The sequence below is a fragment of the Cyanistes caeruleus genome, chromosome 7 (genome assembly GCF_971803275.1).
Source record: "Cyanistes caeruleus chromosome 7, bCyaCae1.hap1.1, whole genome shotgun sequence".
Classification (NCBI taxonomy): domain Eukaryota; kingdom Metazoa; phylum Chordata; class Aves; order Passeriformes; family Paridae; genus Cyanistes; species Cyanistes caeruleus.
In genome coordinates, this window is record NC_141707.1 from 28,197,840 (window position 1) to 28,774,555 (window position 576,716).

General features: G+C 38.7%; 1 protein-coding gene across 1 annotated transcript; it reads right to left on the reverse strand.

Moving 5' to 3' along the window:
* Positions 1-24,413: 24,413 nt before the first annotated feature.
* CNTNAP5 (contactin associated protein family member 5) lies at positions 24,414-294,166 on the reverse strand. The gene is made up of 24 exons (XM_023931219.2): positions 293,790-294,166; positions 225,100-225,210; positions 217,559-217,752; positions 171,995-172,142; positions 164,867-165,070; positions 162,745-162,929; positions 158,979-159,122; positions 148,719-148,983; positions 146,253-146,402; positions 145,413-145,584; positions 128,632-128,738; positions 115,581-115,700; positions 103,692-103,892; positions 76,794-76,950; positions 67,927-68,054; positions 67,578-67,748; positions 65,486-65,704; positions 59,417-59,656; positions 57,888-58,112; positions 43,274-43,404; positions 41,707-41,791; positions 31,970-32,188; positions 26,657-26,728; positions 24,414-25,657 (listed from the first exon to the last, which is right to left on the reverse strand). The coding sequence occupies exons 1-24, from the start codon at positions 293,863-293,865 to the stop codon at positions 25,461-25,463; spliced, it is 3,921 nt and encodes a 1,306-aa protein (XP_023786987.1). The 5' UTR covers positions 293,866-294,166; the 3' UTR covers positions 24,414-25,460.
* Between the last annotated feature and the right edge of the window lie 282,550 nt (positions 294,167-576,716).

Here is a 576,716-nt window from a genome sequence, read left to right on the forward strand (position 1 = left end):
GCTGAAAAGAATGCTTTCAAGACAAAAAGATATGTCACATATACACTGACATCACCAAATTAATGTTGAGTTTTGAAATACTAAGCTTTAATTAAAATTGTTTTTCAGTAAATGGAAGCTTGCAGTAGTTCAGATAGAAAAGAAAAAAAATAGAATGTTTTCTTCTAAACGGAAATTAAGCCTGTTTCATAGGCTCCTAACAAAGTTTTGAAATATATAATTTTGTTTCTTAAAACAAGGTTTTATGTTTTAACTGACATAATGGTCCTTGAATGTTCTGACCATACATGTAATAATGTTTATCTCCTACATAATTTTCATCAAACTTAATGCCCTAAAGTCCATTAGTAAGGAAAAAAGCAGAGAAACATTTCTGAAAGATATGTGTAATGAATGCTAAATGACAGCTCCTCAGGAAAACAAAGGATTTCTTGTTTTTTAATGAAATTCAAGATCATCAGATTGCTAGCTTTGCTAAAGAGGTTTGTCATTTAGTACTCAGCCAGAACAGAAAGGATATAAAGTTGAAAGTTTTGTGATTGAGGTGAAGTCATGGTCTGATTCACCACACCTCACTTTGGAGTTTTGGATTCTGAATAGCAGAGATTTTTCCCTGAATGAAGACAGTATCTTTGTGAAATGAAAAGCCACTTACCTACCTCTTTCCCTAATAGGAAGTATCCAGAACTGGTGATTTAACTGCTTCCCTGGGTATCCTGTTCCCACGCCTGAAAAACCCTCTCAGCGAAGAAATTTTTCCCAATATACATATATTTTTTTCCATGATCCAATCTAAATCTCTGGTGCAACTTGAGGCTGCTTCCTCTTGTCCTATTTATTTTTACTGGTGAGAAGTGATGACCCTCACCTGGCTACAACCTCATTTCATGTGATTGTACAGAGTGATAAGGTCTCCCCTGAGCCTCCTTTTCTCCAGGCTAAAGAGCCCCAGCTCCCTCAGCAGCTCCTCATAGGATCTGTGCTCCAGCCCTTCCCCAGCTTTGTCGTTCTTTGGACATATTCAGGAATGGAGATGAAGCCAAAGAGCAAAGAAAACCATCTTTTCTGCTGAAGCACCGCAAACTTGTTCTCAGGAAGCCTAAGGGAGGCAATGTATGTCAATCAGGAAAGAGAGCAGGGACCAAAATTCTTGGGAAAAGTTATCAAGTCCCATGGCACAAGTGGTGACTGCTCTGCTTTCTGCCAGGTAGCTCTTTCAGGAGGGTTCATAATCCTGGTTGGAGTCAATTATAAAAAAATATCCATTTAATTTTTCAATTGTTTTATTACACCTTCCCAGTCAAAGGCAGCAAAGGGCAGAGATTGTTCCGAAGCCTGGAAGTCAGCGCAAGAATTTCAACTTTCCATAAATTAGTTTTGATATTTCTTTTCCCTCTGACTTCTGGGCTTCATACCAGAGAAGCAATCAGCAGAAAACCAGCTAATTTGACCACAGGAAGAAATAACTCAATACTTTAATTTTTTTCTAACCTGTCCACCTTTAATTTCCAGCAACAAGGGAGTGTGACCCCCTTTGGGAGTCTGTTCCCTTTGCTTGAGTTAACACAGTACAGTCAATTTTCCCACTCACGTTTCACACAGAAGGCTATTTCCCAGCTGCTAGAAGCAGATACTTAGCTGCTTTTAAAACTTGAGGAGTTCTGTAATTGAAACACTAAGTTATTCTGTGCACAAAAAACCTCAATCAGTTGCTCCTCACACAACAGATGCCAAACTTTTGGGTTTGTGTTATTTTCTTTCTTTTTTTATTGAAAACTTTACAGAAAATGGATTTTTTCTTCAAGAAGAGGAAAAAAAACCACCTTTTTTCCTAGCTGGATAGGCCTAGAGGATATATTTTTTTCCATGTTCATGTTGAAATGACATGGTTTGGTCTGTTGCTTAAAATCAGCAGATTTTATGTTGAATGTATTCAACAGGATCAGAGTAATTTTGAACTGCAAGAATGTTGGATCTGGAGTTAATGCTAAACAATCTATTTATCAGAGTTAATGCTCACAGCTAGAGAAGTTTACAGACAAGTTTAGTCCTGCTGTATTGAGCAGGGTATGAACTTTTGAAAACTTCTCTTGAAACACAAAATAGCATTAACAGCTGTTTCCACAATATATACAATTGTATGTATATATCTTCCACTGTGTCTGTGTTCTCCCGATCTCTGAAGCTGGCTAAGAAATAATTAATGTTTTTAGAAAGTGTGTCTCGCTTTAAAAGTTTTAAAAATATTGAAATAAATGAGCCACTTATAAAACATAATGCATTCTAAAGCCACTGACTTTTGAATATATCATATCAAATAATTTATAATCTTTCTTGAGGGTATATGTTAATTTTCTTACAAGAACTGCAGCCCAACTTCTTAAAGGTATTTTACTTTCTAATTCCCAGGGAAATCAGTGTGGATTAGGGACTTAAATTGGCATTAGACTTTTAAATAATTTTGAGAATCTGGATATAGTCTCTTAACCACAATGGCATTTATAGCAATTAAGAAAAATAATACTCGAATTATAAGTATAAAGTAGTTTTCATAGTTGGCTGAAACATATCTGTCAATACACCAAAGGAAGTCCCCCAAATCTGGGAACACTCAGCTGTTTATTGAAATTGCTGTATGTGAGAAGCAACAGGACTGAGCCATGGCCAACACCTACATAGAGGTTACCTGATAAAAGATGAAGAAATCTTTAATTTGCTGTCTACTGGCTCTTGAGGGATCCAGTGAATGTCACCAATTCTGTCTAGCCACAGACCCTAGCACTGTGTCTTGTCCATGTTGACAACTAGATTAGGTCACCTGTCCTGATCCCAGTACAGGACATCTACTTGTCCCATCCTCCCATAACTTCATTCAAATGCTGCATTCCATTTTGGTTTTGTGTTGTTTCCTTGACCCTTGAAATATTTACTATATATTACCAAGTGACAGTTCTGTCCCAAAGGTGGCTGCATTTCTCTCTGTGGTGGCTGAAATCATCCTTGGGCAACATTCACATTCATAATATGCCCATGGGCACTCAGATGAAGGTGATGGATATGGTCTACAGGGAAGAGAGTATTTTCCTCCTGCCCTGCTGACACAGGTGGCTGAATTATGTCAGCTGGTGTAAGTATACATACACACACAGAGCTGTATTTATATAGCTTTATATAGCTTGTAAAAGCACTGCATTCTCACTAGGCCATTGTGAGTTTTTCCATTTCTGCTAACACAGCATTCCCATGCATTTGCTTTAACAGTCATTTTCTTTTTTATCCAGAAACTGTCCTTTCAATTAGCTGCTGCTAATTAAAAAAACCTAACAAATACCCAGACTGTTCTGAAAACTGGTGATAGTCTATGTATTAAATGAATAAGGACAAGTAGAAGTTAAGCTCATTAAGGCTTACAGGGGTTAACGAGCAGGAACATTAGTTGAGCATTGCTCAGAATTTTAAAGAGAGACTTCACTGGCACATGAGCTAACACAGAGCCTGGATCTGAAGAGGTGTGTGGGGACATGAACAAAATATCACAAGGGAGGGCAAGGAGTTACAGACTCAGCTACTCCAGAGCTGCTTTTATGGAATGGCCAGTATGTTGTGAAAGCACAGGCTAGGTTTCCCTCTGATGAAAGAAGGGTGAATGGCATTAGCTGTGTCCTGCAATGCCTGAGAGCCATGAGACTTGGTGGAGAAAAAACTTTTGCATGGAGGCCAAGCACAACAGGGCCGGTAGTGCCATTAATCATAACCATTTGTGTCTGTAAGGAAAATCATGAAGCCAAGGCTTTTGGGGAGGAGTGTGGCCAGCAGGATTAGGGAAATGATTCTTCCCCTGTACTCAGCGCTGGTGAGGCCACACCTTGAGTGCTGCGACCATTTCTGAGCCCCTCACTTCAGGAAGGACATGGAGGTGCTGGAGTGAGTCCGGACAAGGGCAGCAGAGCTGTGAAGGGTCTGGAGCACAAGTACTATGAGGAGCTGCTGAGGGAGCTGCAGGTGTTTATCCTGGAGCAAAGGAAGCCTGGGGAGACCTTACCACCCTGTACAACCACATGAAAGCAAATTTGAGCTAGTGGAGGTAGAGCTCTTCTCCCAGGCAGCCAGGGACAGGATGAGAGAACACAGCCTCAAGCTGCACCAGGGGAGGTTTAGGTTGGACATTAGGAAGAATTTCTTTACAGAAAGGGTGATCAGACATTGGAATGGCCTGCCCAAGGATGTGGTGGAATCACAATCCCTGGAGGTGTTTAAGGAAAGACTGGACGTGGCACTCAGTACCATGGTGTGGCTGACAAGGTGGTGTTTGGTTATAGGTTGGACATGATGGTCTCAGAGGCCTTTTCCAACCATATTTGATTCTGTCATTCTGCATGCAAAGAGGAAGTGCTGCAATATACTGAACTTTGTTACTGCAGAATATGTATTACATATACACATGCACACACACACACATGTATATATTTATATACATATATATATATAAAAAGCATATGGTGTTTTGTCTAACTGCTGAGCCTGTGCTCCATAGCACACTCTGGTACACTACAGCATTCCCAAACAGCTCTCTTAATGTCCAAACTGTCAATTGCAATAATCTCCAGGCCAGATTATTTAAAATAAGCAGACAAAAACCCTAAACCAAACCAAATTAAACAAACCTGTTTCCCTATTGTTTCAAGCAGACCCAACTATTTAATGGCTGTAAGTTAATAAATGTTTCATAAATTGGGTTCAGCCACACAGATGCTTTGACTGAAGTATCCAATAGAATTTTTATTCTGCAGTAAGGTGGCCACTATTTTTGTAAGGCAGCAGAAGATGTTTGCATTGGCAGGAGGAAGGTAATAAATGTCATTTCAATTCTTCCTAATGTGGATGATAAGTGGTTATATGAGGGTGACTGGGAATAGGAAAACCAAATCTAGGTAGTAGCATAGGTGGAAATGGCAATTAGGCAAAAGCAAAATTGAGCCAAACCAGGCCTAACAGCAGCAAAGTTGTTTGTTTTTTTTTTTTTAATAGAGGACTTAATTAGGAAAGACTGCATTCCTCATATACATACAGAGGACTCAGTCTTGAATCAAGCCTTTATGAAAGGTGTTTGCTATTGGTATCCTCTCTGAGAAGTGGCTAGTGGTTTTAAGGCTCTCTGGGAGGGGTGGCTTAGTCAGATTTTAGATAAAGGAATGGGCTTGCTTTGCATAAAAGTACTAAACTACCTGTATTAAAGACTTGAACTCTCAGATCTCAGGGGAACCAGTGACATTTACCTCAGGTGTTGACCATGCATTAAGCATATTTGACCGCTGCCTGGTACAAATTCTGCTAGGGGTAGAGTGCATTGATTATTATAGAGGAAGCTTTCTCTAGTAGTCAGCTGAGAAAGAAAACAAATCCCTGATGGCTTGCAAAGGTCTTGGCTTCTTCCTGATATTTTCTGGTAAGCTGAAGTATGAGGTCTCTGAGGCTCAACAGTTTCATCCTGGCTTCCCTGGGACCAGGAATCCTGGATTACAAAACACCTAAATAGGACTAGCTCCTTTAATCTTATCTGACCTTTGCTGCAGAAACGTGTTTTTGTAATTCTTCATTCATGATAACTTGTCTGCACTATGTTCTATGGTGGGGGAAAGCATTAATTATAGTTTAAAAAGTATCCACTGAGTTCTCAGCAGAATGGTTGTATTTGGAATTTTTCTTTCCTTTTCCTCATGTCCTGTGTTTTTGGATCAACAAAAAGAAAACAGAAGTAAATTAACCTTCATCTAGCTCTTTTGTATGCTTATTAACCTCCAATATGTAAGGAAATGTGTCTGAAAAAAAAATACAGATTATGAATATTAAAAGGTCATTTTCATTATAATTAATATATGGGAGAATAAATGGGGTGCTGAGGGATGCTGTGGCCACTATTTTTTGTTTGGGGCATAGAGAATGGAAAGCAGCCAGTTTGAGCAGCACAAAAATATGACAGGAAGTTCCTTTGAAAAGGTGACTTCTTATATTGAATTGCAGTACAAGATTAGGGCCTCTACAAGCATCACCGTCTTTGTGCAATATAAAACCAACCTTCTGCCCCAACAGATGGATCAAAATGGGACAGCCAGCAAGTGCTTTACAGAGGCCAAACCAAATGCCAGAAAATCTAATCTGTCTGCAGAAAGATGCCACACTTCTGATAAGCCTGGGCCATGACCCAGCCTGTCTTGTATCCTAAACTGGGCAGTTTCTCAGCCACAGGCCTACCCTCCTCACGGTGTAAGGGAGGATTAGCAATCATTTCAAGGGGCTAAAGGCTGAATTGCTAGAATTAGTTGGCTTTTTGTTTTCTTTTTTTAAGTAGTAGCTGGAATTTCTCATAAGTAAGAAAGCAGATGGGATCTTGGATTTGAGCAGGGTGCTGAGGAGGTCTGCTGCTTAACCTTGGGTGGTGACTTGCACTGAGGTCTGTTCCTTGATGGGGAGATTGGCTCCTGAGCCTGCTATTTGAGGCACTTTTTCCTGATTTGTGATTTATTCTTTTCCTTCATGGGAAATTACATCAATTTGTTACAGATGAGGACCATTACAAGTGCAAAAATCCTCTTTTGAGATTTGTACAGACGGTTTTGCAGATATTTGACTTCTTGAGTAAGGGAAGGTTTCTGCATAGAAATCTCACCAAAACTGGGGAGTTTGTGACAAAAAACGTAGTGACATGTTTATTTCAAGTCTTAATTTTTTTTAACATGATTTGAAAACCACCCCACCTTTTTGGTAAGGGTGTGGCTTGTTGGGTGAGAATATACAAATGAATGTTTAGACCAAATTTTGCAGACATTGCCTGTGATATTTTGAGTACTGGGCAGGGGGATATGCCTTTACATTTTAAACTACTTCCAATTCCATTCTAACTGAGGGGAGATGGAAATGTGTAATATTTTTGGTCGTCTGAAGAAACCAGACTCCCGATTCCTATGTAGGAGCAGTGGGTGTACAAAACATTCTGAATGCTGCCCACCAACTAAGGGCCATTATGAGTTGGTAGTGGTGGTCAACACCACAAACACGTTCCCTGTGGGTCAGTCCTGCCAGGTAAGAGCAGTTACTCTTCAGGAATCAGGAATGCATTACCATAATGACTTCTAAGGCATGTGCCAGTGAGGCTCTGAATACTTTAGTAGGTGCTCTGAGCTACTTCAGGGTATGAAAGCCTCCAGGTGAGAGAGCTGGGATGATATCTTCAAAGGACTTCTTCAGAACTGGGAATATTCAAAGTTGCCTTGAAGATATTTTTAAGTCCACACTTTTTTGTAGTAAGTAGTTATCCTTTGCTTAGGTATCAAATATTTTAGCAAATTTGCTTGAAATTCAAGAAAGTTTTGACAGAGAAGAATAAGAGATTATCTTCTAAAACGAAAAACTATGAAAAGGGAGGGAAAGATAATTAGGAAAGAAAAAATAAAAAGTAAGCAGCACTTAGAAAAAATGAATAAAATGTATTCTTTAATTATTTTTGCTAATGAAAATGATAGAGAGTTACAGAGTCAACTAACAAAGGTGTTTTGCTCTACTGTCTTGAGAAAATACAATATTTAGAGAAGTTTTATGGAAAATCATCTTGAAAGCTCTGGGGGTTTAGTCATATGGTCTAGGAGATCTGGGTTTACTGAATATGTTCTTTCAAGACTTTTCCTTACATGGGTGGAGGAACCAAAGCAGGAAGTTCCACCAGAAGAACAAATGGGGTCTAGTTCTGCACGGCTTTGGATGTTCTGATTGAATTATCTGCTCTCATCTAATGAAATCCAGGATTAAGCTTTTCCCGGAGCTGGTTCTAGCAGCTGTCTTTCCCCAGGCAGGAGCTCTCTTTTCCTGCCATGCAGGTGTCTGTTTCTTGCAGCGGCTGGGAGCGCCGAGGGCCGTGCCGGGCCGTGCCGTGCCGTGCCGTGCCGTGCCGGGCCGTGCCGTGCCGTGCCGTGCCGAGGGCCGTGCCGAGGGCCGTGCCGTGCCGTGCCGTGCCGTGCCGTGCCGTGCCGTGCCGAGGGCCGTGCCGTGCCGTGCCGTGCCGTGCCGAGGGCCGTGCCGAGGGCCGTGCCGAGGGCCGTGCCGTGCCGGGCCGTGCCGTGCCGTGCCGTGCCGTGCCGGGCCGTGCCGTGCCGTGCCGTGCCGTGCCGTGCCGAGGGCCGTGCCGTGCCGGGCCGTGCCGTGCCGTGCCGAGGGCCGTGCCGTGCCGTGCCGTGCCGGGCCGTGCCGGGCCGTGCCGTGCCCTGCCGTGCCGTGCCGTGCCGTGCCGTGCCGTGCCGTGCCGTGCCGTGCCGTGCCGAGGGCCGTGCCGGGCCGGGCCGGGCCGTGCCGTGCCGTGCCGAGGGCCGTGCCGGGCCGGGCCGTGCCGTGCCGTGCCGTGCCGGGCCGTGCCGGGCCGTGCCGTGCCGTGCCGTGCCGTGCCGAGGGCCGTGCCGGGCCGGGCCGTGCCGTGCCGAGGGCCGTGCCGTGCCGTACCGTGCCGGGCCGTGCCGAGCCGGCCGGCGGAGCGCAGGATCGCCGGGCGCTCGGGAGCGGCTCCCGGGCGGCCACCGGCAGATGGCGCCTGGGAATGTGCAATCCGCACGCTCCGGGGACAGCCGCCTCATCTCTGCTCCCCCTCAGGAAGGGTAACAGCTGAGATACGGCTTCAAGCAAAACGCCATCACCTGTCCTTTCTTACAACAGAGAGAAAGGCGCGACATCATTTTTCCCTTTCAATACATCCTGGGATTATTTGGCTCAGTGTATTTCCCTCACAATACAGAGCTCCCCTGATTGCTCTTGGAAGACTGGCAATGTTTGTCTTTTGGGGTTCAGAAACTTTAGAGGAAGATTTACCTGGATTCACCTCCCCTGAAACTCCCCTTCCTCACAGCAGTGTTCCCTCCCCTTCTGGTCCAGAGAGAGCTCTGCACAGGACAGGCAGCAGGAGCAGAGAAGATGGGCTTTAGAGAGTGGCAGCAGCAAAAGAGCACTCAGCCAGGACTATTGATGGCAGTGAGCATCAACACTGAAGCAGCTGTGCCTCCTCCCTGTGCTTTGAAGGGATCACAGCTACCCTGCAGCAAGACAGGTGGGAAGATGCTGTGGTGAGTGCCAGGGAAGTGCCTGCTCCAGAAAGTGTTTTCTCCTTCTCTGTGTTGCCTGCTGTAAGGGAAGGATAGTAAAAGTCTGCTGCCTTTGGTGACCTGGTCCCCACATTTTGTCCAGAGCTGTAGTGCTGGAAGGCTTCTAAGCTAGCTTGGATTTTTTTCAGTCTATTTGTGCAGAGGTCTAGTAAGTTAAATGTCCCATAGCCAGCTACTCCATTACACAACAAAGGCTAGGCATTTATTGTGCCTGAACAAATAGCAGAAGAGGAGAAAAAAATGTCAGGGGTAGGGGGTTGTGTGGAATTTATGCAATTTTTCATAGATACGGCTTACCATTTTCCTAGCAACTTTACCACAAGGGACCTCAGAGCTGTAGGTGGAGGCAAACAGCTTTGCTTTAATGTGTGAAAGAAATTCCGCTAGCACTTTGCCAGAGTAATGGGCAAAATTATGCAGCTTTGTCCCCTCAAAAGGCTGGCATTGCAACGGGCCTTTTTATCCCAAATGAGCAGCTGGATAATATTTTTGACAACTTATTGTGAAGTAAATGCAGTGTTTTTGAGAAGGGGTTTGTTTTCCGTTCACATAGTCGCAAACAATTTCACCTTTTCTCCATTGACGCATAATATACATCTGAGCACCCCTTTCTAGCCTTATTAATATGGCATATTTCATACTGTGTAAAAGATTTTGAATAACTTACTCATGGAAATGTTGACAAAATCTTCACATTTCTGCAAATTTTATGTATGCAAATAAATCACTGCTTTTCCATTAAAACTGCATCCACAATTCTTATTATTACAGTTGTTTTCCATGAGCCTTTCCCTTCCAAGTGGCTTCAGAAACACTAATCCATAAAACCTTGCAGCCAGTCTTGGTGACCCAAATCTGAATTTCCATTTTATAATGGCTTAGAGTATTTTGGTTCAAATACAATTATATCAGTAAGAATTTTTCCATGAATCAAAATCACACAGAGACACTTAGTGTACAAATGCACATGTTTGTTTTCTGTTCCTTGAAAGAGGAACTGTTCCTACTGTTTTCAGTTTGTATTGGAGCAGGTACTAAACATTTTGGCCAAGTTTCACAGTGAGTCAGTTTTAGTGGAACAGATTTCAAAGGGTTTTACTACGCTGTGAATTCCTCCTACATTCATATAATTTAAATCCTGAAGAGAGATCAAATCATTCATTAACCTCCCACAATTAGCCCTAAAATATTTTATGATATTTCGAGCCTGCTACTTGCAGTGAGGTGAAAAAGGTAAATAGAGAGAGAAGAGCGTGGGTGAGAAAGGGAGGGAATATCTCATTTAGCTCTATTTGACCCTTGAGCACAGATTAAATGGATGAAGAAGAAAAATGAATAACTGCAAAAATAAGAAAACAGAGAGAATTTGACATCTCTCTGGGGGATGAGGGTGAGAATGCATGCATGTTAGGATGCTTGACAATTCCCAGCATTCAGAGCAAAGCTGGCTGCCATTCAGCAAAACCAGAGGACTGTACAAAACTGCAAAAGTGATTATTTTTCAAAAAACAAATCTGTGGGTAAAACAAGAAATTATCTGGGGAAATTCCTACCGAGATATTGTGGTAATGGTTTAGAAGGTAATTCAGTAACTGTAATCCCATGGAAGGTGTATAATAATAACAAGGGAATTTAGTTCTGGGAGAAATGTCCTAGTTGGGTTAACAAACTGCGTCACTATCTATTACTTGGTAGAGAAAAATATAAGCAGCTAATTAATGCTTTGGGGACTTAGGAGGAAGAAAAAACAACAAAGAAAAAACCCAAACCAGAGTTCTCCTTCTTCCCCAGGGATAAGGAAATGCAGGAGGTAGAAAATGGTTTATTATTTTATGTTATTTTATTTCAGCCAGAAGTTTGTCAGAAGGCTACAAAGCGTAACTCAGCTTTAATCAGCGTAAATTTTGAGCTTGATTCATTTTTGAGTAGCGTTAAATTTCACTGGGCCTATAATGATATAAATGCAGAGCTCTCAAGGTGATCTAGTCCTTAATAGTTACTAGTGAATTTGGCCCAGACACTGCATTAGTTAACTGTACCATAAGGATGCTTATGAGGGGAAGGGTAAGGTTGGTGCTCTGCTAGCATAATTCCAGTGAACTCTGAAGGAATTTATTATGCTGTAACTTGTTTCTTCTGAATAGCATAGTCTCTAGTGCAAAATACTGAAAAGAACATTTGTTTGAGTGGAGAAAGACACATGTTTAGCAATAGAGGTTATTTATAAGTAAAGAAATAAAAATCATCAAGATACACAAACCTGAACATAAGCCAGGTAAAAAGAAAAATTCAAATATAGGGTCGCTCAAAAAGCAGTTTTAAAGTACTTTTAAGGGAGGCAAACTGTAAAATTGTAAGGATATTGAAAGAAAGGACATGGACTGTTTGACAGTTCCAGGTAATGATGGGAAAACTGCTGGAACAATAGAAATGGGAAAAGTAAGGTCCCTTCTGACTCACTCAGAAGATAGTTTTGACCGATTGATGTAACTCAAGAAATTCCTGCTGGTCTTTCAGGGAATGAAAGACTTTGATTCAGGTACTGATGAACTGTTTAAAGGCTCCTGAGCAGCGATGGGGTGGAGTGGGAAGGCAGGGGACAGTTTTGAGTTGAAATATCAGTGTCCTGACATCCCAGATGTAAGGTTTGTGCAAAGCAGTCAGCTTCACCATTTCACCTGAATGTCAAAAGCTGCAGCTTGTATATAGTGAACATTACCTGTGAAAAACAGCTGTTCAATATCTTTTTTAACTATGCAGATTATTTTTAGTTCAGTGCCACTTTAAAGCCAAACTGCTCTCTTATCACCATACCTCTGAGAAATCTGCCTTCTGGCAGAACCCCTTTGATATTTGGATTTTTTGCCTATAAGGGGCAGATGCTTAGCAGCAAGCCTATTTTCCTTCCTTTGCAACCATTTCTTCTGAAAATACAGAAGGAAACTTCATCCAGATTTCATGCTGTCCATGAAATCAGAGGGTTATCCGGCAGACTTGTGACTTCACTGGATTTTGTGCTTGTGTGTGAAAAAATACAGATTTGATTAAAACTGGAACTTGTGCTGCAAAGCTCTGCATACTGATCATGATCTGAGAGGGTGCTAAGGTGTGTTGTATTTCAGCTGGCAGTCTGCAGGCTCTGTGTGTGTCTGTGCACATCACACATGGACACACTTTCTGCAGCTTCACACTGTGTGGGGGACTCAGCTTGCAAAGCAGGATGTCAGCATTGCTGTATTGACAAGGAAGTTAAGGGCGAAATCTGGGTGCATTTGGTGGTATTATGGACATTTATGGTTACACTGCTTCATTATCTATTATTCTGGTATTTCACATGAAATCCTCCATCATGTCTGGACTGTATTTTAAGGAAGCAAATTGAACCCCTAAATTATGTTACTCACCATGAAGCCAAATCCTACCCTTGCCAATCAATCATGATAGATTTCAGCCTCACTTTCACATAACTTTTCAAGTAGAGGACAGTTTCTCGACTTAGAAATGCATCAGTTTCTGTTTAATCATTGGAAGGATTCTGTTCCTGTCTTTTTTATCTATGCTCAGCAAGCCTTAGCACTCTGTCTGTTACCTTCTCAATAGGCATAAGTCATTTCTAGACCTGGCCAGGCTGCCCATCTTATGGGTCTTTGTGTTTGGACCCTCAGTCAGGTGTTCTGAGTGAGAAAGTAGCAAAGTGCAGGAGTATAAGAACAAGACTCAAAATACATGTGATATGATTTTCTAGCTGTGAAAGCTTTCTTTTTTAATTTTTCAATTATGCATAGTGTTAACCCTGCAAAGTAACACTGATAATGACACTACTGTTTTTGCATATTCTGCCTCAGGCTCTTTTGTGGTGCTAAACATCCAAAAGCCCATGGAAGTGAATTATATGTTTGTGTGGTTCTTGCCTACTGATCCTGCCCAAATGGATTGAATTAGTGTAATTCTGCAACTTTAAATTTAAGCTCTATTATAGCTGGAAAGTTCCTTTGCTCCAAATGCGTGTGGCTGATGAATAATATTTTTAGTCTTGGTTCTGGACCTCTTTCCATAGCACATGCAAAGTAGTTTATGTTTGAAGGCAAGGGCAAGCTTGTTGTAATTTTATATTTTGGTGATGACAAGTTAGCTCTTCATAGTATTTCTATAGAGACTTTTTCTTGTACTAGACTAAGAAAGAAACAAAGCAACATTCAATAATGGAGGATCTATTCTGAAACTAGAAGATGTTGTTGGTTTTTTGCATAAGATGGCAAATATCAATGCATAGGAAAACATCATGGAAATTTGGACTCCACAAGCATAAAAACCCTAAAAATATCCACAAGTCTTTTACAAAGATTTTAGCATATTATGAGAGCACTGTCAAATCAAATGCAAATTTACATCTAATTAATTCCCTACAAGGGTAGCAAACCCCTCTGCTGTTTAGTTTATATGAATACATTGCTAGACTGGGCCTGAAACATAATCCTTAGCCAGAAAAAAACACTTAGAAATATTTGTGGCTTCAGATCCAGAAACCATTTCCTTGATGCATGCAGTGCTGCTGTGAATTATTCCAATGTCCATCATGTGAAGTAAGTTTCTGTAGGCACTCCCCAGACCCAGGGAGTGGAGACTCCCACTGCTGGGGTGGAACAGCAGAGCCCACAGCACTGGGGAGACCTAAAAATCACAAAAATGTTGAGCTCAGGAGCCCCCTGAGCCTCTGCAGCTCTCCTCCAGTTAGTCTCCCTTTCAAACACAGTTCCCCTATCCACAAAAATCTGTCTTGCTGCTGGCCCCAATGGCAGCAGGAACTTCATTTGCAGATCTTGTTGCATTTCAGAGAGCTGCTGCTGCTCCTCCTCTTTGGAGAGCATTTCCATTATCTTTTTCATGGAGCTCCCACTCAATGAAAAATCACCACAAAACTATAAAATACTTTTTCAGAGACAGTTTTGTAAAGAAGTTGCAATTTGATTCTTCTTTGCCTTGAGATGTCTGTTCTTTTCCTCTAAGATCATCAGGTTTGTGGGTTTTTTTTTGTTTTTAACATCAATCTCTCATAATGGAAAGAAATAATAATTACTGTATTTTATTATTTATTTTAATAGAATCAAAATGTAACCTCACCAATAGACAGCAGCCATGCTAGGGTCATGGGAGGCACAGGAAACATTTGGGCTGAAGCAAATATAAAGGGAACTTTTTTGAAAGCACCATGATTATTATATATTGGCCAATTTGTGGCTTATTATCTCCTGTAGCTTTTAGTGGATCATAATACATTCACTAATTGTCCTCAGTATCCCCATTAAAAAAACAAGTTTCAGTTTTGTCAGACACACACCCCACGTGTCACTGAGAGTCAGAGCAGAGCCAGCATTTCCCTTCACCTTGTCCATGCAGCCAGCAGCTCAGCACTTGAGCTGTGTCCCAAAGGCATGAGCCTTTTGGGTATTTTGTGCCAGTCAACAAGTGGGATTTAGGATGTTAAATACCACATGGGATAAAGGACAAGAAGCAGTGCAAACTTCTTTTGCCTTAGCAAACTCCTCCTGCTTTAAAGGAAGGAATTTATTCCATGAAAATAGTGATCAAGAGTTTTTTTTTCAATAGCTGAGAAGTGGAAATGTATGCCAGAGAGGGCTTACACATATAAATAAATATATAGATATACCCCATATATAGGTACATGTAGGTATAAGTATTTTATATGGGGTGTGTATATGTATTGGGTGGGTGGGTGAGCATTTGTATATATTTGTATGTGCACATATAAACCAATCTTGGTCTTGAGGAATGACTGATTATCTTATTTTTTCACAGCAGTGTCTCAAAGCTCTATGTTTGGTTCCATAACCCAGGACCATCACCTGCCCTAGCAGATACATAAGTCCCTTTGGACTCTCCTTTTAGTCTGCAGTTTCTTTAACTTGATGGTGTTGAGGAGCCTCTGGATCACATTGTAAGGATCCTTCACAACAGTCTGCTCTGGAAAAAAAAAAAAAAAAAAAAAAAAATCCTTTCCTCCTGCAGTAACTTCCTTAGTGCAATATTTACTGAACCCTTGGCAGTGTGGTGGGGGAAACAGAACCCCAACATCATCTCTTCCCTGTCACTTTTTAAATGGTCTCCTCCCAGCTGGAAGCAGATTTCTTTCTTCACAACAGCTTGCAGTCTTTTAGGAGGATAGGGTAAACTAATAAAGGAATATTTTTGCTCAACCATTTGGGGCTGAGGTGCTTTTCCATCCTGGACACCAGCAGTAATAGGAAACAGAGCTGATGTCTGTGCCAGGCAGCTCCTTCCTGATGCACAAGCATTTGCAGCAGGCTCTTAAATCCTACGATTGATGCCCCACCAGAGTTTTAGTTTGCAGGCTGGTTTTGCCCCCATCACTGCAGAGGTCTGAAAACATTTTGTTAGAGGAGAGTGCCTAAAAAGATAGTCTAACAGGAAAGGGGCTGCTGCATGGCAGGAAGGGATTGAGCTGCTCTTTCCATTGCTTTGGCAATAGGACAAACTGTAATAGGCTTAAACGGAGGCAAAGGCTATTTAATTTAGGCTTTCAGAAAGGAAGAGAAATGATCTCAAGCTAAGAAGAGACAGACATTGCCAGCATGGGGGTTTGGAAAAAACATATGCCCTTGTATGGCTGCTTTTTATGGTTACTTGGAGGCCAACAGGTATAGAAAAATAAGCACTGACTGCAGCTGCCTGGTACTTACACTGCGGGGAAAAAGCAAAGAAGTGCCACAGCTGACTCCAGCAGGGCTCCTGCCTTTCTTTCACAGCAGTGTTCACTTAGTGGTATTTGCCTGTATACATTTGCCCATGGGCCTTTGGTTGAAGGAACAAAGCTTTAACATAAGACACCTGCTACTCATGTGGAAGTTGCAAAAAAGGCCTTTTTTTCCTCCTTAATTCTGCCTGACGATAGAAAAGGAGAGCAGGTGCTGAGGAAGAAGATTTGATCACAAGCCACAATGATATCTTGTCCCCTCTTCCAGACATTGCTAACAAGCCATAAACTGCAGTAAATGAAGTTTAGTCAGTCTGCCAAATAGATATATGCATTTCCATTACATGAGTGCAATTATTTAATGTAACCTCTGAATAATATCTTTAACTCATTGTGTTTCTACTCAGCAAGAAAGAAGCATAATGCATTGAAAAAAATACCAAAAAACCCAAAATCATGGGAAAGACTAAAACACCTACTTAAGGTGTTAAAGAAAAATAAAATAGTTTTTCTCTCTCCACTCAGAAAAATGAAAGCCAATTAACATTGACATTTCCTGACTGTCAGCCATGCAAACTTAATTTCCAAGGTCAGGATTAAAACTAAAATTGTAGGAGATTATACTGTCCTTACAAACCTTTGTAAGGTTACTGCTCCTACTATATTAGCTATGAAGAAAGTCTGAAAGATTTATATAGTTCTGTCTTGTTTTTTGGGTTTTTTTAATGAGAAAAGCAATTTGGTGTGCATTTAATTGTTACTTGAGGTTTTATCTAACACAAGTGATACGTAACTCTGCCTTCTGGGTGACAGGCTGTCCAGAAATGAAACGGAAAAACAAAACTCACAGAGAAATTCCTAAGATAATGGGACCCACATCTCCCCTGATCATATGAAAATCTTTGGCTGACTGAAACACAGAATATTTAAGTACCAGAAGTTTATGGTGAAAACTACAGCAGATCCAAGCATGTGAAACTCTTGAAGAAGACTCCTATCTGTACTTCCTAGGATGTGCTGTTTTCCAAGTCAGTGTTTACAGGTTCTTGGTTGATAGTATCAAACACTGTGATTTTCAAAGGAGACAAAGAGATTTATGTGCTCAGCTTCCAAGGAAGGGGAAAAAAACAATCAGACCAAACACCTAAAGCCAAACCAAGCCCTGAAACAGACATTGATTATTCTAGGGACACGTGTGAGGGGTGTGAGTGCGATCCCCGTGAGAACCAGAAGTGCAGCTGTTGTGTGAGGGCACCCATGGGAGAGACAGAAACCCTGGATGTTTGTGCATGGCAGGCTGGGGAGGGAGAACATGTGTGCACACATCTGTGAGCGTGGGTACACCGCTACAGAGCTGTGACTAGGCAGGTTTTCCAACCAGAACCAAGGCGTAGCTGCAGACACAAATTTAGTCAGCCCACCAGCATTAATGAGTTATGTCAGGGATGTGGATGATGACCAGATTTCCTCTGACATTAACTTTTAACCATAGCTGAAATCAATAGATCAATAGCATCATCCAGTGACATGTGTTGGCTTAGAGTTAATATGGAAACACCTGAAAATTCGTTTTCCCACAATCAGCCCTTTTTAATGTTCATTCAGCTAGAAGATAAAATAAAAACACAAGAGGAGGCATTTGTCTTTGACACAAAATCATACAAAAAGTCTTTTTTTATTAAATATACATTACTTACAGTTTAAGTCTTTCTTCTGTACAACAGTAACCATAGAAAACAAAAGAAGCTAAGGCTAAATTTTTTCAATCCCTTAACAGGGTATTAAGACATGTTACATTGTCTACAAAACTGACTTAGACTGAGGCAACGTCCTGTGGAATTCTTTTTAGAAAACCAGATAGTGAAAGGGGAATAATCTAAATCTCCATTTTGCTTTTTACTGTAACTGAGAGACTCTTGATTTACCCTTGGACAAACCATAAAAAAGTTTCTTTTTTTTTTTTTTGCTTTGCTAATAAAATGAACAGAGCTCTGAGAAATTTATTTAATACAATCTAAGTAGAACAAAGTTAAATGAATGATGAAGAGTTCATCCGTAGACACAACCGATTTTTTATTATTACAAATACTTAATCTCAGCTGCCATTTTGCCCTTTTTTTCTTTTTAGGGGGCCTTTATCCATTAAAATCCCATAAAATCCTTCCAGTGTTAGTGGATGGGCTCCCAAGTTGGTTGACAAGACGCCCAACTACAGACCAACCTTCCCCAAACACAAATTTTTATAAACTCCTGAAAGTGACTTAAGATGTATCATGGACTTTGTGGAGCTGAAGTTCATTGCCTTATCCCAAATTTTATCCACAGTTCTTCTAGAAATCAACATGATTTCAGTGAATGCAACTCTCATTGACATCAGTAAGGGATGACAAACATAAGATCCTGACTTGGATTTATGTATTGTCAGCCTCAGTTTGCAGGAAATCACCAAAGCAAGAGCAATATGAGGCTAAATTCACCTGTGAGGCTTCCACATTGACCTAAACAGGATTACAACCAGGTCTGAAGCTGTCTCTGTTTCTTTCACAAAGGGAGTTTCAAAGCAGGTCAGGTACGACAATGTTAAAGTTCTCACTATAATTTAGATATAATGGTCCGTGTTACAGATTTCATTTGTAAAAATCACAGACTAGAGATTTTTATGACTGGGTGTCTGAATAAAAGAATGTACCTGTTTGCTCTCCTAAACTCCTGAAACTTCCAATTCCTCTGTGTTGTGAATGGAAAGTGAGGCTGTGACTGGCTGTATCTAAGCTTTACCCAAGAAACAATCCTTCTTTCTTGACAACATGGATGCTGCATTGGCAGCAATGACAAAACACATCAGAAATGGGTATGCCTAAAGGACACAAGAAGGAGATGTAAAGGGCATGCAAAAATGAGTAAATAATTTCCCATGCAGAAATTGTTCCAAATGGACTCTATTTAGGGCTGTGGGATTGAAATTTGTGAAGAGAGTTATGACTAGCATATCAAAAAGTAAGGGGTGTTGCAATGTGAACAGCAGTCAGTAGTTCAGAAAAAACTGCCACAAACATCCTAAAGGATGGAGTGGAAAGTCTCTAAGCAAACACCATTCTTTGTATCACCTGCTGTACCCTACATTTGATTAAATGTTATGATTATTTGAGGGAAACCATCCCCAAATCTCCTTTGGGTTACCCAGGAGAGTTCCAGTGATCTAACTGGGGAGATTTGGATCTGATATCAGCCAGAACTTTGAAATCCTCCCCCATGTCTGAAGCACATCTCCGATACTTCACAGATCATCAGGACAACTAATGTTGTTTTGGCAGACCAAGTAGCAATTCATTCCATGGCAAAAACCAATCACTGAAAAATACCTGAAAGCCTCATATCCACCTGATGGTTACCATGCATGGCTTCAAACTGTGTACGTTTTCCAACAGCTTTTGCCTCCTTCACTGCCCCATCACAATGGTAGTTTGGAGTGGTAATGTCCTCTTTTCCCATTAGAGATCATCACCTTTAGGTGACTACATTTCCAAAAGAGTGCAGTGTCCCTTCTGGTTGAACACCCAGCTGACATTTTGGTTTCTGTGACTGCCAGGAGAAAAATCATAATCTTAATTGGAATTGTGAAACAAGCTCCTCTGATGCCTATCAGCAATTTGATATCTCCATGTGTTAAAGGCAGGATGATGAAAACAGAGGTGAACTAGGTATGGAGTGACACTGTCAACACAAACTGTTGCCTTAATCCTTCCTTAGCTCGGCTTGTAGACTCAGCACGTTACAAACAACAAACAACGAGCTTACAAATTACAAGAGTTCACCAGAAAGTGTGCTTTTATCCCAATTTTTGTTTTTGTCAGAGTAACTTTTAGTGCAAAAGATCACAAAAATAAGTACCAATACACTGAAATATTCAAACTCTCTATATGCATGTCTTGAAATAAACAATCAAAGAAAAAAGCTACCTCAGACCCAAAAGAAGAATGTGTTTAGAAGCAAAAAGCAGCAGGGAGGAGGGGGCTGCCCACCCCGAAAGAGGACATGAAGAACTTTCCACTGGGAAAGAAAGTGCAGCAAACTGCAGAACCCAAGGGAACAAATCATGCTTTGAAGCTGTGATAGCGACCTGTGAAGAAAACCCCCAAAAACTTCAAGGGCATGGTGCAACTCCAGCTGTAGTCAAGCAAGAGGCCTCCCACCAACCTCTGAAGACTCAGGATAAGGCCCTTGGTTTGGTAGGGGTGTTAAACTTGGCTTGTTTGATAAGTTTAAAAAACTGCATGAAAGCTTTGAAATAGTGCTCACAGGATCTCAGACTTTGCTCAAGTCTTTTACCAAGTGTTGCTTTTTGAAAAATAAAATATAGAAAAAACCTCCTTTGTGTCTTTGAAAAATCAGCAGTGCAGAAGAATACTTGAAACTGGTATTGTTTAGGGTAAACTTTGCGTAGGTGAGAGCATCAGACAACAATGCCATGAGTTGGTTGACCACAAAGAGGTTGAGTTCTGCCTCCTCTACACTCTTGTTAATTTGAAGAGGAGGATGCATGTCAACAGACTGGCTTCCTTACAGAAGGAAGGTCGATTTTGTTCTGAAGATGGGATTTATTTTTTCAGGGATTCATCTCATTGAGAACATAGGGGTTCTGGATAGGAACTTATTACGATTTGAAAAGCCAGCAAGTATCAGACATAGCTACTTGGGGTTAACAGGTGCCAGGATATGGCAGACAGGAGACTTGCATCCTTCCTGGAGCCGCAGAGACACCCTGGTATCATCTCAAATGGCACCAGACATACAGAAAGGCATCTGAGGTGGCTGATTAACTTTAGTTCAGAAATGTGTGGATCTGGCTTCATGTATGCTATCTGCCAAAGCTCCCATGTGAGCCAAAACATGGATGTTGGATCTAGAACAGACTGTAGGGAGAATTATCCACTTCCTCAGGGATTACTGATCAGATTGCCACTGGCTCATAGAGGTACTTTGAAACTCAATTTTCATGTATTTGGCTACAAGGAGATGTATACACTTACTAGGCAGAGATGTTTAGTGTAATTTTAGCTGCAAGGTGTCCTTCCTTGACCCCAGCTGTCACCTCAATAAAAAGAAAAGTCACTTGTAATACCTGTGGAGATGTGTCTACTAGAGCTTCTAAACTATTGTAAAATTCGGATTTATAGGCAAATTCTGCTAGAAGTATCTATTGCCAGGAGACTACCCTGTATCTATAATTAATGGAGAGAAAGGGAGCCCCTCTGATTCATTTAATTTTACAGGATGTTTGGGACATTTGCCCTTCCTTACCAACCACAGGGCTGGACAGGACTGGATGATAACTGTAAAACAGGCAGTCAGTAAAACCAAATGCAAAATGAAACAAACCCAAAAGACTCAGATAAAAGCAATATTGAAGTGCTTCACAGATCTTGGATTCAATCTTATCTTCAGCAAAATCAATAACTGACTTCATTAGGAAAAGATTCATAACCCCTCACCATAGTGAAACAATATGATATATTGATTGCTCCTCACCCAATATGTGAAATATGTGATCAGCTAAATGCTAATATAGTCAAAGATCTCATTAAAATGAGGGTTTGGCTTACACTGTAAAAATTGAGCCATTGATAAATAGGATGAGTTAAGTCTAGCTAGATCAGGTTAAAATAAAGCCAAGAGTAAGCATCTTATTTTTGTAATCTGGTTATAGTTTTAACTTAAATATCAGTGGCATCTCATGACTGAACACACTCCGATAATAGCACAGCTCTATTTGTCTCATTTTTACAGTCATATTTACCCAGGTGGGAATTCTGGCTTGTCCCATATGACTAAAAAGTATGTCTTTTATTTGTCTTTTTCACTGCAGACATAACCTAAGTGCTGAGCCAAGGCAAGAATAAGAAAAAAAAAACCCACAAAACACTGTACATGTTAAAAATTGACCCAAAACACTCACACTTGTCTTGTCTTTAGTAAGTGAATAAGGCCAGATGAAATACTAACTGCCAGTTACATACGTAACTTACTTAGGACCAAAGTTTTATTTCCAAAAGAGAAATGGCTCCCAATTTTCAAAGGTATTTAAATGTCTTGTAGTATATTAGAACATTTCACAGCAAGGCAGACACAGAAACTCAACTGAACTTAATTTGAGTTAAATGCTTATTTTGTTTAGTCACTTAACCACTGATCCACGACCTCAAGAGACTAAATTCCTTGTAAAGTCTATCCTTCACGAGGTGGCAGCCAACTCAGTTGGATTTAACTTTCTGACATCCAGCCTTCCTTTGTTTTCTGTAGCCAGGCATCAGCATTCATAGAGAGTCTTCTGGGCTTCCAGCTCAGACTGCATGACAAAATATCTTTATAAGCATGGCTATTATTGGTTAAACCTTTTCTGGAAAACAGGAATTTGCAGTGGCTAAATCCATATCTAAGATACTTTGTAATTTCACAGTCCAAAAATCCCTGCCTAGCAATAATAATTTTCAGAGAATAAATATCATATGACCAAGAGAAAAAAAAATGAGACTCAGTGTCCTTCTACCAGTCCCTTACTTTTATTATGAAACTCATCTTGGGGAAGGAAGAAAACCCAAACAATGCCTCCAAACAACTCTTTGACAGTTGCAGGTTTTCCACTGAAATGAAACCTGAAATCTTATGTTTAAAAAGTATTACCCCCTGGCTTTACTGAAAAATAGTATCTAGAATGACAGCTAAAAGGAAAAGGGAAAACACCCAATTTAAAGAGAGACATTGACAAAAATAGCAAAAATGGTTTTAAATAGATGGAAAAAAAAGTTGTAATTTGATCTAAGGAAAATGAATTTTAGCACTAATAGATTTTTCCAAGACTGTGTTTCTTCTCTATTATAAAAAAAAAACTATTAATTGCCTTTAACAGGTACTGAAGGAAATCCGAGAATGCCCTCGCTAAAGAAAGCATCAGAACAAAACAACTTAAAAACCAAAAAGGAGTTCATATTTAGAGTACTTCATTTGGTATATTTTAGCTATCTTTTAATAATTCTGACATCCTGATTTAGAAGTCCATACAAATGTGTTCATTTGTTCAGCATAAAAATCTTCCCATCTCAGTACATGCACAGGTATAGATTCACATCTGTCTACTCATGCATGCATTCATGTGCAGTTCTTTCTGTTTACAGATGCACCCCAACCCAGCTAAATTTTCAGAGTTTTACTTTCCTATTCTATTCTTCACGTAGCCAGTTAAGCACATCAGAGATGTCTCATACAGAGACCATTTCAGAAAAGATGACTCAAACCCAGGCAGAGGTGCCCATGAGCTCTCCTATTCCTCCCTTCTGCCATGCCAATCAAAGCAGCTTGATCTGCAGGAAGGAAAGAAAAAAGATAATTGCTTTGCCAGGAGTTCACTACCAAAGACAAAGCAACATAAAGAGAAGCCAGCTACTCAATCCATCATTCCAATGCTCACCACACAGAAACACTGTCAAGTAATTGTGTCACCCAAACAGAAAACGTGGCAAAGCAGCTGCAATTGACCATGGCTGAAGAAGAATGGCACCAAATTAGTTTCAATATAGACAGTTCTATAAAACAGCTCAGTGAAGAGTTCTGGTTATAGGGCTGACCTTATATTCCTTTTTGTGTAAGAATGATGTCGCTCCAAGACTGCTTTCTCTTCCCTGAATGCTCCAAAAGAAGTGGTAAAGAATCACCATATCCAAACAGTCATTTCCTGATTTATTCTTCCTTGTCTGCTCTCTCCTCTCATAAAAAAAAAACAACAACAAAAAACTCAAACAAATAAACACCTACATTCCTTTCCTTTGCCTAGAAAATCAGCACTGTTAATACACAGTACTTACATGTGTAAGCTCATCTCCACTTGGCTGTGGGTTATTACCTCATACTGGGATTCTTTCATTTTTTTAATCTACGCAGAAAGGACCATCGTGTGGAAACCCCAGGATGACTGCACAGGGTGTAGGGCAAAGAAGGAGACTGAGCTACACAATCATCTCAAATTAATTCTTCTCAAGAGTACTGCAATGAATAAATTTTTTTTTCCCCTTAACTTTAGGCTTAATTCTACCACCAGCAAATTTTACATACTCTTTAGAAGCCCTGCAAAAGCAGATGTCACATGAACACAAAGGGTGTTCAAAACCTTGCTGGCTGGGGCTCCTTACTTTCTTACCCTTAGGATGTTTGTGGTTGAAAATGACTTTTTTCATCCTCACACTGTAACCATGCAGCACAAGCAAAATGGTCAGAATTTGATTCTTCAGTAGCGCTCCAAGTCAGGAAAGGACAGAAGACTTTAAAGAAAGGAGTGCAGATTAATTTAAAATAGAGTATTTGGGATCTCTTTGTTTCCCTAATGTTCTTCCTTGTAAAGAGAAATTATCAATTATTCATCTTTTTAGACATGACATCAGATCTCTCTCTATTTAGCTTTGGAGAAGTTATTCCAATTTCTACAAACAGGAAATACCAATCAATCTTTCATGCAGTTTTGGGAGGTTTTTTTTGAGTAGTAGGATTTATGTTTTCTTTTTTTAGAAGAGCTGGCAGAAGGTGTGAGTCATGTTTAAGATTAAACTATTTTGGTTTTTTTCTCATCTATGTTCTTTTTCTTTTCCACAGCAGCAACAGCGTTTAACCTCAGTGTGTGATAATCCTCCATGTGGCATGAACAGGCATATGCTGCATTTCTAAAATTTCAGACAAATATAGAGCACCTAAGTCCTAGCAGCTTCCTAAACCCCTTGGAGATTCAAGCTACTATTTTCCATGCTTCAGCTAGGGTTATACTAGTGTATGTTGGGTCTACGTAGCCAGCCTTATGAGATGGATGTGAAAGAGGTGCATGGGAATGATATTTATTGTTGATACATATATTGTTGGAAAAGTACTGAGAAGCCTAAAAGTTACAGTAAAAGGACAGGAGGTTGGGGGAAGGAGCTTAATGAGGACAGTTTTATTTTCCTTTATGCCATACCAGCTTTTCAACCGGTACAAATTAATTTAACACCATTTAAATCAATAGACAATATATCAATTAATAACATTTGAGAATTTGGCTGGTTCTTTATGATTGTTGTAAATGAGCCTGTGAAATAAATCAGGTGTTTTGATCTCATTCTTTCCCTCTATCCTGTCCCAGTATCTGCAGAGCTATGTGTTCAACTACTTTACCTGCACTTTACATAGTCCAGCTCTAGTGTAAAAGCAATGACTTAAATGGCTCCAGAGGTAAAAAAAAAACACAACAAATAAATGTAGGGACTTTGAAACATCCAAGAACTGACAGCAGAAACCAGGTGTGCATGTGGATCTTATTTTGTGTAGGATGGGATAACAGGTCTCTTGAGCTGCAGAAGAAAACTGTGATTGCCAGGTTCTTGTGCAGAGAATGAGGCACTGTGATTGTTCTCAGTGTTTCCTGTGCAGGGCGGTCTCTTCCAAATGAAAAAGAAGCTAGCAAAAAAATGAGTGTTAAAAAAAAAAAAATCAAAAAGAAAATAGGAAGGAGAAAGGAATAAAGAAAGGGAGGTTAAGGGAGGGAGAGTAAGAAGAAATTGCATTGTCCATCAGATAAAATATTCCCGTTTGCACTCGCTCACTGTGTTTTGCAAGTCAATGTCAGCTTTAAAGGAGCTCTCAAGATTTTCTGGGTATTCCTTCTCCTTTTTCTGGCTATTTCGATGTGCTTGTTTGTGTTGATAGAGGAATCTGCTCATGATGGCAATGATGCAGAAGATGATGAATATCACGACTGCTATTACACCTGTAAAGGGGCAAAAAAGGAAGGATAGAAAGAGTGAAAACCAAAACAAAAGGCTCAGTTACCTCAAAAATGTGTTACCAATGCACAGGAGCTAGTTGGTATAATAGATCAGTTCATCTCAGTCATACACAACCATATGCCTACATCAAACCCTCCCTGGTAGTTTTTATTTCTATTTTGTCACCTTAAGAACACTTAAAATAGAGCATGTATTGATATAATTGGCCAAATTTCTGTAAAACTATGCTTTCACTGGAAATTAAGTTAGTTCAGTGTGTTTGCTTTTAAAACACTAGATCTGTATGCTCATACAAATTCCTCCTCTGTCATATTTTCTTCTGTCTTATCTCTGGGAACCTTGCATGAGCTTTGCACACTTTGGTTTATAGCTTCTAGATATTATCAAAGGCAGCTCTCTACAGGGCATGCTATAAAATAAACAGAGATAAATTTTCTTCTAGGCTGTTACAGGAAAATTAAAACCATACATGACATTATGAGGACAATATACTGTTCCCCAGTATATAAATACTTCCATATGACCATATGAATTCCACTACACCACCAGATTACAAAGAGAGAGCTCAGGAAATACTAGATAAGTGAATACTCTACAAAGAATTCACCAGTGTGGTGTGTAAAAAACCTGCTGCTTAGCTGGTTCTTAGAGCAGAGACTCACATGGAATCAGAGAACACCTGGAACCTCTGGAGATCATCTTGTCCAGATCCCCTGCTCAAGCAGGCAGACAGGCAGAGTTTAGGTATATTTTAAAAGACTCAGGTTCCTGATGATCCATGTGTGACCACAACAATCCACAATGCACTTTCCTACCTAGGTAGCTTCACACAGATACATGCTAACAAACAGAGCAGATACTAGACCTGCATCAAATTACAAAAAAATCCTTGGACTTCATAGAGCTCAGATTTAAAATCTAGTAGGTTTTTTGCCTTGACAGAATTATTTTTTGACTGTAGTCTTTAGAAATGAAGTTACCTCCAATCACAGCTGAATCACTTCTGACTGCATTGGTGAGAGGTTCTCTTTCATCTGTCTTCCCAAAAGGATCTGCAGTTGGTTAAACAAAAGAGAACTTATTTTCTGTATCAGCTGCTCATCTTCTCTGTGGCTTAGACAGAAGTGTCCTCTTATGAATTCTAATCTGTTTTCAAAAGATGTGATTTGGGGGACTGGAAAACTGAACCAGAAAGGTCTGAAAAATAAAGTGAGTTTGCGGAACAATTTTCATCAGGAAATTTTCTTCAGGAGCAAATTCTAATAAGGGTATATTTAAAAGGACACAGAAAGTTTCACATGAACAGCTGAAAGTGTTGTTTCAGTTCAGCAGAAGACATTCAGAGAGACATTTCAACTAAACAGCCTGTTGGGAGCTTTTCTCACTCAGAGATGTATTACTATATTTTTTGTTGTTACCTAAGAAATGATAGCAGAAAGAAGCCAAAAGAAAGGGATGCTAGGCACATTCAGAGCTGACCTATGTTTGTAGATGAGACATACAACTTGAATTCAATCCCATGACGAGAAGCAGTCTCTGCTTGGGACAACTTCTTGAAAGAGATGATTTTATCTCTGTTATAGAAATGCAGTGGTCAAATTGGATCCAAAACAGAGGGATCAGAAATTAACTCATATTAAAGGCTCCTTGATGTTAGAGCTCTCTTGTACTCTGTCTCAAAATGACTACAGTAGAAACACTGAAAGAGAATGTCAGTTATTTGACTCAAATTCAGATCCAAATCTGAAAGGTCAAGGTCTTCCTGATGTCAGTGGAGTTTCAGCAGTGGACATACTTTTTAGTCCAGTATGTTTCAGAGGATACCATGTTTTCTACTGCTAGCTGAATCCAGCTTTTTTGCACCTTCACATTTTTCTTTTCTCTTCACCTTAGCCTTTCCTGTGAAGGGATTCATATTTGTGTGTGTCTCCTTTACAAGGCTCCAGGCTGTCATACAGAGAATATACATAGGGAGAGAGTCAGGGATCACTGTCTCTGCTGTGTATTATGTAATGCTCTGCCAAACTGCTCTTTCTGATGCAAGAGGTGGAAGCCTGCCTGAGAAATTTGGTGTTGCAAGGTTTATTGTAATTCAACATCCTTGCCTTAGTAACAGACTCAGCCCCATTTTGGCATGCCATTTCTGAAGAGGATTTTTTTTTTACTGAAACAAGCAACAATTTTGTTGCATCAAAACAGCCTGAATCAGACAACCACCAAAATAATCCAGACAACCCTGGTGGGTTGGGACTATTTAAGTTCTTAAAGGGGACACTTTTTCCTTATTATTTACATCACTGATAGCTGCCTCAAAGAGGTGCAAAGACATGAGCCTCAAAGAGGCCTTAGTATTTTTAAAAATGAAGATCTTCTTGCAAGTTTTAGGGGTGGAATGATTTCTGTTCAGTCACACTCATCCTGAAAAGATGCAGTCCCTTAACTGAGCTACAGATACAAAAGGGACTTGTGGGGCCCAATGAACACCTCCAGTACGTCCTTTAGCACATGAATGGCAATCACCAATCACAGACCTGAGCCATCAGCTTCAAACCTACTGATGAGAGCCCCCTTGCCTGGTAATTGTGTGCACAGAGTGACATTCCCAAGAAACAGCCATGGCAATGCTTCATCTCATCTCCTACATTTGTGGGACTGCGATGGGAATGAAAATATATTTTTACACACAAATATAGAATGCATCATAGAAAAGGTAAGGTGGGAAGGAAATCTGGGGTCATTTAGCCTAAACACAGGCCTCTGATCATAAGCTCAAAACAGGGCCAAATTCAAAATTAGATCACAGTTGGTAGTAACTTTGTACATCATCAGTAGATTCATCTCACTTTATTTTTCAGTGTATATGAATCAATTATATAAATCAAAACTAGTAATTTAGTTTATTTATTTATTTATATTTAGTCAAAGAGGAGAAGAGCCTACAATTATTTTGTACCCTAAGATGGCTGTCAAAGATTGATAGTGTGACTCACTGATTTCTTTCCACAGATCAGAAGAGGAGAGCAATCATTCTTTCAGACTGAAGATGAATTAACTTTCTGCATAATGGGGATTTGGTGAGGTATTTTTTATCCGATCCCTCAGTTGAAGCCAGTGAATTCAGTGACAATTAAAAATTTACATCTGTTCTACAACTGTTCTCCTGTACTAGAGAAAAAATTGCAATTGGTGCCAGAACATGGCACTAGTTGAAAAGAGTAATGAAAAAATTATTAACTATATATGAAAAGGTATGGAATTAAATTTCTATATTACAATTGTATAAGATGTTATTTGTGCCTAAAAGATTATTTAACACCGAATGCAATCAGCACTCCACTATTTTTTTGTTACCAGAACTTGAGCACTGAGAAGAAACCAGAACAAATGTTGAAGAGCAGTTTCAAAATGGAGGCTAACAGCCAACAAGCCCCAAGAATTATATTTTGTCTGAGAAATAAAATCAGGATACAAGAAGAGGGTGGTTTTTTACAGTGCAGCAAATGGCCTGTAATAGCAGAGCCATCTCCAGTGGGAAGACAATACACTCTGAAGCCAAGGAATAGCAATACTGGGTCTCATCTAAGACCTTAACAGGACATCCTCCTTCTTTTAGATAAAGCTGCTGGCATTAAAACTTAATTCACTGAGGCTGGAAGCCTCAGATCAGGTCAGAATGCTCCCTAGAATTCATCTAGTCCAAAGCCCTACTCAAATCCAAGTCTGTTAGAGATAGTTTTTCACAGCTGTATCCATTTGGGTTTTGAATATATCCAAGGATGAAGACTTTACGATCTCTCTGGGCCTCATGCCACTCTTCTTACCAAGTCTGTATCCTGTGGGATTCTTCCAAGCAGCTCCATGAGAAGGTCAAAGGTTGCAGTCATGCATTTCTGCCTTTTTTCCTTCCTCTGAGTATCCTCAACCTCACCATCTGATAATTGCTACAGGCTGTCCTGGCATACCCCCAGCCAGTCAGAGCTTGTTTGGAAATAGCAGGTCCAGCACAATTAGCACAGTGAGACAGAACTTCACTGTTTAAGGTGCCTTTCAGAAGCCAATCTTTTCTGTGTAGTTCCAGACTTCTGAAAATACTTGACATTTTTTACTTTAAATGCTTGAAGACCTGCTCTCAGCTGAAGAGGATACGCAGCTCAAGGCTCCACAATTCAGACAGCTGAATCTCCTCTGTAATTTTTACAGCATTTTAATATTAAGAAAAAATACCATAGGAAAAGTCTATTATCTCTATACCATTAATACAGAATTCAAAATAACAAAATCTTTACATGTGCCTCAGCGAGGAAGAAGATGATCTGCAGATCTTTGTTAAATATAAAAACCGCAGTAAGTCACCTCTCATTTTGTGTTTCCTGATCAGAAAAAGTGTGTTCAGATAACTGTGTGAATAGATTTTATTCCATATCTGTCTGTGAGGAAACTTTTTTTGAATACAAGTATTCCTTTCTGAAGGAAATAGCTTCAATTGTTTTCAACTTACAAATATAGAAAGCTTTTTTCACACACTTAAAGAGTTTTCCTAGTGGGCTTTTTTGTTGTATCTGCACATTAGAATATCGACATAGACATGTACAGCCTCCTTTGAAGTTCTATTTTTCTTCTCAGACACTCAATAACGAGAAATTGGGAAGTGATGAATTGAGATATGAGCACTAAATTTGAAAGTTAATCCTTGACTCTGTTTTCTTTTTATTTCTTAAAATGTGTCCTTTCCATGTAGAGATGTAATGCTTAAATACATCTATAGAAATTATAATTTGCTACAAATTGGAAAAATTTTTAAACAAGAATCAACCGTCCATTGCTTTTACTTTAGTATATAAAGACATGAAGTCTTCAGAGCACATCTGTTCTAAAGATCTTATTCAGGCTTTAATCAAATCCAGTGTGAACATTGAGACAGGAATGTCAGATAATTCATCACATTGAGAGGAAATCATATTTTAGAGCACAGAGTGGCAAGACAGGCATGAGTTTTTATAATAATTCTGCATTTCTGATGCAAGGTTGCTTAACCTTAACAATAGAGTGCAACTGATTGTATGCTTTAAATATTTAAGTTCAAATGCTACACTCTGCTCTGTGTTCTGTCCTGAAGTCCTGTTCTGAGCCTCAGGTTTTACTGCTCTCTAAACTCCTTAGAAAAATTAGATCATTGAGGTGACAGATCACAGGGCAAAGAGTTCATCTGTTCAGTATCATTGCCCATTCAGGACTCACAAGACACATTTGTCTGTGCATCAGAGCAGACACCTCAGACAACTGGAGGCAGTGAGAAGGAAGTGGGGGGCTGGGGAGGAGCACATGCACACTGGCAGCCGCTCTCCAGAGTAATCAGCAGCCTTTTTCCCTATGCAGAATGCTAATAGCATCATTTGTTTTCTGCTGAATATCTTAGGCAGAAGCTGCAGGAAATGGGGATTTGATGCAAGTACAAATGTGAAAGAATTGCGTTATGATCTGTACCAGAGTTTTATTAGTTATAAAAAAGAAGAAAGTAGCTTTATAGGTCAAGGGGCAAAAAACAGCCCTTAATTTGCACTCCTTTCTGGTCATTAAGAATTCTGCCACATCCACTGGTGACTAAAGCAGCAACTTGATTGTCCCTGTTCATGGTGACAACTCTTCCAGCTGCTCTCAGTTTCCTTCTCTGCATACAAATTCACATATGCAAAATGTTCAGATTCCCAGAGGACAGCTTCAGAATTGCAAAAGATATACAAACAATTGGGATCATCTTGCTGGTACTGCTTAAGTAGTGCTCCCTCTCTTTAGTCTATGAGAATGAGGTACAAGCACCTAGTGGAAGTCACACATGCTGAGGGGTTTGTACAAGAGTTTTTGCTCATTTCTGTTAGGGTGGGAACAAATTTGAATTGTTTTTAGTATGACTTCTATTGCTTTATCACCACTGGGATACAGAATCTGTGTAACACTTATGTTATCCTTGGAGATCTGCAGCACTGGAATTATCTGGAGTGGACATGAATGACAAATCAGGTGCATTAACCAAACTTTCAAAGCTTTTTCAGTACAGCTTTGGGACTTTTTCTGTTTGCCCTAGGCAGGCATGTCTTAGGTGAACCAGGAACTTAGTCTGAAAACATTGTTTCAGAACAATGACTTTTAAAGGGGACTTGACTAGTCCTGATGCCCTTCCTCAACACTCCTGATTCTGAGAGAAAAAGCAACTTCCACTACTCATATTACTGCAAAAAGGAAGGAAACCTCACTCTATCCTTTAAACTCCCCACTCCCCTCCCAGCAGGACGTACCTGATGAGGAATATATTGTGGTTGCTGTGTTCACATCAGCTTCCAGCATGGATGCACAGCTGGATTCCGTCAGGGAACCCCTGACAGTCACGGGAGCCACGCTGGGATGGCGTAAGGCAGCTTTCAGGGGAGCGATGTGGTTGTACTGAACAGAGGACAGGCAGCCAGTGAAACCATAGGCATTTGCCTTGGAGACTTCTGGATCCAGGGACAAACTGTCTGCAGTACAAAGGAAAAACACTCTGCCAATTGACTGTTTTAGGAAGGCATTAAGAAAATTAATCCTCTTTTGCCTTACCCATCCCTTTTACATCTATTATCCAATTTCAACTCTTCAGGTTCTCCTTCAGCAGCCTACAAATTCTCCCTAGCCTGACCCATGAGGTTCCCAAAATCCTTTCTCTATAATGCTACTCACCTTGAATTGTCTTGCACATAAAAACCTGCACTGCACTTTTTTCCTCATCCATTTTCTCTGCTAATGGACAATATCTAGCATGTCATATCTACAAACCATGACAATAACAACAACAGCAACAACAATTCTAGTAAGTATAATAGCAACACCAAATACCATTGAACTCTGGCTCTCTAACCTTTGTTTTTGCATCTGCTCACATCATCAATTGCACATATATGGACCTTCAAGGATTTCCATCTCCTCCACTCTTTGAATGAAAGACCCTGTTCTTTATTTTCTGTCATAAAATGCTTTATGTGCATTTCTGTCACTGATTGGCTTGCTACCTCAGCTCCCATCCTTCTTCAAGAGCTTATTATTAACTTTTCTGAAGCACCTTTTCATGTTACTACTTTTTTACTATCAGAATTCTTAAGAATCTTCTTAGTTATGAGTCAGGATTTCACTCTACCTACTAACCCCATTCATTAATAAAATAAAGAATAAAACTATACCTCTTCTTATCTAAATCAAAATTAAAACAAATATCTCTGTGTTATTTTCCAGCCCATAGGTAAAATAGCACAAATAACTTATCTGTTAGTATGTGTTCAGTTAAATTTCACAAAGAGCAAGAAAATCAAGGGCAAGTTTTTTTATAGAATCATAGAATGGTTTGGTTTGGAAGTGACCTTAAAGATCATCTCATTCCAACCCCTTGCTATGGGCAGGGACACCTCTTACTAGACCTCGTTGCTTGGGGTCCCATCCAAGCTGGCCTTGAACACTTCCAGGGATGAGAATCCATAACTTCTTTAGGTAGCCTGTTCCAATGTTCCACCTTTAGTAAAAAATTTAGTTCCCCAAGTTTGAATATCAAAGATTGTTTGGGTAAGTCAGGGAAGGACAGTGAAGACATTTTCTATTTTCTCCAAACTCATATTATTTACTTTCCAGAAATTGAAATCCATGCTGCTCAGAGGTCTCAAACATGATGTGCTTTATATCTAGGTCAATCAAACAAGAAAAAAAGCCTACAAATGCACACAGATACAGAATCAAAACTTATTCAAAGTCTTAAAAAATACCTGCTAGTGGAAAAAACCCCAACCTTCTAGCACTGAAAATTTTGGGAATACTTCCAATGAAATTGGGAAATAAGGGTTCCTAGCTTTTCAAGTTTATTTCCAAATCCTCAAAGAATAGGATTCTAAATTTTAAAATAAGGTCCAATTTTTCCATTATTATTCAAATACAATGGTTTTACAAGTGGTCAGGATTTAGGAAAAAAAAAAAAAAAAGCCTTCTCTCACAGCTGACATTGCCATTTTAATTATATAAACTTCTTTTTATGTATAAGAAAATACAGAGAAATCTCAAAGCCAGCCCAAATCATACATTATTTTTGTGTTCAAGATCATGTCATGCCATGCACCCAGAGGGAATTAGCCGAGAAAGATTTCTAATTATGTTTGAGCATCTTTGTGGAAGTGTAACACAGAAGAGTGTGGCTGTTCTCAGTAAAGCAAGGTACAGTATCAGCTACCTCTCCCAGGGGCCTTACAGGAGAAATGCTCAGTTTGCAGAGCTGTCAGGGGCACAGCCTCTGAGCTGCAAGATGGGAAGGGAAACAGTGAGGCTTTGCCACTGGAAAACTGCAATCTTGCAGAAGTTCTTGCATTTGCTCTTCTGAAAGTATGTAGGAATTGACAGCATTCAGATTTTTAATGAGATTTTGGCTGAGATGTTACAAAGCAGGCAAAGAATTGCTTCTAAGTTCCTGTAAGAAGGTTCATATGTACTAAAAGACTGATTTACAGTATTTGCCATCTTTGTTGAATTTATAAAATCCTTTGCAAACATTCCTACACTCAGCCTTTATTGTTTTCTTAGCTCTGACACAAAAGGTGAATTTGTTGCTTATCTTTTATAACCAGGCAATCTAAGAGGCTCTGTTCTACCCCAATGTACAAAAAGTAAAGCCTAAGAAATAATGCATTCCTCTTTCATTGTACAGTAGTTTGAAAAGTCTAAGGTTCAGTACTTTTGAGGGCATTTTTAAACATTACACTAAGGGCCAATTCCATGGGCCTTTTGTCAAAAATAAGCTTTGCATGTATGAGAACTCAGAGATATGTTGCTGAAAGCTTTTAAAATTTTGGGAAAAAAAATTAAAAAAATCAAAAGAACAAACCAAAAACAACCCCAGAGTTCTCTGGTAAAAATTCCATGAGCACAAATACTGTTTGCTTTATCATACAGCTTTAGGTGTGTGCCTGGTGTGTGTCAGAAAGGGGGGCTCCCACTGCTCTCAACAAGAAAGCTGCGTGATTTTGTTGTGAACAACTTGTGCTGCCCTCTGAATTCTTGAGAGGATAATGTAATTCTGTGATTATGACACATTAGCTCTATGAAAGGCTTATTAAAGGACACCGAGTTCTTTGGAGTTTTTGCATCACAATAAGATGTTTTCCCAAAAGGTGTTTTCACTACATGACACGATGCTCAGTGAGAGAAGCAACTCACTGAAGTTCTGTGGTCTGTGCTGCAGCCAAGGTCATAAGAAACTTCAGTGGCCTTCCTCTGACCTGGCAATGCTGGGAATCTTTCCATGCATTTCACTGGTCTGGAAAATCACACTGAATTGCTGCTGATGGCTTGGTTTGATCTTCTGACATTTTAGCATTTCATTTCCATTCCCAGCACTGGAGACTGAGTTATTTTGGCAAATTTCTACACAGAGAATAAGAAGGCAGTCTTTTTCAGCTTTAAGTAATTAAACTGCTCATTCTCCACAAATTAAGTTTACCCCCACATTTAGGAAGTAATTTTTAAGCTTTATCTGCTGAGTTGTGCATAAGACGGCCTGGCTTCTTGTTGGGTCCCTGTAGTTGATCCCTGGAAGCTGCCTGCAATGTCACAGCTCAGCAAGTTTTATGTTGGTTTTCCATGTATTTGCAATGGCTTTCCATGATAATGAGGATTAAGTTTAACATGTGGTTGTATTTTTTAAACTTTACAGATTGTATCAACATAACTTATGTGCTGATTTATTATTATTCAGAAAATCAGACATCCTGTTCCTCTTCTTTTTCATTACACACCTTTGCCACACACATAGCACTTGTTTTAAGATTTTAGATAAAGCAATTTTTAGTCTTCACATATCAGTAATGGGAAATTAATTTTCCTCATGAATAGAATTCCATGAGAATTCTCTAGGACCAAGCATCAATCTGCCCAGTAATGAAACAGCAAATTGACATAGTAAATGATAACAAGTAGGACAGGTAACTGGAATCAAAGAGAAATCAAAAGTGTTAATTTTTGCAGGGAGATAGATAAAATATATATATAAAAAAAGGTAAAATAGCCTCTTCCTAAAGGTAACACTGTGTAAAACAGGACCATAAACATTAATCAATAAATTTTTGTTATTTCTTTATAACCATTATTTTCATGTCACCCAGAAACCTAAACCTCATTTTGCCAAGGTGCTGAACAGGACTGGCAAGGTTACCCCTTGGACATTGTCACCAGATTTGAACCCACAACCTTGAGGCAGAAGACACTTGTAGTCTCCACACACTGCACCTGTCTCAGAAGAGCAAGGCAGTGTGCAGGTACCTTGAAAAATGTGCTGTTGTATCCATCAACAATCTCAGTGAACACTGCTGACATTAATCACTCAGTTCGAAAGGGCAGAAATCTTGGGTTAGTCTGGAACCCAAAAATGTGACTTTGGAATAATCTCTTTTCCTGGTGTGAGTGCGCCACAAAGACTGTGGAGTGAAAACTACAGAAGTTTTTCCTGGTTATAACAACTGAGGTAAACCAGCTTGACTCTTGCTTAATGAAAGGATGAATTTGAACAGGGGACAGGCTTCAGACAATCAGTGCCCCTCCCAAGCACTTCTGAAAAACCAAGAAACAGCAAGAGCAATGTAAAGGTCCTTCCTCTCATGAGGCTTCCCAGGAATGAACAGAATGCCCAAATGAGCATGAGTCTGGATTTGTTTTGTTGCAATTGAACATTTTGTGCCAAGTGTAACATTTAAGAATTTTTATTTCATTAGGCTTTGCAAAGATAATTTAAGGTATGCATTTATTATGTTTTCTCAAAGACAGTTAATAATTGAAAATGAGGCACTTGGAGTTGCATTGTGAAATTTGTTACATGTCATATTTGACATTTGAATCCTAATCTGCCAGAACACAACCAGCCCTATGTGACTCTGCATGGGCTGAAAACATAATCCATAAAAAGAAGAAAATATGCAAGAAGGTGGAGAGATGATGTACAAATGAGTACATGCTTGCATCAAAAGAAGACAGCTAAAATCAACTCAAGTAGCAAGAATTCAGTCTAAAAATAAAATTTCTGGGTAGAAGCAGATGACCTTGGACTGCTATTTAGGCAGCACTGTCATCAAGAAAACTGATATTTAAGCATGGTTTTATGAACAAAGGGTAAATTATTTTGCTGGGGAAAAAGTTGGAATAGATCTGGCCTCTTTTGATAGAGGCTTGATGTCATTATCAGCTTAGACCTTGGATTGCTTGGACTGCCTGGGGTAGCCAAACTTTGCTTATTTTAGGTGCTTGCTATCTTGGTCCCAAAAGCCTCTCCTTCATCTTATGTAGTAATTTCCATTATCCTCAGCGCTTTACTAGGCTTAAAAGCACCCTAAAATTCACCTAAGAGATCTTTGTTCATTATAAGGTCTTAGAAATAGTTATTTAGGGTGAGAAGAGTCTGAAGTAAAGAAAAGAGCTTTGCAGTGACCAGAAGAGTCCAGCCAATATCTCTTGCAGAGGTTTTATTTTTTAAACCATAAATTGTGACCTGGTGAGCTTAAAAACAGGAATGTCTTTCCAGAAAAAAAAAAAAAAAAAGAAAAGAAGAAAAAAAAAAAGAAAAAGAAAATAAAAAATGGAATTAAGCATTTTTCACAGAAACTCTCAAAAAAGAAGGCATTTCTTTAAGGCAGCTATTGTATTTCAGAGTTAATGACAACTTACCCCTTTTGATTTAGTTATCCCGTTATCATCTACCCCTATATAATATTCTTGGATGAACTACTCTATGATCACTATACACTTCAGTGTATAGATTCCATTTTCTCCTCATGAACTTTTAATAAGAAAAGCCATTGTAGAAATCATAAGAATTGTACTGCACCTACATAATGATTTTAATAAAATTACTTGCCAGATAAACTTTCTTTTATGTATACTTTATATCAAAGCTGAATGACTCAGTGGAAATTTGAGTGTGTTTTAGCTCAGGCTTTTAGAGATAAAAGATATCATGTTCCTGCGCTAGAATACACAATCATTGATGCTACCCGTGTGGGAAGGTCTGCTAATTGATCACTTTGAAGACACAAATAAATTAGCTCAACACTAATAGGTTCTAAAGAAATACTTGCAACCTTTTTCTTCAAAATCCTCTTGAATCCTTTCAGTGCTACCCTTTTACTCTGGTATCCCTACACAGCTACTATATTAAATTACTCAGACATGAATACACAAACAATGAAATTCACTTTTCTGCATCAGAGATTATTTTTCCCAGGGCCTATAAGAGTGAAAAATTTAGACATGTTGAGGCACAGTACAAAGTTTTTGAGGATTTATTAAAGTAAACCCACAAACAAATGAATTATATTTTCTACTGGGATAGCAGCTTTTTGCAGAAAACACCTAAACACACGCAAAAGTGTGTCTCTGAGATCAGAGAATTACAAAATAGTTTAAGCTGAAAGACACCTCTGAAGGTCATGCAGTTCAACCTCTCATTCAAAGCAGAGCCTGCCTCACAGTCAGGTCAGAATGTTCGTGTGGTTAAATACAGCAGTATGATCTCTGCAAGGAGCACTTAAAGTAAATGAACTGGGACTCTGGTTAAAATTTCACTGAGGCTTTGCCATAAACTGTATGACCCACTTGGGGCCTGAATCCAGTGCTCACTAAAGTCCATGGGAAAACTCCCATTGATACCGAGGAGCTTTGGATAGGTCCTTCGGTGTCCTGACTCTATATTTGTGAAATAAAAATGACAACAAACTACAGGATAATAGTATTTTTCTATTGCTATTGGGTACAGTGAGGATGAATTCAACAGACATCTGCTGGCTACTTGAATGATGCTTCCTTTTACTCCCTTGTCTTCAAAGCCACACTTATATTTAGATTGATCTTTCCAAGGCAGCTATATGGTCCCATTAGAGTGTATCTGAAGAGCTCACAGCCTTTAATGCTTTTACCCTCCCAGCACCCCTCTGACGCAGGGCTGTTCTATTATCTATGCTTTACTGATAGAGAAGGGAGATAGTAAAGCTCAGACTGGTTCCAGTGGGAATAAAATGCCTGCTTACCTTTATATCTGCACATAAATGGCTTACCCAAGGTCATTCAAGTAGTCTGTGGCAGAGTGAGTGTCCCTATGTTTTGAATTCTGGCTGAGACTCCTCTGCCTAAAACAGAGGGGCTTTTTTTTCCCAGAATTCACAGCTGGGTATAAGGCAGCCATTGGAAAAAACATAGTCAGTTTGAAAAGAAAAAAATATCAGAGTGTAAGTACCTGAAGAAAGTGTAATGGGGATGGGGTGGGGAGGGGTATGAAGAAGGAGAAACACTATTATTTAAAAAACTGGTCATTTTATAAAAGTGCACTTTTCAAAATTCCAGCTGTGCTAAAATGGCTATCATAAGAAAATGTGGTGAGGAAGAAGTTTCAAGCTTTTATGATGTCCTGCTGGAAGACCTCTTTGAGATCTCCCAGTCAGTGGAAAATTAATGGTGGAGTCAAGAAAAAAGGTGGTATAATCATCTGATTGGGCAGCCAGGATTAGACTGTTAGAGCAGACATATGAGCAGTGGTGTGACAGGAGAGAAGAGAGACAGATTTTCAGATGATTACATAGCATGGATATGTAGGACATGTAGAACAGAGAGTTTTCTGCATGGTTCTTTTTCAATCTACTTACATTTCCTAATGAATGCCTTTAGGTGTGTAACCCTTGTGGCAACCAAAATAAACACTACAGTAAATCTAGAGCATCACATGCCTCTCTGGGAGTTTATGCTTTGCTGAGGGCATGAGCAATGAGAAGGAAAAACTTGGCAGATACTGGTTTAAGTTCATCCGTATTCACCTGGTGAGCCGTCATTAAAAGAAGCTATAGTCAACATTTTACCCATACAACAGGATAAATAATGATTTAACATATTTATGTAAGTTCCACAGTCCCAAAATGACAATGCCCAACTCTCCTTTTTGTACATAAAAGCAATACTCTTAACATTGTAGCTGTAGGAATTTCTGGTTTGGTTTTGTTTCTTTCTGTCATGGAATAGTGTGTAACCTGAATAAGTTTGGAGAAGATACAAAATGGTGAAGAGCAGCTGGTAGACCAGAGGGTTGTGCCACCATTCAGAGGGATGATGACAAGCTGGAGGAATGAGAAAACAAGAACACTGCATTTCAACAAAGAAAATGTGAAGATATGCACCTGGGTTAGAGAAAACCCCATCCAGCAGCCCTGGCTGGGGCTGAGCAGCTGGAAAGAAGCTTTGCAGAGGAAGACAGCTTCCCAGTGGGAAAAAAACATGGACTCACAAGAGTGAGTTCAGTGAAAGGCTGCAAAGATGATTTAGGAACCACAGCATCTCTCCTATTGATAGGAGGATTGAGAGGATTGATAGAGCTGGGATTGCTTATTCTGATGGGAGAAGACTGAGGAAGAACTGTCATTTTGTGAGGGCACTCAGTGTAGCTACAGCTGTGGGATAAAACATGGAAAATTAAATCCTAATACAGAAGAAACAGTTTGTGGAAATTCACTTAACATATGAAAAAGAAACTGGAATTAGGATTAGGCTGGAATTAAAGTGACTTGCTGGGATGCATTGTGACATTTCCAGTACAGCAATAATATCTTTCACCACCTGGATAGCCAAGTTTATGGCTTTATTGTCATTACAGAAATGAACTACTGCTATACTAAAACAAACTTCCAATAAAGTTTGGGACAACAGAGAAATAAAAGAAGGAGAAAAGTCAGTGGTGTTCAGTAGAACTGAATGACTGACCTTTGGCGATACACCTGGGCTTTGGATTTGCAACAACTCACACTTGTGAAGTTAGTCATATTTTTGTGACTGAATCTAGTTTCTCTCCATAATGCTGATCTGTAGCATTTCAGCTTGCTGGCTACATTTTTAGGTGTTTGTGCTACCTTCCATCTTTCAGGTTAGTAAATCTTTGCTTTATTGATTTGGTGTCTATAGCTGGTAACTAGGTAGAGGTTAGGATGCATAACGTTCTTTTAGATTTTAATCACTAAAGCTGGCCATTGACAAAATGAGAATTTTAGCTTAGGTCTGAATTGGGCTGCAGGTTCCCAAACACTTCCACAAAAGAGGCTGCATTCTGAAAAAAAACCCATTATATATAACTAAGGGGATAATCAGGTCCTGCTCTTCATCTACTCAATAAAACGTGATGCAGAAAGCACTAGTGTGATTCTACAGAGTTACACTGCACAAGCAGGCACTACAGGATGTCTACAGCATCTGTCTAGCTGCCAGCCCCACAGGCCTCTGGTGCTAATAATGAAACATATAAAATTGCAGTGGTGGGACAGATGTCAGGCTTGATATGGAGGTCCAATCTGAACAAAGGACTGAAATGTCTGTAATGAAGTAAGCATTTAGAATCTTGCTGGGAAAGAACAAGACTCATATAAAAGAATATGACATACTTGACAATAAAAAAGAGCAGTTCTATTTTCCAAATTTCAGGCAGGGTTTTCCTGGTCTTGTAGTAACTTTGTAGTGTGGAGGAGTAAAGATCAAGAAGGTCCATGTACAGAACATGCAGAATTGTGGCCTAAGTGCTATATGCAATATTCCTTGCAGAATTCAAATGGAAAACGACTGGCAGTGAAAAAAAAGGCAGAGAGGATGAAGGCTCCATTGTGCTGTTCTTATCATTAGGAAACATAAGTGTCTGGAGAGGAGCAAGCTGCAGTCAGCAAAATGGTATCATTAGGCTAAGATGCTGCCCTGTGCAGCCACACAGGCTGTATGAATCACTTCACTGCAGGGAGCAGTCGGAGTACTTAATATTGCTATCAGTGCAAACAAGTAAAGCTGCCAAAGTTTTGCATTGATGAGATATATAAATAGGAGTACTGGAATGCTCAAGCCAACTCTTACAGCAAAACCATCCAAACCAACCCCCAATTCTATCAAAACCCCAACACACAGCACGGGCTAATTCCAGTACTGAAATATCTCACAAGTTAGGAATATTTTTAGTAGAACCTACCTGTGACCTTGCCCAAGGTGAGTGACTTAATGGCCTTAAAATCAATCTCAGAAAAGTTGTGTTTGAGTTTGAGAACTTGATCAACCTGGAAGAGGTCAATAAAATTACTTTAGTACAACAGCACATGGATACCCCTAGATCTCATTGTACTGAAAACTTCTGGGAACGTTCTCAGCTGCAAATCAGTTAATTCTGCCCCCAAGCGTGATTCAGTTTCTAAATATAGCAAAGTGAGTGTGCTTTGATTTTAGCATGAGAAGCTGAAAGGTATACCAGAATAGCCATATAAAGGACTTTGAAGAAACCTCCCCTGCAGAAAAACTTAAAATGTTTGACCCTGAAATCCCCCTGCTTCCCAAAATCCATGTCTAGTCACTTCAGAATACACTCAAAGGAGGCCACTCTAGAAATGTATTGTGAAGAATTAGTTCTGCACAGAGGAAAACCACAGAGCAGCAGACAATAGAAGACTGGTACTTGAGGAAAACCCTGGCTTTTAGCATAACCCTTCTTCTTAGATAATGAGGCCTACCCACTGTAGTTGTGTGATGTGTTATTTTACCACCCAGAGATGGAAACTGTAGAGGAAAAAAAAAAAAAGCAGTGCTGTGTTCTTTTGCCTTCTCATTCTATTCCTTAAGATACAACCTCTCTATAGACTCTGTCCCCCTTCCCTATTAAATGATTTTTTTGCCCAGATCTAGCCAGCCTGTTTTGCAATATGGACAGCTAGAATTAGCCTTAGAAGAAAAGAAGAAAAAGCAGTAAGATTGTCCTCCTCTGCCGGCCTTGGAAGAACAGGTGATGCAGGGGAACAAGGTAAAGGAGGGGTTTTGTATCTCATGATGCTGTCACACTCAGCATGGCTTGCTTCTAGTTTCTAGGATGGGGCACTGCCATGTACATGGTAACTGCACCCTGCATTCCCTCAGCTCTTCCTTTCCTGTGAAAGGATAAGGCAGCTGGGGTCACACTCTCCCTTGAGAAACATACCCTAACTGAAATTACGTTCCTCAGCTTTTTTCTCCCTTTAGCAGCTTTTCCATGATCCACACTGTGTGTTTCAGTGGAGATTACAGATCCCACAGACATCCCCAAGTCCCAGAACCACTCCAATGGTCCAGATGGATTTCTGGCCAAAGATGTTTCCTAATTCACAGTTTGTCATTAGCAAGGGAAGGACCCTTCAATGGAAAACACCACTCACTATTGGGCACTCTTTGAACGGGGTCTAGATGGAGCTTTGCTCAAAGCTACAGGGCTGTTCTGCTGCTAAATCAGTGTGAAACCTTTGTCTCCTGCTGGTGATCAGGCATTGAGATCAGGGAGTCAGATTCCCAGAATTCATAGAATCTTGGCTTGGGTTGGAAGGGACCCTAAAGATCATCTAGTTCAAACCCCCTTGCTGTGCACAGGTACACCTCCCAGTAGTCCAGGCTGTTCAGAGCCCCACCCAATGTGGCCTTGAACACTTCCAGAGATGGGAATCCACAACTTCTCTGGGAAAACTGTGCCAGTGTTTGTGGCCTGAAGTGTTATTTAACATTCAGCATAAGCCATGGCATACCTGTATGATGAGCTCTCTGCCTTCTCTGTTAATCTTCACGTGGTGCAGCTCTCGGTTGGCAAAATTTCCAGAGTCAATGGTGAAAATGAGGAGCCCATCCTTACTCAGCTTGTATCGAACCTGTAAACTGCCTTAAAAGCAGAGCAAAATTGTACATGTAAAACCTGTGTCAGTAATGTGACATCATTCAATAACTTTATGCAACAAATAACTCATTTTCTTTTCACTGCTATGGAGTAACAAGGTTAATAAGTCAAAAAGAAGGTTGAAAGAGTTCAAGCTGTAATGAAAAGTGTGAAGAAAATAAAGCACTGGAGGAGATTTCCTTCCTATTGGGTTAACAAATTGCTATGGAGACACATAACTTAATGAGTAACTAAGTATATCAAAGGCGAGTGTGTCTGTCTGCAGGTCAGACACCCAGCACTGCCAGAAGCTGATGTGCATCCTCCTGTAAGGGAATACTTCCAGCAGAGGGCATGCAGGGCTTGCACTGCTCTATTAAACTAATAATGCAGGGTTTTTATCATTTCTTTTCATCCAGATGTAACAGACAACACAGAAGAAAGTGACAACTGTAAGAATTATAACTTAATTTCAAACAGTTAAAGGCATGTGCTCACATTATCATTTATATGTAATAAAGAAAAAAATAAACCATTACTTCTAACATATTTGAAGGAATTAATGTAGTTCATACAAAAATGAATGCCAAACATCTCATTCAATCTTGCTATCAAAAAAGCCGTCATGACTTCTGATAAATAACAGTACCAAAGATGACAAATCAAAATGCACAAGGAAACAAGGAATCCAGTATGAATTTTAATCTTTCAACAAATGACAATAGAGAGTGTGTATAGATGATATAGATAGATATACATAGCTATAGACAGATATAGATGATATACATATATACACACATAGAGCTACATATGGAATAATCTAAAAGAAAAAGGATCTACTCTGGTAAAATCCCATCAAGCATACTTTTCTGGGAATTAAGTAGCAGAGAGAAAAAAAACCCCTGAAATTTCTGAACTCTTTTTATGCATCAGCAACCAAAATACATGGAACTGTTGTACAACAGAGTTAAAAAGCTTTCCTGGTGCTATTTTTAACTGTCTCCAAAGAGAAAATTATTGCTGACAGCACCCCAACCCTGAAAAATGGTCCTGCATTTATTCCCTGTTCTGAAAATTGTCAGGATTTTTTCCACCTCTACACACCTCACAGTGAAGTTGGTAGTCCTTCAAGATGGAATCCCTAGTCCAGTTAAGATCATTCCCCCTCCTTTTCCCTTGCCAGGATGTTTTCCTCCTAAGAGCTGTACTTTAAAAAAAAAGTTTTTTACAAAATTCAGTATATCCCAGATGAGTACTGACATTCTCAGGGATTTGTAGGATAGAAAAAAAGCTTCCAAAATCAAGAAGGAAAATGAGAATGAACTACTAGGCTGAAGGCTTTTTAGCTGATTGAGAGGTCTGCTGGATAAGGAGAAATTTTAGAGTGAAAATAGAAAAAAAAAAGGTGATAAAAGGCATTTAAATTCTCACACATAGCTATGGACATTAGAGGGGAATTTGTGAAGACATCCAGGTCAGTAAAAACTGCTAAATTATTCAGTGTGATATTATAGGTCCCCATTCAGCTGCCCCAAATCATACTGCACAGCTCCCAGCCCTCATTGCATAGTGAGGGCAAGGAGGTGCTGTCCATCATCATGACTGTCACACTCAAAGGTCCAAACCTAAATCACAATCACATTATCTGCTGCCGAATGAAAGATGCATCAACAGGGATTAACAGTGTAAACATCTTAGAAACACTTCAGAAATACATGAGAAAAGAAGCCCAAGAACAAGGAAGTTCTTCAGATTTGCTCTGGGCAGTGGGAAGGCTGACAGGGAAAAGTAGAAAGGTTGACTGACTCTGCACACCACAGCCAAGATCATCACACTGAATAAACTGGAACTAAAACATGATAGTCTAACAGACTGGGCCAAACTAAAAATCATGTCTCAGCAGAAGAACTTTATAGGCTGCCTCTTACCTGGAGCCTTTGATAGGGATGTAAAGCAAAAATGGAACAGGGCCTGGGTGTGGTCTGTGACCTTTGTAAATGTGAAAAAAAACTTCTCTGCTCTTTTTGAAGGCTATGAACACACACATATATATAAAATGATAATTGGTACTACAGTATGCAGGTGATCAACAACAACCAGCACATCTGTGTTCTAAGGGAGCCAGCATAACATGCAAACTATCCAAGCTCTCAGCTGCAGCAAACAGGGATTTACCCATTGACTTTGTCAGGGAAGCACTGATTTTAAACCAGAAACCATCTGTTCCATTTTTTTGGAGACAATGGAGGAGGCTCTTGGCATCCATTAAGAACAGATCTTACTTTCTAAAGTGGTGCTATTTCACCTTAAATCCTGTAAAGAGGCCAGTGAATGGCATTTTATTTTGTCAAATTGCTTTGAGTTCCAGCGGCAACTTTTTTTATGGACAGCTGCTCTTCAAAACTATTGAATTCAAGCTGGCATTTTGCCTGGGGCCAGATTTCCATTAATGTAAACCAGAAGTACATGGGCTCATCTTTTGAGGTATTTTTGAATTTTCACCATTGTAGATGAGAGCCTGCCTTGCATTCAATACTAAAACTTCTGTGTTCAGATTACAGAATTTTTTTTCCTGGCAGATTAAATTGCTATTTTATCACCTGACAAGCAAAATAAATGGACTGTTAATTAAGATTATAATTAAGAATTTTATTTTATCCCCTGAATTTTGATTATCTGGTCCCCTGACTTTCTCCATCACATCAGCCCAGTGTCAGTAACTGCAAATGGAAATCAGTACAGAAACCAGCTCTATTCTCCCTCTTCTCTATTTTGCATCATTTTTGCCTCACAAGAAATGTTCACACTAATCATAAGCACTGTAATTTCTGTCAGTCTTCTTCTAGTCATGCCTGTCATCCTCTTTTCAGCTCTCCATGTCTAAGCATGCACACCTGGAGTGTCATAATGCTCAAGCAATGTAGAACCAGTTGCGTTCCATCTCTAATGTATGTTGAATTGCTGGAACAATTGTTATTAAGTCAATAAGGGAGAGAGAGAAAGGAAAAGAAAGATAATCTTCTTTTGGGCTTGGGCTAGAAAATTTTAGTGGGCATATTACCCCAGCAGTATTAGGTAAGAGCAGATTCACACATGATTACTGTAGTTATCCTCCTTCAGCTTTGAATTCTACCTTTAGAGCAGGCTGAGAGGGGGGCAGGCTTAGCTTAGCCACAGAGTTACTGAGCACAGCACGGCCTCTTTTCAGCACTTCCTGAAATGCTGAAGGCCTGCCATGCTGCTGGGATGAGACCACTGCCAGTGTCAAAGCTGGCTCTCTGCACATCGCTGTGGGCTTCAGCCTGCAGCCTGCAGTACTGAAATCCATGAGTGTAGGGCTGAGTGACATCTCCCTGGTGATATCAAACAGCTAAGAGCCATTTTAACAGGATTCCTGGGGGTTCCTTGTGCAGAGGGAAGTCCTGGGAAACAGAGACCAAAGGGCAGTATTTATGCCATCCCATGCTGGTGACTAAGTCCGAGGCGGCTTTTCTGAAACAAAACACTCCCAGGACACTTTCAATGATGATGGGGGCCAGCAGTTGTACTTGCTAGAAGAGCACTAATGATCAGTGTCAGCATAACCAACCTCCAGGAAGCTACAGAGCAGCATGGTGCCTTCAAACTGCTTCTTTTTTCTGAGGATAAGCTGCTGTAGCAGCTCTTATGTCTAGTGGTAATAACGATACAAAACTGGTTAGAGATTTCAAAGTGTTCAGTCTAAAGAATAAAAAAAATATTCCCAGACTGCACAGTGTGAGGAAATAGCTTGGTCATAGTGTTACATATTCTATGTCCCAAACCTGTGTTGATTGAACATGTCAACAGGAGAGCTGCCTTTCTTTTGTCTGTGTCTACAGAAGTGCCTCAGTGGAATATCAGAAATAATTTGTTGGCTTAGTGGCCTGTGCCCACCAACTTTACATTCATTCTGGACTGCCAAAACCTGTGTTGAAAATCAATCATTTTTAAGTCATCATCTAGAAAAGGGAAAATGTGACAGAGTGTTCTAGCTCAGGGAAAGACTCCCTTGTTTGAAGGACCTCAGCCAGTGCTAGGTATTTGGCAAAAAGATTAAAGCAGCTTTGCAGAAAAGAGAAATGGATATCAGGAATTTGGTCTATAAATCCATCATTCTTAAGTCAAATTCTTGTCACACAAGTCACCAGGACCACAGGCCTTATGTCATTTCATCTTGAAGGACCTAACAGCAAGGAAGGGAATGATATCCTTTGGAGGCTGAGACTTCTCTGCAGGACCTTTATTTATGGAAAGTGGTTTTAAACAAGCCCAAATTGAACTCAACAACTCTCGCCAACTTCAACAGCACTTTTTAATGACTTCAACTGGCTGGAGCAGCTGGCGAGACATCTTGCTCTGCTCAGAGAAACTGAGGTTAATTCAGGGAGCACATGTGGGTGGCACATGTAAAACTCATGAATTTATCACCATCCTGTAACATCATTTACACATTTAAACCAGGGCGGCTGACAACTCTGATTTGGGGAAAGTGTTTAGGTACTAAATAGTGGAACAGTGCATTAGATAAAAGGGCATTGGACTAACCCTACATGTCTTGTTGCCCCAGAGTCACGCAGAAAAGTGTTTAGGAGTAAGAGAAGTTCTTACAGCTGTCTCAAATTGACAGTCACCCTTGCTGGACTGCTGGATTTTAACTACACCACCACGTGCACCCTCCAGACTCATCCAAGCTACAGCTGAAAGAGAAACTAATTAAGGAAAGCACAAATTAAACAAAGGGTGGAATATATTAGTAAGGTTACTGATACTGCTATTATGAAAAAAAAATTAAAAAAATAAAGAATTCAAGTATTTAGCTGGAAAGCCATTTGCAGCTCATGAGGTATAAATGTTTGTTCACTCCTGACTGCAGAACAACACATGACACTTTCCAGTCATCTCTACCACAAAATATATCTCTGGGAACTCGCACAGTTTCAGTGTGGCAGCGTCCCTCTTCATAGCCTAGCTATTTAAAAATGAACCACTGTTTTCTTGGTTAGGAGCAGCTGGCTTAGAAACATGTTCCTTAATTAGCAGCTTCTCCCCAGGGATATTTACTCAGTAAATTTACTCTCTGTTGGAAGTGCTGCTGGTGATTTTAAGAACAGAGCCCAACTCTTCAGTGTCCAGTGGCATTTAACTAAGAAAGTACTTGCATTTTTTTAGGGGATGACTTTTGCTATTTGTTTTGCATGGAAAAAAAAACAAAGAAAAAAACCTGTTGAACATGTTTGCTGATATCACTATTCAGCTATTACACTTGCTTAGACATTATTGTTTCACAGGGTTAAAAAGAAAAATCCACCACTCAGTTTTTTGCAGTCTCTTCTTGTAATAAAAAAATATAGAAATAGAAGGTTATTTGAATGCCTCTCACTCAATGCTTGAGACATTCAGGACTCAAGGATCATGTTCAGGCTATCCTATATTAAAAAAAAAGAAAAAGAAAAAGAAAAAGAAAAACAACACTTTCTCTTCACAGTGTATTTCTTCAACTTAGAAAAAAACACACACAGCAAAAGGAGCCTATCTGGAGATCCATGACCTCGGTTCACTTTACAATCCTGCTAGACAGCTGGACCCAGATTGAGATTGTCACTTAAACATCAATAAATGTAGATGGTTCCTTTACGTGACTGAGAAATGTGTTTAACCTTCACAGACATCTCATTCATACCACCTGCCAATTGGCAGAACACAGACTGACCAGCAATTAACAAGGAATGGGCAGATGCTTCTTGCTTCAAAGGTAGAAAATATAGCAAAATCTAAAAAATGACCCAGTGGATCACAGTCAGAGAGCTCATGATGCACATACTGAGTGGCCTAAACACAGAGCTTATCCCAGTGATATTAAGGGGACCACATATCTGAACAAAACAACTTGTGTATGTAGTGATGTGGCTGGGTCTAAAATGGGAATATGGCTAACCCATGGCTGTGGGAAAACAATGAACACTGTCTCTCCAGTTCAGCTCATGGGTAAACACACACAGTGGTGCTTATTGCCTCCAGGCAATGGACAGAGCACTGCCACAATTTGGGATCTACCAGCTTGATGGCTGCTGACAAATCATCTTCCTTCTTTATGCCACAGTTTATCCACTGGTAAAATAAGTGAATGTTCATCTATTGGAAAATGACATGACACCTCAGAGGGAGGAGCAATTTTAAAAACCCACTATCAGTCATTATCATTATCTCTACACTCCTAGGATTTCTTTTTGGTGAAGGAAGTGTTCACCATTTCTTTTACAAAGTGATGCAACATTATCTTTTTTTCCCTGAAGGCAATTGGATATAAAGATGAAGGAGAGAACAGAGGGTTTCAGCTGCACTTAGGTCTCCCTGAAAGCACCTGCTTTCTGATGGTAAGATTTATTCTAGAAAATTTTAAACTGTACTTTTTTTACAGATTCTTTGAAATGTTAAAAAACTTTCACGTTAAGATCCTTCATTAACAAAAAGGCTATCACAGAATCATAGAATACTTTGGTTTGGAAAGGACCCTGAAGATCATCTAGTTCAAATTTCCCTGCCATGGAGGGGGACATAGGAAGGGACACCTTTAATTAGACCAGGTTGCTCAAAGTCCTATACAACCTGGTCTTGTACACTTCCAGGGATGGGCACCCAAAACTTCTCTGGGCAATCCATTCCACAGCCTCAGCACCCTCATAGCGAATTTCTTCCTAACATCAAATCTAAACATGGCCTCTTTCAGTTGGAAGCCATCCCCCCTTGCCCCATCACTCCATACCCTTGTAACATGTGCCTCTCCATCTTTCTGTAGCCCCCTCTAAGTACTGGAGGGGCCCTAAGTCTCCTCAGAAACTCCTCTTCTCCAGGCTGAACCCCAGGCCTCTCAGCCTTCACAGGAAAGGTGCTTCAGACATCTGATCATTTCTGCAACCCTCCTCTGGACTCCAAGAAGACCATGTCCTTCTCATGCTGGGACCCCAGAGCTGTTTGAGTGCTCCAGGTGGGATCTCACTACAGTGGACTAGAGGGGGAGAATCCCCTCCCTCGACTTGCTGGGTCTGGTTGCCTTTCCAGCCTGTGAGATCATGCTGCCAGGTCATGTTGAGCTTCTCATTAGCCAACACTCCCAGTCTTTTTCCTCAGGGCTGGCTTCAACCCATTCTACATCCAGCCTACATGTGTGCTTGGGATTGCCCACAACCATGTTCAGGACCTTGCACTCATGATGATTCATGATACAGAGCCTCCGTGTCACGCTACTGGACCCTATACCCATATCTCTGCTCAAATCTCCCTTTCTGTCTTTGAACACACACTGGATGCCCGTGGTCTCACACTCAGACATGCAGTATCATGGTATGGTTTATTCACCTTTGTATGAATAAGAATCTTGCCATGCTTCCATCTCCCTCTATACATTTTACTTAAGATTTGCAGAGCAGCCAGGATGGCAGGAAGAGTTTTTATTCTTTGCCCAGTGGAATGGAATATAAAGTATCATCCTATGAATTTTATTCCAAAAGTTCAACCTTGCTTTGCAAATTATCCAACATCATTAGCGCTGTGTGAACAGCTCTTGGGAAAAAAAGACAGACCTGTTGTTTTGCTACTCTGAGAAAGTCATGCCAGCCTGCCCTCTCAGAGATTCTGGCTCATAGTTTCCATTTTTCCTAATATTCTTTAACCATTCTTCTTTCCATTTTGGCAGTACAGATGCCTGTTCAAGCAAGGACTTGTTTCATGCTGACCTAACAAATAGCCATTATGTTCAGCAAGGAGAACACAGAAAAAAAGATGGCATGAACACGAAAAAAAGAAGCAATTTGAACACTGCATGATGCCTGAGCAGGAGAGCGAGCAATAATCTTTTAGACAAAACTAGTGAAAAGTAATCACATGCTTCTTCTAAAACCTCATTTTCATACTTAACTCATAATAAAGGCAGCACAGAACTTTGTGGATTAATGGCTTTCTGAGGTTGATGATTGTTGTTTGTGTTGAGCTCTAGAAGAACTTTCTGGTCAGGAATCTCTGGGAAATTTTCTGCTGCTCTGACCAGCAAGTCCATGTAAGGATTGTCTGTTTCATGGGTTATGCCAGTCTCTGTGAATGGAGAAGCTGGATCCTTTAGTGAGAGACCTGATTATAGCAACTTTTGAAGGGAGATATTTGAGTTTAGAACTAGCTGCCACTAGTTTAGAACTAGTTTGGAACCACTGGGATAGAAAGAACTGACTCAAGCTCTTAAGTGATCTAATAGGAAAAATTAGAGGAAGAATGAATAATTTACTTAGTAAAAACCCTTTTGGCAGAACCATTTAATGGTAGCATTGTAATGACTTTTCTCTAGTAAAATAGATGCTTATACATATAAACTTCCAGTAATTTACCTTCAAATGCATACTTTTGTCATTTTTCACAGAACCACAGAATGGCTGAGGCTATAAGGGATCTCTGGAGGACATGCTGCTCATCCCTGCCCACTGAAGGACCCTTCAAGTCAGCTGCCCAGAGTCATGTCCAGATAGCTTTTGAATACCTCCAAGGATGGAGAATCCACAATTCTTAGGCATGATGTGCCAGTACTCAGTCACCCTCACATGAAAAGTCTCATATTCAGATGAAGTCTCGTGTTTTGGTTTGTGGCACTTTTGAGTGGCCATGCAATGATATCTTCCCGTTCTCTCAGCACTCATGGGTGCACCCCACCAGGGCCCATGGGTTTATGTGTGCCCAGTTTGCTTAATGCCCATTCCCTGGTCTGACCATCCTTCAACAAGTGTACATTTACCTTGCTTCAGACTTTTCCCCCTGCAGTTCCTGAAGGCCATGTAAAAACTAGGACATAAACACCCAATTTCACCAAGAAAGGCAAGAAGGAAGAAATCACCTTTTCACGATGCAGACAGGGTAACTGATATGCTATGGGAAAAAATAGCATGTTAATAATAAAAATGACTTATCAGCTAGAAAATGTGATATATATATATATATATATATATATATATGAGCAAATGGTTTGCTTCCCAGCTGATTATCTGCAGCCAGGGGTCTGGAGTTTTATGCCAGACAGCAGTAAGTTCAAAGTCAGTCTGTATATAGCCAGAGCACAGATCAATTATTCAGCCTGTTCAGCCTTTCCTGCTCTACGTAATCCAATTACAGTTCCCTTGTTTTCCCTTGTGAGACTCCAGAACATCTATTGGACCTCCAGTATAGCAAAATAATCTTCATGACTACAAACATGTCCATGAATTCAGCTAATGAGACAGATCTTTCAGTTCTCTCCTCTTGGAACACAGAGATAGAGATCTGCCAGAGTCCTTGGCTGAATGTTATGGCAGCTTCTTCTTTCAAGTTAGTTTTGCACACTTAGAAATTTAAAATGCCATATGCTAAAACAAACATATGACAAAATTGGGTTTGGGTGCCAAGTCCACCTCTTTCCTCAAAGACTTTTTAGTACTGGATATGAAGTGAATAATCTAATCAACATTCTTATTTTCTGTGAAGTTTGCTTACAGCAGGGATTCATCTAAGTGACCAGTGTGATTTCTAACAACAGAAGTTTCTCTCTTTAGATAAATAAGCTGACAGATCTCCTGCCACCCCAGCCCTGCCTACTCATGGTACCAAAGCCAGCTTCTCATTTAAGGCAACTGGGGAAAATTTCTTTTATATTCATCATCACTGATCAAACTGTCTCTGGTCCCTCACTCAGTAAAATAACTTAAGATTTCAGGGGCCAAATGCAACATTTGCTTGCAATTATATTTAGAAGACATATATGCTATCTGCCACATGATGGTTGTATACCAGAGCTAGACTGGGAACAATCCCCAGTCACTCACAGTTCTTGTCTCCTCCAAAAAGCTGTCTCACACACTTCCCAACGTGACTTTCCTTCCTGCTCCTGGTCTGTTTAAAATTGACTATACCTGAACCTTGTCACCATTTCCCACCTCAGTCACATAAACTGTGCAGGTTGTTCAATGCCTGCTGCAAGTCTGTAAAGCACAAGGTATCCTCAAAAGAGAGGACAACTGCACAAGCAATAGAGTAGTCGAGAGGGTCTTTCTGAAACAGTTAATTAATATTCTAAAACTAAGACAGGAAGGAAAAGAAAGAAAGTAAAGAAAAAGAACCAGAAGAATCACCCCCTGAAATCCAGCCAAGCCCTGTTTTCACTGTTTTAGTTTTGACCTATTAAACCTCAGAGTGTATAGTGCGAAGAGGATCAAAAGATTCCTTGCCTCAAAGACTGAACTGGGTTTTTTGCATCTCTTTTCCACTGAGTGAGAAAAGCTTTGCTTGTTGGAGATGCAGCTCAACATACTTGAAGGCAAAAACAATAAGGAGAATTTACATGCTTTCATTAGAAAGGCTGTTTCTGGTTTAGAGACAGGAGGAGATTACAGGAGATTATGTGTTTATAAGAAGAAATGAATCAGTAGCTTCACACTGACAATATTTGCTTTTTTTTTTTTTTTGAGTGTTAACTAAGCTTACCTCTGTTACACATTGTGATTTCTTTTCCTATTCATTTCAAATATCAGCTGATTTCAAGACTTTATAGGTCAGGGAAGTGGAGCTGATGTAAGTCCTACTACTGTATGCTGAGTATCAGAGATTTAAGAATTACTTAAGATGTTTTCATTTGTACTGCTGTTTTTAACTGTGCCTTTTTCCTTGTATTTAATTTTTCCTATGCAAAATCAGAGTCTGACTTTACAAAAAAGTGGAAAACACTGCTCACTGTGATGGCAATAGATGCTGGAAAGGTGGAAAAAGAAAATATAGGACTCAAACTGTTTAATTTCTTATGAGATTAGTTAATAAATACAGAGTGTTTTTTTCCCATCACTCTAGCATAGTTTGAGATTCTATCTCTCTTCTTTGATGCTAGCTATCTGCTTTTTTTCCAGATTAGGAATCATATTTCCATGGAGAGAGCAAACAAAACTAAGAATCAAAGACTTGTGAAAACATTTTCTAGTCAATATATTTCATCATATCCATATCGCATTTGATTATTTGCAGGAGGACAGGAAAAATGAAGAAAGGAGAAATAAAGTTTATTTCAACATTCTTTCTTTTAACATTTTTCTCTCCCATCATTTATTACCTATAGGGAGCAAGGCAAAGATAATATTTCAAAGGTACTGGTAACTTTGTGAAATCGTGTAATTGCAAAAATGTACAGTGAAACACTAGCTTGGGAAAGAAAAAAGATACTCTCTTCTTGGTAGTATCTCCCCATGATATGGATAATTTCTTTGGACTGACTCACTGAGAAGACTAATTAGAGATGTTTACCCATTTTCAGTAGCTTAGTAACAGGTACTATAATTTGAAATTTCTACAGAAAGAGATATTAAAAATGCCAGTCATTACAGTCCTGCTAATCTCTTGCATGTGGGACCAACAGGACTACATGAGCTTTACATGAGCACCCACCTATAGATGTGTGCATGTATATGTACAGATACACCCATCTGTATATGATACATACATATATATGTAGCTGTAATTTAAAAATACATGGAAGGTTGGAGAAGTAAGGAAGATGCTCTTATATGCATACAATTTTCAAATCACATGTATGATTTCATGGCATCAGTATTAACTAATGGAGGAAAAAATCCCTAAGTCATCTTTAAAATCATCAGCTTTTGAAACTTTACCTGTAAAGTTCCAGGACATGAGTCCCTTGATCAGAGGTAAGAACAAACTCTGTGGTATGGAATATGTTCTAGAGGTGGGAACTGCTTCTATAACTATTATATATATAAAAATCTACTAAAATCAGTAAGTTTTAGGAACTATTTCACACCTGACTGAATTAGACCACAGCTGCCTATACAAGTTGACTTTCTTATAAGCCCTTTTAGTATACTCTAACTATGAATAATCCTTGCAAACAGTTTCATTTCTTTAATGTCAAATATTTAACATGAGAAGTCAGAAGTAGGAAAAACATTCTTCTCATAGTCACTTTTATTAACTAATGATTTGCCTAGTTATTTTGTGGATAATAGAGAAGAGGAATAACAGAATACTTGAGTAGTAACTTCAAAAACAGTTACAGAAAGTGAAGTATAAAATTATACATAGACTGTTCCTACATATTTTTTAACAAGTGGAAAGGGACTTGGGATTATATGAAGGAGTATTACTGCTCACCTCCTAAGTGAGAATGCCCATTCCCATTTCTCCAGGAGCCTAATCTTTATTTAAGCAATCAGCTATCCAGCAGGGACCTGCTGATGTCCTACTATACACTGTCAGACTCAGCAAGATTCCTTGAAAGTGAGCCAGTAAGAGAGAAGGAATCACACTCACTTTTAATGCTACAAAGGACATTGATATTCATAGTCCAGTAACTTTATGGCAAGCATAAACCTCTTGGAGGAAGAAAGAGTAACATATCTGAACACTATTTTCATTGGAATAATTTCAATTCCAACAAGACTGAAAAGTAAAAGGACATGAAATTTAACGAATTATTCCATTTGGGACAAAAGGCAGAGAATATACATGACTGAAATGACTGTCTTGTAAAAATGTCACAGAAGCATGCAATGAGTAATCCTGAAGGAGACTTTCAGGAGTTAACAAAGGTCAGCTAGTTATCTTAATAATTCTTTGCATACAGTGCTACACTTCATAGTCCAGAATTTTGGAGCCTGACAGCTCACCCTCTAAACAACTTTCACCACCATATTACAAATGAATAAAAAGAGGTGCAGATCTGACTGTTTGTGCTGCCTGACTGTGCCGAGACCTGCTCCACCCAATTTCCACATGTACTGAGAATGCCTGTCTCCATCTAAGCCAAAGCCAAAATCTGCAGATGCTGCAGCTGACAAAATGAAAGGTCATTTTCATTTTCTCAAGCTCTCCTCCTGCTGAGCTGCTACAGGATATCCTCGTATCTCGATCCCAACCCCTTCCCCAAGCCCTATTAGAGACCCTCTTCTAGAGCTCCACAATTATGGGTAGCTTATAGTGTATTCCATCAATAAAAGTCAATTGATTCATGTTTCTAAGGTCATTTCAGACTACTCTGGCAGCAATAAAGGTGATTTAAATGGATATTACATTGTGATTAATGTTAGGGCTATTTCCTATTGCCTGAGTGGCATCAAGAGACCTGAGTGTAACTGAGAAGCAGATTCCAAGGTTTTACCTCAGCAGGGGCCAACCTCCATCACCCTGGAGCTACACACTAGAATATTCATACATCTGAAAATCATAAACACTTGCCTACAGGAGCAAATTAGAGATGGAAATCTGGGACTAGACAGGAGAGGGCAAGGGTCACCTCACTAGTGAGTGCCACCTCCCTGCTGAAGTTTCACTTGTTCAGGCAGTTGCTGTTCCAGTTGCCCCTCCCAGGGATCAGGGTACCAATCCACTATCCCATGCCAGCCTCAATGCTATCCCCATCATGTAACCAAGAGAGAAACTACTGCAAACTTTGTATCAAGAATAAAAAAACTGGTTTGTTAGGGTTTTTTTTTAATTTATTTTTTTTAAATTTAAAATCTTCTATGATTTCATTTGATGGTACTTGAAAGCTTAGTTATTTTGGAATTTTCAAGATTTCAGAATGGTCTGGGTCATTCAATCAAATCTACATATTCAACCACATTATAATAACTTTCTATTGTTCTACCACAGGCTACTGACTCACCAATAAGCTTACTCATCACTCCCAGTGCTCCAGTGCCTGATAACTTTTGAAAAATTCGTATTTTCCCATTCATCTAGGATGATGTATGTATAAAGTGAGTTTTCTGAAAGCACTGCAAGGACTCAGGAGCCAGAGTTTTACTGAGAAGACAAAGGTCTGTGCCCCTAAATTCTTTACACATTTTCAAAAAGTACCCAGGTCAAGTATCTTTAAACAGGAAATGGATTTACACCTCATGTTTCAGTCAATTAACCTAGAAAACTTTGACATATTCTTGCTTTGATATTCAGACAAAATGGCCTTATTCCATTGAAACAATCCAGTAAGGAGCAATACATGTGCCAAGACAGAATGCAAAGGATAAAATGATAGTATATTTCTGCACCAAGTGCTCTTGTACATACATGGTATTTCTCATTCCCTTATCTTGGTGGCCTAATAGATCTCACTATGGAATAAATAGCAAGGAATTACTATGGTACAATCTTGCCAAACAGAAGTCAAAGCACATTTTAAGACCCAACTACATGATTACTCAAAGACTGAATAGGCAAGTATAGCACTGAATGCCAAATAAAGGGACATAAACAAGAGTGATGTCCATTTCATGAGCTGAACACCAGGAAGTTGATAAAGTTGAATACATAGAAATGAACTTAAATCAGTGCAGAATTCTATACTATTTTTGGTGTCAAAAAAACCCCAAAACAAACCACAAACAAACAAATCCCCAAATACTTCACAGATTTACCCTGTCTCCCTTGGGTAGAAAATCAAGACTACTTACCATTCTTGGAAAGAATGACAGCCAAGTATTCATGGAAGTAGGTGTTGATGTACAGCAGGAGGCTTGGAGTGTGTGCTGTGAGAAAGCTGAATGCAATATTCTCCTTGGACATGACAGCATCCACATAAATGGCAGAGCTCGAGGTGCTTGCATTCTTTGTGACAGGATAAGGCTCTTGGAAAGTATAGGTAACAGAAGTGCCAGCTTCAAATAATGCAGAAACCTCTAAAAGCATATATAAACCAAAGGAATTATTTCAACTACTGCATTTTCAGATCTCCCAGGTAGGAATGGGTAAGAACTAACCACCTCAGAAGTAGAACACTGCAAAACACCCTTGATTCAGCTGACATCACCCTTCCTTCACTTATATAAGAGTGTGTCCTTCTTTACAGCTTGTTTGTCTGGCACAGAGAAAAACAGAGTATGGAGATGAAAATTTTGGTGCTGGAATCAGAATTCCATGAGATGGAGCAGCCCAAATGTCTGTCAGCCAATTACATGGTTTGTTCACCATCTTCTGACAGTGACATATAAGGCAATATTCTCTGTCTTTCCTCCACAATAGATTTGTTCTTTCCAGTCTCTTTTTTAAATAAATTATTAAAGCAACACCTTGACCAGAGACAGCCAGTAAGTGAAGCTGTTTTTAGGAGCATCAAATGAAGAGAAGCATCAATCTGTGCATCCTCAGATTCTTAGTACTCATGCTTCTGTTTTCATTGAACAACTAAACTGATTTACAACAGCAGATGATGCAGCCCACTTAGCAAACCTGTTGCATTTGTGAGGTAGGGGACAGCCATGGAAATAAAAAATTCACACTGCACCTTGCTGTTACTGAGCAGTGATTTTGTTAGTTCCAAAAAGCATGTTCTCTAAATTAGATGCACCATGTTTGCCCTGCTTTTTTTCTGGTGTTGACAGCATCTCCTATAAGCCACCAGAAAGGTTCAGTGAGGACACGTTCACCAAAGACTGAACCATGCAAATCAGTTTTCTCCTGAATGCTTCATGCTTATTTGAAAAATTTCTTAACATTTGGATGAGTTGTCACAGGAATGGAAAAAAAAATATAAAAAAACTACCTCTTTTTGTCACATCAATGCTCTAAAACTTTGTAAAGAAAAGTCTTAAGGATTTGTTAACATGCAGAAAAGATGATAAGGTTTACAAAACAAGCAACCTAAACATTCAGACATGGTCAAACACATGCTTTAAAAAAATTCAGCCCTATTTCCTAATGTCTGAGGATAGTTACATGCAGTGGAACACAGGAATCATAATGGCATAGCATGGTAAACTTTATTAGTGCAACTAACACCATTTTAATTTCTGAGGCCAACACAGAAGCCACCAAATGGAGGTGTTAGAGCCTGCTTAAGATAAACATTTAGGAACACTGAAGGGACAGCTGATAACAGAACATCTTGAGATGTGGGGGACAAGCTGACATGGGTGAAATGGTGCTGTAATTCAGAGTAACTGCACAAAGCACTGAAGTGCTGGGATCAAAGCTTGCTGCCTACCTTCCTTGCAGTAAGGCCCTTCATAGGCTGAGTTGGTACAGTCACAGAAGTAGCCAGTATACTTCTCCACACATTTTCCTCCATTATGGCACAGGTTCCCATAACTGCTGCAATGTCCTGGGCATCCAGGTTTAACACCAGGCGTCATTTTAGCTCTCTCCTCGAGGTCAAGTTTCTGTCCATTTAAATGCAAAGATCGAATACATCCCAGAAAGCCCTTCTGTCTGGAAGCTGTTCCCCCTGGGAAAGAGAAAAAAATGGAGATGCACTCATTGGTGAGTCTGCACAGTAATCAAAACCATGAAGTTCAATCCTGAGGTACAAACATGAATCCCAAAATTTTAAAAAATATTATATATCAAAGCATACAGTGGCAAAGGATGACAGATGGACAGCCCTGAAAACTAAAGGTGTCTCTCTATTTTTATGAAAGAACTAGAAAGCTGTATGTGACACTTTATTTTTGACATTTTTCTCTTTTTTTTTGGCTGCCCTGTCTGCCATTGAAACCACAAATTCATTTAGAAGCAAAATTAGCTTATCTTATGTCTTCATATCACCAAGTACATGAAAAAACTAAAATGAAAATGTTGGGGTTTTGTTGTTTTTTTCTATTTGTTGCCTTACTACAAACACCCTAATCCTACCAGCAGGAGAGTTACACATGCTGAGGAGTCCAGAAAGCAGGGATGAATCAGGTTCAGCACCAGGCCTGCTGGCTGAAGGGAAAAGTCTTGAGTCTGAATTTATGTGCAACTGCCCAGCCTTATGTGTTTTATGGCAGTGGTTGTTGTAGGCCTGAAACACGAGTTCAGCTCACAGATGTGTTATTTATTACAGTGGTTAAACATAATTGCATTTCTTCCTGAAGACCAGACCTGTATGCAGGGGGGAAGCTCAGTCTCTACAAGCTAACTAGCTTCATATCTGTCAAATTAAACTGCTAACAGTGTTACAATGAAGGCACTTTTCCATAAGAGGTAATCTCTGAGAATGATAATAATGATGATTGTTGAAGTTCTCTATGAAAAAATAACCATTTTTCTTATCATATGCTTTTTTTTGGCAGTTGCCAATGTTTTGCTTTTGAAGATACTGCAATTTTGATTGCTGCTAGGAAATCTAATTCTGGTTCAGGAGTTATCAGCATTTGCAGACTCTTAAAAGCTAGCTTTATTGGTGATTCTCCTGCAAAAGTAGTATGAAAGAAGTTATTATTCCTCTGTAGAAGTTGTCTCTCTTTCATAGTGTATGACTAAGAGATTACATCACTTGATAAACCCTAGCAGAAGAGCATTTGTTTTTTTCTATAAATTAATTAAAGCAAGACTTCTGCAAACTAAAGAGAATGCAGCAACAGTCTGAAAAGTCCTGGTGTTCTGCTACACCATTCTGTCATACTTTTCTTTCTGGGACACTAATAGCAGAAATCCTGGATCTGAATTAGAGTAACTGAACTACAGATAGCATGCATGAGACACATTTGTTTCATGCTCATTTTATGATGCCTTTCTCAGAGAAATAAATATTTTCAAGTTCCTCTTTAGCCAGCTATTTTTTTCAGATGAGCAAAATGTTAGCTCACTTATTTTAAACGCCCTCTGAGGACAAGAATCAGGCTTTCTGCATTTGCTGCGCTGCACACACAATCCTTTTGTTTGGAGATTTTGTCCCAAAACAAAACATACCATATAGATTTTTCAGTAAAGTCCATGTAAGTAGAAATGGGATTTCTCCCTTTAAGGCTACTGGTTACTCTGTTTTCTTTTGCATTGGAGGCCACCACAAATATTACAAGGCTGAATGACAGTTTCCTTGCCTCTTCTCTGCACACACACAAATCCCAGCTGTAACATATAAAAAATGAATAAAAACTATTGCTAACTGTTCTACGGATGTCATGTTTATTGCCCTACTCATATTCTTATTGCTCTCTAAAGCACTTTGGAAAACCACCTAAAGTTTCTCACTCTTCTTCTATTTCCTGGCAAGTATAGAGCTTAGCACAGACCAGCTATACGATCCTAGACCCACACAGCATTGATTAAGCAAATCTATTGCTTATTTTAGGCAATCTTCTTCAATTGGCTAGACCTAATCTTCATATACATTCCTGAAAAGCAGAGGAAAAACTGAAAATAAACACACAAAACTCTTCCCCAAATTAGGCTTTGCAGATTCTTCCAGCTCTAGTAGGAGCTTGATGGACTAGAGACTTTAATGGATGAGACCTAAATGTTTTATTCAGGAAAACAGATTTTAAATAAGCCTAAGGACCATGAGCACCAAGCTTAGGGGTGTATTTTGCTGAGTGGAGATGACAGTCAAGTGAGCCATGCTGTTTTCAGCAATGTGATTATGCAACTGAAATTCTGTGAGGGGTCTTTGGGAAAGGAAAAGAGAGTCTGAGAGGAGGGGAGAAAAAGCTCACAACTGAGCGCTCAAAGCACAGCTTGGTGTCAAAATTGGCTAAATAATTAACATTGTAGCAATGAGTTGAGGATTTGTTTTAAAAAAAAACCTGAAGAACTTTTTGTTAGTAGAAACTGGATTAGGGAGGCTGAAAGTAAGTATTAGGAACATTTGTGTAACTGATACAAAGAAAAGGAAAGGGCAGAGAAGTATATCAGGAGCAGAACTTGCTACGGTGTTCCTCAGAAGACCTCAAAGTCACACTTTTTAGTCTCAAGCTGAAAGATATTCAAAGCATGCAGGATACACAAAGAGTTAAGTAGTAATTCCTCCTCTTGGCCCCCAAAATATTCCAGGGTGCTGTAGCAAACAGCACCAGGTGTTTTTCCAGGGTGTCTACAAATGCTTTTAAAACTAACAGCAGTAAATAAACTCCTTCTTTTCCTATCATTCCTTCTGTCTGTCTCCAGAGCAAGTTTCTCAGATGTTGACTTTCTCTGGATTATGTTGCCTTTGGACTGTCTATAACAGATGGAGGAGATTCACCCAAGGATTCATTCCTTGCTCACTTCCTCCCACAACAAAACCAGGAGCCCAAACACTTAGCTTTACTAATTTCCTAAATGTACCAAACAAACAGCACAAAAACCTTCCAACCAAAGCTTTGTACATCAGATTAATTTCTCAAGATTTTTATTTTGCTTCTCTGATGTTACCAGTCTGACTTCAAATCCTGTCCTCCAAGTGGACTGGGAGGACAGTCTTTCCCATCTCCATGATGGAGTCTTGTGCTCATGCCTCCACCAGCAGGTAGGACAGGGTTCCATCTCACATTACACCACGAGAGGAGATGATGACACAACTGCTCCAGGACCACAGGGAGAGCTGCACTATACCAAACCATGTCACACACACTGAGTGCTGAAAACGACTGTCCACTGGAAGGAATGGGTTTTGCCTTCCCCTTCTGAGCACATGTTTAGCTGAACTGGCTCTGTACTGGACAGTTCGGTGCAGTTGATGTTAGCCTGCACATTTGTTTGGAGTTTGCTCCTTCTACTGTAATTTTTTCAAATTTACACAAGAAATCTGGCCAGGTGCAAGGATATCCATGCTCTCACTATAATTATTATGCAGCCAGAAGCAGTTAGATAGCCACTAAAAGAAAGCAAGAAATGGTTTTCTAACTCCTTTCTAACTGCATTAAAATCCAAGCTTGTTTGAGTGTAGTGGCAATGCAGTCATTTTTCTCTTCCACTTCACAGACACACAGAGCTATCTCAAAAGCCTGCCACACACAGTCATTAAGGCTGGAAACCCCTTAATCACTGTCAGTATGCAGAATGCTGCAGAGACAAATATGTTGTGGATTATAGAGGGAGTAGGGAGCAATATTATGTGCTGCTGCTTCTTTCCTTTTTACAGTGGCATTCATACATTTATTTTTCAGATGGGTTAAAACCCTCTCTGCATGGCTGAGGTATTAAATCAGTAGCTTTTTATTATAAGATTCAAATGAGACTTTCAGTAGAGACAAACTATATCACATCTGTGTATTGCTGGACTTCTGCCACCTTTCCCTGGAGCACCCAGGGACAAATAGTGCCAGAATCAGGAGGCTGCCCAGGCTTCCTACTCTTCTGACAGCTCTCAGGAAAACTTAGCAAGTCACAGATAATTTTGGCCTTCAATATGGCAGAGTTAAGGCCTGAAAAAGCACTCCCAAACTCATTTGTTTTTCTGTCCCTTTTGCTCATGGTTCAGTAGAAGTGTGGATGGACAACAGAATGCAACCTATTTATTGCACAGTGAGAACTTTTCACCTCTTGGCTGAAATAAATACCTATATCCTAGAGTTTTCTGTAAACACTCACTACAATCAGAGTACAATCAGTTGGAAGTCCCTGTTGGATCAGCTGTTCCAGCCTGTTCCTTAAAGCACAGCTACATTCAGTATGAGGTACAAATTCACTTCTCCACCAAAACAAACAGAACCTTTTTGGCAGAGCCGCTCCCCATCCACTCAATCCCCAGCTTGTGGGGATGCTGCTGCTGTTCTGCAGCAGGTGCAGGGCTTTGTGCTTGTCTTTGCTCGCAAGGGCTGCTGTTGGCACATTGCTCTGGTGAGGTCTTTAACTACCATGGATTTTCATGACACAATTCATCAATTATGTCACTTTAAAACCACCATGAAATTCACACAGGTAACCTGTTTATTTTGCTGAGGCTGAGCAGCAAGCTTACAGGCAGATACTGCTTTTCAGATGTGAGATGGTAAGCAGTTTATATATATGACATATCTAATAGATGACCTATGATAAACCCATCATATTTAGTCCTTTAAAAAGAAACAACCAAAAAACTGCAAAGTCTATTCAGCCACTACATCTCTAATTTTTCTAGCTGGAAATAGTATTGGCTGAATTCCTCTGATGTTTCTAAGGTCTCTGGCAGCCTAAGCCTGCTGCCTCCCGGCCTGGCCTCCCACAGAACATGTTCTTAGGATCAGAGTAGTATTTGAAAAACAAGTAATTAGCAGCGTGCTTTATACCAGAAAACAGAAACCTTGCATTGTGACAGTCTTAAGCCTCCCTTCTGTGAGTTCTTCAGAGACCTCCTCTCCAGCTGAGTCTAACAGAGATCATTTCAGGTATAAATCAACAGCTGTGTGGGAAGGACTCCTGACATTGATGCAGCCATATCTATTTATTAACAGATTAATTCTTTATGTTCAGAGCCCAGTAATTACTGCACATATACACAATAAAAAGCTCATATGAAAAGCCTGAAAGCTACTTAAGTATAAGGGTATGAATATAGCAGTAAACTGCATTAAAATGCATTGACAGACTGAAGTTTGCTACAGCATTTCAGCTAAGTAAAAAAATCCATTTTAAGGAAGGAATCAGAAGTTACCTGAATGGCCCTGCACAAGAACAGTTACATCCCACTCCATCACTGAGCAGATTACTCAGAAAGATAGCATTTGAATATATAAAAGAGAGAATTCCCTTCATAATCCATCATCCTATTATCAAATACAAACTAGTTCCAGTACAGGTTTCTTGTGTGAGGGCAATAAATAAACAAAATACATGCAGAGATTTTTCTTTCCTCTTTTAATTTTCTTTTTTTTCTTTTTTTTTTAAGAATCACTTTCAGATAGAACACCTGTATTTGCACTGACTGTGTTCATACTTCTCTCACTCATGGTCTCTCTAGCCAAAAAGGGGTTTTGGTAGACATGCTGAAAGGAACAGACTTTAAAGACCATAGTGTCTTCAGGCTTTGCCCCAGAAACTTGTACAACAAATTTTTGACTTTTACAATGTGCCTAAAGAGAAAGGTCACATTTTTTACAGCATTTTACACAGCCAGTGTTGCATAAGAAGAAAGGTTATCAACTCTTTGGCAATAAATACATTTCAAGAGTTTGACCCTAAAAATACCATCAAGCACAGCACGGTTACACTACGGATTGTGCTTTGAGTGCAAAGAGAGTTGTTGTTTGGGTGTACTTCATGTTGCCTATGCAGGAGCAGAGGAATAGAAAGCAGAATCAAGGAACCACATGCAATCATAATGGTGAGATAAGAGCATTCATCACCAAAGTGTATGAAATACTGTTATCTACAGGAATCCTTGGGTTGTCCCTACCTACAAATAACTGGCTGTTGAGCTGCAGGCGGAAGTGTCCCTCAGCAGGGGCCTGCAGGACCTTCTTGGGGAGGCTGTCCACCTGCAGAGAGGTTTGCTTCAGGTTCCTCTCCGCCCGGACGTAGTGCCACTGGTTGTCATTCAGGGGTGTGGGAGACTGCACCGTGGCTTCTGTGGGGCCATTCCCAACATCTATGGAGAAGGTGATCTCCTTGGGGGCTGGAAGAGATAAACAGAGATGAAGAGGAAGTGAAGGTCTGAATTAAATTGTGGTTTTGACATCAAGAAATCTTACATAAATATAGGGTCCATTAACTTTTATGTCAGCAAATAGTACAGGATCATTTACCTCCCATCTCCTACACAGCAGTTTATACATAAATTTAAGCCTGCAGCTTCACTGTTTGATCTCTGCTGTGATTAGGCTTGGCTGTGGGTACCCATCTTTTTTTCCTATGAAAAACATAGTCATGTTTTCTAGTAATCCAGAAATGGCACTACTCTTTTTGAAGTGCCAAATCCTGCACAAAAGTCACACAATGGTCCCAAAAGATTCTGGACAAAAAATGATAAAATTAGAGAAAGGATGAAGATCTTTCCAACTAGATCTTTCAAAATACAGGTAATTAACCATTACATAACTTGGCTGCACGTGGTACAAGAGAATCCTACAAGCATTTGTCTGCCTCAATCTCACCCAAGATGCATGAAAAAATAGATGAAACTACTTAATAAGTGATCCTAAACTCAACACACATCTAGAAATAATAAGGCTCCTAGAAATAGGACAATTGTTGAAAAACAGAAGCCACATAAAGGAGTCCACCTTGTTCTGCTGGAAGCCTGAAAGGGGCTAGATCTTTTTAACATTCTTGCTACTGATTATTTTCCTCTTCCTAAAATGGTAAATGGACCACAGAGACCAAGAACCAGGTCCAACCAGAAGGTTGTGAACTGAAAATTCCTAAACACCTTGCTATTTCAAGGCCAAAAAATTTGATAGGTCTGGTTTTGGAAGCTGCTTCTTAGATAGTTAAGATAGGAAATGGTCCATAGGGATAGACAAAGATCTATTCTGAGCCCCTGCATCTGCTAGAAAGTTATTTCCCCTTGAAGCACCTGCTCCATGGAGCTTCCTTGATACGAGGCCTTTAGGCTGCAAATTCTGTCTGGCAGCAGGAAGCACAACAACAAACTACTGATGAGAAGCCTAAGTCTAAAAGGTATTTTCCCAGACTTTCAAACAACTCATTTCTCTAGGTCTGCAGATGGAACACACATCCAGAAGCTATCACTGAACAATCCTCTTAGTTTACAGTATTTGTTATATTTGATGCCATTTTTACTTCTGCATCCCTGAGAATAAAATACTGAAGTACAACCAAATTGGACCTTGATGTGCAATTAACAGTAAATCACACCTCATTACCTTGTGATAATCCGCCATGACATTTACCACTGGTTTAATGAATCGAAGGGCTTTGTTTCATTAAATTAAATTTTATTTTGGGGTTATTATAAGCATATTATCAAATGCATATCACTCAGTTTGTTTTCCCTAAGCTTGACAGAATTTGGAATACACATGTCATATTTCATGTCAAAGACACCGTACTCTTTTGTCACTAATAAATATTTGAAGTCATCACAACAGGAGTGAGGCAAAATGTCACTAATTAAATTCCCTACTATTTTCCTTATACACTGAGTAGCAGTTGCACCGCACTCAACAGATTTTGAAGTATTCAAGATCCATTACAACTGTGAATAACTTATCTTTCATCAGTGTCCTGTCCTTCATAAACTCTCACCTCGTAGCTGCATAGTCTTGTAGAAAAGACAATATTCTTACTCTTGCTTGTTAAAGAAAGATAAATCTAGCCATAACAAGACTAAGTGTAGTGATCAAGTCTATACAGGAGAGCTCTGGCAGGAGAGGTAGGTAAGTCTCGATAAAAGTCTTTTATATCTCCATCTTATCATCTCCAGGCACCTCTAACCTTTTAAAGATGGCAGAAATTTTGGCATTCCCAGTTCTCTGCATGTGTCAAATTGGTCAAAAACACCGAGATTTCTGAGCAGTGAAACTTACAGCTTATCTCAATTCGTATGAAGTCTTTAATCCCTAGGTTTTCCAAGAACACCCCGGCTACGGCGGTAGTTTTGAAGAAGAAGGAGATGTCCGCACTGACCTCGGCGTGGAGCGTAGGGAAGTGCAGGTAGGAGGCCTCCGTGTTGAAGGAAGCAGCATTCCAGAACTGCCCTGCAAACACAACCCCCTTCTCTATAGTTAATTGGCACAGGACAGCAGCTGCCAGCTGCATGTGGAAAGCCACCTTTTATCAGAGAAACAGTTTTTTTATAAAAAAAAACAACAACAACAACAACAACAACAAAGGAACATTCTGTGCCTATGGAAATTGAGAAGAGCTAGTACTCACTGTCTCCATAGCAACGCAAAGGGCCGATTTTCCAAGCAGCCTCAGAATTTGATCTGTTTGTATCAGTGATCACAATCTGAGTTACAGGCAAATGGTCTTTGAAAGCAAGGAGGCCAGTATCATTTGTCCTGGATTTTAATACACAAACAGAAAGAGAAAGATTAACCACAGACAAACCCCCTAGCATTCCTCATGCAAGACAATATTTAAAAGATGCTTACTTAAAGACCTTTTGCAGAATTACCTGGAAGAATTATGAAAAGTACACACTGTTTAAGATAAATACGTTCCCATGTATGCTCTGTGTTCAGCAATACCACTGAAGACACCATTTACATGATACTGGCTGGGATGGGCTGTAAATCTGCTTCAGCTGTGCAGAAGAGCTGTGCAGCTGAGGAAGAGCACTGCCATGCTGACTAATGGGCATGAGTGTAAACTGGGCTCTACTGGGCTCCTCAGCAGGATGCATTTGCTGTGGATCAGGTCTAAGTCCAAGTCTGCATTTCTGTAAAGTTAGCTGGAAACAGATAAGGGTGTTTTATGCTGGCTTTATGCTTTACCCGAGCAGGAAGTGGACAGGAGGTGCCTGATCCAGCACTCTGTTAGCAAGGGGAAGCCAGACAATTACTGATCCAGCTTCAAGATGGCTGGGACACAACTGACCCTGCACACTGCAGAAACAGCTGAATTGGCAGAGTGAGTTCGGACTGCATCGATCCTCTGCAGTGCACGTCGGGACATTTTGGTTCAGCAACTGAAATACTCAAGGCGGATCTATTGCATTGTCAAACTTCTCATGTTTGTTTGTTTAGCTGGGCTTGTTCATCAGATGTGACTAACTTACACATGGCTGCTAGTAAGGAAAAGAAAGATTGATTTTTAAAGGATAATTTCCTTGTTTTTATTCTGAGTCAGATGGACAAAATGTCCTCAAAATGCAGCGTGATGTTTCGTTGCAGGTCCTTAGGCTGACTGAGTGGCTTTGGCCATAGCAGGATATGCAGACATGCATTCATCCCACTGCACTTCATGAACTCAGCTGAGTCCCTCAGGCACCAACCCTGACCTTACCAGGGCAGAACTGACCTTCTGTGGTCTCTCTCTATTGATTGATAATAGAGAGGTGAGTGCTCCTGAATCTCATCTCCACGGTGATGTGTTTTTATTTCTCCTTTTCTCAAGGTTAAAGTTTGCTGGCCCAAAAGTACGGCAGACCATTCTTTCATGGAATCAAATCTCAATAATTTTGGAGAAAGGATCTCTTCCTCTGAACAGCCCAGCAGGGTCTGGACTCAAATCACCTGTTAGCTCATAGGTGAAAGACTCCATCCTGCAGATGGGGATGGCAACATATCCAAAATGCCAGTAATCCCAAATTTATACCTGCTGCTCCTCCAGGCAGGTGTGACACAATGCCGCAGGAAACAGGTATCACTGTTTGACTGATAATACTGCCAAAGTCTGACATTCCAGGCAGGGTCCCAGACCCGCCCATATCCTGCTTGTAATGCCAGCTTCCACAAATGTACTCTCAGTGTAGCTCCAGATAATGGGAAGGGACATAGATTTTTAGCAAAGAAATAATAATCAGGACAAATGCTGCAACTGTGCTCTGACACACAACCTCAAATGTTTGCTTGGCTAAGTGCTCTACTCTGATTAATGTTAGACAAAAATAGGAGTATTTTGATCTTTTTCATAAAGGCTGCATACATTGCATTTATTTTTCACTGCTTATAATTGCATGCAGCATAGTTAATTGTCTCATAATGCCAAGGGGAACAGGAGAGCTACCCTCTCTGATGCTAGCATTTTCTTCTTGCTCCAGTGGGTGTCTGACATGCAAATAATTACAGACAAAGTGCAGCAAGATGAAATTCCCAGGCACGAGGCAGAGTGAGGCCTTCAGTACAGACTGAGGAAGAAAACTATCATGGATGAATCAAAGGTACATGGTCTCCAAATCTCTTCAGGGCAGACTCTCAGTATCACACTTACAGCTTATTGTATCAATATTCAAAAGTTAGTGTAAATACTCTTAACAGATTATGAAACTACTGTGACAAAAGCTAAATTATTTGAGTATTTCTTAGGAAGATAATTGAATAACGTATTCCAGTGTCTGGGAGGAAGAAGAGTAGGCAGAATGAATGAAAAAATGCAGAAAGATATATAGTAATGGGACATAAAATATTCAATATACAGGTGAGTAACTAAGGTGGTGTTTTCTTTTTTAAAATAAAATTTTTCAAAAATTGCAAAATACTTAGGGAGGTTTCCTGAAAATTTATTTAAATTTAAAAAATACGGCAGTCTTTTTACTAGCTATGATCAGCAGTAAAATAAAAATCAGTATCTTTCTACAGCCAGCCCTCAAAATATCCACAAAAAACCATGAAATGGTGACATTTTAAAGATATCTATTCTACATCTCTGAAAACTGCATTGCTTATTAGATATTCTGCTGTATTGCATGAAGTTCTTTTATATCAAATTTTATGACTGAATTTTTACTACTTATATGCCAGTGTCACAGTGAACTTTAGTAGCATAGCTCAAGTGTGAGAGAGAAATATATTCTAGAATTAATAAAAATCTTCACTTCTTTGTTAATGCCTTGAAAACTCAATCAAGCTTCTCTTCAAACTCAAATAGCACATTTTATTCTCTCACACATGGAAAAAAACCCTCATATAATGATATGAATTTTCACACAAGCAGACACTGAAATAAAACCTATCAGAAAAACATTCTATCCTTCAAAGAACATGTCAGTTGAGGAACAACATATCTGTTGTTGCAGTTAATTATTATTATTTCATAGTAGGAAATCAAATTTTTGCTGAAAGATCAACACCTAAGCAATTTCAGACAAGAAAAGCAAAGAAGAGAGTGGAAGACACTGTGAGTGTTTCAAATTCCTGGTATTCCTTAAATTGAACTTATTTCTTTGAACTCCATCTCTTACAAAGCACCACAATTCCTCTTCTCTATGTGCTACACCACGGCAGCCTCTCAAATACAACGTATTACTCCTGAGAGAGGAGCAAAAGAGCTCCATAGTAACTTCCTGGAGGCATTGCTGTGGCACTACAAAATACAAATATACCAGGGTTTGGATAAAACATTTGAAATTTTGCCTTAAGGGGGCTTGAGGATCACTTTTCATGTACTACACCTTCCAAATAAAATTGCTATTTTCTGATAAAAAACATCTGCACTCTGATGTGCAAAAAGATGATTTTGTCCTTTAAACAAAAGTAAAACCTTGTTAGATTAATTATGTTTTATTTCTTCCCAGACCTCCTTTTTATTTACATGTATTTTAATTTTTAACACTTGAAACCAGATTATACTTGCTTTTCCACAGCTGCTTCTCAGGTTACCCAAACCCTCTGTTTCTCCTTAGTGGGTTTCACATGGCACTCTGTGGCTGCCTCCACCAAGCACACCCTTTTTAAGCCCTGATTTCACAAAAATCAAGGCAGGCTTTATCACTTCCCTGAAAGGAGTCCTCTGCTAAAAGAAAATGGTATGAATAAATTAATAAACTTCAGAAGACCTCCTGCTTACCTGACTTGGCACTCAATTTGGCACAAAATCAGATGAAAGTCTGAATGTTTTGAGGGTGGAAACAACCCTCAACAAACAGATGTTTCTCTGAGCTCTTTGCATAAAGGATAGTGTCAATTTGTCCTTTCCACAAGCAAAACCCAAACTAAACAAATCCAATAATGCCCTTTAAATTAAATCAGCAAAAATTTTTGTTTATGGGTATTAAATACAGCTGGATGTCATTTGTTTATCCATGTCTGAAGACTAATGCTTACCCAAAGGACTTCCTCAGTAAGCTATGAGGCACGTCACACATCAAACAAACGCTCTATGTATGGACCAATTTAAAAAAGATGAAAATAATTTGTTACTAAAGGTGATAGTGCAGAGCTGGATACTTCAAGGTGCAATAAAGGCAGACTCACATGTAAAATGACAAACAACTATTTGTATTATAACATTATGAAACTATTTTTTTCCTTCCTGGCTACTGCTAAAAGTGTGCTCAACAAACCCTTGCTCAGTGGTGTTCTAACAGTGTGAGCCATCGTAAATTGCTAATCTCTAGGTAGCCATTTCCATATTTTTTGTAACAGATGGTAGAACAGTAGTGCCATTAAATATAATTTATTCTCATATGATCCCCTATTGGTATGTTTTTCTCTTGCACATTAATGGAACCTCTGGTGAGATCTGAGCCTCAGTAGCTCAGATATTCAGTACAGATTTTCAGGAATACCGTACATTTGGGGAAAAGAATACTATCATCAGCAGATGGCAAGGAAGCACAGAAGGAATGGGCCCATGACACAGGCTTCCAACAGGAAAAGTTTTGAGGCCTGTGCAGGACATACCATTAATAATCCAAAGGAATACATTTTAATTGCTCATAAGCCATACCCAAAAATTCTTTACTGGGTAAAATAGTGTACAGTCACGATAGCCTAAAAACACCAGCACAAGTGGACATACCTAACACTTGAAGGCAAGCTGCACTGCATTTTTTTGGCTGAATTAGAGATACAGAGTTTGGTAATTAGAGTAATGAACTGATTGTTGACACCTCAGGGACCTGCTACAGTCGGCTCTCTGCAGGCAGCTCTTCCCGGCTGTTGACAAATGTAATCATCACAGCAGATATCCACAACAACTCTGTACAGGCCAGGTCACCTCTGGCAGGAGTTATTTATGAGCTTGCAGGCTCTCTAGAGTCGCCTGCACTGTTCTCAGGGAACAGATTCAGTGTGGGGTACTGGTTGAGCAATCAAAGCCTGTCAAATCTGGGCTCCTCAGACCACTCCTCAGGGTTTCTCTGCCCTGCTCTCCTCGAGCCTTCCAATTTTATCATCCTGGCTCTGGCATAGTTTAGCACAAATATTTCTCATCCAAGCAGGGCTTCATTCACTTCCATTTGGCTTTGCTCCTCCTCAAACAAAGCTCAATATACTCATTATACCTCCTGGAGACTGAAGTGGGTCTGAAAATAGTAACATCCGCCCTCTATTTTGTTCCCCCTTCTTATATCCTGTGGTTTTCCTCATTCTTCTAGTGCCCCAAAGCCATGACACAGAAGTGAATGCATGTTACTTTGGAAATGTTAAGCCTCAAAGGTTTAGTTCCCCAATGAAGAAGACTATTCTGGAAGACAAGAGGAGGATACTCCTCCAGTTTGCATAATAACACTGCAGAATAGAAATAGAAGGCAGAAAATCAGCTAATTGTTTGAGTCAACACCATCCACCACACTTTGCTGAGGTACCCTTCTCTGACGATGAGCTTCTTGAACAAAATGAGTTCCAAAGATGACTCTCTTTCTGTACAAAATAAAAAGCTGCAAAGTTCTCTAAATTCACAAAGTTTCCAGGTGAATGCTGTCAACATGGTTTGGTTTGATGACTGGCTTCAGTCAAGGGTTTGTATTTGAAGTGGAAAATGGATTCCAGAGAGAGGGACCGAAGTAGCAAAAGGACTTCAGGACAGTCACGTGCCTCACCTCAGCATGGAAGAGTTTCCTCCCATTTAAATGCAAGGTTTGGTGAGCAGCAAGACCTGAATTGCCAAGGCATGAGAATTTTGCTTGAGGTGAAAGACAACCTGGAGAGGTATTCAAAGATCCAAAATATCTCATGGTAACACTATCCTGTCAGTATTTCAGCTTTATTCTTTAGGTCAGTTTAACACATTTCCCCAGTCAAGAATGCATTTTTGTTTGAAACAACTGAAAGACAATCACTCATCTGTCTCATCTATATATAGCTCGTCCCAACATTTTAACTATTGTCAGTGTGGAGAAAGAGAAAGACAGAAAGAAAAAGACAGACAGACAGACAGACAGAAAGAAAGAAAGATTACTAGGTTTAGCCTCAGCTTGAAGCCATTGGATTTTTATGAATGTTCCTACCCACTAGCAAGTGCTTTCAGAAGTCAGAAATCTTTCTCCTTTTTTGGCAGCATGCAGCCAAAGGCATGTCTTACACTTTTCCAGATCCCTTGCCTGGGTCAACAAAAGTGGGCAGTTGCAGGTGCCTCTGCTTCCTCATCAGAGATCTCCCATTCTCCAGAAAGTACCAAGAAGATGCTCCACTATTCTGAAGTGACAGATTTTGTTGTTATCATACCATGGAGTTTGGAACCATGATGAGCCATATGGAAAAAGATACTTATCAGTACAATGCTTTAATGAAAACAAAGGTGAAAAATATAAAAGCCTTCCCGATCTAGAATGCTTAATTATAAATCCCTACTCATCTGGCCAGGGGGACTAACTTGATGTCAAGTAAGAGCCCAAAAATAGCAGCTGGCTCAGGTGTCTGCTCAGATATCATTTAAAAGTCAGCATGCCTAGAAGTGCATATTGTGTGCTGCCAAACACCTGGCACAGGGCTTTGTCTGCTTTCCATTGTTTATCATTTCTTTTGCTGCTCTGAGAAATTAGTAGCTTCTTCTGCACCCAAGATTTAGTCTAGGGAAAAAGAAATCAAAGCAAAATCCTAGGACTGCCTCCTCCTTAGGAGATGTTTCAGCTATTCTGGAGAGTTCCCACTTTGGAGCAGCATGATTTATCTAAAAGGAGAAAAAATGATTTTCTGGTTTTCCACTCTGAAGCACCCATTTTATTTCATGCTGAGGCAAATAAATGCATCTACTGCTGTCTTGCTCCTTCCACTATAATGTATAGCAGGTTAAAGTCACAGTTCAGATCTCAGCAGGTTTCAGATTCGAATGCTCGTTATATATCAGGGGGTCAGTGTTCTAGCAGGGAAACACAAAAGCAATCTTCAAGAGGCATGAAATTTCTTATGTTTAGAAGCTCCTCATAAAGGTCAGGGTTTTTTAGCTTTTATAAAGCCAACCTTCAGTTTAGAATAATACATGAGAAAAGTAAAATTTTCTCATGGATTAAAAAAAACCTAAGCAACTGAATCCCCAAACCAACAAACAGTAGGCAGTTTAGTGGAGGTAACTTGTAAGCATATTTTGTTATTATCATGAAATTAGGAGAAACAAGTAGCTCTCTGAGCTGCCAAGCTAACGATGCATGATTTCCAACATCTTTCTCCCAGGAGGGTTTTCCAAAAACTAATAAAAGTGTACGCTTCCTTAACTTCTTTCTTGTGGGCTTTAATTGGCTTTTTCCCCTCAGCCTGGCATAAATTTTCATAGAACATGCAATTTTTAATACTTTTGAGACTTCTCCTTCTCTGTCCAAGATGTTTGAAACATGTCTGCTTGATCAAAATCATTGTGGGTGTGTTGGGGCAAATGGAGATAAACACTCCCAGCATAACTTGTTTAGTTCTCATTTCCTGAGGAGACTCAGCTGAAATATTAAAAAACTGCTTTTAGCTTTCACCTTGCATTGTTTTGTACGACCTAGTGGTGCAGTGCCCTGCAGTCTAAGACTGCAACCCCAGTGTCTGCCAGCATAACACCCTGCTCTGCTTGAGCAGTGAGAAATGGAATGTGGATTATGAAAAGAGCCAAGCACCAGTAAAAAACAGATGCTCACGATGCTCGTGTGCAAACCTAGTCAAAAGCGCAGCTGATAACCAAACATTAAAGAAAAGATAGATTAACATATACAGCCAGGCTATTCAATACAAATCACATTCATAAGCTAGTATTTACATAAACATCTTCCTGAAGAAATCCCCTTACAACTAAAATTTTTGAAAGTGAATAGTGACCCCAGGGATACAAAAGGTCCAAGCAGATAATCACACTGTCTAGAAATCAAGCAACCAAAAAAGCCCAGCACTCACAGTGACAAGTAATTTCTGTTTGGGTTTTTTTTTGATGCTTTAAGACCATTTCTACTCATTTTAAGTGAAGGTTTCACACAGCTAATTCAGACATAATGTTTCAAACACAGCAGCTTATGACAGCAAGACACTTCTTGTCTACTATTATTCATAATTTCTGAACTACTTGAGGTTAAAATTTTATTTATTTTTTTTTTTCAGATAAAGGACAGCAGATCCTATCAGTGGGTGGTCTTAGAAGGGAGACTGAGTGAGCAGAATTTTCACATATATGTTCAGTGTTTCAAACTGTATTTCCAACAACACTCATCTGGCATTTCAGTCCCCCCAAACACATGTGGAAAGTTCACCAACTAGCTCTTGGTGGCTGGAGTGTCTCTGAAAGTGCAGAGAATGACAGAAAACTGCAATGACTGAAAACTTTGGCTTTCCCAAATTCATGCAGAATCAGCGCACAACAAAGGTCAGAACCCAAAGAAAGCTTTGAATTTTCATGCTGTGACTCTAAAACTTCCTATGGAGACTGAACCAAAACCTACAGAAGCCAAAAAACTCTTCCTATTGACTATAAAAAACTTGAGATCCAATGTAAAAAAAGTTAAGGCACATTATACTGTTTCATAAGAAAAATACAAGAGCGCTTAGTAGCACATATTTCTAGTTTAGCTGTATCTGAATTTTTCTGTCTAGGCCTCAATTTTCTGCTCCAATGTACACCTATGAAACAAGCTCATAGAGCCTTTATTCATGCAATGCTCCAATTGAATTGAAACTTAAAATTACAGGATTTGGCATTCAACAAAAAATACTTTTTTGAAGACCACCCATTCCAGCAACCTGCTTCAGCCAGATGTCTTTGGTTCAAAGAAGAAATTTAAGGTGAAATCAGAAGTCCAAATTCTAGTTTCATTTTCATTCTTATCAGAGTATATTCAAGCCATTCAAGCTTCCTGAACTGTGAAGCAGGAAAGATTTAAGCCTTATTTCCCTATTTCCTATCCCCAGCCCTTCACACAGACACTGCAATACACATGTTAAAATTATTACCATTCTTCTCTATCTGCGTCACAGTTGCAAAAATATCTCATATCCAGACAACTTTCTTCCAATCCACATGCACACTGCTGAATGCCTGGAAGAGATCCTCCCCAGTAAAGATGCTTTTCATTGGCACGGCCAACCCACCAAGCAAATGGCATTCCATCTGGATGAAAGGGAAAAAAAGAAGGGGGGAAAAGAGAAAAAAGAGAGAAAAAGAGAACTTGATAAGCAAACTGGATTCTCCTGAGAATGCAAAAGAGAATGGAGATGTACATGTTAGACAGTAGTCAAAGAAAAGATGAAAACTGCAAAGTAACAAACCATAAATATTGCCCCAGGTTCCGTTTTATGGAATACATGTTGAGAAAGCAATGATTCTGTTGTAATTCCATTTGGTTTGAGACACAGCTCTTTCACCTTAGGGCTGACGTGCCAGTTACTCACGAGAACCTCAGCACCTTTCAGCTGCAAAGACTTTGGAATGGCAAACCCAACACCAGCTGTGTCCTGTGGTTTTTGTGTGACACTGGAGGGTAGATCTAATCACAGGAGACTGAAAGCAATTCTGCTGCCACAACTCACACCCCACAGGTTGTACCGTGCCACACAGTATTGGACAAGGACCTCTCAGCAAATGGTTTTGCAGGAGCCTCTTGCCCTTGAGCAGGATTTCTTACCTTATGATATAAAGATATACCTTCAGATATAAAGAACAAAAACCTACAGAAATAACACCCTAGCTGATCCATAACTATGAACTTCACACAGTTCCTCTCAAAACTAAGACTAACACTTCCACTGGTTTCTCAGGGAGCAAGTTTAGGAATTTTAATGTGTTCTCCATGGGTGGAATTTGCAAATGTAAAGCTCAGTAAGATATTAAAACAGGTAGGACATAAGTGGGAAAAATATTTTCCTACTTGGGAGTCAATTTATCTCTGTGAAGCTATCTTCTATCTACAGGAGCTTTAAGATCTATGTATTTATGTAAACTGAGACAGTTTTTTTGTTCACATTTCAGAATCCATTATTCATCAAGCATTAATAGTCAGAGTAAGCAGAATCTGATGTAATGAAATTCACAGATGAACATTTTTTAAGACTGACTTTGTCTTTCAGTTCAGCTAACTTTTTCATTGACTCCTTAATCCTTAAATCAAGAAGTGTAATCAGTTATACATACAGGTAGGTGGCAAAATTTAACAAAACTGACATATCAAGACTTTTTGATCAAAGGAGCTTGGAAAAATAAACTGTATGGCTAATGAAGAAAGATGCATCAATTTATTCTTCTACTTTACTAACATTATTAGTAGGGAGTATTTCTCATTATACAAGGCAAGAAAGTCTAAATTATGAAATGCAATCAAGGTTACCTTGTAGAATGTAGGGGACTCATTAAAATGAGTTTTAGAATCACTTGGCAAAATTAATTCATGTTTATTTTTCTTCTAAGCTTAGACTGCTGAACTGTAAATTCATGAAAAAAGGAAAATAAAAGTAGGAAGAGCAACTCCATTCTCATGATACCAACAATTAAGACATGACGAATTTGACCAATACCCAGAGGTACTCATTAGAAAAGCACAATCCTAGTACATTTAAAGATTCATCCTACAAAAATGTACACATTCATTTTAGGCCTCATATTACTGTCTGCACATTTACACTTTCTTTTCTGTTCAGCTGATTTTCTTGCAGAAGTTGATTGCTGCAGCCAGTGAAACAGTTCTATGCTATATTATTGGGAAATTACTCAGTAAAGCTTGGAATAGTGATGTTAATTGAATAAAAGGGCGATTTGTCTAAGAGTAGAAATAGATATTATACAGAAGTGCTGAATCTAATTTTAAAAGTGCCCATTCTGGAAAAAAAAATATTTTAGATAAAGATAAATTTTTCAGGCCAATAGCAAATAATGGTGTTCATTAATCAAAAACAATCTGTGTCAGTTTCCTTGGGTGGAAGTTGTTATATACTTAAACATAACAGTGAAATAAGCAATCCTTTGCGTCTATTAAGAATAAGTAATTTTCTGATGTCTTTTTCAGATCTGTTGCGTTGTTATTTGTTTTATTGAGCAATACCAAGCAAACATATGCACATTCAGATTTATGGCATAGACTGGGGAACTGGTAGAAGCACCACAGTTTGAGTCATTTACAACTAAATTAAATAGAGTGCTAAAAAATAGAACAGTCAACATTATAAGAAGCAATCACAGATCGTGAAGGGAGAAGGCTATAAAAAAAACCCCAGTGTCTTTTCCAAAATTGTATTTATTAGGCAGAATTGTGCCACCTTTACCCAAGACGAGTTGATTTTTTTCACTAACTAGTCCCCCAGAAATCCACTGTAGTATTAAGGAAAATTATGTCCTGATTCTTCAAAACTCTTTTCCACAAGCTTAGTTTTTAACACATGAGAAATCAGAGCTTTTCAGCAAAGCTCTTCCAAATCTACAGTACTTCATCAACATCTGCAGAGTTTAGGAATTCTGAAACTTATATTGTATGTCATATCTACCTGTAATGTTGAAGTAAAGCAATACTTCACAAACAATGCCAATCTATCTGAGTTCTTTCCAGAAAGTTTACACCATTAAACCTTGACAGTGCTGGAGGATGTCCTGCACTGAGATTGAGTTTGGCTAGCTTGGGTTGATTATAATTTCGTCTAAGTCTGTAGATTTGCTGCACAATCTTCACTTCTGTAATCATGGTACTACAATTTTTTCAAAGCATTATCAATTCTCCACCACCTCAAAATGAAATAATTTCCCTTCTGTGGTGAAGCCCCAGACCAAATCAATGACATTAAGCAAGGATTTAAAATGATCCCATCACTTTATGGTAACATAAGTCAGTAGGGTTCTACTTTAATATTTCTAAACTAAGAAGTCCATTAATAAGAAGTGCTACTAACTCTTCATTATGTTCTTACACTGTTCCTAGCAACACATTATTTAGTATAAAAGGTTGTCAAAAGCCTACTGCACAATTAAAATATTCTTTTCCATGCATTTTTTTCTATTTATAATGGGGAAAAAATCCACTGTAAGAAAAATGTTTTAATGTTGTCTTTGAACTCCTTGCTATGGTTTTTAAGAAGAGTATGTGTGAAAAAATATTCCAAACCAAGCAAAACAAACAAGTCCCAAGTGAATGAATTCATCAATGGTGGAACAGTGACCAGTTTCTTTCCAGTGATTTCTTTCTGCACTGCTTAAGCTGCCTTAGGAAGGCTTTAATTTTGATAACAAAATCTTCAAAAAAGGCAATTTTTTGATTGCATTTCCTGCAGAGGACAAGATGACAGTAATATCATTGTCTAGAAGCCTCTGGAAACAGCTGTGATACTTACACCACTGCTTTTAACATATTTTAATACAGTATTATATTAAAAATAACATCCATATTATAATAATATGAATAATAGAATGATAATAAGATATAATTGTAATGATTTCAAAAAATAATATAAAATAACTGAGCAGGCAGACCAAATTTTGTATCAAACCAAGTACTCCTTTATACTGTCAGGCACAGACTATAGAAGGTATGGCTGGTACTGTCTCCTGAAAGGAAAGAATAAGGGGCATCATCTTCTGTGGATTCTCTATTCAGCAGCTGGGTGTGTGCATCCAACAAGCCAAGTAAGACTCTGGAAACCCTGACATGTGCAACAATACTGCAAAACATGGACCAGAGCTCAGTCTGTGGACTTAGTTTGCCTCTATACAGGCAGAAAGTCTTAGTACTGACTTTTATGTTTATTCAGCGTGAGTTAAAACAAAGCCATGCGTTTTTAGAAGTATTATATTTAAAATATTTGTCAAGATTTGTCTGCATGATTTGTCAGTTTGTTCTCGCTAAGGCAACAAACAAAAATCTAATTATGGAAACACAGCAAGTTAAATTTGATCCTGTGTTAAACTCCTGTGCTATATAAACCTGAAGTCTGGCACAGCACTTACCCCTAAGACAGTCAAGGTTTTTGGGGGTACCCAAGTTGTTGAAACAGATCAGTTTAAGGTCTTTTTCACTACCACTTCATGTCAATTTATTTGCATTTGTCTTTTGAAACACTGTAAGCATGTTGTATACAAACAACATTGTCCTCATGCTCATTTTGTCCTCCAAATTCAAACCAAGTTAAGCAGAACTGAATTTGTAAAATCTTACATCTATAAGTTTTACTAGTGAAAATGTAAATTAATGTAAACTAATTTACATCTATGCTGTTTTCTCTTAAAAGGAAAGATTCACATACCAAGAGGTAGTGAAAATTAGGAAAATACTGATTGTAGAATTACACAGAACAATCAAAGCCAATTCTTTGAAACCTCACTAAAAACCATAAAATATGTTTGCACTAACCACCTCAACAGTATCAAATCCTGCAAATAGCTCACCTTGAACGATACATGAATACATTGAATAATGTATGGAAAAAGCAGTTAGCAGATTTTTTTTTTATACATGTCTGTATATATATCTGTATATATACACACACCTATGAGGCAATTTCAATGTGAGTAACTGAATTCAGAGCCAAGCCAGAGTACAAATTATCATCTCAGATACTCATTTTTTAAAAGGCTCTTGAATAAATGGAGAAAGCAGTGAGAAGGGAAAACTGACTCAATATTTTTGCAAGGGTTTACCATGATCTAGTTTGCTCTCACTTAATTTTTTTCCATCATAAGATTTTACAGCCTTTTCTACTGGAATTCTTAACATTCAATTGACATAAAACCAAATTCTTCCCATTTGACCTTTCAACAGGGAGAAAAAAATACAGTTTTGATAAATCAAATAAGTATTTAAAATACTTTTGGACAAAAAAGGACAAATTGGAGAAATATTCTGTACTTAGTTGAACACACATAATTAATACCTTTTTAGAGGCTGTTTGTTCACTGAAGAAGTCTGTGGTATTAATGACTCAGAATCTGTATTGGTTTAAGCAACAACTTCCACCACTGGGAGAATAAACTGATAAAGCTGGGTGAGCTCAGGCTGTGCTGCATTAGGCACAACATGCTGCCCCTTCTTTGAAGGGGATGCTGAGATTTAACAGGGAAAATGCTGCTCTTTGGTTTACAACCCTCAGAGAGGGTCTCGTGGCTCTGGCCCCCCATGTGGGAGCAACACCCACACCCTGAGATGTCAGGCTCTCTGCACCACACAAACAACCCTGCTTTTGAGTCAAGATCAGGTTACCCTGGGGAGAACATATGTAGTATCAACCAGAAAAAATGAAACTCCCCAATGACATGGTTCCTCTGAACATTATTTACTCAGTGAACCACCAAGTTACCCAGTTGGTTTTGTACCAAACTACTCTGCTTCCATGGGGACACAGACCAGTTTTATACCTGTCATCTTTTTCAGTACAGACATAATGACTATCTAATACTTCCTTTACTTAAAACCTTCCCCATGACAATCATATGAGATTTACAGTCCTTTGTCTCTCTTATAACCCACGTATCACTGCCCTAATTTTCAGAGATGACAAACATGGTTGTGCTGGAAATCACAGGTGGCCAAACACTGCTCCAAGACAGTCACTTTTTGTATTATGTACCAACTGTACCAGCCAACATTACTAAGAATCTGACTGAATTTGATTAAAATTTCTGGTCAGGTTCTGTCATTATTCAAATCAGCTATCCAAAACTGAAATAGTCCTGCTAATGCCAGTGGAGCTACCCAAAGGGCAAGATCCCAAAGTTTCCTCCTCATTCTAAAATTATTTTAAGTGTGGTTAGGAAAAAGGGGGGAAAGCCACTACTTTGCTAACATTTTATTTCTTATATAGCTTTGCTGCAAAGGTTCACAGCTTTCACGAAGTCCCAGGCTGAAGTAATTGCTTTTAAAAAAACAAAGAAAAAAACCACATAATAGCATTTGTCTGCCTCTCTTAAGCAGAGAAGCTGCTCTCCCCCTGAAGCAGCTGTTATCACAGTGTGCTCTGTTCTTCTGGAGTTGTTAAAATGTTCTCATAGATGAGAACAGGCAGAAAGAAAGTAAATAAACATGGACCTTTGCTTCTTCTACATTTAACAGGAGCCTAATGAGCTGAACTGCTGAGCTGCAATGACAGAGTTAATGCCACTGCACACTTAAGAGTGCCTCAGCAAAAGCACCATCATCATCAAACCTTTGAGAGACAGATTTGAGGATGAGCATAAGGATTTCAAACCCAACACTTCTAGATGCTGAGGAACATTAATTCTACATCCAAACTAAAATTTCATGCCTCGTGAATGTCCCAGCTGGAGGCCTAAGAAGGGTGAAAATATTATGAGTACTTGCATTCTCCTCTGTCAGCCCAGGCTGGGTTGTTCTCTCAATAAATTTTTGGCCAAGTGACAAGTTTCCTGAAAGGTCCAAGTGGGACACCAACCAACAACAGAAACTATGTGAACAGCTGAAGGCATGCAGGTTGGGAAGGACAAGCAACAACAAACAAACAACCCAAAGAAGACTTTAGCTTTTAGGGACAAATAACAAAACAGGAAATGACAGCTTTGAATCCTCAGCAGTTTTGCTGAAGAGGAACTGGGTATCATACCCTGCTGCAACAAAAAAATTGTCTCATTTCCTTTATTTTCTGCATTCCAGCTCACCTTCACTTTAAAATTGTCCCTCTTGCATTCAACTCCTTTTTCTCTTTCACATTCCCCTTTTTTTTCCCATTTTCTCCGTTTAGCCAAAATCCTCCAGGTAAATTCCGATAAACAAGCCTGACAATACCTTAACAGATGAGCCTATGACATTGATGCATGTCCTGCCACATCCTCACTCTGTACTGGGACCAGAAACCCATCAATGCTCTGAATTCAATTGCAAGTGAATAATGACCATGGATAAGCCACAGTGGGCTCCAACACAACCCTGTCTGGCCCAGAGGAACAGCTCCTGCCCAGCGGATGTCTGGATTGTTTTCCCCTATGTCATAGCATAGCCAGTAGGAATAAAGGCAATAAGATGAACCCATCATTTCTTGCCCTCACACTGCTCAAACAACTCTTCCATGTTCTTCTATCCTCATCACCAGTATCCTCTCACCTCATTCCATTTCCACTGGAATGCCACCTCATGGGGTGGCTCAACACAGTGCCCAGGAAATGGTCTTTCATTCTTAATCTGTTCTTCTGCAGGAGTATAAAAATAGTTATGAGTTATGAGAATAAACAGTAGTGAGTGCTGAATTAACAGATTAACAAAGAGAAAATAAACCAGATTATGTAATTCCAGTTCTTGTGAAAGTGCTATGGGACACTGAATGATCATGTGTGATTTTGGGGCTCTCTGCACCTGCAGCAGACCAACACTCCTCTAGGGCCTGATGAAGACAAGAGGAGTGACATTTGCAGCCACCCTGCAGTCAGACAGTAACACAGCCCACTCTCTCTGTGTCCTGCTGAAGTCTTATCCACATTATCTTATCAGATAACTGGTAGAGGACATGGAATGGAGGAAAGCATGGAAGAGATGAGTGAGTTTATAAGTTTAGACACACCATATGCTCTTCAGAGTTTCCTTTTTAAAGCATTTCATAATGGATGTAAAAGGGCCACAGGGAAAGGAGAGAGCACTGAACTAATGCACCTTATAAAATACTGCAAGGTGAGAGTAGTAGTTTATCACAGCAGTTTTTGTTCTTAAATGCTATTTAAGTTTTCATAGATGAAAGCACTTTCAGAGGCTAGAAATAAGATTGCAGAGGACAAAGGGGAATAGTTGAAGCATCAATGACTAGGAATGGTACATCAAACTATAAACCAATCATTTCACCACAAGAAAACTTGGTGTTCAAGTATTATTCATGGAAATATTGAAGTGAGAAAACTTTTAAAGAACAGTAAAACTACATTATAAGCAACTGTCCCAGGAAAGACTTCTAGGAAGAAACACTATGTAGCTCATTCATTTACTATTATTTTCCAGAAATAGTAATGGACAGATCCAGTAACCAGTATAGAAGTATCCAGCTCCAGTGAAATCAGGGTAGCTGTGCTGATTTGCACTCACTGAGCATCAGGCTGCTCCCAGAATGACAGAACAGCTGAGGCTGGAGAGGACCTCTGGAGACAGTTTAGTCCAGCCTCCTGCTTCTAACTGTTGTGAGACAGATTCAGGATGTAAGAATTCCTTAGAAAAACTCTGTGCCTGTTAGTGAGTCAGGCAAAAGCACCATTTGCAGGTATGCAGCAATATATATATGCATCTGCAGATATACAGGCCTGAAGGATATGTTTTTAAAGGGGGTAAAAGAAAAAAAAAAATAGTTATATGTATGATCCATTTACTCTTGAATTATCTATTCATTGTGACAGCTCAAACCCTTGGGATTGGGCATGGATGAAGAATAATGGCCTTAAATGCAGCACATTGCACCTTGTGCACGCCACGTAGTGCAACAATGGAGTCCCCAGCTCTCACAGCTGCCAGGCTCAGGTGCTCTCACCTGCCCACCAGCCTGAGCCTTTCACCAAGAAAGCCCAAAAGACCCCAGGGCTACAGCCTGGTTGGCCTAATAGTGGCCAAAGTCAGGGTATAACTCAGAGCACGTTGCTCATTTATGAACACAAGCCAGCCAGAGTAAAGTTGAATTGAATTAATCAAGGATTAACTCAATTCTTACTAGAAATCATGGACAAGTGGCTGCATTATGTCCACAATGAGATGCAACTGGATAATCTAGAAAAAGAAAATAGATAAAATGGGGACATTTGGGACATTTAATAGGAGACTGGATGAGTTACAGAAAAACACGCTGTGGAAAGCAATCTTTTCTTGGTCCTTTGGGAGAAACTACATACACTAATAAGAGCACTTCCCCACTCCTTTATTTTGAAAAGTGTCTGAATAAAAATGGAATTACCTTACTCAACAGAACTGTTTCCTGTATATGCAGTTTTAACTACCAGCACTAATAATGAGAAAAGGATCATTATTATCATTTTTTTTTTTAACCCTGCTCACATTGCACCAATACAGTCACTAGTGTTTCAAAAGGACTGTCTTCAGATTTGACAACCTGCCACAAAAGACAGATTAATTTTGTTCCCATTGCACTTGCAGTGGAAGCTTCTAGGAATAATAAAATCAAGATTCAGGTATAGAGAATCTTTATTAGCCCTATTGATTCATGAAGCAACTAGAACACACCTTGTCCTTCAGCTCCCAGGTTAATACAGCACAGCTGACAGCTAGAGAATAACATCTATTTACATGGGGTGAATCCAAGCAGAAAGTCATTAGGACAATGTCATTTCCACTGTGCCTTTCTGGAGTGCAACCACTGGCTGGTTCCTGTAAGTGGCTGATAATAACTACTGAATTTCATGGCTCAGATTGATCTTAAAGAAATCAGAAAATATCATCAGTAATATGCTGAATATCTGTACTGGAGTAAAATAGAAAAAGAGTCTTAACAAAACATAAATTAGAAGAGATAATAACATATTGCTAATCACTTAAAGCTGCAATCCCTAATTAAATAAATTAGAGGATTTTCTTAAAACTGATAGTAGCACTCTAAGATATTATATGATGATGGAGTTTCTGTTTTGAAAAGACACCTTTGGAAAATTAGATTACCTCTCAAGTGCTTTATCTCAAGTTTCCTGTAATATTACCTGGGTAAATGAGCATCTTGGGTAAGAGGGAAGCCCAGTATCTCCCCCCATGCAGTTGTAGATAAAAAGCCCTAAGTTTGGGGGCTTATTTCTTTTGCTTTCATTTTGGATTTTTGTTTGGTTTTTTGTTTGGTTTTGCTTTTAATGGCAAAGAAGCTGTAAAGTCCCTGGCAAGAGCATGCAATATATCCATTGTCTTCTACGAGACAGGCATTGTAAGCAACCCAAAAAAAATCACACCAACACCCAGAAGAGAGCTTAGAGAATAATGTAAGCACATTTCTGAACCTTACACCAATTATGAGCCAGCAAGGCAGCTTGGCCAGAGTATACACTGCACTCTGAGCCTCTCCTCCTACCCTTTTGTCACATCTCTACTGAATTGAAATCTCACAGGGCCAGTTGAACTGGATTACTTATTTCCTGTTCTCAAAGCATGTTAGTTGGCAAAAGACAACTCTGAGTTGTACTTCCTATGATCAAAAAGTCCAGCACAGCAGTGCAGAAAGTCTGGTTTTAACCTTTCTAAAAAAAACACCAACAAAAAACCAACCAAACAACCAAGCAAAAAAAGTGAACAAAAAACCTCCCAATAAGTTGTCCAACTGCATTCCAGTATCTCTGAGGGGCATTACTGCAACTCATTAAACTTCTTTATAGTCTGATGTGTTACAACACATTGCAGAGCAATGGTAAATAAATAACTGCTGATTTGACACTGCCTTCAACTGCAGAGCAATTCTGCTTTCCTCAATGTTACAATTAATGTCAGCAGTTAATGCCTTAAGTGGTGGAATCGGAAACTCAGCTACGATAAACACATGCAGTCAGATTCCAACTTAAGGATATACCCAAACTGCAGCATGGCGTTAGTTCAGCTGTCCCTGTCTCAGGCTGCAATTACAGTTCTGTTGGTCAGAGCAGCAGGGGCACCATTTGTCATCCTAAGGAAGGCTGGAGTGCTGTGAAATTGGGCACTTTGGAAAAATGCAGCTGTAGCAGAACATATGTATAGGCAAGACCATGAAATGAACTGGCTCCAAGCCAGCACGTAAAGAGAAAAACAAGAGAATGTAAATGAAAAAAAATTATAAAACACTGTACTCAGAAGATGCTTCTATTGATATATCCTGACCAGCCTCAAAGGTCAGGATGACAACAATCTGTCTTCTCTGTGGGACTGCTTAATCAATTTGCAGCTCTCTTTTCTTCACCCTGTTAGCAACAGGTTTACATCTTTCAAATAGATCTTCTATTTTTGGCTACTTAATTGGTCTCAGGTTCCTGTGTATTTCTCTATACAGCTATAACAAACATGGGTGTGTATTTACATTCCTGCACAGACTCTAGTGGATAGAATATGAACTGTTCAGCTCTGTTCTGTAGTTCTACTGTCACTAACAGAGATTATTATGCAGCTGAAGACAGTTTTCTGCTCCTGGAGCTGAAGGAGGAACTGAGCTGTACTTTAGCTCTGCAGTGAATACTGGAATGGGCAGAGGCTGCAGAAGAATGACAATCATGCAATCTCAAGAAGCCCTAATCCTTCCTTCCCCTCTTTCCCAGAGCTGAACAGGCCTATGTGTCTTCTGTATATAATGGTGAGAGAAAAATCCCACATTGGAGCCATTCCATCTATCTACCAGCGTCACTAAGTAAGAATCGAGAACTTTACATACAAAAAAACTCTCTTCCATAGGTTTTTCATCACAGCTGATGAGACAAACCCTTCTGTGGACTGCATCAATGCCACTAATCAGAAGTCAGTAAGATCATCACATCCATCACCATCTTTCCTTCCAGCAGTAAGGCTCCTTAATTGGGTGTACTTTCCTCTAGCCAAGTATAACTTACTAGAAATCCTGCAAACCATTGACTTGAAGAGATGCAGGCATCTCTATCAGGTTGTGGTGTTTGGGTGGAAACAACTCAATCGAAGCAGGTAAGTTTTCCTCTCATACTGGTGTAGGATTTTGACCAGGTACACATGAATACATTAGAGTTCTCCAAACACTGTGCAAGAAGTTACAGGGATCAATCATTTCCATTTAACTGTCTACATCATTTACCTGCTTTATTTTCAAATATGGAGCCATAGGGGGACAGGCATCAGGGGAAATGAAGTCATGAACAAGATCAGACCCAAGCCTCATATTTAAAATATAAATTTCTGAGGAGCAAACTTCTTATAAAAATATATGAGAGGCCCTCCCTCCAACCTCTTCTCTCTATATATATACTTCATGCACATGTACACCTCCATAATGGAAGTTTTTTCTATGCAGATTTATGTTAGGAAATTAATAAATACAAGTTATACATGTATGGCTGTAACACACTTCAAAGATTTTCTCCCATCTGAAGAGCAGAACAAATGCAAAGGCAAATATTACCCTGATGCACGCTTCATTACAAACAGACTGCAGCAACAATCAGCAATAAGCCATCTCCTGCAAAGAAAAGGGACAGCTTCCCTCCCCTAATCTCAGTGCTATTTTTCTTCCCTCTGTCAAACAGCATTTAGCAATGTTGATGTTGTGCCATGTATTTTCTTCCACCCACAGGCAACGGGCCAAGGTAAGGTGCATTTGCCCAGAGGTTTAGGTAAGAGGTATTTGTATGATGCTGTACATTCAGAGATACAGAAAACTGGTGAGTATAAAGGAAACCATTCCTAGCACAGAAAGAAATGCATTTGTCTGAATTTAGGTTTCTTTTCTCTTCCACACTGTGAGTAAAAATTTTAACCATAAAGCTTTGCTTTTAAATGGAATACATAAATGACTCCCAAACAGCTGTCCTACTTAACACTACTATGTAAACATCTGTTCACATTCCTGCATGCAAATAAGAACATCAGCTTGCAAGTCTCTTCGACTCAGATTAGTCTTTATCAAGTCCTCACAGAAAACACGGGGGTGGAGGCCAATGACTGTATGAATTGGGAGGAAAGGAAAATCTTGAGCTTTTTTTAGAGAGTTGATCCTTGGAGAAAAGATGGATGATGGAAAATACAAAAAAACTAAGTACATGCAAAAACCAAACATTTTTCAGTGTGTTTGCCTTAATGGAAGTTTCCATTCCTATCTCTTTGTGGTGGTTTCCTACTTCATCACATTTTTTAACAGCTTGTTTTAATTATAAAATTAATTGGACTCAGTGTCAAATTTTTATCCCTCTTTATTCAAACCACAATTTCAAAGTTCCAGGGTCCCAGACCTTCTCCTGCTGAGCTAAATGGGATTCTTGACATTGAGGTGAATGGAAACAGGACTGGGAAGGCTGTACGCCTCATTAGATACACGATTCCACAGCACCCTCTAAAATTCTGCTGAACTCTCCCTTTCAAGCAAATAAAGCTGGTAAACTCAGAGGCCATGAAATGTCACTATTACATTTCAACACTTAAACTGAGGTACCTGATGAATTAGCCATCTTCTTGCCAGCATCTTAGAAAACTGCAGCCCCTGAGGGATTTCCTCTGGCCATTACCACTTATTGCAAAGTCAAAGAGAGAAAGCTAAGGTTATTGTTTTGCCTGTGGAATCAAAATATGCTGAGAGAGCATGTTAGTCCCCAGACTTAGAGGTTTATTGCATTTCTAATTCACACCTAAGGTCACCATATGTCAAATGAGTATGCATTCTGCTACCATGGCTACTGCCATAATTTTAATTCTAATGCTAAATAGTTCTAGATTGGAACAATACTGACTTGGAAACAGTGTTATTTAGTGCTTATAGCAGAAGACTGGTCTTCTGAGTAACGATGGAAAATTAAATGTTCTGGTTCTACCCTTGCATTTGTCAGACTCTCCAAAATCACACAAGTAATTTAATCACTCTGAACTTTCGTTTCCATATCAGAAAGTCAAAGAAATAAAAGGCCTGAACAACAAGAGTATACCAAGATAGTACAGCAACAACTGCATCTTCTCCATTGAGAAAAGCTAATAAATTAATCAGCCTTTGATCAAATTTCATTCAGCATTTAAAAATGCAATATGAGGTTTGAAATCTGTTACTTGTGTCCTGACAGCATCGCACCATGGTGGAGATGCCTCCCTTTGCATAATACATTAATGTGAATTTGACCACACAATTGTCATTCCTTGTCATTTAAGCAGTCTTACAGTTAAGCAGCCATAATTGTCCTTTGGGTGTTATCTTAAATACATTAAAAAAGAAATTGAATGCTTTCACCACATTATAGCTGGGACACTTTTTCAAAGCTAATTTCTATGTCTGTGAATTATTCATAATACACTTCAAACAGGCTCTTCCGGATAAGGTAATTGACCTTGTCTGCATGAAGCACCTACTACCTTGCCTTGGGATAATTTAATCTACGATGTGGTCCATTATTCAAAGGTAATGTCTTTTCATTAGGTTAGGCAATATATTATCACTCAACTAGTCACCTAATTCTGCATTTAGCGTATTCAAGTTTTCACTTTTTTTTTTTTTTCATAGGTTACACTCATCATAGCAATATCTCACATTTAAGTAGCATGGTGTAACAGTAAGACAGCATTCTCTTGATAAATGGAAGCAAGACTATGAGGACTCTAATTTCAAGATTTACTTGTGCATTTTAAACCTCAGTTGGCTTTGTGTTTTCCATGGGTGAAAGCAGCAAAGGGTATCTATTCAGCAAGAATTAGTGTAAGGTCAAAACACAAGTAGAACTAATACACCAGGTGGCAGAAGCTATGTAAATTCATGCACTGTTCAATGGAAACACTTGTGTGGTGATGAAACATATGCTAAATCACATGTATGACACATATATAACACTTCCACAGTTTTCTTTTGCTGTGTAGAAAAACCCCTGGTTGGTCTGTCATGCAAGGATGCAATCAGCAATGCTGGCTGTAGCTCAGGCTGGCTCTGAACCATTGCAGCCTTCTCTGTAACAGACCATTATTAGGACCCAATTCCCTGCTACATATTCCCTCGAAAGACCTTGCTCAGTGAAGACCAAAGTAACTGATTATGTTTTGCATATGCATGGAGTGAAATCTCTGAGAGAGAAAGCTGAACAGTTGAGCACCCAGCTCTCTTTTGTGCTCCAACTACTTTAAACCACTTTAGCAGAATAAAGCAGTTCTGAATCTATTTTAGTCAGTCACTGATAAAGTCCTCCTGCATGAGTAAACTCTTGAGTGGCACAGAGATCTGGAGGAGCTCCTGCATCAATCCCACTCCTGGCTCCAGGAAATGGCCAGAGATGGTATTCTAATTTATATTGTACCACTCCAGTAACCAGGATTAAAGATGCCTCTCCACTCCTCTCTACTTCAATATTGCAGGATACATCTCTTTAAGAACAGAGTGTTGGCTTTTTCAGTCTATCAGTGCTGAAGTGTTTAGATGCTGATTGTAAATACTGCATTAACAAGCTATGGATTAACTTGTTAGCTCCTCTAAATATCTTAACTTTAAAACTGTTTCTGTTTTTTAGTTTGTTTTATATTAAAGTCAAATTGAATGAAAGATGTAAAAACTAAGGAGTTAATCCACCATTTTACTTGCTTAAATCAGTATAAATATACTGAATCCAATGGATCTGATCCTGCATATCTTTGAGCTTTGCAATTTTTTTAGTTGAATCATTCGTTACTGTAGTTTCTCTCAAGCTGTCTATTAATAGAATATTATGATTATGTTAGCTATTCAAAGCTTTTTAATCATGTTATATAAACACAGTTCAGTCTATGAATTGTTTATCCTGATTAGATATTGTTTGAGTGTTCACTTAAAATTATGAAGCATTGCTTCAGAGCAGAAAGAAAGGCAAGGGCGTCAAAGATTTCAAGGTGCTAGACTGAACATTTACTCTGAAGGTCATTGGCTGAATTCCTATTTGCATGAATATTCAGGAACAATTGTTCATGCCTTATAAAATTTCTGCAAAGACAAAAATCTCAGTGTCGTTGTCCAGAATGATATAAAAAAAGAAGAATTATGAAAATTATCAAAATAAAACTGAAATTCTGGTAGAACAGGAGTGAAATAGGTCATATTTACAATTTTCCATCAGCTAAAACAAACCAGCCAAGGGAAGTGTTGCTCCAAGCAAGATTACCTGCAACTGGCCTGACTGCTAGATCATATTTCACATCGGTCGAGTGCCTTCCGTTGTGTAACCACAGTTGTGCACATTGGTGGCTCCTGCCGCTATAATATGGTTATGTTTACCCATTAGTTTCTGCTTTTGTGCCACAACCCAGCAACTGTGATATTACAATTGTTCTAATGGTCTGTTTCACTTTGTTCATTTACCTATTAATTTTGGCAATGGCATATTTCATGGAACATAAATTTCATCCTCTGAAAACACGACAACCTGTAGTACAATATGGTCAGGCAGATTCTGGAGCTTTGTATGGAAGTAAAATGAACTGCCCGGGGTGGCATTTTGGAAAGAACATACCTCCCTCTGGAGGCATTGCTCGTGTCTAAGGTGATTACTTCAGCTCTAACAGGATGTAATTATTCACTCAGTAAAATTCTGACTCTATTAAGTAGATACTTCTAATGTTCTGCAGATTGGCTAGTGGTGCTAGAATGTCCCACACAGGTAGTAAACAAACTGCAACACGATCTCTTTGTCTGAATCCAGAACATAAGTGTGCACTGAGAAGGAAGTGACCTAGAAAGCTGCCAGTGCTTTGAACATGGAGGCTCTGGGAAACAGGACCCCAAAGCAGGACCTAAAAAATGCTCACTGCAGGAGAACCTTTCCCTGTTCGACGGCAGATATTAGAGCAGCAAATCAAATGGATCAAACTGACTGCACTGCCAGAGAAAAAGCCAAAGGAAGCTGATATAGAGCCTACTTTAGAAGACAACTTGTCCTAGAATCCCATCCTCTGCTGTTGCCTTAGCATTCAGTCATACAGATTTCTCTCTGAGAAACAGCACCTAAACTTCTGCCACACCCCAAGTTTCTGGATAAAATATGAGACTTTGAAATCATAGTGACAAATGGGAGGCAAACAAGTGCTAATGTACATAAAACCTTTAGCTCAAAGGAGAAAAGAGTAACTAACATTTCTTTGTCTTGTACCAAGCCTGACAATATCCATGTGGTCCAAAAAATGAATTACAGCCAAATTTCTCTCTTCTTTTTCCTCATCCTTAAAAGGAAGAAAGATTTACACATATCTACATAAATATAAAAACACATACTTTTTCAAAAAGAGAGAACTCTATCTGTATGAATACATAACAATTTATATCCTCTACTGACAATTTGAATCATCAGATGAAGGAAAAGTTAGTATTGAAAACCAGCACATCATGAAATTGATGTTACTCTTTTTTCAAAATCACTTTTCAGATCTCTGGTCATTTTTTAAAACAGCCCATCATAGGCTTGGAGTCATCAGTAAAACAAACCTGTCAGACCTGAACTAGGTTCAGTAACACGGAACTGAGAAAAAGAACAGCCAGGAACTGTTATCTTTTCCTTCCCACCAACAAATGTTACTATGAACATTTTGATCACATTGAACGAGACAGCCTGAACAAAGCTGATTGCAGCCTAAACTACTGGGAGCACTTTTCATGTGCTATTAGTGTTAATATACTGAAATCACTACATGTTTTAAATTAGACATGTCACTTTAAACTTTTTGGGGAAATGGAAGATTTAAGGAAAAGGGGGACATGCAACTAAGCATCATGGATGAACAAAAAGTCAGCACATGAAGACAGGACTGAATCTAGCACGACAGAAATGCTCCAAAGATCTATGAAAAAACAGTGGGTAGTGATGAAGTTCCTTTGAGTTTAGGATTAATATTTGGTTTGAGGTTTTGTTCCTGTCCTGGAAGGGCGAGAAAATATGTAGATCTGCATCTCAAGTTAGCCCAAATTAAGATTTCCTTCTAACACTAGGACCCATGGAGTAGGTCTCTATTGATTCTAGCAGGCTTTATGTATTAATCACAACCTGGATTTCTAGAGAAATTAGATATATTGAAACACTCTACAAGAATTTTTGTGCACACCCATGTCAATTGTTCAAGTAACTCAGGAACCCACTAGTCAATTTCAAGAACATCTGACAGAGAAATACATTCCTACAGGTTCCATGTACTGCCTAAGCAGAAAACAGGCACTACTATTACGAGAGATCCTCCTAGTACTCAGCCTAAGTGAAGGTTGCAATATATTTTCATTCCTCTGTGTGTATAAAAAAATCCATACAGAAACAACACTAAACCATAAAACCAAAGGGGAAATAGCAACATTTATTACTCCACTGGTTACAGTGCAAAAACACAGCTTTCTCCCCTTAGCTGGCAGGATACACCAAAAATCCCATTATAACCCAGCTGAATAGATCACCATTACCTGATTGGCATTTTGGTAGGTCCATAAAAATTCACGGGATCACATCTTCCTGCTAAATCACCATTAACTGTGGTGACACAAAAGCCAATGCACCTCTAAGGAACATGTTCATTCTTCCTCTGGTAGCATAAGGGCAAGGCACAAGAGGTACCTACAGAAAGCTCACACTTGGAGTGAAAGACATCAGAGGTGTTCAGCTGAGAGGAAACACTTGTATGGTTCTTTTTTTGTGGCTACAAGAACCTGGCCATTGGTTTTAGAGGGGTACATTCAAATTGATCTAATGGCCTATTCCAATTTCAGGCTTAACTGGTGTTAATTGCAGCCTGATGCCTCAGTTTTCTTCTCTGCTAAAGAAGAAAGCTACCTTCAGAAGAGAACTGCAGAGATTAATTGGTTAACCTTTTTAAATATTAATGTTTAAAAAAACACAACAATACAAGAACAAAAAGCCAAAAAACTTTTCTTCTGGGGCTTCTGCTCTTGGGAGTAAAAGAAGAAGGCTCTTGATGTTGTTTTGAGTCCTGGACAACCCAAGAGGGAATACATGCCTTGGCTAAACCAGTCTGAGTCTTTCTCTTGTCAAAAGGACTTGGAAAAGATTCAGGCTCAAAAGCTTTTTCATTTTTGTTCTCAAACTTTTGGGCCAAGCAGATAACAAAAAGCTTTTCTAAAGAAGGTTTTAGAAGGGTTATTTTCATTCAGGTCACCACATCTTTCTAGCTACTCATCAAGTCTCGGTCAGATCTGCTCCTCCTCAGATCATTCCAGGTTGGGGGAAACAATTCAAAATTGCTTTTTGGTGCTTCTTGTGAAGTGGAAGAAGTACACAACTTTTTCCCCCAGTGTCTGAAGACATTTTCTCAAAGTATGCTTGCTTATTCTCTAGATTTTGGGGTGTTCTTTTTACAGAAGGAAGTAAGAGACACTTAGAAGAGCTACTTTTATGCCCCACTTAACAATAGATAGCTCATGTAAGAGTAGTTTAGTGTTTTGCTTAGGGAAAATTTTTGTTCCCTTGTTGTCTGAACACCAAGTAATGTAAAAATGCTGCTTTCAGCTGATTCTCATGGATTCCCTTCTCCTGTCTCTGCGTTTACACTTTCAAACATAAAATAAATTTTCCACAGGCTACCTTTAAACTGCAATGGGGGTAAAACTCCTGGACTTCAGATTTACAAGCAATAAATCTGAGCTCTACCTATTAACCTAATTATTCAGAGCAAAAACCTGTCTTTTTTTACCATAGAGTTTAATTTTCTTTTCTCCTAATTACTTATATGATTAAGTTATGCTACTGATATAGCCTAACACCTCTGTTTTCCTGGACAGGTCAAACCAATCCAAACAAAATCTAAGCACAGGGATTCCATCCTATCTGATTTTCTGCAAGTGCCTTGCTATGCACCTACTTTCTTCCCCAGGTCTAAAACAGGAGTCAAATGAACCCAAACCAAACATGAAACTAAGAGATTACAGACACAAATGCTTTTTTAGCCTCAAAAAGAATGAAAATTACTATTGCCATTTACTATTGCCACTCATGTGGCACGTTGGTAGAAGAGGTTAGATGAGAACTTTTCCAGTGCTATGATTTATATCTTCTGCTCTACAAGATCAGAAAACATCACTCTCTGCACTGGCCTAAATTTGACAGACAAATTAGTTTAATGTCAGTAAGACAATCTGAGTCTAATGGAGCCCAAGATGTTTAAAGTAGGACAGCTGAAAGAAGCAGACAAATGGAAGTGTGATGAGAACACACTCCCTGCTGTGGCTCTAATGAGGGAGAAGGCACACTTTTCTGCTCAGGCAGCAGTCCTGCTTCCTTCCTTAAATGCAGGACAGGTTGCTGTCATAGCTAATGACCCACTAATATAACAAACCATAGTTTAGCTGTTTGTCTCTAATCACCATTATTTATTTATGGTTAACAATATGCTGAGTCCTGAAAATTAAAACAAAAAATAAAAAGAGACTATTACTGCTCATGATTAAGGGAATATTGGCTGGAATAGCTTGAAAGAATTTTGTCCTTCTTCCCTTTTTCAAACTGTGTGTGTGTGAATTGTTTATACAACTGGGTGTCTCAAGCCAGAGGTGTTTAAGATGTGTTTGGTTCTGTCACATGTGTGCCTCATAAAACTATCCATTTCCAAACTCTTATTTGGACTGCAGAATTCCCTGAACTCGACGTTTTGGCATTACTGAGTTATGAGCGCTTACACGATCCCACAGGTTTCACAGGTTGAACAAAAGATATCATTGACTTTACTCCAAGCCAGAATTTCTTTGGGATCAAAATTCCCAAACCAGCAAATTGTAGAGGTCAAGTAAACATCTTGAAGCATCAGTTCACAGCACTGACTTCCTCATAGAACCACCAATAATAGTGTATGCAATGAATTCCAGAATCGAGGCTCAAAATCTGTTGCCTAGATTTACATTTCATTTACCTGTCCTATGTACCTGTATACCTATTAATGTCCCTGGTCAAGCTTTCTGTACACTGGAAAAGATAATTTCCATGTCAGTAGAACACAGTAGATGTATTTAGCTTGGAGTGCAAATACATTCTCTGTGTAAACTGTAAAATGTGTCAAATGAAATGAAATTTGATGAAATAAAATGAGTATAATTCCAAAATTTCGCCTTAGACTCACAAAAATAAATTCATTCAAGGAAAGGAAAGAAACAAAACAAACACACAAAATGAACCAACAGAAATATTCAGTGACAGCAGAAGTATGAAGGATGTATTTGATAGAAGCAAACAGGAGTTAACCACAGCTCTCCCCTCACTACTTCATCAGTCCTCACTTCAGGAAGTGCTTTTTAAAATTCACCTGACACATTGTGTCTACAGCAAACACAGGTAATGATGCTCCAGTGCTCACTGGAGCCATCCCAGGAGAGTCCTGCCCTGCTGGTGCCACTGCAGAATGATGTCAGGTACCATTATCAGCCTGCTCTCTCCTGCAGTGGGTTTCAAGGAGTGAATATGCTTTCCTTCCACTGCGTTAGAAACCATACAGTGTATGCCTGAGCAAGGACTTATTTATTAATGGCAGCAAGTAGCTGCCATTCCTTGCCTGGCAGCTCCAGCACACTGTACCTCCCTGCCAGCCACAGAGGATGCTATAGAGCAAGAGAAAAAAAGGGTCAGAAACTGGAGTAATGGTATTTCCACTACTCACAGGTGTGTGCAGGCTCCATGCCAAGTTACCTCTGCCATGCCACAGCTTTTGTATTCTGCTTAGATTCCTTAGATTTTAATCAGCTGCACACATAAACCAACATAGCATTGTTAAAAATGGCCTCTAAATCTCTGCCCACAAATAAAGGGGGTTTATTGCATTACTGTGGTGAACTCTGTTCCAAAGTCTCCAAATACAACACAAGTTGTCTGAAGTTGTGCTTGTGAGAAGCTGTCACTGCCACTCTGGGGGGAGAGACAAGGTATGGTGATGGAAACACAGATGGCAAGTCAATCATTCTCAAAAAAGGGATCCTAATTACCCAAGAATAATCACAGCACACAATCCACACCTGCCACCTATCCACCGTTCCTTCAACATGAGCCACTTTTTGAGGGCAGACTGCCCTGTTCTATGTTATTTTGTGCAATGAAAAATAGTCTCCTGGTAAAGCAATAACAATTTAAAGTTATTTTGTACAAGAACAAATAGTGCCCTGGTAGTGCATTAACAATTGAAAGTACTAGAATGATAAACTGGAAATTATATTTTAAAGGAATAAAATACTAGTGAGGAAAACCTCATTTGTAAATGACTGCTTGTTATGGGTCATTTTATACCACCTCCTGATACATCTATGTAAAATACTCCATCAGCACCCAGGCTTCAGACTCCTTTCTTCAAAAATATTTACTCTAAAGTGGTGAAACCCTGGTCAAACCAAACCTCCAAAAACTATATGTATTCAGGTGAAAAAATACTAGAGCCAGTGAAAGTCCTAGATGAGTAACTAAAAGCACTATAAAAGCTCTGGATGAGCACAAAACTGTGTTCCACTGCATCCTGTAATACAAGAACTCACTGTACTGAGCAAAACAGTAGTTAAAAAAGCATTAAAAAAATGCAGTTCTGTAAAACAGCAAGTGGGAACTCCTGGAACTTGTTTTCCTAGGAGGCCTCAGGGCAGGCAGCCTAATAAAGTTCAAAAAGTGATTAGACAAGTTTATGAGCAACAGATCCATAGTGGATACTAAAAGGGATTGGCAATAGCATAAACCCTAATGCCCTTATTTGAGCAACTGTGGGTGATGGGGACATCCCATCACTGAGGGATGTGCTAAAGACATCAACTTGTGTACTCACCTTTAGCTGCATCTCTCCAGCAGCCACTACTGAAGGAAGAACCCTGAAGGAGATTTCTTAGCACCTTATGCCCTCACATCACTGGCCTCATCTGGAGCTAAGGAGGGAGCCTGCACAGACAAAGCTCTAGCAACATAGATACAGAAAAATAGAAAAAGTTGACCTGTCTCAGCAATGGAATGAAGTCTAAATGAAGAAATTATAATGTGCTCCCTGCTGTGAGGCAGCACTACATCTTTCCCTCCAACAGAGAGTTATAAAATGCAAATGCAGTGGTTCACCAGTGAGGGCAACCAGCTGCCTGGCAGAAGGGGTCACACTGTGGGACAGCACCGGGTGCAGCTTGGCACTGAGATTTGGGACTAGCAGGGAGCCAGAGGGGAGGAGAGGAGGTGGAAACCTGGGTGCAAGTCATATGATAGTGTGACTTGACAGAACATAAGTTCAGGGAAGAGGTGTGTAGTTTAGGATGGATGTAGTTTAGGAACAATGTTTGAAATCAAAGCTTAAGGTGACATGGTGTAGGAGTTCTCCTGGAAAGAGAAAAATAAGGAAGAAGTCAGGAAAACCCGACCACCTACAGACATTCCTATTTCTTTGATTTTGCTCTTGGACTGATCTTTTCCCAGTCCCTGCCTACACAAATGTGCTATGAACTTGACAGACTGTCAGCCAAGTATTGTAAAGCAAGCTATGCTGCCACTGATATAGCCGTCACTGTGCTAAGTCCCTGATAAGGTGGATGTGAGGAAGCTTCCCAAGTGAAAAGCATTTGAGTCCACCCACCGCTTCTAGAAAACTGAGAAAATTCAGTCAAGAGCTGGGGGTTCCTTCAGTTAATGTTTTCAAGCATCTTGTATATTAACAGCTTAATTAAACATGCATCTGCACATAGGGATCTATCCTTGTACACATGTTCTCCTTAGGTATTGCCTGAGGTGCTCCATGAAGAAAGGAAATCAAAGCCCTGGGAGGCTAAATTTCTTTTCATTTTCTCAGAATACAGAGAAATTTAGAAGTAGCTCAGCCTTCCTGCCCAACCCACTCCTCTCCTGCTAGCTTGACTTGGCCTCTACTTGTAAGGATAAGTCTGCAATCTTTTCCTAAGAGTGTGGATTACTTTCCTAATTAATGCCAACTGTCAGATTTGCTCTGGTTATGTGAGTTATTATTTGATTAAGTGATTATGTGGTTATATATTATCTGGTTATGTGGTTATTTCTCCAACAGGCCTGTGAAAATCACCCGAGACTTGTGATTTCTGGTCATACAAGTTTCCTTTGCCACCTTCTCAAGAAAGTCAGCTATGCCTTGATGAACAGACATAATTTGAGGTGTTCACAAACCTCCTGAAAATCTGACTGACGGCAGAGATGTACAAAACTACAGTTCAGGGCAATTTAACTTTTGCTTTCAAAGACATGCTTGCAGCTAAGCTGTAGTATGACAGGGAGAACCAATAAGGCTGTTCCAGACAGCAGGAGGTGGAGATGAGTAAACTCCTCTGCAAACTGCCAGATTGCATGTCTGACACATTGCAGATGTAAATCCAAGAAACTCAATGGGGATACTCTGCTCAGCCATACCCGCTGAGGATGCCTGTGTCTTCAGGGCAGGAGGGAGTAGCAAAAGAAGAAAGAGAAATTCCTTGATATAAACTGGAAAAATTTTATGCAAGCCAGAAGCCTCCCTGAGCTTTTCTCTGAGGCAGCCCAGAATGCTTTGCTTGTCCCATTTGCCCCATGTCAAAGCTGTGAAAGCCAAAATTGCTATGCAACAACATACATCTTTGCACTATGATGCAAAAGGAAAGAGAAATGGTTTTATTGCTTCTCTGTGAAACATGACAGTATTTAGATCCTGAAGACAAGGATTTGGTGTGTTGGTGCTATCAGCTGTAACATCCTAATAATATGTTCCATCTCCTTGGTGGGGGGGAGGAAGAAAAGAGCAAAGCCCAGAATAAAAGTAAGCTCAGAAATGGATCGGATTTCTTGCAGGAAGTGGAATTTTTATAACTTTGTCAGGATTAGCTGTACCTCTGGGAGATGCCCTTCCATCAGGCATTTGCCACTGGGCTCAGTCCAGAGGTAATAATGAGTGGAGACACTCAGCAAGCTGGATTAGGTCAGGTAACATTTCCTGCAGGCCTATGGATGCAGTATTGTTATTACTACATGTCATTGCATATTGAATTCTACAGTCAGAGCTGAAGTGTTGCTCATTAGCAGCAATTACACATTAAGATACCCTGGCAGCACGGAAGGAACACAGTGCTTCAGGCATGCAGAAGTCTAGGTCAAATGAAGAAACAAAACCCAAGAGTTTTGATCTTTGTTCTGATGCTCTGGCCCCAGATCTGGCAAAAACAACATAGGTGAGAACCTTCTGCATCAAGTCCAGCAAAACATCCTGAGACCACTCTCGCTTGTAGCTCATCTTCAAGTTTAGGAGTGGAAATTCTTTAAGTCCTGTAACTCTTCAAGACACCTATAGTATTCAGCACTACTTGGTCTCTAGGTTCCTCTGTAATACAACAGCATTTCACTACAAAATTAGTATCAATTAATGGAACTTGGAGAAAATAATGCTTTTCTACAAAAATACTTAATACTCAGTTTAGAAAAAATTGCCCTTATCTTGTCATTTCAAGAACTGCAATGTTATTTTTGAGCATGTTTCACATCTTGCCAGATCTAACGCCTGAGACTACTGAGAAACTCAGGATGAAAGAAGAACTCAGGAAAATTCAGAAGTGTAATTAAAAAGCATACAAAAGGAAGAAAAAAAAAAGAGGGAAAAAATGATGGTATCTGCCACATGCACAGCACTAGACTGCAACTTCATTTTTTTTATTTCTCAGCTGAAGCTGCAGTAAAGACTAAATGAGTTGTGCAATTCTTGTGTAGTGAACTGTCAGGACCACAGTGGCACTGCACCAGCTGCAAGAGCACAAGCCATACTGCTGGACGCCATCCCCACATCCTTTCCCTTGAGGAATCAGCCACAGCTTTGGTCCTGGACAAGCAGAGGATGAGCTGCCTGTCAGGAGCCCTCTTAGCCAGTCTGCCTGTTGTTTGATAGCTTTAGCCCTGAGGATGCACAGTTTACACAATGTCAATTTACACAAGATTATCTTTACCAAAAAAGTTCTGATTCTTAGGAAGTGTCCCCAGCTTTAGAGAGGCCCCACATACAAGAGGTATCTCAAAATACATTTGTAGTGTACATTCCTGCATACACATGACCAAGTGCCTCACAGAAATGTGCAAAAATAAACACATGCAAACCTGCTCTAATATTGTGGCATTCATCCTTAAAACAACATTTTGGAAATAGCCTCTGCGGGGTATTATCTTTATGCCACATCGAGTGTGGTGTGGGATACAGAAGCCAGCAACACTGAAAGTACTTGTAAGACATTAATTCCACTTCTTTATGAGCAGTTACGCCCACATTTTGTTTTCCTTTTGTGTTCTACCCTGGATGCTGATATTAACATTTCAGTCTTTAAAAAAAGATTAGCAATACAAGCAATTCTTGGCTGGTAAATCTGATGATAACAAAAGACATAATTCACAGCTTTTAAAATTAAACTGACTGTAAGGCATCTGATTACCGGATCCATAAACATCCAGTTTACAACAGCGTTACAGTAACTTTGCTGGAACTGGGAGGGTTTTGACACATCTCATTAGGCAAGGTGTTTTTAAATACAATAGTAACTCCTACTGCAAGCTCCCCTTCAGGCTAGCCATGGTCTTTTTTCTAAACTACAAACAAATTTAAGAGTTGCTAATCAAATAATCACCAGGACAATACAGACATTACAAGTAACAGGAGATTTTTGAAGACAGTCAGAAGTCTGCCCTTAATGTCATTCATCTCTCCAGATAAACAAACATAAAATCCTGACATTAAAACAGAGTTGACTGGAAGCCAAAATCCTGAGTAGCCACTGGAAATTTGGTACTGCAGGAAAAACTGATGAGACCCTCTGCTTTCTTTTTTTCTGTTATGTTAAGACAAGGGGGAAAAATTCAGTCCTTCTATTGCAAGGGGAAGGTTAGTTTTGCCCCAGAAACTGTACTACCAAGCACCTTAAACATCATATTCAGGGCTGTGGGACTCAGAAGAGGTTACACCCCTCCCCTACATAACATTTTGAGTCTGAAGCAATCTGGATGCTTTCTATCTTTAATATACAGGTAAAAACTGTAAATGAATAAGCACATCTATTTGCCATCAGCTAAATGCACTAGGTAGCACTTTCCATCATAGAAGTTTTCAGTCTGGGCATGCATGAACTTACAGAGTGAAAACTCCTCTGACAAGCTCAGACCCTCTCACACCAGAGCACAGGCACTGCACAGTAGAACCCCAAACAGTAAAAGGTTTTTCACTCTATTCCATATTGCCACTTATAATATGGGGTTTTTTATTTGTTTGTTGCTTGTTTTTTTTTCTCCTCAGCTGCAGCGTGGTTTGTACCTGCTGTACAATCAGTAGGAGTTAAGAAGGAAAGATTTGCGATGGTGACACTTACTCGGGGTGTTGAGGAGCCGTGACTTTTTGCAGTGGTAGGATGCCTCCTGCTCACAGTACTCAGCACTGTTTATCACAGCCTCCAGCTGCTCTGCACTGCTGTTGTAGTTGAAGGACATGGTGTAGGGCTTCTCTGGACCAGCTCCTTGCACTCTGGTCAGCCCTGTGCTGTTGTGCTGCACTGCAGTCCAGATCTTATCTTCTGTTAAATGAAGAACAATTGAACAGGAGGTTAACAGCAAAACACTTCCAACAAACAAGGAACCAAAAAAACAACAGAAATGTAACATTTTAGTGCGGAGGACAGAGCATCAGCAGGACCTCAGGCTCCAAAATGGGCACTTTGTGATGATCACCAATAGGTCTGTCTTCATTAAAGGTCAGTGTGGCCCACAAAGATGTTTCTCCCTGAACCAGCTCAAGCAAACACTACACTGCCTGCTGAGCAAGAGAGAAACTACAATCTTCCTGGGAAGCACAAGAGACCTTCACCTTCTTCTACTATCAGATATCTGTATAAAATTAGATATTTTTCAACTGGCTTTGTCTTTGAGAGAAAACACATAGTAATAATGGCTCATGGGGGTAACGTTCACCTTCTGCCTGAGAGCACAGCCCATGCTGTTGTAATAACAAATGGAAGCAGAGAACTGCAGCTGATGAGCTTGCACAAACTCGCCATGAGCAAAAAGCACAATCTCTTGCCAGAAAGTTAAACTGAGAGTATGTTCTTACCACCCAGCTGGAAGTCAGATCACTCATTTCACTCTGTTCTCAGATTTTTCTGCATATAAGTTGAGTGATGCCCTACTTGGATGATGGTACAGAACACCATATGACTTGGCATCTGTAGTTAACTCTAAATATTGATGCTTTTCCATGCTGGGGAGCCCATTCTCATTTCCTTCATTTCATTTACTGGCAGAGCCAGTGACTGTGTAGGTGACAGAAAGCAGAATGTAGGCTCAAGCACTACTTGCACCCTACAACCCAGCTCACAATCTGCATTGGCACTGGTATAATGAGAACACCACACTTGGGAGCACTTGGCTTCCAGGGAGGCTTTTTCCCAGCTGGTTCTGGTGTAACAATGGGCAAGGTAGAAAGGACGACCTGAACTGCCAATTTGCTGAGCCAACACAGAATTAAAGACAAGCTCTTCAATGAGGATTCACAGGACTGAGCCCTGTAAATGCCCAACATTATTAGTAAGAGTCACATGCAGCAAATTTTCTTTTTATCAAAGACCCTGCTTGCCTAGGGAGGATACAAGATACTGACAGGGTAAAAATTTGAGGCAGCAATTTTCAGTCATTTGATGAGAAGGAGATTTTGATCTCACTTGCAGAAACACACAGAGGAAGAAGATCTAGGCAATAGATTTCTATTTTGTTATTTATACTTCATCAGATAGATAACAATGAATCACATCTTTGCTAAGATGATCTTAAAAACTGTGTATTTAAGGATTTGGATGGTTTTGCCACATTACCTAGCCTGAGTTCTTGCAGAGCCTGACCTTTCCAGTAACTCCCCAATACACGGGTATGATGAGACAAATAGCTCTGTGGACACTACAATGCACTGCAGTGGAAGTATTTTTCACGGAGCTACAAATATATCCCCCTGATTACTTCAACAGAATGCTAATAGGTGTATAAAACTCCTAAATGGACTGTCTGTGCTAAGACACTCAAATGATTTAATGGATTGTTGTTATGGAGGCATTCAGATGACAGGCAAGCAACAACAGCCATCTGGAGACTATCTAAAGAGGTCTGTTCCAAGACCTGGCTGCAAGTCACAGAGAAATTAACTTGCATTAACTGTAAGGACAGTTTACACACAGCAAACCACACATTCATGCACAACCTTCCCATCATTTCTGTGATGGCAGACAGACAGTTTGCTCATAAGTCTGCAATTCTGTGGTTCTCACAGACTTCAGGGAGCTGCTTGTGGGCCCTTGGAGTTGGAGCTCAAAGAAACATTGCTGCAACATGTTATACACAAAATTCAGATTTAAATGATAAGAAATACTGCAAATTTATTGCTTATAATACTTGTCCCAGTTGTTGTAACCACAGTGAACAGTAGCACAATACCATGCACAGTCCTGCACATATACTGCTTCCAACACAATGTACTTCAGTGACTTCGTAACAGACTTCTTGTACATCTTAAAGTAGTGATCCTTATCAGCCAGTCCCTGTTTTCTTTTGCTCTCTGAAGGCAATATTGACAAGAACAGAGTGGATTTTTCAAAAGCAGTTGAGGGTAAGTTAACTTTCCTCTCACAGAAGCTGACAGAAGTTTAACATCTACCTTAACTGAAATATCTGCTAAAAAGACAAACACCGAATTGCTGATAGTGTGAGACATAACACCAGGACACGATGGAATAAAAATTCCAGGTGGGCTGTCAAAAGCACCTCCCCACTGAGAGTTCTGAACATAATTTTAAGAAAATGCAATAAAATCAATGCTCACAATAGTGTCTACAGAGCTGCTCAGGAAGTAGAGCAGCCTAATGCTCTAGTTGTACAGTGGTTAACACTGCTGTACTTTCCAGGCTGTGCATCAAGAAAGGTGCCATGTGGGTACCTGAAAAGTCTAAAGCATCAAGTGCTAGCAATTTAGAAGCAAAGAACAATCACTAAGAAAAGCTGATTAAAAATAGCATAGCACAAAGCTGTCTTCCCAAAAAAAGTGTTGGAAATATAATTAATTGACATGTTTAAAATAAGGTTTGATGAGGTATCAGCAAACATACTCTAAGCGGCCAGCGCTCATTAACAGGAGTGTTGGACAGGCAATGTGACAGGTCTTCATCTTATCTTCCTCTATCATTGTTCATTAATTTTCAGCAGTCTTATCATTACAGCTGCACACAGCTGTCCTGAGATGTGAACTTTGACATTCTAGACTTTTCTCCACAAGATCATTTAGAAATAAGATGACTTTTTTTCCATCCTCTTGCTTACAAAGGGAAAGGAAAAACAAATCAAATTTCTTTCTGTAGTCAAAGTAATTGTGACTTAGCAGGTATATCATAATGGAATTAAAAAAGTTATAGCAGAAGAGAAGAATTCTGAATTTATTAAATTTCAGATTTTCTAATCTGCACATGCCTAGTCTGTCAGGCTTAATTCCTCTACAGACCAGATCTATTCTTTAGTGGTCATTTCAAAGTTACCCTCTGTGCTTCACCTTTGAAGTAAAGATGACCATCAGTTCAGCCTCTCAAAAAAAAATCTGGTTTTCTCATTGATCTAGTGACAGGAAAGTCACAGCCACCAGCAAGCAAACCTCAGATCAGAAGGGCAGCACGGATACAAAAGAGCTGGTGGCAACAAGGTAAGAGGATGAAAAGGAAGAGAAATCTATTCCACCATCTCAGTCATGTTTCTTCCCACTTCCCAGGGAAGGAGTAAGGAGTACTTCCATTTCAGAAAGCAGCACATGAGGTCTGGAGGGGCAAGGGAATGCAAACAAAGTCAAACACAACCTGCTACAAGAACAGAGGATTACCTTCACATCACAGTAAAAGCAGCTCAGAAAACAAAGTTCCTTCTTTCAAAAGGAAACCTTTTTGTTTAAATGCAGCAAATGAGACTGAAAATGACTTAAATTTTCAATTGCTTTGGACAGAGTAGAAGAGCCAAAATTGCTCCCTCCTGCATCTCCACTGGTTGAGAGAGAAGTTACTAAGAGCTGGAGGGCAGTAAATCTTTGAACCATTCCAAGACCATTCCAAGATCATTGCATCTGCTTCCACAGATCAGAAGACCACTCAAAAATAATCCCAGCATTTCTTCTGAAGATCATCACCTTTCAGATCAGCCCTTGGGGTTTATTCAAACCCCAGTTTCCCCTCCTCAAGCTTGGCAACAAAGATCAGAAAAAGATCATTCTGTTTTCTCAAATTGACAAGTTTAGCTAGGGCTGCTCCCAAAATACCCCAGCCTGCCTCAGAATGAGGTCAGGGCATTCTGCCCTCACTACTCGACTGACAGGTCCTCTGAAGCCTCCTGACACTGATCTGTGATCTGGCACTTCAGGCAGGTTCAGGACCTGTGTAAGACACGTAGCTGCCATCTGAACGTGCCCACAGATCACTCCAGCAAACAATGCAACATCTGTCTGCACCTTAGCTCTGTGTTTGGCATTTGCTTTTAATGGCACACCTCTACACCAGTAATACCCACAGCTTTTGAAAATAGGCCTTCAAATACTTGATCCTGAGTCATAATGCAAGGATTTTTATTTACTCTTTGCTCTGTTTTGTTTACATGATGTTTTTAAGCAACGACACTGTAATCACAGATGCAAACCAAGCTGAGTGCCACTACCCCCTTCTAGTCATTTCCATACCTGGAAATTGTTAAACTACACAGATAAAGCTCTCTTATCATGTATTCCAACCAGAAGTTATCATTATATTTTTACATCTGTCCATACTACACATTTGTTTCCTGTTTACCCCACTTAATGAGCTCTCCTTGCACTTGTGAATCTGCAATGAGAATTAAAAAGCTCTTGTCCAGGCATAGGTTACTGTTTATTTTTATCTTCTATTACTCCATTCCACTCTTTTATTACTTTCTCAGCTTGGTTAAATTTCAAACCAAACACAAGCTGGAAGTCATTCAAAACCAAGCAGGAGACTGCAGCCACATCTTCTATTGTATAATGTGGAATAGTTAAATGCAGCCTTGAAAAGCAGATTTCCTAAATGCTTGTTAAATTATTTCCATAATTCAAAGGTGACAATGCTTTAATTTCAGGGTAATGCTACAGCTTTATGACTTCACAGTTTTATTTAATGGTCCAATTCACTAGGATATTCTGCTGTCTGCATTTGGCCCTAGGAGATGCTTTTACAGCATGGGAGTGCAATGCATTAAGCACATTTTAGATTCTCTTTAGCCTAGCCCATAGTTCTATCATCTTGCTGGAATCCTCCAAGTTGCTTTTGACGGCACACAAATTAAATTGTGGGAAATTAGAGCAGCTGGAAAACTGGCTTTCAATGAATTCTGTATTGTCTAATTCTCATTTTTATTCTTCAACTTGAAATATCCCTGTAGAGCACATTCCACCCATACAAACTGCATCATTCCTTTGTGATTTAGGAGGTTTGTCACAAAACAAGATTATTCAGACTGATTAAATTGCCAACAAGCCAAACATACGGTAAATGCTACATGAGAGGAAAAAAATAACTCTCGGAGCTCATACAATGCATTTATTTCATACTGCTCCACAATGAATGCCAAATTTTATCCTGAATGCTGTACCTATAACTAAAAGAACAACAAAAAAGACAAGACTTTCCTTCTTAAACACTGTACTGTTCTAAGCTGCAGTGGCAGGTTGACCCAGCTGCTCTAATATACACTCCCCTCAAAGGACATTAAAAGACCAATTTCTTATCACAAACAGCTTTAATTCACTGACTCCAAAGAAGTGTTTTCTGAGTCTTCTCTGAAAGCCATTATTATTTTTGTATCTACTTTTTTTTTTATTTCTGCTGGCTGACCCAGCAATACATGCTTCTGCAGCTTGTTTTCTGCTGATCAGCTTTCTCCTGAGTTCTGATTTAGCCATGTCCATCCAGTACAGAAGCACTGCAATGCATTCAAAGCAACACTCAGCAGAATGACCATACCAGATGTCTCTGATGTCTGACAACAAGACACCACTTTTGTGACACCTTTCACCCTCCTCCCCCATGTTGTGCAGAAGCCCAGAGCTGGCAAACCCTTGTGATGCCAGCCTGCTTCCCGATGCTCCTGCATTTCAGCTCTACCTTAATACAGGGAGGGTATCTCACAGTGAGCAGTAAGAAACATTCCTCCCCGAGAACTGAAGAGACGGTCACTGATCTACTTCCCAGTGCCAAGTGGACACTTCTCCACTCACTGCAACTCACTTCTGACAGCTCTGCAGCCCTCTCTGCCTCAGCCTCCTTCATCTAGGGCGAGTGCTGAGACTCTTAGCAGGTTTCTGCTTTCCACATGTCTTGTGATGGCTCAGAACTGCACGAGCCTGGCAGACAAGAAGAGGCCACAGCAAACCTGCTGTTCTTCAGCTGCCATAGCGGGAGGGTGGGCATGACACCTGCAGGGCTCCAGCATGGCAGGAAACACCCGTGGCTGGGGCACACTCATCCACCCCTTGCAGCCGAGACGCCTGGAGGGACTTGGACAGAGCCACAGCTTACTTCCAACTGCTGAGCACTGCAGATGTGGCAGGAGAGACGTGAAGTTGCAGTAAACTTTTTGTTAAAAGTTTTGTAAAAAGTAATGGCTAGTGAAAAAAAACCTAGTTACATTCTTCAGTACTAGAACTTCCTTAGGGGCCACCTGTAAATGTGACACTGAAGGCAGCCTTCAGGACTTCTGCCATGATAGTCATCTGAAAAACAACAATTTCATTGAAAGCAGCAAGGCAGCTGTTGACAGTACATTGCCTTTGACATAATATTCACATTAAAGATTTTTTAGTTCTATAAGGTTCTGAAAGAATATTTAATGAAAATTCAAAAGAGAAACATCAATTGTCAAAACTACAATGTGCCAAAAGACCTGTAGTGTTTGAGGGATAAACTGTAAATCTTTAAGGGCTGCCTTTAATCTAAACAGCAGTAAATGATTTGTAAGGAATTTCCGTTTGTTGTTTTCTCTTGTGATAAAGTCAATCACAACTACAGACAGTAAGATACAGGATAAAGGGAGTTTGACCATTTAAATTGTTGTTCCAAATTCCTGCAGCTGTAGGTATTAAAGGCAGAATTGAGGGCATGACCTCCTCCTATCTGTTCTTGCTTCAGCCTGTCCAGGGGCAGTCCTCCTTTTCACAGGACAATTTCCCGAGTTCACAAGAAATGCAAAAAGGGCTGAGTACCTGGTGACTCCTGCATCTGTGTAATCGCTATACAAAGTAAAAGTAAAATTTGTTTCTTATACAAAATAGATTAAGGAATTATATAAGCAGATGAGCTGAGATTCACATGTGGAAACAAAGGGAAAGATGGATGCCATGGACAATAATACAGCTGATTGTTTTAGGAATATCAATGGGGATATGTACTATATGGAAGAATAAAAATCTTAATCATTGTTAGCTGAAAGAAAAAAACAAAGACACAATTTGTAAAAAATTCCAAGTATAACTTTGACAATCTACTTCACATCTTATTGGAATCATTTTTTCTGAGATTTAGAGACAGTTTCTACACATTTTTTGAGACAGAAAGTAAAACTTTCTTTTTCCTGCACCAGAGAAATTAGCAGTATTTGCACTTTGAGATGAGACTACAAAACAAAAATGATCTGCAACAAGTAAAGATATATTTTTGTTAATTAACGTGTTTTTTTTTCATTATGGCAGTTTCAAAAACAGATCTTGGAACAACAGCAAGACCTGAGATAAGGTTGCATCCTTCCCCTGACTGCAACCCTGGAAGAAAAAAAAAGGGAAGAAAGGAAAGGCAAACTATTTGAGGACAGGAAAAATATCTGGCAAAGATAAACTGTACCATTGATCTAGCCATGGCAATTTCAAAGCATTATTGATTTGATAGCCCAGGGTCTGAATACTGTAAAACAGCATCAGTAGAGAATTCCAGTGACAGGATGACTCAGGTGTAGTGTAAGCAAATCTTTCAGATTTCAAGGGTAAAATTTACTCAGAAGGAGATGACAAAAGGTCATTCCACTTATCAAGAAGGACAGCAAAACAAGCACATGGAGGTAGTTTGCATGTCTATAGACTTTGTCCTGGAGAACATAGTAATTAGCACTTAAGTAGTACTCCAGACAGACCAATAGATTGCTAAGCAGCATGAAAAAAAAATGAGCCTTACAATGATAGAAAGACTGCCAGACCTGAGGTTCATAGGGTCTATCAGTCATCTTTTCTATTGACTGTTATGAATCTTCAATTAAGATTAATTCAAGTGGGCTGTCAAACAACCAGCCTACAAGGAAAACCTTTCCCAGCCCCAGTGGCTGTTCATTACCCCAAAGTATGACACAAAACATTCTTCTTCCACTTCATGTCAAAAAGGCGTGGCCATAGACCTCCATGGATGATTGGAGACCCAGGAAAAGCGTGCATAGCTACCTTACATTCCCATGTGGATGGCCCTGGAAACATGCCAGATGTGTTCCCACAGCACTCAGTTCACCCACCCCAATTTAATAATCCCTGTATGGACCCATTCACATCCTCGTGGAATCCTCCATGGCATCCAACTACATCCAGTCATGGCTTGGACACATGCATTTGGTTCACCTCCCCACACACAGGGGCATATTTGCTGTGGATTCCTCAGTGTTTCTTACAACTGATGAATTTCCCTGTGAAAGTGACTTTGCTTTGTGTACAACGGGTATATAAGCTGAAGAAAACATTATGTTAATAAGCTGCTGTCTTTTCCTTTTAGATCTAGTTTTGAGGTTTTTGTCTTTCATTGTCATTGAACTGTCTCTCTTCTCCTATTGTAAGAAAATGAAAATGAGCATTGCTTCTGTCGGTGAGGCCCAGTCACTTTGAGTCTTCCCATTCTAAATAGTCATGGATTATTTACTTTTAACCTCCCTTTGTACATCTTTCTATGCCTTTGATTAGGTACATTAGTGCTCCTGACAATGTCCTATTTCAACAACATATTTTACCTTCAGTAGAAATAAACAGCCTGCAAGGTAAGATCCTTTTAAAGTGCTTCATATGCTCTTCTCCCTTCTTGACCAATAAGCATGTTATTGAATAGCAGCACGTCATCTACAGTTTTTGTCACCTTGCTTTTTCAGCCACTTCAGACAGTGGATAAGTACATTTAGCCACTCTAGCATCAGCCATTCATCAGATATTCTGTGACACTACCGTTAAATTTCTTGCCATGCTGAAAATTTACTTTATTTTTTTTAATACATTTTTTCTTTTTTTTCTCCCTGTAACATTTTCTTTCCCTTATCTCTGTCTCCCTCTTTGTATAACTGTCCAATTCCCTCTCAACACGCACAATCACACTTTTCTGCTTTGTTCAGAATTTCTATTCAGCAGTGGGCTGCTAAAGTTGACAGGCTGCAGAAAAAACACTCAAATACAAACACTGTAAACTAACCTGTAATGTTGATATTTCCATATCCACATCAAACACTGGATACCTATGACCAGACACCAATATGCAAGAAATCTGGTGCTCATCTGTCTCAGTTAAAAACTGGCTTGTTAAAAACAAGTTCTCTATCTGAAACCCTTCAATTAAACAGGTAAAAATGCTTTAAAAAGAATTTTAAAAAAATTAGAAAATACTTAAAAAGATATTAAGTGAACATTTAGAAAAACACTTTTCTTTAAATGCAACGATGCTGCTCATTTCTGATGATTTCTTCTTTGAATTTCTCCTTCACATATTAAAGGCACTGTAATTCCCAGAAGGCATCAGCTCTCTGCACCTCCACTTTTAAAAACACTAAACGAATCATTGCTCTGAATTTTCCATTCCGCCTCCAAATTCTTCAGCTTGAACACGTCTTGGGCATAAAGAGGTTACTGCTTCTTGAACTGTATACAGAAAGAACTGCCAGCCTGAGTAAAATGAAAGATTTATTTAGCCCAGGAGCTCACCTCTGCCTCTGAGGGTGAAGAGATACCCCAGGAAGCCAAAAGGTTTTCCTGAAGCCCATTCCCACTTCCCAATGGTCATCGTCTCACAGCTGCCTGAGTGGAAAGCTGCAACTAAACCTCTGTGTTTACTTACACCTTCTGAGTCTATCAGACAGGACTGGGGCTTTTTCCAGGTGGGTTTTACTCCCTCTCGTGATCTATCAGCCACCTTGCTGTCCTGTGCTGGTTTCAAGTTGAATTCATTGCATCAGGAAAAAGCAAGTAAACAAAAATCTCCCAAACCCTGTTATGTAATCATTTAAGTGTCTCCTAGCTCACATAAGATGAAAAATAATCAATTCCTATGTGTTTTCTCTGATCTCCACACTCTCCTGTGACAGTTCCCCCCAACCATCTTTTTAATTTGTTTAGTCTCCCCACACATGGAAGTCATCCACTTTCACAATAATCCACATTTTTCCATTCACAGGAACTGTGATACAGATTTATGTCACTGAACAATATTATTTTTTCTGTTCCTTGTATGTACCTAGTGTAACAACACAGAATGTTGTATTTTGCCTTTCCCAGAATATGGGGAACTTTCAGAAAACTAAGCAGAAACATCATCTGAAAAAAACCACAAACTGAGGATCCATCCCTTTGTACACAACATAATTTTTTTTCCTACTTTGCACTTAATCGATTACTGTAAACAATTTTTATGAGAATAACAATGAAGGAAGTTCCCAGAGGGAAAATAAGCTCTTGTGATTAAGGCACCCAAACCATATTTAGTTGACACAGAAGCATAAGTTTTCCAGGCTAGGAAGTTCTGTCAGTTTTCCCCACCTCCACTTTTCTAATAACCAAAATAAGAATGTCAGCAAGTTCATTACAGATAGAGAGAAAATCAGGTATATGCCTTCTGGATTTCTGCCAGATAAAGTTTATTTGAGGAAAGCAAATGCAAGGTGTTTGTCAAAAATCCTACTACTTCAGCAGAGATAAAAAGCACTGACAATGTTTTGATCACACATATTTATATGATAAATAATAAAAATGAGCACATTTCCCATATTGAAGATCAAGGAAGGATATTCAGACAGAAAGGTGAAACTCTGTTTTAATTCTTAGGAGATTCAACAGTGAAGGAGACACATCTTATTAAATATTTGTTACACTTGAATAAAAAACATACTTAATAATTAACTGTTGTGCATTTAATTAACATAATCATTGCCCAATTAAATAAAAATGAAAATTTAATTTGTGGCACTTTAAGTACAAGGAGATTAAGGATAAAATATGAATATCCTGAGCCCTCGGTTTTCAGCACTGAGTGTGGAGGTGATATGTGGCAAAGTAGTTCAGCCAGAATTAGCAATTTAGAAAGGGTAATAAAACATTCCTTCATCAGCACCTGGCCACAGGAAGCAAAAAAATGCCAAACAGGAGACAGTGTGGGAAATTTCACCTCCATTTCAAACATAAAAAGCAGAAAGGGAGCCCTACCATCTATCTCCATCCACAACAGGGCTGTGTAACCTTCTCTCATACTCTTGGCTTGACAGTCCTGTATACAAAATAGGACCCACTTAAGGGGAGAATTTACAAGACAGGTATGTTCATTTGAAGCAATTCTTATTTTAAACCTACAGAACTGTAAAGTTAAAAAGCCTCAACCACCAGGTCACCTTGCCAAGCTCTTGCTCTGCTATCCATCTCTTTGGTGTCCCTTCTCCTCAGACCATCGTGCATTCTCCTCCATGCAAACACCAGGGACAATCAAAGCTTCCACTCTGTGCCAAAGGCAGCACACTTGTATGAGGTGCACTGCTGCCTATGTCAGACTAGAAGCTCAGCTAGTTTATAGCTAGCTCAGTCAGAGAAGTTTAATAATCATTCCCAGACTTTGTATTCGAATAAAGCAGAGAAACCATTCAATTACAAAAGAATGGTTTGGATTCTAAGTTTCTACCTCTTTAGTAAAAAAGAAACATCAAAAGTCATGATATTATGAAGTGTTCTTTTTAAGGTTCAGACACTGTTGTACATCACTTAGCAAGGCAAGTCCTTCAAACTTATTTTAAAAATCGCTTTCACATGAATTTTATTTAAGGAGACATCTCAAAGTGAAACCCCGGTTACAACTTCCCTGCTTCTTCCCCACTACTGAGCTGCATTATTGACGTGTCTGTCATTCTACTCAGACCATCTCCAATCAAATTAGACCTGACATCAGGCAGCCAAGTCAAGGTTAGAACATTACCTGTTATATTGCAAAAAACACGGAGTGGTCCCAGTGGTCCACTTCCATCAGAATCAATGTAGAAGAAACCTGATGTCTTCCCTTGGTGTCGGTAAGCCTCGCAGGATTGCTCATAGACAGCTTTAAAAGAAAGAGAGAGTGATTGCATCACAGACAGACACATCTTATAGGTGAGTACTGTGTTAATTAATATCATAACATACCCTGTTAGCACACAGCTGATTAGCATGCGAAATCTTACTGCATTTGGGCCTCAATCCATGCTCAAAATCAGCATTCCTTGAACTTAATACAGGATGGCTTTAAAGATACAGGTACTTGCTTCATATTAGATTAAAGTATGTAAATACTTAAATAAAGGGCTATGAACTTTCAAATGTGACACATTTAGTTATAGAGTGGTAAATATACTCATCCATGTATGGTAATTCAAAGACATACCTACATACACACAAGTGCACATGATTTACCACCTAGGCATACACTTAAGTCTTCCAACACTGATAACAGATATTTTTGCCATTCCTCACCCTCCCTGCAAGATTAACAGGAAGCATTAAAGCCCTGCCATAGTCTACTATGCAAATTAAATCCATTGTCCCCCAGCAGAAAAGCTCAGCTCAGACATGGTGATATTCTTATGCTTTAGACCTAATTTTATACAACTAACTCTTTCTCTCTGCTTATCAATATTCTTCTCTTGGAGTACCAGTGCCCATGAAAATCCAAGTGGTTAATAAAAGAAGCACAGCAGGCCACCAAGAGCAAGAAAAGAAGGAAGAAAAACCCACAGGTCAGTACAATTTTTGTATTTAAGGCATATTTTCAGGAAAGGTAAACTGCCACTTCATATGGGGCAAAGAGAAAGCTCCCACAGAGATACCAGTGGTACCAGCCCAGAGATACCAGAAAGTCACATGTATGATCCTGAACCTTGAACAACAACCTTAAATCTCATTTCAGGAGAGTTGATTTTTTTTCTCCCTACCTGCTGAAACACATACCTGATTATACTGACAAAATTATTCTCTGTAACAGTTTATGACTGCTGTGTTGAGGCTGCAAATTCAACTGCAAAGATCTCATTTCTTTTAATCTGAAAGGAACTCAGGGAGCTTTGGAGATTGATGGCAAGGCCAGCACTTCCTCACTGTCTAAACACAGTCCCTGCAGAAGACAGCAATTGCTCCACAGCAGCAGGAATAGTGCCACTCCTGTGCACACAGGGACTCACATCCCTCCTTTTCCCTCATTCCCTTAAAGAAACTTCTCTAATGAAACTCTCAGAAAGGCATTAATGGTGAGCCCTGAAGCAGCTTTGTCTGAAGAATGCCATAATGTAGTGTATCTTCATCACTTAGATACTGGACATTTCTTCACTTCTGCCAACAAAATAGAAGCACAGTTCTAGGGGCTCTAGTCCAAACTGGCTGTGGATTAAGAGTCTCACCATTCAATCATTTGTACACTCACCAAAATATGCTTTTCCCTTGCACATTTATTGCCAGACCAGGCATCTTCAGCCGACAGAACATCACTGAGTGCTAAACAAGCACAGCACTATCCTTCCCAAGGTTAAGAAGCTGCTTAAAGTACTCAGCACCTGATGAGACACTGCCTTAATTAGCATCCATCCTATAATAAATAGAATTAGGAAAGCTTTTTCCTCACAGCCTGATGTGTTCAAGCATGGTAGGAGGCCAGAATATCACTAAATTCCCACTGTGGTAGCTGGCCAAGAACATGTATTATATGCAAGTTAAATAAATTCCCCAAACCAGAACCTATTTTCCCAGTGTTCACAACCTGAGGGGCTGACAGAGAGTCCCTGAGTTGCAGAAGTGCTGACAGAAGCAGTGGGCATATGGAGGTCAGGAGAGAGATGGTAACAGGCAATTAAGTAAGCAACCAAGGAATCATGGTTTGATCAATTTGCAAAGTTCTTAAACTGCAGTTCACTTAGTGAATTTGCTGTCATCATCGTTACAGGACACTTTATCTTGTCTCATTAGGGAATATGCCTATTGCTTCCTCTGAATTGTTTGCTGAGAGTTTTTTTGAAAACAAAGGATGGTGCGAGGGGTAGAGACATAAAACAAATATGTTGTCAGTGAACTGGCACAGCAAATCTCATTCTTCATCACAACTTGTTCTTTCTAAGTGTTCTTCTTCTTGACTGTCATTTTGGCTAAAGCCCAGATCTACTTTTTTCAAATTAGTAAGGAAAGATGTGAAGATTCTGCCATTAATAATGTGGGCAGATTCGAACAGAGATGATCTACTCACCTTTAGATGGCCCCTTTGTCACTGCAACTTTAGGGAAAAAAAGGCTATATAGAGCTAGAAATCAGGCTAAGGGTGCTCAACTGGTATAAATCTGAAAGGATACACAAGCTTCCATAAAACTACAGTTATGTCTGCCAGAAGAAAATCCATCCTGGTATGTTTGCTTTCCAGTTATATGAGAAATCCAGCACTACATGCTGGGAAGTAGCAGAAGAAATGGGAAAAGGCTATAAACCTTGAGCTCTAGCACATAAAACATATTCCATCATGATTAGTGAAAAGCGGTTTTGGTGGGCAGATAATTTTGTACCTGCAAACAAAGTTTCACATGCCTGTTCTGTAGCATTTGGTACTGTGCACTTCTAGACTGGAAGTGGATGGGCCATTGATTTTAATTCTCTTTTTTTTTTTTTGCTATTTTTTTCTATATAATGCATCAAGAAGAAAATTATCTTTGTTTTTCAGTCACTGGCAAATGCTCTTACAGACATTTTGAGTGCACCAACTATTCCAAGCTCTGCTCAACTCCTTTGTTGAGATCACTGCTTGCAAAGTTATGCAGTTCCATGTGCTGAAAAAGGCCCTATAATGTCAGTAACAACAACTTGAAGCCGTCTTTATGGGTCCATGAAAGAAGACCTCTTTGTAGTCATTCTTCTCTTTTTGCAATCAGAAATATTATATGAAAGTAAAAACCAGTCAGCTGTGACTGTTAACACCCCAGAACCTCAACTTTGAAAACTGCCTTCATATTTATGCCCTGTTTTGTGTCAGGCTTCTCTGATGTAGATGGAGTTGTGTTCATTTTGGGAATGCTAGAGATACCATTATTGTAATTGTCATTAAAGAATCACCAACCATTTAGAGATATAATAAGGCTCCACTTTCAAAAAGCAAGCACCAAAAGTATGGATGGAACTGTTGACAGGTGCACATATTTTAATGGCAAAGAGCATTTTCAGTAATTTCACCTTTTTAAATAAAGGAGAGGTATTCATCAGTTCATTCAGAGTAGAACCCACCATGAATTTTCAAACATTATTTTTAACAATAATTTAAAAAAAAATTAAGTAAATTTTTTCTTTTTCATTGGAAGTATGGAATACACGAAGTATTTCAATAGTGTTTATACTTTCATTCCTTCAAATTTGTTTTCTTGTTGTAAAATGTTCACCCAAATAGGACCAAAACAACAAAAATAGCATGAACATGCTGCTCATGCAAAGCTTGTTTTCTCTTTAAAATACTTTTTTAAAAACATAATTCCAAAAATGAAATATTTAACTTGTGTTTTCTCTCATAGAAGAAAGATCAGGTTTCCTTCTCTAACCCTTCCAGGGGATTTTTTTGGGGTATTTTTTTTTTTGGCGAATTTTGCTTAACACCAGCTGCTGAAGATAAAATTTTGGTTTCCAGCACCATTTGTTTCAGTGAGCCAGAAACACTGAAAATCCCAGTTTAGGACTTTGAGCCCTTGCTGTTTCCGCTGGGAGCGAGCTGCGCTGCCGGGCAGCAGAGGCTGTGCAGCTCCCACAGGCAGCAGGGTGGGGCTGGTTCCCAGAGCTGCATTCTGACAGTGCTGGACAAAAAGCCATGTCAGCAGCCCCATGAACCCACACCACCCCCTGCAAGCTCGGCATGGATCTCACAGGCAGCTGTGGCTGGTAAAAGCACTAGGGTGAAGTACAGCACGAGGCAAAAAAACCAGTGTAAAAGGTGTCACAGGGCTGTTCCTGCTAACTGGCTACACCACAAAGACCAAACAAGAAACAGCTTGACTCCGAGGTCCCAGATTTAGGAAGGGAAAATACATCAGAAATACCTGTTTCACTTGGTCACAAAGAATATCTTTTATTGCCTTTTTTTTTTTGCCAGAACCACTTCTAAGTTATAACATTGAATAGACCCTATGCTGACATTTTACTCTATAAGGATTTTTTTTTTAAAGGCTACTGCTGTGTTTCACAAAGAAATTTAAAATCCTCCCAGAGCTGAAAGTGGTGCAGCCTGAGAGCCCTATTCTTTAGAGCAAGAGCTGCTTGTCTAGTAAGTGCTGTCTGTGCTCCTGCCTAGCTGCCAGGATGGGCTGTGCTGATGGTGTGCAGGATGCACTGCACTGACAGAGTTCAAGATATCTATCTCCCAGCCCCTTATCATCCTCTCTTATACACATATACCAAATTTCTCCCTCAGCTACCTCTTTCAGTCTCAAGTATCTCAAGCTGAACTAGCTTTTCAGATCAACAGCTCACCACATCAGAACATTCATTTCCAGCACAGTTTTACTCACTGATCATAATGCCTATCTTTTCCTTTAGTTCTCACTTTTCATCTTCCCAGGCGCTTAGAAAATAATTTGTCAAATTTTGATCATCATTCACAAAATAAACACTTTATCCCGAGTCAGAGCAACATCACCCAGTTCTACGTGTTTTCTCATATTTTCTGCAATATAAACATTCATAAGCTCAAAGATCAAAACTATGGCTCTGAAATGTACACATCCCATGTTTTTCAATGAACACACTACACCCCCAACAGAAATATCCCAGCAAAACTGTAAAGATTCACTTTGATTGGTCATGGTTCAAGCTATAGATCCATGATTCAGACTTCAGTGTCAGAAAAGCATTATCAGATTTTAATATCATTATAATAAAACCATTTTTTGACCTTTTGTGTATAAAAACATTACAGAGTTTCATTTCCTAATATCTCCATCAAGATCCTTATGGCTGGGCAGCCACAGCATATGCAAGAGCTCTCTGTTACTCCACGGTCAGGTCTGAAAGGGCCAGGGTCACTCTTGGTTTGGGTCTGCAGCTGAAAATTCAGCCTTTATTCAATATGCTTCACAAGCCAGAAAGGTTTTAAATATGAGGAATTCCATCACTGTTCAATTCTCTGAAGTATCTTGAACCTGTTCATCCATCTGTTTTAATTACAGTCCTTAAACCAAGGATCGTTTTATCCCTGCCATAGCTGAAATCTGTAGTATGGCTGAGCACAAACATTTCCAAGATCAAACCTCCATTTCTCCAATTTAAGATCTTTTTTTGTCCTATTTTTCACAGACTGCCCCTCACTCTATTGGTATCTGGCTTACAATCCTACTTTTGCCCTATGAAGTTCACCTGCAATCTCCATGGCAGCCTTTGCTAAGCACAGGGTTCCTGTTCTACTGTGGAGCTGCTCAGCAGATGAGCCTTTAGATGCTCTCAGCTCCTAAGTTCTCAGCTCTGTTTCCTTTCTCATGTTCCTAACTTATGAAATCTCTGCTCTCTTTCAAGCCCCCCCCCCTTTTTTTTTTCCCCTCCAGTTCTACTTTGACAGAAAGAGGAAAAGCCATTCGTTTTACAAAGCCTTGAACTTCTGCAGATAACCCTCAAGGAGCAACATATTAAAAACCTCCTCTCTTCACTGGGTGAATGAACCTGCTATTCACCCAGTAAGATGCACCTCTTACCCCATATTTAAAATCCTGCTTGCTGTTGGACTCAATGTAAAGGTTACAGTGACACTGTTCAGTTTTCCTGCTGGGAAAACCAGGCAAGGTAAATCTCTCTCTGCTGCACCCAGCAGTGTCTGCCTAATACAGACAGCACCAAGACTGTTAAGTTCAAAAAAAAAAACGCTATTTTTATTTTTTTTTTCTTCAGAGGACTCTGTTCTTTTCAGATTTAATGGACACCAAGATAACTTTCCTCAAAAATTCCCAGTATTTTGTCCCGACTGTATTCCAAATTACTTTGGAAATGGATTTCATTGTATAAAACGTGAGCTAGGGACTCAGAGCTATAGTAATTATGATTACCAAAATGAATCCTGTAGTATTCCTGTTTCAAGATTAGATTTTCATAATCTAATGAAAGTAGCTGATAATTTTCAGTTTCTCAGAGGGAGAGAACATTTTATGGTGATGTAATACATAAAACACATTAAAGAGACCTAAAGAACTTGAATTCTTCATTTCATTGGGAGGTGGTGGCATTGTCCAGTTCCCAGGTAAAATGTAGCAGCAGTGAGCTGTTTTTATCATCTGTAAAAATTGTAAACTCATTAAAAACTGTAGACAGAATACTTGTGGCAACGTAATTTCAGACTCATTTAATCGTTTTGTAATTCTTTGCACCTTAGACAAAAAGAATAGTATTAACCCCTATAGTGGTAATTATTGTATTCAGAAGAGATAACTTATGTACTGGTTAGACTAGAGAGGCCAGTAAGAGCTGGGGATTCTGCCAGGATATTCAACCAGCCATAGACTGACCTTGGGAAAACAGATATACATAAATGCTGAGCAGGCCAAATTAAGCATTCTCAACAAAATACTCAGAGCTCTTGGAGGCAGATCAGAGATGACTATTTCAGTCTCTGCTCATGTACCTCAGGCCTGACAGATCTGCTCTTATAGACTTGGAGTAATGAGCAATGAACAGAAGATTTTCCTAAATAAAAAATAAAGCAATATGCAATGGCAGGTTTCTTATTTCAACAACAGAGGGATTAGTACAGCAATGAACTCAGGGAATGATCATCATTCTCACCCTTAAAATACAATTTTCTTGTTAAATGCCATAAAAATGTACTCTCAAAACCTGGACTGTGACAGCTCTGCTCTTGACATAATAATGCAGTCTCTGCTGTGACGTGCCTGGATGACAGACAGCTTATTTTTTTCCCTTTTTAAAATATGTACTTACTGATCTGGTAAAGAATATGTTATTTCCATAGACAGAATTAAAATGCCTTTTACCTCAGGGTCACCTGAATGGATGTTCAGGGAGAGACTCCCATTTCCCCAGGTTTTTAGACAACCTCCTACTACCCAAGCCAAGGCTCCCCCTGGGCATGGTAGGAAAGGTCATGTCAAGCCTTGCTCCCCTGTCACCTGCCTGCTGTGGCTGGAAGGCGGCTGTGACAATGACAGCCCCCAGCCTGGCGCTGGTGCAGGGACAGCTGCAAGGCCTGTTGCTGCAGGAGAGCAGCCAGGGAGACCCAGAGCATTGCAAGAGTAGTGCTGCAGGGACAGGAGTCATCAAAGAGGCTGCCCAAAGCTCGGTATTTCCATCTTGCTGAAAAGTCTGGGCCTGAGTGAGTCCCCCATGGGCAGGAAAGTCCCAAAGAGGAATGCTCAATGTCTTATTTATAAGGAAATCTCAGGCAAAGGGAAGAACTTTTCTTAAATGAACACCGCTGAAGGGAAAGCATTAATAACACAGTAACTTATTGCAAAATAAACAATGAAAATTCATATTCCAAAAGCATGGTGTGAACAAAAAATATGCAGGAACACCAAGTACAGTGCTGAAGGTTTGATATGAATATTAAATGTGTTTTCTTTAGTCAAAGAAAACCAATGTGTTTAAACATACATGGAAAAAAACCTGTTCCAAGAACCTCAAACAGGAAAATTGGCTACTCAGGACATGCAAATTGCACTACCAAACTCACTAGCAGGCATCTGTCAGACTGAAACTCTCAAAACCTCATTTGCCCAGCCAGCAAACTATACACACCTCCCTACCTTGGAACACAGGAGAATTACCAAACCCCCAGCTGGCATTTTAAGATGCAGCTCCAGTACTGCTAACAATCTGGCTGAAGCTATATTAAGCTTTTCAGATAAAAAATGATATATGCAGTAAGCATATAAATATTAAAAAATACATTTTCAAAGCCTGAAGTTATGTTAAGTTTATGCCATATCACAATGACTATATGACATTTCCATTATTGGATGACTCTTTCCTCCAGCAATTACCTAGGCCAGTAAGACATATGGCTGTATGTGTGAGATAGATCACACACCAAAGCAAATACCCAGAATTAAATTACATTCTGTTAATTATCACCTTGCAAAGCTTTGAGACATGTTGACAACCCCAGAATATGAGGAATAAAATCATTATTTTATATTTCTCAACATCTTTTATATCAATGTTCAGCACTCTTTGGAATTAAAAAATTCATGCAAGACTAAAAACCACCTGAAAACTATCATAAATAAAAAATAATAGAAATACAGAAAGGTAAGATGAGGCTTTCTAAGGGACTAGCATAACTCACAGAAAGATAAGTTTACTAATCATTGTCTTGAAATAAAGTTATTCTGTATCTCAGGGCCACTTTACACTGCTCTACTGCTCTTACTATCACATGATAATTACAAGAATTATTAATATGAGAGGAATGACTATGCAGCTTTTAAACTATGCACTTTTAATTAATACATATTTTAATTTATATATATGCATATAGATATATATATATGTCAACATATATATAAATTAAGATCTATAATTCACTTATCTAAGCTTACCTCTATGTCTCTTCCCTCCTATAATTCTGACCTACCTTCAGTTGCCTACTCTGTGTCTGGGCTAGGACAGCCTCCCTCTGCAGATGACAGACTTCAGAGGTGGTCCATGAATTTACCATGGACACCCTATCTCACAGCGAGGTTAGTTAGTTCTGAAAGCAGCTGACACTCCTTTTTACATACAGAGAGAGACCAGAGCACTATCTTAACTTGGATGTCACAGTACCAGACAGCAAAAGATAGATTAGCTGAATCCCACCCAGGCCTTTTCCCCAAGCTGCATCTAACATCAGTGTTTGTATCTAAAGGAGGAGAAGAGAAAATGAACATTATATTATTATCTGTTTTGCTATGGTTCACACATGTCATTACATAATGGATCCTTTCCTATCTGGATTTTATCGAACTATTCCAATACCTGACAGATCAGCAGGCTACCCACCACACTGGAGAAATTGGGAAGTATCTATTGCCAAAAGCCTTCAGCTCAGCTCATCTCCCAACCTATCTAAATGCAAGCTATGTGAAGCACATTTAAAAGATAAAGCAAAAAGCAAAACCATACATTTTAGAGATTGAAATACAATTGTATCCTCAAAGCACTGTCTCAGCTACAGATAAGCTCAAGTAGCAATAAGTTTCTAAAGAAAGAGCCCACACAATTTCAGTACCTGATATAGATCACACCTTTTAATATATCTGCAAATTGGATCCTATTTCCAACAGGGGTAGAGAAACTAAGGCACAACAAAACTCTTATACAGTCAAATGTAAATCACCAACAGTTGGCTTCATCTCCTATAGGGTTATTCCATGACTCCTAGTTTCCCCAAACTATGGGCAGTGTAATGGGCATCTGGAGACAGTCAGCACCACTGCTACACTTACCATCAAATTATCAAATTGCACATCCACATGCATTTGTGAGAGCAAGGCAGAGAACGTGCTTTGGGGTTTCACAGCTACAGAGAATACAGAGATGGAAACACAAGTGCTTGTCAGTGCTGTGACTAGCCAGAGAGAAGTGAATTGCACTGGGAGATTTAATGATGAGAGGTAAATCCAAAAAGGGAGAAAACCCCAAAGCCAAAACAAACCACAGCAACAACAAAAGACTTGGAAGGCATCGATAACATTCTATGTTATCTTTGCTACAGCTAGCAAAGGCGGATTAGCTGTAACTAAACAAAGAAATGTGTTTATGCACCAGGCTATAAGCTTTGCAAGAAACTACCTGTTAGAAAATACTGAGACTAGTGAAACCTGGAAAACATATACAGGTGTTAGCAGGATTTTACTTGCATTTACAGTTAAGTTCAGAGAAGAGGAGAATGGAAGCAAGACCAGATGACATTTCAGTGTGAAACTTGTCTGCCACAAAATAACTCTTTAATGGGACAGGACCACACCCTTTTCAGTAGTGGACCCTCATCTGGACTAGGTAGATTGCTAAACATCCTGGGGCAGTTTAGGAGCTTTCAGGATCAGAAGAGGTTTGGCACGAACAGGAGGATACCTGAGGCTTGCAGGCAAGCAGCTGACTCTAGTGAGATTATATTAAGGCCATGTCTAGAGCCAGGTAGTTCTTTCCATGTTTCTTCAGATGCATGCTTTTGCTTCATCCACACATCCTGAATTTCAACTACTCATTTTCAGACATGCCAGACACAGTTTTGTCCCACATATCTGACACGGTCTTGCAAACACTGTCCCAGCTGTGTCTTCTATCAACTTACTGTTCTTTTCTGACACTGTCTAATTCCCTTATGTTGCATCAAATGCAAACTATTTATCTTTGCTTTTCATGGCACATTTCCAACCTCTTTACCTGTCATGACTCTGACATTTCCCTTGTCAAAAATGTCAAACTCCTCTGGCCATAGCCTTATATTTTTTGAACAAGCACATTATTGCTTTCTCCCATGTCACTCCATGTCTGCAAGCACTCAGTTTCTTCCTCTTTTTAATCTCTACTTTACAACTATTTTGCTATAAGAAAGCCTAGAATTAATTATGCACCTGGTAGACTAAAACTTCCACCTGTGATGCTGATTAAGCCTTTCTGGCATTACATGTTTTTATACCCTTGGAAACTTAACTGCAAGCTCTTTGGAGAAGAGATAGTATGTATTGTTAGCTGCTCCTCACAGCAAAATCCAGCGTGGCCTGTGAATATTTGGAACTAAAAATAAGACTTCTTATGTACCAAACATAAAATGTATTTCAACACTTCATATTTGATGACAGTAAGTTAGGGGCAATTTCTCTCAAGATCTCAGTTCTTAAAATGGTAAGATCTCCCAGTCTGAGGTGAAAAGACATAAACCAACTAAATCTGGCTGGCAGATGCATGCCATGCAGTTCTTCCTAAAAGCATGACAAAGACTGGGTCTTTTTATGGTTTTTGGCCAGTGGCACCCACCTCTTTCCACACCAAAATGAGGCAAAACCCATGGTGATGTAACTCAGTCAAAAAAAGAAATTCAGGTAACACTGAAACAATTCACACCGTTTTGCTTGCAGCTGATTTCCAGCTAAATCTTTTTCCTTGCTGCTGCATGGATTTGGGTCTGAAGGGAAGTTTAATAAAAGAAGTAGCCTCTCCAAGGTGCTAAAAGTTCAGTTCCAGGCTTGTCAGCATCACTGTTCTAGAAAAATAAAAATCTCTCGAGGTAATGTTTCAAACCATACAAAATTAGATGTTTTACTTTGATAGAACTACACTGAATTACATGATTGGAGAGTTTCCTATACATTGAGGATATTCTGGAGTTATGCTGTGATCAAAACTGTGCCTTTCATTCACCTGCTAAGAGGTACTCCTGCATATCAACCACTATCAGCTGAAAGTGATAACATCTCCTGTTCTGCAAGTTTCTTATCAACTGTCTGCGTTTACCCACCGGCTTTGAATTGGTTTCATTGCATATTTCAAGTAGATTAATGCATTTCTCCACACTAATGTTGCTGTTTATCAGCACTGTTTGGCTCACAGGGTAGCTTGCTCCACAATCTAGCTGGAATCAAATTAGCTGTTGATAAATCGGTTGTAAATAAGCTGAGCAGGTGAATAACTGTACATCACAGGTGTGCACAGCTTAACACAAGAGCTTCCTGAGAAACTTTTCAGAGTAGTTTTTCATCAGTGAACCTTAAATAACTGCAGCTATGTGTGTGCCTTTCAAGTGCAGACACGAGTTGACAGAAGCAGGAGGCTTCACTAGCTCTACAGAAGCGTCTGTGGGGAAAACTAGTCATGAACCAGTTCTCTGTGGTAATGAGATGGTCTCCTTTGGACAGAAGCCACACTGACCTGGCACAGACAGTGAGCCTCAGGCCCCAAGCTAATATGACAGCACAGATGTAGCCCAGAGTTGAGTGTCTCTAATCACCTTTGACAGTCAATAGTGACAGCTCTCTTCCTTCCCCAAGGAGCCTCTCCCTTCTCACCACCTGACTTGGCCACCTAGTTCTGTACTAGTCATCACTAAATACTCTGCTAGGGTCTTATGAGCTCTGAAGAGTTGTGATGCCTTTTGGAACAACAAAAGCAATGGACAGAAAGTAAGCCCTTTTTTAAAAATTATAAAGTCAGCCTTTTTCTTCCCTCTCTTCAGATGGCTTGGCATAATTTCCGCACAAAACCCTTGGCTTCCTTTGTGTTTACAACGCAGAGTTCAGGTGACAAATCTATGAACAGATCTCTCAACAGACTCTCTTGTCAGCTGCATACCCCACAAATGCTTTCACTGTTAACTAGCAAACCATTAAAATCTCCAAAATGACAGTATGGTTGCCAATATTCTCAGCTTCAAACCACTAAGTACCTTTTCTTCCCTTCTGCTTTTCAGTTTAACAGGGAAAAAAAAAGATCCATCTCACCAATGTCATCCTATCTGCAGTCCAAGTGCTCATCAAGCATCCAGAGTGGTTACAGTTGTATTCCTGGAATTGTTATTCTTACTCACTGTTTTTTTCTCTTTATTTCCTTTGTTAGAATTGAAACTTTACCTTCATTTTCTATTTTCCCTTTTAGTTAGCTGCATCAAGAGGCTTTATTCTGGCTTTTCCTTTCCCACTCTATTTTTTACTAGAATTCACAGCATTTTGTGCCTCTACTGTTTGATAGGGTTTTTTTAACCTTAATATTTCTTTTGCTCTGGATTTCAGTAGCTGAATGTTTCTGTATTTTTGTTAATAGCAGCAGCCGAAAAAACAGTTCAGCAAAATTTAAAAATCATAAACTGTTGGAAACTGGGTTCTTGCAACATGGACTTTCATATGACCTAAAAACAAAGCCCAAGGTGGTAAAATTGACTTAAAGCACTAAACATAGACTAGAATCAGCCAGCTCAGGCCAGCTAAATTCTACTAAATATCTAGTGACCACTGTGATTATGATGTGGATGTAATACAAATGAAAACTGCTCGTGGTTTACTTACAGTTGTGACAGGTGGCTCCTGTGTAGCCTGTGTTGTTACAGTCGCAGTAAAAGGTGGTCCAGGACTGGGAGCATCTTCCTCCATGTTCACAGTAGTTGGGTAAACATCTAAATTGAGACAGTTTTTAAAAATGCAATTAATTATAAATATTTCTGCAAAATTAATGTACTGGGGAAAAAAAATTCAAAAACAACAGAACTCTCAACTCCTCCTTCAAGCAAGAGTTTCCTAGGGCTGAACTGCTGTGTAATGAAATAATTATTTCTTTCTCTGTGATTCACATCCAAGCACTGAAGAAAACAACATTTAAGCTATCCAGAAGATAGGTAAAGATCACCCTAAAGAAAAACATTCCACTTGTTAGCAATTTAAGTGTCATGAACTTTCTGATCATAGAGGAAGACAAGTAGCAGGTGAAACTGCTATTGAAATCTTGTTCCAAAGGAGAATCCCCTGTTCTCTGATTAAAAAGGCACCACTGTTATCAAAATTAGGCTGAGTTACATTTGTGGTAACACTAACAGCATGCAGATCTCTGAAGTGAGAGGAAAAATATGCTTCAATTATGAGTTCTGTACTCTCTTCTTTTCCTCATTTTAGTTGGTGTGCCTCTGAAGTATTATTGTGAAACAAATTATTAAGAGAAGAAAGAGGCACAACAGCATGCAGCTCAGGAAAAGAACAGAAATAAAAGCTGTGGGAGATAAATTCAATCTCCAGGACAAGAAGTGAATGCTGATCTGAACTCCCCTGGTATAAATGCAGGCAGTGCAATGAAGTTACACCAGCTTAAATGGAAACGGATTGTTCTCTTATTTGCCTTTTTTTCATTTTATTTTTTCCCCTCTTACTGTATATTAATCTCTTTTACACAGTATGTCTGACTTTTGAAAAATAAGTAACTTGTTTATACTGCTGATTCAATTGTGATGGGTGGGTGGAGAGGAAACAGGGAATCAATTTATCCTTTACACTACACAACTCCATTAGGATTTGCTTTGCTGTAACTCGAGCTTCAAAACTCTTTCAATACCCAGATCTTTCCAGGGTGTTAGTGTGAAATCACTGATACTTCCTCGATTTTTTTCTAGCTGAAGACATGATTTTATTGCAGCTCATCTCATCCTTAGGAAATTTTTTTTTTGCATTTGAGTATGTATATTGCCCTTAGCTGTGGTTTTCAATCTGTTTCTTCTAGCTTACTTACCATTAAAACCTATTCCATGCATGCAAGCAGAAAACCTGTATGTCACTAACAGCCACCTTCACCAGCCCTCCCAGCCTCATCAGCCAAGTTTTCATCAATTTATCAAATCCAAGGCTGCCAGACCTTGTCAGCCCAAAGGAACCTGTTTATGTGCCAGGGGCCCATCAGAACAACTTCTTGTCCTTAATATGCTCCATGCTCATTCATACAAACTATTCATCTACCAGTGAGCCTGAGATTAATTCCAGGACTATTTATACAGTTATACATAAAAATTATAAAGGTCATATAAAAATATTAACATGAAAGATTGATTATTTTTGCTCAATTACTGCACTAATTATTTATTATCCAAATACTAGAGAAATAAGGAATTCAAGAAGAAAGTATGCTATTTATAACTATCCATAATATTTTTTAAACAGTTCTAAGACATATTGGTCTTTAAAAAATCATTGTCGTGGTTTCTGTTAATCATTGAGCTCAAATACAAAATGCAGACAGAGTATGAGACTTGCATTCCTAGTTTTCTAGCTCTCCAGGAAGCTATTTCCACTGCTGTGGGAGGCCAAAACCTCTGGGTTTGCCCTACCCTTATAGGGCAGGAATTCTGAGACGGGATGAGATTTTGGCTTTTAACGTTATGCTGGGCAATCATCTATCAGCCTGCTGGTCCAGTGAGAGCCCAGCCAGCCCCTCTGCCATCACACCTACTCGTGGCAATACTGAAAGGAGATTTAAAGCCCTGGGTCAATGCTGAGGAGGGCAGGAGCAGACAGGACTGTGTGGTGTGCCCTGCAGGACCTGCCAGCCACCTGAACCAGCTCCATCCCAGAGGGTACAACAGCTCTGTGCTGACACGTGTGAATTTCGCCTGTGGGAGCACATTTACTCATGTTTCTACTTTGGTGGTGCCTGCCCTTGCCCTCAGCACACTGCCTTTAATTCCACTTGCTATTTTGTGATAAACACTCCTTTATGTCCCCTGTACAGCAGCAGTTCTATTCACGTCACAGGGAGCCTGGTGAGAAGAAACATATGATGTTAATAGAGCTCTTTGGAGAGGTAAAAAAAATAGTGCTGTGTTATGATAATAACTTATATCATCAGTGTAATGGACAAATATGCTTTTTGCCTACTTTAAACTATCTTTTATTAATTAACCCAATGCAGTAAAGCTAATTACTAGCCATTTGTGGTTTGCCAAAGGCCTGAATTAGAGGCTTAGCCACATTTATTCCCTTAAAACGGTTTCCTTTTAAAGACTTTACAAAGTTGAAGGTCACTTCTTATTTCTACTTGTCTTAAGAATGCAAACACTTTTTCTTCTCCCAACAATGCACAAAATGCAAGTCAAACTAACTATGTCAGCTTTTAATGATATTCATAAATTCAGAATTAAATCTTTTTTTATTCCCTAGTCTATTTGCTTTAATTAGCACCAATTGCATTGATCTCGTTTTTGGTCAGATAACTAACCCTTCTAAGAGCTTATGAAACAAATTTCTTTGCAACTCTAATAATTACCATAATCCCATTCTAGCTGAGCAGTTGTGTCTTCATTAGAAGCAAAATTTTTCCTAATTGTGAGAGAACTCAAAATTAAGAAATAGCTATAATTAAAATTAATCAAGGCATGGATAAGTCACAGATTGTTCCATTTGTGAACTGTCCTAGATCCGCATGTTGAAGGATTTAAACACATGTAATTTCAAATATAAATTAATATTTTCATTCCAGTAGGAACAAACACTTTCAGCAAAAAAATGTAGCAGTATCACAGAATGTTTCATAGACAAAAATTTGCATCAGGCAGCCCCTGACCTATTTGCAATTGAAATGAACAAACAGCTCAACTCAATTTTTGCAAGTAACATAAATGAGACACTTGAAAATTTATGGATTTGCCTAAGAAAGTTTGTGACAGACAAGGGACTCTGATCTTCCCCATTTATTCATATTATATATATCATGGTGAAAAATTATTATTTAAAAAAAAAAAATAAAAATAAGTGAAGCAAAGGAATTTTTCCCTCATTCAGCCAAGCTGGAAAATGCACACCTTAGCCATCTAAGTTAGCAATGTGCAGAGCCTGCACAAAAGCCTTCACTGTCCTTGGATGAAACATTCACCTCCAAAACCTGCTTCCTTTGAAATCAAAGGACAAACTGCACAGACATTAGGGGGGAGAAATTTGGGCCTTTGATGGGAATGATGAAGAAATAACAATGGCAAAATTACTTGAGTGGGAAGGCTGAAGGAGCTCTACACATTTGATGTTAAACTTGACTGGAAATAAACCCAGTGCACCTCTGAGATTTTCTTATAGTCAGCACAATACATCCAGCACTACCCCCTGTTCCTCCTAAGGAAAGAGGAAGGGAACCATCACAGAGAGAAAGAAAAAAGGAGCACACCCCCAAAATATCAAGACTGTAAATATACAAAATTTCTAGATGAGAACTAAGTCTCTAAAACTCAATAATGCTGTAACAAAAAAATATATGAAATTTTGGAAGATTATTTATCAAGAAAGCATTACCTTAAATATGGTATCAAATTAATTTTATTTCAGCATGTTTTCCTAATTACAGCCAGCAGCTATTTAATTTATAATTAACAAAATTTAACATTAAGAGAGATGACTTCATATGGAGGGCATATATGTCTGATGAAACTCATGGTGTTGCTGTAACAGACTATACTTTGCTTTAGTAAAATGGTGTCTTTCCACTAAACTCAATAGACTGAGACCCATTGCAACAGCATGGATTTCAGTCCTGCTGTACTGAGCTGTAAATCTGGGAAATTCCTTGCAAAGGTTATTTTTGATACAAGAAATGGCTTCAAGGGGAGACCACACAATCATTTCAAAGAGAAATTTAGCAATGCTACCAGACAGACAACATATAACAACTTCAGAGGTTTACCAAGGGGAAAACTAATGAAGATCTGAGAGCATCAGAAAAAATACTGCAATAGCACATCCCACTCTTATTTTCCCCTGGATGTCCTTTTGTGGTAAAATAGTGGGCTAGGTGTCCTTAACTAAAGGAAGAAAAAATAGCTACCAGAACCAGAGGAAGAGAGAAAAAGTGTGTAAAAGCAATATTACAGCAGGCTGCAAAAGAATTAACATTCTTCAGACATTCTTTTGGTTTTCCTCAGCAGACATTTCTCCTCATCACCACACATCCCAAATTCTATCTTCTCTTGCAACTTCAGAAAGCTGACCAACAACTTACTAAAAAGTCTTTTGGCATACTTTATTTTTTAATCATCTACGTTTTCTTTCCTAAATTTATTATGTTATGAGAACTCATGGAGTACAAAGAGAACAAGAAAATTGTGAACAGACAATTCCTCTTTTCCATGATGGAAACCATCTAGTCTATCTTACTGAATTGATGTTAAAAAAAGACAAACAAACAAAACTAAACAAAAAAAAAACTCAGTAGTTTCTAAAAAAGGTGTTTCTTCTTTGTGAGATTTGCAAAACTTAATGAAAGAATTTTAAAATATGTTATTATTTCCACTGTTGGTCACCTTGGTTCTGCATATCGCTGTGAGAGCAACATTTAAAAGATCTGAGCACTGATGCCAACAGCCCTGGGGCATGTGAGTAGCACAGAACTGGGCTGGGACTGGCACTAGTGAAGGAAAAGCCTGCTAACTGTGCCTTTGATAAAAGGCATTTTTAAGGTTTGATTGCTTTGTTGTTAGAACGCCTACATTTTTAATATAGGTAAATGTGCTGACAGTTTGGCTTAGCATCAGCAGAAAGGATTTTATATAAATAAATTTGAAAAAGAAGAAAGGGAAACAAATAAACCATCCTGTACAGACAGCTGTTCCATTTAGAATTCATCATTTTACAAAGCAAAAGCAGAAAAGCCATCTGCAAAAATCAAACAAAGGAAGAAAGATATGATATTATATTCTACTTGCATCCCCATATCTGGCCTTTAATTTACTGTGGCATTGCACAGCCCATGGATTTTTACTCTAAAGGAACAGCAATGGGAGTGAACTCTATTCAGGTTCCCTCCAAACTCAATTCCACACTCAAGCGGGATTTCAAAAGCTAAAAGCTAATAAATTATCCCCTTACCTACTTTCAAACTGCATTCTTTCTCCACAGGAGTCTCATTCAGGACAGATCCTCTCTCCCACCATAGCGAGAAGTCCCTACACTCTGAGGGACAAAGCTAACTTTCTCCAGTTTCAGCACTTTCCACATGTAGAAGTCACTGCAGTCACAGGAAGGTGTTCGCCCTGCTCCATTTTTTACCTACCCTCGACAGGATTTACTGAATGATACTGATGAATCTGAAGCATCTGTCTTTATTTTGCTCTGAAACACAGCACTTCTAGAGACTAGAGAACACTTCAAGGGCCTCAATTGTAATTTTCTGCAGCTGGTATTGCATGTATGAAACAAGAACAGAGAAAACACAATTAAGGAAGGGCAAGCAAAACCAATTTATGGCATTATAAAAATAATCTGAGCACTCCTTTTCATTCTCATTGAAGAAACACAAAGGCTAGAAAACTGCCCCCTTCTCAAAGACAGCATTTTCCACTGTGACTGCATGTTTTTTTTCTGGGAATTTGCTTTGTACAAATATTTTCTTGTTGTCTATCACAGAGCAAGAGCATCTGACAGTGTGAAGATCATATCCCAGTCTAAGAGTGGGAAACTGTGCTACATGGGTTTATTACACTTCACTGTCAATCAGCCCTTAAGCTACTGGAGAGAAGCTCTGCCATTACCTGTATTATTCAGCTGCTTTAAACATTAGAATAGATATGAGAAGATGAGAGGATGCCCCTCACAATTACAGGGATTTTAATTCCAACACCCAAGGCCTTGGATGCCTGTGGGTTTGAATTTTTTAAATCTCACTCTGCTTTTCTGCATCCTGTCTTTCCATCTTAAAACCTGTGTGGTATTGAGAGGCTTTCCAAGATCACATTTCAAAATGCTACCTACAAGGGTGTAATTCCAGCAATTTAGTTCCATTAGTTAGCATGTCTAATTTGTGATATAGGTGCATACTTTAGGGAAAGACACAAGAGACTGTTCAACCCTCACAGAACATCATGTTGTCCTCTATTTCTAACACTATTTTCTTCACTGTTTAGTGATCATTACAAGGCATTAAGTCACTGAGATACATTTTTCCCTTTTTCGTTTCCCACCATGTAACATAGTTTGGATTTAAGTTATCTTCCCCAGTCCATTTCCACATCCATATTCCATTTCCCAAACCCCATTCCTGTGTTCTGCTTTGGGTTTAGTACAGAGGAAGTAGAAAAAACACAGAATTTCCCATAGGGCAATATGATGAAAAAGAAAGACACATTTCTAATGTCCTATTTTTTTCTGAACAAGCACAAAGCACAAGAAAGGAAAACTTTTTGAAAACTTTTTCCCATTTTCCTTAATTAATACATAAACTAGAAGAAGACATGAAATTTAGCCCTGAGCTATTTGTCCACTGAATCCTGGAACAAGCAAAAGAGACAAAAGATAAGTGGAAAATTTTCACTCACAGTACTGAAGTCACCTTTTTAAGGTGAAACAGAACATCAGAACAACTACTTATCTGGACCATCAGATCCCTGTAATTAGCCAGGACAGTCTCTCCTCCAGCATTTAAAGGAAAAAAAATTTAGATCTGGGTATTCCAGCATTTGAAGGTGTGCAGCCAAAACACTTTGTTTCGACTGAGGATGGAGACATAGCTGGGAAATTCTCAAACCAAACCAAACAAAACTTTGCAAAATGAAAAACATTTTGCAAAAGGACACAACATCCCCTTTTATGTTTTTAGCTCATTTCAGCTTTGATCACCACCCAAATTCGAGGAATGTGATGTAAAATATCCCACTCATTGCTATAAAACCAAGAAGGGAAAATGTAAGAGGATTTCCTGCAAAGAGAAAATAATATGCACTATAAAATAATTGTCATTTCTGCAAAGAAGGCATTAAATAATGAAGATAGAAAAACTACAGAGAATGAAAAGGATGGATGCCAAATTGGGGGTTGGGTTTTTTTTTATTCTTTCTGCAATGCACTGCAGATATTTATGTGGGGTTAAATGCAATACTAAATGTTTGATTTTTTTTAATTCCAGCCTGGCACTCTAACAGAAAAATTAAAATTCACTGGATATAATTAGCCAGAGTATTTTTTCACTTGCACGGCCAAGCTGGGGAGTGAAAGGATCATATGAAGTTTGGCTTCTGCTGCAGGGCATACATTAAATCTAAAAGGAGAGCTAAGAAATAAAAAAGACCACTATGCTTTTATCGGATTTATCCTTACACATTTCACCTGAGACAGTAATTAATTTCCCAAATTGACATTACATTTGACAGTACAACACACAAAGCAATGTTAAGTTCAGCACTAAAAGTAAAGGAAGAAAAAGTAAAAAAAAAATGTTATTTCTTACAAGTAAAAATTGATAATAAAATATAATATAATCTACAAAGGAAATAGGCATAAAGCAAGTTTTAAAAGGTCAGCTCTATTTAGCAAGGAAAAGAACACTTCAAGCTAATTTATTTAGAAAATACTATGAAGAATTTTCACAGATAAAACACAGGTAGGGATAAAAGAACAGGGACTAAGGACACTATTTGTTCTCCACAACTGAAGCAGTAGAAGGAAGCTAACTCATGAATCAACTCCACATATTTCTACCTAGCAAAGTAAAACTGCAAACGCCATTCTCATCGCAGTGGTTATTATGGATACCACATGCCCCTCTCTCCGTTTGGATTTGCTGGGAGAACTGGAATATGCAGATAAATCTTGGTCTAATAAGGATGGTAACATCAGTGTGTGCCTGTGTCTGCCCTCTGATCCTACAGAGATGGGGCACTGCCAGGATTCAGGAGAAAATATCTGAAGTCAGGTTTGTGTTCCTTGTGGCACATCACTGGAACTCCCGGGATGTCCTTCCACATGTGCCATCCGTCCATCTGCCAAGGTGAATTCAACACAAAGGTGGTTTTTCTCCCCCTCTCCTCCAGGTCACTTAAGGGAACTGAAGTCCCTGGTGTTGTCCTTGACAAGCACTGTCAGTATTTGCTACAGCAAGGGCAAGGTGCCAGCCAAGTAAAAATAGGACAACCCAGGCAGAGCTTGATCAGCGCAAAATCAACATGAGCTGCAGCAATCAGATTAAAGTACCTCAGCAGCTGTAGAGAGGGAGAGCACACATGCATTAGCTATGCAAACTTGTGAACCTCAGCCTAAAGAAAAGCAGGATCTGGCTACCCTCATAGTTCCTTTATGGATAATGATTGGCTTAACAATTAGAAGGCTTTCCTAAACTGAAGAAAACCCAGTCTAATGCAGTCAAGTGCAAATCATGCATAGAATTTATGACAATAAAGCAAAGGGTGTACAAAAATGTGCTTCTCCATCTGCCTCAGCCCCTGCTCCATGCAGGGGAACTGCCACCAAAAAGTCCATCACTTCAAGGTATTTCACTTCTGGCAGGATCGACAGAATCATGAAATTTCAGCCTGTAACAAGAGTTTTCTCTGTCACTTCCTTTTCTCTGTCACCAGGCAACAAAAATACCTCATCCTTTGTGATGGGGGCTGAGGAGTTAAAAACATGAATGTCATCATTATGGGTGTGTTCCAAGAAGATTTGCCTCAAAAGGTTGGTGAATGCAAACATTTGTCCAGCACTACCTTAAGGGGCAAAAGAGACTATTTCCATATGAGGAGTCAATTCAAAGGAAAAAGAAACCACTTTTCTACTCACAACAGCTCTTCAGCACAACTTACCCCAATGGCAATGCCTACTAAGCACTTGTCCTTACAGACTTTGGAGGAGCAGCTAGGGGAAACCACACCAGATCTCACCTGTATGTGCACACACAGAGTGCAAGAACTCCTGAAAACGGAATTTTCTTCTCTGAGATTAACGCTGCAAAGCATCTGTCCCATGGCATGCAAGAAGTGCATGAGATTAATCAAGCCATGCCTTCAGGCTCCAGGCAACACTGCAGCCCTTGCTGCTGTATTCCAAGGGGTCCATCTGTGGTAAGAGCAGCCAGCCCTGCTCAGCCCAAAGGGAGCATCTGTGCTGTATGATGAAGGACTGGAAATCCACTGCATTTCTGGACTGAGGTTTCATGATTTTCTGGCACATTTTCCTAATAACCATGGTAACTCTTGAGCTGCAATATCTCTTGAGACCACATTCCTGCATCTATTCTCTGAACAGGATGCCAACCACAGCAAACAACCAACTCAGCTTCAGGACTGGAGCTAGTATTTCTAGTCACAAAATCTGGCATTTGAGCCAATTACTGAATGGGAAATCCCAGAGCTTCTCAACTCTGTGGCCAAATTCTCATCATCTGCATATTTGTTTTCCTACCCATTTCATTTATTTTTAAATGAGAGGCTGACTGAATTTTCCCCAGGCTATGCCTTCCATTGTTGGCCCACACACACACAGACCCACACGCCCACTATTTCCACTGACACAAAGGAAGAGAAAACACAGTGCAGAACGTGTTAGTACTTAGCAAAATTCACACTGAGATTCAAATGTATTTTGAGATTAGCACAGCCATGATGCAATATATTTTGGTTTTGAACAACAGAGGTACAGAGAGCTGCATGCAAGGAAAACCATGTTTTAGAAAGAGGGAGGGACTTGGACTTTCTAGTCCTAAGTTTATCACCTCTCTCCAGACTTGCTTCACATCAACAGTGCCTCTCCTTCAATTTCCTTACTCTGGCAGTGCCACAGCAAAAATGCTGATGAAGTAAGTTCAAGAACATCCCACTGAACATTTTGCCAGCTTCCAGCCATCTGTGGCTTATGAATTCATGTACGCCTTACTGGCTTTTTCCTTTACATTTGACCTCTGCAGCATCTAACAACATCCAATCTGATGTTGTGTAAGATTTGAACTTGTGAGAAACTGCACATTCTTGCTTATTATTCAACTCCTTCATGCTGCTCCTCATCTCACAGCTCTGCCCAGCTCTCTCTTCTCCAGGCTGAAGGTCCAAGGCTATTTGATCTCTCCTTGCAGAGAAGAGTTTGTAGCACACCAAAGAAGAGAGTGTCAGTTTTAAGAAGACGCTTCTGTAGTTATCCAGTGCCTCAGTCCCTCACTTCTCTAAACTTCTCACCCCCATTTACACCATATCTTAAAGAGAGACAGCACCTCCAAGAAGTCACAGAACCTCAAGGAAACAGAGAGACACACAGAAGGCAATCAGGTTACTTTTCATCAAATTAAAAAATACCATTAACCATAATGGAGTTTAACCACCATTCTAGACACCAAATTTACAAAAAAAATATCCCAAAAAACCCAGAGCAATAAATTCTGCAATCACGTAGCTTTCTTCTGAGTTATAAAAATGAATCTTGTGTTTTTTAGAACTAAAAAGAGCAAATCAGAAATCAGGACATACAAATAGGAACTGCTGCTTCTTCTCTCCCATTTCATATATCTATATATATATCAGGTTATATATATCCCATTTCTATATCTATCTACATATATCAGGTTATTAAAAAAAACAAACCAAACATAACTGTGGGCTATACAGTCCCTACTCACAGCTGTAGCATTGCCTTAGACTGTCTAAGAGATATATCTACTAAAATGAGTTTTCTTACAGGTCCAAGACTTCCTGAGCTGAATTCCTGAGAGATTTTTCCCATGTTTTTGCTGGGCTTTTTGGTGTTTTTGTTTTGATTTTTTTTTTTTAATTTATATACTGTTATTGTTGACATTTCAGAACCCCCTAAGCAAGAATAAGGCACAGCTGTTCCAGCTGCAGGAAAAGCCTGAGCAAATGCAACAGAGCTGGAGGGAACTTGGAAGATCACTCAGTCCATGCTCACACCCCAAGGCAGGATCACCCACACCCATGTTCATTATTTCCCACAGACTCATCTAACTTTTCCTAAAGCTTTCCAGTGACAGAGGCTTGACAGTCTCCTCAGGCAGTCTGTGCCACAGCAGCTCTCCTATACATCCTGGGCAAAAAGGATGATTACTCCCTTCAGTGCTGCAGCAGCCTTTGAGCACCTAAGACCATTTTGCTGCCTCCCCTCAGCAATCTCTTCTGGTTAAAGAATTTAGTCAATCTTCCTTTGCAAGGGATATTTTTCAGTCCTGTTTTGTTTTGTTTTTTTTTAGAGGTGGCCTTTGAAGAAACAGTTTGGGCTGTGTATGGAGAGTTCCCTCTTTATGGAGAACAGAAATGTAGAAACCTGACTGCTAGCAAACCTCAACACCTAAAGTGGCAACCCTGGTTAGGGTTTATTTAACATCATCCCCCGGCTACTCCTCACTTGGACACATTCACCCACCTGTTTTGTTCACTGGCTGATCTGTCCAGCTGCCAGTAACCCCAAATTTCAAAATGAAGGCTGTAGATGCAAGAGCCTAGTATTTTGGTATTAGTGCTGCCATCAGTGCTATCAGTGCCACCATGGCTCAGGGCTCCCAGCTAGATCAGGCCAATCAATGGTTTCAAGCTGTTTTCCTTCTAATCTAACAGGGTAAAACACTGTATGAATAAAACAGAAAGTCTCTGTAACTGCATCCCTAACCCATGTCCAGGAGGCTGTTTGGCAGGGTTAAACAGTGTCTTTGCAAACACTAAAATACTGAAGAGGCAAATGAGTAAGTGAAGACACCATTAGGAAAAAGACATTCTGTTATATGTTGTTGCTTTGGATTTTTTCTTCTCTAAAGCTGAAGTACTTAGGAAAGTCCATCTTGTGTTTGTAAAGCCCCTAATTTGCAGGTGGAGGACAGGGAGCCTGGCCATATACCTACATCTAGACACTTAGTGGGCATCAAGGAAACAAGAGTGAACCCCTTCTGACTTATTGCACCTATAAGCAAACACATTTTTCATGCTGCTTGCCACCTCCCCATCCCTTATTCCCAGATCCCTTAATCCCAGATTAAGGGCCAAAGACAAAAAGCATTATTCCATTCTCATTAGACTTCCTTAGTACTCAGACTTTCTCCAGGAAGCTTTTAGGTTTAGTATGACATCCCCAGAAGATGCTTCCTTTCCCAAAAAAACACAGTGCAAAACACCAGGAGTGAGGACTGCATGGTTCCTGTAACCACAGACTTAAACTTTATCCCACTGAACCAAAAATAAATTCAAAAAGAGTCTCTCTTTTGTTTGTTTTGTTGTTTTTTTTTTTTATCTAGGCCCATATTAGATGGCTTTTGGTCACAGATGGTCAACACAGTGCACATCCTGCTGCAAGAATGTTTAAAGATAGCTCCCTTCATCCCCAGCAAAATATTCTGAATTCAAGGACTTCATGGCATCTTCACTTCCAGGCATCTCTGCTTTGTTACCGTCTGCTTTGTACCATGCCATGCAGGGGAAACACCAGCATGGTGTACAAAACTCTGTTTTCTGACTTATTAATTCAGTGTAAAGCAAACAAGTCCTAATGTGCATTCTTAACAGACTATAAATACTGAAAAGACAACAAAGGGAGAGGGAGAAAATTAAATCTTTTTGCTTTTAAGGATGGAGCAAACCTCCATGGCTTAGCACAATATTGTCTTAATTTTTCTCCATATCTCACTGAAAGGGGGATAGATGCCCTGCAGGCAGGACCTCTAACATTTCATAACAGGAGCAGTGCAAGCATCACAGGTTGAAACATCCTCAGCAAAGACTGAGCACTCTGTATTTTATTAATCAGAATAAATATACCTACTAGAACAAAAGGAAAATAAGTAGCTGGATTAGCAGAAGGCAGGCAGTGGGGACAATGCCAAGAGTTCTACACATAAATTGCCACCAGAAAAATTGCTTCCTTCTACAGATTCTATTTTCCTGTCCCATAAAGCATTGGGAACAGGGGCAGCTTTGTAGAAGAAGGGAGCACTTTGCAAGGTTTGTAGAGCAGACACTGCTCTGACATGAATAGGTTGGGGAATGTCTCCTTATACAGGATGTGTCACCTGAGGAAAACATGCAGGTACCATACAAGAGGACTGCAATTCAGACATAACTTGACATGCAGCAGCAGGGACATCAGTGATGCTGGCACTGCACTGAGGGCTACAAACAAGCAGTGTCTTAATAGGGGATGGTGCTAATGAGCATTCTTCCATCACCTGGGCAGCCCATACTGCTCAAGACCCTACCATGTCTTAATGTCCTACCTGCTCAACTCAGCTCTCACAGATACATCCTGAACTGCCTATTCAGACAGGACCAGAGCAGCTACAGGGTGGCCTTGTTCACAGAATCACTAAGGCTGCAAGAAGCCTCTGAATGTCTCCAACAAAAGCTGCCTGCTCACAGAAGGTTCAGCAACAGGGTCACATTCACTTGTTCTCCAAAAGCACTGTCTCACTAGCCAGCAAATGGAAAGAGGGATAAACTCACATTTATTTCCTAAGAAATAGTTACTGAAGAATGGAAATAATAAATACAGGGGACAGGAGGCATTCATAGCAAGTTCATTTAAGCACACATATTGTTCAAATACTAGAGATGAGTGATAGTGAGACATTAAGGCTCAGTCCTTCAGATGGCTCCATCTAAATCAATGGAAGCTCACCACCTGAGACAGAGAATCCCAGGGTACGTGGGTGGGTGTGTGCATTATATGCTTGCACAACTGAATTCTCTCTCCAAAATGTACTGCTGGCATCAACAGCCATTCCAATTTATCATCTTCCAAAATAAAGTCATTAATTCTCTTTTTAAGAGCAGGCACAAGTTGCAGTGAGCTGCCTAGCCACTGCTTTCAAGTCCAAGTTAGAATGAGATTGGCCTACAAGCTTGTAACAAATAAGCTGCTTCTAAATAGAGGCATATTCCTCAAAAGAGATTTTTAGCTAAGATAACTAAGACAAATGTCCCATTTACATGTTAATTAAACTACATAATTCCCACATGTGTTAAAATTATAAAAACGTGCACTTTACAGTGCACACAGCAATAAATCTTAAAATTACAGAATCATGGGATATGCTGAGTTGGAAGGGATCCGCTGTCCAACTCCTGTTCCTGCACAGGACATCCCCAAGTGTCCCACCATGTGCCAGAGTGTTGTCCAAACGCTTCTTCCTGAGCTCTGTCAGGCTTGGTGTTGTGACCACCTCCCTGGGCAGCCTGTTCCAATGTCCAAAAGCTCTGAGGGTGAAGAACTGTTTTTCCAACATCCAACATAAACCTCTCCTGACATAACTTCAGGCCATTCCCTCAGGTCCTGTCACAGGTCACCCCAGAGAAGAGATCAGTGTCTGCTCTCCCCTTCCCCTCACAGGGAAGTTGTAATTGCAGTGAGGGGGAGTGACTGAGTGTCCCTGCAGTCTCTTTTTCTCCAGGCTGAACAGACAAGTGCCCTCAGCTGTTCCTCGTGCTGCTTCAAGGCCCTTCACCATCTTCACTGCCCCTCTTTGGATGCTCTCTAAGAGTATAATATCTTTCTTACACTGCAGTGCCCAGAACTGCCCCCAGCACTGGAGCTGAGGCTGCCACAGGTCAGAGCAGAGGGGACAATCCCCTCCCTTGCCTGGCTGGCCATACCTGGCTGTACCTGATGCACCCAGGACAGGGCTGGCCCTCCTGGCTGCCAGGGCACTGCTGACTCCTGTTTAATTTGCCACAGGACCCCCACAGGTCCCCCTTTCTGTGGCACTGGTCTCCAGCATCTCATTCCCAGTCTGTCCATAAATCCAGCTGCAGAATCCAGCATTTCCCCTTGTTGTACCACATGCAGTTGGTGATTGCCCAACCCTCTAATTTGTCAAAGCCTCTCTGCCTTTGAGAGAGTCACCAGCCCCTCCCAGTTTTGTATCACGTGTGAAGCTGCCCAGTATCCCTTCCGCTTCTATGTCCAAATCATTCATGAAGATGTTGAAGAGCACAGGGCCAGGATGCCATTGGATTTCCTGGCCACCTGGGCACACTCTGGCTCGTGCAGCATCTGCAGCCAGCACCCCCAGGTCCTTCATTAGATCACACATAACTTTTTTTTTTTTTGTCTGTGTGATATATGTAACAAGAAAGGTGTTACATAAAACAATCCCACTCTTATTATGTTTTCATCTTTGCCCTTAATAATTTTATGGTATGAGCACAGATTAATGCTAATCATCCTTGGGACACCAAAGATAAGGAAGATATTTTCAGTTGCACATAGTTTGGTGACAATGAAGGCACTGGAGATGTCCCACAGCACCTCTGCATAATACCAGAAAAGTTCTCTTTTGTTTCAACATACAATCACACTAAGTGCTTTTAAATGGTCCACTCAAATAATTTGTTTTTCCAAGAAAACAGCAAAATTCTCTTTCTCAGTTCTTAAGAAAGATGGCATTTTGCTTTCTTTTGTAAAATTAACTGCATCTTTTTCCATTCTACCTTGGAATGGTAGAATACCATTTCAGGCACACCATGAAATTCACATTCCCCTGAATTCAGACATCACTAAATGTGGAAAGAGATTTTATCAGCCAAGTCAGTAATTTCTCCATATAAATTAACAAAAATGAACATAGAAAGATGAGCACAAAGGTCTTGCATCACAGATGTTTTGCCCACAAAAGACTGCAGCTCCAGCAGGCTGATCCCTCCTACATGAAGGAATAATGGAAATCAGCCGTCAACTTCATCTAAGTAACAAGTCTGAAAAAAATACATTAAATGCTTATGGTCCTAATGCATTTCCAAAATATCTTTATTACTCCCCTAACTATTTGAAGCACATGAAATTTCCAGCAGTTCCATTTCTACTTTTCAGAACTCAGGTAGTTTAAAAAAAAAAAAAATTAAAAAAATACAGAACCTCCTATTCCACATACTAACTTCAAAGTACACATTTGCATAAATGATTCAGAAATATTTAAACATTAAAAATCCATAAGAAGCAAAAGAGAATTACAAAATACTTTAAAAAAAAAAAAAAAATTCTTATTTCCTCTCTGCTGTTTATGGGAAAGCCTGGGGTTCCTGTCAGGTTTCACCTTTGGAGGGATATGGATCACTATTTAAACTGAAATGTTTCTCCAGCAGATGCAGACATTCCATCATTATACTGTCCCACTGAATGGGCACTATTGCACATGATATGTACCATATCTTCATCATGAACATGCTGTAATGGCTAACGAGAAAAATTGTAGATGATTTATTTAAGCAGAACCAGCTCATATATTAAGGGTATGACATGTTCTGATGAATCAACTAATTTTTCCTTCTCTTTCATTTCCTCTAGAAATTCAAAGCAATCAAATGTTGTTTATGCATAAAATTTAATCCTTTCACCAATCTATAGTTTGATTGAATTTGCATACTCTATTTCCTACAAGTCAATGTGAAGAGAGCCTCATGTAATTGAAACCATTTCCCCTCCAGTCCTCCTATCTTTGTTGCAATATTTTCTATTAGTAGCTCTATTATGCCTAATATCTGTAATGTTGGCAGATTAGAATTTTCACTTAATGCAACCTGTATTTATAAACCACTAGGATGAAAAAAGAACAAATACAAGAAAGAGGAAATAATAATTACCTGTCTTTGATGCCACACAGATCAATGTGTAAATCACTAAAATTCCCCAGGGAGCCTTGCTGAACTAAAATGAGGTCCTTGGGCTGGTTATCAATAAAGATGAGCCTCATACAGCCTTGAAAAGCAGTAATGGGATTTAAACACTGGGAATCGGTGAAATTGTCAGGGCACCCTGTGGGAAAAAGAGAAGAGGCAGAGAAGAATATTGGAATGTTCAACTATTTCTGCTGGGATTTTCTGATGCAAGAACTCAGAGGCTTATTATTCCAAATATTTTTATTCCTTCTACTATGCAACCTCCTGTGCTATAAATCTTCTAGTTAGGAGAAAAAAAAAAAGACAAGCCAGCCACTGAAAGTATCACACTATGAGGTTTTCACATGTTTTTCATTTTCCACAAGAGAACTGTACATAAATACCTTTGTAGAATTGAGCCATATGTCACCTAAGCTCCCAAAAGTCACCGATAAGAACAATGGTATTAACAGGACTGCTAATAACATTAATAATTCTACGGCCTTTTAACCAGGCAAAAAAAACCAAACCCAAAACCACTCATGGTTAATACAGCTTTGTAGACTTTGCATATATTGTCAGATAGATGCAGGTACCCATTGACTACCACTACCAGCAGTCCACTTTTACAGCTCTGCTTGCAGTTCTGCTTGTTCTGTCTCTGCCAGGCCTGACCAACACCCTTCAGCCTGCCCACACTGCTGATTGCACTGCAATTCCACCAGTCCTCACCTTTGCTCTTAGCTGCAAACAGTGCACCTAGGGAGAACTCAGTGACGATCATCTGAGGCTCTGCCTCACGAAAACCTCCCTGAAACAACTCACCTCCAAAATAGTAGCTGTTCCCAGAGTAGATCCTTGAGACAGTGGTTGCATGGCTGGCGGTGGCAGCGTCGTTGTCCAGCGTCAGGGTAATGCGATGCCTTCTGGCATTGATGTTAACAGAATGCCAAAGTCCATCGTGGAGATTGGTGCCTGGCAAAAAACATGTACAAAGTGAAAAAAAGAAGACAACTGTGTTCTTCAAATCTCCTTTTGCTTTCAGCTTGGGACCGCAAATATGCAGTTGAGCTATAAAAAGTGAGAAGTTTTGTAACTGAAAACACTCATTACCTCTGGAAAGAAGCTGGCATAGAAGAAAGGGCCCAGGAAAAGGGAAGTTTTGACAGTATTTAAATAAGTCATCTCACTTTTTAATCTAACCTGGTACTGCTGCAGGCACTCATCAAGCTAGCCCAATCCTTCACCATTCTGGTAGCACAGTGTTACCATTCTGGGGTGTCTGTGCCTATCTTCAGTCTGTTGGTAAATGCTCACAAGTCCAGAAGTGTGCAGAGATCTCTATCGAGCTTCTGGTACTAAACACATGCATGAGGTTGCAGAGGGTTAGATTCAGTGAGACATTCATAGCCTGTTGTCAGGCTCCAATCTGAAACCTGACTGACTTCAGTAGGATTTGTGTTTCTTAAAACCCTCCAGCACCAATGCAGCACACAGAACTGTTAATGGATGTACAGCAGCTGGGTTTCTACACGGCTGTTCTGAGAACTGGGGTTGCTGCTCTAAAGGTTGAGGGATATACTGGGCAGCCTCTTTCTCTTCTAGACACTCCTGCAAAGTGGGAAATTGCCTGTCATGTTTCCTCATTCTGAAAATCAGCGCTGCATTGTGTGGCTCTTGAAACACCACCAGAGAGCTACAAAGAAACTCCACATCCTCTATTCTGACTGCTCTGAAAATCAGTGGGCAAGCTTCTAAACCCACACACAGAGGTGCAGATCAAAAGTAACCTAATTACAGTTCAAAATATGCTACCATCAGGCTGAAGTCACTGAGATCAGGCACAGAAAACTAGTATTTACTCCCCTCCCTAACAGAGTATTTTTGTTAATGTTGCTTTCAGAGAAAACAAACAAGCACTTAGGAACACAAAGAGGTGTGGGAACGGTTCAAAATAAAATTTTTAAATAAAGTGGGTGTTAGGTATGTGTAAAGCCATTTCATCATGAATTTCAAAATGTGACTATTTACTCAGTAATGTCTGTTAACACATGCACAATTACCATAGAATTAAAGGCTGGTTTTCCAGCAAAAAAAATTATGATTTTTCAACTAGAACAAGTGCATTTTGAAGTGGAATATGTTGTTGAGGTTTGAAACAAATACAAAAGGAAATGAGTCCCATTTGGGGGAAAAATAGGTCCATTCTTTGGAAGCAAGCATGAGTTTATTGTGAGTACCTGACATCTGCTGAGCATGGCAAATGCACTTGCTGCACATTTCCCATGGACAAGGAGACAGTTTAGCATGTTTTGGATAGGCTGGACTCAGGTTCATGATTTCAGAACTGCATAAGAACAAACACACCCAACCAAATATTGACATTGTCTCAGCTTTGTCAATAATTTAATTAGGACTGCAATAAAGGCTGGAATCTCAGTTTTCAGTGTTCAATTTTAGCAAGCTATGGCTGTAGCAATCTACATGAGTAAGGATAGACTCAAGGCTGTCTCATTTTCTATCATAAAGGGGAACAAAACATGCATACAGAACAGCTCTGCTTTGACAACTGTCAGTTTTTTATCTCTGCTTCTTTTAATAGATACATCTTTAACAGATGCCCTCTTTTAGTCTGTACAGGGAATATTTTAATATTACATGTTTTTAAACATCTGCTCTTTTAGAAAATATATTATTGTTGTTGTTATTATTATCATCATTATTATTATTCTTCCCCCAAATTTTAAATCAGAGAGGCAACCCTATTTTACCCTCTTGCATCCCACCAGCAGTACTACACAAAGCAACTTGTAAAGTGGCTATGAAAGCCTAACAGGGAGTGCAAGGAGAGGAAGCCCACAGTCAGCCTCTCTTCTGAGTGTAGCATAAAGGGGGAGTCCAAAGCCAGTCAGAAAATCAACTCTGGGCCTCCCTTAACTTCTGCTGGGGAAAGATGCTGCAGCTGAGCTGGCTCCCAGCTGACTTCAGCACAGTCTGAAGGTGGGAACAGGAAGGTCTTCATGTGACCTGACTGAAGAAAATTGAGTGTGACTGTTTAAGAAATAGAGGCTCAGCTAACTGTCAGTGAGATTGAGTCTGGAGATTTCAGGATGCCAATTTACCAAGCTTAGATCAAGCTGTACAGAGAGGCTTCACCGCTGGAAAGCAAGAGAAAATTTAAAAGAGAAAGGAAGATTGGGTGTTTCCTTAGTGCTTGATCCTTTCATCCCACGGAGGTGAACCTTTGCGTGGTAGAAGGAGACAAGTGAAAGTAAACAAAAAAATAAATACCTTCAGTGATTTCCACTGGGTTCTCAGTCTCCTTTTGAATAAACAGCATCAATCTCCCACCATGGAGGTAAACCAAGAGATGTCCTGAGTTTTCAGACAGCTCAGTGAACAGAAGTAAGCCATCTTTATTCCAAGTTCGGAACTGGAAGCTGACTGACAAACCATCAATTTGAGCAGTGCCAGGGAGCAGCAAGTAGCTTCGACTGGCACTCACAAAGGTGATAGGAACAACTTGTGGCTCTGAGCAAGAAAAGGTCACATTCCCCTGAAAAAAAAAAAAAAAAAAAAGAAGAAATATCAAACATAATCAGCATGACTTTTTTTCAGTCATCCCAAAACATCTTTAGTTAAATAAGCTCATTGGATTTCTAATCGCCCTCAAGGCTGAAATAGGTATTATTATTCAGACACATATCTTTGGAAATCAATGAAATGTATCTGTCCATGCTGGGAAAACACATCTACCTTCAAAATTTTACTTTTATCCCAGATGCTGAGGATCAAAAATCAAAACCTTACTGCTTAGAAGGATCTAAATGTAACCAAATGTCCTTATCAATTCCAATCTTAGCTGATTATCCCAGTCACCCAGCCCTGAAAGCAATGCTGCAATTTGCCCAGAAGAGAAGCACATCTACTCAAAGCAGTCTGCAGAATCTGCACCAGGTCGCATCTCTGTAGTTGGTGGAAGAAATGGCTCCATCAGTTTGCTCAGCCCCTGCAGATTACCCCACCAGGGCAATCAGGCCATGGTATAAAACCTTACCAATACACAAAGGCAGGATGCACTTAAGGAGCCACGTCTTTCAAAGCCACTCCAGGAGATTTTTGCAGCCAGTTGCTTTGAACTCGTCTGCTTCCTAAAATACCAACTGTAATCTGATCAAAACATGGGAGTGTAAGGCTTTCTCCATGATAACACTTCTCATCAGAGCCTGTACCTCACTCTAACGGGATAATTATAACGAGCAGCACTTGATGGATGTGCAGGAAGTTGCACAGTGCTTGGGGAATTCCTCTCTGCAATCTCAGACAGATGATGGAACTGCTCCCTATCACTTTCAAATGCCTTTCCAGTCTTTATTTTTTAAATGGAAAATAAGGTGCCAGAAATAGACAAAGTTATCACTGGATGAAACAATCCAGTGTTTATCCAAAGCTTATCTGAACTCCAGTGAACATTAGTCAGTTAGGAAGTAGGATGCAAACATGGTCTCAGCCTTTAAAAATTTTCTACTGTCTGCTGGGATTTGCTGCATGAAGAGATGGCAGAAGCTTTCTTTTGCTATTGTCACTGTTACATTTCTACCTCAGTTTTTAATCAAATTCAGGCCAGAAGTCCTGTGCTGAGACATGATCAGCAAAGAGTGCTGACTGCAGGGCCAATGCTGGGACATATGCACATCTCTTTCCTTGCTCAACCAGGTCAGACATCAAGCTCCCAAGTCTGACTTCAACTTTAGCCTCTCCATTGTCTAAACTTAAGCAGAATAGCTGTCATTCCACCTGCCATGAGAACAGGCAGATAGAAATGCACAAAGGTGGTGCTGCAATATTCTGTGTAAATGGGATTAAAGGTTCATTGGAAGACAGCAAGAGGTGCATCTGCCTTTTTTTTGGAGGGGGGGAGGTCTTTTCATGTGGTATTTTTGTTATTCAAAAATTGAGACCTCCATGACATAAGGGAAGTAATTGCAATCAGAGCTAAAAACTAGACAGGATTTTTAAAAAATAAAAGGAAAAAAAAATGTTGAGTAAAGCAATTGATACCACAAGAACTTACATCAATTCAACTGACTAATTTAGGAGGGAAACACCTCAAAGCAGCATTCCAGAGCAAAGCCAGATGATGCAGTTAATACACACCAACAACATTTGCTGACATCCTTACAACCTGTCTACCTTCCTAGAGACAGTAACAAGAAAAGCTGAAAAAAGGCATACACAACTGTTACTTTGAAAAACATTTGTCCAGTGAATTGGGATAGGTTCTCTTTACAAAAACTGTCGAATTTGCTGTGAGTTTTATTCTCAAACAAATTATTCCAGTAGGTCTAAGTCAGAAAAGTAAACAGCTCCCTCTAAACCTGCATCTGATCATGAGCATTTTGCTTTAATTGGCAGCAGTTCTGGAACTCTCCAGGGTATATGCCAGATTTCTGGCAGACACTTGATTTTATAATTGAACCCAATTTAACTGAAAAGTAAAAGCTCATTGGCTAGGAAATGGGATAAGAACAGTCTAATCCCTAGAGAAAATAGAGGAGACTCTCAGCCCTATCCAGCTGCTGGAAACTCTAGCTAACATGTGGCATTTGAGAATTCCATTGAGTCCATCTCCAGACTGATTAACGACTCCTCTAACAAGTAGTGAAATCTTTACAAAATAGTTCTTATTGTTCTTACAAGAGAAAACTTCTCAACCTAAACATGCAATGGAGATACATGCAATTTTTTCACTGGCTGCCATGATGGTTTTCTTAAGAAAGAGTGGAAGCAGCCCAGATTTCTGCAGGCAGGGTAAAGCTTTAGAGGTGGTTCCTGTTCAAGTGAGATGCTGAATGAGCAGTCAGCAGCATGCTACAGCATTTTAAAGAACCAGAGCCTCTCCTATTAAAAGAGAATGGAAGAACACAGTTGCTAAGTGATGAGGATAAAAGTGGCTTACATAGAAGATCCTCTGAGCCATAAACCTCATCCAAAACTGACTGGACACTTTCCAGTGACTTCTGTGGGTCTTCAATAAAACCTGTATAACTTTAATGAACCATTTCAGTCTTTTCTGGCCTTTCTTCATGTATTATTATGTACTGTTCAATGAAGAGGGAAGACAACACCACAGTCAGAGCAATTGGTAACAAGTTTCTTATACATCCTCCTTGCTCTCAGAGAATTCTAATCAAAAATAATATGCACTTGGGAAATTATTCAAACTGACAGCTGCACTGCAATTCTCAGCACTTAGCCTACCAGAGGATCCAGGCCAAGATCACAGCTTGAAAAGAAAGAACAATAAATGAGTATTTCTGAGCTCTCATTCTACCTGCAGGTTAGAGCATCAAATGGGCACTTAAACTTTCCTCATTAATCACTCTATGGATACTGTCCAATAAAAAGGGTATCTTGCTTTCTGCAGAGGATTAGAAAGGATGATTTCATATGACAGGTAAAGGGACTAAGATCCCAGGCCTGGCTGAGATACAAATGTGGTAAACTGGCAAGAATATCTCCAGCTTGGAAATTGGAGGACTACTCCTAGCTGTAAAGGGACTGAATTTGCAAAGAGAATAACAGAAGAAAAAGGTGACCTCTGATGCAGTTTTAAAAGGATAAGATGAAAAATTGGCATTCAACTCTGAGAAACTGGATTTTGAGAATGAGGAAGGTTCCTTCAAGCCCTATTTTTAAATTAACTCTCTCAAGCAGAACAAATGTCAGGAGACCACATATTTCAAATACTTCTCAAGACCATGCTGAACACTAAATGAAAAGCAAATCAAAGTTAGATACCAGCTCCAGCCTTCTAAAATACTGCTGCAAACTGCATTCAAACAGGGTATGGGAGCACCAAGGCACACAGTGTTCTTCCAGTCAGGACGGGCCCACTGAGTGAGCAACCAGTCCATCCCAAGAGCAGGGACCAGAAATTCCTGTACTCAGATGGGTTTCTGTTTCTCTGAGAAAAAATTCAATATGGAAATCTGAAAGCTTTCCTGATTACATTGAAACCAATACGTGATAATCAATCTTGTGACAGAGAACTGCTCTATCTCCACTTACTGCAGGTATCATGAATTCAAATAAAATTTTAATTGTTTAATTGTTTATTACATTGATTTAAGTTGTTTATATTAAAATAATATTCCCAGTGGAGAGAAAGTAACATTTAACAAAAATAGAGAAGGCTTAGAAGAAATGGAAACATTATGACCATGAGAGAATCAGGGCTTCTCAGCCCTGATTTATCTCAGACTCTGAAACTGACTGTGTCACCGGTCAGAAGCAGAACAAAGGATTTTACCATTTTTATGGTAACTATACTATAGTAACTATACATTACTGTTTCATTACATGGTGCAATAGTTAAGAGATGCTTACAAAAGTTGAGAGCAAATACAGAAATATTCTGGAAGCATTCTGAATCATTTTTCTGAGAGAGACAGGAAAAAAGACCACAGGAGGAAACATACATACACAGAAAATAGTGACCACTTAATATTCTCTCTGTGGTGTATTGACTTCATCTGGATGCCAAGTGCCCACCAAGCCCCTCTATCACTCTCCCCACCATGAAGTGAGGGGAGAAAATGAAGAAAGAAAACTCTCTTGTGTCAAGAGAAAGGCAATTTAATAAAGCAACAGCAAAGGCTGCACACAGAAGCAAAGGAAAACGAAAGACTTAGTCTTTACTCTCCATGACCAGCTGATGCCCAGCTACTTCCTAGGAAACAAGGTTTCAGCATGTGTAGAAGTTGTTCCACAATAACAGATGCCTCTTCCCTTTCTTTTTCCCTTGGCTTTTATTGCTGAGCAGGTTCATTCGGTGTGGAATATTCCTTTGGTCAGTTTGTATCATCTGTCCTGGCTATGTCTCCTCCCAAGATCTCACCCACACCCAATCTCCTGCTGAGTGGGAATATTCACTTTAAGCAACAAGTAGGAATGAAGCCAGCCTTTCAAATTCACCTTGCTAGAAGTGAATAAGATAGATGTCTTAGATCAAACTGGCAAATTATTACAGTCCAAGTCCAATTTTTGCTCCACTTCAAGGTAAAGTGATCTACAGCTTATTAGTTTCTATTGCCTGGAACAAAACACAGCAGCAAGGAGATTTCTTTTCTTCATTATTATTATGAAAACAGAATCACATCTACCTTAAAATAGGAAACTGTATAGAAAGCAATTCCTATCAGCTTTTTCTTTTTTTTATGCATTAGTTTCCTTTAATAGATTTTTTTTTCTTTTAAATTTCAATTATCTGTGTATCATATCACACCACCAGCCTAAATGGTTGGTGTGAACTGCTCACTGCCCAGGCTCCTGACTGTGATGGGCTCAGCTTGCCCCCTTCTGTTGCCCCAAGTGCCAGAACTCCTAAGGCATTACCAATTAAAATAAGACCTGAAAAAATATACTAAAGCCTTGGCTTTGCAGAAAATTACATTTTCTACCATTTTCCTTATCACCTGCTAACTTCTATGACAATAATTAGCCATCTCCCTTCCTCTCCTACAGGGACTAAGAGCCTTATCACCTCCCACCTTGAAACATCCTCCTCTGCTCAGCAGGCACTAACTGCCCTATTCATTCAATTTGACTATCCAGATAACGTAATAAATGAAACCCTGAACAATTGTTTCTAACCTGCAATTTGCTGAAGTCTGATGACTCTCAAAAACCCCTTGTTTGCTCAGAAAAATGTCATTCTTGTCTGTGTAAAGTCTTATTAAAATATATGGTCTCTCTCCCCGAAAGATTTGTTTCATTTGTTGTCATCACAACTATCAAAATCCTAAGACAAAGAAACTTTTATATCAAGGAGAGTTTATTAATGCAGCTGTGTGCTGGATCATATATTTGCATGCTGAAACTCTTTAGAATTGTGGACAAAGCCAACTGAAATCAATGGGAAAGATGTCATTTCAATAGACTTTATTTCCAGACCTCAATTGAGGTGACACACTTAATTTCTTTCAAAATAATCATGTTATACCCTTCAGCAACAATAAAATAGAACCTTATAATGAATGCTATTTATACAGACTTCCTTGGTATTCCACACTGCAGGTAGAATGCAAAGGAGACTCCTCTGAAGACCCAGAGAGCACAGAGAAAGAAAGAAGAAAATATAAAAACCTATTTTTAAGAGAACCAAATATTTCTGGAATCTGAGTTCACCTGGCTTATCTAAAAAATAGCAAATTCAGTTCTCTCTTTAATCATGCGAACAAACACTGCCATTAAATAATTTAATAAAAGTTATTTTTTTTTAGAAATTCAACTTGGCCCACAGGAAGTTGTAAAAAAATGCCACTAAAAATTTCCAACGTTTTTTATATATGATTCCTATAGTTTTATTGTAGCACAAAAAATAAGAAAAAGAATCTAACTTGTGTTCCTCCAAACCCTAGGAGGGGCCTTCCCAATTCACCAGCCTGATGTTCACAGATAGATCAACACTTGCCAGAGCACTTTGGTAGAATGAGACATCCGCAGACAACTAAATTCTTCTCAGGATGAAGGTAACTCAAATCAGCTTAATAAAATAGCATGTTTGGATTCTCTATAAAGAGAATGAATTATTAGTTTACATTCTCCTGTCACTAGGTATCTTTCCCTGCTCTTTGATGCTGGCAATTGGTTATTTCCCCAAGGCACTACAGCGATACATTTACATGTCACACATCCCTCGCTGCGCTGAGCTGTCGCTCTCACGCTCAACGTGGCAGGCCGGCGTAGAAAGCCAAGCGTATCTGAGAGCTGACAACTCCTGCCTTACAGCACCCTGCACTCCTCTCCAGCCAGCACAGGGCTAGCTCTGCTAAATAAAAATGCAACTCCAATTTCTATTAGCCAGAGGTAATGGAAGAGAAAGGGAGATCATGTTTTTCTCAATTTCAGTGAGTAAGTAGGGTGGAACATTGAGAGGACCAAACACAGCATCTTTTCTTGACCTCCTAATTTCTTTTCATCAGCTAGACAACTTCCTATTTTGGCATCACAAATCAGTGAAGCACAAAAACAACTTAAGACTCTGGCCACAGGTCACATCTGAGCAATTTCTAAAGGTGCAACCAGAATCTAGCATTAGGTAACACTGGTAGAAAGGATCCTATATTTTCAGGATGCTACAGCTACTTTTTTCTCTTATTTACTCCCTCAACCAGATGAATTTAGCAATTCTCAATGGATTTACCTTTGTAAAACTTGCCCCATCTCTTCCTGCATCTACATACACTCAAACACAAAATCCCTCCGTGAAGACTTCTCCATCCCAGATATCAACAGGTCAAATTTCCATCTGTGAAGAACCATTTCCCTTCTGCTTCTTGTAAATGTGGCTCTTGCATATTTTCTTGCCCCTACTTAATTGCCCAAGAAGTGTAACTGCTGTGTGATTTCTCATAATGAGCAGTCTGCACTTCTCTTGTGCTGAGAAGATATTTAGTAAGTAGGGAAAACCTTTAGATTACTATTTTAAAACATTTTATAAGGCTTCCCAAGGGTCCACCCTACAACCATGACAGTGGTTAATTACAGAAATTTGACTTTTCATAACCTTTTGCAGTAATTGCTTGGAAAGCACATAAAAGATTCCCTATCATTACTCCATGTTCAATGATCAAGGGAAGGGAAACCAAAATGAACAAAGAAACCCAAACAAACAAAACAGCAATCCCCCACCCACACACAAACACCCAAACAAAACAAAACAAATCCAGAAAAAACCAAACAACAACAACAACAAAATACCCAAAAAACAAACCAAAGAAACAAAAAAATATCAAACCAAAAAATCCAAAGGAAAAAAACCCACAAAACCACAAAGCCTACAGCACGTCATCAGGGACAGAAGAAACCCCAGAGAGAAGAAAGATAGTGTGTCCAAACAGACAGTGGCATGTAGGGAGGTTAAGGATCAGGCAATACAAAAATGGAATTCTGAAGGCAAGTTCCAGTTCAAAGAGACAGGCTGCCTCGTTATCTTGAGATGACTTCTCAAGGGGATTTATTGCAAGTCTGAAAACTGCAAAGGAGTTACAGAAAAGAACAGGCAGAATGATAATCACAGCCACCACCCAGGAGTACAATACTTACTACAGCACTCTCTTATTGACAAGCTGTACTTTCTTCCTCTGACTTTAAATGCAGCTGATTTGGGACCATTATTTATACGGGTGAGGAACTACACCATAAGAGGAAATCTATACCTCCAAAGCTGGTGTATCATTCTCCTGCTTGTGTGAAAGATGAGTAAAAAGTAAAAAAAACAAAAAAACAAAACCCAAAGGTGATGGGTAGGAAAGCCCCCAAGTTTGGCTCACTGACTGTGACAACATTCACAAGGGCACAGAGTGAAGCAGAGAGTGTTGAAGTTTGCCCACCTTAGGAGGCAAAATACTGTTGTCTCTAGGCACTAATGGCCTTCTAATCCCAAACCAACCAGTTTGTCATCAATTATCTTTTGCTAGGAGACAAAGTTATTTTGATGACTAACAATGCAGAACCATCTCAGGTGATCTCCAGCTTGAGGGGAGAGAACGTAAATATGCAAGACATTTTTGAAAGAAGTTCCAAGTCCCTGCTACATTTAATTATTCTTCTGTGCTGATGCTTTCATTGCATTTCCACTGCAGACAACCTTAGTGACTACAAAGACGTGAAGCAGAGAAGCTTGCAGCTCCCTGTGGATAGAGATTGTTGCTTGAAAACCTCAATGCACTTTGAGTAAAAGCATTGAGTGCAGAATAACTCTGGCAGGCAAAAGAATACATTTAACAAGAACAAGTTATTTTAATTTGAGGAAGTTAATTGCTAAGGAGTGAGTAAGAGCAGAAAAGGAAAAGGGGATCAGCCTGAATAACCTACAAGTACCTGTGAGTTGCTAGAAATAGCTGGGATGCAAGGAATGTTGGAAAACAGATTTACAAGGCCCATTTCCTGCAGAAGGGTGTTCATCTAAGATTATGAGGCACTCTGAGCATAGCAACCTTTCCATGCACTTTGCATACCCAAGTGTCACAGACACAGCACAGAGCAGCTCATAAACCTTGAAAAATGCAGTACAGCAGCCAGTGTCTGGAAACCACGGTGTTTAAATCATCACCTATGTAAAAGAGATTGAAGGATGGAAGCACATCCCCACTGCCTTAAATTGAGAGAAGGAGCTGCATTCCTAGACCTTTCATCCAGCATTGTCTGAAACAGCTGTAGAGATAACAGAGTATTATTGCTTGGGGACACTTACACCCAGACACTGCCCTTCCCAGAAAGTGCATTGCAAAATTTTGCCCTTCCCCTTTAGAAAGGCCTTCCCATTATCCAGCCAACAAAACAACCAGCTGTCTAATGACCTACGAAGCAGATGAAGGTTTCTTGCTCCCTCCTTAGAAATTAAAGCTATTTAACACAGTTCATAAGATTCGTGCCTTTGAGTCCTCAGTCAGAACAATCAAACTCTAGATTATTAAAGCAAAGACTCTCGGTCCCAGGGGAGTATCCTGGAGGCAGTCCTGACTGCCAGCAACACAGTGAGGAACTTCTCACCCATCACCTTTCCCTTTTGCAGCTCCCTGTGTATTCAGCCTCGCCCTAGGCAGGGAAAGCACAGAAAGAACTTCCTTGGTGTTCTGGCTGGCTTTGTTTTAGGTTCAGTGTATTCATACACATTACTATGAACTAGAAGATGCCATGGGAGCCAGAAGCAGTTTCATCTCCACGTTCTCCAAAGATACAGTGTTAGCCAAAAGGCATTTATCAAAGCACAGTGTAGGAGTGAACAGAAAAAAAAAAAGCTGAACAGAGTTGAATTATATACAGTTTGTCAAGGCTTCATGGGAGTGTAGTTCACTCTTCTTGCAAAATAAAATGTTAGTTATTTTTGTGATATATTTAAATATATCTGTAATTTTGGACATGATTTTATGTTAAGTTATATTTGTGGTTTGTGTTATCAAGCTGGATAAGACTGTAGTTCCTCTTGCTTTACCTGTACTATTTCACATTTAGAGACAGTAGTATAAAGTCAATGGTTGTCAGAACTGCCAATACACTGACTATAAGGAGCAGCACAAAGGAGATTATTTCCAGTGATAATAGGAGTATTTTTTTCTCCTCTATAATATGCACTGAAGTATCAAAGTAGAATTCTGCTAGTGCTGTACTTCCCAACAGTGACAGAGAACGGCTCAGAAAATAAGATTTTATCTGAGTTAACCAGGAAAAAATAATCTCTATTACTTCTATCATGCCATTAAATATACACATTTTTATCTTGAAAAAAATAATTAAAATGTTTCCCCAAGCAAATTCTAATACACCAGGAAAATCAGAGTAATGCATTGGTTTCCACACATGTCTCTCAATAACTCTCACCACAGGAGCCAGTGCTGGCTGGTATTAACCTCAGCAATATCATTTTAACAAGCTAATTATCCCCACAGCTATCCAAATCTGAACTCTGCTCATTCAATGCAGCCAGCAGCACCAAGAGAGCACAAAAAGCATGGAAGCAAAGAAGGAAAGCACACTGCCTCTTACCACAGTATAGATCTGAGGTTTGCGTCTTTTGGCCAGGTCAATTATATTGACTCCGTTGTAATAAAGGTTTTCAATGCACCCATGGAAATTTTTCCTCTGAAAGGTTCCTGGCTTCCCTGGGACAGGAATCCCTCCGAAACTGAGCTTTTGGAAAGAATAAGAACAGCATTATTTATAATTTTATATATATATTTATATCTGTATGCACATATGCTACATTGTGTTATCATCCCAAAAGCAAGAGAGCAGAGCCCCACTGCATACATTCACTTGGGGTATTATTTAAGAACCAATTCCCACCAACAGCATCACTGGGAGGATGAGGGAGAGCCTGGCCACCACTCAGGGGAAATTACAGCCCCCACTGCATCCCTTCTGCTGGAGAAACACCGCTGGCACAGAGAGGTCACCGCGTTGGGAGCAGCCCTGAAGTGCCTTGGCACACCAACCTAGTGCCACCAGCTCCCCCCACAGCAACACCCACACACAAGGAAACCTTCCCAAGGTGTGCAACCCACAGCCCCACTGGCCCAGATGGTGACACCTGGCTGCAGCCCACAGTGCTCAGGAATCTCTGAGCCATGGGGGAATAAACTCCCCCTGCCCTAGGAGCTCTGGGTTTGCCTAGAAGCTGCAGTCACTTCTTTCCACCAGGCAGGTACATGTCTGAGCAGCTCTGGTTTCAGCCAGAGGAGGGTAGTATCACATACACAAACACCCCATTTGCACCTTGCAGTTTCACTGGGCTTTGGTCTTTACAACAGTCATATGTATGTGCCATTTGGGACTGAACTTTGTAATGGAGAAGTTCTGCAGACTACACATTTGCACAAAACTTCTGCTGTGCTGTTGTTTAAGAACTGGCAGATGTTAGCACTGTGCAGGTTACAGCTCCTCACTCAACTGGAGGACTGAAAGCCCTGGGAGGACAGAGGATAAGAAAATAAAGCTGCCCAAATACAGCACAATTGTTTAGATTCTGAAGAAAAGAAAGAGAGAGAGCAAAAAGAAAAGAAACAAACCCCACAACCCCAAAAAAATCTGATAATCCTACCTTAATTTTCCAAATGTCACAGCACATTTCTAATTAACTTTACTGACCTCTTTGGCAAAGCATTACTGGTGTTACCACTAAAGTTTTACTCATTTTTCCCATCACAGCCAGCAACACGGAGTGATGTAACACAGGTGGGGATCCTGCAGCCACCACACTTGATCAGGACCTGTGCTGCAATCCTGCTGCATCCACTGCAGCAAGAGCATGCACTGCAGCGTGGCACTGCCTACATGCTGACGGCTGCTGGAACCTGGTCAGCCCTTTTCCCCTGCCACAATTCCCAAAGCCTTACCTCAGTTCATTACTGTAAAAATAAAGGGCAATTTGGGGGTTATTTTTCCTCCCATTCCACCTAACAGGCTGGGATACATAAGCAAATGAAACCTCCCTGGGTAACCTTGAAAACACTTACTTGAAAACAAGCTCTTAATGAGCTTGCACCTCAGTTGTTTTAATTGATCACTTCAGAGAAATAAAGAGTGAACAGACTGCTACTTTACGTCACTTGCAGGTTTGTTATTGGCATGAAGGCTTATCTGGTAGTAATGTTGTTTTTTTTTCCAGTGAGAATCATTAGTTCTTTCTAAAACACCAGACTTTCCTTCTTTCATGTTCTATTCTTCAAGTCCCCTGTTTAGGGACTCTGTACTCGGGTTTCAAAACCAGAAGAAAAATCAATATCAATTACACCAATGCATTATTAAGAAAACAGTTTCCTTTGTGATTGGTAATAATTTTAATTACGAAAATAATGATTTTATTACCCTCAGTAAGGCCTTTAATCCCTAAAGTGTGCTGAGATAAACTTTCAGTAGACTGCACTGCTGCAACATTTGACTGAACGACTGTCTCAGTGCAAATGGAGAAAAAACACTGTGTAAAACTAACCTCAGGGGATGAGGTCTGAGTGCCACGGTGGTTGGTGGTGATGCTGATTTACAACACCTGAAAGTCTTTTCTACCATGTTCCCTATTTTGGAACATCTGGAAAAATGTTCTGCAAATTAGATTGGAGCCTGAGTTTCCCCTAATTGGCACCAAGCAAGAGGTAAGAAATTTTATTATTTTGAAATTAGAAAAGCTGATGACTCAATTATTTGGCTTTTCTCAACTCCGTCTTAAAAGCAGTGAGTTTTGGCCCGTAATAGTTCAGTCTAAAGCTGTTGCAGAATCTCACTGCTCCAAGTGCTGTCCCTGCTAAATGTGCTTATGATTTGGTAGAGCAGAGCCAGGGGACAGGTACCACTCTCTCCACCCTGCTTTGTGAAACGCAAAGAAAGGAATTTCATCTGGAAGATGAGAGGAGAGAGCAGGAACCTGACACTGCTGAGCCATCTGCTTTTTTCCCTTGGGTGTGTTGGAAAGAGATCCTTTCCGGTGAAATGAATTCAAAGTGCAAAGGGGAAACGTGTGGTCTCTGAAGCAGTGAACCGTGCCAGCTCAACACAGCCAGACAGGGTGATGGCTCTGTGCAGCCACGACCCTGAGCCCTGTGGGTGAGGAGGACCTGGCAGACAAGCACAAGGGGATGAAAATGAACATGGGTAATTTGCACGCAGGTGTGCATTGATGGGGAACAGATGAGGAGCTGCCTCACATACAGATGTGATGATATATGGGGTTTTAAGGTGCTTTTTCAACAAGTATAATCCCTAAGGACTGAACTGCTGGGGTGGTATAAACTGCACTGTGCCACACCTTGGTCTCATCACGGGGGAGCTCACCAGGCTCTGGTTTATGGGCAGGCAGGATGTTTCCCCTGCTCAGTTCTTCCCTGCAAGCTGCTCTGGCTCTCTAGATCAGCATGCTCAGATGTGAAGGGACCTGGGTCAGAGCTGCTGGTTGTGAGAGTCATAGAATCACAGAATTACTAATATTGAGAAAAACCTTTAAGATTGAGTTCAACCCAGCACCATCGTGTTCCTGACTAGGCCATATCCCCAAGTGCCACTTCCATACACTTCTGGAACACTCCCAGGGATGATGATTCCACCACTTCCCTGGACAGCCTATTTCAATATGTGAACAAACCTTTCAGTAAGGAATTTTTTTTTAAAGTTTATTTATTTTATTTTAAAATGAGATAATTTTCCTTCTATCCAATCTAAACTTCCTCTACCACAACTTGAGGCCATTTCCTCTCATCCTGTCATTTGCTACCTGGGAGAAGAGACAGACACCCACCTCGCTAGAACTTCCTTGCATTCTGGAGGTCTTCCATTCCTAATGGGAATACAGTAATTTCCACCTGTTCATCTCTGTGTGGAGAGGTGTAATAAAGTGGTGACTGGATAGAGGGACAACTCAGGGCTGGAATCCCCACAGTCATGCTCAATTCAATGCAGGGCTGGTGTACAGTGATGCCATTAAAATCATATTGGAGATGATAACACAGCTGCTCCCTGAACATTGGACTAGAACCCAGGCTATGACTTCTCATTTATTCAAAATCTGCCATACTTTGAAGTGCAAACATAATGCAATGCATATTTGCACAAAGATTGTGCACTCTCTGATGCTGGCATATATGGAGTTTCACAGACATAGTTTATGCTGGTAAAGTGTGAAAGGAGCTCTCTAGGAAGGGAATATTAAATAATGGCCTTTGCTGAAAAGAAAGAGCTCCTAGGGTGGTTGCTTTCCATCATATTCATTTTATAGCAATTCATACCTTAACTCACGGGTTATAACCTAAAGGGCTTCACACACCTCATAATCAATATCCAAGTGATCTGAATCCCCCTTTGTTCGGAAGTGCTGGGTGTGCTTGTCCACTGTGAAGTTCACTTGCTTGTTGAAGCGTTCTATGAGAACTGAGTGCCAGTGCTGGTCATCCAGGAGGCTGCCCAAGGTCACAGACGTGTGGCTGTTACTGAAGTGCAGGTTGGAGTCTCCTGGAGTAGCACAGAGAGGCAAAAGACACAAGTTACCTCCAGACTCTTAACTGGAGCACAGGGACTCAAGGGAAGCCCAGAGCAGAGCTCCAGGATGTGAACCAGGGCTCTTGGGAACACATCCTTTTCAAATACTGCCTTAGATTCCTTCCTTAGGGTCTCTCATTCACATCTATGTTGTATAACCCCCCTCCCATTTTTTCCCTGTGAAATCCTTGTGATGAATCAGGAGGTGTTACTGATGCTGCACCCACATTGCAGCAGGCAGGGCATTACTATGTCTGTACCCTTGGTTCTGACAGGCCTTTTTGGTCCTGCTGGCTTAAGAGCTTCCTTTGGGTAGCACCAAAATCTTCTGTCTTCTGTCTAATCACATTAACAGACTGCTCCTGACACTTCACTGTCAACTCTGTGCTTTCTGCATTTTAACAAGAAAATTGTACCTGTCCCTTTTCACTGGGAAAACAACACGAGTCAATGAAGCAGTAAGAGTGTTTTGTTCAGCTCTTAAAAATTCTTAAACCTGGCCTAGCTCTCCAAAAGTATAGATCACAAATCATAAAAAAAATTAGGCCCTAACCCATTAATTTCAAGCACTCTTCTGTTTTCCAGCTGGCTTCATGTCTGAACACTTCAGAGCCTCTCACTGAAAGGGAGTGTTATATCCTGTTATACATTCCTGCAGAACAATGAGAACACATGCTCCAGAACTGCCAGGCAAGATGCAAGCAGATCCGAGAGAAGTCATTAACACCCTTGCCCAAGATATATAAATGCAAAAAGAGGACCTGAAATCCCTAAAATTTCATACACTTGGGGCTACAGCTGAAGGAAAATACCCCAGCTCATCTCAGAATGCAATTCACAATAGTATTTCCTCTGGAAGAAGTTACATAATTGTAACTTCTACAGTTACATAAAAAATGTACTATATTCTTGTCCTAGTACAAAACATTTGTAAGAGGACAATTCAGTGGGGTAGATTCAATCATTCAGAGCTTTGGGAAGTAGTTTTTTGGTCCAAGTAACATCCAAATCCCAAATCAGAAAACAATGCATTATTGTTTCTAATCTTTGCTGAAAAAGAGAGAAGGAAAGAAAGAAAGCACAATATGGGGACCCAGCAATTAATGAGCTGATGTAAAAATTATGTCCAACAGCTGTGGAAAATAGTTACTTATTTTTAAAACAAATATAATTAAGCACAAGGAGGAAAATGCCCAACTCAAACCCCTCAGTATGAGAAACATGAGTCAGCAGAGACTGCTGAGGCCAGTACCATGGCACACCCACAGATGAAGGCAGTGAAGATTTTGCAGTAAGGCTGGGAGAGGGTGGATGATCACTCCTGCTGCAGTAGTCCCTGCCATTATCAAAGTGCTTCAGTGTATTCATCAGGGAATTCTTTCTACAGAAAGAAATTAAGCCAGCCTTTCCTCTGATGCTCTGACCCAACATGATCATACAGTGATAGCTTTACAGATACTGAACAAGGAATATTCAGTTTTCAAGAAAGAAACATACAGCACTGTGCACAATGTTTGGACCAGAATGTTATCACTGTTATTCTCAACTCAGCTCTGAATCACTGAGTGAATGGAAAAAATTAGACACAACCCAAAAATAAACTTTTTCTACAGCCCAAAGACCACTTCCTGAGAATGCTGTTTTTAAAAATAATACAAAAAACCCACACACACATGGGAAAAAAAAAAAAAAAAAAAAAAAAAGAAAGAGGTATGTGAAGAATCAGAACTAGCCATTGAGCAGTTCTGCCTTGCTCAGCAACAGTTAGAGAAGCCAAGGTCTCTTCTTGGCTCAGCTACCATGTCCTGCGTGACATCAGCACGCACAGGATGTTCTGTTGATATCAGCTAGAGTTTGCAGATACTGTCTAATATAAATAATAGATTTTTATGCAAACCAGTAATCCTTACCCAGGTTGAGATGCAAGGAGAGCTTCCCTTTCTGCAGTTCCAAGGTTATGTAGTCTCCACGCTGTCCTTCTCCATGGAATAAGACTCCATCCCCCTGCATGCTCTTGAACTTCAAGGAAACTACATCTTTGAATGTGCTCATAAGCTTCTGATTGAACCTGTAGAGAAGTGAACTTCTGCCATCAAAGTCTGCAATATCTGACTCTGGAAAAAAGAAAATGGCAAAATTGCAAGGAGGGGCAGCATCAGTAGAGGGACTGTATTTTTTTTCAGGATCTTTTAAAATACAATTTGAAGTCAGGTATTGTCCTGAGTGTACATCCACAGGATGAACAGGTTATCTGGACAACCACATTTCATCCATTTCCAATCCTCTCCCTCTTCTGGAGAAAGGGAACACGAGGATAAAACCAGAACTCCTCTGCACTTGCCTTTTTCACACAACACTTCCCTCTCATTTAACTTTTGAGAACAGAACAGGTGCCTTCTATCATATTCAGATCTCCAGAACATCCCTTGCCACATTTGCTGTTCATGTCAAATGCATTCAGGATGTTATTCATTACTTTGAACACTTCAGTACTCACTCCACTTTTGTAGCTTCACAAGTGTCTGTTGAGCTGCTCCTGCATGTCAGCCATGCCTGGATCCACCTCTGCATTCAAATAAGGATCCCCTCAGCCTCCCAGGGCTGGTTGCTTGCTTGTGATGGGCATTTATCAGCCATGCTTCTGCATGCAAATTGACTAGGCTGGCAGGAATAGTCAAATATCAATTCAAAAAGCTTTTGAAGAGATTTAATGCAAACTGGGTATCTAAACTGATTATACACCTTTGAAAATCCTATTAGAAATATATTTTCCCCTTCAGCCAGCCTCAAAAATCCCAATCATTCTGGTAGGAAACAAGCTTTCTGTTCCTCAATTGCAATTAATATTTTCTTTGGCAGCAGCAGCCTGCAGTATTCTCTCTGCTTTATAAAGAGGTCTTTTAAGAAAAACATATTTTTAAACAAAATTTTAAATGTACCTATAACCAGAATATTTCAGGTAGCTTTAAATACTATTAACTACTACGTTGTACACAAACATCTGACTGACATACATTGCTTCAATTCCCATTTCTATCCAATTGCAATTTTACATAATTTATATAAAAATATCAATTTTGTCAATTGGTATTTCCTGTTGTTAAGAAAAATATTAAAAATTAAGAATACCAGACAATGGAGAATCTGAACAGTTTTTACTAAACTACCCAACTATTGAGGCACACGCACAAAGACAAGTAACACCTTCCTAGTGCCCAAGAACAAAGAATGTGGACTATCTTTATTTGCAAACCATTCATTTCAGTGATAAAACAAAGCTATCAGTTTTGTATTTTCTTCTGAAAAATAACGGAGAGGTTCATATGATCAAGACTTCCAGTCAGCAACTGTAGTGTGATTCAAGTCAGTAATTTAACTCACCCAAACTCCATTGAGAGTTCTTTTATCCTTTTAAGCATTAACACTAGTTTAATCTGCTCCTTTTTAAATACCAAAGGAAGTAAGAGCTAGGGAGGAAGGGTTCTAACTTTTTTTCCTTTTTTTTTTGAAAAAATTAAAGAGGTTAGCAATTAAAAACTATTAAAAGCTCAGAAAATAAAACAGCTATTAACGTTCTGTTACCATGGAAACTACTATGAAAATTTCTGCCTGTCAGTATGACAGTTTGTACAGAAGTTTGATGGCACACTTACAAACTTGCAGGGAGCACAACATTTTAATCTGATGCAAAATTCTGTAACTCCATACCCAACTTAATTCCAAATCAGAAGGCAACTGATTTTTTTTTTTTTTTTTTTGAAAGTAAAGGTACAAAGAAACTCAGTCCTGGGGAAAATTCACTCCTGACTAAACTAAGAGTAACTTCTTATTCTATGATGTCAGAATGATAAGACACTGTTTCCCAGCATTTGTGGAACAGTTGCTAGTTTAGGAATTATCAAAAATACAAAAGTATTTCTGCCATCTCTTTTAAATTTCTGAATTAGGTGTTCAGAAACAGGTCCTTCAGAATTGCTGACTTGGCTCTATTGACACCTTGACTGCCAGCTCCTATAAAGGGAACTAAATTGGTAGTTTAGCTCTAATGAATTTCCCCTAGCTACATTAAATACTATGATTTGGTTAAAGTAAATCACAAGTGTCCTATAAAAATGGTTTCATTTCAACACAGGCAGGAATTAGGAAATAGCGCATAAAGAATTTAGAGTCTTTGATTTCCAGAGCATTTTGCAACTTGTGTTGATTTTTCTCCTAGCCCTTGAAACCAAAGGTACTGCAAGAGCAAGGGTGCACTGATTCAATGTTGCTGCAAAAATGGCCCTTTTTAAATCTTTTTCTTAAGATACAAGGCTCCAGCCAGTCTAAATGCACAATTCAGTTCTTGTTCTTAGCTCTCCACTAAGCCACAGCATAACAGGGTTTCTTGAAGAGCTCTACTACTGACATTTACAGAGTATATCACAAAGGAAAACTTGTTTCTGAAAAGCTCTGCTTCACTAATTATCAGTTGTGAGCACACTGGCCAATAAATAGCCCTGAATGAAAGGGGAATATGTCAAATAAATGCTAACACTGGCAGCCAAATGTCATTAGTGGCAGTTTGCGTGACAACAAATCGTTGGTTCCTGTTAAAAAGAGCCACTCCAGAAAAGCTGCTGTTTGCTTGGTGTTATTTAGTCCATGTATGTCCATAACTCTCTTGCAGCAAGAGAACGAGGATCCAAAATGTTTCAAGTCTCAGAAAATCTGTAGTAATAACAGGCCAAAACACAACATGTGATCTCATTCTGCACTGCCTGCTGGTGTTCTTATGCTCCCTGAAGACAGACTTGACTCATTCTGGGCTCTTTTCTACACTGTCCTCATCAACAAGGCTGTCGACAGGCTGGCAGCAGTATGAGAGTTTGCACAGAGTTTACCCATGCAGCAATCTGCTCCCAGCAGCAGAGAGGATATACAGCCATACTAAAGAAGACAGTCCTTTCTCCTGTGACTTTGGGAAAAGTGAACACTTAGCAACGATATTCTAAAGCAGGAATAACTCTAGGAACAGTTGCCATGTGAGACAGGAACTTTTAGTCTTGAGCTTGCACCAAAGAACAGAATCTTCATCTCCTGGCAGAAGGGAAGAGGACAGCTCCTGCTTTGAACAGGTATGTCCCTTGGCCAGTCACAGCTCACTGACTTGAATGACCCTAAAGCCATGTGCACCTTCCCCTCAGACACAAAACCCAAGGGATGAGTGTGGATGACTACTGCAGAGGTGACTGCTCTGCCATGCAGCTTTATCCCTATCACAGATCTCTGTATCATTTGGGTAAGCAATCATTTGGGCATTTACCTTGTGCATTTGATTACAAACACTACTGATCAATGAGCACTGGACATTAAGCAGTTCTTGCAACAAGTTCTTTTCTATCTCATAGGAAGAAAAAGGAGAGGATAAAGGAAGGTGGGGGAAAAGGAAAAAAAAAAAAAGAAAAGAAAGAAAAAAAAAAAGAGACAGAAAAAGACTCCAGTAAAAATACCATTTAATAAAAAAGCACAATATCAGATCATATTCCCTGAAGCAATGACAGGAAAATATGAGAAATCAGAGTCCTGAACTGCAAATGAAGAATTCTGCTCTCAGAAGACACCCTGTCTCACACCCTATCATTGTTTCTTCTGTGGTATCCCAGCCTGTTAAGTGCACATACACCCAGTTCTGCTGATGCACCTTGGGCTGTTAACCAGTTATAGAATATGATCAGCATCTTCAATGCAGCTATAAATCTTATCCTATAAAAGCAATTGCGTCAGCAATTTTCTTTTTTCTTGTGCTAAGCTAACAAGACTTTTCCCAAGTATAAAGATACACTTGTCGCCCCTTGCCACCTCCAGCATCAAAAGCAATTGGTTTGCCATTTGTCTGAGCATGTCCTCTGCTGCAGCTCTGCTTATCTCTTACAAATACACTGCTGGAGCCACTGCTGCAAAAAGACAGCAAGGACTTACACGGATTTCTGCATGGAACTTTCCACAGAACTCATCATCAATCCTGTTCTGAACAGGAAACATTAATGTATGTTTTCAGATCATCATCTCCTTCCTGTTTGAGTACCTATTTTGAGGATACCAGATGAGATCTTTACAGGCATTTCAAATACATGTAATCAATTTTCATTTAAATAAATACTTTCTGAAGAAAATAAACAATTAGCAGGCATCATATAAGCATTGCAGCTTATATGATGGCCTTGGAGTCCTTTATTCATAGGAACTTTTATCTGTATGGAATAGGATTAGGTACTCTCATAATCTGAAATAGCTTTTCTCTTCAGGATATATTTTTATTTTTTGAAAGAGTCAACACGAACTGGCAGCCAAACAGAGGGTAAAAATAAAAAGGGAAGAAAGAAAAAAAACAAACAAACAAACAAACAAAAAAAAACCAGCTCTTTTGTTTGACAGGGGATTGAGGAATAAATTCATAGTAAATTATTTCTAGCAGAAGCAATAAACAAAAGCAAGTGCCATTCAGCATCACACTACCATCACAGGCTAAGATACCCACTCTGGCATCCAGTGCACACAGCAGGATTCCTCAGTAGGTTTTGTAGCTGTGTCCTGGCAGAGTGTCACCTGGCAGGTGACCTACAAGACCTGATGCCTTCCATGTGCCTCCTACTGAGCAGAATCACTGAAAGCTGCACTTGCAAAAGTTAGCACAGGATTGTGTTCCTGGGACCTCTCAGGCAGGGAATACTGCACAGGAGAGTCATATGCCAAAAATGAGTTAACAGAGCCTTCTGCTGCCACAAGGCTGTCACATTCACCTAAAAAGGCAGCAGGGGAGCCATAGGTGGCTCTTACAGATGGATTTGTGTCAGCTGATGCTGTTTCTACTCTCAGCATCACATCCCTTCTTTCATACACATATAGGCACATGTATGAAGATGGTGCACATTCAATATACTTGTTCTTCTAGTTCAGTTTCTTTCCTGGCTTGTTCAACAGCCTGTCTCAAGAAACTTAGGCTTTGAAATATTTTTATTTTTTTTCCCCAGATTATTAATATTTCTTGTGCTACAACTGAACATGGTGGATGAGTCTGTCTGCTATCAACTTTACAAAATGCAGTTATGTAGTTGTACACCAGCTCAGGATCTGCAGCAGATATTCTGCCAGTATACCACTAGAGATGACATTTTATAAATGATCAAACATCTTTTGTACAGTGCTGGTGTGTCTGGGTTAGGAGTAGCCAAGTCAGTGAAACTATATAAACACAACTTGTAGACAGGTATTGCTTGGCATATGCAATTTGCTAGAGAGAAATGTGAATGGCACATTTATATAAATGGAATGAATATTTCAACACACTTTAAAAGTTTTATGAATCCCTTTATTTCTTTTCTGGCTCGCTTTAATCTCATACCTTAATTCTGCACAAGCACTTTTATTTCCTGCAACTGCAGGGTGCAGGACAAAGATGAAGACTTAGATGACAACAGAAGGCAACTCAGCCTGCAAGTGACTCTCAAATCTTCTTTGTATCATAGGAAATACAACTACAGTCTGACATGAAAGTTGTGCTCATGTAGTACATTACATGGACTAGCACCAAAAGAAAAGAAAAAAAACAGCCACAAAAGTTTCAATCTTCCCAAAGTTTGAGTTCTATTTGTTACACAACTGTTGGGACTGTACTCTTCACTGCAGAGGTTTGGGCATCATTAATAGAAGAAAGCTCTTGAAAACAGATTAGCAGACTATTTCAGAATTATGTCACCAAGGGCAGTTGATTTTGAATTTCAGCTCTCAGTTTACATGCTCACTAATATACCTGGAAAAGGTCTCTTGCCCTAATGACTGTGCATCCAGACCAGGCTCTTGTAGGTCAGTCCCCAGGGCCTGTACAGGTGGAGAAACAGCATCTAGAAGAAGCTGAATGGATGTGATGGACCTACATAGAGACCATAAAAATCCTCCTGTGAAACCATGTGTAGCAGTCCTAAGATCCATGTACAGTGACAAGGTGCCAGAGAGTCCTGGAGTTGTGTCTCTGTTCAACGGGAACATGTGAATTGAAAGGTTTAATAAACTTCTCTTTCATTTAGCTTAGATGAATTTAGGTTGTCTCCAAAATAGTGTTCTAGTTATCCTGTTACAGCCCAGTGTCTGTGCTTGGGAGGAACAGATAAGGACCTCAGATAAATGGGGAGATCTACCAGTACAGTGGTGTCACATGACGGTGACTTGTGCCACACCACGCTGAATTTATCAGTAAAATGCTGTTAATCTCCTGAACTCTCCACCACAAAATCTCCCCTGTTTCCAGCAGCATCTCAAGTCACAAAAATGAACAAAAAGTCACCTGAGAAAAAAATATTGGATTTGTATTTCCTCATGGGTTGACTTCCATTTTCTGCAATGGAGCAGCATCAGTCCTTTTGCCTTACATTCACAGTCTGCCGTGATCGTAGGTCATACATCTGCAGCACTACAGCAAGGTTTGTTGCCAAAACACCCAAAGCCAGCAACATTTGCAGGCTGCTCCAAAGCCCAAAACACTACAGACCATATCTTCAAAGACCATTATGCATTAAGAGTGGCCAAAGAAAGCTGTCATGTAAAAGCAATTAAATCAGGTTCTCTACGCTCTGAAGCTCTAAAGTCATCAGCCTCAAATACAACCAGAGCTGCAAAATCCACAGCACTTCACAACTAGGTAACTTGTCTTAAACACAGAAATGAACTGTTTAGGCAAATACAGCCCTATAAAGAAGAGCCCAATTAGCTTTGTGACCTCCAGTGGGCAGGAGGTTTTGCAGCATCTGACTGCCTGGCACTCCCAGAAGCAGCAAATTGCTCTGTGGTGGGCTCAGCCCTGAGGAGGCTTCACCAGCTGAGTGAGATGGGCAGCACATCCCTGGCCAGAAAGGCAAGAACAATGACTGAAGAAAAATAAACAATGGCAACGTATTTCATGTTATACTTGAACCCATAAAACTTTCACTGCCCTCTTTCCACAGCACCACCAGCACCAAGTAAAAGCTCTTTGACAAAATGTGGGTTAAGATGCAGCCACTTACTGTAAGAGCAGCCAAAGACCTCAACTCTCAGTCCTATCCGCCCACCAGCATTCCACTTCAGAGGGATGAAGCGCAGGAATCGAGCTTTCATGGAGTGCAGCAGTTTGTGGTGAACCACACTGTCAGCATTGCTGTTCCCTGTGAAAACCTGGAAGGAACAAAGAGCCTTGGTGAGATATTAAGCAACAAGAGGTGAGTGAATTCAGCCCTCTGAACAAAGGCTGTGAACTGTCACTCCTCTTCACAATTCACAGTCTCAAAAATTACCTAAAGTTATTTAAATTGATTGTCAAGCTTTCTTCTAAGTACTACATCTCTTATGAAGGGAAACAAGGGAGACAGCAGCACACAGAGTACCTCAGCAGAGTGGGGGGATGTATACACAGAGTTACAAAAGCAACTTGTAGATGGGGATGATATTAAAGATGCTGCACAATTTCTCCCAACCCAGGCTATTCCCGTGCACTATAATACTCCATCACCCCTAAAATAGTCAAGAGTCCCCTCAGCACAGTGATGGGGCTTGATTTAGCCTTTGGTGCACACATGGAAGTACCAAGTGACAGACACAAGCCACTGAAGTTCTTCAGAGTCTGGGAAGGACAGGACAGTGTATTTCCAGACACCAAACAGAAAACCCAAGCAAGGAACAGGAAGACATAAAAGACTGAGTTAGTACACAGGAGAATCAGCATTTTGACTGTGTTTGCACTCAAGAGAGCTAAAGCACACAAACACTAATAATAATTTAATTTTTTTCCTCACCTATTTAATTAATTGCCTGCAACACCAAGCCAAAATTAATAGCCCTAGTCAGAATTATAACTTAACAAGAGGAAATTCTCTCATGGATGAAGAATGACCAAGGGATTTCAAAGACAAACCTGCAGAAAAACATCAAGTCTGTATTCCTGCCTGAAGCATTTTCAATTCATCTTTACACCCTTATCTGTAATGTTGGCCCAGGAATATCACAGACTTCCCACAATTCTCAGAACATTTGAGTAATTCAGCTAGGATTGAAATTTGAAGCTAGCAGTTTTGTAAAACATGAAAACCAAAAATAGAACACACAAAAAGATAATCTCACAGGAGAACCATATTTATAAAATAGGTCCTACATTTTTGTAAGCATAAAATTTCATCACAAAAAGTTGTACCAGTTTAAAATGCTTCTACAGTTCAAAAATTTGCACCATCCACCTTCACTATGCAATTGTGAGCAAAATTGGAATAAGCCCATTAAAATAGACCCGCAATTCATTTTGATGGTTGAAGGATGTGTTAGAGAGATTAGGGGTTCATCTCCACTCGATTTTTTTTCCTCAAATGCAAGCATTCCAACTTTTTTCCAAATGTTATTATAGATGGCATAAAACCTCAAATTCAGTGTATTCTTGTTTAACTAAACTCAGCATTCAATTGTTTTATTAGACCTATATTAAATCAACAACATTCTGGAAGATTTCTAAGGCACAATCCTTTGAAACCATACCATGTTTATTCCATTTCACCTTAAAAACTGTAACTTGGGGAAATTCTCTTCTATATACAATAAACCTTATTTTCCACCCAGTCATGAATGCAAAAGATCACATATATCTCCCTTCCTAAAACATTCTTTGCATTTCATTGCTGTTATTGCCTGCCTCTGAAGATGAACAACTTTACTGAAATGATCTCTCACAATCCCAGTTACCTCCTTGAAAAACCACCTTTCTAAACATGTGCTGATTTTGGCTGAAGTGTAATTTTCTTCACAGTAGTTTGTATGGGGCTGTGCTTTGTATTTGTGCTGGAAACAGCGTTGTTAATACAGAGATGATTTAGTTATTGCCCAGCAGTTCTTGCACAGCCAAGGACTCTTCTGCTCCTCATCCCACCAGTGAGGAGACTGGAGGGCAAGGGAGGATGGGAGGGGTGACAGCCAGGACAGCTGGAGCCCAGACAAGCACTGGGATATCCCATCCCATTGGCATTGTGCTCAGCACACAGAGCTGGGAGAAGAAAGACAGGGGATGTTCAGAGCGATGGAATTTGTATTCCCAAGTCATCATTATGTATGATGGAGCCTGGCTGTCCTGGGAATGGCTGAACACCTCCCTACCCATGGGAAGTGGAGAATGAACTCCTTGTTCTGCTTGCAAAAGTGTGGGTGGCTTTGCTTTACCATTAAACTGCCTTTATCTCAACATGTGAGTTTTCTCTTGTTCCATCTTTCAGTTCTTTCCCCCATCCCACAGGGGGAGAGAACAGCAGTGTGGGGCTCAGGTAATGGCTGGAGTTAATCCATTACATATCTGTAAAATTATTTCTATTAGGAGTCTATCAGGCTGAAAAGGGAAAAAAAAATTGGTCATCCCAGTTGTCCTCAAAGCTTTGCTTTTCCTATACCTCTAGTTCTGAACTTTTTATGCACAAGAGCTTATTATCTACAAGTATTACGCGACGTTATTATTATACCTCTCAAAAATTAAGCTGTATTATCTTTTTTAATGGAGATTCTTGTTGATGCTAATTCGAAGATAACCGAATACAGCAGATATGTTTTGAGGAGTGGAACAAACAGTATTTCAATATGTCCTGATCTTACTCATACTGCTTTCCACATAGAAGCTAATTTCAAATTCCAGCAGAGTCTTTCAAGATTTTTCCTTATATTTCAAGTGAAAAATCTTGTTCTCCTCAGTAATGAAATTGTCAGTAGAGAGTAATCCTCACAGTCATAGCTCTGGCAGTCTTCACATTTTTACTAAGACATTTATGGATATATAAGATGCATAAAGGAGACTGCTGTTTTCTGTTTGTTTGCTCCAAAGGCTCATGTTCTTGGAGTTCTGTGCTTATGTAAAAGTCTCACCTTTAAAAGAAAGAAGAAACACAACAAACGGGGAACAGAGTGTTTCCAATTCTCCCAGTCATAAAGAAAAGCTTAAAATGCAGTGACTAGAGTGAAAGTAAATGTGAAAAGTAAGAGACAAAAGAAAAAGTACCCCTTAATACAGTGAAACAAGCTGGGGTGTGTAGCATACTGTAGGGACTGTCTGTGCCATCAAGGAGGTTGTGTTTTTGCCAGGGAAAAGACTCACAGCTGTCCACATCCACTGCAAGCTGATCTCACTGCCTACCTGCTGGCATCTCTGCTAGATATCTTCTTCCCTCAATACCTCCAGCAAGAGCCAAAATTATTCACATCCAGCCTCCAGATCAGTTCACTCCAAACCTGATGGGCAACTATTTGAAAACATCCTTGCCACACTGAAAGAGCCACATTGGTAAGAATAAACTATTCAGAAGTCCAATACTGCCCTTACAGCACTTTTTTTCTCAAGCTCCTCTAATAAGCAACGAGCTTAAGATCCTTTTGAGGAAAGGAAATCCACAGGCAATGCTGCTCATTGATCTGTGCCCATGAGATGGCTCTGTGTGCTGCTGGCACATCCCTGCTTGCTGCTACCGGCGGGGTGTCACTGTGTGTGTGCCTTCAGGATTGCTTTGATTTTCCCTCCCAGCTCCCACTGCTATACAGATCACCTTTTGATGCTTTATGGACCACCTGTGGGCCGTAGACCATTGATTGAATAATACCAATTGCCACAGACGGTCACTTGGAGACTTGGGATCCACAGCTGACACGGAAAAAAATCCATCCATTAAAGAGGATGAAACTAGGATGCAGTAGATGATTTCACAGCCCTGGAGGTTCAAATATTGATTAACAGTAAACCTATCGGTGAGAATGGCAGAAGTCCTCTTGAGAAATGGCCTCTATTACAACTTTTTGTTGATAAGGATTAATTCCCAGGAGCAAAATGACAAACAAGCACAGAAAACAAAGCACTTGCATTTCCCATGCAACACAGTTGCTCTGGGAGGGAGCACAGCACTTCTATCTGTGTCTTCTAACAAGCCCTGTAAACACAACAGACGGATGATTTACATGGGAAATTCTGCCTCTGGCATTCTATTGGGCTTATAAATCAAAGACCTCCATTAGTGCCAAATTTTGCTACCAGTTTCTTCAAGGCAAAAGCTTTTCCCCAGTGCCAGTGGCCACGAAGTTAACAGCTGGCCAGGGCTGCCCCTCAGACCAGGCTTGCTTGACAATGCCTGGCTGCACGGTGCTCTGCTGTGACACAGACCACGGCACCACAGCAATCTTTTATGAGGCTGTTTTTATGAGCCAGCAAAGGCAGGTCCCAGTGGCATGGAAAGGTGAGGGGAGAGCAGCTGCAGTGGTTTGGAGCAGGGTCCGAGCGGCTCAGCGCTGCCTCTTGGGCAGCAGCTGTCAGCATGTGGGGAGGAATGGCAACGAGACAAGCACATACAATGCCCCTCCCAATGCTCAGCTCACCTAGCTCATGGATTATTGTGAAATAGGACAAAATGGAATTCCAGCTTCAATGAAAATTCTGAAAATAAGCATGAATCTCAAAACTGCTGTTGTTGCCTGGAATTTGAATGGATAAGTCTCTCAGGAAAAAAAATGATTCAACTAAATGGGCTATTTTTGCAACTCTCCTGTTCAGAGGGGTCCCAAAAGCTTTTCAAGGGCAGTTCAGGAAAATGTCACACAACTGCGATGAAATATGACAGTTGTTTGATAACCCTGAAGACACATGTTTGTTTCTTCACCTCATGCATTAATTCAGAGCTATGCCAGATCATACCAGTGAGACTTCATGAGCTTTGGATCATCTTTTGGCCAAACTCTTAGACTGGTCTCCATCTCCCAACAGGCAAGTGGAAATTGGGTGCAAGTGTCTGCTCATGAAAGCTTAATTAATTCAAAAGATAAGATCAGATGCAGGACATTATTTCAGCATGAACTCTCTGCACACCAAATGGCAACTTACTTACAGACTTGCAGAAGGTGGTTCCCATAATGGCTCTGCAGAATACATTCTGCTCTCCCACTTTGTTAGGTGGGTAAGGGGATGGGTTCAAAATGAGTATGCAAGCAGCAACATCGGCACAATCCTCAGCCCTGTACGGAGAGCAGGCAGGCCTGAGGTTAACTAACTACCTTCTAAGGGAGGTAAGGCATACTGAAAACTCTCATTTCTGCCAAAGTAACTCTGATGAGCTGAGGGGAAGGAAATAATCAGATTATAAATGTGCAGAGGGCACACAACACAGACGTTAGCAATTTACGACATTTCAACCTTCAGTAAAAGAAACACAAGCGCAGAAAGGAGCGCTCCACCTTCAAATCTCACCTGTGACATCACAGTGTGCTGCCTCCAGTGCCTGAAGAGAAAAAGGCAAGAGGGCACTTGATTCAAGCTATCCAGAGCTTGGTGAAGGAACCAAAGGGAGACAACAAGCAGCTATGACTGTCATAAATCCCACAACTGCACTACTTATGAGTAAAACAATGTCATTCTCCCCTTTAAACTTCCTTAGGCAGATGAGAAAGATCAGGACCTAGGGGTTTGCACTGTGATACAGAACATATTTTCTGGAGAATGATTCCCAAGTACTTGAGTGTACATGCACTTTAAGGAAAATATGAATTCTCAGTGCAGAAACAACATGAAAATCTGAAAGAAGAAGGAGAAAGCATTGCCTACTTTTCACATTTTTCAAGCTGAAACAAACTGACTTTTTTCTCCAAAGGCGACAGGATTTCAGTTCTGCTGGTGTTCCCTGGAATGCAGCTCAGTGGAGCTACTGGGCATGAGTAGTAAATCCAGGTTTTGAGGAAGCCAATGACTAAAACTAAATTATGTCTGGGGTCCTAGGTCTCTGCTTGTATGTGTGGAAAGAGACTGAGGGCTACCATGACAAGGACACAATACTGCCATAAACACACCATATGGAAACTCAGCACCCTCTGATTTTAATGGGACACTACAGGGTTTCTTTTCACAGAAAAATGATACTGCATCAGTGCTTGTCAGCTGCACCCTAGGCCTGGACAGGTTTGTGGCTACAGGTTTCTGCAACAATGAAAATTAAAAAATTAATTTAGTTTCTGCTGCAAAACAAAAGTAACTGTCAATTCAGGCAAAACTCACCCCTTTCACCTCAGCTCAGCCCTAAAACACAAAAATATATAAAAACTGAAATATATTTTCAAAGTCTAAATGTTTGGGTTGGTTTTTTTTTTCACATTTTACCATTTCTGCATCCTGTGAATGCTAGCAGTGAAAAATGCTGCTTTGCTTATGTAATGAAAAAAGTCCTGCCTAACACATCAAGCCAGAACTGTTAATATCTTGTCACAAAGAAGCACAGTGAAATTGCTTTGCTGTCATCTCCATCACCCTGTGCCCAGACTGGGAGCTGCTAAAAGCTCCTCCTCGTTTGGAGAGTGAGTTCAGTGCAGCTGCTCAGCTCAGGAGTTCACACCAGGACCTGGCCCCTGGGAGTTGTTCTCTTTCAGCAGCTGGCCTTAAAAAAATTCTTTTGCTGTTAGAGGGGGCCAGACCATGGGGAGAAGGAAAGGATGACAAGGAGGACTGCTCAGCTCCTTTAAGAGTAGAAGTTTAGAGCTCTGTTTTCAATACCACACAGCTACATTTGGTACATGGATGGCAAACCTAAGTACTCTGATTTCCCACCTCAAAAGGCAAGTTAAATTTTCTTTCAGTATTCTTTCAAACCACCTGTAGAAACAAAGTGAATTTACTTGGAGGAACCTGCCTGCTTAGGAGAGTAAATGGGAGATTTTTCCACCAATTTAAGCAGGTTTCAGCCTGAGCCCAAGAGGAAACAGCTGTCAGCCTGGTCCAGGGACCAAAAGCTGGAGGGCAGGTTGTGTCCACTTAGCACATCAGTCACCTCTGAGCATCTCTTTCCACTTCATGTCTCCTTCCTATAAATGCACCACAGTCTTCATGACAAAAGGTAAACAGTTATTTCTGGTTAACAGCCTTCTGAGCTGATTTGCCTGTTTCCAGACTCATGCTTCAGCTTCCAGCTTGAGTACTATGACTCAAGCCAATCTAAACCCTATCCTACCTTCATAAAGAGAAGCCTCCTTTTTGCTTATGTCTCTTCTTTCCCAACAGCAGCTACATTTTTCTCTGTGAAACACCCATCCTTGACAAGAACCTCAGAAATAATATCCCCTGGCACACTGTCAGACAATAACCTCAGAAACAATATCCCCTGGCACACTGTCAGAGCTGCTATTAGGGAGGAGAAGGGGGGGAAAGAATAGAAGAGGCACCTGTCAAAATTATCCTCCCATAACATATTATCTGAGGAAGTGACAGCTTTCCATCTCATCCCTCTACCCCTTAATGAAAAAAAAAGAAAAAAAAAAAAAAAAAAAGAAAAAAGTCTACAAAGAGGTAGTTAAACTTCCCAGTACAGCAAGGATTAAAATGACTCCTGATCAAGCAGGAGTCCTACTGGGACTGCATTACACTTGTTACTTATTGAGGGGCTGACTGCTGTGCAGTGTCCACCTGGGCTCCTGAGCACTACTGAGACACCTCTGAGCTACTGGCAGTTTCTGTACAAGTAGGGGAGAGGAGATGCAGTAATGTGTCAGGGTCCATCCTAATTCATCACTTCCCTAAATGATCTGCTCAAGTGAGAAGGTTATTTGCTGCTAATCCACCCCATTACACTGCATTCATACCTTTCTGTCTGGTTAGTTACTTTCCAAATACAGGAACAAATGCTGTTAACATCACCATTAACATCAGATAGATGACTGCCCAAAGTAAACTACATTTATATTAAGGATACTGCTTATTATCCTTCTGCTGACAGTTGGTAGAACTAATCACAGCGTCTCCAATAAAACCCATCATTTTTACATCACCAAAATATTTTGCAAGCAAAAGCATTTAAAAAAAAAATTAGAGAACAGCAATTGAGACCATCTACATAATATTCTGTTCTAAATAGGTCTGTATCAAAATAAAAAATGTGTGTAATGATGGTGGCATTAGACACATGAAGTTTCTTGGGTCCCTTAAGGACAGTGAAACACTTCTATTTAGACCAAAGAAAATGAAACAAAATATTTGAGAACTTTTTAAACCTTTGCACATTTTGTTCCCTGTTCTGATTCACCCCTAGAAAATTCTAATTTATTTTCTTGCTTTGTTCGGCAGCAACTTTCTGTACTGAAATGGACAGTTTGATCTTTGAACAGTTTGAATTAGTGTCAATCTGTTTCCAGAGTCTGCCAAACTGTACCTTGGCAAGGTCTGAGATTCTGTATCCACCCGATACCTTTCCCAATAGGCAACTTTGGTACAGTGATCTCTTTTGAAGAAAAGCAAATTTACCAAATGGATAATACATAAGCTACATCACTTGACCTCAGGATGAGAAAATGGTCTCTGGCTTCTTCCATTTCCTCATACAGATGTAGCCCAAGTGCCTGATCCAATCTGTAGCTGGGCAGGTTGCCCTTCTTCTTCCCAGCAATGAACCAAGTGCAATTTCCTTACTGTGCTGAGACACCCTTTGCATATATATGTGAAGTTGCATCTCATAAAATTGCATTTCATTGATGGAGAATGGATCCCTATCTTTAGATTTTAGAATCAGCTTTGTCTTTGGAGCACCTGGAGGTGAAGCTCTTATCTCTGTTAATATCATCACTGCAACATAAATAAATAATAATAGAAGCAAGAAGCAAGCAGCAAAATTAAACCTGTAAATTACAAGTCTAAGCTAAAAGTCAGCAGCTAATTCCTGCTTCTGTTCAGCCTCCTGTACTTTATCTTAAAGGCAATCCTACATAAAGATAGTATTTTAAACTAAATCACAACGAGGATAAATATTTCCCTAGTACCTTGACTAGATTAACCTTAGCCAACAGACTGAAACTGCTCTTCTGCTGCCAACACTAATCATAGATTTCAGCTGTTCTGCATAAAACTCATGGAGACCTTCATGCTTTACATTAAATTAGTGGGATTAACAATGCAGTGAATGTGTTTATGTCTGGCAGTGTCGGGGAACTCTGGGAACCTTCCCTGTGTTTAGCTTCATCAAAGCACATTTAAATAGCTAGTGCTCAGCGTCCCTCTGGTTGCAATTTGCCAGACGGATCCAGCAAGATGACACCAGAGAGGTGTTAGTTATTCCATGCAACAGTGACCTCAAATGAATACTGTGCTTCATTATCTTACATTATTTCGCTGTTATAAAGTTTGATAGCGTTTGCATTTGGATCAGTAAAGCAATATCCTGTGAACCAAGAAAAAGAGGTAGATTTGATTTTCTCCAGTGTTCTATAAAGCACTGAAATGCAGGTGCCTATGCACACATTTTCTGTTATACCCTCCTCCCCCCTGCCCCATAGCAACTTCCATAAGGAAGAAAAGACAGGTTATAGTAGCGAGCAGCTCCCATCTCAGGGGAACAGAGGGCTCAATACACTGAACAGATCCTCCTCTGGATCTATGGAACCCTCCCTGGGGCCTGGGTTAAGGACATCACCAGGAGAATTCCCAGCCTGGTACAGCCCTCAGACTGTTGCAGCATTACTGCTTTCCCACCTGGGTGGCAATGAAGCCACAATCCCACCCCTCAGAGCAGTGAAACCGTGCTCATGTGCATCAGCCCTAGTCTTGGCCTAGTGAGTTACACAGATGTGTCCCTACCACAGGAGGGCTAAATTTAATTGACATATTTTCCTCCGACAAAACCATTACTGTAATGCTTGCAGAATCCTACATTTGAGTCTTGTCTCATTGCACTTTCACATTGAGGTCCATCACTGAACCACATTAAATTAATCTTGAGGACACTAAAGCAACTTAAAGATACCACATCTCTTCCTCCTGCAATAGAGTAAGATGAAATCTTGCAGCATCTTGGCAGGCAAATGTGCAATGTCTTCCAAATGCATATCTGCCCATTAAGTTTCGACCACACATTTCATTATGCCAACCACACCAAACAATCCTCAGCAGTAGGCTCTGAAGATTGTGATGTTAGCTAAACTACAGAACAAAAAAATCAAAAAAAAAAGTAACTTTCTTAGTTAGTGATCCAAGGAGGAGGCCTGGAATTCTGACTCTGAAGGGTAATTTTTGCTGGCATACAAATAACACCTGTTACTGTTGTTATGGTGGGACATAAGGAGTCATGACACACTTGGCAGGCCCAAGATCACATCAGAGCATCAATAACAACTGTTCTACTACTTTTATTTTAGAAATTAGATGATTATGGGAACTTCTCAGCGAGTTTGAAATTTCAGTGCTTGTAAAAAACAATTTTGAAATGAGCATTACCCCCATGTAGATAAACAGAAGGGGAGGAAGGTGGAAATAGTTTCTTTCAACAAGAGGAGTTTCTATGCAGTAGATGTTTCTGTAAATGTGCAAACTGGGATGGGCACTGAACTGTCCCTAGAACCTTCCAAAAGTTTGATTCTTGTCCTTTCCCCAAGGAGGATCATCCTAGAGAACTTGTTTCTTGGCACTCTCTAACAGCAAGATATGTGATGCTGCTTTTTATAAGTTGCCCTTTTTCCTTTCACTTCCATACAGTTTTTCCTTAAATCATATGTAGCAAACACTTAAAAACTATAAATCTTAGAAACCTCTCTAATGGTATCAATATTTCCCATTTAAGTATGGCAAAAGAGGTGGGAGCTGAGGAGGGGGGCAAGTATGGGAAAAGAGGAGGGAGTAGAAGAGAGAGGAAATCAATAGCTCCTTAACAAGCTCTTCTCCTGAGGTGTGAAATCTAGCACACAGGGCCCTTTTATTCTTTTTATCTCCTGATCATAGGTGAAAGAAAGGATCCATGAATAGGATCCATGAAAGAGCTCTCTTTAGAACAAGAAATAAGAACACCTAACATTTTTTTTGCAAATATTAAGATGAAGGCATTGTGCTTAAGGTATTTTTCTTTTTATCCTGAAAGCAGTATGAGTAGTTACACCTTGAAAAGTAACAAAGAAGGGAAGAAAGAAGCAAGTGTTTTTAGACAATGTAACCCACAGAGAGGAAAATTAACCTATTACAGGATTTCCTTTCAAACCCTTTGCACACTGCAAGGCCTGAATAATGAGCTGGGCTAGAACGTATGTTCACAGTTCAGTCTTCAAAGATGATCTTGTTCTCTGGCAAACAGAAGAGAGCTGTGCAAATACACAAATTTAACTTCTAGTGAAGAAGGACACTGACATACCCTCAAGTGCTTCTGCTTCAATGCTACAGTCTCATGCACATTTGAACTCACCAAGTTTCTGCAGTATAGCATTAATGAACACCTGAACCTGTACCCATGAGGAGAACACACAGCTTTGACAGCAGCTCTTTAAAACACCACTAAATCAACACCTTATGACTAAAGGAAAATGCAGCAATTCTACAAGGGCCCCTGATCTTTTACTCTCCTTGGAGAGTGTCTGATTAGCATTTTCAAAGAGGCCAATTTCTTCCAATATTGGTGTTGGTGTGACTTACAAATTGTGCTAAAGTGCACACTCTTGATTACAGGAGAGAAACAGACAAAATGCACTCATTTGAACCAGTAAAGCATGGCCTCAGGGAATTTAGGCTGTCAATACAGGTCTCTGGTTATGCCAAGGCACATGTGCTAACTCTGGAAGTGTAACAAACATGGGTTATGCATTGTGTGTTCAAAAATACATCCCAGCAGACATACAAATGTAAAGCTGCCACATCGAGGAGGCAGTAAAGGGTACCAAGTTTGTAAGGATGCACTGGGAAACACTGGTAAAAAGAAAGGTGTTAGGTTTAAAAGAAAGGTTAGAAGCCAATAGGGACAAAGAGTTATTACTGACCACTCTGACACCTATGTGGATTGAAATTCTTTCACATTAGTGTGTTAGGTCTGGGTTATCAAAAACATGACCACGTGATGTTATTTCGCTCAGTAGTAGATAAGGCATTAAGAAAAGATCCAAGACTAGAGAAAATAGAGAGAAGCCTTTGTTACCTCTGAATAGGGAGTGTAATTGTCCTATCATCCTAAACTCCAGGTTTTAGAAAACAGAAATGCATAATTGCTGGAGTTGGTAGGCTAGGAACCTAACACAGACACAATGTGCTTTTTGAACTTATCCATAACCCAGGATGAAAACACTGCTACTGAGGAGCTTCTCTACAACACTGTCCACACAAAATTGTAAAATTCAACACACAAATGTAGAATTACACACAAAAGTATTATTTTAAAACAGAGATTAACTTCAAGAAACAAAAAACATAAAACCTAGAATTTGTTAGTTAGAAATTAACAAGAGGATATTGTTTTGAGAACCACATAAGTATTTTAAAGTCACCATATTGGAGATTTAAAATAAATCAAAACCACTTATGCTGAAAAAAAATTTCTTTAAAAGGAAAGAAATAAAAACCATCTGGTAAAATCAGAGACTGAGAAGCTATCTCAAGTAGGAAAACCTTCCTCTAAGAAGTCACAATTAAAGGATAAAAATGGAAATGGGGTTCAGCTCTGTAAGTACAGAATACCAGCATAACATAGAACTTGAAAATTCTTAAATCATTTGTTTTAAGGCATAATAACCAGTGAAAAACACTTTTCTGGACACGTGATAAGAAAAACAATAAACTGACAAAAATGCTGCAAGACAGCCTTGAAAAAGACAAGGCCATTGCTGAGATAGTGAATTAATTCTTTCCAAGAGAGCAGAGTACAGGATACAGCTTAGGGTATTTCCAACTCTTGGCTCTTTTTCAGTTATGGGTGAGAAAATTATTTTAAATTGAAGTACTGAATTAGCATATAAAAGAAACAAAGAAAATCCACTAAGCCCAGTTAATATTCTTCCCCAGTTTAGAAATTCAGTATAAAATTGCTTGAGTATTAGCTGTGATGGCTATCCTATCAAGGAAATGTACTTCATTAGCAGAGAAACAGAAGGTGGCAAATGCAGAGACATGTTTTAAGAGGCTTTAAGACAGACCATGGCACTGTTTTACAAATAAATCCATAAATTAGGATAAATAATTTTAAAAATCAGAATAAACAAACAAGCAGATCATTATATAATGACTAAAAGACATCTTTTTTAGGAGGAAATACAGACTTTACAAATTTATTATTAGCCTTCAAAGGAATCAGTTTATGGATTGATAATTATGCTGTAATTGATACCATGCACTTGCACTTCCATCAACTTTTGCTGAAAACCTCTGAAAGAAAAAAAAAAAAACCAACAACCAAACCAAGCTCATATATGACAAAATAAAATGTGCATTTATGGGGATTTAGTCTGATCTATGCTATTTCTGGCTTCTTAAATGTCATATTGAAGAAAACACAGAGTACAGAGAACTCGCACAACTCGGTGGTAACACAAAAGGTTGTTGGCTTGTGAAAATAAAGAGTGACTGAAAAGCTGCACAAGGATCTGATTGATATGGAATGAACAGGCAGTAAAATGGAAAATAGATAGGATCAGAAAATGTAAAGCACCTCACCACATAGGCAAAATCATCCTCACCACACACCCCATCTGAAATAGGCTGGAAATCTGCTGTTGTCGTTCAGGAGTCCTGAAGCCTTGTAAACTGCTGGATGCAAGCATCAGTTCTGGACTCAAAAATGGCCAAAACCCCAAGGAACTTAAGAGTTAGTAGGAATTGCAAGAAAGAGAAGAGAAGCAGCCATCCAGAAAGCATTGAAATTACTTCATATGTTAACAGTTCTGCGACCCCAACTGAAATCTGTGACACTTTTCTCTCTCCATTTGACAAATACCTAGCTGAATTGGAAAAAAAAATACAGAAAACAGCCATAAAGTAGGCCAATGATATAAAATATCTTCAGAATGTTGAAAGATTAAACAGACTGGGATTTTTTAGCCTGAAAAAAATTATGTCTGAAGCAGAATACAACATGGAGCTATAAAATAATGAATAACAGACATAGCAGGAGAGTGGGGAATTATTATTCATGTTTACTAGAACATGAAAGCCAAACATCCAACATAATTTTCAGAAAACCTGTGGACCAGCAGCTTTTATTTCACTAGGGATTTCAAGACGTTTTCTTGTCAGATTTCTAGATCTGTCTATATTAATTGTCAAATCTATTGCTAAATTGTACTGATCTCTTCACCAGCCTTCTAAAGAAAAAAAAAAACCTCAGAAACCACAAAAATAATAAAACATATAACCTATTAGATAAAGGGGTATATTGAGATTCATAATTATTCAGTGTCTCAAAGCATATGCTGACAGAAGAGTTGAAAAACATCTATTCCTTTTTCCCCAGTGAAACATATTAAGGAAATTTCTTATTTGAAGCTGGTGACATTTCATAGGAAACTGAATAAATGAAAAAAAAAAAAAAAAAACCCTTACAAAAACCCAACTAATTTTATTTGTGAACTATTTATTCATTGGCTTATTTTCCAATAACTATACTGAACAGGAGAAATCTGAAAAACAATAAAAATGTAATTTAATTTCAAAGTTTCTCTTTGAAAAATGTCACCAAAAATGATCCTTTTCCTTGAATAAAAAAACCCCAGTACTGACACAGGTAGTTTTTCAAAGAGAAAATGTATCCATAAATTGGCTAGTCAGAAGCAGGGATCATAACTGCAAAGTTATATGGAAATCAAAGACAGACCTGGTATCATGGTCCATCAGTTTCCTTCCCCTCCCTCCTAGTTGCCCATCCTTACAAACTTTATTACACTTAGGAAGATTCAGTGTCTGAATGGACATCCATACTACTGAAAAAAAATTGATCTTAGTGCTCATTTTAATGACATCCTAACATCTCAGAATATATACATTTCTTTAAACAGACATTTCTGCCTCAAATTCATCCAGAATTAAAGAACTGAAGATTATTACTTGAACATTTTCATACAACTCTTACCAAAAAGAAATCTTTATCTGTGGGCTGGGCATACCCTGCAGGTACCTGCTGGGGGTGAGGGAGGGGACAATTCACCAGGAAGCTGTGAACAACCTCAGGAAACCAACTTGCCCAGCCAGCTCAGTTTCCAGCAGAATTTTAGACCTTTATGCTGGCCAATGTGCACAAAGTCAATTGTGAACATCTCAGCTCCCCCATCTCTGGAATACTTTAATTATGCAAGCACCCAGACAGCTCTGCCTGCAATACCCACCCCATGTTCCTATGCTGGGACAAAGAAGAGAGCAGAAAGGGAGAGGGGAGGTGGGGATGCACAAACACCCATCCATCATCACCACCACATTTTGACTAAACTGATGCTACAAAAGCAGCACCTTTCTTTAATACATTTAATTTATGCCACTGTTCTTCCATGGCATAGACAAGTTCAGCTGCACCCCAGCAAGGACTATCACTTATTTATCCTCCAAGTCTCAGAGACGTAGAGCTGTATCTCAACACCTCTCCTGGCAGTGCTCAGGGATTTGCTGACTTTCTCCAAGATTCTCTATCTAAATGCTATTTCCAGTTCCAAATCCAAACAGATGGAGAGGGACAGACTGGGGAACACTCCAGCTTCCAGGTCTTACAGTTACACTACCATCCTCCCCTACCCAGTGGAGAGCAGCTAACAGCATCAGGAGGGCAGGGCACGCTCCTAATGTTCATGAGAGCTCCCATTATCTATAAGGAAAACAGAACTGAACACCTGAAGCAGATGAAATCTTCTTTCTTTCATTTTGTACCACAAAAGTAGATAGAAAAGATATTGTCTATTTCTAAGGTTACCCAAAGCATTAGTTTTCATCACAACTGGGTGAAAAATCACAAACTCTTCCCCTCCTCACCATAATGACCCAAGGAACAATCAGATCACCCCAAATACAAACTGCTTCCAGCACCTTCACATGCTGCATAGAGCAAGTTCCATGCCTGGTGCTTAGGACAACGTGTGAGTTGATGTGTGCCCCACTTTAGACAAAGAAAATAATGGCACAGGGCCAGGAAAACCTACCTGTGAGCTCTGACAACTAAAGAAAATTAAATTAAAGTGGACTGGAAAGATTTTGGACCCATTGGCTAACAAATGTTACAAACTAACCTAACCTGTGCTGGTGATCTCATTAATTATGTATTGTTTATGTATTAATTTCTCTTTCAGTGAGCTTATTAAGCCACTCACATCCCAAACTACCATAAAACAGAGATTGCTGTCCCCCTAGACAAATGGAAAAGGCCTTGCCAGCTGACTTGGAGGCCTCTTTAAAGGAGAGAAAGTACGATTTCATAGCTTTGCTCTGTCATGATTTGTTACAAAATCATAACCTCAAATCAAGGATCCACCAGGAACTTCACAAACCATCTTAATTTATCACTTGCACAATGAACCATTCCTGACTCGATTGGAGAGGGGTTGAACAATCAATCTTGTTAATTGCCTTCAATCAATTAAAAAAGATTTCTGTTATTTCAAGCAGGAATGTTTGGTTTGGTTTGTTTTCTTAACTCAGAAATAGAATGTTTTATTTTATTTTTTAGGATGTAAAACATCCTAAAAAGTTCAATCTTCTGTTGAATAAATCCTGCATTTGTAAACACAAAAATAAAATTTACGCCCATATAATGCAACAGGATTGAGAGGGGAAAGAATTGAAGATAAAAGACAAAGCAATGAGAATGTCTAAAACTGTGACTCAGACTTTTAATTCATATGATTTCATATGTCTAGATGTGACTTTTTATGACCCTATCTTCATTTCTGCAACTTTGGCTAACACACACTTACCCTGCAGATGTGTAAGCAAAGGGTTTTCCATATTGACCCAAGAAACTGGAAAGGGCTGTAACATGACCTATGTTTATTTGTTATGTTGATGCTATAAGTGGCTCTCAAATAGCCACTTGGACTCCTGGAAAAGACTAACTGCAACATAAACAAATCCAGATGGCTTTGTTTTGACATATGTAAAATCCTGAATCTGCCATCGGACTGATGTGAGAAATCTCTAGCTTTCCACCATCCAATTAAATAAAAATAGCCTATTTTTACTGCTCAGGCAGATGAGCACACAGTTCTCACCAGGATAATATTCAGGGCATTTAAAACTCTCTCCAAAGATCTGGAAATCCCAAATGCACACATTTTTGTATCCCCATTCTGGGAATGCACATCAGCCCTTGTGTTGAAAGACCCATAGCAATTAGGTTAATTGACATTACATCCTATTGCTCCTTCCTTCTAATCTGGCAGAAAAATCATCTGGCCCCAGAAGGAGTTAATAATACAACACTACAAAGTGCTTTGTGTCTGTAATAATATATTTCTCAATGCATCATGGGAAGAATCTGCTTAATTGAATTATGTAAGTGGAAAGGTTCTGTGATTTTTTTAATTTTTAGCCTTTCAAGTTCTTTCTGTGTTTTCTTTTGCTTGTTTGTTTTATATTAAATGCAGGAAATAGGCTAAAACAAGAAAAAAAATAAGTAGGGAAACAATAATATGACCATATCTTGTTTCTTAAATGCACCACTATGAACTCATCAGAACATAATTAATGTCAACTTGGAAATATGAGTGTTTTTTTTCCCATATTCTGGCATGTGTGGGAAGTGGTGCATAGCTGTCATCAAAGCTCCTCAATTCCTAGCTGTGAAAACCTTACCTAACCTACACTGAGAAGTCAAAAACCTTTGCTGAGGAGTAAAACCTGCCCTACTGACTCTATGCAATGCCAGTTTAGGTCACTGCAAATTCTGCCCATCAGATCCCTCTGATGACTCACTCTAGCATTACCCAGGGCTAAAAAAGCCATTTCAGACGTGCCTGCAGCAACCACTGCCAAGGCTTTTGCTGCATCTACTGCACCACTGACTTGTCTCGGTCATGTTAACACAGCATTCTCCACCAGCCCTCCACAGAGGCTCTGCCAGTTCTTGGATTTCTGCCTGTTTGCCACAGGAGGCTCTTGCAACCATTTTCAATCCAAATCTTGGAATTGCAAGGCAAGATGTGTTCAGAAGGAGCGAAGGACACTGTTCAGCAGCAAACAGGGGTTAACACACTGCTGGGAATGCACAAAGCCAGCTCACCTCTCAAGGTTTATGCTGATCTGCACAACAGTTCTCACAAACCCACGCTACAGCTGGTGAAATGTGTACCATCTTCTGAGAACATGATTAAGGAATGTCACTAAAATTATTCTCAGCAATACATTCTTTCATCACTGAAATTCTGCTCATTTCACTGGGACATACTCTAATCTACAACTGAATTTTGGTTTCACAGAATGATAGAATGGTTTGGGTTGGAATGGATTATCCATTATAAAGATTATCTAGTTCCAACCCCACAGCCATGGGCAGGAACACCTCCCACTAAGCCATGTTACTCAGAGCCCCAGGCATCCAGCCTGGTCTTGGCTTGGCATTGGTGCAAACAGAAGAAAATGCATATTGCTGTAATCACAACTCCTGTGTAGATATGCAGAATGAAAACTGGCGTCACTGGCATCTAAACCCTTGTGCATTCCACTTAGTAATTCAGAATTGTATTTCTTCAGTGACAATCATTATGTTTGGGGTGGATGTGGTTGTTAAAGTAATATGCAATTTAAGAAATGATACTGTAGCAAAATAGCTTCCTACTAAAACAATTCACACTCCAGATAACGAAGATGTTCTTGCAGTCTATTTTTAGAAAAGAAGCAATACTGCTGAAAGTGCCTTTAGTGTTGAATAGTTGTATTAAAAGGCACTCAGGTAGGTGGAGGGGATGGACAGCAAACATTTTTAAAAAGTAGGACAGCTTAAATTCTTCAAAGAGCAGGAATGCAGACATATGGTAGGAGTTTTTCCACAACTCTTTTACCCTCCACTGTCTCTTGAAATAGTGTACAAGAAAATGTATCTAATTTACTGTAGTAATATGACACCTTACACTGAACAGCACCTAAAACTCTTTCAGGCTACAGCCTGGCACTAAGATTTCCAAGAGAGCAGTATGCTCATTGCACCTATCCCACAAACTTCCTGCTTCCTGGTATCTGTGATTTTACAATTTCTTCAGTGCTGGTGTATCTTACAGTTTCTCTGTTCTGTCCTTAATGACTTGCCAAGTCTGCATAAAACCCAGCAATGAATATGAAAATATGAGTTAGATTTACCATTATTAGAGATAGTCAGGAAATCACATTTCCTCTCAGAAGTGATCTCCACTAACAGCCCAGCCTGTTCTGTACACATCCTGAGGTGCCCACAGAAATTATATCCCTTCTGTGCCATTGAACTACTTCTTATTCTGACACTACAATCACTCAGCTCCAGCTCATCCCGGGCAGCACAGCAGGAGGTCTAATTCAGCATTCCTGTGTAGTGTACTTCCAAATTAATGGCACAAAGTGACACCTTTAGCTGTTGCATCCCCAGCCAATTTCAAGTCCCTGTGATCCCACTAAAGTGAGGAAAAGCACATGAACCCCCACTGTTGACTGAATTAAAAAAAACCAAAAAAACTGTCTTTCTCACAAAAGCATCATGTTATTCTCCTATCAAATAACATCGTTTTCTCTTTTTTCTCTATGAAAAAAAAAAAATCCAGCATGATTTTCAATGGCACTGAGAAAAAGTATTTTATAGTAGATTCTGATAACTTTGGCATTTGCCAGTTAAGATGCATTATACAACCAGGCAGAAGTATTTCAGAATTGGCCATTGCATCTATTCAGCAAGTTAAATACCAGGAAGAAAGTTCACCAGTTTGTAGTTTAACACACCTGGGCTGCTCTCAGGTTGGGCACAGTCTCTCTGGTGATATCTGAAGTGCATTTATCGAGCTCACAATTTATGTGGATATCTTGGCTTTGTCTCAAGATGCTACACTGACTCATCTTTCCCCTGGTTCTACATCCCACTCCTGTACTACAGAAATTAACTGCACAAACAATAAGAAATTTCTAACATTCTCCAGATCCAACTCTGTGGACTGAACAATAAAATGACACCAGGACTCACAAAGTCATTTATTTTTTGCCACTTAATCCAGACAGTCTCTGGGTCCTGACTTCTCATCTGTCAAATAGGGGTAAATAATACCTTGTCAGTCTTTTTCACCGACTTACAGCTTCTCTTCAGGACAAATCATCTCACTTGATGGATGTTTGTGGTGTATGGCAGCACAAAGCTCTGATCTTAGCTGAGAACTTGTTCCACCCTTCTGTAAAAATACTATAAAGTAATAGCAATGTAGAAACATATTATCTTTCTCTCTTGCTAGAGAACCATTATCCAGAGTCCACCAAGCTATTACCACTAACTGCAGGTGTCAAGAACCTTGACATCACTTAGAAGAGCTAAAAACTGGAAAGAAGTTCTATAATTCAATTTACAAATGGTTTACAAGGTATATAGAAACTGCAATGGCTAAACAAGGGATGACAAAAATGGGTAGAGGTGTTGTGAAGTTACTAAACTTTCAGAATATAAGCAGCTTGTGAAAGGAAATGAGGGAGGGAGGGAGGGAAGGAAGGAGGGAAGGAAGGAGGGAGGGAAGGAGGGAGGGAAGGAGGGAGGGAGGGAGGGAGGGAGGGAGGGAGGGAGGGAGGGAGGGAGGGAGGGAGGGAGGGAGGGAAGGAGGGAGGGAGGGAAGGAGGGAGGGAGGGAAGGAGGGAGGGAAGGAGGGAGGGAAGGAGGGAAGGAAGGAGGGAAGGAAGGAGGGAAGGAAGGAGGGAAGGAAGGAGGGAAGGAAGGAGGGAAGGAAGGAGGGAAGGAGGGAAGGAGGGAAGGAGGGAAGGAGGGAAGGAGGGAAGGAGGGAAGGAGGGAAGGAGGGAAGGAGGGAAGGAGGGAAGGAGGGAAGGAGGGAAGGAAGGAAGGAAGGAAGGAAGGAAGGAAGGAAGGAAGGAAGGAAGGAAGGAAGGAAGGAAGGAAGGAAGGAAGGAAGGAAGGAAGGAAGGAAGGAAGGAAGGAAGGAAGGAAGGAAGGAAGGAAGGAAGGAAGGAAGGAAGGAAGGAAGGAAGGAAGGAAGGAAGGAAGGAAGGAAGGAAGGAAGGAAGGAAGGAAGGAAGGAAGGAAGGAAGGAAGGAAGGAAGGAAGGAAGGAAGGAAGGAAGGAAGGAAGGAAGGAAGGAAGGAAGGAAGGAAGGAAGGAAGGAAGGAAGGAAGGAAGGAAGGAAGGAAGGCTGGCTCTTGGATGTTTCACAATATTATAATATTTTTATGGGGGCCATTTTAGGAGGAGCCTCTCACCTATAAATTAAACGAATACACAGTGATAGATCCCAGGGTGCTGTCACATTAACAGTTAGAAAAGTTAAACTCAGAGTCCAGAATATCACCTAAAAGGTACAGAATCTTTACCTACTTTAAAAGAGAGACTTCAACAAATTTTTCCATAGGGTTAAATAAAATAAATACAATGGTTCCAAAGGACATATGTTTATTTAAACCTGGAGTAACTTCTTTGACAAGATAAATATGCTGCCTTCCTGGCTAGAAGTTGAAATTACTGACACAAGCTGGAGTACCACATTATAGAAGATCTAAGTGCAATTATTCTGTTATTATTCTTCCTTGTAGCTGCTCTGTGCACTTTTGATTGAAGGCAGAATTAATAACAATTTGCATGTTAAATTCTTCATCACAGACGCAACTTTCATTTCCCCAGCAAACAGAATTTATGTTTGTAAGGAGGCATCCTAGAGAGGATAAGAGCACCTCCAGGATTACATTCCCCTTGGGATCTGTCCTCTTAGACCTTGCCCATTATTCAAATGGTTTATCCAACCTAAAATATTGCAAAGTTCATAGAGCTGACCAGGAGAAACAAAATCAATTTTACTGTGGTTGTTCATATTTCAAAATTATCCCCTTGCTTCGGTGGTCTTTCTGAAAAAATGAGGATCTAGTTTTTCAGGGCCTTTCACCAGTGATCAAACAAAGAAAAACTAGGTGCTCCTGCCTGTTGCAGACATTTAATACCAGCAAATATGGACCTCTCCCCCTAGTTCTGAGCCATGCAAAACTCAATTAAATCACACAATCAGGTTTGCTTATTCCACTCTTACTTGGTTTCTTTAAGATACCAGCATGCTTGCACAACAACATGCACACACCCATTCATCCACCATTCTTTGTCAAAACCATTAAGGTTGCCCAGCAGGTATTAGAAAGCTGTGAAGCATCAGCATTCACTTCTGTAGGTTCTACCACTAACTCCTCCCCTCCTCTCTGTTAGATGGTCATTTATTAGTTTAGGACGACCCTGGCTTCAGCCAGCTGTGGAGAATGTTTCTGGAAATCTCCAGTGCTAGATGCAGTTCCTCAATAAAGCAGGTGTTCCCACTAATATCCTCATCCTTGGGGGGGATATCCTCATGTCGTTCCGATTGGGAACGGCTTTAAAGAACGACAATGGACTCTCAAGGGAGTCACGACAGGAGAATTCCTAGTTTATTGCTTCAGCTCTGTCTTATAGACAGATACGTGGAAAAGTACAGAAAGGAAACTCTTATTGGTTAACAAAGTACTACACCACCATCATTGGTCAGGGGCACTTGCCCCCCCTGACTGTCTCCTGCAAGGAGAAACAACAGGTTGCAAAACAACACCTGCAAGGCTGTTTAGTATCTCTGAGAATTGTTTTAATTCCTTCTTATGAATTTCCCAGGCTAGCTTCAGTCAGGCCTGAGAGCTATGTGGCCTGTAATAACTACAGGCACTCTGGTTCAGATTTAGCATCCACATCCTCATAACTTGGGGGGGTGGGGGGGTCACAGTAAATGAGCAGAAGAAGAAGAATGCAAAAAGTAACAGTTTCCTTCATAATGCCTGTGAGAATACACTTCAACCTCGCCTGCACTTCAGAGATGGAACTATCAATTATGAGACACCAGTTTTATGGAGACAAACTAGAAAGATGATGAAGACAGTTGTTCTAAAATACTGTTTATATTTCATCAAAAAAAATGCTGATTTGCAGGAAGAATTCCTGTAGTCTGTGACAGCAAGGCAGAGTAACTGATTTCAAGGCTTCCAACCACAATTTGGAATTTTAGGCTCAAATCCTTGATGACCCTTATGGACACCTGAAATATGGGCATTTAAATAGAAATCTGTAAACTTGTTTTGAAATATGCCTTAAGGGAAAGCTCTGGCTCAGTTAGTTTAGTGCTGGTACCTCTCTCCACTTGCTTAAAAACAATCCTCTTATCAAGAGATTGATCTGGAAGTGGGAGAGTGGTCTCAGTGACAGGTCACTCCTGCCTCTCAGGCAACTACTTAAACTACTTTGCCTTAAATTATTTGGAGAGGCCACCTTGTGGACAGGGTATGAGGAAAACCACACAGATGGACATGGCAAGAAGAAGGAGCAAGCACGACTTTGCTCATCAGCAAAAGGCTCAGGCCCCAGCTGACCGGAGCATGCCTGTACACCAGCCAGAGACTTTCAAATGCAGAATATCCATAAATCCCAGCATCCCTTCCTGGGAATAGAGGAGGTATTTTATTCCAAAATCTACCTCTCACTGTAACCAGGGTTGGTCTTTCTGATTCACAGCAGCAATTCGAAATGAGGCTTTCTACCAGTGCAAAGAGAGCGGCCTTAATGACACAGCAAGGGAGGCAACAGCTCTCTCTGGCACCAGGCATGTTCTTGCTCTCACTTGTTTTTGTCTTTTAACAGGTCAAATTCCTGTTTTCAGCCTATGCTTGGGAGGGGTGGGGTGTGGGCAGGCAGGCAAGAAAAGAAACTATTTAAAATTCTGGGATCTGATTTTTTTCACATGGTAGTGTATGAAGCTTAAGTAAATTGAAATTTTTCTTCAAATGCACATAAATTCATGAAATAGTTTTATTTGCTTTAAGATTAAGAACTAACTTACGATTTTTCCTTGTGACACAGTTAAACGTCCTAAAAAAATCATAATAACCCATCATGTCTTTTGGATGGCATGAAAATAACAAATATTTGTAAAATAAATTTTCTTATGAAGTACACTTCACAAGAATTTCCCACCAAGAAATTAATAATTATGGGTCTGGAGCTGAAGAGCATACACTGAGTAAAAGATGGCATATTGAGGAGAAAACAAAATATTGAATAGTTGCTCATTAATTAAAGACTATCCGGTTTCTGTGCTGAAAGGAATGGATGATGCTGTGCAAAAAATAGTTTGTGATCAGGTAATTAAAGCCCTTCCCACTGCACACACATTAGGGGGTCTAATTAAGTTTTCAATGACATTTTATATCCTTCAGGTTTCTAACTTCATAGCTTAATAATGTTCTTTTAACATTTCTTTTTCATTAGCAAAAGTTCTGTGCAATACCCCAACAAAACAGTTATGCATTAAGATGTTACATACAAATGCATCTGCTTTTGATCTTTCTTAAAAGAATTTCTCAGTCTTTATTCCACAGACATAAAATGAAATATGTAGCACTTTCTTTCCCACCAGGAAATTCAATATCTCTTTTTTTTTTTTTTTTTCCCACAGACACTTTGAGCCCATAGAATATGCTGTGGGATCTCCATATTCATTCCACTCCAGCTTTGGAGTTAACAGCTAAAGAGCTCTCAGTTGCAGAAGAAACAAAGTTGATGACATCTATACTACAGATCTATAAGTAAGTAGGATTACCAGAGAAAACAGCCTTTTACAAAATTCTCTATCATCTACAGAGTTCTCTGCTTTTCCCTGTGAGCCTGGGAAAGCTGGGTAAGCATAGGGAAATCTTCAACCCTGCTTTGCTGCTTTCCTCACTCTTCTAGAAAGCACTTTTCTATTTAAAGCAAACATTGTAATGTTAAGTGCAAAGTATGCAAATGCAGGAGTCTTCCAGTGTGTGAAATACCACTGGCCTACCTTTGCTTCTTTATCCTAATAGTGAAAGAAACTTTTCATACTAAACTTGAAAAGCAGTCAGTCATAACCAGTTGTACCCTAAGAAACCATCAGGTGGAACTTCCTGGGCAGAAACTGATGCAGACAAAGTTCCACCTGAAAATGAGGAAGAATTTCTCTATTGTGCAGTGACCAAGCACTGGAACAGGGCCCCAGAGAGGTGCAGTTTCCCTCACTCAGGAGCTGTCTGGACACAATCCTGTGCCATGTGCTCTGGGATGGCCCTGCCTGAGCAGGGAGGTTGGACCAGATGAGCACTGTGCTCTCTTCCAGCCTGAGCCATCCTGTGGAACATCACACAGACCTCAGAACAGAGGTATCACTTAGTGTTGTGCTGATGAACACCACCTTTCAGCAACATACTTAAAGTCTTTCCCTCTTCACATGAGCTCTGCTTTTCTCCAGCAGCCAAGGAGCCCAGACCAGCTGCCTTTTCCTCTGCAGCATCTGGGGGTGCTGAGGCTGCCTGGGGCTGAACTGCCCAGCCCCACCCACTGCCACTCGAGAAATACAGAGTTTTGTAACTAATAACACCCACACCCTTTCTCCATAGCCGCCATCCCTCCCCTAGGATTAATAGAACCAACCACACAGAATAAAGTACAGGTTACTTATACATTAAAGAGAGAAATGCTTATAAATTACCTCTTCTCTGCAGTGGACAGTTACAGCCAGCACATCATCTTATCACTAAGATTTTTCTCCATCTAATTCTATTTGCTGTTCCTCAGTGAATATCAACAATAACTCATTTAGCTTTAATGACATTAAAAGTAGAGACTGTCCTTGAGATAGCATCTAATTTTTCTTTATGAAAGCCAACATAAATTCTATGTACGAGGTCTCTGACAGCCTGGTAATAGAGGTGTTGTTAAAGTGAGCTAAAAATACAAACCAAGATAAAAAAAAAAAAAGTATCTTTCAGAGGAATCATTAGAGAAATTGATGAGGTCTGTTTGCTTTCCTTGCAGTCTCTGAGGACATATTATGTATATAAGGCATGGAGCTAACACTAAGTCTGCCACACAAAGATACTAGTTGAACAGATCTTGACCTTTCCTTCCATCTACGCAATAAAGATAAAGGTTATTACAGGAGTTCTGCAGGAGCCCCTTATTATAATTATCTCACACTTAATATGAGAGTTAGTAAAATTGTAGCCATTTTTTCCTTTCTAGGCATCCCCATACAAGGGGGAAAAAAAGCAAATAAATACAATCCCTGAAGTCCTAGATCAAAATGGAAATTATTAACCAGAGTAATGCTGCCCAGGCAAGTAGTTCTACTATTTTCTAACTTCCTAACTTTCTGCTTGGCTTTGTAGCCTTGCTATTTGTATATAGTTGTGTAGATGAGCAATTATTAATAGATTTGTGAGTTTGATATGTACAGATAAGTGTTAACTACTGTGAATAAGAAAATTAACAGTACAGTCCAGGAATTTGGGATCTGGCCCCTTTAATTTCCTCCCATCCACGACCTCACAACATCCTTGTAGTCTGAGTTGCCTGCCCCTTTTTCAGAATGGCATAAACTTTCCTTTTTAACCTGAGTTACAGACAGAGAACAGCAGCTGAAAACAGAGAAGGTGTATCATAATAATCAAACCACAGAATTACTTAATACAGTGTGGTGATTAACACCAGAGACATTCCCACTGCCACTTCCATCAAGGAAATGCCAGTCTACATCTGCTCTGAAGACACCCCAGTCCTGGTCAAGGACATTCCTCCAGGTTGATTAGATATGGATTGAAATTTTATGTTCATATCCCAAGCAAGGCAAACCTTCAATTGCTTCATAACAGAAAAAAAAAAAAGAAAGTATCTGCTGAGTGGAGAGTTTTGTGGGAGAAAAAAAACACCAAAGTTGCACATTTCTCTGGAGTAACTACTACCAGAAGGGAAAGGAGGCACACATCAGCCTGTGCTTAGAATGATATCAAATGATATCACTGATTTTGCTCTGCACTTTTATGTGTTTGAATTACACATGTAGCTCAGGAATATGAGGTCAGCATTACAGTTTGTCCTGTGTAGAATTAACTTAAAGTAGAAAGAGGAAGAATGGGACAATTTTCTTGCAATGCCTTCTTGTTCTGCCATCTGTAACTGCTCTCCTCAGGGAAAAAAAAAAAAAATACATTTGTGGAGATCTTTTCTAATATATTTTGTCAAGGACATTAACTACATTCTTATTTTTACTGTCTGTGGGAAAAAACAAAACCATCCTATTTACATAAAATGCTGATGTGAGACAAGAGCTGGTTCCTGGAGCAAATCAAAATCTTGTAGCATGCCAGCAGTGTATTTCACCATCGTAAATGTTATGCATGACTTTATAGTTTGCCACACACATCAGCGTGCAATAAGGAAAGGGCATCTTTGAAGTTACCAGTCATGACTGCTAATAGACTCTTTTTACAGAAATCCCCACTGCAGTCTGAAAATGCAAATACAGATGCTCTGCCTGGACTGCTGAACAAATGAGCCTCAGTGACAGCCCCACTGCCCTGGCCCTCCATTTGTGCCCACTCCTTTCTGAAGTGCCTGTGCCCCTCCAGGCCAATTCATTCAGATTTCCAGTGGCAACAAGCATGCCATGAAAGGTGTCAGGAAGGAAGGTGTGGCTTATGCTGATATTTGGGCTGGGAAAGGTCAGGGTGCATGGGTAAATGTGTTTTACTGTCTCTCCAAAGCCCTGCCTGCATTTAGGGTATCTGAAAAATCCTGGGAAATCTCTTAGTCCACATCTCTCTTAAAGAAGAATCAAATACATCAGCTTCTTTCATTGTGAAGGCCTAACCTATTTATTTTTAAGAACAGTTTCCCTCCACTCCCTTAACAAAAAGCCAGGAGAAAAGAGAATTAGGCTTTGTGCATTCACCCAGCCAAACTGTGATGAGACATGGAGTGGTACCCAAGAATAAATTATTCCACAAATAAATAATGAACTGTGTTTCTGCATTTGACTTCAGCTTTCTGTTTTTGTTATAAGTTTTTCTTCTGTTTGTGCTCCAGTTCCTCCAGATTTGGTTCCTGTTTCTTTGTTGCTGGGTAGTGACAGTAAAAGTGTACTGAGCTTTACAGTCATAACTCTTACACATCAGTTTAAAACAAAAGAATTTGTGTTACTGCAAATAACTGAAGGGAAAGCCAGCATTCCTGAAAATGCAACACAATACTTTTGAAAAAAATAATGATACACTGTTAAGTGCACATCAAAGAGTAGCTAATTATCTTGAATAAAGATCTGGTGCACCATAGAGTTGTCAGTGCAAAACATGACTTTCATAAATGTTATCTAGAGAAAGCTGGTAGGAAAGACCTTAAAAACAGGTTTCTAATGCAGACTGAAAAAAATTGTACTTTCTGACTGTTGTTCTGGCTTGCTGGCTCTTGTTCTGCCAAGAGACAGCAATTTTCTCCAAGTCTGCAAACACTAGCATTTTAATAGCCCAGATGAGTAGTAACCTTTGACAGATTTGGGCAGATAAGGTGGAATTAATGTCAAGTTCTTTCTGAAGGGATTTATTTACCCTCTGTTTTGTCGTGGATATTCAAAGGTCAGATCCAGCCCTGATCGTGAGCATCATTACATATCTCTTAATGCTTCCAGGCCACTTGGATCATGAAAACTAAGAAAAAAATTACAGCTAACGTGGATATTAATTTTGAGAGTATCTGATAGCCTCAGAAAGAGGAAACACCCCTCCTGGACACCTGGCAAAAATACATTATAAATCTAGACATATTAATCCAGGCTAAAATTGAAGAAAACTTTGTGAAGTCATGCTGCAGTGATCACTTACACAAAAGAATATTAATTTGAAACTTGGTGATTAGCCAGCACTGTTGCAGAAAATTTGAAGGTCATGATTTTGGCCAAAAAGAATAGAAAAAACCAACGAACCAAAAAAAAAAAAAATATATATATATATATATATAAAGGCTCAAAAACAAAAGACAAGACAGATTTTTGTATTACTGGTAAGTCTTGCCATATTCGTTTTCTAAAGTGAGTAATAAATAAGTATTGGTTATTCTGGATTCAAAATTTATTAATAGCACTGCAGGACTACATGTTTAAAATTGATAAAGTAAATTCATCAATACAGTAAATGAATTTAAGTGGTAGCACATAACTTCAGATTCTCTCAACTGGGTAGCCCTAATATTTTGTCAGCCCAACAGATCTCTTGTGTTTCCCCTTAATTTTCAATTAAAAAAAGTCAAAAAAGAATTATCGTGAAATAATTTGATCTTGATGCAATTAATAATAACAAAGTAACAGCTTGAGCTGGTATCTCCAAGGACACACTCTGAATAAAGGAACCTCTGGGCTTTTTTTGCCCTCCCACTCTAAGGTAGGAAAGTCTAGGGGTCGTTGGCTCCTGGCCCCAAAGCTCCACCTGCAGCTCCCACCACAGTCCCCACACTGGACGTGCTGCTCAGAGAGAACACTTGGTAATACCTTGCTAAAGGGAATCCAGGGCATGTCTCACTCACCAGGCCAAATGGTTCCCATGATTAGAATAGCTTAAAAAATTGGACAGCACTGGTGACAAAGTCACCAGGGGTCCCAACTGATATTGGACCAGCTAAACCCCAAGATGAATAAAACAAATTCCACCTAACCTGTGGCATATTAGAACATAATATGAATAGCATTATTCAGTATGTATTTCCAAAGAGGCCCTTAAAGTCTTGTCCAATGGGTAGCATGGGTGCCTCCAACATTACCAGAAAATTGCAGCATACAAGGACTAATGAACCCTGGAAATGACCCTTGGGATCACAGAATGAAGTCCAAGGTCACATATAGCACACACAAATAAAAGCCCTACTTATAGCTTTTGTTTTGAGAACAGTAGTGGACCAGAATTTCCAGTTGTATCCCAAAACCAAAGGAAAATGAAAAAAACTCCTCTCTAACTATGTGATTATGTTCTCTAGCAAAATTAGTATCCAATGACTTTTAAAGAATTAAGCTTTATGAAACCAAGACTTCTTTTCTCCTTGGTTTTTATTCCTGAAATCTCGAGTTCATGGCATTTCTCATTTCATGGTACAGGAATGGTACCAGGATATTCCCTTTGCTACTTCTCAGAATAAGTAGTGAACTATATTTTTTGTATGCACCACATTAATGTTTAGTAGCTAAGTGGCAACAAAACCTGTGCTATAAAAGTTCATAAAAACACTAAAACAAACAGTATGTAAGGAAATTACATCCAGCAAAGCTGGTAGAAGGACTAAATAATATGAACAGCAAAACTACACCGAAGAGAAAAAAAATAGAAAATAAAGGTGAAAAGAAAGAGGTAGGGGTTCTATAGAAGGGACTCTACCAGTCTCTGTAAGCAGGGAAGATGACTCATTGATCTAAATACACACTGAAATCTGCTGATCTCCATGTAAAGCAAACACCTTCATTGGCATAACCTTCACTGTGCCCCACAACAGCACCTATTTTAACACTTGAAAGTTTTCTAGCTTTCTCTGTCATACACAGTTTAGCCTTTTACTGAATGAGCAACTGCAGGAATACAGTAGCTTGCCTCAAAGTATTCTGCTCATCCCTCTCAAAAAAAAAAAAAAATCAATATTTTATAAATATGGTTTTAATACATTTATTATTACCTTCCTGTTCTACCTGCTATTTCACCCATATGCAAGTTGAGGGAATTTTCTGCTAGCTCAGGTGTTTTGCCCAGTGTCACTGACCATCTCACACCTCAGCATGCCACAGTGGCCCAAGAAATCTGTGTCTGCAGCAGATTTTTAGAGAAAAGGTCATGTCTACAATACTGAATTAGCCCCAAATGCACACTGATGTAGCAGCCTTTGCTCCTCTCTCGCCCCTGACTGTCAGCCCTGCTAATTAGTGAATTCAAGCCACTAAGGTCCCACACCTAACATGTTCTTCTCTTCCTTTTTCTGGGAGGTGCAAGGCAAGGAGTTACAGCTCATATGTGAGATAAAAACCAGCAAGCAAACAAAAGAAACACCTTTTGTTCCCTTATGAATACTTTAAAGTGCTCTGATTTAACACCTATAAAGGAGGCACCTCTGAAATCCCATAGGGGAAAACAACAAGTGACAATTCAAGTTTGATTGAGTGCGAAGTCAACTTGCACAAAGTTACCCCGAAGTTTTGCAGTGAGCCCTGGAATCCAAGATGTTGAAGGACACAGCTGCAGCTCCCTCGGTGTAGAGACTGACAGAGGCAACCATTTATGCTGCTTAGTGAAACGTAGATTCATTTGCTCAGACAACAAGTGACTGAGTGGGTTTAACAAGCAGGATAATAGCTCAGGGTGTCATTTTGATCTGAATACATAATTAAAAGGGATCAAGGAAAGACTCAGGTCTAGAAGTGGCCTTGCATATCTGCAGCCTAATTAGGATTGATTTTGCCAATCACTGCTCAGAACATGACTCTTCTGCTTGCACTTGTTTCCAGTAAAACATGTCAGCTGCCTAGAAATCAGCATAGCTTCCACAGGCACTACCCACCTAGAAGATGGTGTGGGCTCAAACCTGGCTATGATGCTTAGATACAAATCCTATGGGCTTCTATCTTTTAGCTTTAGATTACTCACGACAAGTGCAATCAATAAGGCTTGTTAGCCTGAGGCTCAGAAGGGCTGCAGCTGTTTTTTCATCTTAGCCTGTATGTGTAATATGATAGGGCAGCAAGGGGGCACAGATGAAGTGGCTTGTTATTTATGACAATATCAATCAATGCACTATATTGCTAAATGAATTAAGTAGCATTGCAATAACTGGCTTTTCTGCTGCAACTTTGGTTTTTAAAAATTGCACAGAAGAGTGATATTGATCTGCCTAAGTCTACTGCCATATTATTTCAGTTCTTTTGCAGTGGAATAGAGTCCCTTCTACCACTGCCCAAAAATTTATGTAACCATTAAACTAAATTCATCTAAAGACTCACAAAAGGATTTGAGCAAATTTAAGCCTTTGAAATTTAAAGCTGTGATCCTCAACCTCTCGGGAGAACAAACATCTGGTTGACCCAGGAGACTGGACTCTGACCATTTGACACAAAGGTTCCCTAATTTCCTGCAGCCCTGTTTCTCAGGATAGCAGTCAGATATTTTGTTGCTGTTTCTGCTAATGTTGCTCCTCCTGAAGTTGGACCCACTAAACAGGCAGTGGTCTCTAATGCCAGCAGCGCCCTTGATGTCATTACAAATGGAAATGGCTGGAAAAGAATACAAGGTAACAAGAAACAGACACCTTGGGAATGAAACACCTGTGCTCACTTGGAAGTGAAGGACTTGGGCTCAGCTCAGCGTCTCATCTGCAGGAAGGCGCACCATGGAGCCATCATTTCTCTCATTGTTCGCCACTAAGAGAAGAATCGTTTTATTCTGGCTCACTGGGCCAGAAGATCAGAAAACCACAGGGAACCTGAATGTGTCTCTGGGCCACAACCACTCACCTTATCATGGGAATACCTCAGGAAATGAAGCATTTGGTGTTGATCAGCTGTGCTTTCGACCCTGAGGGAGGTCCAAGGCATATCAAGACCTAGAAAAATGACCCAAGGTAGCAAGAAGTATATGACCACACAGAGATGAAGAAACAGGAATTTGAGCAATATAAATGCTGCAATTTCAGCTTGCAACCAGCTATTAAGAATGTGAAAAAAGTTCAGTCTATTTGCCAAATCTGAATTACATTTATATAACCATGAGCTTGAAAGCTAGCAGGTGTAATTGGGCCAGGAAGGTAGTGATTAGCATGTGATAAAAAAGACGTCTAATTGCGTGATTTAAGACAAATTGTTAAGGGACAGACCACAGCTCACTGTCTATAGCTGCTAGACATGTAGGACTGCCTGCACTGCTCCTTCATCTGTGACATTTTGTTTATCACTCTGCCTGCTGCTGCCCAGACAAATAAACCCTCTGGGACCATTTGATGCTGTATTAGGTTTCGTGCCTGAATGCATAAGGGTCCCTAGAAGGCAGCAAGAGGATTCTAGTTACTTTGTAATCTTACAGACAAACAGCATCAAAATTGATGTTCAGCTTAACGTGGAATTCTCTGGTAATATCCAGGAATTTGTCTGTGTACCTGGACATCCTTCTGTTACTCTTTAGCATGCCTCTTTCTATTCACCTCAAAGTCAATGGCATTTTTAGTTTTGGTAGGATCTTTTTTTATGTGGAGGGTGGAAGGCTTGGGACAAAATATTTTCTGGCTACAGAGCTGTCAAAAACACAGTCAAGAATAAAATGGCTTCATAAGTAACAAGGGCTTTGGATGCCACGAAATCAGATTATTTCCCTGGATGACAATATTAGGATGGAGATAACCAGGCTTTGGTGGGCATGAAAGCAAACACAAAGCCTGAATCCCCCTAATTCAATCGAACTTCACCACTGAACATCTGGCAGATGAAATGTGGATAAAATGCAGAAAAGGTGTGTTTTGATGTCCACTGAAACCATATCCAAAGAGGAGACATAGATGGCTTCTGTGTGAGGGTTTAATTGTATTTTTTTTTATTTGTTTTTGGTTTTTTTTTAACCTAGAAGAATAAACAAGTCCTGCAGTCAATAATGAGGATTGTGTTAGTGTAGATCAAACTTTGATTTGGTGTATCAGATAAAGGAAATTTGCTTCCTTCCACTTTCCTTTTACAACCAACTGTATGAAGTGAAAGTCTGGACTAATTCCAAGGGACTAAACCAATTATGATAAATAGCTAAATTTGTGAATATGTAGAATCGACTGATCATTGCATAATTACTTATTCTCCTAAGACCACAGCAAAAAAGTGGCAGCAAAATCATCATTATTTTCATCAGAGTAATTATAAATCATCATCGTTGCATTCTTGCAGATATGGCTGGATGAATGCCACCTGAAACTCTGCCTTTCCTCTATGTGTCAGATTTGCTTCTCCAGTGTCCCGTGAATTTAATTTATTTTTACACATATACACACACACAACTGCTCTGCATGTTTGCCAATAACTCTTCAAACTTGCCTTAAATATCTGTGAGTCTTTAATTTCGTAAGAATATTCCTTGCAGATCACCATTTCTGTTAACCTTTCTGGTGATGTATGCAGAACCACATGCACATATTTCTCAGGCTGGAATAGCACACATATTTTACAGGGCTATAACCAAATAATGTCCATGGACATAAACCAGTGTCCATAAACATCGATACCATTATAAGCCTTCAAATACTAAGGCTAAGCACTAAAAGCTGACCTCCAGCATGGCAGAGGGAAAAAAAGAAGCAAAGTTAGGTGAAGGATAGTGTGGAATCAAGGCCTTGTTTCATGGCAACGTGCTGCTGCTGCAGTTTGTTTTAAACATCAGACTGCAGATATGCATTTGCTGCTAATGACTCTGGCTATCCACAAAATGTAGGCAAGAAGAAAGCCCCCTAAGATGAACAAATTGGTAGAGAAACAGTTTTACAAGGAGGAAAGAAGAAAAAAAAAATAAAAAAAAGGAGAAAAAACAGCTTTAGAGCAAATAAGACAACTAAGTAAGTAACTTCCAAGTTCAGCGAGTATGTAACTGCAAAGCCCTTACTCTACAATATCTTGTGTTGTACACCTAATTACAGGTGTGGGATGAAATCCTGGCACCACTGGAAGTTTTATTACAGAGTTATGTGGAATCAACATTTCAGATTTCCTCATTTCTAAATTGCTATGCTTCATGGCTCATTCTGTAAATGTAAATGCATGAGTTAAGTGCCCATATGTTTGCCAGATCACGGGCTAAAACCTTCATTCAGATGAGTAGTTACTTGTACCTGAATAACCTCACAGATTTTAGAAAGCACTGTTCAAAGTCAGTTACTATTTACTTTAAGCAGAGGTAACAAGAAGTGTCTCACTAAAAAGGAGGTATTAAGAACTTCCAGAATCTCTATAACTATCTTTAAATCCTTTTCCCCATGATAATTTCCACTGAGAAATTAAACATACCTCTGAATTCTATAAATAAAGGCTATCTAGGTTAATCTCTGCTATCCTCTTCACTATAATATATACACCAGCTGGATAAGCAACCAAAACAAAAGCAGTCTATTGTGGCTCATTCTAGTGGGACAGAAGAGTAGTAAAGGGAAAAAGTAAAATGAGAGAAGAAAAAAAGAAAAAAGAAGGGAAACGGCATTAATAGATAAGGCAGGAAGACGCCTTTTTCATTCCTGCAGTTCTCAAAACTCCCCTTCTATGAGGAAATGTAGCCAACACATCCAGAAGCCACTAGACATGACCTCCATGGCCATCAGATTTCAGAGCCAGTTTCTTAAAAGGTGACTATCTTTCCCTTTCTTTGTGCATCTTTTCATGGATCCCACAGTTCTGCAGATAGTAGGACAGCAGAGTGCATCAGAATGTTTTCTCCTTGCTGTAGTACCTAAACTTGAGATTTGCTGCCAGAGGGAATTGCTACCTGTAAATGCGTCAGTCATGAACTGTGTTACTGTGATACAAATCACAACTACTTGAAATGTTTGAAATGCTTCCATAGAGATTGCCCTGGCTTTGGCTGACTGAACTTCGTTATGGTTTGTTGGGTGTAATTTCTTAATACTAAGTGCTTTCTACAGAAGTCAGCTGCACACTTCAGCTGTCTGCACTGATGTAACAAGAAACTTGGGTTCTAACTCTGGGATCTAACTCTGCTTTAGACATCACAAAACTGTTTTCAACACTAAAATCAGGAATTTTGATCTCCCTTTCAGAGGAAAAAAAGCCAAGAAAAGACTGCATATTTCAGTGCACTAATCTCAAACCTTCTTCAACATAAATCATTCATGGGTTTGGTAGTGTGCTTGTGAATTTGTAACAAGAAATAAGCAGAAGTTAGAAAGTGTAAAGATATTAGGGAGTGCTTATGAAGGATCACATATTGGATGCACATAAAAGCCTGAATACATGCATCTGGAACACAAATTAAAAGCAAGGAAAACTACCCATTGTAAAGACACATAATGAACAAAGTGACAGATGCTTGAACAATGATTCCATTGCAAAACAACGTAGAAGCCATGACGTGGAAATCTTTCCTAAATCTCTAAAGAATAGCTTTTCTCCAGAGACTGCTTTATGGGAACAATACTGACGTGTGTTCTCTTCCTTGGAGACAAAGCCTTTTCCCTGAAGTATTGTGTGATGCAAGAAGGCAGAATTTGTAAGGTATCCTTCAAAAGGATGATTCTTAGTATCTGCTCTCCTGACCAAAATCTATCTCTATTAATTTACAGAGTAACAGATCACAGAAGGCTTCTCAGGAGACATGTTTTCAGTATTTTTCCTTTCCTTATCCTATTTAACTTTTTTTAACTGAAGCCTAAATGAGAAAGCATCTGCTGAACATATGGAATTTGCAAGTATTACCATTAATGTATACTGCTAACATTAAGATTTTTCCACCAGGCACACACATATTCTGACTGGCATACAAACACTCTCGGTCTGAAGGACTCAGCAAGGAGAAATGGGTAACTGTGGACCAGGTCTGTAGTGCAGCATTTGTGCCCAGAAGAAAACAGAGGTTCAGGTCTGACACAGAGGATGTAAAACACACTTTAGATGTTTAGAAAGTCAGCAAACTGTATAATAGAAATACAAAATCTGGACCCAGAACACAGAGTGCAGTTTTCTTTTGATACTACAAGTAAACTCCTGCCCTACAATCTTAAGAATCTCTGTTTCCCCCCAGAGCATCCAGAGAAAAGATTTGAAAGCACCAGCCAAAATTTGCTATCATTCCAGTGCCAAAAGAACCAGCACCTCTTGGATCCATGGGGATTTATAGCAGGAGAGTGCTATATATCAGAATATCAGAATATATCAGATATATTATATCAGAATTGCTAGTCATTGCTGGAATTGCTTTAGTCTTTAAAGCAGTTCCCAAGCAAAAACGTGTAAAGTTCTTTTGGATCAGCTTTTCTAAATTAACTAGGACAAGTTTGGATGCTTTCTTGACTTTCTATCAAGACAAAGACTCCCCTGAGGCAATGGATTTTAAAATGGTAAGTCTAATTTCCAAATGGAAGTTTTGTAAGTGAAATGATCATTTTTACAAGCTGAACCTAAACCTGAAATGCTCCAAGGCAAAGTCTTTCCATACAAATTCTCCATAAAGTCTAGCAAACCTCATCTCAAGACAGCTAGAATCTTCTCCAGAGATTTGTCCATTCTTATCACTCATATGGGAGTCCACATATTTAAAATAAAAATGTGACTCACATTTAGTTTCTCAGAGCACAACAGTTGACTAGTTTTTATTTGAGTCAAATCTCATCTCTCCTTCAAACTGTATAGGTGTCTATATATGGAACCTTTCATCATCTTTTCAGAATTGCATTTGTACCCTCAACTCAGTATATTTATTTTCCCTGAAGGGTAAAAGTTCTTCAAGTACTGATGTGTCAGGATTTACTCTCTCCTTTGGTTTGCTAACAGTTTATTTTCATGTTTGATTACTAACCCACAAATGTTAGCAGAGCAGGTGTAGGCAGCTCCCTGAAAGTGTCACACACACATCAAAAAATTTCAGTCCAGTTAAATTTCAAAGGAACACAGACAGGCTTATTTCTTCCACAGACAAATTTTGTTCTTACTTATTTGTACCTCAAGGGATCCATTAAGGACTTCTATCTTACCCCATTCCCTGAGAAACAGCTTTGACAATCAAAAGTACAATTGGTATAATAACCTTCAAGATTAATGACTATATAAGTGTTTTGAAAGTTGTCATGCACTAAAATTTGGAAGTCGCTGAAAGAATGTAAAATATGCACTCCACATCTGGAAAGGCAACGTATTAAAAGAGATCCTTCATAATAAGAATAATAATTGAATATTTTTTTAAAAAATATCACTATTTTCACTAATAGTTCTTTCTTTTCTATTTAGGGAAAAGGTCTAATAAAATATATTAAATATTTGTATTTTTTTTTCTATATTAATCATTAGAGAAACACTGTTTCCAGACTTGGAATATCCCAGTTCAGGCATGGACAGTTAAAAAAAAGTAAATCTCATAAAACTCATTTCTTAATGACAATGAAAACAAATAATTTTAAAGTTCTTCATGCAAGGCAAAAAGTCCCCTCTTCAGTGTAAAAAAAAATGAATTAATAAATCTGTATTAGCTGAAATGACTAGGGGTTTGGGAGGAAGGAATTCTGCAAAGATCATATTTCCATCATAAGATGATGTCACTACAGAAGTTCTAGGTTTGCATAAAAGCAAGAAAATATTACTTATCAGACAATTCTAATCGTGTGACTACACAAATTTGTTTGTTTGTTTTTGCTTTTTAAAATATATAACAAGGTCACCTTGGCTTACACATCAGTTAAGAAGAAAAAGCAAAAAAAGGCATTGTGTTCATTCAAGGCAGAACATTTCATTATCCTTACAGTTCGGGAATCCCTGAGGGGAAAGGGTCCTGGGGACAGCAACAGGCTCCCAGTCAGACCATAAAGGAGTGATGCAGCAGATTATATACACAACCAAAGACACTTGCAGAACATGGGACTTTTTGACAAACAGCCTAAGGAAATTAAAGTTTTAATAAATCAGGGTCGTCCCCATAAATCATCTGGACCTATCTGTTTTTCCATCTCCCCATTCCTGTATTGCCACTATGCAAAGATCACATCCTAGTGCTGAAAGAAAGTTTCTGTGAAAACAACGCTTTTTCAAGGAAGTACCTCAGGAACAGTTTGTAGGGGCCTCTCTGCAGCTGGAAACACTGGGTGTTTAACAGCAGGAAACACTGGGTACATTAACCCAAAGTGGAACACAAATCTGCTAACCAGGAAAGGAAGAGGATGAGCAGAAATGAAAGACCCCCGGTTTCTGCTGATGCTGACTGAAGATGAAATGAAACTGTTCTTTACTTCCATCTTAGATACTGAAGCTCTGGTCACTGATCATAACTTTATACCTCTCCATCTCTCTCATCCCCATTTCTCTCCTTTCTCCTCTTTCCAATCACTTTACAAGTATGTCTCATCATTAACCTGGTGTCTTACATAAGATCACACCCCTCTGCCAGTCCTGGAGGGGTTTGCAATGTTCAATTGCAATGTTCATTGCTTGCCTCTCTTTCTCACTAGCCACAAGCAACAGGTTTCTATTTCTCTGCTCATGAGCTTCTCACTACAGGATTAATCCAACATTTAGAAAGGGCTCAGAGCAAAATCAGTACAGTCTTGTAACAGCTACTGAAGACCTGAACAGTACAACTCAAACCAGTTTATTTATTTGGATTAATCTAATAGTGAATCAATAGAAGTGAAGTGACACACTTTAGCAGCAGGAAATTTGTCCTATTTTACAGTACGTAACAGTACAATAAGAGTACTCTTTCTAGTTGGTTCCCCACAAAAGAATTGGTTTTTCAGACAGCTAGAGCAACTCAGTTGTTCCAAAAATGTTCCAAAGAACTGCAAAGAAACTCACTGAGCTCTGTAGGCATGTGGATTATATAAATATTTGTTCCCTATTTATTCAGAATTTGTAAAGGCACCTACTTAAGCCTTCACATGCCATGGAACATAATTTGCAAACAAAAATAATGAAACTTGGTCTACTGATATAAAAGAGTTGCTGGCTAAACTCCATCATCTAAGAGGAAATGTCCCCTGTTTTCCACATTAACCATCCTAGCATGCCACAAACAAAATTTTCCCCTCTTTCTGGAGGGGAAAACAACAGCTTTGTGGCAGACAAACAAGGCTGGAGATGGCTGGAAGACACTTATGTTTTGGGACCAGACATCACCAACCAGACCCATGTCAACCATTCTTCCCACTCCAATCGATCAGGGCCAACCCTGTGGAGTCACACCCTGTAGTTGCTAGCACAAGGCAGCAGAGAAACAAGATCACAGAGAAGATCTGGGATGTAGGAATGAGAAACTAGAGAACATTTCTCAGCCTTCCTGTGTGAAATGGTTACAGAAAAGATGAATTTCAGGCAAATGCAAAGGCATAAGACTGGGAAGTCAGTAACAACAGCACAAACTGTGAATAACCATGTTTCTTGCAATTTTTTCTGGGTCAGAGTGAATTGCTGCCAAACACCAAGCACAGAGAATTACTGAAGACATTGCTGATGGATAACATGTTAATATCAGCATGAAATTCTCTAGACTCCACCTCAGGATCACTTTACAGTTAACCAACGATAAAAGCACATTGTAAGGTCACAGAATTCATACAAAATTCAGTTAGCTTAAGGCTAACTCAAGTATCTCAACAGTAAAGGGTTATTTGAAATCTAAGTATATCCATTTTATTCAGACATAAATCCATGAAGACTGCACTTTACAAAAACAGATACACTGACACTTTGAATTATCCTCCCAATAGAAGAACCGCCCTGGTGCCATCAAGAAAGACAGATTTCCTGAGAATGTACTCAGGAGGCTGTGTTTGCAGCCAGCTCAGTAAGCAAAAAAACAGAATTAGAAGCAAATTAGTAACATACAAACAGCATCTCAGAATCAGGCAGTCTTAAATCTGAACAGTCCTAATTATAACAAAGGGATAATGGTTGGCTCTTCAAAATCTGTAATAACTTGGCAACGAAAACTTATGGAAAACCTTGCTTCCCTGCAGCAAGACTCAATTGCTTTCTTCATTCCTACTTGAAAGCAGCAATTGGCTTTTTGTTTCTTCTTTTTCTTTTCTTAGAGCAAAGGTGATGGAAAGGAAAATAATCCGTAGATCCTTACCACTTAACACCTATTTGACTGGCAATAATTACTGTGCATAAAGGACTTTAAATATATCTTAATATTAGTACAGCAGGAAGCATTACAAGACAAGCAGAAACTCATTCTCTAACCCAAGAAAACAATGTGGGACTTCTCATTGCTACATGTGGAAATTTGCACTGGTCTTGCTTGGAGGGTGCTAGGACTAGGAGCTAAAAAATGCTTTAGAATAAATTAGCACAATTATAAATCTGACAAGAAGATTAATATTCTAACTATGTTCACAATAATTAACTCACCAAAACAGTTCCAGAGTCATTATCCATCTAGGGTGGAATGGGAAAGTTTACAGCACCCCTGTAGATTTATAAGCCAATTAAGGGTGACCCTCCTCTAGATTTCATTAAAAAAGCCTCTGGTTCAGCAAAAGCTCACATGTGCAAGTAAGAAGTTTCCCAATGAAAGGGAATGCAAAGGATCTTTATCACCTCTGTTAAACACTTTTCCTGATCCCCTGGAAATTACATATTCCTAGTGCATCCTCAGCCTCCTGCCAACTCTCCAGCCCTCGCACAGCATCCTCGCACCAGCGAGAAGCACAGCACCACTGGGGCACTGCATTTATTCCCTGCATGACCAAGGTCCAGCAATAGAGAAACACTTCAGTTCTTGTGATTTGGGGTTAGGGCTCACAGCCCCTCTCCCACCCAGAGCCACCTTCTGCCTTCTATGTGCAGTGGATATGGATTTATCAGAATCACCAACCCAGTCAGCTGGTAACAGCTGACCATCACTGACCAGCACACTCCTGCTCAATGTGCACTGTGTGTGCATGGGACTGCACACAGTGTGAACTATCTCCTTGCCATCTATGCCATTTTCCCTCTTCACTGCCTTTCTGCACAGATTCATTGTTCTAATATAAAAGCTTCCTCTGCCGCTGTCAGAGCAGTCTCCCTTTATCTCCAACTCCACAACTTCCCCTTCTCCTTTCAAAACTTTGTATAAAGAACATCTCTTTTCTCCTTCTGTTGCATACATCTATGCCTGTTTCATCTCTTCCTTTGTACATTCCTACATAATTGTGTTTCTCAGCTTTGTAAAGTATTTTCCAATATAGATAGCATAAAAATTGCTATCTAAAATGAAATAGCATTGTATCACAACCCACACTTTTTTCCCAGTAAAATACACAGTTTGGACTGACTCAAGCTGTGATGTGTATGCAGGTAAAGCAAATTCTGAATTATTCAACACTTAAAAAGACTGAAAAATCATTTACTTGTTACAAGCAATAAGATTTATGTTTTATGTCTCCCAATCAATAGCTAGTGTGTCCACACATAGCTGATTTATCCATATTGAAAATATAATTATAAGTCTAGTTTGCTCTGAACCACAGAGTCCCTTTGTAACAAGATTATTTAAATACAAATGGGGTTGGAAAATTGGTTTTAAATGGCTAATCTGTCTTGTCTTCAACTCCAGCTGCAGAATTTACTAACATCATAAACACAGGCTGAGTGAAAACTTAAAAGGTTTTCTGATTCTCCTGCGATCTGTCTATGCAGTCCTCATTAACAGGGAAGTTGATGGGAGCTGTATGCAAGCCGGGAGAGGAGGATAATAAGCCTTGTAATCTCTATAAAGAGAAAGGGATTTTTACTGGTGATATGTTATATATGCTGGTGTGCAAACGTCTGTCTTATTGGCAGCCCAATAAAGAATTTATGCACCCAGTCTCCGATGCACTGCAGAACATCTCTGCCATATGGATGGGCCAAACTTAGACCCACAGGGCTGGAAACAACTCCTCAGAGCATCAGAGCACTTGCAGTAGGGACCACCAGACATTCATGGGATCATTAAGAAAAGTTTCATCTGGACACGTTTACTTGGGGATTATTGAAGGCCCTGCTATCTTCCTGTTGTTCCCACCCAATGTGGTCGATGTCCCTGTGCCATGCAGTGGGGAAAGGCTGGGCCAGTGCATGCTCCTCCAAGAGAGCACTGCAGAGTCACCCACATGGAATACACCATGACTTTCTCTCTGAGTCATGCCCATGGGCTGGGAGAAAAGGCAGATCAAATCTGAGTTGGGTTGAGTAGAAATTAAAGATTCGTAATTTGCCACCTCACCCTGATAGAGGAAACTACTGCCTTAAATTCTTCTTTTACAGACCATACCACCCAACCTGAAATAAAAAATAAAAACAAAAGAATTGATATGGGGGTCTGGTTTGGGCTTGTGTTAGAAACAGTCTTGATAATTGAGGGATGTTTTCATTCCTGCTGAGAAAAAAACCACATTGCTGAACCAAAGCCAGCACAGATACAGATTCCCAAGTCTGGAACTACCACACTTGTGACAGATTGGCACAGTGTACACTGCCACAGACTGTGACAGTGGAGGCTATCCTGGGGGGGGCTGCTTTCTCAGCCTTGTGAAATGGTCCACTACCTTAAGTCAAGGGCAAGGGTTCTCTCCTAGGGGTGTGCAATGCGGAACTTCCCTTACAGCTATTCAAGAGCCAGATGTTTAGGACAAGCACCATGTTGTGCTTGTCCTCATTTCATCCAAGGGTCTGAAAAAACCTTTAACATTCAGCTGGACAGCAGACTTCTATGTTTCTTCTTAGTCACAAAAAACCCTAAGGAAAGGATAACTGCCAATAAAAGAGAAACACTGCATAATTTGTAATTATAATTCTATACATGCTTCTGAAAGCCTCTTTGGCTTCCTTCTTTGTGCTCTGAATGGCTCTCTGGATCTAATTTAATTCAGTGAAGCAAATTCAAAAGTGACAGGGAAGAAAAATCAACTTTTTCTTTAGTTAGAATAAAAATTATACATAAGGAATTCTTGATCTTCATTAATTTCGTGGGTAGACACACAAGCTCCTAAGTGTTAATAAGACTTGCCAGTTTAGGTGGACTGAAGTGTCTAATGAAATGTCAAATGAGCCCACTTTGGATTTACATTATCAGATATTTCCACCAGGAAAGTTTGGCAAGGCATCCTAACAAATCCCTCAAGCCCTCGTGGGAGCATGGAACGAACGCTTCTTCTGGTCTGGAATTACATTACTGGCTCACTTGCTCAGTGTGACTCCTAGAAACTAAGGTGAAAGGAAAATTATCCAAATCCCTTGTTTCCTTTTCCACACCCAAAGTCTATTTAATTTTTCCTCAATTATATAGAAAATTATCCTCTGTAGTTTGTGGTGGCTTCCATTAGAACCATGTACAATAATTATGTCTCCAGAAAGCAAGCATCCAGGTCTGCTGAGGCTTTGGAACTTGTCTCAGGATCTGCCCTGAATCAACTTCATGCCTTATTACTCTAGTAAAACAAGAGAGTCCAAGTTGCTCATAAATCCTACTTCACTGTTAAATGAATTGCTCTTATTCTCATGTGCAATACTAGGTGCTAGATATGAAACTCATAAATTGGATCCTTAGGGCATTAAGATTTCCTGTGGTAAATTCTGTGTTGTCTTTTCCCTGTTTTAAAGTTTCCCTTTAAAAAGAAAAATTTACAAAAGAAAATAAAAGTTCAAGTGTTTACATGTTTACAGAAAGAAAAGGACTGAAAAGTTTGACATGTAATAAAAAATTAACTTGTTCTAATATAAAATTTTAACAAGCCAAATAATATTTTCAGGCAAGGAAGTACTGAACTGACACCAAATCTGTAAAAATATCTCAGTATGGATTTCAGATTCCCAGGGGTGGAAGTCAAGAGACAGATTAAATGATCACTATATTCAATCCAAAATGAAATTCTACTGCTTTTAAATACATATATATATATATATGTATGGGAGCAAAGACAGACTAACATAACATTTTAAGTGACAGGTGAAGCACTTGACAATTTTATGACCATCTTAGGACCAAAGTTGCTTTTCTAAGGGAAGAAGGATTTCATTAGCATTCCCTGAATCAAACCATGATAAAGCAAAGTGATGATACAATGGATTTTAGATGCACAGATGTTCACCACCCTGCACATGTATCTCCACTGCCACCATGCACTTGGGAAAAAATTAAGCAGCCTTTCTCCCCTCTTCCTGCTGTACCCCAGCTCCATCACTCACAGTCATTATGTTCTGGAAGCAAAACCTGTTTTTGTGACACAGCATTTAAACAAAGTATTAACCAAAGAAAAAACATAAGTCTACTTATAAAAAAAAAAGTCTATATAAGTCTACTTATAAAAAAAACGTAAGTCTACTACATAAATTCTCCCAAATTTGCCCTAAACTAGGACATATTTCACTTAACATGCTCCCCTTTATTTTTTTGAAGAACCTGTTTCTTTCAACATATATTTTCATGCTATCAGGGAAACTGATCCACAGAAATACAACACATAGCATGGGGAGAATCCCACTATTTTTTACCCATTCACTAAAGATTGACATTTTCTGTACAAAAGAAAGGCTTGTAAACTTCTCCATCCACACCCGTGGTGCCACTGCTGCCCCAAGCACTACTACTAACAGCACCTGGCACAGCCACACACTAAAATTGTGACATAGCAATGGTTAAGTCTGCATTAAAATATTAGAAAAAGCCTTGATCACTTTAAGTGTGTCTCCTAAATCATCCCACAATCCATGCTGCAGCTCCAGCCTTCTCCAGCTGAGGAGCAATTTACCACCCATCTTCCTCAGCATGATCTCTCTTGTTCTGGCCAAACACATATAAAGCATAGAATTAATTTTCATCTTTCCTGGAGAAAGCATGGAGGTGATTAGCCCCATTTAACCTGGTGTGCCTGAAGCAGAGCCAACCCAGCACAAAAGCACACAGGTCATTTTAAGTGCCCTGATCATCCTCGTAGTCTGAAAAACAATGTAGTCCTGAGGGTCTAAACTTGTATTACATAGACAGTCGGTGCCATAACCCATTTAGATCTAAATGCCCCGTGGAGTCGCTCAGGTCTGCCCTCTCACCCCTGCAGCACTCCTTGGATGTGCAACCGGAGCTGCTCCTCCAGATGCCCGAATGAGCCTGAACCAGAGAGATTTGGGGCCAAAGGCACTGCCAGCTCAGACTCACCCAGACGCTGTCGTCCTGTCTGTACTGCCTCCAGTTGCGGCCGGTGTCGCTGAACATCAGCGCGTAGCTGGTCACCCAGTCCGAGCTCCCGTACCTGCCCTGGGTGGCCACCGCCACCACCTCCACTCTGTCTCCCAGATCAACCTGGAGCCACTGCTGCTCGTTGGACTCCAATGGGGACCAGCCACCAGCTCCTGAAAGATTGGAGGAATAGAATTTAGATGACCACGACAGCACAAAAAAATTATCCTTGATAAAGAACCATTAAATTATTTCAGGTCATCACAGAGGACTCTACTTGAGCAAACACATATTTTCACATTAGGAAATAAATACACTACATGATGTGTGCTTCCATCAGGTTATTTCCATTAACCTATAGCTCATGAGGAATTTTGAATTTCTAAGATATTTTAAGGAAATTTATTCTTTTTCAGCTGTACAAGCATCAATGAGATTGCTCAATCACACACACACACACAAAAAAAAAAAAAAAAATCCTTTTTACTCCCTCCTTGCAATTCTGGGAATGTGGACTTGTAACTTGCAGTTTGCTTTGATATTTTCCTTTTTGCTATGTTCTGAAAGAAATGCAAAATGTTAGTTATTTTTATTTGAGCCCTCTTAAGTGTTTGAAAGAATGGTTTATTTACAGCTTATAAATGCATTTCAGATAATTTGTTGTAGAGCTAGAAACCATTTGATTGAACAACTAAAAGGACTGCCTTCACACTGGATAGTAGGCTGTCTCTGATACAAGCTTGTAATGCATGTTGGTCCTTTAAAAGTAAAGGTTCCCTTGAACTCCTTTAGAGGTTAAACAGGACTGTGGTAACACCAAGCCAGTGAAACAGAACTGCAACCACTGCTTGCATTTTACCACTTTGCTCACCACAATAAATGGGAGATTATGGTTAAAAGCAAATCATTCCAGACTGGAATATAATATTTTATGGTCTCCTGCTTTCTTTTACACCCTAAAATTACAGGCTATGTTTGTTTTCCTTTAACTTGTTTCTCCTTGCACACATTTACTCTCTGCATACACCCGGTGTTCAATTCAGCCTCACCAATAAGCATCCAATGCAGATATGGGAAACACAAGCCACCAACCAAGTAGACAAGACAGCCAATTTTTAAGATGCCACTGCTTCTGCAACACAACACCTTTTTGTTTTGCCACTGTTAATGAAGTTTGGAAAAGCACTCCAGTATGACTATAGTGAACACAATCATATTAGGAATAAAATTAACTGATCTGTCTCAAAGTTGCTCCATGAAAAGTTCATTGAAGTGAATAGAGTTGAAAGATTAATAAATATGGTTTCTATCAATTAACTCAATTTCAAGAACTCTGCACTTTTACAAACATCTTGTTTTTCCTGGATGGCATTGTACTTTTCAACTCACAACTGAAATCCCTTTGTCTAAGAATAGTCATAATTGCAATTATTTACAATTTATTAATATAGGATTTATCTGAACTCCTGAAACAGAGCTACATCTATTCCATACCTGGAATGAAGTATTGTTCCTGCTCCCCTGCATGACCCAGCCTTCATTCCTCTACAAGAACTCTCCAGGGAAAAGAGTTTGCAACCAAACCAATGCATACTGCTTTCTTAGTGCCATGATTTACCCTTTCCAATCACAACAGAAATCTTCATCATCACTGATTATTTTACCTGCCTTAAATAGAATACACTCTCCTCTGAGCATGCCATGAAACACCTAATGAGACTACTAGGAATTTCATCACTGATTTCTGCTTTAACTACTTCATAGCTCTTTTAACTCCATACCTATATATAGCTTATGTAAGACTATAATACCTCCTGTTAACAGTCCTAACCACTGGGTTGGTTTTTTTCTATTTTTATTTTTTAAGTGCCATATAGAAAGTATGTTTTCTGCCTTTAAAGTGCAGAGCAGTGCCTTTAAACTATAGAGCTGTATTCAAACACAACAAACTACAGATTTCTCCTACACACAATTGTGATTATTGCACACAGGAGCCAAGGGCAAAAACTTCCTTTGGATTGTAATATCCAGTATCTAAAATAGACTCTGAACACAATAGTTGCTGCTTTTCCTTATTTATTTTTTTTTTCTCAGTTTTATTCTAGGAACTGATACGATATAAAAATATGCCTCAGAAGTTCTGGCAAAGTTGTTCCATTCATGACTCAAAAGAGCCTATTCTAGATGTTTTCAGCACATATTAAAAGAAAGTTGGCATTTTCATCTTTCAACATAGAGAACGACAACTAGATGAAGGAAAATAACTTAGAGCAAAAATATTTGGTGAGCTTTCCATTAAAAAAACACAAAAGCTTTACTTTCTATGTTCTAGTTTATACACAAGTTCTTGAGCCAAGCCAGTTAGCACAGATGTTTCCCAGTAGCATGTCAAACATCATAACTAAATATCTACTTTATGCTTTCTCCCTTCTGCTGCCAAAAGTGGCAGGAATGTGATATGCTTTCCATAAAAGTGTTTGGCTTTACTGTGCTCTGCTATTTTCCAGCTTGAGCACAACACCACAGGCTTATAATTTTGAAGTCAAACAAATGATACACACTGAACAGAAATTTGGGAGATCTGTGCTGAGCTTGAGCCCTAAAATCATAGATTACATGGTGTCTCTGAACTGTATCTCTCTTTACATGAGCACATTTGTCTGCTGGGAATGTCATCTTTAGATGTAAGCAGTGCAGACACAGCGGTGACACCTGCTCATAGCATCACCTCTCCAAAGCTGGTCTTGCAAGAAAGATATCAGTTACAGGCCATGTATTCACAGAACAGCAGCTGCTTCATATTTTTTTTTCCTGTGGAGAAGGAAGCCCACTGTTTCCCTCTCCCAAACCTTCCACCATTACCATTTCCACAGGTGGACAGTAATTCTACTGCTAGTAAGAATGCAGCTAAAATCCCTGCAACAGTAAAGCTGCATTGGCTGCAGGACTGAGGGCAGAACTGAAGCTTTTCCCACCGGGCCTCTCTCACTTCCGCTAATAAAGCAAACACGTAGCTTCTGCTTGCTTCTGTGGTTATCCCTAATCCTCACCAAACATGCTGTGAGTGCCAAAAATCAATAAATGTTCTTTTTCCTCCCCATTTACTCCGTTATACAGAGCAGGTTGCAGAAGGGATACTGGCATTTCTTCCAGCACAGTCTGTGTCTGCACACTTCTTTTATGCACATCATTCCTAACAGTGTGTCAACAACCCATCCTGTACTTTTTTAGTGAGTAGCAAAAAAATCACAACCAAAGGAGAGCAACCATTTAGAGCCTTTTGCTCCTCCACCCACCTTGATGCTTGCCCTGTGGACTTTTTGCTAGCACAGGCCCAAGACAAAGAACAAGAAGGCTCTAACAGGCAACAAGACAGGCTACTGAAGACACAACTTACAGGATATCAACTCCTCTGAACAGATAAAAGCACAGCCCAAGGTCTTTCTTCCTGCAATTGGGCACAAAAATATTGAAGAGGACCATATAGCTTTTATTAAGTGTGGCATAAAGGCAAACAAGACAAAAAATTTGGCTTTAATTATGCCCATCAGATCTGCACACCTGTTCTAGGTGTGTTGTCAAACTGCTTCTCACACAAAAAAGAGAGAGACAGGATGCTCAATATTTCCCCTTTCTGCCCACCAGGTTCCCACTGGTATAGACAGGATCCTGCACATTGTGCTACACCATCCTTCCTCACAGCTCACACATTTCACATCTTCTGGGAATCATTTCAAAAGAGGCATTCAACATGGTATTAGGAAAACACCCCAGTGGAAAAACAATACCACAGGAATCTGACACACTGTTCATATTCTCCATGGCAACAAATCATAATGTTAGAAATATGTGGGGAGCAAGGATCTGATGGTTTCTCAGTTGGAGACACATATGATTCCAAAAAATATGATCAAATACTTTTGTTTCTTTTGCAGACTGTTTGTACATTTTGCCATAGTTGTTTCAAAAACTGCATTTAAGCCCAGTGTTATACAGTCTATGCTTTTTCATCTTCCCCAGGACTGCTCAGGATGCCCATACTTATTTTTAGTTGATTATTATAAAGCAAAGGGCATTATTATTTCCACCCTACATGCCTTTCAAACAGCTCAAATGGCTTTATATAGCACTAAGAACTCCTGGACTTCCCACTGCAACTAAGTGCTTCCCTGCTGCAGAATTTTACTTTAATGCCCAGATCAAACACTTCCAGGCCAGAAAACAAATTCTTTTTGACATTATATACGCTTTATATTCACATACATAATTGCCTATACTGACTACTCTGGCTGAGAGCTAATAAGAACTGAAAAATCTTAGGTGATGCAGTCATACTGCAGCAATTTTCTTGTTATTTTTCATTATTTATTTACTGTATACAAAAAATCTGATAAATTCCTCTCATGGGTAAATAATATATTTCATACCTCAGAATCATATTTATCAGAATTATACTAGCTCTTTAGCATTACCAGTACAGATTTATCAGCATTTTAATTAAGCACTTTCAGCTGTTCACACAAAGCTTTACTCATGGGTACTTTGTGTGTTTGTTTTTTTTAAATGGCACATTCTACTACTGCAGGCCTTTTTTTTTTTTTTAGCAAGAGCCTTTTACATATTGTTATCTATTACTGAATAAACTTGATGAATTAGAACTTTTTGTAAATAAAGGCCTGGGTTGTTCTTTACAAATTCATCTTCACTTGTTGCATTCATGTTTACATTAACAAATATATTCATCTGGCTTTCTACCCAGAGGCTCTGTTCCTTGCAGCACTGTCTTATCAATTACAATCAAAGCTAAGCCAGCTCATCAAAGCATTCAACATTATCAGAAAGCCACAGCCCAGTCCTTGTTAGGAAACATTATTTCCTGTAAAGATATCTACTATTTGCATTCAAGTGACAAGTCTATGAAAGTTTCTACAGCCACCATCTACCACTGCTTGCTCCTCCAACCCAAGGACAGGAACTGCTCTGGCAAGAGCAGACTTGGTTCTCTTCACAGCAGCTGGTTTTAGGCTAATTGTGCTGGAAGCACAGTTACCTCTGTGGATAATACAGAGCTGTTTCTGTTGTGGCTGAGAACTGCTTACACATAGGCCAAGGCCTTTTCTGCTCCTCACAACACACCACTAGTGAGGAGGGTAGGGGGAAGCAAAATCTGGGAGTGGACACAGCCAGGACAGCTGACCCCTACTGACCTCAGGGATATCCCATCCCATATAGCATCATGCTCAGCATTTAAAACTGGGGGATGAAGGAGGAGGAAAAGGGGGATGTTCAGAGTGAAGGTTTCACTTTTACTCTTGTGATTCTCTCCCCCATCCCACCAGTCAGAGGGAGTGGCTGTGCAGAGCTGAGCTGCTGGGGTTTGTCCATGACATGTGCCCAACATGGGCCCCAAAGGGCTCAAGATAATTACAGATTTGATTGGAATGTACTAGATTGAATTTACAGCTGTTACTGCTGGTTAGCTATTAATCAGCAGCTTCTGTGTTTGCCATGGGGCTCGCTTCCCTTACTGTTTATTAGAGTCTACTGCTCATTAGTAGCTACGTTTTGCTTTTGCTGTACTGCTCATCATCTGACTGCTGGGCCTGGGAACATTTTGGTAACAGCAGTGCCCATGGCCCTGGGCTGGCAAGTGGCCAGGGCATCTCTGCTGCTCCTGTGCACTGGGCAGGCTGGAACTCCAGTGTGAACCCGAGCCCAAGGGGCTGTGACCTGTGGACGAGTCCCCGTGGCAAAAGGACAGCCCAGGTGTCTGGCAGTGAAGAAGCCCATGCCAGAGCATGTACATCTCCAAGAGCCTGGGGCTGTGGTTACATCTGCACCACAGCTGGTACCTCAGAAGGGACTGTGGTCCAAGGGTAAGTTCATACTGGAGGTACTCCCTGAAGCACCGTGCTGTGCACGAGGCCATGCTGGAGCATGTCAAAGTGCATGGCTGTGGCCAAGCCCACCACAAAGCAGGGACTGCAGCCATGGGGAAGGCAGGAGCAGGTTTCCTTCTGAAAGGACCGTGGCTGTGGGTAAAGCCATTCTGCAGTGACCATCTGTGTGAGGATTCATTGTTTTTGGGGGTTGCCACAGCAAGTCCCCATATGAACTCTGCTGCCACTACATCTGCACATTCCTACATAAGTCCATGCAGCAAAAGAATTAGACAAGGTACAGTTTTAGCTTTTAGGTCCCTGTATTGGCTTCAGCTCATCAGTTATCACATAAGCACTCAAAACATGAAGAAAAAGTTGCTGAAATAACCCCCTTACACAGGGCTTGATTTTAATACTCTGTCTCCTTTTCCCATGGCTAGTGCTAAAAGACAGCATGGACTTTACCAATGTAATACTGAATTGCTGAAAAACTACAATATATTACCCCTCACTACATGACAAAACTACTGTGGGACAACTAACCATGACCTATTTCAATTTCTGACCTTAAATTGAAACTCCTGCCATAATTTCCAACATTGTTAATTGTCTCTTTAATATAGAGAACAGCCAGAGCTTGACTTGCAATACTGATTTTGAACCTCTTTCTCTTTTCTACAGATAAAATTAGCTATTAGAGCCATCTGCACAAACACATAAGCATAGCTATTGACCATCTCAGCCAGCAGTTGGAGCAATGGCAGGGCAAGTTCAAATATCTTGCTCAATGTTTATTACATTCTTTTGTTAAGCAGTTACTATATAACCTTTTACTTGCTGAGGAACTCTGGTTCAAGAGATATAAATATGATATTGTAACTCCCATCTAACACCTCTTTAATGGCCAAGCAACTCCTTATCATTAGTGCCAAGCATATAAGAGGGAGTCCTTTACTGTCTTTCTATAGATTTATCAAATGGTGTTTGATTAAAAAACACTTTAGGGATGTTTAAGAATGCAAATTCTGATTTATTTTCAATTGAGATCTTTTTTTCTAGTAGTGATCTTTCTAGTGTTTCCTAAAATGAAATTCATAGGTAATACGATAATGCAGGGCCTTCCACTTTTAGAGGCTCTACCTTGGAAACAAGGTAAGAGCCAACAACCCAAATCTGCAACAGGATATCAAATAATGTCCTAAATACTGCCAACTTCTCCTTTCTGGTACTATGCTTCAAATTAATAGTTCCACCTCATTATCTGGACCTCAAACATTCTTAATGGCAAATGTCTGAAAAGTTGTCTTTCACATTCACTATTTCTGCAGAGTTGTGTAATCACTGAATTCCACTGGAATTTTATACCTAGTTGCTATTGTCTTCAACACCTACATTTTAGAACAGTGTCTCAAACCTAAGGACCTTTAAACTCTTTAAAGAAGTGGAGACCTTCAAAATTAATAGAAGCTTTCTATAATAAAGGAGGAAATTGCTCCTACATAGCTCACTCTCAGGAGCATAAACTAATGGCTCTATTCAGCTCGACTCTGAATGCACTACATACAAACAGTATAGGAAGTTATTCTTTGTAAAAGTGATTAAAATGAATAGTTTAGGCATTTCATACTGCAACCTTACCATCTCGCCTGTTGAGTTTTGCAAAGCTGGGACTGTGAGTACTGAAGAGCTCAGAGGAACTGGTAAGGGCAGCTGAAGGTAAGGGAGATACCAATGCATCATCACAATTATCTAAAAAGGAAAACAAAAGAACAAAACATACAGAGGTCATCATATGAGCAACAATATGCCAACTTGTGCTATCTGCAGGTGGTGCTTTCTCTACTTAGCAGACAGAGAATGGACACACAGCACAATTGTGCTCTAATTCATATATAAGAACTGAAATTAACCCTGCAGAATGTTCCAGTCTGGTGGGACAGCAACCACATGAGAGCTGCTGCTAAGACATCGATTGCCTAAAAAACTGGAAGATGTTGTCCTTTCAGTGAATGAGATTTGACTGTCAACCCTGCAGTTAAAGAGGGTATTGACTCTTGTTGCAAAATAATAGTGCAATAATGCCCTGACAGACCTTAGAGAACACCCCAGGTGTTGTGTGTCCAGTACAGGTTTCCACAGAACATGTATGTAATGCAGGAGTTACAACTTCGTATTTCTGTGGGGAGGTGACACACAGCAACATGCCATGGGGGGTTTTGCAACACGTGTGTCCTGTGCTTCACATGTGTCTCAGGCACTCAATTCTCAAAATCTGAACATCTCCGTCATTTCTCCCCCAAGCTCACACAAATGTGCAGGGCCGAATTAGTTTTGTTCACTCACATGAGCAGCCTCTATGTTTCTCCTCTCTTTCTTTCACCTCTGCTTCTGAGGACAGAAGGGATATGCTAACACTCAAGTGGAATTTTTGAGCCCATAATGTTTGAACAGGGATGGAATTAAATAAAGTAAATTTTCTCATTTCAGTGCTGTCACATAAACACTCAAGAACATAATGTGGGGTTTCAGCAGGGAATAATAATAAATCCCTCTCATTTTTAATTGAATCTCCCATGGAGCAAGCATGGACCTAATTACTGGAAAAGACCCACAGGTCACCAGGATCTCAGGCCACCACAGTGTTCTTACATTCAGAGAGTAAATCAAAAGACAAAGAATAAAAGCAAAGCTTGCTTGATAGTTATGAAAACAAATTTAGATTATTCTAAACCTGAGTGATACATTTTCCATATTGAAACAGATTACATTAAAGTATTTCTCATCTCTTTCTGCAATGACTCTCTAAAACAATCCAGATATTTTTGCAATCAAAAAACTCTATATGAAAGTAAATCAATGTAATCAATACAATTTGTATCAGTGCATTGAATGATGGATCTCAAAACCCTTCCTATCTCTCTGATTTCCAAGAGTAAAAAGGCCCAGAAAAATCTGTGAGATATATAAATTAGGGACAATTCTGCACTGATGTTGTAGCCACAAGGATGATTAGCCACCAGAACAAACATCATGGTCCTGAGCAGATTCCCTATGACTTACACCCTTTGAATCTCAAAGAGAACTTTTGAAGGCTCTGTGGAGTGCCAGTCTCCCGATCTGCCAGATCAGGCCAGAACCATTCTATTTGTACTTAAAATATATCCCAAACAAAACAACTGTAAATTGAGAGTCTTAAATTCACTCTCACTCATGACCTGAACAGAGATTTAAACAAAGATTGGAAATGTTGAGTTCATAAGGGCACTGAATTCACCCAAACTTCTACATTCTAAAAAACACAGCAGAGGGGTTGGGAACCTCTCAAAAGAAGGTCCAAGATCCTAGCAGACAGACCTACAGAACTGTTCAGCAACACTTAAAACATGAGGCTGGAAATAACTGAATGCAGATATTTTACTTTAAACAGTGTTTAGACTGCTGGCTTTCTTCAGTTCCCTGTGGCTGCTCCTGGGCCATGAGAGAACTCAGCACATCCATCAGCCTGTGATGCAGCTGTCCATCATTGTTCCCCAAAGGTAGGACTGAGGTACCAAGTATCTCAGCATCACAGCAAGAGGAAACCATTTCAGAGCAACACATTTAAGGTTTGCCCTGGGATCTCTAGAGGCTCCAGGCTGAGAAGTGACAATCAGCTCCTGCAACTGTGAGATGCTTTGTCTAAATTTCCATATCCTTTGCTTCTGTCCCAATGCACATTCATCTCTATCCCTGCTGCTACAGCACTGCAACGTCATTTCCACACTAAATTCCAGGATCCTTACTTTGTTTTGGTCCAAAAAAAAAAGAAAAAAACAGCTGAACTACAGCTAGGAAACTTTCCCTGAATTAATACCTAACTGTAAAATCATGTAAGTTGATGGTTTCAGGATTTAGGACAGCATTAAGAAATTGATGATAGTTCTGAGAGCACCAGGACTAATACAGCCCAACTTTCAACAGATAAGAGAGTAATGATTGAATGATTCAGAGTACATGCAGGAATTTCCTCCAAGTGCAGATATTTTTGAATGGATACTCTGACAAGATGTAAGGTCACTCTTCTGCCCTTCACTCAGTCAAAATTAACTCTGCACTGGAGGCTGAACTAAGAGTTCTACACGCACAGACCTACAATGCAGAATATGGCACAGATTTAATACATCAAATGAAATTCCAGAGTACAGCAAAGTGCTTTGCATGCACCAGTCAACTTGTACATGCACAACAATCCAGATCATTTGCAGAACAGGTTTGATAAATCTCTTGTCAGAGACCCAACATGTACACATTTGAGACTGACATCTTTTTTGTAAAACTTAGATAAAATAGAGTACAGAGTTCAAAAAGGTGGGATGTGCATGTACAGTGAGAGTCATTCCATTGGCCCTGCTTCCATGAGAAGGAAATATGAAAAGGAAACAAACCAACCCCCAAAGATACACCTCTCAAGATTAAAAAACTCTCCAATAAAGGATGTTATTATCATGTTTCCTTTTCTGATGGATGCAGACAAGAAAGAAAGGAAAAATTTTGTGCTTATGCAAGATCAGAGAAAAGCCATGGTAAAAACAAAAGCAAAACCAACATATCCTGATCCCCACCATATAATCCCAGCACAGACATTTTAAGAGGCTTCATACCCCCAACTTGATGTGACAAAAAAAATACTATTTCAGGTGCTCCCACATTTACAGCTCCTTACCTATGTTCCTGACCTATTTCTCCATTTGCTTTGGAAGTTTGCCTGTCAGAACAGGGACTTTGCTTCTTGGAGTTAAATGCATCATGCCTATTAAAACACTGGTTGTAACAATGAATAATTCTACACTACAAACCCTTTTAAAACATCTGGAAACTCACAAAAGCGCATTTACTAGCCAGTTGTTCAGTCGTTTTCTCCTATGTTTTCTTTGACAAGATAATTAGCAAAGAAATAATGAAAAATAGGGTCTAATTGTACCTATAAACCAACTTCTTCATGCAAACCATGCAACAATACAGATGTTGATTTGCATTTGAGAAAAGGGTGCTGACCTTGAATATGCCAACTTCTGAAAAACAAGCAGCTACTGACAGCATTTACAGTGTCATGAGTATTACTAGAACTTTCATAAGCAATCTTTCTTCAGGAATTAAGAAAAATAGTTACATATATCAACCTGAATTTTCAGGGTTTTATTCACTAATGATTCTTAGAAACTAATGACAAAACTAACAAAAAAAACCCAAAAAACAAAGAATGCTAATGTTAATGTATTATCTTTTTATTTTCATATTATAAAGTTGTTTTATTGATTGATTTTGATTCTTTTTCTTGTAGCTTTAATTACCCTCCAAATAAAAACAAGGAAATATCTTCTCAGTCTTTGCCCATGTATTTTAATTTTTTACAGAATACTTTGGACAATCCCACAAATAGAAATGTTATCAGTTCAAAATCATTCAAGTAACATTTAGACACTAACTCTTAGTCTTCTTTGAAACATACCAGATAATACCAGCTTTAGCTAATAGTACACAAGATGGAACTTCAGAGAAGGCCTTTGGCCCAAATATCTGATTGAGCTCTGTATGTTGTGAAGGCCTTCAACATCTGTGATATGTATGAAAAAATAACTGAAAAACTTGTATCCAAGTCCTAGAGAGACTAGGATGTACTCCTGAAGAACAGCAGGTTTCTCAAATACAACTAAAGTATTAGCAAAAATGAGTTTGCACAGAAATCAGAGATTCAGACTGACTTTACTAGTTTTTCCAGTATACATTCCACACTGGTGATGGTAGGCTTGGCATGATCCAGTTTATAATCTTCAAGGCTAAGACAGCCTTCATCAGCAGCAATTGGAACACATTTAGAAAGTTCATGATTAGTGGGCACTGAAGATATTTAGAAAATCACAAACCCCAGGAACCCTTCATGGTCACATTAATGCTTCTTAGAGCAGGTCCTTTGCAGAGGATCAATCTCTGGAACACAGGTAGGGTCATTACTGGCCCAAACTTAGATGTGTTAATAATCCTCTCCTGCTCCTATTTACCTGGTTCACCTCAACAGTCAGTGGGATAAAACACATTGATTTCCACTTGTGAAAGCCATCCAGAAAGACCACTAACACTTCCTGAACAAAAGCTCTGATAAAGAGGACACCTTCAGTGAAACATCTCCAGACCCTGGGCTCCACAGATTTTCCAAACATCAGCCTCAAACTGCTTTTGGTACTGCTGTACCTTCACCAGGACCAATGTGCAGAAAATGCTGCGAAGTTTGCGTTTCTTTTTTATGTGGTAGTACATTGCTTGTCATGATCTCCTATCGTTATAATAAATAATTACTTATACTTAATCTCATACCACCATCAAGCAAAGTATTTGACAAGGCACAGTAAGACTCAGATCTATGCTGCAGCTACTCTATTAGCAACCATAAACCTCACAAAATAATTATAAACACCATGAGAGCAGCACCCAGAGTAGGAATATGGGACTGGTGTCACCCAATGAGGCAACTGAGGGAAGGGTGGGGGACAGGAGATAGCATGCAAACTATTAACAGAGCCAAAATTGCCTCCTCTTTGCAAAATACAAAAATTGAAGATGCACAAGGAAAGAATTATAAGCCAGAGAATGGTGTGGTTAGGTCTCATGATGTAGTCCAAAGGACAAATTCAGAAGAGCGCAGCTGTCATGCCTTCTGCTCTATCCCATGGTAAATAAAAGCATTTTAAGGGGAGGTGCCCTCTGCAGGTGCTGCAGTTCAAGAACACAGGGCCCAGCACATCACCAAAGAGCTCCTGCAATAGACCTTGCCCACACATTACAGCTCTGCTGAAGCAGATGCAAGAGGTGCAGTGAGGGCACAAGTGCTTGTGACCAGCTGTGCGAACCCCTGCCTGAGCCACAGTCCCTGAATTTCAAAGGGAGTTTAACAAAGGCTTCACAGAATCACAGACCTTTTGCACACTGATGGCTATTTAAATACAGATTTGTCCATTTTATAATCAACATGAAGGAGATTTCAGGGTAAACAAGAGGCCTAGTAGCTTAGTCTCAAAGAGGTCTCACTGGGAAATTAAAGGTATATTATTTCAGTGAGACTTTTGTTGCCAAGATATAATTTTATTCATTATTAAAATACCAGCAGAGTTACAGACGGTACTGAAGTTAAATTGCGTGCATCACTTTGATTGCAATTGTAAATTGTCTCTGTACTGGGATTTGAAGTTGAAAAGATTCACTGGTATTTATAGGCCAGATAAAATTCCTTTTAGCATTACCCACTTAATGGCATAATTTGCTTTAAAGATGTAAACCATGCGTTTTGTACTATGCCTCTTAATAGTCCTCAGGAGTGACCACTGATGCCTTTCACTTCATCTGTTTTTCTCCTGCCTTCTGTAGGTACAATTCTCCTTTGAAACGGCAAAAAATACATACTTGGCCTTACTGTGGAAATTAACCTTCGCTGTTACAGCCCAATGAAATATACATGCATGGGAGGAGGAGGAGATTGTGTGAGGGGTAAAAAAACATCCATACACAAAAGACACAGGAAGTGCAGCAACATGGGTATGGCTACAGACTTGGAAGAGATTGGGAGATTATTTCTGTATCAATGGTCCCCACAAAAAGCCTCTCACGGGAACTACCACCTACATCTAGGTTCTACTACCAATTTAACAACCTTAGTAAATGATGCTTGAAAACATGACGAGAAAAAATAAAATAAACCCCAAACAACCTGTTTTTCTGCAAAAATAACTTCCTTCTTTTTTCCTTTTTTTATTTTTTTTTCCTAGAGACTGGCTACACGTACATGCACAGCTGTGAACTCCATCTGTTAGCTGAAATGCATGGCATATTTTTCAAGATATAAGACACTAGAGAAAGTACTTAACAACACAACGTTCCTTTTTCTTTCCGTGCTATACTGCAAATAAACGTCAATAGTTAAGCTAATCATGAGCTCTTCCAAAGCAACTGTAAATTACATAAGTGTTCTTTCATATGCCCGTAAAGACATAAAAGTATTACTCAATCAGTGCATTTATAGAGTGTCTGTTATTACAGAGTGTGCACGTATAACCTTGTCTCACAAAAAGTGGTCAAGTCTGATTTTGAATGACTCAAGGGGCTCTCATAAAACTGATTCAGTACTGGGTCTTATTTTTTACTGAAACAAGCATGTCTGCCATGTAATTCCTACTCACAATAATGAAGTAGAATTGCATTTGAGGAACAGAGCGACAGGGCTCAAACTATGAATTTCAAATAGCCATCAGTGCGGTTCCAGTAAACTAATATGCAGAAGCAATTCTTGTTTTGAGAGGGTGAAAGAACATCAGACTAAGCCAATTACCAACAAAATACAGTTAAAGAAGAATGATCTGAAGTTAAGGGAAGAAGTATTCTCTGATTTCAGCTCTGTCACAGTCCATGTCATTTAGGTGAGTCATGTCTGCAGCTACAAAATGAAGGTACCATCCCTTTATCTTATGCTACATGCTTTTCATTAGGTCAAAGGCTTGTTGTCAGACAGGAATGAGCTGCTGTCAATGAACAGCAAATCCATCACAGAAATCAATTTTTGACACTCAAAAATTACTGAAATTTCTCTATATGGAAAACAAAAAAAGAGCCACAACAAAAGGATGTGCTGACTCAGCCTTCCAACATTTATATTTCAATAAACCTGCAAAAGCATATTATTGTCCAAAGCTGTGATTTACTCTCAGCAGGTTCAACAGCTGTTGCCAGAGATTCTTACTATTTTCTTCTCAGAATATAATGGTTCTTGTGCCTATTTGCCTCTCCTTTCCACATTTCTGATATCCTGTTAATGTAAGAGTGCTTTGATCTTTGACCCGAGAGCAGAAACCTACAAAGCTGACACAACAGATGAAGCAAGTTTTATATCTGCAGTCTGCCCTTTTGACATTTAACACACTTTAGGGAAGAGACAGTATAAATCCCCTCACACCATGGTAGGGAAATGTATCCTGAGATTACCTTTCTGTACAGGAAAACACAGGTAAGTGAATTTGTCAGCATGGGGCAGGTTTTGTTACATTATGAAAAATAAACAACCTAATAACGTGGAGGTCCTTTTCTCTAACCACACAGCATCACATCATCACAAACACGTTTTTTATCTTAGCCTAGATGAGACTTGTTACTCATTCATTTCAAACAAAGTTTGAAAGTTTATATATGCCAAAGATCAAGAATGTATTTTAACATTTCAGAAGTTCTAGCAGCACTCACAAAAAGAGAAACTTGATGCCTTTCAAAAGTATCACTTTGCTACAAGCATGCTCTGTTCACCAGAGGCCATCACTGAAAGAGTTCAGGGCACCATGGATTAAGTCATGGATTCTAAGAAACAGAATAGCATTTGTCTTAAGATACCATAATATAATTAAAACAACACTAAATTTGCAGGAAAAATGTTAATGTATGTGCACCCATCAGCAAGGCTGCCAGGATCATTATTAGAAGAAAAACACAAGAATGATCAGAGTCAGCTGGACTGAGTCCCGTAGACATTCACCTACAGAAAATTAAAATGCAGAGAAGGTAAGGCAGATTTTCTGCTGATGTTACTCAGTGTTAAAATTGTTCAGGAATTCATTTGTGAAGCAGTTTTTCTAAGTTTTACAAATACAATTTTTTAAATTGAATATAAATACCTGTTTCACTGAGAATAAGGTTTATTGAGGAAAAACCCAAACAAACAAGCAGGAGAGAAATAAGAAAAATATCTGCACAAAAGCAGCAGAACATAGGTTATCATGATGGCTAGAACATAAAAACCAGTTTGGGAAACACAAATGCTTTATCTGCAAGTGAGAGAAATTACTATTTTAGATAACTAACACAACTAATAAAAAAATATCCATTTTCTAGTAAAATTTGGAAAAATAATAATTTCAATTATTTAAGTAGAGCCATTACATCTTCTAGCACTCAATATTCAGCCAAATGAGACAGAAACATCATTCTGACTACTTAGGATCACAGAACAGAATCACAGAATCATTAAGGTTGAAAAAGACCTGCAAGAGCATGGAGTCAGACCTTTGACTGAACATCACCACATCAGCTAAGCCAGAGCACTGCTTTGTCCAGTCATTTCTGGGACACTTCCAGGAATGGTGACTCCACCACTTCCCTGGGCAGCCCATTCCAATGCTTAACCACCTTGTCAGTAAAGAAATTCTTCCTAATGTCCAATGTGAACCTCCCCAGGAACAGCCTAAGGCCGTTTCTTGTCTTGTTATTGTTTTTTTGGGAGGGAGGCTGATGCCCACCTGCCTGCAACCCCCTTTCAGATAGCTGTAGTTAGTGATAAGGACTCCCCTGAACCTTCTTTTCTCCAGGCTTTTCTCCCACCTCTCCAAGCTGAGGAATCTTTCATATAGATGGACATTTATGCTATTCCCCACAGTTTGAGTCACCTCCAAATTCAGTGTGTTTGTGGCAGCACTGCTGCAAACTTCAGTGGAGCATCTCAACACCAACTGCTTATCACCGGCACGCTGTGACCATGGACACCTAAGATCAGGCCTGTAAGACTCTGCTGCCTTTGTAGAGGTGCACAGTGTTAGCTGGGGTACCTTAGAGATGAAAAACAAGAATCCAATTACCATGACAGGCTTCCTTTTGAGGAGTCACACAATTTTCATTAATTCACGGATGAATACAATAAGGAAAATTAAGGAAGAATCAGCCCTTTGTAAGTTCTTGTCTTGTCCTGCTTCCCCAGCACAGTACCATGGTTTGCAAACTCCCAGTTTCTTTTAAGTCATACAATTTACCCCCACCTTGGAGCAAGATCCAGGAGTATCTGCATGAGTGTGATGCCTCATTCCCATTTTTTCTCTTTTTAACTCAACCACTGCTTCAGAAGAGCGATGAGGTTAGACGACATCCGTCATGTCGGAAACTCAATCAGGCCACAGCTTTTGCCTTCCTAAAGATTTTTCTGCTCTGGTTCCTATGGACCTCTATGGAAAAGGGCTCATTTATACAGGCAGACCTTGTAAAGACTTTCAGACAATGCCATAACTTTGTCTGGTAAGGTTATACTGTGCACATCTAAATTTAGAGCTGCTATCTGTAAGCAAACAACAGAGGCAGATTGTGGAATGCTGATGAATTTCACAGGCAGGCCCAGCTCACAATGCACAGCAATTTAAAAGCCATCAATAACCAAGAGGTTGTCCCATGAATTTTCAAATCAATCATGATAAAATGAATTCAATTTTTATTTTCCCTTTGAATCTTTGGTGAATTCATGGATAAAACTAATTAAAGGGGAAAGAATACACAGCATGGGATTCACTGAATGTGTTCTATTTGGAGGAGTTCACTAAATGTTTTCAGTTCGGAGGAGAGTCTCTGTGCAACATGCAGGATGGCACACTGAAAACCAATTATAACTCTGAGAATTTCAGTGCATCCCATAAGGCTGAGAGAATGTTCAATTTGCAGGCTGTGAGCAAGGATTAACAGAGATGAAGGTAGCAGTAAGTGCCCATGTACCATTGCATTTAAATGTAATGTCATTTCAAGGGATGATAAGTAATCATTTCATGTCTCAATAACCTCCAACAAAAATGCCTTATTTAGCCCTGAAACACCAATTTTTAAGACTCTTCTATGCAAGTTAATGGTTTAGATAAGGGACAGGACTGAAAAAAGTTCAAAATTCCCATTCTAAAGCAAGGTGAATGCAGCTTTGATGTCAGTTTAAAGATGAAAATTTTCTTCCAGGCATTTCTTAGGGCACTGTGTTCTCTCTTCATCAGTCACAGTGGCATTTTTAGTGCCACAGGAGAAAAGAAACATACAGATCTCAGATTTAGCATGATAGCAAACAAGCAAGACAGTTTATACACAAACTTTTCTAACTACCCATGATTATGTTGAGAATCTGTATTTGAGACTATATTGATGCTGCAGTCTTCATTACAAACTTATGCAACCTTAGGCTCTAATCCCATGCTCTGGGCAAGACTCATGGCACTGTATGACCACAGTCCTCAGCCTTTACATCACTGTAATTCTGGCCCATAACTCAGACCCACTTCAGCATCTCTGTCATTAGATTTTCTTTGAAGTGGAAGGTATTTCCTAACCCTCTGAAAAACATGTCTGCTAATTATCATGATAATTTCAATCCATATAGTGATTTCTGCATAATTTTCAGAGACAGACATAACTCCTGGATTTAACACAGAGGACTGGAGGTAGAGGAGAAAACTTTCATAACCTATGTGAATACAAAGTAAGAGAAGAAGAAGGGAAAAAGACATATCCAGAACAAGCAGGACTGCCCACATGAGAGCTTGTTCAGCAGAAAATCCACATACATTAATAACAGAATTAAAAAATAACAACTATAAAATACACTAAGGATTGCAGTGCAGTATTTCTTTTACTTGTGAGTAAACAAAACCAGGCATCCTTCATTTTGAAAAACAGTGAAAATTCAAGCAACTAAAAAGGCAAAACGGTGAAATTCAACAGGATGGCAGTTTTGATTTAAAGTATTGATTAATGTATCAGTTTGAATGCCAGCAGAACTCTAGCAGTCAGCTACCTTTTGTTTTGTCTAAAGAGGCCATTTTTCACCCAACAAGGAAAAACATTCACTTTCTATCAGTAGTCCTCCTTGTGAGGAACTTTGCAGACAAAAAAATATAAAAGTCTCCGTTAAACATAACAAAACCAAAAAAACAAAAACAATAAACCACCCAAGGAAAAAAAACCCCACAACTGAACTCCTATATTTCATTGTCCCCTGCCACAAACAGTATACAAACCTGAGCCATCTTTGCATCTTTACCATAAGAAGCCTTTCTAGATACAGTTGTCAGACGTGGAACAATTTGGGTAATAATTTGATAACTTTATTTTCAGATATGGCAAACAGTCAACTCCCCCATGCTCCCTAATTGCACATCATTTTGTTTAGACAGATCCAATTCCTTCCATACTGAATGAGTAGTTCAAATGCTTTCACATATAATTATGGCTCAATCTAGACATACTTTTTAAAAAACAAAACAACTGTATATATTAGGGTAATAATCTTTTAAATAACAGAGGAAAGCTCAGCTGTGTATTTTCTTACTTTAAATCAAATTCAGATCTTGCTGGGATTTCTGCTGGTTCACATCCCATTTTAATACACAAACTCCCACAGGTTTTATCTCTTCAACAAAGCAATGGCTCAGGCCATTAAAGGTTTGTTTTATGCCCCTCTCAATCCCTTGAGATAAATACAAATTGATGTTTATTTTGAGCCTTTTGAAATCTGAATAATTTCTGCAAAGTCCTGCAGCCCTGAAACTAAAATCTAATTACCTGAAAGTGTTTGCAGATATAAGTATACATTCAAGCTCTCTCTTCTATGTGGCAAGCTTTTTAAAGATCAAAGAGTTACCTCTAGCCTTGAGGCTCCTTATTTGAAAATGCACGTTAACATTTAATGGTGTCGCATTCCAAAGCCCTAGACATTGCTTTGAAAACATATCCCTCAGTGGTGGAAACAGCTTTCCCTGCTGCTACCACTAATCAAAGGAATGGGAATATGCTCCAACAATGCCTCCAACACAAGAAATGCAAAGCCTGGTTATCCCACAAGCAGTTATTTGGAGCATCATAACCCAGTGCATCAGACCAATGAAAGGTGAAAAGGTCTTTCCCTTCCATTTTGCCCTGGAGGAGTCAACAAGCAGATCTTACTGCTTTCCTTGCCATTGAAAAGGGTCACTCATGAAACTCGGGATCAAAGAGTGATTGAGGTTGGGAGGGAGTCCAGGAGATCACACAGGGTTCCCTACAGCAGCTTGCCCAAGACCAGACTCAGACTCACATTTGTCTTAGCAAGGCTCTTCCCTAATCCTTAAGGGCAGCAAAACAAGCTTGAGTTTGTAGATTCAATAAGTCTACCCCTTCATACAACAAAATGTGGTATTCTGGAATAACAAAGTTCTTGTGGTGTCGTGATGGGCTTTAACTCAGAGAAACTCTATGAGAACTTTCCTTCTGTGTCCTACTAAGCTGAGTGGAGTCAGGTGAACTTCAGATAAATTATTTTTCCTGGACACAAGAAAAACTTTAATATGATGGTAACATCTCTAAATTTGTGTTTATATGATAATGCAGTGCATTAAAGAGATGATTTTGTGGAATTTGTCACGTTTTTGAGGAAGAATAAAGGAAGGCTGATAATTTTCTTTTAATCTGTATTATTCTTATTTGTTTTCTTTCCTCTTGAAATAGAAACCAGTTCCAACCCAACAAGCTATATAGTTGCTTATATTTAGGTGTTTATTTGTGTAGGTTTGTTCATTGGAAAGGCACATCTAAAACATGGAAAGATTCAGGGATATGATTAAATAATGGAGTGGGAGGGAGGCATATAATTCATTTTTTAACCTCAGGATGTTTCAGATTTAGTAAACAAGGAAAACTAACCGGTCAGAATGTTAATTCTAAAGCATATCTTCTGTTACACTTATTATGAATCCTGGGTTGCCCAAACAATGCTGAGGTTGGACCATGCTGCTAGAGACTACATAAGACATGCCACTGGCTTCTGCTGCTGTTGAAATTGCTCCTTTCACCTACATGATAATAAAGGGAATAATGAGGGAAAAGTATAGAAGCCCCTCCCAGCAGACCCATGAAGCTCCAGAATGACCTGACAACCAGTCCCTGTCACACACTCATCCCTGGAAGGTTAAGTGGATTTTGATGAAGCCATCAGCTTCAACTGCAAAGAGCTTGAGCCAATGCCAAATGAGGTCAAAGGGATTTTTTTTCCCCTCCATTAGCTTCAATGAGCTCTGAATAAAACCCAGTGGGCTCCAGTGTGCCTACTAATTGTTAAGGGAATTAGAATTCCAGTAAATCATTACAACTATGGTCACTTGAAACCAGAATGACAAAGGGAAACTACATGATCCCCTGCATCTCTCTGTGTGAACCACTAAATTCATGTTAAAAACATGGTAATGTAGCAGAATTTAGGAATACCACCTCAGGCAATGAAAACCAAGACCTACTATACCAGGTTAATTCCTGTCCTCTTGAATTCTAGAGCAATAATGCCTCAAATTCAAGTGACTATTTATGTACCCACATCAAACCCCCTAACGAGCCTCTCCTACTCTCAAAGGTAATCTTTCTTTTCATATAAAGATTTTGAAAAGTCATGTCTTTTGGTACAAAGCAGAGACTGATTCAAAGGCCATATGATTTATGAATAAAAAGTTTCAAGTGTGAAAGTTTTATGAAGATATATGTTTAGTGTATTATTACATATAAAATATACTAGTATGTAACATATATATACACAATATAGTATTTTTTTAAATAAAGCTAGGCCAATTTGTTAATCAAACTCACACCAGAGTGGCACACAAGCTGGTGTCATTCGAATTTCATGCTGAACCATTCTTTAAACATTGGAGACCAACATGATGCTCTGCAGCCTTTTTTTAGCCATTACCTGGAGAATGTTTATAGCATTGTGTCATTGTCCTGGCTAATGCTTAAGCACGATCAGAGCTGTGTTATTGCATTTCAGTGTCTTGCTTGCAGCAGTGTCTGCAGGACAGGCCCACGTCCGTGTGACATTCACGGACTCGCTCTGCAGCCGCTGTCCCCGCGCGGCGATGGCTGTGGGCTGCGCACAGCAAATCAAGCCAACTCTGCTTAAATGAACAGAAGCAAGCCCAAGCTTGTTTGCTATTCCAGCTGTAAAAAGCAGTCCTAAGTGCAGTAGGGACCACACAGGGTAGCACATGCAGACAGCCAGGGACCCCTTTGGAATGGTGCTTTACATGACACTGGGCATGGCTCCCCTTCCTCTGGCAGGGCACGTTACTTTATCCCCATGCTGCAGAGATGGAAATGAGGCACGAGGAAAGGTCACACAGAAATCCCTTTGGTTAAGAGGGAACTGAGCAGCCTTCCAGAGCCCCTCAACACTGAGGAACTTTGCTCTCATTACTCTTTTTTCTTGTTCTCATAGAACAAGTCATTTGAAACTCAACAAATGAATGAAAATTGCCAGAACTGAGTCAGGGGAAAGGATGGGAAAACTAAAGGAGCAAATTAAGAATACAGGCAATTAGGAGAGTTGAATAGGACAAATACAATCAAAAGAGGACAAGCATGGACAGTTACAGCCTTCCATTTTTTAAAAGAGCTCAGATCTGTTAGGATGGTGTTTGAGTAAAGAAAAATGGAGTATTATGAGGATTGGTAGAGTGGAAGCTAATTTAGGTATATGTCTGGAGCTTAGGTTGATTAGGTCATTCACAGCCTGAAGCTTTCTGGCCATAATAAAGCCTATTCCAAACCATCCCTGCTGTGTCTCACTTCTGTTTATTTGACTAGTTCTGTTCAAGGTCCAGATTTGGCAGAGATTCTGTTTCCCCCAAAGTGCATTTCATTTTCAACCATCTGCTGAAGACTCCAAGCCCCTTCTCTGAAATTTGAAAGATTTAATGACAATTAGCACGAAAATACTCTTTTTAATTTTATTAACAGATTGTAGAATCAAGAAAATTCACAGGGGAAAAATGTATTAAATAGCATTGCCTTTCCCCATCACTAGACCTGCCTACCAAGTGCTATGTACAAGGCACATGTGGGTAGCTGCAAAGCACTTTGAATGCAGAGCTACAACATTAATCCTGTAAGAATAATCACAACAGCCAACTTGTGCTATCATATAGCTTTACTGACTCCAGTAAGACCTTGTAGAGATGCACTAAGCCATATGCAAGTCATTCAACAGAATCATGTTATTTGGTTTCAAGTCCCCTACCTCTGGCCCAATCTGCCAGCTCCCTGCCTCCTCCCCAAGTACCACATTCAGTAAATGTTAGAGGAAAGCATGTTCTCACACTGCTGGTCTGAGAAGTTCTAAAGAATAAGATTTTAACCTGGAAAGCTTCATCCCTGCATGATACATGCACTATAGGGTACAACTTCTGTATTTTAAATATTTTTAATTTTTTTTAAAATCAAAACCACAAAAGTTTCCTAAGAGATACATAAACTCATGACATTTCTATATGAATCAAAGGCTTTCATTTCTTGGAAACTGCATTTTTAAAAAATACTGTCACTGCGGAGACTCTCAGCTTCATAGTAATTCATGTCTCTGGCAACCTTTAGAAACTTGACTTACACTGTTAATGTAGTAAAACAAGGCAGACATGTAATTACACCCTGAAAATAAAATCTTTTGGAGGCTTCAACAGCATCTCAAACGTTAACTGAATTAGTTCCACCTGTCAAGTGGTCAGATGGGCATTCTTGAGACATACCTACTTGAGAGTATATGTCCAACTATTTATATGTCTTGCAAAGGAGAAATTATCTCCTTTGGCACACTATAAAGCCAAAATATTTAATTTTCTTTCCAATTAGGAGAGACATCAGGTCTTTCACTCTGCAAGCTTGTACCCAACCCTGCCTTACAGCCTCAATGGAAAAGTACAGCCACAGTTCATGGCCAGATGTATTTATGACTCAGATTGTCCTCTGTATGCCCAAGCCACTGATTCTGCACAGGACCATCCAGATCAGTGCAACTGGAGTCTGCTCTCAGAAACAACTCCTCCATAAAAATCATACAGACCAACACTATTCAGCCAGAGCTGGAGCAAAAGCAGCTTTTTGGAAAACTTGGCATACAAAAATGATCTAGAGTATTTTGGGAGTTCTATTTACTTTCCAGCCCTCTGAGTTATGTAATCTGAAAGCCTCACATTTCAATGGGCTAAGGACACTAGTTAGAAGGTGAGTAGCCTGTGTTCAAACAAGATACATTTTTACTGCATTCTTACTGCAAGCACAGCTTAGTATTTTTGGAAGCGCAGAGGGAGAAAGTTGGGTTTTGGAGCTAATGGGAAAGCAACAGCTAATAAGTCAAGGCACTGCAGCATGAAAACATGACTGATGCAAAATTAGCTTCTGTATTTCCATGCCAACCAGAGTGTGCTTACTCATTCATAATCAAGTTTTTCACACCTTATGTAGTCAAAATGGATTTCTGGCAACTTTTACTATCATAATACTTTGCTTAATAGCAGAGACCTTACTAAGAAAAAGTGTCTTTTGATCACACAAACAGGGACTAGGTCTCCAAGTCCTGCTTTCACATTTTATATCATTATTCAACCCCTAGCAAACAGCTTTGGTTTTAATTTCTTCTATTAACCAAGTATCATTGCATAGTTCAACAAATATCCCATAAAAATATAGGCCATTTGTACAAGAGGTGAAGTTTTATAATTTTAGAACTTGTTTTATTTTGAAAACTAGCTCATTTCCAACCCTGCTAACCATTCTTTCTTAATACATTCCACAACTTCTGTACATGCAATATCAGTCACATTAATTTTAAGCAGACTCAAATACTGTTACACTTCCATATCAACTTGGCATGTGAAATAAGGTGTAGCTATATCTCTATAATTCAACAGACTGGGTATTGAAAGAGCTTCAATCAACAACTAAGATAGAAAAGTACTGCAGTACACTAGAAGTATCCAACCCTTATTTGAACAAGCGTCAGTATATGTATCTGCATTCCCCTCTTGGGGGAAGAGACCTGAATAATGCATAATTAAATCCCATGGATATTCTAGAAGGAATTTTCACTTGAATACCTTATTTTAAACAAATATCTTCATTGAATTTTTTTTCCTTACTTTCTCATTTTAAGACTTTACACTGGAAGTCTGAATTATTATTTTCACCCAGCTGTGTGATGGACCTGCCATTTACATGTTTGACATAAGGGAATGTTATTTTTCTCATTTCATCATCTGGCTCAAACAAACTACAGACTGGAATCCATTTTCAGTTCAGACCTAGAAAAACCTGGTATTCTAAAAGCAAAGTTTTATTTTTAAACATGACAAGCATGTGGGGTTTTTTTTTGTGAAACTTATCAACGAATATCATTTGCATTATTCTTAAAGGTTGTCCAGAATTGGACCATGTTTTACTAGTTCTTATTACTTCTTATCTTTTATACTTGAAGGTGATTGTTTCTGTTCTGGATGATGTTAACAGTCTTCACCCATTTTTTTTGCAATAAACCAAAGGTTTATTGGAGGTCCCTCCAACCTCTGGGACACAAAAGGTCTTGTACATCCTGTTATTCTGAAGCACTCTGCAGTCCAGCCACACCTCAGCTTGCTCTCTAATGAGAGATGACATGCTCAGTCTTATCCAATAGCTCCTTTCTCCCTTTTTCCCAAAGGAGCTGGGAACAGCTGGTTTCACACTGGAAGCTTATGAGACAACACAAAGAATGGCCTACCACTACTGCTTCTGGCTCCTCCTTTTCCCCATCCTTGCAAAGCAGCAGTGGAAGCCCTTGCACCGTGCACTACAGCAAAGTACCTTTGTTGCCCACCTGTGCTGCCACTGGGATGGAAAAAGCCCTGACATTGCCCCTTCCAGGACCTACAGCTGTGCTTTTACAAGGAGACACTGCAGTGCAGAGGGAGTGCATGTCTCTCCATGACAACGTGCTCCGAGCCAGAGCTCATCTGCTGTATCTTTAAGTCCTCCTCTGTATCATGCCTTCATTTTTGCTAGACTTGCTGCTAAAAACTGAACCATCACATAACACTCAAAGTCAATTTGCCTTTAGGCCATTTTTTTATGATTTTGCAGGTGATTTCATCAATAGCAAAGGAAGGTCTTATTTGCCAAACTAGATGCACCAAATACTGTCACCGACTTTTTAGATCCAGACATTCCACTACAGGCTTTGCCTCATTACCAAATCCAAAAAACACAAACAAAAATCCCAGAGGATTCATTTATACTTGGGATTATTCACAACAGGCTATTAATTGTGCATGGCATGGAAAGAAACTCTTACCTAATGGATCTTTACAGTCTTGCTCTCTATCTAGATCCATGGATTTATGAGGATTGAAGGGACTGTTACTTTGTTTAACCTTCAGAATAACTCAGGCCCTACAACTCTGCACAGATATTCTTACAACAAATACAACACACTGTTGTTGTATAAAGTACCGGAAAACTGATTTGAGGTTTGGGTTGGTTTTATTTTAGGTTTTGGGGTTTTTTTTAAATTGATTATTTGTCATTTTTTATTTTCCTGCTTGTTGATTTTTTGGGGTTTTTTTTCTTTTTTAAATGAGCATAGGTGGATTTCTTTAAGAGAAGAGCAAGTAACAACAAAAAAAAAGATATAAGGAGGAATTTGTAGTATTTTTTTAAATGCATTAGGAACTACTTTTTTTTTTTAATGTGCATGAGGAACTATTTTATTTTTTTTTTAATGTGCAATCTTGTGCTTCCTTCCTGCACTGTGAATTACTGTAATCCAACCATTATTTTCATTTCTGCACATTTGCAGGGTCAGCACTGACTATATCCAGCTCCCCTAAAGGCAATTCTGAAAATGTTCCTTCCTGTACTTTTCCTACATAAGAACCTTAACAAAGGTGTTATTTAAAGATCCCCCCAAGACTCTGAACAGCAGTGCTACATAAATGCACATAAGTAAAGCTTTGCTGATAAAATGGGAGAAAAAAAAAATCTGAAAAGGGGCTTATGTTCATAATTCAGCCCCTTAAATTAAAAAGAAAATACAGATCTCTGTGAACCTCATTCCACCTCCTTCATTCAATCTGTATCAGTCAAGATCTCCGAACATCGACACGCCTGTGTCGCACTGCCGACTCTGGACTACTGCTCTTAAACAACCAGGAAAAGAGGACATAAAGAGATGGATTAAGTTAAGTATTTTCAATATTAAAATTAAGCTATTATATTTAGGCTATTTTATGGAGGGAGAAAATGCAGACAAAAAACCATTGTGGTGCTGCTGAAAGCAGCTGAAACCATCGGTGAGCCACGTCAGTTCTCCCCTAGCAAAGCCAGCAAGGTCCTCTCCTAAATATTTTTCAGCTCTGGAAGGAGGAGGTCTGGAACCAAGCCTGGAGAGTGCTGCTATCTACCAGTGTCAGGAGAAAGGCAAGTAAAGAGTGAAACAGGGAGAAAAGAACTTGAGTTGAAGGATGTGTTTTTTAAAAGATGAATGACCTGAAACCTGGGACACTCTGCTCTAACACCACACCAGGATAGAATTTTTTCAGAGTATTATCAAATAATTAATCCAGAGAACCCACTGGTTTCTCTGCAAACCTCACAGACCAGACAACAAGCAATAAAAGAGTGATTTGGGCAGAGGAACAGCTGTCAACAAAACAACCTGCTTCCTTCAGAAACTCTTCATGAAGCCCAGAAAAATTATCAAAAAACTGCAGAAGTGGAGACCAGAGTCAGCACTCAGCACTACATGTATCAGAATGAACTTTAGAAAATTTTATGATCAATAAAAAGGTCAGATAACTGTACAACTGCAACAATATCTAGATTATTGCCCACGCTTCCAAAGAAGTCATAAAAAGAAAAAAGGAAACACCCAACACATTTTATTTTTAAAAAAACAAAAACAACAAACAAAACCCCCACATTTTCTCCATGTGTGAAATGAATAAATCATCTGCATCTCTGAAGCAGTATTTTTTCCTTCAACTCCTCATCTCACTTTTCTGAGGAATATGACTCATAAAGTAAATTTAATAAGCAAATTAGGAAGAAACAGCATCTGAATATTTTGAGAATAAAAGACTTTAAAAATGAAAAGGAAAAAAAAAATGCCCACTAACAGAAACAAGAAACACACGCATTTTAGAATATTTAAAACAACTGAAAAGTCTGGTTTTCCCTTTGAGCCAATATCATCAAGATGCAAACACCTATTCACCTAACAAAGCAAAAGCTACAAACATATCCAAGAAATACTCTAGGTCATTTTTCTTTCCTATTTCTTTCTTTTTGCCTGTATCCAATAGAGACATGATGCTCCTTCACACAGAAATAGCAAGATGTAGCAGAAGGTATAATTTTTTTTTTTTTTCATTTTACTGCCTTTCACAGAGAAGAGAAAGTACTTAAAAAAAATAAATTAAAAAAAAAGCATAGCCTAGGAACTCATTAATAATTAGACATATCCTCTTAACTTAGTATCTGCCAAAATGCAAGTCCTCATCATATTTTTTTTTTTTTTCACACACCTAACTTCTGGACTTTTGAACTCAAACACTCACAAATGCAACCATCCACTTTCTCTTAGCACAAAATCAATCATCTGTCACTCCCAGCAAATTGCACATCGCCCCAAGAGTTATACAAGCCCTGTAAAATGCCTATAGAACCCACATGTTTCTACCTCCAATTTTAAATGAAAATAGCTTAAAGGGGTAGAAGGATATCATGGTACCTATTTCCATCACTGCCCTCCCCCACCAAGAATCCTTCAGATATTTTTAACTGCTCTGCTATCTCAGTGGCTGGGTTTTGAAGACAAGTGCCATGCAGTCTTAAACAAGGAATACTGCAAAAACTGCTCCTGGTGAAAACAAACCTAAACCAGTACAATGGTCAAGATGTTATGAGGGCTAAATTAAAACTGAAGATATGCCCCATCCTAGAAGATTCTTCCCTGTAGAGCTACAGTCAAAATTCTGTACATTACTACTAGCAATAAACTCTTGGGGTAATTTTATAGCAGTGTCTTTTCTTTCAGCCAATATAGTTCAACACAGCTTAGCACAGGGAAGAAAGTAACTGGTTTTACTGTATCAGTTTATATCTTAATGTTGCACATTGAATTTAAGGATGTTTTTTTGTTAATGCTACCAAATAGGAAGCGATAACAATCCCAAAAGAACATTCAGAAGCAACAACTGACTGCATGCTTGGCCAAAATGCCTCTGGGTTTGTTTCATTTGAAGGGTTTCTCTTCCTTTTTTGATAGGAATAAGCATTCTGGGTGCTTGAATGAAAAGAAGGATAAAGTTTTCAAAAGGTACTTTGCAGTAAGAGGTTACTGATATACAACCTAAGCAGAGGGCACAGCGGTACCAAGTCTTTTGCCAAATGATCACACAGTATTGTAACAGAAATATTATCTAGAGGTTGGTGTATGTGTGAAGCACTGAAAAACAGCACAAAGCAAAAGAAAAAAGCCTACACTGATAGTGCAGGACCCTGTTCCCAGGACAGAAAAAGAAACAGAAGAAATACAAACATCGTTCTTCTGTCACAAGCACGAAGGCACAACAGCGAGAAGGTTGCAGCATATCATATGTACTCCACTCCCTTCTTGTTAAATGAGATGAAGGCAGAACTCCTCCATATTCAAAATTAGTCAAAAACCAGAAAATAGGCAACAATACAGATAAAGATTTATGGAAGCTGTAGTGAACAAGGTTTGGAGACAAAGGGCAATACTGTAAGAGCTGAAGATTACAGAACACCATAAGCAGCTCTCCAGAAGTTTATCACCATTACCAAGAGGTAGCCTCTCAGACATGATGAGGCATTATCAATTTGTGTCCTTTATTCTCAGCAACGCGTCCACTTGGATGTGCTCAACTTGATGCTTGCAAATTCACAGATGGGAGAGAATGAAATCTATGATTGCAGAGTATAAACACTTCAAAATTCGACTTGCTGAAACGTTTCATAAGTATCACCTTCCCCTTTTGTAAGATCTTACTTTGATTGTTATTACACTACTTTCCCTAGATGTTTAGGACTTAAAAACACTGACTGGAGGCCCTCTAAGTTCTAGGCAGAGCAATTAGCTCTTAGGGGAAGAGGCAGGAGAGTTTTAAGATCCTGTATCTTCCTGGAGGACAGGCATATGGTTGGCTTGTATATTAAAAACAAATATCAGCTCAGTAAAGAAGAGCTTTCCCTCCTGCAGAAATCAGGTTTTTTCTTAGAATAAGCCTCAACTGAAGGCAAATAAGACCCATTTTCATGTGCTTTGTCTCAGTGGCTCAAAACCAGGCATGTTATTGCTACTTCATTGTGATTATCAATTCAAGCAGGGATGATGCACAGTACACAGTAAAACACAACGCAGTCCTGCCTACACAGAGTACATCATACTTACAGTATGATAGGAAAAACTGGTAATAATTGTAGAGATGTCAGGCCCATTTTTATATTTACATTTGGGTAGGCTCAGGGAAAGCAACGCCTCAGGGAATGTGAACAAAATGCAGATCATTCAGGTTCATCCCAAGAGTGTTTCAAGCAATGCTGGAAATAGAAGCTCTACAGCTGCTACTATTAGGAAACCAAGAAGGTGTTGAAGTGCCAATGAATACCGCTCTTGAGGGGAAAATACACTTCTTTTTCCACCTGTGAAACTTTTTCAGTTCCTTGAGGCTGAGTGCTGTGCCCTGAAGGACGTGAGTCATGAGCAAGGACAAGCTCAGGAGATGAAGTCTAAGGAAAAGCCGTGCATCAGTAACCAGTGCTTGCCACTGCACTCGGTCACCCAGCAAACACGTCCTGCTACCTTCCAGCTTACTGGGGACTTCCCGTGAGCTCCCACTGCAAGCATCACTGCCTACAACCGGGTGATGTATCCTGCCTGTATCTTTCTGATTGACTCCTAGAAGAGAAGCCTCAAAAGGTGTGAATTTGCCCTTCATTTCCCTAAAACTAAGCCTGGGAAAATCTACATCCTTGCTTATGTTTTCTTTCATTTGAAGGTCAGTTTATCGCTTTGGGAATATTTAATTTTAAATTAAAATATGCTAGAAAAAATTCCTGTGCAGCGCTAAATGTGAGGGGGTGAGGGAAGAGAAAAAACACTCTTAGAATATATGAAAGAGTATTTTTCTTGGGCTTTGCTACCTCCTCTCATTACTATTTTCTACCCACTTTTAGTAACAGAGGTGTTCCAAAAGGCAGTTACCCCAGTTAATATTTTTTCTGAAACACTTTATTCTCCAACTCACATGACTGGGTGATACTCTCATCAGAAGCAGAATTTTTACTGTGGTCTGATATTGAAGAGACCACATTTATGTCCGAAAATTCTTCTACAGTGCTGTGCACCATATCTCTTTTTTGTGTAATAGCTCTTCTTTCAGGAAAGAGCAAGACCTATTGGTCCCAAAATATCTGTGGAGAAAATTGTGGTATGCTTTTTGTTTGGTCACTGCTTTAATTTATTCTGGCATTGAATAGGAGAACTGAAAACCCAGTTTCCTCACTGAGAAAACTTCACTGAAGCAACAGATAGAACAGTTTATCTCCATCAAACTCACCTATACACCCAAATCACTTTGTCATAATGAAGGCTGCCTTTGCTGATTTACCTCTGCACACCAGGTATTACCTATATCTATAAAAAAGCTGCTTCTCAACAGTATTTAAAGTTACTGGACATGCAGGAAATTGTTCCCTCTCTCTAACTTATGCTAGCTTAAAATGTATTTGCTACCACAGATATTTCTGCTAAAAATAACACGAGTCTCAACTATTTTAAAGCTTATTTTAGCTTAAGACAAAACTGAGCACAGAGTTAAGGAGACAAAAAAAATAGGAAAACAGAAGGCAGTTGATTTAGATTTGTACACTGGGATAATTACATTATTTCATATCTTTTTAAAAAGAGTATCGCTGCACAAACCAAAACCCCTCTTCAGGTCTGAGCAGGAATTAGATGCACTACATCACTGTCAACACAGCAGTGAATATTTTCACAGTGAACACTGAGTGGCGAAGTGGAGCTTCCCACAGATAATGAGAGCAATCAGAGCACTCGGGGACTGCAGGCAGGCAGCGAGTTCACTGGAGAGCACTTCCAGGCAATTCGCTGCTAGAGAGAGTAAGTAAACTCAGAAACACGTTTAGATCTATTGAAGGTGCAATAATCAACAGCTACTGCATTTTTTTTTTAAATAAACAAAAAGGACCAATGTCCCAGAAGGGCCAGGATAAATGTTTGTGAAATGCTGGCTGAATGCTCCAGGATCTGAAGTCCTTCATGACACAGCCCCAGGATACCTGGCTAGAGAGGGGCTCCAAGTCACACATCTCAGCAGATAAAAATCAGAGCTTGAGCAATGAAGTCTGTAGGGTGAATGATACAAAGGATCATTATCTTCAGGAATTGTCGTACAGGACCATTCATTTTCACTCATGTTGGAAAACATGAAATGAATACAGCAGAGAATAGAAGAGAAAGGCAGTCTCAACCCTCACCTTTGCCCAGGAGATCTTGCAGTTGTCTCAAGAAGTAGCAAGACAGTTTCTAACAGGGAGTGCTTTGTGGAAGGGTTAAAGGTTACATAAATTCACCTGCTATGTGCTGAGAGAGGCTTCCCATCAAGATGAGCGAGCACAGGGTTTTTGAGAAGGGTGGCCTCCCTGTATGTGCCAGTCAGCAAAGGGTTTCCCCAGCTCAGAGTGTGTAAAGGTAGCTTCTATTCTCAGCTCCACATTCACCACTGAACAGCCTCTGAAGCCATCACCACTTCTCTGAAAAAATCTGAAGTAACATCATATCATACTAGCTTTCGCTTGTGCACGTCAACACCAGGAAAATCCAAATTTTAAGGACTTAGTCCTGAAAACACTTTAGTGTCTTCACTACCCTGGACATCTTTTCGTCCAGCTTTTGGGCAAAGGAACTGCAGAGATGTCTTAATTAACTCCTCAGGGGCTTCCCAGGGTGAAGATGGGATACAGACTACTGTCAGCTCTGAATTTTCCCTCTTTTCAGTCTCCTGTGTACAAATCATTAAGTTATGAATTGGTTTAAAGGCACAGTTTGGATAAAAGAAAGACGAGTGTTATTAGTTATCATAATTGATTACATTAGCTTTAAAGATAGCTTTGGCTACAAGAAATTTAATTTTGTTTTTACATCACTTTTCTACTTAATTGCTGCAGAAGACATTTTCATCCAAACAGCTGAAAGCATGTGTTCTTTAAAATCACAGTAGGAACAACACAAAAAGATTACATTTTTATTTCTCTGCCAAGATCTACCTGACCTGGATGAAGATCTTAAAATGAATATTCTAAAATATGCACGTCTGTAGGGAGGAAAGATGAACACATTCAGTCTGAGGTAAAGTACCAGCTGCTGAAATCTAAAAATCAAATTTATCATAGATGCACTAAAGTTCTGTTAATCCTCCAAAAGCCATGAAGGTTTTAGGAGGGTTTTAGTGAAAGGAAATTGAAGCACTCCTGCCTCCAGACAAATTAGGACAGAAAATCTTCTCCTATGCCTAGTTGGTCTTAGATTATTAGATTCAAAATGGTATCTCAACTTCTACTGTCACTCACTACCAAGGTCTCCAGAAGGTGGTGATTCAAAACACTTTATCATTTTTGCAAGTACTATAAGCACACCTGAAAGTCAACAGATTTTATATTTTCATATGAGTCAAAATCTCTTCCAAATTTACATGTATGATACTGATTTGTAGTAATCTTTTAAGTGAGGACTAATAAATGTGTGACATTCATCGACAGAAACATGGCTGCACTTTCTTCCAGACTGCAATTCACCTCTGCAGTGACAAATATGACTTGAGGCTTTTAATTTCTTCTGTTTACATTAAGTTATGCAAAGGTAAACAAATTAGACATCTGCAGCTTCTAGTCTTAGCTCACACTGTAGATAGAAGACATTCTGTCATGGTATTTTACAAGACTTGTATTATATTGTATTTCCAGTTTCAACCAGGGCCTTGAATCATCCGAGCTGAATGAAGCTAGAAATAGCAAGAATATACAGTAAATATTTAATTCTTTTGAATGTGTTTTTTATCTCATTTTAAATGATAATGCTGTTCTTCCTAATAATAATGTGAATCCCATGCAAAATATCAATATATTTCCACTTCTCCTTCAAAGACAAGCTGTGTTGCTGGGAACCCAGCCTGGCATATTTTTATTCTCATGCCAATTACTTCAGCCAAAAGACTTACTTGACATATTTAGGAAGGATTTATTTTTATTTAATGTTCAGCAAGCAAATAAGGACAAGTCTTGAACAATGAATGAGATAGTAGAGGATATTCCGAAAACATTATCAATTTCTGCACAATGTTTCAAGCCAATAGTACTGAATTTATCACTCTTTTTTTCTTATTTTTCTACAAAATTTCCTTAAGTTATAATACTGGTAAATGGGAGTTAAGATCACCTTTCTACATTCCTAGAACTGTCTGGAAATTTTCTGTCATGATTTCCTGCTTACCAAAGCCAGTTTCTACAGACCCATAGTGTTCCATGGAGTATGCTTTCTCTGATTGAAAACCAAAGTGAAAACTGACTGCATTCTCTAAACTCACCAATTCTTTTGTGCACATTTTCTTATTCAGCAGACTAAACTCAAAACTTGGAGACCCAAACTGGTCCTTGCTTTCTATCCAGTTTGCACTTAGGTTACTTCGGTATAAATTAAGAAAGTAAGAACTAAAGGATGTGACCTTTAGTTTGCAATTACAGAATTTGAGATTATATCAAGAGCCCTTTTCTTTTCACATAAGCTTGATAGTTTTTCCACCTAAATATCCTTCTTGTTAAACACAGCAGAAGTACCTGGTCAGATTCTTCAGCTGGCATTTTCCAAAATTGCCCCTGGGGTTTTGTGTGACTGAGCGTAAACATTCCCTTCTATACTGAGATGCTGACACTGTCCATTAGACCTTTATGGCTCTCTGAGAGATACAGATCATCCTACAGAACATATTCTCAACAAATTAGAGGTAGAAAATGTTCAGTGAAAGTATTAGGTATGTCTCAGTCAAGCAAGGGTCTAGTTGGGAAAAGGAGAGAAGATGCCCAGGTAACTAAATATTGCTTAAACTACAATAGCCAACACCAGGCAAATAAGATTAATTTGACTCCACCTCAAATAGTTCTTGGGTGTGAATATATTCATTATATAGGCACAACTGCACAAAGTACATGGGAGTGAAGCAATTGCTATACTTTTTCATTCTTGCATTTATCACCAAATGTTCTTTGTTACCCACAAGATGTATGAATACAACTTCAGCTCACACTATTGAACACCTATCTCACAGGTCTGTAATTTGAATGCTAGAAAACTATCTGCAGCAAAGATACATTTTTAGAAGCAGCTACCATTCACTTGCATCTCTGTAATGCAAGCCCTCAAAATCTTTTCTCCAGTCTTCATAAGTGGAATTAAATTCAGCTTTTATTACAGCTATTCTGTAAAACAAAAGCATTTCCATAATAGTAGGAAAAAAATGAAAGCACCTGAACCCGTATGAATGAATAGAATGTACCTGCATTCTATTTTATGTGGCTGTGTTGTTCATGTATAACATACTGATGTACAAATTCTACAGACGATTCACATACGGGGTTTTGTGGGAGATTCATATTGAAGGGCACAACAGTGCCAGGCTGAGGATAAATGCTGAAAACAGCAACAGACCAGAATTAAACCTGTCTGACATTTCAGATCAGCAACATTTGAGGACAGCAGCACTGAGGAAAATTTTTCTTAATCAAATCCCAGGTGATACTCAGGAGGGGAGGATGACGACATTATCAAGCCAATTCCTCAGCAAAAAGAAGCTCAAGGTTCCTCTGACTAAGATAAGACTATGACACACTAAATTTAAATTTTTAGAGCTATGGTAAATTTTAAGCCAGTAGAAGGAGAGTGATTGGCTGCAGTGGAAAATAATTTTTCTCTATACTTAGAGAAAAAGGTAAAAGGTAGTCAGAGCAGTACTAAATTTCCCCTTGTAGATATTGTCCTGCTAAGAGTATTTCCACCTTCACCCTGACATTCAGTCTCAAAGCTAAAAGACTGAATAAAAAGGGAAAGATGCATGAAAGAGAATAAAAATCTCAGCTAATCCACAACTTTTAAAAAGAAACAAGCAAACAAAAAAGTAATTTTTTCTTTAATTTCTTGCAGGCTGAAAGAAATTGTTAATTGTCCTACAGGCATAATCTACTTTCTAATTGAAATATATGCAACTGTTACAGTGCACTGCATTATTAAATGTAACTCAGTAATACAATTTGCCTTAATGATAACTGTATAATAACCACAATGAAATATCACATATGATGTTTTAATGAGGATTATGGCATGTTAATTTTAAACTGAACAATAGGGCGTGTAATGTAATCCATGCCCTGTGTACAGTTCAACAGCCCCTGACGTGTTGGACTCATTTGTTCTTGTGCCTGGCATTGGTAAATAATGACCCAATTACAGAGCTGCTTGGTACAAATAGTTATGATGTCAACTACTTTTCAGAACACTAAAATGAAATTCTGAGGGCTCCATTCCACCATTTTCTAGATCTTTTGTGCTTCTACCGTGAGGACAACATTTACAGTCCCAGTGTTCTTTCATTTATCTGTTTTAAGGAGCACATAAATCAACTACCCAATATGGGCTACATTGACTGGCCGAAATAAAAGTTTTCTTTTCATCCCAGATGTAAAGTTTCAGCAAATCTGCTACTCTTCTACAGGTCTGGAACCAGTTCCCTTCAGTCATTTAATAAGTGATGGTTCAAAGTTATAAAGGCAGGGAATCATTCCATATGATCCAAGGACAGGTTTTATTTCCTCTGCTAATATCATCCCCAGCAAATAGTTCCCACAAAGTACAGGATTCTACAGTGAAAAGCCTAAAGCATGAAATACAATGAAATGATGGTCCTGAGTGAGCAGGTGTTGAAGATGTTATTGTCACTAAAGCACTGTGTCACCAAACTGGCACAATCAGTCCAACAATTCCTACAGATTCCAGGGACTTTGAATGAATAAAAAAACCAAAGAAAGATTATCCTGAATTACAGGCCAAAACAGCCATGCTTTCTAGAAAAGCCTGGAAGCTAGAGGTTCAGGTAAAGTAGGAGGTGTGTGCAAAAGACAACTTTTTGTTTTGGGGGTGGAAAAAAAGCCAAACAAAAACGGATAACAACACAAAACAAGCAATGCTAAACCAATAAAACAAAAAATGCCAAACTTTGCCAGGAGCTCCCAGGAAAGCCATGAAGAACAGAGACCTTCCCTTGCAGCATGATCACACTAAAGTGCCTTCAGCTAGAACTGAACCTTGCTCTGCAAGGCCCTGGCCTTTGGGAGAAACAAAGGGAGCTGCATACCTTGCCAGTGTTGATACTTCACTTCTCTTTAACCCAAATGTTTGAGCCCCTCCCTACCTTTCATCAAGCAACCTGGATGGAAAATGGCATCAAAAGGGCTTTTTGAAAAATATTTCATTTATTAAAAAAAATCCCCAATAACCATACACCCCTCTCCGTCATTTAGAAGTAAATTAAGATCTCTTTCATCACAGGAAGGCTAAGTAGCTGAGTTTTCAAAAATCCTTCCCTCCCCTCTGCATTTTCAGATGATTACAGGACAAGCAGCAGACTAATGTAAAACAAAACCTCTTTTCATGCTAAGAGGATATTTTAGTAGGGCTTATGACATATCCTGTTTCATCTGAAAAAAAAAATACCAAAAATATCATTAAGCAGCACACACTCATGAAAAAAAAAAAAAAAAAGCCTATCTCCACAAATACATAAGAGGAATGACTGACATTTCTCTCCTAGCTTAACTATCAGATAACATATGAAAATCTAAGAGGGTTTTTTTTTTGTTGTTGTTTCTTTGGATTGAAATATTTTTCAAAAAGGATGAAACATTTTTACATGACTAAATTCTTTCTTATATCCCTTCAATTTTATGTTCTAGCATGTCTAAAAACTAGAAATAGTAAGAGGGCAAAAAAACAGCATGGCTGAAATTCAGGAGTTTTTCAATGTTTCTGTCCTTCCTTCCCAGAAATATACACCTTTCCAAGATGGCATCCACAGATATACCACCCAAAACCATCAGGTTCATTATGATTTTTCCCTCCCCAAAATTTCTTCCTTTCTCTGTCATTTCAAGTGGTCAAATTGATACAGGGATGTGCAACTTTCTTCTCCACGCTGCAGGCTACAGATAACGAGTCAGACTGAAGAGACATTGCTACAGGGAACAGCGCTGGAGATAGAAAGCTACCAACTTACCCACCTCCGAGCTCTTAGCTCAACACAGCTAGACAACCTCCCACCAAAAACTCCTAGAAACACCCAAAATACAGATGGGTTCCAGATGGTGGACACAGTACAAGATGGCTTTCTCCCACTGCTTCCACTGCAAGCTTTTCCTGGTGTTCAGAGATGGCAGGAGCTGCGCTCTTGAGAGACCCTCAGCTCCCCCAGACACACTGTAATGTGCTCAGGCCCAGCTCTGAATGAACATAATGGCTGTTTTTAATTATTCAAGATTATATGAACAGGGATAATGTAGTTAAACATGCCAGGAATGAACATGACAGAATGTGGGCTCCTACAGCTGTCAGGCTTCAAAAAGAGGGGCTGTGTGAATGTTTATTATTTGTTTCAGCAGCTGGCAACCTTGGAAGGGAGAAGTTAAGCTCCTTGGAAATATGCTTGACTTCTTTTGCAAATATTGAGCAACTGTATTACAGAAACACAAATGGTACTGATACAGTCATTGGAAGAACTTGAGTGTCCAGCACAGCAGATTTTCTTCTGCATAATTCAGAGAGCATGTGTTTTCTGTTAAAAATCTATGAACAGAAAATAGAATTCAAGGGAACCAGTCCTTTTGGTTTCTCCTCAAACACAGTTTTCACCTTCGAGGCTTGCCCGCGCTCAACTCCACCACAAGTAACTGGCAACAAAAATAACCTGAGCTTTCCTTCACTACTTGATTTCTACCTTTTGGAGCATCTAAACCTCCTTTGACAAGGGCAGGGCAATAAGGAACATGTAAAATAGGAAGCATCTGAGCTTTATCCTTCTGGACATAAGGCACCAGACTGACTGAATATTGTATCCTCGTCACAAGCATCCAGCCTTTGGGAAAGAAACTGCAAAAAGACCACCTGGAGAAGATGCACAGGCAGTTCCATAATAAAACACTTTTTTTTAAGAGGAGCTAATTTCTAGATGAAGCACATAAACAACAACATACATGATGCCAAACACGACGCTGGAACGTTTTATGTTGGGCAGAAGTTGCTTTCTCAATGATGCTATATGACCTCGAAAGCTGTTTTCCAAAAGGTTTCATTTCATTTTGTAAGATATGCAAGCCACTGGTACAACACTCGCAGAAGTTGTTATTGACATAGTAAACCAAGCTTTTCTCCTCAATGGCAATTCCCTAGTAATTGTAATACAAATCATTTCTCAACCAAAGACAAGAAGAACTTTTCCTTTCTCTAGATTCAGTGAAAAAAACACAAACTGAAACCTTACAACTTCACTGTGGAGACTGTCACCAATTTGAAACTGGTTCAGAAGTACTTTAAAAATAAGAAGTTTAAAGTATCACACAATAAGATAACACTAGTAACAGCTCCTGAGACAGCCCAGACAGATTTCAACACTCTAAAAAGGAGTGGGTTCTTCTCTGTAGTAGAGGGAGAATGCAGGTTTTTTATGTATATTAAAATTTTGCATTTTTTCCTTAGAGTCACTACCCTGCATAATACAAAGGAAGAGTAATAACTGTGTTTCACCAAGGAAGAGAAGCATTACAGAAGTGATACATGTTTAAATGCATTGGAATAAAGACTCCCACTTTGTTAAGAGTAAGTTACTAAAATTGTAAATGTTTAAACATGGAGTATAATATAATTCACTTAATATTTTTTTGCAAGTCCTGTGTTGCATCCTCAGTATTTCAGAGCATCTCACACTACAGCATCTAAACCCTAACTACAGCCACTCAGAATTATAGACTATTGTGCTTTGAGGATTTCACAAGTGATTTTCCCCTTTGCATCTCCTTTCATTTGCAAGTTTGTAATTCTGTATCAGTGTGATAGGGTTTGATCCCATCTCACCTTTTGTCACAAAAAGATTGTATTCTCTGTAGATCTTTCGCTGATCATCCTTAAGCTTGCTTGGAATAGGATATTGTCAGGCACAAATTAAGCAAGGCTTTACTGTATATCCCTTGTCCTATCAACACACTTTGAGACTGAAGAATGTGAAATATAGGAAACAGTAATAGGATGCACACAATTCACTGAGCTGGGGGCCTGGCTTGCTGTAGTAACCCAGTCTGGAAGTAATAAATGTAAGTTTATCAATCAGATCTGAAGTGTGAGGGGGAGGGAAGCACACACCTTCAGCTCTAACAGAAAGAAGATGTTGCTCCATGACATCTATCTTTTACTTTGGAAGATTAGCTGGTGACTTTCTTTCCCAATGTATCCTGGATTAATTTGGGTGAAGGAACCAACATTTGGCTTAAGACAAGCCCTCAATAAACACAATAAGCAATGGCTTCTCTCAACAAGCAAGCATTAAAAGGGCTGCATGTTGTTTGAAGCAACAGGTTCAAGAAGCAACAAGTACTTTAGTGATCAGCTGTGCTGGAGGCAGGAAACATTGTTGCTCTATCCCTTTCAATATATTTCCTGTGTTTCCCTGCCCACCTGCTACTTCCTCACTCTGTGCTCTGGATTCCTTTCAGCACTGGATCAATAAGCATGGTGCAAGAGCATCACAGACACCTCTCCATCAGTCAGCTTGTGTGGATGCTTTGGGACCAAGCTGCAGCTGCAGCAGGTCAAAGACACGCGTAAAGATCTCGCAGTACGAGATGTGGTGATGGCACATCTATGACCAGGCACAGATCTGTGCACCTGCATAACTCCTCCCCTGCACAGCACACATGGCTCTTCAGAAATACCTTCCCTTGGGGCACCCATAAAAAACACTTAGCAATGGGCAGTCCTACTGAAGCTGAAGATAAAGAAGTTACCACTAGCATAACGATTTAAATGAGAACTTAAAGAAGAAAGTATTATTAGTAGCTACCTGGTTTTCCTTTTACCCAGCTAAACAGCTGCCAGGCAGGGATTTTTCCACATTTCCACCACAACAGGACTATCTTCAACTCACAAATTAACTAGCAAGGATTGGTCTAACAAGCACTCACTTTCAGTTCCAAGTGCAGCAACACTACATAAATCAGTCCTTACCCTGACGTCTCAGAAGAAAACTAACCTAATTACACTGTGACATTTCAACTGAAATAATAAAAGGAAAAAGAAAAAAAAAAGGAAAAAAACTCATAAACAACTTGTTTCATAGACAATACATTTTTTTTTAATTGCTTAATAACATTCTACTGCAAAAAATAAATTCAGGTGCTCTTTCCTCCCTAGTCATTTATCTTTTAATCTCTGTGACTTCTCTTTTAATAATAAATACTGCAAAATTTCTGTCTCTACTGATGCAGCTCACTTATTGCCTTACTAACTTTTATTACAGCTGAGACTTCCATAATTCACTTTATTTCTACTCCTGGTTCCTTTAGCTAATAGGCATAATTTCACCTTTTTCTTGGGGCAGCAAACAGAATATCTTCTTAGCTTGCCTCATTATTTTTGACACCCATCTTTTCCAGTGACGCATACTCTGCAAGTCCATGCTCCTGCTGTTTTTGTTTGCAGCACTATACATTCAAAGCCTCTTTGGGCTCTGCTATGTGCACTGCAATCTCTGAAAAATTCATTAAAAAAATAAAGAAAAGAAGAAGTATACACATGGGCATAGAAGTATCTGCTGTTTGTCCAACTTGTTGCAGGCATTCAAAAAAAGCCCCTAGCTCCCAAGTAATTATGAAGACAGTTTCAACAATTTAAATATTAAAAATGCATTTTATTATTTAAACATTACATAAGAGGAACATGGAATCACTGCAGCAGACAAAATCAAGGTACAGTCAGAATTCCAAGTGCATAGTATGCTGTCAGGAAGAAATAGAACTTTCCTGTATTTGGTACAATATAAATTTACAAACCCTGCAGCACAAAGAGGGAAATTGTCTCATGTTAACCTTAAGCACAGGGCTCTGTAACAAAGCTTTGGTCACAGCTTGTGAACTCCCTGCTTTGTAGCCATCATAAATTCACTGCCAGTGTCTACTGAGGTACCATTCTGCTCAAACTCAGGTCAGCTAGGAATTTTGAATTATTTTACAAAACAAGCAAGTGTATCTTCCCCACCTCAGTTAAGCCTTGGTGTGTATTGCCTTAAGTGACTGTGCCACTAACACAGTAGCTTGGGATGAAAAGCAGTTTTATTTAGGGGTTTTTGCCTGCACTGGGTTTTTTTGAGATGAGAGATGAGAAGAAAGAATTGAGGGCAAGACAGACTCAGATGAGCATGCAGCCTCCTTGATTCCCCCAGAGATTCACATGCACACAAACAGCAACTGCCAATTTATGATTAAAGAACATCATCTTTTAATGAGGGGATGCAGCTACAGCACTAGGACAGATGCATTTGTTTCTTGAAACGTACATTACTGAAGCTGTGCCTCATTCCTTGAGAGCTGCTATGGTGGCACTGCTCTCAACTTGCTTCCTTAACAGCAGCAAGAGCAAAATGAGGACAGACAAAGAGGACTGCTCGTGCACATCTTGGTGGATCCCCATAGCAGCTTCAGTCCTGCTTTGGCTTCCCTGACCCAAGTGAAACTGTCTCTGTTACCTGGCCTGTTCACAGATCAACTTTAGTCAATAATCTTTCCTACTGTTTGATAAGGGCCACAGTATCCAAATTACTTAATTTCAAATATACTTTCCTTTACACACCATGGAAGAAGTGTCAATTCTCTTTCCCTCTCCTGAAAAAGGCTTTTAAAATTCTAGAGTTCTTTTGACCTTCTAGTCTTTGGTAAATTAATGCTGGTAGCCTATCTGAAGCTGAAGACAAGAACATAGAAGTTAACAGCCTCCCTCACTGCTTTCTGAGCACCACAATGTCTTTATCTGTAGCTATTATATGCCTATCTTGATTGGATTTCACACAGATCCCATTAAAAGTTACAGCACTAAGCATTCATGCAAGATGTGCTTAATAAGATACCCGTAGTTAGATGAGCTTTATTTGCTTGACAGATCCCCTCCAGACCCACAGTTACTGTATGTTATTAGTCAGAGACCAACACTTCCCAGCAGCTGCACAAGCTCCACAAACTTCATAACTCCACACAGAAGCAAGAGCTAATCAGTTCAAAGCTTCAGAGGCTTTGACTAAATAACAAACTACTGAAGAACAGCCCAAAAGCCACCAAAACAGTTTAACCAAAACGTCTGTTATTTGTGTCATCATATCAAACTTCAGGTCTAAATCATCCCAGAATAAGAGAGCATTTCCAAGATGCCACAAAACTGCACTGAGATGTAAAACACTTTCCAAACAGTGACTGCTGGAATCTGGGGCTCCTTGCTTCTGAAAACCACCACCTTTCCCACCAGGTGCCCCACTCAGAAGAGAAGCAGCACGCTCTTGATCTTGTACGGTTTGAAGCCTCTTCTTGTCTTGTAAATGGACAGATTACTCCATGTCCTTACTGGTTTCTTGGTCTGTGTCACTGTTGCATCTCAGCAGCTTTCTAAGACTTTTCCCAGGCCAAATATTACCCAGCCTTCAGGTTGTGAGCTAAGCACTTAGTTACTAACTACACCACTGTTTCAGAAAAGGGGGAAATGCAAATAGGATCTCCTAGGGACAGTCTGAGGAGTCCTGGACAGCTGGACACTTGAGGAATCAAGTGAAGTACAGGTGAAGAAAACTTGCTAGCAATCTATCTTCCTCAAGCACTGGGCAGTAATAACCAGGTGCATTGCTCCAAATTATTCCAGCATACCGATCTGAAAATAAAACCCTGTGCCCTGGACTACAATGCAGCACTAGAGAGAAGCAGTCTTTACTTTGAAGTATCCTATCTGCAAGCCAGCATCTCAACAGCAAACTCAAACCTTTAATACAGAATATCAAACACCTCAAGAGGCTCCTGTGCCAGAGGAAGAGAGCATAGAAATATGGGTCATGCAATAGCATGAAAGCTGTTCCAGAGGAATGTTTCTGCTTGGTCTCCATGTCTCTGCATACTCAGTGAGATTTTACAATAGTTCTCTTGGCTTCCTTTTTCCCCATGCAGCCATAATCCAATTTACTAGACTTTTCTTATTTCTGCATTACCTCTTACAAGGTTTGAGAAAGGACATTTACCCCTGGATTCAATCCAAAAACACACTTAGGCATACTTGAAACGTGAAGGACACAAGTGGCTCAATTGTAGTCAGTGAAATAGAGCATATATCTAATTTTCATAACACCAGCTGTCCAGCAAATTCCCATCTTTTTCCTGTTTATATTATTAAATTTTAAAGCAAAATGAAAACTTCAGACCTTCTTGAAATTCTAAAATGTTGTTACTCCTTTCTAAATAAATATGACACAAGACAAAGCTTTCTGACACAACATCTAACTCAGAGGAAAGCAGAAAATCTGGCTTATTTTCTCTCCTCTAAATCAAGCTGTACCACTTGAGTTGTTGTAAGATTCATTCTTTGCCCCTCTTCTTCTCAGAGCCATAGTCCCTGTTCAAAGCTTCCCTTCTCTGATGTTCTGTGGTGGGATGAGAAAAGATGCAGACAGTAACACATCATGTGTGACATACCTGGGCCAGAAAGCATGACTTAGGTAAGAGAAACAGCACACTAAGACAGTGAAAAAACCAAGTTTTTGAAGCACCAAAGCATCTCCTATATAAGTATTTAATAGATCTAAAACATTTGGAATGAAATGGTTCACTAAGTGTTCCTGCAGAAAGAAAATTATAAAGATGAGCTTCTGGGCAATTTTATCCTACATTGAAAAAAAGTCTCAGATAAGGATGTTTCAGTCTGAAAATATTGTAAACATACAAAATATGTATTAAAAAAACCCAGCATATCACAGTCAATCTTTAAGAGAATTAAAACAGGTGAAAAAATTTAATTTGCTTCAAAGAAGCACAAAGGCCAGGAAACTTTATGATACTGTCAAAAGGCTGCAGCAAGTATATCCTGAACACATTTTATTTGCAGTATGTTTGGCTGTGCCCAGTTTGTTCAATATGTGTGTTGTAAGAATTTTGGTTTTACCTGATTTATATATATCAGTTATGGTAATTAAACCCATGACACATACATGTACTTTGTAGCTGGCTTGGCTCCCAAATTTACATCTGATTTTTATGCAATAGACAGAATGGAGGCAAAGGGAAAAGACATATGCAGCTTGAGATGGCTAAAGCATAGTCTTTCTGTAAGAAAATTTTCAACTGTAAATATTCACACCATGTCTTATTCTGCAGGTTCTTATCCCCTCTGCTTCCTAAGGCACTGAATTCTTGCTCTGTTCCCTTTAACTGAAAGCTTTTTGAAAGTGCTGTTGGCTACAGATTTTCAGGATTTTTTTTTTTTTTCTGCTTAAAACTTTTTTTTTCCTTTCAGTTGCATTTGTTCATAATAAAATTCAGGTTTTTCCATTCTTTCCCTCTTCTTTTCCATGCTTTCCTTTCCTTTAGGTCTACAGGTGAACGAAGTCATCCTCAGTTAGCAGATACTTCTGTAGAGAAACATTGTTCAGATGGGCTTTCTTAGATTGAGCTACTGATTGTTGTAACCCCAGAATGTGTCCTGAGTAATGCCCCTGAGACACACATGCATTAATATACCTGGGGGAAGAAATTTTCACACTCCTGCAGTGATCTGTTTCAGCCATGAAACATGGTATTGGATTATTCACACAGCAAAATGATCACATTCCAAACATGAGTTTGTTCCTTCAGCTCCACTGAAGTCACTGCCTGACTAGCTATGAATTTATACATTTCACTGCAAGAATATGTTATGTACTTCTTGGTGACACTGACAGATGCTTTCATGATGTGTTGGAATGTGTACCTTATCATCTAGACATAATGGAAATTATCATATGGCCTTTAACTCTTGCAAATTACTTTCTTTATAACCAGAAAATAATCTTCATGGCCATTTTCTCACTCGTCACTACGGGACTCTGAATGTTGCAGATCTCGCAATGCCAGACCCGTTTCCTCTCCTCTGGGCTTTAATTACAGTGTCTCAGACATTTTATATGCAATAGCTAGGTAGGACAAAAATGTCTTTACTCCAATTTGTCCATATGTTCCAAGAGCTACAAAGTTGTGCCTACTTTGTGATGATCTACTTTCAAGAAGATCCATCTTTGATCTGATGTAGCATTCTACAGATTCATATTTATTAAGACTATAGGTAGAATATGAAAAACACTGAAATTTATCAACAACCCTCTGGTTTTGGATCTTCACTGACAAGTCTGATTGCAAGTGGAATAAATCTATTCTGCACTCACTCCAGAAATCACTGTAGGGAGATGTAACACAGCATAAGGAAGAAGTATCCATTTTTTTAAAACTGTTAGGCAATGCACTCAAAAAGATACATTTTCTGAATGCACAAAGGGTCTTTTCTATCAAAAATACAGACAAAATGTAGCCATGCTGAATTAATTCTCAGTTGTGATACTCACTAAGAAAAAAAAATAAGGAGGGGAGGAAAAAGGGACTACCCTATTGATAGATGGCAAGAGCACAGCTGAAACCATAAATGTAGCTCTGCTGGACCACCTGTGGTTCTGTTTGTTCCATGGATCAGGATACTTGTAAAGTCAAAAGATAGTTGCTATTTTTATAACCCAGGAAGATCATTAGTAGTTAGGAAGTAGCAAAACTTCTATAAAAGAGAACAACATAGCAATTTCAGAAGGTTGTGGTGTTTTGTTTGGTTTTGCACCTACTTCTGAATTTTTGGCACCATTTCCTACTGACAAGCCCTGGGTGTCTGTTTCATGCTAGTTATTTTCATAGTGTACAGTTATTCACATGGACTCTGCAATTATTTTCCTTGGTGTGCATTTCTCTGATGTTTTAAAGAAGGAACAATACTGGTTAATAACTCCCTACTAAATGTCAAAACTTTTAGTTTTTCAAATGAGCACTGTGTACTGCCAATCTGACTTCATTAATGAATCTGAAATATAGAATGTATTTTTACTTGATTGCTACTCCTTATCTACTACTACAGTGTATAGAGACTCTTCCCTGCTAAAAGTGCAGTGGAAAATAAAGCTAAGAAATACACAGGGTTTTTCTTTCCAAGACAGCAGGAAATATATATACAACAACTTGACAGGCAGTAATTGCTCTGAAGAAACATGGGGGGTGGGAAAAGTCAGTTAAAATGAGTAGTATTTACATGGACAAGATGTTTATTTTTACATTGAATTATTTGCCATATGCAGTTATGTGAAATGGATCCAATTTAAATTCCCTGAATGAAGTCAACCCACACATACTGTTCAAGATCATGGTGTTTTCCACTGAAGAAACCATGAATATAGCAATACCATCTTAATTATGTTGCTGTAGGACATGAAAATATCAAAAGGATAAATTTAATCCTTGCCATGGCAGCTCGAATAACTGCATTCAGGAAAGAGGAAATGAGATTAGGGAAGAAAAGCAACTCCCACACACAAGCACACACCCACATGCACTTGTTGCTAGTCCTTTGTCTATCTCAAAATCATACTTGCCTGAAATGTGTGTGACCTAAAAAACCCTGCAGTGATGCATAGAAAGCAGTCATTGTGAGATTGGGGTGTAGGAGGAAACACAGGATAAAAACTGAGACTGACTCTGAAAGAGAATCTCCCTCGGTTTGCTCAAGCCATCCGTGTCTTTGGACACTCCACAAGCACAGCTGATCTCTTGATCTGAACCAGCCCTGGACTAGGCAACAGGAGCTCTGGGGTCTTAAAAACACAAACATCTAATAGATAGCCAACCAACTGATGTATTTCTTAAGTACTTCCATTTTTCAACTGGTTTGTGTCCTTTCTGATAGTTGGTAGAATAAACTTGCTGCCTTTCAGTATATTTAAGTCAGAAAATCGTACGAGCTGCAGAAGTACCAAGAGGGAGCTAAGAAAAATAAAAAGGGAACAAAGGCAGTAGAAAGCAAATAGTTCTGTGCTCCGTTAAAGTGAGTTTGCAGTTTCACATCTACAGTAGAAATCCAAAAGTAAATACAGAAGTCCTAAAATGCACTTGTCTGTTTACAGTTAGAGCAGAATGAGAAGGGATTTGAGATGCCTCACAAAAATGTACTTCAGTGAACATTCTGTAGTCAACTACAGACATTGCTGTAGCTGCTTCAAACATCTACTCCAGAACATCAAAATGACTGAAGAGAGGTAATTACAGGTATGAAAGACTTGAATAACAGAAAAGAGACGTTTGGCATTGTTTGATCGCTCTCCTTGCCTTTGGTGGCATTACAAAAGCAAAACAAAGTGAGATTATTAGTAACAGGCAGTAAGAGCCCTCAAAGGCCTCGGTACCAGTAAATACAGAACCACTCTAAGGAGGGATTTCTCTGGGGGCTGGCACAATAGATCCTACCCCACTGCTCACTGAGAATGGAGTTAGTTTATTGAGATTTTACACAGAGATTTTCTCAACCAAATTGCCTTACACAGCCTATCCTGAAAGCCACCCAGAAGTCTAACAGTGCCAGGTGTGGCTGCCTCATACTGTCTCCAGACTGAATGTCTCATTTGCAAATCTTAAACACTAAACTTAGTATCATCACATCTTTCCAAGTAACTGAGCTTGGTCTGAACCTAAAGATGGACATGGAGCAAAAGTTAATCCCTCTGTCTTCAAAAAACTCACCTCTACTGAACTGTTGTGAGTCTTAAAATAATGCCATCTGCTCCTCCTAGGAACTTTAATAGTAACTCACTGCAATATAGTTAAAACCAAACAAGTTCCTGCTGAAGAAAATGGGGGAGGTTGTGTCAAGTACAAAACTAGGAAGAGGAAATAAAACAGATGCTCAGTGCATTGCTACTTTTCACACCTAATAGACTGAAAAAACAGTATTTCTTAATAGATTTGTTATTTACAGGTGAAGTTGTTAAGGACTCACTAGAAAAGAACTGCATTCATGACCAAACAACTTGAATCTGCTCAATGTACTCAAATATAAGCTGAAGTTAAACAGTCATGGAAAAATGCTACAGCAAAGCAGATGTAAAAGATGTTTATGAGATGGGACTCCCCTGTGCAGGGGTGCCAGGGCTGTGCTCCACAGCAGGTCCCTCTGGATAATCTGCAAACATCTGCTTCTCAGAGATGAGCAATCCTATGACCTTTAGCCAATTTTGGTATTTTTTCCTTCCTTTTATATGATCTTTATGTATTTTTAATGCATATCCCAGATAGGTTGTCCCAGTGTGGTGAAGGAAAAACTCCCTCAAATCCCTCCAGCAGAACAACTGAACTGGGAGCATCCAGCACAGGGACTCATAAGAAAAGAAAGGTGCTGATGTCACCAGCTGGCACAGATGTTTACCTTAAAAATGGCAATGATGAACCAAAAAAAAAGATAGGAGGTTATGTGTGAGTAATAACTGAGACTCTGTTCCTGGCTCTGCCCCCTCTTTTTCGCAAGGGTCAAGGCAATCCATCCATTTCCCCCTGTATAAAATTTGGATTAGTAACATTTATTAATTTACCTTAGAGTTACAGAAAAGATTAGTTAATATCTGTGTGGTAATGTGAATATGTCAAATGGGCAATAAAGATTAAGTATGCTTCCCACCTCCACCAAGAGGCAGCTCACACCCACCTGTAATGTGTGAATTATGTATTTAACATTTTAAAGCTTCTTTCATAAATCACTCCCATTTGTCCAGGGGAACACAGATGGATTCTTGAAAAGCCCTTACTGGCAGACATGCAAAGTGCCCAAATACAGTCGCTGATGCAAAGCTTGATACATTCACACAGGAATTTTAGATTCCCATAGAATTTGCTGGTGTGTCATAATACTGAGAGAAAATAAAGAAATCATTTCATAATTTGGGCTAAACCCACTAAGTTTCTCAAACTGGAAATGGGGAGGGTGAGGGTTGCCTTCTGTATGTCTCATATATTTCACTTGCTAAATGTTAAGGGTTTTTTACACATACATACACACAATGGAGGACTTTAATTATGTATTGTACAAAATATTGCTGAATTCGTGTATAGTCAACCTTTGTGTACTAGCAATATAAAATTCATTTTATGGCTAGCCAGCTAATAAATAAATAAATTCAAGGCAGTAGTCTTCCATGTAATGAAAAACTGCCTATATATTGTTCTCAAACTACTTCTGCATTAATGAAAACATTATTACTAGCCACAGCCTAAGTGCAATTAATGTAAATGCCATGAAGATTCTACTCATATTTTTTTCCACAATTTAATTGGGATGGTGAGACTTTTAGTAGCCTTGCATCTCTTTCCCCTAAATGAAGAAAATCTCATTGTCCTTGTAATCCTTACTTTCATTACAACAGCAGCATGAGATGGATTAGGTCCCTAATGAGCCTTTCGAACGATCAGCCCTGTGAACTTGCTTAGGCATTGTAGTGAGAAATGTACATTAGTAAGGCTTTGGCCTTTACAAATTAGCAAAAATTCAACTTAAAAATTTCCCCCCTTCATTTTCTCACCACGTTTTGTAATGCAGGTTGTTGAGAATAAAACAGTCCCATGATCAACTGCATCAAAGTCTGCTGTTGTCTGCTGAAAAGAGTCCTTTTTTCCCCTTTGTGTTTTAAGATCACTCAATCAAATATTTTAAACCTCAATAAATTAGAATTATGCATGAAGTAACTTTGTGCCATTCCATTTCCTCTTTTATGCTTAAGGATAGATTTTCTCTTATAGCCACAAAAGCAGAGGTGGAGAGCAGGGCAATGAATGTGATGGGTTCTATAATAGAGGGAACTTGTGCCCTTGTTAGCAGTTAATGGTGGGGAAGAACCTTTAATTTGCATTGGAAATCTGCATAAATATATGTGATTCAGTATTTGTCAAGAACAAAAAATTCAGCTTTCTTGATCTGAAAATCAAGCCACTGGAAAGATCAGTCATAGTCTAGTGACCTTGAAGTAGGGGTCTGTCTTAGAGTGACCCATGAAATCTAAATCTCCCAGTGTTTTTTGCCCATACACTTTGCTGGGTAAATTTCACAGAGCCACACCACATGCAATGACTCTATGCCCTAGCTAAAGCCCAAACTCTGACCTAAAAATTCCTTTAAATTTTAATAATGCTTCAGCTTTCCTCTAATGCTGAAGGAAGCAATGTGTAGTACCTCTGACTACACCTGTTCATATTATGAATATTCATACTGCATTGTTTACATTAATACTAAAGTAGATGTGTGAAGAATAGGTATGAACAGAGGTAAAAATACAGGGAATGTACTTCAAAATAAAGAACATTTATTCTGACAGGAGAAACCCCTTTATACTTCTCCAATCATTCCTGGGGTAAGTATGCTCAACACCCATTAGTGACAGAGCTGCCTAAAAGTTTTTATCCTGAAGTAGTTTCTGCAGCGAGAAAGTACAAGCTTCACCTTGGCAGAGAAGACAAGATGACAAGGGTTTCCCTGGGGCACCACTGAAGCTGATTTTCATGAAGCATGGACTTTTCCACGAGGAAATTACCAGGGATCAGTGTGACAGCTGCCAGACCCCTGCCTCCAGCCCTTCTTTTGCATTTCCACCCCCTCTGTGCCAGTCCCTACAGACAAGGGCAGGGCCCATCTCCAGAAGTTCAGTCCTGACTACTGAAAAGGTGCAACACATGGATGAAACACACAGGAATTCATTGTAAAAAAGACATAGGTAGGCCCTATGAAGCTTTTAAATCCACACAAGGTCAAAGTCTTCCTGCACAGCCTTGGTAAAGCTACTCTGAGAGGATCCCACCACGATGAGAACAAGAGGTGGACCTGCTGGAGTGCCTTCCTCCTCTCCCTGAAGTAATTCCACAATTCTAAATGTGCTTCCAACCTGAAAAAACCTTTTTCTAGCAGATAAATTAGAATCAAGAACATTCTAAAGTAAAGAAAACTGACGAGATGGCGACTAAGAAGTCTCCCCAGGTTTCCAATGTCCTGAATGGCAGGTTATTTCCCTAGGCCTGTTGTAAGTTCAGTACACATTTAAAAGATTATCAGTCTTCATGTTACAAACATTTCTCTACTGTCTGCCTCAGGTCCCTAGAAAAGCTATCCTGTACTTCCACTAGGGCAGGGCTGTGTACCTGATAAGTGCTCGTCTGGTGGCTTGTGATGTTTGCAGGTATGTGACTCTGCATCCCTCTCAAATTGTCTGCCTGCTCACCTCTCTCCTTTCTTTTCCTCCAGCTGGCCCAGATGTGCTGCAGGGAAATTCCACCCCCTCTCTCTTTCCCCTTCTGAAGTGCAGAGCCAGGACAACAAGCAGCCCACAATACTGCTGTCAAGTCACACTTCACAGACCATCAGAAAATCATTCATAATCCTTCTACAAGGTTTAAAAGTTCATTGTTTTCAGGCAGAGCAGGGTTTGAAAAAGTTTTAACAATAACCATGTTTTAAAGTGGCTTTGAAAATTAAAGATTAAATGATGTAGCAGCTGACAGCTGTTTCAAAATTATTTTCCAAGCAGCAAGCCTGTTTTAGAAGAACCAGTTTTTAATTAAGAAAAAATAATTTTCTGTTGGGGAAGGGTCTCAGAAATGTAATCACCACACTATCCATTTACCCTGATAAAGGCTTCCCAAGCAATAAGATACAACCTGGCAAGACAACCTCGTTTTTCCCTGAGCTTGAGATTAGGTCATCACATAGGCCTGGTGGAGAGAACCCAGAGGGCCACAAAGACGATCAGGGGACTGGAATCCCTCTGCTATAAACTAGGAAAGCTCAGTTTGTTCAACTTGGAGAAGAGAAGGTTCTAGGGAGACCTCAGAGCACATTCCAGTACCTGAAAGGAGTTACAAGAGAGCTAGAGAGAGACTTTTTACAAGGGCATGGAGTGACAGCACAAGGGCTAGTGGCCTCAGACTGGAAAAAGGCATGTTTAGTTTACATAAAACAAAGCAGTTTTTCACTGTAAGGGTGGTGAGGCACTGGAATAGGCTGACCAGAGGAGTTGTGTATGTCCCATACCTGTCTTGTTCAAGGCCAGATTGGATGGGGCTTTGAGTAACCAAGCCCTGTGCAAGATAACCCTACCAATGGTAGGGAAATTAGAATTAGGTGAGCTTTAAGGTCCCTTCCAATCTAAACCATTCTATGAGGAATTTAATGTGTAAAAAGAGGGGCTTTAGTGAGTTTTCTGAATAGAAAGTTGGTGTCCTGTTGCCCTCTGAAAAGGAGATAGTGCATTTTAGAATGAAGGTATGCACTCTGTATAAGGGTATGAAGAATCATATGAGGGGGAAAACACTGTGTTTTGTGCAGGCAGCAGTATTAAGAGAGTTTCTTATCTCAAAAAAGTTAAAGGCTATCTCAAACACCTTGTAATCAAGTCTGTGAGAATATGAAATTTAAACATAGTGACAATAATTAAAAATAAAAAAAAATTTAAAAAAGGGCTGCATTCATATGATCTCAGCCACCTAGAAAAGCTTCTTAAAAAAAGTACCCAAGTTTTGGTTATATAAATGCCAGCTCTCGACCACATTTCTTCAGTATTATAACATGTCAAATACTGCTAGCCAGACACCTAACAGGAAAGATGGAAACACAAGGTCTTCTCTTTGAAGATCCTCTTCAAAGAAAGCAGAAGAGGAAGCAATTCATATTCTTCATATCTATTACAACATTGATTGTAAAATTCAGACACAAATATTTATTTGGATAATGGCACATATACTGTGTGTGCTCAGAGAGCACCACAAGGCTGCTCTGTCCATACATGCAGAGAGAGAGACACAAGATTCAGTGTCCTTCAGAGAAGGGAAAGGCACCTGACATCAGCTGCTCCAGGCTGCCTGACCCCTCCTTAGGACAAACAATGTCAAATAACTTACCATTGCACCAAATCCCTCCTCCCAAGCCTCCCTTCCAGGCAAACACTCATGGTCTGATCCCAACCCTCTTCCACATAAAAGCAAAGTCAGAGATTGTCAGGAATCCCAGCTCTAATCAGTCACTACTCAATGTTTTGACTGAAATACTTCATGATGTAAAATGAAACTGACTGGCAGTATTTCTAATGCACCACATTTTAATCAGTAATATCAACTCTCTGGGCAAGCTTTTGTCAATTTTGTAATTTGCAGCTGTCTAAACACAGGTCCTTCATGTGCTCATGTATTGGCCATAAATGAAGTGTACATTTATATGGGGGGAGGAAACATCATTATAAACTTTGTTAGAAGGATCTACCAGCATTTGAGATGCATTCAGAAGTGGCTGTAAAGGCTGCCCCACTTTCTGCATTTCTCAGTGGCTTGCATGATGACTTTCAAGTTAAGATTCTTCTAAATGGCTGCTCACATAGTGATTTGAAATCTGGAAAAAGCTAGAGCCCTCTTTTCTTCACACAGACCATTGCTAGCAATTTTCCCATTTATATATACTCTGAAATGCATGGAAGCTGAGAAAAATCCAGGTACCTTTCTGCATCCACACTGTCTGCACAGTGCTGACAACAGTAAAACCAAATACTTTCCTTGGCAGCAAATCTTAACAGATATAACCTGGAAGATATCCAGGAAAGTGATACTAGTAGCACCAAAGTACAGCTCTGTACTTTGGAATCATTCTTCTGATCCTAGAAATGCTTTTGAACCTGCTGTTCATTGAATTTCTCGTTTGTTCCGTTAACATGGGAGCAATTTAAAAGAATCTGTTTGTTTTGTCAAAGGCAAGAGCATTCCTCCTAAGTATCCAGGTAAATTAAAATCTGTATCCTAAATCTTTTGCCAGTTTAGGGTTGTGATGATTTTTTTTTATTATTTTTTTTTTTTTTTTGGAAGCAAAAGTTATATGACAAAGTACTGAATAAATGGAAAAGATATCTGCACTCTGGAGGGAAAAAAATAATTCCCTTCACCTGAAATACTGCTGACTGGTATTTATGGCCAGTTCCTGGAAGCAGTGGCCTGTGGATCAACTGTGGCCCTTTATTCCAGTCATGCAGTTCACAGGAAGATTATTTTCCATCATATTATTGCCAGTGAATGCTAACACATATCTTAATGTGCCCTGTGAAATGTGTTTGAGAAACCTCCAGAAAGGAATAGGTTTCCTTCCAGCCCAGATGGTGCAACACAGAGCTCAATGCACAGCCAATGCCAGACAGTGCTAGAAATGGTGTCTCCTTCCATCAAAAATGTGAATTAGAAATAAATGTTAACATGGATATAAATATATGAAAATGTGTAATGTGAAAAGTCCTGTGATGTTCTGAAAACAAGTTCCAAAATACATAAAGTATAAAGGGACAAAAATATAGGAATCTTTTTGTAGGCATATAAGAGAATTCCTTCTGAAAGGACCCTGGATGGCTGGGCCAAGTCTGGAGCTTTCCTTTGTAGCTCCTCAAACCCTGTCCCTGCCACCCATCATTCTGTAATTCCTTTGTATTTCATGAGCACCACCCCTAAATACTTTTCCTAAAACCACTCTTACTTTGTTTTTTTGTTTGCTTTAAGGGACCTTTGCAAGTCATATGACAGGAGGGAAGATTTAACCAAACTCCTGAAGGATAATGTCATCTTTAGATCATGCTCATTATAATTCATAAGCACTTCTCCACTTGACAGCTCTTCAGTTGCAGTTTCAATCTTATGCTAGTTTTTTCTTGAGAGCCCTTTTCAATTTTCCACATTGCTAATGGAGCCTGAGGCAAAGCTAAAAATCATTTGGGCTTCCTGAAAGGATCAATAATTTTTGTGTGCCGTGCATTTTAGAATACATCGCATCGCTGACACAAGCACTGTCAGTGCACTGATAAATATAACACATCAAAAAATGTCAAAAGTTTCCACAAAACATTTAAAAAAATATTCAATAACTACTTGCAATCCCATGTGCAGCAAGCAGCGTTAAGTATATCAGAGACAAAAAAAAAAGACAAAGTTATCAGAAGACTGATTGCATAAATTCTTTGCCAAACATTGTCGTTTTCTCTGTGTCTTGGCTTACATGAGAGACAGTACAGAGATAGAAGACCTAACAGATTCACTACTTTTAGGTTTATAACACAAAAGCTGAATGAACTTTTTTCCATCAACCATCCAAGCAGTCAATGATACCTGATCAAGTGCTAAGACATGCTGTACTCAGCTCAATAAATTACACCTTCAGCATCATGCAGAGTAAACTATATTTTAGGTGGACAACATTTTTGCTTGCAATTCATCCACTTACAAGACAAACAAAGGACTGCAGTGAAAGAAGAAGGAAAGCATCACCAACACAGAGCTGTGTTTTTCTCAATTTAAAACTTCTAAAGAAACCGCTTATGGAGCATGCTGGGGCTGACAAACCGAGTGCTACTCTGCTCGTGTCTATTTAACCCTTGCTAAGAAAGGCGTGCTATTTAAGATAGGTTGAAGCCTCAAACAGACTAAATGAAAATGCTTATTTCTCAGGGAAAGCAAGGTTGAAGTAGCAGTAATCAGACCACATATCAAATATGGTTTTACATAAATGATTCTCTCATAAAGACACCGCAGGTTCAGAGTATAAGGAAGGAAACACAGCAAACATTCTTTACCGCTCAAAGGCCTTTCATGAAATATTCATTTTGACCCATTGTTGTTTAAGCATGCCTAAGAAACAACAATTATTTTTAAAAATGTGTACTACATCTCACCCCAAACTAAATTATCAAAACTTTCCACTGATTCAAAAGCTTCTCCTTTCCCCTTTCTGGGAAAGGGAAAGTAAAAGAAAGAAAGAAACAGAAAGAAACTGTAACCTGTTTTTTGTTTTCAGAGAACAAAGCTTCACAGGTAGATTGGGTCCAGTTCATCTGGGTGCATCAGTGAAGCCATCTTATTGTGAATATATGCACAAAATACCATTTTTTTCTTGCCATCAAGTGGAAAAGCTTGTTACTGTTTCCCCCCAGCTTTTCCAACCTACTGCACAAAGAGTGAGAGACCAATCCCCACCCTGAGGGAGGTGCTCTGTGGGATGGAACAAACTGTGCTTCAGCTTTTGGATCCAGAATTTTGGGAGGATTCCCCACCTGGGAATGTCTCTGGTTTTTGGTGTTGGGAGGAGACTGAAAGGCTCTGTAGGTACAGAAGAAGCTTCTCAGCTGGGCACTGAAAATGGGAAGGCGCTGCCCACACCACTTCGAAAAAGGGCACAACTGGAGCTGTACATGAACAGGGCTGGGAGCAAGGGTAGAAAGACTGAGCAGGAAAACTCACTCTCTTCCATGCCAAATGGTGCACAGGGGTGGTGCTAAATAGAGGGTTTATGTGGTACCTTGAGACACACTTTGTCTACAGTTAATGATGATTCTACTCTCCCTCCCAAGGCACGTGTTGTAACTCTTCGTTAATCTGACTGACAGGTCTCCTTCTCCCTTTTGGTTTAAATAAAATTTGTGAGGTAAAATATGAGATTAACCTATGGCTCACACTTGAGTATTTTTTCCAGTCAGTAAAGGGAAATTGCCTCAGCTCACCATTCAGAAGTCCAAGTAAACATCTTCAATCCAGTGGCTTGTTTTTCCTCTGGCTATATATTTCTTTTGCCTACCCTGTTTCTTTGCTGTAAGCCTAAATTGTTCCTTCAAAGTTTTAGGAGATGTGCCTTTAATAACTCCCACATTTATTCCTCACTTAGTGTGCTGCCACCCTTTCATCATTTCTGAGCTAATTACTCAACATTAGCTGAACTGAACTGCATTTACCATTCATTAGGTATTTCTGAGCCAGAGATGATAATAAGATCCAATATTTCTTGGATTTTCTTGTGGCTTGTTATGTGCTATGTTCCCATGTTTTAGTAGTATGTTTAAATTTGGCTTTGAATACCATCATTGGGAGCAATTTGTATGAACAGCACAAATTGCAAGACATGGAAGATAATGTAGAGCAGCAATAGGAATCTTTATAGCATCACCTGATCAAGCTAGCCTGCAAAATGATGCTGACAAGTCTCCAGTTACTTTGGTGATACAAGATTGAACCCACTATCTGATAAAAAGGGGTTGAGTCCACTGCAGGCTAAATGGCAGAGATTTCTAGTGGGATGCATTACAAAGACAATAAAAGAAATGTTAAAGAAATGAGCAAGAAAAAAGTCTGAGAGACATCCCCGATTTTTGACTCATGCATTTCCATTTGCAATGAAATTTCATTTTTATGTTAAAAAAATGGAAACATGCTTTGGAGAGAAAACCAATTATCAAATCTCTCCTTCTTGCTTCTTTATTTTTCTCCCTCCAAATGGAGGGACTAATTTTCTTTCTAAACTATTCCAGCTCTGAAAAAAAATTACAAAGATAAGAAATGAAATAGGGGAAGGGATAAAAAGCAGGGAAATAAAAGGGGGTAGAAGAGGAAGTCTAACTGTTTGTCTCTTTGAACTAATAATAAAACAAAATGAGAAGCACCCTTTTTATTAACAAATCAAACTAATTTCTGAATAACGAAACTTTTCATTACAACTGTCAAGCCTTTGCATACAGAAAGACTTTGAACATTCTTAGCCCATTTTTCCAGTGGGATTCTGTGCACTGCATAGGTCATTATTTCTCTGCAATTTTTTCTCTGTAAGCTTTCCCTCTGTTAATGGCTTTGGGAGTCCATGCTCCTGTGAAAGGGTAAAAAGGGATTTAAAATTCTTTCTTCATGTCTCAGATTACCTCTGAGAATTCTCAACACAGAGTTACAAAAATCCACACTTCATTTTTAAACAAAATTTAACTTTCACTGTAAACTTCATCCTTCTCCTCAGTTTCCTACCATGACAAATAGAGCTTTGAGACTCATCTTTCTCTGGGTATCTTCAGTTGCAGTCACAGACTCAGACTAGAACCCATGGAGTAATACCTCCCATTCCTAAAGCTCTATACACCTTAACAGTTGCTAACTCACATCCCTCAAGTCTCAAAGAGACACTAAATTCTAAGTTGGAGTTTTGTGCTGAAAACAGAAGTTAATTATGGTACAGGGAAAAAATATTCCATGTTCAATATTGATTGTTTTCTCTAATTCAGAAGGCAAAGAGCTCAGTTGCTCAGTGAGGACTGCTTGACTTAGCAGAGAAAAAGTTTTAGAAATCCTGCCACAATGCTGTGTTCTCCTTCCCAGACATTTAAAAATAAAACAAAAAAGCTGCCATTACTGACCAAATATCACACTTTTACATCATCCCTGACATGGTCAATCTACCAAGACATGTGAATTTGGGACTGAAAATAAGAGAAAGGCCACATTAGAAATGCTAAAAAAGGCATGTTTAAAAGATGACTACAATACCATAAGATTTTTGGCAGTACCAATTGAGAAGTATTTTCCAGTTGATCCTGCACCAGTATTTTTCTGGATGACACATTATGTACACAATCTATTGGAGAGAGATGCTACAATCAAAATCAGAATAGCACAAGTGGGTTTGTCTTACTGGCAGAGAGAAGTCTGCTGCAGCTCCCTGTGGAGAATGCAAGTTAATAAGATTAGTGACAAAAAGAAGACACTGAACAAAGCCAGAAAAGCAAGTATGAGAGACACCCGAGGTTAGCAGTGGATCATTGCACTTAATCCCCGTGTTTTCCAACAAGAATGAGCAAAGCAAGCCATGGGACATTTATAACCAATATACCCATGGATACAGCACAGGGAAAGGCCCTGGCACAGGGCACCCACGGGGCTGTTTTGGGGCACCTGCTTGTTCCCTGATATAGAGTGCATCAATGTGTTGCTGTAGGCACATGTGTGCTGATGAATATTCATGGAAATCTGCTTATTTCGTATTGCATTTTCACTATTCTGCTTTAGTAACTGCTTTCCATCATGCAAGAGGAAAGTTATGTGGATTTTTGAACATGATAGTTCCAGGTTTTCATCTGTTTATCTTCCCTGATAGTTAACCTTAATTATATTCTAGGCAATTTCCTATTTGTAACTATGCTTCATTATCAGAAAAAATATTCTTATATTTGTCCTTATAAATATGATAAAATACATCAAATATTTTAATCTTGAAATAATTGCACCTCAAAACCAAGAAAACTAGAATGTTTTATAAAACAAGGTAGCTCCATCAGGGAGCCAAAAAGCATGTCCTCCTATCTTGTGAAAAAATTAACTTCAATGGTTAGTTGTGGTCATACCATTCTCCTCCCACTTTACTCTAAAACAGAACATAAATTGAAATAATAAAAACTATGCAAAATAAGAAAGTATTTGGTTCAGACCATTGGAAGATAACTTGAACAATAAAAATACCAATTAAATAAATGGTGTATCTTTAATACTTCAAAATATCCCCTGATAAATATTCTGTGGCTTAACTGACTCAGCATTTTTGAGGAGAGAACAATAAAATTAAAGCACTTCCAACCCACTCTCCCTACTTCTGTAGAGTATGCAAGAAGATCCAGCAAAATGTGGGGTATAAAGTTGGTGGTTTGTTCAAGCCCACACAAGAAATCTTTCTTCTTAATGATGTTGTCCAGCTGGCTAACTAGCTGCAGTAATTTACAACTCTTATTTCTGCATTAAAAACCCATATAGTTTTTAGAGAGGACAAGTCTGTAGACTTATCTAGACTTGATAAATATCTAAATATTTATGCCTTAAAATGCAAAACCTTTTAAACCATTCTCATCCCATTAATTCAAAATTTAGTATCTGATTTATTTTTCAGATGAAATGCTAAATGCTTCCTACAGAAATGCTCAGGCTCTGCTTCATACAGAGGCAGCAAATAAGATGTAAAGAAACTCTCCTGTCTCCAGTGAACCACTTATATTATTCTATATAGCTCTGCACAGGCTTTTGATCATTTTTGAGCATGAACATTTGCAAACTTCTATAAAACCTATATATTTGTTTATTTATTTATTTTTGGGTATATATATTTGTATATATTCATATACATATATATTAAAGAGTGTAAACAATTACCTTTGAATGCTTATATACAGAAACACGCACTGCTAATATCACAGCAATAAATGAAACAGGAATGAACTCTGAATTCCAGGTTCCACAAAAGTTTGGACCTCATGGCCTGGAAGAAAGGACTTTCCAGAGCCAAATAAGCAATAAAGAGAGGAGGTGCTGGGCTGGAGCAGATGAAGCAGTCTGAGCTGTCTCTGAGCTGCCCATTCAGCCTGAACATTCACAAACCCCATCTGCAGTTTCAGATAAAATTATGTGTTTTCCTGCTTCTAACAGATTGGGTCTCTTTGCTTGGAAGGTGATTTTCCTGAAATCAGGAGTATTCCTAGTGTTTTCCATCATCATCATCATCATCATTATTATTATTATAATAATACCCTTGGGTTTCCTCTTCTTTCTCCTCTATGTACACTTTCACCATAGACCAACACTTCGCACACTATTTACCACTTCTAATAGAAGAGAGGCAGGATTGCATGTATCAGCATGACATGGAGTTGTAGGAAAATGCATTTAATCTTGAGGAAGAAGTAACAAGATCTGGACACAGGCTGGACTGCAGAAAGCCAGGGCAGTCTGCAGTGGTGAGGCTGAAGGACGGGGAGGACAGTGATCCTGAACTTAAAAGCGGTGAGAATTAAGAGCGATCATGGGAGAAAAAGCAACTCACCCTTTGTTTTTTTTTGACTTTGAGACACAGATTAGTCATTGAATCAGAGGGCTGAGAGGAATAAGCAAGAGGAAAAGAAAAAGGGAGGGGAAAAAAGAGGTCAAGCACTTGCAGCGTGACTGAAGACAAGTTGAAAGCTAGTGAGAAAACTGACTAAATGGCAGAGACAGAAATCAGAGCACATCGCCTGCATAAAGGTCCTCTGGATGTACTCTTTCTTCTTATCTGAAACAGCAGCAGGCTCTTGGGCAGAGAGCTTGAAGGTATAAGGGTAACTAATGATGTCCCTTTCTAGGCAACTTCTTTGGTATTCTTAAAATCAGACATAATCAGTACAAAGAGTCCACCCCTGACACCACAGAAATGCATTTCAGTGCATGAACTGTACAGTGAAACAGGGGGCTTTAATCAGAGAGATTTCTTTAGCTCATTGCAATGTCTTTTTCTTGGTAATGCAGAGCATCACCACCTCACTAGCCATCATTAAATGAGAAATATACAGCAAGTCACAAATTAAAGAAATTCTTGGAAAGGATTGCATACAAGTCAAATTCCTTATGACTCATCTTCAAAAAAACTGTAAATGTCTAATTAACCAGGATATTGAAGCTACTCAATCTTAGAAAATTATTCTTGTCTCAAAAGAAAAAGAGTACAACAAAGGCAATAATAAAATATAAAAATTGAAATTGATGGATTTAATCAGGAAACTCAATACACCACCTCATTTTTTGCTTTATTTTAGTAATTGTAACAAAATGGATTTCTATAAAAGCATCAACATCTAAGATATTATCCTGTTCTGTATGAAGAGCTGAGAGCATGCACACCTACAGCTTTTCTGTTAAAATGTCATATACAGGTAAATGCACACACATAAGTCAGTAGAGGGATCTGAAGGTATTATTCAAGGTCAAATTTCAGGTGAACTAAACAGTTGGCAGAATTCAGGAATAGCCTTTTTGAGGGTTTGGTATCTCATTGTCAGTGCTGAGCATTCATTATTTGATTTCAAGATAGACAAACTAACATTTAGATAATACAGTGAAATAAATAAAGTTAAATTCCTTTAAAAGAAGGGGAAAAGGGAGAACTTACATTCATCAGCTCTACATACTTTTCAATATTCAGAGTCAATTATAAATATTTTTTTTTCCATTTGAACCATTCTGGCTTCTGATCCTGTTTACTGGAACATTTGACTTCAGTGAGCACACAGAGTACTCGGTTCAGTTTACCATTGCTTAACTGTGTTATTGCTTTTCTAAATGTTAAGCTAAGAATTAAATCCTCTGGACTGAACTGAAACATGTTTGTATTGTAAAACACAGCCTCAATAGTCTTAATGAGATTCTGTAGCCATTTACTTTTCAAACTACAAAGGCAGGTATTTAAATGTTAAAAACCAAAGCATCAGCCACAGAAAATGTGACCTGAAAAAATGAATATAATTTCCCCAAAGATTCTTAGAAATAGCTCTTGAAGTGGTTTTTTTACTTGTTCTTCCATCAAAACTGACCAACAACCTTAGAAAACCATTCAGCCATTTTCAGAAGACATCCATCTGAGACAAATCCTTTACTGACCTGAAAAATACCAGTGCTTGTCTGTTTACAGAGGGGTCTTTTCTATTACCTTGCTGACTTGACACACTTGATTCTACCAGAATTCCAATATTTGAGGGACTCAGCTTTTAATCTATCTGAAATGGTACCACAATGCCCAAGTAGCTGGATGTTGCCAGATCTGGGGTCTTAGACAAGATGGTTTAATTGAAATTGCTTTACCCAAAAAAAATAAATATAGGAGAAAGCTGGGGAAGAGCAGCCATTGCTGAGTCTCTTGCTATCAGGAGGGGGAATATTGAAACAGTACTTGTACAGATGGGACAGTCCAAACTCATGAAGGAGGTGGTCCTATTTCTTTCCTATTTGCACCTCAACATGTTCCTTCAGAAACCACCACTTTTCCAAGGCTCTGGCAGAGAAAAAATAGACATGATTTATTCTGAATTCTCATTGAATCTCTTTTTAATTAAACTTTTTCTTCCTCCAGGGAAGATTAATATATATTAAAAAAAAAAAAAAATCAGATTTCTGGCTTAATATAGGCAGATTCACTCTAAGCATGGTTCATTTGCATAACTGAGGACTGTTTCACTTTGTTCTGATCTTCTTGGTCACTTCAGTGAATGAAGCGAGGCAATGTGTTCTGTGCACACTGCACATAACACACTAAGTACAAGCATAAGATTTATTTTTTAGTATGTATAAGAATATTACAGGAAGCAGTTTTTAATCATTCTGACAAAACTGTCATGGAGTGGGATAATCACATGGCTGCATTTGGCTTTAAACATACTGGTGCTAGCCTCAGAGCCTTTTTGGCACTGTGCTTCATACAAGAATGGCCTCAATGAAATAAATGGGCTTACTGATTGACATAATGCTTTGGAGTATCATGAATTATTCCTGTCTTCTTTCATATGAAAAAAACCTCAAAAGTAAGTTACAGGCATGGAAAGGAGGAGGGCTTCTCCATCACCATCATTTCCTAGCTGAAGAAAATACAAATGTATGCATGATGGATATCTAAGAACTACTGAACTCTTACCTTCAGTATCAGCTTAGTGAGTTTCCTGTTTCTTAGCAAGTCCTTAGTTAAGGACTATTCAAAAAAACCTTCTCATTCCTTGAGAGTTGAACATTCAGATTACTAGTTCCAGACTACAAAGTTGGATGTTCTCATCAAATAGCTATTAAAGACTGCCACCAGACAGTGACATACAAATTTGCTAAAGAAGCAGAAAATACATTTGCATTCCTATGGAGCCTTCAGAGCAGAGACTTTGCTGTATCACTGGCTGGCATGAAGAGTTCCCCCCACTAGGATAAAGACCTTGTGCTTCACACTTACTTACACAGAAAACCCATTCCTGTCCTGAAGGAGTCTAAATCAATTACCCTTCTCTGTGCATCTCGTGGAAGAGAAGAACAGGCATTTCCAGCTGTGAACTGTTTTTCTCCCTGCCTGAACACTGAAATAAGTGTCTGTCTTTGAATTTACAAAGCTTAGCTTGAATATGACTTTATAGATCTGCTCTGAATTTCCTCTAAGATAAGATTATAGTTTTCCTTAATTTAAGAAATAAAAGGGATAGCCCTTTTCTTGTGCAAGTCTGTTGATTATCTTAGGACAGCACTTCATAATTATATTTAACTGATACTATTCTTCAATGTAATATGAATGCATCATTTTCTTCACACAATTTTAGCTTAGTACCTGGGCAAGCAACTTGGTGCAAACTTCCACACTCTTGTGGTGAGATGTAAGTCAGCTCTACCTGCATGCCACACACAAACAACTGGAAGGACACACTGCACAAAAAAGGTGTTTTCTTTTCCTGGTTGTCAGCCAGCGAGCCCATAGCTCTCACACTGAAGCCTTCACAATTGCAGATTTACACAAAGACTCTGTAAAAGCTGATGTGTACTGACCCCACTAGAGAGGGCCGGCATGATCATAATGGCTCAGGTTCATGGATACAGTTGATAATTTTAAAAGAAGCATTATTGCTTATATTAAGCATAAAAACCTCTTTCTTCAACCCATGTTGGCAGGTGAAAGTCTGCATACACATGAACATTTAGCCCTAATGAAACAGAAAGGGTAAACTCAAGCTCAAAACAATTAAGCACGTCACCTAACGATGCCTGGGAAAGCTTTCAAAAAGTCAAGCATCAAGCCCAGGCCTTTCAAATTTGAAGAAGGTGCCTCTTCCCTAACACCCACACTTTCATCCTAACAGTTAGGGGATTTATGTTAATTTTCACATGCTACATTTCTCAGTGCAGCAGAAAAACAGATAATTGCACTTGTAATTGTGGTGTACCCTGGTAAATTCTGTCAGGTGTTAGAATACTGACCTCAGTGCCTGTGCTAATTAGATGAAATTGAAAAAAACCCCAAGCTCTATAAATCAGATTCTACTAAGGTTAGGATGGCTGCAAGATGGAGAGGGTAGGAGGACAATCTGTTCTCTCATAGCTCTGACTCATTGTCTGCTTGCTATCAGAGAAAGGTTTTCAAATCAGGACTTCCCTTATTTAATTCCCAGAAGCCATTAATGCCTGGACCCAATGGCAGAACAAGGCAGCCAAGGAAAGTAAAATAACACTATTTGTGGTGAAATGGGATGAGTCATGGCAGTTGACACCACCTCCTTACAAGCTTAAGTGGAAAAATGGCTTGTGTTTAGCGAGCAGGTCTTTTCTCCAGTTCTTCTGCTGAGGTCTCAAGAAAGGAGGCAACTTCCTTCATACAGGCTGGCCTTGTCTGACAAAGCCAGCCACAGCTCCTAAGCAAAAGCACAGATGAAAAGTACATCTCCACTGCTTGTCTGAGGAACAATCTGGGCTTTTGCAAGCACTTGGTTATGAATGTGGGCATGTAAAGGAGTTTGTAGTGCCAGCTCCTAATGGAGCAGTAAAGAGACTGCTTTGACTCATGTGCAGTCTCCTTGGAGGAGGCCCCAGGAAACGGGACCAGCTACCAAGTTTAGATTTCAAAATTAAAATAGTTCATAATTTGCAATAAAAAAATTAAAACCTTATTTTACAGTTAAAATGTTTAATGTTAGTAATTTAGCGAGCACATATACCTAATGTTACTAACAAAAAGCTGGTTATACTTTTTCTAGGAACAAATGCTCATCTATGGACCCAGGAGCATCAGCACCATGAGCTCATACTTGCTTGGAAGAAATACCCTTAGACTATCAGCTTTTCTGAACACCTAAAATATTTTCTGTACTGCTTGTAAAATGCTGTTATCACAGTGTAATCCTATGTATTGCAGTGGAGTGCATTCAACTCAGCAGAAGAGGAGCGTTCAGAAAACAGCAATTGTTGATAAAAAATGCAAAGAAGTGTGCAAAAGGATGTTCAACTTTAACTAATTTTACTGCCAATAAGTTGGATACAAGTGTGGCACAGAGTATGACAACAGAACAGGTCACCTCCTTCACAAATGAGGTGTTCAAAAGGAACAGCAACCATTAGGAAAAAAAGGTAGTTCTTCTCACAAGCACAACTCGTATTGCATACATTGCCAGACAGATTTTAAGGAAAATAAACTTTGCAGGAGAACAATAACAAGGACCTGCATGCTGAAATAACAGGCTTCTGAGGAAAAGATGATCTGAAATTCAAGTACAAGTCATTCCCTTCATTTTCTTGAAATTTAGACCAGGTCCTATATGAACTGAGTCTGCACAAGAATTCAGTGAACAACTGTCTAAGAATAATGAGAATTAATATTACATATAAGATGAGCTCCGTACTTAAGAAGCAGAGCTGGGAAAAGGGAATTTGATAATCCATAAATATTTGAATGCTGCAAGCTACATCTGATTGAAATTCATCAAATTTTCATTTTCTTTTCCAAACAAACAGTCTCCGTGAAAAATGCCATAGCTTTTTAATCTTCCTCAGGGTTGATGAAGGAGGCTCTTCTTCTAAAATTAAAATGCAAACTATTTTTCTACAAAATTAAAAAATAGTAAAACAACACAAACCAACCCCTCTGAACTTTTGAGGGCAGTTAGGAAGCAATCCAGTGGCACTGTTCTTCCTGTGTAAGGTTCTAAGAAGGATCTCTTCTTTCTGATGCTGTTTCATGTTGACATAGGAGGTGCACCAAGGGCTGGGCAGCCTAGGGGTAAAGAGCCCACCTAGAATCAAACATACCCAAGTTCATATTCTGTTTTTTCAGAGACTTCCTCTGCAGCTTTACACGGAGCACCTGAGCTCCTCTGAAGCACCAGTGCCTGCAGGGGCACTCATGCTCCCCTTCCCACTGCCACGTCCATCCAGGCAGAGACGGACAGATGGCCACCAAGGTCATGTGAGTACATAACATCCTGCATGCTCCAGAGCATGTGCTCTGCCCAAGACAGGTTCACTGCAGGCATCCTCACAGGCATGGGGAGACCACAAGACTGTTTTACAGTCACTAAAAAGCCTCCATCATTCTCATTTGAGGTAGTTTCTGCAGAATTATTTAGATTTAAGATTATTTATAGGATTATGTGGGTGCTCTGCAAGTTCTCCCAAGGCCAGGTTTGGAGGACCATATCCTATGAACAGAAGCTCCCTTTTCATTGTGTTTGCCATTTCTATTTGGTTTAGCTTACCCTCTGCGCTGTGGAAAATGAGCATTCCTTAGCTCTTTATCCTGGGGGGCAGGCGTTTATCAAAATCTATTAAATATTTAGACCTTTATATAGCAAGTAATGCTGCTAACTTGTTTGACTTAAATTATACCCCACTGGCAAATCAAATTAGAGAAGATTTGAGAAAATCTACCTTTTAAAACAAAAGCTGATTTTCTCCGTGTTCAGCCATTTGTGGGATTAACTTTTTTAATGGGTTTTTATGCGCACAGTGTTTTTGTTTTCATGGATACTAGAAGAGGATGAATTATTCATCAGGGGGAAAAACATCTACAACATGCATTTTCATAGCTTATTTGGTCCCTTTTGTCCTATTCATAAATCAAGCCTGATTACTACAAATGAATGTGTTCCCACTAAGGGTTCACTGATGACTCACTTGGACCATTAATTTAGACCTCTTCTCTGAGTGCATTAGGAAGCTGCTACTGGTAATAGGAAACTGGAAGAACATTCTTTGTGACCTCCTCTCTTTGCCTGCACACCCCAGACTCCTTCTCCATTCCTTATGTATAATTTTATAGACACAACACATATTCTCCAGTTAGAACATGCCATTTCCTCTCCTGCTCCAGCGACAAATTTGCATGAAGGGAAGGAAGAAAATTATCTATTAATGATCAGCAGGTTGTTTTGATGACCTAGGAGGAGGACAGAGAGCAATGGCTCAGCATCTACATCCTAAGTGGGGGCAATTGATGCCCAAACATAAAGACATCACTGAACTATTATGGGAATGACTACAGATGTGGCACTGGTGGCATAGATCACAAGGCATTTGTCTCTGTTCCTGAAGTGCTGACGAGCTGTCATCAGTGAAGAACCATTGTCATTGAGGAACAATGCTTCACCATTTAGAGCAGTAAATGGAACAAGCCAATTCTTATCCAGGCAGTACAGCATTTATCAACTCCTTATTGCCCAGCTGGGAACAATGAGAGGATTCTACCCATTTGAAAATTATTATTATTATTTACCACTTTATTGGCAACACAGTGCACTGAATAGTTTTAGAAGAAAAATTTATGCCCCAGAATTCCTAAGGGTCAACACTCAATCTTTCTCAAGACACACAATAAAAGAGAGAAGAAAAACACATTTGTTTCTTTCCCAGTCCAATTGCTGCAGTGCCACAGTGGTTAGCTCTGAACACCATTCTGTTTCATGTGCTGGGGCTCTGTGCTGAACCCTAATTACCAATGTCAAAAGAGAAACATTCCTCAGAATGATACCAGTCATTCTTTGCAGCTTCCACTCCTATGGCTGTTGCTGAATATCTTTTGAGTATTTCCAAGTACCAAGCTGAACGGAATGCCGTGTGTCCCACTGCAACTCAGTGCTCTTTATGCCATAAAGATATCACAAATCTCAGGCAATTAACAGTTTGGAAAAAGAGTACATTAACACCAGCTACTAAAAGCTTTTTATAGTCTTGAATGGTGCTCACTGAGCAATTACAAAGTTAGCTTTTTCTTGTTACTGTTCTTAGGAATTCACCTAACAGTGATGCTCATAAAAAATACCCCTTAACCTCAAATTTGGAGTTGTATTGTCCAGCATGGGAACAGTGAAGGCATTTTACAAGTTTATTACTGGTGCAACGTGTTTGATGTCGACTATGACAGGAGGGAGTCACAGAGACTTCCCATCAAGCCTCAAGCACCTACATCCAACTCACTGATAAACCAATCTCAATAGCCCAGTCAGGAATCTGGGCTACTCTGTCCCAGCACAGCACAATCCTGGAGCTGAAACACCCTCCAGATCATGAGTCACAGCAGTGCTGGATGCCACTTTAAATTTACTTACTTGGATAATCTCCATTCGTAACAAAACAAATTGCTGAGCTGCTGTTATCCAAAGCCTGTTTCAATCAGGCTCAAACTGAGGCTCCCTGGAAGCTTCCTCCTACCTGCTACACATCAGCACACAGGGGTCTGATTCCAAGCCTGAGTCCTCTCTGACTCAGCATTTGCAAAATGAGGACAAATGGTGGCTGCCACTGATAGAGACTAAGGGCACAGCTCTGCTTTGTGATGTGAATAATTTCTTGACTTTTCTTTCTAACACTAAAATCTAATTCTCAACCAGGAGAAAGTCTCCAACTTCATCTACAGTTTGAAAAAGAGTAGACAAGCATCTCTCCTCCAAAATTATTTCCAGAGACAACTTCTGCCATAGAAGAATTTTTTTTTTATCACAGATGTCCATGAATTCATCATGTTGTCCTGGCTGCAGCACAGTCATGATAACTGGGTTATTTAAGGACTACACAAGTTGAGATCCTGGTGTTGCACTAGAGAATGCAAGGTTAGAGACTGGTGGGGTCTTTATTACAGTAGAGAATCACTGGTTAAAATAAAACCTGCCATTACCACTTTGTGCTCTGTACCTTAATTTCAGTTTAAGTACTACCATTCTACATTCAAAAACACAAAAAATCAACTCTGCAGGCCTCTAATTCACAAAACACAACATAGTGAATGGACCAGTACTCTAATGCCCATTTAGTACTGTAGATAGGTAGGTTCATACAGACTTCCACTGCTCTATTCTGAACCTGTACTGATAATCTCTAGGCACAAAGTTCTGCAGGAAATGGACAAAGTTCCAGCATATGTATGCAAGAATAGGTTTGCAGAGAAAGAGCTAGCATCATTTAAAGGAAAAACACAACCAGAAAAACGGGATTCCTCCCCTGGAATGCTGATCAAGAAAAATCCCTCATGACATTTACAAATGGCTTCAAACCCTCTCTTTCACTAAGCTAACTTTTTTTTTTTTTTTGAGAAAATAGCAGCTAAAGTATTAAATATTTTAGGCATATTTTGAAATACATCTGTGTAGAAGGGCAGTTAGATCACCATACTATGAAATACCAATTTTTTTTAACTGCTCTAATAAAGAAAATAATTAAAAATAAGTAAATCCATGTTTTACCATATTTTTTTCCCCCTCTAATTTCTATATTGAATTGTTTTCATCATTTAAAACATCAGTTGCACTCATCTAGTGAACAAATGACATTACTATACCAAGAGAAGCTACACAGGGCAATTAAAAAAAAAATAAAAAAATTCAGTGACAACATTAATACAAGGAAATCAATAATCAATTTTATCAACCCAGCACTGTGTACAAAAAAAATTCAAAATCTTGTTTTCTCTAACTCTACAGACATGACAATATGTCTGCTGATGCTTCCCTCCTTACCAAGTGATGCTTTCAAAGTCATCAATAATTGCCTGTGATTTTAAAATTTGTTATATCACAATTATATTATTCTCTTGGTTTGAGTAGAGGGAGCTTAGTTAAAAGCAAAAAGAAAACATTCATGTTTCTTAAAGACTTTGCTGTAAGCAGAAGGAAAATGTTCATACAGATCTACAAGTTCTCTCCTCTTATGCACAGACCCAGAAGACGAGTCCAGCAGGAGCCACATGGTACAGAGACAGTGCATGCATCAGTAAGGCCACAGCTGACTGGAAAAGTGGATGCTAGAGGACCAGGATACCATTCCCCTAATTCTGTGAGTGGAGAAACAGCACAGAGTTCTTTATTATTTAAAAAAAAAAAAAGCACAGCAGGTTACCTGGTGCCCTGCACAGACAGCTCCAGAACATGTGCACCCTTGGTAGGACTCTGGAGGCTGGCAGGTAAAGGGGAAGGAGATAGACAGAGAGCCTGACGTGTGAACTGGCAAACAGACTTTCAGTCCTCTGTTTCTCCCCTTCTTGTATCTCTTTCAGAGAAGGGGGTAGGTAAGACTGAAATTCAAGTTTGCCAATAGAGCTGAAACCTGTTACATCTACAGAAAATCCATTTTGGGGGGCTAAAAATAAATAAATGCCTCCTCACACTCCCACCACTGCCTTCAGATTCTTATTCATTTCAGTATTCAGATATCCAAACTCCACTTGCTTCAAATAGCAGCAGAGAAAGGAGAAGGAGGGGAAGAGGAAATGAGGAGTAGTCTATGGATTTAGAAACTACTACATATAGAAAATATGAATATGAATTAACAACGGAGAATGGGACATGAACATGCCATATGGGATCAACTCAATTGACCCCTAAGGCTTTATTTTAGCTACTTAGAGTCTCACATTGATTGCACATTTATCTCTTGTTTATATACACACCTTCAGTTTCCCATTGGTAAAAGAATGATTACAGCACTTATAAAAAACTTCACCAGGAAGGACTGGAGGGCTGGCAGAAGCCTCCACATGCCCTGTGCAGGGAGAGCTCCACAAGAAGGTGGCTCTACCCACCATATTTTCCACTTGAAGACTATACTTTGTACAAATGTACCAAGCACATTTGAAAACAATTTGTTCTTGCTGTTAATTTATAAGGAGAAACCTGCTGCATTTGCAAAACATTAATGGGGGGGGAAAAAAAAAAAAAAGAAAATGTCCAAGTAGATAATGTATTGGATTCTAAGATAATAACCCTGGATGGATTCCTGTAGCTGGCAATGCCATCTGCCTGGTGGATGCAGAATCCAAAGACCATTGTAGTCCACGGAAAGACCATCTTGAGACTGATTCCCAGCCAAGGAGTGCTGATTGAGCCAAAGGGACTGAAAGTTCAATACTGACAGAAATGCAAAGGAGGCACCAATCAGCTGTGGGTCATACACAGCTTTTCTCTCAGGAAATCTTATTGTTTTCTACCATTCCTCCATTGATACATCTGAAGGCATGAAAAGCCTAACATTTGTGTTTTCCCCCTCCTCCATATGAAACTATGAGGAGGAAAGCATGACTGAATATTATGCTCTTGTTAAGAATTTTTAAGTACTGGAAGCAGAGGAAAAGCCAGAGATTTGTCTGATGCTCTCTACTCAGCCTGCAAGCACATGAGCCACAAACTGACGATCAATATTCTATCTATTTCAGCACAGCTTTTTAAACTTAGCATTTCTGACCACAGGGATAGAAAGGTCACTGTTTAAGAGACCCCTTGCCTTTGCCACACTTGACTCAACAGGTCTCATTTGTGCTGTTACACAAATCCCAAACACGCACTCTTGATCTTGATGGCCTCACATACCCAGAGTCAGATTTGCTCCTGTAAGTTTTCACTTATACTTGTGCAAGAGAAAGGAAGGCTAAAATCAGAGTGAACACTGGTTGCCTAAAATAAACAAATTAATTATCTATATAATTTCTATGTCAAATAAAAATTACATTTTCTTCAGTTTTTACAAAATAAATTAAAAAAAAAAAATCCAACACACATTGCCTGTTTTTAACTGAACAGAATTAGTAAAGACAGATGTGTCCTGTAAGGCCACATGGAAATCTACTGCAGAGCAATGGACCATGTACATTAACCATGTATTTCTGCAAGAACTTCAGTAGAAGATCTCATTCTACTATACACTGAATTTCTGCACCTTTGACTGACACTTATGACTTGGTTCAAGTGAAAGGTTTGAAAGTCTCCTGATCAGTTAATAAGTGCTGCTGAAAAGGGATAATATATGTTAGTGATGCTGTAGGTGGCAGAGGCAGCCGTGTTCTGGAACTGAAACATGTAATAATTTGAGAGTAACTTTTGCAATGGGATTTAAAAGATGCCACTTGACCTTGAGGTGATTTAATTTGCTTCATCTTTCAGGCCATGTGTGAAAAGTCAGTCAAGAAAGACACAGGTAAGGGGGAGAGAGGCATAAGCTGTAAAATAGCAATAGGGGACATTTTTAAGATACACAACACTAAATTGGGTGGAAGATCACTAATGGCACCTGCAATTCTCTTCTGCAGCTGCACTAGCCCTGAACCAATATAGTGAAGTGCTTAAGAAAGACATGAGTTCATATTTCATTTAATTTTTTTACTACTGGTCCCTCTTTCCAACTTTAAAATGAAAAAGGTAGGGATAAAAAAAAAAAAAAATAAAGGGCTCAACAACAAGTCTAGACTCCCCGAAGCTACTAATGTCTTCAGATCACAGAATGTGCTGCTAAAGGGCAACTAATTCGTTATATAGCAGGCAAGGCTTTGTGTCTCCTTGTCTATCTGATAAATGTTGAAGTTTCAGTTCTCCCAAACATCATATGCAAAATATTTCCAGTGTTACATACATGGCTATTTATTCATTTTCTAGTAATTAGTATCCTGGGGAGAAATTCTATTGCCACTCTATTTACCTAATTTAATAAAATATTGCAAAATGCAAAGTGGGAGGAATTTCTAATGTTTTATTAGCATTTGGCAATTCTGATCTTTCTAATGATGTCTACTGACCCCTAGCCTGTAGCTCTGTTTCAAAGCAGTTTCTTCAACAATTCTTTCTTTAATTAAAAACTATTACCAAAGAGAAAATTAGAATCAAATATCTCAGTGGCGGAGAAGACTTTCACTTACTCAGGACTTTTATTTTACAGTAATTAAGTGAGAAAAAAATAATTTTTAATAATTTTTATTTTACAGTAAATTAAATAAATGAGTAAAGAATATTTTTTAAGAGTTTTATAATTTTGAAGCAAGGAAAAAAAAACAAATTAAAGACATATTATAGTAGGAAGAAAATTAAATGAGCTGCACTTTCCCCCCCACCCCCAAGTGGAGTCCTTTTCAGCTATAAATACTGTCCCCAGTTTTGTTCTCATTCACAAAATCTGTCAGAAACAAACCTGCTGAAGTCATTGTGAGCATACCAGTACTGGCATCTGAATGCAGTTCCCATGGCCAAAGTATTCAAATGGAGGAAGGTGCAGAACCAATCCTTTCCCATTTGCACCTGGGCTTTCTGATAGAAGCTTCTGACAGTCACCTACACCGAAGCTTCTCATATGTGCAATGTGGTTATTTTTTTTTTTTTGGTTACTGGGTACCTGGAAGCTCAGTAATGCTTTAAAGCAATTGCATTTTCATACAGCTACTTGACTATATTTCAGGATACTGCTTCAATATTTCAGCCCATGTATAAGCTTTCTTGGCCCAAAACTGAGGAAGAGTGCAGCTTCCCTGAGCTCCAACATAAGGAGATGATTTATTTAAGAAGGTGATGAATTTTCATACTGGGTTCAATTATTGAGGTCCGTGCAAGCACACATAGATCTTCACATGCAAACCTAACGAGGTTTCTAGGGAACTTGCAGCTATTACAGATTCACAGGCTCCTTCACTCAGCTCCTGGGAAAGCACTTACAGCTGATTCCATGCTAATTCATTGCTCAATGAATAAGTAAAATCTGTACAGTATAATAAAACCATTGATCATCATGCTTTAAGATTGACTCCTAAATATTTAGGAAGCAGCGCATATTCAATGGAAATGTTTATTGGCACTGTGAAATTAAACTGTCACCCGTGAAATAGTAAAACTCATTAACGCGGAGTTTCTTTTTAAGTGTTAGGAATTAACTTTATGGCCGCATCCGTAATGGCAAGCCTCAGCCTTAAATCGCCTGCCATTTAGTATTCGCGAGCGTTATTAAAACATATTAACCGTGATTTAATTGACTGGAAATTAAAGAAGATAGAGGAGGAAAATATCTATGTAGGGAAAGAGAAGCAAGGGGCGAGAGGGCGGGCGGGGCTGTTGGGAGGGGGCGGACAGACAGACGGACGGACAGACAGACGGACGGACAGACAGACGGACGGACAGACGGACGGACAGCGCTGCCCGCGGGGCCCGGCCGGGGCAGCGCCGCCGGCGGGACAACAGCGCCCTCTGGCGGCCGCCGCGCCCCCGCCCGCCCCGCTCCGCCCGACGGGCCGCGGGGGAGGCCGGACCGGGAGCCCCGCTCCAGCCCCGCCGGCAGCCCGGCCAGCCCTCCGGCCCCGGGGAGCAGCCCACGGAGCAGCACCGCCTGCTCTGGGCTCCGGGACTCGCCGCACCGCCGGCCCCCGGCTGCACCGGGCTCGCCCGAGCGCGCCCGCAGAGCCGCCGCCGCTTGCCCGCCGGAGCACCGCAGAGCCCGGCGGCAGGGGATGCTCCTGCCTGCGGGGACCGAGCCCGCAGGGCCGGCAGAGATACGCGGCGAACTTACGAGCGGATCTCCCTGGGGAAAAAAAAGAGCGAACGGCGATTTCCCAGCCGGGAAATGCTGGGGCACCACGCCCCGGGACACAGCCGCGCCCGTGGGAAGCGCCCGGGGAACCGACGGTACCGCCGGGCCAGGAGATGCTCGGTGCCACCGGCGCTGCTCCGCCAGGCTGGAGCCAGGCTGGAGCCAGGCTGCGCCCGCAAAATCGCGGCGGTCCCCGGCCCTTGCGGGAAGGACCGACCCTCCCCGCCAGGCAGAGCCCCGGCCCCGGCCCGCAGCCGCTGAGCGCAAAAAGATGCGGCCAGCGGAAGGACAACAAAGCGTGAGGAAAACCCCAAGCGGCTCCTCGCAGGCTCCAGAGCCTCCCGTTCACTCCCACGTCCACACCGGCAGGACGGTGGAGAGCAGTCCCTACATCTGGCCACAACTTTGCATTTCTGAGCTCCATCAGCAAAGCGGAGCCGAGCTAAGTTTCTCAGAGGTCATGGCGCGATAATCCCCTTTTTCCGGGAGTTATATCCCATCTCTCCCTCCCGCCCCGACCCCAGGCAACTCCTTGCACTCCCCTTACTCACAATTTGTTGCAGCTAATCCCAGATGCCATAAAGTGAAGAGCAGCAGAGTGAAGCCCCCGAGGGCTCGGGAATCCATCTTCAGCCCCGGAGGGGGAATCCAGCCGCCCGCCCGTCTCCCCCGGTCCCGGTCTCCGAGCGCCTCTCAGCCTCTGTGCGCTCGCTCTGCCTCCGCTCATTTACTCCATACAGCATCCAAGCAGTCCGGGCGATGGGAAGCCGGGGCCGCCCGGGGTGCTCTTCACAGCCCTTGGAGGAGCCGCTCCGGACGCCGGCGGCAGTGCCCGAGCCGAGCCCGCTGCCCCGGCTGCCGCCGCGGCGATTCACCTTGCGAGCGGCGGCTGGGTGGGAAGCACCAGCCGCTCTCTGGGCACCTCCTTATAGGCGAGAGCCGCGCTGCACTCCACCTCCTCCCAGCCCCCTGGAAGTTGCTCCTCCTCGCCTTCCAGGGAGGATCCTTGCTGCAATCTTCACGCGTTGTTGATAAGCATCAGAGTCACGGAGTAAATCAGATGCCTGGAGGAAAAAAAAAAATAAATTAAAAAAAAAATTTTTTTCTTTTTTATTTTTTTTTTTTTTTCCCAACCGCTCTCCTCTCCTTTGGGTACCGCTGTGGCTGGAACATTTTAAAGATCCCCCGGCTCAGATGTTTGTTTGCTTATGAATATATATGTTATATACACATACATAAAATTTACATGATAGCCGGGCATGTCCAGGGCCGACACAGCCCGACGAGCCCCAGCCCCGCTGCCGAGGCTCAGCCTCACGTCCAGGGAGGGGGGATGAGCCTCGGACGGGACTGATGCTCTGTCCGCTCTTCCGTCAAGCCCGGTCCAGAGCTCCCCTGCCTGGCCCTCCCGGAAGGCGCCCAGAGGTGGCCCCAGGGCTTCCAGAAGAGACACGGGGAACTCTCCTTAGCGGAGCCGGACCCGCACCCATGGGCTGAGCCCAACTCCCGGCTGGGTGATGCTTGCAAAAATCAGATCTCCTGGCTGATGGACTGACTGATGGACCGGCTGCTCAGCAGGTGACCGGGCCGGGATTGTTTCCCCGAGGGGCTTGCAGGACGCTGGAGCTGGACACGCACTGTGCCCTCCCTGGCGGGGCGCGCCCGGAGCGCTCGGAGCCGGGCCCGCCCCGCAGCTGCACACCCGGGAGGGGAAAGGCACACCTGGGCCAGGGACTCCGGCTCCATCACTGCCGAGCTCTAACCTCGCTGCTTTGCTGCGGCGTCACCCCGCATCAATAGAGTGCTGCATCAAAGTCAGGCCAAAATTGCATTAGCGATTCCGCTGTAATCTGCAAGGAGAGCGTGTTTGGGTCAAGTCTCTGGGCTGGGGAGGGGGAAGCCGCTGGTGCTCGAAAGCCAATGGTGCTCAGCCATAATCCCTCACAGTGGCAAGGAATAATCAGAAGAAACAGGCTGTTCGCCAAAGCCATCCTGACTTGCCGACGGAGAGCGGAAGTTTAAATTGCTGGCGTGCCTCATTCCAAAAAGCAAGGAGGGTGGAGAAAAGACATTGTGCGTAGCTATTAGGCACTAACTGTATCAGAGAGGTGTCAAGGGGACATCTTATCTTTAAAGGGGTAGTCAGCTTGGAAAGCGAAAGTCTGCATTTAAAAATTGACTAATTATTTCAGTTTCTGTTGTTACAAGTGACACAACTGACACAAGGTTAAACAGGAAGGATAGCTGCCTAGCACCAAGGCTTTCAGTCAGAGTCAATGAAGGATTTAGTCAGACAAAACTAAGACTTAGGAGAACTTAAAAGCCTAATGAGCTCTACAAGTGTTTAATTTTTGACATCTAACACATCTGAACACGCCAAGGTTTCGTCTTTGCTCATGCAAAGACCTGACCCAGTTGCTCTGCGCTTGTATCTGAGCAGAATGAGATTTTGGAAATTAGGGGTGGCAGTCAGACCAAGGCTAACTCATCCTCATGAAGTGTCTGCTTTCCCTTACACAGGTCCTGGTGGGGGTATTAAACTGATCACACAGGAGAGCTTTGTGTCTGAGCAGGCCCATTTGTGAAGGTGGTGAGCTCCCCTCATTTCCCTCGGCAGATGGGGAGAGCGAGGGTCTCCTATTCATGTTTTCTGATCCTAGTCAGAAACATCTCATCTTCTCCATACCAATTATATAAGAGTCTGGCCCTGGAACTAGGAACTTAGTACTTAATACTAAGCAACACTTAAAGTATTGCTTTGCTGCATTAGGTCAGGAGGATGGAGTAAATTATGCTATTAACTTTTTTAGGTGAGTGATCAAGTGTTGGAAGGGCTAGCTGTGCTTCCAGAGCTACCACTTGAGCAAAGATAAGTAGTAGAGTATATCAGAAATCTTAAACCAGAGTGGATTTTCTGTGGAAGACACAAGTCTTTGACTCACTCACAACCTTGCAACTATGTATTCTGAAATTAGTGGAGGAGTTCAAAAAAAGGAATTTAAAAATGGGAAGGGGTGTTTCATGCTTTCCTTTTAAAAAATAATTAAAATTGAATTGACTGTGTTTCACATGTTTTCAACGTCTCTTTAAACTCTCTGGCACATTGGTACACTATTTAACTGACTCACAGAACTAATTAGTGGCTTGTTTATAGGAAAACAGATGTGGAAATGAATTATGCAGACTAATTAAAAGTTATCAGTAAATATGAGCCCCATCCTGCAACACATCCCAGTGGTCACCAAACATGGATCTGACTGCAGGATCTGGACCCCGGTTATAATTTTGGTTTTCAAATCACCCTTGTGAGACACACCTCTTCCATAATCTCCTTTGTATCATAAATGCCAGGCATTGCCTTAAGATTTGTGAATGTTTGGGTGCAGGAGCACTACAACTGAGAAGTTATGACCAGAGTGGAGGACTACGCAGCTGTTTGTTGCAGGAAATTATGTAAATAATGTCATGTTTAAGGGCTTTTTGCCAGAAATATTTTTATTAGAGTAAATTTATTAATTACTATTAAAGCTGTTCAGACAAAAACTGTGGCTCATCATCAATTACAGATCTGAGTACCCTGGATTTTGGGAAAACTCAGTTGTTTATTTAGTTTTAGTGTATCTGGATGTTATTCAAAATCACGATGATGGTTGCCACTGAAGGTGTTTCAAAGCCTTAGCTGTGAGTGGAGGCTTTATTACATCTATAGTTATTAGTCATCTCAAACTCACCAGCTTTCTAACTCCCTTCTAACTCTTGCATTCACTGTGGCACATTTTCTTCTCCTCAATGAAAGCAAAATTTGCCTTAACAGTGAAGACCCTGATATCCTACCCTTTTGCCAGTCACTCAGTGTTCACTCCCTGTTTGTTAAACAGGGGGGATACACCAATACCTCCTCTTGTTCATGTGGCAGGAGAAATATCCAAGAAATGTCCAAGTGTCTGGCACCTGTTCAGAACCTGCAGTCACGGCGATCATAATTTTGGAGACAACGCCAATCATCATTAGGTCATCCAGAGCTGTACTGATGGTTGTGTTAGTTCTGGGTGAGAAAGCCTAACATGGGAGAAGAAATCAGGTCCTTACTCTCTGCACCACGATGGCAGCTGAGTGTCCCTCTTAATGCTGCCCAGGACACAGGCAGTGCACGATGTGTGTGATGGGAAGAGGAAGACAAACAGCATAACACCAATAGCTGGTCCCATCACAGCCTTACTGACTTTACAGTGCAAGCCACAAATTGCTGAAATTGAGCATTTAAGTTTTTTAGCCTCTATATCCTCAAGTCTGTTCTACCAGTCTGGAGCCTTGTTACTTGAGCTGAAGGCGCCATTTGTGGGAATTAATGAATAGGAGAGCAAAGGAAGGACACTAACACATAAGGAAGAGCAGGAAAAGCTGGCTGCCACCAGGGAAGTTAGGGGATGCATTTTTGCATTTTGAAGGAGTAAGCTTTTTTTATTTAAATATCTATCTGAGGAGGCAAGTTTATCTGTGATCAGATAAACTTGTTTTCTTTCCTGGAATCAGTAAACAGCATTAGTACTGCTATAACCCATGTTGGGTTTGACACTAGAAGCAATAGCAGCTTAGCCCATGGATACAAACAATCCAGCTGTTTGGGTAATTGCAGCTGGAAGCTTTATCTCTGACCCCGACTGTACAGCATTCATGGAAGGAGAATAGCATTATGTATATGCAAACTTAATTGTACGTGGCTTTGGGATCACATATTGCAGTTTCCTGTTGATAACTAAGAATTTGTCTGAAGAATATGCTTCCCATCAAAAAACTTAAAGGTCACATAAAAAACCCCCTAAAGGTCATTTATTTCTTTTTCCCTTTGAGTATTCCCTCATAAATAGAAAGGACTCATTCATTAAAGAGCATATGTGGGAAGCTTTTATAAAACACACCGACCCCAACCAGGTGAGTACAACAGCAGGTTGCTCATTATCCTTGGATAGTTCCACAGCATACCTAAGTCTGGAGGATAGGAAAATTTAATGATCTGCTGGGATAATCTGATGGCCAGGAGCATTTTTGAGATGCATGCTGAGATTAGGTAAAAGAAATCAGATGTCAAACTGTGCAGCGATTATTGGAAGACAACTAAAATCACCACTTCCTCCCCCTCGCCTTCCCCCCCATTATTTTACCACTGTCTGCTGGTATTATTGCTTTCATTACATTATCTTGTCTGCCTATGAAGACACTTGTGTCAATCATGGTCAGATACAGCTACCGGCCTTGAAAGATCAATAACCTGAGTAAATAATAGTCCAAATGGCTATGGCTACAATTACCTGGGGACTGAAATAGGCCTTATTTGGGACACACTCCTCCCTGGTGTGATTCCAGTGACATTGTGCACTGCAGTGCTGGAGTGAGTCACAGAGGACACAGCCATGGTCTGCTGTCTGTGCTGGCTCCTACCAAACACAGTGGTCAGCTCCAGCTGGGCCACTCACCCTTGTCTCCCTGAGCAACACTGGTTTTTTTACTGAAGTGCAGCATAATCCTGGTGCAGTTGTTCCAGAGCCAGCTTTCCACCAGTATCCAATGAAGAGATGGACTTCATGAGGTGTTGGCATATCTGCAAACCCCTTTCCTATGGTGTCATCAACCACAATCAGCCCTGACAAGACAACTCATACACAAAATAAGTAATGCAATTTTTTCCCCTTGTTCTGAAGCCACAAATTAGAATGAACAAACACCTAAAAAGTCCCTGGACCGTTAGGTGTCACAGAATGGATGTAATGCTTGGAGTACAGTTGGCTAACTAATGGGACCTTTGTGGAATAAGGTCTATGAGTCTCCCAGCTGAAGGCAAAGCCCAGTAACTGTCTCACAATACCTAGAAACTTCAAGGCAAACAAGACCAATAGAAATTACAGAAGCTGGGGAAGCATTTAGCAAAAATCTCTATTTGATAGGCATCCCAGTTCAGACTACAGAGTTGGAAGGGAAGAATGTTTTCTGTATGAGTGCCTTTTTCCATACATAAAGAAGACAGCTTTACTTGTCACTCATTGGTGGCTATCAAGTCTCCATTTTGCAGAGATTCAGTCATTCAGTCATGGAATTACAGCGTCTGCCATGTCACCAATGCAAGTAATGACATATAATGAATAGACACTGGGATGGATTTTCAGAAGCAATTAGTGATTTTGCATGAACAAGCAAGGTATCCCTTAAGGGGCATTTTCTTCAGAATGATTTGGGCCTTTACTTGCTCACTGCCATGATATGCCTGTTCAAAAAAGACAGCTAAAAGGAGAGGCATCCAAAATCATTAGCCTCTATTGAACATTTGCACCTCAGTCTACCACTAATCCATAGTCTCATGCTCCAGGAGAGAAACAATCACCTGGGCCTATATACATAACAAACAACTTTGAATGTCTCCATGATTTTACTGAGGAAGTTTTCAAGGAGCGAAAAAGAGTGCTAATTTCATCAAATAAATCATTCGTGACAAATGGCTCATCCAGTACCTGCACTCAGAAAATTATTATTAGCAACAGCTGGGCTGGGTATGACAACCTATATTCAGACATTCTCTTTACTTTTCTGCCTGTCCTTCACTAATCTCTTATTGTGGATAGAGGTCAGAGAGGAGTGAAAAGAAGAAAGTTGTGTGGAAGCTAATGCAATCATTAGGTCATTTGTAACCTTGCTGCAATTATCATACTGAAGGAGTCAACTGAGAATAATGAAAGACAAGATGGTAATTTAGACTCCCTTGAAAAAGAGGAAGAAATGAATACACCTTGTCTCAAAAGCTATCAGGATTTCTAATTTCAATCCTGTGGGAATGAGCAGCTCCTGAGCACTCCTGTGTTGCTCCTTTCTCAGCATAGGCTCAGGATATTCAGAATCTTGGGCCCATGTTTTTGTAGAAGCCTGCCTTTCTAAAGGCTGATGCTGTAATTTCTTTGATGCAGACATTAAAGGACATGGAACAGAAAACGAGATTAACAGGGGTTCTTTAGTCACAGTATCACTGACCTGCTTCTGGACAAAGTACTTGCCAAGGGCTGAGCTGAAAGTTAATCTGGCCTAAATTATGAAAATTCCCATTTACTTATGTTGTGTATGTGTGTATCTGTACACACACGTGCATATACACACATATATTTGTACATAAGTGTACACAGGCACACAGAAATCTGTGTAAAACCGGAAATCAAACAAGGTAAACTCACCCCTCACTAGGAGATCCATTTATTTCCTACCTACTGGCTAAAACTGTTTATTTCCTCTAGGAAGTGAATGTGTTTGCATCAAAATGAAACAGTTCCATGTAGACCTACCACTGTCTTTTCAAAGCAAAGTGATTTTAACTCAGTGAGAGAGAGATGATTATACAGAAATGAGTAGGCCTGAGTCAGACACGCTCATCTTACTTCTGACTGCAGCCAGCTTGAGGCATAGGAAGGCTCTGCTTTCTGCCAGTCTGGATTGCAGATTGCACTGGAGTTAATGAATCCCTCCTCCCCACTAAAGATCTGCTGACAACATGAGAATATTGACATATATTGTATATATTTCATATATGTAGATATGAAATATATATAAATATATATATATACATATAGTAACTAAGTACCAGGATGGATATTCAGGGGTTCTCTAGCAATCGTGTTTTGCTTAGTTAAAAAAAAAAATCATTTGTGATTTGATGATTTGAGCAACCACTATCAAAACTAAGTCCTACTTGATGCACTTACTTCTTTATGTTTTTTGCTTGCTATGAAGGCAGTTATATTGGATGGTGTTGTAAATTCCAGGTTAAGGAGAAAATCAAACTCACCATTGCAAATTTTTATGCTCAGGGTTTAAACTGGAGCAAACACGTCCCACCATTAAGAAGGGGGAATTCCAGGAGGCCAAACTTCTGTTCACTTCCTAGTTGTGTGTTCAATCAGTTGAGGTTCAGGCAGAAAATGTGCACGAATAGTCCAAATGTCACTGAGCCTGCATGAAGGGAGCTTTCTTGGCTGTGTGCAGGGCTGAAGACCAAGGGGTGAAGTGCAGTAAACAGTGCCCAGGAGTCCACCTAAACCCCAGACTTCAATCTGTCATCCCCACAGTGTGACTATAAGCTAAATTTAAGCTTGAGACTGGATTTGGACTCATTTTCAATGGTTGCAGAGATGTATCCAGGGTCAAAAGACAGGATCAAGCTACAGAAAGAGTGTGGCAGAGCTAGGAGGCTAGCCCAGCTTCTCTTTGTTTTCTTAATTGGATTCATTGTCCCATATTATCTCTCCAGTCTGAAAATCACTTTCATAAATGAAACAACTCAAGAGAATTATAGTCATCTGTGGCAACAGAATACAGCTCTAATCCTGTCTGAATAGGCAGCAAAATACAGCGGAGACACTTGACTTTGTTTCTCCATCTTAGGGGTTAAGATGTTCATTGCAGGCAGATCCAGGCAGTAGAGAATTTCAACAGACTCAGGAAGGTCACGGGCACGCAGCTGTGCTCTGTGAAAACCTTTAGCATTGTCTAATCTGAGGAATCAAATGTGGAAATGAGGAGTATGTATTGACATCTATGTGTGTTAGTACCACTTATGCAATTGAATTTATTATAAGCAACTTAATTCCCATAGTGCAATTATAACAGATGGATAAACAAGATGCAATATATTGTTCACTTTATGACAATGATCACATAATTCCAGCTTCAATGCTTTTACTGTTTGCATGAAATACTGATTAATAAAGCTTTGAAAGGCTGTCAGACAAAGATATATGAATGTGTGATATGAGTGAAATTACTCCCCAGTATAAAATCTAGGGAAGCTGTATTGGGGATGAACATGATCTACTCTGTCCACCAAGTTCTCCTTGAAAAAGGCTGAGCAGTGAGTACAACCAGCTATAATCATTATCCTCCACTTTCATTCTCCTTTAATCCACTCTTTTGTCCATTTAGATCATGAGCCTTTGAGAAACAGCCACCTGTATCTATGTCTACATGTGCCGTAATTCTGACCCCACTGTGAAGGTTTTAGAATCATAGTGTTACCATTGGCCAGGGATTACACAAACAATTAACAATTAACACTCTGCCAACACAGCAGTGAGCCAGTCACAATCCCAAAAAAGGAAATAATCACCAAGAGCTTAGGAGGATGAAGGGTTAATTCATTTACCACAAGCCCATGTCACTGGAGATGCATTCTGTGGATTAACATTACTGATACATCCATTTTGTTAAGTGGATACAGTTGTCTGCTGACACTGCTTCACTTGAGATGATTGTATTATTGAGGTATCTCACAAAAACTGATACCAATTCCTATTAGGGATTTTAGCAAAACTACAACCCAGCTTTTAAGATTTTGAGTATTTTGAAATGAAAGAATGGACGGTGTAACAATAATTTTGGTTCTGAATTAGAAAATGTGTTTCTTAATAATTATATTATTGGTCAGTTTCAGAAGAAAAAGGGATGCGTAATGAAAGATACCTGGCTGTATCTAGGTGAAATCTTTCTCCTTTTTATCACCTCAAAGATGACTGAAATGAAAGGTCAAGGTTAAATCTGTGATTTTGAGATTGTTAGCTGATATCCTATCACTCTAGATCATGCTTCTGGTACCTAAAGTTCTTTTTTGTTTTGTTTTTCCTGAGAATTGTTTAATTCCCAAATCTGCTGAATATGCCCTATTACCTTTGGGAACTGCCATTTGGAAAACTATTGCTTAAACTTTCTGGGTTAAGCATCCCCTAATGGAACAGTATACAACTCCATCTAATTTTAATACTCACTTACATCAGCTGGATGTCACTTGGTGCTAAAATGAAATGCACTATCCAAATTCTACAGGTTTTATATAATTTTAATTCTATCTGGAGAAACTGACAATGTTTAGCTCTGGGACCTTTGTGTTACCTTGTCTTACACTGATACAAAGGAAGACAACACCAAAGGAAGGCAATGTAGAGCAAATTAAGAGGACATGGAGCAGGGATTTTTTTTTTTAATTCTCTACTATCTTCACAGTTATTTTTCTTTTTTCTTTTTTCTTTTTTTTTTCCCCTTTTTTCATAAGCTTTTCCTAAAGTGTAGATCATAGGTTATTTACTGGGAATAATCCTGTTAGGAGGATAGTGTTGTACACATCCATCTCTCCATAGATCTCATTCTACAGGGACACCATCATTTGAAATCAAAGAGCAGTATCTCGCTATCTAGCCCTAAAGAGAACTCCACTTTATTGCATTCTATAATCTGTAGCTGTGATATCAAATCATAAAGCATTAACTGTAAAGCAGAGGTGAGAAAGACACTTAAAAAAATAAAAGTTTTGTCTTTTTGATAGCAAGAGATTTAGGGTGAGAGGGCATCATACGACATTCTCAGTAAGTGCTGAACAAGGCATCCCCTGAATATTAGAGGGGTCTTGAAAGAGTCTGAACTAAACTCCAACAAAGGCATTGAAAATCACTCCCCACTCTGATTTCAATGGCTTTTTGGCCAGCTTGTTTAGTGAGTTTTTCTCTCACCCCAAGAATGAGCCCAATTTTCTTACACCAGAGTGATGAGCAACAAACATCCCTCAATTCCACAATGCAAAAAAGATCAACATCTGACCACTAGCTCTCTACTGTTTGGCTTTCAGTCTGCTTAAAGAATAAACTATTTGCTTTCCCTCTCCATTAAATACTTTTCTGAAGATAAACAGCTTTTTTAATGGAACAGGAGATTGCATAATCATTGTGAAGTCCTTGAGCTTTCCACTGGCTGCAGATTTCTCTGTCAAAGTCCAGATGAGCTATACAATGTAAAAATGTATTTGGTAAGTTTTTCATTGGCATTACTAGGAAGGTGTAATGACTGTCGCTCTGATGTCAGCGGGAGGTGCTGTCAAGAAGGGTAAGGAAAAAAAAACCCTTAAAACCCCCTGCAGACAATCAAGAAGAAATCTTGTACTCTTGAGTAATTACAATTCTCAAAGAAAAAAATAGACTTGGATAAACCTGGAGGCACCTTTATATTTTTCTTTTTGAAACCTTCCATCTCCCTGACATTACGCTTTGCTGTTCTGTCGTTTCTGTCATTGTGGCATGCTGGGCAGTTCTTTTTTCAGGGGATAGGGAATATATTTGGTCCAAATAGCCCACTGTGCCAATATTTAAAACAAAGTCTTTGCTGAGACTTTAAAAAAAGTCTTTTAATGAACAAACAGATATATTCTTTGTCTGTTGGAAGAGAAGCTGCAATTATCAGGGGAATTTCATTTCAAATGGCACATATATTTTTCATGTGGGTGGTGAGGTAGGAAGGCATCTCAGTGGTAGGTTATAGTCATGTTTGTTATGTACTTTGAATGTTATTTTTCTGCTTTCAGTATGGTGCTTTTTTTTCTGAGGTGCACAGGAAGCCTGGAGCAGTAAAGAGCCTCCCTTCCATGCCATTTTCCCACTTGTAAAGAAATTATGACTGAAATCGTAGTTGTGAAGGTATGCAGTCACAGAAATTGCATCCCAGGGAGATGTCGTGTCTTGCTGAAAGTTATCGCTGTCCCTTTGTCTAGACAGAAAATGGCTGAACTGCTCTCTTGTGTTACTCTGTTCCTCCTGTTCCTTCCTGTGTGAATAGTTTTCTCTGATTTCTTTCTCATTCCCTTTCTTTTCACCACTCCATCCCCATCCTTTTTCTTCTCAAGCAGTTCATGGACCAGTCAGGTCATGTGTCATCAAATTATGCTCTTCCTTTTGACCTTTTGGATCTCATGTAGTTCTCAAAACCATCTGTGGTATGTTTTGGTTTTGCTTTGTTTTGGTTTGTTGGTTTTGTTGGGTTTTCTTCCATTATGAAATTGATGTTACCTTTAATTTCTTCTTCTTCCCTCAAAGTCCATCGTACTGTCTGCATTGTTTCTATCTCTGCTTTCTGACTCTTCTATTGGTGCTCCTCCAGGCTTAGAGAGCTCCAGTGAGAGCTCAGCTATCTTTAGCTTTGCTTCCTGTTCTCCAGTTTAGGAGAAACACTTTTATCTCACTAGCAGCAATTTCCCTATTCACTCTTTTTCATTGCTTTGCATGTTGCTTTGTTATTACTATCTTTACAAACCTATCCTCACCTGTCACTCTCTGCCCTTGATTTAAAAAACAGAGGGCAGGCCATGTATCTTGCTGCTTGGAGGAAATGCTGCTGATAGAAAGCTGCAGGGCTAAAGCCAATGCCTAAAATGCTCAAACTTTTCTATGCAAGATCTCCCTACTACCTCGTCTTCTTGATCTATGGCTGTTTTATGACAGTGAAGCAACCACAGATTAGATTCATCTGGCCTAGTGCTTTCATATTTCATCTCTGTATATATTGAAATGTATTTGCTCTTTGCTGTGTATATTTGCTATAGCTCCTTTGTATTTGATGAAGTGCTTTTGCCATCTTGCAAAGGCTCTTTGGGTGGGACTCAGCAGTGTGAGAATGGGCACAAAGTGCTGTTTTAACCATTGTAGGGTTTCCAGTTTGGCCAGTTATTACCTCTCCAGAAGGGTGTGAAGCTCTCTCAGGTTGCCTGCTACATGCAGATGGCTCATACTGCTGCAGGATGCTTTACCCTTCTGCCACTGAGTATTAAATGGCTGTCACTGACAGTGCAGCATCTCTCATCTTATCTTGCCATCTTAAGCTTCCTCTGGCAGCTTCTCAGGAAGTCAGAGGAGTCACACTTGTGCGGAATCCAAACAGACAGACAAATTATAGCAAATGGGAGACGAGCCCACACTACAGAGCAATACTTTCCTAGTGCTAATACCTCTGAGTGAAAACACAGAGTCAGGCATAGCAATGAAAGAGAAAAATAGAAAAAAGGAAAAATAGAAGTAAAATAAAATAAAACATCAAAGGTAGCCTTATCAGAAAGCCCTGCTAAACATGGCATTTGTAGAGGTCAGACTGGACTGCCACATCCCTCTCTATGGCTTTTGTTAGCTTAACCCTCACCTTGAGAATTTTTTGCTCTGCAGGTCTTCTGCACAATCTTCCACTGGAAACACTTTTTTTTCCCCCTTTTCTCTTAAATGTTTTTTCCTGAATCCATTTATAGTCTGTTTTGGAGTAGTGTTGCTGTGTGCACTGAGACTGGCATACATTTGTTTATTACTACAGGGGCAAAATGATTTGCACAGCGCCTCTTCCAAAGATCTGAGACACATTTTAATTCCACCGAATTAAAATCATTAGCATGAGGTCTTTACCCATACTTATGTCTTAAAAAACACCCCTAAACATTATTGATGAATAAATTAGAATGTAAAATATATCTCCTTTTTATCATATATGTTTCCTCCTTCCTTTATGGACTTCATATCCCACACAGAAAAGTCAAGACAGAAATTTCCACTTATTATTTCTTTAAAATAAACTACCAACAAAATTCTCTGTAATTACAGGGAGTCTCTAAATGTTAGAGGCAATATTGAAATGTTGACAGGTGTCTAACTTCTACTGTTGAGGAATGAGCAATTTAGTTAGGATATGATAATCATGCATTTCCAGTGGTAAGTAACAGCTCTCCGTCCTGGATAAAAATGAGTATTTTAATAAGGCTTGAAATGGCAGACATGATGTGTGCTGTGATAGTATGTAGGATGAACCAGTATGCAAAACCAAAAACAGTAAATGGAGCTTGAGCAGGGATCCTCTGAGGGATTATTTAAGATTATAACAATAGCCGGTTAGCCATGGAAATAAGATTTATGATTTTGAATAAAACAATTATTTGCAATCTGGGGAAAAAAATGAAAAAAGCCCCAAGGCATTTTCTACTCATGTCTTTTTCTGCCTTTTAAAAATATTTTGCTTTTTAATATTTAAAATGCCTTTTCACACTTTATTGTTTTTTTCTGTTATCAAGGATGATACACAACTCAATTCTACTACTATTTACAAGCTTCAGGATGTATCTCAGGCTATCATGTTAATACTGCAGGAAAGTCTATTTTTCTTAGGGTGGAGGCTGGGGTTGCTGTTGATGTCCTTATTGCATTTCATCAGCAACAATATTAGACAGAAAATACCCCTGGAAGAGGCTCATGGTCTGTTTCAAAGCAGTACCTGTGGAGTTCCACGGCTCTCCTGGTACAGTGTACACCGAGTGTACAGCTCGGTGAAAGGTGCATCAATTTCTTCACTTTCTGTCTCTAATTGTCTTCTTACATCCTTTGTTCTTTGAAAGCTGAAAGGTCTTTTGGGAAAAGCTGACCAAATCTACTGCACAAGGTTGTGCTTGGCACAACAGGACACAGATCTTGTCCAGAGCTTTTTGGCAGTGCAATGATGCAGATACTGCACTGATAATACAGGTTTCACACAGAAAGATCAATAGGCACAAGGCATAAGTGCTTTAAAGCCTCCTCTCTCCTATGATTAGTAGGGAACAATTCATATATAGTCCATCATCCTCCTAAGAGTTTTGTGAGAATTAATTATATAATGCTAGCACAGTGCTTTGAAGATGCAGAGGCAGATAATCACAGTTCAGATAGCACAAACTGCCCTAACACAACCAAAGCAAAAAATCCTCTACTGCATCTCTTGGCTACTGGACAGCGGCTGTGGAGGTTATTTCCTAGCCTGGCTGTGAGGGTGAGAAGTCTTCTGCCTCTCTCTAGGCTCACAGCTCCTGGGGGATGGGCTTAAGACAGCTCTTGCTGTCTTGAATCACTGAGGATACTCAGTGATTCCAAAAGTTCTCCTTCATGTGATCTGAATAGAGCAGAACATCACAGCAAAGCACAAAGCAGCAGCATTTTATGTACCAGATCTCACCTTGCTCAAGCCTTCTGTGTATGGAGCTTTAATTATTGTAATTCTCAGTCTCCATGGTATGTTGCCATTTATCACAGTGTTGAAAATAAGTGTGAACAAAAGTGAAAATAACTACATAAAGCAAAGACTAACTAAAAGAATGGGTAAGAAGATTGTCTTTTTTTTGATAATGTGCTCTCATTAAGGAAAAACACTAAGGAATTTTTTTCTTTTTTCTTTTCTTTTTTTTTCAGACTATAGAATTGTTAAGGCTGGAAAAGACCTTTAAAGTCATTAAATCCAGCTGTTAACCCAGTACACTGTCCACCACTAAAGCATGTGTCCAAGTGCCACATCTCCACCTCTTTTAATTACCTCTGGGGATGGTGACTCAACCACTCCCCTGGGAAGTGTATTCCAATGGTTAAGAACAGTTTCAGTGAAGCAAATTTTCCTGGCATCCAATCTAAACCTCCCCTGGTGCAACTTAAGACCATTTCCTCTTGTTCTATCGTTTGTTACTTGAGAGAGAAGAGACCAACACACACCTCAGTGCAGTCTCCTTTCACGTAGTTGTAGAGAGACATAAGATCTCCCTGAGCCTCATTTTCTTCAGGCTAAATAATCCCACTTCCCTCTGCTGTTCCTCATAGGACTTACAACAAACTTTTGAAATATCAGAAGCACTTCTGAAACACAAAAGGACTGAAGAACTCATGTTCAATTCTGCCCATTTAAGTTTTTTAATGGGTCTAGATGGACACCATTCAAGGCTTGCACAGTCATAAAGCATAAAGCAAGGCCAATTCATGCTTTCCTGATAGTGGGGCTTTTTCTGCTTTTTTTTTTCTTTTTTTCTTTTTCTTAATCTAAAACAAAAGCAATCCTTAGAAATAGAAGGGAGAACATTTCCTTCTACTTTAGAATAAGCCACTGGAACAATCTTCCCATAGAACTGTAGTTGTGGTCTTCTGATCATATTTGGTGCCTTTATATCAGAAGGAATTCAATGCCAACAGAAGTTATTAGTTTGTTGTAAGTCACTTCACAAAGTCTATGGCTTGTATAATGGAAAGGGTCCTAGGAGCTCATATGTTTTGGCTTAAATATTTATGTCCATTAATTTCTTTATAGAAAATCACACCTCAACATCAGCATTCACTTGTTTGTGGGGCAGAGCTGGAAACTGGTCTGGGTCTTTTCCTCTGGACCTCTGGAAGCCTGTGCTGCAATTTCAGTGGGGTAGGCATGGAATAACCATTTCATTCACCATCACATGATGGGATTCAGTGTACAAAAGTGATGGAAGTCAGGATAGAGAGATGTGGTGTTTTTTTCAGAAGCAGAAAAGATTCTATGAAGAGTGGAAACCTAGCATTCAAAACAGCATGTGAATGCTTCAGATGCTCTGATTTTGACCAAGCATAAAAATGTGAAGAGCTACTTCACAAGCACTTCTTGTCCTCCATTGACTTCCATTAAGAATCACAGTTCTTGCAAGCCTAAATAATAAAGTTTTCTGTGTGCAATTGTGTGTATGTATTTACATAGGTACAAGCTTTGTCATCAGGGAGGATGGCAAGATCCGATGGAGCCCTTTTTTCAGAGCACCCACAGAGCATCCCCTGGATTTCTCCTATTTAAAACCTAAGCTGCTTCTTCCCAGAAAGTTAAGAGGTTTTATTCTCAAAGAAGTGTTTTATGAAACACTAAAAAAAAAAGTCAAACAAACAAAACACTTCTATGAGTAATTGCATAGAAGGCATAAGTCTGCCAGAGCAAGACACAGCACACCTTCACTGTGAACACAGAGTTGTCCTGGGGCTCTTAAATAAGCTTTAGTGTCAGCTCTATTTCTTTTGCAGTTAGGATTCAAAACAATCTTTGCTGTTCTGGATTTCTGTTTAAAATATACATAGGAGTTGCTCTAAAAATAACCAAACCAGAATTTTCCTTCTGCACAAAATGTCATGATTTTTATTGCTTTCCATTTGCAGGAAAGTGGAAAATTAAAAATTAATTTTTTTTTGTATCAACACAGAAATTGGAAAGTTTTGAATTGATGATGGTAATATGGAAACTTTTGAGGATGCTTTTGCACAGAGGAGTTTACTACTTCAAAACAATTTTCTTTCCCTTGAACTAATTTTATGAAATTTTTGAATGTTCTTTTCGAGTGAGTATGAAGGAAGTAATGTGAGATTTTTTTTTTGATAGGAAATGCTCTCACAAGTCAACAAAAGCCTCCTAAGATCTACTGCAGATACTGAAGAAGAAACCTAAGTGCAGCCAGCATCAGGAAAGGAGAGGATGGCACAAGCTAATCCTGTTTGGGGTCACGGGCCTGATGGTGCCCATGGGAGGGGTCAGCAGCAGGAAAGACCCCACAGGTCAGAGCAGCTCCCTGAAGCTTCTGCCCTTGACTCCTGACAGACACAATTCTCCAAAAAACGGAGCACTTCTCATGCCAGCTGCTATAACTGCAGATATTCAGCAACTGGAGAAATGTCTCTGCTTTGTTTGGGCCAGTCTCAAGCCTTTTCTGATTAGTTTAACCATTTGTACAACACAACTAATGATGATTTGCCAATTGTGCAGAGACAGGTAGTAGATGGACGATGCAAATAATTTCAAAAGATTTTGTTTTCTTTTGCTGAAAGTTATTCTAGTAGAGGGGAAATACTCTTTTACTACCATTTTTAAACAGATTTTTGAAAGGTCATTTTAAATGGAAATACTGATTTAAAAGACAGGAGCCTATTTTAATACTGCAAAGTCAGTACAGAGGGAAAAAAAGAAGATATCCTCTCCTTTTTGATGCTAACTATTTGAATTGGTTGCATTTTTTGTTCATAGCTATTGTAAAAACAAAATGTAAATTGCACAATTACAGATTTGGAACAGCCTCCTTTATCATTGCATAATTTACAGTGTGTCAGGGACATTTAATAACATCCTATTACGGATCACTTATCAGATATTTGTTGAGTTAACTGCTATTATCTTCTTTGCCATCCCCCATAATTTGATGTGAATAGTTTCCGTTATTTGCAGGATGGTAATAATCTTCCCACATTGTTATGAAGCCTTTTTCCTGTCATTTTTCTAGGCCTCGTCTCCGTTCCCGTTCTTGTCTGCTCTGTTATCACCTGGCGGTAGCGCTATGCAGATTGTACCGCTTCAGCTCGCTCTTTCCTTGCTCCCTGCAGTCGGCCACTGCTGGGGATGTTTTTGTTCTGGTATGACAGGGCTCCTATTCCGTCTGCAGTTGCTGCTGCTGTTCTGTGTGTTTTGGGATGCAGATTTTCCCCGTGCGGCTGGGAGCTGGGGCTGCTGCATTAGCGCTGCCTGCCTGCGGTGGCCACTGTCACTGCCTCTGACACTCCCACCATCCCATCATTTAGGCTGCGGCCGCCTTTAGTGCCTGTCACTGGCTAATGCTTCCTAGATGTGGCTGAGCACCGCTTGTGAGCACTCATTCCCCGCTCCCCTTTTACTCCCCTTTCGCTGTGTACAAGCTGTTTGTCCTGCCGAATGCCGGGATCCCGCTGCTGCTGCTCCCTGGGCAGCCCGCACCCAAGGGGGATGCTGAGAACCTGAATCCCTGCCAGGGGCAGCTGCTGCTCCTCTGCGCTCCAGAGCCAGCTTCCCAGACTGGCTTGGAGAAGATGTCAGCGTTCAGCCACATGCAGGGGAGATGGGGAGAGGCAGCAGCCACAGGCTCTGGGATCACCGGCCAGTCTCAGCTAGCTTTGTGCCTGCAGCATTTTTCAGCTTTTGAGTAGTAAGGCAGAACAGCTCTGGTCAGGAAGCCCAGATGATGAGCTCTGTTCACTCTTAGGAAGGAACTTTTGTGCCTGTGCAATATCTGAAAGCAGTCAATGCAGGCAGAAAATTCCAGAAAGCTCATCAGAGTCTTGAGAATTATAATGCAAACTTCTTATTTTTTTATTGCTCCCTTTCAGTTCTGATTTTTAAGCACTCATTCTCTGGTACATCAGGACAAGAGCTTTTCAGCATACTCTGGTTCATGTTGAGTCAGTTATAATGCCCAAATATGCACCTGTTGATTAAAGAAATCTTTAATTTTCCAGACTTGTTTTACTGAGAAATTTAATTTTTAATCAAATGGTCAAGCTGACTAAGCAGTGTTTTTATAATACTTCAAGCTGGAATGCTTAATGCATCATTAGCACTGCTTGCTACAGTAGGCTCACCTTACACCATTAATATTCCTAACTAGAAATACCCAAGACTTATGGGATAACTGTTGCCTCTCCCCATGTGAAACACTCATGAAAAATGCTCCAGAGTATTTTGGAACCATTCATAGCACAGTAACAAAATGTCTTGTGGTGCATATCTTTTTTTTTTTTTTTTCTGTCCAGATACTAATTCAGCACTCAGCTCAAGTGACCATAAAGTACATGAACACATTTCTAATAAAAAGTGAAGTTTCCCTACAGGAGCAGTGAGCTGTCAGCTATCTTTCTGACTCCCTTTATTTATTTTCTGCCTTTCCCTTTTGTTAGCTCTTGTCAAATTTCTCTGAAACATTTTTTCTCTGCTATTCTGAAAGAGCAGAAGAAAAGAAAATTGCAGAAAAAAAAAAAATGGGCTTTAAAGTTTAAAAAATAAACACAATTTGGGAGCTGTAGAAGCAGCTGTTAGTAGCACAGACCATAATTTATTAGAATACACATGGCTGTTGTCAGCAAAATTAGTGTTTGCTTGGGTTTGCATTTCAGGCAACTCACCACTTTTGAAACTAGCATATAACAGACATCAAGGAAAGCAAAAGAAAAGGGGTTTTTTGTGTATTTTTTTTTTTATTATTGTAGCACACTTATTCTCCTATAAATTGCCCTTCTGCAAAAAAAATTGTAATTTCTTTCATTCTATGATCACCATCATCATTCTATGAATATCACCAGCCAGTGTAGTTATCAACAGCACAGTCTCATGGATGCCAGAGCTCAGGATAGGATAGGACTGACTGTAGATGAGGGAATTTTATGAATTAGGTGAAAAAACTAGCACTTGTTTGGCTTCATTTCACTTCCCTTTTAGCAATGTGTATACCAACAGTAAAAGATCTTGGTGCGAAAAACTTCCCTCCCAGGATCCTCTTCCAAGCACTGTCCATTCCTCTGCTTATTATTGGGAAAAAAAAGAATCATATTTCAAATGCTTCTAAATTCAGAGGGAAACAAGCTGACTCTTTCATTTCAATTCAGTACATCAGCTAACAAAAACAAATATGCCTTGGGGGATTCTTGACCTGTTGCTGAATCAAAGTGGACCAAAATGTGACTGTGCATTCCTCCATTCCCTCGCAGCATTCTTTGTGTCCTGCCGCTCCCTCTGAGGGTCTCTGCCAACCCCACAAACTGTGTCCAGGCCAGGTCAGTCAGAGCTGGGAAAGCACAGGTCAGCTCTGATTTTGTAAAGCTGAAAGGCCAGTGCTGTTCCAGTCCTGCCACGTGTGAGCTGTGCACACTCTGAACATGGTCGTGTTTTGTTTATAGGGCTGGAGCAGAACGGGTAAATGGAGGGAATGAAAGATGTTCCTGATCAAACAGAAACTGCTAAAAAAGACCAATTCAAAACACAGTCTAACTTAAAAGAGGTTTTGCCCAGGAATTTGATGTTTCCAGTAATGGAAATCCTAATTCTTTGGAGGGCCCAAATGCTTAGCATGAGTCCCACGAGACACAGAAGAGTTCAGATGATCTGGTTCAAGCCTTCTCTCAACTATAATTTTTTATTTAATCTTGGCAAAACTCTGAAGATAAAATTAAGAATTTAATTAAAGACTGAAGGAAGTTAGGCCCCCTAATTACTGCAGTACTTTTGGAAATGTTTACACTTTGACCTTTTCTATTTTCAAAACATGCTTCAAAGTTCTTCCTTATGATGTTGCCAGCATAAGGCCATTAAAAACTGTGATGCTCACAAGCAAGAAGATAAATAGCTGCGGTATCTCAGCAGCAAAAGGCAAAAAAAAGCCCAAACAACTCACTATTGTTTTATGGTTGCTACTGGGTTCCTTAACAAAATGAGACACAGTAAGAGACTATGAAACAAGTAGCCCTCAAACAACTATCAGCACTACAAATCTGGCCTTTCTTCTTGCTTTCACTTTAAAAATCATTGTATATGTGAAAATTAACCCTACTTGCCCTTCAAACCACTGTTCATTATGACATTACATACCAGTACCACACTACCACAGAAATGTTTCATCCAATATTTATTCCACAAGCAGCACTGACCCCAAAAAATAAAAATAATGGGAGGAAACAACAACTAAGATAAATTTTCTGATTAAATATTGATGTAGAAATTATTATTTGTTTCCTGACTTTCCTACATTTAGTACTTGTTAGCAATGTCCCTCAGTCATGAAACATTAATGAGCTATTTTTATAGCTTGCTTTTGTTCTTAATCTAAGTTATTTTATGAAACTACTTCTTTTTATGGTGCTGAGGATTCAGATTCTTTCTGCCTATTGAGCTACACCATTACTGTCACCTCAAGTGTAGCAAATTTTTTAAAAACTATTTTCAGAAGTAAGCACAGTATTTGTTTCCCTCTACGGATTAACCGTTGTGAAAAATTTGAGTTTGCCGATTGCACAGGCAGCAGAACACCCCCCAGACACGTTTCATTAGGTGTTTTGCTTCTGCCAGGGAGGTGAATCCTGTCAGCCTCGAAGCACGTGGAGTACTGACTCAGAGCAGTGTCAAATGCAGGTGATATCAGGCAGGTGAGAGCATCAACACCAGGAGCATCAGGACAGGCACAGCCAGTCAGACTGGGCTCCGCTCTGCTCAGCACCCACTGTCCCAGCCGGCCAGTGACAGAAACCTGAGAAAAACCGCACAGAGTGTATAACCAAGAAAAGGGCAGTGAACGTTTTCTCACTGTGTCTTTCCAGAATTCACCCAATCTGCATCTCAGAAACTTCCTGAGTCACAGATAATGTCTTGGTGGTTGACCGTCTTTGTGTAGTTTTTTGTTCCTGTATTTGTCAAAAGCACTTTGTGGGATGCACATCCTTCTGCAGCATACCTATCCTGCAACATGCTACCTGTTCTTTCTTTGGAACACATCACTCGAGCATTTAATTAGACTTGTCCAAATTTTGTGTTTTATAAAGCAGTGAACAATCCTTTTTCATTCACTTTTCCTGACCTACTCATGATCCCGCAACCAGTGCCTCTTTTTGAGGCCTGAGTCCTAGTTATTTTTGTCACTCCTCAAAAGTAAACTATTTTTTACATTTGATCGGCTTTAGAGAATTTTGTGAATTTCAGTTTTTCCTCAGAAAAGAGAAAAGCATGGAGCTAGTCACTATGATTTTGCACATTTCTCCTTTTCTCTATCAGTTCTGTTAGTACTTGTCCCAACAAAGTCCATGGAGAAATTTCACTTTAAAGTAGCTCTAGAATAACTAGTTATCAATAAAGAAATTTAGATTTCTAAGGTCTTGAAAAATTTCTATGATCTCTGTAAAGTTTTATCTTGCTTAGGTGAAGAAAAAATGCAGCAGTTCAGAGCAGATCTTCTGCTGGTGTAAATCTAATGGCTCCCACAGCTGGTGTGTATTGATGTAGCTCTATTGATTTACAGACTCTTACACTGATTTATCTCAAGCAAGGACCTGGGCCTCTACATCCCAGCAGGACCCAGTGATAAACTTTGTTTTAAAACAAGCTAAGGGGAGTAATTCTGTTGGAGCACACCCTTGTACCGGGTACACCCTTGCAATGACGGGTCTGTGGCTGCCACTGGCCTCGGCAGGGCCCCGTCTGTGCCAGCAGCAGCAGCAGGAGCAGGAGCAGGAACAGGAACAGGAGCAGGAGCAGGAACAGGAGCAGGAGCAGGAACAGGAACAGGAACAGGAGCAGGAGCAGGAACAGGAACAGGAACAGGAACAGGAGCAGGAACAGGAGCAGGAACAGGAGCAGGAACAGGAACAGGAGCAGGAACAGGAGCAGGAGCAGGAACAGGAACAGGAGCAGGAACAGGAGCAGGAGCAGGAACAGGAACAGGAGCAGGAGCAGGAACAGGAACAGGAGCAGGAACAGGAGCAGGAGCAGGAACAGGAGCAGGAACAGGAACAGGAGCAGGAACAGGAACAGGAACAGCAGCAGCAGTGGGAGCAGGAGCAGGAACAGGAGCAGGAGCAGGAACAGGAGCAGGAACAGGAGCAGGAACAGGAGCAGGAGCAGGAACAGGAGCAGGAACAGGAACAGGAGCAGGAGCAGGAGCAGGAACAGGAACAGGAACAGGAGCAGGAACAGGAGCAGGAACAGGAGCAGGAACAGGAACAGGAGCAGGAGCAGGAGCAGGAACAGGAACAGGAACAGGAGCAGGAGCAGGAGCAGGAACAGGAACAGGAACAGGAACAGGAACAGGAACAGGAGCAGGAACAGGAGCAGGAGCAGGAGCAGGAGCAGGAGCAGGAGCAGGAGGAGCAGGAACAGGAGCAGGAACAGGAGCAGGAACAGCAGCAGGAACAGCAGCAGGAGCAGGAGCAGGAACAGGAACAGGAACAGGAGCAGGAGCAGGAACAGGAACAGGAGCAGGAGCAGGAACAGGAACAGGAGCAGGAACAGGAGCAGGAGCAGGAACAGGAGCAGGAACAGGAACAGGAGCAGGAACAGGAACAGGAACAGGAGCAGGAACAGGAGCAGGAACAGGAGCAGGAACAGGAACAGGAACAGGAGCAGGAGCAGGAGCAGGAGCAGGAGAGGAGCAGGAACAGGAACAGGAGCAGGAACAGGAGCAGGAACAGGAACAGGAGCAGGAACAGGAGCAGAAGCAGAAGCAGCAGCAGATGCAGCAGCAGCAGCAGCAGCAGCAGGAGCAGGAACAGGAGCAGAAGCAGCAGCAGCAGCAGGAGCAGGAACAGGAGCAGGAACAGGAACAGGAACAGGAACAGGAGCAGAAGCAGAAGCAGCAGCAGATGCAGCAGCAGCAGCAGGAACAGGAGCAGGAGGAGCAGGAACAGCAGCAGAAGCAGCAGGAACAGGAGCAGCAGGAGCAGGAACAGCAGCAGGAGCAGCAGAAGCAGGAGCAGCAGGAACAGGAGCAGCAGCAGCAGCAGCAGCAGGAACAGCAGCAGGAGCAGCAGGAGCAGCAGCAGGAGCAGCAGCAGCAGCAGCAGCAGCAGCAGGAACAGGAGCAGCAGAAGCAGCAGGAGCAGAGCTGCGCTGTGGCCACACGGTGGCCGCGTCTCCGAATGCGGCTTCCCGGGAGTGCCCCAGCGCAGGATGTCGATTTATCCCCTTCACTGGCGACAGTGCCATCGTAATTAAAGCACTCGCTGTGTCCCAGCTGCCTGTCCTGTATCACGGAACACAAAAACCTGCAGGGAACGGCGGATGCCCATATGCTTTAACAGAGAGAAGCAGCCTGGAGGTTGGAATTGTATGAACGGAATGTAATTCCTAATATCTCACAGACCACACCCTGAATTTGGTTGTGCCAGATTATTCCGTGGTCTAAAGACAGCATCAAACTGTCTTTAGACAGTTTGTGCTGTCAGGCACAGCAAAACGGTCCCATACAGTTTGTGGCACCAAGAATGGGATGCTGACAGACAGCTGGTGTGTCACTGCCTGTCGGAAAGGAAGGAGTTAAGGCATAACCCGTCTGCATTTTGGGCTTGAGCCTGAAAGGATGATATGGCCAAGGCAACGCTGATCTGGTAATTTGTTCAGCAAACAATTCACCACAGTGACAAGGTGGTCATTGGGAAATCAGATTGATAAAGCATAGCTTTCTGGTGTGTACCACACATCTAAGGTTTCAGCATTGCAGTGGAGGAATGCCATTAACTCTTTAGTCTTTAAGGATTTTTTCAATAAAATAATTCCTCCATTTTACAATTAGAAACTGCAGACCACTCACGAATTTCTCAGTGATTAATGTCTGAAGTTTGTTCCTTATTTCTCTATTTTATCACTTTACATTTTATTAAGAACATAATAACATAATAAGAGGTTTATATATCTGTTGATTTATTGATGTTTCCACCGACTCATGCAACAGAGGAATAAAGGCAAGAATAAGAATTTGAAAATATATGTCTCCTACAAAGGATTTAACTGAATATGTCTTGTTTCAACTACTGTACCCATCCTTCATAACTAAACAGAGAATGTCACTGTCTCTCTGTTTATCTGCATATGGGTAAAAGTTCCCAATTTGGTTCATGGTGGATTCATCTGAAGAAATCCCACGTTGACTTCAGTAGGAATAGGATCAGTATAGAAGAAGAAGAGCAGGGTTGCAGTAACTGTCTCTATTCATGTGACAAATTGGAGGATGAACTTTTGACACCTAGCCTACTTCCTCAGGCCTTACAAACTTCTACTTGACCCCGATTTAAGAGTATATACTTAACTACATGAGAACTTCAGGAATGTCACACAACAGGACTACTTATGTGTTTATATTTATGACTGTTCTTAGGTATTCTGCTAAAACTCTGTTCACTCTTTGAGGTATCATTTTTTCCTTTTCTAAAGTATACTGAAAGATAAAATAAATAAATAAATAAATAAAAAAGCAGGAATCCAAGCAACTGAAACTGAAATGTTCACTTGCAAATCAGCTCCATAGATCATTACTATTCTTTTATAATTACAACAGAAATCAGGAGATCATCAGTGAAATAGGTTGTCTTCATTGCTCATGCCTGTCTCAGTCAGATCATAAAGTCTGCTTTTGGAGAGGTCCTTTGATATAAATGGTTTCATTGATTGAAAAACAGTGATACCAAAATATATATGAGACTTACTGAGATCTCAGACAAGCATTGAACAAGAAATCATGTACCAGGAACATGCTTCTGAGCTGCTGCAAAGCTTCATCTTCAGCAGTACCTGCCCAGCAGTCTAATTGGCATCCTTTTCACAGAGCTGTTCTATATATAGGCCCAAGACCAGGAAAATCACAATTTTAGGAAAATCCTCAATTGTATCAAACAGCTCTGAAAATCAAATGTTTGCAGTTTTTTATGGCAGCAGGCTGGTATTATAGCACTATACAGATTCCTAATTTAACTGTAGATAATTGGTGTATAATTTAAAAATGTGCATACATCATAATTCCAATATTTTAAGAGAAGTAGCATAGCAAATATTAAGGTGGCATACACCTATTATTTTCTCTCTGACATTTGGAATTGAGAAGGAAGAAAGCAATTTGCAAATGTAAGTTTGAATTAGATCAAGAGACCAGTGAATATTTTAGCATTGTCTGCCAGAAATGCTTTTTGAACCGTCCAGCTGAAATGAAAAAACAACTGGAACATCAAATACAAACAGCACGTGAATTGCTGGCACTGCTCTGATATTCCCATGGCAAGATCCCAGGTGCACAGAGAATGAATGGTATAGAGAATTTCATGCACTTGTGATCATTATGTGGTATTATCACAGTATTCATACATTTTAGACTTCAGGCAGTGTTTTGTGAACATCGTATAAGAATATGGAATGAAAAAAAATGTTCATTCCAATTTAATGAGAAAAATAAAAGAGAAAACAGGTGAACAGCAAAACAGAATCTAAGAATATTTGACAGAAGGATAAGTCATGGTCTGACAATTTATCAGTTGTTGATATTTTTTGTATCAGACATCTGAAAAATATTTCAATAGATGAACTGATAGAGGACAATGAAGTGGCTTTGTGTGTTCCTTGGGAAACATCTCCCAGAGAGCAGGACAGAATGACTGAAGAACTCTAAGTGCTTGCTTGAAAATTTATCAAGTAAAATGGGGATCAAGACACATTGGGAACAATGAGTTGACCTCTTGGCAGTTCATAAAAAAAATATGATATGGAGAGAAAACTGGAAGGGATTTCACAACAGGGACAACTCCTTCACACTTAACTGTTTGAATGAAACCATTAAAACTGTTAATATGGAAATGACTGGAGTCCTGAGTCCTCTTTAGTGAAACAAAGCCCTGCTCAGCACAGCAGTCAAATAAATGCTCATTCTGCAAATCCATATGAAATATTTCTTACTGTCCCTCTGCGGGACACTGAGGTTCCATGACCTTTCCTTAATCTGCCTCAAAAAGACTCATTAAGCCATTAAGGAAAGTGGATTGAATTTACCCCACTCTTTTCATCTGAAGCAGATTAGGGAATGCTAATCCATTATCATGCTACAGATTAGAGGTTACTAAAATTTCCAACATCACTATAAAATCTGGAAGATCATATTTATTTATGATCACATTAAAATTAAAAAAAAGCTTAGGTTGGACATAGCCTATAATCAACCAAGCGATTTAGACTTGTTACCCAGCCCTAGAGTTTGTAACATGTTTTACAACAGGATGTATCAAGGCACTGGAGTACCCAGAATAGCTTGTATGGCACATGCTCCACACGAAAATATTTCAAATGGTCCCTCCAAAAGGAGGGAGAATACCACCCATGAGGCCAGAAAGCTCAGCTCTGCCTTCTTGGAGTGCAACTGTTGGAAGTTCTTGTACCAGTGCTGGGAGCAATGCAGCCAGCAAAGCCTGCAGAATTTCACAGAATTTCACTAAGCACTGAAAAATCTCCTTAGTCCAGAACAGATTTACAACAGGATAATAAATGTACCTGCCCCACACCCCACACCCCCCGAGTTGCTGTTTCTAGCTCTTACAAGCATCTGCAAAGACATTGTTAAACTCACACTTGTTTTCAAGATTCTCTATAAGAATATCTGTCTTCACCATTACACTGGGAAACATGTTAATGCAGTCACACAAAAACCCCTCTTTATAGAATGGTTTGGATTGAAAGGAGCCTTTAAAAGTTGTCTAGCCTCACTCCCAATGCTCTTCCCATGAAGTAAAGCAAAGCTTTTATAATAAGCGGCAGCAACCTTCCTCTCCCGAGTCTCAACATGTCAGTAAGAGCATCTCCTAATGATCACCTGTGTCCTGGGACAAACTAAAGTTCATCTTTGAGCCTATGGCTCATTCTTTGCCAGCTTTAGAAAACTGAAAATGGAGGTGTGTTGCCAAGGTGAAGGAGCTGAGACCTCTGCACCACCCTACAGCTCAAAGGAAAAAGCCCATGAGAATTACTCATCTTCTGGATCTGGGCAGGATAATGGGAATGAAGAATGGCCTTTGACACCCACCAATTCTATTATCTGTCAGCTCTAGAATCTAGAATCATATTATGTGTCTATCAAAAGCCAGGCTTGATCTGTCTTTGCATCATTCCAAGATTCAAACCTCTTGGAGGGTTCAGCAAGCAGAAGGATCCCACCCCTCCCAACTACAATGGTGGGACTAGAAGACAGGTGAGCTGAGGCAGAATGGATGGCAAAGCAGAGGTTCCCTCTGGCTGCCCCTCCTGCTGACCCTGTCTCTGTGATTTACACATCTCCCCCTCTGCCTTATCAGTGTTTATTTCTTCCCACCACTCTCCCAGTCTGGGCAGAAAAAGGGTTGCCTATAATTTTTGGCATTGTCACATAGTGGTTCATTCCTGTCAACAGAGGTGGTACCTGGATGTGTCATGGCAGGTTTGAGGCCACCAGATAATGAGCTTTACTCTGTTTCTATTGCAAAGAACACAATAAAGTTTAGTGTATTATTTTGCACATTATTTAAGAAATTTTAGAATGTGAAAAAAATCAGCTTTACATGAAAAATTCCCAGTTTCAGCTGTGACATGGTTGATATTGACCTGCATATATTCTCTTTGGTGATAAACTGTTTAACAGCACATGATGCAGAAAAAAAATTAGTAAATTACTTGTTGAACTTGGTAGGAAAATCCAAGGATAATCCTTAGCAGAGGTCAGATAATCTGTTGGGGGGAAAGATCATCAGATAGCCATCTTCCTCTTTAAAAGGAGCACCTCATTATTTGAGTTGAGCTTGAATTGTCTCCTTTGTACAAGCGAGGTGTTATTCTAAGATTTGTTTTAGAGATTGTACTCTGCATTTAAAATCTCCTTTATGTGTTATCTTCTGCTATCTTCTTTGTTCTTGTCAAACAGATGAAGGAAGGAACTCCTGCCAATTTGTTTTTTTGTTTCTCATTTGGTGAATTGTTATAAATTGTACACACAGACCTTCATAAAAGATTTTATTCACCATATTTTATGAAGGATCCGTATGCAAGTGTATGTGTCTGTATTTATAATCATCTATATTTGCATAAAATGGAAGAGGCCAGTACTTAGAATAAAAGCAAAATAGAATGCAAACCTTTGCAGTGAGAATTCAGAACTATAAAGTTGTCAGGCTCATTAAAAAATTTGGACTAATTCATAAGAGGTTTTGTCTTTGAAACTTCTTTCCTATGCATTTGCTTATACAAGTACAGCACATCAGTTAATAAACCAGAATTCTCCAACAATATTTCTTTTTTTTTTTCAAGCAGTTTTCCAAACAGTCTGATATAATGAGATGTTCTGCATTAGAACTGAATGTGGTTCTTTGTAGCTATTATTCTGAACATAGTTATGTATGCATAGTGCATTTTAGAAATACAAGGTAGCACTATCTAAAAGTGCAATGTATTTATTCAGTGTGGTAAATATTCATGGTGCTTCCTATGTCAATAGAAAATAACAAATTATATTGTGCTTTTGGTTACGGTGATACTGATCTCTGATTATTCCACTGACTCAACAGTAGTTTCCAGACTTTAATAAGTGTAACTAATACATGGATATGGCCTATGTAAAAAAAAAATATGGAAGGAAAGAAAAAAAAAAAAAAAAGCACGGAAGTACAAGGCTTTTCTGTCTCTGTGTTCTTTCTGCTTTGAATTCTGACCTAGAGATAAATGACAGGCATTTTGCATTCAGACTTGAAACTGAAACTTGGAGTGCTTGCCTTGGGAGAAACTGCAGGCACACAGAAAATCTTTTGAATGTTAGTAATTTTTAAGTACCTGACAAAGACTGTTAATAAGAAACCACTGTTTACTAATTTGAGCTCTAAGCATTCAGATAATTGCTGTGATAATGGATACTGCTTGAGTTAAAACAGGTAATGTCAATATGACAAAAGATGGAAAAGGAGAAAGGAGGGAAATGAGCAAGATCTTGCTCAAACCATCCAGATTGTCCAAACTTGTCATTTGCATAACTACAGGTGAGCCACACTATTGCTCTTTTTCAGCATCCCTGCATTTAATCTGAAACTCTGCAGAGATTTCATGTTTTAGGTATTGTAGCAGTCATCTGCTAGGTTAGGTAGTGGCAGATAAATAATGGTAAGTCAGAGTCTCGGTGTGAATGTATATAGCGGGAAAGCAGAGGTTTGCAGTAAAAGCACCCTGTAATACCTGTGACTTAGCATTTTTGAAATCAAATAGCCTGACTATGGCTTGAGGAGTAAACAGGGCAGAGCTAAAGCTTGCTCATTGTACCTGGGTGCTAAAGGGACCCTGGAAGAGCTGATCCTGGGAACACACCATGGACATCTGTTCTGGGGGGTCTTTGCAGCAGCATAAGATGAAGTTACACCTTGTTGCCCTCTTTCTTTTTGGAGAACAATTTTAAAAAATGAGGAGAACTGGGAAAAAGATTATAAATTTTTTGTTCCTTTTAAATTTTGAATGCTAATGGGATAACTCACATCTCTCAGAAAAGAAATCATCAAATGAGATTTCAGTGCCTTCCTCTTAGATGGGCATCTTAACCTTCACCAGCACACTAATGATGCTGGCTCTTACTTCCTTGTTATCAAAACTTGTAAAAAATTGTACTTTCCTGATTCTGAACAAAAATCAAAACCTGAAACTTAAAGATATAGTCTACAAATTATGAGATTTGTAATAATGAGTAACACCATTATATTCTAATGTAAATGATGTTACCTGTGCAATCAGTTTATTTAAAATTAGGTTCTCATTTTTTCATAGATAATGATTATTTTTCTTCTCTGAAAGTCAAAGATATTTTTGCCTACCATAAAGTAGGACTGATATACTGAAAAGGCAGACCAACAGTATAAATTTCACAGATGTGGAAGTGCTTTATGGACTAACACAAAATTAAAGGTTCAACAATTCACCTGCTTGTACCCCATTATACACTGACCTGCTGCAGTAAAGTCATAGATCTCTCTGCAGAGTGCAGCCTGAGAGGGAATTTAAGGCTTTCACGTGTCAGACACGTGTTTCTCTCATCTTCAAAGCTTATGTTAAATATTAATAATATTAACAGTATCACAGACTCACAGAAGCATTTAAGTTGAAGCAGGCATTTAAGATCATCAGGTCCAACAATTAACCCAGCACTGCCAAGGCCACCACTAAATCATGTCCCCAAGTGCCACATATACACATCTACACTCCAGGGATGGCAACTCAGCCACTTCCCTGGGCAGCCTGTTCCAGTGCTGAAAAACCCCTTGGGGGAAGAAATTTTTCCTAATAAGAAATCTAAGCCTCCCCTGGCAAAGCTTGAGGCAATTTCCTCTTGTTTGCTTGTTACTTTACTCAGGTAGTTGTAGAGATTGATAAGGTCTCTTTTGAGCCTCCTTTCCTCTAGGCAAAACAGCTCCAGTTCCCTCAGCCTCCCCTCATCAGACTTGTGCTCCACATCCTCCCCAAGCTCCATGTCCTTCTCTGGATGTGCTTCCATGCCTCAGTGTCTTTCTTGCAGTGAGGGGCCCAACACTAAACACAGCATTCAAAGTGCAGTCTCACCAGTGCTCAGTACAGGGGGACAATCACTGCCCTGGTCCTGCTGCATTCCTTCTCAAAGTCTTTTTCTTCTGTGATTGCCTTAATGGTCATAAGGCACATGGGCCTTAGCAGTTTTCAGAGCTGTGTCCTGTATTTGTTAGGAAGACATATAAAGGTTTCTATGCTTTGTCACTGCCTGCTGCCTTCAACTGGTGAAGCACCTTTGGGATGCACATATATGAGCTGGTCTGTGTCCTTTTAGGCTTCTTGACCAATGGGACAGCTGTGCTAATATTGATGGTGGTTTCAATGACATGGATCCACAGATCTCAGCCTTTCCAATCTGTTATATCCTCATTTCTTAAAATGTAATCAGAAGCTTATAAAAAATGTAAGATGGCTTTAGTTGTTAGGAGCAGTCCCCTACATATTTGTTTTCACCTCTTTGGAAAATGAATGGTCCCAAGGACAATAAACTGCAGTTTAATTTCACCTTGGTTTAGGCAATTTGAGCTGCCGAAAGGGAATATATCTGGTCATAATTACAGAGTCCAGCCTGGTGTGTGTAAACAGAACTGCCAGGGCTGGAGTGGCTTGTAATAAATAAAGGGAGATCCCCCACACTTGCTGGCTGTTTTCCTCACCACCATATTTCTCCTTCTTCATGGCATTATGTTTATACTGGCCAATTCTGTAAGCAGCAATTTTGTCTTGCCCTCAATATCTCGAGGCAGCGAGCCCCAGAGCGTGCTCTGTGGAGCAGTAATTTATCCCCTGCATTTTACATCTGGACAGAATAATTTCTTTGTTCTGGGAAAGTAAATAAGAATGTCAGATTTACCTGCCTCAGGTCACATCTCTCTATATTGTGATTTTTCCAACTCTGCTCCTCTCTAAACTAAACAATATTAAGCTATTTCAATCTTTTTCTATCATTAGCCATAATGGACTTTCAGAGCTAAGAGAGGTGAGACTAAATATGAGAAGAGATCATTGGGTTTTTACAGAAAGCTGATCATATAACTTTTGTTTTACACAGCTCTCAGCTGTATACTTATTTACTGATTTAGCAGAGGTGTAGGAATAGATAGTATGATGGAGACATCTATAGTGAGAGGGTACCAAAGCTAAACCAGTTCGCAGAAGAGATTGGAAGAGAGGAAGTGAAATCACATCTCAAACAGCACAACAAAGACTGTAGAGCGTGATCAGCATGAAGAACAGCATGACAGGGGTAAAAGAAAGGTATAAGGGGCTGAACCATCCACAGGTTGTAGCACTAGCTGAAATATTTAATGACATTGTTGGAGAGTGTTGTCTTTCTTGTACAAATTAAACCATGTGTTTTCAATGGCTGGAGGGATCAAGATATTAGTGACATACAGTTAGACATGAATAACATGCACAAAGTGGTGCATGAGGAAAAGAAACCTAAACATGAAGATTCCCTATATTTTTCTATGATAACTTGTCACTTGTTTACTACATATCTTAAGTTTTGTGGTTTTTGGTTTGTTTTGGGCCTTTTGGTTTTTTATTTGGTTTGGTTTGTTTTTTTGAGTCTGGATTATTTATTTTCTCATTCTCCCATGAAGAGCACTGGGATATTCTGGAGCTCTCTGTGCTTTGATAAACTGTATATTTTATAATCACTGTGGAAGAAGCTGATGTTCTAAAAAATAAGCTATATAATCTCTATATTACTGTATTTCTTCATCAAAGCCGTCACAACCATTTCCCCATAGGAGCCCCTGGAGCAACTCTGCAACAAATAAGACCAAAGAAAATATCCTACGTTGTTTTTTTGTTTTAATGAACCAGTTTAAACAAAAAGGCTTTGGGAACTAGCTACATATTTTGCTGAGAATGAACAAAACAGATGAAAACTCAGTTTCTGCTCCCTTATGCTGAATTTTGTCAGTGAAGTAGAATTAAAAACTGTAGCAAAAGGCAAAAAGCAGTTTCCAGCTCCCTCCAGACAGCAGAACAAGTAGAATTTTGGCTGGTCATGTCACAGAAGTAGTGAGTGATTTGAAGTTTCAAGCTTAATAGAGTTAATAGGACATTTGGAAGAAAAAGAAGCCACAATGAGCCTCCTACCTTACTTTGAAGTTACAGTTTTTGAGAGATGGCTTTTTTAGTACTATTTTTGCAACTTTTCTGGAAGAATGGTGCACAAAGGGATGCTTATTACTGCCATTTAATCTAGATCCCATTAAAATCAAGGGAACAGTGAGACATTTAACAGCATATTTTCAATTGTTACATCATCATAAGAAATGGAGCTAGAAGTAACACACCAAAATGGTGTCAGTCACATTGGAAGTAAAACTGGAGAAAATTGCATGGATTTGAAGGACAGTTTAAAAACCTGTGAGGAGAGCTCTCTCAAAAATCACTTCTTTCTGTCTAGGTTTCAATTAGTATTTTAGGGGAAATTACATTATCATCTGAAGTAGACTATGATACAGAATTTCTCTATTCTCTGCCTGGTTCTCTTATTCCTCTTCTATACAGACTCAGCAACTTGATCTGTTTTCTTCTTCACTCATCTCTCTGTGCAGCTAAATTCTTTCTTAAGGGGTTTATATACACAGTGTTTAGCATTCAGAGTCTAATTGCAGTAATTGTTGCTACTATGTAATTTTTTAACATCAGTGCTCATGAAGGCACAGTGATGTTTTGTGGTGTAATTACCTCATGACCCTTAGAAAAAAAGATGCACGAAATTACAACTACCTCCTCCCTCCTGACTATAATGCCAGGAAAAGCAGGAGCATAACATGGATCTGTTACCATAAAGTAAAAATTTATCTGGGATGAGGTTCCAGGTGTTTTTGTAGTTGTTTAAAAATCATACTAGATAATTGCCTTAAATAAAGGCATGGAGTACTTTTACTTAACATATCACATGCTGTAGGTTTGCATGTCCATGAAGAGCAGTTCAGTCTCCCATTCAGATAAGTTAATTTTATATATATATTTATATATATATAAGGAAGGCTCTTAAGAAAGTTTTGTTTTAAACCTTTTTTTTTTTTTTATTTTAAGCTAACATCCCTGATATTTGTTTGCTTCCATGGAGCCTATCAACATTTTGAAGAGCTGGAAAGGAAGTGAATACCAGGAGTTCCATTCTCTATACCCATCTCAAAAAAACAATGCCTCAAGTATATGCATAAACCAAGAAATGGGTCAGTATTACATGAGAGGATTGCACACAGCTCATTCTGAACCCACTCTGTCAGGGAGGTTTGTGCAATCTGTATACCCTGATCTGGAACTACACAAGCCATCACCAGTCCCTTCAAAACACTTCTGTACTCTGCAAACCAAGAGTAATTGATCCTGCTTCACAGAGATCTCTTTACTTAACCCTTTCTGCAACATACAAATCTGTTATTTCTTTGACTTATATGAGCCAGAAAACTCTCCTTTGAAGTAGATTGTCCTGACTCACCTTGAATTTTAAGTTTGAAATTGAATTGCCTCAGCATGAAATTTGTATAAAAGAAGACATAGTTAATTCCACTGAGCTAAGGCAGTGTGGGGAGGAAAATGCTCCATGGACCCAGAAGTTTGCATAAACTTTCACCTATCCACCTTTCTGTGGCCAAATGTGAACTGGGGCTCAGAACCTTCTGCTTCTGCATAATCTGGGAAAATACCTTACAAGGAAAAGGCTCATTATTTTTGCAAGCAAGCAAAGAGAAAAGTGCCAAACAAACATTGTGTGTCTGTTCTCAAGCAAACAGGAAAGGTCTGTAGCATTTTCCTCTTCACTTACCTAGGGAAATTCTGCAGCTGCTTAATCTGTTTGTTTAGAGACTCGTGGGAGAGGTCATGAATCCATGCAGAACTCTAATGATGATAATCATTAGATTCTCAAGAGCAGACAAGCTAAGACAAGGAAGAACATGGTAATGAACTGCCAGAAGACTGGGCAGTAGATTGCCACTGCACCACAGTTCTATTGTTATTTTGCTAACAGAGCATTTAATGGTGGAGGGGAATGCCCAGATCACAGAATCTCATATCGGGTCAGGTTGGAAGGGAGCACAGTGGGTCATCTGGTCCGACCTCCCTGCTCAAGCAGGATTATCCCAGAGCACACGGCACAGAATTGCATCCAGGCAGTTCTGGAATATCTCCAGTGAGGGAAACTCCACAAGTCTCTGGGCAACCTGTTCAGTGCTTGGTCAGTGCAAAATGAAAAAGGTCCATTGGTAACTCTGGGTGCCACAGATGCCACAAGAAATCTTTGAGCAAGTTCCCAAGAGCTTTATTGTTTCTTCTTTGACTTTTAATTTCTCATTCTAGGTAGCATATGAGACTCTGACAAGTTTTTTTGTGTTCCCACATATTCCATGGGTGATATCCTGGATATTTGTTCTGCTCCCATTAGCTACCACTTAAAGAAATGCTGCCTTACAGAGAGGCGAATGACGAAGGGTTTTCCTGGTAAAGTCTTGCAGAAAATATGATGAAGTTTGCTGATTTGCAGCATTACGTAGATCTCTTTAGAAAACCCCTCCACAGTTTTATAATGATCCTGACAGCCTCTCAGCTCATCTCTCTCCTCAGCTACAGTATTCTGAAAATCTGGGTAGCCATTCAGTTTTGTGACAGGGATAGTTTTACTGAAAACTTAATATCCCAACAGCTAAATAAGTGCCCAGGTCAATTTACCTTTCTAGTATTCCTCTATATTCAGTGGAGAGAAGAGGGAAAAATTTAGAAGGTTTTGCTGTACCTCCTTTATGATCAGCACATGCACTGGTGTCTGGATAGGAGCAAACATCCCCTGAGTGATTAATCTGTGCTCTTCATTAGATACAGGGGGAGTCGAGACAAGATGCTACAGGGCTGAACTGAGCACACATCCATCCCTCTGAAGGTCTCTGAGGACCAGAAACACAGTCAGCTACACTGTCCTGTTTCTTTGTTCAGTCTTCTCTTTTTCTTCAGGAATATGAAAAAATAATGATGTGGTTCCACATTCAAAGCACTTATTACAACTTTTAGATTTTGAATGGGATGAAACAATGTTTCCTTCCTCCAAAAGACAATAAAAAAATTAAGATATCACATTTGAGCAATCTAAGTGTCTGACCTGTGTAATTTAAAATTCATTCTTCCTGTGAATAGAGGCAGACTCGCCTGCTCTCCTCACCACAATAACAATATTTTGATTTATTCTTAGACTTCTCCACAATTATGTGAAAGGACAAAACACTTTCCTAGAGCTGTAGAAATCAAATTCTCAACTCTTTTCCCCATGCTCCTTAAAATGTATCAAGCAACATAATGTTGCAGCTCTTTCCGAAGCGCCCTGGTGCACTGATGCACTGTGCCAGCAGCCCAGGTGTGCCAGGACTGGGGATGTAGGAGGGGACAAAGGCTTCAGCCAGGCTTTGGGATAAAGTAATCTGATTCACTGCAATGAGCTTTGGTCAGCTCTTAGTTCATCTACTTCTCTGCTGCCCATTCACTGCAGATCATCATCACTTAATGGGGCTCAGTGCTGCCCTTTCCTGAGCTTAGAGAATAACAGAAAATGGAAAATTAATGGTGAGGAGGGCTGGAGGGATGTTAGGGCCTCTACTACCAACGAATCACTGATTTTTTTTGCCCACTGCCACCAGAATGGACAAAACATTGATGAAGTTCTTTATAGAGGTTGATGATGGTAATCAAAGTGTATTTTAGGACTTCCTCCAGGTTTAATTATTCTCTGAAGCCCAGGAAGCAATGTAAAGCTTCTCTTACTGTTGATCAAATTTTCAGACAAATAATCTCTTTTAAAATCTGAAGAACAGGCTATTTTCTTTCTGTCTGAGAAGTGAATGATATTGAATCCACTAAAATTCTCGCTTTTAATTTCAATATATGTATTGTCTGTTTGCTTTCCCTCCTTAGATCCTCAAATTCTGTTATAAAGCATACATATTTTGGCAAAGGTGTTTTTTGTTTGGTTCTTTTTTTTAATGCAGGTTTTGGTGAGGGAAAAGAATTTTTTATAAAAGAAATTTTTATATTTGGTGGAAATCCAATTTTGTTATGGCTAAAAAATACTTTATAAGAACTAGCTTTAACTTAAAATTATTTTTCTTAAAATAATATATACAACATGCTACCATTCATTCATCCATTTATTCTTGTATTTTTTTGTTTGTTTATTTTAAAATTTTAAATAAAATTTATTATAGGACTTCATGAAAGAAATAATGCAATCTTTCATCATTGATAAAATCCCATCTTTAAATGTATCCTTCCCTTCTGGCTGAATTGCACATTATTTTGGAATTTTACTTTGATATAAAGCTGCTTGATGTGTGACTTTCTATTCAGTATGGTTGTTAGAAGGGCTTATCTGCAATGCAATTGCTTCATAGCATACCTGTAGCACAAGAGGTTTGGTTTTGTTTCTTTTAGTTTGATTTTGGTTTTTTGTTTGGTTGGTTTTTTTTTAATTTTCCATGTTCAAAGGAAATCCACTTTGTTTCCCTCATTTCAAAAGGTAATACAAGGTTCTGATTGTATGTAAAACTCTCCTGGCACCTAATGTATGCACAAAAGCCAACCTTCAATTTAGCTGGTTGCTTGCCTCATTTCAAGTTACTGCAGACTATTAACTCCAAAGTAAAGCTTTCTTACAGCAAGCTCATGACCTTGCTTTCTCTCCCAGCAGTCCAACCATCATTTATTTAGTACTTGGTGTTACATGGTACTTTGATCCCACAGGATAACACGTTGTCACTGGATACAGTTTCAACTGGCCTTTATATGGCCCAGAAAATGATGCATCAAATACAGATGTTTGAACACACAACCTGCCTTTTCAAACTTCTGTTTTCATGCCATAGCCATTATTGCTCAGAATCTGACTGGATACCAAGTCATCCATTCCATCTGCATCATCTTCATGTCAAAACAGCTGCAATTTCAGGGATAGCACAGAAGTAAAGTTTGTACAACAAAATACAACCCTTGGCTTTGGTATAGGTGAGTTTGTCTCCCTTACTCTCTGGCCAGGGAAAAAGACAGAGCTCAGTGCTCCTTCCCAAGGACAGGTTGTATTGGCCTTGGCACTGCTGTGCTGATTTCCTTTCTGTCTACTACATCGAGAATTAGCTAAAGTGCTTCTGTGCTGTGCTTCCTAAATCTCAATCACCTTCATATTCAAGAGGTATTTCTCTTGAGCAAGAGAAAAATTTTTAATCCTTTCTCACAAACTGCTGTTTTACACATACTGCAGGATGGGTCTGGGTGGAAAAATTCCTGCTCCTATTCTCCAGCATCAGATGAGCAATCCCCACTGCAGCAGGCAGGGAGCTGAGTAACAGTTCTCAGCAGAAGGACCATATCCCTACTTGAATGGGAAAACACAGTCTCCAAAGTGAATGTGTAAAATCTTTGAAAATCAGTTTTAAGACGCTCAGGAATTTGTTCATGTGTCACCACACATTTTGGCTGAAAACATTCTTAGCAAAAAGAAAGTCAGTGCTGAGAAGAAATCATTTTCCTGCTGTGCATGGCAACATTATTAATCTGTTTGATTAATTCTGTGGCTATTAAAGAAACTGCAAGGCACTCTCTATTTAGTTCATATCACTAACAAATACACATCCGTCACTCAAAATACTGTGTACTCAGCAATGTTGTTCTTACAATATTAAATATTTACTATTTATTATGATTGTTACTTTTGTTATTTATTGGCTTGTAGCAGCTGAAACATGCCAGGCAGCCTGGGGAGCAACTCGAAAAACATTTTTAAACCAGCCTGCCTTAAAGTGAGGCAATTAAATATAGCATTAGCTATTTTGGCCTTGATTAAGAGAAGTCACTGTGTGTCCAAATCCCACAAGGTGAGTGTTAAGCACATGCTGGAGTTACTGGCTGAGGAAGGAAGAAGCCAAGAGGGGTTTTTCTGGATCATGCCAGTGGCCCATGGCTTGAAGCATCCTCCCACCTCCCACTGAACAAAGCTCTTTCCTCTCAACATAGAAAATGGGAGTAAAATTTGATGGAGATTCACAGATTTTTTTTTTCTATAGAAACATTTCCAGCAGATGGATCTTGATACTGTGTTTACACTTATTTACTTCTTTTCTCAGCCTGAGTAGTTAGAAATGTTAAAACTTCCTCTGCCTGAGCTGCACCATTGGTCTGCAATCCATTTATAAAAGACCCTACCAAACCATTAATGCATTTTTTAGACTTCACAGCCCTCATATCTCTTTGGACCTGCAATTTTGAAAGCAGAAATATAGTGAATAAGAAGGAAGCAGTGAAGCAGCTTACAATAATAATAACTTAGAAGAATGCTTCTGATGTAACACACTAATTTCTGTCCAAAATACGTGCATTGATTTTTAGGTAGCTTTTATGCAACTGCTATTACATTGTGGATGAGTATAACTATAGCAAATACTGCTTCTTATCATGTCATCATCTCCCTTTTCTTATGATTCTGGAGGAGCTGAATGAAGCTATGATAATAATTGCAGATAAATTTCCATGCCTCAAAAAACAGCAGTTTTGACAGGAGGGATGTTTCCCTTCACCATGTAAAATTGTCTAACTTTTCAGGTTCTTTGCCTTGCCTGTAAGTTCTTACTCAGCTGGCATTAAGGATAGATTTTAGAGAAACAAAACAGACTAGACAGAACTAAATGAACGTTCATCCAAGCATTTACTATAAGTAAGGAGTGTGCAAATTGCTAATGAAATGGGGAAAGAAATTTCAAGTGCAGAAAAATTGTCTTCTAGTCATTGCTTTTGTTGTTTTGTTTGCCTGCTGTGAATTTGTTTTCCTGCCATATTTGTATTGCATGTTTTTGGGCTTTTTTTATACCTTGCAAAATGAAGTCAGACTGTGTTCTCAAAGCATTTCTTTCTCAGGGTTTGATAATTGACTATATTTCCATGGATTTCCCAGAATTGTCTTTAATTGAGACCATTTGTTATGAGACAATATCAGAACTCAAGACCAATGGCTGCATTTTCTCTTCACAATGTTGCTTCCAGCAAACAAATTGGAGGCTCCTCAGAAACATAGAGCCTTTTTTAACTAGCAGTATAACTCACCAGAAAATACAGAAGGTTATAACATCTTAAAATAATTTATGGTACTGTCAGGCCTGAAGAAGAAAAGACTTCTCTTGGGAAGCAGTTTCAGCAGGAACTTCAAAAATTGTATGTTTGATAAATAGCACCACAACTAACAATGTTCAAAGTGCAAGGATCAAGGGAACTTTAAATTAGGAATTTAGACTCTCAGGTCCACATAAAACTATTATGGAGGAAGATTGTATGACCAAGCAAAAGACAAGCATTTAATGTGTCAATGAAATCAACAAGAGAAACATATCTACTGATCTTTTGGGATCTGGGATTTGACCTGTTGGTACACCAGGATGTCACTGACAAAAAGTGTGAATTTTTATCCTAAGATAGTATTTTCCTGCTGTTTAAAATGTTTGAGAATATGAAACATTTTTCTATGTCATATTTAGGCCCAGAATTCAAAACACAAAAAAAGAGTAAATATAAATAAAGATATAAATATAGCTAAGAAAAAATAAATATTACTGGTACATGATTTTTCAGTTATCATAATTTTTATCTTTCTGAGATGTATTTTAGCTCATATTTAAAAGCATTGAGTTGCTTCATCTTGAACAGTTTTCAAAATGAAATGCTCATATTTGAAAATCTAGATTTGTTTTAAAATTAATTTCATCAAGAGGTCCACAGAAATTCATGAACCATACTGCTTCTTACTAACCGGCATTTTCCAATGAAAAACACTTTATTGCAAGATTCCTGACAAGTTCTACCCTTTGTTATTGGTTGTGACTTTTGGAATAAAGACATTACTCATGGAGTTTGTTGCTCTAAAACCATAATGCACTTAGCCATAGTTTGTCTAAGGATGGATGAATAGATGGGCTTTAAAATTAGTTCCTTGTGACCATACCAAGTACATAAAGTGTTAAGTTTTGTTAAGGCTCATTTCAGCTCCTTTGGACATAATCACTCAGTATCCTAAATTTAGAGGACATCTGCATTAGGCTACTGTTATCTTGGTTCCTTTCCTAGGACCATATGCTTTGACAGAGATAAGAAGGAGAGGATTTCCTATTTGTGAATACTCATTATAACTGTAATGAATGAGATAACGCCAATTAACAAAGAAATTAGGAGTTCTGTTCTTTGGAGAACAAGGTACCCTACTCCATCAATCCCTTTAAGTACTCAGGATTAAACAGGTGAGTTGTTCTACTGATTCTAGTTTCTTAAGAGTTTAAACACCTGTTTTAGTGTTTTATTAACACATAGACCCTGCAACAAAATTCCATTTTTCATCAAAAATTTCTTCTAAAAACAAAAATAATCATAAAAAGGAAAAATATGTTTTGACAGACTGAACACAATCTGTTCATATCTTGATGTATCCAAACAGTTACACAAAATATTTTCTCTATGTCTACACCTTTGTCTATTTGTGCATCACCTGCCAATGTTATGCTCTTCTTTGAAACATTTTTCACTCCACAGTGTTTAGAACCAAGTTTCCAATTTCCCATTTAAATTGCTATTTGAATCATTGCACTGATTTCATGGTATTTCTAATAAGACTCATTGTTTTGCTACAGAGAAGAAAGAACGTGAACAGCATCTCTGAGCAAGATACCTGGGTAGCAGAGAAGGGAATAGTAGCTTCTTTCATTGATAAAGAATTTTCAGACCTCACGAACCTCAGGTTTCAGGGCGGACTCCAAACCTGGGCCACAACAACAGTTTTATATTGGAATGGCCTAAATAACATGCAAAATTATGAATACAGAAAAATAATAAAATAGCAATAATAAACAATAAAACAGAAAAAAAAGAATAAAAAATACCACCCTCTTACTATTCCAAAACTTTCAGTTTCTAGTAGTATAGTAGTCTACAGTCTATAGTAGTCTATACTTATAAACACTCAGATACTCATCCAAACACACTCCCCCTCCATACACCTACACCTCTTGCTTCTGCAGTGAGTCCTGCAAAGGTGCAGACAGTTGTTCTGCACATGGTTTGTGTAATAACCAGTCTCACTGGGGCTTCTGTTCTGATTGCAAAACAAAAACCTTGAAATGAGCCTTTCTGCCTCATTCTTGCAAGTGAATCCAGAAGCACATCTGCCTGTCAGTCTCTTCATATTTCTACTGAATTGATCACTGAGGATAATTTTCCCAGATGTGCAAAGGCAAATTATAGTGATGGGAAGTCTCTGTGTCGAGAAGGGAGTGGACTCCATAACAGAAGTCCTTGGAGAGAGAGGTGCTTTGATGTGCTCTGTAATTTGTACTTTAGCAGCGACAAGAAAGTTGTCCATGACCTGACCTTTCAAAGCTTCTTCGTCATCACAACTTCCAAGAGTCTGGGACAACAACTTGTCCCACACAGGATGCTTTTTTCATTAAGTTGTTGCCTCCCCAGTGCCTCTGTTTGAATGTCTTGCTCTCTCAACAGTTGAAAACCATCACAGATGTCTAAAACATTTGCCAGGTCCCACACTGTGACACATGCAATCTCAAAAGGCAGCTTAGCCTCTGCGCTATTGCTGCCTGCTTATGGCACAATGGATCTTATTTATACCTGAAGTTTTACTCTCTTTAAGTTCCTTTCTCATATCAGTAGTTTTAGAAGTTAACTGCACTGGGTAATCTGTGAAACAAAATGCAATGTTAGGGAGCTGTTTCACCCAAACTGGAAGAGCTGCCACATTTTAATACATTACCCTTCTGCACTGAGACCAGGGCAGGCTTCACCTGAGAGTGGCATTCAGGAGGTTTGCTGATGTGATCCTTTGCCAGCCAGATAATCACCTCTTAAAGCAGGCAGGCAGGCAGGCAGGCAGGCAGGCAGGCATCATTGTGAGACGAGCACATTTCATGATCGTAAAGTGCCATCTTCAGAGTGCTTGCAGACCCCACACTGTGAGTGCAGGCTGCCTGCCCCCCTCATCCCCCTTTAATTAAGAAACCCTCTTGTGCTCATGCTGGGACTGTTGCAAACGTTGAACCTTGGCATTTTCAGATCCATTTCTCTTCTTTAAAGCCTTATTGCTTCGACACAATCTGCAGAGACTGTTGCATTTCAAATGCATCTTTAATGCATTCATTTGTACATAACTTTGCCCCAGAAAAATTCAAAGCAGGAATACCAAGGTGCCATCAGCTTGATGTACACACAAGGATCAGACTTAGTCTGACTCCAGGTAAGTAGCCATAGTCTGCAGAAAGTTTCATCAAAGAAATGACAAAAAAGAGAAGATTTTCAGCATATTTATTGTATCCACTTCCCATCTGCAATGTTCAGTGTAGTTCCATCAGGGCAGGTATAGGGGAGGCTGTGGCACGTTGCACTTAGTGGTATAATATTTCTACAATATTGCAGTCATTGAATCAGGGATGAGGATGAGACACACATATAAAATGAGATGGAAGAGGAGAAATAGAGACAATCTCAACAGCAGGCTCAGCCTTATGAAAATCTTCTCCCTCTTCCTCCCCCCTCCCATGTCAGGAAGGTTACCCCACCTCCTCTTTTGGAGTGGTTAAATTCACTTCTACTGATAAGAGAACTGAGTTCTTGGAAGATTTGGAATCCAAAGAGAGTCAAAGTCAATCTCAAATAATCTTAATGTGAATTTTCTACTCTTGTAAGATTACCTCATTATTCAGGGATTCAAGACATGCCTGCAGGTCTTTCAAACTGGAATAGCTTGACTTTCTAAGGCTGATCTGTTCAGCTGCCCATGGCCTTAGAAATCAAGAAAATAAATCACATTTTTATAAAGATCAAAATAAGGTATGAACATACATATTCATTATCAGATTTTGTCACAGTAGGCATTTTTTGCTTTAATCATTCTCCAATGAACAGTTGAACGTGCAATGGGAAATTATTTATATACCCCTTTTTGTCTCCTGATACCCTTTTATAGAGGGCTAAATCTGATTAAAAAAGTGGAGAACTGTTTTGGGAGTTTATATGTTAGATTTTTTGGGTTTTTTTTAAACAGTCAAATGTCAGCTGTAGTGGCTGCTACAGAACAAGATACAACCTTAACAATTTATACAGCCTTTGAGAAAAGAAGGGATTAGAGTGGTGTGTCCTCAACCTGGAAATTACTATTGTTCAGAAAGAATAATAATAATGAAAAAAAGATTAAGTGTCCATATCTAAGCTGGAATTGCTATTGTAAATGAGGTTGTAGACAGAGGAATTGACCCTCTTAGACAGAACAGCTGAATCCTTCTGTGAATTATGGGACACCCCTACAAGTTAACATCTTTCTACAGCCTGTGATGTTTCATAGTAGCTAGAGAAATGATGTGCTGTGATGTGGACCTTGCCACATATTAGTCCAGAGTGCTAAATCTGTCTGAAGTGTCCCAGACAAACTGTAGTCCCAAGGAAGTAATTCTGAAATGCCAGGACTCCAAATCCATGCTTTCTTTCATTTTAGGGAATCAGAGAGGAGGTCCCTGCTGCCACATTCAGCCTATCACCCTTACATGGCAGTATCTTCATCTGCTTTGCTTTGACTCCTAATGATGTAATAATCACTGTTCCCAGATTTTCTCTAGGAAGTCTGAGCTTCTGGGAAATCAACTGCCTCCAGGAAGTTCTTTTTAATAATCCCAGGCTAAGCCTGCTGGAGTCAATGCCTGTAATTCTGGCACAGAAGCAGATATGCAGTGAAATGACATTTTTGTAGAATTATCATGCCACAGTCCTTGCTTGCTTTGGACAAGCCTGCAAGGCAGGAGTGAGGAAACACTTTTCTATCCATTATGGAGTGGCATTCAGTGGAGTATTCCCTGGAGGCAGGGTGGTGACTTGGGAAGTGGAAGATTCAGGTTCAGCTCCCTGGTTCACCGCAAAGGCAGCAGATAGGAAGAATATGTGCCTACATTTCATCTGCTCTAGTTCACAGCCACAGATGAGCACAAAGGCACCTTCCTTGCTCAGCCCAGCAGACAGAAGCTGTTAGCTTTAACATGGATCAGGTACCACGCCATTGCTCACAGCCTGCCTGGCAAACTTAGGTGCACTTTCAGTGGTTTGTGAGTGTCACAATGTAAACTGAAAAGCAAAATATATTCCCACTGAGCTTGCTTTGATGGGGATGTCTGCATTATTAAGTACTGCATAAGTCTCTTCACTCTTTGATTTCTTATTGTGTCTTCAGACCTGTCTGTAAAGCACTGAACAAAATTTTAACAGTAGATAAATCACGGGAAAGCATAATGGTTTCTGATTGTTTACACTATATGATATCTTGTTCTAACCTGCCCTTTCTGACAACTCTCCACAGATTCCAGCCATGGACTTGGATGCTGTTTTCAAATTTATGTACTTTTAGTACTTTTGACTGCAGCCTCGATGTCTCCCACACAACTAAACAATTATTTGACTATTGGTTCTTTGATGTTAATACCTACCTTTTATTGCTTCATCAATACTGAGCACAGGGTGAAATAGAGCCAGCTACAACTTTTTAAGGCATAGAGATTGTGGTCATGAAGATGACAGAATACAATTCAACTTGCCTATAGTTATGGGGTTTGTGCTATTCCTCACACCAGTGACACATTTTTGGCCACAAAAGTGAAATACTAAATTCACTTATTGTACCTAAAGAGAGATGATGCAAGTCCTCCTATTGAATAAGCATCAAGTAGCCTCAAAAGACTTAAAAATAATGAAATTAGATGTGTAGTTTTTCCATTTTTTGAAGGAAAAAATATTGAGCCTTTCCAACAACACATTCATTTTAATTTTTCTCTTTATCAGATTAATTCCCTTTCTTGTATATAAAATTTTGTAGTATTTCTGTCCACATTCTCAGCTGAGAAATTTGCAGCTGCAAATAAACAAGATGTTGAAATGTTACAAGAAAAGCAATTTGGTCTCATGTCAGTAACTGCATGTGTTTCCTGATCTGGAGATTTAGTTGTCAACTTTTAAAAACAAACAGATAAACACTGAAGAATAACTTTATTCCTTTAGGACTGTCTTGGAGTGCAGATAGCTAAAACCTGTTTGTGTGCTTATGTTGCCTGTGATGCTTAAATGAATATTAATTAGTGAAGGGTAAGAGATTGTAATTGCACATGAAGCCAAGGATCAGGTACAGCAAAATTCTCTGGTATAAATCCTGTGTAAAGTTGTAAATTAATGTAGTTACCTGGCAGCTCTTGGGCTACAGTTGTGTGAGATCAGCTGAGAACTCAGAAAAATGAGGTGCAAGAGCAGGGAATAAAAAATACTTTGCAAATTTGCTTAAATCAAGAACTACTCTCCTATCAAGCCCTGCTCCTTTGTCATCCTTGTGCAAAACCATTTCCATGGAATAGTTTGGGAAATGGTCAAAACAGATTGAAGCTTCCCCCTCAGAAAAGGTACCCAAATCACAGAACAGATAGACTGGAAAGAATCTCTGAGGTCCTCAGGCCTGACTGTCTCGGATGGTTGCACAGTGAGTAGTCACTATCCCACAGTATTTAATAAAGTCTGTCACTCAAATGAGAGAAAGCATAAAACAAACAGGGAAGGGTGCAAAAAAAACACTGAAAACTAATTATGATTCCTGGTAAATGTTTTTTGTTGAACATATTTGATGGATAATGGGTTTTGATTAAAACTAATATTTTTTGCAGGTAATGTTGACTTTCTGCATTTCTTTGCTTTTTTATGAGAGTCAGCTACTTGAAAGGGTTCTCTTTTTAATCTGAGGAATTATGTTTCTAAAAGAAATATATAATTGAAATGTTATAAAATACATACATATGTATTTAATAATATATTATAAATATTTATCTATAATATAAATATGAAGTAGAAAAGGCTTTCCAAATAACTCTATAATTAATGATTAACCTAGAGCTAGTTGTAATACTTTTTTCACATAAACTCCTGTTGCTTATATGTCCCAAATACAGTCACTTCTGGAAATATAGAAGTTCTCAATCAACATAAGAGCGTGTTTAACCCAGTGACATGGTGACTGTCCCTTTTTTGGGGCTCTGTGTCAGCAGCACAGCTTCCCATGGCAAGGGCAAAGGCAGCCACCTGTGCCCAGATCCCAATCACTTAGCAATATTGCTAAATATGAGAAAACAGAAACTCCTGAAAATAATTTGTAATGCTATTATAGCTTAGGAAAGCCTGAAGAGGATTAAATGGTCTTTCCCACAGGAAAGATACCAAAAAGATGGTTCAAAGATACCAGTAAAGGCAGTCACAAATGCCAGGTCCCGTCCTTAGCTATAAAAGCCTTCCCCTCAACAGGTTTTGATGAAGAAAGATGAAGGCAGGGTTTATTTTCCAAAACTTCCTCATAGCTATTTCTCATGACATGAGACATTTCACTGGCCTGTCTCCTGCTGAGTCACCCCAGCCATGAGCACAGCACAGAACTGACTCAGCCCATGTTTCCTGCCCTTGCTCCCTATTTCTCTGCCTTGAAGGACAGCTCTGCAGCCAAAACCAGAAGTGCTACCTGGTTATTTGGGAACCAGCAGCTGAACCATGGAGAATTAGTTTCAAGGTGGAAGAAACTTAGCAACACAATCATCTTTTTACAACACTTACAATGCCAGGGGTTTGTTGACTTGTTCCCATCTTATTTTAGTGGTACCCAGTTTGATTAGAATGAACCTTCCCTCTGGGTGCATTGGCAAACCATAGAGATACATTGAAGCCTGTTATAAAGTCAAAATCTATAAATAAATTTAGAGTTACACAAAATGATGGCACACTGAGCATTTTATTATTCAATATGTCATTTTGCTAGTGGCATATCTACTTAATTCTGAGAGACCTTTGTTTTCCTAAGCCCAGCAAGCTTTTAATAACTAGCACTTTAGAGCAACTTTTGTATAAACAAATATTCAAAGGTGCTCCTCAAAGATCCTAGATCTTTTCTTCAGTAAACAAATGGAAATGTAAAGCTCTTTGAAAGGTTATGGGCAATTCCTAGTTCAGGAGTGAAAAAAAGAAACTTGTATCAACACAGCACAAAGTGAAACCTATGCCTGCTTCTGATGGAGCAGAATGTTTTTATACAGATGCATCTACAAACTTACATTGGTTTTGATATCTAAATGAAATGTTTCTGCTTCCTAATTCAACAACAGAGCTTTCTAAACTAAAAAACTAGTGTTTAAACTAAAAACTAGTGTTTTTTCCCTCTTTCTTGTACAAATTAGCTCAATCCTAATCAAACCCCTTAATTTAGATGCCTAACACTAGGGGATGTCAATATTGTGTTCAGTTCAATTCTGATATGTCATCTGGATCTCAGAATTCTCAAAACTGGTGGCATGCAATCCCTTTTTGGAAGAGAAGCTGTCCAATGAGACCTATTCTCTATTTAAATCCACAGCTATCTGAATGTTTGTGATTTAAATTCTAAGCCATTTCCCCAATTTAAACAATGTTTTCTTGATTCACATGAAAACCAAACCACTATAATGAAATGCATCCATTTGCACTGTCTGCATACTTGAAGTTAACTAATATTGGAACAGGTCCAATGTAATATAAGCTTCCTCCACGGCCATAATTTTTGAGCTACTCTGTACAAAAATTGAAAGGCAGACACTTTATGTAATCTCAACATTTAAAGATGTTAAAAGCAGTTGCAGAAATAAAATGAGGCATAAAAGGTTAAATTTAAAAGATCATTATTTTCACAATTGAGCATCCTCAGAAAAGGCGTATTTTTCAAGTGTATTGAAACAAAAAAAAACATTCTGTAACAAAGGGATGGGACCAATGCTCAGGACTTTGGAATGTCTTGGGAGTTTCTATAGATCAGAGTCCCAAGTGAAGCAACCAATAATTTCTCTCCTCTGATGCTATGGAGATGACATTGACATTTGGCTGGAGATCAGCAGGAATCAAACACAATCCTCCATGTGTCTTTGAGACATGACTTAGTTGAGCAGGAAACCTCTGCCTCTTTTGTAGATGGATAACCCTGGTTCCAGTAATTCCATGAGAAGAGGAGAGTTCTGTCTCTAGCTGCAGAAAATCTGAGGACTGGGGTCAGGCTGTGTCAGCTGAGGTTCTGCCCTGTGGATTTGCCACTTTGTTTTTACACAACCTGAGTGAGGGCAGAAGTTCCCTCTGTGAAAGGGAATCCAGCAAAATTTCTTCTGAAGTCAAACAAAACTTTGTCCACATCAACTTGGTAGGAAATTTTTTAACATTTCAGTTTATGCAATGATCAAGAGAATCTCTAACTGAAGGCATATTAACTTACTAATTTCAAAGCCTGGTAAATGCCAAGGGAAAAACAAGTAGGAGTCTCTGTCAGATTTGAAACAAGGTGAACAAATGGTTTCCCAGGTAGTAGAGCGGTTGGATATCTGAATTATACTTGGGTTATTGGTATTCCCAGTTAAAACTGTCTTGAGCTCAGTAAGTTCCACTTTGTGAGCACTTTTAGACCCAAATGGCTGAGCCCTAAAGCTAAATACATAGTTGATCCTTAGGTCATGTCAAGCACTAGTCTAGAAATTCTTAATTAACTCATTTTGATAATACAGGAAAAGTAACATTATCAGCAAACCATCAGTCTCCACAGGGAATTGTAAATGCCACTGTTTTACATATTTAACACTTAATATGTGAAAATTTATTTAAAAGTCAAGTAATATAAATTATTTGACATAATTCAATTAATTGTATTTTCTTTTTCTTTATGCATATTAAATCCATCTCTCGCATAATTTCCAACATGTAAATAAATTACTATAACCCCTTCTAGTTCTTACAGTTAATAGAGATAAACACAACTCTCTCCTCTCAGAATGCTACCATGTTTTGTGTGGATATGGTGCGTTCATTGTGCTTACTGTTCTGTATTTAATGATGAATATTTATCTTTAAATCAAACACACCAAGCTGAATGCCATTAACATGCAATCAGATATTGTATGATATTGAAAGCATCAGCCCAGAGGTTAGGCATGGTCTGCTGCAGAAAGACTGGAAAAGGTTGTTAATTCAAACACTGATAATAGAAACTCATATCTTATTTTATTCTGATTTTTTTGTAATCAAAGTCTTGTGTGGGAAAACTCAGGAAGGAAAGAGAATTCCTTTATAGCAATGATGCATTCTGTAAAATCTACCATCCACTCTATTTTTGTTACAACTCTGTGGTTCTCTGGCACCCTACAAGTCACAACTGCAACAGCTTTGGTTGCTGCATTAATTTATATTGATTTCTCAAGCTGCAGTTCTTATTGCCATTGCTATCATTGTGTCTGGATTTGTAGAAGGAAATTAAAAATCTCAGGAGACAGCTAGATTGCACCAGAGAGGTTAGTTGGTAGACTACAGCTCTATTTTCTGCTTCAGTTAAGGGTCATTCTAAAGACTAGTTCTGCAGCACAGGCTGGGTAGATGTAATGATAGTCCTTGCTTCCTACCAAAGTAATTTGAAAAGAGTTTTCCAATTTACATAAAGCACCACTGAATAAAGAATCTGACCTTTCCCTACGAAAACAGAAAAATTTAAATGGACAGTTTCCAGTCTTAGAGTGTCTTTGTGATACTTGAAATCAAATGCACTTGGCTGTGTTTGTGCCAGGGCTGGGGTTGTGTTGGTATCCTTTTTTCCCTGAGCCTTGTGATTGTTAGATCAGATTAACAAAGGAACTGTTCAGCTTTGCCAACAAGTAAGGATAGCTACAAGTCCATGAAAGAAAGGAAAAAAACCCCTCATATGCCAATCCTGTGAGGACTACCTTGCCACTGAATCAATCTTACATTGCAGTGGGATAAGCACTAAGTTTGTACTTTATTTTGAATATCTGTTTACTGTAGTTTATTTTTTTAGCATAGGCATAAAATAAACAATTTTATCAGTTCAGTCATCATCAGTGAGACAATCTTTCCAGCCACATTAACAGGCTGAGCAGCTTATATGGCCTGTCCCCTCTTCAAAGTGCTGTGCTATTGGTAATTGGCATCCACATTTAAAGACACTTGAATTCCCTGTTCTGTTCCTCAGGCTTTAATGAATTAGAAAATTTTCTCTGTTGCAAATCATGAACAAAACACCTCATATATGTTGTGCCTGAAGCCAGCAAACCTGCAAAGTGTATAAGGAGCTGTTTAACACTGCACTTACCTAGTGATTCTCCACCTCAGTCAAGAGTCTTAGATTCCTTGTTTTCCACCACAAGAGACATAAAGGACTGGAGCCTTCCCTGACATGTGACAGGCTCTGTTGTAAAGGTTCACATGTGCTGAGGATTTCCAGAAAGAGAAAATGGTCCCCAGCGTGTTCACAGTCCCTGTGAGCATCACCTGCACTGCTGCATCGTTAGGCTGAGATCAACTCTCTCCATCATCTAATGATTCTGCAGTCAGTACTGGCAACATATTCACTTAGTATCCAGTGGGAATCTTGCCATGGACTTGCAATCAAGCCAAGATTTTAAATTAAGCTGTCAGATGGTGAGGAAGGGAGGTACTGCTTGGGCTCTCAGCAAGAATAAGGCAGGGAGAATGTGATCCTGTCTCACGCTGTAACCCCGATACGGCCCTGCGTGGTGACGTGAAGTGGCTTCCGAGATGCTCATACACTCGCAGGAGAAAGCTTGGCAGTCATGGCCAAGGCTTGCTTTCTGAGGTGCAGGCTGTGAGTGCTCAGAGGCTGAGCACATGGGAGGGCATGGCACAAAGTGAGGACCTGTTTTGAGGCAGGGGCCTCTCAGGCACCAACCCAGCTCCCTCCCCTGTCTGGGGACAGGACAGTGGCACTTGCAAGGCTGTGTGACCTGGACAGAAGGGCTCTCCCACACAGCCAGCCCAGGCTGCCACTGAGCCTTCCCTTTCCCTCCTCCACTGCTCTGCACCCTATGGAGGCTGTGCAGCCCTTCCCAGAGACAGAAACTGGTTTGGTACACCTGATGGCTGGTGTGCTTGGTAGGTTTGCTGTCAGGGCTCAGTGATGTAGAATGACACATCTCACACAGCACAGACAGTCACTGGTATCTGGGTGTTTATGTTCTTTTTCCTGAAATAGCCAAAATTCATCCTTTTACAGCTTCTACATGATCAGAACACCGTGTTCATTGGCTTATTTAAGTGTAAATGCCATGATATTTTTATCTCTAGACCCATGCATCCTTAACCTAGACTTACTTTTTCCCTAGATAGAGATGCTGCTCTCAACCTTTATGTGATTTGGGTCATGTTTTTTTTTTTTTCTTTTACTTTTGACTGACATTTAGTTCATTTGATACCATGATTTAATTTAATATCTAATAGAAGTGTGACTGATAATCTAATGCTTCACAGATAACTCCAAATTGCTATGTATCACTGAAAAAAATAAGGATTTAAAATAGTGCTAACATGAAATGCTAATGTCAGGAGAAAAACATTACTGTTTCCTGCCTTCAAAGAATCAGGCCTTGTCATCCCAGTATCCTTTTATCATTCTTAGGCATTTTTACTTTTTACCTATAATTTATTTATTTTAAGCATGTAAAAAATGAGGTTTTAAGAATGTTCATATTGTCCTATTTAGTCAAATCCTTACATTCTACAGCTTAGGTTTTGTCTTGGAAAAAAACCCCACATTTAATGAGCTTTTGTGTAATGTTAGATATTATTCATGCAGGTACAATACAAAAAATGGTTTCCTACATAGCATATAAGCAAAGAAGTTCACTTGTAGTCATGTAATTTCTGAAGAAAACACATTTATTATTCACTTAGTGGAAACCTGAAGGAAAATTGAAAGGAAAAAAAAAAAGAGCTAGAATAGAGCTTTTGGGAAATGCTGCTCTCATCCTCTTCTCAGAGGAAATTTAAATCAAATTAGAACTAGCATATTTTCATACAGCATTTATGAGCAGGTCGATTTGGGGGGAAAATTATGATCTGTTTTTACTAATTATCAAAACCACTTTGATTTTTAAAACTGTTCACAAAATTCAATGCACCCACATTCAGAATTACCTCTGGGTAACCACCCACCCCTTCCCCAGATGAGTTCACACCACTGCTTTGCATGTCAATGCTTACTGAAGCAATTAATCACTTTTTTGGACCATTTAATTCTTTGACCTGATCAACTTCTCAAAAATTCTCCAGTGCTAATGCAAATCAGAAGGGCAGAAAGCAGCAGCTCAGATTTAAATTTTGCTGTTGGCCTCCTCCCCAGAGCAAAGGAGTGAGGTCTGGTGAGGAGGTTGCAAGCCTGGTGAGACCTAGAGGAGCTGGGCAGCCCCTGGAGCCAGGGCAGTCTATCCACTATTAGTGCAAAGATGGAAGATAAGCAGAACATCACAGTGTAATAGAACAGCCAAAAATTGAAAATTGTATCAGTTTACAGACTGTTTTATATGTAATTTCTCTTTTTTGGAGAAGAGGCTTTAAATATCAGAGGATGAAGAAATGCTGAAATTGAGACCCCACCTAAACAGTGACCACAGGCAGTGGATGTATATCCTGAGTGCTCCAGCAGGCAGCCTTAGATTCCACCAGAGCACATAAATTTTTGTTCTCAATAGTATTTTATCCTTTATTTTCTTTAAATCCTATGCATTAGCTGGTTGGTTCCTACCTTGCTGTCTTTAAGTCTTCTGAAAGTCACACCTCTTTAAAAAGCTCAGTGGGTTCCCACCTCAACAGAGCAGGAACAAGAAAAGAACAAGAATCCCATGCAACAGCTGCAAAAGGGAAATCTAAGTGCACCACTGAACTTCTTTCATGACTTCATTTTATATGAGGATAATCCAGAAAGGTACAGATAGTTGTCAATAACTATGTTCTCCTGTTCACAAAATATATTAGCTCATTTCTCAAGGAGAGGGAATAGTGGTGTTTCTATGGAAACTTCATAATTAATAGCTCACAGAGCTAAGCCTTTTTCATTTGCAGATTTCTAAATATTTTCCAGTGAAATTGCAGACTCCTGTACAACAAATATAAGCCTACTAGGCAGAGTTTGGACTTTCCTAACTACAGACCATTAGGAAATATTACATGGAAAAAAATCCTAACACACTTCCATCGTGTCCTTGATTCCAAATCATTTAGGCTTTAGCTCAGTAAGTGGCTTAGGTCCCATTGGATAAATAAGCTATGTCCCATTAAATAAACATAGTCAATTATTTTTGTTTCAAAAATAACTTCATATGTCAAATGCCATCATGTATTGATAGATAGTTATGGATTAGGTTATCAGCTATTGAAACCTTTAAGGCATAACTGCTGTATTTGCACCACTTTCATGGCAGAGTCTGCTGACACTGCAGAAAAAAAAGAACAAAAAAGGGTATTGGGCATTCCTAATTTTTTCTATTTATAACTGGAGCATACTTGGATGAATGAACATTTCAGCTTTCTATTTCAATAAATTAAGAAGAGAATATTTATACCAAACATCACTGGAAAATTAATTACTTCTAGAGGTCCAATTAAGGTCTAAATTATTCCTGCTTGTCTGTGATAGCAACGATCTCCATTTAGGTAGTAAATTTAATTTGTAATATTTAAAGCCATTGTGCTGCTATTTTTTTAAATGACATGACTAAATGCAGAAAAAATTATCGATGCTTAAAAAAATTTGCTCGTTTATAAAACTGAACTTATTTACCTTGATTTGCTCCACTGCTCACATGGTCCATTGTCTCATATTGAGATGTTATGAGACCTGTGACAAAGAGTGAGTATGCAGGGATGGCCTGTGACACTAAACCACACTGAACCCCAAGGAATGGCCCCTTGCAGAGGATCATCCTCATGACAGATGTCAGTGGGATTTTTCACTTATTAGCCCCTTATTCCAGGACTAATAATCTTTAATTTTAGAAACATAGATATAACTTTGTAAATAATTTAGTGGTGTTTGTTTTTACTCTCATGAAACACCTAATAACAGATATAGAAGAACTCAACCTTATTTTTCAGGGTTTAGTGGAAGGTTTTAGGTTTTTATGGTTTTCCCTGCCTCAAATTAAAGAGCAGATGATAAGACACAATATTTGAGGAAGAGAGAAACATTATCAAGAAAAAATGTTGGGGACTTCTAAGAGTGGAGTACAGAAAATAGCATATCTTTCTGTCCTTATATTCTTTTTGCCATGGCAGTTTTAGTAGGGACTACAGCTTCTGTTTGAGAAAATAAACTAAAAGGGCTTCATATCCTTTGAACCACCACTGAAATGCCAGTAGATGGCCTATCCTACAGATGTGAAGATATTTATTTAAGGAATCCCCAATTTGCAGCCAGATCACTTCCACAATGATATTTTTTACCTTCATAGTTGCTTTTATACATAGATATATACATACTTTTAACATATTTTTAACATTAATGATTCATTACCATAATGCATGTGTGTTTATTCAGAAAAAAATATTCTCCAAGTCAAATGTAGATTGAAAACCTACACTCTCTCAAACTGGAGGGTTTTGGAGGACCTCACATTCTGTCAGGTTCACTCGGTTTAATCATACAAACAACCAATGCCGTTAGTGTAAGAGGAAAATTCAGGCTGAGTATCCAGAAGGGAAAAACAATAATCTGGTCAGTCAAGATGTGCTGAGCCATGAAATTAGCCTCGCTGGGGGACATGGAATAAAAGAAAATTCTAAAATACCAGAAAGTTGCTGTGAGGCAAAGAGCTCCAGGGATCTGAGATCCCCGACAGGCAGCCTCTGTCTGTCTCCAGGAGTGATTGAACATGCTGCTGCGCTCGCTCTCCTGCCAGATAGGATCACCTCCAGAGCAGAATCAGAAGGGAAACGGGAGGTTTATCAACTTCAGAACCCAGCTGTACTTTCTAGGTTGAACAGCTGATAAAAATGGGGTTAAGCTCATGGTTCAGGCTGTCAGTCAGTGAATGTGACGTGCAGGCTCCTTCCGGATTGTGTCCTATATAGTGTGGGGGAGGAGAGACAGGGCAAGCACAGGAGAAGGAACATTTTAAAGCTCCCTGGAAAGACTTGTCAGAGGACACCTGTCAGAACTCTGTCAGTTTTTGTGGGTTTTTTCTCACTTTTGACACCCACAATAGCTTAAAACTACATAAAGAATAGTGAGGAAAAAAATTAGGTTTAGACACACATCTCCAGAAATAGAGAAATAGAAATAGATTTAAATAAGCCAGGGTAAATAAAATCGTTAAAGGCAAATTTACACAAATTATCTTCCACCCACTTCTGAGTTAGTCCCCATATTTAAAGACTTTCTTCCAGCCCAAGTGCTCTGGTGATGGCTAGGACAACTACTCTTGGCTCTATTTCCTTCCTTCACACATTTTTTGGGGTAAGAAAAGCTGCCAAAAAGTGGGAGTTTTATGAAAGCAATCATAAAATGTTATGGGTAATGCTAAACAAATTATGTGTTACTCTACAAAAATGGCCCTTTTGGAAAAAACCAACAGATGCCTGAGAGAGATCAGGTTACCCCTCTCAAAGCAATGATAAACCTATTGTCAAAGGCCATAACTGGCAACTGCAGAGGCTGTGGAGGAGCAACATCATCAAACCTGCTTTCCTGATAGTTGTGTCTGAAAAGCTAATAATGATTTGATATCTTGATGTCACCATCTGCAACAGGTATTTCCACACATAAATGATGTACAGTGTCCTACCATGGGATTCAGGACACCTCAGTTCATTGCTTTTTACTGTCCCATAGCTGCTGTACTTAGACATTTTCCTCTAGGTCTATCAAATTTATTATTGCTTTACTAAGCAGGAACTACCTTAGCTCTCCCCTCTGTATACTGTGTGACATGATGGGCCCAATTATCAGGACCATTACACAGTTATGATAAAAGTTGCTGTTAACAGTATTTGGGCTGCTGGGCATTACAGTTTTTATTTTCCCCGTTTTCCTTGTTGTTTTGTTTACTGTATGCTATTAATGTATATTGCAGGCAGTTTATGACACTGTGGAAAACAGTCCATCTCTGACAGTCAGCATAAGCCTCTCCTACATTCTGTCATTCTCCTGGACCATACCTATGACGCCACCACAGACTGCTCCAAGCACAACGGAATTTTAGGAACTGAAATAAGACCTTTGTGGTATTTAAAGTACCTGGATGAACAATTTTAAAATTTTCACTTAGCTGGCACTGGAATTTGGATGTGAAGTGCTTTGATTGCCTTAAATTCTGTTTCTCCATATGCTAAGCTAAAAAATGTTTCTGATCTGACTCACATAAGAGGTATCTAATTCCTCAGCCCTTTGAAGTCCGTGCCTTGGACACTTCTCCACCTACCGCACCCAATTCAGCAAATGTTTTTGGGCCACACCTCCCACACAGCAGAATACACAACATGCACCCATCTAAAGTACTCTGCAGCTACACCGAGCAGCTGAAAAGGAGGGCACCTGGATTTAACTCTTCTTTTTGAGATGCAAATCCAGTATTCTGGAGAGTGCAATAACTACTAATCAACTGGCTAATGTGAGTTGGCATTTTCAATTTCTCCTGTAAAAACCCGTTTTGCGTTGTACAAAGGACTGGAAGGAATGGGGAGAGAGTGCAGCAGAGCCTGACTCCGTGTTCTCATGATAGGCATTCACCTGGAAACAGAGAAATATGGCTCTCTATCTACTCTTATAGTACTGTTTATGCATTTCATTCCATGACTATTTAATGCAAAAGGTATAAAATTAGGAGTCCATGAAGCATTAATTAATTTATAACCATTGTTCACTGGCTTTCATCCTCTGAGAGTAGAACATTTTGTGCTCTGGAATATGAATGACAAGTGCTGCTTCTGTATCCTCTCTGTTCCCTCTGCTTTCAGTTTCACCAGATCACAAGCTCTTCTGCCAACACTCAGACCTTCAGAGTTCTTCAGGGCTGCCTTGCTTCAGAGGTTACCCCGTGAAAGCCAAATGTGGAGAGCAAAATGGTGCACTAGCATGGCAAATAAACAAAGGGAGCTCCCAAGGACAATGATTCTAGTGACTTTTTAAAACCACCACAGAAAAATTCACAGCTCCTCTTAGCAAATATAGTGTCTACCTGTGAAGGTATAAAGCTGTAACAGGGAACACATCTGTGGAATTCCTTCCCTTCAAGGTAATCCTTGCCTTTGTTGCAAATTCTAAATTATTGAAATGATAAACATTCACAGGTGCTGAAAAGCAGGATTCACTATGAAATTCCAGAATTCCAGAGTGAAGTTATACAGTATTGCCATGATGTAAAGTGCAGAAATACACATTGTTGTCAGGATAAACAAACAGCTCAATTTTCCCAGTCTGTTCACTTTGCACTTCCCCAGCCACATATGTACAGTGTAATAGTCTCTTTTCCTTTTCTCGTAATTCTTTCTGGCCTCTTATAAGAAATGAAGAGAATATTATTTTCTTTGCTCACTAGTTTGTATGTGTTCTATCATCATTGAGAGAGGGTTAGGAGGGTTATCCTCATGGAAGTCATGTTTCAAGACATAGCCCAAGACTTTAAGCTGCTGAGCACCTGTGGAGAGAGAGTTATATTTTTGCCTCTAAAAGTCTGTAGGTGAAGGTGAGGTACAAGGTCTGTCTGAGGGACATGAATCTTTTAGTTGGCAAGTATGAATATGATTTTGCTGTAATTGGAATAATCAGAGCTTTAGCTTTTTCTCACCATGAAAGGAGTATAAAAACCAGTGAATGAGTTAACTTATTTGAAGTGTAGAAGCAGGGAAAAGTCAGGAATCATGGTATTTGCTTATAACATTCAGAAAGCTTTTATTTTTTAGAATCGCTCTTGTGGTAGCCTTTGTGTTTTCTAACTGCATAGGCTAAAGCAGGAGATAATGTAGGTTCTATTTGTATTTTAGCTCTATGAAAGTTATTTTGAAATATTTCTTTTGCTTATGTTGGTCCAGACAGGTCACATCACTGCTCTTTCTTTTCCTGCTTCGACCAACCTTTACCAGGCTTGTGAAGCCATCTGGGCAATCAGCTAGTTCTTTAACTGAGATGAAAAGACAGAGGAAGAGGTAGACATCTGAGGTAGACATCACCTAAACAGCACCACTGAAGATAACTGATCTACACTGATATTTTTTCAGCTGCAGGGTTGACCCTAATGTGAACATATCAAAATTTTTAGCAGCTCCTAAAACCAATTTAGTATTTTAAACCACTAAATTTCCTCAAAACAAAAGCTGGAATGAGACATTAGAGATTACTTGCAGTGAGATATAAACTTCATATTTGCAAGTCCATGTTTTCTACCCATGGAAATCAAGCTTATAAAGTAAAAACTAGAGAGAAGCTTGAATAGACATACTAGTCTTGGACAAACTGAACTTAAACACAGAAGCAATGAAATCCAGCCCAGGGAAATCAGCATTGTGTGGAAGCCTGTATACTGACCCAGGGTCTCGGGTACCTTGTGCAGCCCAGCCCAAATGCAACACCATTTCAGCTACACTGTTATTGCTCTTGTGCTAAGATGTGGAAAACTGTCTCCAATTCTACCTATCGAGCAGAAACAACATTACTGAACAGGGATTTATGATAGTTTTCAGAAATACTTCTGAAATCTATTTAATACAGTCAGCCAACCAGCTTTCCCTCCCACATGTATTTTGGATATAGTGAAATTCTTGATCTGAAGGAAAACTGCTGTTCTAAACATTCACTTATTTAAAAAGTGTACTTTCAGGAACTGAGAAATATAATGTAATTTCATAGAAACAGAAAGATCTGACATAGAAAAACATTATATAAATTTGAAAAAAAAAAAGGTTAAATTTTAATAATGATAAAAAGAAAATGTTATTTTCCTTTTTTTTTTCTTTTTCAGATTTTTTTTTTCCACAGGACCAGTAAACTAGCCCCAATGCCTCAAGGTTAGAAATATTTAAATTCAAAAATTCATTCATATAATCCATAATGACAAGGGACTGTAGCTGAAACTGCTTCTGTTAAGAGAAATTTCAAACACTAAAACCATGTCCACTAAAAAATTCTGATTAATATCTTAGGTATCCTGAAGAGACTGTGAACATATTCATTTAAAGTGAGCTGGATAAACCCCTCTGACAGCTCTGCCAGTGAAATTGGAAGTCAGAAGCCCAAATTCCTTTGAGGGTCCTGGGGAAAACTTCCTAATGTTGGAGAAACAAAGATTCAGTTTCTTAAAATGTTATGATTTTAATAATTCAATAAATGTCATAATTTACTTTTTTGGCATAACAAATACTAAGCAAGAGATAGACTGCTCTTCCAGGTCTCTTTTATACAATAATGAATAAGAGAACTCAGAATGATACAACTCTAACACATGTATCATAAATTCCCAAATAGGAATAAAAAAATTAGTCCAAAAGCTTAAAAAATATATCATATACAAACAAAGCCACAATATTACTTGCAAAATGAGACAAGGAGTGCATATAAAGATTTCCTACCATGAGACTGATATGGTCTCTTAAATATTTTACCCTAATATCTTTTTAGCATTATTTTTTTCAGGTTTTTGCACATTTGTCAAGGCTGAATTTGTTGTATTTTAATATATCCTGAAAACACAGCAACTGTGCTTATTCTCTTTGTTCACCCTCTACTCCCCACTTTCCCCTCTATTATTTTTTCAGCATCTATGAGCAAACTTTCAATATTTTCACAGTGTACAGTTCACTTGGAGAATTAGTCAAACTTCCTGGAAGGGAATGGAAAAATTAACAAAAGCTTGTGGTTGTTTCCATGGTCATAATTTGGAAAAAAATGAATTATTTTGATACAGAAAAATAAAGGAAACAACTCATAATGCAGCACATATATTTCCATATATGCATGGGGGTGTGGGAATGTGGGTGTAGTGTTCTGCCTTTCTGATTCGCCCTGAATTTTGAATTTTAAATGCTTTTCTCCCCTCACTGTCCATACACAATCATGTAGTGTGGATATATTCTTTAAATGGGTGATATTTCAATTGAAGCTAAAAGGTCATGGATCTTTATTTTCAAGAAAAATCTTTTGTGTAGATAATCAAGCAAAAAAAACCTTTATTTTCTTTCCACCACCACTCACTGGACTGGTGTGATTTAACACTCTGACATCTTCAAATACTTTCTTATTTTGTAGGAAAAAAAACCCCTTCCATCCAGCTCAGTGAAGGAGAGGAAGTTTAAAGGTAAAAGCCTTGTTTGACTATTGAAAAGAGAAGTGTGCAAATGGAGAAAATGCTAATGCAGCCATTCAAAAACCCCACAATGCAGTATGCACCGAGAAAGACAACCTAAGAACTTTTCAGAGTACTCAGTTTTGGGTCCTGACATTAGAGATTCATGGCAACAATTTTGTGAACAAAATTACAAGAACAGTCTTAAAATAATTCAGTACTCTAACATTCCTGTGTCTTTCCCCTCCCTACTTTTCCTATCATAGTGGAATCAGATGTTTCAGGTGAAATATCAGCCTGAGAACACAATCAAGGGAGACATTCCTGCATCTGATTAACCTACAGTCCAAACAGAATGACATAATGACCTCTCATAATGACAGAAGGGGCTGAGTCACTTGCTTCAGTTTACAGAGAAAATCAGAGAGCAAGCTGGAAACAAAAGTCCATTTAGGTCCAAACCAGTTTGTGTTGATAACGTTGGACGGTGCATCTTCCCATGTGACCTCTGACAGCAGTTCAAGAGAGGAAATGGTGACCCTCAATCATCAGGCTGTGTCAAAAAATACAGTATTTTTCCATTTCAACATGTTTCTTCTTTTATTCCCTCACATGGCCATTTGTGTGCATTTTGAGACAGCCTCTGCAGATGACACCAGCAGCACATTAAAAAAATGCCAACAGCCTATGGAAATAACTTGCACTCCTGTGTTTCTTACATTGATGAGCAAAGACCCTTGATCCCAAATGTAGCTGAGCACTGAACTCAGGTGATGACAGTTGTGAGAAGACAGACCAAAAATAATGAGGTTGAGACCAGTTATTTATATCACTTGCCAAATTTGCATTGGTCAGAAGGTAAAGATTTTGAACTTGTATATTTCCTCACAGTGCTGTTTCAAGGAGTTCTTCCTAAACTAGCCATACTGATGATTTCTCAACTACTGGGTCAGAACAGATGATCAGAGTCATAAGGCATTGGAAATATGAATCTATAACAGAAAGAAAATCTCATTCCCAAAGTATTCATATCCTTCAGGGCCAAGTGCTCTCTGTAACCTCTCATAAATCGAGTTTGCACTGTTACCATGGTCACTTTCTCTTCTTCTTTTAATAAGAAATATGTAAATTTGGAAATAAGTAGAAACAGAACTATATGATGTTCTTTTCCCCTGTTCTTTTGTTCTTCCTCTTGTGTTGTGTTTGGTTGAGTTTGTTTTTTTTAAATTTATTGCCAGCATTTCTAAGTGAACATGAAATACTTTCCCTCCCACCTCTTCCCATCAAATGAAATGAATACCAGTTAAAAAGGGGAAGTATATTAACTCTGTCTCAGTACTTTAATGAAAGAACAGTTTCTTACCCATGTTGAGTAGCACTTAAACCTCTCTATGAAACAGGATAGAAAACTGGAGAAACACCAAAGCAAGAGGAAAGGAATCCTGAGATTGCAAATTCTTATTCTGTCATGGCAAAAGCCAAGCTATCCAGGCAAGAAAATCATGTTTGTTACATTAAAGCAACTTATTCATTTATAATGAAGAAGAGGAAAAAAACATAGGAACAAACAACAGCAAAACCAATAAACATGCAAATTCCTAACTCTGCCTTCAAAACATATTCAATTTTAAAACCTGTTATCCTTCAGAATAGCTAAAGAAACAGGAGAGAAGATGAAAAGAAGTGTAATCTCTAGCTTTAAGAAATGGCTTATGGAAAAATCTTAAGATGATGAGACTATTGAGTGAACAAGATGATTTCATAATACAATTTGTGCCTGTTTGGTAATGACACTAAATATGTAGAATAAAAAACAAGAGCAATCATCCATCATTCAAGTCACAGCTCATTTATTTATCTTCTTTAATATTTTTTTGCTGGTGCCAGACTTCTTCCAGAAATTGGCTGGATTGATTGAAGGTGGACAGTGGAGAGCTTTAGTCTAAGAAACATTCTGACATATAAATTATGTTCTATAATGTGCGTGCTCTATTTTTATAGAAGTTTGAAGGAAAAACATTTTCAAGATGCTTTCAAGAGGAAGCAGTGAAGCAGGTTACAGATTGTTTTCCATCTGGGAGCCATGAAGGGATCTTGGCCATTGCATGAGATACAAGGAAGGAGAGAGCATGGAGCATGAACTTTATGTATATACTGAAACAACAAAGTTAAATCTAAGTTGTACTCCTTAAAGGCTACAAAGAAAGCTGAAAAACAAAGATTTCTTTTGGCTGCTGAGTGGGGTGGATCTGCTTTATGATACAGGCATCTCCCAAGGGTAGAGACATTCAGTTTAAGCAGTCTTGGTTGGTTATTTTTCTTTTGCAAATTCTCAAGTCTGTTGTGGTGTGGCAAATGTTTCAGTAGGAATTTACCTCATCTGAAGACAACTGGTTAATAGGCAGCCACTTTCTGCTGATCGAGTGATTGACTGATTGATTAGAGAGTGAGCTGAGACATAGTGGGACAGTCTTTTCACTGATGGCAGACCACCTAGTTTAAGATGTGACAGTTCATTTTCTGTAATGCCTTTCTCTTTCCACTGACAGGAGCCTGTTTGCCACATTTAGACTGAGCGCCTTTGAGGCAGACAGTGAATCCCCCTGCCTTCTGGCTCAAGCTGGATGTGATTCATCATATCCAGCAGAATCCAAGACCTCACTTTGCTTTCTCCTTACTACAACCTGCTCCTGCTAGAGAAAGCTTGCTGGGAGAAGATGAAGCCCAGATGAAGAGCTGAGGGAAGAGCGAGTCCAGGTTTCATCACAATTCAGTGGTTTGGTGCTCATGCACTGCCTGTGTAAGTGAAAGCTTTCCTCTGATACTTTCATCCTTCCATTCTGGGGCCACAAAATGATTTTCAGTATGGAAATTCATACCCTGTAGGAGCTGATGGACAGCCCCAGGGGCTGATGCAGAAGAGAGATTTCTCTGGCAAGAGTCACAGGGAAGCCCTAGGACCACAGATGTAATGTAGATACGACCACAAAACTTGTCTAGACTTTATGTCCAGCAGTAGGTGACATCTGGGTAAAATAGGCTGGCACTGGAGGTAAACAAAATAACATACTGATTATCAATAGAGGCACTCAAGTGACACCACTTAGAATCCTGAATAAGAAAAGCTACAGCTTAGAAATGTTGTGATACCAATCCTTAGCTATAAAGCACCAATGCTATGGGGACAGATTATTTCTGATCCTTTCTGGGTATTCCCTGAGGCTGGCATTCCAAATTAAACTGTTTACACTGCACAGAGTAGTAGAGCTGAATGATTTGTAAGGATAGGTAGAGTGACTATCTGCTTCAATATTTTTTAATAGCTTTTCTATTAAAAGATAAGCAGAGAGGTCTGTGAGAAAGAATACAGAAGTGGAAATCATACAGTCCTGGAGTTTAGACCTCAATCTTCCACTGACTTTTTTTTTTTACCTTTAGTTTTGGGCAAACCACTTCTATGGCATCTCTTCCTACCCTTAATTATAAACTCTAAAACTCACAAAACACAAAAAAGTGTTTTTCTGCTTTTCTTGTTTAAGCATCAGTTATTAACTGTACAGCACATTGAACTTAAAACATTAACTTTTATCCTGTCCCAAATAATAAGCCTTAATAACGATTTGCTGAAATGGTTACTTTTACAGCTGTCATAGAAGTTAGTTTTATTAGGCAAGACCTTACATCTCTGCATTTGGCTTTTGTGCATTCTCTTGTAATGCCTCAGGTTCATGCAGTTAAATTTACATTAGTTCATTTCTGTTTCTGAAAGCAGTTATTCGAAAGGTAGATTGTCTTTGAGTTAGTGAATAAATATGCTTCATATACTACTGGCAAGACTTGACTTTTAAATTCTTGGTTTTAAGTTTTTCCTTTTATGCAGAACTGTAGTCCTCACAACAATCCATCAAATAGAGATTTTTGGGTGTGTTTTGCCAGACAATGTACTTTAAAAGGGGCTTATACTTAAATCTGCTCTTCAGACTATGAACAGCTTAATGGATTGTTGACAAAGAATGTAGAGCTCAAGCAGGATGTGATAATACTGGGTGTTTTCTCACTCTTATACAGTTGGTACAACTTTTATTTTCATTTCATGCCTGGCTGTCACTTAGAAGAATGCAGCAACAGTGATCTTGGTACTAAAGACTAGAATTAAAAGATAGAAAGAAATTTTAGACTCAGAACGTATATCAGAGATCACAATAGGCTTCTTGTGGCCAGAGGAGGTCAGGTGTCTATATCCAATCGCAGTATGAAGTTCAGGTAATGGCTCAAATTCCTTTCAGTCCCCAGGCCTGCAAAGAGACTTTTTTGTGCCTATAGGGAAGGAATAACTCTGGTTTAATAACTGAGGTTATCAGTCTTGAAGGTTGCCTTATGAAGTTTCAGCAGATGCTCTTTACAGAAGGAACAATTAAATGTCCGGGGTAAACAGGGACACTCACAGAGAAGTAGTGCCTCTTGTGTAATTGTCTTCTGCCTTTTTGCTTTTTCCCTTCAGTTTTGTGTGACTGTTGCTTCAGTAGATCACTCTCTAGGAAAATTCCTAATTCAGCAGAGCCATCATGAATCAGGAAAAGTTTATTTTGTGGATGGCTCCTTCTGCATGTACACCTGGTTATTGCATGTCACCAGCAGCTTCCTGCCCACTTCCAAAAAGCCCCTGTAGGGATATGGTGGCTGAAATGCAAAGCTACCCATCCCCTTCTGGATTAATGCAGACTATCCCCTCAGATGGTGCCCAAAGAAAAGTTCTGTAAATTATCTGCAGAGGTCTCTCACAATTATATTCTATTTCTCTCTATAAGATAGAAAACAAGGAAAGGAATAGAGACAGTCTGCCAGTCCATCTCCCTATGAAATTTGTTCTCAATTATGACTTTATAATCTTTCCAGTCTTTTCTCCATGGATTTTTCAAAGTTTGTTCATACTAAATCATAATTACCTGAAATTGCCACAAGAGACACTCTAATACCACTAGAAAAATATCATCTTACTAAGCAAGAGAAATGTAAAGTACTGAAGCAGTTGTACAGAAATAGTTTTTCTTTGCTTGCTAATACAATTTTGGGTAAAGATGGGGGAGGATTCTGAGGAATTGATTATTTTTAGGCTTTAAAGTCCGGTGAATTTATATATATCTATATGCATTTTGGCTGTTTTGTATTTATTTACCTCAGGTAACAAACATACGAGAACATATCTTGTACTCATCTGCATTTTCTGTTTCTTTGGAATGCCAAGCTGACAGTTTACAGCCTGTGCAATCAAACCAGTGCTTGTCAAATAGGGAACTGCACTCTCTACATTCTCTGGCATGCAACAAAAGGCATCCAGTCACACAAAGAATCAGAGATGGTTTTGTCAAAATATTTATCGTGACACTGGGAATTAATGTAATTACAAAAGTTATCAGTCACAGAAAGCTGAAAATCCAAATCTGGAGTAAGAGTTTTATTTAAGAGAAGGAAATTAGCTCGTTACTAAGAATGGAGCTTCTCAGTTCTGGCATCTCTTGTTTTATCTCTTAGTTCAAATGTATTTGGAGTCCAAAACATCAGTTTTGCTAAAAACCAAGTCAAGAAGACACTGCAAGGGGCAGGTTTGCAGCCAGTCCAGTTGGAGAAAGGCCGTATTTATCTACTGGCTGTGAAAATGAACTGAAATCCTGAGTCTTTGTACTAAAATTAGCATTACAATTTTGTTGTATGCAGAGTGGTCTTGAGTTAACGTCCAGGCCCAAATTTGCAACTGCTCACAGGTGTGAGAAAAGCTTAAATTTGTCATGCCTGAGGGTCACTTTGGTGGATGGGGCTTCTCTAACAACATCACATCAACATGAGGTGCAGGGCTGGCTGCCCTGCACACCTTGTATTTAGAACTCCTTGTTAACGTGGTTGTTCTGATTTCCGTGCTTGTCCATTGGGTTCAATTGCAGCTGATGGGATGTTGACCATTTTAACAGCAGCCAGCACTGAGATGCTGAGAATTGAAGCCCACACGTGAGAGTTTCTAAAGTATCTTTTTGCAGGCACAAACTGTGCTGTGTGGACAGCAAGTTTTTCTGTTTTCACTTTCCTCACTAAGGATCAACTAAACCATAGTCCCCAACATAAGATGGATGTGGACTTATTGGAGCCAGTCTGGAGGAAGGCCTTGAAGATGATCAGAGGTCTGGAGCATCTCTCCTTTGAAAAAGGCTGAAAGCATTTGGTTGTTCAGTCTGCAGAAGACTCTCCAAGGCAGAGCTTAATAGCGCTGCCAACAAGCAGGACTGTCTAGATCTATCACTTGTAAATATGGGTGAAGATTTCACACAACAGGGAACAAATTACAGGCAGCTGTTTGTTTGGGGTTGGGGTTTATTAAATTCTTCTAGGAGATCTGATAGAAATTACATTTTCAGTCTTGGATCTTTAGGTTATTGCAAAGAGGCCTGAGAGAAGAGTGGAAAGAGGTATCTATAAATTACCTGGTTTCACCGTAGTGCCCTTGCAGCCTGGAAGCAAGATGAAGATAAGGGAAGAAGGAATCCCAGCCTGGCACATGATTTAGAAGACAGATCAACTTGTTGGCTTCTTATCAGCAGAAAATGATGCAAGACAAACAACAAATCTATTATTTGCTAGTAATTTCCTCATTTATTAACATAGTCTTAGCCGGTGGGAACCTCTGATGAGGAAAGGCCTTCAGTGATGGTTACTTGTATTTATCTATATACAGAAAAAGATACACATAAAGGTATCTTTTCTCTCCTCCATAAAGTTGTTCTGAAGCAACTTGTAGTGAAAGAAAACATGACCAGAATTTCCAGCTAATATTTATCCTTACTTCTACACCTCAGATGGAGTTAGAGGATTGAGATGCAACAGTTCATGCATCTATTCAAAAACAGATGGAATATAATAAAGGTCATGAAATCTCATGCTTTGGAGATTTCAGGTATGCAACCTATCTCGTCAGAAAGCAACTGTCATACTAATGTAAATGAGACAAGTTCTTCTGACTGTATTTCCCTGTATTTCCCCATATTAATCAAGAGCTGTCAAATTTCCTTCTTTTTTTGCCTTCATCCGGGTGCAAGACTCCTGGAGACCTCCAGGAGCAGATGTGGTATTTGCGATTTGTTCTGAACAATCTGGCTGTTTTGAAAATATTCACAGTAAAGCCAGTTACAACACCAGATGTGAAAGTAGTAAAGCAGCATCTTGTGTTTACATTTTAATTTCTCCAGCTAGGAAAGCTGGAGTGTTTATGCACTGGAAACTCATAATGCAGGCTGCCTGCTCTAATAATCTATTACTTTTATATGGTGCTGTTCACCTCACAGTGCTCTGCAAAGCCTTCTGTGCAGAGGACCCACCCACTACAAAACTGAGACCCCCACAGGTCTGTGATACAGCACCTGGATATTAATTCTTAATAGTAATGACCCTAGTGTAGGAGTAAAGGGTAAATGAGAGCTGTGTCTAACAGCAGCTGCTGAGAGGGCTTAAAGTTGGCAGGTCTAGGTGCTTGTGTGTGTGTGTGAATTTTACAGCTTTTGAACATCTGTAAGACTCACAGACTTTATAGTTCTGTTTAGAGTCAGGACCCAGGATTCTAAATTCAAGGCACATGGAGTGGAAATCCCAGCTTATCTTTTGTCACGGAAGAGGTATTTTTCTTTTTTACATGTTTGAGGGAGCCAAGTAATACCAAATCAAGGAAAAAAAACCCCAACATCTGGCATTGTGGCAGCCCATTTAACTCAGGGCAGTTAAAGAATCTGACTCTGAAGTTCTTGCCAGGTTTGAAGTAAGGCAGAGATACTGCTCTCTATCTCAGAGGGAAGGGATGACATGACATAAAGCTCAGATCTCTGTATTTCCTAACAGTGGTTTCAGGGTAGCGCTCAATGTTTCCAGCACACACAAAATCAGGACGCAAAACCAGAAAACTCAAGCTGCTGTTAATGGGATGTAGTGAAGGCAGAGGTGTATGCTGGTGGACACAGGATCCAGAAACAAGGTGATATGCCCTCCCCGAGGTCTCCACAAGTTACCACATTTGTCCTTTTATGTTTGTGTAATCATATGGGAGAGGGTTCAGCTTTGGGGGTTTATAATCAGCATGTGGCTAGTAAAGACAGCAACAATACAGTCAAAGATACAGAAGAGCTATTTATTGCTAAACCCCTTCTGTTAGCTGAAGTAGTAACCTGTCCATGACAACTCCTGCTATGAAGCCCAAGTATCAATAATCTAGGAGAGGAGTGCAGCCCTCAGCACAGGACAGACCTAAGGAAAGAGCAGAGTTGGAACTGCAAAGGCAGTATCCCTGCAATGCCAATCTCAGAAATTCTGAGCAGGCCACCAACACCCTCTTTTCATCCTGCTCTTCTCCACCTCAGTCTTGAGAACATATTTTTCCCTTTTTGTCAAGATATTTAATGACAAGGAGGGGTAAATTGAAAAACTTTCTTTCTCATTAAATCAATGAATTCTCACTGTGGCTGTTGGAATAAATGTTCAAGGAACCATAGAGCACTACGTCATTGAAAGGAGGCTGAATTTACATGGAATTGATATGAGCCTGGTATTTTATGACTCCCATGTGAACTTGATGTGGTCAAATTGGCTCTCTCTGAGGACACTTTATCAGGCAGTTATATCTGTTGTCTAATTAAGGTGACTCAGCACTAAAAGGCTGTATAGAGGATTTAATGTGCAGGCTGCAGTGGCAAAGGAACACTTTACAGTGCACTGCTACTTGAGTGAGAGGCAGCAGTGGTTTTAAGAAAACCGCTCAGGGAAAAAAAAAGAAAAAAAGATCCTATCCTGTTTATTCCCGACATCATATCTATGTTTGGAAACTTCCTCCCTAAATCTTTAATGAAGGCAGAATGGGGTTTGAAAAACAGCTGGAGGACATTGATCTACACATTCCAATTTGTTTATGTATAAAACATGCATAAAGGATTAAATGCTGCTTAACAGTTTGTCTGCTTTCAGCTGCTTTCATGCCTCTGCTTTGCTATAGCACCAATCCATGTCAGAAGATACCCTGGGGGGCTTTTAAATAATAAATAGGTTTCTTTGGAGGATGTCTTTTTTTTAATCTAATATTAATTGCCACACAAAATGGTAATTATACCTGCTCTGGAAATACGCTGTGCCACTCATTCTTCCCTGGTCGATGGCATTTGCCCTGTCTCACCGTAGCTATAGGACCATGGGAGACCCAAACTGAGGCTGGAGAGTGACATCAGATTAAATTAAGGGCTCATGCATTTATGTATCAGTATAAAGCGATGTGAATGCATTTATAAGGAATGAATGATTTATCAGGAAGTGATTTTGATGCCTTTCTGTTGCATGTGACTAATATGGTGAACAAGTCAGTTCATTGATTCAAGTTCAGGATCTTGGTTCATCTGTCATTATGAAGGGGCTGTTTGAAAATCCTGGTTTTAAGCACTTTTTCTATTTTTTTTTTTTTAGTCTATAGAGGTTGGTTCACCTCTATCAGTCTGAATGATTTGTTAAGCAAGAAATGTGACTGGCTGTGCTTACCAGTTAAATGCTGCAAATGATCTTTTAAAAATAATACATTGCATTTCCTACTCATCTAATCCTATTTTGCACAGAAATAGACTGGAGAGGCTGGTAATTTTAAAAGATAGGCAGCTGTCCATGCTGCTAGAGGTCACAGGCACAATCTGTGCATAAAGAACCAAATAAGTTACCTGTCAATCTGCTCAGCAGGGGCAAAATTCTACTTTGTGATGGCCTAAAATCAAAATTTCCAGCTGTTCTGCAGATACGGCACTGATAACTGACAGCTCTGTGGCATGGCATAGGGATAAGTTTGTAGATAAGATCAAAACAGTTCTAGCAGAGACATGAGCTTCAGTCTTGTGTTGGATATGTGAAATTCGTTATCTCCCCGCGATATATCTGTCTCCAGCGCTCCTGGTTCACAAAGTGAGCCATGCCAAGTTACACAATTGCATCCTATAACATAGAAAAGCACCATATGGTCACATTCTTTATCCTTATTCCAACTGTCACCATGACTCCAGGGTCTTTTATGATCCAGTATCAGGCAGTAAGATCAGCAGAGTTAAAACTGGGCAATCTAATATCTCTAAAGGGATATGTTCTGGCTGCACACGTAGACCAGGCTCTCGTCATAATGATACATCATTACTAGTACCAGCACACTCATAGAGAAACTTCCAAGGAATCAGGAGCATAAATTCTTTAAAAATCAATTTGTTTAACATTCTGTGTTATCTTTCTATTGAGAACAGACAAAATCTCCTGGAGTTTATAGTAATGCTAGAAAAAGCCACAGAATACTTTAAGAAAAAGAAACCAAGTCTTCTGGGAGATATTCCCCCAGGTATAAATGTAAGAGTGGGAAACTGGTGAAAACCACAGACAGCAGGAAAGAATTGTTGATGAAATCCTCACAAAATCCCAGCACAGACCAGATTTTTGCTTAACTCAAGGCAGAACTAACTTAACTGCTCAGATGTGCTGTCAAGTATTCAGGTTACCCACACAATGGAAACAAATGCTTACCACTGATCAAGTGACTATGGTTTATCTTGTCTCATCAACTCTTTTTTTTATTTCCAGTTGAATGTTATTTGTGTCTGGTTCAAGCCAAAATGTCTTTGTTTTAATTAATTAGCAGAAGAAATGCACGTCCATCCTGTTAAACACCCTGATCAAATGTAAATTTAAAGTACATAAACAAAGAAAATCTTAAACTCTAGGGGACAAGAATTCACTTGGTTAATATAAATTATATAGTATATTATAATATAATATATAAGTGTATTAACTTTTCTTGAAATACAGGGGCATATTGAAGAGCTATGTTGGTTCAAGCTATTCATCTTTCAAAATCTTATGGTGCCTTTCTCCTCCCTCTACCAAATGCCATCTAACAAATTAGGCATGGAGAAGTAAAATTATTTATCCCATGTCAGCAGAAAGTTTGCAGAGGAACTCGGAGCTCAGGTCTTCCCACGCCCACAGTCCATCACCAAGTTACATAAAGGCATTGCCTATATAGAAAATAGCTCACAGTATTACATCTGGGTCAGAAAAGCACATGAGTATTTTGGTTTTCCTTTGCTACAAAATGATTAATTGGAAACAAGTGCTAGCTCTTTTCCCATGGAAAGGAGATGACAGGTGTCATTGCATTCTCATTTGCATTATGAGATTAGAGCTCCTTTAGTCAAGATATATCCCTAACCAAGCTACAAAAAGAGATTTTGGTAGCCAGGGTCCATGCTTCCTCACCCTTTCATATTTGTACACTCAACTCTTTCCAGCTTCAAGCTCCATCTCCATCCCTGCCTGAGGATCTTTCAGCCCTGTAGTCTTCTCATCTCCATCCATTTATCACACCTTACTTGCACACTAGCTGAGCCAACACCTTTGCACAAAGAGCTGGAAATAAAAACCAGCTACTCCTCGACTGCAGCCCTCACTACTCCTGGGCACAGTTCAAACAGGCCCATTGTTGTCTCTGCCAACCTTCAGCAGATGCTGGGGGCACCTAGGACCTGAATCTATCCTTTGAAAGTAATTAAGAGTACCTTAGGATTGTTTGGTCAATATTATCATTTAAGGAATATCAGGTGTTTACACAAATATCTCACCCTAAGGTCGGTTCCAGCCCAGGTTTTCTACTCTGGTAGGCTTTGGATGTCGTCCTAGGTTCATTTGAAAAAGAAAATAAAATCATTATCTTTTCTTTCCCCCTTCTTTTCAATGTACTAAATATAGATGTATAAACAAAATCCTTAGCTAGATAAAGATAGCAGCACACAGATGGCATAAAAAACAAAGCATTTAGCAAGCTCTGAGACACGTTGTACCCATATACACTTTGCATTACAGCTTATTGCTGCTAATATATTTCCACAGTAGTTAAAAACTCACTCAAACTTATAAATTCTCTCACATCAATAGTTAATAAGTATCACAAATAGGTCTCTGTGACTCTTTGATGGAATCTGAGTGGTTTTGGGTTTTTTTGGTCCTGAAATATTTACATTTTATTTTGTGGGCAAAGTCTCCTGCTTTCAAAATATTTTGCTGGATGCTTCCCCTTTCTGATGCATGCATCCAACCAGCCTTCACACCTGCTGGACCCAGGAATGTGGGGACTAGGGGTGCTGAGGTAGCAGATGTTCTCAGTCTCTTCTGCCAGGCAAATATCATTATCCAGAGTACATTTGGCATTAGATGAGGGAAAGAGCATTTCTTCCAGGCTTTCCAGAACTGCTGAGCTAAATTCTCCTATTCACCAGCTAAACTAGCTATGCTTCTCATCATCCAGAGCAGACGAAAATGGATTTCAGAGAAAGGTCTAGTTCTCTAAGTCTGTATTAAAAAAAGAAAAATCTTGACATTTTAATGTCAATTTTTAGATTAAATAGTTTATATTCACATGGTGAATGTCAGTTCATGGGAGTTGAAAGCAGAACTTTCAAGATCTTAATAATGAAAAATAAATACATATCTGACATTTTTTATTATATATTATGTACTTTGTTATTTCTTGCTTATTTATTTACAGCCCATTCTCTACAGCAAATTGGGAAACACTTTTGTAAAACAGTTAGGAGAAAAAGCAGCAAATGGGCAAGAAGAACTGGAAGCCAAAAATGGTTGTTGAACATATAGGAATACTGGACATACACTCTGTGCAATTGACATAAAAAATATCAACATTTCTCTTTTAAAAGTTAGAGAAAAAATCTTGAGAACATGTGAAACATTCAGACTTTGCAGGCTTTTGTTGTTGTTGTTGTTTTCTTTTTGTTTGTTTGCTTTTTGGGTTTTGGGGGGTTTTCTGCTTCTTTATCAAAAATCTCCTGGAGCTTAGAAAGAGCTGGTAAGACGTTACATTTAACAAATATAAATGGAGTTATTTGCATAATCAGGGGTCTGTCAGGTTCACAATGATCCTGGGCAAATTACTAGAACACTGGTACAAGACTTAATAAACAAACGCTGAAATAATTAATGGCAATGAACTTTTTTCTTTGAGATTTGTGTGGCACTGAAATGAATGTAAGTTATCACTGAAGTGCCACAGCCAAAAGGTAAGGCAAGGTCTGAAGCAAAAGACAGAACATTAGCTGAGAAAGGATAGAGTATCCATAGTGTGGTGCAACCACCCATGAAAAACTTGGAGCTGAAACTCAAGAAGAATACTGAAAAATTCAAGAATGAGTTCACTGAATAATGAATCTTACAGAGAAAAATGCAAAAAAAAAATCAATAGTATATTTAAGTCCAGATTGGATTTCTTCCCCCTGAAAGTTATGTTCTCCTACAGATATGAGTTAAATCTGGGTACCTCATCAATGTTAAAAAAAGATAAACTCAGTATGTCGATGAGTATATTTTATGAAACAGATATAGGCATTTAGAAATCAAGTCTACACTTTTTAAAATTCTGTTGCATCTCTTCACTGTGTTCTGATGATTAGCTGGTACCCTGCAGCAGAAAGGAAAGGAGTCAAAAGGAAAAGTAATAGAGGAGCTGTTTTAAAATGGAAAGTGGGCCAGAAGGAAATAAGAAGGGAAGAAACCTTCCTTTTTTTTCCCCAGATCTTACCTAAAGTGTAGAGTTTTACCCTTTTTGGGGTTTTTGACATGTAATAGTTAAAGACATTTACTTTCTTCCCCTTCTGGCAAGATACTTTCCCAATCACATGCACTCTCTGCCTTCCTCAGGACTAAAGCCCCTCATTAATCTCTCACTTTTTGGAGGTTATCGCTTTATCTTTTTCTTGCTTATCTTCATTCTGGAACTCAATTATAATGACCACAATGGCATGCCATGAATCACACAGGCAGAACACAAATCAATGTAACTGGTGCACTTAGTTATAGTGGATGTTACAGAGAAGAGAGCTGGAGAAAAATCCATGAACAATTTCTAAAATGGGGGTGGGGAGAAGAAAAAGAGAAAGTCACATTTTCCTGCTACAGATCATGTTTCCATTATGGGAAGTTGCTGCAAAAACCTTTTTTCAGACTTGGATTAAACTATTATCCTTTCCAGTGCACTGCCTAGGGATGGCTTTTGATGCAAAATAGACAATAATAATAATAACAAAAACAATGCTTAATTAATTATTGGATGGGATTAATTCCAGATGACATAAGAGAATTCAAGCCCCAAATCAAAAATGCCCTTGAAGCACTGCTCAAGACAAAGTACACCTACAGTCCCTTTGGACAGTGTTGGTGATACTACACAGATGATCTGAGTTACAAAAGCCTTTCAGCATCAATTGCTGCTGGATAGACATGAACTCAAAGAACTACTTAATATTAGGAACAGACTCTGTGCCTTCACACAAAAGAATGGCTCTGAGCAACCTCAGACAAGTTGATAATACAATTCCCAGCATAAGACCATGCTTTGTTATTTTGCTGAGTAAGTTGCTGGCAAAATTTGTGGAACACAAGTATGGTTTTCAAATGGAAATCTGAGTTGATAAAACAGATAAATTATTTCCCTTCTTAATCTCTCACACGTTGGAACAGTAGGAGAAATTTTGATCCAAAATTATTGTAATTTGTACCTGAATAGAGTGAATTTTAAATCTTTTTATTTCAGTAATAAGAATAAAATCTGTCTGCACTCTCAGAAGCCCAGCTTAACTTTTCCAAGGATCACTTTTATTACATTCCTTCAGTCTCCTTTAAAATAATTGATTAGACAATAAACATAAAAAGTACATTAATTATAATGTGAGAAAAATTTTAGTTCAGCCTCCAACTTGACACATTTTTCTTCCGCAAAATCTGCTAAATTGCTATGAAACAATTTGATACTGCTTGTAATAAATTCTTAAACCTAAGTTATGTAGATATGAAATGACAAATTTAACTGCTTTTATATTAAAGCAATTTTCTGCCCATCAGAGAGATGAGAGAATTAATATGTAAACCATTAACTTATATTCAGAAACATTGTGCTCTGCAACTGAAATAAGTATTTATTTTTTTTTATGTCATCGCTTATGTTTTATTGCTTTCTCAGTAGGAAAATACCAAAAATTACAACCACTGCATTTAAAGGAAACTCATTAGAAGAATATATACTTTGAGGGAAAGCATTCATGAATTATGGACCAGTCATGACCCTTAGTCTGTTTTTTTGGTTTTGAATTTGTTTTTCCAGCCTGCAAGCAGCTCAGTGCATTTCCACTGCAGCAGTCAGCAGGCATGGATACTCAGGGTTGTGTTAATGCTCTGTCATGAGCCTTGCTGCTGACCAAAATAAATGTGAAGAAATTAAATGTAGTGTTTTAGAAGCCTGATATATTAGTATTCTTTTATTAAAAAAAAAAAACAAACAAGTTTGTTTCTTTTTCGCATCAACTGTCCCTCAGCCTTCATCCCCTCTCCATGCCATGGCATTCTTGTTGGCCTTAGCTTTCTCTTGGCTCTCACTCATGCAGCACCACCTTCCTTAGGAGCTTGACATGACGGAATAAATCAGAAGCTCCTTGCCCTGGGCATCTGCCAGCTCAGCTTAGGTCCCAGGGCTGCACCTGTAGATCATTAGGGTTTTCTCATCCTGTTCCATTTATAAAGGAAAATCCAATCTTTCCTGGCCTTGCTCACTATGCACCTGCCCTCCTTCCAGTTTTTGTTGTGCTTCAGTGTTGTGGGCGTGAGGCACTTACCTAGAGGGTAGACATCCATCCTGCCCAGGAACCAATTTTGAGCTGGTTTCATGTGTATTGAAGCTAAGGATAGGTCTAGTGCAACTTATTTAATCAGAAGTCTAGCATCAGAATGGTGTTCCTGAGCTCTGGTTGTTTTCTCTGTGAAGATAATGTTTTATCCTCATGCCCTTCCACCCTGCTGTCCTCCCTGTTAGTGGCAACTCTCTTTTCTCATTTGTGGGAAATCCATCTCACCTGCACAACTGCTGCCTATTTGTCCAAATCAGAATGGAAAATGATGTTTCAAAGTCTTGGGCATCACTGCTTTGCTACAAAGTATGCTTGCTGACTTAGTATTGGTCTATGTGCATTACCAGGCGTCTTTCCTTCTCCACCTCAACTTTGTTTATTCCAGATACTACTCCTTCTCCCCTAACTACTAGTGTCCCATGGCAGGAGCAGACACCAACTACAGAATCGACAGGACTAAGGGGCAGTGTATCACTGAATAACTTCAAAGTCCTAAGATCAAGTTACCACTTTCCCCTCTCATCTCCACCCCGGGAGGTTGTTGCTTCCTCCTTAGAAGGCTGTTTTCCCTCAATACCACACATCAGGTGAATCATGGAATCAAAGAATGATTTGAGTTGGAAAGTTAGGCAGTTAAAGATCAGCTAGTTCTACTCCTCTGCAATGGGCAGGGACATCTTTCACAAGGACAGGTTGTTCAATGTCCCATCCAACTTGGCCTTGAACAATTCCTGTGATGGGATCTCCACAACTTCTGTGGATAGCATGTTCCAGTATCTTCATACCCACATAGTGACGAATTTCATTCTTATATCGAATACAAGTCTACCCAGTTTCATTTTGAAACCTTTTCCCCTTGTCCTGTTACTGCAGACCCTGGAAAAAAAGTCTTTCTCCATTTTTCTTATAAGCCTCCTTTATATATTGAAAGGCTGTAATAAAATCACCAAGGAACAGGTCCTCGTGGCCAGATGTTTCTGTGACTGATGGCCACAGATAATGAACAACAGATAAAACCCTCTCCTCTCTACCCCATGGCTCAGATTTGAGACAGTCTGTACAGGTAAGCCTTTTTATATGAAACAACAAGACTAGGCTTCAAAAAGGTGGGTAGGTGGAAAGCTAGGCATGATCACAGAGTAACAGCTCAGTTTCTTGAAGACTTTCATCTGACATCTGGGTGTGTTTTCTTTTTTTGCAATAATATGTAAATTCTATCTCAATCTGGGAAATTAGGCTAAGGAATAGTATTGCAAAGCAAGATAAAGTTGTGTTCTCTTCCTTAGTGTTATACCATTTGTATAGTGCTTTCTTAGCTGTAAAATATGCAGAACAAATTTTAGCAACAAGATTTAGTTCTAAAACATACAGCCACAGGCTGTCTCACCTTCTAGTTGTTTGAAGCCTAATTAATGATCTCCAGTTTTTCCATTTACAAATCACAAAATCTCTGCACTGTCAAAGTACATGCATTCTTTGTAGAAGTGTTTAATAAAAAAAAAAAAAACAAACCAAAGAGTGCGATACATTTGGATCTGTCACAAGGGCCACTTTGACCCACTGACTTTCTCATAAAAATACCTATTGGCCAAAGGCAAATTATCAAGCCCAGAAACTCTTTTGGGAAATGTTTCTTACACTGACAGTTGAGGCATTGATCTATCTTGGGGTGAGAGGAATGAGAATTCCAGCAGGACTGAGTGAAACAGCTTTCTCTTATTTTCTGAAATGAAGGGCCAAGATAAGATGAATACAGAAGAAATTATAAACATATATTGTCCTGTTCCTCAAGACTGTGAAATAATGCCCAAATTCCGTTGCAACACACGTACACTGAAAAGTACAAAATGTTTCTAGTTCTTAGACTACTCCACAGAGAGGTGGAAATCTCTTAAGATTCACATGGCTTTTCTGTCCATGGGGAATAGATCCATTTGTTGCAGGAACACAACCTTTGAGGTTCTCTTGACTATATTTCAGTCTTGAAACGAAAAACAATGGGCTTTACTCATATTTCATTGCTATTACTGCACCTGAGTCAGGTAAAGGGTTGTATTCTCATTGTCTCAATTGAATACACAAATAAAGAAGTTCAAAATGAGGAAACACTAACAGAAGTGATTTCCTATCAGTCAAATGCCATTATTTGAGTTGAATTACATGCTGATGTAATGATGCTGACTCCCTTCCCGCAGTTGCCAACATCAGGAGTCCTGGAAGGTGTTTCTCTGACTTTCCCAAGCCCAAGTTTTGAGTAACTCTGTTTTTTTAATTGTTGTTATTTTTTTATTACTTTTTTTAGTTTAAGACTGTTTTCAACTGGAAAAAAAAAAATCACAGCACTTGTTGCAAATGCATCAACTAAAACCATATATCACAAATTACTTCAGTTTTTCATAGTGAAGGCCTGTATGGTGTCTTCCACATTTTTTCAATGCTGGGGCTCTGTCCACTAATGCACCAATATCCTAATTTATCTGCTGTGAGTCTTATCTCCTAGAGCCACTGCTGTCAAAGCCTTATCAATGTTACCTCAATATAAGACTTTGTTGAATTGTCAGAGAGTGAGAAATTACAGTAACTGGTTAAATAAATCCTCAGTGCAGGGTAAACACAAAAAAAGCCCCACCAACATCATCCTTCCTTCCATCCTTGGATGGGAGACAGAAGAAAGGACTGGTCCCTTAGCAGGCCCTTATCAACAAAGTCAGATACTCCCTGCAAACTTAATCAGGTCCTGTGGCAATTCTTTACCTGCCTGCAAACAGGATCCCCACAAGAAGCTATTCAGGGTGTGAGGTAGCTGCAAACTCTCCCACTATTTACACTGAACTGCAGCACAGCGAAGCAGAGCAGAGGAGCTTGACACAGGAGATAGATGAGATATACGAATATTTCTCCCACACACAAATGAAGGCAGCAAATTCAGCTGCAATATGCAGCATCAGGATATTTATTGCTTGCAGGTGTTCATGAAAATATATGAGAATCCCATGAGGTTCACAGATTTTAGAAGGAATTATTGTGCACCTGGAAATTTGTTCTGCAAAGTGTGGTATTTGTTTCCTGTTGTTATTTGCTGTCCATTCTTTCCTAGTCAACATGCATTATTCATGGTTGTACTTGTAGGAGAGCCAAATTCTACAGATAGTCTTCATCACCAAGAGGGAACAATTCAGATAGAAAATCCTCCTTGGGAAAGAATGACTTGTTTGTTTAAGAGATCCAGTACAGAGTGAATTTACCTTTTGGAGCTTTTCTTTTAATACTAAATTTCTCTAACCTATTTCCAGGAAAAAAAAAATAAAAATAAAAAAGCAAACAAACAAAACCCCCTAAAAAAAACCAAAACCAAACAACAACAGCAACAACAAAACCCAAAAATAACCCCAAACCAAACCAAAAAAGTCAGGTGAAGCCAGTATCTTTAATGTATTTCACATATATTACCACATGGACCATCAACCTTGTACTTGGTCTAAGACACCCTTTATTAAAGTTTTTTGGAAGCTGTGTACAATTCCCTTTCCTTGAAGTTTTTTTTTCAAGTGCAGTGTGTGTGCTTCCCTCTCCTCTGAGCAAGCTGAAGCTCACCCATGGTGAGCCCATCCTCACCCATCAAGAGTCCACAGGTCACAAACCCATCCAGCTCACAGCACAGTGCAACACGTGGTACCGCACAAGGCTCAGCAGAAAACACTGAAATGACAAAAGCAGTGGTCAAAACTATGACAGATCATACAGATTTAAGGTGATTTTTTGTCAGGTGGCGGGATTCACAGCAGATCCTCAGGAGCCATTAGTGTGGTCACAGGGGTGCCTGCCATGCCTGCGTTTTGGCTGCAATTCGGCATGCATCAATTCCCTTCAGCCTTTAGGAAAAGAGGCAATGATGCTGATGCTCCTGGAGCTGGTTGGCCAGACAGAAGAGAAACGTTTTTGCAAATATTTAAATTTCACACCAGCTTTCCTAAAAGTAGGACAAAGGAAAAAAGTGACTGCAAATAGATGGAAAACAAATCAGATAACAGCCCATAGACTGCTGATGTCACCAAAACACTAATACTGACACAATTTTTGTAAAGTAACGTTTGCAGAGAATAAAAGATTAAACCTCTAAATATTAATAAAGCATTTCAGCTTTTCACTTTTTTCTCAGTACAATTCTGTACTGAAATGTGAGTTTTCAAAATTTAACAAAGATTGAAAAAATTATGTGAAATAATGTGCATTTTCTTGGTGTTTCTGTAAAATGTATTGCTGCTCTCTCCAATCACGTCTAATAGCTCATTGTATTGGGTCTGCACAGCAAAGTTTTGGTAGCAGGAGGGCTGCAGGGATGGCCCATGCTGGAGCAGAGTAAGAGTGAGAGCCCTGCCCCTGAGGAGGATGGAGCAGCAGAGACAGTGTGTGACAAATTTGTTGCGGCCCCTCCTCCCCATCCTGCTGGGGGAGAGGGAGAAAAAATTGAGTGAAGCTGTGCCCAGGAAGATAGCAGGAGTAAGGGAAAGGTATTTAAAGATTTGACTTTTTTTCTCATTATCCTACTCTGATTAGATTAGCAACAAATTCAATTAATTTTCCCCAAGTCAGGTCTGCTTTGTGGTAACTGGTGAATCTCTCCCTACCTTTATCTCGACTCACAAACCTTTTGCTACACTTCCAGTAACAAAAATAAAAACAAAGCAGCTATTTAAAAATAAAGGATAAAGCATCTTTGGTGGCACCTGGTGTCCAGCCACGGTTAACCCACCTCAATTGTTTATAGATCAGTCAATGCCTAGTCATGACTAAAATTGTACGGTAGAAGACAGAAAATTCTGCTCTGCTAACAAAACATTTCCTTCTTATCATATTAGTTAAATGATTATAATTACAAAATAGAGCTCTTTTACCCTCTTACTGCACAAGAGGAACGAGACAGCTTGACATAATGGAAGCAAATTATTAATGAAGGAATATAAAGAACATTTTGCATGCTGGCCTTTTCCAGGGAACAGTGGGGAGTTAAATGCAAAATAGCATTTTGTTAGAGGAAGCAAAATTCTCTGTTAAGCCTCTGTATTTTCATTCAATTTTATATACCATACCATACCATTATACTTGAAGCTCTATGCTGTTAGCCCTTAAGCCTTCATCTGAATAAATCTCAGATCCATAAAAGGATGTGGTCAGAAATCCTGTCAGCTTGTCTAGAGCCATTTAATATAGTTCAGCTTGTCCTTCTCTTTCTCTTCCTATTGTTTTCAACCCAAATTCTTCTATTTTCCTTTTGAATTAGGGGGAGCTGTTTCACTTACCTTTTCATGGATGAGGGAGAGCATTTCCATTCACTGGAATTCAACACCCATTTTTATACACCAGTTTCTCAACTCTGATCTCCTCTCCAGTTTCATAACTTATGAGAAAAACAATTATTCCATAACTATATTTCTTTCACTAGCATGGCAAAATAGGTTGGAGGCATGTTCCATTTGATTTGCAGTCTGTTAAAGGAAAGGTAAGACTGCCCCAATCTGAGAACACATGGCAAAGTGACAACTTTAATTTTAAACACTTTACACCTCTAGTAGCAGTGCCTTATCAGATCTCAGAAAATAGTTATCTGATGGGTGTTTCTTCTTATGCTAGAACACATCTTTTAATACCAGACCCCTCCTGGAACTCCTGCTCCCTGATAAATGACCAGCAGGCACTACAAAAATATCTCTGCTTCTCTCCTCTGTTATTCTTACAATTTAGACAGGGTGATAACAGTCTCTCCAGCTAGCTTTCTTTTCTGTCTGAAGAAACAGTCCAGGCCTCCATACTCAAAGCAAATCATGCTTGGACAAAGGCAGCCTTGAAATACGCTAGAGTAATTAGATTAATTAGCAAATCAACAGACTTTGAAAAGCTTGCAGTAGAAAGCTTTGTCTCCATCCCCAGACAAAACCCACAATACACCTAAAAGCTTTGCTGAATTTGAATGTGAATCCATTAGTAGCAGTAGGGTATTTCTTTAGCAAGCAATTTGAAATTAGGACTGTACTGGAGTAGGTGTAAATATATTGACAACAGATTGTGCTGAAGATTTTCTAATTTAAATAGATAAAGGGTGAAAAATAAACCAGAACTCAGAAACCCAGAGAGTTGCTTAGAACACAGGTCAGAAACAGAGCTAGAAGCAATATCAGATGCTTTGAACCCCAATCTAGTTATTCTCTGAATCCTTATTTCTTCCTTAGCCTTTTAGACAGAAAAAAAATAGTAACAACAGTAGTATTTTTCTTACTCATTGAGGGAAAAACCCACAACCTCACATAATTTTTTATTCCATTTGCTTACATGGCTGATATTTGCATAGTTAAACCCTCTTCCTCATAAATATTACTTCATATGCCTAACTAAGAATTATTTTGTGATAAAATTGTCTAAACTTCCTCATCATTAACTTCTTTAAATTATACTGTCTGAAGATGTTTATGGATTTGCTAAGTAATCTACTGTGGAGCACAAACTGCAAACCAAAGTGAAATTGAGTTCCCAACTGACTTTGAAGGTAATTAATGATTTAACTGCACAACTGTTAGCAGATCTATAATGCAACTTAAAAGCTAATTGAGAGCTGTACAGCCAAAGGAAAGAGGAAAGCCTAGTGCAGCCACAGTACTCCTCTGAGTAGTATTTGGTCAGCCTGCTGTCAGAGAAAGTGGAAAAATAGATATCCCTATACCCTATAAAAATAAAGATACGATACAAAAATATGTGTTAGCTTTGGGGAATTGGCATTTTATGATCACCTCATTAAGAGGGCAAGTTTCTAGCAGAGCACTGCATTCCACAACTTCCCCTTCTCCCTGACCAGTAGCATTAACATGCTCCATTTCTCTCACCGCTCATAATGCATCAAAATCCACCCCAGCAGATCAGCTGCCCAGAAGAGCCAGGAAATGCTTTTCACTGCCATTTTATAGCCCAGTTATCTTAATTAGTCCCAGTCGACTGAGGAAGCCCAGAAATAAGACAGTAGATTGGGTTGAAATAAGAGAGTAGATTGGGTTGTGCTTTTACCTGGAGGAACTTTTCCAGATTCTGGCAGCTGCTACAGAATCTTTAAGCACCAACAGCTCTTTTGCCACCTTACATCTGAACAAGTGTTAATCTTTTCACAGTATGTGTGAGTATTTAGCATCCTACCACAGCCAAGAAAGTGAATAGTGATTTAAGATGTACAAGGATATGCTCACTCCAGCAATCAACAATCTGGAAGGAAGGCCATAGATTAGATTTACCAGAGGAAGTGTGTGCCTAAATCTCACTGTCATAGCCCTCAAGCCCTACGACATATACAGAATTCACAGATCCTGAAATTTTAGATTAATAAGTATTAGTAAAGGTGATAAGGCCAACTGTGTAAAACTTGGTAGTATTGGAGCCCTATGTATTTTTCAGTGGGAGGCACTTCTTTCAGCAGCAACTCGGCGTAGCACACATTTTCCACACCTATTTAGCAATTTGGACACAAGCATACAGAGCATTTCAGAGGGACGTGCCCATATCCCCTTATGTAGATAAAGGGTGACCCAGAGTTGATGGAGATCCTTGGTTCCCTCTCTGAAAGGACACAAACTGCACCATCAGCTACTGCCAAGGGACCAGCAATAACCTGTACCTCACACATTGTGCTAAGAGTACGCTGGGAAAGCGAGAACATGTATGTACTAACACTCCTGCAGAAAAGGAATTTCAGCTTTAACCTGTTCCCTCCTGGCAGCTGCACTACCCAGCCCTCCCTGCAACCACTGCAGCTCTCTCTACCCATATCTCACTGGCCAGAGTGGGTACAAGTGTGTCAGTACAAGGGCTGGCCACAGACCTGGCACCTATTTGCTGTGTCCCCACAGGTATAAGGCATGTGAGGTTCACGTCTGAGAACATTCCCTCCTCAGCAGCTTCTCTTGTCTGCTTTTGGTGCCTTCCCACTCCCTGTGCTGGCACTGACAGAAATGTCCCTTAGCAGAGGCTGCTCCCACAGATCTACTGGTGATGTTGATTAGGGCTCCATATTCTATTATACAACAAAGCCTCTGAGGATGAGTTCCATCAGGAACTCTGAGTCTACCTGTACTTACTTTATTATTTTTTTTTACAGTTAGCCGTAAGTTTTTCCTTTCAGCATAGACTTTTCCTGGTTTGAAAAATCCATTATAAACCATGGAAGTGTTACATGTGTCAACAGAAGGACACAAGCAAGTCTGTATACAGTGGTCTACACTATCCAATATGATTTATTACAAAAAACAAAACAAAACAAAAAATACCAAACAAACAAAAAAAACCCCAAACCTCAAAAAACAAAACTATATGAAGAGAGAACACAGATTTTCAATACAAACACTAAAACACTGAAACTTATGCTGCATCAAAATCTTGGCCTTGCTAAAGTCAAAAATTACTGTATTTCAATCTTGACAGTGTTTTTTACCTTACATGTTCTATGAGCCAACCTATGGAATTGTATATCAAAAAGACAGCTATTTGTTTTGGTAATAAAAAAGAAAGGAGATACCAGTAAATCCATCAGCATTCTTCCCCTCCCTGATGAATATATTCTCCACAGTCCCAGCCTCTGAAAGGTTAGCTGTCTCCTAAAGGCAGGATCAATGAAATCATAGCATGCAGCTTCCTACCTTTCTGTTTCACCAAAAACTGTTTTGTTCGGAGGGGAAAGGATCCTCAATTTTCTAAAATCAGCACTTCATTGTATATTTGAGCCCCATGGGTATGAGATAACCACAACTGGCCTTTGATTTGACCCTGAATTTTTCAAGCAGCCTTTTTGGTTGTATGTCAATACATGTGCACGAGATAATCAAACCAAAGTCTTTACATTCTCTAACACAGTGCATAAATAATAATAAAAATTTTTAATAACATGTCCCTAGCAGATCAGTTTGAAGAATCAGACCAATAGCTGTTTTCTTTTTAACTTGCTTCAAGACATTTTGCAAGCCAGAATTACAGAGCTGGACAGAATGCAGAGAGAGACTGTGTGAACAGACAGATTGGCTAAAGGTACAGGTTGATAATCCCCTAGAAATGGCCTGTTATCACAGTTAAATCCCTCTCTTCGGATAAAAAATAGAAAATGAGAGAACAACTCCTGTGCTTATGTTTGTGTTAATTTTTTTTTGTTTAATTGTCATCTTGCAATACAAGTAATGCTTTCTACCCAAGACATTCTCAGGAGATAAAAAAGGTTCTTCCCTTCCCCCAGTCTTTTATTATCTGTGTCCTGACCAGAGCTGTTGAAATGAAACAGGTTTTAGAATGAAATGGCTTTAATTTTAATGCAGTTTGTTCAAAGCTTAGAAGTGCTGTTGCTGCTGCACAAGTGGAAGGAGAGCTAAGGAAGATACAATCTAATCAGGAATATTCCCTTTTGTACTTTCCCTATTGGCAGTATGGTTTTTAGATGAAAGAAGAAATCTTGCTTGCTCTGTTTGGAGCAAGGTGCTTGAAGAGAAGGAGAAATATTCTTCAGATCCCTGTCAAGAGAATAAGCAGTTTCATCATCTGCAGAACTCTGAGTCTCTCTGAAGAGTAAAAGTGAGTGTCTGCAGTAACAATATACTATCAAGGCATGTTACAGGTATCTGAGAGCTTTTAGTACATATACATGAATATAACTGTACCTGTAGAAAATACCAAAATGCCAGAGGTGGCTATATAGAACAGTAGTTATGCAAAAGCTACTTATGTATTTTATTCATTTTTTTTTATGAACAGACTGCTCATTAACTGCATACCAAAATGTCTGTTCAGAGTTTAAGATTTCACTACTTGCAGCCCTCTCTTTAGTGTGAAATGTGGAGGGACAGTACACAGAAATGGCATCTATACAGTGACTATGTATAATCAATAGAATCAAGATAATGCTCACAGTGAGTTGGGATCTCAATGTATGAAATATTCAGCCTTACTGGATTTCTTACAGATGTACTTTAGATCCCAGATCAGCAACTGAAATTGTCTTCCACGTCCTGACAAGCCTTGTCTCTTATTTACAGTCTCTCACGTACTCAAGTATCAACACAGTGTTATTGTAGTTACTCTTGGAAAGCTGTGTGTAACACTTGGTCATGCTGGGTCAGAGAATGTTATTAAACAATCAGAACCGAAATACTGGCATGAGAATATTGACTTTCTCACATGTTGCTAATGCTTCAGCCCAGAGGTAAACCAGTGACAATGCCTATTTCAATTAAATCAGATATGTACGTAGCATATTATTACCTTGCTGAGGAGGAATAAATACAGGCACGTTCCTTGGAACTTTGCTGATTCTAGGCCTGATATAGCATTTCTCCCTTTAAACAGGCATTGGGAACAATATGTTCTTATGATATTAATATAACCCATCTGCCAGTTGCATCAAGGCTGGCAAATTATCTCATAATTTTTCATCCTACATTACAAGTAAAAAAGAGAAAAAGAAACCCACCCCCAGTATTACTGAGATGCTGCAAAGCTGTGAAGGAAAAACTTGATGGGTATAAAGCAGCCCTTTGCTATGCTCTGAGCACAGACCTGCAGTTCTGATTAATGCACAGATAAACCCCCCATACTGAAAATTCAGGACAAACAAATCTCTGCAGGCATTAATAGAGACAGTCACAACCACCCTCTTTCTGGGCCTGGCTGTGTTTTTGGAAAATTGAGCAGAGACTCCTTTTGGCCTTCACTGTGACCTGCAGTTTACATTGTCCAAGAAGCCAGATGTTCCCACAGCTGTGCTAGGCACAGCAAAGCTCACCATTTTCCTAGGCAGGTTCTCCTCCATCCCAGGACAAAGGCTGCTTTACCCTACTCAACTGAGAGGGCACTATCGGAAGAGCTGTGCTGCTAAGTGATATAAATAAAAAGAAAGCTCTACTTTCATAATCCTGGGATTAAGAATGCAAGAAGAGTCCATTCAAATCCATGCACAGGACAGCTGCACCCCTCAGGGCTTTGCAGGCCAAGTGCAGCACTGCACTAATAAGTGGTGTTTAGAGTCAGATGGGTTTCATATGAACTGACTTAGGTACTCTGCTCTGCTAATTCCCTAAATTGTACTCCAGTTTGATCTTTCTCAGGAAAGACAGTTTCCAGTCTCTTGATATCAGGTTTTCTTGAGGAGAAAAATCCTATTAATCTTCTCCATTGCTGTAATCCAAGGACAGAGAATGACTCTGTTGTGCTTACAGTTGTAAAAAAACCTGAAATGATCTGAAAATCTGAAATGGTACCCCAATTTTTTTTCTGCTTCAATAAACATGCAAAAGGCTGAAGCAGACTTTTGAAATGTGATTTCCCAAAACTGAGACAAGCTAGCAAGGAAAAGGCTGTTTCATATTATTCCCCATGTGGGCTTGCTTATTATACTGCTTATACTACTTATTGATCTAAATATTCTTGGAAAAGAAATACAGGAATATAAGAAAAATGTACTTTAATTATGTGCATGTGTTCTATTCATGAAGAAGATTTTACATAAAAGTATCATTTGGTGTCAAGGGGGAAAAAAACCTTATGAATAAGTCTTGGCTGACCACCTGCAGAGTGTGAGCTGAAGGTCCTTGTGCATTTGTAAGGCTGGACAGGCTGTACAAGGTCTAGGGAAAGGCCACAAAGATGACCAAGGGGCTGGGAAACTGCTGTGTGAGAAAAGGATGAAAGAACTGGGTTCATTCAGCCTTGAGAAAAAAGGCATAAGAAAAACAATACCACCTTCTTCCACTGCTTAAAGGGTGGCTGGGAAGAAGACTAATATTTTACAAGGAGTCACATGGTAAAGGTGAGGGGCAGAGGGTACAAATTATTCCTGGGAGAATTCTGATTATACACAAGAGGAGAATTTTTCACTATGAGAATAGTCAGCCATTGGAATAACCACAGGGAAGTGGCAGATTCCCTGACATTAGAAACTTCTAAGATTCACTTGACAGGTGCTGGGACATCTTGTCTAGACCATGCTTTTGCCAAGAAAGGTTGGACCAAATATCCTCAAGTTCCCCTTTCAACATGGTACTCTATGATTCTGTGATTTCCACTAAGACCCATGCTTTTTAGCTGAGCTACAGGTTGAGAAAAAATATATGCAAATAACATACCTCATCCTGATGAAAAGATACACAAATAAAAATCTTCCAAATGCCATTCTGGGTCATTCCAATGCTTAATTTTCCCCAACGTAAAAATAATGACTTAACATTATTAATTTCAGTAGAGCTGTAACAAAGAATACCAGCTGTGCTTTTGGCTCTTGACTCAGGTTTGCTTTACATTTGCCAGGAGCAGTTCTGTTTGTTTGTAAGAGCTTCACCACTGCTGTCATTACAGGGGCATGAATCCAGTGCAACAACTCTAGAGACAGGACCTCAATATAGAAGCCTACTTAGGAAAACTGATAATAAACTTCTTTCATAAGACTTACACAAATCTGCAATAAAACAAGCAGTAACAATGTTTATGTATATTTTTATTAGCTTTTGTTTTATTTTCTTCCAGGAATTGTTTGAAATTTGAATCACAACCATTCATACCACAGCTCAGAAAGGAACAATGTCATGTTGACTGAGAACTGGCAAAAGGATCATAAACAGGAGGTAAGAATAAATAATAATGAATTAAGGTGAGATGCTCTATTCAGCAGGAAGAGAGAGACTGGTCTTAGGCCTGCTTTTACTTAACAGCATTATAATGGTCCTGAAGAAGACACAAATGTGAGATTAATTAAAATTTGTGGATCCAAGTGAATTGAGAAGTTTTGCAAACATCATTGAGAAAGGAAAAATTATACAGTGGGAAAGACACTATAAAAATGAGCAGGGATCAACACAGGCTTCACCTTGACCAAATGCAGATAATGAGATGTGGGAAAGCACATTTACACATAAATATTCAGTGGATGGAAATTCCCAGAAAGAAAATATCAATGTAGACATGTTAAAGTGAAATACAGATAAAAACAAAAAGTGACAAGACAAAAAGAAACAAATAAATAGGACAATCTGAAAAAGGATGTGGCAGTAAGGCTCTGACTCCTGACTCTGGAAAACATTCAGCCTTAGCCACAGCTATCAGCAGAAGGAAAAATTCTGGCTTGAATTTACAGTTTGGCATGAACTGGACAGACCAAAGTAATGCACCTGAGACTTACCCTGGAATAATACTACTTTCAGATGCTAGAGATATACCAAGTAAACAACCTGAAGATTATTTGTAAGAAAGTACAAAATGAGTCCCTCAATGTCATTTTTAAAAAGAGGTTAAATCAAAGAGCTGTCAGTGCTTACTTTTAATCTCACATCAGAGAGCAACAGGTACAGTACATCTCTTTGGGAGATGGATCACCTTGATTGGGTTATCATGGCAATTAATAGTTCCTGCTAGTATGTGATACACATAGAGCTTCCATGTCAATCACACAGAAACTCCACTAATTCATTGCTCTTACTGCAAAGACAAAATAGCTACAAAATGGGGGCAGATTTAGAAATAGGAGAAAAGCATGCAAGATCCTACAACAATTAAAAGGAGTTAATTGCAAAGTACAAAAGACTGTACAAAAGTTGTGGTTTAATCCCAGCCAGCAGCCCAGCCCCACACAGCCACTCTCTCACTCATTGTCAATCAGCACACAACATAAACCCAATATTCACAGAAGGCAAGAAAAAAACAAGAATGAGAGTTTGTTAAAAAGATTAAAAGCACTGAACAAAACCTGAACGATTTGATGTTCTACCATTACATGTGAACAACTTTACTTTCATAAATCACAACTGGCAACAAGTTTAACAACAAAAATCCTATTCTGACTGACCATAAATGTGCTGGTAAGAGTAGCACATGAATAGCAGAAAGCAAATATGTATTAGATATCTCTGTTTAGCAGCTAGTAAATCCAAGTGGCATGAAAATAATTGTGGGAGATTGAATCACATTCTTTCTGTGCCCACCTGTTTTAAATCTGGAATATCTCCATGAAGACTCTGTAGCTAGTGTGGTACAAGTGTGGAATTTTTACAACTCTGCTGTGAATAGCTGAAGTTTTCCAGTTTCTCATATGAGCACAGAATAAAGCTGTATTAATTTAAATGCAAGTCAAGACAGATTTACAGCCAGAGGGAATTAAAATTACCTGTGAAAATAACACAAATGTAGTGCAAAAAACAAGAGTATAGTTTTACCCTTGTTGTGTTTTGTCCTCCTTGCAGGAAATGACTTGCCTGAGATTTTATGATAGTTTTCCTGTGCTAGTTTGATGCTTCTGCACTGAGAAGAAAAAATAAAAAAATAACACTAGCACTGGGTGCAAAGGAGAAGTCCCACTGGTAGCACCGTGCAGAAGTCTGTTCTGTTAAATACATCCACCCTCATGGATCTGAATTCTATTGAGGAATCTAAACACAGCTAAGCTGAACATTCTTGGGGAGCCGGAGAATATTCTGAGAAATGTTTTCTCTAGTACTTTATTTCTTCATTGATTTCACTTGTACCAGTCACAGATGGGGCTTTTGTCTGAGCAAATTCTTCTGTTCTTTTGTTTTAAGGTCATATGGCTTCACCCATAAAGAAAAGATGACTGATGGAAATTACCAGATTTTTTCCTGGTGTTATGGCGTGTGATAATTTTATTTGTTTAATGTCTGACAGAGCACTCCATATCATTGCCCAGCCAAACATTGAAGCACACACTAATTTAAGCCACAGAAATAGGATCTTCTGAGTTGTTAACTGTTGGAAAAATATGCCTGTGAAGTATACTACATATAGATTAAAATTTTGGATAAGAATGTCTGAGGAACGTATTTTTATAGAGGAACACAATTACAGGTCTCTCAAAAAAGAAAAAAAAGGGAATAGAGGATGGCACAAGTTGTTGCAGCAAATAATACCTGCAGGGTCTTGATCAACCCCTACCCCTCAATATATTAGAAAGCACATTCATTATCTTTTAACAGCCATGGATGGGATCAGATAAATTTGGATAATACATTGGTTGATGATTTTGCTCTGAATAATACCAGGTTAAAAGTCTCCAGGAAGCTCAAGTAGTTTTCTATGTTATTATGGTAGAAGCAAGACAATTTCTTTTGTGGGTTGACCCTGTGCAAGAGGTCAGATCACCCCATTACACCCAATGTTAACCACTTTCCTGAGAAAGGAGATCAAATTTTCATCTAAAACATTGTCAGCTGGAAGAAGCTCTTCACATAAGTTCTAGTGGGCTGAAACTCAAATCCCTAGGCTTGTAACAAGATACCTTAATCATTCTGTTTCTAACTTTTTGTCTTCCTGGGGCTTTAGAAGAAAAGAATAAATATAACATTTAAGGAGATCATAAAATGCACCAAGGTGTGTAGCTATTCCAAGATAATTATATACTCAAGGGGTATAATGAGGGCCATGTTCCTTGAAGATATAAGAAATGTGGGTACTTCAGCTGAATAAATTCCCTGGACTATATAATTCTATGCTGAATATGTTATAATGTACTCTTAAGTGGACAAACCCAGAGAGGCTAAGTGCTTCTGAGATAAGTATTGTCCCATCAGACACAGATTGGATTTTTAATTAATCAGTTAAATTACTTTCTCTCTCCTTTTCAGCGGCTTCTTTTAGATGTTTTTTCACCTGCAAGCACAACTTTCATTTTTCTAAGGTGGATCATAACCACATAAAACTACAGGAACTCACAGTAGTCTAATGTAACCCCCTAATTACCTGAGCATATTGAAAAATGGAATATAATTTTACTTTACTTTTAATAGCACTAAAATAAAAAAAAATAATAATAAAAAAAAGGAAAGCAAAGATAAATAGACATTATCTGTGATGTCAGGGTCATGAACCCATGGTAATAAAACAAAAGACATTGATAATGATCTCAAATACCAGACACCATAATTATTCTCTCGTGGGACATCCTGTTTGATAGTTCCTTTAAGCCTTCCTTGACTCTACAACAGCCCAGTTCTGACCTCACACGTGCTAGCACAATGCACGGCTTGGCACCAATAGTCCTGCACCAACAGAGAGCAGCACTAAAGCCCTTCCCATCCCTGCTCCTGTCACCAGCAGTCCCCTATCATCCATTCCCTCATTCTGCAAAGCCTTTTGATAAAAAGGCCTTGGAGATCTTCACAGTAGTCTAGGGATTAAGATATTAAATTGGTTTGGACAGTTTATTTATCCCTTAAAACACTCTGACATGTAGGTTTTTCATCTAAATTGCTTCTCCAGTCTGAGTAACTTTGGCAAGTATTTGACAAAAAGAATCCTACTCATGGGGGCATATGCTTTTTATTCTACATTTTACTAACCAATATATGCACAAGCCAAATTTGCCATGCTGAATCAGATTCCCAACGTGCAGAGCCATATATGGTACAAGATACATGTGAAAACAGTATTACCAAATTGTACTGGGCAGTAATTTATTATTTTTTTTAATAATTAGACACCAATCTGTATATTTTTTAAAAGGACTCCTGGAACAGCCTTCTAAACTCAGCCATGTCACTAATATGACCTAAGGTGGATTAAGTGCTTAAGTGTAAGAACATAAAGAATTTTTTTTTCTTTTTTTGCTTCTAGACTTCAGTACCTAATTTTATGTTTATTTCTGTACCATATTATATACAAGATACACTTCTCAGGGGGTGCAATAAAACCCCTTGATATCTAGACATGATTTCCTATCAGTCTGAAGAAAGAAAGGATAACATCTGATGTGTTTTATTGCCTGAGGGGGTGAGTATTAATTTGATTCATAAGAAGTAATAATTTATGCTATAAAATTTTAATGCTTAATTGGCACATTTGGACATATGAAATGGTGAGATCTCCAATTTTAATTTTCTCTCCCTCTTTTCCAAGAATTATCTCCAGCCTACTAAGTTATCAATAAATATTCTTGGAGTATACAGATTTGAATCACTCAGGGAGCACTCAAAAGCTTGGTTTGGCTTTTTTTTCATGTCTACTGTTTCTCTTTCTGCAAAGGAAGGATTTGTCCCATTCTCAACGGAATAAATTCATAAATAACAGTGGGTCACATTGTTTCATTGAATAGGTGTAGAAAAATCCCTCACAACCATGCACATATTCCTTTTCTTGGAAGAGAAGGTAACAGATGTTGAGGTAGCTCCAATGGAGTTGCTCTTATACTTGCCAGGAAAGGTGCCTCCAAACTATTTCTGATCAGTGTTATGCCAAAATTTGTATTTTAGGGAAAAAAAACACACTTCAATCTATGATGATTTTAAAAATAAGAGATTTCCTATCTACTAACTGAATAAAGATGACATATTTATACAGAAATAAATTTAATTTTGTCTCTCCTCTTGAACCAAGAATGTAGAAATTGTAATATCTCATAATATGATTAATATTGTTCTTACTGTTTTAATCACAGACGGTTCATCTACTACAATATTGCATTTGTATCTGCAGATAATTGCTTTCCTTCAGAGAGTGGTCTGAATAATAAGCTGGAGTAATTAAAATAAACTGGCATAATTTCAGGGTGTATTGCTACCGTATAAAAGTAACCAGCAGGCACATATTGGGGAAGTAAACTTCAGTATGACTTATTCACTCACAGATGGCAAAGGCATTTTCTGCCATCATAGTTTAATTTCTGGCACAGTGGAGAATTCTGCAAAGATTTGCCTGGATATGCAGGGTTTGAAGAGTGTGAATGAGGAAGGTGTATTGTTTAGGAACTGTCTGCAAGGATGGTCACAGCAAATTCCCTCCCCTCAAACACAGAATCATCTGGACATTAAGCTGTCCAAAAGCTGTGAATCCATTGCAAAGGGATCTTTTCTTTAGGCTCTTAGACAGGGCTACAACTGCATGCAGAGCTAATACAGATTATTCCTCAGCTAGTTTTGGAATAAATCCAGCACATATGATAGGTTTAGGCTTATGCTTTCTCATACTCAGGAGAAGTAAGGTGAAATTCTTTCTATGTAATTTTACCTCCTAAAATATAAGCATCTAGTTACCCACTCTCTGTGACCCATGGAGCATGAAGTATACAAAAAATATAATGCAAGCCTAACTTAAAACATCAGACAGATATATGGATCATCTTCAAAAGGTGACAATTTCTTGCCATTGTCTACAGGGAAGAACCAACAGAAATGGCAGAGGCCTGGGCTTCCAATTTTTACAAGGTTAAGTAAGTTTCTACATCCAACCACAATACCCAAGGTACATTGAGCTTCACACCTTCCATGTGTGCCTGTGTATCCACCTTCCTTCACACCTTCCTGCCTGTGTATCCACCCATTGCCATTGATGCTGGGCATCCTTGGTAGAAAGGCTGTACTCTGAACCTGATGATAAATTGAGGTCCACAATTTTGTCTGACATAAAATTCCCTTGTCTACATAAAATTTTATTATTTCCTACATCTGCTCCAGTTTTGAAACAATCTACTAAAGATATGACCAGAAATAGACAGTTATTTTATAAGTCCTTTTGGTATGATATTTAAAATTCAAAATAACGTCCTTATATCTACCACCTCCCAGCTTATAAATTGAAAGCTCATATTATCTCAGCACTGTGTTAGAAATGCTTACCTTTCCACACTCTATAGAATTGCTTCTGGCTATGGAAACAAGGTGTGAAACTCTGTTTTTTTAAAATGTATTTTGATCTATTCCATCTTTTCCATCACATCTACCACCCTTCAACTCAGCTCCCAATTTTAGCAGCAATAATATTACATGCATCTTACTGGCAAAATTACAGAATAACATCAGGTGAACTGCTACTTCCAGCAGTGAGGCAATTCAATCAGCCAGTCCTTAATTAATTCAATATCTGCCCTTTTAACATTATATAGTTTTACCTTTTTTTTCCAGGATATTTTGCAGTACTTAATTAAATGTTTCAGAAAAGTTAAAGAGTAGTTCATCTTTTCTATTGCTCCTCATACTTCTAGACTCATCAGAGAAAATAAATTGTTTGATATTTATTTTCCATAAAATAACATTGCTATTGATTATATTTCTTGGCCTTAATTATTTTTTAATTGAATACTGTATCAGTTTTCCATTATTTTACTTAGGATTACCAGTAGACTGAAATCCACAGTTACATCAGTTACTCATTCCCTCCCAGGTTTCTGGCTTTCCTTCAGGGATCAAAGTTAATAGCTAGATAAGGATATGTTCAACAAATCCCTCCAAAATTCCCAAGGAAATTTATCTGAGTTTTATCTTTGAAAACATACTTTTCTTTTAGAGAAAATTTGCTTTATTTTAAAGTTCTTAATTGCTAATGGACCGGGAGTTGTTTTATTATTTTCACTTGCTAGAAGTATCTTGCCCTTCTTCCCAGATACTAAACCAAATATTTATTGAACTTTTCTCCTTTAATGTATTAATAATAACTACTTTATTAGCTACAGTTGTAAATGTCTTTCTCAAGTTTTAATATTTTTCCCCTAATATGCTAAAAAAAATCCTCACTCTGTGTGTCTACCTGACCCACCTCAGAACTATTTACCTGTTATCTTTATCTTCCCTTATTAAAGTCTTTAATTGCTCTGCCAGTTCAAGTTAATTTCAAGATAATTTCCTCTTCTTTACCCTCTCTGAACCACATTAAAGTGTTCCTTTACATCATTAGACAAGACTCCTTTCTGAGGTTATGGGTCACTGAAACACCCCTCATTTTTCATCTTCCTAATATTTGATTTAGGATACAAAATTAAAATGAAATTAAAAGATAATGGTTCCATTTAAAATTATCAAATTTTTACAGTATTTACAGGAGTAAAATCAGCCATGATCCTAACAGTCAAGGAAGAGGACATTAGAACTATGTGGATTCCGCTCTAGGCCTCAATATGGAGATCAGACACCAGCTGGAACTTATAAGGCTGGAAAATGGGTAAAACTCCCTTAACTCTGCCAGCTTCTTACTAAAAAAATATGCCTGATTCAAGGCAGGATGAAAACCTGAACACAGGAACTAAATTAAGAGGATAATTTTTAATTAGTATCAGATTTTTTTTTCTGGATATGACATATGTCAAATTTTCATGTCATATTCCCTACAATCTTGCTGTTATACTTCCAATCTGTAAAGCTCACAGTCGTTTTCTAAATTTTCATGAGTTTCTTGCTTAGACAGTTTTTTTTTTTATCTTCCTATCTTCTCCTCTTGTATCAAGTTGGGCAAGACATCTACTTTATAGTTCCAAGAAACCTTCAGTTCTCTGCAAAAGCTAAACTATTTGTTGCTTTAGTTGTTTTGCCAGATAGTTTTGAAGAGTTTCTGTGTACAATCCTGTAAATTTCTGTGTAATTTAAATGGGTTTATTTCTCTCTACCTAGAACGGATTTCTGCTTCAAGATGCTCCTTCAGCTGCTCATAGTTCATCTTCCACATTCCAAACATTGCTTTAATCTCTTGTTATTGACTACATATACTCTTCACATTTGACTGGAGATGCATCAAAAAAAAAAGCTTTCATATAACTTTTTAATTAGTTTTTGTATTGGTCTTTAATCTGTCATTCATAGGTGACAAACTGCCAGAGACAATTCTTCATTACTGCTCCCCCATAAGACTTTTAAAATATTCAGCTGAAGCCAACAGCGAGGGCACAATCCAACACCATCTCTCTTATTTGTTCAGCATTGTTGAAAGTTGGGATCACTGCTTAAAGAAAGCTTCCAGACAACTCTTGATTGGTATTTACCAATTCTACTTTCTGTCAGAAGGTAGAATTCTAGAAATTCTACTTGAGCTATATTATACATCTCTTTGTCTCTGGGAATTTTGTCCTCAGCTGTAGTAGATTTTGAAGGTTTTGATTTTCGCACAGTTCGTGAAGCAATGGTGTCTTCATTGTGTTTTAGAAAATGCATTCTGATCTATTTGGTCCCTGATGCTGAAAGCCTAATCTGTTTATCTAAATCCATAAGAAACACCGTCACTGCAGGATGGAACTACTGTTTATGTCATGTGGACATCTGTAAAATGCTCCTGATGATTTAGATTCACCTGAATCCACATAAAGAAAAAAGAAAAACAAACCAAAGAGAAATACTCTATTGTGAGGCTGCATAAAGTCATTTTGGAAAATTACACTTAATTTACAACACACATATAACCTCAAAAGAGACACAAAAAAACCTGCTTCTTTCTAAATTTTATTTTAATTACAGGTGAAATAAAATATTTGTGAGTTAGATAACTCTGTGTCTTCTGTTGCAAACTTGAAAGGAAAAGAAAAGTGGTGGAGACATTAGAAGTTCCTAAATCAATTTCATCTTTGGAAAATACAAATCTACTGAACTGTTCATGGTTCTTGCAAATGACCTGACCTGCCTTTTCTGTTTCGCAAATAATTTTCCCTCTCCGTTAAAGTCTGACTTTGTTTCAGTCTGGAAGAAGTTGCAAATAGAGAATTATTTGATAAATATTAATGCCCATTGTGCCTGCTAATGAATTAGAAAGAAAGAAAAATCTTGAATCTTAATTTTGTTCCTCCAATTTTGCAATGCAGTCAAATGATATATTCAATAGTGTAATTCTGAATTAGTCCCAATAGAGCAAGCCAAAGAGGAAAACACTCAGCTACTGGGGATTTTGTTATTCCTACTAAAATTATTATTCAACTTAATTTTGAACAAATATAAACAAATTTGAAAAGTTTATTCAGGAAACAGGCATATATACACTGCAAGAGCTGCAGATGCTCAGTGGAATTAATGCTTTTCTGAGGATCAGAAATTGGTTTGCAGTTCTTGTTTGACCCAGGTTTCCAGGGCTTTCTAAACCCTAAATTCATGTGCAATAATGCAGAAACCTGTCTGTCTGCTTGCTCCAAGATGGATTCTTGGAGCAAGCTCTGCAGTCTTGGATTTCCAGAAGATGCTCAGGAAACCTGCCTCAGGTTTGGCAAGACACCTGGGAGGCAAGGATGACTCTACAAATTCTTGCATTTTTACTTTTGCTAGAAAACATCTCATTAACTGCTCCAGTGGATGAGATTAATAACTTGAATTTAAGCTTCAATTTAGGTTCATTCCAGTCTTAAGGAAAAAAAATATTTAGTTTAAAAATACGATTGCTGATAAATATATATGCAATGTACAAAATGCACAGATGAGAATTACTCAAAAATAGCATGAAAATCTGTGGGAAATGTCAGCAGGAAGAATTTCTTAAACCATTTTTAATCTTTCTGCACACCCACACAAAAAAGTAACCAGAAAATATAATTCATGTAGAGAAAATTCATTGAATTAAATAAGGAAATACAAAGCAAAACCTAACTTTTCTATGGTGAATTGACTATAAAAATGCATTTTCAAATTAAGAAGAAAAGTTCATTCCAGAACTTGTAGTAGCTCTGACTCTGGTGGTCTTCATCATCCCTTGCTTTTGAAATTAATATGCAGTATGAGAGAGGTTCTCAGTAGTGTTGAAGAAAGACACCTGTGTGTCATTTCTCCATCCCCATGATATAGTCATTATAAAGTGAGATGTTGCCAGCCTTTGTGGTACAGGTTCTCAGAGGAACCTCTCAGTTGTAGAGGGACTTACAGAGTCCACTGGCTCCATTTTCAGCCACAAAGGACAAGAAGCCCCAAAGCAGATACAGCCATTCTGGCTTATCCCTTCTTCAGTGTTTTTGAAAAAGCTTTAAATGCTGCTAAGTGATGGGGCAGGACCACAGCAGCACTTCTTCCTCTTTGGCTGACAAATCCAAGCATCCTTGTGTTTCCAAGAGATCTATCACTGCAGTGAGCATCTCAGGGACAGCAATAGGCAAAGCAAAATAATTTGTGGGCTTTCCTCTCCAACTCAGGTCTTCTGACCCAAGACAGAGAAGGTTTCAAAGAAGAACGGTGCATTTTTCAAGCTTCACATTTTTCATGGTGAGTCTTGAAATCCTCATGTATTTTTTATTTTATCTGGAGCAAAGCTAGTATTCAAGTTCAGAATATCATCTTGTGGACAGGACAGTTTAATCTCTGGCCATTTTCTGCCTCCAGAGCGTATATGAATATGACCAAAACTCAGTAGTGAAGTGCCAAATACTTCCTTCCTGCCAGAGGAGTGCAGAACTTGAAGCAAGGTGTCCTAGGAGCAGACACTTGAAGGATAACTTTGTGGATGGTAGGTGAAACCAGTCTCAAAAGTAATTCCACTTCTAGTCTTTCACAGCATGAAGAAGGAAAAGAGTCAGTGGTAGAGTCCTGCACCCCAGCACAGGTGTTGTACAGAAACAGATATGATCTAAATGGGGTAGAGTGGGAAAACGTTGGCATGTTCCTAAATTGCCTCTGAGTTTCTCTAAGGACGGAAAGTAGGAACATTTTACGCATGATCCCTTGCTCAGGGCTGTGCCTCAGGTTGCAAGTTAGCTCTTAGAGCAGCAGCTAAAAATGTGGAGATGACTCCTGCCAGGATAATTACATAGCTCCTGTGTCACATCTTTCAAAAGCAAAGTAATACAGAGGAACTGAGAACCTTAAGGTGCAATATTGTGTCATTGCTTCTTTAGGAAGAGAGGAGGGAGATAAATGAGGGGAAAATTGTATTTCAGACATACAGTATGTGCACAAGGACTACCGGGTCCTGCAGGGAATCCTAAAAACAATTTTCTTTTGCCTGAAAAGCTCAGGGGTCTGGTTAGATCTCAATGACATTTTCATTTTCCTGGTGGGAAAATAAAATGTCTCCCGCAGTGTAAACTCACACTCTTAATAAGTAACAGGCTTTTTAAAGCACAATGTTATATGATGACATTTTATGCAGAGAAGTAACTCATAAACCCAGAGAGCAAAGGATAAAGAAAATGACAAGCTAGATACAGTACACATTAATATATGGCAGCTGTAAAAATCACAAAGGATGGATTGGCCCCTTACACACGGAGGTAAACACGGAAAATATCTGTTACAACAAATAGGGATATGCCGGTTTGGTGCTCGTGGGAAATGAAATCTGAATCAAGAACCAATAGCTCAAAACTTACTTGTCCATAAGCACTATGGTTTCATACAAAGGCAAGGAGCTATCAATGCCTGAACAGCTGTAAATATGTTATTCAGCTACTGTGATCAATGCAGCCATTATCAACTTAAGTAGTTCTTGCTCTCAATGTAAAATTCATTTCTCCTTGCTACATATCTATCAGCTGAAGATCTACAAGAGAGCTGGGTGAGGGCAGGTAGCAAGCATTCAAAGAAATCAAACAGAAAAGTCACTGGAAACCTTTTAAACAAGGAAGCACTAGACTGCAGCCTGTCTCTTTAGACTAATATAACAATGTGTTAAAATTTGTGTGAGTGTTTTTAATGAGGACCTCAGATGAGAGGTGAATAGACATTAATGCATCATCCCCTTGAACTGCTTTGAATTGCAAAATTCTAGTTCAGTTTGGGCACTGGGTATTTTCAAATAGCTAAAATCCTAATGCAGATAAAGAGGTGTGTATGTGTTTATATTTATAATGTGAATCATACACATGTGTATATTTCAAACAAAATCATTCTCTAAGTAAACTCATTTAATTTTAAAGCTAGCACTGGAGGTTATCTCAATACACTCCACCCTGCTTAAAGCAGGGCCAGTTTCATAACCTCCTATGTAATGTATGCAGTGAATCTATGATCTTTCTCTCTCTCTAAATATATAATTTCATATATGTATATTTGTATGTATGTAATGCAAATACAAAGTACTGCATATAAAGGACTGGTCTGACCTGAATCTTGAGAATGCAACACTGAGACAAGGAAAACAATGTTTAACATGTCTCTGGAAAGGCTCTGGAGAAAAAAACCCATATGAGCACAGCAATAATGGAACACTGCTTCCATTCATGGGCAAGAAGTAGATGGAAATTCACCTACTGCAATATCCTGATACTTCTTTCTTAATATTTTCAGAATTACAATTAAAAATATTGCTTGGAAGAGATGCTGAGTGTTCTTTAAAAATGGGATCAATACAGAAATTAGTCCATGAGCTTAGAAGACTAGAAACAAAGTGAAGCAAGTCCTAAAGTGAAAAGCTTTTTTTGCACGATAATATATTTTCTGATCCATAGTCCCTCACCGTGTTCAAGTTTCTCATCCTCATCTAGTTTTTTCCTTTCTTTGTGTGTTTAGTGACACCTTTTTAAAGGCTTTTGCAGAGGGCTGTACTTTATCTCTTTTTATGTACAGTCAAGATTCCAAGGACATTTTTCATAAGAGCATTTGACACCCATCCTGTGCTGCCTCCTCTCCAACTTTATGCACATCTATTCTCACCCCTGCAGCAACCATTCCTCATGCTGTTGTATACATATTAAATAGATGATTTTGGAGGCTGGCAAGGAGCTAGTTTCAAACTGTTATCTACATTAAAAATACTTATCACTTTTTTTTAAAGTTTAATTTTTGTTGGATCAAATTTTTGTAATAATTCCATTATTTACTTCTCTGCTCAGTCCCCTACGAAGCTGCTGTGGCACAACTGAAAATGATATGTGAGAACAGGAACACAGAGTAGGTGAGGACTTAGTGCTACTTCCCAGGGACATATCCATAAACCCATTCCTGGGAGATAGCTCCTTCCTTTCCCTGTTTCTGAAGATTGGTTTGATCCAGAGCTGAACGATTAGGGATAGACTTGTAAAGTTTACAGCGTATCAGGAGCTCAGGATGTGAATGTGGTTACAACAGAAATAAATCAATTGACAGTGTAACGGAGAGAACCCACTCATCATCCATGGAAGGCAGGTGATCCACAGAGCAGGCAGAGCAGGAATCTTACCCTGAAGGATTTATAGTGACTGCTAGACTTTGGCCTGAAGAGGGTAGAACTAGCTCAGGCATCAAAGTGGGTTTTTGAATATCATTATTTGTTCTTGTCGCCCAAGGACATCAAGAAAAAGATTGGTAGATAATCAGGAGAGGTTTTTTGACAGGCATAAAGACAGATGATGGTTTGAGAGGCCTAATATGGGTATTCATTGCAATAAACTTAAAATAAACCACAGGAGAATAGTTGACATGAATTCAGACATCCTGGAATGGCCACACATTCTCACTGTATGAACTTGTCAACATTTGATTCTCTTCACATATAATTAACATGCATTTTAAATAGTGTGCAACTTTTTTTTGAGAGGCAAAATAAAAGATGCTTCCTTTATTAAGTCACTGCAAATTCCTTTGCACTAAATGATAATACATGCACTGTTTACAGTACCAGAAAGTTCAGAGAGCATGCAAGGAAAGAGATGGGAAAATATACACAAAGTGTTTTGAAAAATGACTCATAAATAAATTATTCTGATTGAATTGTTGTGACTTGAATGTTTAATCCTCCAATCTATTTTCATTTGTGAAAAATTATTGAGCAAGCCATGGATGATAATATCAGGGTTCGAGCCTAGGGATGCTCAGATTTTTCTCACCTCATTCAAACTGTTAGAAAGATAATTAGTTATTGCAGGTTTGGCTGAATTAATTGTCTTTTTTTAGAACTATAGGAGTCATGCATTTCTTATGCTGGTGTGACAGTGGCACAAATGCAGGGATAGTAAGGGAACAATTTCTTCTGTGTTGCTGTATGTATGATCCCATTTCATCTTAGAGCTTGCTCAAGAATTTTCAAGTTTTTACAACTATCTTCTACAAAAAAGAAGGAAAAAAAAAAAAAAGGAATTCACCAGAATAGTGGCATGTTTTCACCCTTTTAATAACAACAAATGTATTCTGCTGTGTTGCCTACAAAACTGCAACATAGCAGGAAAACCTTGTTTATTTACAGCAGATCATCATAAACATGCCTTCCATTCTTTTGTGGACGTAGCTGATGCAATTGTGTGCAGTGAACTTACACGCCTTTGGCTGAAAAAGCCTCTGCAGTCCTGTAAGTTTCAGATGTAAGGCACTGCAGTTATTTCATTTAGATCCAATGTTGGATTAGTGTATAAACCAAAGGGCTGGTTTTCTAGCCACAGCCAGACTTTGTGCACATATGGCCTGGCATGCAGAACTTTGGTTGACCCATGTAAAAGACAAAACACCAAAAGCAGTATTCACGTGTCATATATAACATGTGTGCATGCATATGCACAACAAGAGGAAAACTGAAATCTCTGTTTGCAGCAAGCTAAACAATTTCATTTAACACTCAATCCAAACTTTGGAAACTAATTTCTAAATGTTAAGCAAAATATTATATAGCTCTTGTCCAATTGGATTTCAATTAAAAAAAACCATTACAATGCTCAGCTGAAAAAAACCTCAGAATAAAGTTCTTTTCTGGTGCACTTCCTCTAACAAGAACCTCCTTGCACACCAAACAGGCTATGGAAGAAAAATAGCTTTCCAGTTATACTAAGTTCTACCACATTTTTTTCTCTTCATTCTCTAAGACAGCGGTGTTCTCAGCCAACACCAGCATGCACTTCTTAAGAGAACTGCATTCTCTCCTGCTGCACAGACCTCAGAGTCTTTAAATAACACACAGCAAATAGCAATCTCTGCTATAAACCACAGACAGGAGCCCTGGGAATACACCAGAAGGTGAGCATATTAAAACATGTGTACAATTTATAAAGACAGTATTAGGTGGACAGGGGAATAACAAAAGTACAAACAAAGAAGAGGGTGTTTTAAAAATGGGATTTGAAAAATACTGATATTAAATGAAGTGGAGAAATGTTTCTTGAAGTAACATTTTTTTAAATCTACTGAACATCCTAGTGGAGGTGTTGTGAAAATGTGCACACATGGGTGCTCACATACACACTTCAGGTGTGTGCACAAATACACAACATACAAATAGTTCACAAATCTCAATACACCTTCTAAATACACAGGAAGTGAAAGCAAACTGAAACCTCTTCACCAAGTCATAAAATGTCAGAGATATTACATAAAATTAATGGTCCATGTTCTGAAGCCTTCCCTCTGGTAAAGGTGTTTTAACTAAATAAGAGTATCACGGTTTCCTGCCACTGCCTCATAGTGATACTTGCAAAATAATTTGAAAATCTTGATAGAAGGGCATAGAGAAGGTTAGCATGTCTTTTGAAAGCACTTCTCTTGCATTTATGGATAGGAAAACATAAAGACTCGAAATCTTCAGCACGTTCATCTTTTGAATAGCTTCTGAAAAAAAGGGGTGTAGGTTCAACACATACAAATAAAAGAAACAGCAGAAGCCACAGTGAGGTCTAAATTGATTACCTGAATCAAGTTTAAGGTCACCTACAAGGCACCAAAGCCTGAAAGCAGTATTTCTTAATCAAATCAATTCAGCTGAGCTTCTGGCTTTGAAGCTTTCCTTCCCACCACATTCCTTCCTTTTTCAAACTTAAAGTCATGCTCAATCATTCAAGCATTGGAATCCTGCCTGCAGCAATTTTGGGTGAAAAATCCTATAACAGCTCTCTGACATCCAGAGCATAGGCCTGTTCCTCTAGTTTTTCCTAACCACAGACAGCCCCAGAAGGACAACCAACACATCTGCAAATATGTTCTTAGAAAGTCTTTTTATTCTGCACATTGTGGCAGAGCCCAGACACAATCCTAATGGGCTCAAGGAATGAGCAGCTGAAGACAAGCGGCCTTGCCAGGGACTGTGAAGTATAACAGAAGAGAGACTGCTACTTGATTAATTTTTTATTCCAGCCAAGTCAGCTGCAAGCAGTGCCTCCTGCCTATTCCAGATGCTGGATAGCACCTTTGTAACTCAGGAAAGTGAAGAGACACAATATTCTACCCAAATATCTATTTTGGCATGAATAGTCTAAATCCAGATCACCTTTCTCTGCTTTTTATTTGCATTTCACACTGAGAAGATGCTTTTTCTCCCCTGTAATCGCCCCTGCTCCACTCCCCTTTTTTTTTTGCTAGGACAAAGAAGAAAATTAAAGTTTCATTATGACTCGAGGTCACATCTGACATAGGGATTTGTAAGACTCAGCGGGCAGTCAGTGCTGCCTCTTCATCAGGGCATCTCACAGTGTTACTGAAGCACAATAGGAGGCTCACATTAAAAACTCTTATTGGTTTAATGAGCTAGATAAAACACAGTGATAATTTTTACCATATAGCTGTTCGGTGCTCCACAAAAGATGGCTGCAAAATCCTGCTCTGCTTAGATACCTGGCTCTCAGTCTTGACCTTCAGAGGTGAGTTTATAGAAAAATGTATAAATATTAAAATTAGAGGTGAGGCTGAACTGCAAAGTTCATACCTAGATCTCATATCAAACTAGCCCAACACTTCAGTGCATTGGGAATGACTGATTTGGTTTGGGACCATCTCTAATTAAAAAAAATATATGTATCTAATAATCTCACATCATTCCCACTGCTATTTTTGCTATGTACCTTGCCCTAGGTCTCTCTCACTTATTTCAGAAGCCTGAGTCATACATTTGGGCTTTGGAGAATTGAGAGTTACAGTGCAGGTAGTTCATAATGAATACATAGTGTCCTTAGGAGAGCCCATGCACAAGCAAAGAGCGAGAGAGAAGAAAAATACAGCTGCAGTGAGAACCTACTCAAAAGCTGGCAAACAGAAAATACAACTAAAGTGATCAAGTCTCTAGCTAGGACACAAAAAAAAATTCAACCAAGCTGTGTTCATGCATAAGCAGGGGAAAAAACAACAATCAGCTGGGAAGGGGCATCAGAGAGGCATGAACAAGATGGCTAAATTATTCAAGAAGGCAGGAGAGAGGGTTATCCATTTCTACCTGTGTGAGTTTGCTGGAGACCCATCTCTTTGGATCTGAGTGTTTTTCCCCACTCTCTGAATCAAGAACCACCTCCCTCACCACAGCCCCCAGGAGCAGGGCTTTGATTTCTTCTGCAATGTCATGGTAACTCCAGGGATAGCAAATACAAGTCTGGAACACGAGTCCAGAGCTGTGATCCAAAGTGACAGCCCAAAGTAACACCATTTTAGTGGATGGAGGGACAGCTAGGAAGCTAAACCACCACATAGTGTAACTCTATGAGCATGAAATCAATTGAGTTCCTTAGAAACACCTCACCTCCTTGTCCTTGTCACCTCCTACCATCACTAATCCTTGCTGATGATAAATTATGTCCTGTCTGTCAATAGCCAGATACCAAGATGGGCAACAGAATCCACAACAGAGTAACTGGTCTTATCATCTGAAAGTTCATACAGATCTGAGGAAATAATTCAGTAACAGAAGAGCTTCACAAACATAAAGAAATCTTCAGTTAGGAGTTTCATCTTTAGACATCATGACTAATTCTTTTATTTTCTATCCTACCAAAGCCAAAGGTTAAATTTATATCAGATGACACAGAATATCAAAATCAGTCTAATCTAAAATTATAAGATTCACAGCTAGGATTACCACAGGCCAGAGCTCCCCAAGCAAAAAACTTCAATTTATTTAACAGAACAGATTATCACTAGTTCAGGAACTTCCCTGGCAATTTTTTTTATGTTACCTGAAAATCTGCAAATATCACTAGAAATATTCTCAATAAATGAGGATGTATTGAAATCATCAGGAAAAGCCAGTTGATGTCTAAAGAGAGTGAATTGGTCAGAAAATTGGTTTATTTTTCCTACAGTTTTGAGGTTATTTTGTTTATATTTCCCATAGTACACTGATTTTGTGTGTGTTTGTAAACTATCCCAAAGTAATTTTATTTTTCTAAGAGAAAACCAAAGCTTCCTAAATGAAATATATGCATTCTGGAAACACATAACATTTTTTTTTAAAGAACTGCTTGCCCTTAAAAAATTGATTAGAACTTTTCAAACCAATTTGAAAAACCAAAGAAACCAAAGAAACCAAAGAAACTTTTCCACTATGGAAAGAGAGCCAGTAGTTGGTAGGCAGCTTCTTGGAGGTTGTTTTTTTTCCTATATAAAGTTTGGTGTGTAAATGATCAAAAGGAATTGTAGGAGGTAGGCAATTTGTGATTAGCTTACTGTAACACAAATTGATGGCAGATGAAAGGAGGAGAATGTGTGGTATAAGTAATAGGGCCCATAAAAAGAACAAAAGAATATAATAAATAAAGACACTAAACTTCAGCAGAGATAATTTGTGTAGACATGCAAGAAGTGTTCATTGAAATCAATGGAATGAGGCAACAGAGGTAAAGGACACAGAGGAGAAATTGAAAGTGTTCCTGGGTAAATTAATATATACCCAAAAGGCTGTGAGCTACCCAGTAATAAATATGTTTGGAGGGGGGTAAGAAGCAAATGTATGGCCTATGTAGTGAAAAGAGTAATCAGATGGAAAAAAAGGGCACATGCAAGGAGTAAAATAACAGATCTAGAGGAAGATGATGATTATAAATGTTTGGGACTTTTACTTACTAAGATTATTAAAAGATTAAATAACTGCCTGGATGAATAAGGAAGGAAAGAGAAAATCTCCAGTATTCACACCGATAGTTCTCTTCAATCTTCATTAGATGAAAAATATAAGCCAAATAAATGAAATAAAATAAAAAAATATCAAAATTTTTATGAGGTCAAAAATCTCCAAAGTGTCAAGTAAGAGTAATCACAATCCATGTTAGCTTACAGAGACTGATATGGGCCTTAAAAAAAATTCTTATTCAGTGAAATGGAGGGTTCCTGAAATCAGTGATATTATCTACTAACCCTTCCTTCAGTAATGCAGGGATAAAATGAGAGATTGTAGCACATAATATAAAATAATGTCTTCCTGTGTTTCTCAGAATCGAGCCTAGGAAGTGGAGTATGATATGCTAAGAGTACAAGTGACCTGTCAAGAAAGACTCAAATTCTCATAAAAAACCACACCTCAGCTAAAGCAAAAGTGACTTAATTTTCATAATCCTAAGTAGGATGTTTAATTTCCATAAAATGCTGCGCATCCAGCCTCTGTATCCCATAAAAGAGCACCTATTCATACCTGATTGCCCCACTGCAGAAGGACTTGCTCCATAGCTCTCATTATGCCATAAGCTCTCTCTCTTATAAAAATTAGTTTTGCACCCTCAGATGCCAAGGAATATAAAGCTTAAATTATTTAATTAATCTTTTTTGGAGGAATTTAATGATTTGTTGAAGGCTTTCCCAGAATATTGTAATTGTAAGAAAAGATCAATCACTCATTCTTTGCAAGCTCAGGTCAGACTTCATGGAGAGGGAAAGAGAGAAGAAAATAAAAGACAAAATCAACATCCACTGATTCAATGTCTGGAAAAACTATTGATCAGTTGGGCCATTCTTTAAGCCCATTTCATTCTCTGTGTGAAAGAAAACAGCAGTCTTCTAGGAATAAAAGATACTCTTAAGGCAGCATCTTAATGCATTTCCACAAAGAGCCATGCTTTAAATCCTCAAGGAGCACTTAAAGTACTCATTTTTTAAGACACCATTTTAATACAGCTTTGGAATAGGCACATAATTATTGCTTTATGCTGCAGATAGAAGCAGGAAATAATGGTCAGCTGGGCTAGGTGCTGAGCTAATAATAAGCCACAGCCTGGCTTCCTACTGAGGGGCTGTCAGTGTAAATAGCCAAAACAGACTAAAAAGACAGGATATATTTGGGAAAGCATTTCAGACCCACTGAGAGGCTGAATGACTTGCCTAGGATAACACTAGGGGCTTGATTCCAGACAGGAATACAATGCAGATTTCCCTAGTCAATGACTAACACAGAAAACATCCTTCCTTTCCACTGCAGCTATGCTCACATTTCCAGTAAAACCTCAGGAAAGGCAGAGCTTTAGAGGCAGGCATTTCCCTTTTCTTAGGAGTCAGGTTAAAATTATAAATACCAGCCTGAGCTACAAAATTCCCATCTCTTATGTTTCTCCAGAAAACTGGAGACATCTTCAGCCCAACTGCGATGCGTCATTTTGTCAGATGGCGACACTTGGCACTCTGGAGTAGGCAGAGGCTGCGTGACTCAGCACCGAGGCACAGAGCAGCACCTGGCAGTGCCTGAAAAGAGGCAGGAATCTGCAGAGAAGGAGACTCTGCACTTCATTTTAAAAGGTGCTTAATGCAAGCTTTTGCCTCTGGAAGAACACATCGCATTTCTTTCCACAAAAGCCATCTGCCTCCCTCCATGCCTAGGAAAGCACCCTTCTGCACAGCTGGAGTGCTAATTAGAGCCGTGCTTTTGGGCCTTAACTAACCACCACTTGTGGCTCTGCCCCAGGAACGAAACATAATCAAGAGCTAAATGATGTTTTTGAAATGTAATGATCTAGATTAACAATAGTGAGCCACCAAAAATGAGAAGAAAGAGGCAGGAATTAGCTCTGGGTAATCCAGTGGCTTTCAGAGGAAAAGTCTCCTGGCCTCCAGGAAAATCCTGACCTACTTGGTCATTTTGGCCTGGGAACGTGAAGGGAGAAATGGAGCAGTGAGATCTCTGTATTTCCACAGAGTTTTAGCAGAACCATGGTATAATAGACGTGCTAAGCCAGAACATGAGCTCCATGGTCATAGTGTGCACCTTTCAGTGGAAAGATAGGAAGCAACATCTGTTAATAGTGTGTGGGAGGAAACCTTCCTGGCAGTACTGGGCTCTGGCTCTCCCTATCAAAAGCAGAGCAGCTCCTGAAATAAGCTTCAAAGCACCAAGGTCAGGAAAGGATATCCACTAAACAGAAGAGAAGAGGAAATGGGAGGATGCAGAACAAATGTGAAATTCCCCTTTCCTCTCAAGCTCTTCTCTTGCTGGTGCTCTCTGCAGCTATTTTTAGGGGCAAGATCTTGGATCCAATCTCGTTTTCATGTCCTTCTTGGTCAAGATCACTGCTCCTTGCTTAACTTTGAGAAACCATTCTTTAAAACCACAGCTAAAGAGAAAAGTGATTATGTGATCTGTCCTTCAGTGCAACTCATTCAGGAAGAAACTGAAGCTTTTCCCGTTTCGGTCAGTTTGGATATTTTGATGCCCTATGGCTCAAGTTGATGCTTCAGAATATGAAGAATATGAAATAATATATTTTGGGTGGGTTTCTTGGCTATTCAGTCCACCCACAACTGCAAATCTCAGGTTCTGATTGAACCAGAGGAACTCACAACCTCTGCCAGGGAGGGAGAGAAGTGGGTGTCTACCTACTCTGCAGTTCAGAGTTGCAACTAAAGGACACATAAGGTTTTATCATTTACTGTGCAGCCATGACAATGCAGCAGTGGGCTGTGGGGTGGCAGCAAGCCAAGAAAGTACCCAGTATGCCAGTACTGACTTTCAGACCCTGTGCACTTCCTTCATTTTTTTTTTCCCTACCTGCACTTGCTAAATTAGATCTGAAGCAAATATAACTAACTACCTGAGCTGCAAACATACCTTGGGAATGTGGAATGAGCATACCCTTAGGCAGAAGAATGTTGGGAATGAGAACAACCTTTGGTAGCAATGTTCAGTTCTAAAAATAGGTGTGTAACAGCTGACAATAAGCATTTTTGCAAAGTATTGCTTTCAGATCCTATATTGGAACAGCTGGATTCTCAATCATTTTACTTCTAGAGACAGTCTTTGGATTTCCAGAAACACCTAATGAAAAACTCATCAGCTACTAGAAAACTGACTGCTAAAGACTTTATTGTTTGAAAAAAAACATTTACAAATTCATTAATTTAAAAATAACTGTATTCCTCCTAACAGAGATAGGTGAGTTTTATTCTGAATGTTCTTGTAAAAATGTCTTCAGATTAAGCCTGTGAAATTTTGGAAATCTGGCATTTTTTACTGGCTTGATCCCTTCTGAAGTTTTCAGTGCTTGCTGGTTTGGGGGTTTTGCTTGTATTTTTTGGGGGGGTTATTTGTTTGTTTGGGTTTATTTGGGTTTATTTTTGTGGCTTTGGTTTATTTGGTTGTTGTTTTTGGGTTTTTTGTTGGGGTTTTGTTGGTTTTTGTGTGGTTTTGTTTGCATGCTTAATGGTTTTTGTATTAGCTTTTGGGTTTTTTGGTTTGTTTGTTTTTCTGAATCATTTGGAAATAGAGAAATAGAAAGTATCATAATTTTTCCAGCTATGGATAACAATGTATTTCAGGCCTGGGGTGAAAATTTAGATCAGTTCTAATTTTATCTGAACTAGTCTATCCACTGCTATCAGCAACCCGGGGCAGGAATGCTGCAATTGCCAGAAGACATGGGAAAAGGAAATGGCTATCATTATGAATAAGGATTGTATCACAGAAACCCTGGATTTACAGCCAAGAGAGTGGCAGTGCTTCTCTGTATATATGCTTGTACGGTTGCACTTCTGATTGGTAAGAGAATTACATCTGTAGTCCTTGTTTGCTTGGTGCTGGAACGTGGTTTTCTTATTATTTCTCCTGGCTTGTTTGACTCCCAGGCCACAACTCAGATTGCAGAGATGATTAGAAATATCTGCTTACAAGAGATCTAAAGAGCTACAGAAAAAACCAAAATGTGTTACAAAGAAAAGAAAATACAATACTTATTTCTACTGTGCCTCATCTTCTTCAGTTCCTTTATCTTTTTATTTTGGTATGAAAATGAATATTAGAAAAATTAAAACAAGAGAAAAATATTAGTAAATAAAATCTGAAATTATTCCTTATATGCAAACAACCAAAGGAACACAGATATTTCTGTGGCATTCCTACATATGGTATTTCAGAGGTACTATCTTTATACACTCAGAAAAAGAAGGAAATTAACTTTTGTGTCTAGCCTTTTTCAATCTCTGGCATTAATTAAGATACTTTACATAGATCTTTCTACATTCTTTCTCTCATTGTCCATATCCTAAATCTGCATGTAGCAATGCAGATTTTTATTTAAATAAGCAGAGACTTTCAATTCTGGTCTCAGAGGAAAGCCCCAGCACAGCTCCTGCACCAAGCCCTTGATTCTGTGCAGAGGCTGATGCTGGGGCAAGGCTGAGGGCAAAGAAATCTATTTCTAACATAGCTGACCCAGTAGAAGAGGAATAATTCCATCAACACAGACTGTGAGAAGCATGTCCTGTGTAGAGGAACAGGCTTTGGTCTGCAGGGCTGACAGCTAAGACACTTTGTGTAAGCAATACCCTCTAAAATCCTTATTTTCATGCAGCGGTGAAAATGCAGTAACCTGAGATAGCCCTCCATCCTCACACTGTCAGACATCAGGTGTATGTTCCAGTACTCACATAGTGTCTGCAGAAAAAAGTTTCAGCCTGGATCCCTGGATTTCAAGCATGTATATACATGTATGATTAATCTTGTTTATCATTGATCTTTTCAAGGGATAACTTTTCTGTGAGCTAACAAAGTATAATTGTCCTTGCACAAAACTGCAGTATTGTCCTCCACTTCAAGAGGATTTCCTTGGCAAGGTGTATCCATCTTTGAAGCAAAACTTCCTTTGATTTTAGGAAAACACAGATCATGACACAGATGACTTCACTGTAGATGAGTGAGAAGAACCTGGTCCTTGATTTGTTTAAGTTTGGCTGCAGGGAGGATGCTAGCTCGGATGAGTGGTGTAGTTAGGAAAAAACGAGTTTTCACATTGCATATGATCCATGTGGCTGCTGGAAGGGCACTCACAGACCATTTGCTGTAGGATAGGATGGGACAGTCCCACCCTGTGACTGCCAGCTCAACTGCACAATCAGATCAGAAGGACTTTCAGTCCTAAAATGTACAGGCCTCTGTTTTCTCCTAAGCTCCCAGCAGTTATTGAAAGAATTTTTCTTGTTGTCTTCATGTTCTTTCAACAAAATTACTTTTCTTAGAGGTCTAGTGTACTCTTATTCAACTCTTAGCAAATCAGTGTTAAGGGAATAATACAGGAAATTATTTTTTATGCTCTGACTATTCTTATTTTCTATAGTATCAGAGTGATAAAGCAAGAAAATGCCTATTTATTTTGGCAATGCATTCTTGATTAGCATCCAAATATTGTGAAAAATCTGAATATTATTAGGCAAAGATTCCTGACAAAACACATTTCCATGGGTCAGAAAAAATTGTGATTGCATCTGTTGTAATTTTTTGTTCATTTTAATGAGTGCCTTGAACCTTTGAGGCACTGAGTCACTGCAAACTCTTTAGGTCTGTCCAACCACAGAGATGTCTGCTATGCTGTTTATGTCCTCTTGATTTTCCAGTAAGAGCTGCATGCTGAAATGGTGTGATGTGGAAAACATGTATCCAATAAATCCTCCCTGACTTTATACATATATTTCCTCTGAAATAAAAACATCTGAAAGAGTGTACATGGTGTTACTTCATGGGGCTTTCTTTACAATGTCATAATGCAGGTTAATACTTCCTTTCAAGGAAAGGCCATAGAGCTTGCCTTCTCATGGCTTTATGCATTAAATAAATTGGCAACCCACTACAGTAATTTAAATCATGTGTATATTACTATGTAGGACGATACTGAAATTTGTTGTCCATTTGTTTCAAATTATCATGTTTCAAACATAGGATTTTTTCTTTTGCAACTTAAATAAAAGAAATCCCAAGCAAATGTAATTGTGAGGGTTGAAGCATGGAGGTGTGAGTTGAAATCTCAGTAAAAACAATAACTTTTTTTAATTGTCATTTATGGGCTTTGGATCAGTTACAATTTGGTTTTCACAGGATGTTCTTTTGTTCAGAAACATTCTGGCATAATACACAGTTAGAGGCAAAAATGTCCATTATGAAGCAATGTAAAGTCACAAAATTGATTTCCTGCTGTATTTTTAATGACATTCTTTTGCATTTGCAGCCAGTGGCCTGAGCCAAGGGGGCCATTGGTGTCCCAGGTATTAAACAGAGCCAGAAACTGCATATACTAAAATACACAGGCTCCAAATAAACAAGGCAGACATAAAGCCAGGAAGCTTAAAGAGTATTTTCTGTATTCTTTAAAGCAAGTAAAAATAATAGTGATGCAATGATTTCAGACCCTGAAAATACTTACTATGAAAGTGGATCCTTAACTTCTATTAATATCCTAAATGTTTTTCCAAAGTTTTACTTTGGCAGTTTCTTATATATTCACACCAGGATTTAGCTTCAGAGAGGAGCTTTAAACAGAAATCTAGAAACTACATTCTTGATCATTTCCAAAGGGTACATGACCACTCTTAAAACAAAATATGGGTTTTGTGTCTCAGAGCACAGCCAATAAATTAATTCTGAGAAGGTGCCACTATTTCATAAGCTGCATATGTGCATGTTGGGGTTTTTCAGACTTAACTTATACCTACTGCTACCTCAGAGACCTATAAAACTTCCTCCTCTCATAAGTAACACTTGAAAGACTTGTTTTAAACTGTTCTAAAAAAACATTATTGTCTTAATAATGCTGTCTATTTACATTGGGGGTTTTAAACACTGGAGTGTATTTAAGATTTAAAAGCATTTTTTGAGTGCACCATGCATATAAATATATCCCTACCTCTATACTGAAATAAATGGCTGTTTATTTTAGTCCAAAAAAACCATAAAAGTTCTAGGAGCACACAGTATGAATATAATTGCTATTTGCCTTTGTTTTGTTATCAATGATAATTTCTAGCAAGTTTTCATGTGAGATATTAATTGGATTATTCCCTGTCCTATGTCAGAAAATGAAAGACGGTGATATGTAGTCACTATGAAGAAGGATTTCACAATCAAACTATGACTTGTTTCCTGTAGGTTTCTGTTTTAAGTAGCTCTCTTCCTATCATGGAACTGGACAGTCCATATGTCCTTTAGGACATGAGATGGTGTGCTGTTACAGTGACTGATCAAATGCAGTGACCAAAGAAGTTTTCTGGAAAAATGCAGGAATTTTTAAAATTATTATTTTCTTCTAAAAGGAAGCAGTCAACATTAAATTTACATATTGACATAATTTAAATTTACATATGCAGACATATATATATATATGTATGTATATATATGTATATCGTGTGAAAACCTGAGACTAAGAGGAAATGTTTCCAAAGTTGTTTTAAAATGCTAAAAATATAGCTATTTCAACACAAAATATTTTTTTATTCATTATAGCATTCCTGAAGAAATGTTACCCTGAAAATCGCTGATATTTAGACTATTCTCATACAGTTTTGCAAAGAAAACACGTGTCAGAATATCAACCTTTCCCATGGAACAGGGATTTTGAACAGCTCTAATCAGTGCAATTTTCATTGGCTTTTGCTTTGATGTTTGTATCTGTCTTCAAAACAATTGCTGTTGGCTTTTTGTCACTCAGAAAAAATAAAAGCCTGGAGTCCAGAGATAAGGGAGAGATCTCATGAGTTCATTTAATCTGTTCTCCTCAGTACCATGTAAACCTGATACAGGTGTTATCAAAAACTACCCTGTGCAACGATCTGCTTTTTTTCCAGGTGGGATAGTCATGGTGTATCCTCCCAAAATTATACTTCTTCTTTCATCACCAAGTAAGGATTCACCTCACCTAGTCTATTGTTAGCAGAAAGTTGAAGCCAGCTGGAGTGAATCAGCCATTCTCTGCCTATAACTGCAGCAGAGAAAGGATTGACTGTCTCCCCTCAATAGGTCCTGGCATATTGAGGAAATTCCCCCAATAGGCCCTGGCAGAGGAAGATTTATCCATTGTGGAATACACAGAAGGATATACCTTCCCAATGCTCGTTCTCTCCCCTGATTACCAGGGGGGAAAAGCAGATGAAATTAGATCTTTGCCTTGATTTTTTCTTAGATCTTCACCTAGACATGATTATTTTATGTAGTAAAGAACTTTTAGTGTAGGATTCAGTATGAGCACCTCATACCTCTCTGTATCTCCTTTCACCCAAAAAGTTGGTGCTTTAAAACCCCTAAGTGGTTGTGATTTTTGATGTGTTTTTTTTTAATAGTTAGTCAGGCTGAATATTAAATACAAATGACACAATGAAATTTAACATTCAGTCTTTGCTGCTGATGTTATGAGAACAAGGGACAAGTGAGGGAAAAGGATAAAATGTAATTAAAAGGTCCTTCATAATCTTTGGCCTAAGAAGATACTAGCAAGGTGTCTACCCACAAGCAAGTGTCCTCAAATAACAGAATTAACATCTTAAAAGAAAATGTTCATGAATGCTGAAGTGCAACAAGGGAGCAGGATCAGTCAGTATTAAGCAGTGAAATAAAAATCTGAGGGATGACGTAGGATATGAAGGGTGAAATAAAGAAACTTGGATCCCTACAACCTTCTTGATTCTTTCTGAGCATCAACATGAAGTAAGTGAACAGACAGCTCTTTTTGCTTTTGAATATCCTATTCCCTGTACAATCCTGAGTCATAGAGGGGAATTCTATGCCAATATTGCTAACTACAAAAACTTTGTACCTTTTGCCTCTGCTCAATATACGTTGCTTCAGTGGCATCAAACAACCTTCAGAAAATCAGGACTTCAGGACATGTATTGTTCAATATACTACAGAAGATTCTGAGCTGTAGAAACCCCATGAAAATAATCAATTTTTTTTCCAGATGAGATAGAAAAAAGAAAGGGAAAAAAACTGAAGACATTCCAGAACACTGGACTGAAAGAGCAGATAGCTTAGTGAAAATTGATTTTGATGGAATTGCATGAGAATCCTTGTCTACCATGTGGATTCTAAATTCAAGCTACACTAGTTATGACATATGAGAAAGTGTGAAGAGCAGAGTACTAAGATTTGATAAGGAGCTGCTGCAGATTAACCCCTGAATCTGTGAATCATCTCAGTTGCTGTATTTCACAAGCAAAATATGAATATCTAGATACTGACAGTGAAAATTATCAGTGGAAAGATGGACATAATGACTACTGCAAAGCTAAAGATAAGAGGAAGAGACAGAACTGACTTCTGTATACTAATATGTGGCATGCCCAGATTTCACTGAGCTGGCTTTTATATTTCTTTCTTTCTAGTAATATGAGTGAAAAAATAGTAAATATGAGGAATTGCTTATTTCAAAACTGTTAATATTGGTTAAACTTCCATGCTAAAATTAATTTCCATGAAATTCTGCAATAATGAAACTTCTTCAAAACAAATATGTGTGTTTTTTGAGATTCAGGCAACATTTGGTCATTTATTTGGTCAATATATATTAGCAACATTTAGAGATTCTGAGACAGAAACTATGATCCATGCTTTAGAGTCAAGATCAAGCCCTAACCAAGAGTGAAAGGAAAAAAGAAAATAATTATATTTTAAAGCAGTTCAAAGACACCTAGATTCCTAGATATGTTACAAATATATCTGTATTTTACATATATATTACCTCCCTATATAAGTATCTGGATGATAGTGAATGTGTAAGTTTTTTCTCTATCATTCTCTAAAAATTAAAGGAAAGCATTTAAGGTGAACTCTATTTTGGAGCACACCCCTTTGATGAATTTCACTTGAGTGCTGTTGATGGAATTATTTGCACTCTGCTCTTTCTGGAAAGCCAAGATGCTTTTTGTTTGTTTGTATGTCATTTAAGCCACCAAATTTAAATGTTTGCTACCCTGGCTGTAGCGAAATAAGAAGATAATGAGTTTTTCATTGTTCACTAATTGTCTACTAAAGATGAGACACAGTCAGCCAACTGTAAATCGCTGCTTTACTGTAATGTTTGGATATTTCAGTGCAAATAGTCACAAATACATCTGTTCCTGCATAAAGTGAAATGTCTGTGTTATGAAAACAAGCTGATGTAGAGAGCAATAAAAAAAATAAGTCTGATGACTTCTGTTGATTAGGATTTTGTGTATTGTTTGAGTTGCTTTTGACATCTCAGAAAATTGCTGGCATGTTTCAGCACCATAAAGACAGGTGATATTTCAGCAGCTTTTGTTGCTCTATAGTACTTAGAATTTGAAACCCAGAACTGATATTCACAGATAATATAAATCCTAGGATTTAAGTTACTTTGCAATGCAAAATGACACAACCTGTTAAGGCTCAACAGGCACCATCTTTTTCTTATCTTGGATGGTTCTAAAAATAAAGGTTCCCAAGATGAGTTAAGCATCAAAGTTATGTTAACTTTGAATTTCCTGGCATGTGTCTTCTCAGCTTTTTTTTTGATCTGTTTTTAGAATGGGGTAGATTTAACATTCTAATCTGATCCAAACTTCCGTCAATGATCCAGACAGAAATTTTAACCCTATTGAGGTTAATAGCAGTTTTGGTATTGATATAAAACTGACTAGGATTTCATGTCAAAATTTTCAATCAGATCATCCATAATGTATAAGTTTCAGTTCAAAGGCAGAAAATGACTGTTTCATCAGCAAGCCCATTTCTTTCTGGAACAGGGAGGTGTCAGTAGACAATGTTTCAAAATGGACTTGATCCAAAACCCATAAAAGAAAAAAGAACAGACTTGTGTAGGAAAAACAACTGGCTCTTGTAGGTTTTTGGTGATTTTGACAATACTCAGTATGACCACTGTTCAGAATTATACTGCTTCTTCTTAACAGCCCAGTTCCCTTTAATAAAATACACAACCTACCCCATTTGAAAGAGAAACATGTTTAATAGTTATTTAGTGACCACAAGATACTGTACCATGATTTTATTAAAGCAGCAGTTTGCTTTGTCAAAATCTGGCTGTGAACATTTTGACTTAGATTTTATTTTTATTATTATTATTATTACAATGTATTTTGAGTTCAAATTATCTAAACTTAGACTGATTTTATTTTTTTCACAGGTCATTGAGTTTGCATGTTGTTTATTTATTTATTTTCTGAGCCCTTCCACCTTTTATTTCTATTTCATTAAAGAGAAAAATGAAAGTAGAGATAGTTCATAGATTGGAAATTGCCATGATAAGCTCATGCTATCAGGACCATATTAATATTTACTCTTATTTTATATCTTTATATATTCATATACATCTTACTTATAAATACAAATGGTTTTTGTAGATTTATATTATGGGCAGTGTTTGTGGTCACTGGCACCTGGTGCATTGTTTTGGTAAGAAAGGACATGGAAGGGTAACTGAGAATTAGCAGGGCAGGTGCTTAAATGCTTTTAAGAATAAGAATAAACCAGAGGGGCAAGCAATCACTGCTTAATTTATTATTGGCCTCAAAAACAAAGATGGTCTTGGGGCCATCCTTGAGTGTGCTGTTTGGAAAAGAGATAGTATTTTTCCTAGGATTTATGGTTTAATCAAGGCCTTTGAGTCCTCCCTAGCCAATGAACATTCAGTTTATAGCAATCATTTTTGGCTTTAGCCCAGAGTTGTATCTCATTCTCAGAGCAGTGAAGAAGCAAAGCTTGTCCAACTGAAGCACCTGGAGCAGAAGAGGTCCCAGGTCCAAAACCAAGCACCCTGTTCTCAGGCAGAGGCTGACTGTGACTGAAGAGGCAATGAGCAAAATACTGGATAAGTGCTCACTATGATGCAGAAAAAAACATTTGATATGCTTAACAGCATGAAGTAGTAAAACAAGCAAAGTCTCAAAAGGGAAGGAGCAGAAATCACATTAAACTGCATCCTCCCCAGCTCTCTTCTTGGTGTTGGGGTGGTTGATAGGAAGGACACACATCTATCTATGTTTCTTCACAAAAGAAAATTTTGTGAAGATCTTGCCAAGAAACCCAGGAATCTCCAGAAAACATAAAATCTGTTACACAGGGTAAAGTCCAATGACTTTACTATGAACTATGAAAAGATTATTCTGAATTAAACTACACAAACATTTTCCATGCTTCCTCATTATTAGTGGCTTTAATAACAGTGGTGCCTATACATAATACTTCCTTGTAAATGTGTTTTTTCTACTTGCAGGGGCCATTACAGTTCCTCATAGTAAAACATCAACATTTCCATCTAGCCTACGTCCATTTCTCATTAAGATGCTGCAAGGATTAGAATTGATATTTTCCTGCCACAGAGAACCTAAAACACAACGAGTGAGCTAAACTCTTTCAATGACTTTGTTGCTTCTCTACTTGAAAAATATTATGAAAGGAGTACCAGGGAAAACATACATGTGTGTAGGTGGGTATTAATCTTTGCCTAGTGGTGAATAGACTATTTGAGTTTATGCTCAGCACTTACTACCAGGCAAACACTGCTAGTCATGATAGTGTTTACTGTCTGGCTAAAAGAAGAAACCCATTAAGGAAAATACTTGGCATCATTTGTAAAATTCAGCTATCTTCATCCCTGTGCTGAAATGAGATTCTTTTATGTTGATTTCTCAACAGAAAGGGCTTTTTCACTATGAAGACTCCATTGTTTCCACAAGATCTGGTTCTGTTTGCTGTTAAGGTTAAGACTTTTGTCTTAAGCTGGCTGGGCTGTTTCCAGCTGTGTGGATAGGTTGGTTTTCAGGCTCATCAAAGGAGCACCACAACAGACTTGCTAGTGTAGGTTGCTGGATGCCTGTTTTGAATTAATATGTCTCTACAGACCACAAAACATAAACAGTTTCTGCCAGTGAAGACCTCAGCAAAATGCCAGGCAATTCTTCCCATTATATTTTTTCCATTGTGTCCTACACCTTTAGTTAAATTCTGCTTTGATGAATTCCTGAAGGTGACTTCTCATAAAATGCAGAAGAAAGTAAATATTAAAAAAAAAAAAGAGACAGAAAAACTGTAATTAAATTTCTTCACATAGGACAAAAGAAAAAAAAAAGTGATTCCTTTGAAAAAACACATAACACTTTTTTTTTGTTTTTTAAACCTTTTTCTTCCCTCTAGGACCTTTATTTATTGCATATTTCAGCAGCTGCTATCAGGTGATGAGTCTATCAAATGATAATGTAACTGCTGACTTCATTTATTAAACTTCACAAGGGCCAGGCATAGAGTGTAAATAGAAAAATCACTATCTCTGGATGCCAACAATGATAATTGCAGCTGCAGTTACTGTGAAGGCAGTGGAGTGCTATGCAGAGTAAATGAGAGACAGGGTTTTTTTCAGTAGATAAACATCCTGTTACAGTTCTGAGTGGAGAGATAACACAAACAGCACAACTGTTTAGCAAATGCACTCCTTATCATTTGACTAGTTGAAAAGAACAGGTAGGAATTATAAAGTCAAGTAAAAATATAGGAATGATTATTGAACCCTGATCAATAAAGAGATACATGGTGTGATTTATCTCCAGATCAACACTACATGGAGAATGAGTTTTCGAGTTACATCTCTGCATTATTCAAAAAATAACTACCTGTGTCTAGCACAGCATTCTCCTCTGCCTCCCCAGGGCTCTCTTCAGTGCATTCCCATAGGTGTCTTCCAGCATTTATGACTCTCATATATCACTCTGATTCCAGTGGCTAAGCTCAATGCAACATTATATTTAGAGGGGTTTCAGCAGGGAATGAATGACAGAGGATGGACAATTCTTTACAAAGAAAACAAATTTTGGCACAAACTGTAGAAGTCTCATTTTCATGCACAGACAAGGTTCAGATGGAAGCCTTGAGGGGTTTGTCACGAAAACACTGAATGCAAATCTTAGGCCACAGCAAAGCAGCAGAAAGGAAGTTGCACCCCACAGTTTACAGGCTCGTTCCTGGCTGACTCTTCCATTCAGTGAGTGAACAGACCTGTCATTGTTCTGGCACCTGGAAAGTCATTCATCACTCCACTCGAGGCCAGCACTAGAAATAGCCAGCAGTGGGGTGTCCAAACCTTTTTCAGAATCTCCTCTTTTGCTTTTGCAGGAGATGCAAAGGAATCAGTGGGTTCTACCATCAGTCGTAAGAGTGCCAGAGAGGGCAGAGCTCAAAGGCTGGCTGTGCTTTCTCTGAGTGACTTCTGCAGCCTCAAAGATTAAAGAGAAAGTTTAATGTTCAACGACATAAATTATAAGGTTGGGAGCAGTCTTCATTACACCACCATCCTTTTACTAGGGCCAGTTGGATCAGACTTGCAACTCAACTTCTGAAGCAACAAAATGGCAATAATACTATTTCCCGCTGTGTATCTCAGAGAGAATGCATTTTAGCAGCACAAAGATGCTGCTTTGTTATTATCCATCTTATGGTAGGATGAAAGGCTGAAAGAGTTGTTGTTTCTGAATGTATTTGAAGGCAGAAATTATTGTCTTTTTTTTTGCCAGTAGTGAAAAAACAAAAGAAGATTTCGAGGCAGGTGGTAAAGAACCAGATGCCATTGAAAAATTAATAAATCTTCAAATAATAGCAAGAATAACTTCTCAAGTGAACTCAGACTGAAGTTTTTTTGGTAATGGGTCAAGCTAACATATGGTCTGCTTAGACACTGAAATGACAGACAGAATCTGAACAGAAGCAATCAAAACAAAATCTGTTAAGGAACAGACAGCAAAAATATGATCAGTGAAGGCAGGAAAATTAGATTGACAGCTGAGAGAGGCTGATAAATGATAAATAAGCAATTTAGCTTTTTTTTTTTTTTTCAATTTAAGCAATTGCCCCCTGCCTATACTATTTCATAAGCTTTGCATATCTTAACAGGTTGATAATAGGAAACTAATTTAAAAGTAAATATCCTGCTTCCACAGGGAGTATAACACAAAGCATCACTATCCTGTTTCCAATATGATACACTTTTTGCAGTTGCCTGAATTTAATATCTCATTTGCATCAATAGAAATCAGATCTTGATATATTTCTATGCCTATTTTTTCCAGACTCTCTGTTATGTCAGACATTGCTGAACACATGGAACTGAAAGACCCAGACAAATCTCCAACAGGCAACTGCAGCAAGAGAGTCTCAGCTTTGGCTTTCATAGCTTGCCAATTCTCCTGCAACACTCCCTGGGAGAAGGTCAGGAAATGTAAGTGCAGCAACACAAGTGTTACCCTTCAACTCCTGCCCCCCTGTTGCTGTCCATTGCCACCCTTTCAAACAAAAACACACCATGGAGATCTGAAAGATCAGAAGAGCACTTTTCACCTGCTTCAACACAGACTAAGCTTATTTCAAACACCCTTTTGAAGAGAATTAGCTACCTAAATATGTTATGGAGATCTGTCAATATTCAATATATGTAGCAAAACATGGGTTAGAAACTATACTGTAATGGAATAAATGGAAAACCTTCTTATGTCAGTGATATTTAAATATCGAGTAAAAATACAAAATGCAAAAACCTACCCTAGACATGAGTAAATGACAAAGAATGAATAATCTTAATTCAGGCTTTTCCTGAATTCTTGAACTCATATCTAGAGTAGTCAGTATATGAAAGGAGAAGATTTAGTTGAAAAAGCAGTTAATATTTCAGTTTTACAGTATCTGCTCTTGCACAGGTAGATATAAATACATATATATATATATATTTGTCATGTTATTATGAAGTCAAGAAATGTCAACAGATTCATCAATTACCCAAAGCAGCTATGAAATTTCTTCCCACATCTTCCTTCCCACTATCTAATTCATAAAAGAGCAATAAACTTTTGTGAGATATTTGCTAACTCTAGTGTGTCACTCCACAGCTGCCAGACACAACATGATTTTATTATTTGTAATTATATTATAGCAGTTTCTGTGTCCTCATGTTCATGCTTTCAGAATTGCAAGAGTAATTATAAAAACTTAAAAATTTAATATTTGCAGATTACACTCTCAGCAGTTTCATTTGTTAGAGAAATATTAATTTTCATTATGGACAAATTAATTAAAGATTTTATATTATATGTAAAAACCATAAGTGACCTTGAAACATCTATCAACAAAGCTCAAAACAGACTGAAAGTGTGAGAAAGTGAATTTTAGGTGCCATGTTAATAAATATTATGTATTCCAGAGATGTGACTAAAACCTGACCATATCCAGGTAAATTGAAACTTCAATGTTCAGTAAAAGTAGTTTAACCAAGACTTTATGGATGAGACTTCACCACTGATGGTTTCCTGACTGGCAGCAGGAAAGAAGAGACCAGCCCTGGTGCTGGCTCTTAAATGAGAGTAGAATATTTTGTATTTGGTTTAACAAGCTCAAACTAGAACCAAACCCCAGGTTCTGAAATAAGCATCCCCTCACAGCCTTTCCTGTGCCTCAGTAAGGCCTGATTTCCTCCTTTGCACAGTATCACAGTCTGAACATGATGGACAGAAAACATTTCACCCTCAGGCTGGATTGCAATCAGGTGTTTAGGGTCCTCCCTGGGAATGCAATTTCTTTAAGGAGTTGTTTAACTATGAAGATCCAGGGTTTCTTTTGAGCCACACATCCTCACCTCATTTGGGTTCCTAATTCTCCCCTCTGGAAAAGCATTTAGGGCTCTCCCTCCTTTACCTTTGTTTGGTTAGCCAAGGTGACTTCCCAGTCAGAAAGAATCAGAGCAGTACACTGTGGCCATGCCATGTCCCCACCTCGCTCAGCAGCAGCTGGGAGTCACCACTGGATTCCCAGGGATCCAGCAGTGAAATGCTGGAAATGGCAGTGCCAAAAATGGGCAGTGGTAACAGGAAACCCCCTGGTGAGCAAAACCTTCTATTGGTAATTAGTGACATTTCTCTTTCCTTACAAGGATGCATTCATTTGCCATGGCTAGGTGCTCAAGTTAAAAGGATGCTTGTTCAACAATTAGTACAAAAATTAGCCAAATACAACATGGGGTGGAGCTGCATCTTATGAAGACTTTTCTTCCTCAGTGAAAAAAGACAAAAATCTTTGTCATATAAAGTCTTATTAATGCTTAAATCAATAAAACCTTTCTCTGTTTTTATTCTGCGGGCAGTTCCAAGTTTTATATTTGCATTTAAAATTAATTTCTTTTTGTAGTTTTTACACTTCTGTGAATAAAGAGTTAGATTCCAGAATAAAAATGCTGGACTATTACCCCCCAGACATGAAATGTCAGAATGTGTAGATGAATATTTCCTACAGAATATATTACCTAGTGGCAAAAAGATGATGGACAAAATATAAGACACATGTAATATGATAGTATGAGATGTACAGAATTTGTAAGTCTTCTGAAACACTGAGAAAATATTTTCTGCCTAGAGATATAGAAAACAATTTGAAAAATAATACAACAATGGGATATGCTTATGTCTGTCTTAAGTCATTTTCAAGTGTCATCAAATGGATGAAAAAATCCATAGAATCCACACAGATTGCACGAGTTAACTATGTTCAGATTATGATTTACACTGGAAAGAGGATTATACCTCCATTGCTTGTTAAAATCAAGGCAGGGCTTGTTTTTCATCCAGCTGAAAAGAAAACAGCTTAAACTGGACTGACTGGTTCATGTAAGGTAGAGGTGAAATTAGAAAAAGGATGACCTGAAAGATGGAAACTCTGAGGTCTATTCAATAGTGTTTGTCAGATGGATGACTGTAATTTTATGTTTCCACTATGTTACATTATAACATGATCCAAAATCCATTAGATTCTTTCTTTTTGTGGAACTACAGGGCTGGGAAATGTTTTTGATTGGAACTCGAAACACAGTCACCTCACTCAAGAATGTCACTCTGATAAGGTTCAAGAGCTCTCCTAGTAAAAACACTTACTTTGTGTTACACACACAAAATTAAAGGTTACCATTCTCTATCTGAGCTGCAGTCAGTGTTCATCTCAATAGGTGAGCTGTCTGCTACAACAGAAAATCAAAGTGTATAGCTGAAACTTTCTGTTGTTTACTTTTTCTTAAATCACTGGGGTAATTTGCAGCTCTCAAAAATTTCACTTAATCTCTTACCTGAGTTGAGTAAAAGAACCCACATTTTTTTCACTTTTCTGGACTTACTGTAAATGCCAAAAGTCCCAATTCCAGTGATGCATGGACCAGTAAGTTTATGTTAGTGCTCAAAGCACACTGTTTAAAAAATCCATTTCTTTCAGTGGCTGCCTGCTTGAAGTTGTCTTTCTGTAAAAGTGAGACACTAGACAATTTGATTTTTGCCATTTGAGAACTGCAAAGTAGTAGTAAATATTTTACTATCCATTTTATGTTTTTTAGTAAATGAAATGCATAAAGGAACTAAAGAGATTATAGCATTTTCTATATTTCTATTCCTTCTTTATGGCCCCCCAAACATTAGGTGAAAATCTGTAAGTTTATCTATAATGTTCAATGATACAGCACATAGATTCTAATAGATGGTATTACAGTGTATAGATCTCTCAAAGCAGAGGCTGATGAGAATGGATTTCACTGCACGTTGAGTTGGAAATGTACTTGTCAACTAAGAGTTTCAACAATATTAAATTCATAATAAAAAAAAAATAGTCATTCTTGGTGTAATTCCATGGGATTGCTAAAGTACCTGTCTGCCCCTCTGAAAGAAATGGCTTATTTTGAAAATGATGTTTATTGCATACCATGGACTGCATGGGAAGGACTGCAGAACTGCTCTACTGAAAATTGATTTTAACCCTATGTTTTTTAACATCAGCATTTGAAAGAACTTTTAAAGCCAGTGATAAACTCACATTCAGTGCTGACTGTGTATAAAAAATACTTAATGGAATTATTTTTAAATACTCTTTTTATCATTTCTTGTATCTCTTTGCCCTCCCTAATGACTTAGTCAATACCTGTGGTGTGGAATTGTTTTTGTCAGGGAAAGCAATCAATGATATCACTAGAATGATACTCAATCTGAACTTGCTTGGATTTAGATTTCAGGTTGGCTAAGCCACTCTCAAGGCATAAGGTGGCTGCAATTTTTAGTCCACACTAGAGACAGTCACAAGCAAATTCAATATTGAAATATGGTGAAGCATTATTTTCAAATCAGCAGCAGTAAGCCGTTCAGAAGTGACTGAGAAGTAACCACAGAGAATATTTTTGAGCTATTTAATTGCATTAAAAAAGGAATTTCCAACAGAATTCAACCATAAAATGTGTGCAACTGAAGAAGCAAGAAAGCAAAATGCTTGCCTTGCTGATTAACACACAGTATATTTATGAGCAGTCCAGGCTCTTGAGTTGAAATTAACAAATCATGATAAGCCACCATCAGGTGACCACCACAGTCCCTCAGGACATCCTAGGATTGTAAGACATGGAGCTAATGAAATTTCAGACAGTTGGTGGGTTAAGAGGGAAATTGCTTCTTAGGAAACTGAGACATGAGACAGTCTGGACATAATTTCAGTTTTCCATTTTACTAAGGCTGCTTTTGAGGTGAGTATGATGGCTCTATCAGTCAAATACTAGTAGTTCTCTTACTCTTACAGATCTGCCTTCAAGGTAGGAGAACCAAGCGTGGTGGTTCAAAGTACAAGAAGAAAAAAATCATAGCAGCTCAAGAAATTGCATTACTCCTGACGTCTCTCCAATGTCCTTGGAAGAATCTAGCAGAATCTGAGTAGCCCAGAGCAGGCTTTAGAGTGCATCTAAACAACACCAAAAGTCAATCTTGTATGTCTTTTTTTTTCTTAAAGTTATTTTATCCTGGACTAAGAATATTGCAGTGATAAAACCACACTGGCTGGTGCAGACACACTGCATCCTACAACCAAGAGACCAGGATCACAGGCAAGATCATGTGATGATCACTTGGGATAAAGGGGAAGTCAGGAGCTCTGTAGTCCAACCTCCTGTTCCAAGTGGGATCACCATGAGATCAGACCAGGTTGCTCAGAACCTTTATTGAGCTCCCTTGATTACGCCTGCAGCACTCACTGCAGGTTTGCAGGAAAGGCACTGAGTTTGCTCTTCAGTGACTTGCTCTCAGCCAAGACAAAAGATAGGGAAGAGTGGGAATGCTTACAGAATCTTAGTTAAGCTGTCAGATGAGGAACATTTTTTAAATTTACATTAGGCATGAATAGGCTCTAGCTACAGGCAGCTGTCTGTCCACAGCACAAAGCTGATGCTCTTACTAAAGCACCAGTCATTCCTGAATATGCAAAAATGACTAAGAGTTGAGAAAAAAATAGTATACCAAGAGTTGAAATGTAACAGCGTAGGTGAATGGCAAATCTAGTTTTGGCAGTAGGACTGGATGTATGTTTAACAGTATATATGCTTTCCTATCCTGCTCTGCTAGTGGGTACTTTTTACCTTGACATGTCTGCTATGCAAAGACCAACACAGAGCCCCAGAAAGAAGGAAAGATAAAGAAGAAGGAGCAGCAGAAAAGGAGAGAAAAATACAGCTTTTAGGTTCAGAGGGATGTAAATGGAGTGCTTTGAAGAAAGCAGGAGTGAGTTATACAAGGGAAAGAGAAAGTTCATAGGCAAGGATCTGTTAAACACAGCTTGCAAACACAGCCCTGTGATTTATTAGGAAGGCCAACTTTATTGCTGTAAGACCTAAGCAGCATGGCTTTCAAAGTTTCCAGTTTCACAAACACGTAGTAGATTATGCTTGTTTTTCTCTGGCCACATGTGTGACCCCGATCCACAGCTCAGTGGAAGCAGCATTAGAAAAATGCTCACTACTATAAAATCACAAAGAAGTGTTAAGACTCTTTCTTCACACAAAGCAGATATGATGAGTGCTTTTGAATAAGCTACGCTGCTGGGGTGATTGTATTGATTGGGAAAAGAGGGATAATCATGCACTGATTTTACTTTTTTTTTAATCAGATATGCTCCTGAATTTTCTAAGCAAGAAAATCTAGTGGATAAATTTATTATAACAGTATAAATTTATGCACTGACTGAGGAAGTTGTAGATAGTATTTTTACCTTTCCTGTCTCAATTTTTTTTGCCGTGTGACAACATTTGTGATCCTTCCTGGAGGTGGCTGCATTTCAGGAGTGAGACAGCAGCTGAGTGACCAATTCATCTTGCCTGCATAGTGATACAAATGCACCAGGATTTATTGCTATTTTTATTTATTCCTGCATTATGCATGCATGCATATATATATATATATATATGTGTGTGTGTGTGTGTGTGTGTGTGAAATGGCAGCAGAAATGTTTATTATTCTTTCATACAATGGCAGTGCCCAGAGCACTCAGGCTTTATCCCCTGCAAAAACTTTTAAAGGTTCCAGAAGTACAAAGCAGCAAATAAGCCTCAATAAACTGTTCTAAAACACTTCTGCTTCTTCACAGGGCCATAAAAATAAATAATCCTTGCTCTTGTCCACCTCTTCACCCCAAAGGGCAGCACCATGGGATTTGGTTCTATTTTCAGTGTGACCCACTGAAGGGTTGAGAAGATTTACAAGAGCTCTCCAGTAAGCAGAGATGGGAGTGCCAATGACACCATGGTTCTGCTCTCAGACCATCCTGCAGATGGCTGTTCAGACAGGCTGTGGCAGGCAGCTTCTTCTTTGTCCTTCCTCTGCTGCTCAGAGAAAGGAGACTCCAGATTAGGCCTTTAAGCCTGAAGAACTAGATACACAGGTTCCAGGACACCATTTGAAGGTTTCATGAGGTTAAAAAACAGAGGCTGCCCTTGCTGCAGCCTTTACTGTTGGTTAATCTGTTCTCTCCATGATAGACTCCTCTCAGGACCGTGTTGACTTGGAAATCAGAGCAGTGATATTGTCAATCAATATGCCTTGAAGCCAAGTAATTAACAGGTCTGACACTGTGCTTTAAGACTATGATTTATCCTTATTTCTTTAGTAACTGTACCTGTTATTTAAGCCAAAAGCGGATTTCACTTACAGAAGTTCAGGAAGTGTGTCTAACCAAACTGGTATAATAAATTAGGATGCTGGAAAGCTACATATACTCCAGGCATAAAAGTTAAGGAATGAAAGCCCTTGCAGTTCTCATCAAATAAAATTGGATGAGATTAAACAAGCACCAAACCAATGTAATTTCTATGATTTGCACCATGAAAAATAAGAAAATTATTAAATATTTTGCAGGTCTACAAAGTATGGGCATACTTTGTAGTCTTTGCTTTAAAGACAAATTTTCTGGACAGCCAGCTGGACAGTTCTGTGTCTCTCTTGATTTTATAATTCACACTGTAGCCATGAATGCAAAGGGCATTTCTCACAGGTATCCACCTGTTAAAATCAAAGTACATTTGCCAGCTTCCAGCTGTAAAAAGACATGGCACCAGGGAAACACCAAGTGCTGGTGAGAAGCCCTTTACATGGTGTTCTCAAAAACAGCATGAGTGTCTCTGCAGCCATAACAGTAGAAGCAGTCAGAGAAGTTTCCAGCCAGTGACATTTCATGTCAGCAGAGGCACTTTGCAGCTGAATTGCACTTTTGTTTACCAAAAATGTAAATAAACTGGAGAGACCCAGAATATTCTGGCAATAACCAAAGGACATGAACCCCCCTGGTTGATGAAACAGGCTCAGGAGTAATGACACTTTTCCCTCAGACTGAGTTAAAGTGGTGCTTTGAATCACTTGAACTAGGATTTCATTTTTGTTCTCACAGAACCACACATACAATATCACAGTCTCTCTCAAGCCTACCTATTTTCCTGAAGTTAAAAATTCAGGCTTTAATCTGAAAAAAAAAAAAAAAGCAAAACAGAAACTACTCCAAATCCACAGATCTGTGGATTTTTCTTCTTCATTTGTTTTGGGCTATCAAACAAATTTTGATGCTGCAAATTTTTGGAGTGATCAGCAGCCAGCATTTCATTAACAGCTCTAGTGATGAAAAGTGCAGCCTAAGAAATACTCACATCAGTAGATATCCATCTTTATAAATCCTGAGCAGTCATCAAAAACAGATGTCTAATGGGGCACCATTGGATTAAAAAACCCTACAACTTTTACATGCTTTTTTTTTCATAGCCTTTCTGTTGGGTTATGCCATCCTAGCTTATTGCATTCTCTCTCATATGTTAAAAAAAATTTTAAAATTCTATTTTTTTGGTCCCTCTTTAGGGAGATATGTAAATTGCACATTTCTAGGATTCCAAACACGTGGTATGTTGGTGGCAGATACTCAAAAGCATGAACAAGCCATGTTCCAAGAATCACACCAGCAACACAGGAGGCAGCCAGCTGCTAAGACCTGAATCTTTGTATTTTCTACAGCTCATGACAGGCTAAATTATCTATAATCTATAAATAATTGTAATCATTTGATCATGCTAAATTATCCTTTCAAACTCATCTTCTACCAAAGAAAGAACTGTGTCAAACCATGATATAATGAAAAGTCAGACAAACGTCACTGCTTTAATACCTAGTCCAGACATTTTGGCCTAAATCACTGCTCTGAATATTAATGTCTTTCCAAATTGCCTAGTGGATGTAGGAAAACCTGTTTTGTTTGGAAGATAAGTCTATTGACCCACTAGCACTTTACACAAATGAAGTTTCAGTCCAGGAAACATTTTTTCATGCTTCAAAGCTACATATTGCTGCACCTGACATGACTGCTTACACTCTTTTCAAGAATTTCACCCCAGAAAGTGTCATATCTCTGACCTGTAGAGTTAAGTAGCACTTTCTCAAGACTATTATAAGCACTTATTTTAGACATTGCTGTTTTAGAAGACAAATAAATACCACAGAAGGTTCTTTTGAGATAAGCTTTCCTTTTCTCTTCCATGCCTGAAACATCCATGCTAGAAGTAAAACGTAGCTGAAACACAAAACTGTCAAAATGAGAGTTAAAAAAACCAAAGTTGGTTCAGATGTTTGGATTCTTTCATATATGAAAATATATATTTGTACTTTGTACTATAAATACCCATGTCTCCATTTGTACTATATGGAGGAGAAAGAAAACACCACAACAAAACAGGAAAACCTCTGAGAAAAATTTAGGGGAATAATCAGGTTTGTGTTTTGGTTTCTTTTCTTTAATTACTGTTATTTTTAATGACTGACATTTGTCTTATGGTTCTTCAGAATTAAGCAGATCACCTTTCTGGTCAACAGAAATGAAAACAAGGAAACATCTTTTTCTGGCTTTGGAAGTCAAACCTTAGTTTTATTTTTTTCTGTAACACTTAATATACTTAACTGAAGACTAGAATATGTTTTTTGTTCTTCTCATGGAAGTTCATTCCATGTTGCATGTCCATGGATTTCTCAACAGCTGATTCACAGCTGGCATCTTTGACTATATAAAGAGTCAAAGCAGTGAGCAGGATGCTGTTAGCCACAATGTTTAGAGTTTAGAGTTGCTGACAAGTGCTTAATTCAGGCCAGTGTTCAGATTTCTACAGCTCCTTCTGGAGATCAAACGCAATCTAATCTTTGTTTGCTCCCTGTGGCTGGTGCTCAGGAACTGAGCAGCACAGTGAAAGACATGCAAAGCTACGAGAAAACTTTTATTTTTATTACCGATTTTTACCTATGCGCCATAAAATTGTTGTGCACAAGCCTGAAAATACACTCAACATAACTCTTTAAATGCCCAGAAATTTGCTTCATTTGAAAACTAGCAAGGTTCCACAAATATTAAAGCAGTCACTCTTCTATGAAGCAGAATCTCGGGTAAAAATTTTTCTTAGCCATCATTGGACTAATTTTTCCTTCTAGAAAATGAAAAATAAAAATCTAAACCATCTTCACAAAAGCATGACAGAGAAAAGAAATCCATCATCCAGTAAGAAAACTGGGTAAAACCAGAGCAAACCTTTTTTTTTTTTTTAATTTTAAATACCATGAGTATTTATTAACTGTGCTATGCATAGTGTTGATTATCCAGCTATGCAAAAGTGTCCAAGTATTATAAAGAAGCTACTTCTAAAGGGCACAGAGAAGAGGTGCTAACAATGCAGATACCAACAAAAGGAATTTAAGCAGCTTTTATTTTCAGCTGTGTAAACTGTAGCCTGATCATTCTCATGCTTAAAATTTGAGAGGCGTGTGAAAAAGCTTTATTTCCTGAGTGAGGTCCTAGTCAGCTGAGCATAAGGGGTTTCCTTATTCCTTTTCTGAGAGGCACAAGGGAACCATTTAAAGGCATTGTTTTACCTTGCCCACAGTAATCTGCATGACATCCTTTTGTCTTAAAGGAGCAGCATAGAGCAGGGCAGGACAGTGGGAGGGTAAGCTACTCCTTACCTCCTGACAGACATTCTTCCACATTGTCTGGGAGAAGGATTCACATTGTCTGACCAGGGATGAGACCACCCACAACAAGAAATTTACACCCAAGTCATAAACCTAGGGATGAGGGGCAATTCACAGAGGGCATAAATGCACAGTCACCAGAGAGGGACAGGTGCCAGGTCTGGTGTTTGGCTCTAGGGATACTTATTCTAATTACTTGCTCCAGTTCTCTATCCTGCTAGCTAAACTCAAGTCTCAAATTATTAAATATAAATAAGTTTATGAGTATGCATTTGATGCTTTGTCTTTGCAGCTGGGAAAGGAATCTGACCATTGTCATGATTAGTCATTGGAAAAAGTAGGCTTTATAAAACCTTTCAATTTAACTGGTCCTTCACCTCCATGGCTCTGAGCTACTTTATGCTCAAAACTGCTGATCCACCTGCTGGTTGACTCTTACCTTTTAGCCCTGGCTCTTCCCTTCAAGTTGTCTCTAGATCCTTGTTCCCATAGATCATACAAGGTTGTCCACGAGCCTTATCCTTACACCCATAAAGCATGGACTTGGTCAAAAAAAAGAAAATAACTTTTGTAGGAGAGATGGTAGCAAAAAACTTAAAACCAGCAACCCCCATGAGAAAAAAAAAGGCTTAGAAAAATCCATATTCCCTCAGCTGGAGGAAATTATATATACAAATAACACATTCATAATAAACATAAGTATTTATAAATATGAAGTGCTATTTTGGCAATTTTAACTCAGCCTTCATTAATTTCTAATGTATAGTTCTCTGCAGAATGAGATGCCCTGTGAACAGAAAGATGTGTTGCAACATAGGAAAAAAACCCCATGTTTTCTGAACAAGCTGCAAAGCCAACAGCTGGCTCCCATGAGAGCCATGCTCTCAGATTTATGCTGTTGAGCACTGGCAAATGGCCCTGTAAATGGGTGCTGTGTTTTAGCAGGCTCATACACCCAAAAAATTCTGTCTGTGGCACTCCTGAAAAAAGTAATTCCACCATGAAGGAACTTCAGTCTGTAGATGGGTGCAGCCTGCCTTGAATGATGATACAATCTATGTCCTGTGGGTGAAGTTAGAGGTTTTTGCTGTCATAGCTGCACTAATGAGGCACCAGCAGAGAACTCCATGTGTCAGGGTAACTTGCAGCTGGATCTCTCCTAAAAGGAGCAGGATATGCCATGAGGAAGGTGCATGTCAAGACAAGACAGAGAGGGGAATTTTGCAGCTAAAGGGAGCCTTTGGAGATGAGCGAATGTGTGGGTAAAAATCTGCTGAGGTGCTCCTCGAAAGCCCAGGAGATGGGGCTGAGTGGCTACATGGGACTTGTTTCAGTGGGGCTGAAAATATTTCCCAGACTGTATGAGATCCCCTCACCCTGCCCACTGTTGATGGTGTGTGACTGTTTAAATGCAGGAGATGTGAGGGGTGGAAAACTCTGAACAGACCTGAGTAAACAAAGAATTCAACAGGAACAAAAAGCAAAATAAGCTAATTTCCTTAGGCATGAGATGGGAGGCTCAAAGGTTCTAAAGGCATGTTTGTCTGGAAAACTTAGTAAACTTGGGATTTTTAGAATAACTCAACAGACCATATTTACATATTTACATAACATTTACTGAAAATGTATTTCCCCAGCAAAATAAAGTTTCCTCTTTATGTGACCACATTCAAAAGCATTATTATCAGAACCCTCAGGTTCTTTCTCCCTGTCACCCTCCCCTCCGGTGTCTTACATGCTACAAAGCAGAGTTCTAGTTCAGCCACTGATTCCTATCCAGCTTGTATTAGTTCAACTCAGCTATTAGTACTGCCCTGAAGAGATTGATATTAAGTGAAAAAAAAAAACAGCTTGAGGTACATAGCTCATCAAAACTGGTGACACTGCCCTTAGATAAATTGGAATATTCCTTTCTCATGTCATGATTTTACTCTCATCACTAAAATACCTCTGGTAGTAAAGTGATTGTACGAGCTTATCCTTTATCCAGCTACTCCAAAGTAATGTAATTTAACCAAGCAGAAAATGGTGAAAGTCTGCCTGCATCCCTGGAAACAGAGCTTAATCACTTTGAAACTATTCTGTTTGAATGAACCCAAACTCTCACCAAAGAGAGACGGGGAGGAATAAATCAGCCAGCAGATAAGTTACAAGGAGAACCATACATCTGCAGGGAAGCAGAAGCTCATATTTAAGCTTCTAAAATCATGCCCAGTCACTCATGAAACAATCAAAAGCAACATCAGAAATTAAAATTATTTTACTTTTAATTATGTTTTTTCATTACACAACTTTTGGTAAAATATTAAAGATGTCTGAAAAAATTATAAGCATTTCATTAATTTTTCAAACTTCTTCAGTTTTATGCTGTAAGAGGCAAATAAAATCAGAATGGCAACTGTTTTTCTTCAATTGTATTGAGTTTTTTTAATTGCTTCAAAAAGGCTGCTGATTCCCCTTTTCCTAAATGGACATCAATTTATGGTTGATATTAACCAGAAATTATATTGCATATATTTAAGGAACACTATGCTGATTTGACTGATTATTTTTCCTAAATGTTGAGTGTTCATCACTGTAAAATGTATAATTTTTTTAAGTATATTCTACATAGAATAAATCTCTGTATATATCCGCTGTCATAATCCATGTACACACCACATAAAATAGCAACCTTGCCACAAATTTAAATTATCAAGGTATCAAGGTAAGATCATGGCCATGTTGCATTAAGAGTTGCACAACCAGCTCCCAGTTTTCCATGTCATGAGCACATTTTCTCCAAAAAATAGGTTTGTTTAGATATATTTGGGTTTTAAACGTTTTAGTCACCATCTTCTTGCTGTTTGTTTCCATATCTAAGCACTGATAAAGCAAGACCTATTATTTATTGAATTACCACTGAATCTAAAAGTTCACTTCTTCCTTTCTCAAGGTATGAAGCCAAGCATTCTTTCATAGCTATGACAGTTTCAACTTCAATGACATTTTCTTAATTAACTAGAACAGGAAAATTTGTGTTTCTGCATGAAAATATCACAAGTCTTTTGAATTATTTTTTTGTCTCCTCAGAGGAAGCTGATTTTTTGAAATGAAGAATCTCCTCCTATGGTATTCATATTGATCAAAGTGAAATTGTTTTCTTTGTTTTGTAAAGGGTCTATATCCCATGGAACTGTCAGAGCTACATAGCTATTTTAAAGACTGAAAATTATGGCATGCCTGATCCTGTCTGTCTGAGACCATAAATTATCAGCAGCCTAAAAGCTCTCTCATCTCAGAAAAGGACAGCTATTAACGATGTTTTAGGCTACAGGAGACATCAACAACACAGCTGATTCCTTCTTGCAAAGAGTTTTGTTACCAAATTTTTGTTTGATTTTAAAAAAGCCAAGAAGTCATCATTAACTCAAGAATCCCAAGCTCTGACAGAAATTGCATGTGATTTATAATCAACAAGTTCTCTGAGAGCGACCTTAAACCATGCAGTAAAACTCAATGAAGGGAAATTTATCGTTCATCAAGGATTACTCTTCCCTCAAGACATATGATGAGGGAACAGGGGCAATTAGGGAATGGGAATTACTGTGTTGCTTACCAAACAGAATTATTCTAGGGATTCTTGAATTGGACACCAGGGAGCAGCTGAACTTTACATACTTTTGTGGACCTCAAGAGAGCCTGTTAAAATTTCACTGTAGTTAAAAATGGCCAAGAATGGAAAAAATAAACTTGAGCTGCAAGGAATGAAAAGCCTAGTGACTTTTGCTGGTTTGTTTAATGACAAGCTGTAAGTTGTCAAAATTAACAAGTTTATTTAAAAAAAAAGATATTACCTCTGTGATCATTACATGGCACACCTAATGGTTTATTACTCACAGCAAATGGAAATCTGATGTTGCACAAAGCCCATTGTGTTTCATGTCAGGGGGCACTCAATCACCTGTCTGACTCATGAGACACTGCAATGTAGAAATCTGACACAGAATAAGGATCCTGGGGGTCAGCTCAGTATACCTCTGAGAAGACACCTTTTTCAAAGCTGGGTGCTTCAGAAGATCTGGCTGACAAAGGGAATCCAGAGTTGTCTGCCAAGCTGTGAAGACTTGTGCTGACATATTCCTTTTTTTAAGCAACATTTAAAATACAAAGATCTCATAGTGTCAAGCTCAATGCATGTCCGACATCTGCACCTAAGGAGACTGTAATTCAGCAACAGGGAACACAATAAGTAGGGAATCTGATGAACTTCAAGTTGACATTTACTGGAGTATCACTGACAGACATATCCATTTTTCACTGTTAAGATTCATTCATCCCTCAGATAATTAGCACTTGGTTTGTAAGGGCCTGTTATTCACAAAAAGCCTCTGATTACAGGTCAGATTGAATATTCTCAGCAAGTTTGACAGCTGATAGGAAAACCACTTTCCTGAAACCCATGCTATACTTAAATGATTTAAGAAGATATAATTCTAATGCTGTTGATACATTTTTAAGGTAAAGGCTGATGGCTGGATCTGTGAATGTACTTTAGCACACTGGAGCATGTGCTTCCAACTCCAGAACCACAGCCCTTGATCCCTGATTTCACCTTCCACTTCTCCCTCCAGTCATCTCTGGGCTACACAGTGATCAATTTTAGACCTCTTGGGCATTCAGATTTCTACTGCTGAGCTTGAACAGGACAGTTTATCATAACAGAATATGACCTGGAAACTCAGATCCTCAGGAGCCTTAGACATATGGTTCCCCTGCCTCCCTTACATCGGATGAATACACCCAGGGCATATGTTGAGTTCTGTATAAAACTTTGCCAGATAAGCTGGCACTGGTACCTTCCCCATTTCAGTGATTTCTCCTAAATTCATCCACTTATGCAGAATAGGAATTGTAAAAAGTAAGTTAGATCTAATCAGCCTCTTTCATAACAAAGATTCAAATTCACACATCTTTCTTGACAGAAAAGCAGCCTAATTACCAAGCAACAGGCGATGCTGAAGCATGATGATGACATTTCTACAGCAAAAAAAGGCCTCACAGAAGCCAGAAGTATTCATCCATTAATAAAACAGAGGTTGTGTCATTAAATGTGCTTAAGATGGATGCAGTGGCCAGCTCTCAAATGCTGGAAAACCTCTGCTAGTATTTGGTAACAAATAGTAATCAGCTAGGAGTTTTACTTCTACTGCAGAACTGATTCTCTATTATAACAGAAAAACATGCATGCAAAGCTTAAGGTCAAAGGAGAAATTTAAGCGTTAGGAGTTCCAGTACAGTCTGTGACAACAAAGTCATTTCAATTTATCCCATTTCTTCCCCAAATTGTTTGATTCTGTTTTTCTTCACTACTCTCTTTATGCACATACATCAACAACACAGTGCCCTCTGTGTAACACCCCCTCCCCAAGAAAGGCAAAGCTGTACCATGGTTTTCATACCTCATTACTATCTGTCCTCATTAACTTCATCCTTTTTTTCCAGTTTTGCTCCAAAACATAAATATCAACAGGCTGATTAACTCAATTTTGATGCAGAGAAAGCTGGGCTCAGAGCAGACCCAGCCATAGCAGAATGTTATTTTCTATCTCCTGTACCGGGGCAATACATCCATGTATGAAACTGGAGAAGCCTGCAGAACATCAGGCTGTAAAAAGCAGTAGCAGTAGAACTTCAAACTTCAGTAGCTCATGTACTCATCCAAAAAACTTGATGGTGTTGCTACGGCTTACTTCAGACAAATGAAGAAGCTGAGACAAGAGTTAACCAACTGGACACTGCAGCAAAGTACAAGAGCAGAGAACAGATCCAAGAGAAATTTCTTGGTGTTATAAACTTCCACTTTACTCCCAAGACTATCCTTTCTTTCTCCAAAGCAATACTTGAATACATTTGGTTAACTGATCATCAGCTTGAGCCACCTCTGTAATCCCATGAATCTGAATCCATTAAAACTTTTAAAGAACAGGAATATCACACAAGTATATCATCTCTTATTTAATCATGACACAGGAAGAACAAAGAAGTGTTTCTCTCCCTTCTCAGCTAAATCTTTATGGTATTTAGTTGATGCACAGAATTCAAGTCTTTATAAAATAATAGTGCCAAATTATATTTGGCTCATCAAGTTTCATACCTCCTGGCTCGATAACTCCCTTGACAACTGACCTTCTGTTGGTTCTCAAATTCAAAGACTGATCTTATGTATCCATGAAGCAGATGGAGATGAAAAATTATGTTTTTTACAGGTAAAGGTGGAAAAAATATATTATTTTGGAAGTACAGGGAGTTACTTTCATTCATGCATCATATTGTTTCACTGCTAACTATTATTTTTATTATTATTATTATTATTATTACTACTACCAGAATTTTATTCTTGCTGCAAGTTCCCTGTACTTCTCAGGCTGCCTAGAAAACACTTACTCTGACACTTCCTCAAAGGCAGCTGTGACAAGAAGCACAGCATAAAGCATCTTGGTTCTGCAAGACCAGTTCTGGGTAGAGAATTGGATTTTAAACAAATGCTGTGTCCTAGAAACACACACACACACACAGATCCAGCCTATGCATGCCACCTGTGCAATATATCCCAAAGAGAAATCTAGCACCTAGAGGGCAGGCTAACACTGGCAAAGCAACACTTCACACAAAGTGCACCTTCAAAGTGCACGCTCTTCCAGAACATGGGGTGCCCAACACTCAGCAGTCTCTCCACCCCCAGTCTCTCTTTATGGCTCTAGGTCTCATTTACACATAAATCACCCGAAGGAGTAGATGGACATACCTGGAAAGCACAGGGCAGCCTGTTAAATGCACACACTTTGCTCTCAGTTATGGTGACAGCCTAACTCCAGCAGCAAGCAGCAAGATCTCAGCTCTGTATTGTGCAGTTCTTCATCTGAATGCATAAAAGCTCCTTCACTTTGACTAGTCACTCCTACATGACTTTCATGGATATCCACAAGTATATTCATCTCTGGATTTTGGGAAGGAGGAGCTACTTGAAAAATACCCACAGTTTGAAAAAATATGTACTTTGTGTTACTTTACTGGGCAAACCTGTCATGGGATTTTCAGTGCTGGCTGCACAGGCTTGTATAAATGGCACAAAGAAAATTAAGCATTTCTCTGATCACCAGCTGCTTCCTTTCCCTGCTTCTTTCCCTGTTCCCACACAAAATCCCACTGGGGTCAAATTAGAGGAGGGCTAGACAAACAGATAATGTTAGGTTTACAAGATTCACCTCAGACTCAGGAAACCTACATTTTTAATCCAATATGTGTTGCTAGCTTTTGCTGCCACTTGATCTATCAATTTCTATTTCTCTGGTTGCCCTCTGCCTGTCTCACCTGACGAGTTTTTGCTATTCTGTTTGCCTGTGGTAGAGTCACATCCTGGTCCTGTTCCCCCAGCAAAGGTCACCTGGTGCTGCTGGGACCTTATTTATGCCACACTCCCTCATTTCTGCAGCGTTCCTCCTGTGTAAGAGCGAGAGGAGTCGCCTGTCCTGCCCTGGGAATGCCAGGGAAGGCTTGGGGGAGCGGCTGTGACAAAGCTGCCACCCCCTCCCTGCAGTGGCACAGCCAACATGCACAGTGTGCTGCAGTCACCCACACATGACTCAAAGCTAAGGCAGGAGCAGAAAGCAGAGCTGCACTTCCCAACTGGCAATTTGAGCATTTTGCAGCCTTTTGTAGGAATGGCCTCACAGTGACTTTTGAGGAATAAGATATTATAAAAACACCAGAAGAAAAATAATAGTATAAGCTTGATTGGAGGGGAAGAAATGCTCTATATTGCATCATAACCTCCCGGGTCTCCTTTATTTCATTCATTGTCCTCAGAATTAAATGATACTCGTTTAAAATTACTAGGTTCATGAAGCATAATGTAAAATTAAGGGGTATGTCAACTTCAAATACACAGTTCTCCATCACAGCAATTAATTGCTGAAATTAGTCATTGTTTCATAAACTGAAAGCAAGTAAAATATATGTTTGCAATTGACAAAATGTCAACAATATCCTTTAATTATTTTTCCAGCTAAGTCATTAGTATTTTCTTTACTCTTATAAAGACACATTTTTCATAGTATAGTATTAGCTCCCAGATATCACCACCTCTGCTTCCCAGGTTGACGCCTTCTCTTTTTGTGCTGAATAAATAACACTAAAATACAGCAATTAAAAATAAAGGCCACCTTCAGGCTGTACATGAGTGGCTTCAGATTTACCTCAGCATGAATAAAAGCAGAATTGTGCCTACCTTTCTAACTAAGTTCAGATTATTTCCTTCCCTTATTTTGCCTGTGAATATCATGGGGCCATAATGAAGCCAAGCCATGTTTTTCAATTGAATGGTAACAAGGAATCATTGTTCTATATTTTCTTACTATTTCTTCAAGATTTATGATAGCTTCAGGAGTTCATTAGTTCCTGACTTCTCCAGACATGCATGGACTGAGAAGATGCACTTTAAAGAGAATGCTGTGCCACTGAGAATGTCCATAAGCTAAGAACATGATCTGACTTAATGCCCACAAATTGTCACTCTGAAGTCAATTACCACTGAGCACAGACAGGTCATGTGCATTCAAGCAGTTATAACTCATTCACTTTGCTACTTGTGATCTTGTAATATTGACCGACTCAGAGAGAGCTTTTTGACCCTTCCAAAGCCACTGTTAATGAAAATGAGATTTGACCCTGTGAAATTAGAGCTGCAGCTGGTTCTTTCAAAATACTTGTTATTTTAAAAATATTTTAAGTCTGAAATAATTAACTGGAAGTAGCTTCATCTTCCAAACCTTATAGCAATGCCTAGGTGAGTGAGCCTCACTGTGGTTTTTAGGAAGTGAGTCCAGTGTCACCACATACACTGACTCTCCATCCATGGTGTTTTACAAAGCAGAGGTACCTTTTAAATGTTGTTACTGCTGGTCACTGCAAAGTCTGTGCATCCATCCTCCAAAGCTGCCTGGGAAACCCTGCCTTTGCACCAGGGTCTGTCTGCAGCTGCAGGTGCCAGGAGTGCTCCTTCACACTGACAGCCCCTGAGCCTTAGGGAAGCTCCCACTCCACAACAGCCTTGGGAGGAGAAAGAGAAAGCCTTACAGTGAGCTTGGACAACATGAAAAAACTCAACTCAGAAACACTGTAATCTTTCAGACACTTTATTTAACCTGTGAACTGCAGTAACTTAGAGGCACCTGGATGGATGCCACACTATAGTAACAGCTCATTCCCAAGTCACTCACAGCACTAACAGAGATCCAACACCCAAATAAATCCATGCAGCCCTGCATTTGGGAACTCACACCTCACTGGGAATCCAGAAGTATCAGAACTATAAGGCACTGGTATTTTGTCCCCTCTAAGCTATACTATATTTTGGTTTTACTATGAATAGCTCTAAATGAATACACATCAGCTAAGGGAATTCCATTCCTAGACTGCTGCAAGGGTCAGGACTCTTACTTCAAAATTAATTAGTGAACATTAATTACTCAACAACAGTTATGAAACATTTAAAAGGAAAATGAATATCCAGAAATACCATTAGTAAACACATTCCTGAGGAAATTATTTAATTAGTGTTTAATTACTGGTAAAGAAATTTATTAGTTGCTAAACATTAATTACATAAAACAGCACTTTTAAATTGCTGGTGTTGATCATAATTTAAATAACTACTTTTATCTATGTATTTATTTTCCAGTGTTAAGTGGCTTGTTTCTCATTAAGAGTATAACACAGTAAATGATTTGTATGTGGGGTTGATTGCTACCCTGGCTGGACCCCAGCTGCAAGCCTGGCATCTTAGATATCAAGACACAATTGAGCAAGCACATTGGAGTTAAAAAGCATTTTCTTATGTGATAGCATAAAGCCATTTCTGTCATCTGTACAAACCAATACTGCCCTTTGATTGAATAAATAGGTACTAATTAGCCAAGGTGTCTTGAGCATTCAATAGCTGATACAAGGAATTGCATAAAAAATCTAATTTGAACCCAGGCCTCTTGCCACTGATTTCTGCCCCTTTCTTAACTGAGATGACTTCAGCAAGAGCACCAGGAATCCTTTGTAGCCTGCACAACCAGCCCTCAACAATGACAATACTCCTTTGAGAGAGTGTCACACTGAGTAATAAAGTAAATCTTAGTACTATTTCTGTGAGCAGTTTGGGGACTGGGAAAGCAACACTTATTTTGGTGTTTTTGCACTTTGTGAGGTGTACTGATGATCCTTTTGTTCTGCCTAGGAACAGAAAAACAGTAGTTTCTCCCAAGTCTTTATACTGAACAACTTATGTGGAAAAATTTCAAAATAGTTGCATTTAGTATCAGGTTATCCAAACTATTGGGAATAACAGCGGAATACAGCGGTCACTGAGGAAAGAATATAATTCCTCAGTTTTCCAAAGGATATCTGGTATCACCTAGGGTTGCCTTCCACTCTTCCATCTGCTTAAAGGTATTAAAAAGCAGCTTGACTCCTACTAGGCTTAATTACATTTCTTATCTTACAGATCTCCAGTTATGACTTTTTTCAAAATTATTTGCAATTTCAAGATGAAACAGGAAGAAAAAAACACATTTGTTCATGACCCAGATTGCTCGGTTAAAAAAAAAAAAAATTCTCCTGCTGTTTTTTAATTGGTACCATCTGTTATTCCTTGTCTTTCCTGAGAAGAAAAAAAGATTTAAACTCAGTCTAGGTGTCATCTATATGTAGCAAGAAAAGTTAGGGCTCTAAGTTTGGGGTGGAAAGGTGTTAGGACACATTGCAGCTGATATATCAGATATCAGCATTGTTATTAGAGACGAGGAGAAATCTTGCTAAAATTCTAGAGTAAAATTAAACTTTTTTTTCCCCTTTTATTCTTTGCTGAATATGTTTTGGTGGTTTTGTTACCTTTCTTAAATCTCTTGTGTAGTGAGGGAAAACCAATATACTACAACTCTCCTTTCTTTTGTTTTTTGGAAACATTCTAATTAATTTCTTTTTAGAATATTTTTAAGGATGGTGACTGCAGCCTCATTGGTCATCCTGACACAGAATTGAACCACCATCATGATTTTTTTTTTTTTTCCTTCATATCAAACACAGTTTGATTTGCTGCAGCTTGCATCTAACTCCTCTCAAAACCTGGCAATTTGAGAACAGTCTGATTTAACTCCCTAATGGGTGACTCTGGAGAAGATGAGGACAATAAAAGACACTACCCTTGGCTTTTTCAGGCTGAACAAAAACCTCTTCTAGCATATCCAAGCACTCACCCATCTTGGTGATTCACTTCCAGTTACACAGCATCTTTCCTACACTGGGCAGACCCAAAGTGGACATTATCCTCCAGATGTGGTCTAGAAAACACTGAAGAGAGGGGATCAGCCTTTCACCTCTGCTTACTGGCTGAGCTTTTGCTAGTGCAGCTCAAAACACAGTTGAAATTTCATATTCAGATGTAAAACATGCCATGCTCTATGGTAACCCCATTAAAAATAGATAAGAAAATTACCTAGGACAGAAGACTAAAAATATTACATTAACATCTTGATTGTACACAAAATTGGACCACAAACAGATGTAAAAACAGTCAAAGCTAAAAATGTATCCATTTTTGGATCAGGAAATACCAATGCAAGAAAATTCCATCCCAGGGTGCAAAGATGTAATCACCTGTGGTGGTTCACAGCTAGTACCTCAATGCTATTTCTGAAATTATACTATTGTTCATTTCCTTTATTCATCTCTATTTCCCCTGGAGGTGATCATGTGCTAAACACTCGGGCCATTGAAATGACATGGGAGTGAGGGGGGTTGGTAGGGGAGTCACCCTGTAGATCAAGTGAATAAAATTATTAAAATTAGTAATAAGAAAAAATGTTTCCTGCATCCATAAACAGGAAAAGTTAATTAAATAACTTCAAATTTAATTTTGCTTGCATTGGAGAATCATGTTTTTTTACAGATTTGCTCTTAGATAATATCTCTGATCACTTAGCATTCTTTGTCTTAAGATCTCTTCCTTTCTGGTCTCATCAACAGCATATTACTGAATTTTTAGAAATATACACTGTATATTTAAAGCTTTCTCACAAGGATATTGTGTTTCAAAAGCTCTTCATAGAAACTTCTACCCTAGGGCAGCACAGAACCAGCACAGCTACAGGTCATACGGGGTATGTTTTCTGGGCTCCTGCATCACCATCATTTAAAATGGGCTTTCATAAGTCAAAAAAACAAAACAGCAAAAAACCCCCCAAAAAAACCCCAAAAAAACAACCAAAAAACAACAACAAAAAGAACAACAACCCACTACACTGATTTGGTTTTGCTCCCTAAGTACCTTGGCAAACTCCATGGTTTGGGTTATTGTAAATGTAAAGTATTTTAAAATATTAACTTTCCTGGAGCAAACCAAGTAATTTCTGAAGTAAAACAGTGTTCCTATTGACATATCACTGACAGCTGACAGATGTTGATATTTTTTTTCCCCAAAATCTCTTCGAAGTCTTTATAATGATACCTGTTTTTCCACTGACAATGACAATAAAAATCAGTTACAGTATTTCTTTTTCTTTCCTGGCTCTCTTTGAAATGCTGTGTAGAACAAATATTTCTTTGTCAGAAGGCAGAATCACTGAAAATAATAAAGTAGAAGAAGACACAAAATGGAATATTCATAAGGTGTTTGCATTTGACATGATCAAACAGCTTCTAGTATTACTGCTTTTAAACATTATTCTGGCTCAGCCTGTCATTCATTTCCAAATTCAACATAAAAATAGTTATACAAATTGAAGAGCAATGTTCAGATCTTTTCTCATTAATTGATGATCCATGATGTCCATCATATCCTCTCATAGGAAGTTCAATACAGAACTTCAGGATATGTACCCTAATGAAAATGTCATGAGAATGCTCTGTTCAGGTGGAATCATCTTCATCCAGCTTTAAGCACAAAGTGATTAAGTGTGAAACCCAGATGTCTGAAGCAAGCTGTACAGTCAGTGAGGGTATATTCAGACCATGATTCAGTTAATTTAAAATATTATCTTTTTAAAAATAAATATCTAAAGTCAGATAAATTAATCTGAACCGTAAAGCTTTGTACATATATAAAAGGTCAGGATTTAGGGTAGGGGCAGAAGGCTGTCATTGGTGACCATGCTTCCTCACTTGTGGTCCTGGAAAAGTCTCAGGACAAAATATTCCTGCTGATTATCTCTGATATTTGATTCAGTTCAGTTTTATATGAGCATTTATTCATAAATGTGGCTGAAAAGTTTTGCTGACCCCTAAAATCTAGCACAGGATGTTGGTGAAATAATTTAGAAATCAGTAGACAGAAATGTATTAGCAGAAAGACCAAAAACTTTTGTCTGTATTATGTCTGTTTGAATAAGATAGTATCAATGCTCCTTGTACTGCATTGCTTTGCTTTTAAAGAATTACCTCACAGGAAGTTTAAAGCCCCTCTAGTTGCATTGCAAACCACAGGATCTGCTGCATTGTCTTTCCCTTCAGTCTCACCTTAGATACACATTTGATTATTCTGCTTGTACTCTCCTTTACAACATTTGACCCACAGACACAAATGAAAATTTACTGCACTTACACAGTTATGGTTTACTATGAGCTGTAGCTCAGTAAAAGCTGTCATAGCCTAGAAACTTCCCATTAGGAGTTTTGTTTAGTTATTATATGGTGGGATGGAGGTTTGAATGGGTGTTTGACAAAGCCTTCTAAAGTAAACAATGAAAAAATAAAATAAAATTAATATCCAGCCTTGGTTCTTCCACTTCCACAGTAATTCAAGGGCAACATACCTTCTCTTTAGCCCAATACACATTGCCCTGTCACTATTAGTTTTTTAATAAATAAAGTGGTACTTGAAATACTTTAGGGGTCATTTCCACTTCTCTGCATTACTGTATGACAATGATGATATACCTCAGTTCACACTGTCAGCTCTGTGTGATGTGTGATGTCAGCTTTATGTGATGAAACTTTTTCTTCATGTAGCTGCATGAGTATTGATATGAATGATCTTTTTGTTGTAGATCATAGTTGGTGTCAAGAATTTATAAACATGTAACGGTAACGAAGCACCTGCCTCAGCTCATTAAGAGTTGAATTTTCACTGATCTGAAGAGATGCAGCCAACCACAAAAATTACTGGGATACTGCTCACAGAACTGGTTCTAAGTGTGACCTTTATTTTGATTGGTATTGAAACTTGGGACCTCATTGTGGGCAAAATCCATAATCGTTATACAAGAAAATGAATGCTCCAAGAAAAAGGACAAAATCTTGACCACACATGAGATGAATCATAAGACTTCTATTTGGCATGACTAGAGGTATCAAGATCTTCGCACAAACTGTGAGTGCAAACTGTCAATACACATCTGAGAGAAGGAAAATGGTAAAAACAAGAATATGAGAACAAATGTGACGGTGGCTTTTACTTCACCTTTTAATTCAGATAAAGATGGAATCATGAGTGCTACCATAGCAGTACTACCATAGGCATCTAGGAATAGGAGCAGGCATCTGGGAATAGGAAGGACAATTACAGCCATCTGTAGCTGAGATTGGCAAAGTCAGAAACAATTACATTTCATTTATTCATTTGTTTAATATTCTATTGTTGTTAGTCAGACTAGGCTACTTGTTAGCAATATTGTGTTAGATTCTTTGCTAAAAATATGTCCAAATGGGACTGACCTGCTGTTAAAAGGTTAATACTTACCTCTGGAATTTGAAAGTAAAAGGTCCTATAGGTGTTCATAACATGTACAATATCCAATCAGACATTAACTCTTTGACTTTTTAAAGATACAGAAAAGCTTCAGCTGTAAGACATTTCTATTGTAAGGAAAAGTGGGTCAGCAAATACATACAGAACTGCTGAATACCATAGTTGATCTCCAATATACTGTAAAAATAAAATGAGAAATAAATACACAGAGCAGACTGGAATTCTACAGTTCTTTCCACATATAAAGAGAGACACATTGTCAGTGAAAAGTCAAAGTTGAAAGCAGTTTCAGGATGTGTTCTGTTTCCAGACTCCCCAAGCAAATTTTTAACAAGGATATATTTACTATTATATACATGTTTTTCACTCCTCTGTAAATTCCTGAGATACCCAGACTAACAACAGGATGTTGTGTGAATAATTACACAAAATGATGTGGAAAACTGAATGAACACAAGGTCAAATGGAAAAACGAAAAAGTACAGAGGAGTTATGTTCTTTCTGGTATATACTTACATGATTGATGAGACTTGAAGTGGAAAAATGGTCTTATGTTTCGAATGATGGACATAGATTTTGACAAGTAAACTCAGTTCTCTTGACTTCCCGGTTAACCTGAAGTTAATTCACTTTAGTTACCTGAACGATAGAGATATTGCTCCTGTCATTTCAGGTTCATACTTAAATTGTAAACTCTTCAAGGCACAGCTCTTCTCACATTATGAATGTGTTCAGCAGCTGACACAGAGAGGTCTCTGGCTCTTGGTCTACAATTGCAGTGTTATCAGGCAAAACATCCCAATTCTTTCCCTTTCTTTCCTTTCTTTCCTCCAGCCGAAACCAGAGAATTGGCTCAGTCCCCTTTGCTGCCTGAGGACTAAATCCTCCTTAACTGTACTGAAGCAATGGAAAAGAATCCCATTTTCCTTTATATGCATGTTCCCAAGGTTAGCCCTCATCATGGAGAAAAAAGATACTTCAACTCATAAAATAGGGTTACAAGGGACGTATGGAAATTATCTGCTTTGCCTGTTCTGCTCAAAGCAGGGCCAAGCTCCAAGCCAGATCAGGCTGCTCTGGTGTTCACCCAGCCAAATTTTGCTGTACCATCAGAATTCATAATTGTTGTTTGTGTGTTGACTTTCTGGTGCTGGTGGTCATTTTGATTTATTTTTTCTTTTTGGTAGGAGCTCTTAATCTTAGCTCTCCGTCAGGACTGGCTTTCCAATGAATTTTCTTGTGATTTTAAAACCAATTGAAAGCTGAGTGTAAGTTGACATGGTCGACTGTATTTTTCTCTCTCTCAATATGTGTTTCCTTTCGTTGTGTAATTTCAATGAAAATTTCATATAAGAAACTGTTCCCATATCCAGAAACAGTGACCTCAAGCTTCATCCTTATATTCTTAGTCTTGTTTCTCATTTTTCATGCTTTTTAAATTAATCATGTTAATTTGTAAAAGTCAATTGATATAAAGGTAATGGGGTTTTGAGAAAGCTGTTAACACTAATTTGCTTAATTAACAAATCATGTATAAAATCATGCTCACTAAAAACACCACTGTGGAGGAAATGCAATCCATTAAGATTCATTCAGCCTTCCTAGGCTTCATGTTCTGCTTTGTCACAAAGGTTTAACTGCTGATGAGTAGGGTTTGAATCCTGAAAAATGCAGTTTTCTCTTGTACATCCATTAAACTCTCCCAGACTGCTACTTGTGCTGCTGTCAGCTGCTGTCATCTGCCCTTTTGTCCTGTGTAGCTAAAGGGGATGTGTCATATCACAGAATATCACATACATTAACAGTGCACCATTTGGAAGTTTGAGGTGAGCATGCTGCTTGTGGGATGGGAATAGAGCTGTTAGGAATGGTAATGAAATCAAGCAGCAGAGAGTTATTAGGACATGGTGAAATGGCAAGAGAGAAATGTATGGCACACCAAAACCAATTCCTCTGGTCACAAAAGATGAGAATTTCTTCAAATCATTGCCACAGATGTAAAGCAGATATTTTATTCTAGTGAACCAATTTGCATTGATGAACCAGTTTAGACAATCCAACAGCTTCAGCTCAGTAGGGCCTTTCTCACTCTGCTAGGTGAGCACAACAGCTCTGCCTGTGGGTCAGTGAGTCCCTGGCCAGGATAGGGACTGGTCAGAAGCCAGGAACACATTAGAGATTTTCCATTCACCAGGCTGGATTTACTTCTTTTAGAGTGATATTGCTTTAATGGAATGAAGCTGCTCTGATTTATTCTATGAAAGAAATTACTTTTCTTTCAGCTTCCTTTTGCATTTGATTTAGTGCAACAGTTAGCTGTTGTCCTCTATGATACTGACTGTTCATTAGCTTGCAATAACCACTGTAGTAGTTGACAGGTTTCTGATCTTGCTGTGCCAAATTCAGACCCAGACTTCCAAGGTTTCCATCCTTGAGTTTTCAGAGACTCCATTATTCAGTTTTGACCAAAGGCAGGATCATCTTTCACGCTTATATGACAACTGTGAGGCATTTAGACATGAAAAGAGATGAATTAAATTTCATTTTATGGAGGACACCTTGTAACAAAGACAAAGGCCAGGAAAATTGTATATTGATACAAAATTGGGCAGTTCTCTCCAATATAATTCCTAAGTAACCATCTAAGATTTCTTAAAGATATCTGCAAACATATAATACGTTATTTACAGTAAATTATTAAAATTATCATGGAAGCTATGATAATATAAAAATGAGCTTTTAATTTTTTTTGCCAAAAAAATTTTTAAAATTCCCCTGATCAAGGGTGTACAAATTGTTCTATATTACATGAATTTGCTTTTATACACTAACAGCTCTGTCTATTTTCCTGTATATTTACAATCATCAGACAGAGCAGGGAAACATGAGGAGGGCTTTATCTAGTCAGCTTTAAGAAGCAAGAGATTTCCTGAAACTGACTGCACATCATTTATTATAACCCGTACAGCAGGCACTCAAGGTCATGGGCATGTTCCAGCAAAAGTTTGGTGAAGGCCATACCATTCCAGCTTCCTGAATATTGTTATTGTTTCAGAAATTTTCTAACATGGATGAAGGATATTTAAAAAGAAACCTGACTCCTTGAGATGAGTTTGTCAGAGTTTGCCCTTTTCTCAAATGGAAGTCTTTCTGCATAAGCTGTATCAGTCCCCATTAGCCCGTTTTATCAGTCCCTCTGGTACAAGACACACGAAGCCAAGAGTGGATGAAGGCAGAGTTCTTGAAATCTGGGACCCTTGCCTAGAAAAGCCATGAATGCAACTAAGCCAAAGTCATAATGTTGGACAAGAACTCACTACACATCTGGTTTCTGCCTGCCAGCCATCTGTTAAGTGGATTGGGTGTTGGCTGGAAAACCCCAGTTATCAAGAGAAAAACAAAGGGCTGTGAATTGGGAAAAGACAAGTGAGAAGTAAAAAGGCAATAAAAGAGGGAAAAGATGAATGATGGAAAGTTTAGGAAGATCACACTGACATTTTACCAATCCTTTTGCCAGTCAACTGTAATTCTTAAGAAGCCAATTGGGTGCAAAATTCTACTCTCAGAGAAAGGACAGCTTTGAAAAAAATTATTAAAATCATGAGAGATGCTGCTAAGAAAAACAATAGCGATTATAAAATATGACCAGGAACAATTAATACAAATTATCCCTTCAGGCATTCTTCTCTACTGTGTACAGCATCACTTTATAGAAGTTTTACAGGAAAAAATCTAGTCCAAGGTGAAAACATATGAAAGTGCTTGTGTGCCTATGTGTGTGTATGTGTATAAATATATATCCATCACTCTGCAGTTTCACTGAAACTGTACTGAGTTACACAAGCCAAAGAGCTGGCTGCCTAAAATGAAAGGGTTCTAAAATAAAGCCATATTCCAGAGGAAAATGATTATCAATATAGAGCTTCTGTGTGATACTAGTTTCATTGATTTTTGACGATAGTCTGCGTAAGAATGAGCTATAGTTAATAGCATAGGAAGTTATAACCCTCCCTCTCATAAGTACTGCTTATTTGCTACAACACCCAGCTACTGAGTGTGAGGCACCTTCAGCTGCTGGCTGCCATGGAACACAATCACAGTGCTCTGTGTACCATGTCACACCAATTGTTTGGGAAGTGAATACAGTGTGCATGTGCACGTGGGTGTATGAAAGAAATGCAAGCCTGCCTAAAATTCAGATAAATCTCTGAAGAAAACCTGCAGATGCTCACACATGCTATAGCAGGCAGATAGGCATGCAGAGAAATTGTAACATGGCACTCATTTGCTCAGAGTCTGTATCTCTGTTATACAAATCTCATGCCACTACCAAGTTCTCACATATGTTCTCTGTAGATCCTTCATTAAAGCATATTTAGTGATTGATTAATTTGTTAACAGGACAGAATTATCTTATGACTCCACATTAATGTTCCCTAAGAAGGCTAAACATTAATAAACTTGAATATGACAGTAAAACTTCAAGAATTCCTCCTCCTTCAGATCAGATGCTGCAGAATGACTAAACATTATTCTGCTCACTTTATGTAAATGAGGGAGATGGGAAGCTAAAGCTTAAGCAATTTAATATTGTCTTGATTGTATGTAATTTAGGATTAACTAATCCTGATTAAGCAAGACCTTACAAATACATCAACAGCCTGCAATTAACATGCTGTTGGTAAATAGAATCACAACTTTTGTCTCTCACACAATAAGAAATATAAGTGTTTGTTATACTTCTGCTTGCAATACCTAGTAGTCAAAATAATGAAATCTGTTGGAATTTTAGCACTTCAGATGTGTTCTTAGAAAAGTATTATGAAGAAAAAGAGAAAAGGTAGTATTTCTAAAAATTTGTGTTTAATAAGTTATACTGCAGAGTGCTCAATAAACCACACCACCAAGCAGAACTCTGGAGAAAGCAGAGGTAGTTTGCAATTAACTTTCCAGCAGCAGCTTCAGAATGAAGGGGAACAACTTGGAAACCAAAGTACAAAAAGAAAAGGTGCTCTCACAAGGTGTGTGTAAACAGGTTTTGTCCCACTAACAGAGAAATTTACTTCACGTTTCTTGGAGAATCATATGAGATAAGAATACAGGAATGCCCATCCAAGACTACTGGAGCAGAGGGCTCTTCAATCCCCTTCCCAGCAAAACCCAAAGCCCATTCCCAAAGAAAGCTTCATCCAGGTGGATGCTGCTGCACTGGTGCCAGTGCACCCAAGTGCTTCTCTAACAGGGGCTGCCACCAGTGATACTTTAAATCCCAAAGTGCCCCCCATCCAGACTTCCAGCTGTCCTCCTTGAGCACTGCAGGTCTGTTCACACACCCTTTCACATTCTCTTTCTGCCAGGTGAACAAATGACTGACCTCACCTCTCTCCAGCTGTGCTGCATAGCTTTTTAACTCTCCTTATCTCTGCCTGCCAAACCGCTCATGTGAGCTCTCTTGTCTCAGGCAAAAGGAACTGAGGTTAGCAAGGACAGGCTGTTTAAAATCCTTTGGAAAATTCAGATCATTTTAACTTAAATGGGTGAAGAAGCAATTCTTACAATCAACTGAACTTGCCAATCACCAAAGACCTTTAGCTTGGGTAGGAGGTTTAAGGAAGTTGTATTGACACCTAATGAAAATGCCATAGTGCACCTCCCAGCTACAAGAAAAATGGGTAAAAAGCAAGGCACAGGAATTGCAGAAGGAGAGTCAAATGCAAAAAGTCCTGACTACATAATTTTTGCTTTTTAACCACCTGACTCCTTTCCTCAGAAGCATTCTGCTCTGCTAAGGATAGCCTAAATTACCAGAATGAATGACAGTACATTCCCCCAGTCAGACTCCTGCTTTCTGAAATACCCACTCAAATCATGAACACAATTAGTGTTGGAATAAAGATCCAAATAATGATACTTAATTTCAGTTATTGGTGTCTTTCCCAACCCTCTTGTTAGTTAGTGGTGACTCTTAGATGATGTCTTCACAGAAGTCATGTTTTTTTTGAAGTTAAAATAATGATGATAAAGACCAGTCTGTAAAAAATTGATTGTCAATAAGATATACAAAGATTATTCAGTAAAACCAATAGAGGCTCATCTGTCAGCTCCTTTGGGATTGGAGCTACCTGGAAAATTTTGATTTTTCCAAAAAAGTACTTTTGAGAGAAAAACTGGTCTTCAGTGTTTTATTTATTTATTTTTTAAATAAAACATTATTTATTTATTTATAGCCAGAATTAAACCTTTTTTTCCTACTTCCTTGTTTTGTTTGAGTTTTTTATTGCTCCCTAAGGGAACTGATCACTTAGCATGGTGTGTACTGTATACATTATAATATCTAGGCTTTTCCTGACTTTCCTAGGTATTTCCCAGGATATTTACTTGGCCAAGGGTCTGTGTCACTTTCCTTTCTTTGGATCAGAATGATCAAAATCTAAAGCAAAAGAGAAGATCATCATGTTTCCCAGTGTATTGAGGAAGGGGCCTCATAAAGTTCTACTTGAGGAATCAGATGTAGGGAAGGGAGTAAAACGCCATGGAGAATTATGAGTTCAGAGTTGGCTGTCTCAAAAATGCATGACACCTGAAGATTTTATTAATGATGTCAGTAAATGTTACCTCTAGACTCTAATAAGTGAAAAAATCACCTAGCTTGAAAAGAATAATCCAAAAATATCCCTACTTCTCCAAAGGATTCTTTCATCTACTAGCAGAAAACAGGAGCAGCACGTTTCTATTTCCTACATCTCCATAGGATACAGACAAACTAGGCTCTTAGCATTTAAGCTCAGACAAAAAAGCCAAAACGAACAGAAAAGAAGAAAAGAAGGCGGGGGAAGGAGAGTAAAAGGAGGATCTGCCTAATCTGCTTCCTGGCTTTGGCCACTAACCAATACTCACTCAGTGGTGTTGCATCTAAATGGACAATAAACAGATTTTAACTATTGCATGTGGTCAGCCTTGTGCCAGACACAGAACTGGCTGGTGCCAGTGCTTGTGCACTGCACTCACAACAGACAGCTGAGGAGCTGAGGGAGCTCTGCTCTCATAGTGAATTTGGCAGCCTGTCAGCTGCAGAATCTCCTGTACTGACAGGAATTTGTAAGCTCACATTGCCAGAATCCCATCATCACAAGCCCATACCACATGGAGATTGTTGCTTTCCTTGGTCTAAGATACATTCATAGAAGATTCATTATGTAGATACCCATTATAGCTAATTCAGAATCTGGAATGATTGATTGATTGTTTGATTGATTAATTAATTGATTGAGGGATGAAAAAAAGATTAGAAATTTTCCCCTAAAAAAAACCATTAATCATTAAAAGCAGCTATTTAACTCTTGAATTTCTTCTCTGTATACATTGTAAGAAGACAGAGAATAGTTCTCACTGAAAACTTAGGAACACAAAACCCATATGTAGTCCCAGGTGTTATCTTTTCCTTTTTTGGTGTTTTCCAGTTCTTCTGAATTTTTTTCTCGTGTCTCTTGGGACACACAAGATGGTAAGGATGTGTGTGCATCATGGCAGATCAAAGAAAACTGTATGTAGGTTTTTTATTTCCTTATATGACTTGTGTAGTGTGTAACAAACAGTAAATTTTGCCTAGATCCAGTATGTATCATGTTAGAGCAATCTTTTCCTTGTTCCCTTCATTCCCAAAATGACAGTGTGGCCCTGAAGGCTCTGGGACTTTTACCCTTTCCACATTTTATACCAGCTGAAAACATCTTACTATTTGCACATTGGTAAGTAATCCTGACAAATAAGTCTGGTTTTCAGCCTGGTTTGAAAACAGTATTTTCCAGTTAGAAAACACTGTAGAATGGATTTGAAAGGTTAAGCTCCTAGATGTAATTTGCAAATGTGGAGCCTATTGTGCACAGATTCCCAAGTATCCCAAGTGATTCATGAAAACAGGGAAGAAGAAGGGGAAAATCTGATTTTGAAAGTCACAATAGATTTGAATATAGAAAATGCACAAAAAGAAATCTAAAGCACCTTTCCAAACTAGCAGAACATGGAACAGAACAAAGCTGAAGTTGAGGCTCTGATTCAGAGCTTTGCAGTGTATCTAACTTAACAGCAGCTCAGACAGCTTGTGTTGTAGTACTAAAAGAGCTTCATTGGGAATACAGAAATCACTGCTCTCCCCCTGCCTCCACCCATGGGACCCTAATGAATTCATTTGCTATTAATTTCAAGTCACCAAAAAGCTAAGTATCCACCATGACTGTGGTGTAAAGAGGCCTGCAATAAAGCTTTTAGGAATTCCCTGATGACACCCAGGACAAGCTATCAAATGCTGCTCAAGAGACTGCAAAGCACTGATACCTACATTCTGACCTGCTTCAATTCATCAGTGGTTTCACTTACTCATGTACTGCACTGCACAGAGGAGGAGAAGGCAGTAGCAACAGCAGGGAAGGAAAATTGACTCGAAGTGTGAAGCCTTCCAAGCAGTGAAAATATGCTTTTGTTTCATTTTGGTTTTGGGTTCTTTTTGTTGAAGCTGAAGGAATGGCACAAATAAACATTGCAGAGCATTGTGGGTCAGGGAGGAAAGGGGTAGCACCCTCCAGCAAACTGAAGCAAGTGAAAAAGATGGATATTCTCCTTCCTTAAGTCATCCTTCACAGGTACACAGGTTACTGTCCCACTGTGCTAAACAGTTTGCTCTATGGAAGATCATGGTCTCTTTTTGAGGACCTTTGCAGTGCCTCAGCCTCCTATGGTGAAGTGTCTGCTATGTATGTCTGATATATCTATTTTGCTGTACAGCATGTGGAGATTATATGGAACTACCAATGTTTCTTTTCACAGTAACATATATAGATGGGGACGTCTCCCTTCTACAGACCTGTAAGTCCTTTCATAGAGGATGAGTAAGCCTATTCCATGTACAGTGTTACCTGTCTTTTGATAAAAGTGTTTGTTACTTTGTAGTGCCTATATACAGTTGTCCATATTTTGGTGAAAGTGTTCTTTCTTTGTAGGGTTCTACTACAGTCACAAATGTTGTAAAATATGAAAAAAAAAATAAAATCCAGATGTAAGTCACAGCAACTGAACTCCCCATGGATCAATTTTAACTGTGTTTGGACAGAACAGCACATTCCAGTACCCCTCAAAAAAAATATGTTTAAAAGACAATCAGTCAGCCAAACAAGCAAAAATCCCCCAAATTGTCCATGACATTTTCCTGCTATAGGATTACTCACTCTCATGGAAAAAGAACTCCTAAAAAGAGCATGAAGTGCTGAAAAGAACCCTCCGTCTAGGGAACTGGAAGCTGCACTTAAATGGATGGCCAGAGATTTTAAGAAGAGTTTATAAAACATTTCCATATAGTAAGTAAAGCAAAAGCCTCCCACACCTGTTTTCTGATGCCAAGAGTAGAAGGCCACAGGAGGTTGTTTCTGAGGTGTTATTTATATTGGATTTTTAAATGGTCTGAGGGGACAGAGGGTTGAGCTATCAATTATGTAACTGTAAACGAAGAACCTTTGGGAAGGGAAGCAGAAAATTGTGTACTTGGAGAATGAGCAAGACATTTAGGAGAGGTTCAAGGTTAACTCCTTTCCTTCGCTGCTCTGAATTCTGTTAGGAGTTCACATCACGGTACAAAGCCCAGGAAACAAGTCTGGAGCCATAGGAAAGCAATTCCTAAAATTGTGATTTGCTTAGAACCTCAAGGAATGTAGCAGGAACTGTTGCAGAAGGAAGGGAAGGACAAATACAGTCCCTAGCCCACTGAGACCGTGTTGTAGCCACTGCAATTCAATTGCCATGAGCTTTGTGTAAGGCTGTTGTAAGGCTTGCTGTCAATGAGCCTCAGAAAACCAGCCACTGTCTTACTGCCAGTACTGCTGGAAATGTGAAAAAAGTGCACAGCTGTTGTGTAAATGGGAAATCTGATAAGAAATTAGAACAGAAACTAGTCTGTTTTATCTGTGCAAGAGGAAAAAGAGAGAGACGTGGTAAATTTTCCTCCTCAGTTGTAAATTCACATTGTAAAGTAGAGCAGTTTCTCTAAACTACTACTGGAGTAGCAGTTTCTCAAAAGCTGAGACAAATCCACATGAGAAGTTTTTCTCGGATCTTATGGCTGCTGGAAATATTTAACCAGGATTTTTTAGATACACAAGCAGGAAGCAATGAGATGGATTGCAAACCTTTCTCCTCTCTCTTCCCTATTTTGTTTCTAATATCTAGCCTAAAATTTAAGATGTGCCTTTCCACCTCAAAACACCATTGATTGTCCTGACCACCTTAGTCACTTCTTTCACTTGATTAAATCCTGCTTCTCCCTTTATCTAGAATCACTCCAGTTTAGCCATGGCTTTAAATTGGCTGCTGAGGCAGCAAGCTGGGCAGGGAAACTGTCCCACCTCCTTCCTCCTTCCTTCCTTAGCCAAGCTGCAGGAAAAAGAACAGGGTCCTACTCTGACATTTCCAGCAGGGAAATCTGAGACCTTATCAATGTACCACTCATTTTACCACTCACACCAGCTCAAAGCTCAGGAAAATTCCCCACATTGCATCAGACCCTCCATGGAGGGAATAAATTGTGAGAACACTCAGCAGATTTGGGAAGTTGTGTCCATTTCCTGCAGGACAGTAGTCAGGGCAGGAAGATATAGAGCCCTGACATGCAGAAGGAGAGGAGAAGGTGAGGAGATACAGTCTCTGTTTGGGTTGTAGATTCAGATATTGGAGGTTGCAAGGATAACACTGCAGGGTTGAGACAACAGTTTCAGAGCCTGCACAAGGTGATACAGCATATTAGGACAAAAGGCACTTGTTGGGTACTTCCTCTTTGAGTCAGAAAACGCTCTCACTCTGTGTTTGTTTGTTTTGAGACTATTGCACAAGAGGGGCATAGATCATGGAAAGGATGTGCTTGTCCTCCTGTGTATTCTAGAAACTGCTTCACAGTCTTCTGCCTTACATTAACGAAAGTACCAGGCTTCACACAGACACAAAAGGGATCACTTCAGGTAATGCTCATGGGGAATTAAGTAACAAGTTCAAAATAAATACACAGTTTTCTCCCTGGTTAATTGATTTTATTTTTTTCCTGTTGAAGAATATGAGTACAGTAGATACACATTTTTAATTGAAATCAATGATCTAGTGTTTCAAGCCACATCACCTAACTCAGAACTCAGTAAAGTCAATGGCAGTCTTTCCATTCAGTGGGCTTTGGATGAAATCCATGCAGCTGAAAGTGATGACTTGCACTTTCATATGCAGTCAGTGCCTGCAGTTCTTAAATGTATTACTATTTGCTTGCTATGTCTCTTTAAAATGCTGTTTATTCACCATGATGTTGCGTAATACCTAGATACATTAGTATTAAAACATGGCTCTCCATTTTAAAACTCAAATTATTATATTTCTTATATAAGCAATTTTTTAAAAAATCAAATAATAAAATGTATCAGAAAATGAGTGTTGATTTTCTTTAGTTATAATCATTATATAAAAATCACTCTTTCATTGAAAGGTTATGTTTCACTGAATGCTTAATAATACTTATTTCCAACTATATCATTATAATTAATAACAGTGATGACCTTTGTATAAGGTATTCTAATTATATACGACCTCCAACATATTAAGTATCCCAATTCTTTGATCTTCTAGACCAGAACATACCATTGCAGACTAATTGCTTTTCCCTCCCATGTGGACATTGCATTGCTCAAATGTTGGCAAGAGAAAGAGCTTAGATGTATGAAAATATTCACCCAGTCCCAGGAGCACCTGGAAGCACTCCCAGGTCCTGTAACTTAGACAAAACCATAAAATTTCTTTGTTCTCAGGCTTGAATTAAAGCCTGTGGTGCTACAGACTACAAAAACCCTACACAATGCAAGACTTTCCCCACAACAGAGGGTTTGCAGTCTAAGGAAGAGAGGCCAAACCAGGCATATGCAGCTGGTCCCAGGAGCACTGGCCAGAAAGCAGCAGAACAGCAGCTGAGCTCCTGTGATTCTGTCATAAATGAGAGGTTTAAGCAGGAATTTGAAGGTAAATGCTGCTGAAATCCTGTGTAGGTCCCTCTGCTCTGGGTGTCACTTTGTCACTTTGAGAAACGTCCATTGTGTTTACCAGAAAAGACAAAAATAGTTTGTACTAAAACACAGCCTCCTTTTCTCACATAAAATCATTTAAAAATTTTAAAATTTCAGCAACTTTTGCAGTCATAATGATTGCTAATCCATTAACAGAAAAGATTAACAATGACTAATTACAAGGAGTATTAATTAATTAAAAATAGGAGAATGAATGCCTTTGTCTGAATGAATGGCAACAGGGAAATGCCAAGTATTTCATCACTGACATCCAGGGCTGAACTGGTGACCTCTGAACCTGCCTCACGAAAATGGCAGAGGTGCCTTATGCTCTAGCTGTCTGGAACAGAATGACTGCACAAGCGTTTCCTTATTCTCCCTGGAAAGTACACAGTACCAGGGCATTGCCAGGTAGAGCACATGGGCTGGCTAAAATTAAATGCAAACTCTAATAATGGCTGTCAGATAGGAAGACAGTAACAGAATTAGCAGAACCTGGATTTTCTCCATTTGTCACTGAAGCTGTCTCATCAAATCAGAAGGAATTTCAAAACCTCAGGCTTGATTGAAAATATGAGAAGCAAATTTTTGGCTAAGAAAAACACCCTTTCTCTACTGAAAAAGGTTCTCTTGGGTGTTGTTAGAGAAGTGATGAATATCTTGACCCTGTCTGTAAGGAGTTTTATCACTACAGACACGTTCAAAACACAGCCAGGAGTGTTCGGCTTTTTACGGGTGCTGACAAGAACATTCAGCTTCAATGGGAAATAACTACATGTAAATTGCTGACAGCTGCTGTTGTCACACAGAATGGGGATTTCAATCCAGATGTGCTCCAGACTGCAAGGAGCCCTGTGACCAGCCAGGACATCTCTCAAAGAGTGCTCAAGAGAAGAATTGGATTTAATCATCCAGTTACAGGGGAAGGTTTGTGACTGGGCAGTGCTCAGCAAAGTGAAAACCTCCTTCAATGTCCCACTACCCCAGTGCACCCTTGGACAAGCAGGAATGGAAGTCAGATTGCAGGATGCAAAACTATGGCAGCTTCAGGATGATTATTCAAAGCACAGAGACATTTGGTTTTGGGTTTGGGTGGGGTGTTTTGATAATAATATAATTATTAAATGTAAATTCTAATTGAACGGAAACAGATCAGGAATCGTTACCTTACCTGACTCTTTGTGCTACCAAAATATCCTCTTTAGGCAGTCATTAGGATTAATCAAGCTAGTGGAGGGATGATCAGAGTAACAAACCCACCTTGCACAGACATTTTAATTTCTGTTTAGTTTCTCTAGAAAGATTTAAAACTCTAGATAAATTATCAGTTGTCCTCAGATTAGAAGCCCCCTTCCTGCTTTATAAGACAGTTACTTGCAGGCAAAACCAAATATTCAGGTATTATGCATAAAAAATTAACTCAGGTGCCAAAGACTGAAATTTTCTGAAGACAAAAAGCCAAATGAAACCAACTTTTTCATACTATAAAGGAGCATAAATACAGCTGCCAATGAAATCCTTAGTAATACCTACTCCTCTCCCTTGCTAAATTAAGATAGAAAAGATAGGACTGAAAAAAGAAGTACCTTCAGTATGGGGATGATTTATGGATGAGGACTTGTAAATTCATAGTGATAGATATATATTTGTCTTCTTCTTTATCCTAAAAGTAGGTAATAATAATCATTTTGTTTATGTGGCAAGAAGAAATTAACTGCCACCAGAAATACGGTATGTACTTACACCAGCCATGAGTCTGCCACACAGACTTGTCCTGTTCAGTTGAATGTGTGCCCTGACAGCCAAAAGATCCCTGCCAAGTGGAGTTTAAAGTGGCACCAGGACTTCAGAGCCTGGCAGTTTTCAGTCTTTTCCTGGACTGTATGAATCTGGACAAATCCCAGGAAACAGGAGCTGCTTGCACTCATGACTTCTGGCTCAGCAAGATGGTAGATAGCACACAAACCCCACGAAAACACTGAGTAGTCCCACTGAAGGCTGTCCTTAAAAATGTGGAAACAGTTCTGTTGTTTATAATTCTTTGTTTAACATTTAGCACAAAATATAGGGAAAATATATTGCCCCTTCATGGGGGAAAGATGGCAATGCAGCGAAGAATTTGACACTTGAAAACTTGGTTTGTATAGATCTTTAAGATAATAAATAAAGTTTTTCCCATCTTCACAGAAAAAAAAAAAGTTCCAAATGATGTAATGACCTCAATCAAATTATATATTTGTATTTCACTAAGAATAGGTGATGGGGTTTTGTTGTCTTTTTCTTCAGAATTTCAACCACAATGAGATAAGAATTCTTTTTTTGAGAGATAGAAAGAGAAAGAAGCCAGGAAATTGAACAGTAAACTCAATCAGATAATGCAATATAAAGAAATGACCCATGACAGGATAAATTAAATAAAAAAACATGTTAATTGGAAAGAAAATCTGAAAGGATTATTTCCCCAAAGAAACAAAAGCAGAAGTACAGACAGACACATGAAAATACAAGGCAGGGGGACAGATGAAGTTAAAATCTGCCAGTCTTGGAAGGAATATTTATTCCTATGGAAGAAAAAGGCAGTCTATATTGGATTAAAAATAAGCATTAATAAGTAAGTTAACAACAAACATCAAAACATAAAAGTTAATCCATGAGAAATTTATGCTGATTTTGACATCACTAAGAAACCTGTCTAGATAGTAACATCTGGCCTGGTTTTTGTACCTGCCCCCATCCAGATTACGTTCAAATTATTAATTTAAAACTCAGCATTCATTTTGCATTTGAATTCTTTTAATTGTCCTGCCAGAATGTGGGGAATACAGACTCCCCAGGGATTTTGCCCTCATTCATTAGCTAATTTTTCAAGATGTTTTTTTGAGAAATATATAGACCAAGGCTTACACCAAGCTCTTAGTCTAAGATATTGCTGTAATATTTCAATAAGCAGTATGAAAATAAGTTTTGATTCTCACATTGCAATTTCCTGAGAAGGTCCACAGAACAAATAATTACTGCTAAAATGCTTTAAAATACAATCAATAAAAAAGATCGTGACTTCAAATTAAATTAATTGGTAGGTGAGAAAGACTGAGACCAGATCCTAAAACTTATTTTCAATTACTTGAAGTGTCCAAAATATCTTGCCATTGTATTTCTGTGCACCTTCTAATAATAAACTATCATAGCATATGAAATAAGAACTTAATCCTAAAATGCTTATGCATCTTGCCAGTGTCAGAGTTCTTGGAGTTTACAAATGTAAAAAAAGCCTCACATTTGTTTTTAGAGAAGGCACTGGTGCATAAGCAACAATCACTGGCACTTGGTACAGTGCTGGCCATTTGTAAAGGATGTGAAGCAGTTTGAATTCTGAAAAGCCAGTTGCCAATAAAAGAAACATGTAATTCCCTGTGCATCATTGAGGAGGACTCAAACAGAAGTTTGGTTTTTCCTAAGCATTTCTGGTGATCTGAGGGAAATTCTTTATTTTACATACTTTATTTGCCTTATTTATTTGTTTGCCTGTTTGGATTTTACTAAGGAAGCTCATTGATGCAGGTGTTTACAAGAAATGTTTGCAGAGGACTGCAAATCAAAATGAAGAAAAACACCCTGCAACTTCAAGCAAACATGCAGGGGTTGTGTTTTTCAGCATAATCTGGGTCACACAGAAGTGATGGATCTTCTTCATTAAGAAATATCTGAAGAGAAATGTATTATAGCCCAGCTGGAGGGTGCAAATGCCCCCACGATCCTTCACAAAGGAATCACATTTCCACTGTTTGGCCACACAGGCAGTCTGACTTCACTCTGACTGTTTGTACAAGCTAAATACAATCAGTTTAGAAAATTCTGTTTATTCCATGCCTTCTCTGATATCTGAATGAACATTTTCCCTGAGGCAAAAATTACTTTGGAAAAATTATATGTTCCCCCATGGATCTGGAAATCAAGAGAATATTAGCATCTGAGTCATTGATCAGTCACAGCTGGGCACATCAGATCCCATGGTATTTTAACCAAATGAAAGATTGAAGACCTGCAGTGGAATTTGAGATAAGAGAAAAGCCTTAAGAAAAGTATCTTTCAGAGATGTAGAGCTACCACTCCTATAGAATAGAGCACAGTATGGTATCAGCATGAAATGAATCAAACCAGTTTGACATTTCCAAACTACTTTTTCATATAACTTTTTATCCCTATGAAAAATTTTGATATTTCAGTTTTATTTTTTCCTGACTCAGGACCAAGTGTCAAAACATCAATCTCTTTTGGGGGCAGAAATTACATTTTATATTATCTTTTTCATGAAGAGTGACACCTCATTTTCTTATTTGAATCATCTCTATTTTTACCTTCTCTCATTCAGCCTCTGGAGAAAAATAGTATATGGTAGAACAAAGCATTTGGGGGTTGATACTTTCATTTTATATCCTCAGTTCACATGTAGTAGTTTAGATTTAAGAGGTTCAGTCTGTTTCTTTTCATAAATCCTGCTTTAGCTGGCCCCATTAGAAGGCAGGGGATATCCACTCTGCTGCTGGGAAGGCTCACCATCGTGTCTAGAAGTTAATAAGTTCAGCCCTGCAAAGACCACCCTTGGGGGTGTTCCACAGGGACAATGGAGCAAAGAGCACACAGATCTCAAAATGCTAAAACATCACTGAGAATCCAGCAAAGGTATTTAAGCTGTGTGCTCTAGTGCCTTTCTGAGTACATGATTTGATAATTTCATATCCTCCTGGAACCCGCTGGAGGCATGGTTTAATTTTGACTGTAGCATTTTGCACAACCGGTTACACCAGGCTGGGAGAAGAGCCTTTCAGTGAAAGAGGAAGATCCACTCCATCTCAAATTAATATATTTCAAAGGGAAACCTTTCCAGCTGTGTAGAAAACACAATGGTAAGAGGTGTAAATTATAAACTACTCTCCCAAATAATAATAATTAAAAAAATAATCTTTTGGCCACATAAAAACAGGTCCTTGGATCATTAAAATTTCCAACTTTGGAGCTTGTGAAGAACCCAAATCAGGCAGAGTCAGATTACTTTGTCTACAGGGTAGTTTCCCTTTCTCTAAAGAGAAAATATTCTAAACACAGTAAAGTTTGAAGGGGGAATGGGGGTATGTAGAGAAGGACTTCGCTTCATGGCCAAGTCAAATTTTGTATTTCTCATTTTAATACTTTATCCAGGGACTTTTCAACAATTTGGTGCAAGTTGTTATTAAAGAAGTATGACCTTTTAAAGTAGTGTAGGAAAATACTCCAGAATACTATATGGATCTTGGAAGTGGAAAAGAAGTATCTGTGAATAAAATCAGCATATTTGTGACCAGCAGAAAGAAAGGAAGGTGCCTTCATATGGATTTATGCCATCACTTTGAACAATATGCCCTCTCAGATGTCTAATAAGCAACAAGCTCTTGCTACAGCCTCTCTCATGGGAGGTAAAGTAAATAAGTCTCTTGTTTTTTACCTGCCTTTCTATTTTCACACTGTAGAAAATAATTTCCTTGAGACCTCTGTACTACTGTCAAGAATGTGGTTGAAATTGCCCTGTCAGCCCAATATTATGGTGGAAGAGGGACAAAATCAGACATTTAAGCAGTTATACACATATTGTTTCACTCATACTCATGCATACAGCATGATCAAAGAAGCCATATTTCCTTAGGAAAACAGCCTAAAAATACATGTAACACTACTTTTCTGACAGCCATTTGGAGCTTTGGCAGGACAAATTGTTTTATTCAATAGCATTTCATACAGAGAAAAATAAGCTACAATCTTGCTTGCTATACTCCATGAGGAAAATTAATTTGGCCCCTAGGCCTCCTTGCTATTAATCTCCATCAAGCACCCCTGCCAATGCACCCCCAGAGGCCATGATCCCACAGAAACACTTCTGCCCATGAGCAGCCCTATAGATTTTAACTGTCAAAGGCTTAAAGTTTAACATTCCTGAGAGATCACTGTCACAGGAAGTTCAATTTTTAATAAAATATTGAGAAGGTAGGTCTGGGCAATGTGCATCACCCAGGGACGTGTTAATGAAATCCTCTCAGCCTGCCCATTGTACTCAGGCAATTTCACACCAAAGGTAAAGGCAGTAAAGGCATTGGGGTCAGTACAGTTAGGTCAGGAGGGACTTGCCCTGTACCTACAAAGTGTCTAAACAGTGCACTTGGCAAAGCACATGACAAACTGAGATGGAAAATCAAAGCTGGAAGGCTGCGAGTTGAGCCCAGCTCTGAGGCCCTAAGTAATGACACAGATACAATACAGGAATCAAAATATGAATATAATGAATTTCTGCTGGGCCAGCTAAGAGCTGCCAGTCGGGTGGGTGGACTTTTTCCCAAGCTAATTACACTTCAGAGCTCATCTAAAATCCATAGGTTTATAAAGAAAAAGCTTTGGTGGGATTATTTTCAGAGTGATCAAGGCCTTCTGAAAGCCTCAGAAGTCAAGTATGACACAAGGAAATATATTATAAGCTGGCTGTTGCAATTATAAATGATGCAAATCATGTTCTTTTGAACTCCTAATTCCTGTAATATTAAGCACTAATTTAGCTACGTGTGGCTATTTAATTGTGTAATTTTTGCAAGAATTTCAGGTCTTTTCACGAAACATATAGTTAGATGAGTAATCTCAAAATTTTGCTTGCCAATTAAAGAGTTTTGAAGGAAAAAAACCATGGAGGATACTGTACTTTTAGAGTATAGTGGTGCAGCTGTGGATGCAGGTAAGTCAGAGGTCTCTAAGTTAAAAGGTTGCCAGTGAGAGTAGAAGCCTTTCAAGTCATACTTCAAGGTCTGATGAGGGAAAAGGCCTGTCTCTTCCTACTTCTCAAGCATCTATATGTGCCACCAAAGAGGCTCTTTTTAGCTTTGCTTTCATCAATTAAGCAGGCAATGCCTTCTCTGTAACAGATCCTCAAAGAGTTTGGAAATATAATAACAGCACTCATTTATTGATTGCTTTGATCAGATACTAGGCAGGAGGGAGGAAAACCTCAACATACACATCAATAAACAACCTGGAGCCTCTAAAGCCATACTGAGTGAGCTGGAGAACTAACTATGAAGCTGAGATGCTCAAAAAAGAAAGCTTATGACAGCAAATCAATATAAAGCCTTGTGGTAAAGATGCTGAAGAAAGAAAAGGAATGTTGGGTCACTCTGGAAAGAACTCTGAGCTGCATTAAAATAATGAGGCAACTAATAAGGGAGACTATTTCCCTCTCTCCAAATGATTAAAAAGGAAGCTGGGAGTGACAAGGTCCAGGACAAGGGTCAGGCTAGGCTGAATCAAGGCACAGATTTTGCTGTATAGTTCTGGCATCTGACAAGTGGCTGGTGCTTAGACAGGCACTAATGGTACCTGAAAGCAGAGGGTTTGGATAAGCTCTACAGGGCTATGTGAGCTTTGTATGCTGAAATTGTTCCTGGAGTGCTTGTAGTGTAAATATACTGGAGAGAAGTAAAAAAAAAAAAATAAATAAAAAAATGGCAGGAATTACGCAGTCCTTTATTGAAGATTATTAAGAGAAAATGATAGGAAAAGGCTTTCAACTGAGATGAAAGGAATGCTTCCTGGAAGAAACTAAAAGAAGTCACACTATCTTAATAGTGTTTTTGAAAGAGCCAGGCTGTGACACAGTCAGTGTCTGAAAATTTTAGCTTCTATTACATTATATTCTGTGCACTGTAAACTGTAAGGTAGAGCTGCCTATAAACTTTTAAAATTCCATTGATGTGCTTTTCAAAAGTTCATTTCTTTTGCAAATGTAAACACACAAGATTTTTTTAGAAGTCTAGTCATTCCCTTGATACAACTGACTAAATTCTCAAAGGAAAAGCTGTTAAGTATGCAAATCCACAGTAACCTCAATTGATACTCAGTCCTAAAGTGAATAAAAGGTACAAGGCTTAATACTAAAGACAGTGAACTCAGGGGTCTGAAATTCGTGAAATCAAATGGAGGTTCAATAAGTCCTGGAACAATAACATTCAGTATTCTTGGAGTGTGTTACAAAAGAATCTTTAATCATGTTCAGAATCACAGGAAACTCTCATCTTAGTTCTTTGGAGGTATTAGGGAATCAAACTAATCAGTGTAAGACCATGGGTTTACCAACAGTCCTTAAATGGAAGCATGGCTATGAAACTTGCACAGTTGTTACTGTCTGGTTATTGTCTGTGTGTTCTTTGTCTCCATTAGCTGTGGATGTTTCACCCCTCAGCAGAAGGTAATGTAAATTCTCTATGATTTACTAAATGGGACAGGCATGCCTGCAGGTTCACAAGGAATCACAAATATTGTAGCAAAGGTGACCACTTGTTCATTTTGCTAAAGCAAACTCGGAAGGAAACAATTAGTATTTGAACACTGGGGCCACCAAAGACATATCTGACCTCAAATTTGCGTCTCAAAGACTATCTTTGGCATAAAAAGCTCTGGCACTATGTCAGAACTGCCTTGTAATCCTCTTCTCCTGCAATCTTGGTCTCCCAAACACTTTCTGACCTTCTCCGAAGCTGGGACAAGATAGATTATGCATTGTCCAATTCTGGAAGAAAGATCTTGAGCTCTCCAAAATATCCAAAATAAGTTAGACAAGTAAGCAGGCAGACCACTGAGCCCACAAATGGGTCACCTTCCCTGTAGCATGGACTCAGCCTTTGAGGGCCCAGGCTCCAAACAAAGTTTTTTCTGCAGCTCAGGCACAGACAATCCATATTGCATGTGAATGCCATAGTGTCTAAACCCACGTGAGATGACAGAGCAGTTTCCTACTCACACAGGATACAAATAGATGTTATTTTCCCTCCAGTTGATTAAACAGATACAGGGAGCATGTGAGCTCCATTTCCCTGGGAAACAAGGATAAGAGTCTCCTGTGAACTGCTCAAGATCAAAAGTAGCAAGTTTTACCAAATCCTGTTGCTAATGAGGAAAACATTCATTACAAGTGTTTTCAAAAGTAGCAGTATGTTTTCTCCCAAAAATGGGTATCACTGACAAGCACTATTTGTAGATATTTGGTAAATGCTTAGAACTTTATTTTTTAATTCCATAATAAACCCAATGCAGAAGCTGATGAGCCAGCAGGGCTATGATACTTTTTTTGCTAATTATGTGCTAAGTTCTATGAAACTTATAACTGTTTTTAATAATAGTGAGAAGGAGGAAGCTTACATTTAGAGACCACATTAAAATTTGTGCAGGTAATTGGATGGTATGGGAATTCAAGATAAGAATAACTTAATTAAAATGAAATTTTAAAACAAATGACCCAGGTTGTTTTCAATCCCTTCACACCACCTTGAAAAAATAATTTGTCATCTCAGTTCAATCGATCTGTAGTCATAACTGGGTGATATGACTACACATGAGGAAAGGAAGTAGGCAGAGGATAGCTACATAAATGAGGAAGGGAGATTTAGAGGTTCTAGATTGCAACTATTAAAGTTACACTCATAAATGTCCAGACCACTGGAGAAACAAATGACCTCTAAAAGAGTGCCCTAAACAAGTCAGTCATAATTTCTTATTTTCTTTTACTCTCCTCAATATTTTTCCCTCTCTACTGGCTACTTTCTTGTAGACCATCTTCACCAGAGCCAATTAACTTTTTCTTTGGCAGGATCAAGTCTATATTCCCCTATTCTCACCCAGCTTCAAAGCTAATACCATCTCTCTCCCAATTCCTAATAAATCTTATGCACTAGTTAGCAAAAAAGTCCTGCATATCTGTGCTTTTCACTGCCCAAGTTACAATTTTGAAAGTTTTTTCTCTTAGTCTCTATGTATCACGTTACTTCATCATACAGTACTCTTCAGATTCTGTTTCTAGATGAACACAGAAGATACTGAGTTTGTATGAGTCTTAATGATTTGAGGGTGCTCAGGAGACATCTACATGCTGTATGAAAAGGGAAAGTATATTAATTCCTCTTATAGCTTTGGTACCTGTAACCAGAGAGATCCACTCTGCTTGTGCATCCACATCCTGGCACCTGTTACCCTGAGCCCTGTAACCCAGTAAAAATGAACAAAGGATAAGTGAAAAGAATTAATGTCCCCAATTAGAGACAAGATGGAGAGTGCAAGGGACATACTCAGTGTCCCATATACTGTTCCAAAGCAATGGAGTGAAACCAAACTCTTGGAACTCCTGCCCAGAAAATTTTGTTCTCCTTGCAACATACCCTCAACCAGTGCAGTCCCTGAGTCACACGTCACACAAGGAAACATATTTTTGCTCTAGAAGGGACTGGAGACTGGCACAGGCTTCCCAGAGGAATCTCTGTCCTTTGTGATATAAAAACATGCCTGGACATGGTCCTGGGACACCAGCTGTAGATAACTCAGCAGCAGGGGTTGTTCACGATGACCAACAGGTGTCGCTTCCCGTCTCAACTTTTCCATAATTTTGTGATCTTCACCCTTCCAGAATCTCAGCAGAAGCAGTGACTGCTGTTCCCAGAAAATGGTTCTTCCTTCCTGTTGATCAGTGTTGGAAAAATCTGTTGCTAAAAGGGAGGCCAGGCCTGGGGTTACACTCTTCACTCCTCTGCCCAGTTTTACAGTGCCTTTTACAGGACATAGGTGGGGAAATGCGGTCAGTACTCAGCTTTTATTTTATTTTTTGTTTTCCCTGAAAAAAAAACAGCTTTTCTCCAATAGGATAAAAATAGCCTTCCACAATTGTTCTATCCCTTTAGACTTAGTGAATAATTGAAGAATGCTTTCCCAGTAGTTAGTAATGAAAGAGGTTTGCTCTGAAGCTTTCTCCATTATCCAGTGCCAGCACTTTCCTCCATTGCTGAGGTTGCCAGAGAAAGCAAGAGGTGACAGGTGCTTGTCTATTTCTTCATGAACAAATGAAGCAAATTGTGCTGCCATTTCTCTGGGAGTAAATCCGCAGTAATTCCACGGGATAACTGAGAAAGACTTTGGATTTACTCAAAAATAACTGAAAGCAAAATGTTCAATTACAGTTTTCATCTGGCATGTCCAAAAGGACATGTGACTAATGGGATTGACATGCCTATAAATGTATGACAAAGTGTCAACCCATATGGCTTGCTTTTTTTGACAGCTTTTTCTTCCTACTCTCTTGATTATTCACCTGTGGGTACCAACATTAATCTCGTGGCATTTTTCCTCCTGTTACATCGTGGTTCTTATCTACCTGTGTAAACCAAACTTCCTTGAATTTGTTTTTTTCACACTAAATAGATATTCATATTATTATAAAACAGTTTTGTACAGCAATCACTCTCATCTTAGACTGTCAGTTTACAGAAGGAGAAATCTGTGCAAACAAAATTCTGCCTTCATTGCCAGCATGATTTGGCTTTCCTTCTCTTTCACAGCAAACATCTTCCTTGTTACAACCCCAGACCAGGTTTTCCTGCCTTTACATTTCATTGAAAGATTTATTTTTTTCCCAGAGATAAGCGTGAATTACCCCACCATTAAGCATTTCAAATAGATTCAATTGCATTAATTTTCTTGTAATTTCTTTCATGGCTGTAATGAAATTTATATGAGTTCCATCTTAGAAGACCGTCATGTTACCATTGGTGGGGGGAAAAGGAGAATGGGATATTTTTGTTTAGCTATCCCTTGGGTTTTGGGGTGTTTTTTCTTTTAGGAGCTTTCCTTCTTAAAACTCAGGAAGAGCAGGGGAGCTTTTAAAAAATGTAGGGATGCTAAAGGACACATGTAATAGACTAAAAATTCAAGCCCCATAAATTATGAAGGCTATTTAGGTTTCATTTATCTATGGACTTCCGGCAGATTTAGTTGTAAAGAAAAAACAAAGGAAAGTTTTGCAGTTTACTTCTTTCCTCAGAAGAGCAAATTAAAGATTTCCAGATATGGTACTGAAACATTTGGGTGAAGCATTTCCTCATTTTCTTTCACTAGAGCTCTGTGGATAGTGGAAATCCTAGAAGGTGTGAGGTTTTATGTAACCTGGATGGAGAGCTTAGTCACAGAAAAAATAAACTACTAGAAGCCCCATGCTGAGATTTGGCATTGAATTGAACTGAGCCAGTAATACATTTTTGAGGGTGAAGGAACAGGGTACAGAGTAAGGCATGCTCTGTTATGGTTCAGACCTTAACCTGCTGTCTCTAGGAAACTGAATGTTAAAAGGAATTGCTGTGTTTGTACACTGTAAGATTGCAAAAAAGTAACTGCAACCTGTCCTAATTAAAAAAATAAAATTGCTGAGGCAGAATCATATTCCGCATTTGTGAGATTGTTCCTTTGTTTTCTCTTTATGTTTGCTCTCAAATCAAACTCCTTTTGCCTTCTGGTGTGCAATACTAAATCAACGGACAATACTATCATTAATTTTATTTATATTTTCCTCTCATCTTCATTTTAAAATTTTCATGTTCACTCCTAGAAAAACAAAGTGCAATAAAAACAAATGAATATAAAACTAACTCATGTTTTAGAATGAAGAAGTCATGATTTTGTCTAAAGTTCCTCTCCACAAACTTCACCTATTCTTCATGTGAATTATCTAACATTTTGGAGGTTAACTGATTACAAACCATTGCAGTTGGCAATATTTCTTGAATGATCCTGGTCATTCAGGGATGAGGTGTCAGGGAGATGAAAGGGGCAAGCAAAATCATGAGGAAAGGGACGACACTCTTTGAAAGGCAGTGAGGAAGGAGCTGGGCTCTTCCAAGCCAGAAGTAGTCAACCCTTCAATTATGTAGGATCAGAAATATTTGAGATTTTCAGCCATTTTTTTTTCCAAGACTCCATAGGATTTCATGTGTGCCACTCCTGAACCTCAGAGCTTATGCCTTCCCACTGAACTGTCCTTCTCAGTGAACTACTGCTACTCACTCTCATAGCCTTTCTTGGGCTTCACAATGTGCTGTGTTTATTCTTTTTCTTTTATGTTCTGTTAGTTTTTTTTTAAATAACCTGAACCAAAAACCTTTCCAGCTAAAGAGACTTCTTGGATCCATGGACCTTTATTATGTTTAGTGCAAAACCTAAATAATCATTCAGTACTGCAAATATTCTCATCTGAGTGCACATCCATTGGGACAGAACTGTTTCTTCCTTTAGATTCTGTTAAAGTAGCTGGCACTAGTTATACCCTGTGGAAGCTGTATGAGTTGTTAGTTAAAATGCTGGTAGGTCTTGAAGGGGCAAAGAAATGAAGTGGTGCTGACCAAATAGGACAGCCCTTTGCCCAGGATTAACTATCTCATCATGCTCAAGAGACCCAACTGTACAGGCACATATCTTCACTCACTAATGAAGCTACTTGTCACCACAGGATAGGGACAGTAAACACTGTTTAGCTGGATACAGACACTCCTTCCTGTTCTGCTAACCACAGAGCACTTGACCAAACCAAGACAGGATGCCATCAATTTGATTTTCAGATTCTGTTTCAAAAAAAAACAAAAGCAGACAAATTGTAAGTGTCAGAAAATTACTGGAGAGGGGGGAAAGTTGAATTGAAGGGAAAACACACCTAGCATTTCCTGCAGGCTCCTTTTCATACTGCTTGAATCTCAGTAGGTCAGGTATTTTTCTTTATTTTAGGAATCAGAGTTGCTACTTGCACATTCCCTCTCTCAGCTTAGTTTGAAATCTTGGAACTACTCCTGATTCCCTGTCAACTGTACATGAAAGAGTGATGTGCATTACTCTGCCTCCTCAAAATATTGCAAATATTTTTGAAGCTTTTTTTTTTCATTTTTTGATCATCAATACAAGGAAAAAAAAAAAAAAAAAGCAGTGGTTAAAATACCTTTACCCTTGTATTAAATTCTGACAGATATTATTAATAAAGAAACATGATTTTATTTTAAGCATAGTTTTTTCTGGTTCTAATGCTTCGCATAATGACTTTGCTTGCTGAGTTTAGCTCTTTTATATGAATCCCTTGATACATGTTACCTTCTTCCAATGTTGCCAACATTTCTTCCTGGCTTTAAACTTTGGCCAAGTAGATTTCAGCAGATGTGACAAAAGTTAACCATGAAGAGAGCTGTTCTCATAACTGAAATGTATTTCTTATTTCTGTAGGGCATTGTTTGAAGAAAAACCTTCTGAACTTGTTTGATTAGAAGTTAATTTAGGACTATAATAGTAAAAGGGGGAGTGAGGGTTAAAAACCAATTTTTGAAAAGGGACATTTTGTTGGTTGTGTTTTTTTTTTCATTTATAGGCTGAGAATCTTGCATAAAAGCTGTTTCTTTCTCAGTTCTGCTTTTCCATTTAGACATATAATGAATGCATGTATAATCCAAACCAAATAAAAAGTGGTTTGGGGTAGAGGGGGCTGGGGAGGGAGTTGACTGGGGGGTTTGGGGGCTTTTTTGAGGAAAACATAAAAATATACAGCTTGATAATAAAAGTTAGTTGGCTATTTTGTGAGATGAAAAATTGTTTAAAAACTCTGGGAAAACTAAGCTAGCCTGAAACCTAGAATAAAACCTTTTTTTCTGCATAATTTGCCAAATTTTAGCTAGGTTTAATAACATCTTTGTTCTTGTACAGACATTTAAACATTTATGAGTAAGAATGTCTTCTACTTTACCACACATGCATGATCATGGGACTTTATCCTGCCATTGCAGAAGTAAATTAAAAAAAAACAAAAAACAAAACCAGCTAATTTTGACTTTAATTAGAGAATAAATCTCTCTCTTCAGATACAGCAGATGTGTTAATACATGTGAATAACTCTAAGAACCTCATTTAAGTCTAGCACCAAAACTGACTGGACTCCAGCTACTACACTCATCTAGTAAATGGGGCAAAGAAAGCTACTTGCAAGCAATATCTTACAGGACCAAATTATAAAAGAGCATGACAAATATTATTTACTTCACAGTAACTCCAGCATGAATTTAAATATTTTGCAGCATTTAATATATGTGTGCATATATGCTCTGTTCTATAGTATTGATTATAAAATATCATAATACCACATTGAACTGCAAGGAAGCTTTGCAGTACTTCTTTTGGCAAAATACTCATAATCCCCTTTACAAAGGGAAAAAATGCTCAATGAAGTGCAATGCTGCTACCCTCAGATAATTTTTCACTGATTGGCTGAGTCATACATTATATTGGGGGGGTGGTATGGGAGATTACACCCATCAAAATGAAAAATAATGAGTGGTTAGCAAACATTTTCTGAAACCAGCAATTACAGCAGACAACTATTTGTTAGGTTGCTTGTAACCATGATTAATAATCATTAATTATTTTCTTCTAATGTATTTATTGCTACCTTGAACTCATACTGTGAATTCTAATAGCAGCAGCATCTAGAAATATGTATTAGCTTCTACTCAAAAGATTCTGTTTTCAGAAAGACATGTTACTCTGTGCTGGAAAAAACAGCTGTGACATGCAGCCACCTCATAATCTTTCAAGAATTCAGTGATGGAAAAGAGCATTTATCTCCAAGAGCAGTTACATAATGTACCTCTCATGGAGGCTTTCTAGGTACATATTAAAGCTGAAATATGCAAAATGAAATTAAATTATAGAAGTCTTGACCTGGGGGTTGAATAAAACATGAATAACAAGGAGATCTGTGAAAAAGCATCATTCATACACAAAAAAGTAATCCAAAATGTTTTTTCTGGTTTGATCTAGCCTGCCATATTATTGATACTTCCCAGATACCAAGGTCTGCAAGCTATTTTATGGAGCTGCTAATATTAAGTTCACTTGACAGACATGATTTTTTTAAGCAAAAAAGTGTTGAAATGCATTGGGAAAAATAGGATTATGAAAAACATAACCCACAACCTTGGGAATCAACATCCTTTACCTGGAGAGGACATACAGCTCCTTATCAACAGACAGCATTGCACAATATCACAGAATGACACAATCAGAGAATATGCTGAGTTGGGAGGGACCCGCAGGGATCATCGAGTTCAACTCCTGGCCCTGCACAGGACACCCCAAGAGTCACCCCATGTGCCTCAGAGCACTGTCCAAACAGTTCTTGACCCATGTGGTCAAGGCTTGGTGCTGTGACCCTTTCCCTGGGGACCTTGTTCCAGTGTCACACCACTCTTTGGGTGAAGAAACTTTTTCCAATCTCTAATCTAAGCATCCCCTGACACAACTTCAGCCTGTTCCCTTGGGGTCTGTCACTGGTCACCACAGAGCAGAGATCAGTGCCTGCCCCTTCTCTTCCCCTCATGAGGAAGTGGAACTGAGATGAGCTCTCCCCACAGTCCCCTCTTCTCCAGACTGAACAGACCAAGTGACATTTCCTCTGAGGACCGTACAAAATTCCCGAGAAGCCTGAATTCTGATCTCCTCATATCCAGAGTAGCAGTTCTGCTGGCATTTTCCCTTCTGTCAACAGAGATTTTAAACTCAATCGCTGCATGTCAGCATAGTAATTTTTGTCACATTATATCATACACTGTGGATGTCCTAAGGGGTCTCTCTTTAAAGAGGGGAAAAAAGAAACCTTGCTATCTCATGCTCATTATTTTTATACAGGATACTTTCTGGTAATGTGGTCCTTTATGACTGGGATACTGGGAGAGACTCTGTCTTTCTCCTGCCAAAGCATAATTAGTAAGGATGGTGGGAATTCTTGCTGTTTCTACAGTAACTTTCATTCCCAGTAGTCATGGTTGTGAATGGAATACCTGGTTAAATAAAGACACACGGATATAACTTTCTGTCTTGGACAATGTTGGTTTTAGAACTGTCTTGGTGTAAGTGTACAGGGATTAAACTTGGTCTTTTCATTGAGGCCACTGCTCTCATTGAAACCCATTCTCTTGATGTCAGGGTGATATAAATGACTCCTTAAGCCAATCTACTACTCCTCTGGTAGGCTGTATTGCTGTTGGCACCATGCCACAAGATTCATTGTTTTCTGAATGGTGAAGTGCCTCAAAATTAAAGTTACAATATTAATTGATTCAGGATGGCTTTTTTGGAGTCATTATGTTCAGGGTCTGTCAATACAGTTTACTCTCAGTTGTCACTGCACCATCAAATATAATGATGAGTGCACACAGGATATTAACTTGCATGGCTGCAGCAGTATTTTCCAAAAAAAGAATTCCATATAGAATGAATATGGAGAAGGTGAAGTTATGTTTAATCTGTTTTGCATTGCAGAGGGTGTTAGAATAAATTTAATTTTTCTGTTTCTTTGGAAGCTGTGTAATACTCATTTATGTATGAAGGAAATGGTGAATGTTGGTAATATACTTGTGTATTTTGTACTTTAGGCTCAAAATATTAAATTGTAGCACTGAGCTAGAAAACTGCACAAACAAACATTGCCTGCCTAATCCCACAAACGTCCTTTTGAAATGCATTAAATTGTGTAGATGAGGAGACAGGAGCCCAGAAAGACTCATCAGGTACCCAAAAGCTGAGCAGGAAGGTGAAGTTCAGAACTTCAATGTGCATGGCTTAGGGACATTCAAGGTAGTTGATAATCCAGGCTTCTGAACAGGTAAAACATCCAGCATGCTCAAACTGTCCTAAAACTAGTTCTGCACAGAACCTTGATCACCTTCAATAAATCATCTTATAAAATAGTTACACGCAAACACTGTCTTCTGTCATCTTTCTAGAGGGCTTTTGTTAATTTCTTGCAAGCACAAAGAGGGGAACTGCACGTTGCAGTCTTCTTTTTTGTTTGGTTACAATCATAGATGAGCAGATACGCCACAGGATATTTATTTAAAAACCTAATTAATGTTGTGTCTCTCACACACCAAGTTCAAACTTTTCTCCATTTTCTTTAGTTATTAAGAATTGCTTCACAGATCCACTGATTTCATTTTAAGGTGACATTCTTTCCAAATGTAGACGCATTTCCCGTCTCTAATCAAGGGCAAGATAAAAGCCCACTCTGTGATTCAACTTTAAAGTCATAGGCAACAAGTGCATTCTCTTCTCTAAGCTCAATAGCCTGTCCACTGTATTTTAATGTTCATAATTTTCCAGAAAAAACAATTTGACAGTATTCAGACAAATGTAGACCCCCTTTCACTGCTGTATGAATTGAATTGAACTTATGCCTCACATCTTTCCCAAAATCAACCTCAGAGACAATAAACCATCTTGATTTTATTCCCTGTTTTTTGATAAAAAAAAGAGGCAACGTTCTGAGGCTAGTTCTTACCCTACAGGCTAATATTCACCTCCAGTAACCCCACTAAAAACTAGTGAGGTAAGTCATGATCAGAAGTGCATTATGCAGAGCTACTGCATAGAAGAATTACCACTCTTGATTGGGTTGACTTCTTTCTCACCATCAAAATTGTGGCTATTCTCCTCTTGTGCAGCAGAAGCGCACCCAGGCCAGGGATTTAAACCATTACTTCTGCCACTTGCTTATGGAAGAGGATTCAAACACATGTTAATTTGCTGAGGCAGGTGTTTCTCTTCATATCCTGTAATCATCCCTCTACACTTTGCATTTTTCAGGTTTGCAGGGGCACTGAATTAACCAGTCCAGTTCATATTTCAGAGGAAATGTAATCAATAAATCACCTATATTAGTCTGATGTCCACACTCGGGGGTTTTATTATTAAGGATATTTTGAAAGGTTCACTGAATATTACACATTGAAATAAGTGTCTGTTGCCTTGGAGCAATTTCCAAGCTGTCTTGTGGGAACTAGGACACACTTAAAAGGATTTAGTGGTGGAAATCTTTCATTTAGAAAATCCATTTCTGCAATTCACATGTTAAAGAAATAGAAAATGTTTCTTTGCCAACTTGAACTGGAGTAAATGCATGTGAATACCTCTCCACCCCTGAAACATAGCTAATTTCTGCAGGAATTCATCCCAGAGATATATTTCTGAGCAGGTGTTTTTCTTCACTGTTCACATCTTGAATTGTGTGCAATCCATCATATCTATCATTTTGCCCTTACACAGTCAAGGAATTTGGTCTTTTCAGCTGAGTGAGCTGGGAAAGGAGAGTGAATCACTTCTCGTTTTAAACATTCCAGAGTACTTGGCTACTGTGTATGTCTGAAAACAGTAAATGTATTATGAAATAGCTAGAAAAACAAAGCACAAATTACTGCATATATCATGCTCCACACTTACAGCAGCAGAAGTAAAAGCACTTTGGAGGTATTTCCCTCTCTTCTTCCTGATAATTGCTGCTGTTGCTTTTGTCCTTGTTTACAGAAGTCAGGAAGTCCTTCCATCTGTCAAGCCATCATTTTTTAGAAATGAAGATGATCCAGAAAAACCTAGCTCCAGTTACAGGAGGAAAGCATCTCTAGGCACCCTTGGCAGGTCTCCTCCTCTGGCTCTGGCCTCTGGCAAGGATTTGCAGGAGAAAATGAAGAGTAGGTCATATTGAGCATTACTTACAAGGGAGTGTCTATTTCACGCTTGGTTTCCAAGACTAGAATCCTCACTGAGGATAATCACAAATATTAAGCAAAATGGGATTTCCCCAACCTGAAATCAAATAAGAAGTCCAAAGGCCTGATCTGTCTTGCTGATATCTGATTTCTAGAACTAATTCTACCTTTGTTTCTATGGAAATTAAGTGTGATGAAAGAAGAATTGATCAAATTCCTAAGGCCAATTCTACCTGTAGACAACTTGAGCTTTTCAAATAAGCACTCTGTCAAGATACCTCTGGTGTGACTTCATGAAAATGTGTTGCCTTCCCTAAGCCTTTTCAATTTTAAAGGGATGATTATGTTTCCCCATCCCATGTATAGGTGGTGAGCTAAATTTCCTAAATACTATAGGGATCTTCGATGTGGAGTAAAAACTCTCAGTTTTCAGGCACATCTAAAGCATTTCCATGTGAAGTTAACATCTGAGAAGTTTTCTGGTCACTATAATTGAAATCTTATTTTAGTGAGTTTTGTTAGTCATCATACACATGTAGATTAAATGAACAATCAAAACAATAATTTCCTCAACTTCTGAATGAAAGGCTCTGGCAGATGTTTGTGCTGTAAGACTCAGTCAGAACAATCCTGGGGTTTTTACCATCTTGCTACTTTTAACCCAGAAATGATGTCACGAAGCAAGTCCCTACACAACTTTCTCTGAAATACTGGAATTTATTATAAGTCAGGTTGTTAGATGGGACCAAAGCTGGCTCAGGTCTCAGAGGAAAGCTGCAATTTGTGAGCAAAATAACACTGCAAAGGAGTCTGATAGAGGAAAGAGAAAGCTCAATAGTTTTTTCGTTTTCTAGGATTTCTCTCCACTCACAGAAATTTCTAATGGAAATTTACTGGAGCTAATTCTAAGAAAAAGTCTCCACTCTGAGGTTTACTTAGGAAACCAGCAAGAATAAACTGCCTGGGTGAGTCATTGGCAGTAGACGGGGAAGCCTCTGCTAGTAGGAAAGATTTCTGAATATTTGACTAGGGAACAAAGAGCATTTGCAAAAATGTTATCTTAATTACATGGATTTTAATGCTGACTGGGAACTTTTTTTTACAGCCTTGAGTAAACAGACAAAATGACACAAATGATGGAAAAGGCACCCTAAATTACTGAAAAAGGCAGCAGCAAAGAGATCCAACTGCATCCTGAGAATCAATCCACTGGGTCTTCTCTTTCTCAGAGCAGAGCTGTGCTAAATCAGCCCCAAATGAATAATGAAAGCAAGCATCCCCTGGGCTGGCATTTTGATCTGAATACCTTGCCTTCACCTTTTATTCTATATCCCAGAATTACAAAATCAAAGGTGAAGTTCCCACCAAAACAGAAAGAGAATGCAACACAGAATTTGTCATTCTGTCTTTGCTTTGTTTTTACTGTAACATTCTGCACGTCAGTTTGCTTGATTGGGTCACTTTCCTCAATGAATTTTGTCTTCCTTCCAAACAGATGGTGTGAGGCTAGAAATGGTTTTAATAAAACTCTTTGTGTGCTGGTTATATGGCACTTATTTGGCAAATGTCACTCTACAGACACACTTTAGGTTTAAGATGATACTGCAATGGCTTAAATCTCCCACCAGCTGCCACAAAATTAGAGCTACATTAATATCAACAGAAAAACTAGGAGTTCTGGTTATTCAGCTGGGAACTTGAAGGAAAATTTTCTAGGCATTTGGAAGATTTGTAATGGGAAGGGGTTATGAAAGTCTGTCCTCACTTAAGAAAGTAACAATATTAAGCATTGAGAGTCTGAAATCCATTTAGTGCTTTACTCTTTAAGCTGACCAGGCAGTGCAGGTGGTCCATAGCTTATTCTTGACAGCCTGGAAGGAATCTTGGCAAGGTTTACATATTCTAGATGAATATTATTCAATGAACTGTCAGAAAAACATTTTTCAAATTTAAGTGAAGTTTATGCCATACAGAGATCTATACTGTGAAAAATCTCCAGGAGAATTTCCTAACTCCTGTAGATAAGGCTCCTATATTCCATAGAGATGCAAGGTTGGAGACACAACCACACTTCACTATGTCTGTTCTGCTTCTCCATTCCTGTTCCAGTTAACAGATTGGCACTTAAAACCCATCACAAACACCTGGGAAGTCACAGCAAGGTAAATCTTGTCACTATGTATCCTGCATCACAGACCAGGCCAGGAAAAAAAATACAGTGCAGAGATCTCAGCATAACTGGGGAATGTAGGCAGAGATGTGCAGAACATCATGGGATATAGACAGTCCAGATTTCTATTAGGAAGTGGAGTACTTGGGCAGGTCAGAGAGTAGGGATAACACCATGTAAAATCAGAATAATTCAAAGCAAAGACAGAAGAGTGCAAATTCAGGCAGCTCTCTGGATGTTACATTCATACTGACTGCAGAGACATACAATTGTTTTAATGAGATGTATTAATCTTCCCCCTTCACCTCCCCAGATCTCTAAAATGCCCCAGACATCACTGAATTTAGCAGGGCTTTGTACTGGGAGTGAATGATGTGGATGATATGCTACAACAGTTAAATGCAATTGCAACAAACTTCCCCCATGGGTAAGGCAGTGCTATTCAGTTATTTTTACTGTTACAGCCAGTGGGGAAATTATACTTTCATTCAGAATATATGTGATTGGCTGTGCTCTGAGATGGGATATCACAGTAGATGGACCACTACAGTGCTCTCTTATGGCAGTCCCTGTGTTTCAGAGTATAAGCACATTATTCAGTAGCTGCAAATGAACATATAAAAGTTAAGAGGCTTTTTGAAAATGATCTTTTTCAGCCTGCATTATTACGTTAATTACACCACAGAGGTATGAGAAAAAATCATTAGTGTGATCACACTATAATGATGGATAAAGAAATCATTAGAAATGGAAGGGACTGAGTAGCCAGGATAATTATGAGGTTTCCTCTTGAAAACTGTAATGAAAAAAAATGCAAAGGGAAAAAAAGTGTTAATAAAATATAATAAAAAAAGGACAACTTTTAATATTATAAGTCTTGAAAATAGGGCAGCTAATGGGGGTATTCACTCAAAGAGCTCATTATTATAAATCTGCATTAGCAGTAGTTTTTCAAATCACTGTTGGGTATGAAATCACAGTTTACAGACTGTAGAGAACCTAGTTTTTAACTGTCAATCTGTAGAAAAATGGGTCTATGTCAAACCAGATTCACAGCCAGTGAGTGCACTTGGCTAAATGTCTCCTGATATTCAGAGCTGAACTAATGGCTATTGTTCTGACTGTATCAGGACACTGCAGTTTTATTAGATCCTCTTCTGGGACTTGACATTTTGAGATGTGTTTAGGGAGCTCTGTATGTATCATTATTAATTTTTTGAAGAAAAAAAAAACTTCCATAATAAGCAGCTGCTAGCCAGCAAACATTTAAGAAGCCCTGAAGCTAAAGATGAGGCTAGTGCAGCCAGCCACAATAATTTCTGGATTTTCTGAGTCTTCTATACACTAAAACCAGAGTTGAACAACTCTGATGGGTTGCAACACTCTACACACTTGGATACATTTCTCCTAGTAACTCCTTTTTGATATGTTATTAGAAAAGTATTTTTAAAGGCTTTCTAGGTTGCTAGTCTAACAAAATGGCATATTATTTTTAATTAATTTGAATGAATAAACAGAACCCCAATGAGTTGCTCATTTTTTAATAATATATTCTTTTTGAGAAATTAAAGTGAAAGGACTAGGAATATCTTCAGAGGTATCTGTGCAACTACAAACTTGTGTGCACAGTTTTGTGATCTGACTTGGTTTCTATCATCACCATGTGGCACATATGATTGCTGGGATTGCATGACAGCCAATTAATAGAACAACTGTATTGCTTTAGCAATTTGCCTACCACACCTGCAGACCAGGTAAGCACCCTTGAAGAGATATTTGTATGTGAAAATAGAGACATTGATATGCTTACTTTCATATGCACTCAGACACCAAAAAGGAACACAGAGCAGTGGTGTCCAGGTCTGCCTTACATGACTGTTTTCTTTGAAATGGTTCTTGAATTTGGGAACACTTGAAAAAAAATGTTTTGTAAACAGAAGCATCATATACAGATATGCATTTTCACTTACACATATCCATGTAAGTACCTCAATATGCATATATTCAGACACATGGATTTGCATATATATGTGTATACGTACTGTCATGAATGAGTAACTCCTGCCTGGAATCTCCAGGATTTATCTGTGTGTGAGCTGCACTGTATAACCATTAGCAGAGCCAGGAAGGACTTGCGTATTTGATTTGTGACTGCATAGAGATTTCCTTGGCTCTAATTGAGCAAACATTGGTTCACTGGGCTTGACATTGTTCTTGTACAGGTATAAAGCTGAAATAACTCTATCAAGGGCAGATGACCTTTGAGAACATAAACAAGGAGAATTATGTTCTCCATTGAATAAAAGCCATGAAGGAGCACTTCTGAGATGGAAGCAAGGAAATTGATTCGGTTTGGGTGTTGTCCTGTCCTCCCTAAAGATTGTCATCGTGACTCCCACAGAAACTTCAACTGGGTATAATTTTTAGAGGCTTCTGTGGAGTTTTATTTTGTTTTATTTATTCTAGCTGCTACACATTAGATACTACACCTGGGCAATACCTCAGATATATTCTGTTAAAAAACTTTACTATTCTCACAAGGAAAATGGCTTCTGATCTACCTTATATGAACAGACCTTGAAAGACAAAGACGTTATTTGGAATGGAAAAGGGATGAAGTAAATTTCCATGACTTATATTCTAAGCAAACATCACCAGCCTTAACTATGGAGATACTGAATTTGTCTCATCTTTGACAGTACAGTGAGTTTAAATAGAGGCCTCCATCACAAAGTGCAATAGCAGTTTTCTGTGCTGCACATGTACCTCATGGCAGGAGCCAAATAAAGCTTCCAGTGAAGATCAGCCTCTTCACACTGATAAACATAAATCTGATCCTACCAACCATCTCTTTCCCTTAAAAGCACACAGTCTAGAGACATTAGCTAAAGCTGGATTCTTTGACTTTAAATGCATTGTAACATTTAATATTTTTTCCTGAGTTTTTTGAGCCATTCTGTGCTTACAGCTGCAAAAGGTAGTCAAAATGAATATAATCATGATGATTAAATGCAAATGTTGCTTTAGATGTTACTAATGGAACTTGTGGTCTTGCTTTTTTAAATAGATATTCAATTTTCCATTCAATTTTCTATTAGAGCATTTTCAATTCTCCTGACTTTAATTTGTTTCTTGCTGCACAGAGTAGGAAAGAAAAATGCTTGCTGCCTTGACTCCTACCTTACCTCTAAGTTACATGCTTTTCCATAACCAAATAGGGAAGAAAAATATCCTTTTAAATTGTTCTGGCATACAGTATCTTATATTCCAAGGTATTCCACAAATCAAAGTGATCATGTTTCACCCACATTGTGAATTTACATCCCTGGTTTCATCTGAAGACTAAAAAGGTATTTGTTACATCTGTTGTGTTTCAAATTATGTGTCAGGATGATCTCTCTCAATGTTACATGTCCAAAAAATCTTTTTTACAATAATATCTCTCATTCCTAACAAAAAATTATGGAAAGCATTTAGACCAATCTTAAATCTTCCTGCAACAGACATGGGAAGAAACAAAGGCAAGGCCTTCCAGCCTGAGAGTGAACCTATCACTGATTTAGGAAAAAGAATAAGTAAATAAAAAATACAACGTAAAGTTACTCCAGGAGCCCCAGTCAGAGGTGAAGAGTTCTAATCTAGCAGGGCCTGCTAATATTACTACTCCAAACTTCTGAACTTTAAACATGCTGTACAAAGGTCTATAGAGAAATTAAGGGTGAAATACTCAGTCCAATTGATTTGGCAGGGAAGAGCTGCATACAAGCAGGAAAAAAGAACAGTGGACCTGAGATCTCAGTCTGTAATTTATTCCTTTCTTCTGACCTTATATTAATATTTACTAAACTTTGGGTTCTTTGAAAGAAACTCACTCTTTTGCAAGACTTAATTACGAGGCTTCATGCAGCTTCTTTGCACAGGGGTGTGCTTTGGCTCTAGAGAATACCTTGCTAATGTAATGCTCCAGGCTCCAGGGTTTCTAAACCCGGTTTTGTGCTATGTATTTTTACTACATTGATTGGTAGCCCTGCTGACCAAGTCTAGAGGAGATCAACATGGATAATTAAATTGCTGAAAACAGTTGAGCTCAGGAAGAAAACCAAAAATAATGGACTGAAGGAAAGGAAGAGCTCCTTGCCAAAAATTGTTTACGTAGAGCCATTTATGTCACATAAGGATGTTTTCCCCCATTTGTTCAAAGCACAGGAATAGTTTTCTGTCTGGATACCTCAGCATGTGTCTGTAATGCACTAAAAAGAGTTTTTGCAGCCAAGTGTAACTGGGTTTGCACCAACACAGTTAATAACTGAAGATGTTGTGGTTTAGAGTTCAGACTTCCCTGGAAAAATCCATTAGGTTCTTAGCTCCATCTCCAAGTTATTAGCCTGCTCCCTGAAAATGACTGTATGCTGCTATTACCTGCACTGGTATGTATCTGCCTGGTGATACCATATCAATCTTGGACTCAGGTAAAGGGATTCAGAGACCTTATGCCCAGACAAAAAAGAAGATTATGTTATACATCCCAAGAGAGGCATCAAGAGGATTGGTACTCAGCCTTAATGAACCCCTCCTCAAGCCTATGCATGGGTGAACTTAAAAGTCCTGTTTTACATCCAGTAATAGTGATGTAATTTCATGTGAGGAGCCTGATACCAAATGGACACACTGTTGATACTCTTTTGAACTACTGGGCTCACAGGGCCTATGAAACACGTCTGTGTAAGGCCTGTACACCATTTAGGGGAGTCTGAGATGGAGAACACTCCAGGCATAAGAACAACATATGTTCAGAGTATCCAAAAAGTAATGATTACCAAGGAATTGCAACGATGAGCAAGGAGGCCTGAACATTTTAACATTTAGCCATTTAACCTCACCCATGTAACACGTACCTTTAATGAAGAAGCTGTGTTATTTTACTGCCCCTTAGCTCATGCTATACCTTATAGCTTTAAATAGTATGAAATACTGAACCCTTGTACCAACAGTCTTTTAAAATAAAAGGGATAAGCAGTCATCCCTGGCACCAGAATCTCACACTGATCCTGAGAGATATACAAGTTATAAAATGTAATGATTAAAAAATTTAACAACCAGACAGCACCACTTAAACACCAAAAATAATATTTTGGTTGATTTTTACTGGTTTGGACTCAGCTTACAGATCTCTGCATATTTGTGGTCTTTATGCAAATTATCAGTTTTAACAGAGTTTCTCAGCTGACTGCTAACCTGACGTCTTTGTTTTCCAGCTCCACTGACCTGTCTGTGCCTGAAAAAAAGACAAATTCATATTGATAATTTTATGCACATTGGTGTTAATATCTATGTTTCAGCCCCTCAAAAATACTTATTTAGAAGCCTCCCAGAGGCAGAGCAGGAATTAAACAAAGAATTCTCCCAAAATCTGACTAAACTAAAATCGCATTTTAGAAATGCGTCCTGTTCTGCATCCCTCCAAACTCATTAAGTACCACCAATGTCTGTTCACACTTTTGTGCTGCTGGGTATTCCCAGGGTTATGGAGGAATCTGTACTTCATACACTACTTGAACAGAATTCACGGTTCATTATGTAGAATGGTCTCTTTTGTTCTTGATTTTACCATGCTTGTCTTGTCTCTGATTTCCACATCTTAAGGATATAATATAAAAGTTTCATGAAATATCACCTCAGCAACATCCAAAAGCATGCAAAACAATTATTATCTGATTATTAAATATTTCTAAACATTTCATGGCTAGAAAATACTGAGCATTAGCTACAAACTGTCCATAGGAACAGCTTTCCTTCTACTATCAATGAATATGATCACAAATATAAAATTAAGAGTCTCCTTCCTCTTCAAGAGGAGCTCTCATAAGTGCATCAGCTTGATCTTCTTAGTTAGCTGGTCCAAACATGCTATCAGAATTTTCTTCACAAGTACTAAACTGATTATACAGGAGAAGGAATATAACCCCCAAAGTACCTCAAAGGATTTTGGGCATACTGAGAATTTCTAGATTTGAGAAAAAAGGCTGAACAAGATTGTCCACCAACCACTTCTTGGTTAATCATTTTGATAAAGCCAATAGAATATATATGATCTTGATACATAGTAGTGTTTTCTCATTTCTTTGCTGGCCTGAAATTGTTGCAACAAACTACAGGTTTCCAAAGAATGCTACTGCACCTGAATTGGCATTACTTTATTATTACACAAACAGTAAAATAATCATCCCTCTAAAGATACACAATGAAACCATTTCATAATCTAGATTCTTCCCCATTTAATCTTCTCAGATAATGGCATATTAATATTTTCAGAAAACCCTCTGCAAAACCACAAGTCTTTTTTTTTCTTTGACAGGACGCCACAAGGGCCAAGAGCTAAGGGGAATCTCAGAGCCAGCAGCTCTTACCCAAGGGCATCAGGCACCTCTAGAGTCAGGCTAAGACAGAGAAGTCAGAGAGGGCAACCAGGGTCAGACACAGCTTTTGATAACAAGGCAGGGTCCTGACATCAGCCCATGTGTGGGGAAGCCACAATTAGCAAAGCCCACCAGGCATAAAAACCAGACTAACAGCCCCCAGCCATGCCCAACTAGGGTCAAACTTCAATAGAATTCTCGAGCTCATGTTTATGGCTGGAGGCTCCAGAAGAGGCTGGTCAGAGTCATTAAGGTCTATTAGTGCGCTCAGGGTTCTGGCACATTCACATTAATTATTCCAAGTGCTGCCTAAACCATACTGGGTTACATATCTCACCCATGACTTGGAGGATTATGTTCCATAACGACCAAAGCCCTTTCAGATTATCACCTAGAAGTTGTTCTAATATTGCAATGGCAATATTCTTTATTTACAGCTGAACTTTCCACTTGCTCCTCAATTTATTCAAAGGGGGAAGAGTTGTAGCACACAACCAAACACATCTAAGCAAGCTGGTGTAGTTTTGCTTTTCTGCTTTCAGTTAACACTCAGCCATCATGAACTGCAGGTGAAATATCACAGGTAAAATATTTAAGTAGAATTATGTTAACACACCCAGTTAAGCCAGGCTTTAGCTTTGCTATCGTTGTGCTCTAACCTAACAGTCTCTTTGTGTGCACTATCAGCAAAGTCCATTGAAGTTAATGAGGCAAATTCCACAGACATAGAAGAGCTCTGAATCATGCTGTAAATGATTTACCACTGTATTATTACAGGCCTGAGTGGGGTTTAGGTTTTGCAAAGTAATTTGGAGGAGTAAATAATACTTCTGATTGAGTTAACTACACTCTGGACCAATACCAGGAGAAATAAACAGCAGTGCAAGTACCCTAAGGCTTCCTCAAATCTCTGAGACCTTTATTTATCTGAATAAAACTAGATATCTATGTCTATAACTATGTTTAGCCACACTTCATCATCTGCTCCAAAGCAGATTCTTGAGAAGCCAATTTGCAGAGAGAGAAGCACTAGGGATATGTAGCATTCATTAGCAGGACTTCAGCTGCCTGCCCTCCGCTGGGCCATGCACTCACTCAAGGGAGTCAGTTCACTCAAACCATGAGCCACAAACACATACATGTCATCTATGTTTTTCTACTCATTCATACTCTTCATCCCAGTCATCACAAACACTTTTGCAGACAGACCTTGCTTTCAAGCACAAATGAGATCCTTAATATAATAAAATCTATGGGAAACAACATACACAGAGGGAAAAGAGAAATCTCTGTCAGACAGCTCTGAAAGCACCTGTGAAAGCACCTAATTTTCTCTGACAAAAAAAAATTAAAAAATAAAGAAATCAACAGAAAATGCTGCCAGTAAATAGCCTTTTGCCTCCAACAACAGACTCAGTGGGTGGTAAACACCCAGGGAATCATGTCAGTCAATCCATGCAGATTCCTATAAATGGGCAGCATTTTTCACCAAACTGCTCTTACCCTTGCAGCAGCATCGCTGCCACTTCCATCTCATGGGGGATGGCATGGAAGGGTACAGGAGTTGAGGAAAGTAAACAGACAGAGCATCTGCCTGGAAAGCAAATACACACTTTCCACTCTCTCTTAGGTCCATTTTTCACAGACTATAGAGAGTAAGGGTATATAAGATTAGGAAATTGACTGACGAATTCCTGAAAAAGATATGTACACATATTGAGACTGACCTGTCACATTCCCATTGAATTCTGATGTTGAGAATTTCTCTCCTTATAATTTAGATAACTTTCAGTTTCACCCTCTCTCTCTTGCTACTTGGTTATTTGGTTTTTATACCCTTGAAAGAATATCTCACTCTTCTCTGGATGTTATAGCACATTTGGAACTAGCCACATCCCTTAGGAGCAAAGAATGGGCAAATTATAATTTTGATATGGTATTGAAGTAGTCCTTGCCAAATTATGTGTGAAATACACCTTATAGCTAAATATTTATTAAGAAATACTACATGAAATCCTACTTTATTACAATAACTGTCTGTGATCCATCAGGATTAGTAATAATAACAACTATAAAAAACTTTTTTTCAGAAGGTTAAAAGTTTTATGAAAATCTACCATGTTTTTCTAGCCACTAAGAAGGATTATTTTTAAATTATTTAATTAACTAACCCTAGCAGAAACAGAAGTCACTGGGGCATCTTCTTCTACATACTGTATATTCTCCTATGAAAAAATAAAAACAAATGTCTGCTAGGAAGCAGTATTTGTACATGTGTTTTATGAGTGGCAAATGGGATAAATAATGAAATCTCATTTAAGTTATAAAATTCTATTTGACTTGGCAGAACCAGAATTTTGCCCTCAGATGTAAAAGTTTCAGAAGCCACATGCCATATGATGACAGAAAAGAAAGCTAAAATCAGAGGCTCTAAACTTTTGGCTTTTAAATGAATCATAATTACATCTACAGAATGTTGATATATATGTAAATTACTGGTTCATTATGAATTAAATAGAACCAATACATTCCTGTAGGGAAATGAAGAATCCATAAATGTCATCATTGTTTATCCAGATCGTAATGATGCTAGGTTCAAAAGAGAAGCCAAAATTTTAATATCTTAATGTGAAATGATGAGAGAAGCCATCTTTAAAGCTGGAATCATAGAGAACATATTCTTCACAACTAAATAGGTATCTGACACTGTTGTAAAGTGTACTGAAACTGAGCAAGCAATGTTAATGACTTGTGAACCATTGTGACAATTTGAAGCTTAAAGACAACATTTTATAAAAATCCTTAGGAAACAGTAAGATGTACTAATGGCAGAAGATTCATTGTAACTGTGCTAGTGGGTACAGATTTCAGTGCCTCCTTATTTCTTTCATTAATTCTGCTTAATTTTTTGAAACCACAGAATGATTAATTTTCCATACAATATTTCAACTACTTTATATTTAAGTATCTTTGCCCATATGCAGCTACATCTGTGAAAAAGAAATAGCAGGTGTTTCATTGTTATGGCTGCTTCTGTTTCTCCTTGACAAGCCCATTTGTTATTCTAAAAAAAAATGAGTCATCTCGAAGTCCATTTGATTTGGACAGAGTGCTGTCTGCTTATTATCATTAGTGTTCTCCTTGCAATATTATGGGTATTACATAACTAGATACATTTTACTAAAAAGCAAAAAAACATGTTCTTTGTATCATTTGAATTGATCCATAAAAGAACAAACCTGTTAGACCAATATTGCTCCACTTTATAATCTGTGACAGAAAGAAAGTTAAATCAAATGTTTCTCAAACTTTTTACATGTTAATACCTGTATGCTACATACTGCAGCTCCTAAAACTTAGTAGATGCAGGCAATACACTTTTCTTCTTTGAGGTTATTGTCATGTAAAGGAAAGAGAAAGGGAAAACTTCACCCTAAGTGCCAATGTGAACTTGAATCTTCCACAGACTGACATATGTGATTTTGTTACAGCGTTGATGGTGTAATTGGGAATGGTTATTGCAGATAATAGGAGAGGACACTAGAAATAAAGTAAACAAGAGATAATCTCTGAAGCACTTTCTCTGTTCTGAGAAGGAAACAAAAGCTGTTTTTCATCAGTACATAAACGAAAGTCCTCATGTTACAGGAAGAAAATATCTTGCTCTAGAAAGTGATCAATGTCTCCATGGATCAATGAATCCTGACTCAGCATTGTCAGTGACCCAATATAATTTATTTGATGTTGAGAAGCATAGTTTGGATGAGAAATAAATGTTTTGGGAAGAGACAAAGAGAAAATATCTTAATAGCTTAGAACATTTAGATTTGATAGGTTCTTACGTCCTGTTAAATATAATTTTAGATAATTACAAAGAGATAGATTAAATAAAATGCTTGCAGGCTCATGGCCACCTATGGAGATATCTACCTCATCCACAAATTATTAGATATTAGAACTCCTCCTGCAGTTTCAAAAGGAGGTGGAATTCTTTTCTGTTACACAGTGGCCTAGTGAATTCTATTGACCCAGAGGTGACTTGGCAGAGATGGGTAAAGTTAACTTTATATGCAATACTGATTTTAGACATCTCACTGAACATCCTGCTAAGAATGGAAATTGACTGTTTAAATTAGAAAGCCAAACACAGAAATTTTAGGGTTAATTATTAAATGAGAAGGACTTGTTTTCAGACCAAGGAAGAATGTTAGAGTCTCAGCAAAGGCAGGTAACAACTGAATGTGTCTCTTAATTCCTTTTATGAAAGGAGGAATTCATAAATTCTTCCTTTCATAAAAGTCCACAGTGCTCTGGACAAACCTCGAACAACTTCAACATCCGTCTCCAGCAAAACTCCAGCCAAAGGTTTGGCTTTATTGATGCAAGACAGAAAACACAGATGATAAAATCCAGTCTCTCCTCTATACCTGAAGGGGTATGAGAGGGTGGCTGGCTGAGCAGGTGTTTGTGACTGCCAGCCAGGGTGAGCCTGAGTGCCAGAGGCTGGTGATACAGAGCGCACAGATGCTTTCATCCCCCCACATTTGAAGCTACTGAAGGTCCTGGTTTTGGAGGGAGAATCGGTCAGAGTTTCTCTGTGTCTCTATGGAGATTGGTTGATTTAGTTGTCAGTGCTCTCATCTAGCTGGCAGAGACTTTGACATGGAATTATTTGCACCATCAGGTCTTGAACGTGCCACTTCCAATGCAGAAAATTTGTCGTTGGTTTGGACCATATTAAGAGAAAATTCATGTATTGCTTTTGAAGCCAAAGTTTTAATTCTTCATTTTGGTGTTATTTCCTGCGACATCCCTTTATATCAATCAGGATTAAAAATAACATGGGAAATTATATTTCAAAATAGCTCACGCTCCAATTTTATTAAAGTCCTCTGCTCTATAAATAGTCTTTCAAAACATAAATATTTTTTAAAGTCTTCAAAATAAGGAAATAAAAAGACTTCAGAGAAAGAATTGTCTTTTCCTTATCAACCAGTGGCAAAGTAAAGCCTGTTCTTATCATTTTGGTAAGTTGTTGCCTAAGCATTGCCAGATAATTAGTAACTTTCCAGTAAATTTCCATATTTTAAAAATTCATACAGCTTGTTATTTCAGAAAACAGTTAAGGATTGTTCATAAACTTTCTGCCTTTTTACCTGCAACATCTCCCTGTTCACAATACTAGGCAATTACTGATAACAAAATATCCAGAAAATTTTCATACAGAAACTTTTAAGCTGGTCGAAAATACTGTATAAGTTTTGGGTTTTTTTGCAAATTTTTATACACATTATATATTCAAACAGCAACAAGATGTTCACCTTCAAAATGGATAAATTGGTTAGAAGTAATAAATACCTCCTCTGAAACATTTCTCTATGATGTCCTTAAATTTTAAAGCACTATTTACACGAGAAATCAAATTTGCTAAACGTTTGCCTGTTGTTCTTTGTTCAGATCTAAAATGAAGGCTTCCCTCTTTGCAATAAGCTGAAAAGATCTTCCTTCTTTGATTTTACAGGTCTGACAAGATATAGCACTATTTCATTCTTAGGAAACAATCTGATGTTCCTTCACACCAAATCTGAGTCACTTCTTTTCCCTTCTCTTTTTCTGATAGAGATCATCTCTTGACCAGACAAGGATCGTGTAAAGAAGAGAATACATGGTGCTGCTTTAGTTTGCTTCTTTCAATAAGAGTTCTGTGGCACTTCTTCATTTTGTGAAGGGAAAGATTGTAAAATTGAATGAAAATATTCCTAGGCACTCTTCTTGTATCTCTTTTGTGCTGAACCAAGTAGGTCACACTGTCAGGAAGAGTGGCCTTGAGAGAGACTGGAAGCCCTGGGTGGGACAGGCCCCTTTGATTCAAACCCACAATAACTGTAGTTAGTGAGCATCCTGACAAATCTCTCACTCCACACTTTCTTTTCAAATATTTGTTTGAATTTTACCTGTTGATATATTAAAATTCCAGTTTTACATTCCAGATCCAAGGCCTCTACCACTACCCAGAAATGTCGTACAGGAACATCCACTGCACACCTGAATTATTTCCTGTGCTCTGCTTCACCAGCCTGTTCCTCACCAGTTCTGGCCTCTGGAAAGTTTCGTGCTGATTTGCTGCCTTTCTTCTTGCTTTTGTGATCTGCTGCTCCAAACTTGTCACTCCTTCAGCGGCTGCCCAGATCAATGTGAATGGAGACTGGAAAGAAATTCTCAATACTAGTAAGGCAGGCAAAATGGGGAGCTGCAAAAAAAAGCCAGAAAAGGGGTTCTTTTAAGTCTTAAAGTTTTGATCTGCTATGGCTTTCTACATGGAGAGTACATTGGGAGCAACGTGAGATTTGTTATACTGCCCGATATAAATGTTCTGTTAAAATGCCTGGCACAGGCCATTAGATGTTGAATCCAAGCCCAATAATGTGACAAAGAATCCTTTAGTTGACCTCCTGTGGTGCTTAGATTATTACTTTATCAAAGAAAATGTTTTGTTGCTTGGTATACAGTAACTCACATAAACAACAGAAAAATGTCTGAGGATGGCAAAGAAATACATTTTACAAGGCTTCTTATTCTGAGGAGTATTCACTGGTGATAGCAACTTCTGTTCACTTAAGTTTAATGGTGCTGGTAAGTGCAAGTTGATTTTGAAGTACCACTACATGTCATTCAGCTGCACACAAAGTGTTTAAAGGAGTGGGAAGCGGGGACATTTTATTTTTCCTACTATATAGTACTGAAGTAATAATGACAGAACTAGCAACTCTCCTTTTTAGTATAGGAGGTTCTCAGAGATATAAACCAAATGGTTTAGCAGAAATCATGTTTTATGTGATCATCTCTTTTTAAATTTTTTCCTTGGATTTACTGTGCACAGAAGGAATGAGTAACCAGAAATAGACAACACCCTTTGAGGCATTTTGTTAATTTAGCATTCAAAAATAGACCTCAGTCTGTCTTGCAACTATTTTGGGATGGAGTTCATGTCACTAGAACTTTTCTCAGATTGTCCTGAGTTGCTCCTAAATGGCCACACAGCACTCTGCAAAATAAACTATTCCTATGGAATAAGAACTGGAAAAAAACATATGAAAATGGCACAATTTAACATTTTCTATCAATGTTTCTCACCTACTGCTTGGATAATTAGACTGTACGTTTTCCTAAGGGAAGAAGAGAAGATATTTTGAGAAAAAGACTCAGATAACCAATATTTTCTCTCCAACTTTCCCTTTACTGAGGATTAAGAAGATTGCAAAGGTTTGCAGTTTTTCTCTCCAGAAATGGATGACAGCTGAATTCCTGTATGAGAAATTTATACTCTTAGAGGGTAAGGGTGCCATTGGCAAACAGATAGTAAATCTGCCATAAATCCATCTTTTTCTGTAGTGCAATCTCTCCATTAAAACCACTTGATCATAAATATCTAGCTGTACTAAAGATCAGATTTAGAAGAACCAAAAAAAATGCCACTAATGAGGATCCCTGACAGGTGAATATAGTCATGACTTTGCTAGGTTAACCAGAAAGTTACTCAACTTAGAGAAAACAGTAATTAGGTCCCTGTAGGAACCTGTGCAACCAAGTTACTGGCAAAGTTGCACAGAAATAAGAGTTAAAAAACTCATTTAGTCTTCAGCAGGATGCTTTGCCTCACAACAGGTTTTCCCACAAAGCACACCATCTCCAAAGAGATGAAGACTGAACAGTACAGAAGTGTTGTAAACTATGGCAAAACTGGGCATAAAGAAAGGCCATTGTCTACTCACACTCACTTGGTGCTGTGAGGTTTGAGGGCTCATTGCTGATTCTGTGGCTGATTACTGGCTACATTACTGCAGGTTTATCCACAAATCATGTTGGAGGAAAACTGAAGCAATGCAGTGGAGAATCAGTGTTTATGCTTATGATGGGGGAAAGTGAGAAGGATTGATCAGAAATAAAGCAGATATACAACAGTTTCTAGAGCTGCAGTTCCAACTATTTGACTGTGCTACATCTTGTCAATGTCTTTTGGTCATATCAAAAGCTTAGAGGAATTTTGCTTCTTCCAACTCTCTTGGTTTTCCACTGCATTTAACACAAGCATTTATGATTTTGCATAATATCCATTTTGCAAAGGAGAGCAAATTGACCAGTTTATTTGCTGAAACATGGGTGACATTCAACACTTTTGACTGATGTCAATGGTCAGTCCATAAAAAACTGTTCCGCAGTTTCCAGCAAGAAAATCATCATCAATAACTATTCTCTTTAAAGCACCAGACACAATTTTGTATATTCTCGGACTGTTCCCATATTTCCTTAACCATGAGAAAAGTATTCACGGTAACAAGTGTTATAAGGTTTAAACCCTGCAAAAGTCAGTGGAAGTGTAACTTCTTTTGACCTCTTGAATGCTACTGGATTTTCAGACTGCTGCTGAGGGAAAGAACCCGGGTTTACAAACAGCAGGGCTCTGTCCACCCCATAAGAAGATTTACACAGGTTGAAATTCCAGCTCATAGTTTTGATATGATCTCAAATCAATTCTTCCTCTGTCCTCTTTTTCCAGCTGCTCACAATGCCCAGAATAATTAATAAAAATATTGATATTTCCTCTGCCTAAATGCCTACACTACAGTGAGCATGTAGTCAGTAATGGGATTAGTCTGGTATGCCAAGCAGAGTTCTTTACTTTAATTCTGGATTGAAAGAAAAGCAGTCAGCTTAAGAAGGTTACAATGGTTTTAATTTCATCTACTCAAAGTCCCTCCCTTGAAGACCCACATTTTAACTTCCATGATTTGTTTGAAGTCTGTGGAGTAACTTCTCTTATAATCAAATGCCGTTGTTTTTCTCCTAAGGTATAATGAGGCAATCAGCGTAAAGTGCAAACACAATTTCCTTCATGTGTTTTTCCTCTTTAAATAAAAATGTAATGCAAATACCTGGTTGTAATAGAAACAAAAGGTAAGACAAACACAGCTAAGATATAGCCCAGCATTTCCCCTGTAAATATCACATTATTTCCCTAGTTAACCTTAAGTACAAAGCCATCTTTTAAGTGCTCCACAGAGTAGTATTGTTTGCAAGTCACATCTCCAGATACTGAATTCTGTGTGCTAGGAGTTATTGAGTACACATATATAAACCAATGTCAGGATATCTTGTAGGGAAAGTATTTTACTCTTCTGTGAAAAGTCAATGTTGTTTTGTTTTTATTTTTAAAGTATTGAACTATTAAGAGCAGAAGCATCAGATTATGTTTTTAAAAGTACTTTTAATTAGGTCAAGGCAGGAAAGGATTATATAGCTCCAGAAAATTTTAAACAAACATTTCTTTTTTCATTACAACCAACTATTCTTGCAAGTTGAATAACTTGTTCTTGAACAACTGAAGTTTGGATGCTTCATTCTGACATTTGACACTCTGGGGAAGTTGTGTTTTGTCTAGCATTCTCTCTTAAGACACGTTCTGCTTCTCATTTCCAGTAAATTGCAAGATGAGGGCCTTGCAATTCTATAGTTATGTTTTGCTGAATGGTAAAATGGTCAAGCAGCAATCAGTGGACAAAAGAGCACACATCAGGGTTTTTACAGGCTACAGTATGGACAAATAGCATCCTTATAATGAATATCTCAGACAGTTTATGTAAGTCTACCTACAGTGCTGTTTTTAAATAATACAGTCATGACCCAAACCTCTGAGATTAAAGATCCTGTCATAAAAATGAAAAATTTAGCAGCTGATGGAGAAGATATAACCATCAGCAGTCGGAGGTGATTTTCAAATTGTCAATAGATGAATAAAAACCTTTCTTATATTTATTTTCTTATGGAAAGTTGTATTTACAAGATGCTAATGAGGACTAGAAATTAGTTCCAAATTAAAGCTGGGCTTAATAATAGACTACTCAGTAGTCATTTGACTCCAGAAACTGGAATCTGAATAAAAATAACTGCTCAAGCATCTGCTACAAATCTGATGATATCTGGCAACAACAAATGCACTGACACAAGGAATATGGCAACATGGAAGCACATGGAAAGTCTGGGGTTACAAAGATATTTGTGTGATAAGAACTGATCAGGGCTACTTGAAAGATAAATGTAACAAAAATGAAAGGGGTGAGTTTTAGAGGTAAATCCCTTTAGTTATTCTTTCTATCCTGCAAAACGTATTCAGATGTTCCTCTGGATTTTGATAGCATGTGTAGAAGGAGGAATAGAAGTGGTTGTTATATTCTTTGCTAGAGATCATCAGATTTTTATGTAAATATTCTGATGTTCTTGAAAGCACTTTTGGTATATCTTTAGAATTTCAAAGGAAAAGCATACATATGCACATTCAAACACATATAAAATGCATTTAATTTTTTTGTTTGTTTTGCTGATGTAAGTTGGGAAAAATATTTGCTTCTGTGTTTCAAGTTTGGATAGCTAATAAAATGCCCAACTTGAATTTTATGAAGCTTTCGGAAAAAAAAAAAAAAAAAGACATCACCTTAGGGTAAAAAACACGTGTGAGAAACCTCAGCCTAGGGGACCATTATTTTAGTTTTATGTCCTTGAAAGCAGCATCGTGTTTCTTCAACCATAACAATAGTGATATTGCCACAGTGTGTTATGACTGCCAGCAGGAGGAAGGCAGTCTGTAATGAAGATGATTTTATCATGAAGTTGGCAAGTAATTCCTGGATAGCTAAGAGTGAAAACTAATTTGATTGGCTCAGTGCAGAATTGATTTTATTTTAAAACAAAAATAAGGATTAAAAAAACAAAATGAAAAAAAAAAACCCAAACAAACAAAAAACCCAAACAGGTGGAAATTTTAATGTGCACTATATATAATTTGCTATTCTCTTTATCTTCCTGTCCACTTTTCACTCTTCCTGTAATACATATAAAACTCATTTACATGTTTCTGGGCCTAATTAATTGGAACTTAAGCATATATTTTTGATAGGAAAAATGCACCATCTCATTATACATTTCAAGAGGATTTAAGCCCAAGTGAGCACTGGAATAATAAAGTTCTAATAGACCTTGAGTTCAAGAAACTAAATCAATCAACTAATAAAGTTACTGAGGCAGCTTTCAGATTTAGTTGGTTGTACTATATTCCATTGTACTATATTCCATTACCAACCTAAGTACCTCACATAAATTAATTAATTTGTCCACACCTGTATCCCCTATATAAGTCTACAACAGGCATTGCTATTTTCCTTGGAGCAATAGCAAAGTGATACAAAGTGATCAGACAGGCTCAGCATAGGAATTCCAGCTGTATGGACAGCAGTTAAATCTTCAGTAGAGTCACTCCTCTGAACAGAAACATTTTGTGATACATACAGGAAAATTGCATCAAATTTCTTCACTCTTATACAGGGAATACAATCTTTTTGCAGGACTATTCTTTCACCCTATTCAATGAAGATTGTCCACATCAATTATCTTCTAAAATTTGTAGCATAAATATACAGGAATCTTGGTATAAGTATCATATCAAAGATTTAAGGTAAATGGATTTTAATGGGAGTCATTGTTTATTTTGTTTAATATTCACTCTTTACAACTCACAAGCTTTTCTACTAAAAAAAATTGTTTCCATTTCAATTTAACCTGGAGTTCATGAACAAATATCTCAAGTACTTCAGTTAACTTGAAAGATTGAAAAGACTCTATATTAAAAATTAAATATAAGGTAAGAAGCATTTGCAATTAAAATGGAACAAAACATATTGATTCTCTACACAGGACTGATGAAAAAAATTGGATTCTCTTTGTGCACCTGCTTTTTTTTTTTTTTTTTTTTTTTTTGTCAGTGACCTCCAAAGTCATATTCAGGATCCACAAATGTAACTGATGGATCCACTGATCACACAAATGTCGAATATATTGCCCTTCTTCCCAAGGAACATGCAATACTGTATCACCAGCAATGCTTGGATTTCAAACATGGCAAAAACACTTTTACTTTGAGTTTCTGGCCTGCATATATAGACAGATTCCTTGGGTAAAGTTATGGAATCTCATAAGAATTTAACTTTTTAAATTACTTTAGATTTTAAGCTACATGTTTATATGGTTCCTGATTCTTTTAACAGCACAAGAACCAAATGATTTTTGGCCCCAGAGGATCATGAAAACTCCTCACTGTAACAATAAATTCTCTATAGATTCTTTAAAGCTACACTGCTAGTTTTAAATGGAGTTGGGTTTTTTTTTAGCTGCTGAACATGTTTTAATTTTTTAAATGTGATAGATACTTTAATTTCCTGTCTCTTTTTAATTTAAATTTAATTAAAATCTGGCCTCACTGACTTTTACTTTCAGGTCCTGATTTGTCTCTGTGTTTACCCTCCAAGTGTTTCCAGTACTTTGAGCACATTAGGAATATTAAGCAGTTAATCAAGTGTAAAAAACATTAATTTGCTCTCTTGCATCTTTCATCAATATCTTTTTTTTAATCAGAGGACTATCCAACAACTAAGCCCACAGATTCCACAGTGAGCATTTCATCAACAGCACTGATATTTTGCAAGACCAAGGATGGTGAAATAAATCTCTGCTGATGTGAGTGAATGGTCTTCTGTACAGGAATCATTCTAGCCCCAATGTAATCACTAAGATTCTCCTATATGGGTTTTTAAATAATCTAAACAACAAGTCTGTATGTCTGTCTCTGTGTGTGTGTGTGTGTGTCTGTGTGTGTGTGTGTGTGTGTGTTTAGAACAAGCTGATTCCTTGAAGTCATATTAAATTTTCTGCCCTATTCCTACAAGCCCAGTGTAATCAAGTGTACCACAAGCTCCATCACTCTCTGGGTAATTTTCTCTGGTTCCCAAAGCCTGTGTCAGATCTGCCATCTGTTTTATTTCTGCCAGTGAACCAAGGCTCACCCTTTCATGGGCTGAGTAACTAGAATTTGGCTAACTAAATGGCAACTAAAGGTGAAATCCATTTTACACTGTGGATCTGGCCTAACTTTCTAGCACAATCAGCAAAGATACTGATAGAGGCAGAGGCTTTTCAAAGAATGAACTGTGTTGATATCTTTATTTTTGGAGACATTGCTGCTTTGACCCAAAATATACAGCATCTGGTCCAGAAACAGCACAGCTGTAGGTCTGGAACATCCATTACTCCTGGATCTGCCTCATGTCAGTGTAGGTGTACTAATTCCTGGCATAAGGCTGCTTTGCTCTCAGGTACCAGCAATAATAACCAATAATAACCTCTAGCTAATGGGAGTTTATGGATCTTTGCATTGGAATTCATTTTGAATTCTACTGTGCCCCTTCATTTGAGCAGAAACTCTGTTTTATGAGCTGCAGTAGAGTTATGCTTTTAGAAATCACTAATCTCAGCATATAAAACTTTGTCCAAAAGTTATAAAAATAATGCAATCTAATTCTTTATATTATGAATAAGAAGCCTCATTCACTACACAGTGATTCCTTTCCACACAATTAAAAACACCTAAAAATTCTCTTCTAAATTTCCCCATATCCTACTCAAATGTTTTTTTTCAAATGTGTTTTAAGCCCTCCATTTATCAAAAATCTTCTGTCTGGGGCAAAGAGGAAACACAATTGCCACACAAACTATACAAGTTTCTGGGGAACCATCAACAGGTCCTGAATTAACCCAAGTATAGGTTTCTGTCACTGGAACTAAAAGTAAGTTCATCAAACTATTTCTATTGAAGTCTTTTAACCTCTGTGAACAACCCTACAAGCTTCTGCCAGTTCAGTGATAAGCACAAAATACTTCCAGAACTCTTTGGAAATGGTTTCTGATCCTGTTACTAAATGTAAGTGTTTTTTGTCTTTTCTGGGAAAACTTATATAACTGATTGAATTTGTATTTTTCTGATCAAAGTATGCAAAAATACTTATCCTTTTTCTTCTCCTCTATCTTGGAGACCTGGGACAAAATCCAGGTGGAAAATTCCCATGGGGAAGCTTACGTTTACTATTAGGTTTCAGGATAGAATTTATTGAGAAACTCAGTCTGTGTCAAGATAAATATTTAGAAGTAGCAGCCCACTATGAAATTCTGATGTGCAAGTTGTTTTCCAAAGAGTCATTGGATAGCTATACACAGGTGAATTCAGAGTGACTGCATTGACAATACAGCTAATTCTTTTTCTTTGTACACTTTAAAACACAGTATCTCCTATGAGCAAATGCTAACACAGCTTTAAATTTTGCTTTTGAAAGTAGAAAATATTAACCTTGATCCCCATAGAAAATTATGATGCAGCAAATGAGCCTTGCAGCACACAAAGTGATTTTGAAAGTCCATGGATCTTACTGTTCCAAGGTGAAGTGATCCTGCTGCAGCCCCATGGCAAGGGCAAGGGGGCACCCTGAGAACCAGCAGACGAATCACACAAGTGCCCAGTTTGTTGGTCTAAGGCACACTGGCTGGCCTTGAAGCACTGGGCTGGAAACTGCAGGAGAGCAGCTTACCTGAGTGCAGAAGCAGTAGGTTGAACAGTGGAGCAATGTCAATAGATCTGCCAGTTTCAATTGTCCTTCCTGAATCAGAACCTGAGGAGTGTGTGTGTGTGTGTGTGTGGAGGAAGAGAGGACACAAACACACTGTAAAGTCCTGCCTGCACACACTGCACTTTGGCATCTCCATGCAGAAAGCCCTTAGGGAGAAAGAAAGAAAGAAAAAACCAAACCAAACCAAACCAAACCATAAAAACCCTGAACAAATAAACAAACTTACAAAAAGGCAAATATATAATTAAAATATATATTATAATCATTAAATATATTATAATAAAAATATATTAAAAAAATCTGTTTACAGACTTCCTTATTTGTGCTCACAGAATAAAGCAAACTGGACAGGAACTCTGGAACTTGTCTGGTCCAATGTTCTGTTCTAGGAAGAGCTAATAAAAATTAAGATTGGATGTATAGGTTTTTCTAGAAAACTATCAGAAATTTCCAAGAATGGAAATTTCACACTTCTCTGGACCTTTTTTCCATGCTTGACCATTCTTGTAGTGATTTGTTTTTCCTGTTAATTAGTAAGGATTTACCTTCCTTTGCCTCTTGCACATTTTATTTTGCCCTTAACAAAGGTCTGAGTTTGTCTTCTCTGTTATTGCCTTTTGATAGAGAAAAACTGAAAGTAGATTTACCCCACTTTACTCCCTATAAAGCTTCCCTTAGAGCATCTTATTGCTTTCATGATCACACTCTGCTCAAAATCATGGTTTTTAAAGCTAGTCAGATTGGACACATGAAGTGTTTCTAAGTAGCTGAGATTGTGCAGTGTTCCAAAAGAAGTGCTTTGTCAAGGTGTGCATTTGAAAGTAGAAAAAAGATTTAAATTTGTGAAGTTCATAATTTATGCCATCTGTCTAATACTGTTTATTGTAATACTCTCATTCAGTGTCATCTTTTTAACTGAAAAATGACACTATTTGAGGCAACATTCTCACTGCAGTATCTGAAACCCAGAAGAAACATTGAAAAGAACACCTGTATTATTTGTATTTATGAATAGAAAAATTCTGGAAAGTTACATCAAGATACACACACACACACACAATAACTCTGGCAGAGAAAATTGGGATTTTATATCTTATTGTGTGATGTTCTAAATTTGGGGATTAGATAAATACCTTCTTTGCACTCACTTCTCCAGCAACACAGTAGAAAACAATGCCTTGAACATGAGCTATTAGAACACTTTATGTTCTGTGGCTTTTAAGCAGAGCATTGTTGTATTAAAAAAAATATTATAAGGTCTGTTACCATCCAACAAAACAGATAAGTTGTCCCTGCCTATAGGGATACCCAGTCTGAATAAAAGCCTCTGATGGAGGCTAACATTGCCTTGAATTACTGTGAAAACAACACTTGCCTGTTGTACTCTTTCAAGTGTTGATACTGATGAAAATACTTGTGAAGCTGCCAAGTTAATTTCATGACAGATAAGTCAGGAACTGTACACAAGAACCTGATTTTGGACATAAATATAATGTCTAGCAACACATTTGGGAAAAAAAAAAACAGTATTGAAAAGAAGTAATCAAAATATCCTCCAACAATGCAAACAGTGAAGATACCAGTGCCAGGTATTTATCACTAGGATTATAACAAGTTTACTAATCACAGTAAATTGGAACAAGAGATACATTAATTCTGTTCATTAGGTACCTCCTGCTGTTATGGTTTGATTATTATTCATAGTACTTGGACACTTCACTTAGGATTGGGTTATTAAGAATTCTAAGTACTGCACATAAGCACAATAAAAGTCCAGCCCCAGCTCTCCTTTACAGCCTTACAGCAAAAAGGTTTTAATTTGCAGTTTGGGAATGGGTACAAGATGAGGTTATACAACTTGTGCCTTCACCAAGAACTGAGTAAAGACATTTTTTATCAGTACAGGCCTCTACCTTAATACCCTCATACCTTATCTTCCCTGTGGGCTTCTCTCACCACAGTGATATTTCCTTTTGCTTTGGCTTGTTCATAAACATCCAGCTAATTCGTGTCAGCAGCAGCAGCCATCACACACTGGAATGTCAACAGACACCGACAGACTTGCACTGCTGTCTGTACCAAAGGATTCCATACCACTCCAGGAATTCACACTTCTCAAAGAAGGTCTGGATTATTCCATGGTAGCTCAAGTGTTACAGTGTAATTCCATTTTTGGTAGCAAAGATCCAGCTGCACACCTCAGCCTTTACAATTGGCACAGCAGCGTCATTTTCTCCTTTAGCAAATGTCCAGTACTGCTGTGTTGGGTTTTATATCCCTTCAAGAATGCTACAAAATATTTAGTATCAAAAAAGACCAGGCTTAAATGCCCCAGCTAAAATGCTGCTTCTCAGAGAACAAGTAACAGGGTTGTATGAAAAATGTCCAGGGTAGACCAGCACCTCAGAGGCTTGTACTAGCCAGATCTGGATCTATATAGCATGAACTCTCAGAACACACTGTAGATGAAACTTGAATAAAATACTGAAGTTGAGAGGCTCATAACTGGATTAACTGCATTGATACATTCCTCCTCATGATCACCATAAATATGAAACTTATCTGATTTTGGATTAAACAGGCCTCAGTGCGAATTCTGCATGTCTTTGCGAATTATTTCTTTCTCACAGTTCTTACTGCTAGAAAAGTGATTCTCTCAGAGGGCAGAAATTAAAATCAAACAAACAAACCAACAAAAACAAAACCCAGACTACCCAGGACTGTGAATAAAATTGCTTTATGATCCTGCTAAAGGGATATTCAGGGATTTGTTAACTAGGCCAGAGCTGTGGAGGAGTGCTGGCCAGTTACCCTACTGTGCACTAGGATTTTCTTTATGCTTTTTATACAGAAGGACTGAGCTATGGCAACAGTGTCTTTATGAGTTTGTCCTGTCCCTGGAACTGGCCCACCAGCCCACAGGACTTTGTCCCTCCTTGGTTTAGCAGTGTAAATCCAAAGCAGATTAATGCAAGAGATGAATCACATGGTGAATTTTGAGGTTATGAAAAATATTTCCCCCACTTGCAATCTTTCTTGGACTTTTTCTAGTTTTCTTTTATTTTTGACTTATTTTTATTAATAAATATATACCTAGCCTCTAAAACTCCTGAATGGTTTAATCTGAACCAGTAAAAAACCTCTCATGAGGTTCAAACTTTAGTCCAGAAGTGTAGTTACCCTAGCTGTGAATCAGCTCTCTGGAGTATCAAATACAGCTGGTCAGCAGAACACAAAAAGCTGATTTTATTTTTACAAGATCATCAGATATAAGAAGGCAAAAAAGGTTGTGCTTCTTTCCTCTCTCACTAAAAATAAAACCATTTGCACAGAAAAGAAAGGGGAGGATGAAAGAGACTATTTAATGAGCATAAGCCTGATAAACATTTCTGCTGGGAAGAGCACACTGATGTCTGAGAAGTAGTGCTCATGTAGACGAAGTTAAAAAGCATGTTCTAATTCCATGTAAGTCTTTATGTAGGAGGGGGTGAAAAATCTACTTAAACTTAGATTAAATTTTACAGCTACTACTAGTATAGATAAAACCTTATAGTTTCAAAGCTGTAAAGAGTTTAGATTTATTTAGAGGAACTTGTTTCCATTTACATGGCAACTTTTGCAGTCAGTTATGTTCTGACAATTTGTATTAGTGTGCTTTATATAATTTTTACTGAGTTTCTTGCTGTGAGCTGCTAACTCAGAGTATCATATTTCAGAATAAAAATGAGAAAAGCAGTCTTCAATTCTTTCTTGCTTACATTGGGAATTTGGCTGTTATTGATTTATTGTTAGAATTATGGCCATAGACAAGAAATTTCCATGAGCAAGTCTATTGATTAGGTTTCAGTATGCTTGCAATAGAAAATTTGGTATTAATGAAGTTCATGGAAAATTAAGTCAGAGAGTCTTTCTAAGGGGTTCATTAACACCTTCACATGCTAAAAAGACCTCATTCTGACACACTCTTTCACTTTCTGGAACATACAAGGTGAGAATTTAAGATTTTCTTGAGAACATATGATATACCTTCAAGGGCGTCATGGTTTAACTCTAGCTGGCAATTCAGCCCCACACAGCAGCTCACTCATTCTTCCTCAGTGGGATAGGTGAGAGAATTAGAAGAGCAAAAGTGAGAAAACTTTTGGGTTATTTTAATAATTGAAACTAAACAAAATTAAATAATAAAAGAATATTAAACACACTAATAGGCAATTGAAAAAAACAGAGAGAAATAAACATATTTATTATATTTAACATATTTAACAAGTGATGCAAATGAAAAATAATCTCTCACCATGAACTGACTGATGCCTTTGGCCAGCTTTCCCCTTAGTTTGTATACTGAGCATGATGACACATGGTACCTAAATTTTAAATCTCTATCAGGAATTTGATTTATCCCTGATACATTTTTTCCTGCTTATTCTCAGCATTGTTAGATACTAATATTTCTGGGAGACTTCTAGATTCACTAATCATTCCTCTGCTTTTTAAGTTAAATTCATTAACTTTAATTCATAAAAATGAATTTTTATCTTAAGGAAGAGAGTAACATTTTCCTTCTCTTTTGTTCTCTAATGTGTTTTAATTTTTCCTTCAAACTGGATATGACATCTTCTTGTCTTCTTCACTGGCTGCAGAATCCCAGCCTTTTTGCCATCAAGCCTTTTATCGTCCCCCCCTTGTCATTCACTTTCTTCCTCCTAAATCCTCCCAATTCTTTCAGAAATCAAGCCTTCTAAAACACTATGTATTTAAATATAATAATAGTTTGTGCTGCTCTATTTTCTTACTAAATTAAATGTAATCCTATCAACAGCATTCCCAAAGTAATTGGTAACTTCCAATGTGGTGATTAAATCTTCATCAAAATAGATTTTCTGTTTGATATTTTGTTTTATTAAGTTAAAATTATTTATATTTCATGAAAACTAGGGATATTTCATTATTTGTTGCACAAAGCTTACAAACTGGATTTTGTATTCATATTGTTTTTTCCTATTCCTATACTACTATCATTCAGGAGATTTTAAAGGAATCCCTTCACTGGAATCTGGTGGCCCATGAAAAATGCCTTCATGGTCACTGCAGACACTTCACGTACCCAAATACATTTAGTTAGCCACAGTTAGTAGCTGATAGTAACATGTAAACAGCTGGTTGTGAAAAGGGTGAGCACTCGGGGGCGTGGTTTGGATTTGTGCTGCAAGCAGTGCTCATAATTGGTGGTGTTTTCATTACTGCTGAGCAGCACATACACACAGTCAAGGCCTTTTCTGGACCACCCACCAGTGAGCAGGCAGGGGGTGCACAAGGAGCTGGGAGGGGACACAGCCAGGACAGCTGACCCCAAGTACCCCAGGGATATCCCATCCCATGTGGCATCAAGCTTGGCACAGAGCTGGGGGACAAAGAAGGAAGGGAGGGAACATTTGGAGAGATGGTGTTTGTTTTCCGAAGCCACCATTACATGTGATGGAACCTGGCTGTCCTGGGAATGGCTGAACCCCTGCCTGCCCTTGGAAGTGATGGATGAATTCCTTGCTTGGGCTTTGTTTTTTTGGCTTTGCTTTACCTATTACACCTTATCTCAGCTGATCAATTTAGTCACTCTTATTCTTCCACTTCTCTTCCCCATTCCATGGGCAGGAAGTGAGTAAGTCAATATGTGGGGGTCAGTTAAGAGCTGGGACTAAACCGTGACAGCACCTCAATTTGTCTACTCTAGTTTAAAGATGAACTGATGGGCCAAATTATTCACAGGATTGCATAAAAATCCCATCTGAATTATAATTAAATAAAATATATCTTCTAACAGAGTTTAACCTGGAAGTTCAATAATAACTTCAAAGAAATATAGTCTTTAGTCAATTCTGCCACATCTCTCAGTCATCAAATTCTGCTTCACTTTTCTTGGGGATACAGAGGAATTACAGATCAGTCCTCTACTGTGCAAAATCTGACACAATAGGTCCTTTAAGTTCTGCTGGAGTGCAAATAATCACCACATTCTTAGGGTGTTCAAATGTCATAGAGACGTGTTTAGTCTAACCAGGTGCACAGTCAGATTAAAGGAAGATTTGACTGGAGAACTCCAACCTCTGAATATCTGATTGGATTTTTCACCTCAATTAAAATTATTAGCAAGCTCTAATGCACTTCCCACTTTTCATCGGAGGATGTTTACTAAAAAATGAATGAACCTACTGTTGTCCAGGTTAAACAGAACTTCTCTTAACCGCTTAGAAATGACTGAAGATTGAATTTACTGAAGAAAGAAAAGTGGTTTCCTGTGGCAGAAATTCCAAGGATCTGCCTAGAGCTCAGAGAATAATAGGATTCAGTAACCCAGTGCAGGACTTCCAGTCCAGCGAACTGCATAATCCACTTCAGGCGACTCCAGAACATTGGGGAAAAAATAATCCACTCCAGTCTTCATGGGATTTCAAACCAATGAACAACATAATCCCAAATTTTGTTAGAAACTATGGACAAAGACAAAAGGTTTTAAGAAAAATCAAAATGTAAATGTGCTCTAAATAGTCAGAAATTGAATTTGTACTAGAATATGCTAATAAATTAATTTTTAAAAATCAGAACATCTGTGTACTTCCATTAGCTCAAAAATAAGAAGGTAATGGTTTTGTTAACCATAACATGCAAATATTTCTGTTCAAACTGACTATGGGTGATTACCAGCCTGGGAGGACATGCTTATCATTTCCAACTATGCTCATTACACATTTTTCTTATCATCCAAACACTCTGGATTGGACAAAAAGTGGCTATTATTAAAAACAAAACAAAACAAAACAAAAAAACAGATATGAAAGATATCTTCAGTTCAATTAGTCTGATTCCTTTGTTATTTTCTCTAAATTTTTATTTCAATTGTTTTCATGCATCCTCTTGTTGTTGCCTACTTTATTTTCTTTTTTTTTTTTTATCAAAACTATCAAAAGATTCAGAATTAAAGACTGCAAAAGTAATTCTTGGGAACTTCCACTTTTGACTTCCAGGCTGAGTGCTAAGGAGATTTATTTATCAAGAACAGAATACTACAGTTATGTCTGGAGAAAGCAACAGAGAACCTTGATTGCTGAGCAAGCTGATTTGGCCCCGCTTTAGCAGGAGATGGGCAGAGATGACCTCCAAAAATCCTTCACTCCTAAATTAGGCTAAAACAATGAACAGGAATGAACTCACATCTGTGAAATTGAGTGGAAAGTGTTGAATAAATTAAAAAGTTAACCTTTGCAAGCAGATTTCTTCTGAAGTCACTGAAGTAACAAATAAACTCTGAGTGTGGAGGGTCTGTGCTTTTAGTATTTTGTATCTCATTTGCCTCTTTTTTAGGATGGTTCTTCTATTTCTTCTAAATAGTCCATTGAAATCTTCCTGAGATTTTTCCTGGTAAACATGGAAGTATATGGTACAAAGCCTTAACTATGTTCATGATAAAATAAGAATTTTTCAAAACCGCATTAAAACCCTAAAAATTAAATTTCAAAATTGAACAGTTCACTGATAGAAAGAAATAATGTATTATAACATGTTCATCAAATGAAATATATGGTCACTAGGTGGCACTTCTGGGGGATAAGAAAGGGTACAATTTTTTGCCAAAATTTCACATTTCAAAATTTAAAGTAAAAACATTTTCTCTTGGCGGAATGAGCTCCCAAAACAATGGGAGCTCCCATGTGTCTCAGTTTTCTGCTCATTCCTAAAAACTTTGATAATTAAAGTCTTTTAAATAAAAAAAATAAAACACGTACCAATATACCATGCATTCCCCTAGGATGCAAATTATGTCCTGATCACTTTGAACTGATAAATACTGCTTAAAATGTCTTCTTATCCTAAAAGCATATGTTTGTCTTTACCAAACATACTAATTTTGAACATGCTTGGGTTCTGAATTCGTTAATGGTTTGCAGAGATGTCACTGTGACAGGGACCATTTTAGCTGTGGATATTAGTATGACATGAATGAGTTCCTGCCTGTTCAAAGTACTAAGAATATGTCCACTGAAATTAGTTCAGATTAGCTTATTAATTATTTTAAGATTCTGAAATTAACAATGTCATGGAAGAGAAAAATGCTGCCATATTGTAATCCAGATCATTTCCTTCACTTCAAGCTATGTGGCTCTCAATCACTTTCACTGGCACTGAGAAATCTACTCAGCCACCCATGAACATGACTATCAGCAAATGGAGAGTGAAAACAACCATCCAGCATCTTCAGAACAAGGGTGTTTTGTGGACAGATTGTCTGGCCACTGCACTATGATTCCCATCCAACTCTGAAAATGTTTGCAAGGAATAATAAAACTGCCAAAGGTGTTTAAGAGCAGTCAGCTAGTTTAAAGTGCTACAGAATTCAGTTTCCTGGCAAATGCCCTAACAAGCTTTGCTACAAAATGTCAACGTTTGGATTCACAGCATCCCAAGATACCTGTTAGTTGCAGCTCTGCTGAAGCTCTGAAGGTTTAACTATCTGAACAATGAAAAATTAGTTATAGCTGGAAATATAACAGCATTGAAGCCTAACTTCTGAAAAATATGTGCAAAGAATAGGCAAGAATTTTTCTAAGCTGAAACAAACATACTGGCACTAAAGTGGTTTCTATGCTTTGGTAGTGTTCTTTTCTCCCAAGACAAATATTATTTCATGAGCTATGAGATGGAAACTTTGTCCAGTGAACTGGCTCATCATGTCACGGTGTTCAAAGAATAACACCTCAGCTCCTTCTGTGCTGGTGATAAGAGAATCCATTGCAGAGCTCTGCTAGAAATAAAGGGACATGAGTGGTCAGTCCCTTACCAGTTTGCTAAATAATAAGCTAATGATACTTTCCAACGTGTCTACTTGATGCAGAAGCTTGAAAGCCATGTTCATAAATTGCAAGGAAACAGAATTTCCACTATTCTCTTGTTACTTTTATTTTTATGAAGCCTTTGGACTAAGCCAAGGTCTAATAAGGAGTAGGGAAATTGTCCACTTGAAATGACGAAAGTATCATAGGAATTAAGAACTTCAGACTCTTGGACTATCAGTGGAAATCTTTGAAGAGCCTGTTTTTAAAGATATTTAGATGTGTCAGTATTCTGACTATCTTGTATTTAAGGATCTGTGCTCTCTTTGAAACAGAAAGTTTACAAAAAGTTAGGGGTACTACAGTATTAGGATAGCCCAAACCAGGCACACATTCCTCTTGTCTTATGCATTGCACAGTCTAAGCAGCTACAGCAGGCACCACATTTGTCAAAAAGATGTTTATGGACACTACGGTAGGAAAAAGAAAAAAAATGGCCTAGGCCATGACTAGAGCAGTGCTTTGGGAAATCCAAGTCTTGTGCTGATTTCACACAAGTCAGGCAGTTCATGGTCTGAGCTGCCTGACTGAACTGCAGTGCAGGGAAGAAGATCTTACCCAAAAGATTTTTTTATAAAATGGGGGCTTGGAGCTGGTGAAATAACATGACAGAACACTCAAACACACACATTGAACAAGACTAGCTAGAAAATGTATTTCTTTCTTTTTGTTTTGTGTGGCAGTATACAGCAAGCTGAGAAAGTACAGAAGACACAAGTGAATCTCAGGAACTTTCAGTGAATTACATCAGAAGTTGCACCTGCAGTCTCAAAGCATACTTAATCTGCAAATTGGTAGAAATTAAACGCAAGTGACATTGCATATGTATTTTAAAATTAAATTAATATATGCCTCAGTCAAGTTTCTTAATCTGACATCCTGTATGACTTCAATGTAACTCAACAATGGCAGAAACCTGTTTTCAGTAAGCATTCACTGTTAAAAAAGAAGGAAAACAAAAGTCAGGACTGAACATAACTCCAGTGGTCTTAAAAGAATTTCTACTACACATTAAACCTGGCAGTTACACATTTAAAAAAAATTAAACATGCACTGAGTCTCATTACGGTAATAATAACTGAATAAATAAAAAAATCTCTGAAATGAACTGAATAAATATCTTATTGTCCCAAAGTGCAATGAACAATACATTTTCAATAGTTATGAAATAGAAAAGATATAATTTAAAATCATAATGTCTTTTGTTCCCAAGGATCATTTCTGAAACTGACACTGGCACTTATCCTTCTATAGTATATGTCAAGTGCTGAAGTCCATCATCACAATATTCTTCCAGAAGATTTTTAATGACCTTTAAACATTTTGCTTTTCCATCACTGAGCCAATGCATTGCTGCTGAAGTTGTTTCCTGCAGCAATTTTCTTCAGTTGTCGGTACCCGTGCTAAGGAAACCTGGGTATGCAAAGGACAGCTGGGATCTTCTCTGGAGCAACTTCCATTGCTCAACTTACAAAGCAAACAGCAACAGGTACTTAATAATGGGAAGGTAAAAGGAATCACACAAGGACAGTCCCAATTGCAGTGATTGATATATGTACCTATAAAACCAATAATTTCAAGCAGAGAAAAAAGTTAAATCTTCATGGGACAGAATGTCGGTGGTTTGTATTTTAATTTTATGGATCCCCTGAAAACTGATCAGTCTTTAGTGTATTTTTGGATTCACTTTGGGAAATAAGAGTTTTAACATGATATGTCCTCTACGCTATATATTTATTAGTGTACTTTATGAACAAGTCATTAAGGAAGTCATGTTTTGAATAATGGATAGGATAGGATATGAAACTACTCAAGCAGCATTAAAAAGTCCCATTCCCAAGAGTTCTACATCATACTGGTTCAAAAATAGTACTTCTAGCCCATGTTATGGCTGTAGAATATTTGGTTCCTCCTAAAAGCTCGACTGCAAAGCATGTGTAAAAATAACCTACTCCTAAAATATAATCAGAACCTGACACCTTTTCCATATAGAGAGATCACAGTCTGTATAATTACCTAGTTTGTCTATCAAATATCTCTTATATTTGAAGTACTCAATTCAGAAAACAGAACGATAAAAAAAAAAGAGTAGAGGCACTTGGACACTTCCTAATGAAGCAGATTTACACTGGAAAATGTTGATAAGATAATACAGCATTTTAAAATATGTTTGTAGAAAATTTCTAGGAAAATTCTGAACAAAACATTTAAACATACAGAGTCACAGATACAAAGAATAGGATTGTGCATTTTGTGATTTTCATAACAGGATACTTTGAAAAGGGCAGTGCAACTTTTTTCCACTATTCTTCAATTTTTCTAATAAAAAAACAGTTTTATTTCATTCACCATGCATTTAGTTTGGTGATAATACACAAGAAAACTAAAATTTTAAGAACCAAGAAACTCTTGCAGATCAGGAATTCTGATATTTGGCTAATTCAGAAAATATCATGTGCAACCATTTTTATTATTTGCTTCTAATATAGTCAATTTAAAGTGTTGTTGACCAAAAAATTTCAAGCTTGAAAATATCTGCAATGTGCTGTAGCTCAGGATTGAGATTTTATTCATTTATCTGCAGAAACAGAATGAGGAAAAAAATACTGCTCTACAGGCTGAGTTTTTTCTTGCTCTATATTATGGAGGGTAAGCCCAGCTTGCTGGTCAGAGGCAAGAGAGAGAAGGAAATTATTTGTCTCATCAGTTTAGGTAATTAATTCCTCTCTACCTAGAACAATAGGACTATTATTTTGATGGGGCAGCAGACTGCCAGCACAAGCCATAAAGGTTTTAAAACTGCTACCATGTACACTACAATTAACCCTCCAGAGGTTACATATATACTCCAGTATACAGATAGCATTTTTTCTTAGGTATATCTACTAAATATTTTGGTGATGAGCAGAGTTTTTTGAGTATCTGGGGATGTATATCAAGATGACCTAATTAAATACTCCATAGGATGTCTGAGCCTTAAAGGTAGGTGAAGGGGTCTTAACTGAAGATTCTTAAATGAAGGCAAAATTCAGTTCTAGTAAAGATGAAAATTTTCTAAATTTTTTGGCCTGTTTAGAATAGAAACACTTTTAATTCATGTTCTAAACATGGATTTTCTTCACATGAATGACACACTGCAATCCTATCCTTTTACCGAGATGTCATTTATTCACCATAGTGATTTTTACCTGAAAGCCAGTGCAATCCATATGTGACCCCTTATGACATTCTGAAGGGTTTGCTGCTCTTAACATCTCTAAACTACCACAACAACTTCTGAACAATGTCAAAAAAGATGACAAGTGGGCCTTGTCAGGGTAACAGAGATTATGTCCTGTAAAGCAGATGATTGAAACTAGAGTCTAGACTGACAAGTACACAGATCTATTTTCTAGTGGTCCAGGAGTGATTTGTTATTTGCAATCTAGATCTGTAGCACACTGGACCTGGATGGCCTGGCCAGGTGCTCCCCCAGAGATAATTGGTGTGAGGTCCAACGGGGGCGATAAAAGAGGGATGGGAACAAAGGTGTGACCCAAAAAGCAAAGATCTTTAATAACCAAAGTATCAGCTACAGAATCTGAACAGCATATGGGGATTCACACAAAAGCCAAGGGCTGGGTGGGGGATTACAGTAATTTGTATAAAATCAGATAGGGGCAGAGTCTGACAGAAAGGGACAAATAAAAACTGGGGATTAGGAATATGGAAAATAATACACCAAATCTTAACCAATGATAATGAAGAAATTACAGAACTTTCTGGCAACATCTACATAAAACTAAACAGGGGGAAATGTGGGTAATACTTTACTCTCCACAACAAGGAGCAGTTTTCCCAGGCCTTCAGTCAAGGTTTTTGCTGACCCCAACATATATCTCTGTGTGTCCAGTACATTTTAGGAGCAGGGACATTGCCTGTATAATCCACATATTATGTACCACATGCCAAAGCAGCAGGTAGTGTAAATGGGACTAACTCCGTTGGTGTCCTCAGAAGTGGGATGATTTGCATCAGTTGAGACCTGGTCACCCATCTCATCTGAAGTGCATAAACACACATATTCTAGAGTGTGTTGATGTCATTTCTGCAGTGGGAGCCCACCTGAACACAAGAGATCCTTATGGCTGCACTGAATTAAACCTCAGCTTTATTATAAACCATCTTGGAAGGTGGCTAAAGGCATACTGGAAAAAGTAGCTCATAAAGAATTGGTTTTGCATAGTGTTTACTTCATGCTATTCTCTAAACTAATAAACCTGCCTCCTGCATATGAAAAGAAAAAAAAAAATCTTATCAACATCTTGTATTCTTTTCCTCTGTTCAACCATTTCCAGAGAACACAGGATAATTAGTCTACCCTTCTGTGTATATTGTTCATTTAATTACACTTTCCTTTTATCATCTGCTGTAATTCTAACAGACTGAGGGTTTACTACACATACATTAAGAAATCAGATTGACAGGAAAACAGTCTTACTTTTCCAAACTATTTCATACACATATCAATGGTTTTCAGGGGAAAATATAGAAAATGAAGCAAGAAGAATTGAGTTCTACTCTCAGACATCCCGAATTGAGTTCTACTCCCAGACATCCCAAACAATGCCTTCCTCACCTGAGGAAAGTCACTTCACCTCAGTGTACACCTCTTATTGTTTTGAAAACAGACAGTAAATGTGCAGCAGTGTAAGCTGCTGAATTGGAAAAACATTGTGAACAAGGTATTCTATAATCAAAGCTCAAATAAATGCCTGAAATTTATGCTGATTACATAAAAATATTTTAAAGCAGTCAAAAATCATCTCTATTAGCAAATGCTTCACAAAATATTTAAAGGACTCACAGAAGGGTTTTATTCTTTATGACCTTAGCTGAAAATGCAGTTGTATTGCTGACTTGCTTGGCAGGCAGAAAAAATGGGACCTATTAGCTGCAACTCAGAAATACAAAAGAAATATATAAAAATTCTTGTCCCAATTGAAAAGAAATAACAACAGCTCATATTTCAAATTTTTGTTTCCACTATACATTGGATTTGAGAGTGAGCAGAGAGGGAAATAGAAAAACATATCCAGCTACTCCCACTGTATCACAATTAAAATAATTGAAGAGCGATCCAATCAAATCAAGTTTTGCTGCATATTCTGCTTTAGCAAATAAGTAGATTTCTAGGTTGTAAGGAGAAAAATTAAAGTCCAATATATATCTGTATCTGTATATCAATGTGTACAAACATGATGGTTTACATGTGTATACACACATAGAGGGCCCTCAAGAAATAAATACCACCAACATCAAACAAAAATTGTACTGTCTAGTTCTAGGAAGTTGAGAAGATTTGAAGATTTATCACTTACACATTTCAAGACCAAACTAGTTAGTTTTAATATTAGCAAATGATGATGTTCTTTCCTTCTCAGTGGAGACAGATTTTGCTCAAAGGCTCAGTTAATACTGTTTACCCTTCTACAATAATATTCACTCTGTCATTTGTAGAAGCCTATCTGTAAACCAACTTACTTTGCTTCTATATTAACTGTGATAACCAGTTATCAAGTGAATGTTCACACTGGCTTCATCTGGGAAACTTCAGAATTAATAGATATGAAAGTTGTGATAAAAACAAAAGGGAGAGCATTCAGAGATTAATATATTGAGATCTATCAGGAAAAATGAAATGTTATTTCAGACGTCTGTCAGTTTTCTGTGTAGATCTACAAAATAAATATTAACAACATGTTTTAAATTAAGCACTTGATTTACATTTCACCTTTTCTACTCCATTTGTTCCATTCTCTTAGTATGAGTCAACCACTGTACACATCAGCTTTAGCAGGCCACAAAAAGTAATTTTTGGCTTCAGATTCAGTGATAAATTCCTCATCAGAAAATTACACGTCAGTCTAATTTCATGGCTGTGTTATCCTTCTGTCTAAAAACTTAACGAACTAATTAAATTCTGAATTAACTGAAATCAGAATAAGCCCCAGACACCACCTGTTAATCTGAAAAAACATCTCTTGACAGAAAATAGAATTAATGTGTGTCTCATGCTTTGGAGAAGTTTGCCAAAAGGAGACCACTTACTGTTTCAGGCACATGGCTTTGTTTCTACCACAGATGCTATTTGCTGATAGAGTGTTTCTCTTTCAAAGGTGCCAATGCCTCTTTGTAAGAAACTCTATCCTTGATACACCAAAGGGATGCAAAGTGTCAGCCTAGAAACTATAAGGTCAAGACAAGAGGATCTAGAGGTTCATTTTTTTCTTACATTCGCACGGAAATGAAGTTTCCATGTCATATGGTGTTCTGCAGTCCTTTTGAAACTCTTGGGATACTTGAAGTGTAGGAATGCAGAAGCTGGCTTGACTTTTTTACAAGGGCAGTAGCGTGGGGAAGTAAATTAGGAGGATACACCCAAAGGAGGCCTGGACAAGAAAAAACAAGGAGATGAAAGCTCAGATTGTAAAGGTTTGTATGCATTCCTTTTTGTTTCCGTGCAATTTCTAAAGGAAGAGTTTCCCACCTGCACTCTGTCTGGGTGACCCCAACAGCCAATGGCAGGATACAGCAGTCTATACAAAAGCTTAACCATACAGCTAAAGCAGATCTTAAGTTACTGTAAAGAATCTGCTTGAGGTGATTTTCACCTACCAGGTCCCTCAGTCTGCCTTACTTCCTTGTCAATTAACAGCTTTCACTCTTGAGATTTGTACATATGTCCTGTAGCTGTTGCCAGCAGGACAACTCATTTCTGCTTCCTGGCTACATTTAAATGTTAATGACTAATTCTATAGCTAATACATGCAGTTGATTTTATCTTAATGTCTACCAGTTAAAGATGTCACTGCTTAGACTTGTCTGAAATGAATTTTTCTAAACCATCCCTTGTTACTTGGTCTGAAAATGGTAACAATAGCACTTCACCATATCACAGAGGAAGCGTGCAGTACTCAGATGTCCTGGGTGCTATGAGCCATATTATGTTTAAGAGACTGTTTGCAGACAGATATTCATGCAAATTAAATCCCCATAAAGAAATTTTAGAGTGGAATATTATATTCTGATTAAATTGCTGCTCTCTAAACAACATTACCTCTTGCTAGAATCCTTCTAGAATTCAGTAAGTCTGAATTTATTTTTTTTTTGCATCAATTAATTTTCAAAATCAACCAGAAATTAACTACTTCATTGCAAATACGTTTTCTTGACATGCAGACCTCAGGTTCATATTCCAGAAAGATTTTCAACAGCATAAATAGTCGTCCTTCAGGTTTAAAACAAGGCTTGAGTGTATGTTCTCAGAGAGCTGTACATTTTCTCTTTGAGGCAGTTGACAACAGATGCAAAACCACAGCTTTTTTAACAATTTCTGTTGATGTTGGAACACTATGTTACATAGTGATGTTACATCACTGATATACCTAAAACATTGGTTTTAAACTCCAGCAGAGATCTAGCCCAGATTTACAACTGATTGACAGTAATACTACCTTCTCCATGTCACAGTTGACAATCAATTTCTATATTATGAAAATCTGATCTTGCCAAAGATGAGTTTCTTAGGTTGCGATATGGTCTGTCAAACCATGCTGGCTATTTATTTTCTATTTCCTTTCAGTTTCAAGGATTTTATTAAATAAGAGAAATTTAACAGCAATTCTTGTAGCAAAAGCTGTCTAGATGTCTGGTGGCAAAAGTTTCTTAGCTCTGTTTACCTGTGTAATAGGTTCCTTCAGTCAATCAAAAAATTATGAGTTGTAGTTTGTCCTCTCACTGTATAACTCTATTCTGAAAAACCCCAGTAGATATGGTTCTCTGACTGTAATGATAAAGCACGAGAAGATAAAGGTTCTATCCAGACTGGAATGATATGCATTATCAAATGCATACAAATGCTACCACACAAAAATCTTTTTTTGCAATAGTGTGTCCCTTTCTGAAGTACTTCTATTTACCATGTAAAATTCATGTGCATGGTTTGTCCATGCTCTCTGGCTCCACACATCCACAAATGCATACATACACACATCTATACATAAAACTCTGTAGAGATAGGCATGAAAGGAACAGACCTAAATCTGCAGAATCACTCATTCTTAGCACATCTTAGGAGGAAGCACAAACTGGAAGCAAATGGTCAATGACAGCAGCTACTGCCACCTGGAGAGCCTCTAGGAAAGCCTATGACTGGAAGAGAAGAACCTCTAGGAAGTCAAGTAATTGTACAGACCTCTGATGCCAGAATAACTCCATGTGTAGTAATCACTTGAAGTTGGTTAGCTTGTCTACAGTTTCCTACATAATTTTTACAAACCTCAGTACAATTTGGTGGGTAAGGCATTGTCAAGAGACAGTAGAGGGCTTTCCAATTGGCAGAGGTGTCTTCCTCCTCCTTCTGGAAATAAATAATGTGGTCAGAAATGGCTGAGACTGCAAGATCTGACACTATTTCTTTTCCGTTGCTACTGTTGTTGATGAGCAGTATTTAATCTTTCATAAGCAGGTTCTGTTCTTTATTTATTTAGAGCAGTTTGATTCTATAGGATTTGACAGTTTTCTGACATCCTCCAAATTCTTTCAATAATAACAGAGATAATGACAATATAATTTAGAAATCTCTATCGTGCTGTATGTGAATGGAGCTACGTAAGTGCTGTGACAGAATAATGAAACAGCAAGTTGTTTTGTAGAGGGAGCTGAAATTAGATTGTACCATGCTGCCAAAAGAGACAAAAAGAGACAGATGAATTTTGGAAGGACAAGAAATTGTTATACCCCTGAGAACTGCTGGTTGTTATTCCTTACCTCAAAGATGTACAAGCTCTTCCTATCTTGGCGAGAGGTAGAAAACCCTGATCAATTCATAAAGCTCTAAAATTCTATAGAGAAGAAGCAAGCAGTTCCTTCCACTTAGTGACTAAAGGAATTCAGCTGAAATTTTCACCTGTATATTTGCTGATTAAATCTGTAAATTCCACTGAGAGACACTGAGAATTCAAGCCCTCAGAAGCAGTCCTAGGTAATTCTGCTGACAGAAGTAACCCCATGTATTCCACAAGACTGTAACCTAAAGGCACACAAATGTTTGCAGAAGTGCAGCAAAAGCATGGAACTTGAATGGTTTTGCAAAAATTGGCAGAACTATGGGAAATGGGAAGGGAAACAGGACAAATGGGATTTCTTACTTTAGTCAGCATCCTGTTCCAGACTGCAGCCAAACCCAGGTTTTTTTTAAAAAAAGGCAGCCAAAAGGCCAAGAATATACACATATATATTGACAGGAATGTATTTCCCAGGTATTAAATTTTGTGGAAAATCTGATGATTTATATGTGTGTAAAAAACAATAACATTGAGTCCATTACTCCTGAGGAGCACTTGAAATATACAGAGGTACAACAGCAGTTAAGTAACATCACCATAAAGCAAAAGAGAACGTACACCAACAAATAATATCCTTGGTGACGTTGAATGTGTTTCAGACCTATTTGTGAAAAACTGTGCATTCTGTTCTGTGTGTTCTGAGTTTACCAATCATGAATGCAGTATTATGTTTCACCAATCATTAAGGCTCATATTACAGTGGACTCAGAACAAGGATTAAGGGGATGTAAAGTTTCATTTTCCTTCAGTTATTCACTGTCTGGTGTATGTTAGGTTGCATAAAATGCAATAATGTCTCTCCTATTAACATACTGCCAGGATCCCATACATAAAATAGATTTAAAAAATCTTAAACAAATTATTTTAAAAATCATATAAGGCAGAACTCCAAGTACTTAAAACAATGCAAAGGCTAAAGGGTAGGACCTGCAAAAACTCTTTGATATCACTTCTTAAATACACTGTTTACTATATTTTGATGTCGTTTAAATACATGTAGTATAAATTATCCAAGATTGTCTTCTGGTGTACATTAGAATAGCTGTAGAAAATGTAAAGTAATGGAATGACTATTAATTCAATTCAGTACCGTCAGGATTATCAATTAAATAAAAAGGCAAAATCTAATCTTCCATTACCACAGTGATTTTTTTTTCTCTTTTTGCTTCTTTATTAATTAAAAATTGAGGTTTTTATTACATATTATAGTGAAAATGAAGGATGGGAATAAAAATAGGCCAGAATGAGTAATGCTTTGAGACTCTAAAGAGGTATGATTTTGTATTTAGAAATACTAAGACATAGGCAGTAGGGGTTTGAACTGGGGGCAATACTCTCAACTCTTACCTGGCCATCCTTCTGCAAGTAGGGTTTGTAAGAGTAGATATGACATTTGTCTTTCAAGATTAACTTGAAAGAATATTGAGATGCTTTATGAACACATTTCTAAGATGCAGAAAATACCAGGTCTTTAATGTATAGATTTTCTCCGTCTGGATGGGATTCCGGCATCGTATACAGAACATGAGGAAAATGGTTTTATTGATATTCTCCTCTCTCACTCTTCACATTGCCCAATCCATAACCCAAGAAACAAGTGTGTGTACTTCAGAACTGAACTAGATGACATGAGCAGTCATCTCAAGGAAATGAAATCACAAAGGAATAATCCCAGACTCATCAAAAGGAGAGGGAAGAAGAGATGTGTCTTGCAGAGCATCATGCCATAATTTGTCAGATATATATGATTCCTCATTTCATTTAGCACTGGGAACCTAAATCACACATCTGACTGTGTAAATATTCTGTATTTTATTGCATTGGCTCATCTTAAATTACATGTGAAAATATCTCTTTTCTGAGCCATTGTCTCTGCAAGGAAGAATTTTCCCCATGTGATCACTGGATCCCATATTAGAATGCCCAGGAGGTCACTCTTTGCTAGCAGTGGCTCCAAAGATCACCTTATAAGGACTGAAGCACAGAAGACGAGTAATGTAGGACAGTTTTGCTGTTATAGACATATAACCTGTCTCTCCATCATTACTACAGGGGTGAAAATGACTACGATGAATCATCTGAAACTGCAAAAGGAATTAAAATTAAATTCATTGTAGTTACTCAAACTGGAATTTGGCCAGAGTACTATGGTTAATTTTCCCACACGTGGCAAAAAGCAGAGGATTTTTAATGATCATGGGATATATCTGACCATAGTTCATCTCTTCTTCCCTACCACACTGAGTCTTTACCATGCACCAGAGATTCAACTTCCTAGTACCCCTTTCCTGCTGTGCCACATGATTTTAATAATCCCCAGGGCATTACATGGTTCTTTTACACAGAAAACTCCTGACTGTATAATTATATGGATGATGAGTTGTGTCAAACAGACATGCTGACCCAGATTATTGCAACTGTCAGGAATAAAGAATACACCCCTGCTGGTCTTTAGCTGCTTTATGCTATAAATCAGACCCAGAAATCTGCTGAGACAATTCCTGCATGAAAAAGAATACTTTTGTCAAATATTACAAGACAGACTTGTAATCTTCTTTGGACATGGCTTCAGGGAAACAGATAATCCAAGCTGTTGTGATCAGCAGGAAACTGTTGGAAAGACATTCAAGGCTTCATGAAGGCTATTTCCTTTTTACAAAGATTCCTGTGTCTTTCAGATTGCAGAGAGGGATGTCAGACACAGCTTCTGATGGAAAAGGGAGACTGTTAATAAAGATAAGTCTCAAAGAAGTGGACTGGGTGAAAAAAAATCTTTATCTTCACAGAAATACCAATGCTTGCATGTTTCTCTGCTTCCTGGACAAATGTACCTTCTGTTCATTCCTAAACTGCTATACCTCTCCTGGTATTGATGTGTTACTGTTCATCAGCATAATTTACAGAGAACTTGAGTGGAGAAATGCAAGCTAAAGGATGCATAAAGATCTACATGGAGACCTGGGGTTTCGTTTGTGTGTAACTGATTGGAAGCTCTGCACTTTTTCAGTCAGGACTTCAGATAAAAATTAGGGGCTGTTGACAAGCATGAACTGCTCATATTCTTACAGAGTCTGTGAAAATGGATGTGCATGACAGTTAAATCATGGAATATTCAAGAGCATCTTTGAGCTTTTAGAAGGACTTAATTTGCAGGAAATGAGGCTGGGATTCTTTAATTGACCTAAGGTAGTTGATGTTTAATTGATTTGGGGCTCTGGGTGAAAGGAAGGATAAAAGACGGGATGATCTTTAATACACAAAAGGAAAAAATAATTTTTTTATTCATTTTTTTAAAAACCTAATGACTTTTTATCACAGTAGGAAAAAAAAGTCCACTTTTCAATATAATTTCTTTGGATCCAAAGTGTCTCTTACTGTATTTGCATGAAACTGACAGCAAGGACAACCTCACTTTAGTTGTAGTCTCAGAACTACTGCAATACAAATAAAAGGGGATAATATGTCTCAGGAGAACCAAAGTAAAACAGTAGGAAAATCATGGCCAGATAGGTTGTCTTAGAGTAATTAACAACCCCAGAATTTGCTGCTAATTATGACTTCAGATGTGGAATATGTATTTATTGAATTTATTTTTTAATGAAAAACTTTTTTGCTACCTAAGTCTCTTTAAAATACAGATTTGAAGTTATTTCAAAGTTGACACACTGTAACTGGTAAATTTGCCATATTTATCTGAAAAACAAAAAAGGAGATGTCTACAGTTTTTTACAGAAACCACTCCTTTCCATCATTTTCCCAATGGTTTTGGCTTTCCAGTTTCCTCAGCAGTTTCAAGGAGAGCATAAATTCCTTTACTATTCTTGTAGTCACAGTTGATAAAAATCTGATCCAGCTGTCATCCTGCCCTACCTTAATTGCTTAAAGCTTTTTGTCTTGTCTTCCCCCTGCCAACCTCATTCCTCTGCAAAAAACTCTCTTGTGTGCAAGTCATAAGACAGAATACAGATAAACCCATCTTTGAACACATTGAAGATGCTTGTTAAAAACCAGTGTTATTCTTCTCTTTAGTTTAAAACATGACAAAATCAATTTTTAAAGCTTCACATCTTAAAGTGATTTTGAAGCTCTGAACCCTTTAAGTGATGTGCAAATGGCAGAATTGTATCACATTGCCAATCAGTTGCTTGCTGCTACAAACTCCATTTTCCATGCTGCTTCAAAAGCCTGGTATAATCAACAAGTAAGCCTTTAAAATGCAAATTAAACAAAGTGCACCTTTAGATTAAAACAAGAAATGACTAATTTTTTTGCACACCAAGACCAGAAAAGTCTATTTCATCACATCACTTAGGAAGTAGCACAAAGTTATTGGAGTATTTCAGAGGTCATTTTACCCAGATGCCCCAATACTGAACTCTCTTGCTTTAATTTTTAAGGCCTGTGATTATTTAATGTAATTAAAATTTGCATGCTATCCACACAGAACAGATTAGTGTTGCAAGTATCATGAGTTATTCCCATCAGACACATGCTCCTTGCTTCAGAGAACATGGAAATGAAAAATCAACAAACTAACAGCAAAATGCCTTTCTTATGAAAAGTATGTGAGGAAAAAACTTTCTGGTCTTCTCTAGAGGAGAAAGCAGGAAGGGTAGCCAAAGCCATCTTAAAATGGCTTGTTTGATATTTATATCACAGAACAAGTAACGCTGCTGGAATGTGTGAAAAACAAGGGTAGAAATTAATTTCTGTCCTAATTGTATATGAACATTCTTGATACCTTTAAATTATGTGTTAATAGGTCAAAATTTATCTAGATCCCAAAGCTGGAAGCCTAATCCTGGATTACAGATTTACAGTGGAAATCTTTCTTGCCTTTTGGTAAAAGCAAGTGCAAAAACAGGCCCAATGAAGCACTAGACAAATTCAGTTGAATTAGGGTCTGGTATTTTGGCTCAGTGAAAATTAGGATAAAATACAAGTAAATCTGGATGTTTGTATCACAATGCTCAACAGTGAATTCACAGAGTCAAGAACAAAACACAAAGACACAAATAATTATGGCAGTTATGGAAAGTTTACTGAAGGATAATAATGCAAATTATTTCAGCAGCCTGAGATAACAGAAGGAGGGAAGTAGGCTGAGCTTTGCACAGAACTAAGATGTGCTGACTGTCCATGAGCTTAGCTCTACTAAAGCAGTGCTGAGAAGTTTGACTTTCCAGTACTGCCCAATAAATGGTAAATTTTAACATTTCCCTGTTATAAAGCTGAATTTAAAGACTTGTCACAGCCTTTTCTACACTTGAGATGATAGCTTATTGCCTTTAAAAACAAGCCACATCCTATTATGTCAGTCTGACTTCTGGAACATAAAGACAAGATAAAAACTGCAAAGACAGGACTGCCTGGAAAAGATTATCCTCAAGAAAAAAACAGATCCAATTTTTTAACCAAGGCACCAGTATACTCATTAGGTTGAATTTTCGTTTTCAAAAGAAGGGAAATAAAAATATGAACAGCAGTGCATGTCATGTGGCTCTTCCTCCTCACACCTGCTAAATGCTTTCTGCACATCAGTGCCTACCCAGGAGAACAGCTGCCAACTCCCAATCTGTCCTGTGTGTGACCAGCCAGCAAGCAGGGTATTTCTCAGCAAAATACTGATATTTGTAAGAAGGAATATTCCAGTGCTCCTTCAACCATTGCAACCAGTTTAAATCCATCATAGCAGCAGTTCTCAAACTTGATCCTCTGAAAATGCCATTAGCAAACATTCATGTTAAAGCTCATAGACTAAAATCTATACCCCATCTACATGCTTTTATTGACACAAAAATTATCTTGATAAATAAAGCATATGGGTAAGTGCTGAGCAGAAGTCCATGGAACCTATAATTTTTTCCACTTGTACAAAAGATACAATCAAGCCTTTATTTCAGGAGAAACAGTAATATAAATTTAATGATTTTTCCAATTAGTTTATTTGAAGTTCCAGCAGCAGAATATGCAAACTAGTTTATCTTGTGAATCTAAGGCCTCATGTTTTAACTTGAATGGGAACATCTCAGCACATGATCTTTAGGCTTACAGGAGGTTTTGCTTTATATTTCTTTTCTTTAGAAATGAAAAAAAAAAACCTACTAGGTCCTGACACCAAGGTGTCATCTCTTTTCATTGAGTATTTCTAGTTCAAGAGCCCTCTTAATAGTGGTAAAGGCCAGCTGATAATGTCAATTTTTATGCTTAATAAATAGTCATAGTTCATGATACTGGAGCTGGTTTGGAAATGCTGGAGAAGCATAGAGCTTTGACAAAAGATTTAACAGAATTATCAGAAGGAACTGTTAAATGCAAAAAAACCTGACAACAATTTTAAAAGACACCTAATAAACTCTTTCAACATTTTAGGAAAATACCTAGTTTAGTCTTAAAATAAGCTTGGAGACTCCTAATAAAAACTGGGAAAGCACCTCAGGTTTGTGACAGTAAGGTCTCTTTGGACCCCCTACAGATCCTTAGAGGGACCCTTCAGAAGTACTAAAAGGAGGCTATGGTGTTAACAGTGTCCTGCTTGGTGCTGTTTGCCTGTCTGAAGCAATCTTACAGGAGTTAACAGCTCTCTTCAAACAACATCCATGAGTTTAAAAAGCTGCCATCTTATTTGTAGCTTACTCCTCATCACAGTATCTGAGTGAAAAAGGAACCCAGGGGATTACAAACACAAAGTATAAAAGCATGTATTTCTCTGCATGATCAATAGATCTAGCGATCCTATTTCTTCATTCTAGGCTACAGTGCACAGAACACATAAATAAAACAGTGAAGTGAGTTGAATATTTCAACTTGCTGGACAGGAGAGTGCCTGCATGTGTGTTTGTGCACACACATCTGAGAATTCTTTAATCTTATGCCATTTTGGCAGTGATGGAAAAATGTGAAAAATCAAAAATGTGCAAAATCAAAAATATGTATTTTCAGTATTGGCCAGCAATCATTCAAAACTTGATCCTTTAAAAGTGTGAAGTAATTCCTTCCATGAAGTGGATTAATTTTTTCTGTTCCCATGGCTGAACAACCTTTGCATATTCCATACAACAGAAACCAAGGTCTGGCTGTTTAGTGCTAATTAACAATTACAGAATACCTCTCCTAAGATCTTTCCAAAGCCTGAATTTCTGCTTATCCCAGCAGGGTGATTTTAAACAACTCCTTAATTTGGAAGCTAGTGACAAAATACTTGGGTTTCTTCTGTCTAGCAGTTTTAGGTGCAAAATACTTTTGCCTGTGTAGCTGGCTGAAGCTTTCCCACAGTCTGTATTCTCTAAGAGAAGAATAAGTCAAACTGGAAAGTCCCCTAAACAACTCCGTCACTGCAATGTAGCAAATTTCCTTTCTTATTATCCTTAGCTATACTGTGATGTATTAAATATGCAACCCACTGGAAGGAAAAAAGGAAGAAAGATATTTGGCACTGTAGCAAAATCATCATGAAATTATTATTTATTCTGTTGGATACAAATGATCTGAACTCTCAGAATTGTGCAAGAAACAGGATAAATATGCAGTTTGAGAGAGAGGTGCTTGGGACATTATTTTTGGGTTTAAGAGTCAGTTATATAGGAAAAAAAAATCAGGTGCAGAACAAGTGAGAGAGATTAAATTCCCAAACTTGAATAGATGAGTTACTGGAAATCACGACTCCTCACACTACTCATAAAAGAAGAATCACACCTTCTCATCTGTAGCATCTTGTGCTTACAGAAGTGAAAGCAGTAGTAGGCTTCCCACTGCTCTGAAACGCAATCAGTAGGAATGTGACTGCTTTGTTTCCCTAAATACTTGTTTCCCAATATTCAGAGGCAACTAGTTGTTGTAGTCATCAAGCCACTCTCCATGATATTTGAAAAGTCATGACAGTCAGGTGAAGAGAGAATTCAAACTGATCTGATCTCCTCAACTACAGCAGCAGTGGGGCTTTGATGGACTGCCTCATGCCAAGACATACTTTGTCTCATTTGATAGTAAATTATTCAGGCTTGAGTTAACTAGGAATGGGCACTGTTGAGCACCTGCAGGAATTTCTTTGGGCTCAAGGTCAGCATGTCTTTCTGAATTCACTGCCAGTTCGCTTCACAAAGAGACAAAAGACCCTAAACCTGCAACGTTCAGACAATCTGCTGGCTGCTCACATGTATTCCCAGTAATTCTGGAGGGCAAATTGATAAGCTCAGCATGCAATCACTGACCAGTTGTACCATTTCAAGGGTGTACCTGTGCATAGTAATTCCATATGAGTGTCCACAAACTAGGTCTGGATAAGCTGGGATCACTGCTTGGCTCTACATTGCACTGTGTACATGGTGATTCTCCAGCCCAGGTGTGCTAACTGCATATTCTGTTTCTCCTAATTCAATTCCCTGAATGCTGGCCAAGATGGTTTCTGCCACAGGAGCAGTTACAGCAGTAACATGCAATCAATCAACTTCCTTTAAAATCCTGTATTTTTTTTCCTGCAGCTGTTTTGACCAGCTTCTCTACAATTATTAATCAGTCAATAAAAGAAAAGTCTATATTCACTGAAAACAGCGCAGGAAGAATAGTCAACATAGAGCCAGGTGGATTATTGCATTTTTCCTTTCAAATATGTTGAGATGCCAAATATTGTCACTGTGTCATCCTCTCATTTAAACAAAAAATGTGTAGGAAAATATTTCAGAGATCTTATTTGATGTGGTGATGAAAATACCGAGCAAAGTGATAGAGAAACCTTTGAACATGAGGAAAAATGAGAATTTGTGAAAAGGAGTTTTCATCTTATCTCTGCAGTCAGGGAGAAAAAGGATAACCAAAAGAAGGGAGGAAAGGCCCCAGGTTAAATCAGTTCCGCTTTCAAGGTAAGCATCCATTTTTTTCACACATTCACAGGGAAAACTGCTTACAAATGTGAGTACAAGGTTAAGGAGTAGCATTTGTATCATACTGGGTGTAGCCTTGGAAAAGTAGGTATTTTTCATTCACAAGGTATAATTATCAACCCCAAAGAGAATAAAATTTGCCAAATTTTCACTAACTGATCTTTTTAATAACTTGGAGATTGCTTAGAACAACAAATACTGTCAGATTATAGATGGAAATGGAAGCTCTGAATATGTGTATGAATAGGAATGCAAGTAATATTTCAATCTGCATCTCATATGACACAGCTTTAAGTTCTTGGGGCTAACCTGTAACTTTGAGGTTTGGGACCTCTGTCACACCAGCTGAAGTCCCTTACCTTATTCATGGACATATTCCTGTGTTGCAGTCTTCACAGTCTTCAGACAGCTTTATGCATCTAACAGTTTCCCTGAACTCAGAGGGCTTCAGGATGAAAAAATCCACATATTTCTATCAAATGGATTTAGCAGCTCCCCAGAACTACAGATTAAGGCTGTATATTTTAAAGTGTTCTGAGACTAATGATGTAGTCTTCTTTATGTGAGCACTATACATAGCACAGTAACTTTTTATTAGATCTCTATGTAATACTCCAATACTCATATTTATATTGCACATGATAACGTTTCATATTATGCTATGAATATTTAGCATGCATAATGGGCTTCTAAAGGGCTTGATGCAATCTTCCTATAAAACAAAGCAAAAGAAAAAAAAAGACACAGAAGAACAAATTTTGACCAACTGTGTGCTCCATCCAGGAAAACTTCAGCATCTGCTTCATACTTTCTCTGGGGAGTCCTTCTATGCCTAAAATTAAGCAGCATCTTAAATGCTTTACTGGATTAGCTCTCTTGAGCAAAAGCACAAAATCCTACAGTTTGTCACAATACTTCTGATTTAATAAGTCCCTGTGCTTTTGTCAATTGGCATCTCAACGTTAATATTTTCTAAGTAGAGTTGTTGCTTGAGTGAATACAGGTAATAAAAATCTGTAGTCTTGCACAAAGGTGATTGATTCTGTCCTTTCACTTGCCAAGATATATTTTCAGAACCAAATTAATAGTGCAAGTTAATTGTAAAGTAGCAGCTGTTATAGTATTTTTGAACAGTTTCTGAACACAATGTTAGAAGGGATTTTAATTCCAAGGCCTTGAAATACTATGCATATCTTTACATTCTCTCTCCCTCTCCCTGTTTTTTCTTCTGTGGTCATTATTTTAATGAACAGGTTTAGCTAACACCTCGCAGGGAAGGTAGGCATTAACAGACCCAATTACTATAATATCCATAGCTAATCAAGAGCTATGAAGTGGCTCAGCAGGGAGTCTAACTCATAGCCCAGGACTGATCTCTGCAGAATTTGTGTGGAAAAGAAATTATCAAATTCCTACCAATACAGCTTAAGATATTGTGAATATTTGCTATGCTTTCTCTACTATCTCCCAATCCTCAAACTCTCTCAATTGAGACATTGGTCCAACATAGGAAAAAGATTCCAAAATAACAGTAACTGAGACCAGGAACACAAATCCCCAAAGAAAGAACGCCTTTTTCCTCTTTGTTGTTTGCACTCTTTCTGTTACTACAAGGTCCAGTACTCCATGATTACTGTGTTGCTATATTCTCTAAACAGTAACTGGTAATAGAAATATATTGTGGAGTTATGTCAACTTTGGTACAGATATTTATATTTTCATACTCTGATATGTGTGGCATTAAAAAAAAATCAAAAACTTAAACTAAAATGCTATGAGCTTTACAATTTGAGTCAGAACTAAGAGATATGTCTAAAAGGATAGTTTAAATACACATTCCTAATTGATTTAGTAAATGTAATTCATTTAAACCAAATCCCAGTGAGCTTAATATTTGCCTAAAGAAAGATTTGGCTAAGAACTTCAGAATCTGACCTTCCTTCATTTTATTTTTACTTTTTCTTCCTTTTTTTTCCCACCATGAAAGCTTACTGATATAAGGGGGAAAGTAACAGATTTGTCACTTCTAAGACATGTAAATATAGTAAAGATCACAGGCAAAAAAATGCTTCATTTCATTTTACCTCTGAACTACAAGTTTAGGATAACAATTGAAAGCAAAATTTTAGCTGCAGGAAAAGTTTTCTGAACACTTAAAGATGTGAGATTATGTTATGGGACACTTAATTTTAAGAAAGAAAAAAAAAATTCTTCAAGGTTGAGTTTCCCCTTAAGCTAAATGCAGCAAATTTGTTTTGAGGGCTGCAATGCAGAATGTGTCATGTTCCTTAAGAAGTGAGAAGAAAGAGTTTTCCATGTTGATAGCGGATGACAAGAAAACAAACTATATGATGAGCCAATCCATATTTGAAGTAAGGCAATGTTAGCTGGGATGAAAATATAATTTTAAGCAAAATAAGAGTCCAAGTCCACATCATTGCACTTAATTCAAGATGAAAAGTAGAAACGTGGAAGCAGGGAACAGTTCTGGCACAAATACTCCAATATGTTCAACATTTTGGTCAGTCCTACTGCCCTAAGGTGTCTGAGCAGACCAAACAGGTACAACTGTGCATTTGTAGGCTGAACTTCTCAAAAGTAACAAAGAAGTTCCCAAAGCTGTAATTGTTGATTGTCTACTTTGACACATCAATAAAATCATATGTTGACACTGATTTTTACCCTATAAGAGTCCAGGTACACAGCTCTCTATGAACACCTCTTTATGCAAAAATGATCTCTCAGAGGTAATGAAAGCACAAAGGTTATCCCTAAGCTGCTGATCCTTTCACTTGGATTGGAAAAGATGGAAAAAATAGAAAACATAAATGTCTTATGAAAACATTATTCCAGGATTAGGCCACAGAAAATTATTCCTAAACAAATAATTATTTTCTTTCTCTGGGTCAAAATACTTTTGACATTCTATACATTATATAGAACTTGTTCATCCAGACCTACTGGCTGCTACAGTGATTTCAGAGGATGGTTCATGATACCAAATAACAGAAGCAGAAAGTAATTTTTTCCTCCAAGAAAAGTAGTTTTTCTATCTACTTTCTAAAGCCATAGACACATCAAAACCAAGCCCTTACTGACCAACTTTATTTGCTTAGTACCACTGCACAAATTTTAAGCCCAGGGTATCTCACCATTTTGTTTCTAAACATACAACCGCTTTTCAATGACTCATCTCTGGACTGAATACCTTTGAAAAATCAACTACAAGAGTCAAAATAGAGCAAGAAAAGTTCTTCTTGTGTTTTGACCTCTGCCTGATTTCCTTATTTATAAAATACACATGGTTATTGATAATATGAAAGAGAGAAATTATTGCTGAAAAGAGTGGATTACTGTCTGGAACATGCACAAGCAACAAAATGTTTTGAAACTAATCTGGGAACTGAAGCTTATGCTGTGGAGTCAGGCTAAAATATAAGTCTTGACTGCAGGCTTATCAGGTGGCTAAAGGAAAGGAGGAATTGAAGAAAATGTATAATTCAAACTTCAAAACATTGATTTTTTTTTTAGGATAAAACAGAAAACAGCAACCATTACAAGCTGAACTGGAGAGAAACCATTAACAATAAGCAGAATTTTGCCATGGAAATTACAACATAATTTTAGTATTAATGACAAATTATTGAATATATTTATAAAGAATTAATGGCAACCAGCAGATTGTAATTATCCTAACCCATATTCCCAATAGGTTTTGTATGACACTTTGAAGAAAAATGTGGTTTTTTTCATTTTGCATCTTTGAAGAAAATGTGGTTAATTGTTGATATTTTCAGCCCAAACAGACACTTGAACTGTATGAAGTCCAACAAAGGATGAAAACTATTCCAAAGCTGGGTTGCTGATACTTTTAAAAGTACAACTGTTTGACAGAAACTGTGATTTTAGTTTAAAAAAAAATTACAAACACATTTCTGACAGTGTAATTTTTCCTGTTGGTAAGAGTGGGCAAAAAAGAGGCGATAAAGTTAGAAACACTTTTTATACCACTCTTTCTTTTGTTCATAGTAGTGAAAATTATGATGAGAAAAAGTACTAGTTTTATACAAACTACAGTGATAATCATGTAATTTCACACAGAAGGAAATTTTACTTAGATGTTCAAAGACATGAGAAAATCATTCAAAATTATTTCAATCTCCTTGAGTTTTCTTCTCATGACTCCCTTTTTTCTCCCAGTCAATCAGCTCAACTTCTAATAAAATATGGAGAAACACTCCCTGACTATAGAAAAGTGAGACCAGGTGGTGTTTCAAGTGAAACTGGAGATCAATTTGCAAATTCTTCTAATTGCACATTAGTGCTTCTAAAATGACACAGCAGGGAACTAAGCACAAACCTCACAGAAACACTATTTTTTTCTCTCAGAAAACCCTACTGTGCTATGCCCTGTGGGGGACCCAATCACCCTGTTTAATTTGGTTTCTTGTCATGTTCCATGGAAAAAAAATTTCAAAAAGCCTGTTCTTATTTTAAGGTAAGACTAATCAAGTTTATACTTGAGTTCTAGAAGATTGTGTTTTCCTTGATTTACATCTTCAATCCTTCCTAGAAATTACTCTAAAAACCTTCAAACACATGTCTGACCTTTCAGAGCATAATTCCAACTATAACATGTTTGGAGGTATTCATCTAGAGGAATTCAAATCAGGTAAAAGTCCCACTGTACACCAATGCAATGACCAGTAAAGCCTTAAAGGGTTATTTGTGATGAATATGGCTTCAAACAAGGTAATGTTTGAATGGGTATGGCTGGAAGAACAGTCTGTTTTGAGTCTCAGTGTAAATGAGGTGTTGCTGGAATACCAGCTCATGGATATATCTAACTGATTGAATTTTTACCCCATATGGTGGATGCTCATTTAGACATTGGGAGTCTTTTCTGTCTGAAATGCAAATGTTTACAATATATTTGGATGTGACACACAAGAAGCAGCAATAACTGAAGACATTCCATAGACATACCTTGCTCTAAATAAAAAAAGGATAAAGCAATGAGAAAACCTTGAAGAATACACAAGCAATCCAACAACTGGAGGAGAAAGAGCACTTCTCAAGGTTAGTCAGAGTAATGGTCTGGCAAAGAAAATCTGTGTCACCAAAATAAGGGGACAGTCTACTCCTTGCCAGCCTCTGGCTGGTACTTTAAAGGGTAAAGCAATAAAAAGCACACAAACTGACAGGGTCAGAGGACAAGGAAGTCATATTTATGTGTTTGGGTTTATCAGCCTTGAAGTCTCTGCAGCAAAGTAATTTTGCTTTAACTTTCTTGTGAGTAACACAACACAGTTTGGCTCAGCTCTCAAAACTACCCCAGAGAAACTGTGCACAAATGATTGGTGAGCATACAAAACCTGGAATAAAAAGTAGGTGCAAGCACATGTCATGCAAACAGTCATCTCTGTTTCCAAGAAATACCAGCCTTCATTTGATAATTTTCCTGCTTTGTCCTCATATAAGACACTTTTATGTCTTTACTTCTCTCATGACTGGCCCAGCTGTGCTGGCTGATGTAGGTGAAAATGAAGCCACACTGTGAAGCTGATCAGTGAGTGACTACCAGTCATACAAGGGTCATATACTCCTGTACGCTCTAAAAAATAAAAATTAAAAAAAAAAGGCCACAAAAAATCTTTAGGAAAAGTAAGTTTTATCACCTTATTGGTCAAGAAAACTGCAATGTCCACAAGATCTCCAAACTGCATTGCATAAGGACTCACAAAAGGTTGAAATAGATACCTAAAAGCTGCAAGAAATACTTGGGAAACAATTTTTTATGCTTCTCCACATGAGTTCTTTTTTCCTTGAAAGTGCACTGAGTCACATAGTGTGAATACACAAACATAAGATGAAAAACACAAATAGTAATAATTTGCCCAGCAAAAGTGGCCAATAATGTGACTATTCTCTTTTTTCTACCAATCTTTTCTGGCAAAAATATACAGAACTGGCTAAGTACCTCCTCTTTGTCAGGTCAAAGTCTGCATGTCCTAAGCCATTTTTATATTTTTGACACCTTACCTTTCATTCTGTTTGTGGTAGGGTGACCCTGATATTAAATGGCTACTCAACCATTAATGCTGTTTAAGAAATACAGTGGCTCATACTCATCTCATTAGGTTTAGAGCTGAGATAGTGACCACTTGAGTAGGAGAGACAAAAAGATTTTACTGTCCTCTGAACCTGATAACTGCCTTAAGGAGTACTTTATGGTTTACAGCCATAGACTTAGGAAATAGAGTGGCCACCTTTTCCATTAAGAGTCAAAAGGATTTAGTACCTTATGCCCTTAATATACCTTTCAAAATTACTACAAAGTTCCAACCTTCTGGCTCTCAGCCACTAACACAAACCTACTAATTTGCATCTGTCTGTTTTATTTTAATAGTAGCTTACAGCTTGCACATGACATGAGTCCTCTTATTCAACTGTGACAAATATGAAACGTAACTTGGACCAGACATTTCCTTTCTTGTCCCACAAAAAGGCCAGTGAGTGACACAGAAGAGGTGCTTGCCAGCCAAAGATGACTTTCCTGACTGAATCCTCATCCAGACTGACTATCTGGCCAGTGATTTTCCTGAATGCAAGCCAATGCCAAGTAGCACCACTGCAACTTTTAAATAGATTAAACATATAAATGGTTTATATTAAAGGCATAAAACCCAAACAGTGGATAGGTCATAGGCAAAGGTATAACAGCCTCCCTCCGCACTGTTTCACCACAGAAGGCATGCCATGATGCAGAGAAGATAGCAGCAGATCCTCCTCCACGACTGCCTCTAATACAGCCCCTGACATTCAGAAACACTATACTCACTAAAACTGTGCTACATATAATTTTCCAGCTCTGGTGGATGGATATTGGTCTCCCTGTCTCAACATCTGTCACTGGTACTATGGTCATGTCGATGGCTGAGACACCTTCTCAGGAAAATGATGTTATTACTCACTTAGATGTTAAAACCTTCCTTATCATTTCTCCCCTAAAGGAGTTTTGACAATATCTGCAGAATGCTTTGAGGATGTTATTCCCCCTGTCCAGTAGACATCTCCTGTGGAAGCTGACTTGCCTGAACCCAGTGCAGGAGAAGAGGGAGGGCTGCAGATAGCAGACAGGCTTTCCAGAGTGAACAGCAGCAGAAGCTGAAGAAGAGCAGCAGATGAGATGGGTGTGGTTCAATGTAAGCAGCATTGGATGACAAGCAGCACTGGAAGCAGCCACTACCAAAATGGTGCTCCTCAAACCTTTATTGTGTTTTTTACATTTTGTTTCCTGTATTTAATCTTTGCTTGGGGAATTATGTCCTTTTAGTGTTGAAACAATTAGCAGCTTAATGCCAATTTATTTAACCACGATTTCAGTGTGGTGTTCATCCAATACATCTATCTTTTTCTCATTACAGATATTAATTTAATCTGCACGTGGAACCCAGTCTGTGCACAAAATCTTTAATCACCCTCATTACTCCTCAGAAAGCACAGACATTTACAATTCACCTTTTGCTATGGTTATGAATAGAACAACCTTCCTTTCAGTCATTTCATTCTGTGCTTCTTTACCAAACCTGAGAAAAACACAAAACTGATTTTGGTTCTGCAAAGTTGCAAATGGCACTAGTGGTATGAAAAGAAATTTCACCACTTCTTGATATTTCATTTCAGGGCTGGTATTGTCTGACCCTAGAGTGGATTTACGTGGTACAAAGATGCCCTTGAGCTTTTGCTGGTCTTTACCCAGCACAGAATTCCCAGCAATTCTTGAATTCTCCATAGTGATATCAGACTTGTTTTGTCAGAGTCATCCTTCAGAACATTTTAGTGTTAACAAAGTGATGTGAAAGACCATAACAGACAGTCTGAATTATAGCTCAGATAATAACAAGGTAGGTGTAAATTAGGCACCTATAATTTCCTGGGGTTTGTTGTTAGCTTTCTTTGATATTCATATCCATTTCATGTCCATTTTTTTCCAAGTTGCTGGCCTTTCACCAGTATCCAGTGCCTTGGATTTTTTTGCTATTTTTAGTGGGTTTCATCACCTCAATTACATGTGCAGCATTGTAGTTATCATTAAATTAACTTCCCCTTTACTTCCACCTCACTAGATAAGGAGTTCTGTACCAGAAGTAAAAGTGGCCCATCCTAAACTGAAGAAATGGAGAGTCTCATTTGGTAGAGGATTAAAATTATGCCTCATTAACAACAAACCAGAACACAGCCATGCAATCTGATTAACAGATTTTTATTTATTCTGTAGCCTTCACTGATTTTTTTCTCCTTTATATTCACTAATAACATGCCTCCAATTTTCTGCTAATGAATTAGACTTCAGCTGTACAGCACTAAGCTTTTCTTCAGCTTGTTCCACTGGATACATTGTTTGCTTGAAATAAACCTTTTACAAGTGAATGAATATTAGCCCTAAGCCTATAGTTATGAATGAAAGCTTGTTTGTGATAGCAAATTGTAGTACAGATAGACCTTTGATGTCATTACCAAATATTTTGCATTAAGTGCAAAGCAAAGATGCAATGTTATTTAACACAGAATATTACACCAGGGGAGGAGGAAAAAAACCTGTTTATTTTGATTAGGAGTCTTAGATAGTTACAACAATATTTTTCCTTAAGGAAAACTGACTTCATTAAAATACACATGTACTTTTTCACCTCACATACATTTCAGATAACCTCTTTCTAAAATAACAGCTACAAATTGGCTCATTTGTGATACAAGAAGTTTGCTTCACCCTGATTATTTATTGTCCAGTGGCAAAAAAAAAATCTTTAATTAGTATTTTGATCTCGTTTGCCTCCAACTACAAAATATCATTTTTTTGCTTTTTACCAAGAAAGTGGGTGCAATCAGACCTATATCTTCAGTAGGTGTTAGATGTTTTACTGTATGAAAATTTGATTTTGTCCATAGTGTAGACCGGCCAGATCTTCTGTAAGCCATGTATTGCAGATGGGTTTCTCAATTAAAAAAAAACCAAGAAAAAACAGAAAACAAAAAATCAACAAAAAAAAACCCAAAGAACCCTACCATGGAAGTTTTCAAGATGAAATTTTTGACTAACAAATATTTTGTTTCCCCATGCACAGTCATACTGAGCAAGACTCAACAGTCTTGCTTCTCTATATTAGAGAAGCAAGAGATAGGAGGTTGCCAAAGTAAAAATTACATTAATAAAACAAGCAAACACTTGCTAAATATCTCACAAATCCTTAAACTGGTTTCTGCAGCATCCAGCAGCAGTTACAGGACTGCATTTTCTACTTCTCAAGTGAAAGTTTAGGGAGAAGAGTAACAATGCTCTTTTGAATTCACTTGCACTTGCCAGAGAGTGTGTCCTCCTCATCCAGGCAAGATCACCAGGCACAGCTTCTTTGGCTCACCGGTTGCATACTCTTGTACTCTCATTAGTGTGCCTTGAGTCATTGAATTTTTCACACATCACAAGCAGTAGAACCATTTCTGATAGAATTTTCTCTGATGAGCTCAGAAAAGGCTTCTATTCACCTTCTTTGTTGGAAGCATGAGACACTTTGCAGGTGAACACTGTCAGGAGTGTTCTTTTATTTAAGGGGAAGACTTTCCATTCATTTTCTGGTTCTGTTACTGAGATGTGCCATACAGTTTTGAATTCAATTTGATTTCAGTCCCTTTTTTAAAGATTGGTGTTCAGCAAAAGCACAGAGGCCTCAAGAAATTAACATCCAAAAATCACACTTCTGAGTGTTTAGGGAGTGGCAATGAATAGTAAAAGTAAAAATAAGTAAGAGACACGCACACGCACACGCACACACACACATACATACATATACATATATACATATATATACATATATATATATAAATAGACTGGATATACATATCTTATGTATATAAACCCCTCCTGATCCATAGCTGTTCTCAGGGAATACAAACAACCAATGCCCACACAAATGTCTGGTGTGTATCTGGTGGATTTTCGGACACACAACCCCCCAGATTTATACAATTATAATGGCTAAAGTTGCAATTCAGTATCAGTTCTTGGCAGCATGTCATTAGACAATGTAGACAGAAAAGTGAGGCCATAAAACAAATCTAGTACTCAAGAATTTTAATCCACTCTACACTCGACAGCCAAAGAAACTGGACTGACATATTACTAGAAGAGATCTTTTCATCTGCTACTCTTAGTCCTCAGTGACTTCTTTACAATAGAAAATTGATGACATTTTTTTAACAGTCAATATAAAGAGAGTTTGTTGTGCTTCACAGAAATGTCCCCCAGAGAACAAATCTTTTATCCTATTATTTACTATTTCTATATACACTGAAACAATTTAAAGTTAGAAAGATTTCTAATGTGGTGGAGGCTTGAATACAGAGGTGAAAGCCTTTCCATCACTTGGAAAGGGTTCTGAAGTATCAGCCAACCAGCACCTACTTGCTCAAACACACTGCAGTCCTGATGGATGGATAGTTTAATGCTGCTATGGTACCCTGCTGATCAATTTATCACACCAGCTATTTCTCCACCATGATCCCCTAAAGGAAAAGAAGGGAGTAGAGAGAACAGAGCCAGGGACATAAAAAGAAGTAAAACAAAAATAATCTCCATCAAACTAGTAGGAATTTCCCAGTGGCACCAGCATCTGACAGGGCCTTTGCACGATATAATGATGGAACCTGTGGTAAGTGGTGTGTCATCTTATGGCTCCTACATTAAAACTGCAGGGCAGGGGGTGTCAGAATGACAGCTGACCACAAAAACTTAGAAACTAAATTTCATTTATATGGTATTTTTAACTAAAAGAGGAAAAATGAGTTGTTTCAATTAGTAGCATGCTATCATTTTTTTGTTGTTATTTAAGCAATTCTCTTTTTGTGAGTGCAGATCTCCTGGCAAAGTTAAGGATACTGTTGATATGTGGATTTTATTCTCCTGCTGTATCACACACTTAAAACTTCCAATACTGATCTTTAATAAATACAAGAAAGTGAAGATGGTAAGCTTCTTTTTTCAAAAAAGAAAGCATTTGTTACCCGGTTTGTTCTTGCTGAAAGTACCAATAATGAAATTTGGAGCTCAAAAGGCCTTGAAACTTGTTCAACATATAAAGAAGGAACACTTACAAAAAGTTTGGTTATCTTTTCCACCTAGCACTGTGTCAGTGTCCCTCACAGAGTGCTTGCTCTGTGTGCCCAGACTAGCCAGCCATCACTGGCATTAGGGGGGACATTCTTCCCAGTCTTGGCAATCCAGGGAGCAGCAAAGGCATTTCTCCCTTGTCACAAGAGACTGTCTGACGCCGGCACAAGAAGGAGTCAGGCTCAATTGGAGGGTAAAAGTCCAATTTTATTTCACCCCACAGTGACTCCAAGTCTCAGGGGTGCTGCTCCAAAAAAGCCCCTGAGGCAGGGGTGTCAGCAGCTTAAGTGAAGGGTGGAATAGAGGGAGGGGAGAGATCAACCAATGGAAAATGAGTGGGAGTGGAACAGGGCTGCAGGCACATTTAGGAGGGCAAATGATAATGCCTGGGGAGGGATCCCCTCTGTCCCTGCCCTCTCTGAGCTTTCCAGAAGCTGGGAGGAGTAGCCAGGTGACAGAGAAGGATCAGAGGAGGGCAGTTGGGGTAACAGGAGAATTGACAACTGGGACAAAACTTTGTAAGAAAAACAGAGGGGGAGAAGGGAACAAACAAACACAATCCAACATAGCACCCTGACAAATTTTGTAGAGTGACATATTTAAATCAGTGGCTACTTGAACTGAAAAAATGAATACGTTAATTGTAATGTAAATTGCAAGAGCTAAGTTTGAGTTTGGGAAGTTTAGCTCAGTATGAAAAATTATTCTGGGGAACTTACCTGAGATCTTCAGTTACTGGTAAATAAACTGATTTTGAGTCAGTGTTAAGCTCCTACAATTGAAAGACTCAGGTGTAGAAGTACAGACTAGGCCACTCTGAAGAGGATAAGAAAGGAAATTTGAATAATATTCTTTACTTTTTCGAAGTGGAAGTAGGAAACAGGTCTGATAAGAGATTTGGCTCAAAGCAGTATATATTCAGTGAAGAAGTCTGGAAGCAAGAACAGTAATTTCCAGTAGAATGAGTTCAGATATCAAATGAAAAGCAATAGGCTTGGATGACAGAGAGGCAGTTTCTTTTCTGTCCCTTCTTTAACTACCAAAAGCCTTCAATAAAAAACATTATCTGAACTATTCCATTTTCTGAATTTTACAGAGTCAATAGGTCTAGATTTCACATTATATTTTTCATTAAAATATTATTGAAATAGTTATTTCTCTGCTGTTTACAGTGACTGAAAACTAGGAACTTTGTCAAATGAAGTGAGTATTTGAAATATGCTTTTTAATCAAATTATTCCCCTTCCTCCCCAAATCAAGAAAGAAATAAAGAAAAATATAAAAAAACCCCATCTGTTGAGTACCTTGATAGGAGTTTTGCTGTCTAATGTGGGAAGAGTATTATGAGGAAATTTTTTTGTCCCATTCTTTCATTGTTTCTTAGACATCTGATACAGGCCTTAGTTGGAGACAGGATGCAGATTTAAATTAATCTTTCATCTAATATATTCAAAAGGAGGGTGGTGCATCAGTGGTCATAGAGAGAAGCTATACCTTGTGAATCACTGCAGGTTCTGGAGGTTTTCAAGACAGACACAGAAAGCCATAGCTGAGTTTAACTTCACAATTATTTCATTTCTAGTAGGATTCTGGACCACAGATCTAAAGAGATACCTTCTAAGCAACATTACTGTGCAGAATTCCATGCATATCATTATATTGCTACATTATATTCTTATCAAATACTGCTAAATTGTAAATAAGTTGAATATAGGCCTGTTAAATTTGTACCTATTTATTTTTTAATTTCTACAAAACGTTTCTATTTAATAGAAAATTGAAGAAAAAAATGCTTAAAAAATAGTCTTTCATGTTTACTATTTTCAAACAAAACACACACTTCCTGATCACTCATTCTCAGAGAATTAAAAGCACATCTAAGCAGAGGTGAGGACAAATAGGTTTAAAAACATCGGGAAGTCCCCGAAACTTACAAAATGAACTGCTAAAACATAATTTGAAGCCATTATTTGAACCCACCATTATAAAGCTGTGAGGAGATATTATGGTTCCTGCTAATTGGTGGGTTGGAGAGGATGGATTTGGAGTGTCCTGAAACAGCTTACTAAACTATGTGTGGTACCTCACAGCACAGATAACCCAGTCTTTTCCACTGGAAAAGGTGGCAAGTAGAGAAAAAAGCTTTTAGGAGACAGCAGGTGAAGACCCTCTTTGCAGCAGGCAACACAGATAATAGTATGTGCACCCTGCTTACATTCAGATAAAGGGAGTGCAGCCCAATGCTGCACTCCCTTAAAGGCCTTAAAGACCCTGAAATCCGAGTGCAAGAGCAGAGAAAGATACCATCAGTGGCAACCAGATGAATTACTATTTAGCAAACTGCTTTGGATTGCAAAAAAAAGGTGTTCCTGCTGTGGGTGATGTACTTCAGTGGGATAGTAGAGCTCATCGACATGTGGTTGTAACTGATTTGCTGCCTGGTACTAAAAAGAGAAGAGAGAAATAATTTCTGCTCTTTTCTTTCCGGTTACAAGATGCTTATAAGCGACAAAATATTTATTTTCCTGCTTCATGGAAAGCATGGAATGAGGGAGAAAACATTAAAATGCCTCAACACCCTGCATCCAGATGTGCTGTTTTTTTTACTAGAGAACTCTTTTCTGAGCGTCTGTATTGAATACTACACATAATGGAGTTCTTCCTAGGAAAAAGACTTTTTCTGAGGGTATTTGCTCTCATTTTCTCAGAATACTCTTGTTTACTGCCTTGCATTGAACATGATTTTAGAAGTTATTTGCCTAGAGATGACAAAAGGATGGGGGTTTGGTTGTTTTCTTTTTTTGCTTCCTGAGCCCCTAACACAAGAAAAGTATTATGATATTTACTATAATTATTTCTTTTAGACAAGGACTTTCACAAAGACACAAATATGATACCCACAGCCCCTTTATACACGTCACTTAAGTAATTGAATCTTTTGCTCTTCAAGAGCAGCCTATTACAAAGTAAATTGGTGCTTTGTTTCTCTCTAACAATTTTTCTTCTCTGATATCCTAATCTTGCCAGTCAGTTAGTAGGAGCACGTTCTTCCGTTTGCTTGAATAAACCACTGTAAAAAGTACTCAATGACCTACATGAACATAATGTTCAATTTACTCCCTAGTAGGGCTGAATGACAAAGGAAAGGTGACTTTTAATGATTCTAAAAGCATTGAATGAGATCAATAAACCATCAAAGATTTGATCCCAGGAGACCTCTTAGCAGCTCTCTTTGCTCATAGTTTCCTTTCAGAGAAGATTGTATGTGAAAATGAAGTTCTCTGTCTGTTAATGGATTTTTTAGGCTCTTTCGTATGCATTAAGTAAAGTATAATTAGCACCTGCATTCTTCAAGCTTTCAAGAATGTTACTTGTGTCTGTCTGCTATTTTCTTGTTTTGATGAAAGCTACAACCCTTCATCCTCAAGAGCTGTGTTTTAAAAAAATAATTTCTGCAGGAAATCTCTGCCATAACTAATTATTTGGTTTAGCAAGATTTTTTTAATTTTTTTTTTCCATAGGAAAGTCTTAAGTTTATTTTGAACAAATACATTAAAAGCTAAATACAGATAAATGTAGACTCTTCTAATGTGTCTCATTCAGTTCATTAGAGTATTTATGTTTTGCATGGCAATTTGAGTCCCTTTTTAAGTCTATTTTCTCTGAAGAGAGAAAGCAGGATGTCTAGGTAGTTCCTGATTTAATGCACCATGGGAATGATATCCATATGAGAGAGTATTTTGGTAGGGAAAAAAGTTATATCAATCAGTTCAACAGCAACTGAAATTAACTAGTTTTAAAAATAAATTACATTTATCAGATGTTTTGATTTGTATTACTGGCTACCAGTAACCTGACTGACACAATTGCAAAGAATTACTCTTTTAAAAGACTACTTTATGGCAATGTATATGGCTTTGGGTTTCTGCCCTTTTTTTCTTCCTGGGTCATAGTTGCAGCCAGAATTTCAGGGGTTTGACAGATGAACATTTTTCTAGTGGAAGTTTTTCCATGTAGAGTTTACTACTACTTTTGAGTATTTACTTGTATAAAATCTGCTTGCATTTGAAACAACTTTTTATTTGATTTCAGAGATATGATCACAGAGACTGGAACACAAATGTCCCAATGCTCTACTAGCACATTAGAGATATAAAAAGAAAGCAATCTGAAAAAAGTGTAATTGTTCTATCTCTCAAGCTGAGTTCTATACAGAATTCACATCCTGTAAACTAAGTTAAGTCCACCTATTTTGAAGTATATATATGTATTTGTAAAACAAGGGAGAATTAAATGCATATGCATAGATAAAAAAGTACAGAAATTGCCAAAATGAATATAAATAGAAATCCATCTAACCTGACATGCTTTCTCTGACAGAGGTACCCGATACACTAAAGAATAATCAGACATATAATTAAATTTTTTGAAAGAGGATTCATGTGTATAAAACTACCCTTGTTACAATTTGATAGAACAGGGATTTTGGTGGGCTAAATTAGGTTAATGGGCACATTTTGACAATATAATCTTGTTGCAGTCTCCTTTAAAGGAACTCTATTATACATTTAGTTGTAGAACACAGTAACCAAGCAGTAAGTTTAAGGATCAAATGAACTTCCTTTCTGTTTGTAAGTTAAATTGACATTTAAAGCCGTTGGCTGGATATGGATACCCGATTCAACGGTAGGTCTGAATTTCATGGTATTTTCTGAATTCTATTGCTTTCTTCATTACTTCTCACAGAACAACAAACCCATCACTGGGTGTCCCTTCATTTCCTCAGCAGAAAACTAGAAATGACAAAGCAAAGCCAAGCCATCTTTTTAATTTGATCAATTCACAATACGCTGTTTGAGCCTGAGGCTGGCAGTCAGGAAGTGCACACACGTCAGTGAGAACAAGGAGACACGTTTTCCCTGTGCTCTTTAAGGATTATGCATGTATACAATAAGCACACAGGCACTCAGAAATATTTCTTACTAAAGGAAAGACACTAAAAATCTTGCTGAAATAAATTGAATGCTTGGTTATGTTATTAGAGAGCCGTAATTTTACGTGGAAATTTATAAGCAATTTGTAATGTAGTTTCCCACATGTTTCCATAGAATAATCCCATTATACTAAAATGAAGCCACATTCCCAGAAGCATTGGTGACTTTTAGGCAAAACTAATGTACTTGGAATAAGGCCACAGAAGTCATTTTAGCAGTATTTAGAATTACAACCAGTTACTAAAAGGTATGTTATTTTCACGCTGGAGTACAAGCCCTGTTCTTTACTAAGCAATAGAGGGATTTTTTTTTTTCTCCCACTCCTTTCAGTAACCTCCTTATCCCTCCTACATTTTCCAAACCTAAAATGGCTTTTTGCAATGATCATTTGGCAGAAGAAATTCAAACTTAACATTTTCCACATTTTTTTTCTTTTTTTATTTGTTGTTAAATTTTCCATGAAAATATAATTTGAGAAATTGAAACTTACACCCATTTTTCTTTAATAATAGTCATTATTTAAAAAAATAAAAAGTAATTCCTGATTCTTGAAAGGCAAGTTGATTTGATTAAACTACAAACCTTCTCCCAACTTCAATAGAGTCGGACAAATCCAAATTTCATGCCATATCCAATTGCAGTTATGAATTCAGGTATGTTATTTTAACTCTTTAACTCCCTTGTCTCAAGTTAAAATCATCAAAGATAACAATTTAATTTGTGCAGTGTCTGAATTGTGGAAAGCTTGCAGATCATTATGAAAGTATTTACATTATGATACAGTCAAAAAATTAAAATTTTTATTTATAAGATTGCTTCACTGAAATCTGAGTGCATGCATTCCTTCCCTGTTTTATCTTCCTTTGCCCTTCAAGCAGACCCTTTATCAAAGGAATATAATAAAAAGATATTTAATCTGTTCTATACCCTGTAGGTTATGGACCGCAATTTTGTTTGGCATTGACAGCAACCTCGGAACTATTTCCAATATTGCAGCTCTAAGAAAGCTAAGTACTGAAAATTAACAGGTTTTAAAATCAATGGCATCACCTCGAGAAGTTTAAATCAGAGTGCTTACATAGGGTCCTTATTAAAATAAATTAAAATCAGAAAGCTTCAGATAAGCACAAAATTAGTTTATTCTCTGTTCATAATGGAAAATATCTCCATACATAAGACCTGGCTGAACTGAATTAACAGTAATCACGTTACTTGCTTAAATTAGAGAGAAATCCAGGTCTCCTATTTACTAGCTCACTTAACTCTATGTCAATGTAATTTTCCTGTCAAAATATTGACTAAAAATAAAATAAATAGAATTAGTATTGATCAAACAAATTAATCAGTGGATGTTCTGGCAAATAATCACTTTTTTTGTGCCTTGAAAAAGAAAACTACTTCCTGTCAACCAAATTTTATAGAGGACAGTACCATGTACTGGAAAAATTAAAGTAAATAAAAGCAACTATACTTTTGTAGAAAAACAGTGGAAGATCACTATATTATGAACCAATACTCATAAGACAATAGAAACAGCTGACTTTTTTAAAGACACTATGATGGAGTTTAGGGGTTCATGGATACATATCACATGTATATTATCTCATCTGTATCATGTTTCCAGTGTGTTTTAAATATCGTTTTAGACAGAGAAGGGACTGCATTACTGGTTGAGCACTCACCATCACCATGTACACTTCAACTCATCTATTTTCTGGAAAATTATTTTCTCTCCTCCAGAGTTTAAAAAAAATGGGTAAAGCTCAAAGCACATGAGCATTTCTACAGAATCTGTAATCTTACAGAAAAATCACACCTATCAGTTCTCTACATCATTCTGAAGAATCTTCAAAGTAGTTTTCATAATTTCTTCCTGATTTTTAGCTCACCAAAAGAAGACTTTTAGATATATTTATATATGAGACACATGAGAAGTTATTCTCTACCAGCAGGTAAGGGAAGCTTGAAAAAATCAGACAGGTTCAAACTAATAATGAGAACAAAATCAGGACTAATCCCATGTGGTTGGTTAATTATTGTGTTTTTACATTTATTCTATGGTTTTTTTCCTTTTTTTTTTTCTTTTGTTCTCATTCTTTATCTATTTCAGGGACTGGCAAAACAGGCAGTGCTGGAAGATCAAACTCATGTGATTCCTACTGATTCTGAATGCTCAAGTTTCAGCTTCACCTTTTCACCAAAAAAAATCTTTACTTTTTAATCTTTTAGAAGTGCAACTGTTTTGTGTTGATTTGTTTCCTTTGTTTGTTAAATACACAAAGGTTCAGTATTATTTTCTAGAAATCTTTAAAACTTTTTTTTTTTTTTCTATTTATATTCCTTGTATAGGCTTAAGAGGAGCATTCTATGCCTGGACTGTAACAAGAAAGAAAAGGTAGAAAAATACCACAAATGATTTATGAGTGCACAGGCACCACAACTTCTCAGGGATATCTGCTAGCCCACTACTGAGGAAAAGCAAACTCTAGGATGAACCTAGAAATAAAAATTTCACCTGTAAATTTAGTTTTCCCTTAGTTAAAATGAAAAAATGGCACTGCTTAATTATACATGGACTAGGGGAAAAAAAAAAAAAAATAGACTCTTCATAGAATACAGCTGTGAGATCTATTTAGGGAACATGACAGGGGCTGCTATGATCCAACACCTTCGTACGTCATGTAACTTCACATGCTCCTGAACAACCACAGTCAGTGTCAGCAAACAAGTTAGGTGAAAACATTCTGAAAGAACATTTTTGTCATTTTAAAAAGCTCCCACTTAACATCTTTATTTCATTGAAACACCCTTATGTCAATGAGACTCCCCTGGAAAAAAAAATGCAGTCAAGAAAGAGCCTTTTTCTCCCAGCTTTGTCATCCAGGTACACTCTGTACTTCCTGCTTCAAGGCTTACAAGCCAATGTTCCAAATCACTCCAGCTAAGGCAAAGTGCTCTTAAAATTTCTTCACCACAAAACTGGGGAAATAACCAACTTCAAGCCTTAGCCTCAGCTGTTTGACGGTAACCTCACTTTCTGACACTGTTTTTGGCTCCTCTGCTGCTTCTCTGTCTCTTGCCTGAAGGGAGCTAAAGCTGAATGATGCAGTTTGTATCCTCATCTCACTCTAACATACCATCACAGTCACAGCCTCAGTTCTCTAAGGTAGCCAAGGTCTGCCTTATCACCATGTATCCACTCTTGTGACAACTATGAAGTCAACAAGAAATAAAGTAGATTTGATTACCCTGGGACAAAAAAGAGTAAAAATCTTTCTTCAGAGTACTGAAAAGCTCTGCTGATCACATTCTAATAATAAATGAAGTGAGCTTGGGCACAGATGTCTAACCACGAGGGCAAAGTGACAACTAAGTCAGGTTTTACATGGCTACTCACCTCCCTCTCTACCCCCACAGGATGGTCTCATTCCTACAGTTCTATGCTCAGGCTATGTCCTGAACTGTGTCCAGACTTTATGCCAACAGGAGTTTCATTCTTATAAAGTCACACTAGTTAAGCAAATGTAACACAGTTTCTGAGCAATAGAGCACCATCTTTGACTACATGTGTCAAGTCTTCTCAAAGTCCTTCTTCCATCTAAGAATTTAAGCACATATTTAATGGTGTTAAAAAAAATGGAGAGTATTTTAGTTCCTTGAAATAAAGAACAAAATCAAGCATCAGCTGAGCGACAAACTAAATCCCTAAAGATCTTCGCATTTGTCTGTACAGAAATCACTCCCTTTTCTACTGTCACTCCTGAGGCTGCATCTGTCAGACTGATGGTCTGCTGTTGGCAGAGATGATTTTTCAGCTGTTACCCTGTAAGGGTTACTGTTAGGGTTCAGGGTTAGGATTTGGGTTAGGGTTAGGATTGAATTTAGGGTTATGGAAACCCAACTGTAGAATTGAAATGGGCTGGATACAGACTATGGTTTGACTTTGGGTTAGGGTTATGGTTACAGCATCAGGGTTAGGGTTAGGGTTAGGGGTTAGGGGTTAGGGTCAGGATAGGTTAAGATTTAGGGTTAGGATTAGGGTAAGGTTTAAGGATAGGGTTAGGGCCACGGTTAGGTTATGGTTATGGAAACAATTACAGTTACTGTCAGGGTTAGTGTTAGCATTAGTGTTACTGTAAGAGTAAATTTAACAGTAAGACTTAGGGTCAGGAGTAGAGTTAAGGCTACTGTTACTTTTAGGGTTAGGGTTAGGGTTAGGGTTAGGGTTAGGTCTAGGGTTAGGGTTACGGTACCCTAACCCTAGAAGAGGAATGGGTTGGGCTACTGTCATTGTAGGCAATGAGAAGTTCATCAAAATGTTATGTACATACAGGATCTTGCTTTTCTGATAGCTCTGTACTCAGTATCATATGTGCTATTTTGAGTAAATATGCTTTGCCTTCTTGGTGTCATATGAATTCCCTTCTTTCTTAGGTCAAAATTAGTATCCACTTAAAACAACAGTAAATTACCCATCATTTACTGAAGTCTCTCCTGTTAACTGTGCAGAACTATAGATTATTTTAATCACAGTTAGTACTGAAGACAGTAAATTCTAGATTTTTTATTTTGTCTCTTGTCTCATGAAGACAGATTTTGCCAAATCTCATTTTTTAGCAAATGTTGGGTTTTTAAAAAAATTCTAATCTAAATGTTGAGTGAATTTTGAAAATAAATAAAAAAAAAGAAGAGTCATGTTATTTTCAGCTAGTACTACTGATTATATTCCTATTTCTAGTTTATAGCAAAATCCATATTCATTCTAATTTTGCTGGCCAGCTGGTAGAATGACTAAATATCATTATTTTAGACAAGATGGAATACCAAATTAATCCAAATATTCAGACAGCTTTGGCCTGGTCGAGGCTAATTTGTCTTTTAGCAGTGAAAAACAAAACTACGTTAGCAACAAACATGCAAGTCATTGGTCACAAATTTTGCAAATGACACTCTAGGGAAACGGATGACCATGTGAAACAGATTCTTTAATGTATTTACAAACATAGTATTTTTAGAGATATCTTTATTTAAATTGTGTTTATCCAAAGTAAGGGAGATCTAAGAATTTCATTGTTTTAGTTAGAGCATTCAGTAATCTACTCTGTGCAAATGGCCCTGTGTGGAAATCCTACTACTGGATTGTATGACCATTATGGGCAAAATTTTTACAAATGGCCCTGTGTTACTCAGGCTTCTCAATTGCCTTCTTTCCCACCTTTCGTCTTTTCACTTTTTTTCTTATCAGCATCATATTCCATATCTTCTGCCATAAAAAGATTGCAGTTGCCTCTGGCAATCAGTTAAATTGAGGATTTGCACTGAAGGCAAGAAGACAGTTCTCCAGTTAGGGAAATAGATACTCTCCCAGATGCATTTGGGATCTGGGGCTCAGGTAGTGTCACGATAACAAAGCCCCACTCAAGTCTGAAAAACAGCAGAGCAGTGTTAAGCTGTCCTGCATGGTGGGTTTGGAGCACACACAAACACCAAACACCTGCCCACAATGCCCTGTGGGTGTAGGACAGGATATTTCATACACATGGCACACATCCTCCCTGCTCTTACCAGTGCCCATGGCCAGCTTCTGTGGACCACTGTCGCTGGACACAGTGGTAGCCAGACCTCTGATTTGAATAGTTAATGCTGTCCTTAGATATTCTTATAACTGGATAAAAGCAAAGAAAAAAAATACTGAGCAAAGTGTTAGTTTTTACAAGTGCTACTTGGGAAGCAGAGTGCAGCTGTGCAGTTGTGAATGTTGTTGTAATATGAGGTAGAAGATAATGAAGTCTCCATGAATAATTCTGTTGTTATCCAGTCCCAACATAAATTCAGAAATGTTCTTTTTCTCTCATTACAGAGGATTTAATAAACAAATTGTGCACCTCAAAGCCTTGACTGTTCTCTCAACTATTGTTGCTTTTGCTGCCACAAAAACAATGCTCTTAATTCTCTTCAAGAAAACATGTAAAGTCTCTCAGGAATTAAGAAGAAATTAATTTAATTTGACAGTCTGGAGTCTATTCAAAAGTCCCATGATTTTCTCCAGCTATATGAATTTCAAACAAAATACAAGCTCTCAATCAGCTCAGAGTTTATCTATTCCACTTATGAAGGCTATTCTGCTTACTTTGTAACAGAGAACTTCTGGAATGCAGAACTATGAAAACTCTTTTCATCCCGGATTATTGAAGGTGCAGCAGCTATCCCTGACCTTCATGTAAGCATGAAAGAAGTCCCTTCTGTTATTCAGTTTTCTCAGTTGAAGCAGGTGTCACAGGAAACAGAGTGAAAACTCCACATATATTCAGGTTGCTGCTGACAGGTCTGACAGTCAGCTTAAAGAAACCGCTTGAAGCTTCACCCACATTTAAGACAATGATTTAAAATATTAAATTCCCTTAAAGTAGAATTTCACTTGGGTTACAGAGAAAATCATAAAATTCCCTTACATTCTTCCCCAGATAGCTGTTGATTTTTTTTATTTTTTTTTTTTACTTAGTGATACTGACAACTCATATATATATTCACTAAGAGTTACAATGACTCCAGTGTGAGTCATTTACCCATGCAACAAAAAAAGGCATTAGCAACAAGACATTTTCTCTGTATTTTTGCTTGTTTCTCAGTGTAAGGACACCATGATCAACAGTCAAAATAAAATTTTCTTTCAGTGCTGTTCATTTCTTGTCTATCTGCAAAATATCAGTGCATGAGATTCCAGTTTGTCAGTATCCAAGAAGTCCTTGAGCTGATAAAGTGGTGAGAGGTACCTTGTGCTCCAGTGTTTGTCTGAGATACACATGGGCACAATCTATAATACAGCTACATCTTTCTGCTAACATAGTTTAATTTATAATCTGATAAAACATGATAGATAAATATATTTCCTAATTAGAGAGGATAATATTGCATCAGAGATACAGAAAAACATTAAATAAACACACTGAGCCTCTAGGAAAGATAATATTATGTAATTACTTTAAATAACTATAATTAAGTACATACTCATTCTTTTTAATGTTTTCTATTCTGCAGTGAAATCTATTGCTTTGAGATGATCTTTTAGTATAGGAAACAAATGCCTTCCTTCTGTTTTCACCAAGAGATAGAATAACACATCATACGTAGAGAAAGTGTTTTTCTGCAAGATTTCAGAAATGAAACCTACCAAAGATGCATATCTATGTTCCAATTATATTTCTTACTATTATAATTTGCTTCTTTATCTTCACTAACCAGAATGTTGAAACATGCTTGATCAGTCCATGTTCATGGGAAAAAAAACAACCAGGTGTTTCTGTCATTCTAGTTGTTGGAATAAAGGTCTTGATGAAGTAATCAAAATGTATGCAGATTGCAGGGAGGAAAGAGTTCTACAATACACTACATCATTTTACACACCTCTCTGACCTGACCCATGGCCTTTCTAGTTGTTCAAGGCTTATGAATCCAGAGTGATAAAAATCACTTCCTTCACAAAAAGTTATCATCCCTTCAAGAACCCTGAACTATGTGGAAAACATGCAGTCAGGCCAACTTAGTTCATGGGTGTCTTAAGAGTGAGCTCAGATTCCTGTGCTTATAAGGGAGAACTCTACACACAGCTGAGTATTTTGAGGCACCAACACCCTCAGAGCATCTCTGAAACCAAGTAGGGGAAAAAATCCTCAGTATAATCCACCTTGACATTCTCTGTTAGAAAATCACAATGCTCTTCTACTTAAGTGTTTTCCTAGGCTCATTGCCAGATAAGGAAAAGCAGGCCTCAAAATAAGAAAAACAGGTAAGCATCACTTTGGTGGGAATGAAACTCAATCTTCCTACACACTCCTCCATATAGTCATAATATTTGTCAGGGAAGTGAGACCCATGTCTGTGAGCTTCATTCAGACACCTGTGCCTTATAGGTCTATGCTTACTTCAGTAGGAGTTAAATGGTAACTGGAATGCATAATGCAGAATCTGTACCTGTGGTACACACCAAGCTAAAGCCATGGGCCACCAGGACTGTATTCAGATGCTGATAAGTTATGAAGAGGCTTTCATTCAAGACTTTCTGAAAAGTGAAGTGGGATCTGAATTCCCAACCAATTCAGATTGATTGAGAGGACCATGGCTTAATTTTTCATAACAAGCATAGTCAAGACATCAGCTACTCTTGGTTAATTGCTGTATGAATCACCAGACTGACTAAAATGCAGGACATTACTTCCTCAAAGTCTGTGCTAGATCACATTATTTGTGGTACAGTAAATGTACATCACTACTGCCCACAGTGTGCCAGTGCTTTGCAACATTACTTCAAAATATCTATCTTCACATATATGTGGTAGTATCTGACAGATAAATACTAGGAAATAGTCTGTAGCTGAAAGAATAGCCAAAACTTGAATAAATTGCCTTAGACTGATTAAGAGACCTTCATCACCAGAGTTGTAAAAGCAGATTAGACATATGTCTGTCACAAGTGGTTGCTTTTGCCTTGAGGAGGCTTCAGTAAGTCTCCTACAAGCTTTTTTCTTAGGATTATTAAATATTTCTACATGACTCCCAAATGTATGAACATGAAAACAAAAACACACGGTGTAAAAATGCCAAGCTTTGAGTCACCAATATACAAACAACTTTGAGAGAAATAGGATATTTTCTTTACTTCACAGATGAAAGAGTAAATTCTCTTATATTAAATGGTTATAAGTAACATATAATCTTTTTTTCTATTGAAAACCTGAAATCTTCCCCTCAAATTAAAATCTCCAGTAATGTTTCTGATGTAAATCATGAAATTATCCATTTAGAAATTACACAAGACACGACACAATCATAATACCATCCAGTCAGAAACCAGATATGATGGAACATGACTGGTAACAATGTTGTCTGAAGTATAGATATGAGTTAGAAAATTTTTGAATTCTCATATAAAAGCTGTTTTTTGTTTTGTTGTTTTTTTCAGAGTAAATGTTCTGTAAGAATATCCTGTTACATTGTACATAGAACTCAGCAGCCAGCTTAAATTCAGAGAAAAACTAAACATGAAATATATAATTCCAAAGTCATTAAATTCTCTACACTGAAACATTGCACGGTTACAAATATTGTCATTGTTCTCCACATCTGCTGATCCAGCTTCAGGTAATGGATACAGATAAGTCTTCAAATTTTCTAGCCTAAACCACAATGACGATGTTTATTAGTTAAATTTATTTCTTAGACTATAGTCTTAATCATCTGTCATTTGGTTTCCAGTTTTTTCCACTTTTTTTAGGGTGTTTGAAAAAAAATAAAAAAAAGTTGTGTTTTCACTACTCAGCTTACTTCTTTCTTTTGAAACAGGAAGATGTTTGCAAAACACAAAAAAAATTAGATTTCCAACATCAGCACAAAATGACGATGAAAATTGGCTTAAAAAGTATGACTCAAAACACAGTATTATTTCATACCATATACTGCACTTCACTAAGAGGGAAATGATCTTTGCATTCAACCTAAGTCAAAACAAAAAGACATTTAGAAAATAGGTAGGAAATAACTGGTAAGAACACAGAAGCTTATCTTAAAATTTTTCACTGACACCTGTTAAGGGAGTTTTTGAATATTATCATCACAGTAATCAATACAGGTGTTGGGCACTGCTTCAGTTAGTGGGATAGAGTCCTACCAGTAATACATGACATAGAAAAGTATTAAACTGTCTGAACCCTGAAACATGTGCTTTGAAATTGAAATGAAAATGCCTTCAGCAACATTCTCAAACTAAATAATGACTTCTCTTACACTTAAGGATCAAATCAAGGTTGTGGATAATAAAGTCTGCCTGTCAAACTCTACTGAAGTTTAAATAAGACTTTGTGTTATATATTACATCTACATAAAATATCAAAGCTGTGAGATCACAAGAAAAATAGCAAAGGAAATAATGACAAGTGGAATTAAAAAGGCCCAGACAGTTTTCTTGAGTGAATACATGGAAACATAAAAGATCCTACTATATAGCCTTAAAGAATAAGTTGCATAGTTATTACTTCTGCAACGCTTTTTGCTGTGTTCCAAATAATTTAATTTCTGTTATTCTTTGACAAAATAGGCAGGCCTGCTAAAGAAAAGACAAAATTTTTGCAGAAAAGGGCCCAGAGAGGATCTCATTTTCTGGGGTTCATTAGCAGGACCAGAGGTTTGACAATGAAAAACATTAATCTTCTAGGCCGTTTCTAGTGAAAAAACAGAACAGAAATCAGCTACACCATTTTTATTCCCTTTCCCTCTATTCCCACTCAATCCTACTTCACAAGCAAAGTGGTTGAGAAATTCAGATTGTCTGGCAACTCTGTCTACTAGTGTGGAATGTAGTTAACAACAAAAGGAGGGAACTAAGCTGTTTGTGATTCAGGCACATTGGAAATTAATAATTTCCTTTTTTTTCTTACATTTCTAATCTCTATTGTCAAAATTGTTCCCTGAATAAATATTTCAAGAGAGCTTTGATGATCTTGAAACAGTCAGAGCTGGTATAAGCACAGTCTGAAAGATACTATCAACCTTTCAGTCTTCTCATCAGAAGGCATGAAAAAGATATGTGTGATGGGCTTTTACTTGCATTTTTCTTCTTTCTATGAGAATAGAACAGTCACTTCATCCTCTAAATATGTTCAGAACATTCCTGTCCTGTATCTAAACCTGGAATGCCTTCATGCTCCTGAAATTTCTATACCCCTTACAAATCCTCAAGTATGTATTCTACAGAACTGAACACATCAGTACCCTGTTCAAAAGCAGCACTGAAAGTGTTACAAAAATGATTATCTGAAGCAAGTGTAAAATAGATCAGGTTTCTCTATGTAAGAGGACTTCCATCCCAGTATCACTATTGCTATGTGTTAGCATGTTTTGTGTTAAATTCAGAAACAGTCTTGGGAACAGGGATGTGACATCCATCTTCCCCATTTCTTAACAGCTAGCCTAAGCTGCATTGCATTGGATGTCACTCTGATGACAAAAATAGCTTGTTGTTCCTTCCCCATGCAAAAATTCAACAGCTTTTTTTTTTTTTTTTTAAGAAAAACTGAGGCCAGGGAAAATAAAATCTCTGTGGATCTTTCTAGCCCCAGGGGATCTCTATGACAGAAACTGGTTCATTCATAGCTAAAAATACTTCATTCATGGCTCTTGCTTGAGCAAAACGATGGTGTGGTGCTCATCTACTCACCCTGGGCACACATCAAAATGTCTGTGAAACTGGATCTGATTGAACAGTCTGATATTGATAATATGAGATTATGCAGAATAAATTGTCTGTGGGGACAGTGCTTCACCTCCACTGCTTCAAGGGTTCTCTGTGCGATGGAACTGAGCTTCTCCAGCAAAGCAGTCTGTGTTAAATCTGGTGTTCCTATTCCAAGGGATCTCTATATTGTCAAACCAAAAGCCTGGTGGCAACACTGGCTTAACTTTTCCAAAAGAGCACACATATAACTCCTGAAATATCTGCAGAAGCACACTTTCCTTCTAAAGGATATAACATGAATTTCTATGAAACGCAGATGTTCATCAGCTCCCCTCCCACACCCTACTCGGGGCCCACTGGGAAATGAGATTGTGTATCACCTAAGGCCATCCCAGAGAGCAATGTTTTAAATAAATAACTAAGACTTATTTGTCTTTGCCAGGAAATATCTTTTAAATAAATCTCTGCTTGTCCCTGTTGACTGTCACTATGCACAGCTGCAATTCGTATTTTCCTGACATCCTATTCCATTATTGTTCTTGCCGCTCAATACAGGGCATGTTTCTCTTTTACTCTCATCAAATACCTTTCCTATCAGTTTAAAATCTAATTTACTTTCCTTGGTTACAGTTTTTCACTAGATTTTTACAGTTTTTACACTAGATTCCCTTTTGCATTAGTATTAATATCTAAAGTATTAGCTGATAGTTTCTATACTTCTAAAAAATCTTCATGAAAGTTATCTCTATTATGAGATAAGGATAGCAATAAGAGCCAGAGACACGGATGATTTTTTATGCTTCACACAGTACAGGGACATTCTTTAGGGATGGGAAAATCAAGTACAAATTTTTGTGCTACTCAGCCAACTGAAGAGTGCTTGAATGACACTGCAGACCCTGCTGCAGACTATCCATCTGAGATACATGTGCAATGTCAGATTTGTGAGCAAGGAGAGAAGAGACTGGGATCGATAGCTTAACAATTAAATATTGATTAATATCAATCAAAGTTTTAATTTGAGCAGTTTCCCAAGCTTTGGACTTTACAGAACTGTATTCTATAGGTCGTCCCACCCAACACACACCATAAAATAAGTCCATGTACATTAAACTCTAACAAACCCCATAAACAAGTTGGGGCCTTCTGCAGAGAACAGCAACATTTCTTGCAGGAAAGAAGAAACAAACAAACATAAGAATTAAGACTAAATAGGCAACAGTTGTATCCAATGTCTATTAGAAGGCAGATTTGTCTGTCTCTGCCAGCCTTTCTGGCACCTTTCTGTAAAATGGCAGCTAGTTATCAGACACTCTAAACACCACTGAGGACCAAGGCATGCAATATTTTAACAAGTGTTAAAGACACCTCTAGGGTCTACCAGAAAAAAAGAAATGGTGTTCCTTTGGATGCTCCAAAGTACAGGAGTCTTCAATCCCACACCCTCATCCTCAGATGTATAATTTAGGTTGACTAAAGATTTCTCAGAATGGTCCTTACCTACTAAGAAGGGTAAGCATCTGTGAGCTTATGAAGTATTTGCAAAGCAATAAAGAGGTAGTTGAATCTTTGCCTTGATGCACTGAAATTTTCACAATGTGCTTTCCAGTGAATCATATCTTGACACTCCCCTCACTTTTCAGTCATAATTGAAAGACCTAAGGATCTGAGTTTCCTCTCACAAGCATCAGTACACAGACATAATTCCACTGGACTTAATTTATAATTGTACTAATGTCTTTTTATACCATTCAGCTTTAAATTAGATACCAGTATTCAAGAGTATTAATCAGAATCAGGCACTGAATTCTTGACTAGAATTCCTCACTTAGACAAAACCAAGAAAACTAAATCAGCAGCTGGACTTCTTTTAAGTAAGTGCAGAGGCTGCCCTTTCTATACAGAAAGGAGCTGTGAAGCTCTTTAGTCTGACTAAAAGCTGAAATATCTTTGTTTCTATGCTTTGCTGCTTTTATCACCATAAAACATAAAGCCAAGAGAAAAAGAAGGATGATTAAACACCCACTAGTGGAAATCCATGGATGCAAAGCATTTCTCACTTGGGTCTCTTAGCTGTCAGGACTTTTGTTAGGCAAGGGTGGTTTGCAGGAGCATACACCTGTCAACAGTAACAGAAGTTACTTTAAAGAAGTTTATCTGCATCCATCTGGAGAAAATAACTCCTAGTGACAGAAATGCACATAGCCACAGTCAACAAAGATGATGGCAGTGAACAAGTCAGAAACTAAAATGATAGCCATAAAACTCTTTGTTTACATTTGCAGAAATATATGTTTTCTATAACAGCCTGAAGTTTGGAAGGCTGCAATGTCATATAGCATCAGAGACAGGTGTGCCTCTCTTTCCCAGGATTTCTCAAGGCACACACTGCATCAGAGTTATAAGAGAATAAAGAACCAAAGAAATACAGCAAAAGGTAAAATGAAAGAGAATAAGCCCTAGTTCAGTTAAATCAGGCTTTCTGAGTATCAGATCAAGAGAGAGTGTGTCAAGAAAAATGAAACATATTCCTGGTTCCCATATTGATTATGTAGCTTTGCTCAAATTACTGAATTTCCTCATTCTTCATTTAACACAGTGTGATGGTTGTTTTGACTGAGATAGAGTTAATTTTCTTCACAAAATGGGGCTGTGTTTTGGATTTGGGCTGGAACCTGCGTTGATAATACAGAGATGTTTCAGTTATTGCTGAGCAGTGCTTGCACAGTCAAGGCCTTTTCTGTTCCTCACATCACCCCACCAGCAAAGAGGCTTGGAGGCCATAAAAAGCTGGGAGGAGCTGACCCCAGCTGACCCCAGGGATATTCCATGTATTGTCATGCTCTGCATATAAAGCTGGGGGAGGAGAAGGAAGGAGGGACATTCAGTGTGATAGTGTTTTTCTTCCCAAGTCACTGTTGTGTGATGGAGCCCTGCTGTCCTGGGGATGGCTGAACCCCTGCCTGCCCATGGGAAATGGTGACTTAATTCCTTGGTTTGTTTTGCTTGCATGTGCAGCTTTTACTTCACCTATTAAAATGCTTTTACCTCAACCCAGGAGTTTTCTTCATTTTACTTTTCTGATTCTCTCCCCCATACCCCTGGGGGCAGTGAGCAGGTGGCTGTGTGGGGCTCAGCTCATGACTGGGTTAAACCAAAACACACAGATTCACACAGACACACACACAGACACATACGAAATGTCAGCTTCAGTTCATTGTTTAGCTGGTTTGAAATCCTGAGATAAAGCCTACTCAACATGACTGTTCTAAATGTCAACAGCTTGCACAGCTGAGGCAACCTGGAACTTCTATGACAAAGAAGGGTGGTTGTACAGCTTTGCCAGCCGCTGAGCAAGACTGAATGCTGTAGAGAAAAAAAAAATCTACTTCTCTAGAAAAGTAAAAATTTGTAATATTGATCAGATGGTAAGAAAGCCCTAGTGTGGTAAAGGAGAAAGTACAGTTCTGTTCTGTATGAATGAACCTTTAGTAACATGCTATTTTACAGATTACCTGAGTTTCTGCATCTTAAACAGGGATATGATGTCTACCTATGTCAGGGAAGAAGAGAAGGCTTGGGAACAAGGACAAGTCTTGAGTCACACTCCCTCTGAACAAATGTTTTTCTGCAAAATGCTTCACTGTGATTTCTTTTATGTAAGAAGAAAATGCGTAGCATTGTTGTGGAAAACAAATTTTCAGACATATTTACTACTGCTACATATGAATCATGCTTGGACTTGTACCTGTATGCTTGGATTCCCTTAAAATAAAGTCTTATTTTTTTACAACATGATCCTGCAAAGTTCCTTTGTGTTCTAACTCCAGAGTAATTTCTCTGGAGGAGATGACCAATGAACTTTTTAATATTTTGTTTCTTTCCAGATCAGACCACTATTTACATTAACAATTTCACCATTTCCTAGACACTAATTTGAACTTTGATGTATTGCCATTTTCACTTACTTTCTTTTTCCACTATTTGGAATTTTAACAGAGTCTGCACAAGTGTTCCCATCCAAGCCAATTTGGAATTAATCTTTCAAGTAGGAGCTCATGTTACAGTATCAGATGTTCTAGTCACTAACATAGTGCATTTGCTAAATTTCCATAATTCCATAAGATTGTACTTCTGCTTTAAAAAAAGCACTGACATTTTTGCCTGTCAATATTTTCTCATTGCTCGTGATATAGTTGTTCTCAAAACTCACAGTGAATCCTTTCTCTGTCTATATACACCATAATTATGCAGGAATGAAAATTAGATCTAACACATATAATTGCCATAATCATGTATATGGACTTTTTTTTAACTTGGAACAAATCCTTTCTCCAGTTTTTCCCTTGCCCCAGTAAATACACATAGATCACAGTAAATAAACTGAAGGTCCAGTGTTTGCATCATCAGACCTTCCTTTGACCAAGCTGTGCAGCACCTCACTGGCTCTTACTCTGAAGCTATGTGGAAAGGATCCTAATCTGTGTACCAATGGATGTGCTGTCTTCCTTTCTTTATAAAAGACATTCTAAAGGTGAAGTCAATTAAGGCTACCAAGTTTATATGAAGCAAAATTAGTCAGTGAATCATCCTTTTTCATTTGCATATAGTGATTATTGTATCTTTTAATTTTATCAAATAGGCAATAAGGATGGCATTTACCCCACAAAAAAATTAGACATTGCTGGTATATAATTATATCTAATCTCATCACCTTGGGCTCCCTCTCTAGCCAGCCAAGAGATTGGTCTGTTTGAGAATGATTGATCTGATCTACAGGGTATGTCTAATTTGGGCAGTGAAATTCTAAGCTGAGACAGAACCAAAAACTCAGTACTGTGCACATAACTAAAGAGTGTGCTCCCAAAGGACTTACTCTCAATTCAAAACAGATCTTATATAGTATTCAGAGAGTTGTCTTTGATTGTTCCCATTTTGATTATTTGACATACAGTGAAAAAAGAGTGATAAGGTGAAAGTGCTTTCCAGAACCAAAGTACATGCAACAATAAACTACTAAGTTTATAGAACCATAATAATTTATTAAGTTTTATGATGATGGATGGCTTTCATTAGTAGTATTACTGCTATTATTAATAATGTTTACCATCTATGATGATTCTTATGCAGAGGAGAAATGCTGGTGATGTGTAATGAAAAACAGTGCAAAAGATCTTTCCTGTCCCTGAATATTTTTCATTTGTTTTTGCAGTTTGGTGAAACATGTTCGAAAAGGGAATCACACAGTCATGGGGTGAAGCACCTGCCCAGCACAGAACTCTGGCACAGTTCTGCCCTTACTATACAAAACACCAAACTGTTACACTGCCCAAAGAAAGCACCAGCCTAGGCAGGAAACCTCAACAGTTTTCCTGATAATGATTCCTCTGTGAAAGAAATCAGTTATTTTTGTAACAGAATATCTTCCTCCAAAACTGGAATTCTGATACTTAATCATGCCATCACTCCATATTTCTGATGGCAATCATCAAAGATATTTATAAGGCAGCACAAATCATCTACCCCATCTCAGTTATTTACTTTCAACAGTTGCTATTTTAAGCTGGTTTCCCTCTATTGTTAGCTTTGCTTCACATGCTGTGGATAAAGGTTTTAAAGACTCATCCTTGTTTGAAGCATTCTCATTTCACCAGACTCTTTCTGAGTTCTCAGATCTCCTCAGATCAGGAGAGGAAAATAATGTGCCTGTGTGAATAGTCCAAGTTCCCATTCTGAGAGTATTTTAAGTTGTTACATTCTTCCTAAACCTCCCTGATGGCACACCTAATATTCAGATTTTTTTCAAATTCAATGCTAGAGTTTTCTTGATCATTGACTTTCCCTTTCCACAGGATAGTACCAATCTGACAGGGAAAATAATGATCTGTGTTTATATAGTCTAATAGGAACTGTCAAAACAGCCACCAGTCAATCAGTCATCTGTCTCTCATTTTTCAAAGCATTTTATAACTCTTTGTGGTCTTGTACATGTTCCAGACAGATATGGCACAAGATACAGTTGATTTAGAATGTCATGCATTATCGATAAAAACCTTCAAGGACTCCTTCTTTGTCTCATTATGAAACAGAAGGAAAAGTGCATAGGAGGGAGAATACTAGACATGAATAGACATTTTTTTTTTTTTTCCTGAGTCCTTAACATGTCATGAAACATAAGTCATCTTGATCTTTATCGAATGTAACACTGAATGGCTCATACAGCTGACTTGCCCAGAGGTGCTAAAGAGCTTTAAAGTGTAGTATTGCTCTGCTATATTGCTGACCTCTCTGTTCCCTTGGGAATTGTTTTAACTTTCTCTTCTATTCCGTCAGAGAGAGCTCTCATAGCCTAGAATAGTGCTGCCTTTCTGTCCTGCATTTCCCAGACAGACACCTACTCATATGTGGTTTGCAGCAAGAAGCAGCACCTGTCATTCTTCACATGTGCTGCACATGTAGTCTGAGAACAGGCTGTGTGTCCAGAGGATTGGAGATATGCTCATTAAAGGAGAAACATCCTCTCTCCTATCTGTATTCCATATTTGCACCTGGATGTATAATTTAGGACTAATTGTAAGTCTAAGATCAAAGGTTCTCTCTCTGGCTTAATTTGCAGAAAACATGCTTATGCTGAACAAGGATCCCTCAAGGATCATATATCATTTAAATTGAAAGGATTTGGAGCAGTTTCCACATCACTTACATGTATTGTTCACCCTGCTGTTGACCCACTGCCACTGAGGAGTTACTGTTTTTCTTCCAGAAAGGAAGGAATTGGATCTTTCTAGACCATGGTAAATGAAACAAGAGCGAGTGCTAAGAGGCTGATTTCTTTGAGACTGAAAACAGGTATTGATAACTACTGGTCAATCCCTTTAGCACCTGTTCTTAAGTTCCTTCTGAAGTCAATGGAGACATTTTGACTTCTGTAAATTGAATTAAGCTTTTGGTCTACCCTCATAAAAATAGACCAACTTCTCAATTTTGGAAAGACCCACTAGAACCAATGAAGAAAAAGCATATAATGGTGTAAATTTTGTTTAAGCTCATTCTGCATTTAAACTTCTGAGAGTGAAATACTGTCAAGATGTACTGTTTGATAATTCAGGACAAAGAGTTTTATCCATATCCAGACATAAACAGCTCAAGAATCATGGACATCATACTAGAGACTAGACAGTCTTAGATCCCATCTCCCATGACACATAGCTCGGATATAAGATAATGACATGGATATCAGAATTGTTCAGTCAAATTTGTTCCTTTCAACCTTATTTTAAAAGCAGAAGTACACAAGTGGTCTGAGTGTGGCGCTGCTTTCTTCCCCTCTTGACATAATCAGCCAGAGACATATTTTACCTAATTGGAAACATGACAAATTGTAACCTCCAGTTCTGGTATAAAGCTACACTGCCAAATTACAAAGAACCAAAGACCACTGGTTACTGTTATTAGCTTTTACGTTTAGCTTTTGATTTTTGCTTGGGGTTTGAATTAAGAAGTTTAGAAGACTGAATTATCATGTCAATTATATCCATGCAATTGCACTGAGCAATTTGCTGTTGAAAAAGTTCCCTTAGGAACTGAAGGGAAGCAGAGTCTGATGATATCTTAACATGGTTCTTACCTATAAGCTGGTCATTTTTACAGCAGAATTTGTGTATTGTTCTGGATTCAGAAGGCAGATTGCATAGGGAAAATGATATGAACCTTCTTGTTGCTAGTGGACACAAAGTATGAAGCAAGGCTTCTTATCTCAAGCAGCTGAGGTTTCATTTTCTCAGGAGGAGAAAAGCCTTTATTTTGGGGATTTCAACCCTTTTTATAAGGTGTTCAGATAAGGTTAACCTGACTGGTACAAGGAACAATGCCTCTCCCATCCCATTGGTGGGACAAGAGAAAAACACTCTCAGAACATCTGTGTCATTGTTTTGACAACCAATATCTTATTCACACAACTGTCCTTGAGAGAGAAAAGTTTCCCAAAAGACTTTTCCTTGGGAAACAGATCAGCTACTGAGAGCCTGAAACTCTCTCAGGTTCAGAAAATCATGTCCACACCTTCTGAATAATTTTAGGAGTGCTGTTTTTGTTTTTATTTTCCTAAAACACTGTGATGGAGGTCAAACTATGAAAGCATATGGAGAGCACAACTGAGGGAGTAGGGGCACAGCCTAACTTCCCCTACACCCCTACTTCCTCAGCTTCCTTAGGACCAGTGTCTTAGAACTTGTTGAAAAGTAAGGATGAAATGTTATACAGTCTCTAATGTGATATAAAATAGATTCATGTCATAGAGGAGCCGTTGTAAAAGTTGGTATTTCTTAAAAAATTACATAAACTGGAAATAACTTTAGATACTCTTTGAGAAAACAATGTTCCAGGCTGGTTTCAACAGGAACTATTAAGTAGAGAGGCTCAGTATGGGATTTCAGTTATAGAAAGATAAAAGCAGATTGCAAGGGGTCAAGAAATATGTCCCACTGAGTTTGATGAAAGTGAATTTGCTTAATCTAAGGAAGAAGAAATGATCAAAAATGTTTCATTATATATGAAGCTATCATAATGGCATTCAGCTGTTTGTGAACATTGGGGAATCAGTCAGGAAATCAAATTATATGTTAGTTCATGAGCATCTTTTACCAATACTAAAAGTAAAAAGTGTGAATAAGGTAATGCACCATAGGATATCTAAGAAAAATGTCTCCTTCCATTTGTCTCGAGCGGTGGAACTGCTTGATCCTGACTAAATGTGGGAGCACAAACAAGATGGTCTCTCAAGGCGTCTCTCCAGGTCTGTGTTTCTATGATTCCAAATTCACACAGAATTCAACCTTTAGCATAACACACAAGGGAAACTTAGCTTTCAGATAGCCCTAACCAGACTCTGATCTAGTTGATCCAATCTTTGTGTAGGAAAGATTCTATAAATCCAGGTCTGCTTTTCACAGTTTCAAATAATTTTATTTCAGCTTGAAGAATTCAGACATTTCATCTCCTGTAAGGGTCAGTTTGAAAAATTTTCATAAATAATAGCTTTTACCTTTTTCAATTTCTAATAATTTACCTCCCAAAATAGGCAGAAGATACGTGGCACCTCCTTACAAACAAATGTTCAGTAACACATAACGAGAAAGTAGTGAGATGGGACTGAACACAGAAGAAAAGGAAAGATGAAATATTATTAGAATTATGTACAACTACCTACTAAAAGCTCTTAAAAACGCTGATGGACTAAAAAGGGTGTTTTCAGGGGAGGAGTCAAATGCATATATTTCTGCATTCTATTTGATGCAAATAAGCAGCTGGCTTATTTTGCTGAATTTTAGTAATTATTGTTATTTATATGCTGCAGCTGAAATTATGATGAAAACATATTTTGTGTCTTTGCATTTGTGGGATTTTCTTATTCCCTTAGTCCTTCAAAATTCTAAATGACGCAATTAATTTTTTTACAGTTCAGGTTTCACTTTATATTTTATTCATGGTAAATGTATATCCATAAATACACGTGCATGTACACACAGACAGAGAAAATCCTTTCACCAAGACATTAATGACTTCTGTTTGTGAAAGATAATTTTGCTAAAGCCTTGGTACCTTCTCAAATTTTAACATGTGGACCCTAATAGGTAAATGTAAAGCTTGTTATTGTATAAAATTTCTATTACCATCAGTGTACAAAACTGTTTTAGAGAAACAAAACTGGCTAACAAGATAAGTGTGTGGTTAGCTGCAATACAGTTCCATTAAATCTTACTGCACTTCTTCCATATTGATGCCATCCCATTAACTTACCCTGCATGTGCACTCCTTATGGAAGGAATGATGGAAGCATGTATAATCTTGGGAGGAGAAACAAAAAGAAAGAAAAAAAACCCCTGGCTTTATTGCCAGAACTGGGAGAAGGATTTGTTGTACTATGCTACTCCACCCTAACAACAAACAAGAAAACTTAAAAGGCAGAAAATCTCGTTAACTGCAATGTTGGTAATAGGAAGTGCATCAAAATAAAGATCCTTTTTCCTCCTTTTAATCTAATTACAAAAAGTTCAAGAAATTGTCTGAATAAGCAACATTCATAGCAGAAATTAGAGAAGCAACTCAGAGCCATAGAAATGCAATAACATATTCCTTCTAAGGCTAATGTTTTACTCCTAGAGCCTCAACTTCCAAAGCTGCTTACATCACATAAAACATATTTCCCTCCCATATTAATACATAGGTTAACTACCCTAAGTTCTGACAAACATGCATGAATTTTTAGTGCTGAAATGATTCTCATTTATATCAATTTTAAACACTCAGCCAGTGCAGATACAATTTGAAGGTCCAGTTTCACACTTTGATACTTCCTAGCTTAATTGGTGTACATAGTAAATGTAAACCAAATTCATTCAGTACTAAGAGTGACAGGACCTGGAGACAGGTTCTGACAACAGTCTCATTGATAAAAGTGGTAAGAGGACTAAAAGTGGTCTAATAGTGGCTAACTTAGTGCTAGTCCTGGGAAGCTTGGAACACTAATAAAAAAAAAAAATTAGGCTGAATCAGGATGAAGAAAAAGCTAAACATTTTCTTTCATTGCCAAAAATATAAATATTTTTTTTTAAATAAAAAATTACATTTCCAAGGTTTCTGGCACAAAAAAAAATTGTCTTATGTTCAGAAAATTTTGATTTTTTAAATTTAAATATAATTATATGCTCGAAAATTTACAACTCACTATTTTAGGGCTTTTTAATTGTTTGAGGTTTTCTAATTGTAAGTTTTCATTTGTTTTGAAATAAAAAAGTGCTACAAGTTTCAGAAATTAAAAGACTGGGTTTTAGGTAAACCTAGCTAATGAATTTGAGAATCATCTTTCAATCAGTCTACACCAAACTGTATTTTGGTTAGTTACCTATTTAACTGAAAACTGCACCAGCTCTCCCTTGTATCTGGCAAATCAGCACATCAGAGGTAAAAACCAAAAAGACGCTTTTCACGAAAGAGTAGGTTCAATATAAATCTTTGTGGAAGTACTTAACCTTGTGAAAAATGTATTCAGACTGAGATATACACACACTTGAGAAATTATGGAAAGTATCCTTAGACACACTCCTCTGCAGTAACCACACATAATGTTAAATCTAACACTCAGAATTATTTCTCAGTAAACTCAAATGCAGATGCTGACACTGTGTTTGTTCCATGCTAAGGGAGATCTTGTATATTTTTCCTGGGAGAAGGAGGTGCCAATCCAAATAAGTATTAGAACTGTAAGTGCATGTCCTACTTTTCTTTACTAGAAGCAAACACATTTAGCATCAAGCTAGTGTAACAGTAATATAAACAAAAGTGCTCTGGGATTTCACAGTTAAGTGGAAAAAAACACAACATATCTCAGCTTGCAAACACAGCAGGGATCATAAAAGTTTGACAATAAAGAAAAGCCATATAGAAGGATCTAAAAAAATCTTAGAGTTTGCAATTTCATCTCTTCTGGAATCGGACTGGGTCCTGTGTGACTTCATTAGATGTTACCTATTGAACCATGAAAAACACTACAGTAGATTTTATCAAATAGATTTAGCTCCACATTTGAATTCAACCAGGTTGAGGAATAAATTCTTAAAATATTAATTTTCATTGTGGAGTGAAAGTCCAGCTTCAAGATAACCCAGGCTTGAAAAGTAAAAAAAAACTTCCTCACTCACTAGAGTACTAAGATTAAGTTCTTCAGAGACAGCTTTAGCTTACACACAGTGCCAACCTGCTATGACTCAATTGCTCCAGCAACCCAAAACAATGTCTCTGCATGATATTGTATAATTCAAGATATTTCAGCTTACTCAGAACCACCTCAAGGATCTACGATCTGCTTTGCTGCCAGGATTTGCATCTACAAATGAATCTTAGGAGATGGTTGATAGAACAATAATTTTGTTGGAAAAATCAGATCTGAGTCAAAAAACTAAGATGTTTGTTTAGCTCTGGAGTCTCGGGGATGCTTGCCCACATCCCCAGATATTTCCCTCTGTGAGTTGTGAGGCTCCCTGTACCTTTAAATTCCTGTGACCTATAGGTGGCCTTAGCCAGGTTCAGGTTGTTCCTGAAGGTTTCTTAGCGTGTCAGTTGTGGGCTTGAGAGGAGCAAGATTTCAACTCTTAGGAAACCTAGACCAACCCTATACAAGCTGTATAGCTCTGCAGACAGATAAGTCTCCATAGCCCCTGGCATGCCAAGATTTCAAGATTATTTATTTTCATAGCTGACTGTCCCTGAAGTTTCTGCAAAATTAAGGGTCTAGGCAGGACAGAGAATAACTTCCCCAAATGATTTGTAAAAAATCTTGTTTCTGCACACCAATTTTAAAATTTGTCCCTGATTTAGGTACACTTTGGGGGTTTTATCTGGGTTTTATTTTGTGGGAGTTTTACCACAAGTTTGGTATTTTCATTTAAAGGCATTCTCTTATTTTCTGCATCATTTCTCTTTCATGTCACAAGTTCAGATTTGTTTTGAACCAAAATATCCTCCTGGGGTTAATAAGAGATATTAGATCAGTACTTCTAGACTTGTGCTTCCCTACAGTAAGGGCAAAAGAGTCATAACATGTTCAAGACAATTTGTTTCCCTCTCAGTGCTGTGTTTTATTCCTGGTACTGATTACAGAAGTGCAAAGAACAATTACAAGTCAGACCATATTCTTCCCTATGTATAGAACCCTTGCATCGCTGTCAGCACATTTTAATTTATCAGCCTCATGAAGGAACACAGAAGATGCAACTGGACATTTTTATAAGTATTGGACTGTACTGGGATTGTATAAATTCTGCATCTTTGCAAGTATCTACTTACTTGTAAATATAAGGAAACTTCATGGTCATTCTCAAAACTTCTAATAATGTTCTAATCATAGCTATAAAACAGAGAAAAGTGGAATGGAAAGGATCTACAGAGGAATCTGGAGCAATCCAACCACCTTGAGAGACAAGGTTATTGAAATGCTTCTAAAGATTGCACCATGGTTTTACTTTATTTTATTGCAGAAGGGATGTTTAGGTCTAATGGATATACATATTTACTTCCCTAAGATCTGTGGACTTGGACAGGTGACCTTAACATTTACTTCTGAAGATGTGAGTTTCCCATGTCTCTCTGACAGGGTGATTTGTATAATTTTGAGGTGGTATTAGTTACCTTGCTTGGTAGGTAGATAAAAGTGGAAGAAACCTCAAAACTGATAGAAGCAAAAAGATTTCCTTAAAATACTAATCCCAGATCCAGCAGAGAACCTGACTCATCAAAGCTAATGTGACTCAGCTTACTTATCCTCAGCCTTCTAAGAAAGAAATATAAAAAGAGGCAGGGGAAAAAAAAAAAAAAAAAGATTCCATTGCTCAAATAGGTGCACACAACATTATTAGTTTGTTATTTAAGATGACTGTGACTGATATATGGCCATGTTTACAAAGACCAAAATTTTGTTACAATTTTGACTTATAATATCGATTGGGATTTTTTTAAATTTACTAATGTAAGCAACACATAAACATTCACATTAAAACATGAACCATTGAATCCTATGGCAGAAATAATTTTTATCTGGAAATTTCCCCAGGGTTATACCTAATGCATATGTCTTATAAGTGTCACTGTTTAAGAAAGTAATTCAAATTTCTATGTTCAATGGTTTTATCTCTGCAGCTCTATGGAAATGTTTCTATAACACTGGAAACCATGACAACTAGTTCCAGTTTCTGATTTGCTTGCAAAGTTACATCTTACCCTGGTTCATGAACCTTTCATACAAGATGGACTTAATAATTTTGCAACTGAATCTTTCAAAAATATGTGGTTTAATACAAAAATACTGCTTCATTTGATCTCTCAGTTTAAAGAAGTTCCCATTACATTGTTACTGCCATGCTTTTCCAGCTGTTGTCCAATGATGCCAGTATTTTTTTGTCAAAAACCCAAGAGGAAAACATCCAGATACAAAATACCCTCATGAAATAAACTGTGTGAACTTATGACCTTAATACACACCTATATCTAAACATGGGCCAATTCTGTCCCATAAACAAATCCCTTTTAGGGGTTACACTTTGCTAATTAAGTGCTATTTTATATATGTTTCCACGTTTCACTGAGTCACCAGCCCCCACATGTGAAGTCTGATGTTCCTGTCATTCTTTAGCATGGATCTGTTTTATTTTATTTGTTGCTGAGTCTTCATAAAATGTCAATATTGGTACGTGCTGGGAGAGTGCAACAAACATCAGGCTGTTACTTTGAGCAGTACAACCTTTCCTTTCCATTGTGCTTTTAAGAATGGAATGCTTTAAAAATTCACAGCTTATGACTTCGAGTCCTAACAATTTAAAGTTCCCTACAGTTAAGAACACATCCAAAACAGAAGCAGGATTGGGTTCAGCAATTCTCTTCTGATTATATTGGTATTTGTGGTTACAGTCTTTGGCTTCTGAATTGCATCCTTTTGATCTGATCACAAAGAAGCCTAAAAAATTAATCAATTAATCTGGAATAGGTGACTTTCACCAGTCCCAAGTCTGAGGCATGGGCAGAACCTCTCAGAAGAGATGGATTTTTCCTAATTCACTGCAAAATACAGACTGCTATAATTTACTGTACCGATTACTATGTTAGTACTTAACCAGCAAAACAGAAAACTTTAGAATGACTTTGAATGCATTCCGACAATTTGTTCTCTCCTGTAATTCACTGATGGTTACTAGGTGCAAAATTTGAGAGTAGATGGCCACTGACTTTGATCAGTCATGATCAATACTGCACTTTGATTTTGACTGGGAAGGACCTGCAGGAACCAAGCATTTTCCAATGTTTGACTATCTAAGCCAAAGTTTTCCAGTTAGAATCACAAAGTGTTATAATTAACCTGTAGCTTCAAAATGGAATGTTTTGAAAATATTGACGGTTGCAAGATTGATGAACCAATAGGTGTTTGCATTCTGATGTGTAATTTGAGAAAAGAACAAAAAAGGTTTAGTTTAAGCAGAACCATTATTTTATCAAAGCACAGAATTAAAAAAAAAAAACAACTTTGTTGCTCAATGAATGATATATTTTAACAGATCTCATCTCTATGTTTCCTCCTTCCCTATTTTTCCTTATGTTTAATCTTACTCTAACTTCTACTATTCATAGCACTGGAGATTGCTAATTCTCTTTTTCAAATCTCCTTTCAACTCACTTTCAAGTAACAGCAGTTTTGCAGTAGTCATTCACTTATCAGGAGAAAGCAGGTGAGCCTGTAGTGCTGTGGAGTCAGAGAGTTTATATTTATACCAGATACTGGTTTGGGGAACTTGGGAAGTAGATTCAGATCAACTCAGTAAAAATAGTGCATTAATTTGTCTCACCAATTTGAGACATGCCATATTTAATTTTAATATTTTAACAGTGCAAGTTCACTGATATCTCTGATTGAAGTCACTGGGAAATGCATGTGCTCAGTATCTCCCCAGTTATTATTTTAATACTTTACCACTGTTTGCTTCTTATTGAGATAATGAGCAGCTTTCACCTGTGAATTGATGTAGGCTCTAAGCACAAGTCAGAAACCATCATATGTCATGTCAAACTGTGCAATCCAGCACAACCTAGTACTAAACTGGTTTTGCATGTATTCCTGAGTCTCAACTCATGAAAGAACAAAAAAGTGACAGCTTCTGAAAGATACCAGTAAGCCACCTCAGCAAATAATAAGTGGGAGGACATTGATTATATATATGGATATGTATATACATATATGTGTAGGACATATATGAAATATATGTATTTTACTATCATAGACTTGGTTCATGTATCCTCACCTTGTGGAAAGATAGGGGAAGAAGTTTCTTGTCTGTATTTCACTTACTCTTGCTGAGGATAGAGCCAGACATCTCATCCTTTGCCACCATAAGGAACTTTGCTCCGGGTCTCTACCACCCCATGTCCTGAAGAGGCAAATATCATAATGAAATTAGATCAGAGAAACACCAGCAGTTGGGTGAAAGTTTTGCTACTGACTTTAATAGGATCAGGACTTCTCTCAAATTCTTTCTAACCTTTATCTTTACAGAATAACTAGCAGAGATCAAAAGAACAAAAGAAGAGGTGAGAAGGAGTATGGTGCTGCCCTGCCCCTCAGGTACATTTGGGCAGGAAGGCAAATACTATGCTGCTCATCTTGAAAGGGCCTTAAAGATAACTTTCAGTTGTGCATATGTTACAATACTTCAAGTACTCTGTAGTGAATTTATCTGTTTAAAAGCAGCATATCATTACACTTAAAAATAAACCTGTGATTTTAATTCTTTGTCTAGACAGTGGTTCCAAAAAGCCCACTCTATTTTCAGTCATCCCAAAATACAGAGGTTCATTTATTATAAAATTTTAATGGCAGTGACTATGATCCTGGTCTGGAATATGAGTAGAGACAGCTTCTAATTGCCAGGCTTATTCAGGGTTCATCTATTTCCCAACATTTTACCTTTACATTTAACTTCTTTCCTCTCTAGCTTTACTTCATTGATCTTTGTCTTGCCACCTTCTAAGGCTTTATAATTCTATCCTTTATTTTTATGGTTACCTTGAAAGTGTTTATAGACTGTAGAAGGTATTTATAGACTTTGATCATGTTTCCCCTGAGGGTCCTCTTCTCCCAGCCATATATTAGTTTAGTTCCCTGTGTGTTAGCTTACATATGTAATTTTCTTTTTTGTGCACCATTTTTGTTGCACTGCTTTGTAGTTTTTCCTAATTGTTGTATGTGCTTCCACACTGTAAAACCATCATAATACATGACACAGAATTCCAGATGTTTTTCCCTCCAGTGCTACATAAAGCAAAACCACTACCATATAAACCTTAAAACTGTTTTCTCTAGTTCACTGTTGGTTGAGCTTGATTTTGCAAAGCATAGTTTTTAACAGGCTCAGCACACCTTTGGAATCTATTTTACTCAAATCACATTAACAGTTTTTGGGGCTGAAACCTCTGGTTTTTTCCTGTATTTGTTGTTGCCAAGTAATTTTACTTGCCTTGCTTTCACAGAATTCAGTCTGTTTTCACCTGGGTACACTGCTGTATAGCAAGGAGGAATATGAAGAAACAGTTTCCATTTGAACCCACACTTTTTAAGTACTGTTGTAGAGCACAGGCTTTTATGCTCACTAACCCACTGCCCCATAATATCAACATTAATGGCAGCTTTGCTTTTAATTGCAGCAGAAATAAAATCAGGCTGTAGGACAGGGTGATATCCCCTGGGCTAAGTAGGACTCCTGTGCTCTAATGAGAACTAAAACAGTATTTATTTCATTGTCCTTTTATTCTGGTAAATCTTTCCCTTCCATGTCAGTGTGCTTATCAGAAACACATGAATACTGTCATTACTTTTGTGCAAAGGGATTAACTAAGAAGGCTTTCTTGAATACTTTCTTACATAAATTGTGCTTATAATGTCTGCTTCCACACAGTTTCACTGCACCACTAGGTATTACAGCAGGAAAATCTCTCATGTCCAGCATAGAACTTTATCCCTGGAATAGTCCTGGTAGTTTCATGAAGCACTATTGAAACATAGTGAAAAAAAAGCTGGATTGATATTGCACATTAATTTCAATTTCCAATCAATTACAGTTGATCCTACAAATCTTTTTATATATTTCAAATACATTTTATTTTTGCTGCAGATAATGAAGCTTTTTCAAAATTGTTTTCTCAAGAGCAGAATAATACCAGTGCTCTGACAAGTTTTGTGTACAAAATGATTACCTGGGGGAGAATGCCATTCAGATTTCAATGCTTTATGCAAATAATCCAAGTATGCAATTAGACAAAGCCTTGTTAACTAGGGTTAAAACACATACAATCAACTGGTGCACTTATTTGGTAGAATTTAGATAAGCATAATTAGGTTGCAAAATGAATCTATATGTAAATAAGTGGAGTTCTTGTATTTGAGGATAAACAAAATCAGAGATAATTTTGATCACCAAATTTATTGTTTATAGAGTGTAGGTTCATAAAGAGGTTTGAGGAGTTAATTTCCCAGCCAGAATCTAATAAGATACTCATCTTTTTTTGCTATTCTGCCTCCTCATGTGCTGTATTTAGAATGATGCACTGAAGATACTCATGAATCTGTTTTGATATTATATGAAAGTCGTCCTCCTTGCTTTTTTACCACTATACATTTACATGAGTAAATTCTTATGTTCAGTTGAAAACTTAAATCAAATACTTTTTTTGGCACTTGTTTATACAGAAATTATTTTGTTTGGCACTGAAAGGAAACCAGTCAGAAACTGAAAGTGAAGACCTGAGGAAAGGACTCTCCCTCAGTATTTTTTGTTTAACAAGGTATTTAAATCAGCTGTCAAAACTTTTAAGTACTTTCTATCTTGCAATGGTCAGTCAAGTGACATGTCAAGGATTCTACAGTCTGTAAGGCTGGGGTTCTAGTTTTGGTTTGGTTTTGTGGTTGTTTTTTGTGTTTTATTTTTTATGGCTGCTTTTTGCCATTTGATCATAAAGGAAAATTAAACTGAACAGTGCATTGGCCATATTTACAGTACTAATCCACTTCATATCAATGTTTTCCTGGTTTATGTGACAATCCACTGACAATGGAAAACAACCACAGCATGCACTCAGGCAGCTTCTGGAAACATTTCAAGTGCTAGTCTGGAGCTGGATAGGAGCTTTTATGAGATTATGCATCCCAGTGCTGTTTTGTACTCCACCTCTTCTACAAAAGGACCTTAGTGCACTCCTGATTATGTTTTTAATCAAATTTATGAACTTTAATTTCAGGTCCTTGATTTTTGTAAATCTTAGTGTTGTTGTTGTTGTTGATGTAATAGCATATTTTAAAACAAGCACACTTTAGGTCATTAGTATCATCTTCTGCTCAGCAGTGGATCAGCGAAGTTTATTTCAGAGCTGGTGAGGCCTAAAAATCATTCTAAAGTAAAAATAACAAATGTAAGGTGGAACAAGCTGTCTGGGGGAGCCTGTGCAGCCCCTGCCCAGGAGCTCCTTATGAACATTTTTGAGAAATGAAAGGAAAGAAAGGCATGGGCTTACTCCTAATGTCAGGCCAGGGGTGGGGTGCCTGTCTTCCCAGCTCTCAGTGTCACTGTGAAATAAATTGGCCAGGAGACAGACTCCTGTTTCATGCCTTTATTAGGACTCAGCTCTGGGGTGGGGGCCCCAGGGGTCACACCACTGCTGCTCCCACACTGGCAGCTCCATGGAGGAGGGACAATTCACTGGGCACTGAGCACCAGACATTGGACACTGGACTCTGGACAGCAGAGACTGGGCACTGAGAACTGGGCACTGGGCACTGGGCACTGGGCTCTGGGCACTGGGCACTGGGCACTGGGCTTTGGGCACTGGGCACTGGGCTCTGGGCACTGGGCTCTGGGCACCGGGCACTGGGCACTGGGCACTGGGCACTGGGCACTGGGCTCTGGGCTCTGGGCTCTGGGCTCTGGGCTCTGGGCACTGGGCACTGGGCACTGGGCACTGGGCACTGGGCTCTGGGCACTGGGCACTGGGCACTGGGCACTGGGCTCTGGGCACTGGGCACTGGGCTCTGGGTATGGCCCCAGCATGTGAGAAAGCCGAGCCTGGAGTGGGGGCAGGTGCTGCTTGGGCAGGAGGTGTTTGGAGCAGCTCTGGGTGAGATGCCTCACACAATTGCCTGATTTTGCTCTTCCCACTGAGGAGATCCTACTGTGGAAATACCCAAAATATGGAATTTGCAATGGATGGGAATTCAGCCTGCCTCGTGTTCTCAGTGTTGTGCAGGGATGCAGCCCAAAGTTTTAGTCAGGGTTCAGGTTATGACACCCTTAAACTTAATAATAAACATACAGAGATAAGATTGGTATCTGTTCAACCTGATGTAATTGTGGTTTGCTCTTGGTGTCTTGGTGTGTATTTTTCAGGGGTGGAAAATGAGTTTTGTGGTACACACATACCCGGTTTGAGAATGCTGGTATGATATTGTGGAAAATGAGGAGATGAATTCTGTCAGTGAGACACCTTTAGCAAATTGACTAATTTAGACACCTTTAGAAAATTCTACAGGTCCAGATATCCTGTGATTTTCTTCACAGCTACCAGGCCGTTCAGCTACTGAATCTGAATATAATAATGTCAGATAATTCCTAATTAGCTTCCTCAGTTGGAAGCTCTGCTCCTTTGAGCATGTTACTTTTTTGCGAGCTTGTTTGAAGTGGGTAGAAAACCCCCATAAGGATTAAAAATACAGCACCTGGGAGACAAGTAAACAAACATACAATCATTTGGAATAAACTTTAAACCCAGCAGACATCAGCATGTAGCCTGAAGCAAGGCTAAGGAGGTCTAAAGACACTAATTATTGTAGTCATACAATTGAAATAATGGGGACTTGACAGTATGACTGAAAAACAGCTAGAAAATTAATGAGCAGAATGCCTGTCTTCCATCAAGGTCTGCCCAATATCTGTACAAGACACCACAGACAACACTGACATTACATGCAGACCAAAATACTAGTTAGAAATTTGTGACATGAACTGAACACATGGTGCTGCTAATGATTGGAGCTTGTGGGCCCGCTGTGTATGGATAAAGTAATTAATCACTTGAAAATTACACAATGGGAGATTATAATTATTAAAAAAATACATTATATACTTTATGAGGGGAGGAAGACATAACTTGGATCCTTTAGATTAAGGATGCCACACTGTAGGAATGCTTTTGATCACTTAGAGATTTGTTTTTCCACTGTACAACTTTGTACTTGCTCATACAAGTAATCCAGTTTTGAGTTGCCGCTTGTTTCACCAATTAGGGGTGAAAGAAACAGTTTTATGGAAGAGAGAGGATTACAGAAAGAGTTTGGAGCTTGCATAACGTGCAGATCCAGCAGTTACCAGTAGTCACTAGGGTGCTTCTGGTGGCTAGTGGAAGATGCAGAAGAGGCAACTTACATGAACAATTACAATTATCATAAATTTGCATCCAGAACAATGACATAACTTCCTGAAGAAAGGCTTTCTGTACTCACTGACATCCCTGGAGGCAGTGTGAAAGCTTTAGCAGGGAAAGTAAACAAGTCAGTTTATTAAGTCCAGTGGCATGAAACCCACCATAAATGAATTTCAGCTTCGCATCTGACTCATCTTCCCTGCCATAACCTTGGAACTGTCATCAGGACACAAAGCTGTGTATTGCATGGTCCATCAGCAGCCAGATGCTTCAGAAGTTTCAAAGACATCCTGTATTAGGCAGGTGTTGTATGAATCTTCCTTCAGCCCTTCTCTTAAACCCTAATGGTAGGAAGTGATTGAGGCCTAAAAGACCCAGGAATTACCTGCTGTGGCTGTGTGATCATCCCTTTTATCCAATAATGTTTTGACATTGGTAACTCTGCTCTCTTCGTTGGGCTTTAATGCTGCCTTCCCCATTCTGGAGAGCCATGGACCCTGAAATGCATCTGGCTATATTTTTAAGAGGTATCTGTGCTACAAAATTGCATAGCTTTGTGTTTCCTTAGGGAAAGAGATGATGTCTTGCAGCAGGGCAGAATATCCATCTTCGTGCTGGCTAATCTTACTGGGTGTTCTCCCACAGGAGCTGAGAGAATATCTGATGAATCAAACCTTCAAAGAGTCAATCTCTGCCCAGTTGCCTGGCACTGGCTGTGGATGTACATTGGGAAGCTGTTAGGGAGTGTAGGCTTTCAGTGTAGGGCCTTGGTATGCTGTTGAAATATAAATGGTAAAAATAAAACAGAAAAGGACAGAAATTTTCCCAAATAAGTAGGGATTTGATATTGAGTCTCCATTGCCAGTAATGGGCTTTGATGATTTCAAGAGGCCTTGGACCAATTCCTATACATAGTTTGAAAGAGCCTTTTCAGTCATAATTTACAGTGATATTCCCAGGCAAAGCAACTGTTAGAGCTCTTGATTTTATTTGACACACATCTGTAAATGGTTATCTGAAAGACCTGCTTCTAACCTCACAAAAAATTTACATGGCATATTCTAGAGTTCTTATTATTTTCCTGAATGCATTAAAGGGCCAATATTTCATTGGGGAACATTAATGCCATTAGCAGCAATTTTACTTTTCCACTTTCCAGGAATTTAATAACTTTCAAATGCATAGGCTTCCAGAAATGTCAAAACATGAGCAAAGAGAAAAGGACACTGTATCTATTCCATCACAGATTTGGACTACTACAGGAAAAGCAAGTTTGTCCCTTGGACTGAACAAGAAGGTTGATGAGTTTAGTAAAACACACACCATTCATGTGAATCCTTTGTATACTGTGTGCTTTCACAGAACATTACCCATTTAATTGCTGTGCAGGGTTTATTAGGACAAAAGGCAGTAACATGCACGGTATTCTTTTTTGTTGGTGGCTTTGTTTTGTTAGGCATTCTCTTATAAACTAACCAAATCTGTTTAAGCACAACCCAGAAATCCTTGATAATTTTTTAATGCAATTTTTCCAGGTACATTCTAAAAGCAATAGTGCAATGCAAGATAATCTCACTGGCACTTGCCAGCATGCTAACAAAATAGGATTTTCTATTAGAGATCTCAAGGTGCTGCAAGAACAATGAAAAGAAAGACATAGAAAAACAATGCAAATGTTAGACAATCCATGCTCCCTCCCTCTGCTTGTGGATGTATGTTTCCTGCTGTGTGTTCTTAGAAAAATCAATCACTACACTAAGGAGTAACAACAAAAAATCACTTGATAAATGTCTTAGCAAAAAAATACAGTCTCTAGAATATTAAAACATTTAAAAGAAAACAACCTGCCAGCTGAATTATATGAAATTCTTGTTCAGGAAAGAAAATCTAGACTATAAACTAGAATGACCTCTCATGTAAGAAATAAGGCATTTTCAGGATATAGTGTACTCAAGAAAACTGGAGTAGAAATGGTCAATGTGAAACTATAACAAGCTCTTGACCTTCCCTAGCCCTTTATACATTTTCATGAAATGATGTAATTCATTACTTCCACTGATATCTGCAGAGCAGTGGACCAGTTTACTTTGTATTCATTTATTCAGTCCTGAGTAATCTGTGTTTAATAGAGTGCTGGAGCATGTCAGAATGAACAATTAAACCTGGTTGTTATAGAAGACAACCTGCCATAATTGCCACCATTAGTTGTATGTGTTTTATTTTTCTAATAAAGAAGGCGTGTTGCACACTCAGTATTTAATCCCATATTAAAATTTTTCACTTTTTTTATTTAGAATGGCAACATCTTTTGAACTTTTGAGATTGTTGCATTTTGCATCAAACTCTCAACTGATGATAGAGGCTGTAACTTTTTGTCAAACCTGTTCTGCAAGGATAAGCAGACTATGAAGACAGACCCAAGATCTTGGAGAGGTTTGTGATGGACAGACTAGCTTTCTCATCAGCAAGAGGCAAAGTTTTGGAAGAATATTTTTCTACAGTGCAAAAATTGAATGGGTTTGGTTACTTCTCAAAGGGGAAAAAAATGGCAGTCTGCTTTAGGGATAATATATTTGATCAATCCCTCTGCCTGGTAGTGAAAGAGAAAAATATGCAAAGGCAGAATGCATTCAACCATGGTGCTCAACGTGTGCCAGGGCAATGAAGAGGATCCTGCAAGACCTTCCATTGGACCTCACAGCTGGGCAAGGGAACAGCAATAGGAAGAAGTGCAAGTGTTCAGGGCCAGCTTCTCACAAAGACACTCTGAGTTTGGCTCTCTAGTAAATGAAGCACTGATTTTTGGCAAACCTGGAGTGCCACATCTTTCCTTTTTCTTAGTATGAGCTGGAGTGAGTGTCCTTTCACATGAATGAGGGTGAATGTATAAACAATATCAACAGAAGATCCATCATTATCTGATATCTCCAGTAATCACCAACCATGTCTGTATTTCCATGCCTTGTAGAATTATCAAGATTATCAAGAGCTAGTGATGTTTCTCTGCAAAGCAGGTTAGAGACGTGGGAGGCAAGTAAAAAACAGTAAGAACAAAACGTCTGAATCCTGAAGGCACCAAAAGCAGAGCTGTTTGCCAATAGTTTCCTTTGCTGGGGTATTCAGAAGTAAAGGGAAGATATTTTGTGTCAAGAAGCAGGTGGCTGGAGGAAGTCCTAAGAGAGCCCTGTGATCCTGTGTCATCAGCTGTGCCTGTATTTGTTTGCCTGTATTTGCAATGCAACCTTATGAATTAGCAGCAGGAGGGGTGTCTGGTGTTTGTGTGTTTATGCATGTAGCCAGCTATTAAATTTTCAAGATTGTAGAATAAAATTAATTTTGCTATAATGAAGATTTTATCTCCAGTGAAAGGAACACCAACTCAATGATTCAATTCAGAGAGATGGGATAGAAACCCAAAACTAACAGAACAGATAAATGTGAGAATGTCAAACCTATGAGCACTATAAGACAAAGAATTATGAGAAAGGAAGTAAAAAAGTTCAAATTTTAACATCTCATGCATAGAAAACCATCACTCCCACTCTTTTCCATTTACTTCAGGAGAGCTAAACAAAACAGCACTGGAGAAGTTACAGTGCACATCCTATATGCTTACGAAATTGGGATCAAATCTTGTAGAGAATAAAAAACAGTGAGCTAGATGAGGTAACAGCCCCTCTGTAATGCTTTCATCAGCCATTTCTCACTATTATGTTGTTGGTTCTTGTGATGTCTTTCACTTAGCAGAATTCTTGAAGACACTATATTGTCTCTCAGTGCAAAATACTGTGTGTTGAATGATGGTAGTGTACCAATTAGTACAGATTATGTTTTACAGCTGACCAAATTGCCAGTGTTTCTTTCCTGATGGTCCTTCCCTCCATCCCGAAATGCACACTTGAGTCCCTGGCAACCTTTAGCGATGTTGGGAGTTGTAAGCAGATTGCTCTCAAGGTAAACAACAACTCATTGTCCCTTATATTGCCCAGCAAAGACAAATTCACAATCAGAGTCTACATACTGCCAGTTAGAAGCATGAGAGCTGTATGGAATGCTCACAGGATGTGTCTAGCATATTAGCACAGTTGTTTAGAGCAGGTGTTTCGTTAATTGTGGTATATCCAGAACTACACACTGTGTTCAAAATGACCCTTAAATGGCCACCTCACACCAGTGAAATGAGAAGATGTAGTGCACTGAGCTGTGAAATTAAGCAAGGAGGAAAGATGACAAGGGCCTAAGACCCATTCACCTATATTCATTGCCAGTCTTGTCAGAGCAGCATTTTTTATTATCTTTTATTCTGTTTTTAATCTTTCCTACATTTTGTTTTGTTTTTTTCTTAATTTGTATTTTGCCAAATGAGTTGTCTTTAAGCAAGCTTGTAAGATACTTTGAATTAAACTCTAGGAATCCAAAAGGTAGAAGTTCTGTGGGTTGGAGATAAGAAGCACTTTGCTCCTTTTTTTTTTTAAAAGGTAAGCAATGTTTCATTTGAAGCAAATATTTCTCTATACACACCTGTCACACCTAGAAGCACTTAGAGTCTGGGTAAAAAGGACTTTAGACTGCCACCTTATGTAGATCAGAAGAATTCAGGAACATGGTGTAGTAGAGAGGAAGCTGAGACAGGTACTGGCAGGGCCTGTGGCTGATGTCACACATTGACGGTAACAGTGAGTTACATTTAAGGAAGAATTAAACCAGAAGGGGCTGTTGATGCACTCAGTGCCCATTGCAGCACAGGTCTGCAGGGGCTGCTGGCTGATTTGCTCTGCTTGGAGCAGATGCTTCACCAGATGCCTCAGGATGCCCAAAACCTCTCGCTGAGGAGGGCTGGGGGACCTTTGC

What these genes read in the sequence shown, in the direction of transcription:
- CNTNAP5 (XM_023931219.2), bottom strand. Translation starts at nt 293,865, where the DNA reads ATGGATTCCCGAGCCCTCGGGGGCTTCACTCTGCTGCTCTTCACTTTA. An exon ending in GACAGGACGACAGCGTCTGG is followed by an intron (nt 172,143 to 217,558) that starts GTGAGTCTGAGC and finishes TGTTCCTTCCAG; the next exon opens with GTTTTCACAGGGAACAGCAA. An exon ending in CACCTTGGGCAAGGTCACAG is followed by an intron (nt 32,189 to 41,706) that starts GTAGGTTCTACT and finishes TTTGTACTGCAG; the next exon opens with ACAGTTTGTCCCTGGATCCA.